This window comes from Heterodontus francisci, chromosome 14 (assembly GCF_036365525.1).
Source record: "Heterodontus francisci isolate sHetFra1 chromosome 14, sHetFra1.hap1, whole genome shotgun sequence".
NCBI classification, from domain to species: Eukaryota; Metazoa; Chordata; class Chondrichthyes; order Heterodontiformes; family Heterodontidae; genus Heterodontus; species Heterodontus francisci.
In genome coordinates this window covers 17,332,782-17,909,497 of record NC_090384.1, presented here as the reverse complement: position 1 = coordinate 17,909,497, position 576,716 = coordinate 17,332,782, and the positions used below count along the sequence as shown (strand labels likewise).

General features: G+C 43.8%; 3 protein-coding genes across 3 annotated transcripts; all 3 read left to right on the top strand.

Moving 5' to 3' along the window:
- Positions 1 to 58,644: 58,644 nt before the first annotated feature.
- Positions 58,645 to 94,915, top strand: LOC137376883 (mucin-6-like). Its single transcript, XM_068045840.1, has 5 exons — positions 58,645 to 58,765; positions 67,740 to 67,860; positions 81,272 to 81,410; positions 89,965 to 90,069; positions 94,892 to 94,915. The coding sequence occupies exons 1-5, from the start codon at positions 58,645 to 58,647 to the stop codon at positions 94,913 to 94,915; spliced, it is 510 nt and encodes a 169-aa protein (XP_067901941.1).
- A 13,605-nt stretch (positions 94,916 to 108,520) lies between these two features.
- Positions 108,521 to 147,048, top strand: LOC137376882 (mucin-6-like). The gene is made up of 8 exons (XM_068045838.1): positions 108,521 to 108,554; positions 109,918 to 110,016; positions 110,664 to 110,732; positions 113,733 to 113,870; positions 119,069 to 119,233; positions 144,560 to 144,654; positions 145,874 to 146,006; positions 146,972 to 147,048. The coding sequence occupies exons 1-8, from the start codon at positions 108,521 to 108,523 to the stop codon at positions 147,046 to 147,048; spliced, it is 810 nt and encodes a 269-aa protein (XP_067901939.1).
- Positions 147,049 to 207,672: 60,624 nt separating this feature from the next.
- Positions 207,673 to 523,713, top strand: LOC137376881 (mucin-6-like). The gene is made up of 17 exons (XM_068045837.1): positions 207,673 to 207,786; positions 208,408 to 208,490; positions 208,659 to 208,705; positions 227,611 to 227,720; positions 227,836 to 227,987; positions 273,819 to 273,960; positions 274,423 to 274,533; positions 287,939 to 288,124; positions 290,575 to 290,774; positions 295,518 to 295,608; positions 296,200 to 296,439; positions 320,406 to 320,562; positions 336,862 to 337,002; positions 337,317 to 337,379; positions 404,746 to 404,775; positions 523,005 to 523,034; positions 523,640 to 523,713. The coding sequence occupies exons 1-17, from the start codon at positions 207,673 to 207,675 to the stop codon at positions 523,711 to 523,713; spliced, it is 1,971 nt and encodes a 656-aa protein (XP_067901938.1).
- The last annotated feature ends 53,003 nt before the right edge of the window (positions 523,714 to 576,716 follow it).

Sequence of the window (576,716 nt, the reverse complement as noted above, 5' to 3'; positions counted from 1 at the left end):
AACCCTCTGTACTGCAGCATTCTGTAGTCACTCCCCATTTAAATAATATTTTGCTTTTCTATCCTTCCCGCCAAAGTGGACAACTTCACATTTTCCTAGATTATACTCCATCTGCCAAGTTTTTGCCCACTCACTGAACCTACTGATATCCCTTTGCAGACACTTTGGCCAAGATTCTGACTGAATTTTGTGTGTGGCAGTTGCGGCATCAGAAAGGGCTGCAGTTGCTGCATGAACAAAATGAGTCTAGCTGACCGCGATCATGTGGAGGTGTGGGACCAGTCTGATCAACATCAGAGACAGGAAATGAAGTGCCATCATCTGATTCAATGGCAGGTGCTGGGTCTATATTTAAAGGGCTGCCAGCATTGCATTCACTGTCTGGTTTAAAGGAGTCCCTTGCTGAGTATGCTAGTAAACCTTCTGCTGTCTCTGCTCCCCAAGAAGCTGCTGCTGCCTCTGCTCCCTGATGGGCAAGGAGCTGAATGTGAGCCTGCAGTGACATGACTGAAGGAAGACACTGGGTGGCCCCATGGTTTAGCGATGCCTCTCTGCAGGTTTTCCTGCAAGCTGAAAGGGAAAGGCAGCAGGTCCTCTTCCCCAGGGATGAGAGGAGGCGACCTGCCTGCCTGGACAGAGAAAGCGGAGGAGGTCAGCAGCTGTGAGGTCACCCCCATGACATGGATCCAGTTCAGGAAGCCGGTCAATGATCTGATCTGGGCTGCTAAGGTCAGAACTGCAAACACTTTCAGCCCTTTGGGCACTGCATGTAGCAGGGTGAAAGGGAGCGTTTGGTGGAAAGGGAGTGACCACCCAGTCATGTGCACTGGGGAGGGGCAGCAAGACATGCTGCCTGAAGCTTGCTGCATCTTGCTGAGAGGCGCACATCAATCATTGTTCAACCCCACAAATTCCCCGCAAGAGGGCCCACCACATGCAGGAGGCATACATGCGCCCCCATCGCTGGACTATCACCATCAGAAATCCTGGGCTTGTCCCCGCTGCGAGACTAACTTTGTTCATCTTTGTGTCTGCAGTAGCAGACATCCCACAATTGCAAACAGCGTGCCAGGACTGCTGGTGGAGTCCCTTATTTCCATGTCCTCATCCCGGTGGAGGAGGTGGTTGTGGAACTGGCAGGGCAGCAAGGCGGCCATTCCATAGCTGATGGTGAGACAGAGGCGCCTACCCAAGAGAGTGAGTGACCACCTCCTGGGGCACAAGGGTGCATTTGCTACAAATGAGCCATGCTGCTGATCTGTTCACCACTACATCAATGGAGCTGCACAATAGGGGTGGTTGGAATGTCGCAAAGGACAGACATTAACCCTTCAACATCTCTGTTCTGTCATGCAGGTCAAGGTGAACAGCAAGAGCAAAGAGCTGGAGACACTGGGGGACAGTGGCCACCTCCGAGGCAGAGGAGGGAGCCTCAGAGGGTGCACTGTCACATCATTCCCCTGCAATCTCCACCCATGCAGATATTCTCACATCAGTGAGTATCCAGTCACGTTTAGATTCGGGAACACAACCTGGTGAACACATCATAGATGTGCCCGAGCAGCAGATGGAGGCTGTGAAAGCTGAGTCCAGTGACAGTTGGAGGACTGTGGGAGATCAGGCCCATGCTGAACCCCAGGTTGATGACCTGCCTCGGATGTCTCTGGCAGCACAGGAAATGCTGCAGCTGCAGCGAAACGTAAAGCAGCATCTGGCAGAGATGATGGAGGAGCCCATCCAGGCCTTGGATGCAGCACGGCCACTGACGATTGCACATCTGGCTTCCTCCATTGAGAGATTGAAGAGCCACATGCAGCAGACCAATCAATGGCTTCCAGAGATGTGAACAGATCTTCACACCATTGCTTTGTCCAGGAGTTCTATGCAGCAGTGGCAAGGCGAGAGGGGATGAGGCACCTGGAGTTTCCAACAAGTCCACTTCCCTCTCTGATCATCAGGGAGGTACAAGTGTGCCTTATAAGGGGGGAGGAGCGGCTGCCTTCCGCATCTGGAGGATTTTCTCAAGGTACTCCCGGTGTGGGCAGCAGCTCCAACGCCCCTCTGCCAATGACACCAGCACCTCCATCATTCCCACCGACAGAGAGTGGGGGGGGTCCCTGTATCTCAGTGTGCTGAGGCCCTCGAGGCCTCAGACATCCAGAGGACAGCTGCCGAGGTCATCCCAGGGGACAGCAAGGTTAGCAACCTGCCTGCACTTCAGCTCACAGTGCAGTGGGAGCACCACGTAGAAGCACCTGGAAAAGATTTAAGAAGATCAGCTAGATGCATTTAGAGTTTCAAGGGTGAATGTACATTCCAAATGATAAGGTTGCATTTGATGTCACGTGAAATAAATAAATGATGTTATCTCACCATGTCTCCTTTCTGTTGTTGGTGCCCTTTGGGAATTCATTTAAACTCATCCTCCCAATGGGGCTGGAAGTGAGTGAATAAGCCCCAAGCACTCAATGCTTTGGCTTTGCCACTGTGCAAAGTGCACCCGGGCTCTGCAGTGCAAAAGGAAGGAGGCAACAACAGGACTTCTTAAATGTAAAGCTTTATCGTTGTGTTTGCAGAAAGTGGTAAGGCTCAAAGGAAGCGTGAATAAATTAACGGCATCTCGTGCCTCATCTCTGCCTGGTGCCCTTCATCTGGCACTGCCTGGGCATCCGCATTATTGGAGGAGGCATCGCTTTCCACAATATCCTCACTGGTCAATGCCTCACCCCCACTGTAGCGCCAGGTTGTGCAGTGCACAGAAAACCACCACACAAGGCAAGGCCCTCACCGAGGCTTTCTGAAGGGCTCCACCAGATCTAGGCACCTGAATTTCACCTTGAGTAGACCAACGGCCTGCTGGATGGTTGTTCAGGTTGACCCGTAGCAAGTGCTGTACCTCTCCTCTCCATCTGTGCTTAGATTCCTCACATGTGTCAGTAGCCATGTTCTCAGTGGGTAGCCCTTGACTCCAAGGATCCATCCCTGAAGACATCTGAGGAAATGTTCTGGCACCTGAGACTGCTGAAGTATGTAGGCATTGTTGCTGCTTCCTGGGAATCCTGCACACACCTGGAAGGTCCCTTTGCGGTGGCCGCAGACCAGTTACACATTGAGTGAGTGGAAACCTTCTGATTAATGAAGGCAGCAGGCTGGTCCATGGGAGCCTTGATGGCCACATGCATGCAGTCAATGACCCTCTGCACCTGGGAATCCAGCGATGGCCCCGAATCCTATAGCCCTCTCAGCTTTACTGGTTGGATCTGTGCAGAAGCCCTCCTGCACAGGGCATTGGTGATCTCCTTAATGCACCAATGCTCCGCAGACTGCGAGATCCCATGCATATCTCCACTGGGGCCTTGGAATGATCCGGTGGCAGGAGGTTCAGTGCATGGTGACCTTCAGAGACACTGGCATCGGATAGACACCAAGTCCCATGGGGCTCAGCTCATCCTGCATCATGAGACTGTCATGAACATTTGAAAACAAACTGTAAATTATGGTATTCTTGTGCACTTGGGTGTTATTATCAGCTGCCATTAGACACAGTTGGCTGAATTTTACAGCCCCACCCCACCCCCCCCTCCCCCACCCGCCGACGTCAGGGGTCGTGGCAGGGTGGGGGGCCAACAAATACTTCCAGCAGAGGCCCACCACGGGCCTCGACACTGGGAAGGCCTGGCCCAATATTGCTGATGGTGGTGAGGCAGGACCCCCACCACTCAACAACAGCAGCAAAATTTAAATATTTAAATGTATTTTAAAAAATGAATTAATTACTTTCACAGCTGACTTACTTCAGCTGATGTGGTCTCTTCAGACTACCAGCATAGATCGGACGTCCACCAAAGCTACTAAGTATCCTCATGTCATTCCATGACAAGATGAAAGGCACAATTCAACATAGCGGTGCCTCTTCAGACCCCTTTCCTATCCTGAGTGGCGTGAAACAGGGCTGTGTTCTCGCACCTACACTGTTTGGGATCTTCTTCTCCCTGATGCTCTCACATGCGTTCAAGTCCTCAGAAGAAGGAATTTTCCTCCACACAAGATCAGATGGCAGGTTGTTCAACCTTGCCCATCTTACAGCGCAGACCAAAGTACGGAACGTCCTCATCAAGGAACTTCTCTTTGCCTATGATACTGCATTAATATCCCACACAGAAGAGTGTCTGCAGAGGCTCAGTGACAGGATTGCAGCTGCCTGCAACGAATTTGGTCTAACCATCAGCCTCAAGAAAATGAACATCATGGGACAGGACGTCATAAATGCTCCATCCATCAATATCGGCGACCACGCTCTGGAAGTAGTTCACGAGATCACCTATCTAGGCTCAACTATCACCAGTAACCTGTCTCTCGATGCAGAAATCAACAAGAGCATGGGAAAGGCATCCGCTGCTATGTCCAGACTGGCCAAGAGGGTGTGGGAAAACGGCGCATTGATACGGAACACAAAAGTCCGAGTGTTTCAAGCTTGTGCCCTCAGTACCTTGCTCTAAGGCAGTGAGGCCTGGACAATGTATGTCAGCCAAAAGCGACGTCTCAATTCACTCCATCTTCTCTGCCTCCGGAGAATCCTTGGCATCAGGTGGCAGGACCGTATCTCCAACGCAGAAGTCCTCGAGGCGGCCAACATCCCCAGCATATACACCCTACTGAGCCAGCAGCGCTTGAGATGGCTTGACCATGTGAGCCGCATGGAAGATGGCAGGATCCCCAAGGATTGTACAGTGAGCTCGTCACTGGTATCAGACCCACCGGCCGTCCATGATTCCGCTTTAAAGATGTCTGCAAACGTAACATGAAGTCCTGTGACATTGATCACAAGTCGTGGAAGTCAGTTGCCAGCGATCGCCAGAGCTAGCGGGCAACCATAAAGGCGGGGCTAAAGTGTGGCGAGTCGAAGAGACTTAGCAGTTGGCACGAAAAAAGACAGAAGCATAAGGCGAGAGCCAACTGTGTAACAGCCCCAACAACCAGTTTTATCTGTAGCACCTATGGAAGAGTCTGTCACTCTAGAATTGGCCTTTATAGCCACTCCAGGCACTGCTTCACAAACCACGGACCACCTCCAGGCACTTACCCATTGTCTCTCGAGACAAGAAGGCCAAAGAAGAGGAAGATCTGTGTATATACACAGCATGTTAAGTTGATTTACTTCCATGTTCAACTTGTTTATAATGGAGGGGGCGGGGGGTAGATCACATCACCAAGTCTAGCACGTGGTAAGGCCAACAGGAGGTGGGACAGCTACTTGAAGGGGTCCAGTCACATGACCTAGAAGCCACCCTTTCTCGCCTGTCTAATTTTAAAACAGTTTCAGTTAAAAATGACAGCTCGTAAAGAAAGAGCTGCCTTGAAGCCCTGCACCTCTTTATCTCCGGGGCCTGCAAGAAGAAGAAGAAAAAGCCACAGTCTGAAAAGCAACAAGAAATCTGTCTCTGCTCTCTGCCAGTTTCTCTGTCATCAGAAAGGGTGAAATTAGAATCTAAGCTGCCTCAGCCTATCTCTGAAAGTGCAGAAGAAGAAAATTGAAGAGATTTCTTACGGCTTCCCAACTTCTCACCATTTAGGAAATACTCTGCCTGTCTGTGTTTTCTATCAAAGTGGATAATTTGACACTTATTTATATTCCATATGTCATGTTTTTGCCCACTCACTTAGCCTGTCCAATTCTCCTTGAATCCTCCTTGCAGTCACCTCACATATTACATTTCCACCTAGTTTTGTGTCATCAGCAAACTTGGAAAGATTACATTTGGTCCCCATATCCAAATCATTTATATAGATTGTGAACAGCTGTGGCCCCAGCACTGATCCTTGCGGTACCTGTTCCTACTCTCTGTTTTCTGTCCATTAACCAATTCACAATCCATACTAGTATATTCCCAATCCCATGTGTTCTAATTTTATTTACTAACCTGTGTGGGACCTTATCAAAAGCCTTCTGAAAATCCAAAATAAAGCACATCTACTGGTTCTCCTTTATCTATGCTACAAGTAACATCCTCAAACAACTCCAACAGGTTTGTCAAACATGATTTCTCTTTTATAAATCCAATATGTTGGCTCTGCCCAATCATATCATTATTTTCAAAGTGTTTAGTTATCACATCCTTTATAATAGATTCCAACATTTTCCCTACTACTGACGTCAAACTATCAAGTCAGAGGTTCCCCGTTTTCTCTCTCCTTCCTTTCTTAAATAGTGGGGTTACATTTGCTACTTTCCAGTCTGCAGGAACCTTTTCAGAATCTTTTCAGAATCTTTTCAGAATTTTGAACAATAACCACCAATGTATCCACTATCTCTATAGCCACCTGCATCAACACTCTGGGATTTAGCTCATCGGGTCCAGGGGATTTATCAACCTTCAATCGGTTAATTTTTCATTCGCTAGTATTTCTGGGAGATTCTCTGTATCTTTTTCCATGAAGACAGATACAAAGTAATTGTTTAGTTTCTCTGCCATTTCCCTATTCTCCATTATACATTCTTCTGTCTTCACCTGTAATAGACACACATTTGTCCTTGCTAATCTTTTCCTTTTCACTAATTTAAAGAAGCTTTTGCAGTCCGCCTTTATACTTCCAGCTAGCTTGCATTCATAGTCTTCTTTCCCTTTCTTTATCAGTTTCTTGGCTATCATTTGCTGGATTCTGAATTGCACTTGCTGTGTTCCTTCTGCTTCTCAGTATTTACCTATATATTTGACTATCAGTTAAGCCTGAACAATACAACCTGACAATGTGGTAGTCCTACCTTTTAGAAAGAAAATTGATGAGGCAGCCCTCGAAATTTCCACTGTATAAACTTGTGGTAAATGTGTTGTTATTAATCCTGTGGCATACTATCTCATACGTGACCTGTGTAGGCATTCGAGTTTCAGTTCAGTCTGCTTATGGAAACTACCTTTTTGCTGTGAATATAAATTTAGAGTATTGACAGAAAGTCCAGATTGTAATATGCACAATTAATGAGAAAGCTTTGTACAATATTACTGGCCAATACCACTGTCGCAATTTGTCTCGTCCGAACTATTTGAAGTGGATTACTGCCTTGTAATCGAGAAATACCTACATCCTGTGAGTTGAAATGTTTGTAGGAAATTAAGTTCTTAATTGTATATTTTTATTTCCACAGGTTGAACTTGGTGATCAACATCAAAATAAAACATGTGGCTTGTGTGGGGATTTCAATGGTTCTCCTGAAAATGAGCTTTTCTCTGATGGTAAGAATTATACTCTGATTTTTAAATAGAATCAGACTCTAATCTTTTAAATAGAATTAGTTGACTACATTGAGCTCCACCACTGGTGTGGGGAATTGAACTTACATCTCCCATTGTCCTCTTTTCATCTGTGCTGCAGTATTGTTTGCAATATTCTGCCTTGCTTGTCACAAAATAATTGGGAAAAAAATGAAAGTTTATCTAAATGCAAACCTTTCTCTTTCAGCTTGTATCACGTACCATTCTTCAACTCAATAGGAATAGAGACAGATGAGCTCCCTCTTTAAATACAAATTAGAGTTAATATGCATGACCAAAATTTCCAAACAAATTAAATCAAATTCTGTACAAAACATTACATTGCGATATGCCTCTTTTTTTTTAGATTAGAGATACAGCACTGAAACAGGCCCTTCGGCCCACCGAGTCTGTGCCGAACATCAACCACCCATTTATACTAATCCTACACTAATCCCATATTCCTACCAAACATCCCCACCTGTCCCTATATTTCCCTACCACCTACCTATACTAGTGACAATTTATAATGGCCAATTTACCTATCAACCTGCAAGTCTTTTGGCTTGTGGGAGGAAACCGGAGCACCCGGAGAAAACCCACGCAGACACAGGGAGAACTTGCAAACTCCATACAGGCAGTACCCGGAATCCGGCAGTACCTCTCTTCTAGGACCCCTCACAATTTTTCATACATGCATTTCCTTTTGTAAAATACAAGAGAGTTGATGACTTGCATCCATACATTTAATTTTAGTGATTTCCTTTCTCTCTAGCATTTGTTTCAAGCCAGCAAGGTCAATCCATAACCTTTTCTCATTCACACTTTTCATGGAGAGTAAATTGTCCCGCATTGAACAATTATCTACATAACATTCAATGGGTTTACTAGCTCAGTATGCCCCTTGTACAAAATCACTTAAAATATTCATCAAATAGAATCCCATATCCACTAGCTCCACAAGAGCCAGTGTCTCATCAGCTAAAGACCTTTTTAACAACCCTTTCATTTTCTTTGCTTCCCAACCTAAAGGACAACATTTCCCATTTTCATGTATAAGAAACATTGTGAAACCAGCTGCACCAGAAAACTGACCAGGAAGATGATTAGTTTCTAAAATGATTCTAAAATAACATGCTAAAAATGATTAGTTTCATGTTCTTTGGGTCACCTAAGTACACAAGTACACACGTCTCTAGATTTAAATGTTTTATTTGAAATTGCAATCTACATTACAACAGTGACTACACTTCAAAAGTACTTCATTGGCTGTAAAGCTCTTTGAGATGTTCCATGGTCGTAAAAGATGCGACATAAATGCAAATCTTTCTTTCTTATGGTGTGTCATTGTAGTACTTAACTCCAACACTTCAAAACTAACATCTAGTCTAGTCTGAGTACACAACCAGTTCAACTAATCATTCAAGCTTTGCAATTGCTTTGTCTTCTTTAGATATAACATCATCTTTCTGTGATAATCTAGCACGATTAACCGTGATGGGAGTAGCACTCTCTAAATGGAATTGTCAGATCTGCTTATTATCTAAGCCAACATATTTAAAACCCCACAAGCCAGGCTCCCAATTTTAAATCCTACTTTAATCTTATTCAGATCACATTTCTCAAATTCTCAGTACCACCCCATAAGAAATCATTCATGTGCATCATAAAGATGCCTGAAAGTTTCCCTTTATGATACCAAGAAAACATTGTGGGATTTCCTTTTAGTTGAATGCAACCAATTTTCAGCAAAATAGAACCCACCGAAAAATGACACACCCTGGAAACATCTTTCAGGCCATGGAGACATTTGTTTAGTTTTCATAGTTTTCCTTTTGCATCTGCTGCCTCTTTGGGCGGTTTCTGTCTGAAAAGTATCACCCTGCAGAAATGCGGCTTTAAGCCGATTGATCTACACTCCTATGACTATGTGGCCAAAAGAACTATAAAGATTTTCCAGTTTACTTTTCCAACTATGGGAGAGTCCACTCTAACATCTGTATTGCCCAGACACTCTTCAAAACCTAAGCAACTAGCCTTGCTTAAGCTTCATCAGTCCCCATGAGGGACTTTTTCAGAACAAATCCACCAGTGGTTGTCTCTTATCTGGTATCTCAGAATAAACTTCAAACTCTCTCCAATATCTAATTCCCTTTGTTTTGCCTTTCATATTAGTTTATCCTCAAGTTTATGGGCAGTACCAAAATATCACAATCGTGGTTGCTAAATTTGTTGATGACGCAAAGATAGGTAGGAGAGCAAGATGTGAAGAGGGCATAAGAAGTCTGCAAAGGGATATAGATAGGTTAAGTGAGTGAGCAAAGATTTGGCAGATGGAGTATAATGTGGGAAAGTGTGAACTTGTCCACTAGCTGGAAAAATAGAGAAGCACCATGTTATTTAAATGGAGAGAGACTGCAGAATTCTGAGATGCAGAGGGATCTGGGTGTCCTAGTACACGAATCAGAAAAAGTTAGTATGCAGGTGCCACGAGTGATTAAGAAGGCAAATGCAATGTTGTCATTTATTGCAAGGGGAATGGAATATAAAAGTAGATATGTTTTGTTACAATTGTACAGAGCATTGGTGAGACCACATCTAGAGTATTGTGTATAGCTTTGGTCTCCTTACTTAAGAAAGGATACAATTGCATTGGAAGCAGTTCAAAGAAGGTTCACTCGACTGACTCCTGGGATGAGAGGGTTATCTTATGAGGAAAGGTTGGACAGGTTGGGTCTATATTCGTTAGAGTTTAGAAGGTTGAGAGGTGATCTTATTGAAACAAATAAGATCCTGAGAGGACTTGACAGGGTTGATGTTGAAAGGATGTTTCCCCTTGTGGGGGAGACTAAAATTAGGGGCACAGTTTAAAAATAAGGGGTCTCCCATTTAAGACAGAGAAGAGAAGATTTTTTTTTTCTCTCAGAGGGTTGTGGGCCTGTGGAACTCTTTTCCCTGCAGAGTGGTGGAGGCAGGGTCATTGAATGTTTTTAAGGCAGAGGTAGACAGATTCTTGACAAACAAGGGAGTCAAAGGTTATCAGGGGTAGGCAGGAAAGTGGAATTGAGTCCACAAACAGATCAGCCATGATCTTATTGAGTGGCGGAACAGGCTCGAAGGGCCAAATGGCCTACTCCTGCTCCTAGTTTGTAATGTACATATGTATCATGAGTACTTCTGTTTCTAGTTCTGTTCAGAGGCTGTTCTGTGTCCTTTATTTATGGCCGCTACTTGAATATTTATGTCTTTTGGGACTACTACTACTACGAGATTTCATTTTTGCACTATCGGAGGGTCTTTCTTTGGTACGTGATAGTTTTCTAATGTAAGAGTCACTTCCGGATCCAGTACTTGCACTGTGCTTTTTTAACGTTCACTCTTTCACCCCATTGTGCCATTCTATGAACCTGGCTCCTTGGCCATCATCCTGAACGATCAACCAGCATTTAAACTTGCCAGTAGCTTTACCTGCACATCCCACAATTGTTGCATCTCTCCATTCATTAGACCCCTCTGGAACATATATCATCCAAGTACTCACTCTGGGTAATTGGCCTTTGGATGTGATAGCACTGTTCTGTGCATCATGTTCACTCACATTACCACTATCCAGCCCTTGATCTAAGGTATTCTATTCCTCAGGGCTTTCATAACAAAACACATGAGCATTTGATGTACAATTTGCCTTGTTTACTTTTGTCGACCTGTGAAACCATCTGACCTACACTATTCCATTTTCATCCATATGTCTATCCAATGACCACTTAAATGCCCTTAAAGTTGGCGAGTCTACTACTGTTGCAGGCAGGGCGTTCCATGCCCCTACTACTCTCTGAGTAAAGAAACTACCTCTGACATCTGTCCTATATCTATCACCCCTCAACTTGAAGCGATGTCCCCTCGTGTTTGCCATCACCATCCGAGGAAAAAGACTCTCACTATCCACCCTATCTAACCCTCTGATTATCTTATATGTCTCTATTAAGTCACCTCTCCTTCACCTTCTCTCTAACGAAAACAACCTCAAGTCCCTCAGCCTTTCCTCGTAAGACCTTCCCTCCATACCAGGCAACATCCTAGTAAATCTCCTCTGCACCCTTTCCAAAGCTTCCACATCCTTCCTATAATGCGGTGACCAGAACTGCACGCAATACTCCAGGTGTGGCCGCACCAGAGTTTTGTACAGCTGCAGCATGAATTCGTGGCTCCGAAACTCGATCCCCCTACTGATAAAAGCTAACACACCATATGCCTTCTTAACAGCCCTATATGTACAGGTATTAACCTATTAAAGTGGCAACTTTCAGGGATTTATGTACCTGGACACCAAGATCTCTCTGCTCATCTACACTACCAAGAAACTGACAATCTGATGAGAAACGACAGGTTTTGCTAATGGGATAAAATAATATTTTGACCTGATGAGATGCAGGTCCACTGACTTTCCAAAAATTATTGCCTTATCATGTTCCATGTCAAGTTTTCTTTGTACCTTTTTTATAGAAGGTTTGCTCAGCGGTAAAGATATCTCACTAGAGACAGGATTAGTACTTATAGAATGGCTTACTCCAGCAATTTTGCATGAAAGTAAAACTCTCACTGTGTTGCCATCACCAAACCCAAAGTAAGTAGTAGTTTTATATTCCTTAACCTTGCACCTATCCTCACTACTTAGTGAATCAAGTAACATATTAACCAATAAAATAAAAGCAAAATACTGCAGATGCTGGAAATCAGAAATAAAAACAAGAAATGCTGGAACCACTCAGCAGGTCTGGCAGCATCTGTGGAAAGAGAAGCAGAGTTAACGTTTCGGGTCAGTGACCCTTCATCGGAACTGACAAATATTAGAAAAGTCACAGGTTATAAGCAAGTGAGGTGGGGGTGGGGCAAGAGATAACAAAGGAGATCTAGATTGGACCAGGCCACATAGCTGACCAAAATGTCATGGAGCAAAGGCAAACAATATGTTAATGGTGTGTTGAAAGACAAAGCATTAGTACAGATTAGGTGTAAATACACTGAATATTGAACAGCAGCAAGTGCAAACCTGAAAAAAACAGTGGGTAAGCAAACTGAACAAACTAAGATGAAATGAAATAAATGCAAAAAAAGGATTGTAAAAATTGTAAAAAAGAATGTTAAAAAAAAGGAAGAAAAAATAACTAAAAATGAAAGTAAAATGGGGGGCTGTCATGCTCTGAAATGATTGAACTCAATGTTCAGTCCGACAGGCTGTAGTGTGCCTAATCGGTAAATGAGATGCTGTTCCTCGAGCTTGCGTTGATGTTCACTGGAACACTGCAGCAATCCCAGGAGAGAGATGTGAGCATGAGAGCAGGGGGGAGTGCTGAAATAGCAAGCAACCGGAAGCTCAGGGTCCTGCTTGCTGACTGAGCGGAGATGTTCCGCAAAGCGGTCACCCAGTCTGCGCTTGGGCTTCCCATAGTAGAGGAGACCACACTGTGAGCAGCGAATACAGTATACTACATTGAAAGAAGTACAAGTAAATCGCTGCTTCACCTGAAAGGAGTGTTTGGGGCCTGGGATAGTGAGGAGAGAGGAGGTAAATGGGCAGGTATTACACCTCCTGCGATTGCAGGGGAAGGTGCCCTGGGATGGGGACGAGGTAGTGGGGGTAATGGAGGAGTGGACCAGGGTGTCGCGGAGGGAACGATCCCTTTGGAATACTGACAGGGGAAGGGAGGGGAAGATGCGACTGGTAGTGGCATCACGCTGGAAGTGGCGGAAATGGTGGAGGATGATCCTTTGGATATGGAGGCTGATGGGGTGAAAAGTGAGGACAAGGGGAACCCTGTGACGGTTCTGGGAGGGAGGGGAAGGGGTGAGGGTAGAGGTGCGGGGAATGGGTCAGACACGGTTGAGGGCCCTGTCAACCACGGTGGGGGAAAATCCTCGGTTGAGGAAGAAGGAGGTCATATCAGAAGCACCGTCATGGAAGGTAGCATCATCAGAGCAGATGCGTTGGAGACGGAGAAACTGGGAGAATGGAATGGAGTCCTTACAGGAGGTAGGGTGTGAAGAAGTGTCGTCGAGGTAGCTGTGGGAGTCGGTGGGCTTATAATGGATATTAGTAGATAACCTATCCCCAGAGATGGAGACAGAGAAGTCGAGGAAGGGAAGGGAAGTGTCAGAGATGGACCATGTAAAGATGAGAGAAGGGTGGAAATTGGAAGCAAAGTTGATGATGTTTTCCAGTTCCGGGCGGGAGCAGGAAACGGCACCGATACAGTCATCAATGTACCGGAAAAAGATTTGGGGGAGGGGGCCTGAGTAGGACTGGAACAAAGAATGTTCAACATATCCCACAAAAAGACAGGCATAACTAGGACCCATGCGGGAACCCATAGCAACACCTTTTACTTGAAGTTCAGCCAGGCGGAGGAGGATGGTGGTCTATGGGGACTGGTTGGGCCTCTGTTCAGGGAAGAAGCGGAGAGCCCTCAAACCATCCTGGTGGGGGATGGAGGTGTAGAGCGATTGGACGTCCATAGTGAAGAGGAGGCGGTTGGGACCAGGAAACTGGAAATTGTCAAAATGACGTAGGGCGTCAGAAGAGTCACAGATGTAGGTGGGAAGAGACTGGACCAGCGGAGAAAAGATAGAGTCTAGATAGGAAGAAATAAGTTCAGTGGGGCAGAAGCAGGCTGACACAATGGGTCTGCCGGGACAGTCCTGTTTGTGGATTTTGGGAAGGAGGTAGAAGCGGGCTGTCCGGGGTTGTGGGACTATGAGGTTGGAAGCTGTAGAGGGAAGATCTCCAGAGGAGATGAGGTCAGTGACAGTCCTTTGGACGGTGGCTTGATGTTCGGTGGTGGGGTCATGGTCCAGAGGGAGGTAGGAAGAAGTGTCCGTGAGTTGGCGTTGAGCTTCTGCAAGGTGGAGGTCGGTACGCCATACAACAACAGCACCACCCTTGTCTGCAGGTTTGATGACCATGTCGGGGTTAGACCTGAGAGAACGGAGTGCCTCAAGTTCAGAGGGGGACAGGTTAGAGTGAGTGAGGGGGGCAGAGAAATTGAGACGACCAATGTCTCGTTGACAGTTTTCAATGAAGAGATCAAGAGCGGGTAAGAGGCCAGTGGTTCCAGCATTTCTTGTTTTTATAACATATTAACCAATCTGTTTCACATGCTGTCAAAGTACAAAAGCTCATGGTGTCGGGGGTAATATATTGGCATGGATAGAAGATTGGCTAGCTTACAGGAAACAGAGTGTAGGCATAAATGGGTCATTTTCTGGTTGGCAAGATGTAATGAGTGATGTGCCACAGGAATCAGTGCTGGGGCCTCAACTTTTTACAACTTATGTAAATGACTTGGATGAAGGGACCGAAGGTTTGGTTGCTAAATTTACTGATGACACAAAGATAGGTAGGAAAGTAAGTTGTAAGAGGACATAAGGAGGCTACAAAGGGATATAGACAGGTTAAGTGAGTGGGCAAAGATCTGGCAAATGGAATATAATGAGGGAAAATGTGAAATTGTCCATTTTGGCAGGAAGAATTAAAAAAAAGAAGCATATTATCTAAATGGTGAGAGATTGCAGAGCTCTAAGACGCAGAGGGATCTGGGTGTCCTAGTGCATGAATCGCAAAAAATGAGTATGGAGGTAAGAGGTGTCTTGATTGAAACATATAAGATCCTGAAGGGTCTTGACAGGATGGATGTGGAAAGGATGTTTCACCTTGTGGAGAATCTAGAACCAGGGGTCACTGTTTAAAAATAAGGGGTCGCCCATTTAAGACAGATGAGGAGAAAATGAGGAGAAATTCTCTCAGAGGGTTGTGGGTTTTGGAACTCTCTTCCTCAAAAGGCGGTGGAAGCAGAGTCTTTGAATATTTTTAAGGCAGAGGTAGATAGATTCTTGATAAGCAAGGGGGTGAAAGGTTATTGAGGGTAGGCAGGAATGTGGAGTTAAGGTTACAATCAGATCAGCCATGATCTTGTTGAATGGCGAAACAGGCTCGAGGGGCCAAGTGGCCTACTCCTGCTCCTAATTCGTATGTTCATATTTGTAAGTACTATCTGGCACTGCACAGTTAAAAGAGTCCATGACTAACACATTCAGCACAGGTTAAAACTCCTTGTGACCAGTGTGATTTGTTAGTATTCATCATTATCTTCACCCTCTTCCTCAAAATTCTCTGCATCAAGTGCCATTTTGAGGACCCAACCTTTCCACTTTACCCAGTTTTTAAAAAAAAAATCATTCATAGGACGTGTGTTGCTGGCAAGGCCATCATTTATTGTTCATCGCTAACTGCCCTTGAGAAGGTGGTGGTGAACTGCCATTGTATAATGATACTTCAAGTCATCCCTGAAGTGCCTATTAACTGTTTCTTGGGCATTCCTGGGATTTATTTGCCCATTATTGTTATTCGAACTCTGTCTTCTGCTGTAATAGCCAAATCTGCTAAAGGTGCTTACATCCTCATTCTGCCTGTCTTTCATCCTTCCATTGTATTGATGTCTGCGTCCAGTATCTGGACCATTTTGAAATACGGAATTCATTGAGTCCTTTATTCTTTATGTCACCGCCGAATGTCCCATTTGTTCTATGAAGGCTGAAGGAAATGACTGTTTACCCAGGAATTTTTTCATGACAACAGACATCTGATCCAACAGGATCTCCCTCTCTGAGACCTGAACACCAGTTAGAACCAGGAGCTTGTCCATATGAGATACCTTAGCACAACCCTGCAATTTAAATGCTAGTACCAACCCAGGGATCCTCAAATTGAATTTTGTTAATCTTTTACACAATCTGTTAAAGTCTATGATATTCTTCCCATGAGAGGACCATTTACAAAAGTCTGACCAGGCCTCATGTACATTCAACAGAGCATCTGTCGTGTAAATTTCATGCAAGAACACAAATAAAAAGTCCAAGCCTTCATCACTATTTAACTGTCTGGCATCCAGCTCACAAAATATTTTTGATTTCACTTCTGGCAGGAAGGCAACAATGCCAAGGCCATACCTTGTTTCCTCTTTGATAGGGAAGTAACCCATATCCACATAGCTACTTCATTCTTCCAGTGGCATTATGGTTCAGACTCCGAAAACATCAGTGTATACCCTGACAATTTACACATGCTTTTTGCCATTTTCCACAATAGCTACTCGGATTGTAGTTTCTGGCTGAAATTTTTTTTCTTAGCTTCCACCTTCACCTTTAGGTAACCATCCTTTGCTACCATGTTATACTCCAGAACATTAGCTTGTGAAGGATATCAGTAGAACCAATAATTACACACTTTGTAAGCATTTATTTATGCAGTTACAGATGACAAGCAAGCATCCCCTAACCCAACAACCACCATTATAGGCTATGCCTACTTATCGGACTAAAGTGAATCTCCAGTTAATGTCCACCATCTACATACAATTACAAACAATTAATAAAGAATTAACAATGTGTGCCAACCCTGCTCTTCAACTGGTTGCAAAGAGGAATGCATTTTCTCCTGCCCTCTGGACATACAAATGAACGAACGTATGAATTAGGAGCAGGAGTCGACCATTTGGCCCCTCGAGCCTGCTCTGCTGTTCAATAAGATCATGGCTGATCTGGTTGTAACTTCAACTCCACATTCCCGCCTGCTCCAGATAACCTTTCACCCCACCTTGCTTATCAAGAATCTATCTATCTCTGCCTTAAAAATATTCAAAGACACTGCTTCCACCACCTTTTGAGGAAGATAGTTCCAAAGACTCACAACCCTCTGAGGGAAAAAATTTCTCCTCATCTCTGTCTTAAATGGGCGATCTCTTATTTTTAAACAGTGATCCCTAGTTCTAGATTCTCCCACAAGAGAAAATATCCTTCCCACATCCACCCTGTCAAGACCCCTCTGCATCTTATATGTTTCAATCAAGTCGCCTCTTACTCTTCTAACCTCCAGCAGATACAAGCCTAGCCTGTCCAACCTTGGCTCATAAGACAACCTGCCCATTCCAGGTATTAGTCTAGTAAACCTTCGCTGAACTGCTTCCAACGCATTTACATCCTTCCTTAAATAAGGAGACCAATACTGTACACAGTACTACAGATGTGGTCTCACCAATACCCTGTGTAACTGAAGCATAACCTCCCTACTTTTGTATTCAATTCCCCTCGTAATAAACAATAACATTATATTAGCTTCCTAATTATTTGCCTACTATCTGGAGAAACACTCTACATCATATTGCATAGTATTTACAGCTCAGAAATGGGCCATTCAGTCCAACAGGTTCAGCTGGTGTTTATGCTCCACATGAACTTCCTTCCACCCCGCTTCATCCGGTCCAGTCAACATTGCCACGGTCTTGTTTTTTCTCTCCTTGGAAATAGTGTGTGTGCCTTTAAGACTGTAAAAAGATCAGTGTGCCTTTAAGACAGAACGGTCTGGAGACTCAGTCTACCAGAGTGCATTCTGATCACCAAGCAACAGCAGCAAGAGAGAGATCACGTGATTCAATGTTGTAGTTTGACTTTTGAAAAATAGCTGGCACAGACTGGTTTGAGCAGAAAGGTCTGATGCGATTTGAACTAAAGGGGCTGTGTTATTTCTCTCTCAAAGTTCTATAAAGCAAAGCTATATTTTCTCTGTCAAGATTCTACCAAGCAACAAGCCAAATTAATTCCCTAAGAAAATATGAAAAGCTTTTCTTTCTGAATCAAGTATCGATATTGTTGTGTTCATCACTGAAGGGACAGTTACCAAGCAACAAGCCAAATTAATTCCCTTCGAAAATAAGAAAAGCTTTTCTTTCTGAAAAAAGTATCGATATTTTGTGTTCATCACTGAAGGGACAGTTAATGCTACAACAGCCGAACTGCTAAATTCCTATCTTTGAAGGACCTTTTTTGTCCATTGGACCACTGTGAAGACCTCAAGCAACCTTGGACTGTTTCTACATCGGAAGACTCCATTCGGCAGGAACGTAACTTGCAAAAACTTTATTTTTATTTTTTCGGTCAGCTAATTAAAAACTGAATTACTGTTAATGTTAGTATATGTATGTGAATGCAGGAATTAGATTTTTAAATAAGAAGTTCTAAGGTCTTTAGACATTGGCTTATCTTAGTAGTGTTTAATATTTTGTTTTTTTAAATAAATATTTAATTTGTTGTTATCTAAAGATACCTGGTTTGGTCCACTTCATTCAGGGGATACTAGAGTGTTCAATTTGGGCTGCTTTTTCTGATTTGGAGAGTTTAAAGCAATATACTGCTACCTGTGGAGCGATGGGACTGAATTAACAGTGTGTTGCTCTCACCACAATCAGAATCATATATTTTAATTGGGGGCTTTGTCCTGCATGGTCGTAACAACATATCCTTCCATTCCTTTCTCCATCATGTATTGATCTAGCTTATCCTTAAATGGCTCAATGCTATTCACTTCAACTACTCCCTGTGGTAGTAAGTTCCATGTTCTACCCAATCTCTGAGTAAGGAAATTTCTCCTGAATTCCCTATTGGATTTATCAGTGGCTAGCTTATATTTACAACCCTAGTTAAAATCTACCTGTAAGTGGAGGCACCTTCTATGTCTACACTATCAAACCCTTTCATGAAGACGTCTATCAGGTTACTTCTCAGTCTTCTCTTTTCTGTGCCTCTATTATTGTTTTTAAAGTATGGAGACCAGAAATGGTCACAGTGCCCCAAGTGTGGTAGCCAAGGTTCAATACAAGTTTAATGTAACTTCCATACTTGTCATTTCCATCCATTTAGAAATGAACGCCATTGTTTTTGCTTGTTTTTATGACCTTATTGACCTGTGATTTGTATATCTGTAAGCCTCTGCTCCTTTTCACCAGTTAGACACTTATTTTCCAAGGAGTGCATGGCCTCCTTATTCTTCCTACCAAAATGTATTACCTCACTCTTATCTACATTGAAGTTCATTTGCCAATTACACAGCAATTCTGCAGGTTTATTAATGTCTTCCTCGATTCTATCACAGTCCTTTCTTGGAATTTACTGCAGCCGCCAATTTGGTGTCATCTGCAAATTTTGATATTGTACTTCTGACTCCTGGGTCTAAATCATTTCTGTAAATGTGAACCTTGTGGCAGTATTAGTAATTACCTTTAATTTCTACTTTCTGTTTTCTGTTTTGTAGGCAGCTTGTTGTTCAGTCTACCACTTGTCCTCTGACTCAACATGTTCTGACTTCAGTCATGAATTTACTATGTGGTGCCTTATCAAAGGCTTTTGAAAATCCAAATATATTACATCTACTGCATTACCCTTGTTTATGCTAACTGATGCTTCTTCATCATATTCATTAAGACTGGTCAAGCATGACCATACCTTTTGGAATCTCTTCATTGTATTTTCAGTTTACAGATGTTTTTTTGTTGCCTCTTTGAGTTAGGATTTCATCATCTTTCATATCAGTGATGTTGTGATGTACATTTCCTTGGACTTGTTTTATCTCCCTTTTTTAGGAACATAGGAACAGGAGTAGGCCATTCAGCCCATCGAGCCTTCTCCGCCATTCAATACAATCATAGCTGACCATCCACTTCAATGCCTTTTTCCCACACTGTCCTTTTTCCCACACTATCCCCTTATGTCATTTGTATTTAGAAATCTGTCAATCTCTGCTTTAAACATACTCAATGACTGAGCTTCCACAGCCCTCTGGGGTAGAGAATTCCAAAAATTCACAACCCTCTGAGTGAAGAAATTTCTCCTCATCTCTGTCCTAAGTGGCTTTCCCCTTAGTTTTAAATTTTTAAAAATATGATATGAGACCTAAAGTTCTGTGCCTCTGAGGCTGCAAAATAAGATTTTTTGGTGGAAGAAATTTCAATTTGTGACGTGAAATACATCTTTTAAATATTTCCTGCCATTTGTGTCTGACCAACGCTGGATGCAAGGGCCCCTTGTGTTGTCCTACCATCCAGCGTTGTAAAGCTGCCAGAGGTAAGGGTTGTTGGAGTTGCAGGTGGGGGGGAGGGGGGGGAGTGGTGGAGGTGGTGGGGACAGTGCATGGGGAAGGACTTAAAGTTTAAAAGACCAGATTTGGCAAAGCAGTCAGTTTCAAATAACTTGATAGAATAAGGAAATTGGCCTTTTGGCGAACTTGCTTTTCAAAGTGCTACTTGTTGCTCATTCAAGCATCCAAGTTCATATATAGCTTAAAACAAATATAATTTTGAGAGCTGCAACCCTCCCCCCTTACTGAAAAGAAATCCAATTATGACCAGAAATTCAGACAAGCCCTCATCCCCGACTTTCGGATCGGCTTGACTTTTCTTGTTCTCTATTAAGCACAAAGCTGCCCTGCTGCCAACAGCGAGGACAAATCTGGTCTTGCACCTTATTCTCCACTGAGGACTAAGATGATCCCCCCAACCCCATTAAAAAAAATTCATCCGCCTTCTTTCCACTGATCATAATAAATGCCTGTGCTACTGAACTGAAGCATGTGTAATAGCATCAGTGCAACATGCACACCCACAGGAAGAAATGCTCTCGCTCCCTTCCACCACTTCCCATGGAGCATAAATTGGATCTTGAACTAGTGCAGCTTATCTTCCCAGTGGGACGAGAGAAAGATTTGCACTTACCCACTGTCATCAAGGCTTTCTTGTGACAACCAGGTGAGGAAGGGGTCTAGGGCTCCCCTCTCAGCCTTTTCCTCATTTGGCCGTAACAGGATTTAACTTTTTAAACACAGTGTTTTTAGCTTCCCCTCAGTGAGTCCTTACTCACTGCTCTCTAATTGTAATTGTAAATGAATCAAAAAGGCTTTCTCAAGTTTAAACAAGAAAGGTGTAAGTTGACTAACCTTAAAACTCTAACTCAGTTAAGATTACTAAAAATATGCGACACGACTATGCTAGCATGCATACATGATAAACACACACACAAATAGATACAGTGGAGGAGAAAGAATTAAAGGGGGGAAAGCTTGAAGTAATAGATGGAATTCAGTTACTGGTTTTGGTTGGATGTAAAGTCTGATTGAAGTTTAGTCTTGCAGTTCTCGGGGCTCAGTGCACACTTTCAAACTTCTTTCACTGGTACAAGAAGGCTGCAGGGTCTTCTGTCTTGAGGCTTAAGTTACTTCTGTGGGTCCTTCGAATGTTGCGTGTGAGAGAGAGAGAGAGAGAGAGAGAGAGGCCTTGCTTCTCTTTGGTCTTCAAAAAGCAGTCTTCCTTTCTGTGTTAGACACAACTCAAAAAGCCCCAGTCTTACCAGCAAGTCAGGATTGTGACCCTCTCTTTGTTTGTAACAGCAGCTTCTTGAAGGTTGATGGATTTCAAAGCTTTCCAGACACACTCGGTGGGGGGGGTGAAGTTCTGGCTCTTACACAGTCAAACGATACTGATCAGCACTATTGCCAAAACCCATCTCGCTAACTGAATCAGGGACCACTTCCATTGTCTCTCCATGCAGCTGTCTTTCAGAATGCAAATGTACAGCCATGTTTTCAGCCACTGCTCTGTGGTCTTTTTAAAACAAGTTATGTTCAATGTCCAGTAAGCGTTCAAATAGTGTCCCATATGACAACGTTAATATGTTTCCATTTGGCAGGTGTGGTTTCTGTCTCACCTCCACATCCGGCCAAATGAAATGTGATATTGGGGGAGCATTTCATTATAAAATGGAAAGAAGAGAAAGTACAGGAAAATACGTATGCATTTCTCTCATTCATTCTCATTCATTCAGAAATCTTAAAATTGTTACAGTCTGTCTTTCCTTTGGAGCAGCACTGCTTTAAACAGCCCTTTTTCTTGAGCTGGGTCTGAGATAGTTATGTGCTGCCCAAGGGGTTTAGAGTTTTTTCACTACCAGCCTGCAATACATTGGGAATGGGCATCACAATAAACATGTGATTTTTGGGGAGGTTTGCTGTTTGCACATTTCCATGACTGTCCAGGGTGCCTTTGTTCCTGTTGAGGTCTGCAGGGTGAGGGCTAGATTTAATTAACCCTGGTTTGAAGTTCTGATCATCGGAGTCGGCTGTGGGTGGATCCACTCTGATCTCTCTTTCAGTGCTCTGATGAGCTATGCAAGTGCTTTTCACTTAAGGACACGGTTGGTTCCCTTTTCTCCTGACTGTGGGGGAGAATTCTTTGCTAATCTTCCCTTTGTCCTCTGGGACACTCCTGCTTGCAGTTATTTGTCCAGATTCCACTGCACTCCCCTGCGGCACTTCGACTAGGTGAGGCATCACATTCACAGTTTCGCTGCATTCCTGAGGACTGTCTTTGTCCCTGCAGGTTTCTGTAAATGCTATTAGCAACTCTGGTGGAGTGCCTCTGGTGACTGCATTTATATAGCAGGATGTGGGGTCTAATTTTTCCAACATTTCGGGGTTGGCTGACCGGAGAGTAGAGGTTTTCATTTGGGAATCATCCCAGACTTCCTGTAACCTGTCCTCTTTGTCCCTTTTCCTCTATAACTTTTTGCCAGCCCTGTGCCTGTCGGTCCTCGGTAGTGGCCCTTTACAATTCACCAGCCCTCTGCTGGAGAGTCCTCCAAACGCTGGTACAGGACTTCGGGCTGCAGATTTCACTGCAGGTTGGGGTTTTCCCACAACCTGGCAACTTTTACAGTACTCCACCACGTCTTTGTAGTGTTTTTGCCAACCAAACGTTGTCTTATACGAGCTTTGGTTTTTCATATACCGACATGTACAGCAACTGTAATCTCATGGACCATTCTTAATATTTCTCTTTGGTGCCTCTGCGACACCACTAACTGGTGAACCACTGTCCACTCTTTGTCCTCAGGTCTGTGAGGAGAACTCCATTTCCTCATCAGTACCTCATTCTTTAAATAATAGCCATTAGGGATTCCCTCTGCTTCAATTTCAGTCTGGGCAGCCTGTGCTAACTCTTTCAGTATTGGGTTGGTTCGCTGAGCCTCAGCTAGGGAAAATCCATTTAATTCATTCCCTGGGTCTCCTAACTTTCCAAAGAAAGTCTCAGACAGACAGACCTCACGGTCATCTGCCTGCAGTGCCAATTCTGTCTCCTCTGGGGTAGCTGGTTTGGTCACGATCAGGTACATTACATATTCAGGGGAACTGCAGGGGTCCGTCTCCCGCCACTGCCCTGTCTCTCTGACCACATGTGGTCTCTCTATCACTTCTGGGGGGGCTACCACCTTCATCCCCACCAGATCATTACCGAGGAGCAGGTCAACCCCGTCCACAGGCAAACTAGGGACAATCCCTACGGTCACCGGTCCTGAAACTAGGTCGCACTCCAACTGCACCTGGTGTAAAGGTACAGGCGTACGCTGACCTCCAATACCATTTACCACCATTCTGGTATTTACTGCACTCTCTAGGGGTAATGTCAGGCCACTGGATCCCTGAGAATTACTATGGGCTTGCTTGCCCCACTTGAGGGGTATGGGGTTCCGCTCCCTTCTGACACAAAATCCTCCAAGAACCTTATTAAATTTTCCTGCATCCAAAGCAGTATTCTTTCTGCGCCTTGCTACTGCTGCAGTTAAAGATGCAGCTTGTTCAGCTGTGATTTCCATTAGGGTCCCTTCTCCTTCACTGAGTGGCTTTCCCCATAGTTTCCAGCAGTCAGCTCTTAGATAACCTGCTTTATTACAATGGAAGCACACAGGTCTCCGTGTCTCACTCCTGCTTACAGCACCTTCCTCTTTGGCTGGAGGAGGACCCCCTGTGTCTCCTGCTTTTCTTTCTCTCCCAGGACTGCTTGGGCTCCTATCACCTTCCCACCCTTTGTCCTTTTCGGATTTGTGGGGGTGACAAAGAAAAGTTTCCCCTGGGGAACTGACTTGTATATGAGAGCAAACTCATCAGCCAGAACTGCGGCTTGCATCACTGTATGTACTTTTTTTTCCTCCACATGGGTCTTTATGGAGAGGGGGAGAGAGTTTTTAAATTTCTCGAACAAAATCACCTCTCTGATTTCATAGCTGAGCTGTACTTTAAGAGCCCTAAACCACTGGTCAAAAGCCAGCTGTTTACTTCTCTCAAACTCCAAGTAAGTTTGATCAGCTTGCTGCCTGAGGGTTCGGAACTTCTGGCAGTAGGCTTCCAGTACTAGCTCATATGCCCCGAGGAAGCATTTTTGGTCAGGTCATAATTTGATGAACTCTCATCTGACAACAGGGAATAAACAGGGGCGGCACAGTAGCGCAGTGGTTAGAACCACAGCCTCACAGCTCCAGGGACCCGGGTTCAATTCTGGGTACTGCCTGTGTGGAGTTTGCAAGTTCTCCCTGTGTCTGTGTGGGTTTTCGCCGGGTGCTCCGGTTTCCTCCCATCGCCAAAGACTTGCAGGTGATAGGTAAATTGGCCATTGTAAATTACCCCTAGTGTAGGTAGGTGGTAGGGAATATGGGATTACTGTAGGGTTAGTATAAATGGGTGGTTCTTGGTCGGCACAGACTCGGTGGGCCGAAGGGTCTGTTTCAGTGCTGTATCTCTAAATAAAATAAATAAACCTCATGGGCTTTTCCTGTTAGCTTACTTTGCAGCAGGAGAGTCCAGCTCTTAGCTGGCCATTTTAACTGCCTTGCAAATTTCTCAAAAGATACAAAAATGCTTCCACGTCTCCCTCACTGAATTTTGGAATCAATAGGGAAAATGTTTTAAATTCTGTACACAGCCTGGCACCACTTGTATTTCCATGCTTTTACTAGGGTTACTCTGTTGCCCCCTAGTTAACTCAAGCTGCCTCAGCTCTCTTTTCTCCCGTTCCTTCTGGAAATGTCTTTCTCTTTCTGTCTCTTCTAATTCAAGTTTCCTCTGTTCCAATTGTATCTATGCTAGCAATATCCTGTCAGAGCCTGTTTCTAACCCTGTCTCTGCTTCATCAAATTCGAGGGAATAATGGTTGGCCACTGGTCTTCGGACTTCTGAGTTTCTAGCCTTGGCATGGAAAGTGATCCCACACTGCTCAGCCGTATTCATTAATTTGACTACCCATTTCCAATTTCTCATGGTTGCTAGCCCCCAAATTTCTGTTACAACAAGGTGAGGAAAGGGGCGAGGGCTCCCCTCACAGCGTTTTCGCGCTTTGGCCATAACAGGGTTTAAAACACAGTTTTTTTTAGCTTCCCCTCAGTTAGTCCTTGCTCACTGTTCTCTAATTGTAATTGCAAATGAATCAAATAGGCTTTCTCAGGTTTAAACAAGAAAGGTGTAAGTTTACTAACCTTAAAACTCTAACTCAGTTAAGGTGACTAAAAATACATGATGTGACCATGCTAGCATGCATACACAATAAACAGACACACACACAAATAGTTACAGAGGAGGAGAAAGAATTAAAGGGGGTGAAGGTTTGAAGTAGTAGATGGAATTCAGTTACAGGTTTTGGGTTGGATGTAACATCTTTGATTGAAGCTAAGTCTTGCAGTTCTCGTTGGGGCCCAGTGCACACTTTCAAACTTGTTTCGCTGGCACCAGAAGGCTGCAGGGTCTTCTCTCTTGAGGCTTAAGTTACTTCCATGGTTCCCTGGAACTCTGCTCTGCGTACATGTGAGAGAGAGAGAGAGAGAGAGAGCGGTGGGGGTGGGTGGCGGGCCTTGCTTCTCTTTGGTCTTCAAAAAGCCGTCTGCCTTTTTGTGTTGGGCACAACTCAAAAAGCCCCATTCCTACCAGCAGGTCAGTCATGTGACCATCTCTTTGTTTTCCACAGCAGCTTCTTGAGCGTTGATGGATTTCAAAGCTTTCCAGATACTGCGCTGTGGTCTTTTTAAAACAAGTTATGTTCAATGTCTAGTAAGCATTCAAATAGTGTCCCATAATGATGAAATTAATATGTTTCCATTTGGCAGGTGTGGTTTCCGTCACATTCTCCACAATCCTCTGACATCCTCTTCCTGTGATTTCCTTCCCCCTTCCCACCCTCTCACCTGACAATTGATCTTGAACAAATAGCTTCTGCGTGTAAGGACAAAGGAATTCTTTGAAAAACTGCATGAAGCTACCAAGACATACGATAATCATAGTTCTGCCCTTCTCAACTTTCTGTTGCCACTTTGCTTCCAACCTTGCTGTCTCCCAACATCTGTCTTGTTTGACTGCTTATTATTTGCAGAATGTTCTGCTCAAATAGATTTAGAACTTGCAGTATTATCTCCTGCCCCCTTGTTGCAGTTCTCTGTCAGTGGTTGTGCACCATCCTTTTAATTTGTGGGAAGAGAAGGCATTGTTAAATTAATGTACGTGGCATAGAGACTTGTTTTGCATGAAAGGCATAGATGTGTTGATCCTTTAATGACACATCCTTTTAGACTAGCAGAACTCCCTTGTGAGTTGAAAGAGTAATTTATTTAACTTAGAGATTCAGCACTGAAACAGAGCCTTCGGCCCACTGAGTCTGTGCCGACCAACAACTACCCATTAATACTAATCCTACATTAATCCCATATTCCTTACTACATCGCCACCTACACTAGGCGCAATTTACAATGGCCAATTTACCTATCAACCTGCAAGTCTTTGGCTGTGAGAGGAAACCGGAGCACCCGGAGGAAACCCACGCGGTCACAGGGAGAACTTGTAAACTCCGCACAGGCAGTACCCAGAAATGAACCCGGGTCGCTGGAGCTGTGAGGCTGTGGTGCTAACCACTGCGCCACTGTGAGTTCAAATGCTATGTTACTGGTTGCAGAGGAGTGCCCTTGCTTAAGTGAACTTTGCATCACTGAGGAGCTGACAGTGAAAAAGTATGAGTTGTAAGGAGGTGAGTAAAGTCATTTTGAATGGGACAGGATATAGTTTGGCAATGACGCCTTTACTTAATTTAGCCACTAGCGAGGTCATTGAAGTTCTTCCTGCACTGTGTCCTTGCATTGACTACTTCAGCAAACGTAGGGATCACCCTGTTCAGACCAAAATGAGGGAAGGAGTTTTAGGTACATCTACAGATTAAGTTAAATTATTTCACAGGCTTATAGTCAGTGCTGTTCATAAGTTGCCAGCCTTTTTGAAGCTATTTGCCAGCTTTAGTTAGTTTTCTTAGATTTATATATACACTGATAATAGTGTTATGGATAATATAGAGAGGGACAAGGAGGTTGGTGGGTAGAAATAAAAATGGGATCATCAACAGCTTGTATCTTCAACAGAAGTACCAGAAGAACTTAGAGACAGTATTCTAGTCTTGGAAGGAGTTGTCGCGAGAGAAACATACATTTGGCATGAAAAAGGGAAATATTCTGATAGGATGCATCATTTGTGAGTATGTATGACTACCAAAGGGGTTGTAAAATCTCCAGAGTAGGTCTTGTGGCTACTTTGTCGGGATGCACAGCGTAGTATTTTGTAAATTTTATGCTCGACATGACATTGAGCTCTTCTTCCATCATCTTCGCCTCCGTGCTCACTTCTTTGACCAGGAGTCCTCCCCCCGACCAGCGGACCCTTTCACCCACCTCCAGTATTCTCCATCCACCTGGACCCCTCCCTCTAGTCTGCTAACCCCTCTTGATCTTTTCATTGAGAATTGTCAGCGTGACATCGGCCGTCTCAGTTTCTCCACTCCCCTTGCTCACTCTAACCTGCCTCCTTCCGAACTTGCTGCATTCCGTTCTCTCAGGTCTAACGCCAACATTGTGAGAAAACCTCCTTCCCAAAATCCACAAACAGGACTGTCCCGGTAGACCCATCGTTTCGGGCCTGTTCCTGCTCCACTGAACTTATTTCTTCCTATCTAGACTCTATCTTTTCTTCGCTGGTCCAGTCTCTTCCCACCTACATCCATGACCCTTCGTCATTTTGCCAATTTCCAGTTTCCTGGCCCTAATCGCCTGCTCTTCACTGTGGACGTTCAGTCTCTCTACTAACCACAGTGGCGCAGTGGTTAGCATCGCAGCCTCACAGCTCCAGCGACCCGGGTTCAATTCTGGGTACTGCCTGTGTGGAGTTTGCAAGTTCTCCCTGTGTCTGCGTGGGTTTCCTCCGGGTGCTCCGGTTTCCTCCCACATGCCAAAGATTTGCAGGTTGATAGGTAAATTGGCCATTATAAATTGCTCCTAGTACAGGCAGGTGGTAGGGAAATATAGGGACAGGTGGGGATGTGGTAGGAATATGGAATTAGTGTAGGATTAGTATAAATAGGTGGTTGATGGTCGGCACAGACTTGGTGGGCTAAAGGGCCTGTTTCAGTGCTGTATCTCTAAACATCTCCATCCCCCACCAGGATGGCTTGAGGGCTCTCCGCTTCTTCCCTGAACAGAGGCCCAACCAGTCCCCATCCACCACCACCCTCCTCCGCCTGGATGAACTTGTTCTCACATTGAACAACTTCTCCTTCGACTCCACTCACTTCCTTCAAGTAAAAGGTGTTGCTATGGGTACCCGCATGGGTCCTAGTTATGCCTGTCTTTTTGTGGGATATGTTGAACATTCTTTGTTCCAGTCCTACTCAGGCCCCCTCCCACAACTCTTTTTCCGGTACATTGATGACTGTATCGGTGCCGTTTCCTGCTCCCGCCCCGAACTGGAAAACTTTATCAACTTTGCTTCTAATTTCCACCCTTCTCTCACCTTTACATGGTCCATCTCCGAAGCTTCCCTTCCCTTCCTCGACTTCTCTGTCTCCATCTCTGGGAATAGGCTGTCTACTAATATCCATTATAAGCCCACCGACTCTCACAGTTACCTCGACTACACTTCTTCACACCCTGCCTCCTGTAAGGATTCCATCCATTCTCCCAGTTTCTCCATCTCTGGCGCATCTGCTCTGATGATGCAACCTTCCATGACAGCACTTCTGATATGTCTTCCTTTTTCCTCAACCTAGGATTTCCCACCACTGTGGTTGACAGGGCCCTCAACCGTGTCCGGCCCATTTCCCACACCTCGACCCTCACCCCTTCCCCTCCCTCCCAGAACCGTGACAGGGTTCCCCTTGTCCTCACTTTCCACCCCACCAGCTTCCACATCAAAAGGATCATTCTCTGCCATTTCCGCCACCTCCAGGGTGATGCCACCACCAAATGCATCTCCCATTCCCCTCCCCTGTCAGCATTCCAAAGGGATCGTTCCCTCCACGACACCCTGGTCCACTCCTCCATTACCCCCACCACCTCTTCCCCTTTCCACGGCACCTTCCCCTGCAATCGCAGGAGGTGTAATACCTGCCCATTTACCTCCTCTCTCCTCACTATCCAAGGCCCCAAACACTCCTTTCAGGTGAAGCAACGATTTACTTGTACTTCTTTCAATGTAGTATACTGTATTCGCTGCTCACAATGTGGTCTCCTCTATATTAGGGAGACCAAGCGCAGACTGGGTGACTGCTTTGCGGAACACCTCCACTCAGTCCGCAAGCAGGACCCTGAGCTTCCGGTTGCTTGCCATTTCAACACAACCCCCTGCTCTCATGCCAACATTTCTGTCCTTGACCTCCTCCAATGTTCCAGTGAACACCAACGCAAGCTCGTGGAGCAGCACCTGATCTTTCGATTAGGCACACTACAGCCTTGTGGACTGAGCATTGAGTTCAATAACTTCAGAGCATGACTGGCCCTTTTTTTAGAATTTTTCTATTTTCATTTTATTTTATGCTCTTTTATTTTTTAACTATGTGCCTGTTTTTCATGTAGACAGAGCTACTCATTACCCACTATTAATACTCTCTCTGGACTAATGCTTTGTCTTTCATCACAAGCATTAATGCACTCTTTTCCTTTGTCCCAGGAAAGCTTTGTTATTTAATGTCTTCTGCCCTCTTCCCTATCACACACCATCCCTTTTGTTCTCTTCCCCACTAGCTCCCCCGCCCGACCCTCTTCACTTGCTGAAAACTCAATTCTTTTCGAACCTTTGCCGGTTCTGATGAACGGTCACTGATCTGAAACGTTAACTTTGTTTCTCTCTCCACAGATGCTGCCAGACCTGCTGAGTATTTCCAGCGCTTTCTATTTTTATTTCAGATTTCCAGCAGCTGCAGTGTTTTGTTGGTATGTTACATTGAAAGCATATTCTTGGTGAGCAAAAACCTAATTAAGACTCCCAAAATGATGCAAATTGAGTGAATCTGAGATTTCCTTTGGTTTGCTTCGGAAATTTGCAGCAGTTGCAGTAGGTTTCCAAAAATAGATTTCACTGGAAGACCCTTTCTGTCTTTTTCTCTTTTCAGGAAAGATTCTCAGATTTAGCTTTTTTTTAAATTTGCTGTTCTTTACAACTTTTTCGTGCATTAGTTGAAAGTATTCTGTGTTGCACTTCTGTCCTTTTTGGTTGGCTTGTTTGCTTATATCATTCTTTTAAACACTCTGCTGTGTTATGATTAGCTTTCCTCTGGGAACCCAGAGGATGAGGAAGTTGTACAGGAATGAACAATCCTTTACTTACAATCATTTACCATACATCCCCATCCTTTTTTGTGGCTGTACCTAACTCTGCCTAAGTATAAAATATCTTTTGGGCCACAATGGTAAATTAAATCAAAAAAGTGTTGCTATCACAGTGATTTGTGTAAGTGTTTTAATCCCAATGTTTCCTCTTTGAATGTTTATGGTCAGTGTATTATACTATGTGTTATTCGTGGTGTTACTCCATTGTGAGAAGAAAGTCTAGTTTCTGGAAGTCAATGAGTGGCTCCTAAGGAGGAGGTAGTCTTTATTTCCTTGGCCGTAATTTTAACTCATCAAATCGGGTGCCCTTGGAGGCGGCTGCAGTGAAAAATGGCGGGCGATGATGTCGGAACAGGTCCCGAACGTCATAACGCCTGATCGTCATTTTCCACTGGTCAGACGCAAGCAAGATGGGGACTTCGCTCGCTGTCCGATTTAAAGCAATTGATGGCCAATTGAAGTGATTAAAATCCAATTGACAACCATTTTATGTCCCCTTTGCCATTTTACATTCTGCGCACAGACCGCATGGGGGTGGGGGGTAGGGGGGTGCAGGAGGACGGGCGGTGGGTTGCAGACTTGGCAGCTTTAAATGAGCAGCAACCGCTCTCTCACTGAAGGAGTTTGAGGTACTGGAGTTTTGTGTTTCGTGTGTTTGATTTAGCAGTAAATTCCAAGGTCTGAGCTGATACTGCTGGCTCACCAGGGCTCACTTGAGTGAGTAATACTCCTGGCAGAGCCATAGCTTCTGAGATTTCTCCCAGATAGGGAAGGGGGCGGTGCAAGTGCCTTTCCTCGCAGCAGGCAGTAAAAAGCTGTGCCCATTATATTTCTGGTACACTGTTGACATGGACGTTGTCCATTCTGGATGAGGGTCCTCCGGTGATGAAGAGAACTGGACAAGGAGGGACAGGCGGGCAGGTGGCCAAGGAAATCAGCGACCTGCTGTCCAGCTGCAGGTACAGCTTGGTAATGGGGGAGGGGCAGAAGGCCACAGAGTGCACCGGGCGCAAAGACCTGTGAGGAGACGAGTCTACCCAGGAGGCAGGGTGTACCAGCAGCAGTTGAGTTTCTTACAGATGTCTGAGCGCCAGTGCCTTAGCATACTGCGCCTGTCCCGAGAGACTGCGATATCTCCGTGTAAGATGATGGCAGCAGAGGTCAGCTCCAACTCTGTGGGTGGCCATCCAGTGCCTGTGGCTCGTAAGGTCAATGTCGCTCTAAATGTCTGCAGAAAGTTGCACAAAAGTTAACATAAGTCTAAATCACACCAGTGAAACCAAGTGCAATGACAGTGATTGTTAAATTGTTTCTGAGTGCTCCTACGTGTTGATCCCCCTTCACCACCAGCTACGCCAGAGGCAGGTGGCTGATCAGGCTGCCCCATGGCTTGGGATGACCTTTGCGGCTGTCCTCTGACTGTCCGAGGCTGTGAGGCCCCGGCATATTGAGATGCAGCTGAGGTGTGTCAGGACCACCCTCTGTCATCCTGGCATGTTGAGTTGTTCGTGTCACTGGCAGAGGGGCCAAGGAGCCGCTGTCCACATCAGGAGCACCCTGAGAGGGGCCCCCAGATGCAGACTGTTGTTGATCCTCTGCGTCACATGGCACATTTGGACCTCCCTGATGACCTGGAGGAGACCCCAGGTGCTTTGTCCCTCTCTCGCATTGAGACTGATACTTGGAGCTCACTGACACTGCGTTGGTGTGCAGGTCTCTGCACATCTCCGGCAGGCACTGGTTGGGCTGCTGGAGCTGCCTCTCCACAACAGACACCAAACCGTCAATGGAGGAAGCCATTCGCTCAGATGACAGGGACTGTGCAGAACTCATGGCCTGGATGGACTCCTCCACAGTCCGAGCTACAGCACGTATAATCTCTGATAACTCCGCCTGATCTTCATGCACCTCACGCTGCACCTGCGGCATCTGCTGCAGAATGGATGACCTCAGAGGCTCATCATCAGCATGGGGTTCAGTACTGGCCTGGCCTCCCACAGTCCTCTAAGTGTCAAAGGAATTGGCTGAAACTCCCTTTGGCACCTGGTCCGACACTTGTGTGGTGCACAACCAGGTTGTGACCACAACTCTGAATGCTCTGTTAGCCCAACCGAGGTGACTGTAACTGAGCTGATGATTGGTGCGGGGCAAGGATGTGTTGCTGACCCCTCTGAGGTCCCCTCTTCCTCCTCAGAGGTAGTCAGATATCCCCCAGATACATCACCAGGCAGCGGCTGTGATTCACCTGCAGTAGAAAACAGAATGATCAGGTCTGCGTGACATCCCGGATTGAAGGACATGTCTTTGCCTGCAGTCTGGCCACATGTCTGTGGCTTCGAACCACGACCAACCTTCATTGTTTGAAGCTCCACCACCGTGCCCATAATCTGGGGAACTCACCCTCCTGGTCAGGTGCTCCAGCCTCACCATCAGCAACTGACCAGCTACCGTCCTCACTAGCCAGTCGACGTGCCCCCTCCTCCACGGCAGTAAGAATTGCAAGGAGTGGCACACAGCCACCCGTCCGTGCCCTTTCACATGCATTCTGTGTCCTCATCTCCTGTGGAGACACATGACAATAATTTCAGTTACTTGACTTGGAGGACCACTCGCACATTGCTCTTGTTGAATGCTGCCTCTGGGACCATTGCCATTCAAGTGTAATGTTGGCACACTCTGGACCATTGTGCGGGTCAGATATGCCAGGCATATGCCCCATGACAGAGCTACAGCCATTCATTCCAGATGGAGGGCTTCTACTTTGCAGCATCAACACCTGCATACCCAGCCATATGAGTGCAAAGCAATGAAGGTTGAGATATGCCACTCACCCTCGCAGAGCGGAGAAGCTAGTTGACCGGCTTGCAGTACTGGATCCACATCCTTCTCATAACCCCACAGCTGCTGACCTCCTCCGCAACCTCCATCCAGGTCTTCCCAGTGATCTGGGGAGGCCTCCTCCTTCTATCTGCTGGGATGAGTACCTCCTGCCTTGCCTTAGCCGCCTGGAGGATGACATGTAGGGAGTCATCAGTGAACTGTGGGACCACCCGGTTATTCTTTCTGCCATTGCTGCAAGCGGGTACTGGTCCTTCAAAGTCTCCAGTTGGTATTTGTGAAGGTCTGGTGGATCGTTCTTTCAGGTCAGAGGACAGCTCTTGTTCCCCTCAGCCTACTGTACGTGTCCTTACTGTAGCTCCTGCTCCTCTCACTCTACTGTGAGAGGCATGTAGCATTCTCAGAGCCACTGAAGATGCTGGCAACCCTTTTAAATGGCTGTCAGCACCTTCTTCCAGCTCTTGCCTCACCCCCGCCGATGCAGACCTTCCCGTCTGTGCGCACCTTTTCTGCTCAAAAGTCTGCCGGTGAGATGCTAAATGGCTACCTCGCGCTTGATCGTGGCGGCAGTTGAGCCCAGAGCAGGAGCGTCTTCGGCACCCACTTCGGCTTCACAGACCACGGCCCCGCCAAGTCACGTTAAATTCCAGCTTTTGTGTTCGGTCAGGAACTGGCTTGCAATTGCAATGCCACATATGATGCTGTTGTGACCTGAGACTCAGCCTGGGTGACACAATGCTGCATCACCCTGAGAGACAGCTCCTTCTTCCATGCTTATCCTTACCATGCAACTGGTGCTCAGCATTTCCTCAATGTGTTGTTGAAGCCATGTACCAGGGTATAATTCAGTCAGTTCCCCAGTATGTTGAATCCAGACAGGATAGATTCATGGACGTTGAAGCCAAGGATCGCTACAGCATCTGTCAGAATGGATCCAAGAGAATCCATGCTATTTGTAAGACCCTTTCTGATGGGTTGGTGCTGTAGCAGATGGCCCTGGAAGTGTGCAAAGCAGTTCTGTGAAGCAATCACACAAGAAGCAATCACATGTGGCTGGTGGACTCTTCTGCTGGCTCATATGTACCTTGCAGGGTGCTTCAAGCACTTTGAAGTGATTCTATGAATTAACTATGCTCAGAAAGTAAGTCAGGATGGAAGAGAGTGTAGTTCGGTGTAGTTCAGTGTACCTCTGCGAAATGTCCAAAATGCCTCCTGCTGCACGGAATTCTGCATTGGAGTGTTGATCATAAAATTACTGCTAATAGACATAAGTAATGATTATGCTCATAATATTAAGAGAATTTCTTTGAATAAAAACGTAAAATTTTGGAGCATCTTCCTGAATATTGTTTGAATTAATATCATGTCTAATTCAAATGTTCCTCTTTGTATAGGTAACAGAATGGACATAGATCAGTTTGCCAGATTTTGGCAAATAAATGACCCGTCAGAAGATTGCCAAGCTGAACACCAATTGTATTTGTTCGCAGATTACCAAGCCTATGTAAGTTCAGCACATTTTTAAATGATATTTCAATTACTTCTCAGGTAATATTTGTCCAAAAGCTGTTGATCAATCATTGAACATATTGTTGGTGCGTCTGACTGCAGTTGGAAAGGCAAATTAAATATTGGGTAAAGGTATTGCTAACAGCATATTTGCAAGTAAAGAGCAGAAATCAGTGGAAAGGATTCAGAAAAAAGGCAAATGTGTCATTGAGAGGCTCAAAATTTACATTTACAAGATTTAGAAACACATGATTCAAGTATCCTTAACATAAGGAAGGGAACTGGGCAGCTTAATTGGATTGCATATTAGAGACATGATGGGGGTTCGCTGTTGTGCTCAGAATTGGTGAAGGGCTTTGAAAGCTTCACTGGGAGCTCAGAATGCTGTTGGCATGGTGCTGGGGCTCAGCATCCCCCTTAGACTCTAAATCTATGAAAGAGTGGATGGATAGGGGCTTTCAGAACATTATTACATCCCTTTACTGTTGGTAAGCAGTCGGAATGTAGATATGCAGCCTGCAGCAGTGGCTTTGACTCCTAGAGGGTGGCTTATGCTGTCCTTTTCAGGCTGACAGCTCGGCTTGCTCTGACCCAGAATGAGGTCAGATAATGTGGAATCGGGGGACAAGTGGCAGAATGGATTGCTAGCTAGCTTCAAGACAGAAAGCAGAGATAATTATTCAGACTGTCAGAAAGTGGGAAGTGATGTTCCACAAGGATAAGTGCTGGGACCACTTCTGTTCACAATTTACATTAATGATTTGGACTTTGTAATCAAAAACACGATTTCTAAATTTGCAGATGACACCAAATTGGGAGGGGAATAGTCAGGACTGAGGAGGACATTAGGAGGACATTAATAAACTTGCAGAATGGGCAAATACTTGCCAAATAAAGTTCACCACAGATAAATGTGTGGTGGTACATTCTAGCAGGAAGAATAAAGAGGTCATTTATTACTTGGAAGGTGCAAGTCTAGGTGAGATAGAGGAACAAAGGGATCTCAGAGTACAAATACACCAATCATTAAAAGTTGTGCCACGGGTTAATAAGGCCATAAAAAAAAGCAAACCAAGCTCAAGACTTTACTTCAAGAGGGATAGAATTGAAAAGCAGGGAAGCTGTGCTAAACCTGCATCAACGCTTGCTTAAACCACACTTTGTGCAGTTATGGTCACTGGCTTGTAAAAAGGAAATAGAGGCACTGAAGTGGGCGAGCACCAAGATTTACAAGGATGATACCAGATATGTGTGGGTATACATATCAGGAAAAGAGGGGTGACCTAATAGAGGTCTTTAAAATTATGAAAGGTTTTGATAGAGCATTTCCACTTGTGGGAAAGAGCATAACTAGAGGTCATCAATGTAAGATAGTCACCAAGAAATCCAACAGGGGATTCAGAAGAAACTTCTTTACCCAAAGAGTAGTAAGAATGTGGAACGCACTACCAGAGGGACCGGTTGGAATGATTAGTATAGATGCATCTCAGGTAAAGCTAGAAAAGTATATGAGGGAGAAGGGAATAGAGGGTTACGATGATAGGTTTAGAGCGAAAAAAATGGGATGATGCCTGAGTGGAGCATGAGACTGGCATGGACTGGTTGGACAGAATGTCCTGTTTTATTTTTGTTTGTTCCTGGGATATGGATATCTCTGACAAGGCCACCATTTATTGCCCATCCCTAATTGCCCTTGAGAAGGTGACAGTGAGCTGCATTCTTGAACCGCTGCAGCCCATGTGGTGTAGGTACACCCACAGTGCTGTTAGGGAGAGAGTTCCAGGGTCTTGACCCAACGACAGTGAAGGAACAGCGATATATTTCCAAGTCAGGATGGTATGTGACTTGGAGTGGAACTTTCAGGAGATGGTATTTCCATGTGTTTGCTGCCCTTGCCCTTCTGGGTGGTTGAACTCATAGGGTTGGTAGGTGCTGTCTAAGGAGCCTTGGTGAGTTGCTTCAGTGCATCTTGTGGATGGTATACACTGCAGCCACAGTACTCTATGGTCGAGGGAGTGAATGTTGAAGGTAGTGGATGGGATGCTGATCAAGGGAGTTGCTTTGTGCTGGATGGTGTTAAGATTCTTGAGTGTTGTTGGAGCTGCACCCATCCGGGCAAGTGCCATATATCCAATGTAATCCTAGTGCCTTTCACACAGCCAGCTAGCCCAAACTGCCCCAGCAGATGTTAAGACAAAGCATTGTGCAACTGCTTCCTCAGAGCTGATCTTGATGGCCCATGGCAGCCATCTCAAGTGGCCTCAGTGGATGGGCAGCTACCTTCCACCTCCCAGACTCCTGTGACAAGAAAATAAAATTATTGGAAACATAGAAACATAGAAAATAGGAGCAGGAGTAGGCCATTCAGCCCTTCGAGCCTGCTCCGCCATTCATTATGATCATGGCTGATCATCCAACTCAGTAACCTGTTCCCGTTTTCGCCCCATATCCTTTGATCCCTTTAGACCCAAGAGCTATATCTAACTCCTTCTTGAAAACATACAATGTTTTGGCCTCAACTGCTTTCTGTGGTAACAATTTCCACAGGTTCACCACTCTCTGGGTGAAGAAATGTCTCCTCATCTCAGTCCTGAAAGGTTTACCCCGTATCCTTAGACTATGACCCCTGGTTCTGGACTCACCCACCATCGGGAACATCCTTCCTGCATCTACCCTGTCAAGTCCTGTTAGAATTTTATAGGTTTCTATGAGATCCCCCCCTCCAGCGAATATAAACTAACTGACTCAATCTCTCTTCATACATCAGTCCCGCCATCCCAGGAGCACTAGAATAGTTCAATAAGCACAGAAACCAGACATTAAGCAATTGCACTCGGGTGATTTCAAAGAATGAAGTTGTTAAATCTACAATTTGTGCAACAGAATCAAATGATGATCCAATGCAGGAGGATGTCATTCAGTTCATTGTGCCTGTGCCAGCTCTTTGACAGAACTATCCAATTAATCACAACCCCTCGCTGTTTCCCCACAGCTGAACAACCCTTTCCTTTAAAAATATCTACTAAATGTCCAAAAGGAATTGATTATTGAATCTGTTTTAACCACTCCTTCAGACAGTGCGTTCCAGATTATAACAACTCACTGTGTAAAAATATTTTCACATCTTGCCCCGGGTTCTTTTGCCAATTAACTCAAATCCGTGTACACTGGTTAGCGACCCTCCTGTCAGTAGAAATACTTTCTCCCTATCTACTCTATGAAAGCCCGTCAAAATTTTGAATAAGTCTATGAAATCTTCCCTTAACCTTCAGTCCTCTAAGGAGAACAATCTTGTTTTCTCCAGTGGCTCCACATAATTGAAGTCCCCCATCCCTGGTATAACTCTAGTAAATTATCTCTGTACCCTTTCCAAAGCCGTGATATTCTTTCTAAAATAAAAGCAAAATACTGCAGGTGCTGGAAACCTGAAATAAAATCAAGTAAGTGCTGGAAACACTCAGCAGGTCTGCCAGCATCTGTGGAGAGAGAAGCACAGTTAACGTTTCAAGTCACTGACCTTTCAGCTGAACTGGCAAACGTCAGAATGTAATAGGTTTTAAGCAAATAAAGTGGGGGTGGGGAAAAAGAGAACAAATGGGAAGGTGTTGATAGGACAGAGGGCCACAGAGAATAACTGACAAGGAGATCATGGGGCAAAGACAAAGGGTGTGTTAATGGTGTGGTGAAATACAAAGCATTAGTGCAGAGAGGGTATTAAATGACATAATAATGAAAGCCCGAGCCACAAGCAAAAGCATGAAAAAAACGTGGCAAGGCACATAGTAAAAAAAAGTGTAATGATGGAACAAACTAAAATAAAATGAAATACAAATAAAAAAATACAAAGTAAAACTAAACAAAGGTGGGGGGCAGTCATTTTCTGAAATTATTGAACTCAATGTTCAGTCCGGCAGGCTGTAGTGTGCCTAATCGGTAAATGAGAAGCTATTCCTCGAGCTTGCGTTGATGTTCACTGGAACACTGTAGCAATCCCAGGACAGAGATGTGAGCATGAGAGCAGGGAAGAAGTGTTGAAATGGCAAGCAACCGGAAGCTCAGGGTCATGCTTGCAGACTGAGCGGAGATGTTCCGCAAAGCGGTCACCCAGTCTGCGTTTGGTCTCCCCAATGTAGAGGAGACCACATTGTGAGCAGCGAATACAGTATACTACATTGAAAGAAGTACAAGTAAATCGTTGCTTCACCTGAAAGGAGTGTTTGGGGCCTGGGATAGTGAGGAGAGAGGAGGTAAATGGGCAGGTATTACACCTCCTGCAATTGCAGGGGAAGGTGCCATGGGACGGGGACGAGGTGGTGGGGGTAATGGAGGAGTGGACCTGGGTGTCGCAGAGGGAACGATCACTGATGCATCTGATCTGATGATGCAACCTTCCACAACGGTGCTTCTGATAGGTCTTCCTGTTTCCTTAACCGAGGACTTCCCCCCCCACCCCCCACCCCACCACTGTGGTTGAAAGGGCCCTCAACCCTGTCCGGCCCATTTCCCGCACCTCTACCCTCACCCCTTCCCCTCCCTCCCAGAACCGTGACAGGGTTCCTCTTGTCCTCACTTTCCACCCCAACAGCCTCCACATCCAAAGGATCATCCTCTGCCATTTCTGCCATGTCCAGCGTGATGCCACTACCAAACGCATCTTCCCCTCCCCTCCCCTATCAGCATTCCGAAGGGATCGTTCTCTCTGCAACACCCTGGTCCACTCCTCCATTACCCCCGACACCTTGTCCCCTTCCCACGGCACCTTCCCATGCAGGAGGTGTAATATCTTCCCTTTTACCTTCTCACTATCCAAAGCCCCAAACACTCCTTGCAGGTGAAGCAATGATTTACTTGTACTTCTTTCAATTTAGTATATTTATTTGCTGCTCCCAATGTGGTCTCATCCACATTGGGCATTCCAAATGCAGACTGGGTGACCACTTTGCAGAACACCTCTGCTCAGACTGAAAACATGACCCCGAGCTTCCTGTCGCCTGCCATTTCAACACACCCCCTTGCTCTCATGCCCACATCTCTGTCCTGGGATTGCTGCAGTGTTGCAGTGAACATCAACAGAAGCTCGAGGAACAGCACTTCATTTACTGATTAGGCACACTACAGCCTGCCAGACTGAACAGTGAGTTCAATAATTTCAGAGCAAGACTACCCCACCGCCCCCCCCCACCCCCCCACATTTTTTATTTTTGCTCAGTTTTTTTACTTGTATTTCGTTTTATTTCAGTTTGTTTCATCATTACACTTTTTTTTACCATGTGCCTGCCCACTGTTTTTTTTTTCATTTTTTGTTTCATGTTTTTGCTTGTGGCTCAGGCTTTCATTATTCTGTCATTTAACACCCTCTCTGCACTAACGCTTTGTATTTCACCACACCATTGACACACTCTTTGGCTTTATCTTTGCCCCATGATCCCCTTGCCAGTTATTCTCTATGACCCTCTGTCCGATCAACACCTTCCCACTTGTTCTCTTTTGCCCCACCCCCACTTTATTTGCTTAAAACCTATTACATTCTAACCTTCGCCAGTTCAGATGAAAGGTCAGTGACTGGAAACGTTAACTTTGCTTCTGTCTCCACAGATGCTGCCAGACCTGCTGGCTATTTCCAGCACTGTTTTGATTTTATGACATTCTTCCTTAAGTTTTGTGCCCAGAATTGGAGACTATACTCTTCCAGCTGAAATCGAATCAATATTTTATAACAATTTACCATAACTTCCTTGTTTCTGTACTCAATACCTCTATTTATCATGCCAAGGATCCCGTTTGCTTTCTTAACAGTTTTATCAACTTGTCCTGGTCGTCTTCAGAAATTTGCGTACATGCCATCCCTCTGTTCCTCCATCCCCTTTAAAAATTGTACCGTTTAGTTCATTTGCCTTTCCTCATTCCTCTTCCCAAAATTCATCAGTTCACACTTTTCTGCCTTCAACTTCATTTGCCATGTGTCTTCCCTTTTCACCAGTCTGGCTATGACCTCCTGAAGTCTGTTACTCTCCTCATCACTGGATACTTTTCCAATTTTCATGTCATCTGCAAACTTTGCAATGATGCACTTTATAGCCAAGTCCAGGCCATTAATGTATATCAAAAGTAGCAATCCTAATACTGACCCCTCACCATTACCTTTCTGCCCTTCAGTAAATTTTGTATCGACGCAGCCGCTGTTCCTTTAACCCCATTGTCTTCAATTTTGCTAATAAGTCTACTGTGTGGCATTTTATCAAATACCTTTTGAAAGTCAACATTTGCACCATCAACTGCACTACCTTCAACCCTTACTGTTGCTTCATTAAAGAACTCAAATCAATTTATTCAAACACAATATGCCTTTAGCAAATCCATGCTGTCATTTATGAACCATATTTTTCCAGTTGACAATTATTTTGTCTCAGATCATTGTCTCTCAAAGTTGAAACAGATGATCTGGTTATTTATCACATTGCTGTTTGTGGGATCTTGCTGTGTTGGCTCATGTGTTTCCTACATTACAATAGTAACTACGCTTCAAAAGTACTGTGTTGGCTCTCCCCTTAGGAACAGAGGCCACTTATCCAAGGCCAGAGGGTTCTTGTCGTCAAGCTCCCACAAGCAGATTTGAGCAGTGAATTGAAAACAAATCAGTCATCTCATATGAGTCTTTCTTTTGCTCTGGCAGAATATAGAAAAGCAGGATGGCAAGGGTCTTTCAAATTCCTGCTTTTAATATCCAGCCATTTCCATCTTACATTTATGATATTTTCAGAACTTTTTAATAAATCAATATTTGAATTGTTTTTAGAAGAAACAGGTCTAGCTAGAACAGAGGCATAAGTGGGTATATGTTAGCTCTCTCGATTGGTGGAAAAGGAGGAGGGCAACATTTAAAATGAAGCAGCTCCATTTTCTACCGATTTCCTATTTTAATGCTGCTGGTTTTCACAGCAGCTAAGTCTCCAGTCGGAGTGGTGGCCTGATTAATTAGTGTCTGCTAGCATTTTAACCTACTCCTGATCAGCTGCCTGCTGTAGCTGCCCTGCCAGGTAAAGCTGTCGGGAACCCAGTGAGACCCATTATGGTAGGTTAACAAGCTTTCCTCAAAAGTCCCAAAAGGAAGTTCTGGGTCTCTGCTGTCCTCATCTCCGCTCCCCTCCACAGCTTCTCCTCTGAAATAACCTAGCTGCTAGAAGTTGTTTCCGGGCTATCCAATTTTCGTCTACCTTCAGCCAGCTGCTGCTTTCTGCCTGAAATCAGCAAGAAACTGACCGCCAACATTTAACTACAGCTCTGCAGTTAGAATCTCCCAGATGTCTGCCCAAGGCCCTCATGTGGATCATCTGAGAAATATTATAAAGCACACCAAGTGCCTTGCTGCTGCTGCCTTTCAACAGCATGTAGTTGTCAGATTGTTATTGGATATGAGTGTTGTGTTACTGTGTATGAGCCGTATTTAGAATAGAAACATAGAACATAGAAAATAGGAGCAGGAGTAGGCCATTCGGCCCTTCGAGCCTGCACCACTATTCAATACGATCATAGCTGATCGTCCAAACTCAGTACCCTGTTCCAGCGTTCTCCCCGTATCCCTTGATTCCTTTAGCCTAAGAACCATTAGGGGCAGCACAGTGGCGCAGTGATTAGCACTGCAGCCTCACAGCTCCAGCGACCCGGGTTCAATTCTGGGTACTGCCTGTGTGGAGTTTGCAAGTTCTCCCTGTGTCTGCGTGGGTTTCCTCCGGGTGCTCCGGTTTCCTCCCACATGCCAAAGACTTGCAGGTTGATAGGTAAATTGGCCATTATAAATTGCCCCTAGTATAGGTAGGTGGCAGGGAAATATAGGGACAGGTGGGGATGTGGTAGGAATATGGAATTAGTGTAGGATTAGTATAAATGGGTGGTTGATGGTCAGCACAGACTCGGTGGGCCGAAGGGCCTATTTCAGTGCTGTATCTCTAAACTAAACTAAAACAAACTAAACCATATTTAACTCTTTCTTGAATATATTTAATGATTTGACCTGCTTTCTGTGGTAGAGAATTCCACAGGTTCACCACTCTCTGGGTGAAGAAATCTCTCCTCATCTCAGTCCTAAATGGCCTACCCCTTATCCTTAGATTGGGACCCCTGGTCCTGGACTGTCCCGCCATCGGGAACTTCCTTCCTGCATCTAATCTGTCCAGTCCTGTTAGAAGTTTGTAGGTTTCTATGAGATCCCCTCTTGTTATTCTAAACTCTAGTGAATACAAGCCTAATCGACCAATCTCTCTTCATACATCAGTCCTGCCATACCAGGAATCAGTCTGTTGAACCTTCACTGCACTCCCTCCATAGTAAAAACATGCTTCCTCAGATAAGGAAACTAAAACTTTTTTAAAAATTCATTCATGGAATGTGGGCATCGCTGGCCAGGCCAGCATTTATTGCCCATCCCTAATTGCCCTTGAGAAGGTGGTGGTGAGCTGCCTTCTTGAACCGCTGCAGTCCATGTGGGGTAAGTACACCCACAGTGCTGTTAGGAAGGGAGTTCCAGGATTTTGACCCTCGACAGTGAAGGAACGGCAATATAGTTCCAAGTCAGGATGGTGTGTGACTTTGACGGGAACTTGCAAGTGGTGGTGTTCCCATGCATTTGCTGCCCTTGTCTTTCTAGTTGGTAGAGGTCACGGGTTTGGAAGGTGCTGCCTAAGGGGCCTTGGTGCTTTGCTGCAGTGCATCTTGTAGATGGTACACACTGCTGCCACTGTGCATCAGTGGTGGAGGGAGTGAATGTTTGTAGATGCCAATCAAGCAGGCTGCTTTGTCCTGGATGGCGTCAAGCTTCTTGAGTAATTGTTGGAGCTGCACCCAACCAGGCAAGTGGAGAGTATTCCATCACACTCCTGACTTGTGCCTTGTAGATGGTGGACAGGCTTTGGGGAGTCAGGAGGTGAGTTACTCGCCGCAGGATTCCTAGCCTCTGACCTGCTCTTGTAGCCATGGTATTTATATGGCTACTCCAGTTCAGTTTCTGGTCAGTGGTAGCACCTAGGATCTTGATAGTGGGGGATTCAGCGATGGTAATGGCCATTGAATGTCAAGGGGAGATGGTTAGATTCTCTCTTGTTTGTGATGGTCATTGCCTGGCACTTGTGTGGTGCGAATGTTACTTGCCACTTATCAGCCCTTGCCTGGATATTGTGCAGGTCTTGTTGCATTTCTACACGGACTGCTTCAGTATCTGAGGAGTTGAGAATGGTGCTGAACATTGTGCAATCATCAGCGAACATCCCCACTTCTGACCTTATGATTGAAGGAAGGTCATTGATGAAACAGCTGAAGATGGTTGGACTTAGGACATTATCCTGAGGAACTTCTGCAGTACTGTCCTGGAGCTCAGATGATTGACCTCCAACAACCACAACCATCTCCCTTTGCCCCAGGTATGACTCCAACCAGCAGAGAGTTTTCCCCCTGATTCCCATTGACCTCGGTTTTGCTAGGGCTCCTTGATGCCATACTCAGTCAAATGCTGCCTTGATGTCAAGGGCATTCACTCTCACCTCACCTCTTGAGTTCAGCTCTTTTGTCCAAACTTGAACCAAGGCTGTAATGAGGTCAGGAGCTGAATGGCCCTGGCGGAACCCAAACTGAGTAGGCTTTTGCTAAGCAAGTGCCACTTGATGGCGCTGTTAATGACACCTTCCATCACTTTACTGATGATTGAGAGTAGGCTGATGGGCCAGGTTAGACTTGTCCTGCTTTTTGTCTACAGGACATACCTGGGCAAATTTCCGCATTGCAGGGTAGATGCCAGTTTTGTAGCTGTACTGGAACAGCTTGGCTAGGGGCGCGGCAATTTCTGGAGCACAGATCTTCAGTACTCTTGCCAGAATATCGTCAGGGCCCATAGCCTTTTTCCAGTGCCTTCAGTCGTTTCTTGATATCATCTGGAGTGAATCGAATTGGCTGAAGTCTGGCATCTCTGATGCTGGGGACTTCAGGAGGAGGCCGAGATGGATCATCAACTCAGCACTTCTGGCTGAAGATTGTTGCAAATGCTTCAGCCTTATCTTTCGCACTGATGTGCTGGGCTCCCCCATCACTGAGGATGGGGATACATGTGGAGCCACCCCCTTCAGTTAGTTGTTTAATTGTCCACCACCATTCATGGTTGGATGTGGCAGGACAGCAGAGCTTAGATCTGACCTGTTGGTTATGGGACCGCTTAGCTCTGTCTATCGCATGCTGCTTATGCAGTTTGGCACGCAGATAGTGCTGTTTTGTAGCTTCACCAGGCTGACACCTCAATTTGAGGTATGCCTGGTGCTGCTCCTGGCATGCTCTCCTGTACTGAACCAGGGTTGGTCTCCTGGCTTGATGGTAATGGTAGAGTGGGGGATATGCCGGGGCCATGAGGTTACAGATTGTGGTTGAGTATAATTCTGCTGCTGCTGATGGCCCACAGTGCCTCATGGATGCCCAGTTTTGCATTGCTAGACCTGTTCGAAATCTATTTCATTTAGCATGGTGGTAGTGCCACACAACACGATGGAGGGTATCCTCAATGTGAAGGAGGGACTTCGTCTCCACAAGAACTGTGCGGTGGTCACTCCTACCACTACTGTCTTGGACAGATGCATCTGCAGCAGGCAGATTAGTGAGGATGAGGTCAAGTATGTTTTTCCCTCATGTTGGTTCATCAGCACCTGCTGCAGACCCAGTCTAGCAGCTACTGTCCTTTAGGACTCGGCCAGTAGTGGTGCTACCGAGCCACTCTTTGTGATGGACATTGAAGTCCCCCACCCAGAATATATTCTGTGCCTTTGCCACCCTCCATGCTTCCTCCAAGTGGTGATCAACATGGAGAAGTACTGACTCATCAGCTGAGGGAGGGCAGTAGGTGGTAATCAGCAGGAGGTTTCCTTGTCCATGTTTGGCCTGATGCCAAGTGACTTCATGGGGTCCAGAGTCGTTGTTGAGGACTCCCAGAGCAACCCCCTCCCAACTGTACAGTCACCTCTGTTTGTTCTATCCTACAAGTGGGACAGGACATACCCAGGGATGGTGATTGCAGTATCTGAGAAATTATCTGTCAGGTATGATTTTGTGAGTATGACTATGTCAGGCTGTTTGTTGCTTGACTAGTCCGTGGGACAGCTCTCCCAACTTTGGCACAAGCCCCCAGATGTTAGTAAGGAGAACTTTGCAGGGTCGACAGGGCTGGGTTTGCCGTTATCATTTCCGGTGCCTAGCTCGATGCCAGATGGTCCATCCAGTTTCATTCATTTTGTAGCGGTTAGATACAACTGAGTGACTTGCTAGGCCATTTCAGAGGGCATGTAAGAGTGAACCACATTGCTATGGATCTGGAGTCACATGTAGGTCAGACCACATAAGGACAGCAGATTTCCTTCCCTAAAGACATTAATGAACCAGGTTTTTACAACAATCAACAATGGTTTCATGGCCATCATTCGACTAGCTTTTTAATTCCAGTTTTATTAATTGAATTCAAATTCCACCTTCTTCTGTGGTGGGATTTGAACCCATGTCCACAGAGCAATACCCTGGGTGTTTGGGTTATTAGCTCAGTGACAATACCACTATGCCACTGCCTCAGCTACTGCGTGCAACACTGCAAATGTGGTCTCACCAAGGCCTTGTATAATTGCAGCAAGCCATCCTTGCTCCTGTACTCAAATCCTCTCGCTATGAAGGCCAACATACCATTTTCCTTCTTAACTGCCTGCTGCACCTGCATGCTTACTTTCAGTGACTTGTGCACAAGAACACCCAGGTCTCGTTGCACCTCCCCCTTTCCCAATTTATCGCCGTTCAGATAATAATCTGCCTTTCTGTTTTGCCACCAAATGGATAACCTCAGATTTACCCATATTATACTGCATCTGCCATGTATTTGCCCACTCATTCAACTGTCCAAATCACACTGGAGCTTCTCTGCATCCTCCTCACACCTCACACTCCCACCCAGCTTTGTGTCATCTGCAGATTGGATGCATTACATTTCATTCCCTCATCTATATCATTAATATATATTGTGAATAGCTAGGTTCCGAGCACTGATCACTGTGGTACCCCACTAGTCACTGCCTGCCAGTCAGAAAAAGACCCGTTTATTCCTACTCTTTGTTTTCTGACTGCCAACCAGTTCTCTAAACCTTACCCCCAATCCCACGTGCTTTAATTTTACACACTCATCTCTTATGTGGGACCTTATCAAAAGCCTTCTGAAAGTCCAAATACACCACATCCACTGGTTCTCCCTTATCTATTCTACTAGTTACATCCTCAAAGAATTCCAGTAGATTTGTCAAGCATGATTTCCCTTTCGTAAATCCATGTTGACTTTGTCCGATCATGAATGAATAACTTTTATCTGCAAGGAGCCATTTGTTCAACTTATAGTATTACAGAATCATAGACTTGTTAGAGCACAGAATAAGGCCATTCGGAAGCTCATGTGCTGACTCTCTGCAAAAGCAATTTAACGAGGCCAACTCCCCTGCCCTTTTCCCATAGCCGTGCAATTTTTTTCCCCTTCAGGTGCTTAGCCAATTCCCTTTTGAATGTCAGTATTGAATCAACCTCCCCAACCCTTTCGGGCAGTGCATTCCAGATCCTAACCACTTGCTGCGCAAATAAAATTTTTCCTCATGCCCCCTTTGATTCTTCTGCCAATCACTTCAAATTAGTGTCTTCTGATTCTTTACCCTTCCACCGATGGTAACAGTTTCTCCCTATCTACTCTGTCCAGATCCCTCCTGATTTTGAACACCTCTATCAAATCTGCTCTCAACTATCTCTTCTCGAAGGAGAAGAGCCCAAGCTTCTCCAATCTATTGATGTAACTGAAGTCCCTCATCGTTGGAATCATTCTTGTAAATCTGTCTAAAGTTCTCACATCCTTCCTACAGTGCAGTGCCCAGAATTAGAACAATACTCCAATTGAAGTCAAACCAGTGTTCTATAAAGTTTCATCATAACTTCCTTGCTTTTTCATTCTTTGCCTCTGTTTATATAGCCCAAGATCCTTAACGCATTTTTAACCATTTTCTCAACGTGCTCTGGCATAATTTGTGCACGTATACTCCCAGGTGTTTCTGTTCTTAGAATTGTGCCCTTTAGTTTATATCACCTTTCCTTGCTTTTCCTGCCAATCTGTATCACTTTGCACTTTTCTGTCACTCGTCTGCCCCTTCCACCAACCTGTTTATGTCCTCTTGAAGTCGATTACTATTTTCCTCACAGTTTGCAATACTACCAAGTTTCATCTGCAGACTTTGAAACAGTGCTCTGTACACCCAAGTCTAAGTCATTAATATAAATATCAAGAAAAACAGTGGTCCTAATACCGATTCCACTGTATACCTTCCCAAAGTCTGAAAAACAACCGTTCACCACTACTCTGTTTCTTGTCACTCAGCCAACCTCATTTTTTAAAATAATTGTTCATGGAATTAGGGCGTCGCTGGCTCGGACTTTGAGAAGGTGATGGTGAACTGCCTTCGTGAACTGCTGTAATGGTTTGATACAACTGAGTGGCTTGCTAGGCCATTTCAGAGGGCATTTAAGAGTCAACCACATTGCTGTGGGTCTGGAGTCACATGTAGGTCAGATCAGGTAAAGACGACAGATTTCCTTTCCTAAAGGACATTAGTGGACCAGATGGGTTTTTACAACAGTTGACAATGGTTTCATAGTCACCATTTGACTAGCTTTTAATTCCAGATTTATTAATTGAATTCAAATCTCACCATCTGCTGTGGTGGGATTTGAACACAGGCCCCAGAGTATTTGCCTGGACCTCTGGATTACTAGCCCAGTGACATCGCCTCAGCACCACCACCTCCCCTAATATCCTCATATCCATGCCATCTCTGTACCTTTTATTCCATGGGGTATGCTGGAACTATGCTGGCAAGCATATTATGGAGCACTTCAAAAAACGCCTTTTGGAAATCGATATACAAAACATCAACCCCCTCTGTATTCTCATCAAAGTAATCAATTTAGTTAAATACAATTTGCTGTTAATAAATCCATGCTGCCTTTCCTTAATTAATCCATACTTATCCAATTTGCCTGGATTATTATTTCTAAAAGCTTTCCCACCCTCGAGGTTAAATTGACTGGCCTGTAGTTGCTGAGTTTCTCCTTACATCCTTTTTTGAACAAGGGTGTAATATTTGCAATTCTCCAGTCCTCTGGCATCACCCCCATATCTAAAGAGAATTGGAAGATTATGACCAGCACCTCTGCAATTTGCATTCTTAATTCTTTCAGCATCCTTGGATCCATCCCATCTGGTCCTGGTGGTTTATGAACTTTAAGTATACCCAGTCTTTCTAGTACCTCCTCTTCATCAATTTTTAGTCCATCCAGTGTCTCAATTATCTCCCCTTTCTCTATGACTTTGGCAGCATCTTCTTCCTTGGTAAAGAGAGATGCAAAGTATTCAGTTAGCACCTCAGCCATGTCCTCAACTTTCATGCACATGTTTTATTTTTCTTCCCACCCCTCCTCTTGCTACCCTTTTACTATTTATATGCTGATAGAAGACTTTTGGATTCCCTTTCATGTTAGCTGCCAGTTTCTTCTCATGTTCTCTCTTTGTCTCTTTTATTTTCTTCTTCACTTTCTATATTCAACCTGATTCTCACTTCTATTTTCAATCTGACCTCCATCAAATGCCCTTTTTCTGCTTCATCTTATTCTTTATCTTTTTCATCATTGAGGGCTTTGGTTGCCCTATCCTAACCCACTCATGGGAAGGTACCATGAATGTAGCAACACCATCTTCTCTTTAAAGGCCACTCATTGTTCGATTACAGTGTTGCCTTCCAATCTTTGATTCCAATTTACCTAGAACAGATCCATTCTCAACCCAATGAAATTTGTCCTCCTCCAAGTAAGTGTTTTTACTCTAGATTGTCCCTTATCCTTTTCCATAGCTAATCTAAATGTTATTATACTATGTGTTCCCTAAATGTTCCCCTACTGACACTTGGTGCACTTGACCCACCTCATTTCCCTGAGCCAGATCCACCAATGCTTCCTACCTCATTGGACCAGAAATGTACTACTCAAGAAAATGCTCCTGAACACACTACAGAAACACTGCCCCCCTCTCTGTTCTTTACACTAGTAATATCCCACTTTGTATTAGGATAATTGAAGTCCTCCATTATCACTACTTAACAGTTTTTGCTCCTCTCTGTAATTTCCCTGCAAATTTGCTCCTTTATATTTTTCCCACTCATTGGTGGCTTATAGAAGACACTAAGTGGTGTAATGGCACCTCTATTGTTTCTTAACACTAACCAAATAGATTCTGTCCTTGACGCCTCCAGGACATCCTCTCTCTCCAGCACTGTAATATTCTCCATAGTCAATGCTGCCACCCTTTCTCCTTTCTTCCCATCCCTATCTTTCCTGAACACTTTGATTCCAGAAATATTTAATACCCAGCCCTGCCCATTTTTGATCCAGGTCTCCATTATCATCACAACATCATTTTCCCATATGGCTCTCTGAGCTTGCAACTCATCGACCTTATTCACCATGCTTCATATATTTACATACATACGCTTTAACCCTAATTTAGAACTTATTGTATTCCCTCTTAGCCTGACCCCACCTCATATTTTAACATATCTTGCTCGAGTGCAATCTGTCTCTTCCAGTCCTTTGTGCACCTTGTTTCTCCATTCTAATGCTTCATTCTGGTTCCCAACTGCCCCCCCCCCCCCCCCCACCGCACCCCCGCACCCCCCTGCCAAATTGGTTTAAGCCCTCTCCAACAACATTAGCAAACTGAAAGGATATTGGACCTGGCTCCAAGTTGAATTTGCGCCTGCAAGTCATTCAATTTGTTCCTTATATTCTGTGTGTTTGTATAAAGAAAACTTATTTAGGCCACACACCCTAATCTGTCCTTCTACTCTAATGATTTATTATTGTTCCTTATTTCTCTCTTCTGTTCGAAACACTTCACATCTTTCAGTTTTCCCTTTACCTGTAGTGCCTAAAGCACAATTTCTGGTTCTTACACTACTCTTTTCCCTTTTGTTTCTTACTTATGCTACTTTTTTCACATGCTCTCCCCACTATTATTTGTTTAAACTCCCTGTGACCACCCTATTTAAACTTTCTGAGGGGACCCAGCCCGGATCTCCTGGAGATAAAATTTGACTCTGAGCCACATAAGGATATATTGAGACAGGCCAATGAGGTAAGTTTTAAGGAATAACTTAAAGAGGACTGAGAGAGAGAGGCAGAGAGATTTAAGGAGGGAATTTCAGAGCTTAGAGCCTAGATAGTTGAAGACATGATGGTCAGTTAAGGGTGGGGTGGGGGGTGCGCAGGGAGGTGGGGCATTCAGAAGGGGCCAGAATTGGATGAGCACAAAGATCTTGGAGGGTTAGAGGGCTGGAGCAGATTTTTTAAAATTTTTTCATGGGATGTGGGTGTCACTGACTAGGCCAACATTTATTCCCATCTCTAATTGCCCTTGAGAAGGTGGTGGTGAGCTGCCTTATTGAACAGCTGCAGTCCATGTGGGGTAGGTACGTCCACAGTGCTGTTAGGAAGGGAGTTCCAGGATTTTGAAGGAGTGCCGATATAGTTCCAAGTCAGGATGCTGTGTGACTTGGAGGGTAACTTGCAGGTGGTGGTGTTCCCATGCATCTGCTGCCCTTGACCTTCTAGGTGGTAGATGTTGTGGGTTTCGAAGGTGCTGTTGAAAGAGTCTTGGTGAGTTGCTGCAGTACATCTTGTAAATGACAGAGATGGTGAGGGTTGAGACAATGGAGAGATTTGAATACAAGGATGACAATTTTAAAATCGAGTTGTGACTGGACCATGAGGCAATGTAGATCAATGAGCATGGGAGTGACAGATGAACAGAACTTGGAAAGAAGCTGGCCAGGAGATGAATAATGTTACAGAGATGTTGGGCCAGCTCTGCTCAAGTTCATTAAGCATGGATTCAATGTAGAAATTGGTCACGACTTAAAAGGTAAGTTTAAATTTTAAAATAAAATTAATATGGTGGCAGGATGACCAGGAATGCTGCTCCGAAATCCGCATCTGAAATCCGTGATGGGTCCATTCTTCTGCTCTCCAGGCATTCTGAAATTCATGTGCAGGAATGGTTGAGCTGCCTGCACAGGCACAACAGGACATGGCAGCTTGCTGAGTTACTGAATTGAGACCCGAGACCCAATTTTGGGCCAGCCTAGGGGTCATCCAACTGGGCCACATACTGCCTGCACAGCCGTGATTCCAAGCTGAAAAATGGGCTGCAAGTTTTTGTAGTGCACAGTTTCTTGCGCTTTTTCCAAAGTCAGCTTTGTTTTTCTTTCCCATGATTCTGAAATATGTGAAGATGATTATAACTATTTATAACTCTGTTGATTTTTAGGAAGCACTTTGTACTGAATTGCTCAACATCGTTGCTACACTCTGTAGCATGAAGAGAACAGATTATATCAAGCAGTGCCAATGGGATCTGTTTCACTGTGCCACGCAAGGAGACAAAAACTGTGCTTGTGCTACTTTTTCTCAATATTCACGTCAGTGTTCTAGGGCACTGCAGCAGGTCAACAACTGGAGAACTAGCACGTTTTGTCGTGAGTATAATTAATCTGTTAACCGCTTCCACTTTTTACAATATGTAATTAATTCTTCATTCTTCACTTTTAATTATCACTTTATTACTTGGCATGCTCAGATGTAGGACAGTCATTTATGCTTGTTTGCTGAATTATCTACTTAATTTGGATAATTATATGTAATAAAATCACATCCTTAGTTTTATAACTAATGTATTTATTCAAAATGATAGTTGAATTTATAAGTGTTCATTTCTTACATTTAGAACATGTACAAGAAGTTTGCAAAATGTTATGAGCTATTACCAGCTGGATGCAGTTGCAGAACAAATCGATTTTAGTAGCTTCCTTTAAGGAACCTCTGCTTCACAACTTTACTCTTCTCTGGGAAATTCGGTTTGCCATTCAAGTCTGCACAGAGGGGGCAGAATTTTGTGCGGCCGTTTGAAGCAGGAATGGAGGTGTGGGGAGGTGGGGAGTGGGGGGATGGAGAATCATGTCAGAAGCATCCGCCAGGAAATACAGCACTGTGACATTGGTTTCGGATTTAGTTGGCAGCAGGAAAGTACCAAGGCATCAATGCCTCCCTGACACAATGGGAATGTAGTTTAAATTGCTGAGCACTTAATTTCAATGCAGTTGGGGGCTTGGGATTAAGTGGATGGCGGGTGGCCCTCACGTAACTTCGGGTTCACGGCTGTTGAAATCTGGTGGCACCAAGGCAAGGCTTCAGTGATGCAATGGGGAGGCGGCTAAGGGAAGAGGGGGTTGCGGAGGCCATTTTTGGACTGCAGTGCTGTGTGCTGTCCAAGGGGGTTTAGGATCACGTGAGCTCTTCCAGGAAGGGGTGGGGTTTGGGGTCTCAGGGACTCTGCAAGGTGTGGGTTGGGGTCTCGGGGGCTCTGCGGGGGGGGGGGGGGGTTGGATTTGGGTGGCTGTATCGAGTGAACAAACCTTTTGATGAGATGTGCAATTGCCAATACTGCTGGATGAGAGGGTTGGCCATCAGCAAGTGTGGGCACGGAGGGCCATCAGGGAGTCTACTAGGAGAAGTAACAACAGTTCAATTTCCAGATCAGAATCAGATTTGCATTGACAGGGCTCTAGAGGCTCACTGGTCACCTGGCATGGGTCTCATACACCCTGTCTTGTTGGACCCACAATGCCTCTGAAGAAGGGAGGGGCCAAGAGGCAGGTGAGCCTGCCCATGAAGCTCCACGACGAGAGCAGCAGCAGCCGATCCTGTCAAGAAGGGCCCACCTGCTCCAGAGAGTGTATCGGACTGAAATCAGCTACCTCCAAATGTCAGAGCACCATTGTCAGTGAAGACTACTGGCTTTCCAGGAAGGCCATCACTGACTTATGAACTCTGCTGCAGGACAAGTTGTGGCCTATGGGATTTGGGGGTCACCTTATGCCAGTGGCCCTGAAGATCACCTTGGCACTGAACTTTTACGCATCTGGATCATTCCAAGGATTCACCGGGGGCATGTGTGGGGTCGCACATGCAGCAGCCCCCAGCTGCATCAAGGAGGTGACCAATGCCCTATTCAAGAGGGCCAGCGACTATGTGCACTACCGGTCTGACCATGACAGTCAGGCAGAGAGGGCTGTCAGGTTCAGGGCCATCGCTGAATTCTCCCGAGTACAAGGTGTGGCCATCAAAGCTTCAGCAGATCAGCCAGGCACCTTCATCAACAGGAAGGACTTCCATTCAGTCAGCGTTCAACTGGTCTGTGACCACCAAAAGCATTTAGTTCAGATGTGTTCCCGCTTCCCAGGAAGTGACCACAATGCCTACATACCTTGACAGTCCCAGGTCCCACAGCTTTTCAATCCTCCCACTCGTCTTCAGGGTTTGATTCGTGGGGACAAGGAATACCCATTGAAGATATGGCTACCGACCCCTGTGAGGAACCTGCGCAGTGCATTGGAGGAGAGATACAATACTTGCCATGGCTCCACCCGAGCAACCATCAAGCAGGCCATTGGGCTGCTGAAGATCAGATTGCCTCAATTGATTTGGTGGAGCTCTGCAGTATGGCTCAGCAAGGGTCTCGCATATCGTGTTGGTCGGCTGTGCTCTGCATAATCTAGCACTGCAGAAGTGGGGAGGCCTTGAATGACGGAGACATGATTGAATGACACTCCTCCACTGACAAGGAGAATGTGGAGGAGGGAGATAAGCAGGCGGCATTGAATGGGGAAGACCTTGCACCAGAGGCCGGGCAGATGGAGCGATGTGCAAAATGAGGCAAGAGAGAATCTCATTGTTACCCACTTCCAGCCACATTAGTGTCCACTCACAGAGAAACCAATAAAGACTGATCTCAATGCATGTAGCCTATCACCTCCTTTCCATTTGTGACGAGTGTCCAGCTGTAGCACATGTTAGTGCCCATGGGAAATCATATTCAAATTAGGGCTGTGCTTACATTGGCATCCACAAAGTGGGGAAAGGATCAAGTCAGCAGCTCACGATTGAGCTGTGATAGAATAATCACTTTTACAGAATGAACATTAATGGCTTGAACAAAAGAACTTTATATGAAGCATCACATGTTGGGTATCAAACACCCGTGAACCACCCAGTGTCTAGGTTCTTTTCCTTACACATTTGCAAGTGCTTCTATGAGGTGTGAACCCATCACTAACAGCTGGGCTGGATCAGGCTGTCTCCTGGCCTGTGATGATTTCAGTGGGTGTCCTCTGGCTGCCTGAGGCCTGCAAGGCCCCGGATGCCTGAAGGTTTCCTGCACTGGTGCAGGACTCTCCTTGGACATCGTGGCTACTAGAGCTGGGCTCACTGGCGGAGGGGCTGAGGAGCCATGAGGGGAGCCCCCAGCTGTGGAGGTCAGTCTTTCCTCCTCCCCATCAAAGCTCACTTGAACCTCCCTGCTCACCAGAGCAGGACAGGAAGCTGGAGAAGACACTGGGCTCCTGTTACTTCTCTTGTCTTACCACTGCTGGATTGAACTCAAGGCCAAGGTGATGGTGTGTAGGTCTGCGCGCATCTGTGGGATCTGGGTCTCCATGGGGGTCGCCAACCTCTCAATGAAAGTATCCATGTGCTGACATGCCTGAGACATGGCAGCACTTATGGCCTGGATGGGCTCCTCCATCGACTGCTCATGGTTGTGCAAGGCCTCTGGCATCTCCACCAGATGTTCCCTTACCTCTCTCTGCAAATCCAGCATGATCGGTGCTGTTGACACCAGAGGCTCATCATGAGCCTGGGATCAGCATGGGCTTGGCCACCCACAGTCCTCTGGCTGTCAGAGGCCTCAGCTCTCTCAGCCTCAGCCAGCTGCTCGGGGGTGTATGCAGTGCACTCACCAGCTTGTGGCCCTGATGCTGCAGTCGAGCGGAAGCCGAGTGAGGTGTATGCATCTGCGCTGATGGAAGGTGCAGGAGAGACATGGGACAGTTCATCCTCTGAGAAGCCCTCCACCTCAGAGGTGGACAGCTGCCTCCCCACGCCCTCACCCACTTCTGGTTGAGTCTCCTGCAGAGACCAACCTGCATATGAGTGAACTTGTGTTGGAAATGGCAGAGACACAGAGCGGTTGCACCATATCAGCTAGAACGTCTGGAGTCTCCGTGCAATAGAATGAGGATTGTCTGCCACCGACATACAGTTCACTTCTGGAGATGCACATCACGTATGGTTGGCATGATGAGATCACGGCTTGTTTCCCTGTTGTGTGGAGAGTGCTGCAGCACAGGATGCAGTCAAGGAGCAGGAATGTTTGTGCTGCTAGTGTAGAGATTGTGAGGGCAGTCGATAGCTACTGGGATTCCTGAAACCTGGGAAACCGGATGTCAGAGATAAATCTAAAAGAGAGACAAAATATGAGGCATGCAGTCACGTTAAAATATTAAAATAAGTAACCAGCCTCCTGGAGTGGGTTGGTCACCCACACTACTCCTCCGACCCCAGGCCACGCCTTCACCAAAACTGGACATGGGCGGGCTCAAGACTCGTTGAATTGGGCTTGAGATTTTTAAATGTTGACAGCCCACCTGTTCCAAACCTAGCCGTTTTGGGGGTTAAAATTTGTGTCAAAGGATTTACTACAGATAACTCTGCTTCCTAATGCAAAGCAAGGATCAAATTGTGTCTAAAGATATGAAATGAGTAGCTATCTACTTCAATGAAGATTCAAATAAAGTTTTCAGTTTTATACACAAAGTTAGACTTTCCTGTATGCTTTAATAATCACATTTTGTCAAACACCGACTCAAACAGAATCATAAAACCAGAATAAGATTTCTGCAAGGCAGTTCAATTAAAAAGAGTAATTGGTACAGCAGGTAATGCCCCATGATCTATCTCAGTTCTCCTGGGCTAGGAAAGAGGAAAAGCAGAGAAGGTTCTCCCTCCTGACCAGTATTCATTGAACCCTCTTGAAAAGTGCATGATCTAAAATTCTTCAGTTAACAGCCTTGGCGGTTACCACTTGACAATACCCTCCAGAATTAACCCTGTTGGAGTTTGCAGAGTTAATAGGAGGGCAACTCATTTGCCTGGAGCAGTTTCAAGCCCTTTAACCCCCTAGCCACTCGTACTATACAAATTGGCCCCTTTGCAAGGGGGCTGATCCCTAAAAGTGAAATAAAGTTCATTTTTGGGGCTCTGGCTATTTGCCAGACCTGGACCTTTCTTTTGGTACCAACACATACCCTTGTGAAGGCTGGATAGTTCTCCGCATTCTGTGTGCTAGTTGAAACTACTATGACAGGTCTACATCGGGAGCAGGTCTGGGAACCCTAGGTTTAAGGAGGCCCTGCTTGCGATTTGTCCAAAATTTAATTGTGGAGTCCAGTCATTCTAGTCAACATACCATTAAAATTGTCTTGACTTCCCATCAATGCAATAATCCCAATTACATATTGTGTACAGATATGAAGGATCTGCTTCAAGCCAGCACCTCAATCACCCTGGCATTGAAATCATTCGGAACTGCTCAAATTTAACTGCGTCGGTGGAGGGAGTTAAAATAAGCCCTATGTTTATGCATTGGAACTGAGAACCAGGTCAGTTTGTCTATGATGCATTTTGCAGCTGAATAATCCTCTGACATTCAGAGCTGAATCTCAAACATTGGGACCAGTTACTTGGGCAATATGCTGACATCTGTGGAACTGTACCCCAACAATAGATAATGTGTTCATAGAGAGGAGGGGAGAACTTTTCTTTTGAAGGTAGTAATATAAAAGAGCAAAAGTAGATTGAGCCAGAGGAGTTAAAGCTAGAAAAATGGAATGTTATCAGAAATAACTAGCTCGGTCAAAAAAATCACTGAAAAAACAAATGATTTGAAATTTCATTGTGCAATTTTAACAATAATTTATACGCAGATAGGTTAAAATAGATCCCACAAAATTTCAATATAAACACATTGACAAAACCACTAAAAATAACACACGGGAGCAGGAGTAGGCCCTGCCATTCAATGAGATCATGGCTGATTGTTAACCTAACTCCATATACCTGCCTTTGGCCCATATTCCTTAAATGTTTGATAATAAATATCTATCAATTTCAGTTTCAAAATCTACAATTGATTTAGCATCAATTGTCATTTCTGGAAGAGAGTTCCAAACTTCTACAGCCCTTTGAATCTAGAAGTGTTTCCTAGTTGCACTCCTGAAAGATCTATCTCGAATTTTTTGACTATGCCTCCTAGTCCTAGATTCCCCCACCAGCAGAAATTGTGTCTCTCTATCCACCCTATCTGTTCCCCTCAATCAAATCACCCCTTAACCTTCAAAATTCCAGGAGCTACAACCCTACTTTGTCTAATCTCTCCTTGTAATTTAACTTATGGAATCAAGGTAACATTCTGATAAACCTCCCTCCATGGCCAATTTATCCTTCAAGTTTCAATCCACAGATAAATAGATCATTAATTCAGCATAAAACAGTGGATTCTTCAAGTTCATGGAATGCATTGAATTATTGAGGAAAAAGAAAACAGACTGATTTTTAAAAATCGTTTTGCACTCTGCTAAAAAAATTCTGCTGCAGGAGAACGTTTCATTATCCACATTTAATGACATTTTTTTAAGAGATATTTCTCAATTTCACTTTGTTTATTTTAGCTATGGCTGACTGTCCAGGAAACCAGATATATCAGGAATGTGGATCTCCCTGCTTATCTACTTGTTTAAACCCACAGTTCACCTGTGACAGTTACTGCAAACCCGGTTGCTTCTGCCCGACTGGTAAGAACACTTTTTGAAATAATATATTTAAAAGGGACTTTTTATTGCAGATGCTAGTTTATACAGCTTTATAATCACGGAATTGTTACAGCACAGAAGGAGGCCATTCGGCCCGTCGTGACTGCGCTCGCCCTCCAAAAGAGCAATTTGCTGAGTGCCACTTCCCTGCCTTCTCCCTGTAGCCCTGCACATGCTTCCTTTTCAGATAACAATCCAATTCCCTCTTGAATGCTTCGATTGAACTTGCCTCCACCACGCTCTCAGGCAGTGCATTCCAGATCCTAAACACTCGCTGCATGAAAAAGGTTTTCCTCATGTCGCTGTTGCTTCTTTTGCCAATTGTCCTAAATCTGTGCCCTCTTGTTCTTGATCCTTCCACCAATGGGAACAGTTTTTCCCTACCTATCTGTCCAGACCCCTTATGATTTTGAGTACATCTATCAAATCTCCTCTCAACCTTCTCTGCTCTAAGGAAAACAGTCCCAACTTCTCTAATCTATGCACATAACTGAAGTTCCTCATCCCTGGAACCATTCTCTTGAATCTTTTCTGCACTCTCTCATGCCTTCACATCTTTCCTAAAGTGTGGCGTCCAGAACTGGACCCAATACTCCAGTTGAGGCCAAACCAGTGTTCTATACAAGCTTAAAATAACTTCCTTGCTTTTGTACTCTACACTCCTGTTAATGAAGCCTAGGATGCTGTATGCTGTATTAACCGTGCTTTCAATCTGTCCTGCCACCTTCTAATGATTTATGTGCATGTACACCAGGTCTCTCTGCTCCTGCACCTCTTTAGAATTGCCCCCGTTATTTTATATTGCCCCTCCACATTATGACTATATGATTGTATCTTGAAGGCTCAAGTCAGGAGTGTGACTAAACACTCACCACTTGTCTGGATGCCACAACAACACTCAAGAAATTCAACACCATCCAGAACAGAGTGATTCACTTGATCAGTACTCCTGCCATTACACTCAATATTCAACCCCTCCATTTCCAGTGCAGACTCATTACTGCACCGCAAGTGCCAGCTGAGTTTATGTGCTCAAGCCTCTGGAGTGTGGCTTGAACCCAGAACATTTAAGACAAAGCATAGATATTGTGGAAATCGCATCACCTCTGTGCCCTTTCAAGCCACATGCCATCCTTACTTGGACATGCATCACCATTCCTCCATTAAAATAAAAGCAAAATACTGCAGATGCTGGAAATCTGAAATAAAAACAGAAAGTGCTGGAAGTACTCAGGTCTGGCAGCATCTGTGAAGAGAGAAGCAGAGTTAACGTTTCAGGTCTGTGACCTTTCATCAGAACTGGCAAAGGTTAGAAAAGAATTAGGTTTTAAGCAAGTGGGAGGGGGGGTGGTTAGTGGGGAAGAGAACAAAAGGGAAGGTGTGTGGTAGGGAAGAGGGCAGGAGAGATTAAATAACAAAGCATTCCTTCATTGTCGCTTTGTCAAACTCTTGGAATTTCCTATCTGGCACCATCATAAAAGTATCAGTACCACAAGAACCATTAGTTCAAGGAGAAGGATGCCTACTCTCTTCTCAGTATAACCAGGAACTGGCAATAAATGTGACCTTATCATCACTCTCATCTCAATGACATATATAAAAGAAGTTCTATGGCCAGAATTTTTCGTTGGGCAGGGGGCCCCATCCACCGGCTGAAAAGTCAGTGGCGAGCCCTCCTCCACCGGGTTTGGGGAGTGGACTGGATTTTACGCTCCCCAGACCCTTAATTGGTCTTAGGCAGGACTTCCACCTCCTTGAGGCAGCGCCACCAGGAGCGGTGGCCACTGCTGGGACTACACCCAGCCATTGGAAGGAAGGTGAAGGATGACCCGGGAATGAAGCTAAGTGTTTAGGGCCTCGCTGGGTACAATTGGTAGGGCCCTGGTGAGGCAATGGGGGTCAGTTGGAGGGTGGGGGGGGCAAGAGGAATGTTGTGCTTTGGAAGCAGTTGGGGCTTCGGGGGTGGCTGTCCATGGGGCACAGGGTGCCTGATCAGGAGGGCCCTGCCCCCAGCCTGCAAGAAGGCCTCCTGGTTTAACCAGGCAGACTTTTTGAGGCCTCAACTGCCCATCAGCCAAGCGTAACACACCCGTGACAGCGCAGGCCGTTTTCCGCCACCACCGTCCCATGCAAATTTGCAACGGGGTGGGAGAGGGTCAGGAATGGCCCCCTCACCTCCCACTCAATTTTACTGCCCCCCCCCCCCCCCCCACCCCCACCACCACCACCAGCCCGCTCGTTTGGGGGACATAAAATTCCAGCCTATGTTGTCAATGCAACCAAATTGTTCCTGCCTACAGTGCAGTGCCTTTCTTACAATGCAGTAGCCAGTCAAATCACTATATTTTCATTTGCACTTTGTCCTTCAATGGCGCAATTACAGTCTGATTCCCTTTTAATCTCTCAATTTATTTCATTTAAATTGTTAATACAGAATGTCATATAAAGCAATAAATATTAATCTGCAAATATTGGCAATGATCATTTTTAGGCTACAGTTTCTTCCTGTGTCATGCTATTTAATGCATTACCTTCACCCTTACTATGTTGTAGCTGCACTTTATCCTTTCTCCGTCTATCAACAGCCTTGACCTCTGCGTTATCCAAGGCAAATTCGGGATGAAATTAACAGTCACTCAGCCAAGTGTGGATTAATTAAGGAAAGCCAGCACAGATTAGTTAAAGGAAATCATGTTTTTGATGAGGTAACAGAGAGGGTTGATGAGGGTAATGCAGTTGATGTAAAGTCCATGGACTTTGTTACAACCAGGTGAGAAAGTGGTCTCGGGTTCCCTCTCAACCTTCACCTGGACTTACCTTAACAGGGTTTAATTTTAAACACACCATGTTTGGCAGCATGGATACGAAGTTGGCTGAGTGAGAGGCAACAGATAGTGGTGAATGGTTCTTTTTCGAACTAGAGGAAGGTATATAGTGTTGTTCCTCAAGGGCTGTTACTCGGACCACTGCCTTTCTTGATATATATTAATGACCTAAACTTGGGTTGCACAGGGCACAATTTCAAAATTTGCAGATGACTCTAAACTTTGAAAGTATTGTGAAATGTGAGGAAGATAGTGATAGACTTCAAGAGGACATAGACAGTCTAGTGGAATGGGTAGACATGTGGCAGATAAAATTAACACAGGAAAGTGCAAAGTGATACATTTTGATAGGCAGATTGAGGACAGGCAATGTAAAATAAAGGGTACAATTTTAAAGGGGGCGCAGGAACAGAGACACCTGGGGGTATATGTGCACAAACTGTTGAAGGTAGCAGAGAAAATTGAGAAATTAGTTAAAAAGGCATACATGCTTTATAACTGGAGGCATAGAGCACAAAAGGAAGGAAATTATGGTGAACATTAATAAAACACTGGTCCACCACATCTTGGAGGAATGTGTCCAATGCTGGGCATCTCTTTAGGAAGTATGTGAAGGCATTGGAGAGGGTGCAGAAAAAAATTCTGAGAATGGTTTCAGGGGTGAGGCACTTCAGTAACATTGATAGACTGGAGAAGCTGGTGTTGTTCTCCTTAAAGGAGTGAAGGTTTAGGGGAAATTTGATAGAAAGAAACAAAAGAAAAACATGCATTTATACAGCTGTTTTCATGACCGCTAGACATCTCAAAGTGCTTTACAATCAATGAAGCACTTTTTTGAAGTGTAGACACTGTTGTAATGTAGGAAACACAGCAGCTAATTTGCACACAACAATCTTCTGCAAACAGCAATACACACAAACATACAAATTAGGAGCTGGAGTAGGCCATTCGGCCCCTCAAACCTGCTCCACCATTTGATAAGATCATGGCTGATCTGATTGTGCACTCAGCACTACTTTCCTGTCTACATATAACCGTTGAGCTCCTTGTTTGTCAAGAAAGTATATAACTCAGCCTTAAAAATATTCAATGACCCTGCCTCCACTGCTCTCTGAGGAAGAGAATTCCACAGACTAACAAACTTCTGACAGAAATAAATTCTCCTCATCTTAAATGGGAGACCCCTATGTTTCTAGTCTCTCCCATAAGGGGAAACATCGGGCTGAATTTTACGCACCCCCAAAGAGTGGGATAGTGGCGAGGTGGGGGGAGGGTGGCGTAAAATGGAGTGGGAGGCTCCGCGAGCCCTTCCCGACCCACTCCTGCCTCCAATTTACACAGGGAGGCAGCAGCGAGAAATGGCCCGCCCGCCCCAGGCCAATCAAGGTCCTTAAGTGCCCACTTAACGGTCACCTAAGGGCCTTCGCCCACCTCCAAGGGAACTTTACCCTGCAGCAATGTCTCTGTAATGGCTATCAGGTCATACTTATTTATTTCTATTTATTTATATAGAGATACAGCACTGAAACAGGCCCTTCAACAAACCGAGTCTGTGCCGACCAACAACCACCCATTTATACTACCCCTACAGTAATCCCATATGCCCTACCACCTACCTACACTAGGGGCAATTTATAACAGCCAATTTACCTATCACCTGCAAGTCTTTGGCAGTGGGAGGAAACCGGAGCACCCGGAGGAAACCCACGCAGACACAGGGAGAACTTGCAAACTCCACACAGACAGTACCCAGAATTGAACCCGGGTCCCTGGAGCTGTGAGGCTGCAGTGCTAACCACTGCGCCACTGTGCCGCCCCTTATTTGTGTTGACAATTCATCCTTTTTGTTACAAATGCTGCTCACATTCAGATACAGAGCCTACAATTATGTCTTTTTACTAATTTTGCAAATTCTGGCCTTATCTGTTGACTGACTCTTAAATTTATACTCGCTGTCCCTTCCTGCCATGCTCTGATTATCATTACCCTTATTGCTACTTTGCTCTATCGCCTTGACTTTTCCCTTTAATTTACCACATCTTTTCTCATGTGATCCTCCTCCTCGTCCCCCACCCCCATACCACTATTTAGTTTAAAGACCTTTCTACTACTCCAGTTATACGACTTGCCAGAACACTGGTCCCAGTGGTTCAGATGAAGACCATCCCTACGGTACTGCTCCCACTTTCCCCAGTATAGGTGCCAGTGCCCCATGAATCGAAACTCATTGTGCCCACACCAATCTTTGAGCCACACATTCAACTCCCTAATTTTATTGATCCTACATCAATTTGCTCATGGCTCAGGTAATAATCCAGAAATTACTACTTTTGTTCTGCTTTTTAATTTAGCCCCTTGCATATTGTCTAAGCAGAACTTCTTTTCTAGTCCTATCTATGTCATTGGTAACTACGTGGACCATGACAACTGGATCCTTCCCTTCCCATTGAAAGTTCCTCTCTAGCCTTGAGCAAATGTCCTGACCCCTGGCACCAGGCAAGCAACACAGCCCTCTGGATTCTTGCTCTCAGCTACAGAGAACTGTGTCTATCTTCTTAACTATACTGTCTCCTACAACCACTACATTCCTATTTACTCCTCACTCTTGAACACCTTCCTGTAAGACGGTGCCATGACCAGTTTGCTGCAGCCCTAGCTCTCATCTATATAAGCTAAAAGAACATCAAACCTGTTGGACAATTGCAAGGGCTCAGGCGCCTCCACTTCTGCTTTCTCGATCCCCTTACCTGCCTCACTCACAGTCACACCCCTGTCCCTGACCAAATCAGAAGACCCTACCCTAAGGGGTATGAGTGCCTTCTGGAACAAAGTGTCCAGGTAGTTTTCGCCCTTCCTGATGCATCGCAGTGTCTGTAACTCGGCTTCCAGCTCACTGACTAAGCTAAAGCTCCTTGAGCTGTAGACACTTACTGCAGGTGTGGTTGCCGTGGATCACATTGGTGTCCATGAGCTCCCACATACTGCAGCTGCAACACATCGCCTGCCCTTCCATCATTATTGCATTTTAATTCATTATTTTCTTTTTTTTTCAAGTAACGGCTCTCCTCACAACCATTTACTGTACTAATGTTAACCTTAGTAATAGAATAAACCTTACTATTAAAAATGTTTTAAAAATGTAGACTCACCAACTTCTTATTTCCCTTCTGCTTGTGTCTCTTCATTAATTGTAAGGTAGCTGCTTAAAAGATTTTTTTTTTATTTTATGTTTCTCTAATTTCCAGCTATTAAAACACGCACCCCAACAGTCAGGTAGTAACCTAGCTATTTTCTAACACTCTCTAACAGCAGTTATTCACCAACCAATCACCTTACAGCTTTCCTTTAATGTCACTGTTTGATTCTTTTTTCAAACTCAGTCAGCGCGTGCCGACTCCCGCTGTTAGGCCTGGAGTCTTGCTTTCTATTTATCTTCTCCCGATGTTAGGTGCTCCCTTGCAGGTCCGGTTCCTCTCTGCTCCCTGAACATAGTGATGATGATCCAATAATCTGTTGTGATGTTGATCGAGAGATAAATATTGGGCAGGACACACAGGGATTAATACTCTGCTCCTCTTCAAAATAGCCATGGAACCTTTTACATCAAGCTGAGAGGGTATTCAGAGCCTTGGTTTAATGCCTCATTTGAAAGGTGACACCTCTAACAGTGCAGCACTCCTTCACTACACGGGAGTGTCAGCTTTGATTTTTGTGCTCAAGCCCTGGAGTGGAACTTGAACCCAGAATTCTATGACTCAGAGGCAAGAGTGTTACCAGCTGAGCTACAGCTAACACCTAAGGTACTGATATAGGTGAGATAGGGGTGATCAAAATCATGAGGCGTCTAGACAAAGTAGATAGAGAAAAACTGTTCCTGTTGGTGGAGAACCAGAGGACACCAAATTAAGATGATTGACAGACAAAATGGTGACATGAGGAAAAACTTTTTCTTATCTGGCAAGTGGTTAGGATCTGAATGCACTGCCTGAGAGTGTGGTGGAAGCAGATTCAATCATGACTTTCAAAAGGGAATTGGATAAAACACCTGTCGAGAAGGAAAATTACAGGGCTATGGGGAATGGGTGTGGAAGTGGATGAAATGAGTTGCTCTTGCAGATAGCAGACACAGTCACGACAGGCTGAATGGCCTTTTGTGCTGTAACCATTCTATGATTCTAGGCGTGTGCGCATCTACTGAAAATAGCATTTGACTTTCTTATAATGATCCTCTGGTCAAAAGCATGCCAGCATTATCTCTCCAGCATTACACTTGAAGGGTCCCAATTGGGTGAGCTTTCACTCAGGCCTACAGAGCCAGAGTCCAGCACAAGCCACCGCCTTTCAAGAAGGAAGGGGGAAAAAGTGCGATGATCACATTTTGCATTCAAAATTTAGCAAGGTATTAATTTCTTTAATTCTGTCATTGTTTATGAAAGGTTCTGTTTAACTTGATGCAATTGTTACATTTTATCAGATGATCTGTGCCACTGGAGGAGAGAGGAAATATTAAATTCAAATACAAGCATTTGTGGATTTGTTGATCTATGTTTGATAGCTCTGTTATTTAAATCTGCTCGGTCACTTTTTGAAGCTACTTATCCATTTTGTTCAAATTTGGGAATCAGTCTGAAATCTTCCAAGTGAAATGGGTCTAATTACCTTGGAACTGCTCCTGCTGTATTACTGTAACTTCACTATTAAGTGCTCATGGAAGGGGTTTCTGCTGCATTTCTGGTGCAGTTATGGCAACAGAGCAGAAGCTGCCTTAAAGAAACTTCTTTACAAGCATTTATTACTTATATCATAGCAGTTGTGATAGCCAAGTCTAACAATTGCTGTAAAAATATATGTTGTATAATTGCTACTGTTTTATGGGTCCGTGACTGTTTAATACATCTGTTTCGCAGTTAAAGAGCAAGTCAAGTTCTAAATTGGTGGGCAGAATTTTACAGCCCCCACGCCCCCCCCAACGAGCGGCTGGTGGCAGAGTGGGGGGAGCCAAAATATTCAGCGGGAGGCAGGGGTGTTGTTCCTGAAGCCATCCCGCCTCCACTGTAATTATACACAGGGCGGCAGTGAGAAACGGCCCGCCTACCTCAGGCCAATCAAGGCCCTTAAGTGGACAATTAACTGCCACTCAAGGACCTCCTCCCGCTGCCGCATGTATTTTACCCGCGCCCAGAAAAGACCCCAAGAACACGACCGGGTAAAACCTAGTGGCCATCTTGCAGGCTGGGGATGGGGGGAGCCCTCCTGATCAATCGGGCACCCTGTGCCGCATGGAGAGCCGCCCCCAAAGCCCCAACTATCCCCAACACACAACACTAGCCCCTATCACCAACCGACCCCCCCCCCTTGCCTCATCGGGGCCCGGCTGATCTTTTGGTGCCTCGCCGGTGACACTTACCTGCTTTCCGGGTCATCCTTCCTCTTGCTGCCGTCGGCTGGGTGTAGTCCCAGCAGTGGCCACTGCTTCTGGTGGCATTGCTAGGACTCAGAGCTGCCAGACTGCTGATTGGCCGGCAGCTCCATTAGGTGGGACTTCCTGCCTCAAGGAGTTGGAAGTCCCACGCAAGGCCAATTAAGGGCCTGGTGAGCATAAATTCTCGGCGTGACTCCCCAGGCCTGGCGGAGGTGGTCTCAGCACAGCCTTTTCTGCTGGTGGGCAGGGCCTCCTGCCCAATGTTAAATTCCAGCAAGTGTTATTCTTTCACTTTCTAAAAACAAAAATCGATCTCGAAGGCGCATGATAAAATCAGTGTCAGAAATAAAGTTCTCTGTTTTGTTCCTTTGGTGCATGGCAAACCTACCTTGATGTCTGGGCAAGTGAAACACCATCTGGGACATCAGAAGCTAGCACTTACCTATAAGTCTGAGGAATGGGAGTAATTTTAACTTCACCTGCCTGGCCTTTCCATTGGGTTCAATGGAAAGTATAATTGGGCAGGGTGCAAAATGCACGGCTGATCCGATCCAATCCGATCCTATTCTGCCAGTTTCCTGCGAGTTAGCTTAGGTTAAAATGACTGCTATAGTAGCCAAAAATGGCTAGCTCATGTAACAAACAGTAAAAAAACTCAAGTATTTAACAGAAGATAATATGTAATTAACATATGTTTAATTTGCTGCAGGAACTGTTCTTAACTATATTACCTCTCAAGATATGTGCATACCTCGACATCAGTGCCCCTGTGTTCTGAATGGGAAAATATATGCTCCTGGAGAAAAAATGAATTCATCATGTACCACCTGGTAAATCAGAATTTTGTTGCAAATATTTTGTAAATTTCTTGCCTTTAAATTAAGAATCATTTCCAGGTTATATGCACCTTTGATCTGTGAGCACTGAAATATACATAATCTTTTAAATACTTGGAAAAGATTTTCTCCAAAATCAATTCTTTTTAATCTATACAAAGGGACATAGGAGCAGGATGAGGCCATTGAGCCCATCGAGCTTGCTCTGCCATTCAATATGATCATGGCTGATCATCCACTTCAATGCCTTTTTCCCCACACTATCCTCACATCCCCTGATGCCATTTGTATTTAGAAATCTGTCAATATCTGCTTTAAACATACTCAGTGACTGAGCTTCCACAGCCCTCTGAGGTAGGGAATTCCAAAGATTCACAACCCCCTGAGTAAAGAAATTTCTCCTCATCTCTGTCCTAAGTGGATTCCCCCTTATTTTGAAATTGTGTCCCCTGGTTGTAGACTCCCAAACCAGGGGAAACATCTTAGCTGCACCTGCCCTGTCTATCCCTTTAAGTATTTTGTAGGTTTCAATGAGGTCACCTCTCATTCTTCGAAACTCTCGAGAATACAGGCCCAGTTTTCCCAACCTCTCTTCATATGATGTTCCTGGGATGCCGGGACAAGTCTGGTGAACCTTTGTTGCATTCCCTCTATGGCAATAATATGCTTCCTAAGGTAAGGACACTAAAACTGCACACAGTCCTCCAGGTGCGGTCTAACCGAGGTTCTATACAATTGAAGCAAGACTTCACTACTCCTGTACTCAAATCCTCTTCTAATAAAGACTAACATAACATTAGCCTTCTTAATTGCTTGCTGCACCTGCATGTTAGCTTTCAGTGACTTATTGACAAGGACACCCAGGTCCCTTTGTACATCTACACTTTCTAATCTCTTACCATTTAAGAAATATTCTGCACATCTATTCCTCCTACCAAAGTGGGTAACCTCACATTTTTCCACATTATATTCCATCTGCCACATTCTTGTCCACTCATTAAGTCTATCCAAATCCTCTTGAAGCTACCTTGCATCTTCCTCACAACACACATTCCACCTAGTTTAATATAATCGATAATATATCTTACATTTTTGCACACTCTCAATTTTTTTCCATTATAATCTATCAACTTGTATCTATCAGTCTGTATGTTAAAACTTTTCTGGGTGCATTTCCTGTCTGAGCCACTTGACTTCCTGTTGTCACATTTTTGTCATACTTGTTTGGTCAACTTTTCCTAATGTGTCCATATTTCTAATTTACTTGGCTATATAAACTCAGCACTCTGCACAATCTGACCATGCAATTCCCACAATTCTTTGAAAATGCTTTCTGAAAATCTGCAATGTTTTTCCCTTAGTAAAGATTTCTAGTCTCCAAAATAAGGTTATAAACAAAATTTAACAATTTCAATAAGGTATACATTTCACAATGCCACAATTAAAATCTGTAGATTTCTTTTTAATGTCTTCAATAAAGTTTTACTTGAAGATCTTGGCCTTTCCCAAAAGCCAGGGATTGGAGTTGATAATTTTACCTAGAACTGGGATGCTATAAGTTGAATTGGGTTGAGTAGTCTGAGCATGTGTGGTGTATTCGGACTGTTCAATCAACTGGACAAAGGATTAGGTTTCTTCAGGTACAGCAGTTTCTGCACAGTTTTACAGAACTATTTGAAGAAAAACTGGAAAACAAATTTCAAAAGATTCTCGTAAAATTCATTGAGGGCATTTTTTTTTAAACTAGAGGGACTGTCTGTTTATGTATGTGCCTGCGTGAGAGTGAGTGAGGAAAATAGTGTACCGAGAACACACTTGTAGCTTCTGCTTTGTGTTCAGAAAGTGCATGAAGGGCAAAGACAGACACAGTGAGCTCAAAGAGAGAGGTGAAAGAGGGTAATATCAGAGAGGGAGAGATGGAGGTTTTCCACTAATGGATCAATTTTCAACAAACAAAATGAAGTCAACCAATTATCTTCCTGGCTAACAGAATAATAAAAACAAAAGAGTGAAGCAGTTACCTTCCTTCTTATTGAATTTCCTTTTTAGAGAAACTGTTGAATCTTGAAAGCAAATAAAGCCTCTGAGTGTAACAGATAGGTTGGGAATGTAGGAGAGCGAAGAGGAGGAGGAAAACCAGTTAAAGGTGAATAAGTGGGATAAGGGGAATAGATAAAGGGTTAAGGTGAATTAATTATGGTGCAAGAGGTAAGAGGAGGATACCAGGATTCAGTGGATAGCTCAAAGAGGAAGGGGTATTGATGAGAGAGACCAGGCAAGAAGGATAATGGAAGGTCAAAGGTAGAAGATATGTTGATATCGAGATAGAGTGAGAAGGAGTAGTGATTGGGAGAGGGGATCAGAGGGAGTCATTGGAGGTTACATGTTCCTTGTGAAACTATCCCATATGCAGCTGTTGGTGTTTCCTTTCACTGACACAGAGTAACAGGCTATTCAGCCCGTTTGGTCCATGTGGTGTTTATGCTCCACATGACCCTTCTCCCACTCCTCTTCATCGACCCTGTAAGTGTAATTTCCTATTCCTTTCTCCCTCACGTGCTTACCTAGCTTCCCCTTAAATGCATTCACTTCTTTAGTCTCAACAATTTTGTTCCACATACTAACCAGTCTCTGGGTAAAGAAGTTTCACTTAAATTCCCTATTTAAATTATTAGTGACTATATTATATTTATGGCTGAAGTTTTGGACCTCACCCATATCCTGCCTCTCCCCCTCCCCCCAACTCCCCAAGTGGATTCCCCGGAGTGCATCTTGCTCTGTAAATGGTCCTCAGTTCTGAGTACTAGTGAGGCCAACAGTTCCTCTGGGGTGTACAGCCAGAGCCAAGTTCATGGCATTATAAGTGGCTCAGCTGTTCAGGGGGAAGGGGATGTTTGGGAAAGCAATACTAATAGGTGTTTCTATAGTTGATGGAACAGACAGGTATTTTTTGCAGCCATAGACATGATTCCAGAATGGTATGTTGCCTCCCTCGTGTCAGGGTCCAGGACGCCATTGAGCAGCATTCTGAGGCACAAGGGTGAACAGCAAGAGGTTGTATGCCCTATCGGCACCAATGATAAAGGTATACAGAGAGATGGCATTCTGCAAGCAGATTTCAGAGAGCTAGGAAAGAAACTAATAAGCAGGACCTCAAGGGTGGCAACCTTCGGATTACTCCTGGTGCGAGTGACTACATAAATAGGAGGATAGTGCAGATGAATGTATGGCTGCAGAGATGGTGCAGGAGAGAGGGCTTTGGGACCTGGTTTGGGAGAGCTGGAACCTGTACAAGCAGGATGGGTTGTGTCTCAGCATTGTCAGCATGAACATAGTCAAGGGGAGGTTTGCAAGTGTCATTGGGTTGGATTTAAACTAGCTTAGTGAGTGGATGGGAACCTGAGCATAGATTCAGAAGGAAGTGAAGGAAAGCTAGAAAGGAAAGGCAGAAAATCAGAACAATAGTGTGGAAGGTTGAGGAAACAAAGGCTAGAAAACAGACAAAGTAGTTTGACAGTGCTTAATGGTATCTACTTCAATGCAAGGAGTTGACTGAATAAGGCAGATGAGCTGAATGCACAGATAGATTCTTGGAATTATGAGATCATAGCTATTACTGAAACATAGCTTAAAGAAGGGCAGGAATGGCAGTTCAACATTCCTGGTTACAAAATTTTTAGATGAAATAGAGAGGTGATTAAAAGCAAATATTTTGTATCTGGCTTCATGATAGAAGACACAAAAAACATTCCTGAAAAATGGGAAGCAAGGGTCTAGCAAGAATGAGGAACTTGAAGAAATCAGTATAAGTGAAGAAATAGTACTGGAGAAATTAATGGAACTAAGTAGCAACAAATCCCCTGTCCATGCCAACTCTCTGTAGAGCAATCCAGTTAATCCCATTGCCTACTTCATCCCATAGCCCTGCAAGTCAATTTCCCTCAAGTGCCTATCCAATTTCCTTTTGAAATCATTGATCAGCTCCCCTTTCACTACCCTCATAGGCAGCGAGTTCCAGGTCATTATCACGTGCTGCCTAAAAAACATTGTTACTCACAGCCTCCCTGTAGCTCTTGCTGTAAATTTGTGCCCCTAGTCCTTGTATCATCAGGTCAAGGAAACATCTTTTCTTTGTCAACCTTATCTAAATGTGTCATAATGTTGTGCACGTCTATCATAACTCCCCTCAATCCCCTTTTCTTCCCCAAGGAGAACAATCCCAGCTTCTCCAACTACTTTGTACCTCTATTTATGAAGCTCTAGATCCCATACTTTGCTAACTACTCTCTCAATCTGTCCTGCCACCTTCAAAGATCTATGCAATTTCAAACGCGGCGGCTCATTTGCATGGGTGAACGCCCACCCTCCGCAATCGCGTGATGGGGGCCGGTGAGCTGTCACAGGCAACGGCGTCTGGCACCAGTGCGCAGGCACCACTTTTAATGGGCTGACAGCCCTTAGTGGAGGTTTTAAAATTAAAAGGCCAGTTCAATTAATGAAAAAAAAATCAATTTACCACTAAATTCATTCCTCCCCCCCCCCCACCCAATGGCATTTCAAAACATTCCTGCCCCTTCCCCCGCCTCAGAATTTGTTTATGAATAATTTGACCTCCCCCCTGCCAAAGTGCGGCACCTTTGACCTTTACCCCTTCCCATCACCCCCCCAACCAATCCGCAGCGATGTCACCCCACTACCCCCTCCCACACAGAGAAAAAATCTTCCTCCCACCTCCCCACAGGTGACACGCCACATTTCCCCAAACGGGGATTCAAAGGCGTGGCATTGTCGGTCACCCGAATGAAGATCGGTACGGCAATCAAAGAGGCATCGGGACCATCATTAAATCAGGTATGTAAATTAGTTTACATCTTTAAATGGGGGTCCCGTTGCCGAGTGGCCGGTTGGCCGCCATGAGGCCTCACTGCCGCTGGGATTGGCACAGGGCCTGTCACCATCAGGGTCGCTGGCGGGCCTCCGCTGCACCGATCTTCATTGCCCCCCCACTAACGTTCCCAATGGTGGAGGGGCTTTGAAATCCAGTCCATTAAGTCTATACTGCCTCTTCCTATCTCTTTTGCCAAACTGTATCATCTCACTCTTCTCTGTATTAAATTCTATGTGCCTATTACTGCCCATTCTGCTATGTCCTGTTATAGTTGACTGGTATCATGCTCATTTTTTGCCACACCTCCAAGTTGGGAATCATTGACAAATTTTAAAATTTTACTCTCTATTCCAATATCAAATATATACATATTGTTATGACCGAGGGAGGAGCAATGCACTGCCAATTCAGTCCCATCACTCCACAGGTCGCAGCATATTATTAAAGTTTTCCCACCCAACCAGAAAACCATAGAACCATAGAAAAATCATGGTACAGAAGGAGGCCATTCAGCCTAACGTGTCCATGCCGACTGAAAATAAACTGGCCGCCCAATAAAATCCCACCTTCCAGCACCTGGTCCATAGCCTTGCAGGTAACAGCACTTCAGGTGCATGTCCAGGTACCTTTCAGAAGAATTGAGGGTTTCTGCCTCCATCACCATTCCTGGCAGTGAATTCCAGACACCCACACACCCTCTGGGTGAAAAACGTTTTTCCTCAGTCGACTCTAATCCTTCTACCAATCACCTTAAATCTGTACCCCTTGGTAATTGACCTCTTCACTAGGGGAAACAGGTCCTTCCTGTGTACTCTATCTAGGCCCCTCATAATTTTGTACATCTCATTTAAGTCACCCCTCAGCCTCCTCTGTTCTAAGGAAACAACCCTAGCCTATACAATCTTTCCTCAAAGCTGCAACTTTCAAGCCCTGGCAACATTCTTGTAAATCTCCTGTGTACTCTCTCCAGAACAATTATGTCCTTTCTGTAATGTGGTGACCAGAACTGTATGCAATACTCCAGCTGTGGCCGAACCAGCATTTCATACAGTTCCAGCATTACATCCCTGCTTTTGTATTCTATACCTCGGCCAATAAAGGAAAGCATTCCATTTGCCTTCTTCACCACTCTATCTACCTCTCCTACCACCTTCAGGGACCTGTGGACATGCACTCCAAGGTCTCGCACCTCTTCTACCCCTCTCAATATCCTCCTGTTTATTGTGTATTCCTTTGCTTTGTTGCCATTCCCAAATGCATTACCTCACACTTCCCCAGATTGAATTCCATTTGCCACTTTTCTGCCCACTCAACCAAACCATTGATATTATTCTGGAGTCTACAGCTATCCTCTTCACCATCAACTACATGACCAATTTTTGAATCATCAGCAAATTTCCCAATCATGCCTCCCACATTTAAGTCCAAATTATTAATATATACCACAATCAGCAAGGGACCCAACACTGAACCCTGTGGAACGCCACTGGAAACCTTTTTCCATTCGCTAAAACATCTGTCAACTACTATCCTTTGTTTCCTGTCCCTGAGTCAATTCTGGATCCAACCTGCCACATTCCCTTGTTTCCCATGGCCTTTCATTTTACTGACCAGTCTGCCATGTGGGACCTTGTCAAATTCCTTACTAAAAGCCATGTAGATCATATCCACTGCACTACCCTCATCAATCCTCCTTGTTACTTCCACAAAAAACTCAATCAAGTTAGTTAGACATGACCTTCCCTTAACAAATCCATGCTGACTATCCCTGATCAGTCCATGCCTTTCTAAGTGGCAGTTTATCCTGTCCCTCAGAATTGAATCTAATAATTTACCCACCACTGAGATCAGACTGACTGGCCTATAATTATTTGGCCTCTCCCTCGCACCCTTTTTAAACAATGGTACAATATTTGCAGACCTCCATTTGTCTGGTACCTCTCCTGTATCTAGTGAGGATTTGAAGATGATCGTAATCGCATCCGTTATTTCCTCCCTGGCTTCCTTTAACAACCTGGGATGCAATATCCTCGCAGACAGATTTGCTGGTGCTGTTGGGAAGGGTTTAAATTAGCTAGTCAGGGGGATGGGAATCTGAGGGGTAGCTCAAATTGAAAGGAAGTAAAGCTGGTAACAGGAGAGTAGAAAAGTAGCAAGTGACATTAGAAGGCAGGCGAAACAAAGGCGAGCATCCACTATGGTTAGAATGAAGAATGTCAAGAAGACAAGGTTGAGGGCACTGTACCTTAATGCATGCAGCATTCGCAACAAGGTGGATTACGGGCGAAAGATCCTGGTGTGAAAATAATCAAATGCCACTCAAAGTCTTCACGCAGATTTGATGAAATGGTCTGTTCTTGATCGGCACTCAAAACACTACAGCTGCAGCAGGCATCAAACAGCTCCTTCAACGTTAAACACAGCAATAGTAATGGGTCCACACGGATTTTAAAACCAACAGTCTCAGTCGAAGGTTTACTGCGAATTCCATACAATACAATCAGTCAAGAAAGAGTCAATCTTGAAGCAAAGACTCTTAGTTTGGAACTAAAGAAAAAGGAATTTTGATACCTCCAGCAATACAACTGGTCTCTTCAAAAAAGTACTTCCCCCCCCCCCCCTTAGGCAATTAACACAGCCTGTAGCTCCTTGTAGAATTTCTGCTTGAGAGAAAATAGACAGTTCTTACCTTCAGTAGCATGCCTCGCTGGAGAGTCTCTCAAAAACTGGTTTCAGCTGGTTTTTACACAATTAATTGGAAACATTATACCATGTGACCTCTCTATTTCCTGCTGTCACCTAGGTGACAAAATGCAGCTGGCACACTGTGCCTCAGAAATCCAAAAGCTTTTCTCTCCATCTTAAAGGTGCACTGTTTTTAACCGAGTCTTAAAGGCACACTGTTTTAATATGAGGAGAAAATAAATACGGTTCTGTGACACCTCTGCCCATAGCAAAAATGAAACGCCATTCTTAAAATGGGTTTCATTACAATGTAAAAAAAAAATAGAAACTGGGAAATAACACTCTAACATTTTTTCACATTCACATTCGTTCACTCTACTGATAATTTACAGCATTTTCTTTGTACCATCGCCATCCATATAATTTAACATGGTTAAATTCATGACAAAGCGCCGGCAATAACATTGTTTTTCCCTGAAATAGGTACAATTTTCAAATGATAAGGCTGTAACAACAAACTCCATCTAAATGTTCCAGCATTTCAGTTTTTAAATTTTTCCACAAACCTTAATGGGTGTATATTAGTGTTTCTTTATGGTCTTTGTGGACATATACTTCGAAATGTTTGAGACCCAGCAAAAGTCTTAATGTTCTTTTTTTCCACAGTGGAATACTTTTTTTGATGGCAATTAGTTTTCTTGAAAAGTGCCTTTCTGGCTTCTCTATGCCCGATTTGTCATCTTGCAATAGGACGTCACCAACCTCCAGGTCCCTAGCATCAATCGCTATTTTAAAGGGTTTAGCAATATTTGGAGCAGCCAACACTGGTTCATGAGTTAGGATTGTCTTGAGTTTTTCAAAAGCTGCCTGGCATTCACATCCCTAAAAACCTCATTATTTCCCATTCAGATTTATGGATAGGGAACTCTACTAAGGCCTGTACTTTTGCCGTTTTTGGCAATACCTGTCCTTGCCCCACTATGTGTCTGAGGTAAGTTACTCTTGCCTTTCCGAATTCGTTTTTTGCCAGAATTATCACTAAGTCTTCTGCTTGTAACTTTTTGTACAGAATTTTTAGCTGATTTAAGTGTTCTTGCCAAGTGTTACTGTATATTAGTAAATCATCGAGATACACTACACAGTTGGGAACACTGGCTACCACCTGATTCATTAATCTTTGAAAAATGGCTGGGGCATTTTTGAGCCCGAATAGCATCACCCGGCACTTATGAAGACCGTCAGGTGTTACAAAAGTTGCTATCTCCTTAGCTTGAGGAGTCAAAGGAACTTGCCAGTTTCCCTTTAACAAGTCAATCTTGGAAGAAACCTAGCACTGCCCACTCTGTTGATATAGACTTCGAGAAGTGGAATTGGGTAGGAGTCTGCCTTCGTTATTGCATTGACTTTTCTGTAGTCTGTACAAAATTGGGTTGATCAGTCAGGTTTAGGTACTTGAACTATTGATGAACTCCAGCTGCTTTGACAAGGTCCAATCAAATTGTTTTCAAGCATATATTGAATCTCTGCTTTTACTTGGGCCTGTTTATCTGGTCTTAAGCGGTAAGGATGCTGTTTTTAGAGATACAGCACTGAAACAGGCCCTTCGGCCCACCGAGTCTGTGCCGACCAACAACAACCCATTTATACTAATCCTACACTAATTCCATATTCCTACCACATCCCCAACTGTCCCTATATTTCCCTACCACCTACCTATACTAGGGACAATTTATAATGGCCAATTTACCTATCAACCTGCAAGTCTTTGGCATGTGGGAGGAAACCGGAGCACCCGGAGGAAACCCACGCAGACACAGGGAGAACTTGCAAACTCCGCACAGGCAGTACCCAGAATTGAACCCGGGTCGCTGGAGCTGTGAGGCTTTGGTGCTAACCACTGCGCCACTGTGCCGCCCCTAAAGGAATGGTTTCCCCTATATCCACATCATGTGTGGATGAAGTTGTACATCCTAGCTTATCCCTACAAATTCTCTTAAATATTATGAAAAGCCTGGTTAGGTCTTGACGTTGTTTCACCTCTAAGTGCAAAAGCATGTTGTCCAATGTTTCTAGCCGTTCTGTATTTGCTAACCAGATAGGTGGAGGTTCGATCTGAGAATTGTCAAGGCCTCCTTCTATCTCATCCTCACTATCCTTTTCCTTCTGAACAGTCCCGCTTACCTGACTTACCTGTACTGGCTTATCCTCCTCCCTGTGGTAAAGCAATGTTAATATATTGATATGATACAACCGGTTCTTCATCCGGCGATCAGGGGTGTCAATCAAGTAATCTACCTTACCCACTCTTTCGATCACTCTATATGGGCTACAGAACCGTGTTTTTAATGGTTACCTCTCTGCACTGGTAACAACACCAATACTTCATCCCCTGGTTGAAAATTACAGGTTTTTGCATTCTTGTCTGTCCATTTTTTCATATTGGCTTGGGATGCTTTAAGGTGTTCCTGAGCCTCACTACAAGTTTTCGTGAGCATTTCCTGGAACACAGATACGTAGTCCATTATCAAAGATTCATTGTTTTGTTCCAACAATCTGTCTTTTATGAGCTTTAGAGGACCTCTTACGTCATGTTCGTAAACCAATTCGAAAGGACGAACGCCTGTAGACTCACTCAGAGAATCTCTGGTGGCAAATAAAAGGAAGTCTAGTCCTTTATTCCAGTCATTCCAGTGATAGTATGTTCTCATCATCATTTTGAGAGTTTGGTGGTATCTCTCTAAAGCTCCCTGTGACTGTGGGTGGTTTTCCCACCATTTGGCATGTATGGCATGTCCTACAAAATTGTCTCACATCCTTTGTAAGACTTCGCCAGTAATAGTGTTGGCTTATACGTGATTTAGTCTTCCGAATTCCCCTATGTCCTGCAAAAGGAATGTCATGTGCTAACCTTAATAATCCCTCATGATATTTAGGTGGTACCACTATCTGGTCAACAGCCACCTAGTCTTCATCTGCAGGTCTATGAGGCGGTCTCCATTTCCTCTTCAAAATCCCATTTGCCAAAGAATAGCCTTCCGAAACTCCTTTCACCTCAGCTTCTATCAGTGCCATCTGTGCCATTCGTTATAACTCTGGATCAGCTTGCTGTGCTGTAATTCTAGAAGATCAGTTAAACATCTCATTTGGATTATCTAAATCCCCAAATAAGGTTTCAGATACTTGGCTATCTGTTTGTGGTGCCCTCAATTCCCTCTACTGGAAAACTGTGGACAACTCCTACAGTTACCATCCCAGATATTAAGTTACTCTCTAGGTATACTTTATATAAAGGTATATAATACAATATTATATAAACTCCATTAACTAAAACTTTATCGTTCAAGGCACTCTCTGGTGGAAACGATATATCTTTCCCCAGCAAGAGTTTGGGTTGCACTTGTATCCCTGTGCATAATGATACATTTTCCTGCCTCACTTAAAGGATATGGAGTTACTTTCCCCTTGGACAAAAATTTGTTGTAACTTTTGGGTATTTTGTTCTTAACCTCTATACTCACTTTAGTTTTTGTATCTGGTTTTACAGCTACCTTTAAAGCTATAGCCTGGTCTGCTATACTTTCAGTTAGAGTATTTTCCTCTGCAGTAGCTTTGCATACCCCAACAAGTTCTATAGGTTTACCTCGCAATTTCCAGCATTCTGAATGAAGATGATCCATTTTGTGGCAATGATAGCACTTTGGCATGCGAACCTCACTTCTCCCCTCATCACCTTCCTTTCTGGCCTGAGGAAGTGATCCTGGGGCATTCCCAGCTGTTCCTTCTTGTCCCTGGCCACTTGCCTTCCTTTCACTCTCCCACTTTCTATCCTTCTTGGGGTTATGGGGATGACAGACAAATTTTTTTGGCTTATTCACAAGCTCAAAATCATCAGCAATTTCCCCTATTTGCCTAGCTTTCAAGTTTTCAGGTTATCTATATGAGTTCTCACTACTGAAGGAAGTGAATTTTTAAATTCTTCTATGAGAATCAATTCTCAAAGGTTCTCATAAGTGGTTTCCATCTTTAATGCCCTTATCCAACGGTCAAAATTAATTTACTGCACCTTCTCAAATTCTACATACGTCTGCCCAACCAATCTCCGTAAGTTCCGAAACTTCTGACAGTAAACTTCAGGGACTAACTCATACACAGCACGAATAGCCTTTTTTTCCATCTCAATCTGTAGAAGCCTCTTCAGGAAGCATGACATAAACTTCATGAACAAGCCTATCAACCTGCTTTGCAGAAGCAGTGTCCAGCTTTCCTTTGGCCATTTCATCCGTTTGGCTATTTTTTCCAAAAGATATGAAAAATGCCTCTACGTCCCTTTCCTCAAACTTAGGAAGAGCTTGTATAAATTTAAATAGTTTTAAGCTGGGTCCTGAGCTGAATTCAGATTCTTCCAGACCCGAATTTTCCCTGGAGTCAAGTCTACCCCTTTGTCTTAGTTTCATCTCTCTTAACCTAAATTCCCTCTCTTCTTTTTCTCTAAATTCTCTCTTTCTCCCTTTTCTCTTTTTCCAATTCAAGTTCAAGTTTTCTTAATTCCTTTTTAGCCTTAAGTTTTTTCATTTTTAACTGAATCCTAGCTAATATCCCTACATCGCTGTCTGACCTACTACCTTCTTGTTCCTCGTCTTCTTCTTCTTCTTCTAATTTTAATGTTGGGCTATTTCGTCAATTATGTCTGCTTTTATAGCACCTGATTTCAATTCTAACCCCAGTTTTGCCACCAATTCTTTTAGTTTATTCTTAGTTAAAGTTATCAAGTCACTGAGGGAAACATTCACCTTTCCCAGAAACTCTGCTGCAACTGCTAATGCCATTCTGATGGTATAGACTGTACATTATTGCACAAGAAACCGGGTTCCTTTTATTTTTTTTCATAATTGGTGTTAGGTTTGGATCCTGACAATCGAGCACACCAATTAATATGATCCCAGACGCGAGAGCAATTAATATGATCCCGGACGAGGTGCCCAACTAAATATGTTACGCCTGAGGTGGGAGCAATGCACCATCAATTCAGTCCCATCACTCCACACGTCGCAATGTATTATTAAAATGTTCCCACCCAACTGGAAAACAGCCGAATTAAACACTCTAGTAACCCCCAGAATAAAACAGACCAAACCAGGTATCTTTAGATAACAAATTAACTATTTATTAAAACTAAATCTTAAATACTACTAAGATAAACCTATGTCTAAAGACCTTATAACTTCTTATTTTAACCTAACTTCCCCCATTCAAATACATACAAATCAACAGTTAACTGGTTTTATAGGTGGTGTTTTTAAAAATTAGCTGTACTAATAAAAGCTTTTCCCCCAGTGGATGTCTTCAATTTCTTCAGCCAAGAGGTATCTGGTTTACAATTTAGTGACAGCACTAAAGAAGGCAGCTCCAGTTTGGACATCGCAGTATGTCCAATAAGCCTGAAGAATTATTTGGTGAATTTCAGTAGTAGATATTGATGCTGAGAAATCGAATCATTTTTGCTTTAAGCTCCTAATGTTTAATGTTACTGTTAAGCTTTTCCAGGATCTGCACTTAATCTGTTATTTCCCAATTTGAAATTCAGACCTCAATTGAAATAAAGCTGCTCTTGTGTTCAGCTGGATATTCATGTCACTAGCATGACAACAGCAGTTTTGAAGGGAAGGAGACTTGAAAAGCTGATTTCCATTGATCAATATTTTTGAAAAGTAAACAATATATTTACATGTACATTGGGGGAAGTACTGCATGAGACTCACTTCACACCTTTAAGTAGCTCTTTTTCAATGGCATTTGTCTGAAATCAATAAAAATATTATTTTCTTTATGTAGCACATGCATTGGAGCACAATGGGACTGCTCTAACATTCAATGTCCCGGGACCTGTTCAATTGAAGGAGGCACATTTATGACCACGTTTGACGACAGAACATACAGATTCCATGGCGATTGCGAGTATTTACTTGTTGGGGTACGTTTTGACCTGTTGAGAAGAATCTGTTAACAGCCGCTGAATATTTAGATGCCTTTACTATTGCAGAGAAAAATATTTCAGTGAAATTAAATAAAAACAGAAAATGCTGGAAATACTCAGCAGGTCTGACAGCATCTATGGAGAGAGAAACAGACTTAATATTTCATGACTGTGGCCTTTCATCAGAAATGTGCAATTAAAGTTTTGGTGAAAGTTTTTACTCATTTATGACACTAAGTAAATCATATCCAGGCCAGATCAAGTAACTGATAGTTTTGCTAACTTTAATATTGTGAACTTTAATAAACTAAGAACTGCATTTTATGGATTGGAAATTGTGGCACCACTATTTGTGTACTAACTACAATCTTGGTAAAATATTGATTAAGTACAAAATGTCATTGTTACGTTTTTGGATTTTTGATTTGGGAATGAGCTGTGTTAAAGTGGCTTGATTTAAAATGTGTACTAAAGGAAACAAGCCACTTGGTAGAGTGTTCCAGCTTACAGATTGTTTCAGACTGATGCAGTGAGGGTGAATTGTCTCATCCTAGTCAGGATTTTCCCCTATTCATTTTAAGAACAACATAAGATGTTTTCTTTAAACCCCCACTCCAAGGGGATGAGATAGCTGACTTTTATTCTTAGATCTAGTGGTGAATCACTGATGAGGGAAGGATCAGAGGGAAAGCCCTCACATTGTTTAGGTACCCAGAAAAAAGGGTAATTATACATAGGCAGACAGTCGGTGAGCTCGGACTAGGGAGGAAGCCTGGCCTAATGAGGGAAAATTCACCAATCTCAAGCCCAGAGCCAGTGAGGATTAAAATGCTGACCAGGAAGTAGTTAAACAAGCCTGTTAATAGACATAGTGTGGCATATTCTTTTATTATTTTTATTATTCTCAAGGGTGTTTCTGAAGTCAGTTGATTTATGGTGAAGTTTCATTTAATTTGTTACTCTATGTTAACTTGCTGACTGTAAAATAAAGCAGACTAACAATTTGTATCAGGCCTTATGTCATTAAATATTTCAATTGTCTTTAGATACATTATAAAAGCATATATTTCAGGGCACATGTGAAAAACACCATATTCTGTATGGATTACAAGCAGATCCTGTTGGGCGGCACAGTGGTTAGCACCGCAGCCTCATGGCTCCAGCGACCCGGGTTCAATTCTGGGTACTGCCTGTGTGGAGTTTGCAAGTTCTCCCTGTGTCTGCGTGGGTTTCCTCCGGGTGCTCCTGCTTCCTCCCACATGCCAAACACTTGCAGGTTGATAGGTTAATTGGCCATTATAAATTGCCCCTAGTATAGGTAGGTGGTAGGGAAATATAGGGACAGGTAGGGATATGGGATTAGTGTAGGATTAGTATAAATGGGTGGTTGATGGTCAGCACAGACTCGGTGGCCGAAGGGCCTGTTTCAGTGCTGTATCTCTAAACTAAACTAAAGAATGTTAATATGCTTAATATTGCTTAACGTACATCAGTGAGCACAGGGGTGATGGTTGAATGGGACTTGGTGAGAGTTCACGGGCAAAGAGTTTTGAATAACCTAAAGTTTTTTTTTAAATTCATTCGTGGGTCATGAGCGCCACTGGCAAGACCAGTATTTGTTGCCTATCCCTAAATTGGCCATTGTAAATTGCTCCTAGTATAGGTAGGAGAATTGTGGGGATGTGGTAGGGAATATGGGATTAATGTAAGATTAGTATAAATGGGTGGTTGATGGTTGGCACAGACTTGGTGGGCCGAAGGGCCTGTTTCAGTGCTGTATCACTCTATGACATGTGGAACTGATGCTGTGTTTTTGGATGATGCTGCTAAGTGGCAGCATGGAGAATTTTTTTGCTCATGAGATCTGGGCAGCATTTATTGCCCATCCCTTATTGCCCTTGCTCTCCTTTTCTTCTTTTAAGAAAACGTTTTACAGTTGAGAAAAGAAGCCAGGGGTTAGTTTTACGTTGTAGAATGAAACTGGAATTATGAGCAGTTTTGGCATTTGAGAGCTGGACCCAATAATCAGACAGATGTCCTTTAAATAGTACTAGACCCTGATGATACTGGGCCCCTGCAGGTGTGTGGAGCCAATGAACAGTGTGGGTAATGCTGGCTGCTTGGAGAAATGATTTACCAATTATTCACCAATTTACTGTGCTGCCCGCAATGCAGTGAGCAGGTATGGCTTAATCATGCACCAAATTCCCTGCACCCGATTTTAGGTCTTATCCAAGTTTGCTAATGGAATGCCTAAGGCAAACTCAAAACTTTAACAAACACATAATGTAAACTGTTGCTATCTCGGCAATGTAACTATAATTAACAACAACATTTTGAAGCCTTGGTAATAGCACAGCACTTTGTTAGATGCAGAATAAGGAATTTCAGGGCCTTGAAGTACTTTCAGGGGTGGTCCCAGAAACAAAGATCACTGAGAAAAGGGTCCTAAGGGTCTGGAAAAACTAAAAGAATGTCTGGGAACATTGGCACTGGTTCTGGTATCATTTGGAAAGTAGTGTTGAGATCAGGGTGTATTGGGAAGGTGTCAGATATAGTACTAGGCTAGCAACGTAGAGTTTGTGAGTTGAATTCTCACCACAGAAGTTGTGAAATTGAATCTGATAAATCAGGAAATTATAATTATGAAATTCCATGTTTTGTTCTACAAATCCGGGCTCAATAATATTCTTCAAGAAAGATGACCAACAGGCCTTGGCCCCTTTCAAACCAAAAGGCATTTTTTTATTTTTTTTTATTTAGAGATACAGCACTGAAACAGGCCCGCCGGCCCACCGAGTCTGTGCCGACCATCAACCACCCATTTATACTAATCCTACACTAATTCCATATTCCTACCACATCCCCACCTGTCCCTATATTTCCCTACCACCTACCTATACTAGGGGCAATTTATAATGGCCAATTTACCTATCAACCTGCAAGTCTTTGGCATGTGGGAGGAAACCAGAGCACCCGGAGGAAACCCACGCAGACACAGGGTGAACTTGCAAACTCCACACAGGCAGTACCCAGAATTGAACCCGGGTTGCTGGAGCTGTGAGGCTGTGGTGCTAACCACTGCGCCACTGTGCCACACTAAATGCATTCTTCGTTACATATGAACACACGAATTAGGACCAGAAGTAGGGCATTCAGCCTCTCTAGCCTGCTCCGCCATTCAATAAGATTATGGCTGATCTGTTTGTGTCTCGAATTCCACACTCCCATCTACACCTGATAACCTTTGATTCCCTTGCCTAACAAGAATCTATCTACCTTTGCCTTAAAATTATTCAATTAGCCCACCTCCACCACCTTCTGAGGCAGAGAGTTCCAAAGTCGCACAACCCTCTGAGAGAAAAAAATGTCTCCTCACTTCTGTTCTAAAAGGGCGGCCCTTAATTTTAAAACGGTGACCCCTACTTTTGGACTCACCCACAAGAGGAAACATCCTTTCCACATCCACCATGTCAAGACTGTTCAGGATCTTATATGCTTCAATCAAGTCTCCCTTCACTCTTCTAAACTCCAGTGAAAACAAGCCCAGTCTGTCCATCCTTTCCTCATAAAACAACCCGCTCATTCCAGGTATCAATCTAGTAAACCTCCTCTGAACCACCTCCAATGTATTCACATCCCTCCTTAAATAAGGAGACCAAAACTGCACACTATATTCGAGATGTGGTCTCACCAATGCCCTGTATAACTGAAGCATAATATCCTTACTTTTATTTTCATTCCCCTCGTAATAAAGGATAGCATTCCATTAGCCTTCTTTATTACTTACTGTACCTATATACTAACGTTTTATGATGACACATGCACTAGAACGCCTAGATCCCTCTGCACCTCGGAATTATTCAGTCATTCTCTGTTGAAGTAATACTCTGCTTTTCTATTCTTCCTGCCAAAGTGAACAACTGCACATTTTCCCACATTATACTCCATCTGCCAGATGTTTGCCCACTCATTCAACCTATCTATTTTGGTTTGCAAGCTCCTTATGTCCTCTTCACAACATACTTTCCTACCTAGAGGTAGCTATGGAGATAGTTGATGCATTGGTGATCATCTTCCAAAATTCTATAGGTTCTGGAGTGGTTCCTGCAGATTGGAAGGTCACAAATGTCACCCCAATATTTAAGAAGGGAGGGAGAGAAAAAACAGGGAATTACAGACCTGTTAGCCTGACAACAGTTTTTGGGAGAATGCTAGAATCTATTCTAAATAATGTGATAAATGGACACTTGGATAGTAATGATATGATTGGGCGTAGTCAGGTTTTCTGAATGAGACATCATGTTTGATGAACCCGTTGGAGTTTTTAATGCCTCTATCTTCCCAGATCTGCTCACCAGCCCCCCAGGTCGAGCAGAAATTAGAATGGGGCCCTCAGCCCGAAAAGGTTGAACAACCCTGAATTAGATGATGGCTGATCTGTGTCTAAACTTCATTAACTGTAGCCCGTAATACCCTATCAATTTCAATATTGATATGTTTAATTGACTCCTGGGGGATGATTTTAGCCCCCGATGAGGATGAGCAGAGGCAGCTGGGCATGAAAATGCATACCGCCAGCCGGAGTACTGTATTCCAGCCCCGGGCCATTTCCCCGGAGACAAGATGGGAGACGGCAGGAAAACTGAGCTACTTAAAGGCTAATTAAGGCAGATTGTTAGAGGCTGACTGGAATTCTCCAGTTGCCCCTGATGGCGTTGGGGAACCTGCCATCTGCCTGGAGGTGCTCTCCCGGTGGCAGACAGGAGAGGCAGGGCTCCGGGCAGGCTTTGAGGCTCTCCCTCCACAATGATGGTCTCACAGCTGAGGGGATTTTTTTATTTAACATCTTAAGGTGCCCTCTCTTTCTCACCTGAAAAGGCAGCTTGCTGCTTCTAAGTGTTGGAAGACCTCCTATTGGCCCTCCAGCTTCAAGAGCCTGCCTGCTGTCCTTAATTTGACACTGAGCCCGCCCTCTGGCCATTGTGGCCAATTCGGGGGAAATGGTTGTGTTGGCTTCTGATCCCCATTAGACCCTTACATCGGGGTCCAGAAGCCCAAGGAGAAAATTCTGTTCCCAGTCTCAACACCTTTTTGGGGAACAGAGTTCCAGATTTCCACGACTCTTTAAGTGTAGAAGTGCTTCCTGACATCACCCCAAAACAGCCTAGCTCTAATTTTAAGGTCACGCCCAACTGTTCCAGACTCCCCCCACCACCCCACCCCCCATACCAGAAATAGTTTCTCTCTATCTACCCTATCATTCCCTTATCATCTGAAACACCTCACTTAGATCACCTATTAAATCTTTTATGTTTAAGGGAATACAAGCCAAGTCTAGGTAAATTTATTGCGAGAGACACGTTTTCTCATTCAAATTTTGCCTCCCCGTGATCTCATGAGAGGGCTGTCAAATCTTCGGAATTTTTTGATTCTGACATTTTTTCAGGGAGCCAGGTCGATGGAGGGGGTGCGGAGTGCTGACACTGATTCTGTGAGAGGAATTTTCATACAACAGATCTGCTTGTGGCGGGAAAGCCGACAGCAGACCGGGAACCCGTTTGTCAGAAAAGTGGCATTGCCATGGCTTTTTCACTCAGCATCCCGCTTTCAAGTTTCCCGACCAATCACAGAGTACGTGCAGGATGACAACCAGCATCTGTCAAAGGAAGGATTTTTAGTTAAAGGGACTCCGACAGGGGTCAGAGTGTTTGAACTCTACGTTGCTTCATGAGGTTTCAGCACCCAGTGGGAAGACTGCCTTACGCTTTTTGATTCTTCCCTGGAGGTCCTGCTGTGGGATCTGAGGGTCCAAAGTGAGGTGCTGCTTTCTGCAGATGGAAAATACCAGCCTCTCAAGCCATAAAGGGCATGGATGGAAGTGGCCAGGGAAGTGAGTAACAGGATTGTGGTCCCTCAAACCTCAAGGCAAATGTTCAATGACCTGATGAGGACCAAACACTTTCAGGTACCAATCCCAACACTCTGATTTCCCCAGCATTCTTCTGCACAGCACTCTTCAAACTGACAAACCTTATAGCTCCACTCATCTGTTGAGGCACCTCCTCACATCCTCATCTGAACTGCCAACACTGATGGTGACACTCATCTTTGTGCTATCTCACACCCATGCCTGGCAGTCCCCCTCCACAATTGGTGTCATTCTTTCCTCTCCATACAATCCATTTCTAACACCGATAACTCTCTGCTTTCTCTTCTTGCTAGAGAAGAAAATGCATAACTTCAAGGCGAGACAGAGCGCTGGGGGTGCCCCCCCCCCCACCGATAGCCACCTTGACAGCTACTAGCAATGGGAAACGGGTGCCCACCTGCTCCACTGAGAAGGAGGTCTTGTTCCAGGAGGTTGACGATATCAGCTATGACCTGCTATGATAGCCTGAACCTCATGAGGAACTGGTGTTTAAACATGTCGAGAAAGCTGATCCCCTGCCTGTAGACTCTGTGTTGGGGGGTTTTGCTTCCTTCAAGTTGGATCTCTGTGTCCATCCTCTCTGTCCTGTGGAGCAGCAAGTGGCTGAGGAGAAGGCAGCTGATGCTTCTGCTGGTGTTAGTCCTGTTGCTGCTGGTGCTCTTTGTGTTGGCTTTGTGGCTCCTCTTGTTCCACATCTAAGGTCCGAGGTAAAGCTGCATACACAGCTCCCAGGCTCCAGTGAGGGCTGACAGCAGGGGAGATCAGATTAAAATGAGTAAAGATAGGCAGGTACGTGAAACTGTTTCCAAAAAAAGTTGACTATCCCCTGTGAAGTAGTGTAATTAGAATCTCAGAACAAGTGCTGTGAGCATAAACCTTTCATACATGCTGGCCAGCAGCTATGCAGTTTCACTGTTTACAACCTTTCCAGTCTGTCAGTATCATTCATCAATTACCCCTGCCTTGTTGTTGCATTGTTGTTCCTGGTAAGTACTACACAGCTTGGGAAACCTGTGTTGAAGCCAGAATCCTGAGTTAAATATACAATTAATTGGTTGTTTGTATATTTGAATTACTGTTAATGCCCTCAATTAGGCATTACAGTCCTACCCTCTCTAATCACTTCTCTCAATCCTCTCTGCTTACCCAAAACTCAAGTAAAAAATAAAATGATGGGGTACCTGGACCACTAATGCCATGTAATGGTAGAAGACCTGCAATTAGAACGTGACATAGTTATTTCTATTTACAATATGGGTATAGGGTTTTCCCAATATTGACATGGGAAGCATGATTAAAAAGATTTATATGGTTAATGTGGGTGGAAAATATATAACATATGCAACAATGTTAACATACTTTATCTCCAGTCATATTGCAGAAACTATTGTGTTTACTGCTGCAGTACTCTATGATGCTGGACTAGCAATCCAGAGGTTGTAAAATCAAATTCTGCCATGTTAAGTTATAAATATAAATTTAATAAATCTGATAATTTGTGGGCTAGCACCAGAACAAGTGACCATGAAGTCTCCTACATTTTTGTTAGAAACCAAACTGATTCACTAATGCCCTTCCAGGAGGGGACTTGCCACCACTACCTAATGTAGCCTATGTTGACTGTGCATGTTCTAAGGGCAAATAGGGATGGGTAGTGAATACTGCCTTGACAGTATCTCTTTCATCCGAAGAACAAAAATGGCCAGAGAATATAGCTACTCATTCCTGTGTTTAGTGTTTTTGTGTTTCTATCTCACCTCTTCTACTTCGCTTGCTGTCTTAGTTTCTTTTGGGCAGGAGAGTTGGGTGGTATAGCATGGGGTGGTTAGGAAAGAAATCCACATACTTCCCTTATTCTTTAATGTTCCCACTAACTCCTCCCCTTTCTACTATCTGCTCATGCTCATCATTACTCCTACCTCCACCCCTTTGAGCTGAACCTTGTATTCAGTCCTCCCCTTATTACACTGTCACTCACCTCATCTTTCATCCTCTATGCACAATACAACCCCACTCGCTGTCCCTGAAGGGTAGGTCCCGACCAAAACAAAGCTTGATGGAGAAGGTCGCAGCTATGATTTCTTTGGCATTGGGATTCTTTGTCTGATGTCACTGTGGGAGTAGTGTCAGAACCTAGGATTTAGTAGAACTGTAGAGAAGAAACCTGAGGTTTGGTCGAAATGAAAGGTGGGCTATGGGCTTTGGCTCTTTGGTATCTGTCAGCAGGGAGGAGAGGCATGAGCCTGAACCCGACCACACTGTATGGCTGGGGACATGCAGGTCTGGTAGTCTGGTAGCACTAATTTGTATTTTACTATGAGATTGCTGCAAACATTATATTTGGTATTTAATGATTGGTTCCTAGAAGTTTATCTCTTTCTTTGTCTGTCCCTCTCTATCTGTCTCTCCTTTGTCAATCTGTCATTCTCACTCTGTATCTTTCCAACTCTCCTCTTTTCCCCCAATGTCACACAATAATTAGAATGTTTACGTTTTTTCACGATCTATAAAATATAAACAATATATAGATGTTTTGTTTATATGAAAATTATTTCTCGGTGGAAGGAGTGAAGTGAATACATTTATTTGTACAATTACCTCTATTTTTCTGTTCTTCAGAGCAATAAGATGCCGAGGCACGGCACTATAGAAGCAGTTTTTGAACGGTGTGGTACTACGTATACAAAAACCCGTTTAACAAGTGTCATCTATGCTACTCATGAGGTAAGCACTGAAAAGAAGATGTAGTTTTGTACTTTATGACAGTGACTATACTTCGAAAAAAATCCTTCATTGACTGTCACACGCTTTGGGAAGTTCTGAGTTATGAGAGGCAGTACAGTCCCAACTGCTTATAGCAATAAGCAATTTTCCCACTTTACATAATGGCTGGTATGAAGCCTGAAGAAAATGTATTTTCTTTTCTCTCGCCATGTAATCAGACACCTCCAGCTCCCAGATTTCCAACCTGTTCAGTGGGAGCGGATCTGAAATCAGCAAAAAGCTTCTGCAGGTGATGGTGACTGGCTATATGTGGATGTAAAATGTGGAAAAGTCAAGTTTGCAAGAAGAATTTTGAATTTAAAGCTGGTTAATGTCTGTGATAAAAGAGTGCATAGAGAAATTCAGTATAAATGTGGTGAGCATTTGTATGAGAAGAGCACCAGCTGTAATTTTTACCCTATGCTACTGAAGTAATTTGCAACAGAATTTCTTCGCAACTGAACAGCACAGTACTTTAAGGTAAGGTTGAAATGAAATAGGCTATTAGAAAAATAAATCAATTTGCTTGCCTCATGATATACGACTATTTATAATTGTGTTATTTAAGGTATAGGGGGTTGCAATTGATCATGTATGGTTACGGCAAATGGGTGATAGCGAATTGGCAACCCATTTTACATCCCACCCAATTTCCTGAACCTCTAGTGCCCGTTTTCCTACTGCCCAATACCCTTAAAGGGACTTGACCTTTTTAGGCAGTTTACAGTATGATCAGGCTGATGTTATGGTTACATTGTTTAAAACAAAATGCTTCCAGCCAAAGCAGAGAGGTCTAGTATGCATAAATATCCAAATAGTTCTGGACAAAAATTAAATGTTAACAAGTGATATACTAAGTGGAGCACATGCATCTTCTATTTTTTATTCCATTATGGAGAAGTGCGGGGTAATTAAGGACAGCCAGCATTGATTTGTTAAGGGAAAATCGTATTTAACTAACTTGCTTGAGTTTTTTGAAGAGGTGACAGAGAGGGTTGATGAGGGTAATGCTGTTAATGTGGTTTACATGGACTTTCAAAAGGCATTTGATAAAGTGCAGCACAACAGACGTGTGTGCAAAGTTAGAGCTCGTGGAATAAAAGAGACAGGAGCAGCATGGATACAGAATTGGCTGAGTGACAGGAAACAGAGAGTAGTGGTTCATGGTTGTTCTTGTGATTGGAGCAAGGTTTATAATGGAGTTCCCTAGGGGTTGGTGTGAGACCCCTGCTGTTTCTGATATATATTAATGACCTTGACCTTGGTATTCAGGGCACAATCTCAAAATTTGTGGATGATACAAAGCTTGCAGATATTGTGAACTGTGAGGAGGATAGCTTAGAACTTCAAAGGGACAGAGACAGGTTGGTGGAATGGATGGACAAATGACAGATGAAATTTAATGTAGAGATGTGTGAAGTGATTCGGTTTGCTAGAATGAACACAGGGAGACAATATAAAATAAAGAATACAATTTTAAAGGGGGTACAGGAGCAGAGGGACCGGGATGTATATGTGCATAAATCATTGAAAGTGGCAGGACAGATTGGGAGAGCAGTCAATAAAACATACAGCATCCTACGCTTTATCAATAAGGTCAGAGAGTACAAAGCAAGGATGTTATGTTAAATTTGTATAAAACACTGGCTCAGCCAGGAGTATTGCATCCAGTTCTGGGCACCACACTTTAGGAAGGATGTGAAGACATTAGCGAGGGTGCAGAAAAGATTCACGAGAATGGTTCTAGAAATGAGGAACTTCAGTTATGTGAATAGATTGGAAACATTGGGACCGCTATCTTTGGAGAAGCAAAGGTTGAGAGGAAATTTGATGGAGGGTCTGGACAGAGTAGATAGGGAGAGATTATTCTCATTGGTGGAAAGATTGAGAATGAGAGGGCACCGATTTAAGGTAACTGGCAAAAGAAGCAATAGGGAAATGAGGAAAAACTTTTTCACAGTGAGTGGTTAGGATCTGGAATGCACTGCCTGAAAGTATGGTGGAGGCAGATTCAATCAAAGCATGCAAGGGGGAATTGTATTATTATCTGAAAAGGAAGAATGTGCAGGGCTACAGGGAGAAGGTGAGGGAGTGACACTAGGCGAATTGCTCCTCCAGAGAGCCAGTACAGACATGATGGGCCAGAGGGCCTCCTTTTGTGTTACTTTGCATTTGTCTGTATTGAACTTCATTAAACAGGGGATCAATTCAGTGCAAAGCTTCTTTGTAAGATCATTGCTGCCTCCACAGAGCTCACAATTCTTCTCCCTTTCCCAGTGTGATGTGATTTGCAAATGTAATAACTTTGCATTGACAATGTGATTCTGTATAATTTTGATAGACGAGGAAAAGGAGGGTCACACAGTAGGCCTCTTGAGATACTTCATTGCATTGTGCCCTTGTTTTCTGTACAACCACCCTCTCCTATCATCTCAGCCACTTACAAATCCAAGTCTGTGTCATATCCGTGATACCACTTATCTTTGTTTGCAAAAGATTTTTCTGTCTTTTGAAGTCAAAGTACTCTGGGGTGAAAATTTGCTATGGCCTTTCTTGGAATTGTTAATCAATGGAGTGCACAAAGCACACACCCCAACTGGAGCCAAATTTCAATAATTTAGGCAACTGCTGATGCCCACTGTGTCTCTACAGGCAGCTTGCCCATTTCAGCAGAATGCATTTTAAGCTGTTTCCCTCATTGGCTATGGTCTGCAAGTAAATTCCGAGGATTCTGGGGGATGGGAAGAAGCCGACAGGAATGGGGACAGTTGTGGGTTAGCAGCAATGTTGCCTCTAATTTTCTTTGTGCTGGGTGAGCTACAAACTCCTCTGAATGCTACCATGGGCAGCTCACATCTTAAAAGTCTTTGAACTTTCACAAAGTGGCCTTTTTATCTAAATACATGGTACATTTCAGATTGCTGCATGGCTGTGCACACATGGTTCGAAGAGTAAACACTGATCTTAGACCACTGGTCCCATTCACTCGCTCCCCAAAGATTCCATTCCACCACCACCTCTCACTGGTCCCAATCCATCTCCCTTCTAATAGTTAAAACGATGCTTGTGGTCTGAGACGCCTCAATCCAAACCCTCTTCTCTTACACATTTCATTCACCCCTCTCTGCACACATGTCCGAACCAAACTCTCTTCCCACTGGTCCCACTCTCCCTCTCCCCTCACAGCATCCCACTCTTGACATTGCTCACATTTCTCTTTCTCTCTCTCTCTTCTATTCAACCTCCTGTCACTGGTTCCATTCTGCGTCTCCCCACACATCCCATGTCCTCGCTCCTCTCACTCATCTCATTCTACCTCCCCTCGCACATCTCCCACTCCGCCTCCCCTCGCACATCTCCCACTCCGCCTCCCCTCGCACATCTCCCACTCTGCCCCCCCTCGCACATCTCCCACTCTGCCTCCCCTCGCACATCTCCCACTCCGCCTCCCCTCTCATTGATCTCCTTCTTGATCTCCTCACGGAAGTACCACTCTCCTTCTCTTCACATCTCATTCGCCATTCCCCCCCCCCCCAAATCTGATCAAAGTACACTCTCCTCTCACTGATCTCCACTTGCCCACTTCTCACACGCCATCCCCTTGCCTCATCCTCACACATCCCACCCTCTCTCTTCTCGCCTCTTCCACTTTCCGGTCATTGGTCCCATTCTACATTTCCGCAGGCATTCCATCCTTTGTCCTATATTTCATTTCACTGCTACTCTCACTTATCAAATTCTCCCTGTCCTTGCACGCCCCATTCTAGCTGTCCTCTCACTGTACTCATTCTGCCTGTCCTTAAACATCCCATTCTCCCTCTCCTTTCACTGGGCTGAATCCCCCTGTCCTCACACATGTCCCACTCCCCCCATCCTGTCACTGGTCCCACGTCCCCCGTCCTGTCACTGGTCCCACTCCCCATGTCCTGTCACTGGTCCCACTCCCCCCGTCCTGTCACTGGTCCCACTCCCCATGTCCTGTCACTGGTCCCACTCCCCATGTCCTGTCACTGGTCCCACTCCCCCCGTCCTGTCACTGGTCCCACTCCCCATGTCCTGTCACTGGTCCCTTTCTCCATCTCCCCATTCACATTTGATTTCTCCCTTCCTCTCATGCATCGCCTTCTCCATCTCCTCACATATCCCAATCTAGCTCTCCTTTCACTGATCCCATTCACCCGCTCCCCACCTGTACCCCCTTGCCTTCTCCCCACCAGCACGCCCCGCCCTCTCTACCTGCACCCTCTAGCCTGCTCCCCACCCATGCCCCATCGCTCTCTTCCCACCTGCATCCCACTCGCCCTCTCCTCACACACGTCTCACTTGTAACTCCCCATCTATCCCATTTCCCTCTCCTCTCATTACACACAGTCCTTTCTCAATCTCTGCCCACATGTTCCATTCACTTCTCACATGTCCCACTTTCCTTCTCACACGTCCCATTCTCCTTCTCTACTGACTGACCTCATTCTATATCTCTCCACACACGTGCCATTTACCTTCGCCTCACACACATACCACTCTCCCTCACCTCTCACACATGCTACTCTCCCTCACTTGTCACTGCTCCCATTTCTGCATCTGCCCACACATCACATTCTTCATCTCCTGTTATTGATCTCTTTCTAGCTCTCCCCACATGCGTCCCATTCTCTCTCTCTAACACATTCTATTCTCTCTCCCTCACCTCTCTCTAATCTTGTTCTACCTTTCCTCCATTCTCCTTGCCCTCTCATGTCCCATTCTATCTTTCCTCTCATTTGTCCTGTTCTCTTCTTCTTAGGCAGTCCTTCAGGAACGAGGATAACTTTTTTCCGCTCCAGAGTTGTGGGCCCTTAGGTGACTGAATAGTCCAATTCTGGATCCACACACTCTGCCACAGATGGGGCAGGTGGTGTTTGGTGAGGCGAGTGAATGGGATGCTCGAATTTCTGAATGCTCCTTCGCTGTTTACTCTTGGTCACTGCCTAGGCATGTCAACGTTGTTTGAACTGGCTGGCATCTTAGCGGATGTTTCTTCTCCATTTTGGGCGGTCTCGGGTAAGAGATTCCCATGATTCAGTGGCGGTGTCACATTTTTTCAAGGAGGCTTTAAGGCCCTCCTGGTAGCCTCTTGCCACAACGGAGCTTGCGGACAATGTAGCCCACCCAACGTAACTGACCAGCTATGAACAGTGTCTCGATACTGGGAATGTTGGCCTGAGAGAGGACACTGATATTGGAGCACCTGTCCTGCCACTGAATTTGCAGGATCTTGTGGAGGCACCGCTGGTGATATCTCTCCAGGGCTTTGAGATGTTTGCTGTAATGTGTCCATGTTTCTGACACATACAGGAGGGCAGGTAAAACTGCGGCTCTGTAGACCATGAGCTTGGTGCCAGGTTTGAGGTCTTTGTCATCAAACACTCTTTTCCTCAGACGACCAAAGGCTGCACTGACACACTGGAGGTGATGCTGAGTTTCATCAGCGATGTCTGCCCTTGCTGAGAGGAGCCACCCAATGTATGAGAAGTGATCCACATTGTCCAGTGGTTCGCCATGGATCTTGATAGTCGGGGGGCAGTGTTGTGCTGCGGGAGCAGGCTGGTAGAGGACCTTTGTCTTCCGGATGTTTAGCATGAGGCCCATTCTTTCATACGCCTCCGTGAATACATCGACGAGGGTTTGAAGCTCAGCCTTTGAGAGCGCGCATACGCAAGTGTTGTCAGCATACTGCAGCTCGATGACAGAGGTTGGAATGGATTTGCTTCTGGACTGGAGGCATCCTATTCTACCTCTCCTCCATCTGGTCCTATTCTACCTCTCCTCTCATTGATCCTATTCTACCTCTCCTCTCACTGGTCCTATTCTACCTCTCCTCTCACTGGTCCTATTCTACCTCTCCTCTCACTGGTCCTATTCTACCTCTCCTCTCACTGGTCCTATTCTACCTCTCCTCTCACTGGTCCTATTCTACCTCTCCTCTCACTGGTCCTATTCTACCTCTCCTCTCACTGGTCCTATTCTACCTCTCCTCTCACTGGTCCTATTCTACCTCTCCTCTCACTGGTCCTATTCTACCTCTCCTCTCATTGATCCTATTCTACCTCTCCTCTCACTGGTCCTATTCTACCTCTCCTCTCACTGGTCCTATTCTACCTCTCCTCTCACTGGTCCTATTCTACCTCTCCTCTCACTGGTCCTATTCTACCTCTCCTCTCACTGGTCCCTCATACCTATGCAGTTGGCTTTATTTAAGTTTATGTTTCATGTTTTTGACTGGACTATGTCACTCTCAAACTTAATGTGGAATTCAATTGTATTATGATCATTTTCTCTGAGAACATCTGTTATTATTAACCTGCCTCAATACATAATACTTGATCTAAAATAGCTTTATCCCTATATGGTTCCACAATGTATTGTTCCAGAAAACTGTCACAAAAGAATTCTACAATCTCATCCTCCATACTACGGGCCAAGTGCTGGAAAATGGGATTAGAATAGATCGGCTTGATGGCCGGCACGGACATGGTGGGCTGAAGGGCCTGTTTCTGTCCTGTATAACTCTAGGACTCTGTGACTATATTTGCCAATTAGATTTGACCAGTCTATATGAAGATTAAAGTCCCCTACGATTATTCCATTGCCTTTGTTACAAGCTCCAATTATTTCTTGTTAAATGCTCTGCCCAACTATTCCTGTCAGGGGGCTGATAAACTATTCTCACCAGATTATTCTGACCCTTGTTATTCCTAATCTCCACCCATACTGGGCTGGATTTCACGAGCCCCCCTGGTATCGGGCTCTGTGACGGGGGGAGCTCGAAGATGGTTGTGGCAGAGGCCAACCACGGAGCCCATGTGGTGGTGCCCACCCCCACCCCCACCCCCACCCCACTTCTGGGCAACGGGATCTAAATTTCAATATTTGAATCAATAAAATGAATACATTTACATATAATTACCTTCAAACGACCGGACCTGCCACGATCTTCAGTGCGGTGGCCAGCTCTCCCGAGCCTTCACTTCCCCGTCTGGGGAAAGCAGGCGTGACGCTGGTGGGGAGGGGGGGTGGAGTTAAGATTTTCAGTGCATGGGGTGAGGGCGGGGTCAAATAAATGTAACGGGTGTAGGGGATGGTGGGAAGAGGTGAATGTTAAACATTCCGGGGGCGGAGGGGAGGTCAGATTTCAAATGTAAGTGTCTTCGTCGGAAAAGGGCAAATAGTTAACGTAATTGTTATTGGGGGATGGGAAAGGGGGGTTAGATTTTTATTTGGTAGGTTTGGGGGTGGTACGACTTAAAAAATTCAAATTGACCGGCAGAGCTGGCTGCTCTTTAAAGACGGCGCCAGCACTTGTGCAAAGGCAGCTGATGCCATTGCCGGCATTGGACAGGCAGCCCTTCCTCAGGAAGAGATGGCGGCGGGGGGTGGGGGGTTTGGGCCAACCTGGCTGTTTAAATGAACTACCGCGCGGGAGATCACAGCAGCTGTGCATCATGGGCCGCCATTTTTTTCGTCTGCCGCTGGGAGCAGCAACGGGCTGTTAAAATCCTGGCCACTGATTCAACTTCCTAATCTTCTGAGCAAAGATCCTCTCTTCCTACTGTCCTTATGTCATCATTTATATCATGTTGTGTACCCTGGAGTACTTATTCCCCAACCTTGGAATCATATGTCTGTAATGGCTTTCAGATCTAAACCATTTATCTCTATCTGTGCCATTCGTTCATCTACCTTCTTACGTATGATTCATGCATTCATATAAAGAGCCTTTAATTTTTTTCATGACTATTCATTGCATGGACATTATTCGCCAATGTACTATGTCCATTCCTGTGCCATTCTGCTCGCCTTTACCCAATTTGCTACACTGCTCTATTACCTTGACTATGCTCTTTAGATTTCTAATTTTCCCACACCTGACCCCTCCCCTTCTTTTAACTTAAAGCCCTATCCACAGCCCGAGTTATATGATTCACCAGGACACTGATCCCATCCCGGTTTAAGTGGAGCCCATCCCAATGGAACAACTCCCTCTTTCCCTAGTACTGGTGTTTATCCCACAACACTCGTAGAGCCACACGTTTAATTCTATAACCTGCTTGAGCCAAGACAATAGGCGCGTGGCTCAGGTAACAATCAAGAGGTATTATCTTAGCGATTCTGCATTTTAATTTGGACCCTAACTCCTCAAACTGTCTCAGCAAACATCATTCCCAGTTACACCTATGTATACCTGGACATGAAATTGGAGTCTTTGTTGCATTTGGAAACTTCCAAAACTCCTTAGATTCTGGAAAGGTCCCAGTGGATTGTAAACCACAAACGTAACACATCTATTTAAGAAAGGAGGGAGACAGAAAGCAGGAAACTATAGGCCAGTTGTCTAACATCTGTCATTGGGAAAATGCTGGAATCCATTATTAATGAAGTAGTAGTAGAACATTTAGAAAATCATAACACAACCGGAGTCAACATTGTTTTCTGAAAGGGAAGTCGTGTTTGAACAGTTTATTAGAGTTCTTTGAGGATTTAACAAGTAGGGTGGATAAAGAAGAGTCAGTACATGTGGTGTACTTGGATTTCCAAAAGGCATTGGATAAGGTGCCATATAAAAGATTACTAGACAAGATAAAAGCTCATGGTGTTGGGGCTAATATATTAGCATGGATAGAGGATTGGGTAACTAACAGGAAACAGAGTTGGGATAAATGGGGCATTTTCAGATTTGAAAACTGTAACTAGTGCAGTACCACGAGGATCAGTGCTGGAGCCTCAGCTATTTACGATCAATATTAATGACTTAGATGAAGGGACCAAGTGTATTGTAGCCAAATTTGCAGATAATACAAAGGTAGATAGGAAAGCAAGTGGTGGGGAGCACACAGAGTTTGCAAAGAGATATAGATAAGTTAGATGAGCCGGCAAAAAGTTGGCAGATGGAGTGTAATGTGGGAAAATGTGAGGTTATTCACTTTGGCAGGAAGAATAGAAAAGCAGAATATTATTTAAATGGAGAGACTGCAGAATGCTGCGGTACAGAGGGATCTGGGTGCCCTTGTACATGAATTACAAAGTTAGCATGCAGGTACAGAAAGTAATTAGGAAGGCATTTGGAATTTTGGCATTTATTGTGAGGATGGAGTATAAAAGTAAGAGAGCCTTGCTAAAACTGTACAGGATGTTGGTGTGACTGCACTTCGAGTGCTGTGTACAGTTTCGTCTCCTTACTTAAGGAGGGATATACCTGCATCGGAAGCAGTTCAGAGAAGGTTCACTAGGTTGATTCCTGGGATGAAAGGGTTATCTTATGAGGAAAGGGTGAGCAGGTTGGGCCTATATTCATTGGAGTTTAGAAGAATGAGAGGTGATCGGATTGAAATATATAAGATTCTGAGGGGACTTGACAGGGTAGATGGCTGATCGTCTAATTCAGTACCCTGTTCCCGCTTTCTTCCCATATCCCTTGGTCCCTTTGGCATTAAGAAATATGTCTGTCTCCTTCTTGAATACTTATTTAGAGATACAGCACTGAAACAGGCCCTTCGGCCCACCAAGTCTGGGCCGACCAACAACCACCCATTTATACTAATCTTACATTAATTCCATATTCCCTACCACATCCCCACCATTCTCCTACCTACACTAGGGGCAATTTACAATGGCCAATTTACCTATCAACCTGCAAGTCTTTGGCTGTGGGAGGAAACCAGAGTACCCAGCGGAAACCCACACGGTCACAGGGAGAACTTGCAAACTCCGCACATTCAGTACCCAGAACTGAACGTGGGTCTCTGGAACTGTGAGGCTGCAGTGCTAACCACTGCGCCACTATGCCGCCCAAATATATTTAACGTCTTGGCCTCCATTGCCTTCTACGATAGAGAATTCCACAGGTTCACCACCATCTGAATGAAGAAATTTCTCCTCATCTCGGTTCCAAATGGCATACCCCGTATCTTGAGACTGTGATCCCTGGTTCTGGACTCCCCAGCCATCGGGAACATCCTCCCTGCATCTAGCCTGTCTAGTCCTGTTAGAATTTTATAGCTTTCTCTCAGAGGGTTGTTAATCATTGGAATTCTCTTCTCCAGAGAGAGCTGGAGGCTGGGTCATTGAATATATTCAAGCCTGAGTTAGTCAGATTTTTGATCTACAAGGCAGTCAAGAATTATGGGGAGGTGGTGGGGGCGGCAGCAGGCAAGTGGAGTTAAGGCCACAATCAGATCAGTCATGATCTTATTGAGTAGCAGAGCAGGCTCGAGGGGCTGAATGGTCTACTCCTGCTCCTGTTTCTTATGACCTACACTCTGACACCTGGAAGACAACAGAACCTTCAGAACTCCTGGTCGCAGTTGTAGATAGATAGTATCTATCTCCCTGACTATACTGTCCTCTTTCACTGCCACATTCATTTTCACTCCCCCAACTTGAATGGCTTCCTGCACCATGATGCTATTGGTCAGTTTGCCCATTCACCCTGCAGTCTTTGTTCTCAGCCACATAGGTAGCAAGTACCTTGTACCTGTTTCTCAAAGTCAAGGGCTGAGGTTCCTCCATCAAGACATGCTGGATCCCCATACCTGCCTGTCTCACAGTCACACCCTGCCCTATCGTTGACCATTGACCAACTCTAAAGTTCTACTTAACCTAAGGGGTGTGACTGCCTCCTGGAATAAAGTATCCAGGTAACTCTCCCCCTTTCTGATGCCCATAATGTCTGCTGCTCAGTCTCCAGCTCAACAACTCTGAGCTGAGGTTGTTCGAGCTGCAGACAATTACTGCAGATATGGTGGTGTGGGACTGCAATGCGCTCCACAATCTCTCACATGTTGTAAGGTGATGAAGAGTCACTGACCTGAAACGTAAACTCTGCTTCTCTCTCCACAGATTCTGCCTGACCTGCTGAGTATTTCCAGCACTCACTGTTTTTATCCTGCATGTTGCAATTTGGGCACATCATCTGCCCTGCCATGTCTGTTGAACTTTATTAATTTACTTATTTGATTACTTTACTAAATTAGTACTGATTAACTAAAATTACAGTCTCCCAGCTTGGAGCCAAAAGAAAATTGCTCACCAGCTACTGGAGGTAAAAGAAAAACAATGCAGGGCAGTACCTCCTTCCCCCTCTGCATTGAATCCCCACTTACACCAAATGCCAGACTTAACCACTCTGTTAAAGGAGCACTCAATTCCTCAATCGCTCTATGCTCCACACTGCACCAGAGCAAACACTGTTTACTTATATAGAGAACTTATGACTCACACCCAAGTTAAAACTGCTAAATCAGCTTCCTGCTACATATAGTAATTAACACTTATTCAGGCAACCATTTTCAGCTGATTAACAGTTAACTGTCACTGACAGGCAGTTATTTTTAATTGGTATATTAACAAACTCAAAATTTCAAAATTCTAAGTCAAATTCTAAATATTAACCTAAATTACAGCTTGAGAAATACTTACCAGAGAGATCCCACTTGTGCAAAATTCTTGATTTTAGCACTCTGTTTACAAAGCGCTCTGCCCCATTCTCTCTCCTCACACACTCCCCATTCTCCCTCTCCTCATGTGTCCCTCTCCTGTCACACAGTCCCCATTATCTCCTTTTTTAAATTCATTCCATGGGATTTGGGCAGTGCTGTCAGCACCAGCGCATTTATAGCCCATCCCTAATAGCCCTTGAGAAGCTGGCGGTGAGAGACGGTGATATAGTTCCAAGTCAGGATGGTGTGTGGCTTGGAGGGAAACTTGGAAATGGTAGCCATCCCACGCAGCCACTGGCCTTGTTCTTCTCGGTGGAAGAGGCCACAGGTTTAGAAGGTGCTGTCGAAGGAGGCGTGGTGTGTTGCTGCAGTGCATCTTGTATATGGTGCACACTGCTACCACTGTACGTTGGTGTTGAAGAGAGTGAATGTTTAAGGCGGTGGATGGGGTGCCGATCAAGTGAGCTGCTTCGTCCTGGATGATGTTGAGTTTCCTGAGTATTGTTGGAGCTGCACTCATCCAGGCAAGTGGTCAGTATTCCATCACACAATTGACTTGTGCCTTGTAAATGGTGGACAGGCTTTGGGGAGTCAGGAGGTGGGTTACGTGCCAAAGAATTCTCAGCCTCTGACCTGCTCTTGTAGCCACTGTATTTATGCAGCTGCTGCAGTTCAATTTCTGGTCAATAATAACTCCCAGTATGTTTATAGTGGGGGATTCAGTGATGGTAATGCCATTGAATGTCAAGGGGCGATGGTTAGATTCTCACTTGTTGGAGATGGTCATTGCCTGACACTTGTGTGGCACAAATGTTAGTTGCCCAAGCCTGAATCTTGTCCAGATCTTGCTGCATGAGGGCACGGACCGCTTCAGTATCTGAGGAGTTGTGAATGGTACTGAACATCATACGATCATCAACGAACATCCCACTTCTGATTTTATGAAGGAGGGAAGGCCACTGGTGAAGCAGTTGAAGATGGTCGTGCCTTGGACACCACCCTGAGGAACTCCTGCAGTGATGTCCTGGGGCTGTGCTGATTGATCTCCAGCAACCACAACCATCTTCCTTTGTGCTAGGTATGACTCCAGCCAGCAGAGGGTTTTCCCTCTGATTCCCATTGACCTCAGTTTTGCTAGGGCTCCTTGATGTCATACTCGGTCAAATGCTGCCTTGATATCAAGGGCAGTCACTCTCACCTCACCTCTTAAGTTCAGCTCTTTTGTCCATGTTTGGACCAAGTCTGTAATGAGGTCAGGAGCTGAGTGGCCCTAGCGGAACCCAAATTGAACATCAGTGAGCAGTTTGTTGCTGTTTACATGACACTTGGTAGTACTGTCACTGACTCCTTCCACCACTTTACTGATGATCGAGAGTAAACTGAACCATGTAGTAATTGGCCCTATTCGATTTGTCTGCTTTTTGTGGACAGGACATACCTGGGCAATTTTCCACATTGTCAGGTAGATGCAGCTTTACTGGAACAGCTTGGTTCGGGGCACAGGCAGTTCTGCAGCACAAGTCTTCAATACTGTTGCCGGAATGTTGTCAGGGCCCATAGCATTTGCAGTATCCAGTGCCTTCAACCATTTCTTGATATCATGTGGAGTGAATCGAATTGGCTCAAGGCTGGCATCTGTGATGCTGGAGACCTCAGGAGGAGGCTGAGATGGATCATCAACTTGGTACTTCTGGCTAAAAATGGTCTCAAATGCTTCAGCCTTTTCTTTTGCACTGTTCTGGGCTCCTCCATCATTGAGAATGGGGATATTTTTGGAGCCTCCTCCGGTTGGTTGTATAATTGTCTACCACCATTGTGACTAGATGTGGCAGAGCTTTGATCTGATCCATTGGTTGTGGGATCACTTAGCCCTGTCTATTGCTGTGTGCCATGCAAGTAGTCCTCCCATCACATGTCCCATTCACCCTCTCCTCAATAACTTCCCATTCACCCTCTCCTCATAAACGTCCCATTCACCCTCTCCTTATAAACGTCCCATTCACCCTCTCCTCATATATGACCCATTCACCCCTTCCTCAGTAATGTCCCACTCAACCTCTCCTCATAAACGTCCCATTCACCCTGGAGAGCAGTCCTGAGACTTGTTCTAATCCAGGGCTGGCAACCAGGTGCTGCATGGGCCCCACCATTTTCATGTGGCTCACCCCTCCTCTCCCCCACCCCACCCATTCCCTTCCTCACCTCTTCGTTCCCCACTCCACCCCCTCCCCTCATTTGCCGACTGGCTGCTTTTTTCGACACTCTCCCCCTTCCACTACCCTTGATCGATAAATCAGGAGTACTCTCACCTTTTGAAGCTAATCTTTCACAGAGCCCTGAGGTCTTGTCTGGCTTTTCACCTCCTATTTTTTTCCCTAACTGCTACTCATCCTCAGATGCCCCTCCTGTCTCCCCACCACTCGAGCTCACTGCTCCTTTAATCACAGCTTATTTCTTTCCTGCACTCGCCGCTCTTTCAGTCGCAGATTCTCCCTCTTGTATGATTGCCTTAAAGAGTGATGTCCCTTTAAGATCTTAATATGCTAAGGAGCTACGAAGCAGGATGCAGTCATGTGACTACAAGCCTGAGTCACTCAGTAACTAACACCTAGAGGAAGGTTCTGCAAATAGTTGGCTCCACTGTACATAATAATTTAGCTGGTTAATAAACCTGTCTGAGATCTTCAACCAACTGGACTCCATGCATCTCATTTATGTCACAACAGATAACATAAAAATAACTTATTACATGGTGGCAGCTCCTCATTACACGGTGGCAGCTCCTCATTATACGGTGGCAGCTCTCCTCATTACATTCCCTCTCCCGCCTCATTGCTCTCCATCACACATTCTCTCTGTCCCACGCTCGCTGCTCCTCCAATGACAGATGCTCTATCCCCACGCTCGCTGCTCCTCCATTTTCAGTTACATTTTATCCGTTCTCTCCCCAGTTGCCCTTGCTTTTGCCATTGGGATTTGTCGCTTTGCCATTGGGATTTGATTCTCATCCCTTTCCGTTGCTCGAGCTGTTGTGCGGTACATTTCAGAAAACTGCGCAGCTCTGTATGCGTGCACCTTACAGGGAACATTGGTTGGCAGTGACCTTCAGGGGTACGGGGAAGTTAAGAAAGCATCAACATTAAAATGAAAAATACAACAAATGTTTGCTAACAGCTGGTTTCTAGGCCATACCCATGCTTGGAAAACCTAAGTAGAGCAGGCTTGAGCTCAGGGCAGCCCAATTTCCAGGAAAGAATCTAAAACAGGCATTAGGCACACAACAGTAGCATATGCAAGGAGTATAATGCCTGTTTTAGGCAGCTACCCTGGATGCCTCAAAATGATGCACAAGGCCACAAAGTTTTTCAGGCATCCTTGGGGCACAGAGCATAGATAGCCCTGTGATATCATTTTTACCCCGGTTTTCTATCTGGAAAACAGGCACAACAAGGACCAGTTTCTACCCCACTATGTAATGTTCCTCCAAAAATTTGGGACGATTTCCTATTTCAAAAAACTTTTAAAATTGAATATGGGAACTACCTTTACCTGTTACTTTCCCATTATATTTACTAGTTCCCTCAAAATAACCAGTAGTATTTTATAAATCCCCATTCTTATCTCACTAAGTACCCTGGATTTAATGGGCACAGGATTCATTGCGGCCGAGTGCCGCTTTGCGGAGGCATGATGCACTTCTGGCCTCTTCCTGCATGGCCCATGTTGCTCTCTATCAGGAAAAGTGTGTACGAGGGAATGTCCCACAATGCACCGGAAGGTTGTGAATGTGTACTTCCCTGACGTCACACAGCCCAAACGTCTGATGCGACATCAGAATAACTAATTTGGAACACACAGGTCCAGGCAACAAGTTCGTCAATCACTCAGCAAACAACAACCTTGTAGCTGCAAGATGGGCCCTGCACGAATGGCCCTTAAAGGGTCAGGCACCCAAATTACAGGTAAGGTCATTTTTGGCGGAACCCAAACTGAGCGTCACTGAGTAGGTTATTGCTAAGCCAGTGCCGCTTGATGGCATTGTTGATGACACCTTCCATCACTTTACTGATGATTGAGAGTAGGCTGATGGGGTGGTAATTGGCCGGGTTGGACTTGTCCTGCTTTTTGTGTACAGGACATACCTGGGCAATTTTCCACATTGCAGGGTAGATGCCAGTGTTGTAGCTGTACTGGAACAGCTTGGCTCGGGGCGCGGCAAGTTCTGGAGCACAAGTCTTCAGTACTATTGCCGGAAAATTGTCAGGGCCCATAGCTTTTGCAGTATCCAGTGCCTTCAGTCGTTTCTTGATATCACGCGAAGTGAATCAAATTGGCTGAAGTCTGGCATCTGTGATACTGGGGACTTCAGCCCCCTGCTGTGCGCAGAGGCAGCCAGCCACATGAAGAAGAAGGAAGCAGCTTGGGACATGCTCGGCCACACGCTATAATCATGCAGATGAGATAACCACACTAAGTTTATGTGCTGCCCACCTTGTTTGGAACCAGCATGGGCAGGTCACAAATCACTAACCCTGCACCCAAAACTGAATTTCTATCCCATGGTTTTTTTAATTGCTTTAGTCTATCTGGAACCTCTGCATTTTATATTGGATGGTATCTTTTCTTGAAGAAAACATTAAAAGGATATAAAAGAAATAAATGTAATATCTTCTATTTATGGAATATGTAACCCTGTTTTGCATTAAAAAAAACTTTTTATAGAAATTTACAGCACAGAGGAGGCAATGCTAAGACATAATTGAAAATAATCTTCCTTCTTACAACAGTACCTATTATTAAAATCATGCATATATCTGTTCTCAAATGCAGTTACAAAACACTTAGCAAATCAATGCACTGTTAAATTCCTGACCCTTGGCCTTACTTGCCTGATTGACCTTGACAAAATATCTAGATTAATTTTGTCTATTTCATTTAATATTTGATACACCTCAGTGAGATTCTATTGTTAATTTCCTTCTTTCCAGACTGTAGAGCCGAACGTTTTCTAATAATTTCTCACGGCTTATTCCCTTTACTTGGGGTCAGTTTTGTTGCTCCTCTTTGCACATGTCCCAATGTATGTGCATGCTTTTTGTGGTGGACTAACTGCAATACTCCTAGTGTGGTCTAAACAGTGCATTTTAAAGCACCATCATGACCTCTCAATCTATTACTCTGCATTTAAGCATGCTGTTAGCTTTTTTAGTTTTTTTTTGCCATATTGTAAAATGTTTTTGCTTTGAACTAATATTTAAAATTGATTTATGTAACTAACCCCATCTAACCCATTTTTATTTCACAGCTGAAAATAATATTTTCAATGGGTGGAAAAATAGAAGTTAATAATCAATTCAAGAGCTTACCATTTACAGCAGGTAAGAACAAAAATGTTTTGTCCCACAAGGACATTCTGCTAACACACCTATTCAATTAACAGGGTACAGACTGTTCCAACTTTGGGTATTGGGTCATTCATGTTCCTTTTAGGTCTCAGAGGATGAGCAGCCTGCTTCTAGACTGAATCTATTCTTCACACCTGTGTATGTGTCAACTGGTATTTTCTGTCTTTCCTATGAGCAGGCATTTGCCTTCACCAGATGGCTGTTGTACAGCTAATCATTGGTACGGATAGTTCAGAAGCAAACCTGTGTCCATGTACATTTTAGTGCTAAGTAGTGAGGTGGATTTAACCACCAAACCTCCTTTGTTGGCACTATTTATTCTTAAAATTTAGATATATATTATTAGTTTTGTCTGGAAGAATTTTTTTTATTCTTTCATGGGATGTGGATATCACTGCCAAGAACAGCATCCATTGCCCATCCCCGACTGCCCTTGAACTGAGTGGCTTGCGAGGCCAGTTCAGAAGCAACCACATTGCTGTGGGTTTAGAGTCACATGTAGGCCAGACCAAGTAAGGACAGCAGATTTCCTTCCCTCAAGGACATCAATGGGGAAATGGGGTGTTGCCAGGCCACTTGAAAACCAGGATTAGAATGTTTAAATTGAGGCATTGCTTGACTGGGAGCCAATGTAGGTGTGTGAGCACAGGGATGATGGATGAAAGGGACTTGGCACAAGTAAGGACAGGGGTAACAGAATATTTTGTGACCTCATGTTTATGTGGTAGGCCAACCAGAAGTGCATTGGAATAGTCAAGTCTAGAGGTAACGAATGGATGGATGAGGGTTTCAACAGCAGATGAGCTGAGACAGGGGCAGAATCGGGTATAAGCGAGTACGCGCAATATGCCACACTGCGAGCCCTACTTACAATCTTAAATTGGTTGTCAGCGTAATTCTTAGCACACTGAAGATTATTTAGCAAATGTTGTCTAATTGCAGAATTGCATCTAATGTTGGACACTGTGCTTTTAGTTTTGCAAGTACGGGCTGGTTGGGCCTGTATCTTGCCCATTGCAAACAGTGGAAGGGACATGTTGTCTTTAGGATGCATGACCTATATACCTAGCAGCATACTGGCATTGAAATTCATTTATCACATTACTTATTTGTGTGATGGACAGGGCGTCTTTTTGGCTTGACGGCAGCATCCTGTTAGTGGTGAACATCACAACGTGTTGCTACTGCATAGTAGCAGTGTGAAACAGCTAGCCTCACCTGTTGCTCAAATTTTTAGGATGCATTAACCTTCCAGGGTATTTGAGATAGACCGGGCACTTTTCAGGGCCAAAAATGACCGCCAGAGGCGCGTTCATAAGTTTGCGCGAAGTACAGCCAGAAATGATCTGATCGGGGCACCCATTGTCACCCAGAATGTCTTTGATCCACCCTATTTCAGCATTAAGCTTGCATGGTGAGAAAATGGCTTGGGCCCTATTTACAAGGTTGGCGATAAGGCCAATCTTACAGCGTGTGGAACTGTAAGAATTCCAATGCGTGTATTGGCTGGTGAAGGTAGGTTTGCGGTAGACCATGGTAGAGAACCCCTTAACAGATTTCTCAACTAGTATATCAAGGAAAGGGAGATCATTTGACTGCTCCATTTCGAAGGTGAATTTGAGTGCAGGATGAAGCCCATTAAGATGACTCTCTATTTTCAGCAATACTCAAGTTGCAGAAATGTCATGGTGAATAGAGGGCAAAAGGCTAAACAGTTGGATTTTGAAAGTGCAGTTCTAAGTGATTAAGGGATAATTTTTTTTCAAGGCAGGCACAGAAGGAAGTACAGTTCGGATGTGGAAGGGAGATGTGGGCGGACATGGAAATAAGGAAGTGATCAGAGATGGCCGTATCTGTGATGGGAGCAGACATCAGCCCCAACCCTAGCTTAATTTTAAATAATTTTTCTTCTATCTTATGGGTTCCTGCGCTGCTGTTTGTTCCCACTCTTCTCCCCTCTCCCTCCCTCCTCTGTGTCCATCCTTCTCCCCTGTGTCCCCCTCTCTCTTGCCCCTCTGTGTGCCCCTCCCACTGACCTCTGTGTCCCCCACTCTCCCTGTCCCCCACTTCCACCCTCTCCCTTACTCACTGCCCCCCACTCTCTCTCCCCCACTTTCTCGCGCTCTCCACCCGCCCACTCTCCACCTCTCTTACCCCCCTCTCTCTGCACTCACTTCCTCGCTACCCCCATTCCCTCCCCCCTGACAATGATACATCGCTGCTCAGTGCTGGCCCCGCTCTCTGAGAGAAACTAGGACCCTTGGAGAGCTGAGAACATGGACTGTCTGCCTACAATAAAAAGCTTGCTCTGGCTCAAAGAAGTCTTGCCTTTCCAGTTTTACTATTGCTTTCCTGTGCGCTATCATATCTGTTCTTTTCACACCAAAACTCTCCAGGGCTACTTCCGCAGATCAGATGCAGGCAGGGAGCAGCTGATTGATGGCACCCCTAGCGCCGCCCCTGACCTGCTCCCTTTTTAAAAATTTGTTTGTGGGATGTGCGCGTTGCTGATTAGGCCAGCATCTATTGCCCATCCCTAATTGCCCTTGAATTGAGTGGCTTGCTAGGCCATTTCAGAGAGTATTTAAGAATCAACCACATTTCTGTGGGTCTGGAGTCACATGTAGGCCAGACCAGGTAAGGACAGCAGATTTCCTTCCCTAAAGGACATTAGTGAACCAGATAGGTTTTTACAACAATCGACAATGTTTTTTCATGGTCAACATTACACCAGCTTTTAATTCCAGATTTATTAATTGAATTCAAATTTCACCATCTGCCAAGGTGGGATTGAACCCATGCCCCCAGAGCATTAGCCTGGGTTCTGGATTACTAGTCCAGTAACATGACCACGATGCCACCGCCTCCCCTCTACGCCACCGCCTCCCCATTGGTCAGTGCCCTCTGATTTACGGTTCCTGTCTTCCCAGCAAGTCCTGCCTCCCTGCGCTCTGATTCGTTGGAGATCCGCGTGCAGGCAAACCATTTGTGCTTTGATTGGCGGACCAGATACAAAACATTGGTGGGCTGTAGAAACTAACCCGATTGCCCGCTCCTTTGTAATTACTTTTCCTCCTGATAATTACAAACGTCTTTCTCCAAGCCTTTAATCTTGAGTTTTAAAACACAAGTTTAGAGGCTTGGAACAGGCCATTTAAAATTACCACGGACCTCAAAATGTTTACCATGGATACTGGTGTCCATGTACGGATACATTGCTGACCCCTGTAATGTTTTGTTTTCCTGGTTGTTTTTGTAAGTAAAATAAATGTTGCTGTGTGAGCTCTCTCACACAACTTTCTTATCCTTGTTGACTTACATAAACCTTCAAAAGTCTCTACTAAGAGGTAAAGTTGGAAGCAAACAGAGATAGAAAATGAGAAAGTCTGAGTGCCACACAGATTAAATGACAAAAAGGGCAGACAGAACAAAATCATGAAAACAAGCAGAGTAGCAGCTCTTAGAAGAGGTAGGCTGTGGCATAGTGGTATTGTCACTGGACTAGAAATCCAGAGCCTAGGCTAATGCTCTGGGGACATGGGTTCAAATCCCACCATGGCAGATGGTGAAATGTAAATTTAATTAATAAATCTGGAATTTTAAAAAAAAGCTAGTCCAGTGGTCACCTAGTTGACAATTGTTGTAAAAACCCATCTGGCCCTTTTTCTTCCTTTAGGGAGGAAAATCAGCCGTCCTTACAGCATTGTGATTGACTCTTCAAAAACATGTCCTCTGAAATGGCCGGGCAAGCCACTCAATTCAAGGGCAATTAGGGATGGGCAATAAATGCTGGCCTAGCCAGTGGTGCCCACATCCCACAAAAAAACAAATTTAAAAAATGAGGCACAATTCTACCTTAGTCTTATAGTGCTCATAAATAAAAGTAAGATTTTTTGCCATTATGTATATGCAAATAATTGTAGAATTGTCCTAACTTTCTAATTGCTCTTCCACCCCGCTTCCCCATCCAAGAATCATCAAATGAGGCCATTTGGGTGGAGATCAGAAATATAAAAGGGACAGCCACACTACTAGGAGTGTACTATAGACCCCCAAATAGTGAGAAGGAGATAGAGGAACAAATATGTAGGCAAATTTCTGAGTGTAAAAACTATAGGGCAGTAATAGTTGGGGATTTCAACTACCCTAATATCAACTGGAATACAAACAGTGTCAAGGGCACAGAGGGCACAAAATTCTTGAACTGCATTTTTAACCAGCATGTAATAAGCCCAACAAGAGGGGGTGCAATTCTAGATTTAGTCTTCAGTAATGAAGCTGGGCAAGTAGATGAAGTAGCAGTAGGTGACCATTTTGGAGATAGTGATCATAATACAGTTAGTTTTAGCATAATCATGGAAAAGGACAAAGATAAGACAGGAGTTAAAGTTCTAAATTGGGGGGGAAGGCAAATTTTACGAAACTGAGGCGCGATTTGGTGAAAGTGGACTGGATACAGCTACTGGAAAGAAAATCAGTGGCAAACCAGTAGGAGGCATTCAAAAGCGAGATTCTACTGGCACAGTGTAGGCATGTCCCACAAAGATAAAGGGTGGTATAGCCAAATATAGAGCCCTGTGGTTATCTCAGGCTTATAGGGTATGTTGAAGCAGAAAAAGAAAGCTTATGACGATCACAAAAAACTTAATACTTTAAAAAGCCTAGAAGAGTATAGAAAATGCAGGGGTGAAGTAAAAAAGGAAATTAGAGAAGCAAAGAGAGGACATAAAAAAATATTGGCAGGTAAAATCAAGGAAAACCCAAAGATGTTTTATCAGCACATTAAGAACAAGAGGATAACTAAGGGAAGGGTAGGGCCTATCAGAAATGTACAAGGGAACTCGTGCATGGATGCAGATGATGTGGGCAAGGTTCTTAATGAGTTTTTTGCCTCTGTCTTCACAAAGGAGAGGGATGATGCAGACATTGTAGTAAAAGAGGAGGAGTGTGAAATATTAGAGACAATAAACATAATGAGAGAGGAAGTACTAGCGGGTCTGACATCCTTGAAAGTGGACAAATCACCAGGGCCAGATGGATTGCATCCCAAGTTGTTAAAAGAAGCCAGGGAGGAAATAGCGGATGCTCTGAGGATCATCTTCAATTCCTCACTAGATTCGGGCGAGGTGCCAGAGGATTGGAGGTCTGCGAACATTATACCATTGTTTAAAAAGGGTGTGAGGGATAGGACAAATAATTACAGGCCAGTCAGTCTGACCTCGGTGGTGGGTAACTTATTAGAATCAATTCTGAGGGACAGGATAAACTGCTACTTAGAAAGGCAGGGAGTGATATAGGATAGTCAGCATGGATTTGTTAAGGGAAGGTCATGTCTTCCTAACTCAATTGAATTCCTTGAGGAAGTAACAAGGAGGATTGATGAGGGTGGTGTAGTGGATGTGGTCTGTATGGATTTTAATAAGGCATTTGACAAGGTCCCGCAAGGCAGACTGGTCAGTAAAATGAAAGCCCATGGGATTCAGGGGAATGAGGCGGGTTGGATCCAAAATTGGGTCAGTGACAGGAAGAAAAGGGGAGTAGTCGACGAATGATTTTGTGAATGGAAAGCTGGTGTTCCACAGGGCTCAGTGTTGGGTCCCTTGCTGTTTGTGGTATATATTAATGATTTGGACTTAAATGTGGGAGGTATGATTGGGAAATTTGCTGATGACACGAAAATTGATCGTGTAGTTGATAGTGAAGAGGGTGGCTGTAGACTCCAGAATGATATCAATGGTTTAGTTGAGTGGGCGGAAAGGTGGCAAATGGAATTCAATCAGGAGAAGTGTGAGGTAATGCACCTGAAGAGGCCAAATAAAACCAGGGAATACACAATAAACGGAAGGAGATTGAGAGCAGTAGAAGAAGTGAGAGACCTTGGAGTGCATGTCCACAGGTCCCGAAAGATGGCAAGACAGGTAGATAATGTGGTGAAGAAGGCATATGGAATGCTTTCCTTTATTGGCCAAGATATAGAATACAAAAGCAGAGATGTAATGCTGGAACTGTATAAAACGCTGGTTCAGCCACAGCTGGAGTATTGCGTACAATTCTGGTCACCACATTACAGAAAGGACATAATTGCTCTGAAGAGAGCACAGAGGAGATTTACAAGAATGTTGGCAGGGCTTGAAAGTTGCAGCTGTGAGGAAAGATTGGATAGGCTTGGGTTGTTTTCCATAGAACAGAGGAGGCTGAAGGGTGACTTAATTGAGGTGTACAAAATTATGAGGGGCCTACATAGAGTAGACAGGAAGGACCCGTTTCCCCTAACGGAGAGGTCAATTACCAGGGGCACAAATTTAAAGTGATTGGTGGAAGGATTAGAGGCGACATGAGAAAATGCCTTTTTCACCCAGAGGGTGGTGGGTGTCTGGAATTCGCTGCCAGGAATGGTGGTGGAGGCAGAAACCCTCAATTCTTTTAAAAGGTACCTGGACATGCACCTGAAGTGCTGTAACCGGCAAGGCTATGGATCAGGTGCTGGAAGATGGAATTAGATTGGGCGACTAGTTTTCAGCCGAAAAGGCCACATCGGGCTGAATGGCCTCTTTCTGTGCTGCAATTTTTCTATGGTTCTATGACTAAGTGATGTAAAATTCACTTGTGCTTAGCTGGCACATTGTACACCAGTAGAATCCTCAGAAAGACAAATTCTCCAACAAGTTTCAAACGACATGTGAACTGTGCTGCAGGAGTCATACGAGTATATTTATTACTTATATAATCATTTGGAATCTTTTAGGAAATATCAAAATCTACAGACGCTCTTCCAACTATATTCAAATGGACACCAATTTTGGCCTGGACATACTATTTAAGGTTACTGAAGTTTTCCAGGTGTATATCACAGTTGGAGTGATGTTCTATGGCGATACCAGTGGTAAGTGTTTAAATAGCATTAATAAACTCATTATAGCACAGGATTGAGAAGATTAAGCAAACTATAATACAGCTCTCTTTCCTAACAGTAGATATAATTCACTGCAAAACTGCTTTGAAACGCTATTGCTCTGTTTTGATTTAATTTCATTATAATTGATCATTAATTTGCGCCTAAATGAAAAATAGTATCAGATAAAGTTTAATTAAATGCAAGTTTGCATGGTTTACACAGTTGCTATGAGCCCCATGGAGATCAACAAACCAAAAGAATTGAATTTACTGAATGGCCCCAATAGGAAAAAACATAGACACTTTTTCAGCCAGCACAGATACAATGGGCTGAATGGCCTCCTTCTATGATGTAAATTTCTATGATTTTGTTATTCTATTTCACTTTTATAAATTTTACTTCAACAATCAAACCAAAATCATTGTAAATAAAAAATGAATTTAATCACAGTCATATATATATATATATATATATAGAGAGAGAGAGAGAGAGAGAGAGCGAGAGAGAGAGAGAGGGAGAGAGTTTACGAATGACACGTTAACTATCAAATGCGACAAAGATAGATTTTATGGATTTACTGGGCAGTCCTCTCAGCAAATATGGCACCGAACAGCCACAAAGTTCCTCAAAACTATGATCTTCTTTAGGTAGATTTCCAAATCCTTTCCTCCAAAAGGCAAACACTGATTTCATTTTGACAACAATCCCCTACAATCCCAAACTCACCAATACTGTCTCCACCAGAACATCACACCCCTCCGGAACTTCCATAGTTCTGCTCACGACAGCCTTGATGGGGTGGCTCAACTGGTGTCACCTTAAGTAACTCTTTAAGTCACTGAAAACAGCTGCTGCAACTCAATGCCAACTCACAGAATTAGTTTTCTCTCTCTACAGCTTCCCTGCTAAAAAAAAAGCCTGCAGTCACAGACTGTAAACACTGAGTTTGAATAGCTCCAGTTACATGCCTCAGGTCAAATGATCCTGTGTCTGTTTAATCTGATTCCAACCAGTTCTGTTTCTCTAGAATCCGGAAGCTTTGAGTTTTATTTTCAAGTCAAGGTCTATCTCGAAACAACAAGCTTTGAAACCAGAGTCTGCACTTAACAGAATTCAAGAAGTCCTCCTCTGGTCTCGTAGCACAAACTCCATCACACAGTGCAGTAATTTGTAAAATTTTTCATCACTTTGGCAGACATTTGGCTAATGTCACAGCTTGTTGGGTGAAATCATGCAGTGTGTTATTGGTATACAAAGATTTAATCCATTTGTATAAAATTCCCTTGCTATTATTTTACCAGGGATATTGTGTATTAACTTTAAGTGGTTAATACCTCCATCACAAACTTCTGTAATTTACTTCTCCGCTTCTACTATTGTTATTTAATTAAGTTTAGATGCAGAGCTATATTATTTAATCATCCATATATGAATAAGGAAAATGATTACAGTTAATATGAGATATGGTCATTCTTGGCAAGGCCTGTATTTATGACCATTTCTTAATAACCCTGGAAGGTGCAGGTGATGGCAAAGGTGGTGCCATTTGAACAGCTGCAGTCCCTCTGGTAAAGGTACACTCACTGTACTGTTAGGTAGAGGGTGCTTTGATTCAGTGATGATGAACGAACTACGATATATTTCCAAATTAGGATGGTGTAACTTGGAGGGGAACTTGCAGGTGGTGATGTTTAGTTTAGTTTAGTTTAGAGATACAGCACTGAAACAGGCCCTTCGGCCCACCGAGTCTGTGCCGACCATCAACCACCCATTTATACTAATCCTTACACTAATTCCATATTTCCACCACATTCCCACCTGTCCCTATATTTTCCTACCACCTACCTATACTAGGGGCAATTTATAATGGCCAATTTACCTATCAACCTGCAAGTCTTTGGCACGTGGGAGGAAACCGGAGCACCCGGAGGAAACCCACGCAGACACAGGGAGAACTTGCAAACTCCACACAGGCAGTACCCGGAATTGAACCTGGGTCGCTGGAGCTGTGAGGCTGCGGTGCTAACCACTGCGCCACTGTGCCGCCCTTTATGTTCCCATGCGCCTGCTGACCTTGTTCCTCCAGGTGGTAGAGGGAATGAGTGGGGTGCCAATTAAGTGGACTGCTTTGTCCTGGATGGTGTCGAGTTTCTTGAGTGTTAATCGAGTTGCACTCATCAATTCTGTGGCAAGTAACTCGCCTCCTGATACCCCAATGCCTCTCCACCATCTACAAGGCACAAGTCAAGAGTGTGATGGAATACTCTTTACTTTACTAGATGACTGCAGCTCCAACAACACTTAAGAAGCTAGATACCATGGAGGACAAAGCAGCCCACTTGATTGGGCTTGATAATCCATTACCTTCAACATTTACTTCCATCACCACCACGCACAGTGGCAGCAGTGTGTACCATCTACAAGATGCACTACAGCAACACACCAAGGCTCCTTCGACAGCACCTTCCAAACCCGCGACCTCTGCCACCTAGAAGGACAAGGATGGCGGCACGGTGGTGCAGTAGTTAGCACCACAGCCTCACAGCTCCAGTGACCCGGGTTCAGTTCTGGGTACTGCCTGTGCGGAGTTTGCAAGTTCGCCCTTTGACTGCGTGGGTTTCCGCCAGGTGCTCCCGTTTCCTCCCACAGCCAAAGCCTTGCAGGTTGATCGGTAAATTGGCCATTGTAAATTGCCCCTAGTGTAGGTAGGTGGTAGGAGAATGGTGGGGATGTGGTAGGGAATATGGGATTAATGTAGGATTAGTATAAATGGGTGGTTGTTGGTCCACACAGACTCGGTGGGCCGAAAGGCCTGTTTCAGTGCTGTATCTCTTAATAAAAAAATAAATAGATGCACGGCACCACCACCTGCAAGTTCCCCTCCAAGCCACTCACCATCCTGACTTGGAACTATGTCGCCATTCCTTCACTGTCGCTATATCAAAATCCTGGAACTCCCTTCCTAACAGCTTACTTCCACCTCCTCAATGACAATTAGGGATGGGCACTAAATATTGGCCTAGCCAGAGATGCCTACATTCCGTGAAAGAATAAATAAAAGCTAGGAAGTGAGTATTACAAGTAGAGAGGCTTGTGCCTTGTAGATGGTGGACAGGCTTTGGGGAGTCAGGAGGTGAGTTACTCACCATGGAATTCCCAGCCTCTGATCTACTCTTGTAGCCACAGTTAAGTTTCTGGTCACTGTTGATTCCAGTTTGTTGACAGTGGGGTACTCAGCGACGGTAATGCCATTAAATGTCAGTGGGAGGTGTTTAGACTCTCTTGTTGGAGATGGTCGTTGCCTGGCACTTGTGTGGCACAAATGTTACTTGCCACTTCCCAGCACAAGCCTGAATGCTGTCCAAGTCTTGCTGCATGCAAGAGCTGACTGCTACATTATTTGAAAAGTTGTAGACAGAAGTAGATACTGGGTAATCATCAGTGAACATTCCCACGTCTATTTTATAATGGAGAAAAAGTCATTGATGAGTCAGCTGAAGATGGTTGGGCCTAGGACACTGCCCCAAGGAACTCCTGCAGCATTGCATATGACTCTAGCCAGTGGAGAATTTTGTCCAATTCAGTTTTACTAGGGCTCCATGATGCCATAGTCTGTCAAATGCTGCCCTCGTGTCAAGGGCAGTCACTCTCACCTCACTCCTGGAATTTAGCGCTTCTGTCTACATTTGGACCAAGGCTGTAATGAAGTCTGGAGCCGAGCCATGGCAGAACCCAAGCTTAGCATCAATGAGCATGCTGCTGATGAGTAGGTGCCGCTAGTTAGCACTGTTGATGGCGCCTTCTATCACTTTGCTGATTTAGAGTAGATTAATGGAGTGGTAATTGGCAGGATTGGATTTGTCCTGCTTTTTGTGGACCGGACATATGTGGGCAACCTTCCACTTTGTCGGGTGGGTGCCATTGTTGCAGCTGTACTGGAATAGCTTGGATAGGTTTGTGGCTATTCCTGGAGCACACATCTTCATCACTATAGCCAGGATGTTGTCAGACCCTAGCCTTTGCTGTATCCCATGCCCTCAGCCATTTCTTGGCATCACGTAGAGTGAATCAAATTGGCTGAAATCCTGCTTCTATGATGCTGGGAACCTCAGGAGGATGCTGAGGTAGATTATCTACAGCACTTCTAACTGAAGTTGGTTGCAAACACTTCAGCCTTTTCCTTTGCACTCACATTAAGGTTGGGGTTGTTCATTGAGCCTCTTCCTCCTGTTAGTTGTTTAATTGTCCACCACCATTCACAACTGGATGTGGCAGGACTGCAGAGCTTTGATCTGATCCGTTGGTTGTGGGATTGCTTAGCTCTCTCTATAGCATGCATTTTATCCTCTTTTGTAACTTCACCAGGTGGTGCCTCATTTTGAGATATGCCTGGTGCAGCTCTTGACATGATTTCCTACACTACTTATTGATCATGTTTGGCCCCTTGGCTTGATGGTAATAGCGAGTGTGGGATATGCTGGTCCATGAGGCTGCAAATTATAGTGGAATATAATTCTGTTGCTGCTGATGGCTCATAGCGCCTCATGGATACCCAGTTTTCAGTTGCTAGATTTGTTTTGAATCTATTCTATTTAGCATTGTGGTAGTCCCTCACCATAAGATGGAAAGCGTCTCAATGTGAAGACGGGACTTCATCTTCTCAATGACTGCAGTGGCCACAACTACCAATACTGTCATGGACAAATGCATTGATGACAAGTTGGTTGGTGAGGAGGAAGTCAAGTAGGTTTTTCCCTCTTGTTGGTGCTCTCATTACCGGTGCAGACCCAGTCTGGCAGCTTTGTCCTTCGGGACTTGGCCAGCTCGGTCAGTAGTGGTACTACTGAGCTACTGTTGGTGATGGACATTGAAGTCCCCCATCCAGAGTACATTCTGTGTCCTTGCTATCCTCAGTGCTTCTTCCAAGCATTCTTCAACAGGGGTGGCAGGCAGTATTGTCTTTGACACTACAGATTTAAAACTAAATTTTGGAAGTAGAATCCAGTTCCATTTCATATCCAGAAGGATTTGTGAGTGCTGCATTTTCAGAATTCACAGGAAACTAGGAATGGTCTTGGTGCAGTTTAGATATTTTCCATCTATTGATTGTTTACAAAGGTTGTTTTTATATGACCTGCTTTTATAGTGGATGTGGCTATTTATCTGCTTCATTTATTTTATTGCAGGGCTCTGTGGTAATTTCAATGGAGACTCTACAGATGATTTTAAGAGCAGTATGAATATAATAGAAGGGAATCCGAGTATTTTTGTGAGTTCTTGGCGAGTCACAGCAAATTGTGGACCTGCTCATAATGAAGACTCTGATCCATGCTCATTAAGTCAAGTAAATGGTAAGCTTCAAATTTCAGTCTGATTATTCCATCATTCTATGACAATTTTGAGAGTTTGAATTCTCATCTGCTGCTGTTTGTGCTGTTAAAATGACTGATGATATTCATTTTTTTAATATCTTCCACTTTTCTGACCATCAGATATGAAAGAACAGCTGCCCATACACTTTTTGTGGGCTTTTTAGCAGCAACTTACCATATGTAGACATTCTTTGCAGCATCTCATGATCTGTGGAGTGTGTAAACAGGGCAAGTAACAGCATACTCTTTAACCCATCAGACTGAAGAATCCACACAAGGTGTTTTTTTTATATTTTGAGATACAGCACTGAAACAGATCCTTCGGCCCACCGAGTCTGTGCCAACCAACAACCACCTATTTATACTAATCCTACATTAATCCCATATTCCCTACCACATCCCCACCATTCTCCTACCACCTACCTACACCAGGGGCAATTTACAATGGCCTATTTACCTATCAACCTGCAAGTCTTTGGCTGTGGGAGGAAACCGGAGCACTCAGCGGAAACCCACACAGTCACAGGGAGAACTTGCAAACTCCTCACTGGCAGTACCCAGAACTAAACCTGGATTGCTGGAGCTGTGAGGCTGCGGTGCTAACCACTGCGCCACTGTGTAATTTGGACAGTCCCCGAAAATAAGCGTGAAGATAACAATGTGCAATTAATTCATGCCCAATGCAAAGACCAGGTCAAATTTGTACTGCCTGCTAATTTGCATGAATTTTTGTGCCGCTAGCATGAAATGGTTGCATGCTTCAGCAGTGGGACCCAAGCTTGTGTGAGGCTAACATTGCTGAAAGCTATTCTGCACTACTTAAAGCCAGCATGTGGCTTTTGAAGAGGAGGTGCACTCTGACTGGAGCAGCTGCTGGAACTGTTGGAAGAGAGTCTGAGCAGGAAGAAGAAAGAAGAGTCAATTATGATGCAACAGGGGAGAGCACGTGCTCCAAGCTTCTCTGATATTGCATTAGTTCTCTTTATAGAGGAGGTGGAGAGGAGGAGAGAAGTGATCCACCTACAGGGGGGCAGGAGGCCCTCCAGACAAACTTTACAAAGTCAGTGGTACCAGATAGCCAATCCTATCAATGCAAGCAGTGTAGCCTCGAGGACCTGCAGAAAGAAGTTTAATGACCTCACATTAATTGTCAAGGCCAATGAATGGTGTTGGACAATTAAGCAACTAACTGGAGGAGGTGGTTCCACAAATATCCCCATCCTCAATGAAGGGGGAGCCCAGCACATCAGTACAAAAGATAAGGCATTTGCAATAATCTTCAGCCAGAAGTGCCGAGTTGATGATCCATCTCGGCCTCCTCCTGAAGTCCCCAGCATCACAGATGCCAGACTTCAGCCAATTCAATTCACTCCGCATGATATCAAGAAACGACTGAAGGCACTGGATACTGCAAAGGCTATGGGCCCTGACAATATTCCGGCAATAGTACTGAAGATCTGTGCTCCAGAACTTGCTGCACCCCTAGGTTCAAGAAGGCAGCTCACCACCACCTCCTCAAGGGCAATTAGGGATGGGTAATAAATGCTGGCCGAGCTAGCCAAGCCCATATCCCATGAATGAATAAAAAAAGAAAAAAATGTATCTTCAAATGCAATATCCTATCAACTGTATCACTAACCTCACACACTGCTCAAAACACCACACCCCAACACTCACCAATCAAAGCTCTCTATCAATCACAATTCACACCTAACATTCAAATGCTTCACCTCTTCCTCTTAACACTTAGCACTGCTGCAAGCCTCACACCCACATCTCAGCCTGCACACACTGCCAGCTATTCCTCATGGCAGGCACATCACCCAAACACATTGCAGCACACTCACTGACACACTTTCCTTTTTTGCAGGACAAGGTGGTGCACAGCGGAAGCAGTGGCACCTAACCAGCTGCATGATCTGAACCCGATGGAGAAGACAGTGTTTGACATCATGGAAGTGGCCATTGCTGAGACTGTGGCCGGAGGTGGGGCTAAAACCGTTGTAAATGACATATTCTCATACCTAGCCCTCCTTCTCATAACCCACTTTCCCCTCATCTCACCATCTCTTCTAATTTACAAGTTGTAGATGGTGTAATCATGCACGTCTTGCTTTCCTCCCTCACCCCACTACAACCATACCCTAATGCCTTTTACCTTTCAAATACCTAAGAACTGCAACCTGGCCAAGTAGAGGTGGAAGAAAAGATAGTGGAAGAGCAGGAAGACAGTGACGAGGATGAAACACCACCACTCATGCCCACACTTGCAGCCACCAGCTCAAATACTAACACCGCATGTACTTTAGAGGATAGACTAGATGCAGGTAGTGAGATATCAAATACAAGTCGCTTGCAGCCAGGGTTTCAGACAAGAGCAGTGCAGGTGCCAGCTTGTCTCTTCTCCAGAGAGCAGTGGGTCATTTGAATATTCAAACCTGAGTTAGACATATTTTTGATCTACAAGGGGGTTAAAGGTTATGCAGGGGGTGGGGGCAGGGACGGTGGGGGTGGCAGGAAATTGGGATTAAGGCCACAATCAGATCAGTCATTATCTTATTGAATAGCAAAGCAGGCTGGAGGGGCTGAATAGCCTACTCCTCCTCCTATTTCTTATGACATATGTCTTTAACCCTGGCACCGCGAAGGCAACACCCAGATCCCTCTGTACTGCAGTATTCTGCTGTTTCTCTCGCCATTTAAATAATATTTTGCTTTTCTGTTCTTCCCACCAAAGTAGACAACCTCACTTTTCCCACATTACACTCCATATGCCAAATTTTTGCCCACTCACTTAAACTATTTATATGCCTTTGCAGACCCTTTGCATCATCAGCAAATTTGGCTACAATATAACTTGGTCCCTTCATCCAAGTCATTAATATAGATTGTAATTAGTTGAGATCCCAGCAATAATCCCTGTGGCACCCCACTGGCTGCAGTTTTCCAACCTGAAAATGCCCCTCTGTTTCCTGTTCGTTAGCCAATGCTAATATATTATCCTCAACACCATGAGTTCTTCGCTTGTGCTTTTATGTGGCACCTTGTCAAATGCCTTTTGGAAATCCAAATACACTACATCTGCCATTCTGATGAAAGGTCACTGACCTGAAACATTAACTTTGCGTCTCTCTCCACAGATGCTGCCAGACTTGCTGAGTATTTTCCAGCACTTTTTGTTTTAACATCTGCTGGCTCTCCTTTATCCACCTGCTTGTTAAATTCTCAAATAACTCAAATAAATTTGTCAAACATGATTTTATTTCACAAAACCGTGTTGACTCTGCTTGATTGTATTGGGATTTTCTAAATGCCCTGCCACGGCTATCTTAATAATGCATTCCAACATTTTCCCAATGACAGATTTTATGCTAACTGGCCTATAGTTTTGTGCTTTCTGTCCTCCCTTCATTCTTGAATGAAGTGTTACATTTGCAGTTTTCCAATCTACTTGGGCCTTTCCAGAATCTAGAGAATTTTGGAAGATTACAGCCAATGAATCCACAATCTCTGCAGCCACTTCTTTTAAAGATCCTAGGATACAGGTCATCAGGTCTATGGGACTGTAGTTCCATTAGTTTTCTGTGTACTTTTTCCACGAGTGATAGTGATTGTTTTAAGTTCCTCCCTTTTGCTCCTTGATTTTCTACTATTCTTGAGATATTTTTTGTGTCTTCTTCCATAATGACAGATACAAAATACTTGTTCAATTTCCTTGTTTCCCATTATTAATTTATCAGTCTCATCCCTTAAGGGACCAACATTTACTTTAACTACTCCCTTCCTTTTTATAATACCTGTACTGTCTCTTTTTATATTTCTTGCTAGTTTACTCTCATATTCTAATTTTTCCCTCTTTAATTTTTTGTGTCATCCTTTGCTGGTTTCAAAAATTTTTCCCAATCTTCTGCTCAGCATTGTATGCCTTTAACTTTATCTTTAACTTCCTTAATTAGCCATGGATGATGCATCCTTTTCGGAGAATCTTTCTTTCTCGAAGATATATAGCTTTGTTGAAAGTTATGAAATATTACTAATCAATGTTCGCGGAGTCTAAACCATATGCCAGTGGAAGAATGATGTGGCTATGTAGACACAGGTTACGACACAAAAAAGAGTCATAGAGTTATACAGCACAGAAACAGGCCCTTCGGCCCATCGTGTCTGTGCCAGACATCAAGCACTTATCTATTCTAATCCCATTTTCCAGCACTTGGTCCACAGCCTTGTATGCTATAGTGTTTCAAGTGCTCAGCTAAATAATTCTTAAATGTTGTGAGGGTTCCTGCCTCTACCACCCCTGCAGGTGGTGTGTTCCAGATTCCAACCACCCTCTGGGTGAAAATTTCTTTCCTCAAATGCCCTCTAAACCTCCCACCCCTTACCTTAAATCTATGCCCCCTCCGCTAAGGGAAAAAGTTTCTTCCTATCTATCCTATCAATGCCCCTCATAATTTTGTACACCTCAATCAGGTCCCCCCTCAGCAGTCTCTGCTCTAAGGAAAACAACCCTAGCCTATCCAGTCTCTCTTCATAGCTGAAATGCTCCAGCCTAGACAACATCCTGGTGAATCTCCTCTGCACCCTCTCCAGTGCAGTCACATCCTTCCTATAGTGTGGTGCCCAGAACTGTACACAATACTCCAGCTGTGGTCCAACTAGCGTTTTATGCAGCTCCATCATAACCTACCTTATCTTATATTCTATGCCTCGGCTAATAAAGGCAAGTATCCCGTATGCCTTCCTAACCACCTTATCTACCTCTGCTATTTCTTCAACCAAGGATTCCCCGCACCCACCCCCCCCCGCCACCACTGTGGTTGACAGGGCCCTCAACCGTGTCTGGCCCATTTTCTGCGCCCCTACCCTCATCCCTTCTCCTCCCTCCCAGAAGCGCGACAGGGTTCCCCTTGTCCTCACTTTCCACCCCACCAGCCTCCAGATCCAAAGGATCATCCTCCGCCACTTCCGCCACATCCAGCATGATGCCACTACCAAACGAATCTTCCCCTGTCAGCATTCTGAAGGGATCATTCCCTCTGGGACACCCTCGTCCACTCCTCCATTACCCCCACCACCTTGTCCCCTTCCCACGGCACCTTCCCTTGCAATCGCAGGAGGTGTAATACCTGGCCATTTACCTCCTCTCGCCTCACTATCTAAGGTCTCAAACACTCCTTTCAGGTGAAGCAGCGATTTGCTTGTACTTCTTTCAATGTAGTGTACTGTATTCGCTGCTCACAATTTGGTGAGACCAAACGCAGACTGGGTGACCGCTTTGCGGAACACCTCTGCTCAGTCCGTAAGCAGGACCCCGAGCTCCCGGTTGCTTGCCATTTCAACACACCCCTCTGCTCTCATGTTCACATCTCTGTCCTGGGATTGCTGCAGTGTTCCAGTGAACATCAACGCAAGCTCGAGGAACAGCATCTCATTTAACGATTAGGCACACTACAGCCTGACGGACTGAACATTTAGTTTAATAATTTCAGAGCACGACGGGTCCCCCTTTTTATGTCTGGTTATTTTTTCTTTTATTCTTTTTCCTTTTATATTTGGTTATTTTATTTTAGGTTTTTCAGTTTGTTTAGTTTGTTTCCACGGTGCTTACCCTCTGTTTTGTTTTTTTTAATGTGTTTTTTTATATTTGTGCTTGGAGTACTCTGTGCTTTACAGTCATTCACACCCTCTCTGTACTAACACTTTGTCTTTCCACACACCATCAACATACCGTTCGCCTTTGTTCCATGACCTTCTGGTCAGTTATTCTCTGTGACACTGTCCTACCAACACCTTCACCTTTGTTATCTCTTGCCCCACCCCCGCTTTACTTGCTTAAAACCTTTTACATTTCCAATATTTGTCAGTTCTGAAGAAGGGTCTCTGACCTGAAACATTAACTCTGCTTCTCTCTGCACAGATGCTGCAGAACTGCTGAGTATTTCCAGCATTTCTTGTTTTTATATCTACCTGTGCTGCTGCCTTCAGTGAGCTATGGACAAGTACACCAAGGTCCCTTTGACCCTGTATACTTCCTAGGGTCCGACCATCTATTGTATATCCCCTTGCCTTGTTAGTCCTCCCAAAATGCATCACCTCACACATCTCCGGATTAAATTCCATTTACACTGCTCCGCCCATCTTACCAGCCCATCTATATCATCCTGTAATCTAAGGCTTTCCTCCTCACTATTTACGACACCACCAATTTTCGTGACATCTGCAAACTTACTGATCATACCTCCTAAATTCACGTCTAAATCATGAATGTACACTACAAACAGCAAGGGTCCCAGCACCGATCCCTGCCATACACCACTGGTCACAGGCCTCCACTCGCAGAAACAACCCTCGACCCTCTGCCTCTGCCACTAAGCTAATTTTGGATCCAATTTTCCAAATTGCCCTGGATCCCATGGGCTCTTACCTTCTTAACCAATCTCCCATCCGAGACATTATCAAAAGCCTTGTCCATGTAGACTACATCAACTGCTTTACGCTGATCTACACATCTAGTCACTGCCTCGAAAAATTCAATCAAGTTTGTTAGACACGATCTCCCCCTGACAAAGCCATGCTGACTATCCCTGATTAATCCCTGCCTCTCCATGTGGAGATTAATCATGTCCCTCAGAATTTTTTCCAGTAGTTTCCCTACCACTGATGTTAGACTCACCGGCCTGTAATTACCTGGTCTATCCCTGCTACCCTTCTTGAATAATGGTACCACATTCACTGTCCTCCAATCTTCTGGTACCTCTCCTGTGGCCAGAGAGGATTTGAAAATTTGTGTCAGAGCCCCTGCTATCTCCTCCCTTGCCTCACATAACAGCCTGGGAGACATCTCATCTGGGCCTGGGGATTTATCCATTTTTAAGCCCGCTAAAACAGCTAATACTTCCTCCCTTTCAATGCTAATTTGTTCAAGTATATCACAATCTCCCTCCCTGATCACTACACCTACATTGTCCTTCTTCATAGTGATCACAGATGAAAAGTAATCATTTAAAACCTCACCTATGTCCTCCAGCTCGACACAGATTGCCACTTTGGTCCCTAATGGGTCCTACTCTTTCCATGGTTATCCTCTTGCCCTTAATATATTTATAAAACGCCTTGGCATTTTCCTTTATCTTGCCCGCCAGTGTTTATTCATGCCCCTCTTCACTCTCCTAATTAATGTTTTAAGTATCCCCCTACACTTTCTGTACTCCTCTCGGGCCTTTGCTGTTTTCAGCCCTCTGAATCTGCCAGAAGCCTCCTTTTTTTTCCTTATCCAATCCTCTATATCCCTTGACATCCAGGGTTCCCTGGACTTGTTGGTCCTACCCTTCACCTTTACGGGAACATGTTAGCCCTGAACTCTCACTATTTCCTTTTTGAATGACTCCCACTGGTCTGATGTAGACTTTCCTACAAGTAGCTGCTGTCAGTCCACTTTGGCCAGATCCTGTTTTATCATATTGAAATTGGCCTTCCCCAAATTCAGTACCTCTATTTCCATCTTTGTCCCTTTCCATAACTACCTTAAATCTTGCAGAGTTATGGTCACTATCCCCGAAATGCTCCCCCACTGACACTTCTACCACTTGTCCAGCTTACTTCCCTAGGATTAGGTCCAGTACCACCCCTTCTCTTGTAGGATCTTCTACATGCTGGCTCAAAAAGTTCTCCTGTATGTACTTTAAGAATTCTGCTCCCTTTAAGCCTTTTTCACTAAGACTATCCCAGTTGATGTTGGGGAAGTTGAAATCCCCTACTATTATTACCCTATTATTTTTACACCTCCCTGAGATTTGCCTACATATCTGCTCCTCTATCTGTCCCTGACTGTTTGGAGGCCTGTAGTACACTCCCAGCCAAGTGACAGCCCCCTTTTTGTTTTTAAGTTCTCCCCATATGGCCTCATTTGAGGAACCGTCTAAGATATAATCCCTTCTTACCGCAGTAATTGACTCCTTGATCAACAGTGCAATGCCACCTCCTCTCTTACCCACTCCCCTGTCATGCCTGAATATTCTATACCCTGGTATATTGAGCTGCCAGTCCTGCCCTTCCCTCAACCATGTCTCTGTGATAGCAATAATATCATATTCCCATGTGTTAACAACACCCTCAATTCATCTGCCTTATTAGTAAGACTCCTTGCATCAAAATAGATGCAATCCAACCTTGCATTATTTGCTTGTGCCTTAATAGGTCTACATTTACTCTGCCTTCCAGACTGACTCAGTTTCTCTTCTATATTTGACTGTGCATTACCCCCTACTGTACCTCCACTCTGTATCCCATCCCCTGCCAAATTAGTTTAACCCCCCCACCACAGCACTAGCAAACCTCCCAGCAAGGATGTTGGCCCCATTCCAGTTCAGGGGCAAACCGTCCAACTTATACAGGTCCCACCTTCGCCAGAGACGGACCAAGTGATCCAGGAAAGTAAAGCCCTCCCTCCTGCACCATCTCTTCAGCCACGTATTCATCTGCTCTATCCTCCTATTCCTATACTCACTGGAAGAAACAAGCTAAGGCCTTGGCATTGTCACTTCCTACAATAAGTAGAATCGGAGTTGTGAGCTGGCTGCTTTCATTTGGATAGTGATGAAGGTTTAGACTTTTAATAGAGTTCTTGGATGAAATTTACAAGAAAGATGACCTGTTAAATGTCTCAGAGGCATGGTCAGACTTTGAAAGATTTTGAAAACAGATTGTTATTCCATGGCATAATATATCATGGACTGCAATAGATTGGACAAAAGATTTTCAAAATTCAATTTGGGGATCCCTGGATCAGTACTAGCATTTACATTTCTGGATTGTGCAAGTGTGTAATATAGCCAGGCTCCTGGTTTTAAATGGCGTTCAGTTGTTGGATCCGATGTCTTCTGCCTTGAAAAAATTCCTGTGGGAAGAGTTATTTTCTTCAGCCTTCGTGGAACAAATGGAACATTCAGCAGTGACACAGAGAACAGAGGACTCAATCATTGCCAGATTTTGAAATGGTCCAGATACTGGAGGCAGGCGTCGATATAATGGAAGGAATACGGACAGTCAGAATGAGGATGAAAGCACCTTTAGCAGATCTGCCTATTATAGGCAGAAGACAAAATTGGAACAGTAATAATAGGCAAATTAATCCTAGGAACATCCAAGCAACAGTTAATAGGTCATTCAGGTGTGACTTGAAGTATCATTATGCCATGAACTGCCCAAAGCGGAGAGAAGAGTCCTTGAAAAGACATATGATGGAGAATTCCGAGGAAGAGAATAAAGATAATGATGAATCCCGACAAAGTAGACTTGGCAAGGAGTTTTAGTCCTATGATGAATATGTTAGTTACAGACTCATTTAACTATACAGTTCTAGATAGTGCTTGCACTTCAACAGTGTGTGGGAAAGATTGGTTAAAATTTTACCTTGCTTCACAAAGTAGCGAGGTTACACTCAAGACTAAGGAATATAAAAGTACTACTTTAGGTTTTGTGATGATAACACATTGAAGTCACTAGAGAGATTTACAATTCCATGTAAAATAACTGAAGTAAGACATTTTATATGTACTGATGTAGTGTCTAATGAGATACCTATGCTGTTGAGTAAACCTATGAAAAAGGCACAAATGAAACTTGACATGGAGCACGATAAGGCAGTTATTTTTGGAATAAGAACAAGAAATGCTGGAAATACTCAGCAGGTCTGACAGCATCTGTGGAGAGAGAAGCAGAGTTAATGTTTCAGGTCAGTGACCCTTCTTCAGAACTAGCAGATATTAGCAATGTGAAAGGTTTTAAGCAAGCAAAGTGGGGGTGGGGCAAGAGACAACAAAGGAGAATGTGTAGATCAGACAAAGTCACAGAGAATAATTTTTGGAAAGTCAGTGGATTTGCAGTTTACCCAATCAGGACATTTTTTTTATCTCCTTAACAAAACCTGTTATTTCTCATCAGAGTGTTAGACAAATATTAATGGAATCAGGTGATAAGAATCAGAAAAATAGAAAATTGCTTAAAGTTACATAGACATCTAGCTCACTTGTCAAAGGTTAAAAACCCAGCTAAAAGATGCAGGTGATTGATGGAGAGTATAATAGAAGAGATTAGTCAGAAGTGTGAAATCTATGGAGTATTGCAGAATGGTGCCACATTGTATTGTAAGCCTTCCATTAACACTTTAACAAGGTGGTTGCCAGGGATCTAAGTTTATGTGACAAAGACAGAAATATTTTTATTCTATATTTTGTGGACCTGGCAATCAAATTTAGTCTTTCTACAATAATACTTAGTAGAGACAAAAGGGTGATTAGACAAAACTATGTAGAAATGGATAGGGACCAGATTTGAGGCACCAGCAAGGTTTCTGACTGATACTGGGGGAGACTTAGCCAATGAGAAGTCCAGAGATATGTGTGAAAACACAAACATTATGGTGATGGATATTGTAACTGAATGGCCTTTCAGCAATGAACTCTGTAAAAGGAATCAGCTAGTGATCAATGAAATGCTGCATAAAATATTAGCTGATCAACCAAACTGAGTGATCATCATGTCATAAGGTTTAAACTTGTAATGTAGAAAAGTAAAAGGTAAAATATATAAGGTAGATTGGAAGAGGAATAATTTCAATATGTTGAGAAGGGATCTAGCCAGGATAAAATGGAACCAAAGACTGACAGGAAAAACTGTAATGGAGCAATGGATGATCTTTAAGGAAGAGATGCTTCGGGTACAGGCTAGGTACATTCCAACAAGGACGAAAGGTAGGGGAACCAAAAATAGGGCTCCTTGGATGATGAGGGAGATAGAGGTTATGATGAAACAAAAAAAAAAGAGTTTATGATGCATGCCAAGTGAATTCTTCAAGTAAGAACCAGGCCAAATATAATATGTTGAGAGCTGAGGTGAAGAGGTCAATAAGACTGGCAAAGAGAATATGAGAATAGAATGGCAGTCAATATAAAAGGGAATCCAATAATCTTCTACCGCATGTAAGCAGTAAGCAGGTAGTAAGAGGTCGAGTGGGGCTTATTAGGGGCAATGAGGGTAATATATGCTTAGAGGCATAGAGCAAGGCTAGAATACTTAATGAGTACTTTGAATTGGTATTTATGAAGGAGGATGTATCTGACAAAATATTAGTAGAAGCAGAAAGAGTATAGGCAATGGATAGGGCAAAAATTGAGAGTGGATACGTACTGAAAAGACAGGCTATGCTTAGGGTTAATAAGTCACCTGGTTCAGAGGGCATGCATCCCAGATTGTTAAAGAAAGTGGGAGTAGAGGTAGTGGGCTGGATTTTAAGAGCCATTTTTAGAGGGCAGCCAGCCCACCGATCAATTAGAATTTTTAAAGCAGTACCCCCCAAAATCTAGCAAATAAAATTGTAATGCCCATTTCCCATCCCACAATAACAATTTGCATTAACTATTTGCCCTTCCCCCCCACCCCCACCAAATACTTACCTTTGAAAGCTGATCTTCCTCCCTAGGCTGTACAAAGTTTAAAGTTCACCCCTTCCCATCATCCCCTACACTCATGGGCCAGAATGTTTTCCTCGGCAGACGGGAGCCATCCGTTGACTGAAAAGTCGGTGGTGAACCTGCCTCTGCCTGGCCTAGGGATCTGATTCGCATTTTGCGGTTCCCAGGCCTTTAAGTGGTCTGAGGCGGGATTTCCACCTCATTGAGGCAGGACGTCCTCCCTAATGGAGCTGCCAGCCAATCAGCGGGCTGACAGCTCTTAGTCCCAGCAGCGCCACCGGGCAACTGCAACCCAACTTCAAGAAGGAAGATGTCGGAGAGCATCGGAACAAAGGTAACTATTTGAGGCTACACTGGGGTGATTGGTTGGGCCCCAGAGAGGCAAGGGTGGTCGATTGGGGGGGACGGTGGGGGTGGCGTGTTGGGGGTGATTGGGGCAACTGGGATAGTCCTCCATCAGGCACAGGGTGCCTGATCATGAGGCCACCCCCCAAGGCTGTCAGAAAGTCGCTTGATTTTGTCAGGCAACTTCTCTCAGGCCGAGGCCGCCAGACCAGCCAGGGGTAAAATCCCCATACACTGAAGATCGTGGCAGGCCTGGAAGATTGAAGGTAAGTATATTTAAATGTATTCATTTTATTGATTTGAATACTGAAATTCAGGTCCCGTTGCCCAGCCACAGTAGGACTGCCACGGAGCCTCGTCAGGAGAATCGGGCCAGGCCCTCCCAGCATGGGGCTCCCTGGCGATCCTCTGCTGGAACCATCTTCCAGCTACCCACACCACGGAGCCCAATGTCAAATCCAGTGAAAGGGTTTGCCTTAATCTTCCAATCGTCCCTAGATATGGGGAAGGTGCCAGTAGATTGGAGAGAGGCAAATGTGGCACCATTATTCAAGAAAGAATGTAAGGACAGTGCTGGCAACTGCAGGCCAGTTAGTTTAACATCAGCGGTGGGTAAGGTTTTGGAAACAATAATCTGGAAAAAAAAAACAGGCACTTCGAGAGATTTGAATTTATTAAGGATAGCCAGCATGGATTTGCAAAAGGTAGATCATGCTTTACTAATCTAATTGAATTTTTTGACGAAGTAACAGAGAAAGTTGATGAAGGGAATGTGGTGGATATTGTCTATGTGGATTTTAAGAACATGTCTGATAAAGTACCACGTAAAAGGTTGGTGAACAAAATTGAAGCTCATGTAATAGGAGGGTCAGTCTCCAATTGGATAAAAAGTTGGCTTAAGGACAGAAGACAGTGAGTGCTAGTAAATGGTTGTTTTTCAGACTGGAGGATAGTAGTGTGTGGTGCTCCCCAATGGCCACTGCTAGGACCATCGCCTTTTCCGCTATATATAAATGACTTGTATCTTGGAATACAGAGTAGAATTTCAAAATTTGTCAATGATACTAAACTTGGAGTGTGGCAAACAGCGATGATATGAACTGCCTGCAACAGGATATCGATAGGCTAGCAGAATGGGCAGACAAGTGGCAGATGGAATATTAATACATACAAGTATGAAGTGATGCATTATAGATAAATGAATAGGGTGAGAAAATATAAACTTAATGGCAGAGTGCTAAAGAGTCTGCAGGAACAGAGGTACCTGGTAGTGCGTTTGCATCGATTTTTAAAGGTGGCCGGAGATATGGAGAGAGTGGTTAGCGAAACATATGGGATCTTGGGCTTCTTAAGTAGAGGCACTGAGTACAAAAATAGGAAAGTTATGCTGAACCTTTATAAAGCTCTGGTTAGGTCCCAACTAGAATATTACATCTAGTTCGGGTCACCACACTTAAGGAAGGATGTGAGGATCCTTGCAAGGGCGCAGAGAAGATTTACCAGAATGGTTCCAGGGATGGGGGATTTTCGTTACAATGTTAGGTTGGAAAAACTATGGTTGCTCTCCCTGGAGCAAAGGAGATTGAGAGGAGATTTGAGAGAGGTGTACAAGATTATGACAGGCTTAGATAAGCTAGACAAGAAAAACTATTCTCAATAACTGATGGTACAAGAACTAATGGATGCATTTTGAAGATTTCGGGCAAGCAATGAGGGGAAATATGAGGAGGAATTTCTTTAAGTAGTGAGTGGTAATGGCATGGAACTTGCTGCCCATGAGGGTGGTGGAAGTGGAGCGAATCAATGACTTCAAAAGAAAATTGGATGGGCATTTGAAGGAAATAAATTTGCAGGGCTATGGGGATTGAGCAGGGGAGTGGGACTGACTGGATTGCTCTGTGGAGAACAGGTATGTACTCAATTTGCCAAAGACCTTCCTTCTATGACATAAATAGCTCTGACTCTATGACTGCAAATTGACAACCAATCTGGCATGAGCGGTTCATGAAAAAAGAGTTCAGTCTACATGGTTGGAGGGTATAGTCCCTATTAATTAGTCAATGGGTGAAATCCCAAATTGCCTTCTGTTCTGTATGATAGACAACCTGCTCTGAAAGGTGCTAAAATTAGTTCCATTTTTTCCTGTGCATTTGAATGCTTTATGTGCAAGGAGCTAGGCCTTCATCAAGGTTGAAGTCTCAGAGAAAATCTAGCATCCACTGAGGCATCATACAAAACCATCTGGGACAAAATTTACTTAAGGAGATTTGGCGCATTATAAAAGAGAGTTCATAGGGAATGGAAAGGCCTTGGTAAGATAACAGGTTGTGCTGGTAAGACTGTACATATCAAACACAGCAATCAAACTGTTAAGGTTCATTCCACATGGTTAATAGGGAAGAATTACAAAATCTCGGACTCTGAGCAGCTGATAGAAGTAAATGAGCACCCTGTAGCTCAAAGTGCCCATGTGTTTTGTGATAATGATTATGAGGAACAGAATAATGTAGATCAAGGGCTGAGTAGTGGTAATATGAGTGACTATGCCACACAGAACAGTGCTATCACATCCAATTGCCAAGAGTGGGTACCCGGGTGACATATATTCCAGAGGGTCTAGTGAGTGGAGGGATGTGACAATTGTGGGATATGCAGGAAAATCTGCTGGCATCTTTAAATATTGGTTGAATGTTCAGGATGATTGCCATGAAGCGAGGCCCATGGACTGGCAGAACGGGTGAAAGAGTGGAGAATAAGGAAGCACAGTGCAAACACTAGTGGATCTGGAAGTGATTCTTGCAACAGAAAATTATCTGTACTGGAGAAAAACTCTTCCTTAGTGCAAAAGGTAGATCTCACAGTAGCAGAAGTCCTCATGATTGGGATGTTCTGGTGGCTGCCAGTAAATTTGAGGATAAACTAATAAGTGAGGCAAAACAAAGTGAATTAGATCGTTGGAGAAAGTTGAGTTTATTCTGAGGTACTAGATAAGCAGCAACTAACATTGTCACATAGATGCAATTGTATTGAGAAAAGTCCCTGCAAATGGGACTTACAATGTTAATGTGAAGCTAGTTGCAAGGGGTTTTGAAGAGCAACTGGATGATACAGATGTTAGAGTGGTCTCCCTCACAGCGGGAAAAGTAATCATGAAAATCTTTGAAGCTCTTTCGGCCACATAGTCATGGGAGTGTAGATCAATTGATCAATAAAAGGTGTGCTGCTGGGGGTGGGGGGGGGGGGGTGGTGAGGTTGGGGGTTGTACCTTTCTGAGAGACATTTTTCTGAAACCACCCAAAGACATAGCAGATGCAGAGAACTGTGGAAACCAAACAAATCCATCTATGGCCTGTATGATGCTTTCATGGTGTTATTTCGGTGAGACATGTCTTGATTAAAATAGGTTGCGTTCATCTAAAAGTATAGTCATAGAGAGATACAGCACTGAAACAGGCCCTTCGGCCCACCGAGTCCGTGCCAACCATCATCCACCCAGTTATACTAATCCTACATAATCCCATACTTTTCCTCAATTCTCCCACCACCTACCTACACTCGGGGCAATTTACAATGGCCAATTTACCTATCAACCTGCAAGTCTTTGGCTGTGGGAGGAAACCAGAGCACCCGGCAGAAACCCAGTCACAGGGAGAACTTGCAAACTCCGCACAGGCAGTACCCAGAACTGAACCCAGGTTGCTGGAACTGTGAGGCTGCAGTGCTAACCACTGCGCCACTGTGCTGCCAAGTAGATCCTGTAATATTTTATTGGTATCAAAGGAAAACTTTCAGGCTTCTTCATGATGCATATTGATGAGGGCGTGATACTGTGGAATTTGAGAAATGTGTTATTAATTAGATTATGGTAGAATATAAATTGGGACTCAGGCCTTTGAGGCTTTTAACTATATTGGTTTTGATATTAAGCAAAGTAAGTCTGCAATAACTTGAACTCAACAATCGCATTTGGAGAGTGTTACTCCCATCCCAATTAATTGTACTGGGTCATCACAGAAATATTACTTTATATTTAAAGAAGAGACAGAGCAATTGCAAAGCTTGATTGATGAATTGTTCTGGTTGGCCACTAGACTAAACCAGATGCTAGTTTTGATGTATTGGAGTTAAGTACTACGGTGAATTACCCTAATGCAAAGAATATTTTAAGGACAAATGGAACAATAAAAATATTAAATCTGGATGAACACCTACTTACGTTCTCTCCTTCAGTGACCCAAAGAACATGAAACTTGTCATTTTTAGTGATCCTGTACATGCTAATCTTCCTAATGGGTAATCTACTGCAACTTGTTTCATAGTACTTCTTAATGGGTGAGTATGTAAGATGTTCTGCTTTAGTTTGGGAAGCGAAGAAAATAAAAGAAAGGTTTGTTAAAAGTACTTTAGCTGCGAAAACACTGGCTCTTATGCAGGCTGCCATGCACACTGGAAGTGCGATGATACAACAATCATGGACTAACTCTGAAGAGTTATGAAAAACTGAATTTGTCTTTAAGAATGAACTATTATTTTTTTTAAATGTGAACAATGGTCCAAAATAGCCACTGAAGAAAAAGGGATTGGTCTTTTGTATATACAGACTATCTGACCTAGACAAAGAACAAATCTTCAAAGCTAAAAGGTGCCAACTGAAGACATCCTACACCTACCCTAAAACATTCCAGAATCAAACGTCTTCTTCTGAAACAAAAGAGATGTAAAGTCCTGGGCCATTGTGCGATCACCATGAGTAAGAAACCAGAGTCTCTCCTCATCAGAGGTGAGAGATAACAGCTTTACCTTAAAAAGACAGCCAGAGGGAGGGAGAGACAGAGAGAGAGAAGCAACATCTAACAGCTTGTGTTCCAACCAAGCCACAAAGCACGTTCCCTGCTGGAAAATCTGACATCTACATTATATAGCAGTGAAAGCTAGAAGGAACCCAGTGTTCAACAGAACCTTCAATCAAAATAGAAATCTACAATCATGTCAGGCCTGCATCCATCTAGAACTTGATTTCCAAGACAACTCAACAGGTTTCTCATAACCTTACCCCTCACTAAAATCTACCTTCCTTTTTTCCTTCTTCATCTGTCTCTTCATGTGTCTGTGTATGTGTGTGTGTGTGTGCGCGCGCGCGTGTGTGCGCGAGAGCGAGTGAATGTGTGAGTGGATGCAGTTGTGACAATTTTGGGAGAAACAAACAATTGATTTTCTGCTTTTTAAAACCGACAAGAAGACCTGTCGCTATCTGTTTATTTGACAAATAAAACACCAAGGAGCAAAACTCTAATACAAATACATATGCTGCAGTCCGGTGGGGAGTTGTACAGGGGGAGCTACCCACATCACACCACATGTTCGTAACAAATTGGGGGCTTTAATCACAATCTGAACCACCAGACAAATGAGAGATTTGGAAAACGGGAGGAAAATTGACCTCTAAGATTGTGGAAAAATAAATAAACAGGTTTTCTTGTATTGTTATGTTTTTTCTCTATGGTGCTGGAAACAAAAGAGATGGCCAAAATTAATACTTGTGGAGCAGGGAGAGATATTCCATAAATTAAACAAATTAAGTGTTGAAGATTTAAATGGCTTAGCTAGAGAGATGGGAATCACTCTCAGACAAAAAGCAAAGAAACCTGAACTGGTGAAAATTCTATCCAACCATTTGAAACTTGCCCCTGAGCTAGCATGCATTCAAAGTCTAAAAGAATAGCTCTCGTGAGAATTCAGTTCAAAAGGGAACAGATGCAGTTTCAGAAGGAAAAAGCGGAAAGGGAGCTGCAAAGGGAGGAAGCGGCAAGAAGGTTCGAGTTACAGGGCTGAATTTTACTGGCCCCTCGACGCTGCGGATTGCGGGAGAGGCCCGCATCAACCCGCGACGTCGAGATGGGCCCGCCGCATTTTACCAGTGGCGGCAGGATCTCGGTGAAGCCCCACCCGCCGCATGGTGGTGGCACCACAATCAACATATGGTAATGATTACTTACCTATACTGATTATGCAGCCTGCCGCCTCTCCACCGACACTGCCGAATTTTTTGTTGAATGGGAGGCAGTCGTGTGCCATCCTGTTCATGATCTGAAAAGTCAGCGGGTCCTCACTCTGCATTACAGAAGGGAGGAGGGAGGGGGGATACACTGGGGTCTAACTCTGCATTCTTAAAGGGAGTGGGTCTGGGATTACTGGAGAGAAAACTATGCTGTCATGAAGGGAGGTACAGTGTACCATCCCTCCGTTAACAGTGTACGCTCTGTGTTTGTGAGGGGGCAATGGCACACTTGGCACCCTGTGTGTGGGGAGGGTGCCAGAAAGGGCAGGAGCATTAAGGTTTTATGGATGATGGGGGCAATCGATTCAGCTGGTAGGATCTTGATGTGGTTATGCTGTGCCACTGAGTGTTAAAGAACAAAGAACAGAGAACAGTACAGCACAGGAACAGGCCATTCAGCCCTCCAATCCTGTGCTGATCATGATGCCTATCCAAACTAAAACCTTCTGCACTTCCGGGGACCGTATCCCTCTATTCCCATCCTATTTATGTATTTGTCAAGATGATTCTTAAACATCGTGATCGTACCTGCTTCTACCACCTCCCCCGGCAGCAAGTTCCAGGCACTCACCACCCTCTGTGTAAAAACCTTGCCTCGCACATCCCCTCTAAACTTTGCCTCTCAGACCTTAAACCTGTGTCCCCTAGTAACTGACGCTTCCACAATGGGAAAAAGCTTCTGACTATCCACTCTGTCCATGCCACTCATAACTTTGTAAACCTCTATCAGGTCGCCCCTCCACCTCCGTTGGCCAAGATGGGCAATGCGATGGCACGCCACATAGTTGATCCAGGAAAGCAGCTGATGTACCCGTCTACACCAATCCCTGCCCTGTTAGGAACCTTCGAATACATGCAGGGTTCAACTTTATTTATCACATGGAAATAGGTATGGCTCATCCTGCATTGTGTGATCCTCTGCTCGTGAGGATCTGTATGTGCCAGAAGCAATATCAACAGGCAGGTGTGATCCACTTAGAGGCCCCCGGTTGTGAGCAGCAGCCCCCAAGGGAAGCTCACCATTATGGTTGCCATGCATCTACAGGCCTCACATGACATGCCATCGGATGTAAGAGCACCAGTGTCAGAGGAGATTGCCCATATAGAGAGGGGGTGACACATCTCTCTGCCCTCCTCAAGGGTGACCTGCAGCACATGGGTTCCGGTGTGGACATCCCATGCCTTTGTTCCTCATAGTAGCAGCGGTTCTCAAGCCTGAAGCCTGTGCAGCCTTTTAGGGGCCCACCAGAGACCTTTGCTGGGTCACACAGTCAGCAGTGCACCGCTGCATCAAGGAGGTCACCAATGCCCTGCACCAGAGGGCCAATGAGGATGTCCGCTTCAGGACGGACTCTCACAGCTGGGCACAGAGGGCCATTGGTTTCAGCACCATTGCCAGAGAACGATAGGTTGTAATGTTCATAGACTGCACTCATGTGGCCATCAGGCCTACTGCCAGGCTACCACCTGCCGACGTCACCATTAAAGGAGCCCTCTCAAAGCAGGTGAAGCTGGTATGTGAACACCACAGATGCTTGCAGCGAATGTGTGACCACTTCTCAGGCAGCTGCCATGATACCTGGGTCTTGCGCCAGTCCTGGCTGCCACTGCTGTTCACTGAACCGGCTCAGATGGCTTCTTGGAGATAAGGGCTATCCTTTGCAGACATGGCTCCCGACACCAGTGAGAGACCCCACCACTGCTGCAGAGGAGAGATACAAAGCCAGCCACTGAACTACATCAGCCACCATTGAGCAGGAGATCAGCATGCTGAAAGAGCGCCTCCAATGCCTGTATGGATAGGGTGATGCCCTGTACTACGGGCTGAAAAGGCCAGCTCCTGTCTTTGCTGCTCTGCACAACTACGCACCCAACATGGGCCAGGCCTGGCATGATGAGGAGAGACGTCAACAGGATTCCTCCTCAGACTATGAGGTCGCGGAGGACCTAAAACATGAAAGACGCATGTGAGGGCAGATGGCACCCAGGCTCTGCACACAGGGCTAGCAATGAGCTAGGGATGTATGACAGTGGCTTATCAGACAAAGGCTGTCTGCTCCATAGGAACTGACATGAGCTCTGCAAGCCACGCATCACCCTCACTCACCTGCTGTACACCAGTCTACAGTGCAGCATCCCTGTGTAAACCATTACAGGCAGCAGCTGACTGAGCCAATGTCCATGTCACTGCATCCGTGGAGACGCTCATGAGTAATGGTGACATGACAATGATGTTATTACATACATTTGCTCTTCTGAAGGGCCAATGGTGCAAAGGGATGTGACATTGTCACTACATGCTGGCACACATCATTCACACAGAGAAAAGGACACACATGTTAGTGAGGAACATTTAGTGAAAGATGTATTTACATTGCTGTGACACCCATGCATTCCCATTTGTGTCAGTGTGTTCTCTGTAAACCTCTGTAATACCTTTTACGGTGTATTTGAATCGCATGTCCTCCCCGAGCAGACCGTCAAAGTCATTTGGCGGAATGCCTCATCACCAGAACTTTCAAACAAGCACCAAGACGTAGCTTGGCTGGTGGTGAGAAGGGCCCTCCCCGTCAGATCCTTCATGCACACCCGAAGTCTCGCCCCCTCCGCACAGTGTCCCCGCGTTGGCTGTGGTGGGGAAGAGACGGTCGCCCACCTCCTCCTGGAATGTGCCTTTGCAAAGCAGGTGTGGAAAGAGATGCAGTGGTTTTTGTCAAGGTTCATCCCAAGCAGCTCTGTAACACAGGAGTCTGTGCTCTACGGGCTGTTCCCAGGGACGCACACCGAGACAAACATCAACTGCTGCTGGAGGACTATCAATTCGGTGAAAGACGCCCTTTGGTCTGCCCGAGACTTGCTGGTCTTCCAGCGCAAAGAGTTGTCCACCACCGAATGTTGCAGACTGGCACATTCCAAGGTCCAGGACTACGTGCTGAGGGACGCACTAAAGCTTGGGGCAGCCGCAGCAAAGGCTCAATGGGGAAAGACCACAGTGTAAGGTTCCCCCACCAAGCTGGACTGAGGGGCTGGATCCATGGGAAACCCCTCGAACTGTATCGTTAATATTCTGAATTGCTGTAAATGTAAATCTGTAATTGACATGACAATTGTGAAACGGAAGTGTTGGGAAGAAACTCATGACAGTATTGAAGGAAACTGATCTCCCTTGCAATGTTTGTATTTTTTGGTGCTGTTTGGAAACTGTTTGGCAATGTAATTTTTACAGATTTTTATGAATAAAGTATATTTTGGAAATTAAAAAAAAAAAAATTTGAATCGCATGTCCTGGAATGTGCAAATTTAAGATTATTCACCCAGGTGCAGCATGCCTACAAGAAGGAATGTTACACATGAGTGGGAGAAGAGGATCACAACTTCAAAGGACACAGCAGGGTAAGTATGTGGAGCAAAGCGGAAAGTGCTGGGGTCACAGGTCTGTGAACTTGGACAAGTTAACTCTGCTTCTCTCTCCACAGATGCTGCCTGACCTGCTGAGTTTCTCCAGCACTTTCTGCTTTGCTGCTATATTGACAGCAGCCCCACTCTTCAGCAGTCAGGTAAGTATTTCTTTGGCAGTTGTCTGGGGCGTTTTAAATAAGGCCCAAGTACCTGCTGCACAGCTGTCAAAATGTTTCTCACTGCGCCGAATGTCCCGCCTCTCCCCACGTAATATCAGTGCAGTGATGCTATTGAGCCCCCGCCCGTAATATCGCGGGGGCTTTGCGGTGGCCGCTAAATGCGGGCGCCGCGTTGAGTTCAAAGGGCACCGCCGCAGACGCTGGTGCTCCAATAAAATTCAGCCCACAGAGAGTGCAAACCCAAAATACAAATGCTGCCAGCCAATCAAACCTTATCCCTAATTCCGAGCAAAACTCTGATGTGCTGAGACACTCAAGACTAGTACCAAAAGTTAACAAGAAGGAGCTTGAGTCATATTTTATTTCATTTGAGAAAATAGCTACCAAGCTAAAACGGCTGAAAGAATTTTGGGCTCTCTTACAAGGTGAGTTTGTGGGCAGGACTCGGGAAGCTTTTTCTCTGTTATCAGAAGAACGTTCCGGTGATTGTGAACAAACTAAAATTCTAATCTAACTGCATATGAGCTGGTACTGGAAGCATATAGACTGAGATTCCAAAACACCCAGAAAAGACCCACACAGACATACGTTGAATTCAAGAGTATCAAACATATGGCCTTTGATCGCTGGATACAATCTCTCAAGTTAGAACCCTCATATGAAAATTTGAGAGAAGTAATATTGTTCGAAGAGTTTAAAAATAGCATCCCAAGTTGTTTAAGAACACATGTCAAAGAGCAAAGTGTCACAAGAGTAAGGGAAGCAGCTAAAATGGCTGCGGACTATGAATGAATACACAAATCACAAACCGCGAATAAGTTTGAGTCTAGTAACTCATACAAGTTGGGGAGAGATAGCAGGGATGCAGAGGAAGCAGAAATGGTCTTGAGAGAAAATGCTTGAAGGTTTCCTTAGTTAATATTTACCTACAGAGTAAGTTGGTCACTGGGGTGGTGACAGTCAGAATCATTCTGAGCTTACCCATGCAGGGGGTAGAACTATTGCTGGGCAGTCACTGGCGGGAAGCAGAGTATTGTAGCCAAAGGGTCTAGAGCAGTCCACGGAGACTGGAGAAACTGAGGGGAGAAAACAAAACTCTGTACAACTGCAAAGTGCTGGGATAGTCCCAACAATCCCACTGGAGGGGGGAGAGGTGGGGGGGGGCGGTGACAGAGCCAGAAGAATTTAAAAAGGACCCAGATAACACCAAAAAAGATTTAAAGAAGCTAAGATAAAGACTACAAAAGCTGAAGGAAAAGCAACCGATACATGATTAGCCAAAACATTTGTTAAAGATTTAAATAGGTACGAGGAAAGTTCCCAAACACTAAGGCCAAAAGTGAGGGAGATGCCTCACCTGCAAGCAGTAGTGCCCTAGAGGACATGGGGCAGATTAGGGAAAAACCTATCTTGACGAAAAAGGGAAAGGAAAGGTAACAAACCCTAAAGTGAACCACACTTGTGAAAATCACAAGAAAACTAAAAGTGAGGTCACCCACAGAAGGATCACAAGTTCAGGTTCCAAATCCAAAACTAACCAAACCCAACAATTTAGAGTCAGAACTCAGCCTAGAAATAAGAATTATCAATGTGCCAGAACTTGAATGGTTAACACCATATATTGTGGAAGCAATAGTTAAGGGGTTAAAGCTGGCACAAACAGGGAACCTTAAAACAAGCAGTAACAGAAATTTGCATACTACAAGCTTCACTAACAATGACATGGTCCTGGAGATTAACATTCCTAAAGTAGTACAAACTGATGCAAGAGAAACTGCAACCCCACTTGACAACGTGTAACCGAAAGAAATGCAATTTTTTAACCTCATCCAGAGGAAGCATGATGAAAATACTTCAAACTTAAACCTCAAATGGCTGCCACAAACAATGTCAACTGCAGCAGTTGTAAGATGGAGGAGTGAATGAAATGAATATGGTGTGAGCCTGAACTTTCCTATTGTTTCTTTTTTCCATCTTTCTGAACGCCCCCAAAGAACAAACATAAAAATGAAATGTAAGGAATTTCATTTTCTCCCTTATAGGGGAGGTGTTATGCACACTGGAAGTGCGATGATACAACAATCATGGACCAACTATTAAGAGTTATGAAAAACTGACTTTGTCTTTATAAAATGAACATTTATTTTAAAAAGTGAACAATGGTTCAAAATGGCCACTGAAGAAAAAGGGATTGGCCTTTTGTGTATTCAAACTGTCTGACAAATACAAAAACAAATCTTTGAAGCTAAAAAGGTGTGAATGAAATCCATCCCACACCTATCCTAAAACACGAAGGAGGTGTGAAATAACCATGTCCTGGGCCCTTGTGTGATCACCCTGGGGAAGAAACCAGAGTGTCTTCTCATTGAAGGTGAGAGAAAGCCACTTTATCTTAAAAAAAAGACAGCAAGAGAGAGAGAGAGAGAGAGAGACTCACCCAGGAGAGAAACAACATCTAACAGCTTGCATTCCAGCCAAGCCAGAAAGCATGCCCTGCTGATAAATCCAACATCTACATTATACCCCAATGAAAGCTAGAAGTAGCCTACTGTGTTCAACATAGCCTTCAATCAAGACAGAAATCTGCAATCATCTCAGGCCTGCATCCATTTTGAACTTGATTTCCAAGAGAATTCAAAAGGTTTATTGCAATCATTCCCCCAATAAAAGCCACCTTCCTTTTTCTCATCTCTATTTGTCTCATGTGTGTGTGTGTGAGACAGAGAGAGAGAGAAAGAGAGTGAGCGAATGTGTGAATGGATGTGGTTGTGACACCTTCGGGATAAGGCGTATTGATAAATAAACAATTGATTTTCTGTTTTTAAAAACCTACAAGAAGGCCTGTCGCTGTCTGTTTATTTGAAAAATAACACAGCAAGGGGCTAAACTCTTAATACAAATACACTTGCTGTGATCAGCTAGGGAGTTAAACAATGAGAACCACCCACTTCGCACCACATGGTCATAACAAGGCAGTGGATATAGGATTTTATTTTCCAAATATTTTAAGTGAGATTCTGTACAAGGGGCATACTGAAGATATTAAACCCTTTGAATGGTATGTAGACAGTTGTTTATTGTGAGATAATGTATATTTTACAAAAAGTGTGAATGAGGAAAGGTGATGGATTCACCTTGCTGGCTTGAAACAAATCCTGGAGGAGATAGGAAATTTCTGGGTGCATGCAGGTCATCAACTAACTGATTGTTTTACAAAATGAAATGCCGGCAGGAAGAAATTGTTAGGGGTCCTGGAGGAGTGAATCTCACAGTGTGATGCTTTGTACAAAATATGAAGATTTTTGATTTAATTTGTTTGGTAATTTTGGTTGTACATATTAACATTATTTTTTTATTTACAGAGCGAGAAGGGAATCTGTTAATTGTGTATTAATGGTGTTTAATTGTAAGCAGGTGGTGGGCATTAACTGAGGAGTCACTTGAGCCCTTTTAATTAGACATAGACTAATTCTGTGGTTGTTGGGCTAGGAGGTGTATGCTTGTAATATGTAACTATGTAAATAAATATAACAGTGTGTATAGATTGGCTCCAATTCTATCCTTCACCAACTGGTTAAAGTACTGTTCTCTGTTTGTTGAACTCTTTCCCTAATGGAGTTGATACTTGCAACTGTCCCTAGTCTGTAGATACATGAATGGATAATTATCCAGCACTTGGTGAACCAGGATTGTTGGACCAAGTACTGGGCTGTGGGAAATAAGTCTATTTTTATGCAATGCAACTATGCTGGGTCTTTTTCTGCTTTTGGCAATTGTCAGTGTCGAAATTACTGGGGCAATTATATTTGTTAAAATTATAACAAATAACTTTTTTTTTTACATTTAATAGAAATGTTTGCTGAGGCCCATTGTTCTGTATTGTTGCAAGAGAGCTCCATATTTGGACAATGTCACAAGGTTTTGGACCCTTTGGAATTTTATAAGGTAAATATATTCTTCTGTGTCATGTGTTTTTTTTTAAATCCATTTTAAATGAAATTAAATTAATTTTGATAAAAAGTCAAATTCACTACCTACATTATGTTAGATGTTAGAGCAATCTTCAGAGCGCTGTCTTGAATCACACTGCAAGTTAATTGGATCCTTATCCTGAAGATATTTTATTTCTTTTTTAGAAAACTTAAAGACACAGGACGATTAAAAAAGTACATACATGAATGTAAAGTAAAAAATATAGGAAGTAGTTGTTTGTAATTATCACTCATTCTGGAATAAAAATTAAGAAATTTGAGCTAAAATGAAATTAAATATAGTAACAACCAATATATTAGTTAAGGAGCAAATTAAGCTATGTACAGTTATCTGCAGTCTCCAAATAGCAGGCACAGTGTACAGTTTCTATAGATGAACTCTGCATTGAGAAAATGAAAATCATATGAACATAGGAACGTACAAGAATGTACAAGACGTACAAAATCATACAAAGTTAGATGGCAGTGTTGAAATAGGTTGCAATATAGCTGTATAATTAGGTTTTTAATTTAGCCATAAGTAAGTTGAAGTAACTGTACCTTCTCCAATGATTATCCTGCTGAATAAATAGAAAGGGCAGGGATGTATGGCTATGTTTTCCAGGTCATAGAGTCATAGAGTCATAGAGTTATACAGCACAGAAAGAGGCCCTTTGGCCCATCGTGTCTGTGCCGGCTATCAGGCACCTAACTGGAGAAGCTCTGGTCAAACACTTAATGGACTTGTCCGGTGTGCACTAATTTTAGGCAGGTGTTAATCTATTTATTTAAATGTAAAATGTTATTGTCAAATTAATCAATTACAAAATAGAATGATATGCACATACTAAATAATTGGATATGAGGGGTAATACATATTTTTGCAATGTGTTTTAGAAATTTCACCAATTTGAAAGGTTCCCCAAGAATGTTGTCACTGTCACATGACTCTCTTACTTTGTATACATGGCACTATTATTCTCCCCATGGACCTGAATACTATATCTGAGATGCTGTTATTTCCCATGTATGACATCCTTGTACATTTATTATGGTTAAAATCTACCGGAATGAGACCATTATTCAAATAGCCACTGACACACAATGCTTCCAAGATTCTCAACATGCTCTAATCTAGTTAAAGTACATCAGTGTGTAAATAATGGTTTCTCTATCCATTTATTTCTTTTCAGAACTGTAGATTTGAGATATGCAACTATGAACAGACGAATGACTTCATGTGTGCAAGTCTTGTATCATATGTTCGTGCTTGTGCCAAAAGAGGTGTATTTTTGATAGAATGGAGAAATACAATAGACAGATGCAGTAAGTACCCAGTAATAATTATTACATTATAAGTTGCACTAAACCTGACAAGTACTCTCTAAAATTCACAATATATTATGACCCTTTTGAAGGGAAGCACATTATCAGTCAATGGGGTGGATTTTAACTTTCAGGCAGGTAACTAGCCGTGTGCACCAGCTGGGTGTTCTTGCTGGGAGCAGAGAGACTGAAGCCATTTCAATGCCTGAAACTCATTTAAATAGACCTGGCCAGCTGCCCACCCTAAATGGATCTGGGCTGGCGCAAGCATCTGGCTGATAACAAATAGAGTCCTGAAGGGGGAAAGCCCATGTTGGCAGTGAACAGATTATTTTTGTGAGAAGTGATGCTCTCAAAAATAATGCATAATTTCCTCTTTTTGGGCCCCTCCAGCTTTAACTGATGAATTTATATACACTGTAGGACCCTGATTTGCGTATTTAATGGCCTACTGCCTGCAACATGCAGCCACTTTGTCTGCTCAGCAGTACGCTTCTCTAAAAACTGTGATAGCTACAGCATCACTGTTAATGAGGCAATAAAGTTATCAACCCTATTTTGAGGCACCACTGCCTCTTTAGCACTGATTTGGCCAAGGTAAAGACAGCCTCCAAAGTGTACACATAGCCAGAATGATTTTTTAATGATGAATTATCACATTGAAGATCTTTCACTTGAAGAGCAATGAGTTCGTGTCGGCATTGTGAAAAGGGTGGAGGTTGGTATGTCAGGATTTGAACAAGGTGTTTGGGCATATATCTGGGAGGTCATAACACATAACAGAATCACAGAGAGGAAAATATTGAGTTTCTGTTCCTCTGTCATAGCCTAAAATTCTCATTGGGCCTTCGGCTGAGAATTTCTTGGAGCACACATTCCAGGAGAATAGTAAATGGGTGGTCATACAACAGAGCAAGAAGAGGCAGTCAGTGCAAGGTGTTTGATGCTCTCCAACTGGTTTTCAGCACTGAATACCAGTGAGGGTGACAGCACCCTGGGGGACTGCAGCCAAGAGCACGACCATGGCATGTGGGACAAATGACAAATGCAGTGGTCATAGGGGATTCCATAGTCAGCATTTCTGCAAACACCAATGTGAGTCTTACATAGTGGGCTGGATTTTATAGAGGCCTCGACGTTGGGATCCATGGCAGGCGGGGGATGGGGGAGGTATGAAGATTGCCCCAGATGAGGCCCGCCATGGATCTCGACGCTGGCATGGCCCGTCTCGATCTTGCCGACAGCGGCAAGGCCTCGTGGTGGCCCCCACTGTTGCTTGGCGACGGGATCTCAATTTAAGTATGTAAAATAATTAACTTACCTGCATTAATGAATTTCCCATCACCTGATGTGCTGCCACGATCTTCATCCTGCTGGCTGGCACTGACGCGCCTTCGGATTCCCGTCCGGGAAATCGAGGCACGCCACCTGTGGGAAGGAGGTATGTTTATCAGTATGGGAGGCGGAGCGGGGAAGGTCATATGTTCAAGGTAAGTATTTTGGGGTAATGTGCAGGAATGACATATGACCATATGAATTAGGAGCAGAAGTAGGCCATTCAGCCCATCGAGCCGACGCCGCCATTTAATAAAATCATGGCTGATCTGTTTCTGTCTCAAATTCCACACTCCCATCTACCCCCAATAATTTTTGATTCCTTTGCCTAACAAGAATCTATCTACCTCCACCTTTAAAATATTCAATGACCCCATCCCCAATCATCTTCTGGAGGCAGAGAATTCCAAAGCCACACAACCCTCTGAGAGAAAATATTTCTCCTTGTCTCTGTCCTGAAAGGGAGACCCCTAATTTTAAAACAGTGCCCCTTAGTTCTGAACTCACCCAAAAGAGGAAACATCCTTTCCACATCCACCTTGTCAAGACCATTCAGGATCTTATAAACTTCAATCAAGTCTCCCCCCAACTCTTCTAAACTCCAGTGAAAACAAACCCAGTCTGTCCAATCTTTCCTCATAAGATAACCTGCTCATTCCAGGTTTCATTCTAGTAAACCTCTTCTGAACTGCTTCCAACGCACTCACATCCTTCCTTAAATAGGAAGACCAAAACTGCACACAGTATTCGAGATGTGGTCTCATTTATGCCCTGTATAACTGAAGCATAACATCCCCACTTTTATTTTCAATTCCTCTCATAACAAAGGATAGCATTCCACTAGCCCTGTTCATTACTTGCTGTACCTGCATACTAACCTTTTGTGACCCCTGCACTAGAACACCCAGATCCCCCTGCACCCCGGAATTATTCAATCGTTCCTAGTTTAGGAAATACTCTGCTTTTTTATTCCTCTGCCCAAGTGAACAATCCCACACCCTCCCACACCATACTCCATCTGCCAGACCCTGGCCCACTCCTCAACCTATCTATATCGGTCCGCAACCTCCTCATGTCTTCCTCACAACACACCTTCCTACCCATCCTTGTCTCATCTGCAAATTTAGCTACCATGCCATCGCTCCCCTCATCCGAGCCATCAAAACAAATTGTAAAAGGTTGAGGTCCCAGCACAGACCGCATGTAACAGTTTGGGGTGGGGGCTGATGGGGGGAGGGGGGGGAGAGGGGCTGGAAATATTTCTGCAATTATTTTTAATACATTCACATGCACTGTCCCTTTAATAATTTAAATGGTCAGCAAGGGCTTGAAGCCCTTTAAAAATGGTACTTCTGCCTGTGCAGTGGCGCCAGATGCCATTGCTGGAGATGGTTCACCCGTCCCCTCCATGTCATCGGCGGTGGGGGGGGGGGGGGGGGGAAGTGGGGGGGGGTGGGGGGGGGTGGGGGTTGTCCGCCCTCATCATATTAATGAGCCACCGCATATATCATGGCGGCTCCGCGAGTGAAACCCACGTGTGCGGGCTGCCACCTTTTACATTTTACGACGGCAGCGGCAGCATAGAATCCAGCCCCAGTGTGTTACCTCCTCGGTGCCAGGATAAAGGACATCACTGAAAGAGTGCAGAATATTTTGAGAGAAGAGGAGCAGCGAGAAGTCATGGTCCGTGTGGGAACCATTGACCTAGGAAGGAAAAAGCATGAAGTCCCGCAGTCAAAGTTTCAGGAGCTTGGGAGGAAATTAAAAGCAGGTCCTCAGAAGGTAATAATCTCCAGATTACCCCCTGTGCTATACACGCGTGAGTTTAGGAATAATAGGACAAAACAGGCTGATACATGTTTTAAGAAATGGTTTCAGATTCCTGTTTAAGATGGACAGGTTGCACCTCAACAGAACTGAGAACAACACCCGTGCAGGAAGGTGAACTAAAACTATGGGGGATGGGGGTTTAAACTAAACTGGCAAAGTGATGGGTACCAGAATGAAACATTAGAGAGAAGAAACAAGGTGCATGGAGGACTGGGAGAGGCAAATAACACGAGAGTAAAGATTAGTTTAAAAAAAAAGGAGCTATCCGACAGGGGCAAACGTGAAGCAGTCTTAGATGGGTTTGGAGTGCCCGTATGTAAATGCACAGAGCATGGTTTAAAAAGAGGTTGGTGAGCCGAAGGCACAAGTCGCCACTATGATCTGGCTCAAAAAAGGGAAGATTGGGAACTTAATATCCCTGACTGCAAGGATTCAGGAAAGATAGGGAAGGAGATAAAAGGAGGTGAGTGGTGGCAGTATTGATGAATGGAACTATTATCGCACTGGAGAGGGATGATGTAGTTGAGGGACTAAGGATGGAGTCAGCAAACGGATACATTAGATGGAGGGACCAAGTGTAATGTAAATTATGAATAGCTGAGGCTCAGCATCGATCCTTGCAGCACCCCACTTGTCACAGCCTGCCCACCTGAAAATTACCCTTTTATTCTTACTCTCAATTTTCTGTCCTTTAGCCAATCCTCTATCCGTGCTAATATATTACCCCTAAACCCATGAAACCTAATCTTGTGCAACAACCTTTTGTGTGGAATTGACACACTCCCAAGATCCCTATGGGCACTGATACACTCCCTGGACCCCTGAGTATTGACACACTGCAGAACCCCTGTGGGTATTGACATACTAACAGAATTATACCAGAGATGAGGGACTTCAGTTACATGGAGAGACTGGAAAAGCTGTGCTTGTTCTCTTTAGAGCAGCGAAGGAGAAGAGGAGATTTCATATCAGTATTCAAAATCATGAATGACTTTGTTTGAACAAATAAGGGGAAATTGTTTTCAGTGACAGAAGGGTTAGTTACCAGAGGATACCGATTTAAGATGAATGGCCAAAGAACCAGAGGAAACTTTGTTTTTTTACACAGTAGGTTGTTGTGATCTGGATTGCACTACCTGAAAGGATGGTGGAAGCAGGCATAATAGTAACATTCTAAAGCCAATTGGATAAATACTTGAAGGGAAAAATTCTACAGGGCTGTGGGGAAACAATAGGGAACTGGAATTAATTGGATAGACAAAGTACTGGTACAGGTAGGAATGGCCAAATTGAGCCCTTCTGTGCTGATCATTCTAGGATTTTAGGAAGTTAGGTGTTTCTACATCAGAATGGCTGGATTTGGTCTGGAAAATGGAGAACCCACTTCTTCTGTAATTCTGCTCAAAGATCAGCAGCTAAAAGACCCTGAAAAATAGCTGGGGAGCAAAGATGTGCAGGGCTAAAAGCCAATTACAACAAATTACCTTAGATCCAAATCAACAAAACTCTGAAACAGTCCATGTTTTCATTTTCTGACAGGCGATCCTGTCACTGAACGGAAACAGATCCATTAGAGAATGAGGTTGGCAGCCAGGAACATCCTTCCTCAGAATAACTGTACTACACCTGTACATACTACAAGTGCATGCCCAGTTGCATCACTAAAGGGAGCCTAATAAACTGCCAGGGTAGTGAAATGGGGTGGAGATCACATTATGGATTTCTCAGTAGTGTTAATGCTGTGCGTTCTCCAAACTCTAATGTTAGCTCTGTATGTTCTCTGAACTCAGTAATGTTAGTAATAATAACAAGAAATGCTGGTACCACTCAGCAGGTCTGGCAGCATCTGTGAAAAGAGAAGCAGAGTTAACGTTTCGGGTCAGTGACCCTTCTTCGGAAGTGTTCAGAGGTGTAACATCCACAATTCTCCAGTCCTCTGGCACCACACCTGTATATTTAAGATGATTTTCAAGATTATGGCTAGTGCCTCTGCAATTTTCACCATTACTTCCCTTATTATCTCGAATCCATCTGATCTGGTCTTGGTGTCTTATCAACTTTAAGTGCAGCCAGCCTTTCTAATACTTCCTCATTATCAATTTTGAGCCCATCCATATATGCCTATAGAAGACTTTTGAATTCCCTTTTATTTTGGCTTCCAGTCTCTTCTCATGCTCTGTCTTTGCTTTTTTCACCACTTCTCCACTTCCCCTCTGAACTTTCTCTATTCAGCCTTCTTCTCACTTGTATTACCAACCTGACATCTATCAAATGCATTGTTTTTCTGCTCTATCTTCCTCCCTATTTCTCTCTTCATCCAGGGAGCTCTGGCCTTGTTTGTCCTACCTATCCCCCTCAACTGTACCCAAACTGACTCCTCTTTAAAGGCAGCCCATTGTTATATTACAGCTTTGTCTGCCAGTCTTTCAGTCCAAATTATCTGGGCCAGATCCGTTCTCCCATTAAAATTGAAATTGAAATTAGTGCTCCCCATTAAACATTTTTTACTCTGGTTTGCTCTTTGTCCTTTTTCATAATTAACCTAAACCTTGTGATACTATGGTAACTGTCCCCTAAATGTTTCCCTACTGACACTTGATCCACTTTTCCCACTTCATTCCCTAGAATCAGATCCATCAATGCTTCCTTCCTCATTGGACTGGAAAGATACTAATGTAGAACATTCTTCTGAACACACTTTGGAAACTCTCTCCCCTCTTTGCCCTTTACATTATTGCTATCCCCATCTATATTAGGATAATTAAAGTCCCCCATAACTACTCTGTAGTGTTAAGACCAAGGAGGGAGGAGTGCACTGTTTATTCTATTCCCACTTCTCCACAAGTCATAACATATATTTAAAAGTCCCCTATTACCGATACAGTTAATCATCAACTCTATTTTTATCCCAGAATAAAACACACCAACCAGGTTTCTTTAATAAATAACAACATTATCAGTTTATTATAAAACAAGTCTTAACCAGTAATGAAGCAAAGCATAAACACACAGATTGAAGTATAAAAATTCCCTTTTTACCTTAGCCACTCACACTCACACACCACACGCATACCAGTTAACTGGAAAAATAAAGCGATTTTTTTTGTTTTTAAAGCTCTATTACAGACTTGGACTGAATACTTGCTCATTCTTGAAGAAACAGCAGATGAGATATATTGTGTTCCAGAACTGGCATACGGTCTGGCCTCCAAGTACACGTAGACGGGTCACTGGGATCTTTTAGAACAGTTCTTTTCAAGCAGCATTGAGAATTAATTTAGCAGGCTTTTCCTCAAAGACAGGAGATGCGATGAGTTGACACCATAGACTTCTCAGGGTCTTTTAGAGAGGTGCTGGAAAGCTGAGCTGGGTTGTGGTCTTCTCTTCTTCCTTGGGGATTCACTTCTCTCCTCGGATGTTCTTTCACTTTTTATACAGTTCAACCCCAACTCAAAACAATTCTTAAGGGAAATCAACAACAGGAGGTCAACCTTTTGACCTGTCATTTCTTTGTAAACAACTTCTGCAGGTGTCCAAAGTTCTCTGTTCTTTATTGAGCTGGAAGTCAGGTGGTTTCCTGGAAGGGCTTGTTGTTGCTGGAAGTCAAGTGGCTTCCTGGAAAGGCTCGTTTTCCTCACAAGACCTCTCAGTCAGTGCCCCTTTTAAAAAACATTTCCAGGGACTGTTCTGCTAAGTTTAGTGGCCTTTACATGGCCCCCTTTGAAAACCCCAAAGTTTAAAATTTCTTCAATCTTTCAAAAATGAATCTTCAAAAAATATATTTAACAAAACAGAAGTTCCATCTCTCCCAGAACCAATCCCAATGCACCATCTCTCCAGCCACGTATTCAACTGCTCTATCCTACTATTTCTCTACTCACTAGCGTGTGGCATGTAGAGGAATCCAGGAATACTACCTTTGAGGTCCTGCTTGCGAGTTTCTTTCCTAGCTTCCCAAATTCTGCCTGCAGGACTTCATCCATTTTTCTACGTATGTTGGTACTGATATGGAACACGACTGCTGGCTGTTCATCCTCCCCACTCAGAGTGCTGTGCAGCCTCTCAGGGACATCCTTGACCCTGTCACCAGGGAAGCAACATACCATTCTGGATTCATAATTGCAGCTGCAGAAACACCTCTCTATTCTGCTAACTATTGAATCCCCTAACAATATTGCTTTCCCAATCTTCCTCCTGTATAACTGAGCCAGCTGTGGTACTGTGGGATTGGCTCTGACTGTACTGCCCAGAGGAACCATCATTCTCAACGGAATTCTGAAATGAATCCAAGATGAAATGTGAGATACACTCTGGGGACTCCTGCACTACCTGCCTGGTCCTCCTTGACTTCCTGGTACTCACCTATCCCCTCTCTCCCTACACACCCTTAAGATGCAGGATGTCCACATCCAGAAATATGCTCTCCATGAAACTGTCAATCTCGTGGATGCACTGCCATAATGCCAGTTGCTGATCAAGCTCTGGAGCCCAGAGCTCAAGCTGCTCCAGCTAATAACATTTCCTGCATGTCATTGTCCAGGACATGAGAAGTGTACTGGAGTTCCCACATGGAACAGGATGTGCTCTCCACAGGACTGAGATGACCTGCCATGTTAGTGGGTAATTGCATTGTGTGAGCTTGAATATGCTAACAGCGTGTCCTGCCTCTTGACAGGACACTTACACACCACCATCCCATTATAAAAATGGCAGGTTGTAGAACTGGTCCCCGTTTTCAATTTTTTTTCCCCCAACTGTCATTGAGGCCATCATCTTTGACACATGTTGCAAACTCCATAACCTCACCTCCAATTCCATCCTCCTTACTGACCATTATGACAGATTAAATCAACCTGTTAGCAACCACCGTGTCCTATTTGACCTCCAGCTGTGCTGTCAAACCACACCTCCTCTCTCACAAAGCAGGCCTTATTCCTACCTCTATATAATTGCCCAATTGCACCTCTGCCTTGGCCAATCAGCTGTTGAAACACTTATCTATGACATTGTCACCACAGACATGACTAATCTGATGCTCTTCTGGCCTCCCATCCCACCATCCATTAACTTCACCTCATCTAAAACTTAGCTATTCACATACCACTCCTGTACTCACTGATGTTATTTTTTTGTCGTAACAATTAAACATTTATATAGGACTTTTAATGTAGGAAGATATTCAAAAAAGCGCTTTACAGAGACATAATCTGGCAAGAATTGAAACCAACTCAAAGAAGCAAATATTGGGAGGGGTAATGAGAAGCTTGGTAGAAGGGGGTCTTAAAGAAGGAGAGGAAGATGGAGAGGCTGAGAGATTTTGGAAAGGAATTTCAGAACTTATAGCCTAGATGTAGGAAGGCAAAACTACTGTGGTGGGGCGAATAATATTACTAAATAACACATACAGTTCTTGTTGGGGGTGGGGCGGGGGGTGGAGTCCAGGCTCCATTCAGAAGCTACATTTGAAGGGACACAAAGTATTTGGCTGGTTATAGGTCTGGAGAAGGCTAGAGAATGGGAGAGGTGAGGTCACAAATAGATTTGAACACATTGGTGAGAATTTTAAATATTAGGAACATTGGGAACCGAGACTCAATGTCAGTCAAGAGGCACAGAAGCCATAGGTGGGAAATTCATTTCGACACTATTTTGGACCTGAAATAGCCATTGTGTTGGGCGTGCTGTTTATTTTCCCGCTTCATGTTAAATATATTTGCCTGCTGCTTTATAGCCTGAGCTGCAGTCTGAGAGAATATGGAGCCAAAGACTCTGGCCCTTCTGGTGCAGTCCTGCCGAACTCCACCAGCAGTGTGTTGGAAGGATTGAAATTTAGGCTGTTACCCCAGTATAAGTTTTCTAACTTTTCCTTCAGGAATCCAAGGCCTTGTAATGAGTGAAGCTTCACTTGCCTCGAACAAGACCATTGACATAGAAAGGGAGTGAGGGTGGGAGGGGGTGGAGGACGCGGTATGGGGAGTGGGGAGATGTATGAAGGGATTTCCCAGATCACAAGAATCGAGCATACGATCAATGGCGGGACTATACTCCTAATTAACGCACTCTGTTCTTGTAGGCATCCAGGCTGGTTCCATAAGCTGATCCTTCCAAATAAAAATTGGCAAGTTTCCTAAATATTTAAATCTGGCTCCCTTCAAAAAGGTGGCTGCTGGGTGAAGTCCTTGAGACTGAATGTGCTTGGAGAAAAAGTTAATTCATAGAGTTATTCAAGAATGTTTCTTTTGCCACTGCATGAAGGCTCCTGGCTGGATTGCTCAGAGAGGCAGCAGTAGCGGGAACTGAAGGTTGAGGAGTAGGGGATAGTGTGGGGGTGGTGGCTGCAGGGGGAACCTGCCAGCTGTAAGACAGGTGGAAAGCAGCAAAAGGCCACAGGCTTGATCTTAGTGGCTTCAGTGCAGATAGCATTGTGGACCATGCCACCACCTGTCTTAGAGATATGAGGAAGGTCTCAGCTAAGTAAATAATAGTCACTTAAACTGGAGGTAATTAACAGAGGACAGCACTGAGTAAAAATGAATACTTGAGTTTAATTGTGACCAGCAGGCAAGCCAAAAATAGTGTGACAGAAACTGCACGTTGGAAATAGGTGTGACAGGAAAATGTTATGAGAAGTAAATGTGGGAACATAAGCTAACTTTTAATATATTAAAGCGACATATAATTTTAGTGATCAATTAAGCAATCAATAATTATATTATTTGAAACCTTGATATTTCCAGGAATTTCCTGCCCTCACAGTCAGACCTTCAATTACGACTCTAGAGCATGCAATCGTACTTGTATGTCGCTGTCTGATCCAAATTTGGAGTGTAGCTCAGATGATACTCCAGTGGATGGCTGCAACTGCCCAGAACAGACTTACCTGGACAATACTGGAAAATGTGTCAGTGCAGCTGAATGTCCTTGTTTCCTGGCTAATGTTGTCATTGCACATGCCAATCAGAAGATAACTCTTCATGGTGGAATATGGTAAGTGGAATGATGCACTGTTGATCTTTTAATGAGACACTAAGTTGCTGGTTTATTAAAAAATACAAAAAGCTAAGGTTCTGTACTGGTTGACTAAACAGCTTAAAATTAATGATGAAAGTAGTTTGAAAGAATCCCAGTGACATTAAATTAATGCTTAATGTGGTATATGAAGAAAGAAGATATTCTAGAAATATCAGCAGGCACTGGAGCCAGACTGCCTGCACCCACCAGGTATATCTGTAGGTTGTAGCATATCTACCTAGTAGTGATCGAGGTCTAACTCTGCAGCCTCTGGGCAGTAATAAACCAGTTGCATAGTTTGCTATCAACTGCACAGACTTCTGTAAACAAACTACAACATGGGAACAGATCTATCAGTGGCACCTGCAGCATTTCCACTTCCATTTCCTTCCAGGTTAAAATAGGAAACATCTGAAGTATTAGCCTATATGTTGACCATATAGAGAAAGAAACAACAAACCTTTGTGTAATCACTGTTGTAATGTAGGAAGCACAGCAGCCAATGTGTGCACAGCAAGGCCCAAAAAACAGCAATGATAATGAGCAGATTATCCCTCAACCAACAGCTTAATATTCGCCAGGACACTGGGAAGAATTTCTGTGCTCTTCTTCAAATAGTGCCATATAATCTTTTGTGTCCATCTTTTAAAAAAAAATGTCAAAGATGTGGGTGCTGCTGGCATGGCCAGCATTTATTGCCCAATCCAAACTGCTCTTGAGAAGGTGATGGAGAACTGCCTTCTTGAACCACTGCCGTCCATGTGATGAAGATACTCCAGTAGTGCCGTTAAGTAGGGAGTTCCAGGATTTTGAACCAGCGATGGTGCAGGAACAGCAATATTTTTCTACGTCAGGATGGTGGGGAACTTGGAGGTGGTAGAGTTCCCATGTGCCTGCTGCCCTTGGCCTTCTAGGTGTTAGAGGTTCTGTTGAAGAAGCATTCATGTGTCACTACAGTGCATCTCTGAGATGGTACACATTGCATACATGTTGCGTTGGTGTAGAAGGAGTAAATGTTTAAGGTGGTGGATGGGATGCAAATCAAGTGGGCAGCTTTGTCCAGGATGGTGACGAGTTTCTTGAGTGTTGTTTGGGCTGCACTCACCTGGCAAGTGAAAAGTATTCGATCACCCTCCTGATTTGTGCCTTGTAGGTGGTGGAAAGGCTTTTGAAGAATCAGGAGGTGAGTTCCTCTGATCTGTTGTTGTAGTCAGTGTATTTATGTGGCTGGTCCAGTTAAGTGTCTGGTTAATGCTGACCCCACAGGATGTTTATGGTGGGTGATTCAACAATGGTAATGCCACTGAATATGAAGGGGAGTTATTGGAGACAGGCTACTTCATGTTCTGAGGAATTGCAAATGGAATCAGAGACCATGCCCACTTCTGGCCTTATGATTGAGGGAACTTTATTGATGAAGTAGCTGAAGATGGCTGGGCCTAGGACACTGCCCTGAGGAACTCCTGCAGTGATGTTCTAGGCTGGGATGGTTGGCCTCTAACAACTCCAATCGTCTTTCTTTGTGCTAGGGATGAGTCCAACCCATGGAAAGTTTTCCCCCGATCCCTACTGACTTCAATTTTACCAGGGCTCCTTGATACCATACTTGGTCAGATACTGCTTTGATGTCAAGAGCTGTCACTCACCTCACTTCTGAATGCAAACTAGGCATTGAAGTTTAACTAATTGTTGAGTAAGCGCCGGTTGTTAGCACGGTCGCGACGCCCAACATCACTTTGGTAATTGAGAGTAAACTGATGGGACCATAATTGACACGATTGGAGTTGCCCTGTTTTTTCTGGACTGCACATATCCAGACAATTTTAGTCTTTATATCAGACAGATGCCAATAGTGTAGCTGGACTGGAACTCCACACTGAGGACACCCTCTATCATGTTGCATGGCCCTACTATTGTGCTAAATGGGATAGATTCAGGACAGATCTATGAACTGAAAATAGGACAACCCTGTGCAATGTGGGCCATCAGCACCAGCAGAATTGCATCCCTCCATAATCTATAACCACATGGTCTGGCATATCTCTCACTTGACATTTACTATCAAGACAAGTGCTCAACCCTGGGACAAACGTGTAGAAGAGCATGCCAGAAGCTTGGCTAGAGGCTTAGCTAGTTCTCGAGCACAAGTCTTCAACACTACAGCTGGGATGCTGTCAGAGTCCATAGCCTTTGCTGTATCCAGTGTGCTCAACCATTCCTTGATATCACATGCAGTAAATCAAACTGACTGAAGACTGGTATCTGTGATAGTGGGGACCTCAAGGAGAGGCCAGGATGTATCATCCATGTGGCGCTTCCGGCTTTTGATGATTGTGAATGCCTCAACCTTAACCTTTTCATTCATGTGCTGGGCTTTGCCATTGTTGAGGATGTTTGTAGAGTCTGCTTCTTCGGTTAGTTGTTTAATTGTCCACAACCACTCGTGAATGGATGTGGAAGGTCTGCAGAACTTTGATCTGATCTGTTTGTTGTGGGTTTGCTTAATTATCTATTGTGTGCTGCTTCTGCTGTTTAATATGCATGTAGACCTGTGTCATAGCTCCGCCAGGCTGGAACCTCATTTTCAGGTACACTGGTGTTGCTTCTGGCGAGCTAAACTACTTCATATAACTACTAATCATTGACTGATATTTCTAAACTTGAAACCCTAATTAGTTAAGCAAAATACAATAAAAATGGCAGGGCAGGTGGTGTGCTGCAGCTGTGGAATGTGGGAGCTGGTGGACATCAGTGTGATCCACTGCAACCACATCTGCAGTAAGTGTCTGCAGCTTGAGGAACTTTGGCTCAGAGTTGATGAGGTGGAGGCTGAGCTTCAGACACTGCGATGCACCAGGGAGGGGGTAAGTTACCTGGACACTGGGTTCCAGGAGGTAGTCACACCCCTTTGGTTAGGTACTTCAGATTTGGTCTGCAGTCAGAGACTGGAGGGTGTGACTATGACTGAGGCAGATGGGGATCCAGAAGGCAGCACGGGAAGAGCCTCAGCTCTTGCATGTTGACATAGTGACCAAGGCTGGGAACTGAATATTCAAGGGTATTTGACATTTTAGCAGGATGGGAGGAAAGGAAAAGATGGTGGGGTAGTTCTTTTACCAAAGGATAAGATCAGTACAGTAGTGAGAAATGATCTTGACTCAGAAGATCAAGGTGTAGAATCAGTTTGGGTGGACATAAGAAATAAGAAATAGCAAGGGAAAGAAGTCACTGGTGGGAGTAGTCAATAGGCCACCTAACAGTAGCTACACTGTAGGACAGAATATAAATCAAGAAATAATGGGGCTTGTAAGAAATAATAAAGAAATAATCGTGGGCAATTTTAATCTTCATGTTGATTGGACAGATCAAATTGGCAAAGGTAGCCTTGAGGATGAGTTCATAGAGTGCATCAGAACAGTTTCTGAGAACAATATGTTTTGAAACCAACAAGGGAATAGGTTATTTTAGAGCTGGTAATGTGTAATTAGACAGGATTAATTAATGATCTCATAGTAAAGGATCCTTTAGGTCTGAAGGTCTGAAGACAGAATTGGCTACAGTAGACTGGGAAAAGAGGTTAAAAGGTAAGGTGATAGATAAGCAGTGATAAATAAACATTTAAGGAGATATTTCATAACTCTCAACCAAAATATATACCATTGAGAAAGAAAGACTATGCGCAGGATGCACCATCCAAGGAAGTTAAGGATGGTATCAAAAAAAAAGAAAAGCTGCACAATGCTGCAAAGATTAGTGGTATGTCAGAAGTTGGGGAACATTTTAGACACCAAAGGGTGACTAAAAGAGTAATAAAGAGGGAGAAATTAGAATATGAGAGTAAACTAGCAAGAAGTATAAAACAGATAGTAAGAACTTCTACAAGTATATAATAGGAAGAGAGTAGCAAAAGTAAACATTGGTCCCTTAAAGGGTGAGACTGGGGAATTAAAGGGAAACAAGGAAATGGCAGAGACTTTGAACTAGTATTTTGTATCTGTGTTCACGGAAGTAGATACAAAAAGTATCTCAAGAAAAATAGAAAATCAAGGGGCAAAAGGGAGTAACTTGAAACAATCGCTGTCAATAGAGAAACAGTACGAGGAAAACTAATGGTAATAAAGGCTGACAAGTCCCCTGGACTTTATGCATCCTAGAGTCTTAAAATAAATGGCTGCAGAGGTAATGTATGCATTGATTGTAATCTTCCAAAGTTTCCTCTATTCTGGACGAGTTACAGCAGATTGGAAAACTGCAAATGTAACACCTCAATTCAAGAAAGTAGAGAGGCAGAAAACTATAGGCCAGTTAGCCTAACATCTGTCATTAGGAAAATGCTGGAATCCATTATTAAGGAGGTAACAGCAGGGCATTTAGAAAATCATAACACAACCAAGCAGATTCAACATGATTTTGTGAAAGGAAAAATCATATTTGTCAAATTTATGAGCATTCTTTGAGGATGTAGCAAGCAGGGTAGATAAAGGGGAACCAGTAGATGTAGTGTATTTGGATTTCCAAAAGGTATTGGAAAATAAAAGGTTATGCACAAAATAAGAGCTCATGGTGTTGGGGGTAATATATTAGCATGGATAGAGAATTGGCTAACAAACGGAGCCAGGATAAATGGAGCATTTTCAGTTTTGCAAACTATAACTAAATAGACAGGAAAGCAAAATTGTGAAGGGGACACAAGAGACTGCAAAGGAATATAAATGGGTTAAGTGAGTGGGAAAAAATTAGGCAGATGGAGTATTATGTGGGAAAATGTGAAGTTCTCTACTTTGGTGGGAAGCATAGAAAAGCAGGTTATTTAAATGGAGAGAGACTGCAGAATGCTGCAGTACAGAGGGATCTGGATGTTCTTGCACATGAATCACAAAATGTTAGCATGCAGGTTCAGCCATTAATTTGGAAGGCAAATGGAATGTTGGCCACAATCAGATCAGCCATGATCTTATTGAACATTGGAACAGGCTTAAGGGGCTAAATGGCCTGCTGCTGCTCCTATTTATGTCCTTATTTTAGATTGGTGATGAGGACAATTCAGCTTTTCCCTCATGTTGGTTCTCTCACCACCTACCAGAAGGCAAAATTTTGGCAGCTATGACCTCAGTACGTGGCCAACTTGGTCTGCAGTGGTGCTACTGAGCTACTGTTGGTGATGGACAACGAATCAATGGATAGTGTCCAAATTGTAAGAGAGGATGTACTGGAAAGGCTAGCTATATTCGGTAAGTCACCTGCTCCAGATGGCTTGCTAAAGGTTGTAGGGGTGGAGATACAGGAAGAGCTTGCCACAATCTACCAATCTTCCCTAGATATTGGGAAGTATCCAGAGGATTGAAGAGTGGCAGATGTGACACTCTTATTCAAGAAAGGGTGTAAGAAAAGTCCTAGCAACTATAGGCCAGTTAGCTTAACATCAGTGGTGGGTGAGGTTTTAGAAATAATATTCAGGGAAATAAATCATACAGCTGGAGAGGTTTGAGTTAATTAAGAATAGCCAGCATGGATTTGTAAGAAGCAGATCATGCTTGATGAGTCTAATTTACTTTTTTGATGAAGAAATGGAGAATGTTGATGAAGGGAATGCGGTGAATGTTGTCTGTATGGATTTTAAGAAAGCATCTGATAAAGTACCACATAAAGGCAAGTTAACAAAATTAAGACGGAATGGGAGGTTAAGTGTCAGCTTGGATAAAAAAATTAGCGTAAGGACAGAAAATAGCGAGTTGTGGCAAACAGTTGTTTTTCCAGACTGAAGGATGGTAAACAGTGGTGTTCCTCAAGGGTCAGTGTTGGGACCACTGCTTTTTTTTGTTACATGTAAATGACCTGGATCTTGGAATACAGAGTAGAATTTCAAAATTTGATGATACTAAACTTGGAGGTCTGGCAAACAGTGGGAATGATACAAAACCAAGAAATGCTGGAATCACTCAGCAGGTCTGGCAGCATCTGTGGAAAGAGAAGCAGAGTTAACGTTTCGGTTCAGTGATCCTTCATCGGAATTATACACTGCCTGCATCGATAAAGTGATGGAAGGTGTCATCGAAAGTGCGGTCAAGCGGCACTTGCTTAGCAATAACCTGCTCAGTGATGCTCAGTTTGGGTTCCGCCAGGGCCACTCAGCTCCTGACCTCATTACAGCCTTGGTTCAAACGTGGACAAAAGAGCTAAACTCAAGAGGTGAGGTGAGAGGGACTGCCCTTGACATCAAGGCAGCATTTGACAGAATATGGCATCAAGGAGCCCTAGCAAAACTGAGGTCAATGGGAATCAGGGGGAAAACTCTCCGCTGGTTGGAGTCATGCCTAGCGCAAAGGAAGATGGTTGTGGTTGTTGGAGGTCAATCATCTCAGCTCCAGGTCATCACTGCAGGCGTTCCTCAGGGTAGTGTCCTAGGCCCAACCATCTTCAGGTGCTTCAACAATGACCTTCCTTCAGTCATAAGGTCAGAAGTGAGAATGTTCGCTGATGATTGCACAATGTTCAGTACCATTCGCGACTCCTCGGATACTGAATATCCAGGCTTGGGCTGATAAGTGGCAAGTAACATTCACGTCACACAAGTGCTGGACAATGACCATCTCCAACAAGAGAGAATCTAACCATCTCCCCTTGACATTCAATGGCATTACCATCGCTGAATTCCCCCACTATTAACATCTTAAGTGTTATCATTGACCAGAAACTGAACTGGAGTAGCCATATAAATACTGTGCCTACAAGAACAGGTCAGAGGCTCGGAATCCTGAGGCGAGTAACTCACCTCCTGACTCCCCAAAGGCTGTCCACCATCTACAAAGCACAAGTCAGGAATGTGATGGAATACTCTCCACTTGCCTGGCTGGATGCAGCTCCAACAACACTCAAAAAGCACAACCCCTCCAGGACAAAGCAGCCCGCTTGATTGGCACCCCATCCACAACATTCACTCCCTCCATCATCGATGTACAGTGGCAGCAGTGTGTACCATCTACAAGATGCACTGCAGCAATGCACCAAGGCTCCTTAGACAGAACCTTCCAAACCCACAACCTCTATCAACTAGAAGGACAAGGGCAGCAATGCATGGGAACCATCACCTGCAAGTTCCCCTCCAAGCAACTCACCATCCTGACATGGAACTATATCGCCGTTCCTTCACTGTCGCTGGGTCAAAATCCTGGAACTCCCTTCCTAACAGCACTGTGGGTGTACCTACCTCACATGGACTGCAGCAGTTCAAAAGGCAGCTCACCACCACCTTCTCAAGGGCAATTAGGGATGGGCAATAAATGCTGGCCTAGCCAGCGATGCCCACATCCCATAAATGAATTTTTAAAAAGGACATAGATAGACTAGCAGAATGGGCAAACAGATGGCGGATGAGATTTAATACTGACAAGTGTGAAGTGATTGCATTTTGGCAGAAGGGAAAAGGTGAGGCAATATAGAGCTAATGGTGCAGTTCTAAAGAGTGTGCAGGAACCTAGGACTGCATGTGTATCGATCTTTGAAGAGTGGCAGGACATATTGAGAGTGGTTAGCAAAACCTATAGGATCTTGAGCTTCATAAATCAAAGCACAGAGTACAAAAGCAGGGAGGTTTTGCTGAACCTTTATAAAGCTCTGGTTAGGCTCCAACTAGAGTATTGCCTCCAGTTCTGGTCACTACACGTTAGGAAGGATGTGAGGTTCGTGAAGAGGAGATTTACCAGAATTGTTCGAGGGAAGGGTGGTTTTAGATACAAAGTTAGGTTGGAAAAGCTGGGGATGTTCTCCCTGGAGCAAAAGAGATTGAGGGGAGATTTGATAGCAGTGGTAAGATAGACAAGGAAACATTGTTCCCATTAACTGATGGTACAAAGACTGGGGGGACAGAGATTGAAGGTTTTCGGCAAGAAATGCAGGGAAATGTGAGGAAGAGTTTTTTTGTTTGTTTATGTAGCCAGTGGTAATGATCTAGAACTCACTGCCCACAAGGGTGATGGAAGCAGAGACAATCAATGATTTCAAAAAGGAAATTGGATGGCCGCTTGAAAGAGAATTGCAGGGCTATGGGAATCAGTCTGGGAAATGGGTTTGATTGTATCGCTTCATGGAGAGCTGGCATGGACTTGATGAGCCGAATGGCCTCCTTCTATGCTGTAAATGACTCTAAGCACTGACTCCAGAGTATTCTGTGCCCTTCCTGCACTCAGTGCTTCTTTCAAGTGGTGTTCAAGGTTGATTGAAACAGAAAAGGCTTCAGTGATAAGATGTCCACTGAAGCCCTTGCAGTAGGCCTTAGAGCCCTCTGATTCAATGTCATTGTGAGGCTTTTCCTTAAGAATGCCTCATTCCAGGCCATTTTGTATGAAAATGTGTCAAATGCGCAGCAAACTACGAGTAGGAATGGCATATCAGGTGGGGCCCACACTCCGTGCGGAGCCCCTCCGTACCTGTCTATGCCACAAACACGTCCTTTTTAAGATCCTGATGGTCCTCAGTGAAAACTTGTAGATGCGTGTACCCCTTTGTAGCACTCCTCTGTTGCTTTCTGGGCCTTTCTTAGTGAGGCTATTAACCATCGGAGCAAGGATAGGCCTCGTCACCCTCAAGTGATTTGTTCATCTTATTTCACTTCCTGAAGAAGTCAGGGAGGACTGAATTTTGAAGTATGACTGCATCATGAGACCTTCCAGGATATCATGTGTTGACATGTAGCATAGATTAACATAATGTCACACACTGTCTATCCATTCAGAAAGTGTAAGCCCTGCCTGCTGAGGAAGTTGAGGGGGATGTATATTGTATGAGGATAATATGTGGTGGAATCCATTCTCCTTAAATGCTGTCTCACTATAGATGAAGAGACAGAGAGTAATGTATCCAAGTTTGCTGATGATACAAAGCAGGTAGGAGTGTAATCTGTGACTGTTGTAGTACACCTTTAATTGGGTATGGTTACATTTTCAGTACGTCTTGCTAGAGAGGAAATGATGCCACATGCCATGTGACTGAGTCTGCTGCTGATCCCTAAACAGACCAGACATGCATGTCATGCCATGTTACTCCCCTCAATAATAGGGATCACTATTTAAGTGGTAACTGACCCCTGAAATGTGGTTACTGCCTTGATGTCGAAAGTCTTAGCAAACACAAAGAAAACAGTGAGGACACAAAGTGGCTGCAAAGATATAGGATAAGTGAGTGGGCAACAAGGTGGTAGATGGAGTATAATTTGAGAAAGTGTGAGGTTGTTAACTTTGGTAATATGAGAAAAGCAGAATACTTTTTAAAAGGCATGAAACCTTTAAATGTTGATGTTCACAGAGATTTGGGTATACTCATACAAGGAACACAAAGTTACTGTGCAGGTACAGCAAGCAATTGGGAAGGCAAATGGCATGTTGCAGTTTTGATCTCCATATCTGAGGAAGGATGTACCTGCATTGGAGTCAGTACAGTGAAGATTCACTAGATTGGTTCCTGGGGTGAGAGGGTGACCCTTTGATGAGAGGCTGAGGAAATTGTGCCTATACTCCCTGGAGGTGCAGAATGATAGGTAATCTCATTGAGGATCTCATACAGGATTCTGGAGGGCCTTGACAGGGTCGGCACTAAGAGGTTGTTTTCCCTGGCTGAGGAATCTAGCACATGGGTGCACTGCCTCAAAATAAGGGGTTGATTACTTTGGACTGATGAGGAGAAATCTCTTCATGTTTTGGAATTCTCTACCCAATGTGGTTGTGGATGCTCCATTACTGTGTATATTCAAGGCTGGAATAGATAGATTTTTGATCTCTCGGGGAATCAGAGGTATTGAGGGTAGATGGGGGGTGATGGTGGGCAGGAAGGTGGAGCTGAGGCAGCAAATCAGCTATGATCATATTGGAGCAGGCTCAAGGGTCTGTGTGGTCTACTCCTGCTCCTATTTCTTATCTTCAGTAATGGCTTGATTTTATAATTCTCACCTTTGTTTTCAAATCCCTCCATGGTCTTGCCCCTCCCTATCTCTAATCTCCTCCTGCGCCATAACCTCCAAGATATCAGAGCTCCTCTAATTCTGGTCTCTTGTACATCCCTGATTTTAACCGTTCCCAACCTTGGTGACCATACTTTCAGTTGCCTCAGCCTCAACCTCTGTCATACCCTCCCTACACCTCTCCACCTTACTTTCCTCACTTAAGGCACTCCTTAAAACCTACCTCTTTGACCAAGCTTTTGGTCATGTGACCCAAATTTTTTTTGTTCGGTGTTATACTTTGTTTTGCTCCTGTAAAGCACCTTGGGATGTATTACGTTAAATGTGCTATATAAACACAACCTACATTCCTCTATTCTTTCTCCTTCACATTAAAGGCATACAAGAGTAAAGCATAGGGAATGCCACACTTGCTACTGAAAAACTGAGGAAGGAAATCTGGGGTCTCAGAAGCAGTAAAAAGCAAATTCATGTCAGCGGAGGCTGACTATTAGGGAAATAGCTGCATTTATCCCCAGTTGCAGAAATGTCTGCTGAAATTTTATACACCCTAATCTAAATCTCTGATGAAACACTACCTGGATAATGCTCGGTCATGGATAATCCTTAATTACAGGAAAAATCTGCAACTCTTCAGGTATTCAGAACACAGGTTTTACCGCTTAAACTGAAAGTACGTGTGGGATGTACTTATAACCAAGTTAACACACCTGCCCACAACTTAACTATGGTCGCATGGTCATAAATTAAACCTCCTTTGGTGATTCAACTTTTGAATACTGATTTGTGGTCACTTCCTTCATTGGTTTGTCCATTGATTTCAATGGACAGAAGGTTTCAGATCGGACACTCAATGTTCCTGTTTAAAGCATGATGTGGCTCCTCATTAATCGCAGACATATCATGAATGTTTGTTTGGAATCTTACCCACAGGTTAGAACTTTAGAACTGGAGTTTGGCTGCTCTTCAATATAGAGGCTGAAGCCAAGTAAATTCACAGAATGTACTTACCACTCTGTGTAACCATTAATGGTAGTCAGAATGGCTTCAAAAGGAGAAGCAGATAAGTAAATACAAACAAAGCAGTATTCAAAGACCAAGATGTGTTCCGCATGAGAGAGTTTACCTCAAAATTACATGGCTCAATTCCCAGAACTTACTGTGGGATCATGCCTGCTGATGCCATCCAGCACAGATCCTGACAGAGTATGCAGTCATGGGGATGCAGTTTTAATGGAGCTGACCATAAGCCGACCTTGTCCCACAGGCTGGAAAGTCTGATGTGACTTGTCCATTGTTAAATTCCAGAAAGCTTGTTGTGGAGGATGATGCTGGAGCCTATCTTCACTCAATTTCACATTGATTGTACAGACTAAAAGGATTACAAACATGTATCTCCTCACTCAAAAACCTCGACCAGTATCTGCTCATAAGTGCTCAAGTAAGACCCCAATTAACATGCTCCAGCTACATATAACTAAACAATTGACACAATTAACAGATTCCCTTCTTTTATAATAAAACTTTGATTAACATGCTCAAAGAACATTTCAAAATAAATCAAAATAAATTCCATATTAGGTTCAAATTATTATACTGAGAGATGTACCTCCTCTAGCACCCCAAACAATTTCTTTGTGCTAGCATTTCTTTTTGTGAAACAATCAGATAGCTGGTGACTTGCATCTACCCATTTAAGTTTGGAGATTTGTTTTCTCTCTGGCATGTTTCAATCCAGCAAGGTCAATACGTAGTCTTTTCTCACTTACATTGTCCCACAAACAGCTATTATTCAAATGACATAATCTTCAGTATGTCCCTTCAGAATTTCACCCAAAATATTTGATAAATAGAACCCCATAAGCACTGCCTCCACAAGACCCAGTGTTTCCGCAGCTGAAATGCTTTTAACGACCCATTTTATTGTCTTAGCCTCCCAATTTGAAGGACACCATTTCCCATTTTCACCCATAAGAAATATTATGAAACTAGCTGCACTCGAATACCCATCAGCAAGATTAGCATGTGAAGCATCACTAAAAATGTCTAGCTTCACGTTCTTTGGGTCACCAAAGGATGGGAACTTCAGTACACAATTCTCCAGATTTAAATGTTTTTAATGTTTTATTTGCCCTTAAAACTTTGATGTTTCATCATTGTGCTTAACTCCAGCACATGAAAACTAGCTTCAAGTCTAGTCTGAGTGCACAACCAGTATAATTGACCAAGTAAGCTTTTTCCTGCATGTCCTACAATTGTTGCATCCCTCCATTTATTACACCCCTCTGGAATATATGTCACCTGAGTACCTACTTGGAGCAATTGGCCTTTGGATGCAATATTTCTTTCCTGAGCATCATGATTGCTCACATTACTATCCAACTGTTTATCTACTGTATTCTGTTCTTCTTCAGAGCCTTCATCACAGACCACGAGCATTCAATGTACAAGGTGCCTCGATTCCCTCTACCAACTGCTCAGATTCTGAGATTTTGTATCAACCCCATAAATAACGAGGAATGAACTTTAACAGGTTGATTTCCATGCTTGATACTGTGTTATGACTTATTGCGTTCCATTCCCTATGACCTTTTTTTATAAGACACCAAATCTCCTGAATTAAATTCTGCCTCAGATGGCCGTATACGATACCTCAGAGCTCTCAATTTTCTCAGAGACCTCAACTTGATGAAAGGCGGTCTCCCTGCATGTAAAGCATTCAAATGTGCAGTAAAAAAAATTGAACTAATCGTAGTACCTTCTAGAGCAGGAGGACGGTCGCACAGTACAGAAGGCAATTTGGGATTGACCAATTGATAGGGGCTATTTCCTCCAACCATCTGAAGTGAATTCTTTGCATGAACTGTTCATGTCAGGCAGTTGTCAACTTGTAGTTTGGTTGGTCAGTGACGATTTTATGCAGCATTTCATCAATCACTGCGATTCCTTACTGAGACCCTTGCTGAAAGGACTTTCAGCTCTAGTATTCATAACATGAACATGATGGTTTCCACACATGTCTCTGAACTGGTCATTGGCAAATTCCTCACCATTATCAATTACACACTTAGCTGTTGCCCCAAGTCCAGCCCCTATCCATATCTCCATACTTTTATCTATAATCATCGTTTTGCCCTTGCTATTTATTATTGTAGAAAGACTAAATCTAGTTTCTAGACTTATAAAATGCAGAATGAAAATATTCTTACCTTTCTCCCATACCTTTAAATCCTTGGCAGCTACCTTATTAAAGTCACATACCAATGGAAAGCTTACAATTGGACGTGATTGTGTCCACCAATACTATTTTTTAAAACAGATTTCACGCATTTCACTAATCTCTATTATCCTTGTTTACGCTTCATCAATCACAGTTGCATCCTTTAGCAGGATTTTTAATCTCTGACAAGGGTGAGCAAATTGTCTGTTTAACTTCAAGACATTTTGCTTTCTATCTCTGATCATCACCTGTTGCCATTAACACTTGTCTAACACTCTGATGAGAAATATCAGATTTTGTCAAGGGGATACAATAATGCCCCGACTGGATAAACTGCTAATTCATTGACTTTCCAAAAACAATTGCCTTATCATGCTCCATGTCAAGTTTCATTTGTGCCCTTTTTCATAGAAGGTTTACTCAACAGTAAAGGTATCTCACTAGAGACTACGTCAATAGTGATAAAGTGACTTACTCCAGCTATTTTACATGGAATTACTGCTCTCATTAGTGACTTCAATGTGTTGTCATCACCAAACCTAAAGCTGGTAGTACTTTTATTCTCCTTAACCTTGTTTCGATCCTCACTACTGAATGAATCCAGATAACATTGTAACCAATCAGTTCCACATACTGTCTACGTACAAGCACTAATACAGCACAGTTGAATGAATCCGCAACTAACACATTCGTCACAGGACTTAAAACTCCTTGTGACTAGTACAATTCATTTAGATTTATCAGTGTCAACCTCTTCTGCCTCAGAATTCTCTGGGTCGTGGGTTATTTCGAGGACTCTGTCCCTTCTTTTTTGGGCAATTCATTGCATAATGATACTTTGAGTCACACCTGAAGCACCTATTAATTGTTCCTTGCGCATTCCTAGGATTCATTCACTTATGATTGCTGTTACAATTCTGTCTTCCACTGTAATAGTGGGACCTGATTAAGGTGCTTTCATCCTCTTATCTTAAACTCTTCCATTGTACTTTTGCCTGCATCCAGAATCTGGGTCATTTAGATATCCAGTAAGCATCGAGTCCTCCATTCTTTGTATCATTGCCCTGTTTGTTCTACCAGGGCGGCAGGAAATGACTGTTCCTGCAGGAATTTCTTTAAGGCAGAAAACATCTGATCTAATGGAGTCTTTTTCCAAGAATTGAACCCCAGTTAAAACCAGGAGCCTGTCCATATGTGGCACCATAGCACAGTCTAGTAATTTCAATGCTAGCACTGAACCAGGATCTCAAAATTGAATTTCCTCAAGCTTTGATACAGTCCGTTAAAGTCTATGATACATTCCTCCATTGAATAACTATCTGTTTTCCAAAATCTATCAAAGTCTGACGAAGCCTCATATGTACTCAATAGGTCATCTTGTAAACTTCATCCAACAATTCTAACAGAAGACCTTCATCAGTATCCAACTGACGAGCACTCAGTTCACAAAACACTTTACGTCTGCTTTTATTTTTGTAGGTAGCGACAACATCAAGGCCATACCTTGTTTTCTCTTTGGTAGGGATGTAACCCCGTGTCCACATATCCAGTTCATCCTTCCACTGGTCATATGGTTCAGACTCAGAGAACATCAGAGGGTAATCATACCCTTACAATTTACACTTACATTCTGCAATACTTTCCTCAATAACCATGAGCTTTTAATTTTCTGTGCAATAAAAAAAAAATCCTAGTTTCCAATCTTCAGCTTTATGGAACCATCCTCTGCTCCCATGTTAAATTCCAGAAAGCTTGCTGTGGAAGGATGATGCTGGAGCCTATCTTTACTCAGTTTCACATTGATTGTACAGAGTAAAAACATTACAGACATGTAGCTCCTCACTCAAAACCCTCCACCAGTCTCCGTGTCTGCTTCTCAGTGTTCAAGTAAGACCCCAATTAACACACTCCACCTGCATATAGTTCAACAATTAATGCACAATTAACAGAATGACACATTTCAGAAAACACTGCAGTGGTCCCAGCAACGCTCTTGGAAATTGGGTCACAATGAAATTGCTGAAAAAAAAGCTACTTTCAGTCATTGCAGATCCTAACCATAATCCAGGCATGCGTCTGCTCCCTACCTCCACCCCCAACCGTACCCCAAGCCATAGCACTCATCCACAAACAAGGTCACAGGTAACTCCGAGGCAAGGTCCGGGCCCAGCCTATTTTTCAATTTTCTGCTATAATATTTCTGGACTTGCAGTGAGAACATGCTGTAAGGGCCATGGAATTTTGTTCTTCTGTTGTATATTCCAGAAACATCTGCAGTGCAACTGACCATGGCAGAAATTCAAAGAGCAATCAGTTCTAGAGTTCAGTAAGTTGTTTCTTTCAATTTTGATGTGCTTTGGGGTTTGCTTAGAGAGAACCATGAGGCAAAGCGTTATGAATCTCATTGTTATTCTAGTCATTAGCTATGATGAGGCAGTATCTAGCAGCAGAGCACTAGCTGCAATGGGAAAAGCTGATCCGTTGTTTCTCAGGGTGATCACACATCTGAATTTTCCTGACAGCCCCCTCTACTTGTGCCAGGAAACCTGCAGAGCCTTGCCTGCAGTTACCGTAATGTTGGAACTTTACAGTGAGGCCGTTTCAGCCTCCAGCTGCTGTGAGCTGTGTTCACAACAGCTTCAATCTCAAAAGTGTTATGAACTTACAGGCCACAAAATTTGACTCTAACATTGTATCCTTGGCATCAAGGGTATGTTTTAGTGAGAGTGTTAGCATATGCATTAGGAGCGTAGCATCGAAAGTATGCAGAGGTAGATTGTGACATTAGTCAGCCTATAACTCTGATTTGACACCAGTGCTGCCAGTTTGAACCTTGCTGCTCTACTTGATGGCCTTTATTAAACATGCACAATTGAACATGCATTCAACAGGAAGGTTCCCTCACCAGAACTATTTAAAGGGAGCATCAGGTTAGTTTTTGATTGATTCCTCCTGGCTCTGCCTGGGTTTGTAGAAGTTCTGTGAATTTTCTACTGGTGTTTAAAGTTGGTGAAGTTGCCAGGGAGTGGTGCTGTATTTGCTGAAGGCATTGGTTCTTATTTCAGTTAACCATTTGCTCCCAGTCATGGGCGCTGTAATTACCATCCTCCTTAGCTTACAGCATGAATAGGAGATTAAGCAGAGGCAGCATGGAAGAGAGCAAGCTGCTCACAGAGTGAGAAGAAGGAAGGGGAGAATGGATTTCAGCAGAAGGCCTTATCCACCTAGGATTTTCTAGGAGCATCTTTATTACCTCAACCTAAGCCAGTCGCAGTGCATGCAACGTCTCCATTTCACGAAGGAGGTACTCAAAGAAATCTGCCACCTCTTGCAGGCAGATCTACAACCTCAGAGCAGAGCAAGGATGGCACTGCCAGTGGCTGTGAAGGTGACCTTGGCCATGAAATTCTTTGCATCGGGATTAGCATCTTCTAGTTTGCTGTCTACTGCTGCATAAGGGAGGTGACGGATGCTATCTATGCCAGGATAAAGGAGTACGTTGCATTCTGTCTGACCAGGGAGAAGCAGGCAGAGTGTGCATGTGGCTTTGCCAGGATAGCAGGCTTCTCCATGGTGCAAGATGCCACTGACTGATTTACAAGGTCACGAGGCTCGAGGCCCTACACTAACCTAAAATCCGGGGATGGCAACAGTGGACCTGAAAGGAGTCGGGACCGGCGCAGATCTATAAAAGAAAGAGCGGGGCTTGAGGCCCTTCACTAACCTGTAGTCCGGGGCGGCGGCAGGCTCTCTGACTGTTTCTGTACACGTTCTGTTTGGATTTAGTGTAAAAAAAAACAAGTGACATCACTGAAATTCTGTGCGCTGATTGGTTGGTGGGCGGCAGCTGTTATTGCCTGGGGATAACTGAGATTGATTGGAGTTAAAAAAAAAAGATTCCTTTTAAATTAAAGCCCGAGGATAGCTACCTGTAAATTTTTAGTATTTACCGGCTATACTACTGCTGTTTGCATGGAGTGAGGCTGTGAGTTAAGTGTGGGTATTTTCGTTGGCTGGGGGCGATGGAAGGTGCTCTTTGATCTTTTTCTTTCTCAGCCTCAAAGTACAGGGGATAAAAGTTGATTGTAAACAGCTGGTAAGATATTACACCAGCAAGTTGTTTTTTCATTGTAAAAGTAAGGAATGGCGGGGCAGCTTGGCCAAGCAGAATGTACCTCCTGTGCAATGTGGGAATTCGTGGACGTGCCATGTCACCTTGGCGAACATGTCTGCAGAAAATGTCTCCGGTTGCAGAAGCTTGAGCTTTGGGTTTCGGAGCTCGAGTGGCGGCTGGAGTCACTGTGGCACGTCCGCGAGGTGGAGGACTGTGTGGATGGCATGTTTCAGGAGGTAGTCAAGCCAGTGCCTAGGCGAACACAGTCGGGGGGTGGGGGGTGACTGGGTGGCTGCCAGATTGACAAAGAAGTCAGGACAGGTAGTTCAGGAGTCCCCAGAGGACATCCCACTTTCTAACTGATCTAGTGGTGCGAGACCCCTTGGGGATGAGCGACCATAATATGATAGATTTCTTCATCAAGATGGAGAGTGACGTAGTTGGTTCTGAGACTAGAATCCTGAAACTTAGTAAATCACCAAGGTTTCTGTCTTTTACTGAGCTTAAGACACGTGATTTCCGTAAAGGTGTTTAAAAACAAGACCTCTCAGTTCCAAAGAAGGGTCACTGACCCAAAACGTTAACTCTGCTTCTCTTTTCACAGATGCTGCCAGACCTGCTGAGTGGTTCCAGCATTTCTTGTTTTTATAACTAAATGCATACTTTGGTTCTGTCTTCACAAAGGAAGACACAAATATCATACCAGAAATGTTGGGGAACACATGGTTTAGAGAGAGAGAGGAACTGAAGGAAATCAGTATTGGTAGAGAAATGGTGTTGGGGAAATTGATGGGATTGAAGGTCGATAAATCCCCAGGGCCTGATGGTATGCATCCCAGAGTACTTAAGGAAGTGGCCCTAGAAATACTGGATGCATTGGTGGTCATCTTCCAAGATTCTGTAGACTCTGGAACAGTACTTACAGATTGGAGGGTAACTAATGTAACCCCATTATTTAAAAAGGGATGTAAAGAGAAAGCAGGGAATTATAGACCAGTCAGCCTGACGTCGGTACTGGGGAAAATTCTAGAGTCCACCTTCAAAGATTTTATAGCAGAGCACTTAGAGAACAGTGGTAGAATTGGGCAGAGTCAGCATGGATTTACGAAAGGGAAATCATGCTTGATAAATCTACTAGAATTCTCCGAGTATGTAACTAGTAGAGTTGATGAGGGGAAGCCAGTGGAGGTGGTGTATTTGGACTTTCAGAAGGCTTTCGACAAAGTCCCACATAAGAGATTATCGTGTAAAATTAAAGCACATGAGATTGGGGGTAGTGTATTGCGATGGATAGAAAATTGGTTGGCAGACAGAAAACAAAGAGTAGGGATAAATGGGTCTTTGTCTGAATGGCAGGCAGTGACTAGTGGGGTACCGCAGGGATTGGTGCTAGGACCCCAGCTATTCACAATATATATTAATGATTTAGATGAGGAAACTAAATGTAATATCTCCAAATTTGCAGATGACACAAAACTGGGTGGGAGGGTGAGTTGTGAGGAGGATGCAGAGAGGCTTCAGAGTGATTTGGATACGTTGCGTGAGTGGGCTAATGCATGGCAGATGCAGTATAATGTGGATAAATGTGAGGTTATCTACTTTGGTAGCAAAAACAGGAAGGCAGCTTATTATATGAAGGACTATAAACTGAGAGAGGGGAATATACAGCGAGACCTGGGTGTTCTCATACATCAGTTGCTGAAGGTAAGCATACAGGTGCAACAGGCGGTAAAAAAGACAAATGGTATGTTGGCCTTCATAGCGAGAGGTTTCGAGTACAGGAGCAGGGATGTCTTGCTGCAATTATACAGGGCCTTGGTGAGGCCACACCTGGAATATTGTGTGCAGTTTTGGTCTCCTTATCTGAGGAAGGATGTTCTTGCTGTAGATGGAGTGCAGCGAAGATTTACCAGATTGATTCCTGGGATGGCGGGACCGACATATGAGGAGAGATTGAGTCGGTTAGGATTATATTCGCTGGAGTTCAGAAGAGTGAGGGTTTCTCATAGAAACCTATAAAATTCTAACAGGACTTCACAGGGTAGATGCAGGAAGGATGTTCCCGATGGTGGGGGAGTTCAGAACCAGGAGTCATAGTCTCAGAATACGGGGTAAACCTTTCAGGACTGAGATGAGGAGAAACTTCCTCACCCAGAGAGTGGTGAGCCTGTGGAATTCGATCCCACAGAAAGCAGTTGAGGCCAAAACATTGTATGTTTTCGAGAAGGAGCTAGATATAGCTCTTGGGTCTGAAGGGATCAAAGGGTATGGGGGAAAGCGGGAACAGGCTACTGAGTTGGATGATCAGCCATGATCATAATGAATGTGTCGAAGGGCCAAAGGGCCTACTCCTGCTCCTATTTTCTATGTTTCTATTCAGTTCTGAGTACCAATGAGAGAGCGGGTTCCTCTGGAGAATGCACCGAGAGTCATGACCGGAATGTCATGGCTGACTCAGCTGTGCTGGGATGGAGAAAAAGGGACAAGAGGGCAATAGTGGTAGGGGATTCTACAGTTATAGGAACAGATAGGCGTATCTGTCCCAGACGTGATTCCAGGATGGTATATTACCTCCCTGGTGCAAGGGTCTTGGATATCACCGAGCGGCTACAAAGTATTCTGGAGGATGAGGGTGCACAACCAGAGGTCGTGGTCCATGTTGGTACCAATGACATAGGTAGAAAGAGGAATAAGGTCCTGCAAAAAGAATTTAGGGAACTAGGCAGTAGATTAAAAAGTAGGACTTCAAGGGTTGTAATCTCTGGGTTTCTTCCAATGCCACGGGCTAGCGAGTATATGAATAGGAGGTTAGAGCAGATGAATGCATAGTTGAGGAGATGGTGCAGGAGGGAGGGCTTTAGTTTCCTGGAGCACTGGGCCTGTTTCTGGTAAAGGTAGGATCTGTATAAGGTGTATGGGTTGCAGCTGAACCAGAAGGGGACTAGCATCCTTGCTGGGAGGTTTGCTAGTGCTGTTGGGGGGGGGCGGTGGTTTCAACTAATTTGGCAGGGGGATGGGATACAGAGTGGAAGCACTGTGGGGGTTGTTGTACAATTAAATATAAAAGAGAAGCTCAGTCAGTCTGGGAAGCAGAGTGAATGTAGACCTTTTAAGGCTCAAGCAAATAATGCAAAGCTGGATTGTATCTATTTTAATGCAAGGAGTCTCCAAGTAAGGCAGATGAATTGAGGGCGTTGATTAACAGATGGAAATATGATATTATGACTATCACTGAGACATGGTTGAGGGAAGGGCAGGACTGGCAGCTTAATATCCCAGGGTATAGAATCTTCAGACGTGATAGGTGAGGGGGTAAAAGAGGAGGTGGCATTGCACTGTTGATTAAAGAGACAATTACTGCAGTAAGGAGGGATGATATCTAAGAAGGTTCCTGTAATGAGGCCATATGGGTAGAACTTAAAAACAGAAAGGGGGCAATCACTTGGCTGGGAATGTACTACAGGCCTCCAAACAGTCAGGCAGAGATAGAGGAGCAGGTATGTAGGCAAAACTCAGAGAGGTGCAAAAATAATAGGGTAATAATAGCAGGGGATTTCAATTTCCCCTATATTAGAAGGGATAGTATTAGTGCAAAAAGCTTAAAGAGGGCAAAATTTTTCAAGTGCATTCTGGAGAGCTTTTTGAGCCAGTACCTAGAGAGTCCTAAAAGAGGAGGAGTGGTACTGAACTTAATCCTAGGGAATGAAGCCAGACAAGTGGTAGAAGTGGCAGTGGGAGAGCATTTCGGGGATAGTGACCATAACTCTGTAAGATTTAAGGTTGTTATGGAAAATAACATAGAGGGACTGGAAATAAGAGTACTGAATTGGGGGAAGGCAGATTTCAATATGATAAAACAGGATCTGGCCAAGGTGAACTGGGAGCAGCTTCTTATAGGAAAGTCTACTTCAGACCAGTGGGAGTCATTGAGAAAGGAAATTGTGAGGGTTCAGGTCCAATATGTTCCCGTAAAGGTGAAGAGTAGGACCAGTAAGTCCAGGGAACCCTGGATATCAAGGGATATAGAGAAAAAAAGGAGGCATATGGCAGATTCAGAGAGCTGAAAACAGCAGAGGCCTGAGAGGAGTACAGAAAGTGTCGGTGACTACTTAAAAAAGTAATTAGGAGAGCGAAGAGGGGGCATGAAAAATCACTGGCAGACAGGATAAAAGAATATCCCAAGGCGTTTTATAAGTATATTACGGGCAAGAGGATAACCAAGGAAAAAGTGGGGCCCATTAGGGATCTAAGATGTAATCTGTGTGTGGAGCCGGAGGACCTAGGTGACGTTTTGAATGAGTACTTTTCATCTGTGTTCACTATGGAGAGGGACGCTGTCGGTGTAGTGATCAGGGAGGGGGATTGTGATATACTTGATCAAATTAACATTGAAAGGGAGGAAGTATTAGATGGATTAACAGACTGAAAGGTGAATAAATCCCCAGGCCCAGATGAGATGTATCCCAGGCTGCTATGTGAGTCAAGGGAGGAGATTGTAGGGACTCTGACACAAATTTTCAGATCCTCTCTGGCCACAGGAGAGGTGCCAGAGGACTGGAGGACAGCGACTGTGGTACGATTATTTAAGAAGGGTAGTAGGGATAAACCAGGTAATTACAGGCCTGTGCGTCTAACGTCAGTGGTAGGGAAATAATTGGAAAAAATTCTGAGAGACAGGATTAATCTCCACTTGGAGAGTCAGGGATTGACTAGGGATAGTCAGCATGGCTTTGTCAGGGGGAAATCATGTCTAAAAATTGATTGAATTTTTCGAGGAGGTGACTAGAGGTGTAGATGAGGGTAAAGCAGTTGATGTAGTCTACATGGACTTCAGTAAGGCTTTTTATAAGATTGGTTAAGAAGGTAAGAGCCCATGGGATTCAGGGTAATTTGGCAAATTGGATTCAAAATTGGCTTAGTGGAAGGAGGGTGATGGTCGAGGGTTGTTTTTGCAAATGGAGGCCTGTGACCAGTGGAGTATCGCAGGGATCGGTGCTGGGACCCTTACTGTTTGTAGTGTACATTAATCATTTAGACGTGAATATTGAAGGTATGATCAGTAAGTTTGCAGATGATATGATAATTGGTGGTGTCGTAAATAGTGAGGAGGAAGGCCTTAGATTACAGGACGATATAGATGGGCTGGTAAGATGGGCAGAGTAGTGGCAAATGGAATTTAGTCCTGAGAAGTGTGAGGTGATGCACTTTGGGAGGACTAACAAGGCAAGAGAATATACAATGGATGGTAGGACCCTAGGGAGTACAGAGGGTCAGAGGGACCTTGGTGTACTTGTCCATAGATCACTGAAGGCAGCAGCAAAGGTAGATAAGATGGTTAAGAAGACATATGGGATACTTGCTTTTATTAGCCGAGCCATAGAATATAAGAGCAGGGAGGTTATGATGTAACTGTATAGAATGCTGGTTAGGCTGCAGCTGGAGTACTGTGTACAGTTCTGGTCACCACACTGTAGGAAGGATGTGATTGCACTGGAGAGCGTGCCGAGCAGATTCACCAGGATGTTGCCTGGGCTGGAGCATTTCAGTTATGAAGAGAGACTGGATAGGCTAGTGTTGTTTTCCTTGAAGCGGAGAAGGCTGAGGGGGGACCTGATTGAGGTATACAAAATTATGAGGGGCATTGATAGGATAGATAGGAAGAAACTTTTTCCCTTAACGGAGAGATAAAATACTAGGAGGCATAGATTTAAGGTAAGGGGCAGGAGATTCAGAGGGGAGTTGAGAAAAGATTTTTTCAGTCGGAGGTGGTTGGAATCTGGAACACACTGCCTGAAGGGATGGTAGAGGCAGGAACACTCACAACATTCAAGAAGTATTTAGATGAGCATTTGAAACACCATAACATGCAAGGCTACGGGCCAACTGCGAGGAAGTGGGATTAGTTTTTGATGGGTGCTTGATGGTCGGCGCAGGTGCGTTGGTCCGAAGGGCCTGTGTCTGTGCTGTAAAACTCTATGACGAGGATGTTGCCAGGACTAGAAAAATGCAGCTATGAGGAAAGATTGGATCGGCTGGGGTTGTTCTCCTTGGAACAGAGAAGGCTGATTGAAATGTACAACATTTTGAGGGGCCTGGATAGAGTGGAGGTGAAGGGTCTATTCACCTTAGCAGAGAGGTCAGTAATGAGGGGGCAGAGATTTAAAGTGATTGGTAGCAAAATTAGAGGGGAAATGAGGAAAAACTTTTTCACCCGAAGGGTGGTGGAGGTCTGGAACTCGTTGCCTGAAAGGGTAGTTGAGGCAGAAACCCTCACCTCATTCAAAAGGAGTCTGGATATGCACCTCAAGTGCCGTAATCTGCAGGGCTATGGACCAAATGCTGGAAGGTGGGATTAGAATAGGTGGAGCTTTTTTCAGCCAGCACAGACACGATGGGCCAAGTAGCCTCTTTCTATGCCTTAAACTTTCTATGATTCTATGACTGCACATCTGTGGCTTTGTGGGCGCATCATTTAAATGCAGAGATAAGCCATAACCACAAAGGGTTCAACTTCCTGAATGTGCAGTTGGTGTTCACCCATACTCAGCACATCATGCAGGTGAATACCAGTATTCTGGCAGCAGTCACACTGCCTTTGTTTTGCACCAGTTCACTGTACCATCAGCATTTGAGCCACAAAATCAAACCAGAGGGCGGGTACTAGTGAAAAAACGCAATTGCTTAACACCTGGCTCATGAGTCCTTTGGTTAACCCAACCACGTGTGGCCAGCATGTGTGCAATGAGAGCCTTGCTACCACATGAAAGATCATCAAGCAAACCATTCGGATGCTTAAACAACGCTTCCATTGCCTGGACCCTTCTGGAGGAACCTTGCAATATTCTTCAGAGTATATGCCATTCTTCATTGTGGTCTGTTGTATCCTGAAAAACATTGCCATCATGAGGGTACAGCAACTGCCACCAGAGATACAGCAAGGAGGAAGTGGAGGAGCAGGAGGTTAGGAGGAGGGAACCACCACAGCCCTTTTCCAGCCAGGCTGTCTGTGATTGGCTTACCCGACAGTGCTTCTTGTGAACATGATCCTAATTCCCCATTCAACAACAGTCGCAAACCTTCCCTTCCCTTTGTTACTGACCATCACAGCATCTGTTTGGCCACAAGACTGAAATAAAATCCATCCCAAAACAACCATTCCAAACTAACTTTATCAAACAAACCATCCAATATTCTATACAGAAGTCAACTAATCACCCTTATGTATTAAAAACCAAAAGGGCTGGAAATACTCAGCAGGTCTGGCAGCATCTGTGGAGAGAGAAACAGAGTTAATGTTTCAGGTCTGTGACTTTTCATCAGAACTGGCAAAGGTTAGAAAAGAATTAGGTTTTAAGCAAGTGAAGGGGAGGGACCCTCAACTGTATCCAGCCTATTTCCTGCACTTCTGCCCTCACCCCTTCCCCACCCTCTCAGAACCGCGACAGTGTTCCCCTGTCGTCACTTTCCACCCCATCAGCCTCCACATCCAAAGGATCATCCTCCGCCATTTCTGCCACCTCCAGCATGATGCCACTACCAAACCCATCTTCCCTGCCCCTCCTCTGTCAGCATTCAGAATGGATTGTTCCCTCTGCGAGGATATCACAGCTGTGCTGAAGCAGGGCACTATGGAGCAGTGAGGCAATATGGGCAGAACTCAGAAATAGGAAGGGTGCAGTAACAATGTTGGGGCTGTACTACAGGCCTCCCAACAGCAAGCGTGAGATAGAGGTACAAATATGTAAACAGATTATGGAAAGATGTAGGAGCAACAGGGTGGTGGTGATAGGAGATTTTAATTTTTCCAACATTGACTGGGATTCACTTAGTGTTAGAGGTCCAGATGGAGCAGAATTTGTAAGGAACATCCAGGAGGGTTTTCTAGAGCAGTATGTAAATAGTCCAACTTGGGAAGGGGCCATACTGGACCTGGTGTTGGGGAATGAGCCCGGCCAGGTGGTTGAAGTTTCAGTAGGGGACTACTTTGGGAATAGTGATCACAATTCCGTAAGTTTTAGAATACTCATGGACAAAGACGAGAGTGGTCCCAAAGGAAGAGTGCTAAATTGGGGGAAGGCCAACTATACCAAAATTCGGCAGGAGCTGGGGAATGTAGATTGGGAGCAGCTGTTTGAAGGTAAATCCACATTTGATATGTGGGAGGCTTTTAAAGAGAGGTTGATTAGCGTGCAGGAGAGACATGTTCCTGTGAAAATGAGGGATAGAAAGGGCAAGATTAGGGAACCATGAATGACAGGTGAAATTGTGAGACTAGCTAAGAGGAAAAAGGAAGCATACATAAGGTCTAGGAGGCAGAAGAAAGACGAAGCTTTGAAAGAATATCGGGACTGAAGAACCAATCTGAAACGAGGAATTAAGAGGGCTAAAAGGGGTCATGAAATATCTTTAGCAAACAGGGTTAAGGAAAATCCCAAAACCTTTTATTCATATATAAGGAGCAAGAGGGTAACTAGAGAAAGGATTGGCCCACTAAAGGACAAAGGAGGAAAGTTATGCGTGGAGTCAGAGAAAATGGGTGAGATTCTAAACGAGTACTTTGCATCGGTATTCACCGAGGAGAGGGACATGACGGATGTTGAGGTTAGGGACAGATGTTTGATTACTCTAGATCAAGTCGGCATAAGGAGGGAGGAAGTGTTGGGTATTCTAAAAGGCATTAAGGTGGACAAATCCCCAGGTCCGGATGAGATCTATCCCAGGTTACTGAGGGAAGCGAGAGAGGAAATAGCTGGGGCCTGAACAGATATCTTTGCAGCATCCTTAAACACGGGTGAGGTCCCGGAGGACTGGAGAATTGCTAATGTTGTCCCCTTGTTGAAGAAGGGTAGCAGGGAAAATCCAGGTAATTATAGACCGGTGAGCCTGACGTCAGTGGTAGGGAAGCTGCTGGAGAAGATACTAAGGGATAGGATCTATTCCCATTTGGAAGAAAATGGGCTTATCAGTGATAGGCAACATGGTTTTGTGCAGGGAAGGTCATGTCTTACCAACTTAATAGAATTCTTTGAGGAAGTGACAAAGTTGATTGATGAGGGAAGGGCTGTAGATGTCATATACATGGACTTCAGTAAGGCGTTTGATAAGGTTCCCCATGGTAGGCTGATGGAGAAAGTGAAGTCGCATGGGGTCCAGGGTGTACTAGCTAGATGGATAAAGAACTGGCTGGGCAACAGGAGACAGAGAGTAGTAGTGGAAGGGAGTTTCTCAAAATGGAGACGTTTGACCAGTGGTGTTCCACAGGGATCCATGCTGGGACCACTGTTGTTTGTGATATACATAAATGATTTGGAGGAAAGTACAGGTGGTCTGATTAGCAAGTTTGCAGACGACACTAAGATTGGTGGAGTAGCAGATAGTGAAGGGGACTGTCAGAGAATACAGCAGAATATAAATAGATTGGAGAGTTGGGCAGAGAAATGGCAGATGGAGTTCAATCAGGGCAAATGCGAGGTGATGCATTTTGGAAGATCCAATTCAAGAATGAATTATACAGTAAAAGGAAAAGTCCTGGGGAAAATTGATTTGGGTGTTCAGGTCCATTGTTCCCTGAAGGTGGCAACGCAGGTCAATAGAGTGGTCAAGAAGGCATACGGCATGCATTCCTTCATTGGACGGGGTATTGAGTACAAGGGTTGGCAGGTCATGTTACAGTTGTATAAGACTTTGGTTCGGCCACATTTGGAATACTGCGTGCAGTTCTGGTCGCCACATTACCAAAAGGATGTAGATGCTTTGGAGAGGGTGCAGAGGAGGTTCACCAGGATGTTGCCTGGTATGGAGGGCGCTAGCTATGAAGAGAGGTTGAGCAGATTAGGATTATTTTCATTAGAAAGACGGAGGTTGAGGGGGGACCTGATTGAGGTGTACAAAATCATGAGAGGTATAGACAGGGTGGATGGCAAGAAGCTTTTTCCCAGAGTGGGGGATTCAATTACGAGGGGTCACGAGTTCAAAGTGAGAGGAGAAAAGTTTAGGGGGGATATGCGTGGAAAGTTCTTTACGCAGAGGATGGTGGGTGCCTGGAATGCGTTGCCAGCGGAGGTGGTAGACATGGGCACGATAGCGTCTTTTAAGATGTATCTAGACAGATACATGAATGGGCAGGAAGCAAAGAGATACAGACCCTTAGAAAATAGGCGACATGTTTAGATAGAGGATCTGGATCGGCGCAGGCTTGGAGGGCCGAAGGGCCTGTTCCTGTGCTGTAATTTTCTTTGTTCTTTGTTCTTTGTTCTTGATCCTGGTCCACTCCTCCATTATCCCCAACACCTCGTCCCCTTCCCACGGCACCTTCCCACACAATCGCAGGAGGTGTAATACCTGCCCTTTTACCTCCTCTCTCCTCACTATCCAAGGCCCCAAACACTCCCTTCAGGTGAAGCAGCAATTTACTTGTACTTATTTCAATTTAGTATACTGTATTCGCTGCTCACTGTGCAGCCGCCTCTACACTGGGGAGACCAAACGCAGATTGGGTGAACGCTTTGTGGAACACCTTAGCTCAGTCCGAAAGCATGACCCCGAGCTTCCGGTTGCTGGCAATTTCAACACATCCCCCTGCTTTCATGCTAACATTTCTGTCTTTGGCCTGCTCCAGTGTACCAGTGAACAACAACGCAAGCTCGAGGAGCAGCACCTGATCTTTCGATTAGGCACTCCACAGCCTTGCGGACTGAGCATTGAGTTCAATAACTTCAGAGCATGACTGGCCTTTTTTTAATATATTTTATTTTTTAACCATGTGCCTGCTTTTCATGTTATCAGAGCTGTTCGTTATTCTGCTATTAACACTCTCTCTGGACTAATGCTTTGTCTTTCACCACATGCATTAACACACTCTTCATCTTTGTCCCAGCAAAGCTTTGTTATTTAATCTCTCCTGCCCTATCAAACACCTTCCCCTTTGTTCTCTTCCCCACTCCCTCCCCTTCACTTGCTTAAAACCTAATTCTTTTCTAACCTTTGTCAGTTCTGATGAGAGGTCACTGACCTGAAACGTTAACTCTGCTTCTCTCTCCACAGATGCTGCCGGACCTGCTGAGTATTTCCAGCACTTATTGTTTTTATTTCAGATTTCCAGCATCTGCAGCATTTTGCTTTTATTTTACTCTTGTACATTCCCTTGGTGCGTGTCTTCTGGCTGTCTTTGCCTGGCCTAGTGCTCCTATGCCATGCTATCCCAGTGGCTGCAGCATTGCTGGTGGAAAACTAAAGATGACCTAGAAGGCCTGGCTTTGAACTGCACAACTTTGGCAGCAGTCTGGGCTGACAGGCTGACAGACAACAGCAAAAGCTGGAATGTCAGTGGTGGGAGGGTGAAAGTTGGCATTTTGAGGGTGGACAGCAAGTCTGTGCTCCACAGAGTGCCACACCCGCAGAGCAGTGCCACAGCAATCCTAGTAACCTGTTGGAGGACAGATTGCCGGACTGCTGTGACACCCTTCAAGCCCTTTTGTGCACTAGTATCCACAGCCATCATGGCAGCAGTCTGAAGCTGCATGGCAACAAACTGAGCTTACATCGCTTTAGTTTGACCTTCCACTGCAGCACTTAGATGTTTGGTGGCTTTTGCTTGTGCTGCAATTGAAGTTGAGCCGTCAGCCATCAGATGCTGCATCTTGCTTGGGTCCACAAGTGTTCTCATGGAGTTGGTCACCGTTTCTACCCTGGACAGGGTGAGCTCCAAGCTCTGCGCAAAGCCCTGTGCCAGGTTTGTGCCAGACTCCTCCATGCACCTTGACACGGACAGCAGACCTTCTGGCAGGACTGTCAATGCACCATTTCAATGCCCATCAACCTCTTCCTGTACACTGCCTCATCAAAGTCCTCATTTGTGCCCTCTGCAACAGAACTTGTGTGTGACTTCACCTTCAGGGGAGCTGGCATCTGCGCTACTCTTTCCCCTTGTGCTGGCTGCAGCTGGCTCTTGCCCGTTGAGTTACCAAGTGCAGATCCTGCCTCTGTCTTGCAGTCTAAAGTACTCACAGTACCAGTGTCTGAGCTGGTGACTGCGAGTGTGAGATTGGGTAATGGTGTTTCTTGATCATCAGTCTCAAGCTGCTCTGGCACTTCACACTTCTGGACCACTGCCTGGTCAGGTGGCAGTTCTTGGGAATCAGAAAAAGATAGCCACAAGGGTAGGACTGCAGTGAGTGGAGGGAGGAAAAGCAAGAGATACATGCTTACACCATCCACAGGTTGAGAATCTGAAGAGATTGTGGATGAGTGGGTAGTGGGATGTGAGAAGGAGGATTAGGTAGGAGTATACCATCATCCTCAATGGTTTCAGCCTGCTGTTGGCCATGGCCTCAATGATAGTCGCTCCAATGATGGTGAACATTGGCTCTTCCATCGGGGTGAAGTCATGCAGCTGTGGTCACTCCCCCCTGGTTAGGTGTTGCTCCCTCCGATTGTGTGCCATTCTTGGCCTGCATGAAAGAGGGAACGTGTATCAGTGAGTGTGGTTCAATGTGTTCGGGTGATGTGATTGTTATGGGTACGTAGCTGGCAGTGTGTGCAAAGTGTGAGATATGGGTGTGACACTTGCCGCAGTTCTAAGAGTGAAAGTGTAAAGCTATGAATGTATTTTTTATTCATTCGTGCAATGTGGGCATGGCTACACCAGCATTTATTACCCATCCCTAAAAGCCCTTGACAACATGGTGGTGAGCTGGCTTCTTGAACCTCTGCAGTCCTTGGAATGTAGGCACACCCACAGTGCTGTTAGGAAGGGTGTGCCAGGATTTTGACCCAGCAACAGTGAAGGAACGGCAATATAGTTCCAAGTCAGGATGGTGTGTGACTTGAAGGGGAACTTGCAGGTGGTGGTGTTCCCATGCATCTTCTGTCCTTGTCCTTCTAGGTGGTAGAGGTCGCAGGTTTGGAAGGTGGTGTCTGAGGAGGAGCCTTGGTGACTTGCAACAGTGCATCTTGTAGATGATACACTGCTGCCACTGTGCATCGGTGGTGAAGGGAGTGAATGTTGAAGATGGTGGATGGGGTGCTAATCAAGCAGGCAGCTTTGTCCTGGATAGTGTCGAGTTTCTTGAGTGTTGTTGGAGCTGCACCCATTCAGGCAAGTAGAGAATATTCCATCACACTCTTGACATGTGCCTTGTAGATGGTGAACAGGCACTGGGGAGTCAGGAGGTGAGTTACTCACTGCAGAATTCCTAGTGTCTGATTTGCTCTTGCAGCCACAGCATTTATGTGGCTTGTCCAATTCAATTTCTGGTCAATAGTAACCCCCAGGTTGTTGATAATGGGGGATTCAGCGATCGTAATGCCATTGAATGTCAAAGGAAGATGGTTAGATTCTCTCCTGTTTGAGATCGTCATTGCCTGGCACTAGTGTTGCACCGAATGTTACTTGCCAGTTATCAGCCCAAGCCTGGATGTTGTACAGGTCTTGCTGCATTTGGACATGGTCTGCTTCAGTATCTGAGGAGTTGCGAATGGTGCTGAACATTGTGCAATCATCAGCAGACATCCCCACTTCTGACCTTATGATGGAGGGAAGGTCATTGATGAAGCAGCTGAAGTTAGTTGGGCCTAGGACACTACCCTGAGGAACTCCTGCAGTGATGTCCTGGAGCTGAAATGATTGGCCTCCAAAAATCACAACCATCTTCCTTTGTGATAGGTATGAATCCAACCAGCAGAGAGTTTTACCCCTGATTCCCATACACTCTAGTTTTGCTACGGTTCCTTGATGCCATACTCGGTCAAATGCTGCCTTGATGTCAAGGGCAGTCACCCTTACCTCACCTTTGGAGTTCAGCTCTTTTGTCTCTTCTATGAAGTTTACGCTGGGGTTGATAATCATTGTTGGTAGCTGAGTGAAGGCAGGGTGTTGAGCAGTGTCTAAGGCTAATGATTCAAGTTGTAAGGATTTGGCATTTTTCGATGTATTCACTGACCTTGACCATTCGTGTGATTCTAGGCCCTCAGCTTTAGAATAGTGCCCATGGATTGGAAGGTTAATGAAGGTAACCCCCGCTATCCAAAAAAATGTGAGAGAGAGAAAACAGGGAACTATAGGCCAGCTCAAGGAACAGCAGCTAATCTTTTGACGAAGCACTTGACAGTGGTCTGGACTCAACATTAAGTTCGATAATTTTAGATCATATCCTCTGCCCCCATTTTGTTTTGTGTTTCTTTGCTGGCTTGATTTTTTTCTCTCATTTGTCTAATTTTCCTTACTTTGCATTTGAACAGCAGCTATTCAAGATCCTGCCATTCACACCTCCTCTAGACATGCCTTTTGCTTTTACACTTGTCCTTTTACCACTCCCTTTGACCTTGCACCATGAAACCTTTTGACATTTAACCTGCCATGGCCAACCTATCACAGATCATCACTTTAGTTCTTCTTCTTACCCTCCCCCTCTTTCATTTGCCCGAAACCTATTACAATTCTAACTTTTGCCAGTTCTGATGAAAGGTTATTGACCTAAAATGTTAACTGTTTCTCTCTCCACAGATGCTGCCCGACCTGCTGGGTATTTCTAGCAATTTCTCTTTTTATTTTGCATTAACCTGACATCAGTATTAGGGAAAATGCTAGAATCTATTAATAGTGGCATGATAATGGGGCACAAGAAAATCACAATATGATTGGGCAGAGTCAACATGGATTTATGAAGGGCAGATGTGTTTGATAAATCTGTTCAAGCTTTTTGAGGATGTAAATAGTAGGATAGATAAGGGGGAACCAATGGTGCATTCGTATTTTCAAAAAGCATTTGATAAGGAGCCATACAAGAGGTTATTGAACAAAATTAGTCATGAGATCGGGGTTAATATATTAGCATGGATTGAAGATTGGTTAATGGACAGAAAACAGAGAGTAAGAATAATCAGAACATTCTTGGGTTGGCAGGCAGTAACTACTGGGTTACAACAAGAATCAGTGCTTGACCCTCAGCTATTTACAATCTGTATTAATGGCTGAGATAAGGGAATTGAGTGTAATGTTGCCAGGTTTGCTGACATAGGAACATAGGAGCAGGAGTAGGCCATTCAGCCATCATCCACTTCAATACCTTTTTCCCACAATATCCTCATATCCCCTTATGCCATTTGTATTTAGAAATCTGTCAATCTCTGCTTTAAACATACTCAATGACTGAGTTTCCACAGCCCTCTAAGGTAGGGAATTCCAAAGTTTCACAACCCTCTGAGTAAAGAAATTTCCCATCTCTGTCCTAAGTGGCTTCCCCCTTATTTTGAAATTGGGTCCCCTGGTTGGGGAGTCTACAGCCAGGGGAAACATCTTAGCTGCATCTACCCTGTCTATCCCTTTAAGTATTTTGTAGGCTTCAATGAGATCACCTCTCATTCTTCAAAAAGTCTTCGACGATAGCAAGTTAGGTGAGAAAACAAGCTGTGAGATGGATGCAAGTGGCTACAAACGGATTTAGAGAGCTTAAATGAGTGGGCAAGAACATGGCAGATGGAATATAATGTAGGGAAATGTGAAGCCACCCACTTTGGTTGAAAAAATAGAAAAGCAGAATATTTTTAAATGGTGAGAGACTGGGCTGTTGGTACTCAGAGGGATCTGAGTGTCCTTGTACACAAATCACGAAAAGTTAACATGCAGGTACAGCGAGCAATTAAGGAAGCAATGGTGTGGCAGCCTTTATTACAAAGGGTTTGGAGAATAAGAGCAACATCTGGCTCCTTGGCACTGGTGGTTTTGGTTTTGTGCTAAGGGAGCTGGCTGAGGTTACAAAATAGTGGGGGTGACCACTCCTGACCATTGGCAGCACAGCTCACACTGATCACCATATTGTGAAGGGCAATAGTGCGGATGTCCCGTGTGTGTGCTAGAAATATACAGAGTAGGCAGATTGTGACATCACTCAGTGTCTAATGCTGATTTGGTACCTGACCTGTCATTTTGGACCTTGCCACTACAGACTGTCAGTGGCAGCACGAATGCTGTCAGCTGGAGAGAGGGGACAGCAGGTTCATGCACCGCAGGACTACTGCCATGCCCCTGGGGCGACACCTCAGCATTCTCTTAAACATGCACAGTGTTACAACCCGGTGAGAAAGAGGTCTAGGGTTCCTTTTCAGCCTTCACCTGGTCTTACCGTAACAGGGTTTAATTTTAAACATACCGTTTGTTTAGCTCCCCCTTGGTGAATCCTTGGTCACCACTTTTCAATTACAGGGCAAAGAAACCAGCACAAACAGGCTTTCTCAGGTTTAAAGAAAAATAAGTTGAAATTTATTAAAGTTAAACTCTAATTCGGTTAATGCCTATGGATACACAACGCGCCCACGCTAGCATGCATATGTGATACACACATGCAAATAGAGACAGAAAGAGCAGAAGAAAAATAAAGTGGACAGGTTTGAGGCAATACCTGAAGAAGTATTGTTACGGTTCTTCGAGCTCACTGTAGTGTCCTTGATTGTAGGTAGATCTTGCTTTTCATTGGGGCCCAGTATTGGACTTAAACCTTGTTCACTGTAGGAGGCTTTTCCCTCTTGGGTTTCATGTGTCTTCAGCGAATTCAGAGGCTTGTGAGAAAGAGATGGGAGCAGACAGGAGAGCTCTTCTGAACCCAAGACCAAACAGACACTCTCTGAGTTCAAACTGTTTGTACAGTTCAGAAAAACACAGGTTACCAAGCTGGTTAGTCATGTGACTAACTGGTCTGACCACGTCTTGGATTACTGCAGTCTCTGGAATGCGCCTGTTACACACAATACATTGTGATCAAGGTCCATTGTGGGTTGAATGTATCAGGGAATGGTCCTTTGTCCTTCCAATCACCGTCTGTTAATATGCAAATGTCTTTTCCAACCACGGCTGATCTGTTTAACAAGTCCTTACTTCACTCCAGTAACGGTTTAAAATCAATGTTCATGACAAAATTAATGTGCCACATTCTTGGCAGCTGAAAGCCTAGCATGAGTCATAGAGATATAGAGCACAGAAACAGGCCCTACGGCCCTTCGTGTCTGTGCCAGCCATTAAGCACTTATTTATTCTAATCCTATTTTCCAGCACTTGGCCCATAGCCTTGTATACTACGGCATTTCAAGTGCTCAGCTAAATACTTCTTAAGTGTTGTGAGGGTTCCTGCCTCTATTACCTCTTCAGGTAGTGTGTTCCAGATTCCAACCAGCCTCCGGTTGAAAATATTTTTCCTCAAATCCAATCTAAACCTCCTGCCCCTTACCTTAAATCTATGCCACCTGGTTATTGACACCTCTGCTAAGGGAAAATGTTTCTTCCTATCTACCCTATCTATGCCCCTCATAATTTTGTACACCTCAATCAGGTCCCCCCTCAACCTTCACTGCTCTGCTCTAAGGAAAACAACCCTAGCCTATCCAGTCTCTCTTCATAACTGAAATGCTCCAGCCCAGGCAACATCTTGGTGAATCTCCTCTGCACCTTTTCCAGTGCAATCACATCCTTCCTATAGTGTGGTGCCCAGAACTGTACACAGTACTCCAGCTGTGGCCTAACTAGCATTTTATACAGCTCCATCATAACCTCCCTGCTCTTATATTCTCTGCCTCGGCTAATAAAGGCAGGTATCCCACATGCCTTCCTAACCACCTTATCTACCTTTGCTGCTGCCTTCAGTGATCTTTGGACAAGTACACCAAGGTCCCTCTGACCCTCTGTACGTCCTCGGGTCCAACCATCCATTGCCTTGCCTTGTTAGTCCTCCCAAAATGCATCACCTCACACTTCTCAGGATTAAATTCCATTTGCCACTGCTCTGCCCAGCTTACCAGCCTCTCTACTATGTTCAATCGCTCTATCTTTCCTCCTCACTATTTACGGCACCACTAATTTTCATGTCGTGTGTGAACTTACTGATGATATCTCCGATATTCACATCTAAATCATTAGTGTATACTACAAACAGCAAGGGTCCGAGCACCGATCCCTGCGGTATACCACTGGTCACAGGCTTCCACTCTTAAAAACAAACCTCGACCATTACCCTCTGCCTCCTGCCACTAAGCCAATTTGGATCCAATTTGCCAAATAGGCCCTGGATCCCATGGGCTTTTACCTTCTTGACCAACCTCCCTTATCAAAAGCCTTACTGAACTCCATGTCGACTACATCAACTGCTTTACCCTCATCTACACACCTTCTCGACAAATTCAATCAAATTTATTAGGCATGATCTCCCCCTGACAAAGCCATGCTGACCAAATTCTTGATTAATCCCTGCTTCTCCAAGAGGAGATTAATCCTGTCCCTCAGAATTTTTTCCAATAGTTTCCCTACCACTGATGTTAGACTCACTGGCCTATAATTACCTGGTTTATCCCTACTACCCTTCTTGAATAATGGTACCACATTCGCTGTCCTCCACTCCTCTGGTACTTCTCCCGTGGCCAGAGAGGATTTGAAAATTTGTGTCAGAGCCCCTGCAATCTCCTCCCTTGCATCACATAGCAGCCTGGGATAAATCTCATCTGGGCCTGGGGTTTTATCCACTTTTAAGCCCACTAAAACCGCTAATACCTCCTCCCTCCCAATGCTAATTTGTTCTGGTATATCACAATCCCCCTCCCTGATCTCTACACCTGCGTCGTCCTTCTCCATAATGAACACAGATGAAAAGTAATCATTTTAATCCTTACCTACGTCCTCCGGCTCCACACACAGATTGCCACTTTGGTCCCTAATGGGCCCTACCCTAGTTATCCTCTTACCCTTAATATACTTATAAAATGCCTTGGATTTTCCTTTATCTTGCCCACCAGGATTTTTTCATGACCCCTCTTTGCACTCCTAATTACTTTTTTAAGTACCTTCCCCCTACACTTTCTATACTCCTCTAGGGCCTCCACTGTTTCCAGCCCTCTGAATTTGCCATAAGCCTCCTTTTTTTTCCTTAACCAGTCCTCTATATCCCTTGATGCCCAGTGCTCCCTGGACCTATTGGTCCTACCCTTCACCTTTACGGTAACATGTTGGGCCTGAACTCTCACAACAGGTAAACGTATGTTCAGCTACATGAGAGACCCCCACCTCCCGCTGCCCGACCCACCACCCCCATTCCAACTGTTCTACTTAAAAGATTCACCATTCAATTTGGATATGAGATGCTATTAACTATCTGCTTGCTCCCAGTCATGGTGCCAAAGTTGAACTTCCCCTTGGGCCAAAGCATCAGAGGGAGATGGAATAGAAGCAGCAGAGAAGATAAGCTGCTTGCATAGGAGGCTTCTTAGCAGTAGTCCTCACCCATCTAGGATCTTCAGAAAGTACATCTCCTACCTGCACCTAAGCCATGTGCATTATATTTGGCAGTAATGCTCACCAAAGAGGTAGGCACAGAGCTGTGTTGCTTCTTGCAACCAGACCTGCAGCTGTAAAGCAGGGAGAATATGGTACTGCCAGTGGTCCCCATTTTTGTGTCAGCAGATCAGGCTAACTGGCCTGTAGTTCCCTGTTTTTGCTCTCCCTCCTTTTTTAATAGCAGTATTACATTTGCTAACTTCCATTCTGCTGGGACCATTCTAGAATCTAAGGAATTTTGGAAAATCATAACCACTATCTCTGCAGCTACCTTTATTAAAATCCTAATGTTTAGGCCATTAGGTCCTGGGGATTTGTCAGCTTACAGTTTAATTCCCTTAAGTTTCTTCCATGCTTTGCTGATAGTAATTCCTTTAAATTTCTCGCTCTTCTTAACCTCTTCTTAACCCTCTATTTCTAATATGTACTTTGCGTCTTCTATTGTGAGTATAAACACAAATCATTCATTCAACGTCTCTGCCATTTCTTCATTCCCCATGATAATTTCCCCTGTGTCTGCTTCTAAGTGACCAACATTTACATTAGCTACTCTCCTCCTTTTTATATGCTTGTAAACGCTCTTACAATCTATTTTTATATTTCTTGCTAATTTACTCTAAGTCTATTTTTTCCCTTTTTATCCCCCATAATTATTACATTGCCTCTGTTACAATCTCCAATTATTTCTTGCTTAATACTTTGTCGAACGGTACAACAACAGTTAAGGAACCTATAAGCTACTTCCACCAGTGTTTTCTGACCCTTTTTATTCCGAATCTCCACCCGTACTGATTCTCCTTCCTGATCTTCTGAACCAGGATCCATTCTCACGAATGTCCTGATGTTGTCCTTTACCATGAGAGCTAGTCCTGCTCCTTTTCCATTCTGTCTGTCTTTTCAAAATGTTGTGCACCCTAGAATATTTATTTCCCAATCTTAGCCACCTGGTAACCATATCTGTTCAATGGCGATTAAATCTAAACTATTTACCTCTATTTGTGCTATTAATTCATCTATCTTATTGTGAATGCTTTGCGTATTCTAATAAAAGAGTTTTTTTACTACAGTTCTTCGCATGGATCTTATTTGATGATGCTATTATTACCATTAAACTCTCTGTCCCTTCCTGTCGCACTGCGTGGGCTGGATTTTAACAAGCCCTCGACATTGTGATCCGTGGAGAAGGCTCTGGTTGAGGCCCACAATGGACCTCGGTGCCGGCAGGGCCTGGCCCAATCCTCCCGGTGGGCGACAGGAAACTACCTGGCTATTTAAATCAGCCACCACACTTCAGACCCAGGTGGCTTTTTTTTTGGCATGAGTGGGCTGCCATTTTTGATCTCAACAGCGGGCTCTTAAAATCCAGCCCTGCTTGTCTTCACCCAAATCACTATACTGCTCTATTGCCTTGACTTTAGTTGTTAGATTTCTAAATCCCCCTTCATCTGACCCTTCCCCCCACTCTTTTAGTTTAGAGGCCTATCCACAGCCCTAGTTATATGATTTGCCATGACACTGATCCAACCCAATTTAAGTGGAGCCAATCCCAACAGAATAGCTCCCTCTTTCCCCAGTCCTGGTGGCAGTGGCCCATGAATCAAAACCCCTTCTTCCCACACCACTCTTTGAGCCATGCATTTAATGCTCTAATCTGGTTGACCCTATGTCAATTCACATGTGACTCAGGTAACAATCCAGAGGTTATTACTTTTGAGGTTCTGGGTTTTAGTTTGGAAGCTATCTCTTCAAACTGTTTTAGCAGAACATCATTTCTAATTCCACCTATGTCAATGGTTCCTACGTGAACCATAGCAACTGGATCCTCCCCCTCCCACTCCAAGTTAGTTTCAATTGGTGGTAGCCTTGCATGAACTTGGGTCTCCTGCTGAGCATGCAGCCACACAGCAGCTTGTTTAGCGCTGGGTGGTAAGCTACTATCATGGAAATGAGTAGGTAGTACAAAGTTTGTGTGCTGCATTGCTTTCACCTGGGTCTGATTTTAGCGGCCCCCCAACATTGGGTTCCGTGGTGGTGTTGGCACGGGGGGGGGGTGGTGAATGGGACCGGAAGATGGTTCCAGCAGAGGCCCACCATGGAGCCCGATCTCTGGATTATTACCTGAGCCACGTGGAAATTGGAGTAGGGCAATAAGATTAAAGACATGAATATGTGGCTGAAAGACTGGTGCGGTAAGTGGGTTCTTGTTCATGGGGCACTGGCACCAGTGCTGGGGAAAGTGGGGGCTACACCTAAAGTGTGCTGGGACCAGTGTTCTAGCGAGCTGCATAAGTAGGGAAGTAGTAAGGGTTTTAAACTAAATATCAGGGATAAAGGATGACATTTAGGAAGATTTGGTAAATCAAGGAGTTAAAACAAGGCAAGAGAGAAAGGTATTAACATGGGGAAAGATAACCAGACCGTGACAGGAAGGGACAGAGAGTACAAATCTAAAAGTAAATCAGCAGACAAGGCTAGAGGTTACAAAAATAATAAAAGGACAAAACTAAAGGCTTTGTATCTGAATGCACGTAGCATTCGAAACAAAACAGATGAACCGAGAGCGCAAATAAAAATAAATAAGTACGATCTGATAGCCATTACAGAGACATGGCTGCAGGATGACATAGATTGGAACCTGAATATTGAAGGGTACATGACATTTAGGAAGAACAGGATGATAGGAAAAGGTCTAGGGTGGCTTTGTTAATGAATGATGGCATTAGCACAATAGAGAGGGATGACCTAAGTTCAGGAAACTAGGATGTAGAAGCAGTTTGGGTTGAGATGAGAAATGATAAAGACAAGAAGTCACTTATGGGTGTGGTGTTCAGGCCCCAAACAATAAGCACATAAGCACATGGTTGGACGGGGTATAAAGGAAGAAATAATGGGTGCTTGTCAGAAAGGTACAACAATAATCATGGGGGATTTTAATCTACATACAGACTGGAAAAATCTGATTGGCAAAGGTAGCCAAGATGAGAACTTCTTACAATGTTTCTGGGGTAGTTTCTTAGAACAGCATGTTCTGGAGCCAACCAGAGAGCAGGCTCTACTAGACTTGGTATTGTGTAATGAGATAGGCGTAATTAATGACCTCATAGTGAAGGCGCCCCTAGGCAGCAGCAATCATAATATGATTGAATGTTACATTCAGTTAGAGGGAGAGAAGAGTGTGTCTAAGATAGTATTTTTTACTTAAATCAGGGCAATTATGAGGGCATGAAAGCAAAGCTCGCTCAAGTGAACTGGCAAATTAGGTTAAGGGATAGGTCAATAGAGATGCAGTGGCAGACATTTAAGGGATATTTCAGAACACGAAGAATAGATACATTCCAGTGAGAAATAAAAATTCCAAGGGGAACACCTAGCACCCGTGGTTAACTGAAAAAGTTAAAGATAGTATCAAACTTAAAGAAAAAACATATAAATGTGCAAAGAAGATTGGACAGAATATAAAAAGCAGCAAGGAATGACTAAAAGATTAATGAGGAGGGAAAAATTAGAGTATGAGAGAAAGCTGGCTCGAAATTAAAAAACAGATAGTAAGAGTTTCTATCGGTATTTAAAAAGAAAAGTTAATAAAGTGAGCATTGGTCCGATGGAAAGTGAGTCTGGGGTATTAATAATCGAAGATAAGGAGATGGCAGATGGTTACTGAGAAAGTTGATGTGTTGGTTTTAATTTTCCAAAATTCCCTAGATTTGGGGAAAGTTCCATTGGCTTGAAAAGTAGCCAATGTAACTCCTTTGTTCAAAAATAGAGGGAGACAGAAAGCAGGAAACTACAGGCCAGTTAGCTTAACATCTGTCATTGGGAAAATGTTAGCAGTTATTATTAAAGACATTATAGCAGGGCACTTAGAAAAATTCAAGGTAATCAGGCAGGGTCAACATGGTTTTGTGAAAGGGAAATCATATTTAATCAATTTATTGGAGTTCTTTGAAGAAGTAACATTTACTGTGTATAAAGGGTAGATGGACTGTACTTAGATTTCCAGAAGGCATTTGATAAGGTGATACATCAAAGGTTATTGCAGAAAATAAAAGCTCATGGTGTAGGGGGTAACATTTTGGCATGGATAGAAAGTTGGCTAGCTAACAGGAAACAGAGAGTAGGCATAAATGGGTTATTTTCTGGTTGGCAAGATGTATCTAGTGGTATGCCACGGGGATCAGTGCTGGGGCCTCAACTTTTTACAACTTATATAAATGAAGGGACTGATGGTATGGTTGCTAAATTTGCTGATGACACAAAGATAGGTAAGAAAATAAGTTGTGAAGAGGTCATGAGGAGGCTACAAATGGATATAGATAGGTTAAGTGAGTGGGCAAAGAGCTGACAAATGGAGTATCATGTGGGAAAATGTGAAATTGTCCATTTTGGCATTAAGAATAAAGAAGCATATTATCTAAATGGTGAGAGATTGCTGAGCTCTGAGATGCAGAGAGGTCTGGGTGTCCTAGTGCATGAGTCTCAAAAGATTAGTATGCAGGTGCAGCAAATAATCAGGAAAGCTAATAGAATGTTATCATTTATTGTGAGGGGAATTGAACACAAAAGTAGGGAGGTTATGCTTCAGCTATACAGGGCATTGGTGAGACCACATCTGGAGTACTGTGTACAGTATTGGTCTCCTTATTTAAGGAAGAATGTAAATGCATTGGAAGCAGTTCAGAGAAGGTTTACTAGACTAATACCTGGAATGGACAGGTTGTCTTATGAAGAAAGGTTGGACAGGCTAGAGTATCAGCTGGAGTTTAGAAGAATAAGAGGCAACTTGATTGGAACATATAGGATTCTGAGGGGTCTTGACAGGGTGGATGTAGAAATGATGTTTCCTCTTGTGGGAAAATCTAGAATCGAGAATAAGGGGTCACCCATTTAAGATAGACATGGGGAGAATTTGTTTTCTTTCAGACCGTCGTGAGTCTTTGGAACTCTCTTCCTCAAAAGGTGAAGCAGAGACTTTGAATATTTTTAAGGCACAGGTAGACAGATTCTTGATAAGCAAGGGGGTGAAATGTTATCAGGGGTTGGCGAGAATGCGGAGTTGAGATTACAATCAGATCAGCCAAGGTGCTGTTGAATGGCGGAGCAGGCTTGTGGGGCCGAGTAGCTTACTCCTGCTCCTAATTTGTATGCTTGTTTTTTTTTTAGTTCAAGCCCGACACCGGGAGGGCCCGGCCTGATTCCCCAGCGGCACGAGGCTCTGTGACGGTCCCCCTGCCGCTGGCCTACGAGACCTGGATTTCAATATTTAAATTAATGAGATGAATAAATTTAAGTCAGCTTACCTGGAATCTTCCGAGCCCACCGTGATCTTCGGCGCGGTGGCTGGCATTCCTAAGGTTTCAATTCCCCGTCTAGGGAAAGCAGGCGTGACACTGGTGGGGAGTAGGGCAGAGCTAAGATTTTTACTGCGGGGGTCAAATAAGCATCATCAGTGTAGGGCATGGTGGGAAGGGGTAAGCTTTGTGCAATCTTGGGCGGGGGTTGAGTCAGAATTCAAAGATAAGTGTTTTACAGGGGGGAAGGGCAAATACTCTAATTGTTATTGGGGAGTTGGAAAGGGGTGTTAGAATTTTATTCGATAAATTTTGGGGTAGGTATTCCTATACAAACGTAAATATGCCGGCAGGGCTAGCTGCCCTTTGAAAATGGTGTCAGTGCCTGCGCACAGGCTGCTGACACCATTGCTGGCATCGGACAGCCCGCTGCCTCCACATGATTGGGGGAATGCAGGCTGCCCTGGCTATTTAAATGAGCTGCTGTGTGGGAGATCGTGGCACTCTGCGGCATGTGGCCCGCATGTGCGGGCCACCATTTTTTGAGCTCGCTGCCATTCTTAAAATCCAGACTCTGGTGTGAGTTAATCACAGAACCTGCTTGCCACTCCTGTTATCAGGACTTATTGAAATTTTCACCCAATAAGTCTTCGTGCAGTTGTATACAATCTTGGTGAAACCCAGCTCTCTTTAGAGTTTCGGTCTTACCTCTAAGGAAGGATATAATTGTCTTCACGGCCATGCAATGAAGCTTGATGAGACCGATTCCTGGGATTAGGCGATTGTCCTGTGAGGAGAAATTGAGTAGACTAGGTCTATATTCTCTGGAGTTGAAACATTAAAACATATAAAATTCTTCAGGGATTTGGCAGGGTAGATGCTGGGAGGATGTTTTCCTAAGCAGGGAGTCTACAACTAGGGACTACAAAATAAGGGATGGCCATTAATGACTGAGATGAGGAGAAACTTTTCACTGAAAGAATTGTGAACTTTTGAAATTCTTTACTGCAGAGAGCTGTGGCTGCTCAGTTATTGATTATATTTAAGTCAGAGATCGGCAGAGTTTTAGATAACAAGGTAATTGACGGATATGAGGAGAGTGCAAGAAGGTTTAGCTGATGAAGAAGATAAGCCAAGCTCTTACTGAGTAGAGGAGCAGACTCGAGGGGATGAAAGGCCTACTTCTGCTGCTATTTCTTGGGTTCATTGAACAGCTTCTGGCACTCCATCCAGGTACTCGGGTGGGGCTAGACTGCTGGCATTGGAACATGATGGCATCTGGTTCCACTGCCTTCACAGTGTCTGTCCGGAGGGCATCCTGGTTCCTTGTGGATAAAGGGTCTGTCTCTTTCTGTCCACCTCTTGCACAAATGACCCAGTGCTGCATCAGAAAACCTTAGAGCATGCTCTCTGCCCTGTTGCGCCATTATCCCCTCTTCTTCCTGCTATGAATCTCTTCCATAAACAGTTCCAGCATCTGCTACAGCCAGAATGCACATTCCTTTTAAAAGCTGGGTATAAGTAGTGCAGGCTAGCTTTAGATGGTGCTAGCCTCGCACGAATTTGGAACCCCTGCTAAGGCATGCAGCCATTCAACAGTGTGTTTGGCGCGAGGCTGCAAGAATGCTGCTACTCTAAAATGATACAGCCTTGTCATGCGATTGCTGGTTGCTTACGAAATAGGAGATACGATTGGTTGCTGGAGCAAAAAAGGCATCACTCACTTAATTCAAACGCTGATAACAGCTTATGTTGCAGATCTCTACAGTGGCAAATAATCAGAAAGCATAAAAAATAAAATCTGTGATTTTGACAGCCATTGGAAGTGCATGCCCATGAAGGAGTTGGTTAAAGGTCTCCTTACAGCATGCACCTCAACTTTCACATGACAAGCCTTGTAAATTTTTTAGCCTCGGAATGACTCCTCTGACAAACGGAGATATGAATGTCTCCATCTTTCGATAATGGAGTGAGGATACTAGTGGGTAGGTGCAGAGCACTTCAGATGAAGCCTGATCTGCCATGGACTTTTCTGCTAGACATTCCCCTCTTCCCTTAAAACACACAAGTAAGGGCAGAAGGCAGAATTCAACAGAGCAAAGCCCTACTATTATTCATGGGGGGGAAAAAAACAATGGTTATGCCCCAACAATTAGCATATAAAGGTAACATAAACAGAAAATGCTGGAAATACTCAGCAGGTCAGGCAGCATCTGCGGAGAGAGAAACAAAGCTAATGTTTCAGGTCACTAACCTTCCATCAGAACTTCCTGGCTGTGACAGGACTGCAGAGCTTTGATCTGATCTGTTGGTTGTGGGATTGCTTAACATGCTGGTTCCACTATTTAGTGTGTATTGTGTCCTGTGTTGTACCTTCATCAGGCTGACACCTCATTTTTATCGATGCCTCGTGCTGCTCTTCTACTCTTCTCATTGAACCAGGGTTGATCTCCTGGCTTGATGGTAATGGTAAAGTGAAGGATATTCCAGGCCGTGAACTCACAGATTGTGGTGGAATATAATTCTGTTGCTGCTAATGGGCAACAGCGCTTCATAAATGCCCAGTTTTGATCTTCTAGATCTGTTCTGAATTCATCCCATTTAGCACAGTAGTAGTGCCTCACAACATGATGAAGGTTGTCCTCTGTGTGAAGACAGGACTTTGTCTCTACATGGACTGTGCGGTGGTCACTCTTACCAATACTGTCACGGACAGAAATATCTGCGACAGTTAGGTGGTGAGGCGATGCCAAGTAGATCTTTCCCTCCTGTTGGTTCTCTTACCACCTGTTGCAAGCCCAGTCTGGCAGAAGTGTCCTTCAGGGCTTGGCCAGCTTGGTCAGTAGTGGTGCTATTGAGTCACTCTTTGTGATCGACATTGAAGTCCCCCACCAGAATAGATTCCATGCCCTTTCTACCCTCAGTGCTTCTTCCAATTGATGTTCAACAGGGAGAAGCACTTATTCATCAACTGAGAGAGGGTGATAGGTGGTAATCAGCAGGATTTCCTTGTCCATGTTTGACATGATGTTATAAGACTTCATGGGGTCCAGAGTAAATGTTGAAGACTCCCAGGGCAACTGCCTCCCCATGTATATCACTGAGCCGCCACCTCTGGTATGTCTGTCATACTGATAGGACAGGACATATACAAGGATGGTGATGGAGGTGTCTGGAGATTAGCTAAAAGGTATGATTTTGTAAGTGTGAGTGTCAGGCTGTTGCTTGACTAGTCTGTGGGACAGCTGCTCCAATTTTGGCACAAGTCCCTAGATGCTAGTCAGGAGGACTTTGCAGTGTCGACTGAGTATGGAGAGCTTTTATCATTTCCGGTGCCTTGTCTATTCGTAATCAACATTTTTTTTAGTGGTTTGATACAGCTGAGTGGCTTACTCGGCCAATTCAGAGGGCTGTTAAGAGTCAACCACATTGCTATCGGTCTGGAGCCACTTGTCGGTCATACTGGGTAAGGATGACAGATTTCATTGTCTACAGGGCATTAGTGAATCTGACGGATCTTTACAACAATCCCCTAGTTTTTATTCCAGGTTTATTTAATTGGTGAAATTAAAATTTTCAGCTGCTGTGGTGGGATTTTAATTCATGTCTCCAGAGAATTAGTCCAGGCCTCTGAATTACTGATCCAATAACCACTATACTATATTACCATGTCCAGTAGCTTTTCACTTGGATCCATGGTTTGTTATGGAACCTGTAAGGTTCAGCCTCCTTGTCTGCTACTTTCAGGTTGGAGCTGACCTGTTTACAATCCTGGTCCCCTTGTTCAGACAGAGATAAAAGCCTTGTTTCAAGGCCTCCAATGACTTATGAACAAATGGCCATTCCAGCAGCCTATTTTGAATAACATTCCTTTATTTGAAATTTTAATCCCTCTGACGGGCACCAGTGAGTTTCACTTCGTCCTGATTGTTCGTTAAGTTGGTTTCTCTAGGGAATACGTGTCAATGCCTCGCTGATTTAAAAAGTTGTCTCAATGTCCTGAACCACATTAACCATTTCATTCCATCCTGATGTCAATAACTGAACATATCTGAGATTCGTTCTTCAGTGAAGATGCACCATGCATTTCCATATGCTAGATTTCACATGTAGAAAATTGCATTTGCAAACCCATACTGGTATCCCAATATCATGCCACATGTGACATCTGATTCAAGCCATTGTTGGACTTCCAGGTGATTTTATCAAAAGATCAGGGGAGATCTTTGCTGATCTTTGCATGGTCCTGATGCCTCGGGTAGTGGCCAGGCTGTCAAATGCAAATTTCTTATTGTTCATCGGCAACAAAACTAACATCTCCAAGAGAAAGGTATTAATTCACAACCAGCAGAGACCCACAAAACATTGCTGGCCTAATTAGTATACTTAACCAATTTCATCATCTCATCCCTTCTCTCCCATACCATCCCCATCCCATGCCATTCCATCCTACCCGTGCCACAACTCGGACGCCATCCCTTACTATCCCCATCTCAGGCCATTCTATCTTTCTTGTGCCGGGCCTCTCATGCCATCCCCTCCCTCCCATGCCATCCCCATCCCATGGCATTTAACCATTCCCATGCCACCCCTCCCATGCCATCTCTTCCTCCCATTCCACCATGCAATTCCCATCACACACCATTCCATCCTTCCCATACCACCCCTCCCATGCCATTCCATCCTGCCCATTCCACCACTCCCATGCCATTACTTCTCTTCAATGCCATCACCATCCCATGACATTCCAACCTTCTCATGCCATCTGTCTCATGCTGTCCTCATCCAATTACAATTCCTTTTTTTTATTAGTTTGGTGGATGTGGTCATCACTGGCTAGGTCAGCATTTATTGCCCATCCCTAATTGCTCTTGAGAACATGGTGGTGAGCTGCCTTCTTGGACTGCTGCAGTTCTTGGGGTGAAGGTACACCAACAGTGCTCTTAGGAAGGTAGTTCCAGGATTTTGACCCAGCGACAGTGAAGGAACAATGATATAGTTCCAGTGTAGTATGGTGTGTGGCTTGGAGAGAAATTTGCAGGTGGTGGTGTTCCTAAGCATCTGCTGTCCTTGTCCTTCTAGCTGGTAGAGGTCGTGCTTTTGGAACGTGCTGTCGAAGGAGCTTTGGTGAGCAGTGCATCTTGTATATGGTAAACACTGCTGCCACTGTGTGGTGGTGACGGAGTGAATGTTTGTGGGGTGCGAATCAAGTGGGCCATTTTGTCCTGGATGGTGTTGAGCTCCTTGAGTATTGTTGGAGCTGCACCCATCCAGGCAAGTGGAGAGTATTCCATCACACTCCTGACTTGTGCCTTGTAGATGGTGAAGAGGCTTTGGGGAGACAGAAGATGAGGGTCAAGGATGTCACGGAACAGCTGCAGGACATTCTTACAGGGAGGGTGAACAGCCAGAAGTCATGGTCCACATCGGCACCAATGACATAGTTAGAAAGAAGGATGAGGTCCTGAAGGCAGAATTGAGGGAGCTAGGAAGGAGATTGAAAAGCAGGACATCTAAGGCAGTAATCTCGGGATTACTCCCAGTACCACATGCTAGTGAGTATAGAAATAGGAAGATTGAATGAATGAAAATGTGACTGGAAAAATGGTGTAGGAGGGAGGGCTTTAGATTCCTCGGGCATTGGAACTGCTTCTGGGGCAGGTGGGACCTGTAAAAGATGGACAGGTTGCACATTAACAGTACTGGGACGAATATCCTTGCAGGGAGGTTTGCTAGTGCTGTTGGGGAGGGTTTAAGCTAGCTTGTCATGGGGTTGGGAACCTGTGAGGGAATTCGGATAAGAGAAAATCAAAGCTGGTTATGAGAAGTAGAAAAGCTGTGACTGAAAGTAGAAAGCAGCAGAAACAAATGCTAGAACCAATCAGGGTTAAAATACAGAATAGTGTTAAAAAGGCAGAATTAAAGGCACTCTGTCTGAATGTACACAGATTCGCAACAAGGTAGATGAGTTGATGGCACAAGTAGAAATCAACGGGTATGATTTAATTGCCATTACGGAGATGTGGCTGCAGGGTGACCAATATTAAAGGATATTCGACATTTAGTAAGGACAGGTAAAAAGGAAAAGGAGATGGGATAGTGCTGATAATAAGAGTTGGGACCAGTGCATTAGTGAGAGAGGAACTTCGATTGGAAGAACAGAATGTAGAATTTGTTTGGGGGAGCTAAGAAACAGCAAGAGGCAACAATTATTGTAGGAGTGGTTTACAGGCCACCAAACAGTAGTTGTAATGTAGGGCATGGTAGAAATCAGGAAATTAGATGTGCATGTAGAAAGGGCAATGCAGGAATCATGGGTGATTTCAATCTACATATAGACTGGGTAAATCTAATGAGCACCAATGCTGTGGAAGAAGAATTCCTGGAATGTGCCTGAGATGGTTTTCGGAAGTATTATGTTGAGGAAGCACCTAGGGAACAGGCTGTTTTGGATCTAGTATTATGCAATGAGGAAGGGCTAATTAATAATCTGGTGGGAAAAGAACCTTTAGGGAACTATGACCATGGTATGATAGAATTTTCCATTAAGTTTGAAAAAGATGTATTTCAATCCAAAACTAGGGTCTTAAATCTAAACAAGGGCAATTATGAAGGTATGAGGGGCAAGTTCGCATGGGGGATTGTAAAAATACATTAAAAGGTTTGACTGTAGATAGGCAATGGCTGTTATTTAAAGAATTAATGCATTCTTTTCAAAAAACCTACATTCCTTTAAGGCAAAAGAACCCAATAGGGAAAGCGAGTCAGCCGTGGCTAACAAAGGAAGTTAAAGATAGTATTGGATCAAAGCGGGAGGCTGATAAAGTTGCCAAAAAAGTCATAAACCGGAGGATTGGGATAATTTTAGAATCCAGCAAAGGAAGACCAAGAAATTGATAAAGAAAGAGAGAATAGAATATGAATATAAACTAGCAAGAAACATACAGATTGTAAAAGCTTCTGTAGATATGCAAAAAGGAAAAAAAAAAAGCAAAGACAGATGTGGGTCCATTACAGGCAGAGACAGGAGAATTTATAATGTAAAATAGAGAAATGGCAGAGAAGCTAAATAATTACTTTGTGTCAGTCTTCACGGAGGAAGATATAAGTCTCCCTGAAATAATTGAGATCTAAAGGTTTAGTGAGAATGAGAAACTGAAAGAAATTAGGATTAGTAAAAAAGTAGTATTGGAGAAATTAATGGGACTGAACGTTGACAAATCCCCAGGACCCAATGATCTTCATCCACTAGAGTGTTGAAAGAGCTGGCGACAGAGATAGTGGATGCATTTATGATCATCTTTCAAAATTCTATAACTTTGCAATTGTACCTGTAGATTGGAAGATTGCAAATGTAACCCCACTGTTTATGAAAGGAGGGAAAGAGAAAACAAGGAACAAAAGACCTGTTAGCCTGACGTCAGTAGTAGGGAAAATACTAGAATCTATTATAAAGGATGTGATTACTGGACAGTTTGAAAATAATGCTCTGATTGGGCAGAGTCAACATGGATTTATGAAGGGGAAATCATGGTTGACAAACATGTTAGAATTTTTTGAGGATGTTACTAGCAGAGGGGATAAGGGAGAACCAGTGGCTGTGGTGTATTTGGACTTTCAGAAGGCTTTTGATAAAGTCCCACATCAGAGGGTACTAAGGAAAATTAAAGTGCATGGGATTTGGGGTAATATACTGGCATGGATTGAAGATTGGGTAACAGGCAGAAAACAGAGAGTAGGAATAAATGGGTCATTCTCAGGATGGCAGGCTGTGACCAGTGAGGTAACACAGGATCAGTGCTTGGGCCACAGCAGTTCATAATCTATATCAATAATTTGGATGTGGGGAACAATTGTAATATTCCCATGTTTGCAGATGTCACAAAACTTGGTGGGAATGTGAGTTGTGAGGAGGATGCAAAGAGGCTTCAAGGGGATTTAGACAGGCTGAGTGAGTGGGCAAGAACATGGCAGATGGAATATCGTGGATAAGTGTAAGGTTATCCACTTTGGTACAAGGAACGGAAGTGCAGTGTACTTCTTAAATCGTGAGAGATTGGAAAGTGTTGATGTCCAAAGGGACCTAGGTGTCTTTGATCATTCGTCACTGAAAGCTAGCATGCAGGTAAGGCAACCAATTAGGAAGGCAAACAGTATGTTAGCCTTTATTGCAAGAAGATTTGAGTTCAGGAGCAAAGTCTTGCTTCAATTGCATCGAGCATTGGTGAGGCCGAACCTGGAATATTGTGTGCAGCTCTGGTCCCTTTACCTGAGGAAGGATATACTTGCCGTGGAGGGAGTGCAGCAAAGGTTCACCAGACTGATTCCTGGGATGGTGGAATTGTCCTATGAGGAGAGATTGGGCCTGTATTCTCTGGAGTTTAGAAGAATGAGAGGCGATCTCATAGAAACTTACAAAATTCTGAAAGGGATAGACAGGATAGATATAGAAAGGATGTTTCCCCTGGGTCTAGAACCAGGGGACACAATGAGCTGAAATTTATGACTGCGCCGCAAATCACGGGGGCACGCCCTGATGTCGGCAGTCTTCAGGCACGGATGCACCATCGCGGAGCCTCCACGATATTTCGCGCAGGGGCTCATTTAAATGGAGGGGACGGAAGGCTTGCCCTCGACTACATAGAGGGGGCGGCCGCACGGTCCATGGCAATGGCGTCCGGCGCCAACCCTCAGGCACCAGCACCATTTTGAAAGGGCTTCAAGCCCTTCCTGATAGTTGTAATATTTAAAGGTGCCGCTGCAATTAAAACTGTATATGAAATATAAATGTAACTTTCAAACCCCTCTCCCACCACCACTACCCCTTCCCCCACTGAGTAAACAGTAAATAAAATAACCTGAAACAAAAACAAAAAGTGCTGGATAGTGCTCTGAGAGAGCTGTTCATTATTCTGCTATCAACCGCCTCTCTGGACTGGTGCTTTGTCTTTCACCATGCTTTGCCTTTGTCCCAGGACAGCTTTGTTGTTTAATCACCCTCTGCCCTATCAAACACCTTCCTCTTTGTTCTCTCCCCCACCCCCCTCCTCTTCACTTGCTTAAAACCTAATTATTTTCTAACCTTTACCAGTTCTGATGAAAGGTCACAGACCTGAAACGTGACCTTTGCTTCTCTCTCCACAGATGCTGCCAAACCTGCTGAGTATTTCCAGCACTTCTTGTTTTTTGTTTCAGATTTCCAGCATCTGCAGTATTTTGCTTTTATTTAAAAAGAATAACCTATCCGGCCAAAAAAAAACACTTTTTGCTATGCCGGGCGTTCAACCCCCAATTTCAGCACCTTTGACCCTCAACCCCTTCCCACCAACCCCACAACCAATCAGAATGGTTTTCACCACTTCTCCCCACCACCCCGACCTGAAAATTTCAGTTCTCTCCCCTCCCCACCAGTGTCACGCCTCAGAGCTCCGTATGGAGATTTGAAGGCATGGGAGTTTTGGCCACCGGCCGGAATATGGTTGTGGGATGGCCCTCAGGTTAAGTTAAGGTAATTTGCATTAATTTAATTTGATTATAATATTAAAATGAAGGCCTGTCGCCAAGCGACGGGGGTCTGCACCAAGGCCTCACCGCTGCCAGTAAAATGCGATGGGGCCTTCCCGGAGTCGGGGATCATGGCAGGCCTCTCCTGGAAGATCTTTCCTGGAACATGCCCCCTTCCCCCACCACTGCCATGACCCCCGACATCAGATTTCTGGTAAAGTCAGCCCAATGCCACAATAAAGGGAAAGCCATTTAGGATTGAGATGAGGAGGAACTTCTTCACTCAGAGAGTGGTGAATCGTTGGAATTCTGTACCCCAGAGGGTGGTGGAAGCTCAGTCACTGAGTAAATTCAAGACAGAGATCGATAGATTTCTAGTTGCTAATGACATCAAGGGATATGGAGATAGTGCGGGAATATGGTGTTGAGGTAGACGACCAGCCACGATCTAGAATAGCGGAGCAGGCTTGAATGGCCTACTCCTGCTCCTATGTTTCATGTCCCTATTTACAAATCTATGCTGACAATTCCTGGGTTAGTCCATATATATCTAATCGAACTCTGTGGATTTTAAATGAACTCTGACCACAGATTGTATAGGAGAGATATTCCAGTGCGTGTTGCAGTATAGCAGGACTTGGAAAGTATGCTCTTATGCGTTTTCTCCAGACTGTAATAAGAGTAATTAACTTATAATTTCCAGACTTATCACCCCCTTGTAGATTAAACACAGGTGTAATAATTGCCATTCTGTAGTCCTTGAACATAATTCTTCTTTCCAATAATTTTTGGATTACGATTCCTGCTTCCACTGTCTGCTCTTGTATTTTGAAAGACATATCATCTCGGCCTTCAGATTTTTTTTTCAAGTTTTTCTGTAAACAGCAATAGGACTTTTGAGGGGAAGACCAGCATTAGGTGAGCTTTTTTTATTGTCCTAGTATCTACCATAGACATGAGCAGTTAATGCTTTATTATTCTATCATAGGAATTATGTGCTGTAGATTCCAGCTTTGAATGAGCCTCTGTACCAAATCTTACAACTGTTAACAAAAGTGAATTGATGTTCTTTGTCTATCTTGACAGTGTATGTGAGAACGGAAACCTGAAGTGTACTGGTCAGGATCCTCAGGGTAAGAAACGTTTTACATATTTGTAGGTTATCGGGGGTAGATGGGAGCGTGGAATTCTCAGATCAGCCATGATCTTATTGAATGGCAGAGCAGGCTAGAGGGGCCGAATGGCCTACGTCTGCTCCTAATTCATATGTTCATATCAGATATATAATGTATGTGTATGTAATATAAACTGGAAAAAATGTCTATGGAGCTAGCTTTGGAGGGTCAAGCAGAAATGTAGTCTTCAGTTTAAGCAGATTAGCGAATGGTTTGGGAAAGGGAAATGAGTGCGGAGGAACAAGGGAGGAGAAGGAGGGTAGGGAATAGAGGAAACTAAGGATTGATAAAGCAGGGAAAGCATGGGATAAGAATGGAGAGGGGACAGAAGAGAGGATAACTTACTGAACATCTGTAGAAACAATTATTGGATATAAATTATTTTATGAGTTGATTAGTTTAGTGTATAAGTATGAGTATGTGTAACAATTGATCATTTATTTTATTCATTCATGGGATGTGGGCATCACTGGCAGGAACAGCATTTATTGCCCATCGCTAATTGACTTTGAGGAGGTGGTGGTGAGCTGCCTTCTTGAATATGACTGAGTGGCTAGCTAGGCCTTTTCAGAGGGCAGTTAAAAGCCAACCACAATGCTGTGGGTCTGGAGTCACATATAGATCAGACCAGGTGAAGGACAGCAGATTTCCTTCTCTAAAGGACATCAAATGAACCAGATGTGTTTTTATAACTCCTAGCATTTTTGCAAACTCAGGCAAAGCCAGTAGAAATCAATGAACAACTCACCTGAAAATGGTTGATGATCCTTTTGAATAATGCTGGTAGGGGTCCTTCCTGCTGCTGAATCCAAGTTCAGTTGTGCATATTTAAGAGAGGGCATTAGCTGGAGTGGTGAGGTCAAAAATGGCAGCACTAGCATCAAATTAACGTGCTGCCTGACGTCTCTATTTGCCTACTCGACGTACTTCTGGTGCAGTCCAAAACGTGACAAGACATCAGAACCATAATGGCATCCATAGAGCTGAAACTATGGCTAGGGAGCTGAATTTTTCAGCCATACACCAAGTACATAGATAGCAAAGAAGAGGATAACACAAGGAAATACAAAAAGGTTAGGAAAGAAGTCAAAAACAAATTAAGAAGGCCAAATGAAATGATGGAATAAAATTAACAAAGAATATATACAGAAAAAGTAGTCTACACACATAACAAAAGAAAAATCTGCATAAGGATTGGTTCACTACAGGATACATATAATAAACTCACAGGATAATGACAGCGAAATGGCAGAAATGTTAAATCATTACTTTGCTTCAGTATTTTCCAGGGAGACTAACATGATGGGCATGACAATAGAAAAGATCTAAAAGATATAAAAGATTAAAGATCAAATGTGGAGAGATAATTGATAAACTAATCAAACTTGGCAAGGATAAAACAACTCGTTTATATATATTAAAAGAAGTTAAAGAGATAGTAGAGGCACTATTCACTGCACTATTGGAGAAACCTAAGGTACTAAAATCTGACAAATCTCCAGGACCAGATGGCCTACATCCTAGGGTTCTAAAAGAGATAGCTGCAGAGATAGTAAATGCGCTTGTTATGATTTTCTAAAATTCCTTAGATTCAGGAAAGGTCCCATTGGATTGGAAGTTGGCAAATGTTGCACCGCTTTTCAGGAAAGGAAGGGGAGAGAAAACAGGGAACTACAGGCCAGCTGGCCTAATATCAGTTGGGAAAATGCTGGATTCTAATTAAGGAAGTCTTAGAAAAGCATAGTATGATTAGAACAAGTCAACATGGTTTTACTAAAGGGAAATCCTGTTTGACAAATTTATTGGACTTTTTTAGAGGAAGTAATTAGTAGGGTAGATAAAGAGAAACCAATAGATGTAGTATATCTGGATTTCTAAAAGGCATTTGATAAGGTGCCACACAAAAGTTTAAGGGCTCATGGAGTTGGGGTAATATATTTGCATGGATAGATGATTGGTTAACAGACAGGAAGAAATGAGTGAGCATAAACAGGGCATTTTCAAGTTGGCAGGTAGTAAATAGTGCAGTGTGGCAAGGATCAGTGCTGGGGCCTCAGCTATTTATCACAGAATCACAGAATTATTACAGTGCAAAAGAAGGCCATTCAGCCCATCGTGTCCGCACTTGCTATCTGAAAGAGAAATTCCCTCAGTCCCATTCCCCTGCCCTCTCCCCATAACCCTGCACATTCTTCCCTTTCATACACCTGTCTAGTTCCCTTTTAAATGCTTCATTTGAACCTGTCTCCCCCACTTTCTCAGACAGTACATTCCAGACCTTAACCATTCGCTGCGTGAAAAAGTTTTTCCTCATGTCACTTTTGCTTCTCTTACCAAATACTTGAAATCTGTGCCCTCTCGTTCTTGATCCTTTCATGAGTGGGAACAGTTTCTCTCTATCTACTCTGTCCAGACCCCTCATGATTTTGAATACCTCTATGAAATCACCTCTTAGCCTTCTATTCTCCGAGGTAAACAGAACTAACTTCTCCAATCTATCTTCATAACTGAAATTCCTCATCCCTGGAACTAATCTTGTGAATCTCTTCTGTACTATTTCCAATATCCTCATGTCTTTCCTCAAGTGCAGTGCCCAGAATTGGACGCAATATCCAGCTGAGGCCGAACTAGTGTCTTATACAAATTCAACATAGCTTCCTTGCTCTTGTACTCTATGCCCCTATTAATAAAGGATACAGTATGTTTTATTAACTGCTCTCTCACCCTGTCCTGCCACCTTCAATGACTTATGCACATATACACCCAGGTCACTCTGCCCCTGCACCCCATTTAGAATTGTGCCCTTTATTCTATATTGTCTCTCCATGTTCTTCCTACCAAAATTAATCACTTCACATTTCTTTGCATTGAACTTCATCTGCCACTTGTCTGCCTTTTCCACCAACTTGTCTATGTCCCTTTGAAGTTCTACACTGTCCTCCTCACTGTTCACAATGCTTCCAAGTTTCGTATCATCTGTAAACTTTGAAATTGTGCCCTGTACACCAAGGTCTATGTCATTAATATATATCAGGAAAAGCAACTGTCCCAACACTGATCCCTGGGGAACTCCACTACAAATCTTCCTCCAGCCCGAAAAACATCCATTAATCACTACTCTTTGTTTCCTGTCACTCAGCCAATTTCGTATCCATGTTGTTACAGTCCCTTTTATTCCATGAGCTACAAATTTGCTCACAGGTCTGTGTGTGGCAATGTATCAAATACCTTTTCAAAGTCCATGTACACCACATCAACAGCATTGCCCTCATCAACCCTCTCTGTTACCTCCTCAAAAAACTCCAGCAAGTTAGTTAAGCATGATTTTCCCTTAAGAAATCCATGCTGGCTTTCCTTAATTAGCGCGCATTTGTCCATGTGAATTAGAATTAGAACATTACAGCGCAGTACAGGCCCTTCGGCCCTCGATGTTGCGCCGACCTGTGAAACCATCTGACCTACACTATTCCATTTTCATCCATATGTCTATCCAATGACCACTTAAATGCCCTTAAAGTTGGCGAGTCTACTACTGCTGCAGGCAGGGCGCTCCACGCCCCTACTACTCTCTGAGTAAAGAAACTACCTCTGACATCTGTCCTATATCTATCACCCCTCAACTTAAAGCTATGTCCCCTCGTGTTTGCCATCACCATCCGAGGAAAAAGACTCTCACTATCCACCCTATCTCGCCCTCTGATTATCTTATATGCCTCTATTAAGTCACCTCTCCTCCTCCTTCTCTCCAACGAAAACAGCCTCAAGTCCCTCAGCCTTTCCTCATAAGACCTTCCCTCCATACCAGGCAACATCCTAGTAAATCTCCTCTGCACCCTTTCCAAAGCTTGCACATCCTTCCTATAATGCGGTGACCAGAACTGCACGCAATACTCCAGGTGCGGTCTCACCAGAGTTTTGTACAGCTGCAGCATGACCTCGTGGCTCCGAAACTCGATCCCCCTACTAATAAAAGCTAACACACCATATGCCTTCTTAACAGCCCTATTAACCTGGGTAGCAACTTTCAGGGATTTATGTACCTGGACACCAAGATCTCTCTGTTCATCTACACACCAAGAATCTTCCCATTAGCCCAGTACTCTGCATTCCTGTTACTCCTTCCAAAGCGAATCACCTCACACTTTTCCACATTAAACTCCATTTGCCATCTCTCAGCCCAGCTCTGCAGCCTATCTATGTCCCTCTGTAACCTACAACATCCTTCGGCACTATCCACAACTCCACCGACCTTCGTGTCATCCGCAAATTTACTAACCCACCCTTCTACACCCTCTTCCAGGTTATTTCTAAAAATGACAAACAGCAGTGGCCCCAAAACAGATCCTTGCGTACACCACTAGTAACTAAACTCCAGGATGAACATTTGCCATCAACCACCACCCTCTGTCTTCTTTCAGATGGCCAATTTCTGATCCAAAGCACTAAATCACCTTCAATCCCATACTTTCGTATTTTCTGCAATAGCCTACCGTGGGGAACCTTATCAAACGCCTTACTGAAATCCATATACACCACATACACTGCTTTACCCTCATCCACCTGTTTGGTCACCTTCTCGAAAAACTCAATAAGGTTTGTGAGGCACGACCTACCCTTCACAAAACCGTGCTGACTATCGCTAATGAACTTATTCTTTTCACGATGATTATAAATCCTGTCTCTTATAACCTTTTCCAACATTTTACCCACAACCGAAGTAAGGCTCACAGGTCTATAATTACCAGGGCTGTCTCTACTCCCCTTCTTGAACAAGGGGACAACATTTGCTATCCTCCAGTCTTCCGGCACTATTCCTGTCGACAATGACTATTGATTTTGTCCCGAATTATTTTTCCCAGAGATTTTCCCACCACCGATGTTAAACTGACTGGCCTGTAGTTGCTGGGCTTATCTTTACAACCTTTTTAGAACAAGGGTGTAACGTTTGCAATTCTCCAGTCCTCTGGCACCACCCTTGAGTCTAAGGAAAACTGAAAAATTATGGCCAGCACCTCTGCGATTTCCACTCTCACTTCCCTCAGTATCCTTGGATGCATCACATCTGGCCCTGGTGCTTTATCCACTTTAAGTTCAGACAGCCTATCTAATACTTCCTCTTTATCAATTTTAAACCCCTCTAGTGTCTGACTTACCTCCTATTTCAACATTTCCTGGGTTGCATCTTCTTCCTTGGTAAAGACAGATGCGAAGTATTCATTTAATACCTCAGCTATGCCCTCTACCTCCATGTGTAACTCCCTTTTCTGATCTCTAATTGGCCCCACTCCTCCTTTTACCAGTCTTTTACTATTTATATGCCTATAGAAAACTTTGGGATTTCCTTTAATGCTAGCTGCCAGTTTCTTCTCATGCTCTCTCTTTGCTTCTCTTATTTCCTTTTATACTTCCCCTCTGAACCTTCTATATTTAGCATGGTTGTTAATAGTATTTTCTACCTGGTATCTGTATAAACACACTTTTTCTTCTTTATCTTAATCTCGACCTCCTTTGTCATCCAGTGAGCTCTGGATTTGTTTGCTGTACTTTTCCTTTTCGAGGGAACATACCCTGACTGTGCCCGAAATATCTCTTCTTTGAAGGCAGCCCATTGTTCATCTACCGGTTTTTCGGCCAGCTTTTGACTCCAATTTATTCACCCCAGCTTCATTCTTACCCCATTGAAATTGGCCTTCCCCCAGTTAATTATTCTTACCCTGGATTGCTCTTTGTCCTTTTTCGTAGTCAGCCTAAACCTTCTGATACAATGATCACTGTCCCCTGAATGCTCTCCTACTGATACTTGATCCACTTGGCCCACCTCATTCCCAAGAACCAGGTCTAGCAGTGCCTCCTTTCTTGTTGAACCAGTAACATACTGTTGTAGAAAATTTTCCTGAACACACTCTAGGAACTCTTGCCCTTCACTTCCCTTTACACTACTATTATTTCAGTCTATATTTGGATAATTAAAGTCCCCCGTTAAAACTATCCTACCATTGCAAATTTGTTCCTCCACATCCTTCCCACTAGTTGGTGGCCTATAGACAACACTGAGCAATGTAATTGCACCTTTTTTCTTCCATAGCTCTAGCCAAATTGATTCTGTCCTTGACCCCTCTAAGACATACTTTTTCTCCAGCACTGCAATGCTCTCATTAATCTATACCGCCACCCCTCCCCCCTTTTTCCCTTTTGTTTCTTTCCTGAACATCTTGTATCCAGGAATATTTAACATCCAGTCCTGCCCTTCTGTGAGCCAGGTCTCTGTTATAGCCACAACATCATATTTCCACATGGCAATCACCAGTCTTATTAACTACACTCGGTGCATTCACATGCATGCACATTAACCCTGATTCAGACTTTATTACTTTATCCCTGACTCTGACCCCACCAAATAACTTACTATTCCCTACTCTAGTGCTGTCTATCTCCCCCAGTATTTTGTGCACCTTGGTATTCCTCTCTAATACTTGCTCCTGGTTCCCACACCCCTGACTAGTGACCAGTTTTGCTTCCCTCCAATCTGAGCTCCCTGTCAGGTTCCCATCCCCCTGACAATTTAGTTTAAATCCTCCCCAACAGCACTAGCAAATCTGCCTGCAAGGGTATTCGTCCCAGTCCTGCTAAGATGCAACCCTTCCATCTTGTACAGGTCCCACCTACCCCAGAACTGGTCACAATGTCTTCGAAATCTGATGCCCTCCCTCCTACACCAGTTCTTCAGCCACACATTCAATTGCACAATTCTCCTATTCCTATGCTAACTAGCACGTGGGACTGGGAGTAATCCTGAGATTACTGCTTTTGAATTCCTGCTTTTTAATCTCCTTCCTAGCTCTCCAAAATCTGCTTTCAGGAGCTCATCCCCCTTCTTGCCTATGTCATTGGTACTAATGTTGACCACAACCTCTGGCTTTTCCACCCTCCCCCAGAAGAATGTCCTGCAGCCTCTCCGTGATATCCTTGACCCTGGCACCAGGGAGGCAACATCCTGGAGTCACGTTTACTGCCGCAGAAACGCCTGTCTCTTCTCCTAACTAATGAATCCCCTATCATTACTGCTCCTCCACTCCTCTTCCTCCCCTCTTGTGCAGCTGAGCCACCTGTGGTGCCACAAACTTGGCTCTGACAGCACTCCTCTGAGCAACCATCACCTGCACTAGTATCCAAAATGGAAAACCGATTATCGAGTGAGATCATATCAGGGGACTCCTGCACTACCTGCCTGGTGGTCACCCATTTCCTATCTGCCTGCATGCTCCTAATCTGTGTTGTGACCACCTCCCTAAACATGCTTTCCACGTATTCCCCACCTCGCGGATGCACAGTAGTGACTCCAGCTGCCGCTCGAGTTCTGAAACCTGGAGCTCAAGCTTCTGAAGCCAGTGACACTTCCTGCAGATGTGTTTGTCTAGGACACATGGTGCGACCATGACTTCCCACATGCCACAGGCTGTACAATGAAGAGTGCAGGAGGGCATGCCAGGAGCAGCAGCAGGCATACCTTAACATGAGGTGTCAACCAGGTGAAGCTACAACACAGGATTATCTGTATGCCAAACTGCGTAAGCAGCATACGATAGACAGAGCTAAGCAATCCCATAACCAACGGATCAGATCTGAGCTCTGCAGTCCTGCCACATCCAGCAGTGAATGGTGGTGGACAAATAAACAACTAACTGGAGGAGGTGGCTCCACAAATATCCCCATCCTCAATGATGGGGGAGCCCAGCACATCAGTGCAAAAGATAAGGCTGAAGCATTTGCGACAATCTTTAGCCGGAAGTGCCGAGTTGCTGATCCATCTCGGCCTCCTCTTGAAGTCCCCAGCATCACAAATGCCAGACTTCAGCCAATTCAATTCACTCTAGTAAACTTGAGGTCAAAGGGAATCGGGGGGGATCTCTCCTCTGGCTGGAATCACACCGAGCACAAAGAAAGATGGGTGTTGTTGTAGGAGGCTAATCATCTCATTCCCAGGACATGGCTGCAGGAGTTCCTCAAGGTATTGTCCAAGGCCTGACCATCCTTAGCTGCTTCATCAATGACCGTCCCTCCATCATAAGGTTAAAATTGTGGATGTCCGTTCATGATTGTACAGTGTTCAGTTCCATTCACAACTTCTCAGATAATCAAGCAGTCCATGCCCACATGCAGCAAGACCTCAGTAAAGTTCAGGCTTCGGCTGATAAGTGATAAGTAACATTTGCTGTCCACAATTGCCAAACAATGACCATCTCCAACAAAAGAGAATCTAACCATCTCCCCTTGACATTCAGCGGCATTACCATTGTTGAATCCCCACCACCAACATCCTTTGAGTTACCATTGACCAAAAACATAACTGGACCAGCCACATAAATTGAATCTGTATTTATATGGGGAGGCAGTGGCGTAGTGGTAATGTCATAGAGTCGTAGAGTTATACAGCACAGAAACAGGCCGTTCGGTCTATCGTATCTGTGCCGACCATCAAGCACCTATCTAATCTAATCCCATTTTCCAGCACTTGGCCCCTAGCTTAGTATGCTATGGCATTTCAAGTGCTCATCGAAATACTTCTTAAATGATGTGAGGGTTCCTGCCTCTACCACCTCTTCAGGCAGTGTATTCCAGATTCCAAGCACCCTCTGGGTGAAAAAGTTTTTCCTCAAATCCCCTCTAAACCTCCCACCCCTTACCTTAAATCTATGCCACCTGGCTATTGACCCCTCCGCTAAGGGAAAATGTTTCTTCCTATCTGTCCAATCAATGCCACTCATAATTTTGTATACCTCAATCAGGTCCCCCTCAGCCTTCTCTGCTCCAAGGAAAACAACCCCAGCCTATCCCGTCTCTCTTCATAGCCAAAATGCTCCAGCCCAGGCAACATCCTGGTGAATCTCCTCAGCACCCTCTCCAGTGCAATCACATCCTTCCGATAGTGTGGTGACCAGAACTGTACACAGTACTCCAGCTGTGGCCTAACTAGCGTTTTATACAGCTCCATCATAACCTCCCTGCTCTTATATTCTATGCCTCAGCTAATAAAGACAAGTATCCCACATGCCTTCCTAACCACCTTATCTACCTTTGCTGCTGCCTTCAGTGATCTTTGGACAAGTACACCAAGGTCCTTTTGACCTCTGTACTTCCTAGGGTCCTACCATCCATTGTATATTCCCTTGCCTCATTAATCTTCCCAAAATGCATCACCTCACACTTCTCAGGATTAAATTCCATTTGCCACTGCTCCACCCATCTTACCAGCCCAACTATATCATCCTGTAATCTAAGCCTTTCCTCCTCACTATTCACGACACCACCAATTTTTATGTCATCTGCGAACTTACTGAACATACCTCCTATATTCACATCTAAATCTTTAATGTACACTACAAATAGTAAGGGTCCCAGCACTAATCCTGCAGTACACCACTGGTCACAGGCTTCCAACTGCAAAAACAACCCTCGACCATCACTCTCTGTCTCCTTTTACCAAGCCCCCCAATTTTGGATCCAATTTGCCAAATTGCCCTGGATCCCATGGGCTCTTACCTTCTTAACCAATCTCCTATGCGGGACCTAATCAAAAGCCTTACTGAAGTCCATGTAGACTACAACAACTGCCTTACCCTCATCTACACATCTAGTCACCTCCTCGAAAAGTTCAATCAAGTTTGTCAGACATGATCTCCCCCTGACAAAGCTATGACATTGGGCTAGTAGTCCAGAGCCCAGGCAAATGCTCTGGGGACATAGCTTCAACTCCCGCCACGGCAGATGGTGAAATTTGAATTCAATTAATAAATCTGGAATTAAAAGCTAGTCTAACAGTGATCATGAAACCATTGTCGATTTTTGTAAAAACAAATCTGATTCACTAATGTCCTTTAGGGAAAGGAATCTGCTGTCCTTACCTGATCTGGCCTACATGTGACTCCTAAAATGACCTCTCACAAATGAGTCAGCCCAGGGACAGTTAGAGATGGGCAATAAATGCTGGCCTAGCCAGCGACGCCCACATCCCACAAATGAAAACAAAAAAAAAACAAAAGCAGGGGCTGGGACTTCTGTGGTGGGTAACTCACCTCCTCACTCCCCAATGCCACAAGACACAAGACAGGAGTGTAATGGAATACTTTACACTTGCCTGCATGAGTGCAGCTCCAACAACACTTAAGAAGCTAAATGCCATCCAAGATAAATCACCCTGCTTGATTGGCAACCCATCCACCACCTTAAACCCTTACTCCCTCCACCTCTGGTAGACACTGCACAGTGGCGCAGTGGTTAGCACCGCAGCCTCACAGTTCCAGCGACCTGGGTTCAATTCTGGGTGCTGCCTGTGTGGAGTTTGCAAGTTCTCCCTGTGTCTGCGTGGGTTTTTTCCGGGTGCTCCGGTTTCCTCTCACAAGCCAAAAGACTTGCAGGTTGATAGGTAAATTGGCCATTATAAATTGCCCCTAGTATAGGTCGGTGGTAGGGAAATATAGGGACAGGTGGGGATGCGGTAGGAATATGGGATTAGTGTAGGATTAGTATAAAATGGGTGGTTGATGGTCGGCACAGACTCGGTGAGCCGAAGGGCTTGTTTCAGTGCTGTATCTCTAAACTAAACACAATGGCAGCCGTGTGTACGATCGACAAGATGCACTGCAGCAACTTGCCAAGCCTCCTTTGAAAGCACCTTCCAAAGCTGTGACCTCTACTTCCGAGAAGAACAAGGGCAGCAGATGCGTGGGAACACCATCACCACCCCTCCACGCCACACATCATCCTGACTTGGAAATGTATTGCCATCCCTACATTGTTGTTGGGTCAAAGTCCTAGAACTCCCTCCCTAACAACAATGTGGGTGTACCTACAGAAAGCACATGGACTGCAGCAGTAGAAGAAGATAGCTCACCACCACCTTTTCAAGCGCAATTAGAGATTGGCAATAAATGCTGGTCTTTCCAGCGACACCATGAATGAATTAAAAAAAGATTTCAAGAGGGCTTGTCAACATCATTGAATTATTTGAAGAAGTAACAGAGAGTATAGATAAGGGTAATGCAGTAGAAAATATATATTTGGATTTTCAAAACACCTTCAATAAGTTACCACATGGTAGACCTATGACCTGCTTGGCAACCTGGTTTTTCAGAATTGTACCAACAGTTTGAACAGAGAGACTGCAGTATGCTCCTGGTCTGAAGAAGACCTCTCAGGTCTGACTCTCCCTCTCTTTCTCACGGAACTCCAAATCCACTGAAGACACATAAACCCCAAGAGAGAAAAGTCTCCTACAGCGAACAAGATTTAAGAAGAATACTGGGCCCCAACGAAGAGCAAGATCTACCTACAGTCAAAGACTCTACAGTGAGCTCAAAGAACCGAAACAAAAACCCTCTTCAGAGATTTCCTCAAACGTTTCCACTTAATTTTCTTCCGCTCTTTTCTATCTACATGTGTGTTTCATGTATGTATGCTAGCGTGGGTGCGTCGTGTATCCCTAGGCGTTAACTGAATTGGAATTTAAGTTTAATAAATTTCAGCCTTTTTTCTTTAAACCTAAGAAAACCTGTTTAGCTAGTTTCTTTGCCTTATAATTGGAAGATAGTGAACAAGGATTCATCAAGGGGGAGCTAAAAAACAGTGTTTAAAATTAAACTCTGTTACAATAAGACCAGGTCAAGGCTGAAAGGGAACTCTAGACCCCTTTCTCACTTGGCTGTAACAAAAATGTGGGTGCTAGCATCCGGAATTGACCCACAGACAAATGAGAGAAATTGGAAGTGAGAAGCCAAATTGTTTCCAATCAAAAAAGAGCAAGATTTCAATACAGGTTTTCTTGTGGTTGTGTGTGATTGAATACTAACATGTCTGCGACTGAAGCTAATAGCTCCCCAAGCCAGGGTGAAGTAACTTGGGATAAGTTAAAAACACTGTCCATGGAGGAGTTGAGGAAAATGGCTGAGCAGTGTGGGATCAATGTATGTGGCAAGGCTAGGAAGCCTGAACTCTTAAGATTAGTGGCCAACCATTTTTCCCTTGAATCTGAAGAAGCAGAAACAGGGTTAGAAGTAGTCTCTGACAGGGTATTGTTAGCAAAGATACAATTGGAGCAGAGGAAACTTGAATTAGAAGACAGGGAAAGAGAGAGAGAGAGACAGGAGAGGGAGAAAGACAGAGCCTTCCAGAGGGAACGTGAGAAAAGACAGAAGGAACAGGAGAGACAGGAGAGAGAAAGAGAAAGAATATTCCAGAAGGAATGCAAAGAGAGAGAGCTGAAGTGGCTTGAGTTAACTAGGGGGCAACAGAGTAACCCCAGTGAAAGAATGGCCAATATAGAGCAGCATAATTCAGGGCTGGGTACAGAATTGTTAAAACTAGCTCAACTAATTCCAAAATTCCATGAGGAGGATGTAGAAGGATATTTTGTGTCCTTTGAGAAACTGGCAAGGCAGCAAAAATGGCCAGCTGAGACCTGGCCTCTTTTATTACAAAGCAAGCTAACTGGAAAAGCCATGAGGTCTATTCCCTTTTGCCAGACAAGAGTTCATCAAATTATGAACTCACAAAAAGTGCTATCCTTAGGGCATATGAATTAGTATCCAAAGCCTATTGCTAAAAGTTTAGAACCCTCAAGGAGCAATCTAATCAAACTTAACTGGAGTTTGAAAGAAGTAAGCAGCTGTCTTTTGACCAGGGGCTGAATGCTCTTAAAGTACAGCTCAGCTATGGGAATCTCAGAGAAGTAATTCTGTTAGAGTAATTTAAAAACTCTCTCCCACTCTCTATAAAGACCCATGTAGAGAAGCAGTGGGTTCAGAGAGCCCAGCCCAGCAGAGAGCCCAGCAAAATGAGTTTGCTTTAATTTATAAGTCAGTTTCCCAGGGGAGAACCTTTCTCAGTCACCCCCACAAATCCGAAAAAGACGAAGAGTGGGACGGTGATCGAAGCTCTGGCAGTCCTGGAAGAGAAAGGAAAGCAGAAGACACAGGGGGCCCTCTTCCAGCCAAAAAGGAAGGTGCTGTGAGCAGGAGTGAGATCTGGAGACCTGTTTGCTTCCATTGTAATAAAGCAGGGCATTTAAAAGCTGATTGCTGGAAACTAAAGGGAAAACTGGTAGGGTTAATCAGGGCACACCCGTTCGGTGAAGACGGGACCCTGATGGAAGGCACAGCAGAACAAGCTGTGGTTTTAACTGCAGTAAGAGTGAGACCCAGGAAGCTTACGGCTGCAAGTGCAGGAAAATTCAATAGGATTCCTGAGGGTTATCAGGGTTTTGTGTTTGAAGGGAAAATAACCCCATACCCATCGAGTGGAGCCAGCAAGCCCATAGTAATTCTCAGGAACACAAGGGCCACTAGATCCCTTTTACTGGGAAAAGGCCTGACCTTTTCCCCAGAGAGTGCAGTGAACATCAGAATGGTGGTGAATGGTACTGGAGGGCAGTGTATGCCTGTACCTGTACACCAGGTGCACCTGGTGTGCGACCTAGTTTCGGGACCGGTGACCGTAGGGATTGTACCTAGTTTGCCTGTGGCCGGGGTTGACCTGCTCCTGGGTAATGATCTCGAGGAGGTGAAGGTGGTAGCCCCTCCAGTGGTGCAAGAAAGACCGCAGGAGGTCAGAAAGACAGGGCAGTGGCAGGAGACGGATCCCTGCAGTTTCCCTGACTGTGTAGTGAATCAGGCCATGATCAAACCAGCTCCCCCAGAGGAGACTAAATTAGCACTGCAGGCAGATGACCATGAGATCTGCCTGTCCGAGACTTTCTTTGGGAAGTTAGGAGACCCAGGGAATGAACTAAATAGATTTTCCCCAGGTGAGGCTCAGCGAGCTGACCCAGTATTGCAAGACTTAGCACAGGCTACCCAGTCTGAAAGTGAAGCAGAGGGAGTCCCTGATTGCTACTATTTAAAGAATGAAGTACTGATGAGGAAATGGAGTTCTCCTCACAGACCTTAGAGCAAGGAGTGGACAGTGGTTCACCAGTTAGTGGCACGGCAGAGGTACCGGAGACAAATATTAAGAAGGGTCCACGAGACTACAGTAGCTGTACATGCCAGTATATGAAAGACTAAAGCAGTTTGACTGGCTAAAACTCAAAAAAGATGTGGTGGAGTACTGCAGGAGTTGCCCCATGTGCCAGGTTGAGGGGAAACCTACAATGAAACCTGCACCCCTTAGTCCTGTACCAGGGTTAGGAAGACCCTCCAGCAAAGGGCTGGTGAACTGTAAGAGACCCCCATCCCGAACAAAAGGAGACAAGCAGGCACAAAGCTGGCAAAAGGGAAAGGGGAAGGGGAAAAAGCGACCAAGATGGCATGTTAAAGAGAACACAGGAGGAATTCCAGATGAAAACTCCTACTTTCCGGTCAGCCAACCCCGAAGAAATGTGAAAGGTTAGACCCCACATCCTCCTACGTAAATGCAGACACTAGAAGCACCCCACCAGAGTTGATAACAGCATTTACAGGAACCTGCAGAGGCAAAGAAAGACCTCTAGGTGGCAGAGAAACTGTGAGGGCGATGCCTCACCTAGTTGAAGTGCCACAGGGGAGTGCAATAGAGTCTGCACAAATACCTGCAGGTTGGAGTGTCCCAGAGGACAAAGGGGAGATTAGCAAAGAATCTTCCCCCACAGTCAGAAAAAAAGAGAACCACGCATCCCCTGAAGCATGACTCAGCAAAGCACTCAAAGAGAGTTCAGGATAGACACGCCCACTACTGACTCTCCTGAGCAAATAAATTCTAACTCAGGGTTAATTAAACCTAACCATCTTAAAGACCCTAGGCAGCCATGGAAATGGGCAAACAGAAGTCAAATCTTCCCCCCAAAAAAACATGTTTATTGGGATGCCAAAAAGTGGAAATTAAAGCAGCACTGCCACTCAGAAAAGACAGACTGTAATAAGTTTTAGGATTTATGAATGAGTGGGAATAAATGAGAGAAATGCATCTTTCTCTGTATCTTATATTTTTTGTTGACCCTTTTAATGAAATGTGCTTTTTTCAAATCGCATTTTATCCACTGGTTGTGGAGGTGTCATGCAGACCATCCACCACCAACCCCCCCCACACCTGCCAAGAACGAGGCACATTAATTTTGTCATATGAACATTGATTTGAAAACTGTTGCTGAAGTGAAGAAAGGACTTGTTTAAAAAAAAATCACCAGGCCCTTGGCTGGAAAGACATTTGCATATTAACAGACAGTGCTTGGGGAAACAAAGGGGTTACTTCCCTTATCCAAGTTAACCCATAATGGACTTTGAGCACCAGGTATTGAAGGTGAGGGAGCTCAAATTGCAGGATGACTGATGGGATGGTCAAATTCACAAACAGACGTGGTCAGACCAACTAGTCACATGACTAGGCTTGGCAACCTAGTTTTTCTGAAATGTCCCAAGAGTTTTGAACAGAGAGATTGCAGTATGCTCCTGGACTGAAGAAGACCTCTCAAGTCCAGCTCTCCCTCTCTTTCTCATGGAACTCCAAATCCACTGAAGACACATAAACCCCAAGAGAGAAAGGTCTCCTACAGAGAACAAGGTTTAAGAAGAATACTGGGCCTCAACAAAGAGCAAGATCTACGTACAATCAAAGACTCTACAGTGAGCTCGAAGAACCGTAAAAAAACCCTCTTCAGAGATTGCCTCAAACTTTTCCACTTTATTTTCTTCTGCTCTTTTCTGTCACTATCTACATGTGTGTATCACATATGCATGTGAGCGTTAACCGAATTAGAGTTTAAGTTTAAGTTGAATAAATTTCAACCTTTTTGTTTAAACCTAAGAAAACCTGTTTGGCTAGTTTCTTTGCCTTACAATTGGAAGTTAGTGAACAAGGGTTCATCAATGGGGAGCTAAAAAATGATGTTTAAAGTTAAACCCTATTACGGTAAGACCGGGTGAAGGCTGAAAGGGAACCCTAGACCCCTTTCTCACCTGGTCGTAACACCAAGTTCAGCCGATGTGGGGCTGAATTTTAAAAGTAGGTCGCGGTCGGCATCAGAAACAGGTGGGTTCATAGATTCGTGCCACTGGCTGTCCTGCCAGTTTGGAGCCACAATCCTGGCCCCAAGTCATTTTTGGAGGGGCTGGGTTGGGTTCGGAATGCCTACCCGCCTACAAGTGACGGGTAGCCAATTGAGGACAAGTAGGGCCAATTAGGCCCTGTTCCCGCGCCGGCTGGGATTTCCGCTCGACAGTACAGGCTGGAGACGTTGGCCTTGACCACAGCCAGGAAGCCATGGTGGGCTCACTTCAGGAAGTAGGGGAGTGCTGTGCTTCATCTCATGAGGCATAACCCACCCCTCCCTCCCACACATAACCTGCGCCGGTCAAGGTCGCTTGGCCACAGCTGCAGCTGCGGGCCATCCCATGGAGTGGGTACTCCTCCACAATCACAGCCAGGCAACTTTGGCAGTTTTAAATTTTTTTAAAACTGACCTCTTCTTCAGATGGTACCTCCATGTTGTGGCTAAAATGAGTTACTTAGACTGGCAGAAGATGGGAAGTGGTGTTCCACAAGGATCGGTACATTGTTGTTCACATTAATGATTTAGACTCAAAAAATGGAAGTATATCAAAATTTGTGGACAACGCTCAATTGGGGCTATAGTTATTACAGAGGACGACTGCAACAAAATACAGAAAGATATGAATGAACTTGCAGAATGGGCATGTAATTGGCAAATGAATTTCAAAATATTTAGTGTGAGGTGGTACATTTATGTTAGGAAGAATGAGGAGGCCACATAATCCTTGGAAAATAAGTGTCTAAATGGTGTCGAGGAACAGAAGGATCTGAGGGTACAGATACACATGCCACGAAGAGTAGCAAGACAGATTAATAAGGCCATTAACAAATGCAAACAGAGCACTGGGGTTCATTCTAAAGAGATAGAATTGAAAAGCAGAGAAGTTATGTTACAGTTGTATCGAACCTTGATTAGATCATACTTAGGATCTTGTGAACTGTTCTGGTCTCCACATTATAAAAAGGATACACAGGCACTGGAGAAAGTGAAAAAAATAACAGTTACTAGAATGATACCACATAAGTTTAAAAAAGGGTATGATAGGATAAATGCAGAGAAGATGTTTTCACTTACAGGCAATGTCAAAACTAAGGTCCATAAATATAAGATAGCAGCCAATAAATCAAATTAGGAATTCAGGAGAGACTTCTTTACCTAGAGAGTGGTTGTAATGTGGAACTCACTACCACAGGGAGTAGTTGAGGTGACTAGCATGGATGCATTAAGTGAAGCTAGTTGAACTCATGAGGGAGGAAGGAATAGAAGGACATGTTGATGAGGTTAAATGGAGAATGGTGGGAGGAGGCATGTGTGGAGCATTAACAACAAGGTGGACTTTTTACGCCAAATGGTTTGTTTCTGTGGTATAAGTACAATATAATCAAGTACATTTAAGGGAGAGGGGTGGGCAAGCAGACTACAGCAGCAGCTTCCACTAAGGCCAGAAGGAGAGGAAAAGGAGGTTATATATTGGTCAGGGCCACCAAATTAGTAGGTGAGGTATGACACTGAGAGAAGATAACTGGGAATGCAAGAAAGTAACAGTGGCGGCCACGTGAGAGCAGTTGCAGGCCCTTGACCAATGGCATACATAGGACAAAGGAGATGTATAAATATTCAATAGAGAGGAAATGTGGTGTTAAAACTCCTGCAGGGAAAGCTTTAAAAAGTTAGATTGAAATGGTAAATTTAGTCCTTATATTTGTGTCCTTAAAACCCTGCCACAGAGATACCTTTTGGGCATAGTAACCTGAAAACCTTTTTTTTAACTATATACATCTACTATAAAGTAGGTTTACACCATGCATTATCTGGTTAAGTGTTCTGTAATAAACAAGCTGAAAACATCTATCACAGTGCTCTAACAGGTGGTGTACATAAATATGGAAACATTTATCTTGGTACCCATTAGATAAGATTGACAGAGGTTTCAAGTGCATGTCCCACTTGCTGAATGTAATATATAACATAAATATTACGTTCATAACGTTATGTGCATGTGCACTTCTGGTGACACATATTCCCAATTATAATTTCCTCTGTCTCTTTTTGTAATGGAAACTGCCAATACAAATTTGTCATGCTGTAATTACACCCTTCCACCAATGGGGATGCTGTTGCACCTCAGCTTTGCCTCCTAGCTCCTCAGCCTGTAACTATGGAGAATCTCCTATGCTCCAACTAACTCTACTTCTCTGCTTCCCACATTACAGTAAGTTTAAATATTACATAGAAATAAGGTCAAAGGAATGAATTTAAAATGGGCATTAAACTATTTAAGCATGCCCTGCTCCAGTTGTCCCTTGCCCTCTAATCTCCTTTCATCGGAAGACTAAACTTTGTCTTCAGTCCTCAGATCCAGCACCACAGAAAAACAACTAACAATATATTAAAAATCTTATGGCTGTGCACAATTTCTGACAACGTTATCCATTTTACAATTCTTTTTTTCACATTTATAAAGGAAGCTGCCTCTGTTGATTTTACATGATGTAATTATACCCTCTAGTTTATGGAAGTGCTGCAGCACCACCATGACTGGGAGGGTATAATTACAGCATGACAACTTTACGTAGGAAATTACAAAAGAAATATATAAAAATAAGGACTGAGTATAACTTATAAATGAGCACAGAATTACAACTATGTGTCCTGATCCAATTATTCCCTGCCTTTTCATTCCAATTTTTCCTGAAGCCTGATCTTTATTTCCTTGTGCAATGTTACAGAAGATTGACATACACTTGAACATTATATATTCTTATCAATAATTAGAAAACAAATTATTATTAAACAATACAGCATGGAACATTTTTGAAAATGATACGTGAGTCTTTCTTTCCAGAACAATGTTATCCTCCCAAAATTTACTTTAACTGTGAAAATGCACAAGAAAGGGAATATGGAGCTGCTTGTGCACCAACATGTCAGATGCTTGCTACAGAAGGTCAATGTGTAAGTAGAAAAATACAGCATAAATTTAATTTATCCAATTAAACTGCCGAAAGTTGTCTTTGTACAATATATTGTACATTTTAAGTAAATTATTTTCAAATGTAACTGTCCTCAGTTAACAACAAAATGTGTATCTGGCTGTATATGTCCGGAGGGATTGGTGCTGGATGAGGGGAAAGGATGCGTTCACCCTGACCATTGTTCGTGCGAATACAGTGGTGTTTCATATAAACCGGGTGAGGGAATTGCGAAGGACTGTATGAAATGGTAAGGAACTTTACACTTGTATTTCCTGAATGACTAACTAACTTCTAAAAAGCAGGCAATGCAAATGAAAGAATGTTATTTAGACAAGCACAAGCAGCCACAATGTACATAAGAAAATTCCACATTCAGCGAGACAAATGGCCAATTGATCTGTTTTTGGCAGTCTTTGTTAAAGGAGAACTGTTGTCCAGGGCCTCCTGCTCTTCCTCAACCAATATCATGAGATCATTAATGTGCACATGAACTATTGGAACAGAGAAATGGAAACTCGGTTTAATGGTTTATTGGAAAAACAATATCTCTGACAATGCAGACAGGTTCCTTAGTACTTCACTGCAATGTCAGCTAATGCTCATTTGAGCTGATGCCATTTCAATCCTTCAATCATCATCTTCAAATTTACTTGTAATGGTCTTTGTGCTATTATGAGATTTTAATGTGATTATTGATTGGGAGAGAACAGCATAGGAAGAAAATGAAATAGGTTTATTGAATATATTCAAGATAATTTCCTAAAACTGCACACCTTAAAGTTAACAAAGGAACAGATGAAATAAAAACAAGAAATGCTGGAATCTCTCAGCAGGTCTGGCAGCATCTGTGGAAAGAGAAGCAGAGTTAACGTTTCGGGTCAGTGACCCTTCATCGGAAACCCGATGAAAGTTGATTTAGCTATGAGTATTGAGCAAGCAATAACTTATGAACCAATAGTAAGGAAGTATTTTAGGAGTAGGGACCATAATATAAATGAATTCAGTATCAGGACCGAAGGGAGAAAAATAGATCACAAACTAAGGTCTTGTGCTTAAACTACGACATTGTCGAAGGAATAAGAAAGGAATTGATATCAGTAGGATGGGAGAAGTTGTTACTTGATAAACTAATGAACCTACAGTGTATTAAAAAAGATAATTAGTGGATTAAAAACAAGTAGATATAGAAACATAGAAAATAGGAGCAGGATTAGGCCATTCGGCCCTTCAAACCTGCTCTGTCATTCATTATGATCATGGCTGATCATCCAACTCAGAAACCTGTTCCCGCTTTCGCCCATATCCTTTGATCCCTTTAAACCAAAGAGGTATATCTAACTCCAACTGTTTTCTGTGGTGGCAAATTCCACAGGTTCACCACTCTCTGGGTGAAGAAGTTTCTCCTCATCTCAATCCTGAATGGTTTACCCCGTATCCTTAGACTATGACCCCTAGTTCTGGACTCCCCCACTATCGGGAACATCCTTCCTGCATCTACCCTGTCAAGTCCTGTTAGAATTTTATAGGTTTCTATGAGATCCCCCTCACTCTTCTGAACTCCAGCGAATATAATCCTAACTGACTCAATCTTTCCTCATACGTCAGTCCCACCATCCCAGGAATCAGTCTGGTAAACCTTCGCTGCACTCCCTCTATAGCTAGAACATCCTTCCTCAGATAAGGAGACCAAAACTGCACACAATATTCCAGGTGTGGCCTTACCAAGGCCCTGTATAATTGCAGCAAGACATCACTGCTCCTGTATTTGAATCCTCTCGCTATGAAGGTCAACATACCATTTGCCTTTTTTACCGCCTGTTGGACCTGCATGCTTACCTTCAGTGACTGGTGTACGAGAACACCCAGGTCTCGTTGCATATTCCCCTCTCTCAGTTTATATCCATTCAGATAATAACCTGCCTTCCTGTTTTTGCTACCAAAGTGGATAAACTCACATTTATCCACATTATACTGCATCTGCCATGCATTAGCCCACTCACTCAACTTGTCCAAATCACCCTGAAGCCTCCCTGCAACCTCCTCACAACTCACACTCCCACCTAGTTTTGTGTCATTTGCAAATTTGGAGATGTTACATTTAGTTCCCTCATCTAAATCATTAATATATTGTAAATAGCTGGGGTCCTAGCAACGATCCCTGCGGTACCCCACTAATCACTGCCTGCCATTCGGAAAAAGACCCATTTATCCCTACTCTTGGTTTCCTGTCTGCCAACTAATTTTCTATCCATCGCAATACACTACCCCCAATCCCATGCACTTTAATTTTGCATGCTAATCTCTTATGTGGGACTTTGTCGAAAGCCTTCTGAAAGTCCAAATAAATCACATCCATTAGCTCTCCCTCATCAACTCTACTAGTTACATCCTCGAAGAATTCTAGTAGATTTATCAAGTATGATTTCCCTTTCGTAAATCCATGCTGACTGTCTGATTCTACCATTGTTCTCCAAGTGCTCTGCTATAAAATCTTTGATAATGGACTCTAGAATATATATATATCAATATATTCCTGGAAGGTAAACGAGGCACTTCTTGTGTAATGCAACATGGTCCATGAGAGTTGTTGGGATAATTCAAGAGCTCTCTTTTCAATCTGTAGCCATGACCTCACCTCCATATTGGATTTTTTGCATTGCATAGAGTCATAATGGCACAGCAGGAGGCCATTTGGCCCATCGAGTCCATGCAGGCTCTCTTTAGAGCAATCTAATCAGTCTCATTCCCCGGCTCTATTCCCGTAGTCCTGTAAGTTTATTTTCCTCAAGTGCCCATCCAATTTCCTTTTGATATGGTTCATTGTCTCCATTTCTAACAAACTGGTAGGCAGTGAGTTCCAGGTTACTACCAGTCAAGGCATAAAAATGTTCTTCCTCACACCTCCCATCTCTTGCCCAAAACCTTAAATCTGTGCCCATGTGAACAGCTTGTCTTTGTCTACACTATCTAAACCTGCCATAGTCTTGTACAGATCTATATCCTTACACTCTTTCTTGAATAAGGATGTCACTTTTGCCACTCTCTAATCCTCTGCCACCTCCCCCAGATCTAGGGAAGATTGGAAGATTATGGCAAGCCCTTTCGCTATTTCCACTCCCACTTTCTTTAGCAACCTCTAATGCAATCCATCCAGCCGAGGCAACTCATCCACTCTAAGCATAGCCAGCCTTTCCAGAATATCTTGCCTATCAATTTTCACCTCATCCATTACCTCCACCATCTGCACTTCAACCGATATTTCACAGAGGAAGATATCAGGGAAATAAAAAAGTTGGAAAAATATTGACTATAACTAGTTGATCATCTCCCCAATCAGACCCTCTCATGTATGACAAGTGGTTCTTGATATATTAGCTGAGCTTACAAATAACAGGTTTTGTTTGGGAACAAATTGTAAAGCTTGACACTTACAGATCAGAGGAGAACCTACACATTCTAGAGGGCAATAGAATCATCGAATTATCGAAAGTTTAAGGCACAGAAAGATGCCACTTGGCCCAGCATGTCTGTGCCAGTCAAAAAACTATCCACCTATTTTAATCCCGTCTTCCAGCATTTGGTCTATAGCCCTGCAGCTTACGGCACTTGAGGTGCACATCCAGACTCCTTTTGAATGAGTTGAGGGTCTCTGCCTCAACTACCCTTTCAGGCAGTGAGTTCCAGACCATCACTACCCTCTGGGTGAAAAAGGGTTTTCCTCATCTCCCCCTCTAAATTTTCTACCACTCACTTTAAATCTATGCCCCCTCGTCACTGACCTCACTGCTAAGGTGAATAGACCCTTCACCTCCACTCTATCCAGGCCCCTCAAAATTTTGTACATTTCAATCAGATATCCACTCAGCCTTCTCTGTTCCAAGGAGAACAATCCCAACCTATCCAATCTTTCCTCTTAGCTGCATTTTTCCAGTCCTGGCAACATCCTCATAAATCTCCTCTGTACCCTCTCTAGTGCAATTACATCCTTTCTGTAATGAGGTAACCAGAACTGCACACAGTACTCAAGTTGTGGCCTAACCAATGAGTTATACAGTTCCAGCATAACCTCCCTGCTCTTGTATTCTATACCTTGGCTAATAAAGGAAAGGATTCCATATGCCTTCTTAACCACCTTATCAACCTGTCCTGCTACCTGCAGGGATCTGTGGACATTCCCTCCAAGGTCCCTCACTTCCTCTACACTCAGTATTTTCCCATTAATCGTGTATTCTTTTGCCTTGTTTGATCTCCCCAAATCCATCACCTCACACTTCTCCAAGTTGAATTCCATTTGCCACTTTTCTGCCCATGTGACCAGACCATCAATATCTTGCTGCAGCCTACAGCTATCCTCCTTGCTATCTACCACACGGCCAATCTTTGTGTCATCTGCAAACCTCTTGATCATGCCAGCTACATTTATGCCCAAATCGTTAATATATACCACAAAAAGCAAAGGACCCAGTACTGAGCCCTGCGGAATGCCACTGGAAACAGCCCTGCAGTTGCTAAAACACCCATCAACAATTACCCTTTGCTCCCTGCCACTGAGCCAATTTTGTGTCCACCTTGCAGTAACAAGCCTGTAAGACAGAGATAAAGGTCAAGGCGGTGAGGATGCTATATAAACAGCTCATCTTGAGTTGGTAGCATGGTGTCAGTTTGATGGGATAATTAATAATTAGATAGTAATGCCTCTTCAGTGTCGGCTTCATGGTGAAGAAAGCTGTTGCCGCTAAACTTTCAAGCCTGCCAACCGGCCATTCCGACCACCTCATGTCCCCGCGCCTCCCCCTCCAAGACCAGCAGCATGCAACTGTCATCAGCGTTTATGCTCCAGCCCTGAAGACTAACCCAGGTGACAAAGATAAGTTCTACACAGATCTCCGTCAACTCATCCAGAATGCCCCTCCCAAGAACAAAATTGTCGTCCTTGGCAATTTCAACACCAGAGTGGGCTGTGACAGCCTGGCATGGAAGAGAGTGCTTGGAAACCATGGAGTTGGAAACTGTAATGAAATCAGACGTTTACTCTTGGAACTCTGTGCAGAAAAGCAGCTGTCCATAACCAACACCTTCTTTCAACAAAAAGATCACTTCAAGACCACATGGATGCATCCCCGCTCTAAACACTGGAACCTGATGGATTACATCTTGGTGCGCCAGTGTGACCTAAAGGATGTCCTGCATACTAGAATCATGCCCAATGCTGACTGTCGGACAGACTTGTTTGTTCAAAGCTGAACTCCCATGTCAAGCTTAAGCCTAAGAACAGGCCTAGAGACACCCATCAAAGAAATTTTGAGTCAGCAACCTTCAAACCTCATCTTGCAGAGATAGGTATCAAGAAACCTTACAGACTAGACTGGACCATCCTGATCTCACTGCTGATTCCACTCCAGAAGAACTCTGGGAACACATCAAAGCTGCAGTACTGGATACTTCAAACGAGGTCATCAGACCCAGCACCAAGAAGAATAGGGACTGGTTTGATGAAAATGACAAGGAAATTCGAGATCTGCTAAAAATCAAGAGGTCAGCTCATCAGGCCCACCTGGCTCAGCCGGCCAGCCAAGAGAAAAAGACCGTCAAGCATGCAACACCCTTCGATGTAAACCGAGGAACATCCAAACTGACTGGTGGATTGCACTTGCGGAAAAAACTCAACTGTATACTGATACTAGAGACATAAGAAGTTTCTATGAAGCACTAAAATCTGTACATGGACCATCCCATCAAATCCAAAACCCCTGAGGTGCAATGATGGCAAGACCCTACACACTGACAAGGAGTCAGTCCTGGATCGCTGGTCAGAACACTTTGAAACTCTCTTCAGCGCCAATTACGCAGTGCATGATACTGCCATCAATTGCATCCAAAAACAGCCTGTCAAAGAAGAACTGGATGAGAGCCCAACTCTGGAGGAAACTGTGACCGCCATCAACCAGATGAAGAGCAACAAAGCCCCCGGCGTTGATGGAATTCCACCGGAAGCCTTGAAGTATGGTGGCGATACCCTATACACCAAGTTCCATGAATTTTTCATGGCCTGCTGGGAACATGGCAAGATTCCACAGGATATTCGTGATGTCGTTATCATCACCTTGTACAAAAACAAAGGAGAAAAATCAGACTGTTCCAACTATTGTGGGATCTTCCTATTGCTGGAAAGATCCTGGCTAGAATACTTCTGAACAGGCTTGTGCCTACCATTGCAGAGGAAAACCTCCCAAAGAGCTAGTGTGGTTTCAGCACTCCTCAGGGGGTTTTGGGTTTGATTTGCTGGTCCATGTACAGATTTTAGTGCTTCATCGAAACTTCTTATGCTGCCAGTATCATCGTACAGTTGAGTTTTTTCTGCAAGTGCGATTCACCAGTCATTTTGGATGTTCCTCAGTTTACATTGAAGGGTGCTGCATGTTTGACTCAGGCACCACAGACATGGTATTTGCACTCAGACAATTGCAAGAAAAGTGTCGTGCGTAAAACAAAATCCTGTATGTCACTTTCGTAGACCTCACCAAGGCATTCGACACTGTGAGCAGAGATGGACTTTGGAAAATCCTTGAAAAACTTGGATGCCCACCCAGGTTCCTGGCCATGGTGAAGCAGTTTCATGAAAATCAGTACGGACAAGTCAAGCAAAACAGTGACCTCTCGAGACTCTTCCGAATCTCCAATGACATGAAGCAGGGATGTGTGCTGGCCCCGACTCTATTCACCATCTTTTTCAGCATGATGCTGCAGCAGGCAATGGAAGACCTTAAGGCGGGAGTTTACGTACATTTCCGGACTAAGGGAGGCCTTTTCAACCTCAGGCGTCTTCAGGCTCACACAAAGACACAAGAAAAACTCATCCATGAGCTTCTTTTTGCCAATGACTGTGCTGTCCTGGCCCACAGTCAGTCAGATCTGCAACGCATTACAACATATTTTTCTGAGGCAGCCCAACTCTTCAGACTAAAAATCAATTTAAAGAAAACTGAAGTCCTGCATCAGCCTGTATCCCAAGAAGAATATTGACCACCAAACATTGTCATTGAGTGAACCAAGCTGAATGCAGTCAAGTAATTTACTTATTTGGGGAGCGTCATCTCGTTTGATGCCACCTTAGACAAGGAAGTGGACAACAGACTCTCAAAAGCAAACATTCGGAACACTCTACAAATGAGTGTGGAGCAATCACAGCCTCAGAACACAGAACAAACTCAAAGTGTACAAAGCCAAATTCCTCACCATCCTTCTGTATGGTGCCGAGTCATGGGTCCTATACCACAGTCATGTATACCTTCTAGAGCACTTCCATCAGTGCTGCCTCCACAGCTTCCTCAAGATCCACTGGCAGGACCACATCACAAACATTGAAGTCCTGGAAACAGCCAACATCACCAGCATTGAGGCCATCCTCCTACAAAGTCAACTGCGTTGGGAGAGTCACATTGCCCGGATGGATGACCGTCGCCTGTCCAAGATCATGTTGTATGGAGAGCTGACCATGGGTAAAAAGAATAGAGGGACTCCATGCAAAAGTTTCAAGGACTCCCTGAAGAAGTCCCTCTCTGTGTGCCACATTGCCCATTGCAAGTGGGATGCGCAGGCCATAGATCGTGATGCCTGGAGACGCTACATCAAGAGGGCTACAGACACCTTTGAGACTGAGCAAAGAACCAGCATGAAAGAGAAAAGGAGGAGAAGGATCGATCCAATTCTCCCCAGCGGCGACTACACCTTCACTTGTATCCGCTGTGGGAAAATCTGCCAGTCACAGATAGGCCTGACTAGCCAACAGCGGGCCTGCAACCAATGACTACAACCTTCCCAAAATCTTTGTCCACGAAGAAATTCCAAGAAGAAGATAGTAAGGACAGAGTTGACCATGTATAGTCCATGGTAGCTGAATAGTATAAAGATAGACCTTTCTTTCTTTCTTTCTTTAGCCTCCTTGTCTCAAGAGACAATGGGTAAGCACCTAGAGGTGGTCAGTGGTTTGTGGAACAGCGCCTGGAGTGGCTATAAAATCCAATTCTAGAGTGACAGACTCTTCCACAGGCGCTGCAGATAAAATTGGTTGTTGGGGCTGTTACACAGTTGGCTCTCTCCTTGCATTTCTGTCTTTTTTCCTGCCAACTGCTAAGTCTCTTCAACTCGCCACTCTTTAGCTCCACCTTTATGGCTGCCCGCCAGCTCGAGCGATCACTGGCAACTGACTCCCACGACTTGTGGTCAATGTCACAGGACTTCATGTCGCGTTTGCAGATGTCTTTAGAGCGGAGACATGGTCAGCCAGTGGGTCTGATACCGGTGCCGAGCTCGCTGTACTATGCGTCCTTGGGGATCCTGCCATCTTCCATGCTGCTCACATGGCCAAGCCATCTCAAGCGCCGGTGGCTCAGTAGGGTGTATGTGCTGGGGATGTTGGCCGCCTCGAGGACTTCTGCGTTGGAGATACAATCCTGCCACCTGATGCCAAGGCAGCGAAGATGGAGTGAGTTGAGACGTCGCTCTTGGATGACATACATTGTCCAGGCCTCACTGCCATAGAGCAAGGTACTGAGGACACAGGCTTGAAACACTCGGACTTTTGTGTTCTGTGTCAGTGCGCCATTTTCCCACACTCTCTTGGCCAGTCTGGACATAGCAGCGGACGCCTTTCCCATGCGCTTGTTGATTTCTGCATGAGCCCAGGTAGGTGAACTCTTGAACCACTTCCAGAGCATGGTCGCCGATGTTGATGGATGGAGCATTTCTGACGTCCTGTCCCATGATGTTCATTTTCTTGAGGCTGATGGTGAGGCCAAATTCATTGCAGGCAGCCACAATCCTGTCGCTGAGTCTCTGCAGACACTCTTCAGTGTGAGATGTTAATGCAGCATCGTCAGTAAAGAGGAGTTCCCTGATGAGGACTTTCCGTACTTTGGTCTTCGCTCTTAGATGGGCAAGGTTGAACAGCCTGCCATCTGATCTTGTGTGGAGGAAAATTCCTTCTTCTAAAGACTTGAACGAATGTGAGAGCAGCAGGGAGAAGAAGATCCCAAACAGTGTAGGTGCGAGAACACAGCCCTGTTTCACGCCACTCAGATAGACCATCTTCCTTCCAAAAGATGGAGCTCTCAGGACAGTTGGAGGTCACATAGTCTAGAGACACAGGTCAAGCTTAATCAAGCTGAGGAGGAACCAGGTTGTATTAATTGCTTGTCATTTAATGTATTACTGTAGAACACTGTTAATAGGCAATATGTTAAAGCTCATCGTTAAAACTACTCAGGCATGAACAGCTCAGAAGTTATTGTTGAAAAATTAAGAATTTTATGATGCAACAGTAACTACAGGAAGAAGTTCACTGCAAAAGTCACTTATCAATTTTTAAACTTTGCCTATTGTTGGTTTAATTTTTTAACACCCTTATTCATGCATAATATTCTGTCTCTATGGCCGCACACCCTCCTTCCCCCACCCTTCTCTATGTAAACACTCCCTGTGGGAACAGAGCCCATGTTAGTTTTTTTCTTGTAGTGAATGCTAGATAGGATCAGAGAATATTCTTGAAAGGGGTGGAAGGGAAAGCCTGGAATTATTTTTAGGATAATATCAATGAAAGGTGAGACAAAGAGGGAGATCTATGTTATTTTTTCATCCTGGCTTACTGGAGACAACTGCTACTCCCTATTCATCATTAGGATCTCCTACCTAGCTGTTCCTCCACTTATCTTACCAGCTCGTGCAGCCCCCTCCCACTTTTTTGCCTTCCGCTCCCTTCTCATGATTCTTCATCTTGTCCCCTTCCCTATCATTTCCCCACCAGATACTTCCATTCCCCAGCCAACTTCTTACATCCCTGCCTCTCCCCTTTGCCATCCTTACTCTTCTGCTTTCTTTCCACAGCTGCCACTCCCTTCTCTCCCCTGCTGCTCTCCGCTCGACCTCTCACTTGATCTCCTCTACCTGCCCTTCCACATTCTTTTGCTCTGCTCTATCTCTCAATGTGCAGTCTTCCCCTCTCCCCTCTGTTCCACCTTACTCCAGTTACCCTGCTGCCCTCTTAACGCTGCTTAACTTGAATAATGAATTTGGCCTTAATTTCCAATATGCAGCTGCATGAGACTAACTAGTTAAATAATTGGATTGAAGCCAGATAAATCTCCCTAAAGAGCATTAAAAGATGTTGGGAAAGAATTTCAGAATGCATTGGTTATAATGACATTTTAAAGTATGCTGGATTGTACCAGAGAATTGGAACATAGCTAACATTACATCACTACTCAATGCTGGGGTGCCATGGACAACGACTTAAGATTGTTAGTGAGAAAATTGCTAAAATCCACTATTGTGGTTGCAGAAAATGAGTTTGTAGAAGTATAAGCTGATTGGTGAGAATCAGTGTGATTTTGTGAAAGTTAGCTCATGTCTAACTAATCTATTAGAGTTCTTTCATAGACACTGAAGCGGTAGCAGAGAATTATCTGCTATCATAGACATGAATTTTCGGAAAGCATTGATTAGGTTATGAACAAGCGATTATTAGTTAACATTGAGAAACATGGAATTGGAGTCAGCCTCAGACCATGGATGTAAATGTAGTTGAGAGATAGGAGCATAAAGGAGACTTTCTTGGATTGAGGTGATGTAACTAGGGATTGGTTGTGGGCCCCAGCTTTTCGCTGTTTGGAAACTTTTCTGATGGGCAACTTGTTGGTGTAAGCTTTGGAGATGCTTACATTAAATAACTGCCAAGTTATTTTAAAGCGAGCACCAACCCAGTTTGAGAATAGGCAACATTTTTAAAAAGACATGCATTTATAAAGAAACATTCACAGCCTCAGGACATCCCAAGGTGCTCTACAGCCAATGAAGTACATCTAGAATGTAGTCACTGTTGCAATGTAAGAACTACGACAGTTTGTGCATGGAAAGCTTTCTCAAACAGCAATGAGGTAATGATCATAAAATCTGTTTGTTAATGATGTTGGTTGAGGGATAAATATTGTCCAGGACATCAGGGAGATCTCCCATGCTCTTCTTCAAAATAGGACCACGGCATCCATTACACCCACTTGTGAGGGTAGATAGAGCATTGATTTAATGTCTCATCTGAAAGAGGGCACCTCCAACAAGTCAGAACGTGCTCATTACTGCAGTAGAGTGTCAGCCTAGATTTTGTGCTCAAGTCTCTGGAGTAGATCTTGAATTCACAGGGCTGAATCTTACTGACCACCAAACATCAGGGGTTGTGGCGGTGGGGAGGGAGGCGGAAAATGCCTCCGGGAGAGAACTGCCATGGGCCTCGACGCTGGGAAGGCCCCATATTGCTAGCGGTGTCAAGGTCTTGTGGCAGCCTCCTCTCTGCACTTAGCGGCGGGACCAGAATTTACATGAATGTAAAGTGATGAATTCATGACTTACCTGCTCCTGCCAGCCGTCCCACTCTGATATTGTGGTCGGTAGCCAGAACTCCCTTGCCTTCAGATCTCTGTCTGGAGATCCAATGCAGGACACTGGTGTGGAGGGGGGAGGAGGTAAGTATTTCAGTGTGGCGGGGCATGTGGAGTGGGCTCAAACTAATGTGATAGGTGGAGGGAATGGTGGAAATGGGTAAAGTTAAAAGTTTGTGAACTTTGCTGGAGGAGTAGGTCAGGTACACAAGGTAAGTATTTTGGGGGAGAGGAATGAGTGTACTGTTCTTGGGGGATGGGAGTGGGGCTGGTAACATGTATGTAATTTGTTAAAATAAATTTTAATGACTAAGGCTCTAAAACTTTAAATTGTAATGTCAGGGCTTGAAGCCCTAAAAAAAATGGCATCATGCCTGCGCAGTGGCACCTGTGCCATTGGCGGGGATGGACCACGCGCACCTCCACATCATTGGGGTCTGCCCTGGCCAGGTAAATGAACTGCTGCACTGGGCGTCCTGCCCCTGTGGACTACCGTTTTTGAAGCTCACCGCCAAGATCGGTGGCGAGCACACAATCTTCTGACTCAGAGACGAGATTGCTAGCAACTGAGACACTTTATCAGATGTCATATGATTCTAAGTTTAGAAAAATGGTAAATGATAGCAAAGAGAACAGTAAATTACAAAAGGAAATAGATTAAGCTAATGGGTATAATTTGATGTAACAAAGTATGAGGTCATAAACTTTGAGCATAGAATATTAGATAGGAATTCAACCCAAATAGCAAAACACTCAGGAAGGAGATTGATGGACAACAGAATTTAAGAGTCCAAGTCCATAAGCTTATTATAAATTAGTTCATAGGTACAAAAATGATCATAAAGGCTAAAGGAATATTAGATTTCCGCACAAAAGATTTAGGGGGTATTTTGGCCAAAACAGGAAAACGGGCACCAAATGCATGCAGTGCTAATAAGCCTAGCCTGTTCAAAAGCACACAGTTTTGTTTCCATTTGCTGATTACCATTATTTGAACTTGCCTAGAGGTGCTGAACCAATAACCCGAGGTTTAGCACTTAAATGCTGATTAGATGTAATTTTCATAGCGCACTACATTCACACCCACTTTCACAAAAGGTATGGAGTGCTCTGGCTGGCACACAGGAATATCCTGTACTCACAGGAGGAAAGTGGCCACTTCACCCCCCTGCCCCTCTCTCCTGCAGCATCTGGTACTGCTCTGCTTGGCCTTATATCCTCCTGGCATTTCGCGCCCAGGCAGCTGACGCCATTGCCAAGGATGAACAGCCTGCCCCACTACATGATTGGGTGGGTGGCCAGCCCCGGCTATTTAAATGAGCCGCCATGCTTAGAATTGTGGCAGCTCTGCGACATGCCGTTTTTTACACCCACTGCCAAAATCGGCGGCGGGCATGTAAAATTAATCACAGTGAGTGTGGGGGATGGTGGGAAGGGGTGAACTTTAAACTTTGTGCAGTTGGGGGAGGGGTTGGGGAAGGTCAGATTTAAAAGGTAAGTGTTTTTGGTGGGGAAGGGCAAGTAGTTAATGTAATTCGAAACAAAAACAAGAAATGCTGGATTCACTCAGCAGGTCTAGCAGCATCTGTGGAAAGAGAAGCAGAGTTAACGTTTCGGGTCAGTGACCCTTCTTCGGAACTGACAAATATTAGAAAAGTCACAGATTATAAACAAGTGAGGTGGGGGTTGGGCAAGAGATAACAAAGGAGAAGGTGCAGATTGGACCAGGCCACATAGCTGACCAAAAGGTCACAGAGCAAAGGCAAACAATATGTTAATGGTGTTTTGAAAGACAAAGCATTAGTACAGATTAGGTGTGAATATACTGAATATAGAACATCAGCAAGTGCAAACCTGAAGAAAAACAACCTGAAAAAAAGTGGGTAAGCAAACTGAACAAACTAAGATGAAATGAAATAAATGCAAAAAATGTAAAAAGGAATGCAAAAAAAAAGGGAAGAAAAGATAACTAAAAATGACGAAAAATGAAAGTAAAGTGGGGGGCTGTCATGCTCTGAAATTATTGAACTCAATGTTCAGTCCGGCAGGCTGTAGTGTGCCTAATCGGTAGATGAGATGCTGTTCCTCGAGCTTGCGTTGAGGAACGCAGTTTGTTCAGTTTGCTTACCCACTTTTTTTCAGGTTGTTTTTCTTCAGGTTTGCACTTGCTGATGTTCTATATTCAGTATATTCACACCTAATCTGTACTAATGCTTTGTCTTTCAAAACACCATTAACATATTGTTTGCCTTTGCTCTGTGACCTTTTGGTCAGCTATGTGGCCTGGTCCAATCTGCACCTTCTCCTTTGTTATCTCTTGCCCAACCCCCACCTCACTTGTTTATAATCTGTGACTTTTCTAATATTTGTCAGTTCCGAAGAAGGGTCACTGACCCGAAACGTTAACTCTGCTTCTCTTTCCACAGATGCTGCTAGACCTGCTGAGTGAATCCAGCATTTCTTGTTTTTGTTTCAGATTTCCAGCATCCGCAGTATTTTGCTTTTAGTTAATGTAATTGTTATTAGGAGGTGGGAAAGGGATGCTAGAATTTTATTTGATAAATTTTGTGCGGATGTATCTTTGAAATTTAAATATGCTGGTAGGGCTGGCTGCCCTTTAAAAATGGTGCCAGCGCCTGCGCACAGGCAGCTGATGGCATTGTCGGCCTTGGACAGCCTGCCCCCTCCCCTATCAAGAAATATAAAAACAGACAGTAAAAACTTCTACAAATATATGAAAAGGAAAAGAGTAACTAAAGTAAGTGCTCGTATCTTAGAGGATGAGACTGGGAAATTAATAATGGGAAAAAAGGAAATGACAGAGACTTTGGGCAGTCGGAAATTTAAAAAACAAATTAAAATCTAATTAAATAAAATAGAGATGCAGGGCCAGGTGATGTGTTGTACCTGCATGATGTGGGAGCTGGTGGACCCCATTGTGATTCCTAGTGACCACATCTGCAGCAAGTGTTGGAAACTCGAGGAACTCCGACTCAGAGTTGATAAGCTGGAGTCTGAGCTTCGGACACTGCGTTACATCAGGGAGGGGAGTTACCTGGACACTCTGTTTCAGGAGACAGTCGCACCTCTTAGATTAACTACCTTGAATTCGGCCAGTGGTCAGGGACAGGAGGGTGTGACTATGAGTGAGGCAGGTAGAGGGATCCAGGAGGTAGTGTTACAGGAGCCTCAGCCCTTGTCCTTGTCCAACAAGTTCGAGATTCTTGCTCTCTGTGTTGACTAGAGCAGGGATGAGCAAACTGACCATAGCACCATGGTACAGGGAGCCATTCAGGTGGGGGGAGAAAAGAGAAATGTAGTCGTAATCGGGGATAGTATAGTTAGGGGCATAGACACTGTTCTCTGTGGCCAGGATCGAGAGTCCCGAAGACTGTGTTGCCTACCTGGTGCCAGGGTTCAGGATAACTTATCTGGGTTGCAGAGGAACTTGGAGTGGGAGGGGAAAGATCCAGTTGTCGTGGTCCGCATAGGTACCAACGATATAGGTAGAACGAGGATAAAGGTTCTGCTGAGGGAAGAGAAGAAGGCTAGGGGCTAAATTAAAAAGCAGAACCAAAAAGGTAATAATCTCCAGATTACTACCTGAGCCATGAGCTAATTGGCACAGGGTCAATAAGACTAAAGAGGTAAATGCATGGCTCATAGATTGGTGTGGGAGAAATGGGTTCGAATTCATGGGGCATTGGCACCAGTACTGGGGAAGGAGGGAGCTGTTTCGATGGGACGGGCTCCACCTGAATCATGCTGAAACCAGTGTCCTGGTGAACTACATAAGTAGGGCTGTATATAGGGCTTTAAACTAAATAGTTGGGGGGGGGAGGGTTCAGTTGCATGGAAAATTAGGAAGTCAAAGTTAAAGGAGAAGGTAGGAGTGCAGGTTAGTGATGAGGCTGATTGTTACCAGAAAATAAAAGGTAGGGACAGAACGTGTGAAAGTCATATTGCACCAAGGAATTGTACAAGAGTAGGGAAATTTGATAATAGAACCAACTTAAAGGCTTTGTATCTGAATGCACAAAGCATTCACAATAAAATTAGTGAGTTAACACAGCGCAAATAGAGACGAATGGGTATGATTTAGTAACGATTACTGAGACGTGGTTGCAGGGAAACCAGGTTTGGGAATTGAATATCCAAGGGTACTTAGTATTTCAGATGGATAGGCAGGAAGGAAAAGGAGGTGGTGTAGCTTTGTTAGCAAAGGAAGAGATCAGTGCTGTAGTGAGAAATGATATAGGCACTGGAGATCAAGACGTAGAATTAGTCTGGGTAGAAATAAGAAAAAGCAAGACAAAGAAGTCCCTGGTGGGAGTAACCTATAGGTCACCAAACAGTAGTTCCGCAGTGGGGCACAGTATAAACCAGAACATACTGGGGGCTTGTATGAAAGGTACGGCAATAATCATGGGTGGTATTAATATGCATATAGACTGGATTAATCAAATTGGCAAGGGTAGCCTTGAGGGAGAGTTCATTGAATGTATTAGAGATTGTTTTTTGGAGCATTATGTTGTGGAGCCAACCAGGGAGCAGGCTATTCTAGATTTGGTATTTTGTAATGAGGTGGGGTTAATTAATGATCTCATAGTTAAGGATCCTCTAGGGAAGAGTGATCATAGCATGCTAAAATTTCAAATTCAGTTTGAGGGCGAGAAACTGGAGTCCCATACTAGCGTTCTGGAGTTAAACAAAGGTAATTACATAGGCATGAGGACAGATTTGGCCCTCCTGGACTGGGCAGGAAGACTAAGAGGTAGGACAGTTGATAAGCAGTGGCAGATGTTTAAGGAGATATTCAATTCCTCCCAACTAAAATATATTCCAGAGAGGACAAAAGATTGTAAAGGGGGAAGAAACATCCATGGCTAAGCAAGAAAGTTAAGGTTAACGTAAAGACAAAAATTGAGGCATACCATATTGCAAAGGCCAGTGGCAGGCTGGAAGGTTGGGAAACTTTTAAAGATCAGCAAAGGATTGCTAAAAAAATTAATAAAAAGAGCAAAGGTAAATTCTGAAAGAAAGCTAGTGCAAAATATAAAAATGGATAGCAAAAACTTCTATAAGTATATAAAAGGGGAGAGAGTAGCTAAAGTGAATGTTGATCCCTTGGAGGATGTGACTAGGGAGTTAATAATGGGGAACAGAGAAATGGCAGAGACACTAAATCAGTATTTTGCCTCAATTTTCACGGTGGAGGACACTAGTATCATTCCAATAGTAACAGGTAATGCAGAGGTTATAGAAAAGGAGGAACTTAGAACAATCATCATCACTCGAGAAAAAGTACTGAGAAAACTATTAGGATTGAAGGCAGACAAGTCCCCAGGGCCTGATGGTCTATATCCTAGGGTCTTAAAGGAAGTGGCAGTGGAGATAGTGGATCCATTGGTTATAATATTCCAAAATTCCCTGGATGCAGGGAAGGTTCCAGTGGATTGGAAAAGTGCTAATATAACACCCTTATTCAAAAAGGGAGGTAGGCAGAAAGTAGAAAATGAGAGATCAGTTAGTTTAACATCTGTCATTGGGAAATTGTTAGAATCCACTATTAAGGAAGTAATAACAGGACATTTAGAAAGTCAAAACGCAATCCATCAGAGTCAGCATGGTTTTATGAAGGGTAAATCATGTTTGACTAATTTGGTAGAGTTCTTCGAAGATGTGACAAGTAAAGTGGACAATGGGGATCCTGTAGATGTAGTACATCTGGACTTCCAGAAGGCATTTGATAAGGTGCCACACAAAAAGTTAATACACAAAGTAAGATCACATGGGGTTAGGGGAAATTTATTAGCTTGGATAGAGGATTGGCTAACCAACAAAAACAGGGAGTCGGGATAAATGGGTCCTTTTCTGGTTGGCAAGATATAACTAGTGGGGTGTCACGGGGTTTGGTTCTCGGGCCCCAACTATTTACAATATATATTAATGACTTGGATGCAGGGATAGAAGGTACTATAGCCAAATTTGCAGATGACACTAAAATAGGTGGGATAGTAAGTTGCAATAAAGAAATAAGAAATTTACAAATGGATATGGATAGGTTAGGTGAATGGGCCAAAATTTGGCAGATGGCGTTTAACGTGGATCAGTGTGAAGTTATCCATTTTGGTCAGAAGAATAGCAAGGCAAATTATTATCTAAATGGAGAGAAACTTCAGAGTGCTTCGGTGCAGAGGGATCTGGGTGTCCTTGTGCATGAATTGAAGAAAACTAGTATGCAGGTGCAGCAAATAATAAGGAAGGCAAATGGAATTTTGGCATTTATTGCGAAAGGAATAGAATATAAAAGTAGGGAAGTGTTGCTGCAACTTTACAAGACATTAGTGAGACCACACCTGGAGTATTGCATACAGTTTTGGTCCCCTTACTTGAGGAGGCATTGGAGGCAGTTCAGAGGAGGTTCACTAGATTGATTCCAGAGATGAGGGGTTTGTCTTATGAAGAGAGATTGAGCTGTTTAGGCCTTTACTCTCCAGAGTTTAGAAGAATGAGAGGAGATCTAATTGAGGTATATAAGATGATTAAGGGGATTGACAAAGTAGACGTAGAGAGGATGTTTCCTCTAGTGGGGCAATCTAGAATGAGAGGTCATAGTTTTAGGATAAGGGGTAGCAGATTTAAAACAGAGATGAGGAGAAATTACTTCTCTCAAAGGGTCGTGAGTCTGTGGAATTCACTACCCCAGAGTGCGGTGGATGCTGGGACATTGAGTAAATTTAAGGAGGAGATAGACAGCTTTTTAATTAGTAATGGTTGAAGGGTTATGGAGAACGGGCAGGAAAGTGGAGTTGAGGCCAAGATGAGATCAACCATGATCGTATTGAATGGCGGAGCAGGCTCGAGGGGCTGAATTGCCTACTCCTGCTCTTAGTTCTTATATTCTTATGTTCTATGTATTTTGTATCTGTCTTCACAATAGAAGACATGAAAAGCATCTCAAGAATAGTAGAAAATCAAGAGACAACAGGGAGGGAGGAACTGAAAACAATCACTATCACAACAGAAAACATAATAGGAAAACTAATAGGACTAAAGGCTGACAAGCCCCCTGGACCTGATGGCCTGCATCCTCGGATCTTAAGAAAAGTGGCTTCAAGACGACGGATGCATTGGTTGTAATCTTCCAAAATTCTCTGGATTCTGGAAAGGTCCCAATAGATTGGAAAACCTCATCTGTAACATCTCTATTCAAGAAAGGAGGGAATCAGAAAGTAGGAAACTATAGGCCAGTTAGCCAAACATCTATCATTGGGAACATACATATGAACAAACAAATTAGGAGCAGGAGTAGGCCACTCAGCCCCTCGAGCCTGCTCCGCCATTCAATAAGATCATGGCTGATCTCATTGTAACCTCAACTTCACATTTCCACCTACTTCCAATTACCTTTCACCTCCTTGCTTATCAATAATCTATTTACCTCTGCCTTAAAAATATTCAAAGACGCTGTTTCCACCACCTTTTGAAGAAGAGTTCCAAAGACTCATGACCCTCTGAGAGAAAAGATTTCTCCTCATCTCTGTCTTATTTTTAAACAGTGACCCCTTGTTGTAGATTCTCTCACAAGAGGAAAGATCCTTTTCATATCCACCCTGTCAAGACCCCTCAGAATCTTATGTGTTTCTGTCAAGTCGCTTCTTACTCTTATAAACTCCAGCGGATACAAGCCTAGCCTGTCCAACCTTCCCTCATAACACAACCCACCCATTCCAGGTATTAGTCTGGTAGACCTTCTCTGAACTGCTTCCAACGCATTTACATCCTTCCTTAAATAAGGAGACCAATACTGTAGACAGTAGTCCAGATGTGGTCTCACCAATGCCCTGTATAACTAAAGCATAACCTCCCTACTTTTGTATTCAATTCCCCTTGCAATAAATAATAACATTCTATTAGCTTTCCTAATTACTTGCTGAACCTGCACACTAACCTTTTGCAATTCATGCACTAGGACACCCAGATCCCTCTGCATCTCAGAGCTCTACAATCTCTAACCATTTAGATAAGATGCTTCTTTTTTATTCTTCCTGCCAAAATGGGCAATTTCACACTTTCCCACATTATACTCCATTTGCCAGGTCTTTGGCCACTCACTTCACCTATCTCTTTCCCTTAAGTCTCCTTAAGTCCTCTTCACAACTTATTTTCTTACCTATCTTGGTGTCCTCAGCAAATTTAGCAACCCTACCTTCGGTCCCTTTATCCAAGTCATTTATATAAATTGTAAAAAGTTGAGGCCCCAGCACTGATCCCTGTGGCACACCGCTCGTTACATCTTGCCAACCAGTAAATGACCCATTTATGTCTATTCTCTGCTTCCTGTTAGCTAGCCAATCTTCTATCCATGCCAAACTGTTACCCTCTACACCAAGAGCTTTTATTTTCCGCAACAACCTTTGATGTGGCGACTTATCAGATGCCTTCTGGAAATCTAAGTACAGTGCATCCACTGGTTTCCCTTTATCCACGGCACATGTTACTTCTTCAAAGAACTCCAATAAATTGGTTAAACATGATTTCCTTTTCACAAAACCATGTTGACGCTGCCTGATTACCTTGAATTTTTCTAAATGCCCTGCCATAACATCTATGATAATAACTTCTAACATTGTCCCTATGATGGATATTAAGTTAACTGGCCTGTAGTTTCTTGCTTTCTGTCTTCCCCCCTTGTTGAATAAAGGAGTTACATTGGCTATTTTCCAATCAAATGGGACCTTCCCTGAATCTAGGAAATTTTGAAAAATTAATATCAATGCATCAACTATCTCAATAGCCACTTCTTTTAGGATTTTAGGATGAAGTCCATCAGGATCTGGGGACTTGTCAGCCCACAGCTCCATCAATTTGCTCAGTTCCACTTCCTTGGTGATTGTAATTTTCTTGAGTTCCTCCCTCCCTTCCATTTCCTGATTTACAGCTATTTCTGGGATGTTACTTGTATCCTCAATGGTGAAGGCCGATGCAAAATACCTGTTCAATTCATCTGCCATCTCCTTATTTTCCCTTATTAATTCCCCAGATTCACTTTCTATAGGACCAACGCTTAATTTGTTAACTCTTTTTTAAAATATCTGTAGAACCTCTTACTATCTATCTTTATGTTCTAGCCAGCTTTCTCTCATACTCTAATTTTTCCCTCCTCATTCATCTTTTAGTTGTTCTTTGCTGCTTTTTATATTCTGTCCAATCTTCTGATCTGTCCAGTTATATGCTTTTTCTTTAAGTTTGATACTATCTTTAATGCTGGAATCCTTTATTAAGGAAGTAGTAGCAGGACATTCAGAAAATCATCATGCAATCAGGCAGAGTCAACATGGTTTTTATGAAAGGGAAATCACGTTTGACAAATCTTTTGAGTTCTTTGAGGGAGTAACACGCAGAGTGGAGAAAGGGGAACCAGTAGATGTAGTGTATTTGTATTTCCAAAGGCATTCAGTAAGGTACCACATAAAAGGTCACTGCACAAGATAGGAGATCATGGTGTTGGGGGTAATATATTAGCATGGATAGAGGATTAGCTAACCCAACAGGAAACAGCGAGTCAGGCACATTTTCAGGTTGCAAAATTGTAATGAGTGGAGTGACACAGGCTGGGGCCTCAACTATTTATGATCTATGTTAGTGACTTGCATGAAGGGACCAAGGGTATTGCAGCCAAATTTGCAGACAATACAAAGATAAGTAGGAAAGCAAGTTGTGAGGCAGACACAATGAGTCTGCAAAGAGATATAGATAGGTTAGGCGAGTGGGGAATAATTTGGCAAATGGAGTATAATGTGGGAAAATGTTGTCCACTTTGGTGGGAAGAATAGAAAAGCAGAATATTATTTAAATGAAGAGAGACTGCAGAATGCTGTGGTACAGAGGATTCTGGGTGACCTTGCACATAACTCACAGAATGGTAGCATCCAGGCACAACAAGTAATTAGGAAGGTAAATGGAATGTCAGCCTTTATTGCAAAGGGATGAAGTATAAAAGCAGGGAAATTTTGCTACAACTGTACAGGGCATTGGTGAGACTGCACCTCGATTACTGTGTACACTTTTAGTCTCCTTACTTAAGGACGGATATACTTGCATTGGAGGCAATTCAGAGAAGGTTCACTAGGCTGATTCCTGGAATGAAGGGTTGTCTTATGAGGAAGGTTTGAGCAGTTAGGCCTATATTCATTGTAGTTTAGAAGAATGAGAGGTGATCTTCTTGAGACATAAAAGTTTCTGTGGAGGTTTGACAGGGTAGGTGCTGAGAGGATGTTTCCCCTTCCTTTTAAGCCAGAGCTGAGGAGAAATTTTGACTTTTAGGGAGTAATTAATCTTTGGAATTGTGCTCCCCAGACAGCAGTGGAAGCTGGGTCATTGAATATATTCCATAGAACCATAGAAAAATTATGGCATAGAAGGAGGCCATTCAGCCATCATGTCCTCTTCATTATCAACTACACGACCAATTTTTGTATCATCAGCAAATTTCTCAATCATGCCTTCCACATTTAAGTCCAAATCATTAATATATACCACAAACAGCAAGGGACCCAACACTGATCCCTGTGGAATGCCACTGGAAATAGTTTTCCATTCACAAAAACATCCATCGACTACCACCCTTTGTTTCCTGTCCCTGAGCCAATTCTGGATCCAACTTGCCACATTCCCCTATAACCCATGGCTGTTCATTTTACTGACCAGTCTGCCATGTGGGACCTTGGCAAATGCCTTACTAAAATCCATGTAGACCACATTCACTGCACTACCCTCATCAATCCTTCTTGTTACTTCCTCAAAAAACTCAATTAAATTAGTAAGACATGACCTTGCCTTAACAGATCCATGCTGACTGTCCCTGATTAATCCGTGCCTTTCTAAATGGCAGCTTATCCTGTCCATCAGAATAGATTCTAATAATTTACCCACCACTGAGGTCAGACTGCCTAGCCTATAATTATTTGGCCTATCCCTCACACCCTTTTTAAACAATGGTACAACATTCGCAGACCTCCAATCATCTGGTACCTCGCCTGTATCTAGTGAGGATTTGAAGATGATCCTCAGCGCATCCGTAATTTCCTCCCTGTTCCTTTAACAACCTGGGATGCAATCCATCCGGCCCTGGCAAATTATCCACTTTCAAGGATGTCAGACCCTCTAGTACTTCCTCTCTCATTATGCTTATCGTAACTAATATTTCACACTCCTCCTCTTTAATTACAATGTCTACATCAACCCTCTCCTTTGTGAAGACAGAGCCAAAAAATGCAATAAGAACCCTGCACACATCTTCTGCATTCACGCATAAGTTCCTTTGTACATCTCTGATAGGCCCTACCCTTTCCTTAGTTATCCTCTTGCTCTTAATGTATTGATAAAACATCTTTGGGTTTTCCTTGATTTTACCTGCCAATAATTTTTCATGTCCTCCCTATGCTTTTCTAATTTCCTTTTTTGCTTTACCTCTGCACTTTCTATATTCCTCCAAGCTTTCTAAAGTATTAAGATTTTTGTGATCGTCATAAGCCTTCTTTTTCTGCTTTAACTTACTCTGTAAGCTTCTAGATAACCAGGGGGCTCTAGATTTGGCTGTACCACCCTTTGTCTTTGTGGGGCTTGCCTACACCTTGCCTATAGTATCTCGCTTTTGAATGCTTCCCGCTGGTTTGCCACTGATTTTCTTTCCAGTAGCTGCATCCAGTCCACTTTCACCAGATTGCCTCTCAGTTTCTTAAAATTTGCCTTCCCCCAATTTAGAACTTTTACTCCCATTTTATCTTTGTCCTTTTCCATGATTATGCTAAAACTAATTGTATTATGGTCAATATCTCCAAAATGGTCACCCACCTGCTACTTCATCCACTTGCCCAGCTTCATTACTGAAGACTAAATCTAGAATTGCGCCCCCTCTCATTGGGCTTGTTACGTGATGGCTAAAAAAGTTTTCTTGAATGTAGTTCAAGAATTTTGTCCCCTCTGTGCCCTTCACACTGTTTGTATCCCAGTTGATATTGGGATAGCTGAAATCCCCAACTATTATTGCCCTATAGTTTTTGCATTCAGAAATTTGCCTACATATTTGTTCCTCTACCTCCCTCTCGCTATTTGGGGGACTATAGTACACTTCTAGTGGTGTGGCTGCCCCTTTTTTATTTCTGAGCTCCACCGATATGGCCTCATTTGACGATTCATTTAGCATATCATCCCTCCTCAAAGTTGTTATTGATTCCTTAACCAATACTGCTACACCCCCTCCTTTTTTATCTCCCTCTCTATCCTGCCTGAAAACTCTACATCCAGGGATGTTGAGTTGCTATTCTTGCCCCCTCCTAAAGCCAAGTTTCCGTTATAGCAATGATATTATATTGCCGTGTGTCTATCTGTGTCTATTCAAACCTGAGTAAGACCGATTTTTGATCTACAAGGGAATCAAGGATTATTGAGGAGCCGGCAGGAAAGTGGAGTTAAGGCCACAATCATATCAGCCATTATCTTATTGAATAGCAGAGCAGGCTCTTATTTCTTATCATCTTATGATCGGGCGATATCCTTCGGTCTGGAGTGGAAATGAAGAATAAGGAAACATGGGGTGATTTTCCGTGTTGTTTTCAGCCAGTTAGCAACATCAGAACTGCATAGGAATGATTTTTAATGAGGAAATTCCTGTTTAAGTTATTTACATACCTTTGTATCATTAACACTTTTCCGCCAAATTTCATAGAATCACAGAGAGTTTATGGCACAGGAGAATGCATCGTGTCCAACACCTTCCTCTTTTTGGTCCTTCCCTTGATCCAACGGAAAGTGCTCTTTGTTTGTATATGTGTTCTAGTTAGCTAACAAATTGGCCTTTATAGCCACTCCAGGCGCTGCTTCACAAACCACTGACCACCTCCAGGCGCGTATCCATTGTCTCTCGAGATAAGGAGGCCCAAAAGAAGTTAGCTAACAGTACCATGGATGAAGATTTTCTGGATTTATTACCCTGTTGCACTCTGGGTAAATTACACCCAAGTATCATGTGCAGCAGATGCCTGTGTTACCTGATCAAGGAAGAAGTTTGGTTTGTGGGCTTTGAAGAATCTGCAAACCTACTGTTCCTTTTTATTCATTCATGGGATGTGAGCATCGTTGACAAGGCCAGTGTTTACTGCCCATCCCTAATTGCCCTTGAGGAGGTAATGGTAAGCTGCCTTCTTGAACCACTGCAATCCACGAGGTGAAGGCACTCTCAAAGTGCTGTTAGGTAGGGAGTTCCAGGATTTTGACCCAGCGATGATGGAGGAACAGCAAGATATTTTCAGGTCAGATGGTGTATGACTTGGAGGTGATGGTGTTCCCAAGCACCTACTGCCCATGTCCTTCTAGGTATTATAGTTTGTGGTTTTGGGAGGCGTTATCAAAGAAGCCATGGTGAGTTGTTGTCTTGCACTTTGGAGATAAATGACAACCACCTTCCTTCAGAAATGTTGCTGAAACCATTTTTTATGCCAATTGAAGATTTTTGGAACAACGACTCCCACCCCTTGGCTTGGACATATCACTCTATTGTGCTCATGTTGATAATGATGAAGGAGGAGGAAGAACAGTACAAGTTGAATAGAAGCCCAATCAGGAAACATGCCAGAAAAATGAAGCCCAGTAGATGTCACCTTCATAAAAAAATTGCAAGCAATGCAAGTCCTATGAGATCCTGAGGAACTCTGCATCAGAATAGTTTGCTACTCAAAAGCTGTAAAATGGCATCTTTATGACCGGCTACATGAAGATATTGGGCTACATTCATCTGCAGCCAGCACTGCTCTCTCTGTGGAAATGAAGGTCACTACTGCTATTAACTATCAGGGTCTTTTCAAGTAACCTCTGGGAGCCTCTGCAACATATGTCAGGGAGAATTAAGGACATGCATATACCACGTCAGTGATTCCCACTTCAATGGTTTTGGCAACGCAGCCAAGCAGCAGAGAGAAAGGACCTCACAACTCTATATCGTTCTTGGCTTCCTCAAGGAGATGCCATCAGTGACAACCATGTCCCATTGAAGGCACCCACAGAGAACTGATCCCTTCACTGATGGGATGAGGGCATTCCACTCTATGAATGTGTAGTTATGAGCTATAGTTGACATGGCCAAAGAGGAGGCAGTGGGTGCTGGCTCTGGAGGATCCAGAGTTTCAGCAACCAGGGCATCAGTATGACATCCATTCAGAAGAGCCCACAGCTGCAAGGGGCAATAGAGGCCATTTACTCTCAGAAGTTTTATTTCTGTATTCTGTCAACCCGGCACCAAAACCTGACCTCTTTCTCCTACTTGCAAATAAAGAGATACTCCCGAACTAATAGCCGTCCTACCACATGACATCAGCCTTCTTTGCCCAGACTTAACTTTCCCAATAATCATCACCTGAGTGAATATATCAGCACTAAATGGATGTTCCCTTTCTTGTATGACTGTTATCTCCATGAATACCTAAGTATATCATAGCATGCATTCTACTTGAGTACAATATTAGCCAAGTGTAAACAGTTTTCCTACTTTTTCCTAACGTCATGCTTCCCCTGCGAGCTAGCACTTGGCTCTCTATCACCATTATAGTGCTGCTTCTAAGTGCCACTTCAGGGCTAGAGTCGCTGGAAATTGTTGGCTCCTCATTCTGTAAGGGAAAAAAAAGAGTCATGAGATTGATGTGGCCCTCATCTCATTGCAGCTGGCTCCTGACATGGAGCTGCCGCTGGCTGCATCTTTGCTTGATAATGTGGTGTTGCATCCCAAATTCCACTGACATGATGCTATAAGAGGTATGCTGGAATCCTGGCATGTGCTACTGTCCTGAGAGATGGCAGTCTTAGCCAGATGAGAATATTGGGTTGGTTAGTCCTTGTCATCCTCTTCACCGTCCTCATCTTCCTCCTTCTGTGGCATCGATTGCTGTGATGGATCCGAAAGAAAGGAGGGTAGCAACTAAGAATAGATATACTTTACTCTCTTTGGATTAGGGAGACAGAGCAGCAGGTGGAAGGTTATTTTCTGTTTTATGCTTCAGCAGGATGCCATGGTGACTGTGTAGGTGCTCAGTCAGTAACCTAGTCCTAGCAAAATGCCGCTAATCACATGGAAGAGCCGAATGATTCTCCAACAGCTTCATGACCTTTTCCTAGAAGAGGTGAGGCACATAAGATTGGGGAAGCCTGTGACTTGCCTGGCAGGCATTGCATGCTAATTCTCCCTGCAATAAGACAGAGTGACATTTGAGGAATGCGTATCAAGTACCATGGGAGAGGTGAAGGAAGAGATGTAAAGGATGTTTGGTTGTGCAGGTAATTAGTGCTGCGAAGGGACCTAGAAGGGAGTAACAAGTTTGCTGTTTACCAGGTTTCCAATCAAGGATGTATACCATAACTGACAATCAGGAAACAATCAGGAAATCAACTACCAATAAAACTGCAAGAGGAGAAAAGGAAATCATGAAAGCACTCAAAATATTGTTTAACTGTCCCTTCGTCTACCATGTACTTTCCTCAGTCAACTAACTATCAATAGGCAAAAAATAGAACTTATATCGTAAATATGTATGAAAAGCTTAAATGATTTTTAAAAAGTATGTGGGTTACTTGGGTTTATAATTAGACAAATAGAATATAAAAGCAAAGAGATCATGATTGAAGCTTATAAATTATTGGTTCGGCCTTAGCTATAATATTATGGTGGTTAGCACCACAGCCTCACAGCTCCAGCGACCCGGGTTCGGTTCTGGGTACTGCCTGTGCGGAGTTTGCAAGTTCTCCCTGTGACCGCGTGGCTTTCCTCCGGGTGCTCTGGTTTCCTCCCACATGCCAAAGACTTGCGGGTGGATAGGTAAATTGGCCATTGCAAATTGCCCCTAGTGTCGGTAGGTGGTGTGAGAATTGAGGGATGGTGGGGATGTGAGAGGGAAATGGGATTAAGGTAGGATTAGTATAAATGGGTGGTTGATGGTCGGCGTGGACTCGTTGGGCCGAAGGGCCTGTTTCGGTGCTGTATCTCTCTATGACTCTAATATTGTGGGCAATTCTGGCCGCCACACTTCAGGAAAGATGTGAAGATATTAGAAAGGGTACAGAGGCGATTTACCAGGATGTTATGGGAATGAAAGACTTTCAGTTATGAGCAGACGTTGGAAAATTTAGGATTGTTCTCCTTGGAAAGTTAAAGGGTGGCCTAATTGAGTTTTTCACAATTATGAAAGATTTTGATTGAGTAGATAGAGAAAAACTATTCCCTGTGGTGAATGGGTCAATAACCAGACATCATACATTCAAAATCATTGCCCAAAGATTTAGAGGGGAGATTAGAATAATTTCTTTCACTAGAGGAGAGTTACAAGAATGTTGCCAGGGCTTGAAAGTTGCAGGTATGAGGAAGATTGGATAGGCTGTTTTCCTTCGAACAGAGGAAGCTGAGGGGTGACTTAGTTGAGGTGTACGACATTATGAGGGGCCTAGATAGAGTAGACAGGAAGAACCTGTTTCCCCTAGCGGAGAGGTCAATTACCAGGGGTGCACGGATTTAAGGTGATTGGTGGAAGGATTAGAGGGGACATGAGGAAAAACGTTTTAACCCAGAGGGTGGAATTCACTACCAGGAGCAGTGGTGGAGGCAGACACCCTCAATTCTTTTAAAGGTACATGGACATGCACCTGAAGTGCTGTAACCTGCAAGGCTATCGACCAGGTGCTGGAAGGTGGGATTAGAATGGGTGGCTAGTTTTCTCAGCTGGCATGGACACGACGGGCTGAATGACCTCCCTCTGTGCCGTAATTTTTCTACGGTTCTATGAAAGTTGGTCAGAAACACTCTCCCTCGAAAGGTGGTAGAAGCTGATTCCATAAATACTTTTAAAAGGGAATTGGACAGGTACTTGAGGATGAGGAGCTTACAGGGTCATGGACAAAAAGCAAGGCTATGAGATGAAGTATGACTGTTCTTTCTAAGAGCCAGCATGGGAAACACAGGCCAAATGGCCTCCTTCTATGCTGAAAATTTCTATGATTTGAAAGAAAAACTTTAATTTTCAATCTGCCATTGAAAGTAGTCCAATAAATGTTGCACGGTTGCCTCTCTCTGGGTGCTGTGAGAGTTTTGCACCTTTTGTGGTGGCACCATTTGACAATGGCTATGGTTTCAACCTTGGCTCATATTAGCACTCTTGCCTCTGAGTCAGGAGGTTGTATGTTGAAGCTCTGTTTTAAAAATATAGTCTCAATCTATTCTGATGCCTTAGTACAGTACTGAGGGAGTGCTGCACTATTGGAGATGCAATCTGTCAGATATTAAGTGATATTAAGTGTATTGAGTTCAACATACATATTACCAATCTCAGGTAAATGTAAAAAATCCTATTGCACTATTCAAAGAAGAGAAAGAAAAGTGTTTGGGACAACATTTATCCCTCAGACAACATTATTTAAAGAAGGTTAATTAATAATTTATCTCATTGCTGTTTGGGGCCCTTACTGTGTGCACATTAGCTGCTTTGTTTGCCTTTCCGAAGCACTTCATTAGCTGTAGAGGTCTTTGGGACGTTGTCAGGTCATGAACGGTGTTATATAAATGCAAGTCTGTTTTTTCCTGCTGCAAGTGTTTTCTGTCCTGATCATGAAGTTACAGCTGTGGCTGCTATCTCACCCCACCAACCCCCTGCACTGGCCTTTGCTGCTAATGCTCATTTTTGAATTGCTGGTTCCCTATGCAAGTACTGTCTGATCCTTGCAACTGCACCTTAGTTACAAATAGCCTCACTCCCATTCTTACAAGTTTCATTAGCTGGCCACAAATCAACAACAATAAATTTTAAAATGATTAGACCATCATTCCATCTGCTCCAGATTTACAAATCTAGTGTATTGATATTTAAAAATTGTAGGAAAAGTGAAAATTTCTTAAATGTACTGTATTTTACAGTCTAATGAAAAGAAAAAAAAGTTGAAGTTTGTTGAGTATGTGTAATTGCTTCAAGGAGAGTGGATTTCTTGATGATTCATGTCCATTTAATTTTCATCAAGTAAGCCTAATCAATTGGGAAAATGGACGGAAAATAGTTATGTCATTTAGTACCCCATCCAGTTTTCTGATTGAGTTGTTGGCACAAAAAATACCCACAAGTTGCAGTTAATTATGATAAAATTATTTTTGACAATATTGGGTGAATTTTACAGACCCCCTAATGTCAGGGGCATTATAAAATACCTTCAAGAGAAGCCTGCCACAGGCCTTGATGCGGGAAGGCCTGGCCCAATATTGTTGGCGGCGGGAAGGCCTCCTGGCGGCCCCCCAACACCACTCGGAGACGGGAGCCCAATTAAAATATTCCAATTAATTTACATAAATGAATTAATGACCTTAACGCTCCTGCCGCCCGTCCCGGAGCAATATTGGTGCCAGTGGCCGGCACTCCCGCGCCTTCGGATCCCAGTCCGGGGAGGGGGGGAGCAGGTCCATTCCTCTGTGCAGGTGGGGTGGGGGTGGGGGGTTGGAGTAGGGTCACAGTCATCTCATTGGTGTAGGGGAAGGTGGGAAGGGGTAAAGTGTAAAGGTGATGCACTTTGTGGAGGGAAGGTTAGGTGCACAAGATAAGTGGATAAGAGTTTTGAGGGGAGAGATGGCAGGTAATTAGATCTACGTGTACTGTAGGAGGGCGGGTGAGGTGCAAGGTCAGTTTATTTAACTTTTTAAAATTAATCAGTTTTAAATATTTAATTTGTAATGTCGGGCTCAAAGCCCTTTAAAAATGCCGTCAGCGCCTGCACAAAGGTGCTGGCACCATTGCCGGAGACGGACAGCCCGCCCCTTCCACGTCATTGGGGTGGGTGGACCGCCCCGCCTATTTATATGAGTCACCGCACTTAATATCACGGCAGCTCCGCGAAGTGCGGCCCAAACGGGCAGGCCACCATTGTTTTCGCCCGCCACCGATTACGGCGGCAAGACGATAAATTTTGGCCCATTATGTTTGATGTCCTTGTATTAATACCAGTATAGCACTCATTTATCTTTGTTGTCAATATAAAATAGATGTCATGGGCTTCTGGTGCCATTCAAGTGCATTTAAAGAGCACTATGGTAACATTTATTGTAGCATTTTGAGTCTGGGTATTGGAACATCTTTTCATCTTTTGCTTAGTATGTCAGGAGGCTTTGTTCTTCTTGCGATCTGTGCTTTTGTTATGTCAATGATATTAAGGTAATGTGTTTCTTCACAGAATTGTTACAACACAGAAGGAGGCAATTCAGCCCATTGTGTCAGCACAGACTGTCAGAATGAGCAATTCACTTCATGCCATTCCCCCACTTTCTCCCCATAACCCTGCACATTCTTCCTTTTCAGATAACTATCTAATTCCCTTTTGAATACTTCGATTGAACCTCCCTCCACCACACTCTCTGGCAGTGCATTAGAAATCCCAACCATTTGCTGTCACCATTGTTTCTTTTGCCAATTACCTTTAATCTGTGCCCTCTCATTCTCGATTCTCACGGGAGTGGGAACAGTTTTTCCCTATCTACTCTGTCCAGATTTTGAATACCTCTATCAAATTCCCTCTCAGCTTTCTCTCCTTCATGGAAAACAGTCCCAACCAGAAATGTTGGGGAATACAGGGTTTAGTGAGAGGGAGGAACTGAAGGAAATCATTATTAGTAGAGAAATGGTGTTGGGGAAATTGATGGGATTGAAGGCCAATAAATCCCCAGGGCCTGATAATCTACATCCCAGAGTACATAGGAAGTGGCCCGAGAAATAGTGGATGCATTGGTGGGCATCTTTCAAGATTCTATAGACTCTGGATAAGTTCCTACAGATTGGAGGGTAGCTAATGTAACCCCACTATTTAAAAAGGGAGGTAGAGAGAAAACAGGGAATTATACACCAGTCAGCCTGACGTCAGTAGTGGGGAAAATTCTAGAGTCCATTATCAAAGATTTAATAGCAGAACACTTGGAGAACAGTGGTAGAATCGGACAGAGTCAGCATGGATTTACGAAAGGGAAATCATGCTTGACAAATCTACTAGAATTCTTCTAGGACGTAACTATTAGAGTTGATGAGGGGGAGCCAGTGGATGTGGTTTATTTGGACTTACAGAAGGCTTTCGACAAAGTCCCACATAAGAGATTAGCATGTAAAATTAAAGCGCATGGGATTGGGGGTAGTGTATTGCGATGCAAAGAAAATTGGTTGGCAGACAGGAAACAAAGAGTAGGGATAGACGAGTATTTTTCCAAATGGCAGGCAGTGAATAGTGGGGTACCGCAGGGATCAGTGTTGGCAGGGATCGGTGTTGGACCCCAGCTATTCACAATATACATTAATGATTTAGATGAGGGAACTAAATGTAATATCTCCAAATTTGCAGATGACACAAAACTGAGTGGGAGGGTGAGTTGTGAGGAGGATGCAGAGAAGCTTCAGGGTGATTTGGACAGGTTGAGTGAACGGGCAAATGCATGACAGATGCAGTATAATGTGGATAAATGTGAGGTTATCCACTTCGGTAGCAAAAACAGGAAGGCAGATTATTAATATAAACAACAAATGCTGGAACCACTCAGCAGATCTGGCAGCATCTGTGGAAAGAGAAGCAGAGTTAACGTTTCGGGTCAGTGACCCTTCTTTGGAACTGACAAATATTAAAAATGTCACAGGTTATAAGCAAGTGAGGTGGGGGTGGGGCAAGCGATAACAAAGGAGAAGGTGTAGATTGGACAAGGCCACATAGCTGACCAAAAGGTCATGGAGCAAAGGCAAACAATAAGTTAATGGTGTGTTGAAAGACAAAGCATTAGTACAGATTAGGTGTTAACGGACTGAATATTGAACAGCAGCAAGTGCAAACATGAAAAAAACAGTGGAAAAAAACTGAACAAACTAAGATGAAATGAAATAAATTCAAAAAAAAAGGTTGTAAAAAATGTAAAAAAGAAGAAAAAGAGAAAACAACTAAAAATGAAAGTAAAATGGGGGACTGTCATGCTCTGAAATTATTGAACTCAATGTTCAGTCTGGCAGGCTGTAGTGTGCCTAATCGGTAGATGAGATGCAGTTCCTCGAGCTTGTGTTGATGGTACCTCTGACCTCAACCCTTCCCCTCGCTCCCAGAACCGTGACAGGGTTCCCCTTGTCCTCACTTTCTACCCCATCATCCTCCATATCCAAAGGATCATCCTCTGCCATTTCGCCACCTCCAGCGTGATGCCACTACCCAATCTTCCCCTCCCTTCCCCTTTCAGCATTCCAAAGGGATCGTTCCCTCTGCAACATCCTGGTCCACTCCTCCATTACCCCCATCACCTCGTCCCCATCCCATGGCACCTTCCTCTGCAATGTTGGAAAAGGTTATAAGAGATAGGATTTATAATCATCTTGAAAAGAATAAGTTCATTAGAGATAGTCAGCACGGTTTTGTGAAGGGTAGGTCGTGCCTCACAAACTTTATTGAGTTTTTTGAGAAGGTGACCAAACAGATGCATGAGGGTAAAGCCGTGGATGTGGTGTATATGGATTTCAGTAAGGCGTTTGATAAGGTTTCCCACGGTAGGCTATTGCAGAAAATACGGAAGTATGGGATTGAAGGTGATTTAGTGCTTTGGATCAGAAATTGGCTAGCTGAAAGAAGACAGAGGGTGGTGGTTGTTGGCAAATGTTCATCCTGGAGTTTAGTTACTAGTGGTGGACCGCAAGGATCTGTTTTGGGGCCACTGCTGTTTGTCATTTTTATAAATGACCTGGATGAGGGTGGAGAAGGGTGGGTTAGTAAATTTGCAGATGACACGAAGGTCGGTGGAGTTGTGGATAGTGCCGAAGGATGTTGTAGGTTACAGAGGGACATAGATAGGCTGCAGAGCTGGGCTGAGAGATGGCAAATGGAGTTTAATGCGGAAAAGTGTGAGGTGATTCACTTTGGAAGGAGTAACAGGAATGCAGAGTACTGGGCTAATGGGAAGATTCTTGGTAGTGTAGATGAGCAGAGAGCTCTTGGTGTCCAGGTACATAAATCCCTGAAAGTTGCCACCCAGGTTAATAGGGCCGTTAAGAAGGCAGATGGTGTGGTAGCTTTTATTAGTAGGGGGATCGAGTTTCGGAGCCACGAGGTCATGCTGCAGCTGTACAAAACTCTGGTGCAGCCGCACCTGGAGTATTGCGTGCAGTTCTGGTCACCGCATTATAGGAAGGATGTGGAAGCTTTGGAAAGGGTGCAGAGGAGATTTACTAGGATGTTGCCTGGTATGGAGGGAAGGTCTTACGAGGAAAGGCTGAGGGACTTGAGGTTGTTTTCGTTAGAGAGAAGGAGGAGAGGTGACTTAATAGAGACATATAAGATAATCAGAGGGTTAGATAGGGTGGATAGTGAGAGTCTTTTTCCACGGATGGTGATGGCAAGCATGAGGGGACATAGCTTTAAGTTGAGGGGTGATAGATATAGGACAGATGTCAGAGGTAGTTTCTTTACTCAGAGAGTAGTAGGGGCGTGGAACGCCCTGCCTGCAACAGTAGTAGACTCGCCAACTTTAAGGGCATTTAAGTGGTCATTGGATAGACATATGGATGAAAATGGAATAGTTTAGGTCAGATGGTTTCACAGGTCGGCGCAACATCGAGGGCCGAAGGGCCTGTACTGCGCTGTAATGTTCTATCTATCTGTAATCGCAGGAGGTGTAATACCTGCCCATTTACCTCCTCTCTCCTCACTATCCCAGGCACAAACACTCCTTTCAGGTGAAGCAGCAATTTACTTGTACTTCTTTCAATGTAATATACTGTATTCGCTGCTCACAATGTGGTCTCCTCTACATTGGGGAGACCAAGCGCAAACTTGGGTGACCGTTTTGCTCAGTTCTCGTACACCAGTCGCTGAAAGTAAGCATGCAGGTGCAACAGGTGTTAAAAAGGGCAAATGGTATGTTGGCCTTCATAGCGAGAGGATTCAAGTACAGAAGCAGGGACATCTTGCTGCAATTATACAGGTCCTTGGTGAGGCCACACCTGGAATTTTGGTCTCCTTATCTGAGGAAGAATGTTCTTGCTATCGAGCGAGTGCAGTGAAGGTTTACCAGACTGATTCCTGGGTTGGTGGGACTGACGTATGAGGAGAGATAGGATTATATTCACTGGAGTTCAGAAGAGTGAAGGGGGATCTCATAGAAACCTATAAAATTCTAACAGGACTTGCCAGGGTAGATGCAGGAAGGATGTTCCCGATGGTGGGGGAGTCCAGAACCAGGGGTCATAGTCTAAGGATATGGGGTCAACCTTTCAGGACTGAGATGAGGAGAAATTTCTTCACCCAGAGAGTGGTGAGCCTGTGGAATTCGTTACCGCATAAAGCAGTTGAGGCCAAAACATTGTATGTTTTCAAGAAGGAGTTAAATATAGCTCTTGGGGCGAAAGGGATCAAAGGATATGGGGGGAAAGCGGGAACAGGTTACTGAGTTGGATGATCAGCCATGATCATAATGAATGGCGGAGCAGGCTCGAAGGGCCGAATGGCCTACTCCTGCTCCTATTTTTTATGTTTCTATGTTTCTATTATAAAAATGATATGGAGGTCCTGGAGCAAGTACAAAATGATTTACAATATTAAAAGCAGAACTAAAGATTATAACTACAAGGAAAGACTGAGTAGGCTGGGACTATATTCTCTTCTGGATGGCTGAGATCTCACTGATTACAGGTATTCAAAATTATGAAGGGGTTTTAATAAGGTAGATGTGGATAAGATGGGCTGAATTTTACTAGCCCCTCAACACCATGAGTCGCAGCTGGGGGGGGGGGCCTGTAAAATTCTGCAGGGAGAGGCCCACCTCAACCCCCGACGTAGAGAAGGGCCCGTCGCGTATTACCGGCGGCTGGGGGACCTCGGTGCACTCCATACGAAGTTCCGAGGTGAGAACCTGGTGGGGAGGGCAGAAGAATAAAATTTCCAGGGCGGGAGGGGTGGAGGAGTGGGGAAAACATTTTTTTATTGGCTATGGGGTTGAAGGGCCAAGTGTGCAAAGTTGGGAGTTGAAAAGTTGAAAGATGATCAAAAATGGTTTTTCGGGGGAGCAGAGGGAAATAAATTTATTGTGTGATCACTGGGGGGGGGGGGCATGGAAATAGCGCTTTTATGTTCAACTTAATGTTTTTCTTGACATTTAAAGTGCTGGTCCCTTTAAAATTTTAAATCAGCGGCCACCCCACCCCCTCTATTTAAATCAGCTCCCGTGCGTAATATCACGGGGGCTGTGCGGCAGCAGTTCCATGTCAGAAGGTCGTTGCTCTCACAGTGCGCCACCGCGGAGCACGGTACGCTAATAAAATCCAGCCTAATGTTTCAACTTGTGAAGAGAGTCTAAAACTAGGAGTCATAAGTATCAGATAGTCACTAATAATTCCAGTAAGTAATTCAGGAGGAGCTATTTACCCAAACAATACTTGGAATGTCGAGCTTGCTACTACATGCAGCAATTGAGGTGAATAGCACAGGTGAATTTAAGGGAAAGCGTGAGAAAGAACTGAGTAGAAGAATATGTTGATAGGGTTAGATGAAGCAGGATGAGAGGAGGCCTGTGTGGATCATAAAAACCAGCATAGAATAGATCTAATGGCCTGTTACTGTGCTGTAAAATTCTTGGTAAGGTATTTCAGAGGAAGGCAAGGAGAAAAAATAGAGGAAGTCCAGACAGGTCACACTGCACCAGAAGAAGACTGTGCTTGGCTGCCAGTATCCTCCCACTCACATTACAGGCAATGGTACATCTACCTGGCAATGACTATGAAAAATTGTTCCTTTCCCCCTTAAGTGTTCAACTCACTTCTCTTTAAATGCATCCATACTGGTCACCTCAACTTGTGGTAGTGAGTTCCACTTTGTAAGCAAGCTCTGAGTGAAGAAGGTTCTCCTGAAATTCCTACTGGATTTATCAGTGACTACCTTACATTCATGGCCCCGAGTTGTGGTCGCCACCGTAAGTAGAAACTGTGGGCTGCTAGGGGGTGGGAGCAGGTGATCGTGCGATTTGAAGATCATGTTCTCGGAGGTCGGCACTGAGTCCCGTCACCTCCAGAACGCAAAGCCATTTTTAAAGGGACACTGGGTGGGAAGGAACCTTTAATGTTAACATCTGCTTCTCTCTCCACAGATGCTGCCAGACCTGCAGAGTATTTCCAGCATTTTTTGTTTTTATTTCAGATTTCCAGCATCTGCAGTATTTTGCTTTTATTTTACTTCCAATTAAGTGCCTGTTGAGCGCATTGACAGATTTAAATTTTTAATGCAAGGGCACAGGGAAACATTGGGCAGCATTTTTCCAGCTCACCACTGACCTTGGCTGCGAGCTTCAAAAACGGCGCGGTTGCATGCGCGAGATGTGCGCTGTGCAGCGACCGCGATATATAGCGCGGTGGCTCATTTACATGGAGGGGGTGGATTGATGTAGAGGGGGGTGGGGCGCTCCGTCCCTGGTAGCGGTGTCCGACGCCACCGCACAAGCACCATTTTTAAAGGGCTTCAAGCCCGTCATTTTATTTTTTTAAAATGAAATTCATGTAAACGGTTAAATTTAAATTAATAACAGAGCGAAAGCCCCTCCCCCATACCAATGACCACAACAATTTATTTATTGCCCTCTCCCCCCAAAAAAAACTTTTATTCGATCCTGAACCCCACCCACCCCACCTCCCCCCCCCCCCCCCCCCCCCCCCCACCTGCCACCCCGACCCCCGAACTTTATTAACTTTGGTCTTCAACTCCTTCCCAACATCTCCTCAACCAATAGCAGGAGTCCTCCCCACTCCCCACCTCCCACCCTGAAAACTTCATTCCTCTCCCCTCCCAACCAGTATTCCACCTCGGATCTCCAGAATGCACAGGATAGAGGTCCATCTGTCAGGAGTGATCTTGATCACTTTCTCTCCCTCTCTTTGTCTCTCTATTTCTCCCTGTGTTTCCCCTGTCTGTGTTGATTCCCCACCGTGTCGTCCTCGCTCTGTGTTGTCCTTGTTCTCTGTCTCCCCCTTTCTCTCTCTGCCCCCTCTCTCTCCCCCTCTTCTCTCTCTTTCTGTTCCCCCTCTCTCTGTCTCCCTCTTTTTATTCTTTGTCCCCTGCTCTCTCTCTCCCTTTGTCCCTCCTCTCTCTCCCGGTCCCTCCCTTTCTTTCTCTCTGTCCCCCTCTTTCTCTTTCTCTGTCCCCTCTTTCTCTCTCTGTCCCTCTCCTTTTATCTCTCTCTCTCTCTCTTTCTGTCCCCCCTCTCTATCTGTCCCCCCTCTTTCTCTCCCCTCTCTCTCCCCCCTCTTTCTCTCTGCCCCTACTTTCTCTCCGTCCCCTGCTCTCTCTCTCTGTCCCCCTCTTTGTCTCTTTCTCTGTCACCTTCTTTCTCTCACTCTCTGAACTTCCCCCTTTCTCTCAGTCCCCCCTCTCTCTCTCTCCCTCTCTCTCTCTGGCCCTTGCTCTCTCTCTCTGAACCCCTTCTCCCTCCATCTGTCCCTCTCTCTCTCTGTCCCCCTTTCTCCCTCTGTCCCGTGCTCTCCCTCTCTTTCTCCCTCACACTATCTCTCTGTCCCTCCCCTGTCTATCTCCCCCACCCACCCCGTCCCTCCTCCTCTCTCCGTCCTCCTCTTTATCTCTCTCTCTCTATGCCCCCATCTATCTCTCTGTCCTCTCCTCTCTCTCTCTGCCCCCCCTTTCTCTCTTTCTCTCTGTCTGTCACCCCCACCCCCTTTCTCTCTCTCTCTGAGTTGCAGAGAGTGGGAATGCTCAGCAGATGGTAGGTTAGTTTTTTTTTTAAGTTGCAAGTTAGTTTCACAGCTGACAGCTACTGACATCAAGAACAGCGTTTTCCCAACTTTGGGCAGATTCAGGGTTTTCCGGCAGTTTACGACTTTATTTTAAAAGCCTGCCAGAAACCCTCGAGTCTGCCCGAAGTTCAGAAACTGCTGTTCCCACTCTGATCACCTGTCAGCTGTGAAACTGACTTGCCACTTTTTTTAGAGACCAGTCTGCATGAAGAAACCAATGGGAAATTTCTCCTCTCCAGTGTCGAAGCCCTGGCAAGGATGAGGAATGGCCCGGATACAGTTTACACCCACAGGCCAGATGGGAACATTTGACGGGCCAGATATGGCCCAAGGGCAGTATGTTGGACAACCCTGGTGTAGAAGATGTGAACAATGTGGAGGGCCATGATGGTTATGGCAAGGGCTGACTAACATAATGCCGAATTCAGCTCATGTGCTCCAATCGTACCACAGAGTAGCCATTGCTGAAATTATAAGACTTGCTTTTCTCAGTGGCGAGTGGTAGGAATTTGGAGAGGAATGTGAGTCCACTGGCATCACTTGGGCAGCTGGTGTTGCAGGTGAAGGCTTGGTGAACTCACAAAGCCCAGCTAAGGGAGCTGATATGGAACAGGCTACTCTGACATTGGACATAGCAGCTAGGATGTGGTGCGGCAGATGCAACCTCCTGGAAGCAGGAGGCCAGAGGAGGACAGGGGCAGGCTGCAAGGGAAGAAGGGCGCTACCCAAGACATAAGAAGAACATAAGAACATAAGCAATAGGAGCAGGAGTAGGCCATTTGGCCCCTCAAGCCTGCCCCGCCATTCAATAAGATCATGGCTTATCTGCCCCAGACCTCAACTCCTCTTTCGTGTCAGCTCCTCACAGCCCCCCGATATTTCAAAAATCTATCTACCTCCTTGTTAAATACTTTCAGTGATCTAGCCTCCACAACTCTCTGGTGCAGAGAATTCCCAACATTCACTACCCTCTGAGAGAAGAAATTCCTTCGCATCTCAGTTTTAAATGAGTATCCCCTTATTCTGTAACTATGTCCCCTAGTTTGAGATTCCCCCACTAGTGGAAACATCTTCTCAACATCTACCCTGTCAAGCCCCCTCACAATCTAATACGTTTCAATAAGATCACCCCTCATTCTTCTAAACTCTAATGAATAAAGGCCTAACCTGTTTAGCCGTTCTTGATAAGTCAACCCCTTCATCCCAGGAATCAGCCTAGTGAATCTCCGTTGAACTGCCTCCAATGCTAGTATATCCTTTCTTAAATACGGGGACAAAAACTGTACGCAGTACTCCAGGTGCGGCCTCACCACACCCTATACAGTTGTAACAAAACTTCCCTATTTTTAAACTCTAACCCTGTAGCAATAATGGCCAAAATTCCATTTGCCTTCTTAATTACTTGCTGCACCTGCATACTAACTTTTTGTGTTTCATACACAAGAACACCCAGATCCCTCTGTGCTGCACTTTTTTGAAGTCTCTCTCCATTTAGAAATAATAGTCTTCCTTTTGATTCTTCCTACCAAAGTACATGACCTCACACTTTCCTACATTAAACTCCATCTGCCAAGTTTATGCCCACTCACTCAACCTATCTAAATACCCTTGCAGATTCCTTATGTCCTCATCACAACATGCCCTCCCACCTATTTTTGTATCATCAGCAAATTTGGATATATTACACACAGCCCCCTCCTCCAAGTCATTAATATAGATAGGAAATAATTGAGGCCTTAGGACTGATCCTTATGGCACTTCACTAGTTATGTCTTTCCAACCTGAAAAAGACCCATTAATCCCGACTCTCTGTCTTCTGTGTGTTAACCAATCCTCAATCCATGCTAATACATTACCCCCAATACTGTGAGTTCCTATCTTGTGCAATAATCTTTTATGTGGCACCTTATCGAATGTCTTATGGAAATCCAAATACACTACATCTACCGGTTCCCCTTTATCAACTCTGCTTGATATATCCTCAAAGAACTAGAACAAATTTGTCAAACAAGATTTCCCTTTCACAAAACCATGTTGACTCTGTTTGATTGTGTTTAGCTTTTCTAAATGTCCTGCTATTTCTTCCTTAATAATGGACTCTAGCATTTTCCCAATGACCGATGTTAGGCTGACTGGTTTATAGTTTCCTGCTTTTTCTCTCCCTCCCTTCTTGAACAGGGGCGTCACATTAGCGGTTTTCCAATCCACTGGGCCACTCCTGGAATCCAGTGAGTTCTGGAAAATTTCGACCAATGCCTCCACTATCTCTGCAGCCACTTCCTTTAAAATCCTTGGATGCAGGCCATCAGGTCCTGGTGACTTATCTGCCTTTAGTCCCATTAGTTTGTCAAATACTTGGTCCTTCGTGATATATACTATTACAAGATCTTTCCTCCCATTAGCTCCTTGCTTATCTGATATCTGTGGGATGTTTATAGTGTCCTCCACCGTGAAGACCAATGCAAAATATTAGTTTAAATTATCTGCCATTTCCCTGTTCCCTGTCATCAATTCTCCAGTCACATCCTCCAAGGGTCCCACACTCACTTTAGCTACTCTCTTTTTTTATACCCATAGAAGCTCTTGCTGTTTGTTTTTATATTTCTTGGCAACTTACTTTCATAATCAATTTGGGATACTCGCCTTTATTAGCCGAGGCATAAATATAGGAGCAGGGAGGTTACGATGGAGCTGTATAAAAAGCTAGTTAGGCCACAGCCGGAGTACTGTGTACAGTTCTGGTCACAACACTATAGGAAGGATGTGATTGCACTGGAGAGGGTGTAGAGGAGATTCACCAGGATGTTGCCTGGGCTGGAGCATTTCAGCTATGAAGAGAGACTGAAAAGGCTAGGGTTGTTTTCCTTAGAGCAGAGAAGGCTGATGGGGGACATGATTGAGGTATACAAAATTATGAGGGGCATTGTTAGGTTAGATAGGAAGAAACTTTTTCCCTTCGTGGAGGGGTTGAGAACCAGGGGGCATAGATTTAAGATAAGGGGCAGGAGGTTTAGAGGGGATTTGAGGAAAGATTTTTTCACCCAGAGGGTGGTTGGAATCTGGAACACACTGCCTGAAGAAGTGCTGGAGGCAGGAACCCTCACAGCAGTTAAGAAGTATTTAGATGAGCACATGAAACACCATAGCATACAAGGGTACAGGCCAAGTGCTGGAAAATGGAATTAGAATCGCTCATAGAGTCATAGAGAGATACAGCACTGAAACAGGCCCTTTGGCCCACTGAGTCTGTGCCGACCAACAACCACCCATTTATACTAATCCTACATTAATCCCATTTTCTCTACCACATCCCCACTATTCTCCTACCACCTACCTACACTAAGAGCAATTTACAATGGCCAATTTAGATACTTGATGGCCAGCACAGACACGATGGGCCGAAGGGCCTGATTCTGTGCTGTATAACTCGATGACTCCATGACTCTAATTTTCTCCCTCTTTATTAGCTTTTTAGTCATCCGCTGCTGGTTCCAAAAAATCCCCAATCTTCTGGCCAACCAGTAGTTTTCGCCACATCAAGGTCTACTGCCCAAGAGTCAGCTACCTGCAACTAACAGAATGCCAGTGCTGTAGGAAGCTGCACCCATCCAGGCTGATGGTCTCGGTTCTGTGTTGTCTGATCCCCAATGACCTGAGGTGTCATGGCCCCCATGGCAGTCCCTTATTAGCAGCCGTCAATGTCACTAACGCCCTGAATTTCTATGCAACCGTGTCATTTCAGGGATCAGCTGCGGAATTAGACAGCATCTCGCAGTCAGCAGCTCATTACACCAGCAGGTCATGGATGCCATATTCTGGAGGGTGGGCAACTGCGTCCATTTTAACCCTCAGGTTATTAATGGCACTCACGTAGCCATCAAGGCACCAACATACCAGTCAGTCAAATTTCTAAACAGAAGGGCTACCACTCACTGAATGTCCAACTGGTCTGTGACCACAGGAAGTGAATCTTGCAGCAGTGTCTCATTCCAAGCAGTTGTCATGACTCCTTTATCATGCCAGAATCCGAGATGCCACACCTCTTCAGTCCCATATCCAGACTCAGTGTCTGGCTGCTGGGGGATAATGGTTACTCCCTAAGGAGATGGCTCCTGATGCCTGTCTGAAACTCAGACATGAAGGAGAGAGACGCTACAACCAGAGCCATCGCCTAACACGGACCTGCATTGAACAGACCATTGGTATCTTGAAATTACACTTCCATTGCGTTAACTGGTCAGGTGGTGCACTCCAGTACAAGCCAGCGAGAGTGTCCTGAGACGTGGTCATCTGCTGCACCCTACACAACATGACACTGAGAAAAGGCCTGGGGTGGATGAAGAGGAGGAGCTGGAATGCCAAACCTCAGAAGAGGACTGGGAGAAGAGGAGGAAGGGATTGTTCAAGAGGTGGCCGGTGCCCAGGCAGTGCAGGACGCTTGTCAACGCCATCCCAGACTTCAGGGTGAACTGCAGGCTGGCATGGCAGCAAGGGCCATGCTGATTCAGCAATAGTTCACCTGATTGTCTTTGAGCCCTTGAGACAGATGGCCCCTAAACAAATCTTCAAGCATAGAACACTACCTTACCTCCATAGCCCATAATATTACTAGGCATGAGCATGCAGATTGAGGGTTCCTCTGACAACATTCTCCATCATCATAAGGTGTGGGCACGTAATATTCCCAGGGCCCCACATCCCTGCCACCCACTCCATAATGCTATGCTCCCCTCCATCCCCTGTCTGAGATGAGACATCAACAACACGCCTGTCAGAGTGATAACATTAAGAAGTTATATTGTGATGCAAATGAAATAACAGATATAGACAATAGCACCCAGGTGACCCATGAAGGAAATTTAACAGCATGGCACATTCCTCTCTCTAACACAGTGGTCCCACTGTGGTAGAAGATGAGGTGGAGACAGCCTGCTCCCTAATCTCTGCCTGTGACTTCCATCCTGGTCTTGGAGGTGCCCATGGGAGCTCCTCCACAGACTGCCATGCCTGTGTCATTGCAGGAAATGCCACTGTCAAAGGGCCTTGGCACACTGATGGCTCCTGAGTCTGAAGAGACAAGGGTCTGAAGGGTGATGCCATTGGTCCCTGACGGGTGGCTCCTTTCTCTTCCACTAGGATCATCTCAGTCCTTTCCTGGCACTCTTGGATGCTGGATGCGGCCACCGACTGGGATACAGCTGGCATCCACTCCAAGTATCACTGTGCCATCAGTGACACTGAACGGTCTATTCTACAGAGAGTCTCATTCTGTGCATTTCAATGCACTGCTCCTGCACTCACCGAAAGTGGTGCAGCATATGGTTCTGCAAGAGGTTGCCCAATCTGTCAATAGAGGAGGTCCTACAATCAAATGCCTGAGTCATGATAGAGCACATGTGCTGCAGGGACTCCTCTATTGCTTGCCCATGGCTCCTCAAGGCCTCAGGGAACTCCAACAAACAGGAACTTAGTTGTTTCTGATTCTCAAGGAAGGCCCTCATTGTTTGTGACACCCGAGGCCCAGCATCTACACCCAGCTGTGTCTGTCCTCATTTTCGCCTAGCAAAGCAACGCTCTGTCTGTCCTCCTCCAAGGGGGACTGGCCATAGCTTACTCTCCCTCACCCTCCTCCTCCAGGTCATGCTTGATGTGAGGTTCACCCAGTGCTCACCTTTCTATGGACTAGCCAAGGTGAATGTGTCTGTGCTGGTGGAAGGTGCCGAGGTATGATGTGACGTTACAGGTTCCATCAACTCCAGTCCCCTCCCCAACCCCTGAGGATGGCGGCGCTGATTCGTCACGTTCACTTTGTTTCCGCTTTGCAACTGGCCCTGTGGGAAACAAGAGAAAATGGAAATGAGGACTCGTCCTACTCAACAGATGCCCCTGCACAACCATCACCTTGGCTCACAGTGGTCTAATATCCATAGCACGCATTGGGCAGGATTCTGTTTCATGCCCTTCACCTCAAGAAAGAGCTATCCAATGCCTCTGTTGCTCATGGCCTCCTGTCTCACCATTTCCAACTGAATACCTTAAGGGCACCCTGGCAACTTCCAGTGCCGTCTTCTCCACTGCTATCAGAATGTGATGCTGAGCCACCCAACCACCTGTTCTGGCCATCTCCCACATATTATGGGCTCTCATCTCCTGCAGGATGAGAGGAGAATGATTCAACCACAGGGTGCCCTCCCTCTTCTCTTCCAGCATGACATACACATGGGCTGATGTTCACCTCAGTAATGTCCCCATCTGAATGTTGCATCATGTGTGAGGTTGGCTGCATCTCAGTGTTGTGACTGTTCACTTAGTCTGACAATGTGAGGGAGAACTATGGACATTTTGTGAGGTCAGCTCGTTTGTATTCTGATGCTTACAGAGTTGGTACCCAATGAACTGCGAGTCACTGGCCACTCACCTTAACAGACCGCAAGAGGTCATTAAACCATTTTCTACACTGGACCAAGGTCCTTCTCATGGGTCCCCGGCTACTGACCTCCATGGCCAACTCCATCCAAGCCCTTTTGGTGTCGCTGAGTGTATTTCTCCTCCCTGAGGTCAAGAAAAACAGCTATCTCTTCTGTGATACTCCATCAATAAGCATCTCCAGGGAGTCATCAGAGAAACGTCGTGCCACCTGGGTCACATGCCCATGCCAACACAGGCTCTCCAATCTCCATGGTGCTGCATTACTGAAAGTAACAACAATCCCAGTCATGCCTGCTACTTTCCTTTTAAGATTGCCCTCAGATACCTGTTTCTGCCTCCAGGACACTTCTGGTGACTCTAATGTGACTCGAATCAGTCCAATTAACAACTTTCAATTTCAAAGTCATGTCACTGACACGGCACAGGGTCGGGACCAGGACATGTTTCGGGCGTCGGGTTTCCAACCCCGTGATGAAAATTCCAGCCTTCTTCTCTACATCTACCATTTCAATCCTTTTCATAATCTTGAAGAACTCTATCTGGTCACCCCTCAGTCTTCTCTTTTCTAGAGAAAAGAGTGACAACCTGTTTGATTTTTTGATAGGTATAATCTCCCAGTTTTTGTTCATTCTAGTGGATCTTTATTGCACATTCTCCAGTGAATCTCATGGAATTGGCATTTCCTGTGGCAGTAATGGTCAGTTTTATCCCCTTGTTGCCCTCTTTTCATGGTGCAATGCTGCCCTACGGGGAGGTGCCCCAGAGTGGAAAGCAAGGCCACTGTCTCACTAGCATTTCTTTCTGCATCTGCCCCTTTGCCAGCCATCAAACAAGAGACTGGAGTGTTATACCCTGCAGCATTTTTCAGAGGCTCAATTTCCTGCCTCCACATTTATTGCACCAGCCAGAATTTTGCTTCACATATTGTTACCCAACTAACCTTTGCAAAGGCTGTTTGCAAGTGATTTTCTGTGAATTTGTCTGCTGAGTTCCTACCGCCCTTATAGGCTGGGAGCTCACCTACTCTATGAACATGAAGCTGGTTTTACAAACTGGGGCAGGGGCAGCACAGTAACAGTCGGGCAGACTAGACTAATATTTGGTCATAAAATCTACTCAAGGTGGAGTAACTTCTTGATACAAGTGTGAAATTTTCATCTGTGCGAAAGCTGAAAATCTGTGTTACAAGGCATCATGTAAACACGAAATAGAAGCAAGTGTAAAGAACGCAAAAATGTCAATGGGAAATGTTTTTATTTTCTGAAATAATTATGAAAAAGTAAAGTTCCACGCAGCCTATTTTTCACATTGACAGTATTGCATTTTAATATATTCAAGTCTTTTTTTATAATAAATATATCTTTTGACGTCTGTGGGATGATTTTTGCTTTTTAACAGTTTCTGCGCTGGAGGGAAATGGATTTGCCACAGAAATGCATTGTGTCCTTCAACATGTACGGTTCACGGCGAAGGGCATATCTCCACGTTTGATGGAAAGCAATATGTGTTTGATGGGAATTGCGAATATATTTTAGTTCAGGTAATATGTGAAGAGTTACTGTTATTAAAGCTTGTTTTTTTCTCCTCTAGTTCTCATTCCAGTTTTCACCAATCACACTTTTCTCCTAAAGGCAAGAATATAGGTAGCAGTACATAATTCAAATGGCCATTCTTTATATATGACCATGAACAATAGATATGTGGCCCATCACAATTAAGGTTAAATTGCCCATAATTTACAGATATTCATTTCCAACAGGAGTCACTAGATTGTGATAAAGGCTGGGTCACTGGGTCCTAGCAGTCTCTGGTTGAGATTAGCTAATTCAGCATCGGCCACGGATTCAATTTGGGATTTTATGGATTTTAGAGCCCCGTAGCATATCATACAGTGTAATTGCTCACTAAATCATCGAGGTTTAAAGCATTTGTATTTTGCGAAATTGATCATTATTATGTATAATTTAAATTAAAGAATATGTTCAATTCATTTGTTCTTTAGGATGCTTGTTCCACAATCTACACACAGCCATCGTTCAAGATAGTAGCAGAAAATGTTATTTGTAGCAGCTCAAAAACAGTTTGTACCAAGGCTATAAAGATTTACTTTGAGGTATTTATATATTACGCACTTTCAATGATTCAATATCATATAAACCTTAGGATGACAGTGGGTGATATAATCTCTTCAATATAATCAATTCTATTCATTACAGCATATTAAAAATCTTGCATCTGTATGCAATTGCTGTTTACTAATACCTGTAACACCTTTTCTGTTGTGATTTATCACAGTGACACTTTTACTATGAAGCTTTGTTGATTGGCTGAAAGTAAAGCAACAGCAAATGAAAAGCAATTTGAGAACTGCCAATTATATAGAATTTATAGTACAGAAATGGGCCACTCAGCTCAACTGGTCTATTCTGGTATTTATGCTCTATATGAGCCTCCTCAAACCAGTCTCATCTCATCCAGTCAGCAAATCCCTTTATTCCTTTCTCCATATGTTTATCTAACTTCCCCTTGAACGCATCTATGTTATTCATCTCAACTACTCTAGGTAGTAATGAGTTCCACATTTTCACCACACTCTGGGTGAAGAGGTTTCTCCTGAATTTTCTATTGTATTTCTTAGTGACTACCTTATACATAGAGCCCGTAGTTTTATTCTCTGAGTCAGTAAGGATACCATTCGTGAAATAATAGCGGTCAGGAGAACCTAGCAAAAATTTTGTTTTAAATGAATCAATCTGATCACTCAAAAAAGCTGTTTGAAAAATTGTATGCTTTTTTTCTTAATATCTGAAAATTTTATTTCCAAAATAAGGTTTAAATCAAGATAACATGAACAGTTACACATCTAATAATGTGATTAATTTAACTATACATTAGTGTGTTGTATCTTTGAACCTTCAACAACGTTTTCATTAATACCTTAGCCTCTTGCAAAACTCTGGACTGGATTTGATACTTTTTACTCTGTTATGTGAAGGCATATTCTCCAGTCTGAGCCTTTGCATTATTCACAATGTTCCAGGATGCATCATCAGCATTTAATTGATAGAGTGTTTCTCTTCAGTCTCTAATAGTACGTGCTTGGTTGTATTTCCAAACTATTTTAAGAAAAATTACAGAACAAATTTCAAAACTTTTATTCAACTAACATTTATGTGGGTGATTTGTTTATCAGTGGCTATGTCTATGTGTGTATTTCTGTGAGAGTGGAGAGTGAGAGGAAAAGAAAGATTTTCAAATATGGCAGACGGTACTGATCACATACCTGGTGGAGCTTTTTTTATATTCTAATTTTAAGCAATCTATTATTTGTTTTTCTCAGTGGCAGAGTAAAATTTGCATTTCTGTACATGATAATTTATCTGTTCTTGAAAATGATTTGAAATAAACTGATCAGTATGAGTAATGTTTAGATATTAATTATTCAATTTTTATTTCAGAAAGTAGCTTATCTCCTATCTCCCCTCATGTCCTTTTTGGGATTATCCGATACATGAAGCTCACTTCCTACTCTCTTGATGCCATCCCACTAAACTGCTGACTACCCAACTTATCTTCCTAGTCCCCATGCCAGCTGCCATTATAAATGGTCCCACTCCTCATGTCCAGCCCTTTCCTTTCAAAGCTGCTGGCATCATCCCTCTCCTTATAAATCCTCTGTCCTTGCAAACTATCTCCAATCTCCTTCTCCTCTCTAAAATCCTAGAACACATTGTTGCCTCCCAAACCTGTGTCCATGTTATATACAACTCTATGTTTGAAACTCTCTAATCACGTTTCTGACCCTGCCAAATTACTGAAACGGCCTTAATCAAAGTCACTAAGGATATTCCCCATGACCATAATGATGGTGCACGAACAATCTTTTGGACATGACCTCTCTGCAATCTTTGACACAGTCAACCATACCATCCTCATCCAACATCTCTATTGCATTGTCCAGGTCAATATGACTGCCCTTGGTCTGTTCCGCTCACACCAAAACAATCATAAGCAGATCATCTCCAAAAATGTTTTCTCTCCTGACATGCAGCATAAGCTCTAGAGCTCCTCAAAGATCTATTCTTCGCCCCTTCCTATTCCTCATCTACATGGTGCCCGTACACAGGAATATCGTAAGATTTTGTTATGACCAACCGCTCACGACAAAGCCCCCAATCAAAATATATGATTCTGAATGCACATTTATCCCACTCTGGTGGGATAAATGCATTGTCGTTTCAATCCCGTCCCACCACAGATCGTCAAAACTTTCCGAATTAAAGAAAACCACAGCCAAATTGAACCATCTATTAACCCCCGAATGAAGCGAACCAAACCAGGTGTCTTTAGATCAACAAATTAACTGTTTAATTGGAAAAACTAAATTCTTAAACACTACTAAGATATAAACGACATTTTTTTAAAAAGTAAGTACGATAAAGTCCGTGCAGATTTACGTTCCTGCCGAAGTGGAATCTTCCAATGTAGAACAGTCCAAGGTTGCTTGAAGTCCTCGCAGCCATCCGATGGGAATAAAAAAAAGTCCAACATCCAAAGCTTCAGCTCTTCATTCATCCAGCGATGACCACCATAGATCAACCACTCACCAACACTTTTCAATGAATTAATTTGGCTTTAGAATTTTTTAAGAGATAAAAGATTGTCACAGTGGAATTTCCATTCCTTCAGTTTAAATGATCAGACTTCTCTGTTCTGTTTATGCTGGTCCAGCTGTCTGTCTGTTAGAACAGTCTGTCTCCACTAAAAAAAAGTTCAAAAGATAATCCCAACATTGTATCTCGATCCTTAGTCTCTGAGTGGCTGTGTCCAAGGCAACCTCGATGCACCAGTTGAAATTGCTTGGTTCCCTCTCTGTAGGATTGGCAACCAGAATGCATCTTCTCTACAACTCCTGTTAAGATTTAGATTTAGATATACAGCACTGAAACAGGCCCTTTGGCCCACCGAGTCTGTGCCGACCATTAACCACCCATTTATACTAATCCTACACTAATCCCATATTCCTATCACATCCTCACCTGTCCCTAAATTTCCCTACCTATACTAGGGGCAATTTATAATGGCCAATTTACCTATCAACCTGCAAGTCTTTGGCTGTGGGAGGAAACCGGAGCACCCGGAGGAAACCCACACAGACACAAGGAGAACTTGCAAACTCCACACAGGCAGTACCCAGAATTGAACCCAGGTCGCTGGAGCTGTGAGGCTGCGGTGTTAACCACTGCACCACTGTGCCGCCCCACAGTGAGGCGAGCTGGTTCTTAAAGTAGTACTGATCCTTTGCTGACTTAAAGACACCACAAACTTCCCAAAAAGAAAACACCAGGATCCGCCCCGGCAGAATGAAATACCATTTTTCCTACCACATTTACAGATACACAATTTTTCAAAAATGGTAAGATTACAGAAACAAGTTCCACTCGAACATTTCGGCTTTAAATTTATAAAAAGTTGTCCCAATTAACCCAAATTTCCAAGCATTGTCTTCCAGTTGTTTCGTGCTTTCCTTCCAAGTGTCCCTATTGTCCATCACCTCAGCCAGGTGAACTGCACAGCTAGGAGCTCTGACCACTACTGGGTTCATTATTCTCTGAGAAGTTTCTCGAGTACCCCTTAACCTATGTGGCATCACTTGACACTGGAAAACCTGGGGTGTCAAAGTAATTTGACAGTATCCTTCCAACACATCTGTCTCTTTAAGACACATTGTGTTGCCCACTCTATCCATACATTCCTTTAAATAAGAATTTGGGTAGGAGTCTGCCTTCTTTACCACAGTGACTTTTCTAGAGTCCATGCAAGTTTGAGTCAACCCACCAGGTTTAGTCATCAAGACCATCTGTGAATTCCAGTTGTCCTGACTAGGTTCAACTAAACTGCCCTTCAGCATGAATTGTACCTCTGCTTCCACTTGGGCCTGTCTGTCTGGACCTAAGCGACAAGGATGTTGTTTTGAAAGAATGGTCCCCCATGCCCACATTATGTGTGGCTAAGGTTGTACATCCTGGCTTATCCCTACAAACTTTTTGAAATGTTGCGAAAACTCTGGTTAGGACTTCACGCTCTTTTGTACAAAAGCATATGATTTAATTTCCCTAGCCATTCTGCATTCGCTAATCGGATAGTCGGAGGTTCAATCTGAGAATTTCCTAGGCCTGCTTCTGCCTTATCCTCACCACCCTTTTCCTTCTCAACAGTCCCGATTACCTGACATACCTGTACTGGCTTATCCTCCTCCCTGGGGTAATATTGCTTGAGCATATTGATGTGATACAACTGTTTCTTCTTCTCGCGTTCAGGGATGTCAATCAAGTAATCTACCTTACTCACTCTTTTAATCACTCTATATGGGCCACTGAACCATGATTTTAATGGTTCTCCCTGTAATCGTGACAACACTAATACTTCATCCCCTGGTTTTGTGGCAGGTTGTAGTTTTCCCACCATTTGACAGGTATGGTATGTCCTACAAAATTGTCTCACATCCTTTGTAAGACTTGGCCAGTAATAATGTTGGCTTTTCTAAGTGATCCCATAACCAATGGACCAGATCTAAGCTCTGCAGCCCTGTCACGTCCAGTTGTGAATGGTAGTAGACAATTAAACAACTAACTGGAGGAGGTGGCTCCACAAATAGCCCCATCCATAATGATAGAGGAGCCCAGCACATCAGTACAAAAGATAAGGCTGAACCATTTGCAGCAATCTTCAACCAGAAGTGTTGAGTTGATGATCCATCTCGGCCTCCTCCTGAAGTCCCCAGCATCACAGATGCCAGACTTCAGCCAATTCGATTCAATTTGCTTGATATCAAGAAATGACTGAAGGTACTGGATACTGCAAAGGCTATAGGACCTGACAACATTCCGGCATAGTACTGAAGACCTGTGCTCCAGAATTTGCCGCACCCCTAGCCAAGCTGTTCCAGTACAGCTGTAACACTGGTATCTACCCAGCAATGTGGAAAATTGCCCAGGTATGTCCTGTACAAAAAAAGCAGGACAAGTCCAACCTGGTCAATTACCACCCCATCAGTTTACTCTCAATCATTAGTAAAGTGATGGAAGGTGTCGTCGACAGTGCCATCAAGCGGCACTTGCTTAGCAATAACGTGCTCAGTGATGCTCCATTTGGGTTCCGCCAGGGCCACTCAGCTTCTGACTTCATTACAGTCTTGGTTCAAACATGGACAAAAAAAGCTGAACTCAAGGGATGAGGTGAGAGTGACTGCCCTTGACGTCAAGGCAGCATTTGACCGAGTATGGCATCATGCAGCCCTAGCAAAACTGAAGTCAATGGGAATCAGAGGAAAAACTCTCTGCTGGTTGGAGTCATACCTAGTGCAAAGGAACTTGGTTGTGGTTGTTGGAGGTCAATCATCTGAGCTGCAAAACATCACTGCAGGAGTTCCTCAGGGTAGTGTCCTAGGCCCAATCATCTTCAGCTGCTTCATCAATGACCTTCCTTCAATCATAAGGTCAGAAGTGGAGATGTTCACTGATGATTGCATAATGTTCAGCACCATTCACAACTCCTCAGATACTGAAGCAGTCCTTGTCGAAATGCAGCAAGACCTGCAACATATCCATGCTTGGGCTCATAAATGGCAAGTAACATTCATGCCACACAAATGCCAGGCAATGACCATCTCCAAAAAGAGAGAATCTAACCATCTCCCCTTGACATTCAATGGCATCACGATTGCTGAATCCCCCACTATCAACATCCTTGAGGCTACCATTGACCAGAAACTGAACTGGAGTATCCATATAAATACAGTGGCTACAAGAGCAGGTCAGAGGCTAGGAATCCTTTGGCAAGTAACTCACCTCCTGACTCCCCAAAGCCTCTCCACCACCTACAAGGCACAAGGCATAAGTCAGGAGTGTGATGGAATACTCTCCACTTGCCTGGATGGGTGCAGCTCCAACAACACTCAAGAAGCTCGACACCATCCAGGACAAAGCAGCCTGCTTGATTGGAACCCTATCCACAAACATTCACTCCCTCCACCACCAACGCACAGTGGCAGCAGTGTGTACCATCTACAAGATGCACTGCAGCAACGTACCAAGGCTCCTGATACAGCACCTTCCAAACCCGCGACCTCTGCCATCCAGAAGGACAAGAGCAGCAAATGGTTGGGAACGCCACCACCTGCAAGTTCCCCTCCAAGCCACACACCATCCTGACTTGGAACTATATTACTGTTCCTTCACTGTCACTAGGTCAAAATCCTGGAACTCCCTTCCTAAAAGCACTGTGAGTGTCCCTACCCCACATGGACTGCAGTGGTTCAAGAAGGCAGCTCAACACCACCTTCCCAAGGGAAATTAGGGGTGGGTAATAAATGCTGGCCTAGCCAGCAACGCCCACATCCCATCAATGAATAAAAAAAAAAATTGGTCTTCCGAATTCCCCTATGTCCTGCAAAAGGAATGGCATGTGCTAACCTTAATAATCCTTGTCAATATTTAGGTGGTACCACTATCTTTTCAACAACTGTCCAGTCTTCATCGACAGGTCTATGAGGCGGTCTCCATTTCCTCCTCAAAATCCCATTTGCCATATAATAGCCTTCGGAACTCCTTTCGCATCAGCTTCTGACATTGCCATCTGTGTTATTCGGTATATCTCTGGATCTGCTTGCTGTGCTGCGATAATAGATGATCTGTTAAACATTTCATTTGGATTATCTAAATCCCCAAATAAGTTTTCAGATACTTGGCTATTTATTTGTGGTGCAATGGATGCTGTTTAGCCATTGCTTGCGTGACTACACATGCAGGAAATATTCCTGGAACTTGTTCCTATAATTGCTCCGTTTCCTTAATTTCACTTGGTTCCTCTGTAATTATAGGTGAAACTGATACTTTTGATCCAACCAAATCATTTCCTAAGAGCAGATCAATTCCCTTTACTGGCAAACTGTGGACAACTCCTACAGTTATCCCAGATATTAAGTCACTCTATAGGTGTACTTTATACAAAGGTACGGGTATACACAACCCGCCAATTCCATTAACTAAAACTTTAGCATTCAAGGCACTCTCTGGTAGAAACCTATATGTTTCCCCAGCAAGAATTTTTGAGTTGCTCCTGTGCCCCTGAATATAATGATAGGTTTTCCTGCCTCATTTACAGGATACGGAGTGACTCTCCCCTTTGACAAAAATTCATTGTAACTTTCAGGTATTTTATTCTTAACGTCTACACTCCTTTTAGTTTCAGTATCTGGTTTCACAGCTGTTGTTAAAGCTATAGCCTGTTCTGCTGTACTCTCTGTCAGAGTCTTTTCCCCTGCACTAACTTTGCGTACCCCAACAAGTTCCTATGGGTTTACCTTGCAACTTCCAGCACTCTGAACGAAGATGACCCTTTGGCTTGCAAACCAAACTTCTACCCTCAGCACCTTCCTTTCTGACCTGAGCAGGTGATTCTGGGACATTCCCAGCTGTTCCTTCTTGTCCCCAGCTACTTGCCTTTTTTTCACTCTCCCACTTTCTATCCTTCTCGGGTTTATGGGAGTGACGGACAAAAGAGGTTGGCTTATTCACAAGCTCAAAATCATCAGCAATCTCTGCTGCTTGCCTAACTTTCAAAACTTTCAAGTTATCTATATGAGTTCTCACTACTGAAGGAATGGAGTTTTTAAACTCTTCTAAGAAAATCAATTCTTGAAAGTTCTCATATGTGATTTCAATCTTTAATGCCCGTATCCAACAGTCAAAAGTAATTTGCTTCACCCTTTCAAATTCTAAATATGTCTGCCCAGTCAATCTCCGTAAGTTCCTAAACTTCTGATGGTAAGCTTTATGGACTAACTCATACGTAGCAAGAATAGACTTTTTTGCCATCTCATAATCTGCAGAAGCCTCTTCAGGAAGCATGGCATAAGCTTCATGAGCTCTGCCAACCATCCTGCCCTGCATAAGCAGTATCCAGTTTTCTTTCAGCCATTTCATCTGTTTGACTATTTTTTCAAAATATATGAAAAACGCTTTTATGTCCCTTTCCTCGAACTTAGGAAGAGCCTGTATAAATTTAAACAAACTTTCGCTGGGACCTGATCTAAACTCAGATTCTTCCTGACCCAAATTTTCCCTCGTTTGAAGACTACCCTTTTGTCTTAGTTCCACCTCTTTTAACTTAAATACCATTTCTTTCTTCCTTTCCTCTTTCTGAAATTCAAGCTTAAGTCTTTCCAATGCTATTGCTGTTTCTTTCTCTTGTTCAAGTTTTCTTTTTGCCACCTCAAGTTTTTTCATTTCTAACTGAATCCCAGCCAATACCACTGCATCACTCTCGGACCTACTACTTTCTTGATCCTCGTATTGCCCTTCATCAGCATCACCATCATCATCATCTTCTTCTACTAATTCCAGATGTTCAGCTATTTTGTCAATTATCTCTGCTTTTTTTGGTACCTAATTTCAATTCCAACCCCAGTTTCGCTACCTATTCTTTTAATTTGTTCTTAGTTAAATTTATCAAGTCACTCAGGGAAACATTCTGCTTTCCCAAAAACTCTACTGCAACCACTAATGCTATTATTATGGTATAGACTGTACCTTATTGTACAAGAGAACTGGTTCTTTTATTTCTTCGTAATTGGCATTAGATTTAGATCCCAACAATCGAGTTTTCAATTGCTATGATCCCAGACGCGAAAGCAAATAAATATGATGCCAAATGCAAGACCCAAATTTAATATGTTATCCCAGGAATGAGTAATTAACATGATTCCAAATGTGATCCCTTCAAATTAGTCTGATTCTAATCCCAGATGCGAGCCGCTTAATTAAAATATGATTCAATCTCGAGCAAGCCCCCAATTAATATGTTATGACTGACCACTCAAGACAAAGCCCCCAGTCAAAATATATGATTCTGATTGCGGTGGGAGAAACGCACTGCTGATTCATTCCCATCTCTCCACAGATCGCCTAACATATCACTTTAATCTTTCTGAATTAAAGAAAACCACAGCTAAATTGAACCATCTATTAACCCCTGAATGAGCCAAACCAAACCAGGTGTCTTTAGATCAACAAATTAACTGTTTAATTGGAAAAACTAAATTCTTAAACACTACTAAGATATAAACGACATTCTTTTAAAAAGTAAGTACGATAAAGTCCGTGCAGATTTACGTTCCTGCCGAAGTGGAATCTTCCAATGTAGAACAGTCCAAGGTTGCTTGAAGTCCTCGCAGCCATCCGATGGGAATAAAAAAAAAGTCCAATATCCAAAGCTTCAACTCCTCGTTCATCCAGCGATGACAACCATAGATCAACCATTCGCAAACATTTTTCAATGACTCAATTTGGCTTTAGAATTTTTTGAGGGATAGTAGATTGTCACACTCTAACTTCTCTTCCTTCAGTTTATATTATCAGAGATCTCTGTTCTGTTCATGCTGGTCCAGCTGTCTGTCAGTTATAACAGTCTGTCTCCACTAAAAAAAACAGTTCAAAAGATAATCGCAACATTGTATCTTGATCCTTAGTCTCTGAGTGGCTGTGTCCAAGGCAACCATGATGCACTAGTTGAAATTATTTGATTCCCTCTCTGTAGGATTGTATCCAATGGCAACCAGAATGCACCTTCTCTATAACTCCTGTTAACCGATGAGACTGGCTGGTTCTTAAAGCAGTACTGGTCCTTTGCTGACTTAAAGACACAACGCATACTTCCTGAAAACACCCACCAGGATCATAACAGTTTCACATGCACAATGATTGGGGTGGGAGAAACTTATGACACCCAGCACTACCTCACCACCACCTCTCTCAATTCCTCGAATACCTCTGTGCTGTCGGCTTGCTTCTCCGATATCCAGTTCTAGATGAGCTGCAATGTCCTCCAGCTAAATATTGAGAAAACTGAAGTCTTGGGGTCCTGCAACAAACTTTGTACATCTGCCATTGATTCCATCCCTCTCTCTGGCCATCACTTCAGGTTGAAGCTTACTTTTCTAACCTCAGTGTCCTATTTGACTTCAACCCCATATCCTCTTCATCATAAAGACCAATTAATCCATCTCTGTAACATCTCTCTCAATTTCATCCCTGCCTCAGTCCATCTTCTGCAAAAACTCTTATTCATATTTTTGCCACTTCCAGACTGGACTATTCCAATATTATCCTGACAGACCTTGCATGTTTCACAATCCACAAACTTTAGCTCATCAAACATTCTGCATACTAATCTGCACCAAGTCCTGCTCAACATTCACTCCTGTGCTCTCTGACCTATATCACCTCCAATTTCAAATCTTCATCCCTTTATGACCTTGATCCTTCCTAACTGTGTAACCTCCACCTACAATCCAGTGCGTTCCCATATCTCTGGCCTGCATTGCATTTCTGACTCTCTTTGCCCCATCATTGGCGACCTTTCCTTCAATTGTCTAGGCCCCCATGCTCTAGAATTTCTTCCCTAAGTGCTTCCATCTCTTTCTCCTCATTTAAGACTCTCCTTAAAACCTAACTCTTCAACTAAACTTTTAGACATCCCTCATATCTATTCCTTTGCCTTGGTGTCAACATTTGTCTGATGTGCTTGGGATATTTTTTCTACATTACTGGTGCTGTATAATTGCAAGTTGTTGTTATGCTATTCCATTGCTGGATGGGAGCTGGAGTAATACAGCCCTTCTAACCTGAGCTGTTTAAAACACTGGGTGGGATGGTGGGGGAAGATGGTCTTTCTGATTGGGGCTCATAAAAGCACTTGGGATTATCGGTGCATCTGGCAAAGTGATGCAGCAAGTGTGGGGCCAGTTTGAAAAGTGATTTGACAGTGGGATGAGGGTCAGTGATGCCTCACCACATTGTGCTTCTTTACAGAGAATTACTGTGCAAACAGTGGGGTCTCTCCACAATGCCAGTAGCCACAAGCAGTCAGGAAGTGGGGAGAATTCTGAAGGACACTTTGTAAGTCTGTACTGTCAAAGAAATTTTCAAAGGAGTTTTTTGTTGAGTCGAGGCAGAGCATTGAAAGAAAAATGTCTGGGTAATAAAGAGGAACTTTCCGTGCAAATATTTCTTTTAAACTGTAATTTTGTGGAAAAAAAATTAAATGGGATTGTTTGAGTCTTCGAAAGGCAGAAATTGCAGTACACTGCCCACTGGTTAGGATGTATAACTGCATGGATTTTTACACTGTTACAATCAAAGGGATACAACATTACCTAACTTATCATTGCAATTACCTATTACAGCAGGTATTGTTGAGGTATACCAGGTACTGTCGAGGATCTTGTGGTGTCCCATTTTGCATTTTAATATATAATAGATGAATTTTCAAAAGGCATTTAATAAGAGCATACTAGCTCAGAATAGAGTATAAGGAATTGAAAGTACCTCATGAAATGGATAGCAAATTGGGAGATAGGAGGCAGTTAGCTGAGTTTGAGCAGTGACCAGTGGTATCTCTCAGGAACTGTTGCTAATGCAGCAGCTTCTCAATTAACTTTGAGCTGGATTTGGAAATAGAGGCAAATATGCCCAAGTTTCCAGGTGATGCTAAGGTAGGAGATATCTTTGATTTTATATTGAACTGCGAAAGGACATAACTGAAGTGACTGAACAAATGCAAAACATAACAAAGTATGAAATAGTATAGAATAGCAGATGTGAGCAGAACCTTAATGGGAAAGCCCCCAAGAATGGCAATAGATACCAATAAAGAAACTTTAATAATACAGATGTATGAGCAGTAAAATGGCCCTAACTAAAGTCACAGCAATGTTCTCTATGACTGTGACCATGATGCATTATCCCTCCTCAACCTTTGCAGCCTTCAACAGAGATGACCACAACATCCTATTAATTCTTCTGAGTGGGATTTCCCTCATTTGGTTTCATATTATTAGATTAGATTAGAGATACAGCACTGAAACAGGCCCTTCGGCCCACCGAGTCTGTGCCGAACATCAACCACCCATTTATACTAATCCTACACTAATCCCATATTCCTACCAAACATCCCCACCTGTCCCTACCACCTACCTATACTAGTGACAATTTATAATGGCCAATTTACCTATCAAACTGCAAGTCTTTTGGATTGTGGGAGGAAACCGGAGCACCCGGAGAAAACCCACGCAGACACAGGGAGAACTTGCAAACTCCGCACAGGCAGTACCCGGAATCGAACCCGGGTCCCTGGAGCTGTGAGGCTGCAGTGCTAACCACTGCGCCACAGATATTACCTATCTGATCATACCCAGAGCCTCTACAGCAATGAATTTTCCTCCATCCCTGAACTGTTACTTCAGGCAACCCCATCCTTAGTTCCCTCCTGCCTCCTGTTCCTTAACTACATTCAGCCATTTTTTATTTGTTTCATGGGATGTGGATGTTGCTGACAAGTCCAGCATGTGTTGGCCATCCCGAATTGCCCTTGAGAAGGTGAGCTGCCTTCTTGAACCACTGCAGTCCATCTGGTGTGGGTACACCAGTAGTGCTGTTAGGTAGGGGCTTCCAGGATTTTGATCCAGTGACAATGAAGGAACAGTGATATATTTCCAAGTCAGGATCATGTGTGGCTTGGAGGGGAACTTGCAAATGATGGTGTTTCCATGTGTCTGCTGCCCTTGTCCTTCTAGGTAGCAAAGGTTATGAGTTTGGAAGGTGCTGTCAAAGGAGGCGTGGTGAGTTTCCGTAGTGCATCTTGTAGATGGTACACACTTCTGCCACTGTGCATTGGTGGTAGAGGATGTAAATGTTTAAGCTGGTGGATGGGGTGCCGATCAAGTGGGCTGCTTTGTCCTGGATAGTGTCACGTTTCCTAAGTGTTGTTGAAGATGCACTCATCCAGGCAAGTGGAGAGTATTCCATCACACCTCTGACTTGTTTTGGGGAGTCATGAGGTAATTTACTCAACACAGAATTCCCAACCTTTGGCCTGTTCTAGAAGCCATAGTATTTATGTGTCTGGTTCAGGTATGTTTCTGTTCATTGGTGACACCCAGGATGATGATGGTGGAGGATTCAGCAATAGTAATGCTATTGAATGTGCTTAGATTAAGTAAATCCAAAATCTGTACAGGAATCTGCCAAACCTTCATACACTTTAGCTTGTTATGGAATTTTATTGCAGTCTCACTACATGGATCTCTTTTTTCATTCATGTAGCGTTTTTAATACAGAGTTAACCCATCACTTGTTGCTGGAAGATACAGTCAGCAACATTGAGCACAATTTCTGGAAGTCTCCCTGGTCTCAGCATCAACAAATAGTGTCAGTTTTGTGAGATGTCCTGATTGCAGTTGTTTTTAGTTACACCCATTCCTTGAGCAAGGAGTGCAGGATTGCTCATCAACTTCTTCCTCATTAGTTTCTTCCTCATTTGTTTCTCTTTTGTTCAATGGTGTTTATTGATTACAATTAAATTGTCATGCTGAGTGGAATTGTGCATTTATTAAAACAAATAGAAGTAGCTTCTGTGATCAAACAAATACGTATCATTGATTTGTATTTTTCTTTCAGAAATTTCTCATCAAAATGACAGATGGCACTTACAAAGTCATACCAGAAAATGCAACTGATGAATTCACTGTGGTTCAAAATCAGATGTATCTAATATTTTATTTTGGAAACCTTGAAAGTCTTCAACTAATAGTTACATGGAACTTAAAGATGAATACTTATATCCAGATTGCTGGACCATCAAAGGTAATTAAACAACAGTCCCTAGAGTTATATATGTATTTTTGTGGGCACAAATGGATATGGGTATATTGAGAGCAGAGTGTCAAACTCTAATTCTCTGCTGGGCCTGATTTTACAACCTGACACGTGACCTGGGCCGCATTCAGTAAATGTTACTTGGACATACTTGGGTGTATGCCAGTTCCCTGTTTATTGGACATGAAGTTAGTTCAAAGTATACTAACTTCTGGGTACCGATTTATACAGTCGGCATCGGCAGCATGGCAAAATCCATATTGATCCTCACTGCTTTACAGGCATCTCTGGTGGCTCCCTGAAATCAGCATAAGATTACTTTAAATATGCAAATAAGGGTCCTGCACCTGATTCAGGAACCTTCGACAAAAAAGTATGTGGTGAAGAATGCTCTGTACAAGCTCTGACTAGTTTTCCAGTTCTACAGTACCCTGAACAGTGGTCTTTAAAGGGAACACTGAATGCTGCTGAAGAAATGCTAGGGAAAGCTTGCCTCTCCCAGCTCCAAAGCGTTATTCTGGGCCTTTACTAGTTGCTCCTCTCCCAGTGTCACACCTACTCATCATCTTGCTGTTGCTTGTGCTACTGCTGCTCCCAGCTCTACAGGAAATACTGGGAACCACACCTCCAAAACTCACTCAATTATCCAGTCCTCTTTCCCACATTTCTGCTGTTGGTTGTGCTTTCTCCTCCTGCATTTGCGTCTGCCCACCGCCTGGCATACAGCACACTCAAATTTGATCCACAATGTTGGCCAAACTGCCTCTTCCCAATTATCAATGAACCAGTTATAATTTCTGCAAAATTCCAAGCAAGGAGCTGACAGTTGAGGCAGTGGTGTCAAACCTGGGGTCATATATAGGGGTTTGTTGCCCTGAGAGAGTGGGTAAGCTGCAGCTTGTGGCTCTGTCACGCTGCTCTCTTCCTCTCCCAGCCCTCCATGAGCAGTGGTGTTTGGAGTTTGTGATGTAGAATTAGGACATATAATTGTACATGTGCAGTGAGAATTTTCAATCTCTATCCCTTAATTACCTATTTGCAGACAGGTGAAAACAAATTTTCACTATTTACACACAGTAACTTCCCATGTTTCACTCAGACCTTTACTAGTTGTTCCTCTCCCAGTGTCACACCTACTCACCATCTTGCTGTTGCTTGTGCTACTGCTGCTCCCAGCTCTACAGGAAATACTGGGAACCACACCTACAAAACTCACTCAATTACCCAGTTCTCTTTCCCACATTTCTTAGTTACAGGAAAAGAGTGGGAGAGGGGACCAGCTGAGTTGCTGTTGCAGAGAGCTGGCACGGGCGAGATGGGCCAGAAGGCCTCCTTCTGTGCTGTATCCATTCCATGATTCTATGATACTCCCAAACCCCATTCTCTAATCTGTCTCACTCCCCTGAGCCCCCACACCAACCCTTATTTCCCAGGCTAGTTGTTTCCTTAATCTGACAGCTGAGATGCCCATGGCGGATGCCCTCTGGGTTTTGGAGCCCTTGATGGTCCCGCCAAAGACTGCCCACCTGCACCTGTGCCGGAGCACACTCAGTCATCAGGGCCATTGGCAGCACGTGGGGCTCTGTCTGAGGGAGTGGGGGCAAGGGCTGAGAAGTGAAAGCATCTTGTAAAGAGTCCCCACTGCCCTGTACCTTTTCTCCATCTTCCCTCTCATGGCCCACCTGCACTTCCCTGCTAGCCAAGAGCTGGAGAGCACTTTGCTGCACTTCAGTGAGGCGTTGAATGGCCAAGATGAGGCTTTCCTCCATCCTGTTTAAAGTGACAGACTGAGTGTGCAGGCCTTTGATCAGGGCTAGGATACGCTTGCTTGCCTACTGTGTCTGAGTCTCCAAGCAGGAGGCTGGTCTTCCATGGAGGTGAGTATCAGCACAAATGCCTGAGACATGGCACTCATGCTAGAGATGGATTCCTCCAATCTCTCTCCGAGGGTGTGCACTGCCTCTGGAAATACTGACAGAAGCACACTGTTGCTGCACAAATTCCTGATTCATGGATGACCTCCGAGGCAGCTGAGCAGATCTTGGACAATCCCGCACTCTCCAATGCTGTCCCTGTCTCCAGCACCTTCTCCTGAATACATGTGATGTGCACCTCACCATGTGACAACATAGCCATCGATATTGGAGGCCCCAACAGGGTGTGTTTCTGTGCTGGTGGAGGATGCACGTGAGTTATATGAGGCTGCACCCTCAGAGTGCTTGCCCACCTCTGAGTACTCCTCAGCCTCTTCCCACTACAGCTCTTCATCACCCTTGAAGGACCTATGGGAGATAAAAGATGTGAATTAGAACTGACATGGAGAAAGGATCAAAGTCTATCATGTGCAAATCTTGGCATTTCATTTCGTGGTGACAAAAATTCAACATGAGTTACTGTTATGTGCCAAGTGGCCATCTGATAGCTAATTCTGTCACCAGGTATCTGGGAGGCCCCCACCTCTCCATTGCCTGCGTTTATGGATTTTGCCACCCTGCCGATCTCCCACGCCTCCCCCTCTGCAGCAGGCAACTGGAAGGCCAACCCTGGTTCTCTTCCTTCCTCTGGAATTGTGTGCTTTCTTCTCCTGCAAGGCGAGAAAGCAGAGAGCTATGCGTGTGGAAATAGAATGTGTAGAGAGGTTGGAAGGATAGTGAAGGGTGACTATGAGGAATGGGTGTGAGATGGCACTAAGATGAGTGTGAGTGTTGGCTGTTCAGAAGGGAATGTGAGGATGTGCCTCATGACAGAGGAATGAGTGCAGCTGCAAAATGTGCTGCTTTGAGGAGTGCTGTGCAGGAGAATGCTGGAGAAGTCAGAGTGTAGGGGTTGGCACCTGATAGCTTTATGTGAGCTCAGCTTTCCTGACCTTATGAGGTCATTCAGCTTTTTGCAGCAGTGCATTCGAATTCTCCTGCTGCTCACCGCTGCTGCAACTTCCAGCCACATCTCTTCGGTTTGCTTGTGGATGCCCTCGTCCTCCTGCCCATGGGAAACAGCACTTTCCTGCAAGGCCTCACTGCTTCGAGCATCACCTCCAGAGAACTGGGGGCAACCTTTCCATGTCTCACTTCCAGTGTTATTCTTGCAGAATCATTTGCATCCAATGCAGGATGCAGTCATGCTGGGATCCCTTTCAATAGAAATTCTCCCATTCACATATGTGGCTCGCTATCACACTCACACTCTGTGACTGGTCAGGAAAACCGGAGGCGGGATGTTAATGTTGGGGCTGAGTTAAGCCACAGTGAAGCCCGCTCAGCCTGCTGCCAGCAGCCCCCTGCTACAGGTGAACGTCCAGCCATCATTTCAGTCTTGCCTCCACTCAGCTGAAGGAAGTTCAGTCTCATCTAGCTCTTGATATCAGGCAGGCAGTTTGAGAGTGTGACAACAATGTTTGGGTCAATGAAGGAAGCTGAAAGATAGAACTGGGTACTATCATTATACATATGAAAGGCCCTGTGAACATAAGAACATAACAAATAGGAGCAGGAGTAGGCCATTCAGCCCTTCGAGCCTGCTCCGCCATTCAATGAAGATCATGGCTGACCTTCGACTTCAACATCATTTTCCTGCACTCTCCCCATATCCCTTGATGTTTTAATATGTAGAAATCTGTCAATCTCAGTCTTGAAAATACTCAGCAACTGAGCCGCCACAGCCCTCTCGGGCAGAGAATTCCAAAAATTCACCATTTCTGTTTTTTTATTCATTCATGGGATGTGGCTAGGCCAGCATTTATTGCCCATCCCGAATTGCCCTTGAGAAGGTGGTAGTGAGCTGCCTTCTTGAACCACTGCAGTCCATGTGGGGTAGGTATACCCACAGTGCTGTTAGGAAGGGAGTTCCAGGATTTTAAGTCAGTGACAGTGAAAGAACGGTGATATAGTTCCAAGTCAGGATGGTGTGTGGCTTGTAGGGGAACTTGCAGGTGGTGGTGTTCACATGCATTCACTGCCCTTGTCTGTCGAGGTGGTAGAGATCACAGGTTTGGAAGGTGCTGTCAAAGGAGCCTTGGTGCATTGCTGCAGTGCATCTTGTAGATGGTACACACTGCTGTGACTGTGCATCGGTGATGGAGGGAGTGAATGTTTGTAGATGGGGTGCCAATCAAGCGGGCTGCTTTGTCCTGGATGGTGTCAAGCTTCTTGAGTGTTGTTGGAGCTGCACCCATCCAGGCAAGTGGACAGTATTCCATCACACTCCTGACTTGTGCCTTGTAGATGGTGGACAGGCTTTGGGGAGTCAGGAGGTGAGTTACTCACCGCAGGATTCCTAGCCTCTGGCCTGCTCATGTAGCCATGGTATATTCAGTTTCTGGTCAATGGTAACCCCCAGGATATTGATAGTGGGGAATTCAGTGATCATAATGCGATTGAATGTCAAGGGGGAGATGGTTCGATTCTCTCTTGTTGGAGATGGTCATTGCCTGGCACTTGTGTGACGCAAATGTTACTTGCCATCTATCAGCCCAAGCCTGGATATTGTCCAGGTCTTGCTTCATTTCTATAAAGGCTGCTTCAGTATCTGAGGACTCATGAGTGGTGCTAAACATTGTGCAATCATCAGCAAACCTCCCCACTTCTGACCTTATGATTGAAGGAAGGTCATTGATGAAGCAGCTGAAGATGGTTGGGCCTAAGACATTAACTTGAGAAACTCCTGCAGGATACTGAGATGAGATGATTGACCTCCAACAACCACAACCATCTTCCTTTGCGCTAGGTATGACTCCAACCAGCGGAGGGTTTTCCCCCTGATTCCCATTGACTCCAGTTGGGCCAGGGCTCCATGATGCCATACTCGGTCAAATGCTGACTTGATGTCAAGGGCAGTCACTCTCACCTCACCTCTTGAGTTCAGCTCTTTTGTCCATGTTTGAACCAAGACTGTAATGAGGTCAGAAGCTGATTGGCCATGGCAGAACCCATCTGAGCATCACTGAGCAGGTTATTGCTAAGCAAGTGCTGCATGATAGCACTATCGATGACACCTTCCATCACTTTACTGATGATTGAGAGTAGACTGATGGGCCGGTAATTGGCCGGGTTGGACTTGTCCTGCTTTTTGTGTAAAGGACATACCTGGGCAATTTTCCACATTGCCAGGTCAATGCGACTGTCATAGCTGTACTGGAACAGCTTGGCTAGGGGCACGGCAAGTTCTGGAGCACAGGTCTTCAGTACTATTGCGGGAATATTGTCAGGGCCCATAGCTTTTGTAGTATCCAGTGCCTTCAGTCGTTCCTTGATATCACGCGGAGTGAATCGAATTGGCTGAAGTCTGGCATCTGTGATGCTGGGGACTTCAGGAGGAGGCCGAGATGGATCAGCAACTCGGCACATCTGGCTGAAGATGGTTGCAAATGCTTCAGTCTTATCTTTCGCACTGATATGCTGAGCTCCCCCATCATTGAGGATGGGGATATTTGTGGAGCCACCTCCTCCTGTTAGTTGTTTAATTGTCCACCACCACTGGATGTAGCAGGACTGCAGAGCTTAGATCTGATCCGTTGGTTATGGGATTGCTTAGCTCTGTCTATCGCATGCTGCTTACGCAGTTTGGCATGCAAGTAGTCCTGGGTTGTAGCTTCACCAGTTTGACAGCTCATTTTGAGGTATACCTGGTGCTGCTCCTGGCATGCCCTCCTGCACTCTTCATTGAACCAGGGTTGGTCTTCCAGATTGATGGTAATGGTAGAGTGGGGGATATGTTGGACCATGAGATTACAGATTGTGATTGAGTACAATTCTGCTGCTGCTGATAGCCCACAGCGCCTCATCGATGCCCAGTTTTGCATTGCTCGATCTATTCAAAATCTACCCCATTTAGCATGGTCGTCGTGCCCACACAGCTCAATGGATGGTATCCGCAATGTGAAGGGTATCCGCAATGTGAAGGCAGGGTCACTCCTACCAATACTGTCATGGACAGATGCATCTGCGCCAGGCAGATTGGTAAGGACGAGGTGAAGTATGTTTTTCCCTCTTGTTGGTTCCCCCACCACCTGCCGCATACCCAATCTAGCACCTACATCCTTTAGGACTCAGCCAGTAGTGGTGCTACCGAGCCAATCTTGGTGATGGACATAGAAGTCCCCCACCCAGAGTACATTCTGTGCCCTTGTCACCCTCAGTGCTTCCTTCAAGTGGTGTTCAACATGGAGGAGTACTGACTCATCAGCTGAGGGAGGGAGGTAGGTGGTAATCAGCAGGAGGTTTCTTTGCCCATGTTTGACCCGATGCCATCAGACGTCATGGGGTCTGGTGTTGATGTAGAGGACTCCCAGAGCAACTCCCTCCTGACTGTATACCACTGTGCTGCCACCTCTGCTGGGTCTGTCCTGCCGGTGGGACAGGACATACCCGGGGATGGTGATGATCGTATCTGGGACACTGTAAGGTATGATGCAGTGAGCATGACTATGTCAGGCTGTTGCTTGACTAGTCTGTGGGACAGCTCTCCCAACATTGGCACAAGCCCCCAGATGTTGGTAAGGAGGACTTTGCAGGGTCGACGTGGCTGGGTTTGCCGTTGTCGTTTCCGGTGCCTCGGTCGATGCCGGTTGGTCTGTCCAGTTTCATTCTTTATTGGCTTTGTAGCAGTTAGATACAACTGAGTGGCTTGCGAGGCAATTTCAGAGGGCATTTAAGAGTCAACCACTTTGCTGTGGGTCTGGAATCACATGTACACCAGACCAGGCAAGGACAGCAGATCTCATTCTCCAAAGGACATTAGTGAACCAGATGGATTCTTGCAACAATTGACAATGGCTTCATGGCTGACATTAGACTAGCTTTTAATTCAAATTCCACTTTCCGCTGTGATGGGATTGAACCCAGTCCTCAGAGCAATACCCTGGGTCTCTAGGTTACTAGTCCAGTAACAATATCACTACGCCACTGCCTCCCCTGAGCAAAGAAATTCCTCCTTATCTCAATCCTAAATGGCCTGTCCCTTATTGTGAGACTGTGTCCCTTGGTTCTAGACTCACATCCTTCTTGCATCCACCCCGTCGAGCCCTGTCAGAATTTTGTAGGTCTTTGGCTCATTCTAAGGGAAGCCCGATGATGCTCTTGGCATATCTTTCAACAGTCCCCATTGAACCTGGATTGATGGTGATCAAACAGTGAGGGATATGCAAGTCATGATGTTACAGATTGTAGAGGTGTACCAAATCTGCTGCTGCTGATAGCTCACAGTGCATTATGGATGCCTACTTTTGGAGGGTGTCTTCACTGTCTCACTGCAAAGATGAGACTTTGTTTTCGCAAGGGCTATTTTGTGGTCACTCCCACCACTGATATGATGAACATATATGTTTAAAGCAGGTAGGTTTGACACCAGTCCTGCTGTAGCACCATCTCATTTCCCTTGCCATCAGTGGCATGCTCTACCTGTGTGACAGGGATCCCAATGGGAGCCTGTCCTGCTTATGTAACAAGCCTAAACCTAAGAAAATGAGTCAAGGTCATGTTGGTCAGTGGACTGGGCAAAAGATTTGTCCACTTCTAGTAGATAACCTGTCCAGGAAGAAAATGTGCCTGAAATGCAATGTCTTAAAGTTGGGACATTAGATTTGTCAATTTTATAGGGAGAATTACCTTTTAGTTTTTTGTTTCTCCCCATTGCAGTTGTTTCATTCTAGCCATGTGTAGAGTATGCCACTACACCCAAAAGTCATCAGTGGAATCTGTATTATTCGCATTCCATTTATCGGCCAGAACCCTACATATGATACTGTCTGATTACACAAACCCCCTAACATAAATCTTCTCATGTCTGACATAAATCAATCTCAGCCCAGAAAAAGAATAAATTTGCTTTAGGCTATTTGTGTGTACTTTTTTCTTTGATTATCTTGGGACTTTGCTATTTGATATATACAAGATCAGTATACTGGGAGAGTCAGTTATCTGCCATCATCTGTCATTGGGGTTCCTTCTGTTAATAACAGATAATTGACTCTCCCTATTATAATAATTGGTATATTTGAATTCCAAAAGGCATGTATACTCAATAACATGTAGGCATTAAAATTGAATAACATTCTTACATGTTCTCAGTTTTCAGTTTGTGGACTCTGCGGCAATGCCAATGGTAATATAAAAGATGAATTGATAACTCGGAGCCTATACTCAGCTTTCACTTTATCGAGCTTTGTAAATTCTTGGAAAGAAGATCCGATGTGTGATGATGTGACTGAAGTTGTATATCCATGTATCAAAAATCCATATCGTAAGTCCTGGGCAGAAAAACGATGTAAAATAATTGACAGTGATGTGTTTCAACCATGCCACAAATTGGTGAGTACACTCAACAATCAGAAATCTCATTACTAAAATAGGTTAAATAAGTATCATGGATAAGCATTAAATTCAACCAGAAATCCAAATTCAAAACGAATGCCTGGCTTGGAGAATTATACAGAGAAAATACATTTTACCATTTTTCATTTAAGAATATTTCCTCTGTTTTGTTAAATTCTACAGCAGTAAGTAAATCCAAGGAAAATTAGGAGTGAAAAGGAAAAGTCAGGCAGATGTTGTTATTCAAAAGATAATTCGGTTGTGTAACAAGTTATCAGGAAAGACCATTTAAATTAATAACAAAAATCGGTCAAGAAACAATAAGCTGCACATCTGGTGAAATTGAAGGATGCAGTTAGAAGGCAGCTAGATAGATTCACTATTAAAAAGGAATAGATTATTTGGGTGAAATGGCTCTTTCACCCAAAACCTCTCAAGGGGTTAAATTATATGATTTATTTCTCCCGGAGCAGAATTTTGCACAACAGGAGCACATATCAGAAATTTAGATGCAGAGATTAGTGTGTCTGGGTTGTGATAAGCGTGACTTTCCATCTATCAATGTTAAATCATAGAATCATAAGATGGTTAGAGCACAGAAGGAGCCATTTGTCCCTTCATGTCCGTGCCAGCTATCTGCAAGAGCAACTTAGCCAGTCCCACAACCCCACCCTTTCTTCATAGCCTTGCAATGTTTTCTCTTCAAATAATGGTTCAATTCCCTTTTGAAAGCCACGCATGAACCTGCCTCCACCACACTCTCAGCAGTGCCTTTCAGATCCTAACCACTTGCTGTGTAAAAAATAGTTCCACATGTTGCTTTTGGTTCTTTTGCCATTCATCTTAAGTCAGTGTGCTCCGGTTCTCGATCCTTTCGCCATTGGGAACAATTTCTCTCCATCTACTCGTCTGGACTCCTCATGATTTTGAATACCTCTATCAAATCTCCTCTCAACCTTCTCTTCTCTAGTGAGAACAGCCCAAGCTTCTCCAATCTATCTATGTCACTGAAGTCCCTCACCCTGGAACCACTTTTCAAAATTTTTCAGCACTCTCTCCAATGCATTTACATCTTTCCTAAAGTGCGGTGCCCAGAATTTGACACAATACTTGAGATGAGGCTGAACCAGCGTTTATAAAGGTTCACCATAATTTCCTTGCTTTTGTACTCTATGCCTCTATTTATAAAGTCCAGGATCCTGTATGCCTTGTTATCAACTTTCTTAACCTGCTCTGCCACCTTCAACGATTTGTGCAAATTTACCCCCAGGTCCCTCTGGTCCTGCACCCCTTTCGGAATTGTATCCTTTATTTTATATTGCTTCTCCTCATTCGTCCTACCAAAATATATCACTTAAAATTTCTCTGCATTAAATTTCATCTGCCACATGCCTGCCCACACCACCAGCCTGGCTGTGGCCTCTTGAAGTTTATCGCTATCCTCGTCACAGTTCATAATACTTCCAAGTTTTGTGCTATCAGCAAATTTTGAAATTGTGCTCTGAACACCCAAACCTAGGTTATTAATATCGATCAAGAAAACAGTGGTCCTCGTGCCGACTCCTGGGGAATCCCCACTATATACGGTCCTCCAATCTGTATCACACCCATTCACCACTGCTCTTTGTTTCCTGTCACTCAGCCAATGCTGTATTCATGCTGTCACTGTACCATTTATTCCATGGGCTTTGACTTTGCTGACAAGCCTGTTTATCAAATGCCTTTTGGAAGTCCATGTACACCACATCAACTGCATTACCCTCATCAACCCTCTCTGTTACCTCTTCAAAAAACTCGATCAAGTTAGTTAAACACGATTTGCCTTTAAAAAATCCATGCTGGTTTTCCTTAATTAGTCCACATTTGTTCAAGTGACTGTTAATTTTGTCCCTGTTTATCTTTTCAAAAATCTTCCCACCATCGAAGTGTAGTATAGTTGTTGCACTTATCCTTACATCCTTTTTGAACATTTGCAGTTGTCCAGTCTTCGGGCACCACCACTGAATCCAAGGAGGATTGGCAGATTATTGTCAGTGCTTTTGCAATTTCCACACTCAGTATCTTTGGATGCATGCCCTCCAGTCCTGGTGACTTACCTACTTATATCTGTTCTCGTACTCTCTCTTTGCGGCTTTTATTAGTTTTTCACTTCGCTCTGAACTTTCTATATTCAGATTAGTTTTTACTTGTATTATCAACTTGACATCTGTCATATGCATTCTTTTTCTGCTTCATCTTACTCTCAATCTCTTTCACCATTTGGGGAGCACTGGCTTTGTTTGCCCTACCTTTCCTTCTCGTGAGAATGTACTTGACTGTCCCCGAACATTATCCTCTTTGAAGGCAGTCCATTGTTCCACTACTGTTTTGCCTGCCAATCTCTAGTTCCAATTTACCTGGGACAGATACATTCTCACCCATTGAAATTGGCCCTCCCCAATAATTATTTTTATTCTAGATTGCTCCTTGTCCTTTTCCGTAGCCAACCTAAACCTTATGACACGAAGTTCACTGTCCCCTAAATGTTCTCCTATTGCTATTTGACCCACTTGACCCACCTCATTCCCAGAAAGCAGATCCAGCAATACCTCCTTCATCAGATACAAAAGCAAAATACTGCAAATGCTGAGAATCTGAAATAACAACAGAAAATAGTGAAATAAAATCTGCAAATACCCAACAGGTCAGGCGGCATCTGCAGAGATGTTTCAGGTCGATGACCTTTCATTAGACGTTAACTCTGTTTCTCGCTCTACAGATGCCACCTGGCCTGTTGAGTATTTCTAGCATTTTCTGTTTTTACTTTCAGATTTCCAGCATCTGCAGTATTTAGCTTTTGGATAAACATTAATGTATTGTTGTAAAAACCCAATGAATTCACTAATTTCATTCAGGCAAAGGAACGTGAAACCTATATCTGATTTGGTTTTGATTTATCTCTCGTCCCACACAGTGGGCTGAATTTTTGTGCTCCTCCGAGGTCAGGAACAGAGGCGTCAGGGGCCCGGAAATACCAGCGACAGCCGATGTGTCAGTTTCATGATCCCGTTCCCAGCACCAGTAATGTTCACCAGAGCAGGGGGATGGTGGGACAGCGATCTCGTTCGCCTCCTGATTGAGGCCAATTAAACCACTTAAGAAGCTTGTGAAAAGCTTGTTCGAGGGGGATGTTTGAATTTTTAAGGGGGCACATGGGTTTCAGGAGCTGTCTGTTTCCGATCAGCTGAAGTGGTGGGTACAGAGTGGGGAGCCAGTCATGGCTTCCCCAGAGAATTACCCCAGCACATAAGAGGTTCAGCAGGGCAAAGCGGGACTCAGCATTTGCAAAGGAGGTGCCCTTGGTGCTCTGCAGATGGCAGAGAGAGTCCTCGGGCATTGAACGGGGTTGTCACCTTCCCCGGCATTGCAGGGGCAGATGAGCAGGAGGCAAGGCTGCCAAACACAATAGGGCAGCCACCTATCCAAAAAAAGGACTGCAGCTGGCAATGGGGCCTTGACTATTAGATCTTGGACCCAGTGGCGATGAGGAACATATCTCTACAGGACGGGCGGAATTCCAAGCAGCAGGAGAGGAAATGGAGCAGGAGGGCAACGGAGGCAATACCCTCACCACAGGATCTACCGCCGAAGATGGAGCTACCTGGAGATGAACGAGACCCAGTGCCGCAGGAGACTGCAAAATCCCAGGCAGATGGTCACAGAGATCTATGCCCTCATCGTCAGAGACCTTGCACCTCACAGTACTGGTCGACATGCCATGCCAGTAGCCATTAAATTCATTACGACTTTAAACTTCTTCGCCTCTGGCTCCTGCCAAGGATCAGCTGCAGACATTGGTGGCATCTCACAAAGAGCAGCACACCATTGCATCATGCAGGTCACTGATGCCCTCTTTGTCAGAGCTGGAGGACAGTGAGGTCCTGGAAAGAGGCAGCTCATCAGGGGAGGAGCAGGAGCAAGAAGTGAGAGAAGAGGAGGAATTGGAGGTGGAGGGAGACAACACTGAATGGAGAGGTGTCCCTCCTGCACAACGAGGTGCCTGGGCATGGTTCAGGGCACAAAGGACTCGTGAGGATGCCATGAATGTCAGGGATCTCCTGATTCAGGAATATTTCAGCTGCGCCCCTCTCACCCAGGTTGAGGGGCATGACATGGAAGAGAGTCTGAGATACCTGCACTAACACTTGCAGAAAACGCAACCTGGAACATCTAATCACTTACTGCCCAGAGGCTTTGCCCTCACCATGGAGGTTCCCATTACCTCATTCACCACCTCATACCACTTTTCCTGTCACGGCAGCAATAAAAGATGTCCCAGACACCTGGCTTAAAGTGCCATCATTCATACAATTCAGAGAGAGGAAAACAGTAAGTGCACACCCCAGTGACCCACTCAGTGCCTCGCATAACCTGGTGGCCTCCTCCTGCCACCCTCCAGGAAGAGGACCTCCCTCCTCTCCCTCACAACCTCCAATATTAGATCCAGATCGACATTGATGAAGAGAGGGGAAGCCCTGCCCTGTGTGCCAGGCCTAGGGCTCTCCTGTGACATCTCTCTTCCATCTGGTGCTGTGGAAGGCTTTGACATAATCGGCAGATTTCTCCCTGAGGACAAACAGCAGCCTCAGTGATGGCTGCAATTGGAAGTTTAAATCAGTCCCACACTTCATCTGACCCACCTCCGTTCCCACCCGACTGGCTCTAATTGGACAGGAAACCATCTCCATATCAATTAAGGGCTCACCACATGAAAATCAGGATTTTAATCAGACACAGATTTAACCAGAGGCAGGATTCTGACCCGAAAACAAACCTGGCTCCTGTTTCCCACCTTTGTGGCAAAGATTCAGCCCTATATGTTTGAATTTTAATGACCCTAAAGTCTCTCAATGTAATGCAATCATTTTAATAAGATGATCCATTATCACCTTCTTAAAGCAACAAGAGATGGACAATAAGTGTAGCTTTGCCAAAGAAGAAATGAGTGACAAAATGAAATAGTGTGAAAAGCACTGTAAACTCTCCTGCTGGAATGCACCTTCAGACTTACTATGAAGTGCTAATTAGTTGCCTCTGCAGAGGGTGAGCACACCTATCTTGCTATCCTTGTATAGACCAGCAAATTTATTTCTCACCTCCTCCCAAGTTCAGGTCACAAGTGGTACCGAATTATCTTGCTCAGGAGTCACTTGCCAGACTGCTCTGGCAGCACTCTTATGAACATAGGTACAGATGTAGGCTATTGAGTCCCTTGAGCCTGTTCTGCCATTCAGTGAGATCATGGCTGATCTGCGACCATATCCCTTAAAAACGCAGGTTAGCAAAAATCTATTGAACTCAGATTTCAAATTAACAATTGATCCAGCTTAAATTTCCATTCTGGGGAAGAGAGTTCCAAACTTCCACCACCCTTTGTATGCAGAAGTGTTTCCTAATTTCAATCCAGAAATGTCTGGCTCTAATTTTTAGACTGTGCCCTTAAGTTGCAGATTCTTCAACCTGCTGAAGTAGGTGCTCCTTACCTACCCTATCTGTTCCCCTTAATAGCTTGAGAACTTTGATCAAATCACCCCTTAACCTTCTAAATTCTAGGGAATTACAATCCTATAATCCCGCCTCGTAATTTAACCCTTGGGGTCCATGTATCATTCTGGTAAATCTACACTGCACTCCTTCCAAGGCCAAGACCCAGAACTACTCACACTACTCCAGATGTGGTCTAACCAGGGCTTTATATAGCTGAAGCATGACTTTTACCCCCCTTGTATTCTAGTGCTCTAGATATAAAGGCCAGAATTGTATTAGCCTTTTAAAATCATTTTCTGTACCAGTTCATGATATTTTAATGCTCTATGTACCCGGATTCCAAGTCTTTTTGGACCTCTGCTGTTTCTAGCTTTTCATCATTTGGAAAGTACCCTGTTCTAACTTTTTCGGTCCAAAGTGGTTAATCTCACATTTGTGTACATTGAAATTCATTCACCACTGTTTTGTTCATTCATGTACTCTATCAATATCTCTTTGTAACGTTATGCTTCCATCTGCACTGCTTACAATACCACCTATCTTTGTGCCATTGGCGAATTTAGATAATGTGACTTCTATCACACTAAGTAGTTAATAATTATGGTGAATAGTCGAGGCCCCAAAACTCATCCTTGCAGGGCGTCACTAGACAAATCCTGCCATATAGAGTGACTGCTCATTACCCCTACTCTCTGCCTCTTTCCACTCAGCTAATTTTCTAAACATTTAATAATTTGTCTTCAATTCCATGAACTTCAACTTTAGCTAACAGATTCTTGTGAGGGATTTTATCAAATGCCTTTCAGAAGTCCATATAAATAGCATCCATCGACATTCCCCTGTCCGCTACTGTAGCCCCCTCTTTAAAACAGTCAATCACTTTTGTCAAATATGACCTACCTTTTACAAATCCATGCTGGCTGTCTCTGATCAGCGGAAAGTTTCAAGGTGTTCAGTCGCACTATCCTCAATTATGAACTCTAGTAATTTCCCAACAAAAGATGTTAAGCTAAATGGTTGATAATGCCCTGGTTTCCCTTTCTCACTTTTCTTAAATAGAGGAGTGGCATCTGCAATTTTTTAATCTAAAAGAACAGTTTTCAAATCAAGAGAGCTTTGGAAGATTATAGTTAGGGCATCTACAATGTTCTCACCTACCTTCTTTAAAACGTTGGGTTGGAAACCATCTGGTCCTGAGGATTTGTCTCTGCTAAGTGCCCTGATTTTCTTTTCTTCATTGCTGTTATTTTGCTTATGTTACTTTTGATGAGTCCCCATCCCTGCCCCAATTCAGTGTCAGTTTCTTGAGATGTCTGGCATGCTGATGTCTTCCTCAACTGTAAATACTGATGCAAAATGTTATTCAACATGTCTGCCATTTCCTTATTTTCATTGACAATAACATCATTATCAGTTTTCAAGGGGCCCACATTGCTCCTGAACATCCTCTTATTCTTAATATAAGCATGATTTGAGTGGCAGCTGTGGCTCAGTTGGTAACATGCTTGACTCTGAGTTAGAAGGTTCTGGCTTAAAATTCCACTCCAAGGTGCGAACACAAAAATCAAGGCTGATTCTCCAGTGCAGCACTGAGGGAGTGCTGCACTGTCAAAGGTGCTGTCTTTTGGATGAGATGTTAAGCCAAGGCCCTATCTGCCTGCTCGAGAAAATGTGAAAGGTCCTACAGCACTATTTTGAAGAAGAGCATGGGAATTATCCCTCGTGTCCCGGCCTAAATTTATCTGTCAATCAGTATTACAAAAACAGACTATCCAGCCATTATCACATTGCTGTTTATGGGAGTTTTCTGTGCACTAATTGGCTGTGGCGTTTCCTGCATTACAACAGTGACTTATTTGGCTATAAAGTGCTTTGAGACATCCAGTGGTCATAAAAAGCATTTAAATCAATGCAAGTCTTTCCTTTTATCTTTTAATCACGTTTTATGGTGATTATGATATCCCTTGAAAGTTTCTTTTACTACTCCCGTTTTGTAGATCTTACTATCTGCTTTGTTACCCTTTGCTATTCTTTGTATTTTTCCCAGTCACCAGTATCAATGCTATTTTTTTATGCTTTTTCTTTCGTTTTATATTGTCTCTTACCTCTTTAGTCAGCCATGGCCTTTTTGGGGTAAATAGAGCTCTTTCCCTTCAGGGTAGAAACTGGTTCTATATCAAATTAAATTGTTTTGGAACATCTCTCACTGATGTTCTGTCAGTTTACCCACTAATAAACTTGCTCATTTTACTGTGGAAAGTCTCTGAATCATCGCATTGAAGTTATTCTTGCCTATATCTGGAATCTTAGTAGCTATTTTGCGTTTCTTCCTTTCAAACATGGCTCAATCATATTATGATTACTATTAAATAAAGATTCATGCACCATTAGGCCGTTAACTAAATCTGGCTGATTACTCATTACTAAATTGAATATGGTATGCTCTCTTGTTGGTTCCAGGACATAATGTTGCAGAAAACAATTTCCGAAACACTCAAGAGATTCACTACCTTTCGGATGTGCTATTCTGCTTTGCTCAATCTATATGAAAGATAAAATCCCCCATTAGAACCAGTTTGCCTTTGCTATATGCTTGTCTAATCTCTCCACCTATACAGTCGACCACTTGAATTTATCATCATATAATGGGAAATAAGGAAATGGCAGAGACATTAAACAAATACTTTGGGCAGAACGTTAACATTTAGTCCCACTTTCAACTGGAGAGGCCAGCAGCGGATTGGGAACCTGAAAGTTAATCAAGCAGGGTTTGTCATGGGTTTTTATTTCAGCCATGGCATTAGCATTCCGCTTCCAGTTTCCCGGACAATCAGAGTGAGTGGACGTGACCATGACCCGCACCTGACTCTTCAAGTCTCACTATTTTAAAGGACTACGTAAGGGGTCAGAAAGGATCCATTGGAGAACTATCAGGACAGAGAGAGCAACTGCAATGGAGAAGTCTCAATGTGGGAAGGCTGATTCCACACCACAACCCCCTCCACACCCCCCCCCACAACCCCGCACTCGGGTTCTTGCAGGCATCCCTGGAGATCACGCTGTAGGCTGTAAGGGTCTACAGAGAAACACTCTTCCCAGCGGAAGAGGCCAGCCTCTGAAACCAAGCAGATGTAAATGGCTGAGGAGATCAGCAGGAGGAGCATGGTGCCCCGCAGATGGATATAGTGCTGTAAGGTTCAATGACCTCATCGGGGCAGGAAAGGTGAGTGCTAACTCCAACATTCTGATTTCCACAGCATTCTGCTGCACAGCATTGCAGCTCCATCCATTCCTGTCTCTCGAGGTACCTCCTCACATCCCCATCTGAACAGCTAACACTCCCACGCACCCTCATCTTAGTGCTATCTCGCACTCATCCCTCACAGTCACCCTCCACAAATATTATCCTTCCATCCTCTACACTCTCATAACTCTACGTACAGGAGATGAGAGCACAGAACTTGAAAAAGAGATAGAGGTAGACCTCCAGTAATTGCCTGAACACTGAAAATGAGGCGATGGAAATCAGGAGAGTGGCAGAGTGCATGGCCATTGGAGATGGAGAGATGGCGGTCTCCCAGATCCTGGTGACAAAATTAGACATTACACAGCCACATGACACATAACACTGTCTCATGCAAATTGATGGCACCAGTAACTGAAATTTGATCATCTGCACAATTATAATTTTGAAATGGAAGGCACAGGACACTCCATGCTCTGCTCAACTGGACACAGATGCTGAGCCTCAGGATGTGCAATAGTGTGGGGATTGTGGGGAGGAGGGGGGTGGTGGGATGCAGGTCATCCATGAAAAGGTCTGTTCTGGAGCAGCGTCACAAAGCGTGTGATGTTCTGTCAACAATTCTAGAGGCACTGTGCATCATTGGAGAGAGATTCAAGGAGTCCGCCTTGAGAATGAGTGCCATGATGTCTCAGGTGTTCATGCTGATGTCCACCTCCCTGGAAAGAATGGCCACCGACAAGAAGCATCAGATATGGCAGATAACCAAGTGCATGCTTGCCCTGATCAATGGCCTGCATAGTCTGCCACTTTAAATAGGATGGATGAAAGCCTCGTCTTAGCCATTCAATGCCTTATTGAAGTGTAGCAAAGTGCTCTCCAGCTCTTAGCTAGCAGTGAAGTCCGGGTGGGCCATGAGAGGGAAGATGGACAAAGGGCACATGGAATTGGGGACACTGCTCAAGGTGCTCCCACTCCTCTGTGCCTCCCCCCATCAGTCAGAGCCCCACATGCTGACTCCTGTCTCTATGGCTGAGTCTGCCCCTCCACTTTTGCAGGTGGAGCAGTTTTTGGCAGGGTAACCCAGAGGATGTTAGCCATGAGCATCTCAGATATCAGAGCAGGGGAACCTGCAGTCTGTCTTCAGCTCTGATGAAGCACCATGGGTAGCACCATGTGAAAGTTACGGGAAAAGGAAGAGAAAGACTGTAGCTTTACAAGGGGAACCACTTGGGTGTTTAAAAGTTCGTCACTGTATCAATTGTCGATGTTTATACACCATGATCTCTTTATTTCTGGATTCCATTGTCCAGTGATCTCCATTGTTGCCTCTTACAAGTCAAATGGCCAAAGTCTTGAGGAAAATGATATACAGAGTAGAAGATGAGCAATTGGTATCAATGAGATGGAAGGATTATTGGCTGTGGGAATGCCTTGTGTTGTGGGGGTGGGGGGAAGCCCAATGGGTTCAGCATTTGTGTGTTAAAATGCATTCATAGCTTCAGGTTAGCTCAGTCATGCTTGCATGAGTCCATCAAGGGCATCTCTGAGAGTCAGCTGCAAGGAATCTGGCCACATGAGGGACCTCCTCCTCCCCCTCCTGCTGCTCCTGCTGTTTCTTCTCCTCCTCTTCCAAACATGCAGAACAGTCATCAACTTCCTCCTCCTGCAGCACCAGTCCCTCTGCTACACTTTGTTGTGCACTATAATTCTGGACACCATTGCTGGTGCATACTGAAGGCTGTCCCTAGATCTGTCCAGGCACCTGAACCACATCTTCAGCAACCCAATGACTTGTTCCATGACTATTTTTGTGCTCTTGTGGCTCCGGTTATACTTTTCCTGTTCGCCAGTTGTAGGATTCCTCACAAGTGTCATCAGCATGTCCTTAGAGGGAAGCCCTTGTCTCCAAGGACACATCTGCTGACTCTGTTTGGAGGTGCAGAGATCTTTGGGAGATGTGACTGGTGCTGGGTGATGGCATCATGGCAGCTTCCTGGATACCTTACACCAACATGCATGAACCTCTTCAGGTGATTGCATAACAGCTAAAGATTATTAGAGTGGAATTCCTTTTGATTGATGAATGCTGCTGGTTGATCTGAGGTGGCCTTGATTACCACATGCGCACAATCTGTAACTCCCTGGACCTGTAGAAATCCAGCCATTGCAGATAATCTCAGGGTCCTCTCGTTCTGTCTGGCCTCATCAGTAGCAAAGTTGATGTAAGTGGCGGCCTTAGCAAACGTGGCATCATTCACCTGGGATATGCACTTGGGCATAGCAGATTGCGAAATCCTGCAGATGGCACCAGCAGATTCCTGCAAGGAGCTGGAGGCAAAAAAATTCAGAGCTGTGATCTCGGCCTTGACCTTGATGGCCACTGGCAATATCTGGAAAGAGGTCTTGAACCAGGATGCTGCAGATGTCAGCAACAACCTGCCGAGAAGGCCTAAGGCAGTGTTGCTCAATCATGCCCAGAAAGCTGATCCTTTGCCTGCATGTATTGGGGGTATCACCTCCTTCAAGCTGCAACTCTGTGTTTATCTATTCTGTCCTGTGGAGCACTAGGTGGCTGAGGGAAGACAGCTGCTCACCCTGATGGTTTTGCTCCTGCTGCTGGTAGTGTTGTTGGTTCTGCTCCTCTTGTTCCATATCAGAGGCCCAAGGTAGAGCTGCATAATCTGCTCCTGTGTTGCTGATCAGGCTGACAGCAGGGAAGATCAGATCAAGGTAGCAGAAATTACCTCTAACGTTTTGGAAATCACCTCCACAGCAGTGAAAACACACTCTCAGAACAAGTCCTGTGAGCCAAAGCGTTTCACCGAGGTAAGGAAGCAGCTGACATAGCTCAGTGTTTAAAGGCTTTCCAGCCTGTCAATTTTGCAGCCCCATCAATCCCCACTGTGTTGTCACCGTGCTCTGAATGTTAAAGCCAAAATACAGGGTTAAATCTTCAGTCAGCTGCCACTTTGCATATACTAATCTCTGACCCACATGTCCTGTGAGACATTTAGTTCCCAGTCCTGACCACCTTGCAGCCATGTCTCAGTAAAGGCTACCATATTATTCCCTCCACGTTGAATTTGCACCTGCAATTCATTGAATTTGTTCCTTATTCTTTCTTTTGGGCCTCCTTATCTCGAGAGACAATGGATACGCGCCTGGAGGTGGTCAGTGGTTTGTGAAGCAGCGCCTGGAGTGGCTATAAAGGCCAATTCTGGAGTGACAGGCTCTTCCACAGGTGCTGCAGAGAAATTTGTTTGTCGGGGCTGTTGCACAGTTGGCTCTCCCCTTGCGCCTCTGTCTTTTTTCCTGCCAACTGCTAAGTCTCTTCGACTCGCCACAATTTAGCCCTGTCTTTATGGCTGCCCGCCAGCTCTGGCGAATGCTGGCAACTGACTCCCACGACTTGTGATCAATGTCACACGATTTCATGTCGCGTTTGCAGACGTCTTTATAGCGGAGACATGGACGGCCGGTGGGTCTGATACCAGTGGCAAGCTCGCTGTACAATGTGTCTTTGGGGATCCTGCCATCTTCCATGCGGCTCACATGGCCAAGCCATCTCAAGCGCCGCTGACTCAGTAGTGTGTATAAGCTGGGGGTGTTGGCCGCTTCAAGGACTTCTGTGTTGGAGATATAGTCCTGCCACCTGATGCCAAGTATTCTCCGAAGGCAGCGAAGATGGAATGAATTGAGACGTCGCTCTTGGCTGGCATACGTTGTCCAGGCCTCGCTGCCGTAGAGCAAGGTACTGAGGACACAGGCCTGATACACTCGGACTTTTGTGTTCCGTGTCAGTGCGCCATTTTCCCACACTCTCTTGGCCAGTCTGGACATAGCAGTGGAAGCCTTACCCATGCGCTTGTTGATTTCTGCATCTAGAGACAGGTTACTGGTGATAGTTGAGCCTAGATAGGTGAACTCTTGAACCACTTCCAGAGCGTGGTCGCCAATATTGATGGATGGAGCATTTCTGACGTCCTGTCCCATGATGTTCGTTTTTTTGAGGCTGATGGTTAGGCCAAATTCATTGCAGGCAGACGCAAACCTGTCGATGAGACTCTGCAGGCACTCTTCAGTGTGAGATGTTAAAGCAGCATCGTCAGCAAAGAGGAGTTCTCTGATGAGGACTTTCCGTACTTTGGATTTCGCTCTTAGACGGGCAAGGTTGAACAACCTGCCCCCTGATCTTGTGTGGAGGAAAATTCCTTCTTCAGAGGATTTGAACGCATGTGAAAGCAGCAGGGAGAAGAAAATCCCAAAAAGTGTGGGTGCGAGAACACAGCCCTGTTTACACCACTCAGGATAGGAAAGGGCTCTGATGAGGAGCCACCATGTTGAATTGTGCCTTTCATATTGTCATGGAATGAGGTGATGATACTTAGTAGCTTTGGTGGGCATCCGATCTTTTCTAGTAGTCTGAAGAGACCACGTCTGCTGACGAGGTCAAAGGCTTTGGTGAGATCAATGAAAGCAATGTAGAGGGGCATCTGTTGTTCACGGCATTTCTCCTGTATCTGAAGAAGGGAGAACAGCATGTCAATGGTCGATCTCTCTGCACGAAAGCCACACTGTGCCTCAGGGTAGACGCGCTCGGCCAGCTTCTGGAGCCTGTTCAGAGCGACTCGAGCAAAGACTTTCCCCACTATGCTGAGCAGGGAGATTCCACGGTAGTTGTTGCAGTCACCGCGGTCACCTTTGTTTTTATAGAGGGTGATGATGTTGGCATCGCGCATGTCCTGGGGTACTGCTCCCTCGTCCCAGCACAGGCATAGCAGTTCATGTAGTGCTGAGAGTATAGCAGGCTTGGCACCCTTGATTATTTCAGGGGTAATGCTGTCCTTCCCAAAGGCTTTTCCGCTGGCTAGGGAATCAATGGCATCACTGAGTTCCGATTTGGTTGGCTGTATGTCCAGCTCATCCATGACTGGTAGAGGCTGGGCGGCATTGAGGGCAGTCTCAGTGACAGCATTCTCCCTGGAGTACAGTTCTAGGTAGTGCTCAACCCAGCGGTCCATCTGTTTGCGTTGGTCAGTGATTATGTCCCCCGATTTAGATTTGAGGGGGGCGATCTTCTTGATGGTTGGCCCAAGAGCTCTCTTCATGCCATCATACATTCCGCTGATGTTTCCGGTGTCTGAGGCCAGCTGAGTATGACTGCATAGGTGTTGCCAGTAGTCGTTTGCGCAACGCCTAGCTGTTCTTTGTGCAGTACTTCTGGCTGCTTTAAGTGCTGCGGATGTTAAATCGCTGGGGGCTTTCTTGTAGTTCAACAGTGCAATGCGCTTAGCGGCTATGACAGGTTCCAGCTCTTCATTATGAGATTGAAACCAGTCTGCATTTCTCTTCGTACTTTTGCCGTAGGTGGTCAAAGCTGACTCATAGATGGCGTCTCTGATGTGGGCCCACTTGGTCTCAGCATCCCCTGTGGGAGTGTTTTGAAGGGCTGTTACAAGTGAATTTAGAAATTTTTGTAACAGCTGTGGGTGAGAAATTCTGCTCGTGTTGATGCGCGGGTGGCCCTTCTGCTTGGAATGATGCAACTTCTTTGGTCTGAGTCTAACCTTGCTGCACACCAGGGAGTGGTCGGTGTCGCAGTCCGCACTGTGGAAGCTGCGTGTGATTTGAACACTGTTTAAGGCGGCTCGCCTTGTGACAATGAGGTCTAGCTGGTGCCAACGACGTGATCTTGGGTGCCTCCATGAAACCTGGTGACAGGGTTTAGTGTGAAAGAACGAGTTGGTGATGCAGAGGTTATGATAGGTACACAACTCAAGCAGTCTCTGCCCGTTCTCATTCATCCTTCCAACGCCATAGCGCCCAAGGCAGGAGGGCCATGAGTCATGGTCGGCCCCAATCCTGGCATTAACGACCCCCAGCAGGAATAGGTGTTCGGTGTTGGGGATGCTGCTAATGATGTTATGGAGTTGTTCATAGAACTGGTCTTTAGCTTCAGGTGCGGAACAGAGTGTTGGAGCACAGATGCTGAGTAGGTGTACTGGACCAGAGGTGGTGAGCAGTTGGATGGACAGTATGCGTTCCGAGCCATTTGAGGGAGGCTCTATCATGCTGAGCAAGGAGTTTCTGATGGCGAAGCCCACTCCATGCTGTCTTGGTTCTTCAGGATCCCTGCCCTGCCAGAAGAAGGTGTAGTCTTGCTCTGCTAGAGATCCACTCGCGGGGAGGCGAGTCTCCTGAAGTGCTGCAATGTCCACATTGAATCTACTGAGCTCGTTGTTAATGATGGCGGTCTTCCGAGAATCGTTGATTTGTGTAAGGTCTTCCGACAGGCCAGGACACATAGTTCTGACGTTCCAGCTTGCAAAGCGAAGGGCTGGTACCTTCTTTCTTTTTTTCATGTTGTTTGGTGCGGTGTATCAGTCCACCTTTCAGGCAATGACCCTGAGCTCCAAGCACCCGTTGAAGCAGGCAGACTGTGGCGGGACAGAACCTTATTGACTGGGGGCTGCCCGGTTTGAGGCGGGCGGTAGCTGTCCAGTGAGGTGCAATGACCTCTCCCACCGACAAAGGCAACCCGTGGCGCCCAGTTTCTACGCCAATTTATCTGGACTTATAACCTGTAACTGCTGCCTTCCGTGTTGTTTTAGTCACTGTGAGGCAACTATGTAGTGACTTCTCCATGGTGCATGCCTGGGCAAATTTATGGAGGTTGAGAGTTGCCCAGTCGTCAAAACCCCCCTCTCGGCCTTTCTGGTGGGGTCCAAAGGAGTGCAGGACACGACGTTTGGCACCAGTATGGCTGCAGGAACTGCCGGAAACATGCCAAAGGTGACACATGACCGCCTACGGGGTTCAGCTCCGGATTTTCTGTTAGGGTTTACTCCCTTAGCCTTGGTCTCTCCGAGACGGCCACAAGGCAGTGGGGTTGTTGGGGCCCCTACACAGGTGTAGGATGGTGCCGGTGGGAGGAGGGGATGCAAGGGGGGGGGTGCAGGGGAAGGGGGTGTGGGGTGAAGATGGTGCGAGGGGGGGGCGGGCTGGGACGGGGTTGTGAGGGGGTGAGCTGAGAGGGGGAGCTCACCCCCATTTGTTCCTTATACTCTGTATAAAACATGCTTACTTGGGCCAGACACCCCTGCATGTCCTTCAGTTCTAATGGTTTCCTCACATATTTCTTAGTTCTCTCTCCTGGTTTAATCAGTTTACATCTTTTACTTTCCCTTTATTTTTAAGCACAATTTGTGACTATTACTCTACCCTTTTGTCTGTGTTTGAACTATTATTTATATTACCTTTTCCACCTGAGTCCTCCCCCCATTTACTAATTTAAAGTCCTTGTGACCGTCCTATTTATCTTTTCTGCTAGGACCCTGGTCCCAGTCGGTTCAGGTGGATTCAGTTCCAATGGCACAGTTCCTTCCTGTCCCAATACAGGTGCCAGTGTCCCATGAAATGGAACCCCTCTATTCCATACCACTCCTTCAGCTTTGGGTTCACCTCCCTAATCTGTTCATCCCTATGCCAATTTGTGTGTGGTTCAGGTAATAAACCAGAGATCATAACCCTCCAAGTCATGTTCTTTAATTTAGTTCCTGGTTCCTGATACTCTCCAAACAGGATGTCATGCTTTCTCTTCCCTATACTGTTCTTCCAGAGGATGTCCCTCTGCTTCAAAAAGATGCATCCTTTCCTTTGGTACCCCCTGCAGAAGCACCTCCAAAGTAACATTTAGAATGGTGCTCTTCTGCCCTTGCACTTTGACTTCCCCTTTTCTTTAATATTTGGAGCCAGCTCCTCTTTAAGGGTGATCACCAGGCCTTCAAAAGCTTCTGATGCCACATATTTCTTACCCTGACCCTGCTATTCGATATGCTGGAAATGTATTTAAATGAGTTGACCTTGCATTATAGCACAGGATCAGTGCAATGTACGCCAGGTACATGCAGCTCCCAAGATAGCTCTGTGCCAGGACTGCATTATCTAGCCCATAAAGAGGCTAATACTTCAAGGAATACGATTAGCTCCACACCACTTTCAGAGTCTAATTTAGGCCAAATCAATATGTCTTTGGACAGACAAGACAACAGTGGACCTTGATGTGTCCTCTTTTAAAAGTTAATGATGATTGTCTGCTGATATAGGAACAATTGATAATATCTTTGATTCAGAACGTAGCCAAGTGGGCAGCCAAGAATGAAGACGTCAGTAATAACCTGCCTTAGACTAACACTAAGGAAACAAATTGGAGCTATTAAAGATCAAAAAAGGAACCTGTGTGTGGAAGCAGAATGCATGGGCATGGTTCTTAATGAATAATTTGTTTCAGTCTTCACAAAAGAGGGAGATGATACAGATATTGTTGTTCAGGAGGAGGAGTGTGAAATAATGGGTGGGTAAAAACTTAGTAAGGGAGGAAATATTAAGGAGTTTAGCATCTTTGAAAGTAGATAAATTCCAGGCCTGGATGAAATGTCAAGAGAAGTAAGGGAGGACATAGTGGAGGCTCTGACCACCGTTTTCCAATCCTCTCTGGTTACATGCTGCCAGAGGACTGGAGGACTGCTAACATTGTACTGTTGTTTAAAAAGGGAGGAAGGGATAGCCTGGCTAAATACAGGCCAGTCGCCCTCATCTTAGCGGTGGGAAAAATTACTGGAAAAAGTTCTGAAGGACAGTAATAAATCGTTATTTAGAAAGGCACAGATTAATCAAGGACAATCAGCATGTATTTGTTAAGGACCTGTTTCCCTCAGTAGAGAGGTCAATAACTAGGGGGCATAAATTTACAGTAATTGGCAGAATGAGTAGAAGAGAGTTGAAGAGGAATTTTTTCACCCAGAGATGATAGGGGTCTGGAACTCACTGTCACAAAAGACGGTAGAGGCAGAAACCTTGACTGCATTCAAGGGTTGTAATCTCAGGATTACCCCCTGTGCCACATGCTAGTGAGGGTAGGAATAGGAGGATAAGGCAAATGAATGCATGGCTGAACAGCTGGTGTAGGTGGGAAGGCTTCAGCTACTTGGACCATTGGGATCTCTTCTGGTGCAGAGGTGACCTGTACAAGAGGGACGGGTTGCATCTAAACTGGAGGGGGACCAATATCCTTGTGGGGAGGTTTGCTAGTACTATTCAGGAGTGTTTAAACTAGTCTGGCAGGGCGTGGGACCCAAAGTAGTAGTCTCTCCAATGAGATAGTTGAGGCAAATGTCGAGGTTAAAGCAAGCAAGTCCAGTAGGCAGGCTGGGCAGGGGCAGGACAGGGAGCGTGGAAGGTCTGGTAGCCTAAACTGCATTTACTTTAATGCAAGAAGCCTTACAGGTAAGGCAGATGAACTCCGAGCATGCATCAGTACATGGGATTGTGATATTATAGCTATTACGGAAACATGGTTAAGGGACGGGCAGGACTGGCAGCTCAATGTTCCGGGGTACCGATGCTTCTGGTGTAAGAGAGGAGGGGGAGTTGCACTATTGATTAGGGAGGACATCACGGCAGTACTTAGAGAGGATATCCCGGGGGGAATGTCCAGTGAGGCCATTTGGGTAGAACGTAGAAATAAGAAAGGGGTGATCACTTTGATGGCATTATACTATCGGCCCCCCAATAGTCAGAGGGAAGTGGAGGAGCATATATGTAGTGAAATCACAGATAGTGTAGGAATTATAGGGTTGTAATAGTAGGTGATTTTAACATCCCTAATATTGACTGGGACTGCCTTAGTGCTAAGGGATCAGATGGCGAAGAATTTGTTAAGTGTGTCCAGGATAGTTTTCTGAAGCAGTATGTAGATGGCCCTACTAGAGAAGGGGCTACACTCGACCTCCTCTTAGGAAATGAGGATGGGCAGGTGGTTGATATGTCAGTGGGGGTGCACTTTGGGACCAATGACCATAACTCTATTCGCTTCAAGATAGTTATGGAAAAGGATAGGACTGGTCCTCAGGTTGAAGTCCTAAATTGGGGGAAGGCTAATTTCGATGGCATCAGACAGGAACTCTCAAAAGTTGAATGGGAGAGGCTGTTCACAGGTAAAGGGAGGCTTTTAAAAGTGGTATAGGAAGAGTTCAGGGCCGGCATGTTCCTGTTAGATTGAAGGGCAAGGCTTGCAAGTTTAAGGAACCTTGGTTGATGAGAGATATTGAGGGTCTGGTCAGGACAAAGAAGGAGGCATATGTCAGGTATAGGCAGCTGGGATAAAGCCAGTCCCTCGAGGAATATAAGGGATGTAGGAGTACACTTAAGAAGGAAATTAGGAGGGTGAAAAGGGGCCATGAGATTACCCTGGCAGATAAGATAAAGGAGAATCCTAAAACATTCTATAAGTATATTAAGAGTAAAAGGGTAGCTAGGGAGAGAGTAGGTCCCCTTAAGGATCAGTAATCCTTGGTAATCTATGTGTGGAGCCACAGGAAATGGGCGAGGTCTTAAATGAATACTTCTCATCTGTATTTACCATGGAGAACGTCATGGAAGCTAGTGAGTTCAAGGGAGGGAACACCGATATCCTGGAGCATATCAACATTACAAAGGAGGAGGTGTTGGAGGTTTTGAAGCATATTAAGGTGGATAAATCCCCATGGCCTGACCAGGTGTATCCTAGAATGCTATGGGAAGTATGTGAGGAAATTGCTGGGGCCCTGGCAGAGATTTTTGTATCATCTTTAGCCACGGGTGAGGTACCGGAAGACTGGAGGATAGCTAATGTTGTGCTTTTATTTAAGAAGGGCAGCAGGGATAAGCCAGGAAACTACAGGCCGGTGAGCCTTACATCAGTGGTGGGAAAGTTATTGGAAGGGATTCTGAGAGACAGGATTTATATGCATTTGGAAAGGCATGGTCTGATTAGGGATAGTCAGCGTGGCTTTGTGTGTGGGAAATCATGTCTCACGAATTTGATTGAGTTTTTTGAGGAGGTGACCAAGAGGATTGACAAGGGCAGTGCGATGGACGTTGTCTACATGGACTTTAGCAAGGCCTTTGACAAGGTCCCGCATGGTAGGCTGGTCTGGAAGGTTTGAACACAAGGCATCCAGGGTGAGCTAGCCAATTGGATACAAAATTGGCTTGGTGATAGGAGGCAGAGGGTGGTAGTGGAGGGTTGTTTTTCAGATTGGAGGCCGGTGACCAGCGGTGTGCCGCAGGGATCGGTGCTGGGCCCTCTGTTGTTTGTCATATATATTAATGACTTGGATGAGAATGTAGGGGGCATGATTAGTAAGTTTGCAGATGACACCAAAATTGGTGGTATAGTGGACAGTGAAGAAGGTAGTCTAAGTTTACAACAGGATATAGATCAACTGGGAAAGTGGGCAAGGGATTGGCAAATGGAATGTAACACAGACAAGTGTGAAGTGATGCATTTTGGGAAGTTAAACCAGGGCAGGACATATACAGTGAATGGCAGGGCCCTGGGGAGTGTTGTTGAGCAGAGAGACCTTGGGGTGCAAGTGCATAGTTATCTGAAAGTAGCAACACAGGTAGACAGGGTGGTGAAGGCGTATGGTATGCTTGCTTTCATCGGCCGAGGCATTGAGTACAAGAGTTGGGACATCATGTTACAGTTGTACATAACGTTGGTTAGGCCGCATTTGGAGTACTGTGTGCAGTTCTGGTCGCCGCACTACAGGAAAGGTGTGATTAAGCTAGAGAGGGTGCAGAAAAGATTCACAAGGATGTTGCCTGGTTTGGAGGGCTTGAGTTATAAAGAGAGATTGGATAGGCTGGGTCTGATTTCCCTGGAGCGAAGGAGGCTCAGAGGGGACGTGATAGAGGCATAGATAAGGTAGATAGCCAGAGTCTGTTTCCCATGGTAGGGGTGACTAAAACTAGAGGGCATAGATTTAAGGTGAGAGGGAAGAGGTTTAAAGGGGATCAAAGGGGTAAATTTTTCACACAAAGAATAGTGGGTATCTGGAATGAGCTGCCTGAGGAGGTGGTGGAGGCAGGAACATTAGTAACATTTAAGAGGCATCGGGACAGGTACTTGAATGAGCAAAGCATAGAGGGATATGGAATTAATGCAGGCAGGTGGGATTCGTATAGATAGGCATTATGGTCAGCATGGATGCGGTGGGCCGAAGGGCCTGTTTCTATGCTGTCGACTCTATGACTCTATTTAAAAAAACAGTTGAATATGCACTTGGAGCACCACAATCTGCAGGGCGAGGACCAAGAGCTGGAAAGTGGGATTAGACTGAATAACTTTTTTGGCCTCTTTCTGTGCCTTAAGTTTTTTATGTTCCTATATTATTCGCAGGAATATGGTGCACGTACCCTTATTTGACCACAAGGCTTCTGAGCTAAAGTGAACGCATTCTAGGATCTGCAGGGAATTGAAGGAGCAAGCTAATGATGCTTTGCCAGATATTTTTCAGATGATCAACAATACTGCAACAGCTGCTGCCCTACCTCTGCACCTTCCCATGCAAATATGGGAGAGGCAACACCACTTTTAACTCCTTTCCAATGTCCAGAGTCCCAACACTCTTCCTTGGTGAAAAAAAAAATAATGTACTACTTCCAACTTAGTGTACTGGACTCACTGCTCACTATGTGGTGTCCTCTATATTGATAAGACCAAACTCAGATTGAGTGATCACTTTGCTAAGCATCTCCGTTCAGTCTGCAAGCATGACCCTCACTTTAATTCTCCAAGCCACTCTCACCACTCTACACTGTTCCAGTGAAGCTCAGCACAAGCTCAAGAAAAAGCACCCCATCTTCCAATTAGGCACTTCACAACTTTCTGTAATCAACATCAACAACTTTAGATCATAACCACTGCTCCCATGTTTTTTGAAGAGCAAGTGCTGGTAGTGATTCAGCTGTAACCATTTCCCCCTCTTGTGGATCTATATTTTGTTTCTTTTCTTGTTGCATTACGACCCCTTTTTGGCTTGCACCATTATCCCCTTTGTCATTTCACCACACCTGCCCTCCACCGTATCATATATTCCAACATTCCTCCACCCCACCACCTTACTGTTAACTTTCTTTCTCTCTCCACTGATGTTGCCAGATCTGAGTGCTAGAATGGGATTTAAAACTTTGCCAAACTGCCTGTTTAGACTTAACTGCTGAGTGTATCCATCACGTTCTGTTTTTAATACTATAAAAGGACCTAATAAATTATTTCAGGTATCCTAACATCCCTATTGGGAAGAATACATAACTTCCTACAAAATTCTCTATGACCATCTAAAGAATACAGCTATCATAAGGAATACTGTATGGTTTTAGAAGTAACAGGTCATACATAACAAATCTAAGAAATGGTTCAGGCTAATTTAGCAGATGTAGTTCACTTGGATATTTAAAATATGACAAAACTAAGGTGAAATTTGAAGGAAAAGTTTTAATTCATAAAAATACCTCGCTGGATTGTTAGTTAGGTTAGCAACAGAAGATGGTAATCATTGGAAAATGCCCTGCTTTTAACTGGGTATCCAGGTTATACCACAGGGATCTGTTCTGGAATTCATGCTGTTCACAATATTTCTAAATGTTACAATGGATAGAAAGTCATCTGGATCACACATATATGTGCTCATAGAAACATAGGAAGATTTACAGCACATTTTATGACACATTTATATTATTATGTCCATGCCAGCTGAAAAAGGGTTATCCAGTCTAATCCCACCTTCCGATTCTTGGCCCATAGCCCTGTAGGTTCTGGCAACTTAAGTGTATATCCAAGTGCTTTTTAAAAGCAATAAGGGTTTCTGCCTCTAACACCTTTTCAGGCAGTGAGTTCCAGACTCCTACCATGCTCTATGTGGAAAGACTACTACTCAACTCCCCTCTAATCCTTCTACTAATTACTTTAAATATAAGACCCCTGGTTATTGACTTCTCTGCTAATGGAAATAGTTCTTTCCTATCCATTCTACCTAATACCCTCATAATTTTATGCAAGTCTTTTCTCAACCTCCTCTGTTCCAAATAAAACAAACCCAGCCTATCCAATCTTTCCTAATATCTAATATTCTTCATTCCTGGCATCATCCTCATAAACTCCTCTCTAGTATGATCACATCCTTCCTGTAACTGGTGACCAAAACTGTACACAGCACTCTGGCTGCGGTCTAACTCGTGTTTTATACAGTTCTAGCATAACCTCTCTGCTCTTATACTCTAGGCCTCAGCCAATAAAGGAATGTATCCCATATGCCTTCTGCACCACCTCATCTACACGTCGTACTACTTTCAAGGATCTGTAGACATACATTCTAAGGTCTTATCAATGAAAGATATGCTGGAATTGGAGGCAGTACAGCAAAGGTTCACTAGATTGGTTCCTGGGATGAGAGAATTGCCCTATGATGAGAGGCTGAGTAAATTGGGCCTATATTCTCTGAAGCTTAGAAAAATGAGAGCTGATCTCATTGAAACATACAAGAATCTGAAGAGCTTTGACAGGGTACTCACTGGCTGGGGAATCTAGAACATGGTGGCACAGTTTTGGATTAGGTGTCCATCATTTAGGACTGAGTTGAGGAGAAATTTCTTCACTCAGAGGGTTGTCAATCTTAGGAATTGTCCACCCCAGTAAGTTGTGGATGCTCCATCACTGAATATATTTAAGGATGAGATAGACAGATTTATGGACTGTCAGGCAATCAAGGAATATGGGGAGCAGGCAGGAAAGTGGAGTTGAGGCAGAATATCAGCCATGATCATATTGAATAGCAGAGCAGGCTAGAGGGGCTCTTTCTTATGTTCTTATGTTAAGGTCCCTCTGTTTCTGTACACTTTTCAGAATTCTACTATTGATTGGGTATTCTCTTGCTTTGTATCTCCTCCCCAAATGCAATACCTCACAGTTCTCCAGACTGAATTTCATTTGTTACTTTGCTGCCCACCTGACCAGTCCATTCATATATTCCTGCAGTCTACAGCTTTCTTCCTCAGTAGCAACCACACGGCCAATTTTCATTCTTAATGAGCAAGCCTTTGTGCTGGGAATAAGCTTTCGGAAAAGCAGCCCCAGGGTTTCCAGTTGTATTATTAAATAGTACTGAAAATTGCAAAATGAAAGCACCTATTTTGCTAGACATTGATGGCAATGATTCTGGATTAAAACAAATGTTACTGTTTCTAGTGATGAGAACAAAGGAGATGAATGATATGACTTCATTATTTTTATACTGTTCCTTTAGGGAAAATGCAAGATTTCTAAAATGTACTAAACTGGACAGTTAAAATTTTATTTGTCTTCCAGCTCTACTGGCGTCCATACTATGATGGATGTGTAAGAGATGCTTGTGGTTGTGAACTATTTGGGGATTGCGACTGTCTCTGTGATGCTGTTGCTGCCTTTGCTAAAGCATGCTTAGATGCTGGAGTCTGCATTGACTGGAGAACTCCTGACTTTTGTCGTAAGTTTTACTATCAATGTTGTAAATGCTTGTAATATAAACAAATCTGCGATGCATATTTTTGATGAACAGAGAAACAAAGTGTTAATATGCTACATGTTGGGCTTACATGTTGTTATTTTTGTGTTAAATTCATTTGGGATATTTTGCATTACTAATGCATCATACTGAATTTATGGATATATTTGTTGGATTACCCATATACAATTCAAGAAAAATACCGCCAGTTAAATGCATTTTGTTTTTTTAGCTTTCATGCAGTTTTTTTAACAAAAATCCTAGTTAATATAATAATATAAAATAGATTTCCTAATAAGAATCCCTTGCATCTTGTGTTATGGAGAGGATGAGGAAGAGGAAACAGAAAAATTAGATTGGTGGAACTTAATGAGGCATCACAGAAGTTGTTTCTTACCAACCCATTGATGCCTCTCCAGCAGATTTATAGACCATGGACACGATGGGCTGTATTGCTTCCTTCTGTGCCGTAATGACTCGAGGGGCTGAATTTTCAGGCCCCCCCACCCCCCCTCCCCTGCCATCATGGTCTGGATTTTAAAAGCCTGCCGCTGAGCTTGGCGGCGAGCTCAAAAAATGGCAGCTCGCGACCTTAAGCGCAGTGGCTCATTTAAATAGCTGGGGGGCCCGCCGTTCCTCCACCCCACCCAAATCACGTGAAGGGGGCGAGCTGTCCATCCCCAGTAATGACGTCAGCTACCTGTGTGTAGGTGCTGGCGCCATTTTTAAATGATAGACAGCCCTGCCGGCATATTTACATTTTTAAAGAAAGATCCCCCAAAATTGAATAAATACATTTCTTATGCCCCTTTCCCATCCCCCAAAAACAATTAAAATAACTATTTGCCCTAAATCCCACCTAAAACCTTTTACATCTGGCCTTCCCCCCCCACCCCCACTCCAAACTGCGCAAAGTTTAAGGTTCAACCCTTCCCACAATCCCCTACACCCATTACGTGTGTTTAACCCTGTTCCCCACCGCCCCCCACCCACTGCACTGACAAACGTACCTCCTCCTTCCTCCCCACCAGTGTGGCACCGTGTTTCCCAGACAGGGATCTGAAGGCGTGGGAGTGCCAGCCACCTTGCCAAACATCGCGGCGGACCCTCAATATGGGAGGCATGAGTATTTAAATGTATTAATTTTATTGATTTTAAATTTAAATTGTGGTCCGTCGCCCGGCGGTGGGGGGCCCGCCATGGAGCCTCGCCACCACCAGGAGGATCGGGGCGGGCGGTGCCGGCGTCAAGTTCTGTGGCGGGCCTCATCTCGAGCCATCTTCAGGCCCCCGCCATGGATCACAACATCGAGGGCTTGTTAAGATCCAGCCCACAGTTTGTACAATCCCCTTAAAGGGCTTCCAGTTCTCAGTCCCAAAAAATCCATCTCTGCTAGCTCAAACTGGATTTACACCCAGCTCGATGCATCAGAAACCTGGGAGCTCCATGCTGCTGCTGCACCCTTGCCAGCTCCCATCTTTACGACTCCTCCTCTTTCAGCTATTTTTGTAGTCTTTAATTTCCTGTACTGCGGCTCTAGAATTCGGAGAAAATAGTTTGTTCCTCTAATTAATTGCGGTATTTTTAGCACTGCAATACAACGTCCAGTGTCAATAAGCTAATGGACAGTTGCTTTACCACCCCAACTCTATCTGCATACCTAGTTACAGCAACCCCAGGAAAATGCAGTGAGTTATTGGTGGGATCATGTGGGTTGGTGGAAGTGCTTCCTGCCGTTAACCCACTGATTAGGGAAATGATGTCCATTCAATCTCATCAGTCAGTTTGACTAAAGCTTGGAGTCCAATTCTCTTCCCACCTGATGTTATCATGCAAGCACTTTTCCAGGAACAATAGATAGTAATCAGGAGAAAAACATTTGGCTGAATTTCTTCTTTCCCAAATCATGGCACACTGAAGTTAATTAAATGGAGCTCTAAAGGGGACCATATTTTTGATGTGTTTGACAAGCATTATTTATTTCTGTACAACACCTTACAGAGTAATGTAAATCTTGTCAAAACGTATCTTCACAACATTTGACACGGCCAAAATTATAAATTAATATAAAAGCAAAATATAGTGGATGCTGGAAATCAAAAATAAAAACAGAAAATGGTGGAAATACTTGGCCGGTCTGCCAGCATCTATGGAGAGAGAAGCAGAGTTAATGTTTCATATTGATGTCCTTTTGTCAGAACTGGAAAAAGTTAGAGATGTAACAGGTTTTAAGCTACTGTAGAAGCAGGGAAGCTGGGGGCAGGGGGTGGAATGAACAAAAGAGAAGTTCTGTGATATGGTGGAAGGCAGGAGAGATTAAATGACAAAAGGGATGATTGTGCAAGGCAAAAGATGATGGTAATGGGACAAGTAAAGAAACAAAACATGAGCCTAGGGGAGGTGTAAATGGGATAAGCAAAATCACCAACAAATGTTTCTGATGCTGTCTGCTCCACACAGATTGGGTGACTGCTTTGTGGAACACTTCCATTCAGTCCACAAGTGTGACCCCAAGCTTCCGGTCGCCTGTCATTTTAATTCTGCACCTCACTCCCACCCATACCTCTCTGTCCTCAGCCTCCTACCTGGCTCTAATGAAGCTCAATGTAAGATCAGGAACAGCACCTCAGGAAGAAATTAATTTGTGTAGCTCTCCTTCTAGCCGCTTTCATCACTGAGATCATTGACAAATGCTGTGTGGGTCATGCAAGTAGAGGCGGTGCTGCTTGTCTTAGTGGATTGGTAAAGAAGTGGCGCTATACAAACGAATTCCTCCCCCCTCATTTTTCAATTCAGCACTTTACAGCCTTCCGGACTCAACAATAAGTTCAACAATTTCAGATCATAACCTCTGCCCCCATTATTTCTTGTTTTGGACAGCAGCTGCTGTTGATGATTCTGTTGTCCCATTTACACCACATCCAGCTTGTGTTTCTTAACTTTTCCCATTGCCATCTCCTTTTGCCTTCCATTTTTGCCTGGCCAGAGAGCAGGAGACAGAGAGAGCACGCGGAAGATTGCAAACTTCACCATGGTGCACGGTGCCAGTGACATCGCCTTGCAGAAACCACATATCAACTCCGAAATGTACCACGACTGAAAGAGATTCCACTTCCTCAATGTCTGGCTGGTGTGTGACCATATGCAGAGAATCATGCAGGTTACACAGACTTGACAGGATATGGTGAACAACTGGTTTAGCCATCCATTGCCAAGTCTGGCTGGACCACATAAAACACTAATGGGTCCTGCTGTCATCTGCTAAAACTGCTCACAAGTTCAGGATTATCCTGAAATGCAAAGATAAGCCTGGCTTCTTTTATCTACTGCAAACCGTCTTCTTAAACCCCTCTCCCCTGTCCTCTCCACCCTCACCTCATAAAGTGCAAGGACTTTATGGACTTCTTTACCACTAAGTTCAAGACCATCCAATCAGCTGCCTCTGTCACGTCCTTCCCTTCCACTCGTCCACTTGGCCAAACTTCCTATAATGCTCCTCCCTGCCCTAACCCGGAACTCGCAACTTTCTCTAATTTCTCTCCTATCTTCTTTATTCCCTCTCTGAGCTCATCTTGTCCATAACCTCCTGCTCCCTCAATCCTATTCGCACTAAACTGCTGATCACCCAACTTCCCCGCCTGATCCCCATGTTAACCAATATTGTAAACAGTTCTCTTTCTTCAGGCATTGTCCCTCTCTCCTTTAATATTCCATCATCACTCCTCTGCTCAGAACACCAACACTTGATCCCACCACCCTTGCACACTACCATCTTATCTCCAATCTCATTTTCCTCTCCAAAGTCCTTGAAGTGTTGCTGCCTTCTAAATCCGTTCCCTTCTTTCCCAGAATTCCATGTCTGAATCCCTCCAATCTGCTTTCTGCCCCTGCCGCAGTACCAAAACAGTTCTTATCAAAGTCACAAATGGCATCCCATGTGACTGTGATAATGGTAAACTTTCCCTCCTCGTCATTCTTGACCTGCTTGCAGCCTTTGACATGGTTGACCACACCATCCTCCCCCATTGCCTCTCCACTGTCATCCAGCTAGGTGGGTCTGCTCTCATGTGGTTCCATTCTTATCTATCTATTCGTAGTCAGAGAATCAATTGCAATGACTTCTATTCCTGCTCCTGCACCATTACCTCTGGTGTCCTCCAAGGATCTATCCTTGCCCTCCTCCTATTTCTCGTCTACATGCTGCCCCTCGGCAACATCATCTGAATGCATGGCATTAGTTTTAACAACTATGCTGACGACACTCAGCTCTACCTCACCCCCACTTCTCTCAACTCCTCCACTGTTGCTAAATTGTCAGACTGCTTATCTGACATTCAGTACTGAATGAGCAGAAATTTCCTTCAATTAAATATTGGGAAGACTGAAGTCATTGTTTCTGGTCCCCACTCCAAACTCTGTTCTCTAGCTACCAACTCCATCCCTATCCCTGGAAACAGTCTGATATTAAGCCAATCTGTTTGCAACCTTGGTGTCACATTTGACCCCCAAGATGAGCTTCCGAACTCATACTTGTGCATCACTAAGACTGCCTATTTCCACCTCCGTAACATCACTTGACTTCATCCCTGTCTCAGCTCTTCTGCTGCTGAAACCCTCATTCATGCCTTCATTACCTGTAGACTTGACTATACCAGAACCCTCCTGGCTGGTCTCCCATGTTCTACTCTCCGTAAACTTGAGGTCATGCAAAACTCTGCTGCCCATGTCTTAACTCGCACCAAGTCCCATTTCCCTACCACCTCTATGTTCGCTGACCTACACTGGCTCCCAGACAAGCAATGTCTTGATTTTAAAATTCTCATTTTTGTTTTCAAATCCCTCTATGGCCTCGCCCCTCTCTATCTCTGTAATTTTCTCCAGTCCCACATCCCTCCAAGATATCTGCACTCTTCTAATTCTGGCCTATTGTGCATCCCTGATTTTAATCACTCCACTATTGCTGGTCGTGCCTTCAGTTGCCTCGGCCCCAACTCTGGAATACCCTCCCTACATTTATTTGCCCCTCAACCTCGCTTTCCTCCTTTAAGACACGCCTTAAAACCTATCTCTTTGATCAAGCTTTTGGTCATCTGACCTAATATCTCCTTTTGTTACTCAGTGTCATACTTTGTTTTATGTTGCTCCTGTAAAGTGCCTTGGGATATTTTATTACGTGAAAGGCTCTATATAAACATAAGTTGTTGTTGTTACTGCCCGGTATCCTGGCAGCAGTCATGGTACCTTCATTCTGTGGCAGTCTGCTGTACAATCTGCATTTGAGCATGGAGCCACCAGGGAAAACCAAAGAGTTTCTACCAAGCGGCAAGTACCATCTGCTGACGACCTGGCTCATGACTCTGGTGTGGAATCTGCACGCATGTAGGCAGCATACAACAATGAAAACCATGCTACCACAAGAAAATATGTTACGGCAGACTGTTAGCCAGCTGGTACAATGCTTCTACTGCCTGGGCCACTCTGGAGGAGCCCTGCAGTACTCGTAGAGTGGGTGTCACGATTCATGAACATTTGCTGTATGCTGCACAACCTCGCCATCATGAAGGCACAACTCTTGTCACCAACCATATGGCAAACAGCAGAGGAGGAGGAGGAAAAGAAAGGGAAGCGTTAAACTGGACAGCTACTTTCGCTCCAGGCTTTCCAAGAACAACTCATCCGACTGCATTACCAATTTCCCACTCACCAACAGTCCCAGACCTTACCTTTCCTCTGTCTGACCATCACATAGTCCACTTGGCCACAACGAAAAACTAAAAGACAACACACAATAAACATTCCAAACAATGTTGCTGCTAAGCTCAGGCACACACAAGTTGGCCCCTTTAAATTACCACGTATGCATGTATGGCAGCGCAAAAGAATTCAAAGTGGCCGATGTACCTCTAGCTATCGTGCAAGTTCAACTTGCTGCCATCATGACTGTGGACTAATGTTTAATGGGGTTGCAAGCAAGCACTGAGACAGATTGGCATTGCAATTCAAAATTATATTAGGCGGAGCGTGTTTCTAAACCAAATTTATAAATCAAAGCATGCATTGCATATAAAGGTCAACTAATCACCCTTTTGCATTCCCTTAATGCTCGTCTTCTGTGTGCTTTTGCCTGTTCTAGAGCTACAATGCAGTGCTAGACCTTGGCTGGAGAATAGCTGGTAGAAGGCTGCTGACCTTCAGTGGAGGAGACTGCTGATGGCCTTGGAGGATGATGTTGAGTAGCTCTGGGCTTAGAAGGCCCAGCTGTGAATGGCAATATCTTAGCATGGGTGGCAGCATTCTGGGCTGGCTGGCAAACAGGAAATAGCAAGGGCACTGGTGGAGTGGCAGCAGTGGGAGAATAAATGCTGTCTTCCTGAGAGAGGTCAGCAGGTTCGTGCTCTACAGATCTGCTGACACTCCCCAAGTGAACAATCCTAGTACGCTGTTGGAGGACAGATTGCTGGACTGTTGTGACACCCTGCAAGCAATGTACCTTCTAATTTTGTTTGTACTATGTGGCCAGTTGTATAAGTGCCTGGGCTTATAAAATTTTTACGGTGACCCTGGACGCACAATAACTTAAAGGGGTCTTTTTGTGTGCAGCCAGCGCGAGAACTCAGGTTGGTCATGTAGCTTAGTAGGAATATTGCTTGCAACCCCTTTAAATATTAATCCACAGTCATGATGGCAGAAAGTTGAACTTGTCTGATAGCTAGAGGTGCATCCGTCACTTTAGAAGCAGAAGAGATTATGGGATGTGATGGATGTGGAATGTGAGAAAAAGGATTTGAGTCTTAGAGACATAACGGCACAGAAGAAGGTGATTCAGCCCATCGAGTCCGTGCCAGCTCCCTGCATAGCAATCCTATCAGTCTGTCATGCAGGCCCCTCCTGCCAAAAATGAGGCACACTAATTTCGCCACATGGACATTAAATTTCAAATTGTTGCTGGGAAGAAGAGAAGGCCTGTGACAAGGGGTTGCCAGGCCCCTGGCTGGAAAGACATTTCTGCATATTAACAGGCAGGATTTGGAACAAAGGAGCTATCCCCTGCTCCAATACAATCCACAAACAGACGTGGTCAAACCAGTTAGTCACATGACTAGCCTAATTGGCAAACCGGGTTTTTTTCTGAATTGTATAGTTTGAACAGAGAGCCTGCAGAAAAAGCAGAATGCTCCTGGACGGAAGCAGACCTCCTCTCCTGTCTGCTCCCATCTCTTTCTGATGGAACTCCAAAACCCATTGATGACACATGAACCCCAAGAGAGAAAAGTCTCCTACAGTGAACAAGGTTTAAGAAGAATACTGGGCCCCAATGAAAAGCAAGATCTACCTACAATCAAGGACTCTACAGTGATCTTGAAGAACCTTAACAACAACTCTGCAGATATTGCCTCAAACTTTTCCACTTTATTTTTCTTCTGCTCTTTCTGTCTCTGTCTGCATGTGTGTATCGCATATGCATGCTAGTGTGGGCGCGTCATGTATCTGTAGACGTTAACCAAATTAGAGTTTAAGTTGAATAAATTTCACTTTTCTTCTTTAAACCTAAGAAAACCTGTTGTGCTGGTCTCTTTCCCTTATAATTGGAACAAGGATTCACCAAGGGGGAGCTAAAAACAGGGTGTTTCAAATTAAACCCTGTTACAATAAGACCAGGTGAAGGCTGAAATGGAATCCTAGACCCCTTTCTCACCTGGTCATAACAGAAATTTGGGTGCAAACGAGAAAAATTGGAAGTGGGAAGCCAAATTGTTCCCAATCAAAAACGTGCAAGTTTTTAATACAGGTTTTTTTTGGTTGTGTGTGATTGAATATTAACATGTCTGCGACTGAAGCTAGTAGCACCCCAAGCCAGGGTGAAGTAACTTCAGATAAATTCAAAGCACTGTTTATGGAGGAGTTGAGAAAAATGGCCATGCAGAGTGGGATCACTGTACATGGCAAATCTAGGAAGTCTGAACTCCTAAGGCTAGTGGCCAACCATTTTTCCCTTGAATCTGAAGAAGCAGAAACAGGGTTAGAAGCAGATCGAGACAGGGTACTGCTAGCAAAGATACAATTGGAATAAAGGAAACTTGAATTAGAGGAGAGGGAGAAAGAGAGAGCCTTCCAGAAGGAACGCGAAGAAAATGAAAGACAGGAGAAGGAACGAGAGAGAGTGGAGAGAGAGAGAGAGAAAAAGAATATTCTGGAAGAAATGCGAAGAGAGTGAGCTGAAGTGGCTTGAGTTAACTAGGGAGCAACAGACTAACCCCAGTGAAAGCATGGCCAATGTGGAGGAGTGTAATTGAGGGCTGAGTACAGAATTGTTAAAGCTATCTCAACTAATCCCAAAATTCAATGAGGAAGATGTGGAAGAGTTTTTTGTGCCCTTTGAGAAACTGGCAAGGCAGCTAAAATGGCCAGACGACACCTGGCCTCTTTTATTACACAGCAAGGGCAGCACAGTGGCTAGCACTGCAGCCTCACAGATCCAGTGACCCAGGTTTGGTTCTGGGTACTACCTGTGTGGAGTTTGCAAGTTCTCCCTGTGACCACATGGGTTTCCTCCTACATGCCAAAGACTTGTGGGTTGATAGGTAAATTGACCATTGTTAAAAATTGCCCCTAGTGTAGATAGGTGGTAGGAGAATTGAGGGAAGTTGGGGATGTGAGAGGGAAAATAGGATTAATGTAGGATTAGTATAAATGGGTGGTTGATGGTCGACATGGACTCATTGGGTCGAAGGGCCTGTTGCGGTGCTGTATCTCTCTATGACAAGCTAACTGGAAAAGCCAGGGTTTATTCCCTGTTGCCAGGTGAGAGTTCATCAAATTATGAACTGAACAAAAGTGCTATCCTTGGGGCATATGAATTAGTGCCTGAAGCCTATCACCAAAAGTTTAGAACCCTCAAGAAGCAAGCTAATCAAAGTTATTTGGAGTTTGAAAGAAGTAATCAGCTGGATTTTGACAAGTGGCTGAGGACTGTTAAAGTCCAGCTCAGCTATGGGAATCTCAGGGAAGTTGTTCTGTTAGAGGAATTTAAAAACTCTCTCTCACTCTCCATAAAGACCCATGTAGAGGAGCAGCAGGTTCAGAGAGCTTTAACTTATCAGTCAGTTTCCCAATGCAGAACCTTTCCTAATCACCACCAGAAATCCAAAAAGGTCAAAGGGTGGGCAGGTGATAGAAGCCCAGCCAGTCCTAGGAAAGCAGGAGACACAGGGGGCCCTCCTCCAGCCATAAAGGAAGGTGCTGTGAGCAAGAGTGAGACCTGGAGACCTGTCTGCTTCCATTGTAACCAAGCAGGGCATTTAAAAGCTGACTGCTGGAAACTAAAGGGAAAATCAGTAGGGTTAATCAGGGCACACTCGCTCAGTGAAGATGGGACCCTGATGGAAAGCACAGCAGAACAAGCTATGGCTTTAACCGCAGTAAGAGTGAGACCCAGACTCTAGCTGAGGCTCAGTGAGCCGACTCAGTATTGTGAGAGTTAGCACAGGCTGCCCAGTCTGAAAGTGAAGCAGAGGAAGTCCCTGATAGCTACTATTTAAAGAATGAGGAACTGATGAAGAAATGGAGTTCTCCTCACAGACCTGAGAGCATGGAGTGGACAGAAATTCACCAGTTAGTGGTGCCACAGAGGTACCGGAGACAAATATTAAGAAGGCCCCACGAGACTACAGTGGCTGTACAGGCCGGTATACGAAAGGCCAAAGCCCACATAAGGCAGCAGTTTGACTGGCCAAAACTCCACAAAGATGTGCTGGAGTACTGCAGGAGTTGCCACATGTGCCAGGTTGAGGGGAAACCCCAACCTACAGTGAAACCTGCACCCCTAAGTCCTGTACCGGTGTTAGGAGGGCCCTCCAGCAAAAGGTGGTGAACTGTAAGGGACCCCCGGTCAACAACAAAAGGGGACAGGCAGGCACACGGCTGGCTTAGACAGGGAAGGGGAAAAAGTGATCAAGAGGGCAGGTTAAAGGAAGTCTGGGAGGAATCCCAGATGAAAACCCCTACTGTCCGGTCAGCCAACCTCAGAAAATTTGAAAAGTTAGACCCCATATCCTCCTATTTAAATGCAGACTCTAGAAGCACCCCATCAGAGTTGCTAACAGCATTTACAGGAACCTGCAGAGACAAGGACAGACCTCTAGGGGGCAGAGAAACCATGAGGGTGATGCTTCACCTAGCTGAAGTGTCGCAGGGTGTGCAGTGAGGCTGCACATATACCTGCAGGCAGGAGTGTCCCAGCGAACAAAGGAGAGATTAACAAAGAATCCTGCCCCACAGTCAGAAAAAAAAAGAGAAGCACCCATCTTCTGAAGCCAAAAGCCTTTGCAAGACTCAGCAAAGCACTGAGAGTTCAGGATAGGCCCACGCACAACTGACTCTTTTGGAAAAAATTCCAATTTAGGGCTAATTAAATCTAACAGACCCCCACCCCCACCCCCACCCCCTTGGCAGACCTCAGCAGGAACAAAGACCTTAGGCAGTCATAGCAATGGGCAAACTGAAGAAAAACTTCCCCAAAGAATCACATGTTTACTATGATGCCAAAAAGGGGGCAATTAAAGCAGAACTGGCACTGAGAAAAGACAGGCAATTTTAACAGGATTTTGGATTTATGAATGAATGGAAATGGATGAGAGAAATGCATGGTTTTTTCTGTATCTTATATGTATTGTCTCTCAACCCTTTAATGAAATGCGCTTTTCACGAATAGCATTTCATTCTCCTGGGTGTGGAGGTGTCATGCAGACCCCCACCTGCCAAAAATGAGGCACATTGATTTTGCCACATGGACGTTAAATTTCAAATTGTTGCTGGGAAGAGGAGAAGGCTCCTGGCTGGAAAGACATTTTTGCATATTAACAGACAGTACTTGGAACCTCCCCAGTATCTAGGGAAGATTGGAATATTATGGTAAACCTTTCCACTATTTCCACTCCCACTTTTTTAGCAACCTGGGTTGCAAGCTATCCAGACCAGGCGACTTATCCACTCTAAACATAGCCAGCCTTTCCAGTACATCCTGCCTATCCATTTTCACCTCATCCATACCACTACCATCTCTGCTTCTACTGATATTTTGTCAGCATCCTCTTCCTTATTAAACACTGATACAAAGTACTCATTAAATATTCTAGCCATGCCCTGTGCCTCTAAGCATATATCACTGTCTTTGTCCCTAATAGACCCACCCTACCTCTTACAACCGACTTACTATTTACATGCTGTTGATGATTTTTGGGTTCCCTTTTATGTTAACTGCTATTCTAACCTCATATTCTCTCTTTGCCAGTCATATTTTCCTCTTCGCTTCCCTTTTTATTGTATTTGGCCCGGTTCTCGTTAGAAGAATTCACATCATGCACCCTCTTTTTTTGGTTCACCATATTCTCTGTCTCCTCATTATCCAAGGAGCCCTGGCTATAGTCCCCTTACCATTCGCCCATGTTGCAATGTCCCTAGGCTGTACCTGAAACATCTCCTCCTTAAAGATAACCCATTGTTCCATTACAGTTTTTGCTTTCAATCTTTGGTTTCATTTTACCCTGCTTAGATCCTGCCATGCAGGCCCCCACCTGTCAAGAATGAGGCACATTAATTTCGTCACATGAACATTGATTTTTAAACTGTTACTGGAGTAAAGAAAAAAACACCATACCCTTGACTGGAAAGATATTTGCATATTTACAGACAGTGTTTAAAAGGGACAAAAGACCATTTCCTGACACATTCAATCCACAAAGGACTTTTGATTACCAGACGTTGAAGGTGGAGGAGCTAGCATTCCAGGTTGACTGCTAAGATGGCCAAATACACAAACAGACATGGTCAGACCAGTTTAGTCACATGACTAACTGACTGTCATTGGGGCCCAGTATTCTTCTTAAACCTTGTTCACTGAAGGAGACTTTTCTCTCTCAGCGTTCATATGTCTTCAATGGATTCCAAAGCTGGTGAGAACGGGATGAGAGCAGACAGGAGAATGGTCTTTTCCAGTCCAGGAGCAGACAGTGTTCAGAGTTCAAATTCTCTGTGAAGTCTTCCCCTCCTGCACCAAGCCTCAAGCCATGCATTGATCCTCCCTATCTTTCTATTTTTCGTCTCACTGGCGCGTGGCACTGGGAATAATCCAGAGATTACTATCTTCAAGGTCCTACTTTTTAACTTCCTCCCTAGCTCCTGAAAATCTGACCGTAGGACCTCAATACCTGTTCTCTCCAAGTTTTTGGTACTGATGTGTACCAGAACTTCTGGCTCACTCCCCCACCCCCCCCCCCCCCCCCACCACCTCTGCAGAATATAATGCACCCTTTCCCTGGTGTCCTTTACCCTGGTACCAGGGAGGCAACACACCATCTGAAACTCACAGTGGTGGTTACAGAAATGCCTGTCTGTCCCCATAACTACGGAATCTCTAATAATGAGTACATTGCTACTCTTTGCTGTTATCTTCTACGTAGTCCCTTGACTATTGATGCCATGATCTAGACTGCAATCCTTCAAGGTATCATCACTCCCAGCAGTCTCCAAAGCTGAGTACCATTCGAGAGTGGCACACATCCCGAAGATTCCTGTACTTCCTGTTTCTTCCTACTCTTCGGATGGCCACCCACCTACTGTCCTGAACTCCTACTACTGTGGAGTGACCTACAAGAAAGTACGATACAGGAAACTCCCCTGCTCCCTGAAGCTCCACAGTCACTCCAGCTGTTCCTCAAGCTCGGAAATCCAGAGCTCGAGCTCAAGCAGCTGGAGACACTTGCTACACACATAAAGTGTCCTGAGGTTCCCCCATGGCACAGGAATTGCAAGCAACAGGTCTAAGCTGCCCATCAATGATTTCAGAAAAAGATCACTCTTCCCTCTTTGATAATCTATTTAGTACCTTGTATCAACAATGAATCTTAATTAAAATGCCTCCAGATCTGCTCTGTCCTAATACTATAATTAATTCAGTAACAGTTTATTTATTTATTTTGAGATACAGCACTGAAACAGGCCCTTCAGCCCATCGAGTCTGTGCCAACCAACAACCACCAACAACTACAGTAATCCCATATTCCCTACCACCTACCTACACTAGAGGCAATTTACAATGGCCAATTTACCTATCATGTGCCAGTCTTTGCCGGTGGGAGGAAACCGGAGCACCCAGCGAAAACCCACGCGGTCACAGGGAGAATTTGCAAACTCCGCACAGGCAGTACCCATAATTGAACCCAGGTCCCTGGAGCTGTGAGGCTGCGGTGCTAACCACTGTGCCACTGTGCTGCCCAGGTTATAATTAACCTGATTGGAATTCTATTAATTAAGCTAAGTTGTAAATTTAATACAGTAATTTATAGTTCCCTGGTGATAGTTTAAATGACAACCTAGATTAGACAGACAAAAAAATCCTTAAAAACTTACCAACCAATCACCTACCGGTAATTGTCTGACATCACTCCTTGCTTTTTTTGGAAAATATGTGGGAAGTCCACTCTTTCCCCGCACTGACTTATCAGCCGCCACTACTGCTACCAGGTCTCACTGTCTCCCGCTCCCTCACTCGGACTGCTCCTTGTTTTGTAAAAGACCAGGACAGCACCTCTTCCCTCACTGTGCCGAATTCCCTCACTCACCAAATTCCCCAAGTTACGTACATCGTCGCAGCAGGACTTTGTGCTACTTACTTTGTGTGGATGGCATGAGGATTCCATCATTTTCCATGATTTCAGCTCCTCCACCAGCCAGGCGTGCCTGCCCCGGCCACTTAGCTCCTGCTGCCTTCAGTTATGAGCCAACTTGTCCTGCTATAAAGAGAGAAGTGTGTCAGTGAATGTGGTGCAATATGTTTGGGTGATGTGGCTGTCATGGATGAATAGTTGGCAGTGTGTGCAAGCTGTGAGATGTGGGCATGAAGCTTGCAGCAGTGCTAGATGTGTGAGGGTGAGGTGCAGCTATGAACTTTACATTAGAGTCCTGATTGATGGAGATTTTAGTCAAGTGAGTGATGGGGATGTGGTGCATTGGGCAGTGTTTGAGACTAGCAGTGCAGTTGGTAGGATACAGCATTTGAAGATGAATTCACTGACCTTGACCACTCAAGTGATATCATTGAACTTTTCATGATACTGCATCCAGATCTTCAAGGCTTGACACCTGTCAGTGATGGCCATGGCTACCTGGTTCCACTGCCTTTTGAGCATTTATCTAGAGGATCACCTAGCCTGCTGCAGATACAGCACGTCTCTACTCCTTTACATCTCCTCGAGGGCAGCGTCTGAGAACCTTGGAGCATGTGCCTCCCATGTTGTGCCATTATTCAATTTTTTTCCATGTCATTGTGATTCATGCAAGGCTTTCCATTTCCTGCACTAGTTAAATTACACCTCCCCTCTAAGAGTTGCATGCTGGCTTTATGTAGTGCAGGCTAGTTTATCTTGTGCTGGCCTCTCAGGATTTTGGGTCCTCTGCTGAGGTGCGCAGTCAACAGCACAGTTAGCACTGGTGACAATTTACAATCATGGGGGTGTGCAGGCAGCAAACATTGGCGTGCTGCATGCATGACCATTGAACAGGTGTGGGGTAATCGCCCATTTTCAGGAGCTGCCTAACCAGCAGTGAGCATATGGTATGGAATCTGCTACTGGATCTAACCAGGCGTTACAAATTTGGAGGTGCATAAATACCTTCTCGGATTCAAAGATGTCTGAGTGTCTTACTTATGTGGGAGTTGACTCACATTGTCCTGTATCTCCGTGTATGATGGTGTGTTTCGGGGAGCAACAATGGAACCCCCTTGCGAACTAAACTGGATGTTTATGCTTTCCGCACGTGTGTTTCTTTAGTCTTTCCTAGGAATGCCAATTGGGAATTTTAGTGAGATGAGATTTGGTGCGATACAATAAGCTTTTTCATTTCCCACCAGATGAATACACAGAACAGTTATGCTCAGATTCATTTGTTTCCATCAATACGGCTTCACAAAGTAAAATAAAAATAATGAAGAAGGGTCACTGACCCGAAACGTTAACTCTGCTTCTCTTTCCACAGATGCTGCCAGACCTGCTGAGTGATTCCAGCATTTCTTGTTTTTATTTCAGATTTCCAGCATCCGCAGTATTTTGCTTTTATAAAAATAATGAATATGCTTTGCTAATCCGCTTCAGCAATGTTATCTGGAAATGCAATATTGTTACTATATATTGCAGTTTAATGTGGAACAGATTCAGTATTTAAGTCATGTGTAAAAAGGAATTCTAGGCATTGCAGAATTAAACTAACAAGGGAAGATTGGGAGGGTCATATGAACTAGATCTTTAACTGATGTAGACTGTGAGCACAGAACTGCATTGTAAACCTGTTTAAAGTAAGTATATTAAGCATTTGTGATAAATAAAATGGTTTCTGCTTGAGACCAATTGTCAATGATTTTCCTGTTGGTTTTTATTATTATACTAGGCTGTATATTTATCAGTATAGGAGGGTGGATCTCTGCAACAGTTTTTCCACTCTCTGCTATCATTGTGCTGGAATGGCTATAGAAATGCGAGAAAAATGGTGTTTACTCATGAGGGTTTTGTGCCTCTTCCAAAGTTATGAAGAAGCTCGTTGAAATGCATCCCATAGTGATTCAGCCAGGTCATAAGAAACATATGGAATGGCCATGTAATTGTATCTAGCTTCTTGTATAACTGACATAGAAAAGAACGAAAGACTTGCACTGATATAGTGTTTTTCACGGCCACTGGAGGTCTCAAAGCACATTACAGCTAATTACTTTTGAATGCAGACACTGTTGTAATATAGGAAACATAGCAGCCAATTCAAGCACAGCAAACTCCCACAAACTCCCAGCAATATGATAATGACCAGTTAATCTGTTTTGTAATGTTGATTGAGGAATTGGCTGGAACACCAGGGAAACTCCCCCTGCTCTTCTTTGAACTAGTGCATGGGAACTTTTATGTCTACCTGAGAGGGCAGCCTCAGTTTAACCCCTTATTTGAAAGAAAGCATTTCCGACAGTGCAACACTTCCTCAATGCTGAACTGGAGTGTCAGCTTTGACTTATACCCAGAACCTTGTGACCCAGAGATGAGAGAGAGAGCGTACCAACAGAGCCACGACTGACGCTTAATAACAATATGCAGTAAACGTCACTGTCTTCAGGAATACACCAGCATAAAAAGTGTAAAATCAGGTGATGTTCATGAAGGAATGCGGTAAATTAATAAACTCGATTAAACCTGCATTGACTTTTTGATGTCTGAATAATTAATCATTTTAAATATCTTTCAGCTGTGAACTGTGATTTTTACAATACTCATGAGCGAAGAACTAACATTTACAAATATGCTGGTGACATTGAATGCAAATGGCATTATCAGCCTTGTTTGTGCCCTAACACACTCTGGACCTTCTCAAAGACCAATATGGAAGGTATGATGACTCTTCTCCGTCAATTAGAATGTTATGTTGTAACCGATATATTAGTCATTTCATGAAAATCATTTCCTTCTGATAAGTTTTTAACTCATCATTTTTCTTTGTGGATTATCCAGTAACACCTTTATAAAGTGTTAATATTAATGGTGCTTGATAAAAAATTGTACCTGTAATTTCAGCAGTGACTTTGTATGAAACGATGATGCATATCCTATCTTACAGCTGCAAGTCTAGATATTCATACAGTAAACATTTTGAAATATTTTAAAATTCAATAACATGATTGAATGCAATTTTTATGTTAAAAGGTTGTTACAATTGCAGCATAGATGAGTTCTATGATCCAAACCAGAAGCGCTGTGTGCCATGTAGTAAGTATAAAAACTTCTTTTTTATTTTTGACGCTTGATTAAACATTGTCTACTTTCAAATCTGCTGATTTTTTTTTAAATATAAAAAGATTGATCAATTATGATTAAATTGTTTATATTCTCATTGTCACTGCATCTGATCGAAATCAACTTAGAGCGAAAGGATATTGTATTTGTTTTGCTTCAGACTTTTTCAGAACTCATGTTCATAGCAAATTAATCAAAAGCATGTGATGAAACAGGTGTAGTGCACCAAAAGACAAACAATTGATGTTTCACTGAGAAATTTGATACTGAAGAAGACACATGTGGAAAAAGACAATATTGTTAGATCATATTATTCAGGCCAAGTTGAATTTCTTTGTAGTTAACAACTCTATGTTTGTAGCAAGCTGGAGCTGTTTTCAAGTACTCCATCATGAGATCTTGTACTGTCCTACCAAGTGGATAGCCTAATAAGCTGAGGGAATAGGGTTGTATTGTAAATTTTGTATGTTTCCTGAGTTATGTGTGCAGAACCCCTTTGTTTAAGGCCAATACATAAGAACATAAGAAATAGGAGCAGGAGTAGGCCATTCAGCCCCTCAAGCCTGCCTCGCCATTCAATAAGATCATGGCTGATCTGTCCCAGGCCTCAACTCCTCTTTCGGGCCTGCTCCGCATAACCCTCGACTCCCCGAGATTTCAAAAATCTATCTACCTCCTCCTTAAATACATTTAGTGATCTAGCCTCCATAACTCTCTGAGGTAGAGAATTCCAGAGATTCACCACCCACTGAGAGAAGAAATTCCTTCGCACCTCAGTTTTAAATGTGTGACCCCTTATTCTGTAACTATGTCCCCAAGTTCGAGATTCCCCCACCAGTGGAAACATATTCTCAACATCTACCCTGTCAAGCCCCCCTTAAAATCTTATATGTTTCAATAAGGTCATTTCTCATTCTTCTAAACTCCAATGAATAAAGGCCTAACCTGTTTAGCCGTTCTTGATAAGACAACCCCTTTGTCCCAGGAATCAGCCTGGTAAACCTTTTCTGAACGGCCTCCAATGCTAGTATATCCTTCCTTAAATACGGGGATCAAAACTGTACACAGTACTCCAGGTGTGGCCTCACCAACACCCTGTACAGTTGTAACAGGACTTCCCTATTTTTAAACTCCAACCCCCCAGAAATAAAGGCCAAAATTCCATTTACCTTCCTAATTACTTGCTGCACCTGCATGCTAACTAACTACAATCCAAATTTTTGGCTGATTGCAAAATAAGGATGGATATCATGTCTGTAAGTATGTAATCTTTGATGTTTGTATGATTGAGGTTTAGAAATGAAAAATCTGTTATCCTTCAATGAAAATATGAAAAATACACATGCACAAATGTTCTTGTTTTCTGATTTTCTCACTGATGTTTTCCTTTCAAAGATAAGTCATTGGTTAATAACTCAGGGGCAATTAGGGATGGGCAATAACTGCTGTCCTAGTCAGCGATGCCCACATCCCACGAATGAATAATAAAAAACTCCAGGTTCATGCCTCCAAACGGATAATTACCTTCATCTTCCACAAAGATGACTTCAATAACAGGTTATCAAGAATGGAAGGTGAATAAATATCTTTCTATTGATTTGATAACTTTTTTTTCTATTACATGAAGATGGAATTTCTGAACATTCTTAACATGTGTAATTTAATCAATTTTCTTTACAGCATCAATTAGACTCTAATTTCACCAATAACTATAAAACTTACATGAAATTTCAACAATTGGAACGAATCAATAAATTGACAAAAATGATGCAAACAGTAACTATTAAACTGAAAGATACTTGTGCACCTTCCATTATTGTTGACCTGTCATTGAAGTCGTGTTTATTCAAGTAGAGACTAATTAACCATTTGAGGTCGTGAATCTGGAGTTATTAACCAATTACATCATCTTTCAAAAGAAAAGACCAGCCAGAAAATCAAAATAAATGACAATTATGCAGGTATATTTTTGATATGACTAAGTAATTAATCCTTGAAGGATAACAGATAACACTTCTAAGACAGTAACTATTGAACTTATTTGTTCTTTACATTTGTACCTTAAATTCCTATTTTCCAGCTCCATTACCCATGCTACCTTCTCCTACATATGTAATATCAATTCAAACTTTAATAGGACAATTAAGTTAATTTATTATCTGACCTATTGTTGTTTATACACTTTTGTTATATTCAGCCACATTTTCTCCTGTATTAATGGTTATTATAAATATATAAATCTTTGTATCCTCATTGGATACAGGTGAGGTCCCAGAGGACTGCAGAATAGCCAATGTTGTTCCTTTGTTTAAGAAGGGTAGCAAGGATAATCCAGGAAACTACAGACAGGTGAGCCTTACATCAGTGGTAGGGAAATTATTGGAGAGGATTCTTCGGGACAGGATTTACTCCCATTTGGAAACAAATGGACTTATTAGCGAGAGGTAGCATGGTTTTGTGAAGGGGAGGTCATGTCTCACTAACTTGATTGAGATTTTTGAGGAAGTGACGAAGATGATTGATGAAGATGATTGATGAAGGAAGGGCAGTAGATGTTGTTTACATGGACTTCAGTAAAGCCTTTGACAAGGTCACTCATGGCAGACTGGTACAAAAGGTGAAGTCACATGGGATCAGAGGTGAACTGGCAAGATGGATACAGAACTGGCTCGGTCATAGAAGACAGAGGGTAGCAGTGGAAGGGTGCTTTTCTGAATGGAGGGCTGTGACTAGTGGTGTTCCGCAGGGATCAGTTCTGGGACCTTTACTGTTTGTAGTATATATAAATGATTTGGAGGAAAATGTAGCTGGTCTGATTAGTAAGTTTGCGGACGACACAAAGGTTGGTGGAGTTGCGGATAGTGATGAGGATTGTCAGAGGATACAGCAGGATATAGATCGGTTGGAGACTTGGGCGGAGAAATGGCAGATGGAGTTTAATCCGGACAAATGTGAGGTAATGCATTTTGGAAGGTCTAATACAGGTGGGAAGTATACAGTTAATGGCAGAACCCTTAGGAGTATTGACAGGCAGAGATATCTGGGCGTACAGGTCCACAGGTCACTGAAAGTGGCAACGCAGGTGGATAAGGTAGTCAAGAAGGCATAGGGCATGCTTGCCTTCATCGGTCGGGGCATAGAGTATAAAAATTGGCAAGTCATGTTGCAGCTGTACAGAACCTTAGTTAGGCCACACTTGGAATATTGCTTACAATTCTGGTCGCCACTCTACCAGGAGGATGTGGAGGCTTTGGAGAGGGTACAGAAGAGGTTTACCAGCATGTTGCCTGGTCTGGAGGGTATTAGCTATGAGGAGAGGTTGGATAAACTCGGATTGTTTTCACTGGAACGACAGAGGTGGAGGGGCGACCTGATAGAGATTTACAAAGTTCTGAGTGGCATGGACAGAGTGGATAGTCAGAAGCTTTTTCCCAGAGTGGAAGAGTCAGTTACTAGGGGACATAGGTTTAAGGTGCGAGGGGCAAAGTTTAGAGGGGATGTGCGAGGCAAGTTTTTTTACACAGAGGGTGGTGAGTGCCTGGAACTTGCTGCCGGGGGAGATGGTGGAAGTAGGTACAATAGCGACATTTAAGAGGCATCTTGACAAATACATGAATAGGATGGGAATAGAGGGAATTGGACCCCGGAAGTGCAGAAGGTTTTAGTTTAGACAGGCATCATCATCGGCGCAGGCTTGGAGGGCCGAATGGCCTGTTCCTGTGCTGTACTGTTCTTTGTTCTTGGTTCTTCTTTCTTGCATGGAAAAAACAAGTTTATTGACTGATAATGCTTAACACCGACCTCTACTCTCCATTTGAAAAGTGGCTAATTGAAAGATGAGGTGCTGTTTCTCGAACTTCCATGGTGCTTTATTACAACAGCATAGGAGGCTGAGGACAGATAGGTCAGAATGAGAGTGTGACAGAGAATTAAAATGACAAGTGACCAGAAACTCAGGGTCATGCTTGGGGACTGAAAGAAGGTGTTCCACAAAGTGATCACCTGTTTGATTTTCAGATGTTCTTGGGGTGAGGGCAAAGTCAGAATTCATTGCTCATCCCTAATTGCCTTAATTGCTTCAACCAATGTGGTGTTGGTACTCCCACAATGTTGTTAGGGAGTTCTAGGATTTTGATCGAGCGATATGTTTCTAAATCAGGATGGTGTGTGACTTGGAGGGGAACATACTTGTATTATTGTCACAAAGCAGCCATGTTGCAGCAGTTATGATCCCCATGGAGACCACCATCAAATGAAAAGAATCAAATCTACTGATTGATCCCAATTTAGGAAACCAAACCAAGTGGCAAGAGTTCACTTTTATAAATGTTACTTTAACACTCAAACCAAAACCAACATAAATTAAACATGAAGCAACAGACTAATCACGGTCAATATATAACAAACTACACCTTAACTATCAGACATAACTGAGATTGGTCTCACGGTTTCACTGGGCAGTCCACCCAGCATATATGGCAACAATTACAGTCACAGAGTTCTTCACAACTCTTAAGTTCTTCAGATAGATTTTAAGCTCCTTTCTTCAAGGATTTAGCCACTGTTCTTCATCAACAGCAGTTCCCTCTCAATCTGAACTCCACGAGTACAGTCTTCGCCACAAGGCATACTTCTGTAGAACCTTCTCAGCCCTGCTCCCGACAGTCTTGATGGTGTTTATTTTATTTATTTAGAGATACAGCACTGAAACAGGCCCTTTGGCCCACCGAGTCTGTGCCGACCAACAACCACCCATTTATACTAACCCTACAGTAATCCCATATTCCCTATCACCTACCTACACTAGGGGCAATTTACAATGGCCAATTTACCTATCACCTGCAAGTCTTTCGCTGTGGGAGGAAACCGGAGCACCCGGGGAAAACCCACGCAGACACAGGGAGAACTTGCAAACTCCGCACAGGCCATACCCAGAATCGAACCCGGGTCGCTGGAGCTGTGAGGCTGCGGTGCTAACCACAGCGCCACTGTGCCGCCCCCTCAGTCTTCCTGAGTCATTCCACGCCAACCTTTGCACTGTATGGCTGGATCTAGTTAGTTGCCTACTTTAAGTAACAAAATAGCTTCTGGATTCAGTCTTCACTCTTCTGCTTGTTGGTGCTCCATTCCTGCCTAATCTGCCTATCTGGGGAGGACTCCTTGAATCTGGTTCTAACCAGTGTCAGTTTCCCTGGAAACTTGAAGTTGTGTTTCCAGCTTCTGTTTCAGTTTTGGTTTATGTTTCTGTTCCGGGTCTAGTTTCTGTTTCAGTCCTAGTTTCCCTTTCAGTTAGGGTCTAAAAAAAAAACAAGCTTTGCGTAATATTGTTTCCACATCTCCTGTGTCAACTCGGAATCAACTGTAACATGCCTCCTTTGTGGCAGCAATACAAGCATCCTCAGGAGCTGGCCACAGGATACTGCTAAGGCTATGGACCCTGACAATATTCCGGCAATAGTACGGAAGACCTGTGCTCCAGAACTTGCCGTGCCCCTAGACAAGCTGTTCCAGTACAGCTACAACACTGGCATCTACCCAGCAATGTGGAAAAAATTGCCCAGGTGTGTCCTGTACACATAAAGCAGGACAAATCAAACCAAGCCAATTACCACCCCATCAGTCTACTCTCAATCATCAGTACAATTATGGAAGGTGTCATTGACAGTGCTATGAAGTGGCACTTGCTTCACAATAACCTGATCAGTGATGCTCAGTTTGGGTTCTGCCAGGGCCACTCAGCTCCTGACGTCATTACAGCCTTGATTTAAACATAGACAAACCAGCTGAACTCAAGAGGTGAGGTGAGAGTGGAGTATGGCATCAAGGAGCCCTAGTAAAACTGAAGTCAGTGGGAATCAGGGAGAAAACTCTCCACTGGTTGGAATCGTACCTAGTGCAAAGGATGATGATTGTGGTTGTTGGAGGTCAATCATCTGAGCTCCAGGACATCACTGCAGGAGTTTCTCAGGGTAGCGTCCTAGGCTCAACCATCTTCAGCTGCTTCATCAATGACCTTCCTTCAATAATGTCAGAAGCGGGGATGTTTGCTGATGATTGCACAATGTTCAGCACCATTCATGACTCCTCAGATACTGAAGCAGTCCGTATAGAAATGCAGCAAGACCTGTAAATATTCAGGCTTGGGCTGATAAGTGGCAAGTAACATTCATGCCACACAAATGCCAGGTAATGATCATCTCCAACAAGAGGGAATGTAACCATCTCCCCTTGACATTCAAAGATTACGATCGCTGAATCCCCCACTATCAACATCCTGGGAGTTACCATTGGCCAGAAACTGAACTGGAATAGTCATATAAATACCGTGGCTACAAGAGCAGGTCAGAAGCTAGGAATCCTGACTCCCCAGTGTCTCTCTGGCACAAGTCATGAGTGAAATGGAATACTCTCCACTTGCCTGGATGGGTGTAGCTCCAACAACACTCAAGAGGCTCAACACCATCCAGGACAAAGCAGCCCGCTTGATTGGCACCCCGTCCACTTAAACATTCACTCCCTCCACCACCGACGTACAGTGGCAGCAGTGTGTACCATCTACAAGATGCACCGCAGCAATGCACCAAGGCTACTCAGGCAGCACCTTCCAAATCTGTGACCTCTACCACTTAGAAGGACAAGTGCAGCAATTGCATGGGAACAACATCACCTGCAAGTTCCCCTCCAAGTCACACACCATCCTGATTTGGAACTAAATCGTCGTTCTTTCACTGTCACTGGGTCAGAATCCTGGAACTCCCTCTCTACAGCACTGTGGGTGTACCTACCCCACATGGGCTGCAGCGGTTCAAGAAGGCAGCTCACCACCACCTTCTCAAGGGCAATTAGGGATGGGCAATAAATGGTGGCCTGGCCAGCAACGCCCACATCCCAGGAAATGAATTTTAAAAAAGCATCCAATAAATCCCTTTGTACAACTAAGATGTCCTTCTTATGTGCTTCCGATTACTCCTAAGTGATACAACTCCCGTGGTTTCAGCTGAGCTGGTGCCAGGCGGCTCATGGCTCTGCTCTGCAACATAAGATGCCCGTGGCAGATATCTTCTATATTTTGGAACCTGGGAGAGCCCACCAATGACTGTCCTGTCTGCACCTGTGCAGGGGCAGGCTCAGTCATTTGGGCAATGAGCAGCATGTGTGGTTCTGACTGGTGCGGGGATGGGCACCCGAGAAGACTCCCCACTGCCATGTGTCCTTTTCCCAGATTCCCTCTCACTTGCACTTCCCTGCGTCCCAAGTGCTGGATAGCATTTGGCTGCCTCTCAGAGGTGTCGGGTCACCAAGGTGACCTTTGCTCCATCCATTGCAAAGTGACAACCTGAGTAGGCAGGCCATTGATGAGGGCCAACATGTATTTACTTGCCTGTTGTGTCTGAGTCTCCATGCAGGGCCTGGTCTTTATTGCCAATGCCCAGTGTGTGCACCATGCTGCTGACCTCCAGGATTCCCTCCTCCAATGCGGTCAGGGTGGCTTTGGCTGCAGGTCCAGCCCAGGGTCTGTGCCTCTCCCTGGAGTTGTAGGTTTTCTTCTCCTGCAAGGAGAGAAGGCAGAGAGTTATGAGTATGAGAAGTGGGATGTGTGCTGAGGATAGAATTATAACATTTGAGAAGGGTGACAGTGAGGGATGGGTACAAGAGGGAAATAGGATGATGATGAATGTTGTCTGTTGAGATGGAGATTTGAGGAGGTGACTGGAGAGAAAGGAACGTGTGGAACTGCAAGGTGTGTCGGTCAGAGGAGCACTGGGCAGGAGAATGCTTGGGAGAGCAGAGAATGATGGATGCCACCTGAAAATGGTTTGACACTCATCTGGCTGGTCCTAATGAGGTCATTAAACATTTTGCGGCACTGTATCCAGGTCTCGAGCACCACACTCCTACTGCTGACAACCACTGCCACTTCCAGCCATACCTGTTTAGCTAATCTGGCTGGCCTTTTCCTCCCGTCCTCAGGGAACAGGAATTCTCTCCAGGCCCTTAAAGCCTCCAGCATTACCTTCAAGGACAAGTCAGAGAACTGGGGCACAGACTTTCCACATCTTCCTCTCATTCTCCTCTTCTCTGAATGCCTCAACACCAAGAATTCCTGCAGCTATTCAGATTCCTGTCGCGGTTCCTTTAAATACTGAGCCCTCATTGACAGATTTGATATGTAATCCGGCCCGCTGTTTGTCATTAATTGGGAAACCCGGAAACGGGATGCTAAAATCGTGGCTGAGTTAAACAGCCATGACAAAGCCCACTCCAGCAGCAATCGGGTTCCTGACCTGGTACAGCTCTCGCCATTTGAGCTGTGACTATCAGTTGAAAAATTCATCTAACATAATGGTTTAATGTCTCTTTCATTTCCTGATTCCAGTCATTTCTTCAGTCTCAGACTTTGTGACACATGTCACTTTTGCTAGTCTCTTTTTTTTTACAGAATTGTAGAAGCTCTTACAATCGATTTTTCTATTTCTTGCCAGCTTAATTAGCAGACAGAAGAATGTCATACATTGACCCAAGAATCGTGACATAATTGTTTTTTGGACATTAAAACCTGCCTCAATGTGCCAATAATTGCATGTCCCTGTATTTTTCTTTATTCACATGTCTATTAATATTTTTGCTGAATGATATAATGATCTCCATTTCCCTGTGATGAGATACTACATGTTCTGGAAACATATATCAAGAAAATGTTTACAAATCAACTGCTCATTTACTTAGTACCTCATTGATCCAGTCCAACTGTGCTGCTTCCAGCTCCTGCAAATTGCAGTCCATGAGCCTTTCTTCTAATATAGGGGTGGTACAGTGGTTAGCACCACAGCCTCACAGCTCCAGCGACCCGGGTTCAGTTCTGGGTACTGCCTGTGCGGAGTTTGCAAGTTCCCCCTGTGACTGCGTGGGTTTCTGCCGGGTGCTTAGGTTTCCTCCCACAGCCAAAAACTTCCAGGTTGAAAGGTAATGTGGCCATTGTAAATTGCCCTTAAGTGTAGGTAGGTGGTAGGAGAATTGAGGGAAGGTGGGGATGTGGTAGGGAATATGGGATTAATTTTGGTTTTAGTATAAATGGGTGGTTGATGGTCAGTACAGACTTGGTGGGCCTCTCTATGAGGTGATGTGTCTGGGGAAGGATATCAAATCATGGGGGAAAAGAGATCAGGTCACAGGGGAAGAGACATTGCACTATGGGAAAAAAAGACATTTGATCACAGTATGAGGGGACATCAGATCACTTCAGGTAATGGAGGAGATTATCAGGTCATTTGGAGGACAAACACTGGATTGTTGGGATGGGATCTGGAGATGACCATGAGGGAGCCAGGTGACAGCAGGCTTGCTTGTGGGGCTGGGGGTGAAGCACTCCTGCTCCTTTTGGCCAACAAGTAGTGCTGGGAAAAGCACTTCGCTGCTGGATCTGGAAGTTCTCACCTCCCCTCAGCTGTTGCTGTTACCAAGCGCTGTGAAGTCCAGCCGGCAGCCTCATTTAAATATTATAACTACTGACCTGCCTCTGGAAAGAAGCTTTGTCTCACAACCTCCAATCTGACCTGCTTAAACTGGAAGTTGGGGTCAGGCTTCCCATTATGAAGAATCTGCTTGTCCTGGGGTGTTAACATTCCCTGCAAACACTAAAGTATTTTCAAGCCATCTACATTTCAGTGCTGAAGTCCATTGCACACTAGTCAGCCATTGATCAGAATGAGTCAGTTCAAAATTGAAAACAATTAGCTACAGGAAGTTATACTGCAACTGTACAGATAACAATGAGAATGATTCTGGAAAAGAGGAAGGAAGTTAGAAATCACTTCTAAATATGGCAGAGGATTATGCGATAGGCATGTTTGATTGCGAGACAAATGGTATTCTGCCTTCAAAGATGATGAGATCATTTGGTACCCTCCACATTCACACCTTGAATTGTCTCCTTTCCAGTATCGACAACGACAACAACTTCAACAACAGGTATGAACTTAGCAGTGCCGATATGACAATACTTTCAGGAAAACAATTATAAACGTCTGTACAAATTAACAATTCTGAATGTGAACGGTTCTTCTAATATATAAGCTGATGTTGTCTTCACTATGCACTGCATCAGTTCAGCCTTTGTTACCTCTATTCCAGTGTATTCCCGGCCAAACTCCCATCTTCCTCCCACCATAAACTTAAGATCATTCAAAACTCTGCTGTCTGTATCCTAAATTGCACCATGGACTGTTCACACTGTGCTCGCTAACCTCCACTGGCTCCCGGTTGAACAATGCCCTCATATTAAAAGTCTCACTTTGTTTTCACATGCCTCTATGGCCTCATCCCTCCCTATTTCTTTATCCTTCTTCATCCATACAAACCTCTGAGTTTTCTGCGCTCCTCCAATTCTGCCATCTTCTGCAACCCTGATTTTAATTGTTTCACCTTTGCTGACCATGTCTTCAGCTGGCCCAGCCTTTCCTATACTTAAGGTCTCAGTTGAAAAAAATGTATAACATATACCTATATGTTTGTTGTTCGTTATTCTTTTGGACAAGTATTTCGAAAAAAAAAGAAAAACAAAGAAGGGCGATGTTCTGTTATGTGAGTAACACATGACCTGTTTGCTATACTGTACCTCTAGGACCCTGAATTAAAGGCCTGCTACCCGACCCAAACCCGACAGGACCCGTCAACATGGGTCGGTCTCGGGTTGGGTTGGGTCGGGTTGCACTTCCAGGTCTGGCACTCGGGCTCGGGTCGGGCCGGGTCAGACACGCTCTATCGCAGGTAAGTGGCTCCAGAGTTAATTTAATTTTTGGACTAGAAAGGTGGTTTTGTTACAGTTATTTTAAGCTTGTGCAGATCAGCAACAAAGTGAAAAAGGGAAGGTAAGTTACGGGTCAGGTCGGGTCGGACGTGGGAAAAAATGGAAGACTCGGGTCAGATGTGGTTCTGTCGGGCTCAGGTCAGATTTTTTTTGCAGACCCGAGCAGGCCTTTACCCTGAGTGTGACTTGATGTGACTCTGGGTATATTGACTCCCTCTAGTGGCTAGGGACATACACCCATACAGGCAGAATAAAGATGGAAGCTTACATTAAGAAGCACATGTCAGAATCGTGTGCTGTCTTTTGGTGACAACCAAACCAAACATACATGTCTGTACCTCACTTTCCTCCTTTAAAATATTCCTTGAAACCTATCTCTGTGACCAAGCTTTTGGTCCTCTGTCTTAATATTGAGAGCATTCCTGTGAAGAGCCAAGAAGCCAATCTTCACAACACACAGCTGCAATGAGTCTGTTGGTATCCAACAACATAGACAATGACAGATGCTTCACTAGCACAGCTTTGAGTAGAATTTAGTTCCCATAAGTGGTTATGCTCAGGCTCTTCAGTCCCGCCATCGTTTCATCTCGTGTCTTTTGACTGTTTCACTCCTCTTTCCTTAAACATCTCCTTTGACATTCAACTCATTAACTTCTTATCTGTGGCTGCACAATCTCTTATCCCTAAACCTTTTCTTCCACTCTGCAAAGGATCACAATTCCATTTCACTTTTCAGCTCTGACTAATGTCCTTGCACCAACACTAATCAAGTCTTGATCATCCTGCTGTGTATTTTCCTTCTTTTTAGCTCTTGACTCAAATAGCCAGGAACAGGGTGTTAGTCATGGTGCAAAAGGATTGTCATTTTCTTTACGACAGCTGTTTTCAAACTTTCAGTTGTGCCTTTCACTGTATCCTTTCCAGTATCAATATTCAGCATCATGAAATTCATTGCTTATGCTGCCCATTTCCACATGTTTGTTCACTTCACATCCAGTATTTCCCACTGAAAGAAGATGCAATTTCTCAATATCCTCCTCACTTAAACCTTCAAATCTTTACTTTGCAGCATCAACAATGACACCGACAACAACTTTGACTTCAACAACAGGTATCAAATGACCAATAGTAATTGAAGCATTTTACATTGACCTCACAACATAGTCATTGTATGTAGAATGACTGCAGGTTTCAGTACTTGATAACTGGCATTCTGCTTGGAAGTTCACATTATAATTTAATATTCTTAACAGTTATACCTTCATCAAGTAGGAAATTAATACTCTGATTAATCACAATGCATCAAACATTGTCTTGACAACTGGAATTTTCAGTTATTTTTCTAGTGTATTTTTAAGTAGCAGATTGAGGAAATCATGCACAGGTTTTCATCATTCATCGACTAATATTGGCATCTGTAATTTATGGACCTGAATTGTTTAAATTGTACCTACCTTCAACTCTCTCTTTTCCAGAGTCAATAACCACTCCAACTTCAACAACAGGTAAAAAGTTCCTCACTTAATTCCAATAGTTTTCACTGACTTAACAATCGTCAAAGGTGCTCTGTCAATGCTCAAATTCCCTTTTCGGCTTCCACTGTCCACAGAAATGGACCCCAAATGGATAGTAATTCTCACTCTTGCACCTCCCAAAATAAAAATTCAGATTATCAATGCAAAAATGCAAAGATAGTTTTGAATTAATCTCTGAGTTTTTACTGGATATTTCCCATTGAGCAATTTATCAATTATATTAAACTCAGAAATTAATAGCCCAAGTTACCCCATTGAATTCTGTGTTCCTGTTTCCTACTAGAGCCAACCCCAATTATCTGATATCAAATTTTTTCCCTACATCTTCGTCTGCTTCAAATGTTTATTTACATTGCTGGTTTAAGATGCAATGATCTCTGCCTCAACCAGTCCCTGCGATAAACTGCCACATGTTCTGACCACGCTCTGAAAATCACTTTTTTCCAAAGTTAGTGCATGGTCTCTTACTCCCTCAATGTTTCCCTCTAACTGTGGGCTGACCACCTTCTTCGAGATGTTCTCTAGGATCCCTACTCCTTCCTGCTGTTTCTCAAGCTCAGCAGCTTTCAGCAGGAATGTCTCCCATCAAGATACATAAACCTGTATTTGTCCAGGGTGTTCACAGTTTCAGGAAAGTCCCCTGTCATGCTGACTGGAAAGCAAACAGGTTTTGTCCCTCTATTTCAGATAGAACAGAAATATATCAGGAAGGGTTCAGAGAAAAATAACTGGTATTTTAACAGCCCCCTCCCCAATGGACTTAAGAAAAGCTCAATTCATTCAACTAATTTTCACCAATGAATAACGCAAAGTAAAACTGAGGTAATCAAATACAATGTCTTGTACAACATTTGGAAGCATATATTTCCAAACTGTTACAAAGACACAGCTAGAGTGAAAGAAAGAGAGAGAAAAAAGAAACATTTTTAACACACTGTATTCCATTTCTATGCATTATTTCAGCTCTTCGGTGGTCTGGAAGTGCAGTCACTGTTATTATGTTGGTAGCACATCATATAAACTGCAGGCCATAACCTGCGCAGTTTCATTCAAGCAGTACAGTAATAACGGATTAAACATGTCAGTTGTTAACCCCTTAGTTCCTACAGTCCCCACCATGAGGGTGAAATGCTGATGGCATTGGATCGCACATATTATTTCTTAACGAGGGCATACCCTTCACTGTCTCCTAACTCTCATTTTCTTTATCATTCTCCTGATTTGTTTTAACGTTCATATTAAAATCAGGATTATCACCAATTGCGCAGCCCAGGGTGAGGGGGCTGATAAGGGCTTTCCCTGTAAGTCCCACACAATGATCTGGGAGTAGGGTGGGTGTGATTATGAGAGTTTGGTTAAATCAAGTGGAGCTGTGACTGCAGTACCGCAGGAAGGGAAGACAAGGTTATTCACTGGGCTACAGGCTTCTCGGTCAAGGCAGCTTCCTTTGCCGCCTGTCCGCAAGGTTTTACCTCAGGTATGGGCATGGACTTTTCCAATGTGACAAAGGGCACTATGATTCTGTGGGGTGTTCCACAACATGTGGAGTAAACCTGCATGTAGGAGAGCTTTACCATCTGAGGAGTGATGAGAATTTTTGTGATAATGGGGAAGAGCAAGGGCCGCATTTCACACTACTATCCGACCAAATATTTGTGAAGGTAGAGGCAATAATTTTGGCAGCTACCATGATGGCAATGAGTTCAGCTTGTTGTAACAAGTGGGTTGAGACCTTGAACTGAAGGGTCTGATCTGGTAAGACAATAGCTCGTGTGAGGGGATCCATCCACATGATACAATGACCCATCAACGTACGCATTCTGGTCATCTAGGATAGGAGTCTACACCACCTGGTGGTCATCGAGGTCCAGCACTAGTAATGGACACTGGTGTGGGTGACCCTGGTAGGCAAGCATTAATGGCAAGTTGGGGTGATATCTGAGTCTCTTTGTAAGAGTTCACGAGTCAATTTACTAATACACTGTGAAGAGCCTAGAGTGTTGTTGGGTTTGGTCAAAAGGTTCAATGGTGTGCGCAGAGAATGCAGGATTACCTTCTGAAATCCAGTAATGTGGGTGAAATATTTCACAGCGCAAAAGATAGCTGATGGTTCTCACAGATAGAATAGGTATTTTCTATATGCTGTAGGATGTGAGATGCATACACAATAGGTTGGAGTCTTCCACCTCTTTCTTGGCAGTGTACTGTTGTGAGGCTTCAATCTGTGCTCCTACCTCTAAGTGAAAGGGCTGAGTTGGGTCAGGGGCGAGCAGGCAGGTTGCCTGCATGAGAACTTGTTTAAACTTCTCTACTGAGGCGGTGTGTTCGGCAGTCCACGCCTCAGCGATGTCATCATTCTTGGATTAGCAAGTTCAGCAAAACCTGATATAAAGTTTCTTTGATAGCCTACTAGCCCAAGTAGTGACCTTAAGGAGGTTTCAGAGACAGGCAAGGGGGAGTAATTGAATAACCTTGACCTTCTGTTGGTCAGGGCTCAAACCCTTAGCTGAGACATTGAGACCCAGAATGGTGACTTCCTTGCTTACCGGTTGAGGTTTCTTTGGGTTGTCTTTGAGATCGGCCTTCTCTAGCAAGGTCAGGAGTTTGTCCAGGAGAGTCAGATGCTCGACTAGAGTCTCTGTGGCTAATAAAAGGTCATCAACGTACTGCAAAAGACACTCAGGTTCAGAAAAGACTTTTAGAATCTGGACGATTTGCACATGGAAAATAGAAGAGAAGGCACATCTATGTGTAGCCCTGACCTTTGAAAGTGAATGCAAACTTATACTGATTCTCCTCAGCAATGGCGCTGCTCAAAAGAGTGTTAGCAATGGCCAAAATAGAATAGATTTGTGCCTTAGGAGGAAGGCTGGATAAGAGTGTTTTGGCCTTGCTAGTCATGGGGCCTGCTTAGGACTCACTTTATTTAAGGCTCTGTAGTCAATAGTTAGTCGCCAACGAGCCATTAGGTTTCCGCACAGGTCAATTTGGGGAATTGGTCATAAAGGTACCCATGCACAAGACGACCTACTCAAGAAGGGAGTGGAAAGCTTCTCATACACAAGGAAAACCATCCCCTTGGGAATGGGATATTGTTTACTAGGGTGGTGGGGTGGACCATTAATGTGTTTCTCACCCTCTTAGTTTCCACAATCACATTTGTCCTAGCAAACACAGGATTATGCTATTCAATGACTGATGCTAACTGTTGGCCAGAGTGTGTAGGGAGTGCAAACAGACAAACCCTTATAATCGCCAGTACCGAATGAGTGTTTTATATTTTGATCAATTCACCTCCTCCAGTCCCAAACCAAATGTAACTCTGATTATAATCAATAATAGCTCCTGCTTGGTGCAAAACATCACTTCACAAAATTCCACGTCCGTGTCTCATGCACATAAACAAAGGTGCCTGAACCGATAAGACAGTTTGTCTGACGGAGAGGTCAGTAGCAGATCCCAAATAAGCCAAAGCTTGAGCTCTGGTTCCACCACTAATAGAAAACCAACCCTTCTTCTCTGCAGCAGAGCATTCAGGGTGTGGGCAGTGACTGATGGTCACAGAGGATCCAGTGTCCACAAGCATAATTGGCTCTCAGCCCCCAGGAAAAAACACAGGAGCCACTGGACATCCATTTACATCTCATCTGAACCCCACTTCAGACCATGAATGAGGAACCTGATCCCGTCTGAGCAGGTTACCTCCCTGCTCTTGGGATGGGTGGCAAGAAGTTTGTGCCACAGGGCTGCTGCCCTGTTGCGTGGATATGAAAGTCTGCATTACAGTGAACAATTTACCCAGGTTTCTAGCTGTACAAGCAGCAATCCCTTCCAAATTATTCACGAAGGCATCCACCTTAGTTTCAAGTGGATTTGGTCACTGGGTTGAATAGGAAGGAGTCTCCCAGTCTCCCAGCATTAGATTGCTAGCCTCGGGCACCCAGAGGATGCTATTATTTAAGGGCTCCACAGACCCTAGCTGCATGCCCTGTCTGACAACAGTCGTAACATGGCCCTGTGCCTTTAAGTGGAGAGGCTGACAGAGTAATTTTGGGTCCCTCTACAACTTGTACAAGTTTACCCTTCGTGGTGGATTAACTTTTGGCAAATGTCCAAGCGCTTTCCGCATTCTGGAGCAACTGAGCTCACTGAGTAGCATGGCCTACAGTAGGGCAGGCTGCAAATTGTTCAAAAATTGCTTGTTAAATGGAACCTCATCCTTCACATCCAAATCACAGGCATTGGGGTGGCCCTATATCATTTTATATACGGTATATCAGCGTTGACCAAATGGGGTAGGGGGCTCCTGGGGATCCTGTTTTGTCTGCTGCAGTTTAGCACCCAGATCTGTATTATCTATGATATTCTGATGAAAGATCACAGGCCTGAAATGTTAACTCTGCTTCTCTCTCCACAGATGCTGCCAGACCTGCTGAATATTTCCAGCACTTTTTGTCTTTGTTTCAGATTTCCAGCATCTGCAGTATTTTGCTTTTATCTATACCCAGATGAGTTTGAATGTGCCCCAAAAGGTCATTTAAAGTGATCTTCACATTAAATGCAGCAAAAGGGAGACTCTGTTGAAAACCTTGGTCAATTTGCTGACAGGATTACACATTCAACATTGGCATCCCCAAGTCCGGATGATAATTTCTTCAAGTATGGAGATGATTGCTGAATTTGACTGGACAAGTCCCCACTTTAATACTGCCTAACTCGTGGATGCAGGCTTGTGAATCATTGGGGCTCAGGGGCTGGGGTCAGGAATTAGTTCCTGTCTGCTGTCCTGCTTGATTTAAGATACAGGTCTCCACCACAACATTAACAGGAAGATTGGGGGGAGGTGGTCCTGGACCCACAGGTCTTCACCCGAGTGGTATTTGGAGGCTTCTTCCTCTAAGGAACTCCAATCCACTTCTGAGGAATCAGCAACCTCTGGATCCCCTAGGGTGTTGCCACATATAAGCACATGCTGTTTTCCCAGTTTACTTTCTAACTCCTGGATTTTAAGATGGCACTGTCAGTGGTCTGTCTCCCGGTACGGCTGTGGAAGGGCTTTCCTCAGAGCACCATGCAATTCTTCTAATTGCCTGCAAAGATTTTTATTTTCCTGACTCATAACATCTAAATCTGGCTGAGCATTCAAGAGACTGCATAGCACTTCCTGCCTGTACAGCAGTAAATGCACTGCTGCTGAATTACTGCTGACGCGCTAGGCAGCTGCTGCTGTAACACACCAATTTGACATTTCTGATCCTGTACTGTTTTGTCCCTTTCCTGGACTAAACTCTGTGTGCATTATGATGCTGCGTAAGCAATGAGCTTGAATGCTGTATCCATCTTCAACCTCTTTTCATCAACTTGTTCTTGAAATAAATCTAACTACTTCCTCAAACAGAATGCCATCTTTGATCTTATTTAAGCATTCCACGAGCAGGACTTGCAGCTCCTTACTTTTAACAATCACAATTTATCTTGGCTTGAAAATCCTTAAGCATGGATTTGTCTGTCATGCTTATATGTTTAAGAAAGAAAACAACAACTGGCAATCAGTAAATGTACTGGGGCTTCCCAGTTATGGGTTTCCCCTCTCACATTAAATGCTGGCCAGGCAAATGACTAGGAGTTTCTATCTCAGCAAAGACTAGAAGTCCAGTTTTAACTAGTCATCATGTCCCATCTGGGTCACCAAATGTAAGACTTCTTTGTGTTTGGGCAGACTTACGTTGACTAGTCTTGGATCTACTAGGTACGGACTCTGGTATTCTTAAATCAAGATAGAGAGTTTATTAAGCACAGCATGGATTTACAATTTAATACATAAGCAACTGCAGTAGTATTACAGCAGAGTATCCTTGGTTCTTGCTTCCCAAGCTGCTGGGGCACAGTCTTCTCTCTTCAAGTGTTATATTGACTGTGGTCTGGTTCCTTCTTCAAATCTGTTCAAATTTGCAGAGGGGAGCAGTGTTTCTTTTTCAACCTCTAGCAGCTGTGGAAGACACAAGTTACTCCCCAGAAATAAAGGGTAACCTAGAGACAGTGGTGAGAGTTTGAAGAGCCGGGGGATGAGTCTGTGGGTTCAGAGTATTCCAACGAAAACTGACATGTGACATAACAGACAAGAAGGCAAGTGATTGGTTGGTCAAAATTTTCTCTTTTTCTGTTATCTAGACTAAGTAAATTTAATTGGGGTTAATACAACATTAATTTAAATAAGAAGAATCTTCTGAAACTCGTAATTTATTAGTAAGGTTTTATTGTTGGTAATAAGGTTTACTAGCAGTAGTAAAGCTTATTAGTGGTAGTGGGGTTTATTAAGTATAAATTAACTAAGAAAAATAAATAAATTAACAATAATAAAGATGGCAGGGCTGGTGATGTATTGCGGCTGCAGATTGTGGAAGCTCCTAGATGGTATGGTGATCCAGAGCAAATATGTCTGCGGTAAGTGGCTGCAGCTTGAGGATCTTCGGCTCAGATTCATTGAGCTGGAGACTGAACTGCAGACACTGCAATGCATCCGGGAGGGGGAAAGTTACCTGGACACTTCGCTCTAGGAGGCGGTCACACCCCTTAGGTAAGGCAAAACTGAGTTGGTCAATGGTCAGGGACAGGAGAGTATGACTGTGAGTCAGGCAGGTATGGGGAATCAGCATGTAGTGATTGAGGATCCTCAGCCCCTGACTTTGACCAACAGTTACGAGGTCCTTGATACCTGTGTGGATGAGGAGAAGGACTGCAAGGTGGATGAGTGGACTGACCATGGCACCATGGTGAAGGATGCCGTTCAAATGGGAGGAGCCAAGGGAAATGTTGTAGTAATAGGAGACAGTATAGTCAGGGGAATAGATGCTGTTCTCTGTAGCCCCAACTGGGAGCTTAGAAGGTTGTACTGCCTACCCAGTGCCAGGGTTGACATCTCCTCACAACTGGAGAAGAACTTGGAATAGGAGGGGGAAAATCCAGTTGTTGTGGTCCATGTGGGAACCAACAACATAGGTAGAACCAAGAACGATGTTCTGCTAAGAGAGTCTGAGGAGTTAGGGTCCAAATTAAACAGAACGTCAAAGGTAATTATCCCTGGATTGTTACCTGAGCCACATGCCAATTGGTATAGGGCCAAACAGATTAGAGGATTGAACCAGAGGCTCAAAGAGTGGTGTGGGAAGAAGGCATTTTGATTCATGGGGTACTGGCATAAGTACTGAGGGAAGAATGAGCTATTCCATTGGGATGGGCTCCACTTAAACTGAGCTGGGACCAGGGTCCTGACCAATTATATAGCTAGGGCTGTGGACAAGGCTTTAAATTATTGGTGGGGGGGTGCGGGCGGGTAGTGAAGGAAGATTTAGAAATCCAAAATGAAAGGTCGAGGCATCAGAACAGTATAGCATTGTGGGTAACGACAAGCAGAATGGGACGGAGAGTTTAAAACAAAAATTGTACATCAGTGACTAGGGAAATTGCAGGGAAGAAGTAAAAAAAAAGGAAATTAAAAGGTTCTTTATCTGAATGCACGAAGCAGCTTCAATAATATAGATAAACTAGTGGCATAAATAGAAGTAAATGATTTAGATCTATTTGCTATTACAGAGACCTGAGTACAAGGTGATCAAGGTTGGCAAATAAATATTCCAGGGTACACAATATTTCAGAAAGACAGACAGAATGGCAAAGAAGGACGGGTAGCACTGATAGTGAGGGATGACATAAGGACATTAGTGAGAAAGGATCTGGCCTTAGAAGGTCATGAAGTAGAATCATAATGGGTGGAATTTAGGATTAACATGAATCAGAAAAACACTGGTGGAAGTAGTTTATAGGCCCCCTCTTCCCCTAACGGTAGTAAAACTGTTGGCAAGAGTATTAAACAAGCCACGGTTGAGCCACCCTTCCTGTTTTATTTTTGCGCCAGACAGGAATGAACAATTGTTGTAATTCATCCATGTTCTCTTTAAATGCTAGCCATTGCCTATCCACTATCAACCCTTTAAGTAACATTCCCCAATCTATCATAGCCAACTCGCGCCTCAAAGCTTCATAGTTTCCTTTATTTAGATTCAGGACCTGAGTCTCGGAATCAACTCTCTCACTCTCTATCTTAATGAAGAATTCTATCATGTTATGGTTGCTCGTCCCCAAGGGATCCCGCACAACAAGATTGTTAACTAATCCTTTCTCATTACACAATACCCAGTCTAGGATGGCCTGTTCTCTAGTTGGTTACTTAACGTATTGGTCCAAAAAACCATCACGTACGCACACCAAGAATTCCTCCTCTACAGTATTATTGCTAATTTGGTTTGCCCAATCTATATGTAGACCCATAATTACAATTTCACCCTTATTGCATGCGTTTCTAATTTTCTGTTTAAGGACATCCTCTACATCACCACTGCTGTTTGGGGGTCTTTATACAACCCCCACCACTGTTTTCTGCCCCTTGGTGTTTCTTAGCTCCACCCATACAGATTCCACATCAAGATTCTCTGAGCTAATATCCGTCCTCACTATTGTATTGATTTCCTCTTTTACTAACAACACTATTCCACCTCCTTTCCCTTTTTGCCTGTCCTTCCTAAATATTGAATACCCCTGGATGTTCAGTTCCCATCCTTGGTCACCCTGCAGCCATGTCTCTGTAAATGCAACTACATCGTATCCATTTACATTTATTTGCATGGTTAATTCACCTACCTTATTGTGAATACTCTGCGCATTGAGACACAATGCCTTTAGGCTTATCTTTTTAACATTCTTGGTCATCTTCGTATTATTTCGCTCTATGGCCCGATTTGTTTCTTGCCCTTGATTTCTATGCCTTCCACTTTTGCCTTTTTGTTTCCTGTCTTTCATTTCTATCCTTGTTTCCTCCTCCTCAGTCTCCATGCTCAGGTTCCCATCCCCCACCATTCTAGTTTAAATCCTCCCCAACAGCAATAGCAAACACTCCTGCGAGGACATTGGTTCCCGTCCTTCCTGGGCGTAACCCGTCCCGCCTGTACAGGTCGCACTTTCCCCAGAACTAGTCCCGATGTCCCAGGAATCTCAATCCCTCCTTCCTGCACCATTTCTCCAGCCACAAATTCATCTGGTCTATTCCCCTGTTCCTATACTCAATAACACGTGGCACAGGAAGTAATCCTGAGATTACTACCTTTGAGGTCCTGCTTTTTAATTTAGCTCCTAACTCCTTCAATTCATCTTGCAGGACTTCATCCCTTTTTCTACCTATGTCGTTGGTACCAACATGTACCACGACCACTGGCTGTTCACCCTCCCCCTTCAGAATGTCCTGCAGCCGCTCCGAGACATCCTTGACCCTAGCACCAGGGATGCAACCTACCATCCTGGAGTCTTGTTTGCAGCCACAGAAATGCCTCTCTGTTACCCTTACAATTGAATCTCCTATCACTATGGCTCTCCCAGTCTTTTTCCCCCCTGCTGTGCAGCAGAGCCATCCGTGGTGCCACAAGCTTGGCTGTTGCTGCTTTCTTATCAGCAGAAAATATGAATTGGGGAAAATTAAGGGATTAAAATCTGACAAATCTATGGGACCTGATGGCCTACACCCTCGGGTTATAAAGGAGATAGCTGCAGAGATAGTAGATGTGCTAGCTATGATTTTCCACACTTCCTTAGATTCAGGAATGGTCCCATCAGATTGGAAGTTGGCAAACGTTACACACTGCATTTCAAGATATAGACAGGTTAAGTGAGTGGGCAACAAGATGGCAGATGGAGTATAATGTAGGGAAGTGTGAATTTATTCACTTTGGTCACAAGGTAGAAAAGGAGAAGAATTATTAATAGGTTTGAGACTTGTAAGTGTTGCTATTCTAAGAGACTTGGGTGTGCTCGTACAAGGAATTGAAAAAGTTAGAATGCAAGTCCAGGAAGCAATTAGCAAGGCAAATGGCATGTTGGCCTTTATTGCAAGGGGATTGGAGTACAGGAATAAAGAAGTTTTGCTACAATTGTACAGAGTTTTGGTCAGACCACATCTGGGGGGACTATGTGCAGTTTTGGTCTCCACATTTAAGAAAGGATATATTGGAATTGGAGGTACAGCAAAGGTTCACAAAATTTGATCCAGGATGAGAGGGTTCTCCTCTAATGGGAGGCTGAGGAAATTGGGCCTATATTGTTTATTTGGTTTTTTTTGTTTAAAGATACAGCACTGAAACAGGTCCTTCGGCCCACCGAGTCTGTGCCGTAAAACAACCACCCATTTATACTAATCCTACATTCCCTACCACATCCCCACCTTCCCTCAATTCTCCTACCACCTACCTACACGAGGGGCAATTTAGAACAGCCAATTTACCTATCAACCTGCAAGTCTTTGGCTATGGGAGGAAACTGGAGCACCTGGTGGAAACCCGCGCAGTCACAGGGAGAACTTGCAAACTCCGCACAGGCAGTATCCAGAACCAAACCCGGGTCGCTGGAGTTTCGAAGAATGAGAGGCAATCTCATTGAAACATACAAGATTCTGAAGGGGCTGGATAGGGTAGACACTGAGAGATTGTTTCCACTGGTTGGGCATCTAAAGTACGGTGGCACAGTCTCAGGATAAGGGGCCGATAATTTCAGACTGAGATGAGGAGAAATTACTTCACTCAAATGGTTGTGAATCTTTGGAATTCTCTACCCAGAGGGTTGTAGATGCTCCATCATTGAATACATTTAAAGCTGGGATATACACATTTCTAGTCTCAGGGAATCAAGGGATGTGGTGAGCGGGCGGAAAGTGGAGCTGAAGCCTCAATCAGCCATGATCATATTGAATGGCTGAGCAGGCTCAACGGGTCATATGGTCTAACCCTGCACCTATTTCTTATGTTATTTCTAGTACAGCAAACAAATATACATTTCATGTAACAACATGATACCAGACACAAGGTACACAACTTAATCCTAAGAAAAAGCATTGAATAACCATCAAAGTATCACTATTCCTCAGCATAACGGCATCATTTCTTCAAAGCATTCTACTTTTAAAATACAGCACCTCATGTAAACTGCAGCATGCTATAACCTGCACAGTTTCATTCAAGCAGATTTTAATCAACAGATTAAAGATAACAGTTGTTAACCTCTTAGTACCTACAGCCATCACAATGATTGATGGGTTACCTGTTTTGTATTTCTGCACAAGAACTGCATCTAAGCTAACCGGGCTTGCATTCACGAGTAGCTGGGTGGTTTTCTCAGGTTCAAAATAGGCAGTTCTGCAATTTGATGACAATTGTTGTTTGATCTGCTGTACCACCTGTTTGTGTGATTTAGTGCATTATCACTTGGTGATCTCTTTTGTCAGATTGTATAAAGGGGCAGATAGAGTAACGAGGTCAGGAATGAAGCAACTACAGTACGCGATGAGTCCGAGCAGACTCCAGACTTCCTGCATGTTTATACGATCTGCAACACTTGCTTATGGCTTCAACTTTCTGTGGATCAGGTGATAGTCCTTCACCACAGAACACATGACCAAAGAATTCAATTCTGCTTTCATTATACAGGCACTTGTCTTTATTTAAGGTGTGGTTACAATCTCTGAGACATTGTAGGAATGCATGTAGGCATTTCTTAAATTCACTTTTAGTTCGACTGTATATGAGAATGTCATCACTGATGTTCAGCGTGTCTTCAATCCTTGAAGAGCAGATTGAATCATTTACTGAAATACCTCAGCTGCTGAGTTGACTCCAAAGTTCAGCCTCTTGTATTGAAAAAGTTCAATGTGAGTCGAGAATACAGTAAGATATCTCAATTCTTCTGCAAGCTCAATTTGATAGTAGCCTGCATTGAGGTCAAGTTGAACGAAGTGCTTGGCACAATTCTCTTTCTCCACATCATCATCGATTGTCAGTGTCAAGTGCCTTTCTCGTTGTATGGCTGGCTTTGGTGATCACATATCAACACAGATTCGAATCTGGTTCTCGTTTTTGGGTTTCTTGATGTCTTGTATGGATGAGACCCAAGGGGTAGGCTCATCCCCAACTTTCACAATAATGTCATGGTCAAGTAGACACTGAAGTTCCCTCTTCCTGTCTTCTTCCTGTCATGGAACGGTATTTGTCGCCGGTGATGTGCGACTGGGGCACATAAGGGTCGACATGCAGCTTGCATGTAACACCGTTCAGTTTACCAATACCGGTAAAGCAATCGGCATACCGTTCGAGAATGTTGTTGTTATGCGTACGAATCGCATATGTGACTGCAATCTTGAGCAGATCTGTTCCTGTGTGGAAAATTATAAGCTTATAACAGTTTCCAGAAATGATATAGAATAGAGCATTTGTTCTAGCGTCTTAGGATGAAACCGTAGTTTCAAAAGTCCTGAGAACTTGCAACAGTTTGTCACTGTTATAAGGGGAAATTTTTGTCTTCCCTGGTTTGTAAAGAATGGGGTCGTTCTGAGTTCGTTAAACATTTATCTTTCACTGCATTAACAGATGCTCCTCTATAGATGAGCACATCTATGACCGAGCAGCAATGGTCATTGTCACTGCCACACATTGCTGTTTGCTGTGTCCGAGAGAGAGTAAAAAAGTATATTCAAGGTTATCCACCTCTATATTGGCTACTTTGTTCGCCATTTGCTGTGGTACACATACATGGCACCCTTCTGCTGGTGTTGGTCTCGGTAGACGATTTGGCTGATGAACTAAAAATACAAGCAATATGGTTGGGTTTTCACAAGCTTTACACCACTTACTAGTAGCAGGACACTCTTTCTGGTCTGGTTAAGCACCGCCACAGTGGAAATCATCGCAACTCTGTTTGTGAGACTGCTTCTTTTACTTTGCAAGTGCTTTCCAAGTACGTGAACGATGAACAGAATTCACAGGAGTTGAAATTGGAGTGCGGTAGTTACTGTTGGTAGCCTCAACTTCAATAGTTCTGGACCTTGGGGGCAATAATGATTTTGTTAACTCCAACAGTTGTGACAGCTTTCTGTCTTTCTCGATTATTTGTGTTTTGATTTCCTATTCAACATGTTCAATATCACCAAAGTCACATTTGCATGCTAGATGCCTCAATCGCGTGCAATATTGGTCAATTGTCTTGTTTGCTTCTTGCTTAGTGCATCAGAAGACAATCGTTTCGTATATGGTATATTACTTGGGCGCAAAATAGATTGTTAGTGCTTTTGTGCTGAGTCATAGTCATTTTACTCAGATGTAAGTGTCTCAAAGCTATTCTCCGATTTCCTCACCTCCATAATGCAGAAGTAAGGCCAGCTCTCTTCTGACATCTGTGATTGCAAAACATACCATCGGCCTTCAAAACATCACACCTAATTTTGCCAATGTGGCAATATAAATGATGGCTCTGAATGTACATCAAAAGGTGATAAATTTGGCAGATTCAATCAGTGACATAGTGAAAATGTATGACCAAAGATCTGGGACCATGTTCCTTTCAAAGAAAAATCTCTCTGTAATGATCTGACATTATATACCTTTTATGATTGGACGGTTATTTTGGAGAGATCATTGTGTATGTGCATACAGTGTGCAAGCTTCCTGTATGTGTCTAACACAGCCTCCAAGTGCTCTTTAGGTCTCCAAATTAAAATGCTGCCTGCAGAAAGTCGACAAATACCTGCCAAAAGTTTCATACCTGAAAGCAATGTTTCCTGTTTTGACCCATCCGTTTCCTATTTTATTCACCATTCATGTCACCGTTGTGATGTTCTTGGGTCGAAAAGTAAGACTCAATCAGAATTAGTAAGAGACACTCGACTGCTGCCTACTGTGGGAAACATGGATTCTTGTTATTGTTCAGCTTCCTAACATTGGAATACATCACATATTTCAGTTTTCAGCTCTGGTTAATGGCCTTGCACCAACAACACTGATCTATCTTGTCTTGATCATCCTGCTGTGTATTTTCATTCTTTTTAACTCTTGACTCAAATAGCCAGGAGCAGGGTGTTAGTCATGGTGCAAAAGGGCATGTTCTGTTATTGCTATTCATTAGTGCCCAGTACTTGCATTCCTATTTTCGTTACAATAGCTATTCTTAAACTTTCAGTTGTGCCTTTCACTGTATCCTTTCCAACATCAGTATTCAGCATTATGGAATGCATTGCTTCTGCTGCCCATTTCCACATGTTTTTTCTTGAAGCTTTGACTGAAACAACAGGTATCAAATTACCAATAGTAATTGAAGCATTTTACATTGACCTCTCAACATAGTCATTGTATGAAGATTGACTGCAGGTTTCAGTACTTGATAATTAGTCTTCTCCATGGAAGGTCACAGTATAATTTAATATTCCTAACAGTTATACCTTCATCAGGCAGGAAATGAATACTCTAAATAATGACAATCATTGTCTTGACAATTGTAATTTTCAAATGAAGAATGTTATTGTTCCATTTGTTTTAGTTAAGTATATTTTTAAGTAGCAGAGTGAGGAAAGTATTTACAATTTTGAATTATTCATCCACAATTATCAGCATCTTTAATTTAGGGACTTGAATTGATTGAACTTATAGCTTCAACTCTCTCTTTTCCAGCGTCAACAACCACTCCAACCTCAACAACTGGTAGGAGGTTCATCACCTAATTCCAATAGTTTGCAATGATTTAACAATCATCAAAGTTACTCTGTCAAAGCATCAAAGTCCACTTCAGCTTCTATTATCCACAGAAATGGATCCCAATTGGATAGTAATTCTCACTCTTGAAATTTCCAACATAAAAATTTAAATTATCAATCCATAAATATTTTTGAACTAACCTCTGCTTTTATACTGGATATTTCCCTTGAGCAATTATTCAATTAAATTGAAATTAAAAATTAACAGCACACGTTGGCCATTGGATTCTGAGCTCCTGTTTCCTCCAGCAAACTAAAACCAACCTCAATGCTCTGTGTTAACACAGAATGTCCCATTTGTTCCACCAAGACCACAGGAAGTGACTGTTTCCTCAGGGAGTTTTTAAGGGAGCACACATCTGATCCGACAGGGAGTCTCTCTCTGAGAACTGAACACCAGTTAGAATCAGGAGACAATCAGTATCCGATGCCTGAGCACAATTCAGCAAATTAAACTAGCACTGAACCCAGGATCTCCAACTTGAATTTCTTCAATCTTCGATACAATCTGTTAAAGTCCATAATATATTTCTCCATCAACCATCCATTTTCCAAAATCAATCAAACTTCAACCATGCCTCATAAACATTTAATAGATCATCTTTCTTCTAAAGTACATCGCAGAACTCTAATAGAAGATCCAAACCTTCATTCATTTTGAACAAGTAATTTGAAAAAAAATGAAGGGAGATGTTATGGTATGTGAGTTGCACATGGCTTGTTTGCTTTCATGGACCTTTCGGACCCGGAGTATGACTTGATGTGAGTCTATGTATATTGGCTCCCTCTAGTGGCTAGGGACATACAGGTTCCTGTCCATGCTGTTAGCAACTCTGATGGGGTGTTTCTGGAGACTGCATATACGTAGGAGGAAGTGGGGTCTAACTTTTCAAATTTTTCAGGGTTGGCTGACTGAACAGTAGGGGTTTTCATCCAGGATTCCACCGTCCTCCTTCAACTTGCCCTCTTGGTCAGTTTTTCCCCTTCCCTTTCTAAACTTTTGCCATGCAGCCTTTACCTGCCTGTCCCCTTTTATTCTCGGCAGGAGTCCCTTACAGTTCACCAGCCCTCTGCTGGAGGGTCCTCCTAACACCGGTACATGACTTAGGGGTGCAGGTTTCACTATAGGTTGGGGTTTCTCCTCAACCTGGCACATGTGGCAACTCTTGCAGTACTCAGCACATCTTTGTGGAGTTTTGGTCAGTCAAACTGCTGTCTTATGCAGGCTTTGGTCTTTCATATACTGGCATGTACAGCCACTGTAGTCACATGGGCCCTTCTTAATATTTGTCTCCGGTACCTCTGTGGCACCACTAACTGGTGAATTTCTGTCCACTCCATGCTCTCAGGTCTGTGAGGAGAACTCCATTTCCTCATCAGTTCCTCATTCTGGAAATAGTAGCAATCAGGGACTTCCTCTGCTTCACTTTCAGACTGGGCAGCCTGTGCTAACTCTCACAATACTGGGTCGGCTCACTGAGTCTCAGCTAGGGAAAATCCATTTAATTAATTCCCTGGATCTCCGAACTTTCCAAAGAAAGTCACAGACAGGCAGACCTCATGGTCATCTGCTTGCAGTGCCAATGCAGGAGCTGGTTTGATCATGGCCAGATCCACTGCACATTCAGGGAAACTGAAGGTGTCTGTCTTCCGCCACAGCCCTCTTTGTCTGGCCTCCTGCGGTCTTTCAACACTGTGGGGGCTGCCAATTTCACAGCCGCCAGATCATTACCTAGGAGCAGGTCAATCCCGTCCACGGGCAAACCAGGCACAATCCCTACTGTCACCGGTCTCGAAACTAGGTTGCACTCCAGGTGCACCCGGTGTATAGGTACAAGCATACACATCCCTCCAATACCATTCACCATCATTTTGGTGTTCACTGCACTGTCTGGGGAAAGAGTGAGGCCTTTTCCAAGTAAAAGGGATCTAGTGGCCCCTGTGCAACTGAGAATTAGTACGGGCTTGTTTGCCCCACTCGAGGGGTATTGGGTTACATTCCCTTCAAACACAAAACCCTGATAACCTTCAGGAATCCTCATAATGTTTCTTGCATTTGCACTATTAAGCTTCCTGGGTCTCACTCTTACTGCAGTTAAAGCCACAGCTTGTTCGGCTGTGTTTTCCATCAGGGTCCCGTCTTCACCGAGCAGGTGTGCCCTGATCAATCTTACCACTTTTCCCTTTAGTTTCCAGCATTCAGATTTTAAATGCCCTGCTTTGTTACAATGGAAGCAGATGGGTTTCCAGGTCTCATTCTTGCTCACAGCACCTTCCTTTTTAGAGCGTGCCCTGTGACTCCTGCTTTCTGTTTTCTCCCAGGACTGCCAGGGCTTCTATCACCTTCTTGCTCTTTGTCCTTTTCTGATTTGTGGGTGTGACTGAGAAAGGTTCTCCCCTGGGAAACTGACTTATAAATTAAAGAAAACTCATCGGCCAGAACGGCCACTTGCTGGGCTCTCTGAACCCGCTGCTCCTCTACATGGGTCTTTATGGAGAGTGGGAGAGAGTTTTTAATATCCTTTAACAGAACAACTTCCCTGAGATTCCCATAGCTGAGCTGTACTTTAAGAGCCCTCAGCCACTGGTCAAAAGCCAACTACTTCCTTCTTTCAAACTCCAGATAACTTTGATTCGCTTGCTGCTTGAGGGTTCTTTTGGCAATAGGCTGCAGGTGCTACTTCATATGCCTTGATGATAGCATTTTTGTTCAGTTCATAATTTGATGAAGTCTCATCTGGCAACAGGGAATAGACCTCATGGGCTTTTCCAGTTTGCTTGCTTTGTAGTAAAAGAGACCAGGCCTCAGCTGGTCATTTTTGCTGCCTTGCCAGTTTCCCAAAGGATGCAGAAAATCCTCCACATCTTCCTCATTGAATTTTTGGATTAGATTACCTAGTTTTAACAATTCTGTACCCAGCCCTGAATTACGCCCCTTCATTTTGGCCATGCTTTCACTGGGGTTACTCTCTTGCCCCCTGGATAACTCAAGCCGCTTCAATTCTCTTTCTTTGCATTATTTCTGGAATATTCTTTCTCTCTCTCTCCGGCCTTTCATTTTCTTCACGTTCCTTCTGGAAGGCTCTCTCTTTGTCCCTCTCCTGTCTCTCTCTTTCTCTTTCTTTTCAATCAAGTTTCCTTTGTTCCAATTGTATCTTTGCTAGCAGTACCTGCTCTGGGTCCACGCTAACATGCATACGCGATACAGACATGCAGATCGGGACAGAAAAGAGCAGAAGAAAAATAAAGTGGAAAGGTTTGAGGCAATATCTGAAGAGATTTGTTACGGGTCTTGGAGCTCACTGTAGAGTCCTTGATTGTCGGCAGATGTTGCTATTCGTTGGGGCCCAATATTCTGCTTATACCTTGTTCTCGATAGGAGTCTTTTCTCTCGTGGGGTTCAATGTGGCTTCAGTGGATTCAAAGGCTTGTGAGAAAAAGATGGGAGCAGGCAGATAGGAGAGGTCTGCTTCAGTCCAGGAGAATTCTGCTTTCCTCAGACTCAGTTCAAATTCTGCAACAGCCAGTTAGTCCTGTGACCAACTGGTCTGACCACATCTGTTTGAAGATTGAATTAGAGCAGGGAATCGCTCCTTTGTCTACAAGCACTGCCTGTTAATATTCAAAAATGTCTCTCCAGCCACGGGCCTGGAAACCCCTTGTCACTGCCCTTCTCATCTTCCCAGCAACAATTTGAAATTTAATGTCCATGTGGTGAAATTAATGTGCCTCATACTTGGTAGGTGGGGGCTTGCATGACACCATCCATTTTCCTAAATCTATCAAAGTCTGAACATGCCTTTAACAGATCATCTTTCTTGTAAATGACATCCAAGAACTCCAGTTGAAGATCTAAACCTTCATTCATTTTGAACTGATGGGCATTCAGTTCACAAAATACTTTATTTCTGATTTTCCTTCTGGCATGAAGCAACAATGAGGCTTACCTTGTTTCCGCTTTGTCGGGACGTATCCCGTGTCCACATATATATTTCATTCTTCCGCTGGCCATATGGTTCAGACTCCAAGAACATCGGAGTGTAATCACACCTCAACAATTTACACTTGCTTTCTGCCATTTATCACAGTGACTATTATGATTGCAGTTTTAACCTTTATGCAGCCATCCTCTGCTACCATATTATTGTTTTGAAAGCCAGTTGATCAAGGATAATACTGGATCCAATCTTTACTCAGTCATACATTTATTTACAAAGTTAAACATTTATTTTTATTTATTTTAAGATACAGCAATGAAACAGGCCCACCGAGTCTGTGCCGACCAATAACCACCCATTTATACTAACCCTACATTAATTCCATATTCTCTACCACATCCCCGCCATTCTCCCACCACTTACCTACACTAGGGGCAATTTACAATGGCCAATTTACCTATCAACCTGCAAGAATTTTGGAGGTGGGAGGAAACAGGAGCACCCGGCAGAAACCCACGCAGGCATAGGGAGAACGTGCAAACTCCACACAGGCAGTACCCAGACCTGAACCCGGGTCGCTGGAGCTGTGAGGCTGCGATGCTAACCACTGCGCCACTGTGCCGCCTACAAGCATATACCTCCTAACTCAGCCACACACAAACTACATTCAATATGTCTTTATATGTGATCAAGGGAAACCCAAGTTAATGCCCACCACCTGCACACAATATAATACAATTAATATCCAGTTAACATTGGGCTCCATAATATTCATGAGATTGCATTTCTGGTGGAAGAATGGGGACAGAAATTAGTAATCCCTTCTAAATAGGACGGCGGGTTATGGGATACGCATAGTTCATCACTTAACAACTGGTATACTGCTTTTAAAAAAGATGCGATGATTTTATACACTCCACACTCATATCATGAATTTTATCCATTCCAGCATCGACAACAACTGCAACTTCAGCAACAGGTATGAAAAAAGCTGTGCTGTTGTAACAATAATTTCAGTAAAAATGTGTGCAATGAATGAAACCTGCATGTTTGATAACGTGACAACTGATATTCTGCATTAAAGGATAATGGGATGATTTTCCAGACTGCATATTCACAACATTAACTGGGTTTTTTGCAGCACCAACATCAACAGCAACTTCAACAGCTGTACAATAAACAATATATTCTCAACAAAAACTCCCAATAAACTAGTAACCAAAATTCTAAGTATGGAGAAGTTTAATCGATTGAGATAGTGACAGAATATTAACTGCCGGGGTTGGGGGACAGCGATGGGATTGAGGGCAGGTGGTTGGGGGGGGGTTAAGGCCCTGAAAAATGCTGGAGGTCAGGTTGTGGATTTAATTCAAGATTCTGGCATTACCAGCCAGCACATGTCTTTCCTGAGCTGTGTGAAATTCACCAGGGTCAACAGGCGAGAACACAGAGAGGAGCTACTGTTCAATGAAACTGACTGGCATGAAAGTCTTTAAATTGTGAAATTGCATCGTTGCTGGTTAGTTTATGTGAACGGTTTGTGCTCCCAACAATTGTTTCCACAGTCTAATTATACTATTTCACAGGTGATTTCCAAGTGTTTGGAAGACCTTTCGGCGACATTGGACTTTACTCATCTCAATATATACAATATATATAATAGATATATATAATAGATATATATTTACAACTCAGACTTGGGTGTACAGGATATAATTTCAAAACCTGCAGATGACACAGAATCTTTAAAGTGAACAGCGAGGAGAGTGATAGACCTCAAGAGACATAGTCGGGTGGAATGGGCAGAGACGTGGCAGATGAAAATTAATGCACAGAAGCTCGAAGTGATGCACTGCCTGAAAGGGTGGTCCACATTCAATCGTGGACTTCAAAAGGAAATTGGATAAGCAGTTGAAAGGAAAATGAATTGCACGGCTATGGGGAAAGGGCAGGGGAGTGGGACAAGCGATATTGCTCTTTCAGAGAGCAGGGAAAGGCTCAATGGGCTGAATGGTCACTTTCAGTGCTGCAACCATTCTATGTTTCTCATATTCAGCATTCATTTCAAATTATGATGTATCTTTCAGCAGAAGTAATGGTTGAAGACACCCTGAACAGTCCATTGTTGTCTTTTTACATTCCACAACTTTCTTCTCATTAGCAACCACACAATCAATTTCTGTATCATCTGCAAACTCAATCATGTCCCTTACATTTAAGTCTGAATCATTGATATAAATTCTGGAAATTGAGGGACCTTGTACTGAGCGCTGTGGAAAACCACTGCAAACAGGTCACAAAAACAACTATCTACCATTACACTTTGCTTCCGGTCACTGAGCCAGTTTTGGATCCAACTTGCCACTTGTGCTTAGATCCTTTGGGCTCTTACTTTCCTGCTCAATCTGCAACATGAAACCTTGTCAAAAACCTTCCTCACGTCGATGCAGACTGTATCAAACACGAGTCTCTCTTCGACCCTCCGTGTTACCTCCACAAATAATTCAATCAATTTATCAGCTACCGTCTTCCCTTAATGAATCCACACTGACTCTCCTTTTCTAATCTGTATCTTTCTCAGTGATGGTTTATACTGTCCCTCGGAATTTTTTCCAATAATGTAACTACGTCCACTTGTCCTCCATCACCAAGACATTTTCCCTCCACCTCGATAACGTCACTCAACTATTCCTCTGTCTCAGCTCATGTCCTGCAGAATGTTATGAAGTGCATGTTTGATTTCTTGACAAATGGGCCGGAATTTTACTGTTAAGAATCGCGTCCCGTCAGGGTCATGCAGAGAGAAAAATTGCGTGCGATGACGTCGGGCTGGGTCCCCGATGTCATTTATCGTTGACGCGATTTAACCAGCGTGGGAAGTCGGCCGCGATCGAGTTTGTGCTCGCTGCCCGACTAACATCAATTGAGAAGTACTTAAGGTAATTCAGAATCCAATTGACAGAGATTTTACGCTATGTATCTGATTTTACGGCCGTTAATCGGGTCGTGGGGCATGTCGGGAACCCGGCAGGTTCAAAAGAGCGCAGGCAATGATTCATGAGGGATTTGGAGGTAAAAATTAATTTATTGAAATTTATTAATGCTGATATTATTTGTGTGCCCTAACAAGGGTTGTAACTTGCAGGTTGTGCAGAAGGTTTAATCTGAATGTTATGCACTGCTGATAGGGACCCACGTAATATTAGTTATTGCCTGAAGGAAGTACCTGAAGTGAGCCAGTCACAAAAGATGGAAGCTATTACCTGTGATCAAAGCATTTGTTCTGCTGTTCAACAATGGGAAATGTTCACTCTGGAAGTGGATCATAGATGAGGAGGACAGTGATTCAATAAGTGACAGAAGTACAAATGGTCAGGGGAACGTACAGCAAGCTGCATCCTCGTGCTCTTGGAGGGAGAGTAGTTCTCAGAGTCGCCCGGGAGCAACCAATTGTCAGGAGATGTGCCTACCCAGTAGTAAGGGCATAATGAAAGCGTCTGAACTACCTGCAGCTGTCAGAACGCCAGTGCAGAAGACGACTGCGGCTGTCACGGGAGACTGTCACATCTCTTTGTGAGATGCTCGCAGTGGATGTTGCATCAAACTGTCTCGGTGGCCATCCAATGCCAGTCACTCTAAAGGTCACAGTAGCTCTTAACTTCTATGTGTCTGGCTCCTTCCAAGCCTCAGCTGCAGACTTGTGCGGTGTCTCACAATCAGCAGCGCACCATTGCATAAAGGTTGTGACTGATGCATTGTTTCAACATGCTGACCATTTCATCACGTTCAAGACGGACAACACCAGTCAGGCTGAGAGAGCCAGAGGCTTCAGCATTATATCTGGCTTCCCAATGGTACAGGGTATGATAGACTGTACTCAAGTGGCCCTTAGAGCACCAGCTGCACAGTCGGGGGTATTCATGAACTGCAAGGGATTCCATTCAATGAACATTCAGCTCATCTGTGATCATCAGAGGCGAATCATGCAGGTGTGTGCACATTACCCTGGTAGTTGTCATGATTCTTTCATTCTCCACAACTCACAGGTGCCTGCAATTTTCAGTCTTCCACACAGAATGGAGGGATGGGTACTTGGCGACAGGGGTTATCCTCTGAAGACATGGCTCATGACACCAGTGAGGAACCCAAGGGGTGAGGCGGAGGAACGATACAACGGGAGCCATGCGGCCACCAGATTGACAATCGAGCACACTATAGGCTTCCTAAAGATGAGATTTAGGTGTCTTTACCACTCTGGTGGATCACTGCAGTACGCACCGTCAAGGTTTTCCGGAATCATTGTCATCTGCTGTGCCTTGCATAACCTAGCGATTGAACATGGAGATGCCCTGGAGGATGATCAATGTCAGCACAATGTGTCATCAGATGATGACGACGTTTCTGATGAGGAAGATGGGCATCAGTCTAATGATGATCATGGAGAGGAAGCTGAATGTAATTTGGTTCGAAGTGCGAGAGAAACAGGGGAATCTCTAATAGGAATGCATTTCAGTTGAAATGATATAAATCTTTACACATTTCAATCTGCTTTATGACATTAATCATTGTGAGGATCTGACAGTGCAAAATCTCTAACCTTTAGGGGGAGATGACAATGCGATGAACCAATCCATCACATCATGAGAGATGCGATCCAATTGTGTGTGGCCTCATTATTGAGACACCTTGAGTTGATTAACTATGTAATATCTGACTTCAGGAATGACATGTCCAATGGTAAAATCTCCAATTTAATCAAACACTATTGTTTTACAAATCAAATAAATGTACTTCAAGCCACCCAGTGCACAGTAGTTAAATTAAAGTGTTTTCTTAATCCGTTTACGCATGCTCATTCGTGTGCATGATCCCTCACCACCAGACTTACCAGAGGCAGGTGGCTGATCTTGTTGCCGCCCTGGTTTTGATGACATGGGCGGACGTCCTCTGCATGCTCGCGGCCATGAGGGCCCTGACATCTCAGGGTTCTCCTGACAAATATCATGAGCACCCTCTATCACCCCGGGATTTAGCGGATCACATGTGCCTGGTGCAGGGAGCAAGGAGCTGCAGGATGCATCAGAGGCGCCGTGAGAGGAGCTCCCATATGCGATCTGCTGCCCCTGTGCCCTCGTGAGGCTCTGGTGGTCCTCAATGGTGGCATCAGAGCGCTGAGTGTTCTCAAGCGGGCGCAGTCGCAACAGATTATGCTCTCTGATGCTCTGGTCCAGGGAGGCCACACTCACTTTGAGGTCCCGAATTGCATGAAGAACTGGTCCCTCCACTGCAGCCGCCAGTCTATCAACGGAGGAAGCCAGATATTCAAACGCCTGAGAGTTTGCTGAACTCATACTCTGGATGGATATCTCCAGTGTGTGAGGCATCAGCCGATTCTGCCTCTGGTGACTGGCCGGGCAACTGTGCTGTGCTCACACCAGTATGTGACATTGATTCCCCAGACACTGTCATCCCAACTGAAGTTTCAGTATCTGCTGTGGTACTTGGTGCGTCGCGATGATGTGACGGTGCATCCTCTGAGGCGCCCTCCTCCACCTCAGAGATGGCTGGTCGGGCAACGATAACACTTCCTGACACAAGCTGGGTTTCACCTGTTGGGAAAAGCATTGTGATCAGTTTCATCATCAATCCAGAGTTAAGCACAAGTTTGTGCCTCCAGCATTGTTACATCTGGGTGATGTTACAATTGAGGGCAACATTCAGTGCTTTTGACATTCACCAAATCATTGGCACAGTAGCACAGCCTCACCATCCCTCCCCATAATGAAGTGTTACACCACATTCTGGAACACTCACTCTCATGGCCAGGTACACCGGCCTCGCCATCTGCCACGACGCGTCTTCCTTCCTCCCCTGCTATAATTAAGGCATCCTCCTCCATCCTAGTGAGGAATGCCTAGGTGGCTACGCTGCCACCAGTACGTGACCTCTCCCGGGCATTGTGTGCCCTCTTTTCCTGAATAAACAAAGATACTTATTTTATACATAGTCAATGGCATATGACACTGTCACCCAAAGGGTTGGTGTTGCATTTCACTGCTGTGACAGTGTTGGGCGCAACTTTAACACCACAGCATCAGCGTTCATCTCAGACTTGCCCATCATGCGTCCCATTTCAAAGCAGCTAAACATTGATCATACAGGGCTTCCACATTGCATCATGGGTACACAAGAAACCTCCCTTGACACATAACCGATTAGATGAATGAGGAATTCCCCTTACCCAGGCAGAGCGAAGCAGGTCATTGCGCTTGCGGCACTGCATCCATGTACGCCTCAGTAAGCCTCGGCTGCTGACCTCCTCTGCAACCTCCAGCCAGGCTCTCTTGGTCACTTCGGAGGGTCTCCTTCTCCCATCTGAGCTGAATAGAATGTCTCTCCTCTCCTCAATGGCCTGGAGGAGGACCTGCAGTGAATCGTCAGAGAATCGGGGGGCAACGCAATTACTTCTGCCCTCCATCACCTCTAACAGCAATATTATTGTCTCCCAGTCTTTCTGTGTTTCAAGATATGGAGCCTTTGAAATCTCCAGACTTTATGACAGTTGTATCTTCCTTTACATCAAATTGGTCATTCATTGCTCCATTTAAAAACAATAATCCTTTATGTAGGGCTGACAATCAGCCTTCCGCGTATGTGGCCCGCACCCAATGGTGCTGAAGTTCCCGCCTGCGCGCTCCATTTCTTTTCGGAGTTATGCCGCGGGCCCGCTGATTAGACGGTCAGTGCGTGATGCCAGCAGCAGGGCGACGTGGAGCGGGATCGGGGGCCTGATCCGGTTCAGACGCATCGACCCCGGGGCCACCGGTAAGCGAAAAATTCCGGCCATGGTACACTGTTTCAAACATGATGGGATGGTTTTGTACATTCCACAATCTTACAGGATTGAAAACAACTATAATTTCAACAACAGCTATGAAATTAGCTGTGGAGTTTTGACAATACTTTCAGTAAAAATTGTATAATCGATAAAGGGAACTTCCATGTTTGCCCCTCTTGCCCTTCCTCTTATTTAACCACAACAGGGTTTATTCCTTTTTTAAACAGTGGTCGGGATTCCCACCTCTGAGAGTGTTTTACCTTTCACCTTTACTGTAATCATGAAAGAACCAATTGGACAGGTTTTCATGAGTTTAAACAAGAAACAGGTCAGTTTATTATACTTAACATTCTAAACCCAATATAATGGTTTTTGAAGCAGCCCCTTGCTGAGGAGGATCAGTATAAGTTTGCATTCACTGTCAAAAGTCAATTACACACATGGACGTATCTTCCGCAAGTCTTCCACAACTCTTCATCTATTTTCCATGCACGAATCTGGATATTGCTTTTGTGGATTGTGGGGCGGAGAACAATCGAACATGGGAACGAGAGGCCGACAGCAGGGAAGCGAGTGGCGAGGCTAGAGCGAGTGTCTAAATGAAGGCAGCGGGGAGCTAGTGGGAAGAAGATGGGAGCAAAAAGGAGCGACAAAGAGAAGCATAATGACAGGAGGGAGCTGGGGACTGGTGGGGGTTTGATGGATGTGGCGATGGCAGCCATTGAGGGGATTGTCCCAGTTGAATTTTTTGTGATAAATTGAGAAGTGCCATCTTTAATCCTGGCAGCTGCCTCGGACGTCACAGAAAGTGACGATTCAATGGAAAAGGCTGCATTTGTGCATTGTGAGTACTGCGCCACCTAGTGGTTGTGTTATCAGCAAACGTCGCCAATTACAATATCTCGACTATCACTGTGGAGAAACTTTCACCAAAATGTCTCTATTGATTAGCAAAATCATTCTTTTGTTTTATGCGATTGAATCACAGTAAACTACCTGGAAATAAGCATGACTAAACACTCTAGTTCACCAGTTTGACATGATCAGTCGCTGTTTTAGTGTGAAAAAAACTCACAATCATCATTGATCAGTGTCTCCCTGTTCCCAATACTTTAAACTTGGTAGTGGAGTTCAACTTCGGAAATGAAATGACAAGGTATATCAATTTCCACTGTCATCATACTGACGATACAAAGTGACCAAGGTGATTCCAAGTCACATATTCTGAAGGATGATTCTTTCCAAGAAAGGGTCAAGTTGCTAAATATAATTTTACTGCAAGTAAAATACTGAATCCAGGTATTCTGAAGCTTTTTCATTTAGTAACTGGTACAAATGAGTGAAGTAACTCAACTCGTTTCATTGGACAATCATTGGGCAGCAAGTGCTCACAGTTCTCCAACCACGAGCAAGGCTCAAAATGAGAAAAACATTTTTTCACTGATTAATGGACATATGGAAGAGATTAACAGACACTGCATTTAAATCACCTTCAGGTGATATGTTCAAAATGCAGCTTCAGGTTGAGATTCAAAGCATGAAATCTGTTTTTTTCATGACATGATAACAGCTATTCTGCATTCTATGATGATGAGATAATATTCTATTTGCCACACTTACCTCATTTCCTGTACCTTTACAGAGCCAACAACAATTTCAACAACAGGTATGAACTTAACCAGACCTCATCAACAAAATGTTCCAATTTATCTGGCAACAATTTTCAGCAAGAAATTCAAAAACTGTTCTGTCTGATGTTATTTCATCTGCTCTTTTCCCTCTAAACTGATGGTAGTAATTTGTATTGTCCACAACTACACGAAATGTAACCTCACCGGTCGCAACATATTGACTGTAGCAACAATGGGGATACAATTAATCACATACTTGGAACTATATCTACTAGTTTAATACTAATCAGAAAGGAGTTGACCCCCAATCCCTAAATATTCCACACCACAACATGTATGATTGACTGAATTGAAAAATGTCACCAGTACTGTCTTGAAAGGATCAAGTCATTTAAAAGTTCAGGGTGGAGAAGATATTGAGAGCAACAGGCGAAGATATCACCGTGTTCCATTGTGTGAAGTTCACACACCAGTACATAGTATAATTCAGTGGCTGCCTGGTCAATGCAGGTCCCTTCTAACATAATGAATTCTTTCTCCTTGGTTCCAATGACCCAGGTGGGTGAGTGCCAGTACCTGCTGTGCCAGTGTTCCTGCCACTCTTCTCCCCACAGAAATTCACCTTCCTTCTCCAAATCCAACATAGCCAGTGGAATGACGTTGGTCAACACTCATAGGTTAAAGGGAAAATAAGTGGGCATTAATGTTTAATAGAGAATGCAAAATACTGATGGAGTAACAAGCAATATTAACACATGGAGAGACTTGATGAGCTCATTGGCTCTTTTTTATTGATAAGATCCTACAACTTGTTAGCTGATATTTGCCACTGAAAGATCATGGAGGGTATTTGTATGATTCACACATATACATTGCAATGTTCACTTCCACTGTTAGTGAACGCCAACTACAATCACACAACGAATTTAACAAATATTCAGCAGCACATTTAGATAAGATAATGAACAAGCAATACAATAGTTTAGCCTTTGGGGTAGGAAGCTGTCAGCACTTACTGTCTTTACTCCTCCAGAACTGATGGAAACTTCTGCAGTTGTCACATGCACATTTAGGTGTGAAATCTGTCAGTTGTTTCCCCATAAGGTCTGCTTTTGAAATCCCTCAGACTGCAATCGAATGGAAATCACTGAACTGACAAGAACTTGTCCTTTTATGATAATCTTACTGTATAAGATTTTATAAATGTTTCAGCTTGTTGAACAGTGTAATTGGATTTTTAACAGCTAACTAAGTTCATAATTACTACTAAAAATCATCTCCAGCCCTGGAAATCCAGTTTGATATTTGTGGAATGTCAAAGTTCTCCATTATAATTTTTAAAAATCAGACAATTTTAAAATGATTTTTTAACCTGGTTTATAATTTCTTCTGTTTCACCTTCATCCCATTTAAATGACCCAATCATTTATTTCACTTTCTGTAAAATTAAGCGTGAATGCTATGAGTACATTGTGCTTCCTGGTTTGACGTCTGTGAGAATAATTCAATCTGATTGGCTGCATATCCTGCTTGATGACATCATTGTTGCTGGACACCTGGACTTGACACCAGATTCAAACTGATGTCAGGGAAAGGGAAATCCACACAACAGAGATTACTAAATCCTTGTTGGCAGCTTTCTTCAATGCCAGCGGTCAGCACCGTCACTTTACTGCTCACCACAAAATCTGAGCCAATAAATATTTGCCCACATTGGCTTGACAATCCATGCAAACATATTACCCACAACTCCATGAGCCCTATATTGCCTCTTAACTTTTTGTGTGGCACCTTATCAAATGCCTTTTGGTATCCCTTATATAAATCCACTAATTACATACTCAAAGCCGCTAATAAATTTTGATTTCCCTTTAGTAAAACCATGTTGACTTGTTCTAATCATACTAGATATTAGACATGACTAAGATAAATTTATGTCTCAAGTGTCGGTGCAGGTGAAAGTTTAAGTGTGGGGCAAATATCAGCTAACATGTTGTAAGATCTTATCAGTATAAGCACATGATCCTTCCTCTCCGGGATCCCTGCTACTGTCTGACACAAGTCTTTGGTGTTGCAATGGCCACTAAATAACATGAAGGGCACCTTCACTATCCTGGTGCATCTCAGGTCCCTGCTGTCAAAGAGGGTGGAAATTGTGGCCAATCCATGAACAAATGCAAACAGAGCTAGGTTTTCCCAGTGATGTATCTTACAGCTCACTCCAACTGTCCAATGTGAAAATTTGAGAGTGACTCTTTTCAAAAGAAGGTTGTCCTTTTGGAGTCTGGGCTACGATTCAGGCCTGAACCTCACAGGCTCTACTTTGGCCAACACACCTGGTCTCAAGCAGCAAAACTCTGCCAACACAATGTCTAGCCTCTTTGAGAAAAAGAAAGTGGCATTTCCCAAAGTAGATCACATTCCTTACACTGGTGGCCTTCCTTGTGGAAGGTACAAGCTCTCACTGCAAAAGGCTCACCAGGAACCATCACAGCCTGGGCAACATAGTGCAACTTCCAGATACCTCCCAAGGAGATTATAGGAGGATACGGGATAGTCTGAAACTTGTGGTTATAAAATGCCTTTCTTGATTTTTTTTATCTGTTTGTGGGATGCGGGCATTGCTGGCTCGGTCTTCACAGCTGAGATTTTGTCCTGAAACATGGTGCAATTAATTTGTATTTTCAACACTTCCACCTTGAAATACTTAGCTTCCAGCACAACCACTCGTCAACTTCGACAAGAAGTATGAAATTAACAATATCGATTTAGCATTATCTTCAGAATTAAAAAGATAAATACACAGGCCTACGCTTCCAGAATATCTTTTGAAAATAATTCGCCAGTCAGTTTCACAGCTGACATGTACTGGGAGCAGGAACAGCGCTTTCTGAACGTGGAACTGATTCGGGGTTTTCTGGTGGGTTCCAACTTTCAGAAAAGCCCTCAGGTAAATACCGATTCTGATCAAAGTTGAGGAACCGCCATTTCGGATGTCAGCACCTATCAGCTGTGAAACTGACAGTGCAGGTTCTTTTTACAACATTGACCAACCACAAATTTGCTGTACTGATTACTTCCGCTCCCTGCAAATGTCAGAGAGAAAGTGAGAAGTGGGAGCAGGGAGGAAGGGAAAGTGGTAGGGGATGGGTGGGGGCAGAGATGGATGGTTAAAGAGAAGGGAGTGGGAGGGTCAGAGAGAGAGGGGACAGAGAGTGAGGGACAGAGAATGGGGTAGAAAGAGAGGAGGGCCAAGAGAGAGCGGGGTACAGAGAGAGAGGGTGAGTGAGAGAGGATGGGGAAGAGAGAATGAGGATGAGAGAGCGCGGAGAAGTGAGGGAGGGAAGAGATAGGGGGCAGAAGAGTGGGAGGGGGAAGAGAGAGTGGGGGTATGAGAGAACGGGGAAGAGAGAGGGGGAAGAGAGAGAGTGGGGCAGTGAGAGAGAGGGGGAAGAGTGAAGGGGGAGAGGGGGAAGAGAGAGGGGGGTCAGAGAGAGAGGGGGATGCGAGAGAGGTGGGGACAGAGGGAGAGGAGGGAGGAGAGTCGGGGGAAAGAGAGGGGAAAGGGTTCAGATGGAGAGGGGGACAGAGAGAGAAAGAGGAGATACAGAGATGAAGAGAGAGAGGGGGCACAGGGAAAGAGCAAGAGGGGGACAAAGAGGGGCGGGAGAGAGAGGAGGGAGAGATAATAGGAGAGAGAGATGGGGGTGAGAGAGCAGGGTGCAAAGTTAGAAGGGGGCAGGGATGGAGAGATATGGACAGAGAGAGAAAGAGGAGGGACAGAGAGAGAGGTGGGGACAGACAGAGAGATGGAGAAAGGGAAGAAAGAGAGGGAAAGGGGGGACAGAGAGAGAATGGGGTGACAGAGAGAGAGAGAAATGGGAGGCAGAGATGGAAAGAGGGGAACAGAGAGTGAAAGGGGGGAACAGAGAGAGAAAGAGGGACAGAGAGAAGGGCGACCCAGAGAGGGGAGAATAACACAGAAAGGGGGAGTAACACAGAGAGGGGGGAACAGAGAGAGAGAGAGAGAGAAGGAGAATGAGTGATCAAGATCACTCCTGACAGATGGACATCTATACGGAATACTCTGCAGCACGAGAAGTGTGCAGGCAAACACTGACTACCTGCGCAAGCAAAAAAATGCCAGGTATCTCAGTAAACCAGTGTGTAACATAGGGATGAGAAATTAAGTCAACAAATTAATCTTCTCATTTAAAGCTTCTTCACAAAATGCACATCTGTTCTTGTTTTGATTAATAGTAATATAACTTTTTAATGCCTTTATCTTTCAGAAATTGTCTCACTGGCCCCCTTTGCAAGAAAAAAATTGCAATCTGCCTCCCCTCACCCCACACTAAAAGTTGGACATCCCTGGAGTACAGAAATAGAGAAGTCTTGCTGCAATTGTACAGGGTTTTGGTGAGGCCATATCTGGAGTACTGTGTGCAGTTTTGGTCTCCACATTTAAGGAAGAATACACTTGCATGGGAGGCAGGACAGTGAAGGTTCACTAAATTGGTCCCTGGGATGAGGAGGTTTCCCTATAATAAGAGGCTGAGTAAATTGGGTCTCTCTACTCTGGAGTTAGAAGAATGAGGGGCAATCTCATCGAAACAGACAAGATTCTGAAGGGGCTGGATAGGGTAGACACTGAGAGATTGTTTCTGCTGGTCAAGGAATCTAAAACACGTGGACACAATCTCAGGATAAGGGGCCGATCATTTAAGACTGAGATGAGGAGAAATTACTTCATCCAAACGGTAGTCAATCTTTGGAATTCTCTACCCAGAGGGTTGTGGATGCTCCATCGATGAATACATTTAAGGGTCGGATACACAGATTTTTGGTCTCTCAGGGAATCAAGGGATGTGCTGAGCAGTGGGAAAGTGGAGTTGAAGCCTAAGATCAGCCACGATCGTATTGACTGGTGGAGCAGGATCATTTTGTGTTTTAATTTCAAATTATAATCTGCCTTTCAGAAAAACCAGTTGGAGGCACCCTGTCAAGTAAGCAATGTTTTAGTTTTACTTAATTCACATAATGTAAAGTAGTAAATTATTATTCAGATTATATTGCACAGTAATAGATTGTTTTCCCAAACTCACGCCTCAATTTTTCTAACAAGAAAAATCTGTACACAGATCTATATTAACATGGCCAGGTTCTCAATCTGTGGGATTCAGTGTTGTGAGGATGAAGAAAATATTTCCATGTGCTTTGCAAATCCAGCAGGCAGAACTTCCTGCCTTTAGTGCACAAACAGTGCCTGAACAGTGTCAGTGCTGCATATACTAGGCATGGTTTTACCACCAGGAACACTGTCAGACGCAGTTGAATAATGTTTGCACAATGTTGTTGCTCTTTTATATTTAGCGATGGAAGCAGTGTGTCATCATGGTGACAATGGCTCGAAAAACTTACCTCTATCTGTCAGAAACTGTCAGATAAAAATCCTGCTCCAATATTCTGCAAAAATGGCTCAGAAGCTGCTATTTACCACCGAAGAACATGCGATCAGTTCATGTTCTACACCCTCAATAGCTTTATATACATTTACAATCTTCCTTTGCAATATGAACCATAAATTCAATAATTATGAAATGAATATGTATTGAGGTATTTAATCAAGAAGAAAGTTAATTCAAATTGAAAAGAAACAAGTGATCTCCTAATAACTTGTTAATTGGTATTTTCCATTGATAAAAATGGTTCTTTTTAATGCTCTTCGCATTTACATCTTCAACTGTATCCCTTCCAGCATTGGGAACAACTGCAACTTCAACAACAGGTATGGAATTTTACAAACAATTGTTCCATGTTTTTAATCATTCATTTAAAAGTGTACAAATTCGGATTCATCACCTTTAAAAGATTACTTTGCAGCCTCAGCAATAATTTTAAACTACAGAGGTCAAATTTTACCTACCCACCTGGAGTAAAATAGAAGGGAGAGCAGTTAAAATCTAGGTAATTACCCGCTCAGAACTCAACTATTTCACTCCATCACTGATATAAAACCTGCAGGTTCTCTGGAGGTAGATGAGACACCTGCCTAAAGCAGGCACCATCCACACAAATTCATGCAGTGGCTCTCTGATGGCATTTTAACTGGGATCTGAGTGGGGACGCCGGTGAAGTTTTCCTGCCAGGCAGAAAGGAGGATCAACAGCAACGTTCCCTATAATTATTTTGTGGATTGCACAGGCGATTTGTTTAAGTGTGTGGCTCCATTCAATTCTTGGGCGCAGTCATGACCCAGTGTGTGCGGTAATTCGAAGGTGCAGAACTGTGCACGGCCTGCATGGGAACTTTCAGGTTGCTGCGTGGCCTGGAGGGAACATTGATCAAGAGTCCCTCCTGTCAGTCAAACAATTTCCTTTGTGCACTCACGAGCAGAAACTGTACTCCTCTGCAGCCCACTTGAAATGATTGGGCCTACCCTGGCCTGGACTCACACTTTTCCTCCCATGAGATACTCCTGATACACCTTCCAAGTCACTTACCTGCTGGCAGATGCTCTCCACACTATTCCTGCCGAGAAGGGGTGGAAAGTGGACTGGCAACATTTAAATGAGCCATAGCAGTTAAAATCACCGTGACCTCCTGCTGTCTCTGGTGGGAGGGAAATAACACCTGGAAACACAAGTCTCAATTAAAATCCACTCCCATGATTTTCACAGCAGATGTGAAGTTAAAGATATTGATATTACTCCACTCTCACACCTTCAAACAACAGTGACTCCAACATCAACAACCATGAGTTCAATAATAGTTTAGCATCAATGTAAAATGCCACGTTCCTTCTAATGAATTGATCACGGGTGAGGTTTGGATTTCTGTGGGCACTGATGTTAACAGGGGTGAGGGGGTCAGGAATGGTCAGTGGCTGGGTGGGTGGGCAGGGTGTGATCGTGATCAGGGACAAACTCCATTGTCTAGCCACCGACTCCATTCCTCTCCCTGGCAGCCGTCTGAGTCTGAACCAGACATTTCACAAGCTTGGTGTCATATTTGACTCTGAGATGAGCTTCGGACCACATAGAAATATTAAATATTTACTGAACAGAAGGTGTCTATTTGGCCCATCGTATCTGTGCCAGCTCAGCAAGAGCTATACAGCCTAATCCCATTTTCCAGCTCATGGTCCATAGCCCTGTAGGTTACAGTATTTCAAGTGCATATCCAAACATTTTTTCAGTGATGTGAATTTCAACCTCTGCCACCCATTTAGGCAGTGAGTTCCAGAGCCGCAGCACCCTCTGGGTGAAAATATTTTTCCTCATCTCCTGTCTAATCATTCTGTCAATGACTTGAAATTTATGACCCTGGGTTACTGACCTCTCTGCTAAGAGAAATAGCTACTTCCTATCCGCTCGATCTCGGTCCCTCATAATATTATACACCTCAATTAAATCTTCCCTCAGCCTCCTCTGTTCCCAAGGAAATAACACCAGCTGATTTAATCTTTCCTCCAGCTGAAAATGTCCATTCCTGCCACATCTTCGTAAATCTCCTCTTTCACCTTTCTTGTATGATCACATCCTTCCTTTAATGTGCTGACCAGAACTGTATGAAGTAACTCGCTGTGGCCTCGCTAGTGTTTTATATAGTTCTAGCATAACCTCCCTGCTTTTATATTCTATGCCTTGGCGAATGAAGGAAAGTATCCTGTCTGCCTTCTTAACCACCTTATCTACCTATTATGACTAATTTTTTATCATCTGCCAATTTCTTAATTCTACTGTACCAAGAAAAACAATGGACCTCGAACTGAACACTGCAGAACCCCACTGGAAACAGTCTTCCCATCACAAGAATAACTTCCTTCCCCTTTGCTTCCTGCCACTAAGCCAATTTTGGAACCAACTTGCCACTTGCCTTTCGATCCCATGGGTCTTACTTTCTGACCATGGTGGTCAGTCGTGTGGGGCCTTTTCAAAAGCCTTAGTCAGATCCATGTAGTATCATAGACCCTCCTTGTTCCCTAATCAAAAAAATCAATCCATTTAGTCCTACATGACCTTCCCTGAACAAATCCATGCTCACTATCTTTGATTAATCTGTGTCTTTCTAAATGATGAATTACACTGTCTCTCAGAATTTTTTTCCAATACTGTAAATTTGTGCACATACCAGCTCCAACAGCAAGATCAACTACCTCCACCTCCATAACATTGCTCGACTCCTCCTCTGCCTCAGCTCATTTCCTGCTGAGACCCTCATCCATTGACACCGAGTACAAGAAATAGCTTAATTTTAAAATTCTCATCCTTCCTTTCAAATCTCTCTATGGGATTGACCTTCCCGATCTCTGAAACCTCCTCCGGCTCTATAACCCTTCGAGATCTCTGTATTCCTCGTATTCCGGCCTCTGGTGCACCCCCTATTTCATTCACTCCAACATTGGTGGCCGTGCCTTCAGCAGCCAAAACATTAAACTCTGGAATTCTCTCCCTAAACCTCTCTGACTCGCATCCTCACCTTCCTGCTTTAACCTTCTGTTCTCTTCCTTGTCACCTGCCCTAATATCTATGGGTGTGGTACGGTCCCAAATTCAGTTTGATAATGCTCCTGAGAAATGCCTTGAAATTCTTTACTACATTAAAGATGCTATCTCACTGCAAGTTATTGTCATTGTTGTTGTTGAGGAAGAAGCCCGGGACAAAGGAGACCCAAAGTTTCCTTGTTGGGCCTGGAGAAGCAATTCTGTGCTTCCTGGGTCACAACGAGGCTGAAATAAGATAAAACCCTTACCTACCTGGGCCTCTTCTGCCCCAGGATCCAACTCTTGGCAACTTTGGCCTGACTGGTGTCATTGACCCCTGACTCAGGGTTCAGACTAAAACCTCCATTTGCACTTGATCTGCATGTATAAAGCAGCACTCAAATATGTTACTGCAGGCATTCTGCTTGCCTGCTCAAGAGAACAGCTCATTATCAGGTCCGGGCAGGCCTGCAGCTGAATCAGGTTTAAAGAGCTGCCCTTATTTTAACTGCCTCCCTGCCTGTATTCCATCATTGTTGTATTATTATATTCAATCATTCAGTCACAACTTCACCTCACAACATCTTCAGAAATAACTGCTTTAACTCAAAGCGCTCAGACAGTTTTCTTGAAGGATCAATTGATGCATCTATTAAAAGGTCGAACACACTTCAGAGACAATATTATGCAAGTCCAACAGTTTACTTCACTATCGCTGTTCCTCAGGAACTATCCAGGATCTTCCATGAAGCTGTTTTCCTTTCATTTACAAACACTTTCAAAGAAAAGACGGCCAGTAAAATTTGAACAGACGAGGTTTCTGACTCTGCATGTAACAACGATTGATTTTCATATACATTCCAATTAAAAGTGGGTTTGGGAGTGGGGACGAGGTGGATGATGTAGTAGGTGATTACAGGAACGGCAGAACAGGGGCAGAACAACCCAAGCATGCTTCATTTTTCACACAACAGCACTGCCAATTTATCACTTTTCCTTGTACAATTATAGTAAGCGACTGTATTCCCTCAATCATAAAGTATAGAAGATTATGGTATTCTGTTATAATATCTGCCCATTCTACAAATCTGATTTCAACTTTTGTTACCTTTAAATTACCAGCATCAACTGCCCCTGGCAGTTATTTATGCTTTTCAACTCAATCTATCAAACACTGTGCAAGATCGTTTCAGACTTCTCTGTAGTTTCACAATTCTGAAAGTGAATTGTTCCTTCATTACATGTCATGGAGTCATTTACAGCATAGGAGGAGGCCATTCACCCCAGCGGGTCCATGTTCGCTCTCCACAGAGCTATCCAGTCAGTCCCACTCCCCCACTCGATCCTCATAGCCTTGCAAGTCTATTTCCATAAATCGGCCTTCCAATTTCCTTTAGAAGTTGTTGTTTGTGTCTGCTTCCACCATCCTTGTGGGCAGCCAATTCCAGGTCATTACCACCCGTTGCGTAAAAACGTTCTTCCTCATCAAAAAACCGACTTCACCTTTTCTAAAAAAATGGACAATGTTCCTCAGCCTCATTCCATGGGCTCCTCAGATGTCATCTGCTATCACTTCAGCAGGTAAGCCCTGTCGCCAAGTATCCATCCTTGTAGGAATTATGGGGGGTTGAAAAGCGGTGGCACCTGGGAGTTCCAAAGAATTAATGGATAGCGAGCACACACCTGCAATAGACTCTTGCAGTGGTCACACACAAATTAGACGTTCATTGAGTGAAATCCCTTCCAGTTAATGAAGGCCCCTGGCTGACCTGCAGGAGCTTTGATGGCCAAATGTGTACAGTCAATAACTGCTTGGACCATGTGAAACCCAGCAATGGTGCTGAAGCCTCTGGCTCTCTCAGCCTGACTGGCCGAATCAGTCCTGAACTTGATGTACTGGTGGGTCCTCCTGAATATGGTATCAGTTACCACCTTTATGATGTGAGACTCTGCATGTGTCTCCTGTGGAAGCCTGGAAAAAGCCTGATACATAGATGTTCAGAGCGACTCTGAAATTTCGAGCCACCAGCAATAGATGGCCACCCATACAGTTGGAGCTGACCTCTGCTGCCATCATCTTACACAGAGATGTCGCAGTCTCTCGGGACAGGCGCAGTCTGCTAAGGCACTGGCGCTCAGACATCTGTAGGAAGCTCAACTGCTGCTGGTACACCCTGCCTCCTGGGTAGACTCGTCTCCTCACAGGTCTTTGCGCCCGGTGCACTCTGTGGCCTTCTGCCCCTCCCCTATTTCCAAGCTGGACAGCAGGTCGCTGATTTGCTTGTCCACTTGCCCGCCTGTCCCTTCTTGTCCAGTTCTCTTCATCACCAGAGGACCCTCATCCAGAATGGACAACGTCCATGAGAGCAGTGTCCCTAAAATAGAATGGGCACAGCTTTTTAGTGCCTTCTGTGAGGAATGGCACTCGCACTGCCCTCCCCCACCAAGGAGAAATCTCAGAAGCTATGGTGCTGCCACGATTATTACTCACTGAAGTGAGCCCTGGGGAGCCAGCAATATCAGCTCAGACCTTTAAATTTACTGTTTCATCAAACACACGAAACACAAAACTCCAGTACCTCAAACTCCTTCAGTGGGAGAGCCTTTCACACTCATTTAAAGCTGTGTCCACCTCCCTGCCCCATGTTATGGCCCATGCACATAACGTAAAATGGCACAGGGGACGTAAAATAACATTTAATTGGCTCTTTAATTGTCTCAATTGGCCGTCAATTGCCTTAAATCGGATGCTGAGCGGTGGCCCCATCTCGCCTGCGTCTGACCAGTGGAAAATGGCGATCTGGCGTCATGACATCAGGGACACAATCTGACATCATTGCTTGCCATTTTTCACTGAAGCCACCTCCGAGGACGCCCGATTTGTCAAGGTAAAATTACGACCCATGGTTCTGAATGCATGTCAAAAGGTGATAGATTGGTGATAGACAATGTCATATTGATCAGTAACACGTTCCTTTCACAGCAAAACTTCTCTGTAATGATCTGTGATTATATACTTTTCGATTGGATGGTTATTTTGGAGAGTTCGGTGTGTGTGTGTGTGTGTGTGTATACAGTGTGCAAGCTTCCTGTGTGTGTCTCATACAGCGTCCAAATCAAAATGCTATCCAAATGTTTTATACCTGAAAGCAATGTTTCCTGTTTTTCACCATCCGTTTCCTAGTTTTTTCACCATTCATGTCACCGTTGTGATGTTCTTGGGTCTAAAAGAAAAGACTCAACCAGATTTTGTAAGAGACACTGGACTACTGCATACTGTGGGAAACATATATTCTTGTTATTGTTCAGCTTCCTAACATAGGAATACATCACATATTTCAGTTTTCAGCTCTGGCTAATGGCCTTGCACCAACAACACTGATCTATCTTGTCTTGATCATCCTGCTGTGTATTTTCATTCTTTTTAACTCTTGACTCAAATAGCCAGGAGCAGGGTGTTAGTCATGGTGCAAAAGGGCATGTTCTGTTATTGCTATTCATTAGTGCCCAGTACTTGCATTCCTATTTTCTTTACGACAGCTGTTTACAAACTTTCAGTTGTGCCTTTCACTGTATCCTTTCCAGCATCAATATTCAGCATCGTGAAATTCATTGCTTATGCTGCCCATTTCCACATGTTTGTTCACTTCACATCCAGTATTTCCCAGTGAAAGAAGATGCAATTTCTCAATATCCTCCTCACCTGAACATTCAAATCTTTACTTTGCAGCATCAACATTGACACCAACAACAACTTTGACTTCAACAACAGGTATCAAATTACCAATAGTAATTGAAGCATTTTACATTGACCTCACAACATAGTCATTGTATGAAGATTGACTGCAGGTTTCAGTACTTGATAATTAGGCTTCTCCATGGAAGGTCACAGTATAATTTAATATTCCTAACAGTTACACCTTCATCAGGCAGGAAATGAATACTCTAAATAATGACAATCATTGTCTTGGCAATTGGAATTTTCAAATGAAGAATGTTATTCTTCCATTTGTTTTAGTTAAGTAGCAGAGTGAGGAAAGCATTTACAAGTTTTAACTATTCACCCACTAATATTGGCATCTGTAATTTTGAATTTTTTGAATTTATATCTTCAACTCTCTTTTTTCCAGAGTCAACAACCACTCCAACTTCAACAACAGGTAGAAAGTTCATCACCGAATTCCAATAGTTTGCACTGATTTCACAATCATCAAAGTTACTCTGTCAAAGCATCAAAGTCTCCTTCGAATTTCATTATCCCAGAAATGGACCCCAATTGGATAGTAATTCTCACTCTTGAACCTGCCAAAATAAAAATGCAGGTTATCTATGCAAAAATATTTTTGAATTAACCTCTGCTTTTATACTGAAAATTTCCCATTGAGCAATTTTCAATTGTATGAAACTTAGAAATGAAGAGCACCTTTTGGCCCATTGGATTCTGTGCTCGTTTCCTACAGCAAACTAAAAGCAACCCCAATTATCTGATATCAATTCTTATCCCTGCATCTTCCTCTGCTTCAAATGTTTATTTACATTGCTGCTTAAAGATGCAATGGTCCCTGTCTCAACCATTCCCTGTGAAACCACACTGCATGTTCTGATCACGCCAAGTATATTACTTTTTTCAAAACCACTTCACACTCTCTCACTACCTCAATATTCCCCTCTAGCTGTGGGGTGACCACCTTCTTCTACATGCAGTCTCGGATCGATGTATGTCCACTGGGCATTCAGAAGGATCTAATGGACATGACAGCTGTGGCAGAATCATTTGAAACCTTCAAAAAGGAGCTGCATTGCAATTGCTTCTCGGTTACTGTCAGCTTTATAATATTAATAAGATTATGTTGCTGGTGGAAGAAAGGTACAGGAAATGAGCAAACCCTTCTAAATAAGACTGAGGGGAGGATTATGAGAAATGCATAGTTGATGAATTGTCAACTGGTAAACTACTTTTATAAATGATGGGATGATTTTATACCTTCCACAATCACAGCTTCAAATGTCTCCTTTCCAGCCTCGACAACAACTACAACTTCAGCAACAGGTATGAAATTAGCTGTGCCGTTGTACCGATAGTTTCAGTAAAGTTGTACAGTGAACGAAACCTGCATGTTTGACGATATTATAACTGACATTCAGCATTGATAGATTCTGAGATGATTTTCCAGTCTGCACATTCACACCATTAACTGTGTTCTTTCCAGCATCAACATCAACCACAACTTCAACAACAGGTATCTAACAAACAATATCCTAAGAACCAAAATTCTTAATATGAAGAAGGAGTTTTATCTATTGAGATAGCGGCAGAATTTTACTTCCGGGGTTGAGGGAAGCAATGGGTTTGGGTATGGGCTGGGGGGTCGGCGGGAGGGAGGTTAAAGCCCTGAAAAATGCTGGGGGTTCGAGAATACCAATTCTAACCCGTCCCTTCCAGGTTTAATCACTGTGTGTTAGTTGGCGAACCGAGTGGGAAATCCACATCATGATTGTGGTTAAGGAAATCAATTATGTAATTTGTCAATTAATGGAGGACTTAACCTCAGTGTCTGGCTTTAACAGCCAGAGCATGTGTTTCCCGAGCTGTTTGGAATTTACCAGGGTCATCAAGGTGAGAACACAGTAGGGAGCTATTGTTCAATGAAACTGACAGGCTTGAAAGTCTTTAACCAGTGAAAATGCACAGCTGTTGGCCAGTCTATGTGAAAGGTTTGTGTTAGAGAGTCATAGAGTCAGACAGCAAACAAACAGGCCCTTCAGCCCACTGTGTCTGTGCCGACCATCAAGCACCGATCTATTCTAATCCCATTTTCTGGCACTTGGCCCGTAGCCTTGTATGCTATGGCATTTCAAGTGCTCATCTAAATACTTCTTAAATGTTGTGAGGGATCCTGCCTCTACCACCACTTCAGGCAGTGTATTTCAGATTCCAACCACCCTCTGGGTGAAAATTTTTTTTCCTCAAATCACCTCTAAACCTCCTGCCCCTTACCTCTAATGGCCCCTCCACTAAGGGAAACAGTTTCTTCCTATCTATCCTATCAATGCCCCTCAATTTTGTATACCTCAGTCAGGTCTCCCCTCAGCCTTCTCTTCTCGAAGGAAAACAACCCTAGCCTATCCAGTCTCTCTTCATAGCTGAAATTCTCCAGCCCAGGCAACATCTTGGTGAATCTCCTCTGCACCCTCTCCAATGCAATCACACCTTTCCTATAGTGTGACGACCAGAACTGCACTGAGTACTCTGGTTGTGGCCTAACTAGCGTTTTACACAGCTCCAACATAACCTCCCCGCTCTTATATTCTATGCCTCGGCTAATAAAGACAAGTATCCCATACGCCTTCGCAACTACCTTAACTACCTGTGCTGCTGCCTTCAGTGATCTATGGACAAGTACACCAAGGTCCCTCTGTATTCCTAGGGTCCTACCATCCATTGTATATTCCCTTGCTTTGTTAGTCCTCCCAAAATGCATCACCTCACACTTCTCAGAATTAAATTCCATTTGCCACTGCTCCGCCCATCTTACCAGCCCATCTATATCGTCTTGTAATCTAAGGCTTTCCTCCTCATTATTTACAACACCATCAAATTTTGTGTCATCTGCAAACTTACTGATCATACCTCCGATAGTCACTTCTAAATCATTAATGTACACTACAAACAGCAAGGGTTCCTGCACCGATCCCTGCAGTACACCATTGGTCATAGGCTTCCACTCACAAAAACAACCCTCAACCATCACCTCCTGCCTCCTGCCACTAAGCCAATTTTGGATCCAATTTGCTAAATTGCCATGGATCCCACAGGCTCTTACCTTCTTAACCAATCTCCCATGCGGGACCTTATCAAAAGCCTTACTGAAGTCCATGTAGACTACATCAACTGCTTTACCCTCATCCACATATCTAGTCACCGCCTCAAAAAATTCAATCAAGTTTGTTAGACATTACTTTACTACATTACTTGAATTACTTTTCTTTAAAGAATAGAGCTAGCTACAGCATGTCACAGGGTGGTAGATGGACCTTATTGGATAACCTCTGTGGATTCACACTGCATCAGGAGTGCAAATTCATCCAATAAACCATAAGACTGAAGGAGAGGATTGTTATTGTGGTTATTGAGGCGAGGCAGTAAAAATTCAGCAATAGGATGACAGAGCATTTCTCACACTGCTATTGTCACAAGCTAATTTAACCCGTGATGGTCAATGCTTGTGCACTTTCTCCAACTGCTTGTAATATGCAGGGCAGCCAACAAAAAGGCAGTGATCTCCAGATCAGGAGAATTTTATAGGTTGGAGCAGATGGCACTTCAGAAGAGTCATGTAAAACAGAAAAGCACAGTGGGTCAGGAAGGGACAAAAAGACTAACAGTAGGTAGCCAAGACTAGTAAACACATACCAGCTCCAACAGCAAGATCAACTACCTCCACCTCCATAACATTGATCGACTCCTCCTCTGCCTCAGCTCATTTCCTGCTGAAACCTTCATTCATTGACATCGAGTACAAGCAATAGCTTAATTTTAAAATTCTCATCCTTCCTTTCAAATCTCTCTATGGGATTGACCTTCCCGATCTCTGAAACCTCCTCCAGCCCTATAACCCTTCGAGATCTCTGTACTCCTCGTATTCCGGCCTCTGGTGCACCCCCTATTTCATTCACTCCAACATTGGTGGCCGTACCTTCAGCAGCCAAAACATTAAACTCTGGAATTCTCTCCCTAAACCTCTCTGCCTCGCATCCTCACCTTCCTGCTTTAACCTTCTGTTCTCTTCCTCGTCACCTGCCCTAATATCTATGGGTGTGGTACGGTCCCAAATTCAGTTTGATAATGCTCCTGAGAAATGCCTTGAAATGTTTTACTACATTAAAGATGTTGTTTCACTGCAAGTTATTGTCATTGTTGTTGTTGAGGAAGAAGCTCGGGACAAAGGAGAACCAAAGTTTCCTTGTTGGGCCTGTAAAGCAATTCTGTACTTCCTGGGTCACAATGAGGCTTAAATAAGATAAAACCCTTACCTACCTGGGCCTCTTCTGGCCCAGGATCCAACTCTTGGCAGCTTTGGCCTGACTGCTGTCATTGACCCCTGACTCAGGGTTCAGACTAAAACCTCCATTTGCACTTGATCTGCATGTATAAAGCAGCACTCCAAGATGTTCTTGCGGGCGTTCTGCTTGCCTGCTCAAGAGAACAGCTCATTATCAGGTCCGTGCAGGCCTGCAGCTGAATCAGGTTTAAAGAGCTGCCCTTATTTTAACTGCCTCGCTGCCTGTATTCCATCATTGTTGTATTATTATATTCAATCATTCAGTCACAACTTCACCTCACAACATCTTCAGAAATAACTGCTTTCACTCAAAGCGCTCAGGCAGTTTTCTTGAAGGATCAATTGATGCATCTATTAAAAGGTCGAACACACTTCAGAGACAATATTATGCAAGTCCAAGAACGTACTTCACTATCGCTGTTCCTCAGGAACTATCCAGGATCTTCCATGAAGCTGTTTTCCCTTCATTTACAAACACTTTCAAAGAAAAGATGGCCAGTAAAATTTGAACAGACGAGGTTTCTGAATCTGCACGTAACAACCACTGATTTTCATGTACATTCCAATTAAAAGTGTGTTTGGGAGTGGGGACGAGGTGGATGATGTCGTAGGTGATTACAGGCATGGCAAAACAGGGGCAGAACAACCCAAACATGCTTCATTTTTCACACAACAGCATTGCCAATTTATCACTTTTCATTGTACAATTATAGTAAGCGACTGTATTCTCTAAATCATAAAGTATAGAAGATTATGGTATTCTGTTGCAAAGTCTGTCCATTCTACAAATCTGATTTCAACTTTTGTTGCCTTTAAATTACCAGCATCAACTGCCCCTGGCAGTTATTTATGCTTTTCAACTCAATCTATCAAGCACTGTGCAAGATCGTTATAGACTTCTCTGTAGTTTCACAATTCTGAAAGTGAATTGTTCCTTCATTACATGTCATAGAGTCATTTACAGTACAGGAGGATGCCATTCACCCCAGCGGGTCCATGTTCGCTCTCCACAGAGCTATCCAGTCAGTCCCACTCCCCCACTCGATCCTCATAGCCTTGCAAGTCTATTTCCATAAATCGGCCATTCAATTTCCTTCAGAAGTTGTTGTTTGTGTCTGCTTCCACCATCCTTGTGGGCAGCCAATTCCAGGTCATTACCACCCGTTGCATAAAAATGTTCTTCTTCATAAAAGAACTGACTTCACCTTTTCTAAAATTGGATAATGCTGCAAAAGATGAAAGCATCTAGTAGCCGTCAGAGATTCGTGCAGACCTGCACACCCTCGCATTGCCAGTGAGCTCCATTCATCAGAGGGACAAAGCACCTCCTCCAGGTGCTCATCCCTCTCAGATCATCAGGGAGGTCCAAACGTGCCATGTGACAGCAGAGGAACAACAACAGTCTGCATCTGGGGGCCCCTCTCAGGGTGCTCCTGATGTGGACAGCGGCTCCTTGGCCCCTCTGCCAGTGACACGAACAATTCAACATGCCAGGATGACAGAGGATGGTCCTGACACACTTCAGCTGCACTACAATATGCCGGGTCCCTCGCAGCCTCGGGCAGTCAGAGGACAGCCGCAAAGGTCATCCCAAGCCACGGGGCAGCCTGATCAGCCACCTGCCTCTGGCATAGCTGGAGCTGAAGGGGGATCAACACGTAGGAGCACTCAGAAACAATTTAACAATCACTGTCATTGCACTTGGTTTCACTGGTGTGATTTAGATTTATGTTAATATTTGTGTTACGTTCAGTAAACTTTATTAAAATTCTCATTCTGTTTAGTTATGTCTGAAGTAAGTGATGATGTACAAAGTGATTTTTTTTTCTGCCTGATGTGGAGACTTGGGGGAGGTGCACCAGTGGACCATGGTGTATCAGAGGAAAAGGTAGACAATAGCAGCTGTAGTTAGTGATGATGGGCGAGTACTTTTCTGGTTTCAGCAGATGTGAATGCCTGGAGTTAGATTGACATGTCAGTCACTGGCAGACTGCATGGCTCATGAACCTCAGGTCAGGAGGAACACCTGAGTATGAGAGCCTCTGATCTTCCCTGGAACCCAACTCCTGTAAACATCCAACTGTTTCCCCCGGACGTCCAGGTGGCTGCACCCACTCCTTGTCCAACCCTTCACCCTCCTCGTCTGAGGCTGTCTCATGCTGAAAGTCTCCTCAGCATCCAGGGCTCCATCCTCTGCAGCACCAAGTTATGGAAGGTACAGCAGACAACCACAATGCAGGATACCCTTGCTGGCAATACTGAAAGACATCATCTAAGCGATCCAGGCACCTAAATCTCATCTTCAGAAAACTGATGGTCTGTTCAATGGTGACTCTGGTCATCGCACGGCTCGTATTCTAACGGTCCTCAGCCTCATTCCATGGGCTCTTCACAGGTGTCTTCAGCCATCTCTTCAGTGGGTAAGCCCTGTCACCAAGTATCTCTGCTTGAAGGTATTCGGGGGGGTTGAAAAGTGGTGGCACTTGGGAGTTCCAGAGAATTAATGCTTCGTGACTGCTTCCTGGAGAGCGAGCACACACCTGCAATAGACTCTTGCACTGGTCACACACAAGTGACACATTCATCGAGTGAAATCCCTTCCAGTTCATGAAGGCCCCTGGCTGGCCTGCAGGAGCTTTGATGGACATATGTGTACAGTCAATAACTCCTTGGACCATGTGAAACCCAGCAATGGTGCTGAAGCCTCTGGCTCTCTCAGCCTGACTGGCCAAATCAGTCTTGAACTTGATGTACTGGTGGGTCCTCCTGAATATGGCATCAGTTCCCACCTTTATGATGTGCAGATGATTGTGAGACTCTGCATGTGTCTCCTGTGGAAACATGGAATGAGCCTGATACATAGTTGTTCAGAGTGACATTGACCTTACAAGCCACAGGCATTGGATGGCCACCCACACAGTTGGAGCTGACCTCTGCTGCCATCATCTTACACGGAGATGTCGCAGTCTCTCGGGACAGGCGCAGTCTGCTAAGGCACTGGCGCTCAGACATCTGTCGGAAGCTCAACTGCTACTGGTACACCCTGCCTCCTGGGTAGACTCTTTTCCTCACAGGTCTTTGCACCCGGTGCACTCTGTGGCCTTCTGCCCCTCCCCCATTACCAAGCTGCACCTGCAGCTGGACAGCAGGTCGCTGATTTCCTTGGCCACGTGCCCGCCTGTCCCTCCTTGTCCAGTTCTCTTCATCACCAGAGGACCCTCATCCAGAATGCACAATGTCCATGACAGCAGTGTCCCTAAAATAGAATGGGCACAGTTTTTTAGTGCCTGCTGAGAGGAATGGCACTCAGACCCCACTTCCCTCCCCCATCCAGGAGAAAATCAGAAGCTATGGCTCTGCCAGGAGTATTACTCACTCAAGTGAGCCCTGGGGAGCCAGCAGTATCAGCTCGGACTTTTAAATTTACAGTTACATCAAACACACGAAACACAAAACTCCAGTACCTCAAACTCCTTCAGTGGGAGAGTCGTTGACTCTCATTTAAAGCTGCCGGGTCTGTGAGCACCTCCCCGCCCCATCTTATGGCCCATTGCACATAACGTAAAATGGCACAGGGGACGTACAATAACATTTAATTGGCTCTTTAATTGTCACAATTGGCCGTCAATTGTCTTAAATCGGCTGGCGAGCGGTGACCCCATCTCGCCTGCGTCCGACCAGTGGAAAATGGCGATCTGGTGTCATGACATGGGGGACACAATCCGACATCATCGCTCGTCATTTTTCACTGAAGCCACATCCGAGGATGCCTGATCTGTCAAGATAAAATTCCGACCGATGGCTCTGAATGCACGTCAAAAGGTGATAGATTGGTGATAGACAATGTCATATTGATCAGTAACACTTCCCTTTCAGAGAAAAACTTCTCTGTAATGATCCGTGATTATACACTTTTTGATTGAATGGTTATTTTGGAGAGATCGGTGTGTGTATTGACAGTGTGCAAGCTTCCTGTGTGTGTCTCATACAGCCTCCAAATTAAAATGCTATCCAAATGTTTTATACCTGAAAGCAATGTTTTCTGTTTTTCACCATCCGTTTCCTAGTTTCTCCCCCATTCATGTCACCGTTGTGATGTTCTTGGGTCTAAAAGTAAAGACACAACCAGAATTAGTAAAAGACACTCAAATGCTGCATACGGTGGGAAACAAGGATTCTTGTTATTGTTCAGCTTCCAAACGTTGGAATCCATCACATATTTCAGTTTTCAGCTCTGGTTAATGGCCTTGCACCAACAACACTGATCTATCTTGTCTTGAGCTTCCTGCATTTTCATTCTTTTTAACTCGTGACTCAAATAGCCAGGAGCAGGGTGTTAGTCATGGTGCAAAAGGGCATGTTCTGTTATTGCTATTCATTAGTGCCCAGTACTTGCATTCCTATTTTCTTTACGACAGCTGTTTTCAAACTTTCAGTTGTGCCTTTCACTGTATCCTTTCCAGCATCAATATTCAGCATTATGGAATTCATTGCTTCTGCTGCCCATTTCCACATGTTTGTTCACTTCACATCCAGTATTTCCCACTGAAAGAAGATGCAATTTCTCAATATCCTCCTCACTTAAACCTTCAAATCTCTACTTTGCAGCATCAACAATGACACCGACAACAACTTTGACTTCAACAACAGGTATCAAATTACCAATAGTAATTGAAACATTTTACATTGACCTCACAACATAGTCATTGTATGAAGATTGACTGCAGGTTTCAGTACTTTTTTATTTTATTTTTATTTAGAGATACAGCACTAAAACAGGCCCTTCGGCCCACTGAGTGTGTGCCGACCAGAGAACCACCCATTTATACTAACCCTGCAGCAATCCCATATTCCCTACCACCTACCTACACTAGGGGCAATTTAAAATGGCCAATTTAGCTATCAGCTGCAAGTCTTTGGCAGTGGGAGAAAACCGGAGCACCCGGAGAAAACCCACACCGTCACAGGGAGAACTTGCAAACTCCGCACAGGCACTACCCAGAATTGAACCCGGCTCCCTGGAGCTGTGAGGCTTCGGTGCTAACCACTGCTCCACTGTGCCGCCCTTGATAATTAGTATTCTCCATGGAAGGTCACAGTGTAATTTAGTATTCCTAACAGTTATACCTTCATCAGGCAGGAAATGAATACTCTAAATAATGACAATCATTGTCTTGGCAATTGGAATTTTCAAATGAAGAATGTTATTCTTCCATTTGTTTTAGTTCAGTGTATTGTTCAGAAGCAGAGTGAGGAAAGCATTTACAAGTTTTAACTATTCATCCACTAATATTGGCATCTGTAATTTTGAGTTTTTTGAACTTATATCTTCAACTCTCTCTTTTCCAGAGTCAACAACCACTCCAACTTCAACAACAGGTAGAACATTCATCAACTAATTCCAATAGTTTGCATTGATTTAACAATCATCAAAGTTACTCTGTCAAAGCATCAAAGTCTCCTTCCACTTCCATTATCCCAGAAATGGACCCCAATTGGATAGTAATTCTCACTCTTGACCCTGAGAAAATAAAAATGCAGGTTATCAATCCAAAAATATTTTTGAATTAACCTCTGCTTTGAGACTGAATATTTCCCATTGAGCAATTTTCAATTGTATGAAACTTAGAAATGAAGAGCACCTTTTGGCCCATTGGATTCTGTGCTCGTTTCCTACAGCAAACTAAAAGCAACCCCGATTATCTGATATCAATTCTTATCCCTGCATCTTCCTCTGCTTCAAATGTTTATTTACATTGCTGCTGAGAGATGCAATGGTCCCTGTCTCAACCATTCCCTGTGAAACCATACTGCATGTTCTGATCACGCCAAGTATATTACTTTTTTCAAAACCACTTCACACTCTCTCACTACCTCAATATTCCCCTCTAGCTGTGGGGTGACCACCTTCTTCTACATGCAGTCTAGGATCGATATATGTCCACTAGGCATTCAGAAGGATCTAATGGACATGACAGCTGTGGCAGAATCATTTGAAACCTTCAAAAAGGAGCTGCATTGCAATTGCTTCTCGGTTACTGTCAGCTTTATAATATTAATAAGATTATGTTGCTGGTGGAAGAAAGGTACAGGAAATGAGCAAACCCTTCTAAATAGGACTGAGGGGAGGATTATGAGAAATGCATAGTTGATGAATTGCCAACTAGAAAACTGCTTTTATAAATGATGGGATGATTTTATACCTTCCACAATCACAGCTTCAAATGTCTCCTTTCCAGCCTCGACAACAACTACAACTTCAGCAACAGGTATGAAATTAGCTGTGCCGTTGTACCGATAGTTTCAGTAAAGTTGTACAGTGAACGAAACCTGCATGTTTGACGATATTATAACTGACATTCAGCATTGATAGATTCTGAGATGATTTTCCATTCTGCACATTCACACCATTAACTGTGTTCTTTCCAGCATCAACATCAACCACAACTTCAACAACAGGTATCTAACAAACAATATCCTAAGAACCAAAATTCTTAATATGAAGAAGGAGTTTTATCTATTGAGATAGCAGCAGAATTTTACTGCCGGGGTTGAGGGAAGCAATGGGTTTGGGTATGGGCAAGGGGGTCGGCGGGAGGGAGGTTAAAGCCCTGAAAAATGCTGGTGGGTTGAGAAAACCAACTCTAACCCGTCCCTTCCAGGTTTAATCAATGTGTGTTTGTCGGCGAGCCAAGTGGGAAACCCACATCAAGATTGTGGTTAAGGAAATTAAATATGTAATTTCTCAATTCATTGAGGATTTAACCCCAGAGTCTGGCTTTAACAGCCAGAACATGTGTTTCTCGAGCTGTTTGGAATTTACCAGGGTCACAAAGGTGAGAATACAGCAGGGAGATATTGTTCAATGAAACTGACAGGCTTGAAAGCCTTTAACCAGTGAAATTGCACAGCTGCTGGCCAGTCTATGTGAAAGATTTGTGTTTACAGCACTTGTTCTCAGAGCCTGAATACACTGCTTCATGGGTGATTTCCAACTTTTTGGATGTCATGTCACTTTACTAACCTTGATTTTTAAATTTCTTTTCATGGGATGTGAGTGTTACTGCCAAACTAAGCATTTGTTCTGCATCCCCAATTTCAATTGAGAAGTTGGGTGTGAGCTTCTTTCTTGAACCGCTGCAGTCCAAGTGGTTGTTGGGGCACCCACAGTTCTGTTCGAAAGGAAGTTCTAAATCTTTGACCCAACAGCAGCGAAGGAACAGCCATACAGTTCCAAGTCAGGATGGTCTGTGGCTTGGAGGGGAACTTGCAGGTGGTGATGTTGTTTCCCATTTGACTGTTGCCCTTATCTGTCGAGGTGGTAGAGGTAGTGGGATTGAAAGATGCAGTATAAGGAGGCTTGGTGAGTTGCTGCAGTCCATCTTATAGATTGTACACACTGCTGTCACTGTGCACCAGTGGTGGAGGGAGTGAATGTTTAATGTGTCAGATGGGGTGCAGATCAAGTGGGCTGCTTTGTCCTGGATGGCATCAAGCTTCTTGAGTGTTATTCAAACTGCACATATCCAGGCAACTGGACAGTATTCAATCACAATCCTGACTTGTGCCTTGTAGATAGTGGACAGGCTTTGGGGAGTCAGGAGGTGAGTTAATTGCCACCAAATTCCCAGCCTCTAACATGCTCTTGTATTCACAGTATTTATATGGCTGGTCCAGTTACATTTCTGGTCAATGGTAACCCCCAGGATGTTGATGGTGTAAATCTGTATCTGTAGAATATATGTTGATACATATTGATAATATGGACTTGGCTGTACAGGACATAATTTCAAAATCTGCAGATGAAATAAAACTTCTAAGTATACTGCACTGTGAGAAGAAGAGTGATGGTGGGACCTGTACAAGAAGGAAGGGTTGCATCTAAACTGGAGGGGCATAAATATCCTGGCTGCGAGGTTTGCCAGCGTCACTTGGGAGGGTTTAAATTAGTGTGGCGGGGGGGTGAGAACCAGAGCAGTAGGTCAGCAGGTGAAATAACTGAGGGGGAACTCGTGAATAAGGCCAGTAAGAGTGAGAGAAAGAGCAGGCAGGGAGATGTTGCTGAGCACAGCAGGACTGGTGGTCTGAGGTGCATTTGTTTCAATGCGAGAAGTATAACAGGTAAGGCAGATGAACTTAGAGCTTGGATTAGTACTTGGGACTATGATGTTGTTGTTATTACAGAGACTTGGTTGAGGGAAGGACAGGATTGACAGCGAAACGTTCCGGGATTTAGATGCTTCAGGCAGGATAGAGGGGGAAGTAAAAGGGGTGGGGGAGTTGCATTACTGGTTAAGGAGAATATCACAGCTGTACTATGGGAGGACACCTTGGAGAGCAGGAAGGGTGCAGTCACAATGTTGGGGGTTTACTACAGGCCTCCCAACAGCCAGTGGGAGATAGAGGTGCAGATATGTAGACAGATTTTGGAAAGATGTAAAAGCAACAGGGTTGTTGTGGTGGGTGATTTTATCTTCCCCTATATTGACTGGGACTCACTTAGTGCTCGGGGCTTGGATGGGGCAGAATTTGTAAGGAGCATCCAGGAGGGCTGCTTGAAACAATATGTAGATAGTCCAACTAGGGAAGGGCCATACTAGACCTGGTATTGGGGAATGAGCCCGGCCAATTGGTCGAAGTTTTAGTAGGAGAGCATTTCGCGAACAGTGGCCATCATTCCGTAAGTTTAAGGTACTTGTGGATCAGGATAAGAGAAGTAATCGGGTGAAGGTGCTAAATTGGGGGAAGGCTAATTATAACAAGATTAGGCAGGAACTGAAGAATTTAGATTGGGGCAGTTGTTTGAGGGTAAATCAACATCTGACATGTGGGAGTCTTTCAAACGTCAGTTGATTAGAATCCAGGACTGGCATGTTCCTGTGTGGATGAAGGATAAGTTTGGCACGTTTCGGGAACCTTGGATAACTAGGGATATTGTGAGCCTAGTCAAAAAGAAAAAGGAAGCATACATAAGGGCTAGAAGGCTGGGAACAGACAAAACCCTTGAGGAATATATGAAAGTAGGAAGGAACTTAAGCAAGGAGTCAGGAGGGCTGAAAGGGGTCATGAAAAGTCATTGGCAACAGGATTAAGGAGAATCCCAAGGCTTTTTATACGTATATAAAGAGCAAGAGGGTAGCCAGGGAAAGGGTTGGCCCACTCAAGGACAGAAGAGGGAATCTATGCGTGGAGCCAGAGGAAATGGGCGAGGTACTAAATGAGTACTTTGCATCAGTATTCACCAAAGAGATGGACTTGGTGGATGATGAGTCCAGGGAAGGGAGTGTAGATAATCCCAGTCATATCGATATGAAAAAGGAGGAGATGTTGGGGTTCTTGAAAATCATAAAGGTAGATAAGTCCCCAGGGCCTGATGGGATCTACCCCAGAATACTGAGGAAGGCAAGGGAGAAAATTTCTGGGGCCTTGACAGAAATCTTTGTATCCTCATTGGCTACAGGTGAGGTCCCAGAGGACTGGAGAATAGCCAATGTTGTTCCTTTGTTTAAGAGTAGCAAGGGTAATCCAAGAAATTACAGGCCGGTGAGCCTTACATCAGTGGTAGGGAAATTATTGGAGAGGATTCTTCGGGACAGGATTTACTCCCAATTGGAAACAAATGGACTTATTAGTGAGAGGCAGCATGGTTTTGTGAAGGGGAGGTCATGTCTCACTAACTTGATTGAGTTTTTTGAGGAAGTGACAAAGATGATTGGTGAAGGAATGGCAGTGGATGTTGTCTACATGGACTTCAGTAAAGCCTTTGGCAAGGTTCCTCAAGGCAGACTGGTACAAAAAGTTAAGTCACACGGGATCAGAGGTGAGCTGGCAAGATGGATACAGAACTGGCTCGGTCATAGAAAACAGAGGGTAGCAGTGGAAGGGTGCTTTTCTGAATGCAGGGCTGTGACTAGTGGTCTTCCGCAGGAATCAGTGCTGGGACCTTTGCTGTTTGTAGTATATATAAATGATTTGGAGGAAAATGTAGCTGGTCTGATTAGTAAGTTTACGGACGACACAAAGGTTGGTGGAGTTGCGGATAATGATGAGGATTGTCAGAGGATACAGCAGGATATCGATCGGTTGGAGACTTGGGCGAAGAAATGGTAGATGGAGTTTAATACGGACAAATGTGAGGTAATGCCTTTTGGAAGGTCTAATACAGGTGTGAAGTATACAGTAAATGGCAGAATCCTGAGGAGTATTGACAGGCAGAGAGATCTAGGCGTACACAGATCATTGAAAGTGCCAACGCAGGTGGATAACGTGGTCAAGAAAGCATACGGCATGGTTGCCTTCATCGGTCGGGACATAGAGTATAAAAATTGGCAAGTCATGCTGCAGCTCTACGGAAGCTTAATTGGGCCACAATTGGAATATTGCGTACAATTCTGTTCGCCACTCAACCAGGGGAAGTGGAGGCTTTGGAGTGGGTACAGAAGAGGTTTGCCAGAATGTTGCCTGGTCTGGAGGGTATTAGCTATGAGGAGAGGTTGAATAAACTTGGATTGTTTTCACTAGAACGACAGAGGTGGAGGGGCGACATGATAGAGGTTTACAAAGTTATGAGCGGCATGGACAGAGTGGATAGTCAGAAACTTTTTCCCAGGGTGGAAGAGTCAGTTACTAGGGGACGTAGGTTTAAGGTGTGAGGGGCAAAGTTTAGAGGGGATGTACGAGGCAAGTTTTTTACACAGAGGGTGGTGGGTGCCTGGAACTTGCTGCTGGGGGAGGTGGTGGAAGCAGCGACATTTAAGAGACATCTTGACAAAAACATGAATAGGATGGGAATGGAGGGATACGGACCCCAGAAGTGCAGAAGGTTCTGGTTTAGACAGGCATCAAGAACGGCACAGGCTTGGAGGGCCGAATGGCCTGTTTCAGTGCTGTATCTCTCTATGACTCCGTTCACATCCAGCAATTCCCACTGAAAGAAGATGCAATTTCTCAATATCCTCCTCACCTAAACCTTCAAATCTTTACTTTGCAGCATCAACAATGACACCGACAACAACCTTGACTTCAACAACAGGTATCAAATGACCAATAGTAATTGAAACATTTTACATTGACCTCTCAACATAGTCATTGTATGAAGATTGACTGCAGGTTTCAGTACTTGATAATTAGTATTCTCAATGGAAGGTCACAGTGTACTTTAGTATTCCGAACAGTTATACCTTCATCAGGTAGGATAGTTATCCTCTAATTAATCACAAAATATGTGTTTCTGTCATTGTCTTGACAATTGTAATTTTCAAATGAGAATGTTATTTTTCCATCTGTTATTTTAGTTCAGTGTATTTTTAAGTAGCAGAGTGAGGAAAGCATTTACAATTTTGAATTATTCATCCACAATTATCAGCATCTTTAATTTAGGGACTTGAATTGATTGGACTTAGAGCTTCAACTCTCTCTTTTCCAGAGTCAACAACCACTGCAACCTCAACAACTGGTAGGAAGTTCATCACCTAATTCCAATAGTTTGCAATGATTTAACAATCATCAAAGTTACTCTGTCAAAGCATCAAAGTCCACTTCAGCTTCTATTATCCACAGAAATGGATCCCACTTGGATATTAATTCTCACTCTTGAAACTTCCAACATAAAAATTTAAATTATCAATCCATAAATATTTTTGAACTAACCTCTGATTTTATACTGGGTATTTCCCTTGAGCAATTATTCAATTAAATTGAAATTAAAAATTAACAGCACACATTGGCCAATGGATTCTGAGCTCCTGTTTCCTCCAGCAACTAAAACCAACCCCAATGCTCTGTGTTAACACAGAATGTCCCATTTGTTCCACCAAGACCACAGGAAATAACTGTTTCCTCAGGGAATTTTTAAGGGAGCACACATCTGATCCGACAGGGAGTCTCTCTCTGAGAACTGAACACCAGTTAGAATCAGGAGACAATCAGTATCCGATGCCTGAGCACAATTCAGCAAATTAAACTAGCACTGAACCCGGGATCTCTAACTTGAATTTCTTCAATCTTCGATACAATCTGTTAAAGTCCATAATATAATTCTCCATTTAATAACCATCTATTTTCCAAAATCTATCAAAGTTCGACCGTGCCTCATAAACTTTGAATAGATCATCTTTCTTCCAAAGTACATCCCGGAACTAGAATAGAAGATCCAAACCTTCATTCATTTTGAACAAGTAATTTGAAAATAAAAATGAAGGGAGATGTTGTGGTGTGTGAGTAGCACATGACTTGTTTGCTTTCTTCTACCTTTGGGACCCGGAGTATGACTTGATGTGAGTCTATGTATATTGGCTCCCTCTAGTGGCTAGGGACATACAGGTTCCTGTCCATGCTGTTAGCAACTCTGATGGGGTGTTTCTGGAAACTGCATATACGTAGGAGGAAGTGGGGTCTAACTTTTCAAATTTTTCCAGGTTGGCTGACTGAACAGTAGGGGTTTTCATCCAGGATTCCTCCCAGACTTCCTTTAACTTGCCCTCTTGGTCGCTTTTTTCGCCATCCCTTTCTAAAGATTTGCCATGCAGCCTTGTACCTGCCTGTCGCCTTTTGTTCTCGGCAGGAGTCCCTTACAATTCACCAGCCCTCTGCTGGAGGGTCCTCCTAACACCAGTACCGGACTTAGGGGTGCAGGTTTCACTATAGGTTGGGGTTTCTCCTCAACCTGGCACATGTGGCAACTCTTGCAGTACTCAGCACATCTTTGTGGAGTTTTGTCCAGTCAAACTGCTGTCTTATGCAGGCTTTGGTCTTTCATATACTGGCATGTACAGCCACTGTAGTCTCGTGCGCCCTTCTTAATATTTGTCTCCGGTACCTCTGTGGCACCACTAACTGGTGAATTTCTGTCCACTCATTGCTCTCAGGTCTGTGAGGAGAACTCCATTTCCTCATCAGTTCCTCATTCTGTAAATAGTAGCAATCAGGGACTTCCTCTGCTTCACTTTCAGACTGGGCAGCCTGTGCTAACTCTCGCAATACTGGGTCGGCTAACAGCCTCAGCTAGGGAAAATCCATTTAATTAATTCCCTGGATCTCCTAACTTTCCAAAGAAAGTCACAGACAGGCAGACCTCATGGTCATCTGCTTGCAGTGCCAATGCAGGAGCTGGTTTGATCATGGCCTGATGCAAAACACATTCCGGGAAGCTGCAGGTGTCCGTGTCCCGCCACAGCCCTCTCTCTCACCTCCGACGGTCTTTCTTTCACTACTGTGGGGACTGCCAACATCAACCCCGCCAGATCTTTACCCAGGAGCAGGTCAATTCCATCCACAAGCAAACTGGACACAATCCCTATGGTCACCAGTCTCGAAACTAGGTTGCACTCCAGGTGCACCCGATGTATAGGTTCGGGCATAAACATCCCTCCAATACCATTCACCACCATTTTGGTGTTCACTGCACTCTCTGGGGAAAAGGTGAGGCCTTTTCCAAGTTAAACAGATCTAGTGGCCCCTTTGTCCATAAGAATTACTATGGGCTTGCTGGCCCCAAACCAGGGATATGGGGATTCGTTCCCTTCAAACAGAAAACCCTGATAACCTTCAGGAATCCTATTAAATTTTCCTGCACTTGCATTAGTAAGCTTCTTGAGTCTCACTCTTACTGCAGATAAAGCCACAGCTTGTTCTGCTGTGCTTTCCATCAGGGTGCCGTCTTCACCGGGATCCCTGGTCGATCCTACCAGTTTTCCCTTTAGTTTCCAGCAGTCAGATTTTAAATGCCCTGCTTTATTACAATGGAAGCAGACAGGTCTCCAGGTCTCATTCTTGCTCACAGCACCTTCCTTTTTGGCTGGAGGAGGGGCCTCTGTGTCTCCTGCTTTATGTTTTCTCCCAGGACTGCCAGGGCTTCTATCACCTTCTTGCTCTTTGTCCTTTTCGGATTTGTGGGCATGACTGAGAAAGGTTCTCCCCTGGGAAACTGACTTATAAATTAAAGCAAACTCATCTGCCAGAATGGACACTTGCCGGGCTCTCTGAACCCGCTGCTCCTCTACATGGGTCTTTATGGAGAGTGGGAGAGAGTTTTTAAATTCCTCTAACAGAACAACATCCCTGAGATTCCCATAGCTGAGCTGTACTTTAAGAGCCCTCAGCCACTGGTCAAAAGCCAACTACTTACTTCTTTCAAATTCCAGATGAGTTTGATTAGCTTGCTTCTTGAGGGTTCTAAACTTTTGGTGATAGGCTTCGGGTACTAATTCATATGCCCTGAGGATAGCATTTTTATTCAGTTCATAATTTGATGAACTCTCATCTGGCAACAGTTAGCTTGCTTTGTAGTAAAAGAGACCAGGTCTCAGCTGGCCATTTTCGCTGCCTTGCCAGTTTCTCAAAGGATGCAGAAAATGCCTCCACATCTTCCTCATTGAATTTTTGGATCAGATCAGCTAGATTTAACAATTATGTACCCAGCTCTGAATTATGTCCCTCCATCTTGGCCTTGCTTTCACTGGGGTTACTCTCTTGCCCCCTTGTTAACTCAAGCCACTTGAACTCTCTTTCTTTGCATTCATTCTGGAATTTATTTTTCTCTCTCTCTCTCCTGCCTTTCATTTCCCTCACGCTCATTCTGGAAGGCTCTCTCTTTCTCCCTCTCCTGTCTCTCTCTCTTTCTCCTTCCCTGTCTTCTCATTCAAGTTTCCTTTGTTCCAATTGTATCTTGGCTAGCAGTACCCTGTCTGGGTTCACGCTAGCATGCATACGCGATACACACATGCAGATAGGGACAGAAAAGAGCAGAAGAAAAATAAAGTGGAAAAGTTTGAGGCAATATCTGAAGAGTTTTTGCTACAGGTCTTCAAGCTCACTGCAGAGTCCTTGATTGTAGGTCAATCTTGCTTTTCATTGGGGCCCAGTATTCTTCTTAAACCTTGTTCGCTTTAGAAGACTTTTCTCTCTTGGTGTTCATGTGTCTTCAGTGGATTCATAGGCTTGTGAAAAAAGATGGGAGCAGGCAGACAGGAGAGGAGGTCTGCTTCAGTCTAGGAGAATTCTGCTTTGCACAGACTCTCAGTTCAAACTCAGTAACAGCAACTTAGTCATGTGAATAAAGGGTCTGACCACGTCTGTTTGTGGATTGAATTTCAGCAAGGAATATCTCCTTTGTCTACAAGCACTGTCTATTAATATCCAAAAATGTCTCTCCAGCCAGGGGCCTGGAATCCCCTTGTCACTGCCCTTCTCGTCTTCCCAGCAACAATTTGAAATTTTATGTCCATGTGGCAAAATTAATGTGCCTCATACTTGGTAGGTGGGGGCCTGCATGAACAATCCATTTTCCTAAATCTATAAAGTCTGACCATGCCTTTAATAGATCATCTTTCTTGTAAATGACATCCAAGAACTCCAGTTGAAGATCCAAACCTTCATTCATTTGAACTGATGGGCATTCTGTTCACAAAATACTTTATTTCTGATTTTACTTCAGGCAGGAAGGCTGTACCTTGTTTCTGCTTTGGGCGGGACGTATCCCGTGTCCACATATCTACTTCATTATTCCACTGGCCATATTTTTCAGACTCCGAGAACATCGCAGTGTAATCACACCTCAACAATTTCCACTTGCTTTCTGCCATTTCTCACAGTGACTATTTTGATTGTAGTTTTAATCTTCATGTTGCCATCCTCTGCTACCATATCATTGTTTTAAAAGCCAGTTGATCAAGGATAATACTGGATCCAATCTTTATTCTGTCTTACATTTATTTACAATGTTAAGCATCACAAGCATGTACCTCCCAACTCAACCACACACAAACTACGGTAGATGTGTCTTTATATGTGCTCAAGGGAATCCCCAGTTAATGCCCACCACCTGCACACAATATAATACAATTAATATCCAGTTAACATTGGGCTGCATAATATTTATGAGATTGCATTTCTGGTGGAAGAATGGGGACAGAATCCCTTCTAAATAGGACGGCAGGTTATGAGATAGGCATAGTTGATCACTTGACCACAGGTATACTGCTTTTAAAAATGATGGGATGATCTTACACTCACATCATGAATTTTATCCATTCCAGCATCGACAAAGACTGCAACTTCAGCAACAGGTATGACAGTAGCTTTGCTGTTGTAACAATAATTACAGCAAAAATTGTGCAATGAATGACACCTGCATGTTTGATAACGTGACAACTGATATTCTGCATTAAAGGATAATGGGATGATTTTCCAGACTGCATATTCACAACATTAACTGTGTTCTTTCCAGCAACAACATCAACAGCAACTTCAACAGGTGTACAATAAACAATATATTCTCAACAAAGATTTCCAATAAAATAGTAACCAAAATTCTGAATATGGAGAAGTTTAACCTGTTGAGATAGTGGCAGAATATTAACTGCCGGGGTAGGGGGAGAGCGATGGGTTTGTGTGCAGGCAGGGGATGGGGTTAAGGCCCTGAAAAGTGCTGGAGAGCAGGTTGTGGATTTAAATCAAGGTTCCGGCATTACCAGCCAGCGCATGTCCTTCCTGAGCTGTGTGGAAATCACCAAGGTCAACAGGCGAGAACACAGAGAGGAGCTACTGTTCAATGAAACTGACTGGCTTGAAAGTCTTTAAATTGTGAAATTGCATCGTTGCTGGTCAGTTTATGTGAACTGGTTTGTGCTCCCAACATTGATTTCCAAAGCCTGATTACATTATTTCACAGGTGATTTCCAAATTTTTGGAAGACCTTTCACCTACTTTGGTCTTTAGGCATCTCAATATATACAACAGATATATATTTACAACTCAGACTTGGGTAGACAGGATATAATTTTAAAACCTGCAGATGACACAGAATCTTTAAAGTGAACAGCGAGGAGAGTGATAGACCTCAAGAGGACATAGTCGGGTGGAATGGGCAGAGACGTGGCAGATGAAAATTAACGTACAGAAGCTCGAAGTGATGCACTGCCTGAAAGGGAGCAATAAAGAGAGGTGTAATGATACTGATGATACGAAGTGACCAAGGTGATTCCAAGTCACATATTCTGAAGGAAGATTCTACGCAAGAAAGGGTCAAGTTGCTAAATATAATTTTACTGCAAGTAAAATACTGAATCCAGGTATTCTGAAGCTTTTTCATTTAGTAACTGGTACAAATGAGTGAAGTAACTCAACTCGTTTCATTGGACAATCATTGGGCAGCAAGTGGTCACAGTTCTCCAACCACGAGCAAGGCTCAAAATGAGAAAATCATTTTTTCACTGATTAATGGACATATGGAAGAGATTAACAGACACTGCATTTAAATCACCTTCAGCTGATATGTTCAAAATGCAGCTTCAGGACGAGATTCAAAAGCGTGAAATCTGTTTTTTTCATGACATGACAACAGCTATTCTGCATTCTATGATGATGAGATAATATTCTATTTGCCACACTTACCTCATTTACTGTACCTTTACAGAGCCAACAACAATTACAACAACAGGTATGAACTTAACCAGACCTCATCAACAAAATGTTCCAATTTATCTGGCAACAATTTTCAGCAAGAAATTCAAAAACTGTTCTGTCTGATGTTATTTCATCTGCTCTTTTCCCTCTAAACTGATGGTAGTAATTTGTATTCTCCACAACTACACGAAATGTAACCTCACCGGTAGCAACATATTGACTGTAGCAACAATGGGGATACAATTAATCACATACTTGCAACAATATCTACTAGTTTAATACTAAGCAGAAAGGTGTTGACCCCCAATCCCTAAATATTCCACACCACAACATGTATGATTGACTGAATTGAAAAATGTCACCAGTACTGTCTTGAAAGGATCAAGTGATTTAAAGGTTCAGGGTAGTGAAGATATTAAGAGCAACAGGCGAAGATATCACCGTGTTCCATTGTGTGAAGTTCACACACCAGTACAACGTATAATTCAGTGGCTGCCTGGTCAATGCAGGTCCCTTCTAACATAATGAATACTTTCTCCTTGGTTCCAATGACCCAGGTGGTGAGTGCCAGTACCTGCTGTGCCAGTGTTCCTGCCACTCTTCTCCCCACAGAAATTCACCTTCCTTCTCCAAATCCAACATAGCCAGAGGAATGACGTTGGTCAACACTCATCGGTAAAAGGGAAAATAAGTGGGCATTCATGTTTCATAGAAAATGCCAAATACTGATGGAGTAACAAGGAATGTTAACACATGGAGAGACTTGATGAGCTCATTGGCTCTTTTTCACTGATAAGATCTTACAACTTGTTAGCTGATATTTGCCACTGAAAGATCATGGAGCGTATTTGTATGATTCACACATATACATTGCAATGTTCACTTCCACTGTTAGTGAACCCCAACTACAATCACACAATTAATTTAACAAATATTCAGCAGTACATTTAAATAAGATAATGAACAAGCAATACAATAGCTTAGCTTTTGGGATAGGAAGCTGTCAGCACTTACTGTCTTTACTCCTCCACAACTGATGGAAACTTCTGGAGTTGTCACATGCACATTTAGATGTGAAATCTGTCAGTTGTTTCCCCATAAGGTCTGCTGTTGAAATTCCCCAGAATTGTTTCCCCGATATAAACCCTCCCAATTACATCCTCAAATCCACTAATCCTTGAAAAATTCATTCATAGGATGTGGGCGTCACTAGCTGTGCCAGCATTTATTGCCCATCCCTAATTACCTTTGAGAAGGCGGTGGTGAGCTGCTTTCTTCAACCGCTGCAGTCCATGTATATAAATTGTCAAATAAATTTGTCAAACTGGATTTCCCTTTAGTAAAACCATGTTGACCTGTTCTAATCATACTAGATATTAGACATGACTAAGATGAATTTATGTCTCAAGTGTCACTGGAGGTGAAAGTTTAAGTGTGGGGCAAATATCAGCTAACATGTTGTAAGATCTTATCAGTATGAGCACATGATCCTTCCTCTCCGGCATCCCTGCTACTGTCTGACACAAGTCTTTGGTGTTGCATTGGCCACAAAATAACATGAAGGGCACCTTCACTATCCTGGTGCATCGAAGGTCCTTGCTGGCAAAGAGGGTGGAAATTCTGGCCAATCCATGAACTAATGCAAACAGAGCTAGGTTTTCCCAGCGATGTATCTTACAGCTCACTCCAACTGTCCAATTTGCAAATTTGAGAGTGACTCTTTTCAAAAGAAGGTTGTCCTTTTGGAGTCTGGGCTACGATTCAGGACTGAACCTTACAGGCTCTACTTTGGCCAACACACCTGGTCTCAAGCAGCAAAACTCTGCCAACACAATGTCTAGCCTCTTTGAGAAAAAGAAAGTGGCATTTCCCAAAGTAGATCCCAATCCTTACACTGGTGGCCTTCCTTGTGCAAGCTCTCACTGCAAAAGGCTCACCAGGAACCATCACGGCCTGGGCAACATAGTGCTACTTCCAGCTACCTCCCAAGGAGATTATAGGAGTATACGGGATAGTCTGAAAATTGTGGTTATAAAATGCCTTTCTTGATTTTTTTTATTTGTTTGTGGGATGCGGGCGTGGCTGTCTAGGTCTTAACAACTGAGATTTTGTCCTGAAACATGGTACAATTAATTTGTATTTTCTACACTTCTACTTTGAAATACTCAGCTTCCAGCAACAACCACTCATCAACTTCGACAAGAAGTATGAAATTAATCATATCGATTTAGCATTATCTTCAGAATTAAAAAGATACATACACAGGCCTCGGTTTTCTGATTGGAACACCAATGGTAATGCATTCATTTTCAAGTGTTACTATCATTGTTATTAGCAGGACACACGGCTGAGTGTCTTCATGTTCACCCGACAACGAGCTCCTTTCATTGAAAGTTGATGGAATAATCATTACATCTTCCCCGCACTTAAACTTTCACCTCCAGTGACACTTAAGACATAAATTCATCTTAGTCATGTCTAATATCTAGTATGATTAGAACAAGTCAACATGATTTTACTAAAGGGAAATCCAGTTTGACAAATTTATTAGAGGTTCTGGAGGATGTTATTAGTAGGTTTTATAAAGAGGAAACCAAATGTCACTTGATAAGGTTCCACACAAAAGGTTAATAGGCAATATAAGGGCTCAGGGAGTTGGGGGTAATATATTTGCATGGATACAGGATTGGTTAACAGACTGTAAGAAAAGAATGGGCATAAACATGGCCTTTTCACTTTGGCAGACAGTGAATAGTGGAGTGCCACAAGGATCAGTGCTGGGGCCTCAGCTAGTTACAATCCATATTCATGATTTAGATGAAGAGACTGAGTGTAATGTATCTAAGTTTGTTTATGATACAAAGGTAGGTGGAAATGTAAACTGTGGGGTGGACACAGAGAGGCTGAAAAAAGATATAGACAGGTTAAGTGGGTGAGCAACACGATGGCAGATGGAGTATAATGTAGGGAAGTGTGAAGTTATTCACTTTGGTCATAAAAATAGAAAAGCAGAGTAATTTTTCAAAGGTATGAAACCTGTAACATTTGATGTTAAAAAGAGACTGTGGTGTGCTTGAACAAGGAATGCTGAAAGTTAGCATGCAGGAAGAGTAAACAATTAGGAAGGCAAATGACATGGTGGCCTTTATTGCAAGGGGATTGAAGTACAGCAGGGTTGTTCAACATACGGCCCATGGCCCACGGCCCGGCCCACCAAATGTTTCCATCAGGCCTGCAGATGTATTTCAGAGATGAGGAATTTTCCATTGTCTTCTTCCAGAATATCTTTTTAAAATAATTCGCAAGTCAGTTTCACAGCTGACAGGTACTGGGAGCAGGAACAGCGGTTTCTGAACATGGAACTGATTCAAGGTTTTCTGGTGGGTTCTGACTTTCAGAAAAGCCCTCAGGAAAACCCGAATCTGTTCAAAGTTGGGAAACCACCGTTTCAGATGTCAGCACCTGTCAGCTGTGAAATAGACAGTGCAGGTTTTTTTTATACAACACTGACCAACCACAAAGATGCTATGCTGAGTGCTTCCGCTCCCTGCAAATACCAGAGAGAAAGAGAGAAGGGGGAGCAGGGAGGAAGAGAGAGAGGTAGGGAATGGGGGGGGGGGGGGGGCGCTGAGAGGGATGGTTAGAGAGAGAGAACATGGGGAGGGACAGAGAGAGAGGGGACAGAGAGAGTGGGGGACAGAGACGGGGATAGAAAGAGAGGGGGACAGGGAGAGAGGGGGGGCGCGAACTAAAAGCGGGGGGAGAGAGCAAGTGGGGATAGAGTGAGAAAGAGATGGGAACAAGAGAGAGAGCAGGGTACAGAGAGAGGGTGAGAGAGAGAGGATGGGGAAGTGAGATGGAGGATGAGAGAGCGCGGAGAAGAGAGGGGGTGAAGAGAGAGCAGGGGAAGAGAGAGTAGGAAGAGTGAGGGTGGGAAGAGAGAGGGGGGGAAAGAGAGAAGGTAAAGAAAGAGAGCGGGAAGAGAGAGAGGCATCAGAGAGAGGGGGAAGCGAGAGAGGGGGTTTAAGAGGGAGAGGGGAAAAGAGAGACAGGGGGAAAGAGAGAGGGGAGAGAAAGGGTTCCGAGAGAGAGGGGGGACTGAGAGAGAAAGAGGAGATACAGAGAGGAAGAGAGAGAGGGCAGACAGGGAAAGAGTGAGAGGAGTACAGACAGGGGCGAGAGAGAGAGAGGAGGGAGAGAGAGGAGGAGGGAGAGACGGGGGCGAGAGAGCAGGGTGCAAACTTAGAAGGGGGCAGAGATGGAGAGATAGGGAGAGAGAGAGAAAGAGGGGGGACAGAGAGACAGAGAGGGGGGGCAGAGAGAGAGGTGGGGACAGAGGGAGAGATGAAGAAAGGGAAGAAAGAGAGGGAATGGGCGGACAGAGACAGAAAGGGGCACAGTGAATGAAAGGGGGGAACAGAGAGAGAGAGAGGGAGAAGGAGAATGAGTGATCAAGATCACTCCTGACAGATGGACATCTATGCGGAATACTCTGCAGCACGAGAAGTGTGCAGGTAAACATTGACTGCTTCTGCAAGCAAAATAATGCCAGGTATCTCAGTAAATCAGTGTCCAACATAGTGATGAGAAAGTAAGTCAACAAATTAATCTTCTCATTTAAAGCTTCTTCACAAAATGCACATACGTTGTGGTATTGATTAATAGTAAGATAACTTTTTAATGCCTTTATCTTTCAGAAATTGTCTCACTGGCCCCCTTTGTAAGAAAAAAATTGCAATCTGCCTCCCCCCACCCCACACGAAAAGGTGGATAACCCTGGAGTACAGAAATAGAGAAGTCTTTCAGCAATTGTACAGGGTTTTGGTGAGGCCATATCTGGAGTACTGTGGGCAGTTTTGGTCTCCACATTTAAGGAAGAATACACTTGCATGGGAGGCAGGACAGTGAAGGTTCACTAAATTGGTCCCTGGGATGAGGAGGTTTCCCTATAATAAGAGGCTGAGTAAATTGGGTCTCTCTACTCTGGAGTTAGAAGAATGAGGGGCAATCTCATCGAAACATACAAGATTCTGAAGGGGCTGGATAGGGTAGACACTGAGAGATTGTTTCTGCTGGTCAAGGAATCTAAAACACGTGGACACAGTCACAGGATAAGGGGCCGATCATTTAAGACTGAGATGAGGAGAAATTACTTCATCCAAACGGTAGTCAATCTTTGGAATTCTCTACCCAGAGGGTTGTGGATGCTCCATCGATGAATACATTTAAGGGTCGGATACACAGATTTTTGGTCTCTCAGGGAATCAAGGGATGTGCTGAGCAGTGGGAAAGTGGAGTTGAAGCCTAAGATCAGCCACGATCGTATTGACTGGTGGAGCAGGATCATTTTGTGTTTTAATTTCAAACTATAATCTGCCTTTCAGAAAAACCGGTTGGAGGCACCCTGTCAAGTAAGCAATGTTTTAGTTTTACTTAATTCACATAATGTAAAGTAGTAAAAAGTTATTCAGATTGTATTGCACAGTAATAGATTGTTTTCCCAAACTCAAGCCTCAATTTTACGAACAAGATAAACCTGTACACAGATGTATATTAACATGGCCAGGTTCTCATTCTGTGGGATTCAGTGTTGTGAGGATGAAGAAAATATTTCCATGTGCTTTGCAAATCCAGCAGGCAGAACTTCCTGCCTTTAGTGCACAAACAGTGCCTGAACAGTGTCAGTGCTGCAGATACTAGGCATGGTTTTACCACCAGGAACACTGTCAGACGCAGTTGAATAATGTTTGCACAATGTTGTTGCTCTTTTATATTTAGCGATGGAAGCAGTGTGTACTCATGGTGACAATGGTTCTAAAAACTTACCTCTATCTGTCAGAAACTGTCAGAGAAAAATCCTGCTCCAATATTCTGTAAAAATGGCTCAAAAGCTACTATTTTTCACCGAAGAACATGCGATCAGTTAATGTTCTACACCCTCAAGAGCTTCAGATACATTTACAATCTTCCTTTGTAATATGAACCATAAATTCAATAATTATGAAATGAATATGTATTGAGGTATTTAATCAAGAAGAAAGTTAATTCAAATTGAAAAGAAACAAGTGATCTCCTACTAACTTGTTAATTGATATTTTCCATTGATAAAAATGGTTCTTTTTGATGTTCTTCGCATTTACATCTTCAACTGTATCCCTTCCAGCATTGGGAACAACTGCAACTTCAACAACAGGTATGGAATTTTACAAACAATTGTTTCATGTTTTTAATCATTCATTTAAAAGTGTACAAATTCGGATTCATCACCTTTAATAGATTACTTTGCAGCTTCAGCAATAATTTCAAACGACAGAGGTCAAATTTTACCGACCCACCTGGAGTAAAATAGAAGGGAGAGCAGTTAAAATCTAGGTAATTACCCGCTCAGAACTCAACTATTTCACTCCATCACTGATATAAAACCTGCAGGTTCTCTGGAGGTAGATGAGACACCTGCCTAAAGCAGGCACCATCCACACAAATTCATGCAGTGGCTCTCTGATGGCATTTTAACTGGGATCTGAGTGGGGATGCCGGTGAAGTTTTCCTGCCAGGCAGAAGCGAGGATCAACAGCAACGTTCCCTTTAATTATTTTGTGGATTGCACAGGCGATTTGTTGAAGTGTGTGGCTCCATTCAATTCTTGGGCACAGTCACAGCCCAGTGTGTGCGGTAATTCGAAGGTGCAGAACTGTGCACGGCCTGCATGGGAACTTTCAGGTTGCTGCGTGGCCTGGAGGGAACATTGATCAAGAGTCCCTCCTGTCAGTCAAACAATTTCCTTTGTGCGCTCACGAGCAGAAACTGTACTCCTCTGCAGCCCACTTGAAATGATTGGGCCTACCCTGGCCTGGACTCACACTTTTCCTCCCATGAGATCCACCTGATACACCTTCCAGTCACTTACCTGCTGGCAGATGCTCTCCACACTATTCCTGCCGAGAAGGGGTAGAAAGTGGACAGGCAACATTTAAATGAGCCATAGCAGTTAAAATCACCGTGACCTCCTGCTGGCTCTGGTGGGAGGGAAATAACACCTGGAAACACAGCTCTCAATTAAAATCCACTCCCATGATTTTAACAGCAGATGTGAAGTTAAAGATATTGATATAACTCCACTCTCACACCTTCAAACAACAGTGACTCCAACATCAACAACCATGAGTTCAATAACAGTTCAGCATCAATGTAAAATGCCGCGTTCCTTCTATTGAATTGATCACGGGTGAGGTCACTGAATGGTGATGGAATTTATTATCATTCTTCCAACATGAAAGTTCATTCATTTCCTTCACAGCATCAACTGGGGCTCCAACATAACCAACAGTTACAAACTCAACATGTGATTTCAACATTCTGTACTCATCCATCAATCACAGGAATAATCATACAGGAATTGTACAAAAAGTATCTTTCAGTTAAAACTATAAACGACATCTTCATATGTAAACTTTCAAATTCTGATTTTGCAGCTCATTTCCTACACATCCTTAGATTCCATGCATCAGAATGTTCCATTCAGCAGCGTCACTAGTCTTTTATTTTTCTTTGTATAATACAATTAATGGCCTGTCTTCATATTAAACAGCATCAGAGTAGAATCAGTGTGGATAAAATGGACATCCACTTCCAGCAGCCTCCTGCTTGTTGGATTGCAGTACTCTTTGCAATCCTGATTTTGATCTTCATTTATACTTATACTTGCAAATTATTTTTATTTCCAGCCAGAATAACCAGCCATGCTTATTTTACACAACCATCTTCAACAAAAGGTAAAGTAGACATAGCTTACAATTTTATTTATGTTTGGATTTCTGTAGGCACTGATTTTAACAGGGGTGAGGGGGTCAGGAATGGTAAGTGGCTGGGTGGGTGGGCAGGGTGTGATCGTGATCAGGGACAAACTCCTTTGTCTAGACACCGACTCCATTCCTCTCCCTGGCAGCCGTCTGAGTCTGAACCAGACATTTCACAAGCTTGGTGTCATATTTGACTCTGAGATGAGCTTCGGACCACATAGAAATATAAAATATTTACTGAACAGAAGGTGTCTATTTGGCCCATCGTATCTGTGCCAGCTCAGCAAGAGCTATACAGCCTAATCCCATTTTCCAGCTCATGGTCCACAGCCCTGTAGGTTACAGTATTTCAAGTGCATATCCAAACATTTTTTCAGTGATGTGAATTTCAACCTCTGCCACCCATTTAGGCAGTGAGTTCCAGAGCCGCAGCACCCTCTGGGTGAAAATATTTTTCCTCATCTCCTGTCTAATCATTCTGTCAATGACTTGAAATTTATGCCCCTGGGTTACTGACCTCTCTGCTAAGAGAAATAGCTACTTCTTATCCGCTTGATCTCGGTCCCTCATAATATTATACACCTCAATTAAATCTTCGCTCAGCCTCCTCTGTTCCCAAGGAAATAAGACCAACCGACTTAATCTTTCCTCCAGCTGAAAATGTCCATTCCTGCCACATTTTCGTAAATCTCCTTTCACCTTTCTTGTATGATCACATCCTTCCTTTAATGTGCTGACCAGAACTGTATGAAGTAACTAGCTGTGGCCGAGCTAGTGTTTTATATAGTTCTAGCATAACCTCCCTGCTTTTATATTCTGTACCTTGGCGAATGAAGGAAAGTATCCTGTCTGCCTTTTTAACCACCTTATCTACCTATTAGAACTAATTTTTTATCATCTGCCAATATCTTAATTCTACTGTACCAAGAAAAACAATGGACCTAGAACTGAACACTGCAGAACCCCACTGGAAACAGTCTTCCCGTCACAAAAATACCTTCCTCCCCTTTGCTTCCTGCCACTAAGCCAATTTTGGAACCAACTTGCCACTTGCCTTTCGATCCCATGGGTCTTACTTTCTGACCATGGTGGTCAGTCGTGTGGGGCCTTTTCAAAAGCCTTAGTCAGATCCATGTAGTCTCATAGACCCTCCTTGTTCCCTGATCAAAAAAATCAATCCATTTAGTCCTACATGACCTTCCCTGAACAAATCCATGCTCACTATCTTTGATTAATCTGTGTCTTTCTAAATGATGAATTACACTGTCTATCAGAATTTTTTTCCAATACTGTAAATTTGTGCACATACCAGCTCCAACAGCAAGATCAACTACCTCCACCTCCATAACATTGACCGACTCCTCCTCTGCCTCAGCTCATTTCCTGCTGAAACCTTCATCCATTGACATCGAGTACAAGCAATAGCTTAATTTTAAAATTCTCATCCTTCCTTTCAAATCTCTCCATGGGATTGACCTTCCCGATCTCTGTAACCTCCTCCAGCCCTATAACCCTTCGAGATCTCCGTACTCCTCATATTCCGGCCTCTGGTGCACCCCCTATTTCATTCACTCCAACATTGGTGGCCGTACCTTCAGCAGCCAAAATATTAAACTCTGGAATTCTCTCCCTAAACCTCTCTGCCTCGCATTCTCACCTTCCTGCTTTAACCTTCTGTTCTCTTCCTCGTCACCTGCCCTAATAGCTATGTGTGTGATTTGGTGTCAAATTCAGTTTGATAATGCTCCTGTGAAATGCCTTGCAATGTTTTACTACATTAAAGATGCTGTATAAATGCAAGTCATTGTCATTGTTGTTGCTGAGGAAGAAGCCCGGGACAAAGGAGACCCAAAGTTTCCTTGTTGGGCCTGTAAAGCAATTCTGTGCTTCCTGGGTCACAACGAGGCTTCAAAATGATAAAAGCCTGACCTACCTAGGCCTCTTCTGCCCCAGGATCCAACTCTTGGCAACTTTGGCCTGACTGGTGTCATTGACCCCTGACTCAGGGTTCAGACTAAAACCTCCATTTGCACTTGATCTGCATGTGTAAAGCAGCACTCAAATATGTTCCTGCAGGCGTTCTGCTTGCCTGCTCAAGAGAACAGCTCATTATCAGGTCCGGGCAGGCCTGCAGCTGAATCAGGTTTAAAGAGCTGCCCTTATTTTAACTGCCTCCCTGCCTGTATTCCATCATTGTTGTATTATTATATTCAATCATTCAGTCACAACTTCACCTCACAACATCTCCAGAAATAACTGCTTTCACTCAAAGTGCTCAGACAGTTTTCTTGAAGGATCAATTGATGCATCTATTAAACGGTCGAACACACTCAGAGACAATATTATGCAAGTCCAACAGTTTACTTCACTATCGCTGTTCCTCAGGAACTATCCAGGATCTTCCATGAAGATGTTTTCCCTTCATTTACAAACACTTTCAAAGAAAAGATGGCCAGTAAAATTTGAACAGACGAGGTTTCTGAATCTGCACGTAACAACGATTGATTTTCATATACATTCCAATTAAAAGTGTGTTTGGGAGTGGGGACGAGGTGGATGATGTCGTAGGTGATTACAGGCATGGCAAAACAGGGGCAGAACAACCCAAACATGCTTCATTTTTCACACAACAGCATTGCCAATTTATCACTTTTCCTTGTACAATTATAGTAAGCGACTGTATTCCCTAAATCATAAAGCTTAGAAGATTATGGTATTCTGTTGCAAAGTCTGTCCATTCTACAAATCTGATTTCAACTTTTGTTGCCTTTAAATTACCAGCATCAACTGCCCCGGGCAGTTACTTATGCTTTTCAACTCAATCTATCAAGCACTATGCAGGATTTTTATAGACTTCTCTGTAGTTTCACATTTCTGAAAGCGGTTTGTTCCTTCATTACATGTCATAGAGTCATTTACAGTATCGGAGGATGCCATTCACCCCAGCGAGTCCATGTTCGCTCTCCACAGAGCTATCCAGTCAGTCCCACTCCCCCACTCGATCCTCATAGCCTTGCAAGTCTATTTCCATACATCGGCCATCCAATTTCCTTTAGAAGTTGTTGTTTGTGTCTGCTTCCACCATCCTTGTGGGCAGCCAATTCCAGGTCATTACCACCCGTTGCATAAAAATGTTCTTCATCATAAAAGAACTGACTTCACCTTTTCTAAAATTGGACAATGCTGCAAAAGATGAAAGCATCTAGTGGCCGTCAGAGATTCGTGCAGACCTGCACACCCTCGCATTGCCAGTGAGCTCCATTCATCAGAGGGACAAAGCACCTCCTCCAGGTGCTCATCCCTCTCAGATCATCAGGGAGGTCCAAATGTGCCATGTGACAGCAGAGGAACAACAACAGTCTGCATCTGGGGGCCCCTCTCAGGGTGCTCCTGATGTGGACAGCGGCTCCTTGGCCCCTCTGCCAGTGACACGAACAATTCAACATGCCAGGATGACAGAGGATGGTCCTGACACACTTCAGCTGCACTACAATATGCCGGGTCCCTCGCAGCCTCGGGCAGTCAGAGGACAGCCGCAAAGGTCATCCCAAGCCACGGGGCAGCCTGATCAGCCACCTGCCTCTGGCGTAGCTGGAGCTGAAGGGGGATCAACACGTAGGAGCACTCAGAAACAATTTAACAATCACTGTCATTGCACTTGGTTTCACTGGTGTGATTTAGATTTATGTTAATATTTGTGTTACGTTCAGTAAACTTTATTAAAATTCTCATTCTGTTTAGTTATGTCTGAAGTAAGTGATGATGTACAAAGTGATTTTTTTTTCTGCCTGATGTGGAGACTTGGGGGAGGTGCACCAGTGGGCCATGGTGTATCAGAGGAAAAGGTAGACAATAGCAGCTGTAGTTAGTGATGATGGGCGAGTACTTTTCTGGTTCCAGCAGATGTGAATGCCTGGAGTTAGATTGACATGTCAGTCACTGGCAGACTGCATGGCTCATGAACCTCAGGTCAGGAGGAACACCTGAGTATGAGAGCCTCTGATCTTCCCTGGAACCCAACTCCTGTAAACATCCAACTGTTTCCCCCGGACGTCCAGGTGGCTGCACCCACTCCTTGTCCAACCCTTCACCCTCCTCGTCTGAGGCTGTCTCACGCCGAAAGTCTCCTCGGCATCCAGGGCTCCATCCTCTGCAGCACCAAGTTATGGAAGGAACAGCAGACAACCACAATGCAGGATACCCTTGCTGGCAATACTGAAAGACATCATCTAAGCGATCCAGGCACCTAAATCTCATCTTCAGAAAACTGATGGTCTGTTCAATGGTGACTCTGGTCATCGCACGGCTCGTATTCTAACGGTCCTCAGCCTCATTCCATGGGCTCTTCACAGGTGTCTTCAGCCATCTCTTCAGTGGGTAAGCCCTGTCACCAAGTATCTCTGCTTGAAGGTATTCGGGGGGGTTGAAAAGTGGTGGCACTTGGGAGTTCCAGAGAATTAATGCATCGTGACTGCTTCCTGGAGAGCGAGCACACACCTGCAATAGACTCTTGCACTGGTCACACACAAGTGACACATTCATCGAGTGACATCCCTTCCAGTTCATGAAGGCCCCTGGCTGGCCTGCAGGAGCTTTGATGGACATATGTGTACAGTCAATAACTCCTTGGACCATGTGAAACCCAGCAATGGTGCTGAAGCCTCTGGCTCTCTCAGCCTGACTGGCCGAATCAGTCTTGAACTTGATGTACTGGTAGGTCCTCCTGAATATTGCATCAGTTACCACCTTTATGATGTGCAGATGATTGTGAGACTCTGCATGTGTCTCCTGTGGAAACATGGAATGAGCCTGATACATGGTTGTTCAGAGTGACATTGACCTTACAAGCCACAGGCATTGGATGGCCACCCACACAGTTGGAGCTGACCTCTGCTGCCATCATCTTACACGGAGATGTCGCAGTCTCTCGGGACAGGCGCAGTCTGCTAAGGCACTGGCGCTCAGACATCTGTAGGAAGCTCAACTGCTACTGGTACACCCTGCCTCCTGGGTAGACTCTTCTCCTCACAGGTCTTTGCACCCGGTGCACTCTGTGGCCTTCTGCCCCTCCCCCATTACCAAGCTGCACCTGCAGCTGGACAGCAGGTCGCTGATTTCCTTGGCCACTTGCCCGCCTGTCCCTCCTTGTCCAGTTCTCTTCATCACCAGAGGACCCTCATCCAGAATGCACAATGTCCATGACAGCAGTGTCCCTAAAATAGAATGGGCACAGTTTTTTAGTGCCTGCTGAGAGGAATGGCACTCAGACCCCACTTCCCTCCCCCATCCAGGAGAAAATCAGAAGCTATGGCTCTGCCAGGAGTATTACTCACTCAAGTGAGCCCTGGGGAGCCAGCAGTATCAGCTCGGACTTTTAAATTTACAGTTACATCAAACACACGAAACACAAAACTCCAGTACCTCAAACTCCTTCAGTGGGAGAGTCGTTGACTCTCATTTAAAGCTGCCGGGTCTGTGAGCACCTCCCCGCCCCATCTTATGGCCCATTGCACATAACGTAAAATGGCACAGGGGATGTAAAATAACATTTAATTGGCTCTTTAATTGTCACAATTGGCTGTCAATTGTCTTAAATCGGATGGCGAGCGGTGACCCCATCTCGCCTGCGTCCGACCAGTGGAAAATGGCGATCTGGTGTCATGACATGGGGGACACAATCCGACATCATCGCTCGTCATTTTTCACTGAAGCCACCTCCGAGGACGCCTGATCTGTCAAGATAAAATTCCGACCGATGGCTCTGAATGCACGTCAAAAGGTGATAGATTGGTGATAGACAATGTCATATTGATCAGTAACACTTCCCTTTCAGAGAAAAACTTCTCTGTAATGATCCGTGATTATACACTTTTTGATTGAATGGTTATTTTGGAGAGATCGGTGTGTGTATTGACAGTGTGCAAGCTTCCTGTGTGTGTCTCATACAGCCTCCAAATTAAAATGCTATCCAAATGTTTTATACCTGAAAGCAATGTTTTCTGTTTTTCACCATCCGTTTCCTAGTTTCTCCCCCATTCATGTCACCGTTGTGATGTTCTTGGGTCTAAAAGTAAAGACACAACCAGAATTAGTAAAAGACACTCAAATGCTGCATACGGTGGGAAACAAGGATTCTTGTTATTGTTCAGCTTCCAAACGTTGGAATCCATCACATATTTCAGTTTTTAGCTCTGGTTAATGGCCTTGCACCAACAACACTGATCTATCTTGTCTTGAGCTTCCTGCATTTTCATTCTTTTTAACTCGTGACTCAAATAGCCAGGAGCAGGGTGTTAGTCATGGTGCAAAAGGGCATGTTCTGTTATTGCTATTCATTAGTGCCCAGTACTTGCATTCCTATTTTCTTTACGACAGCTGTTTTCAAACTTTCAGTTGTGCCTTTCACTGTATCCTTTCCAGCATCAATATTCACCATTATGGAATTCTTTGCTTCTGCTGCCCATTTCCACATGTTTGTTCACTTCACACCCAGTATTTCCCACTGAAAGAAGATGCAATTTCTCAATATCCTCCTCACTTAAACCTTCAAATCTCTACTTTGCAGCATCAACAATGACACCGACAACAACTTTGACTTCAACAACAGGTATCAAATTACCAATAGTAATTGAAACATTTTACATTGACCTCACAACATAGTCATTGTATGAAGATTGACTGCAGGTTTCAGTACTTGATAATTAGTATTCTCCATGGAAGGTCACAGTGTAATTTAGTATTCCTAACAGTTATACCTTCATCAGGCAGGAAATTAATACTCTAAATAATGACAATCATTGTCTTGGCAATTGGAATTTTCAAATAACGAATGTTATTCTTCCATTTGTTTTAGTTCAGTGTATTGTTAAGTAGCAGAGTGAGGAAAGCATTTACAAGTTTTTACTATTCATCCACTAATATTGGCATCTGTAATTTTGAATTTTTTGAACTTATATCTTCAACTCTCTCTTTTCCAGAGTCAACAACCACTCCAACTTCAACAACAGGTAGAACATTCATCAACTAATTCCAATAGTTTGCATTGATTTAACAATCATCAAAGTTACTCTGTCAAAGCATCAAAGTCTCCTTCCACTTCCATTATCCCAGAAATGGACCCCAATTGGAAAGTAATTCTCACTCTTGACCCTGACAAAATAAAAATGCAGGTTATCAATCCAAAAATATTTTTGAATTAACCTCTGCTTTGAGACTGAATATTTCCCATTGAGCAATTTTCAATTGTATGAAACTTAGAAATGAAGAGCACCTTTTGGCCCATTGGATTCTGTGCTCGTTTCCTACAGCAAACTAAAAGCAACCCCAATTATCTGATATCAATTCTTGTCCCTGAATCTTCCTCTGCTTCAAATGTTTATTTACATTGCTGCTGAGAGATGCAATGGTCCCTGTCTCAACCATTCCCTGTGAAACCATACTGCATGTTCTGATCACGCCAAGTATATTACTTTTTTCAAAACCACTTCACACTCTCTCACTACCTCAATATTCCCCTCTGGCTGTGGGGTGACCACCTTCTTCAACATGCAGTCTAGGATCGATGTATGTCCACTGGGCATTCAGAAGGATCTAGTGGACATGACAGCTGTGGCAGAATCATTTGAAACCTTCAAAAAGGAGCTGCATTGCAATTGCTTCTCGGTTACCGTCAGCTTTATAATATTAATAAGATTATGTTGCTGGTGGAAGAAAGGGACAGGAAATGAGCAAACCCTTCTAAATAGGACTGAGGGGAGGATTATGAGAAATGCATAGTTGATGAATTGCCAACTGGGAAACTGCTTTTATAAATGATGGGATGATTTTATACCTTCCACAATCACAGCTTCAAATGTCTCCTTTCCAGCCTCGACAACAACTACAACTTCAGCAACAGGTATGAAATTAGCTGTGCCGTTGTACCGATAGTTTCAGTAAAGTTGTACAGTGAACGAAACCTGCATGTTTGACGATATTATAACTGACATTCAGCATTGATAGATTCTGAGATGATTTTCCAGTCTGCACATTCACACCATTAACTGTGTTCTTTCCAGCATCAACATCAACCACAACTTCAACAACAGGTATCTAACAAACAATATCCTAAGAACCAAAATTCTTAATATGAAGAAGGAGTTTTATCTATTGAGATAGCAGCAGAATTTTTCTGCCGGGGTTGAGGGAAGCAATGGGTTTGGGTATGGGCAAGGGGGTCGGCGGGAGGGAGGTTAAAGCCCTGAAAAATGCTGGTGGGTCGAGAAAACCAACTCTAACCCGTCCCTTCCAGGTTTAATCAATGTGTGTTTGTCGGCGAGCCAAGTGGGAAACCCACATCAAGATTGTGGTTAAGGAAATTAAATATGTAATTTCTCAATTCATTGAGGATTTAACCCCGGAGTCTGGCTTTAACAGCCAGAACATGTATTTCTCGAGCTGTTTGGAATTTACCAGGGTCACAAAGGTGAGAATACAGCAGGGAGATATTGTTCAATGAAACTGACAGGCTTGAAAGCCTTTAACCAGTGAAATTGCACAGCTGCTGGCCAGTCTATGTGAAAGATTTGTGTTTACAGCACTTGTTCTCAGAGCCTGAATACACTGCTTCATGGGTGATTTCCAACTTTTTGGATGTCATGTCACTTTACTAACCTTGATTTTTAATTTTTTTTTCATGGGGTGTGAGTGTTCCTGCCAAACTAAGCATTTGTTCTGCATCCCCAATTTCAATTGAGAAGTTGGGTGTGAGCTTCTTTCTTGAACCGCTGCAGTCCAAGTGGTTGTTGGGGCACCCACAGTTCTGTTCGAAAGGAAGTTCTAAATCTTTGACCCAACAGCAGCGAAGGAACAGCCATACAGTTCCAAGTCAGGATGGTCTGTGGCTTGGAGGGGAACTTGCAGGTGGTGATGTTGTTTCCCATTTGACTGTTGCCCTTATCTGTCGAGGTGGTAGAGGTAGTGGGATTGAAAGATGCAGTATAAGGAGGCTTGGTGAGTTGCTGCAGTGCATCTTATAGATTGTACACACTGCTGTCACTGTGCACCAGTGGTGGAGGGAGTGAATGTTTAATGTGTCAGATGGGGTGCAGATCAAGTGGGCTGCTTTGTCCTGGATGGCATCAAGCTTCTTGAGTGTTATTCAAACTGCACATATCCAGGCAACTGGACAGTATTCAATCACAATCCTGACTTGTGCCTTGTAGATAGTGGACAGGCTTTGGGGAGTCAGGAGGTGAGTTAATTGCCACCAAATTCCCAGCCTCTAACATGCTCTTGTATTCACAGTATTTATATGGCTGGTCCAGTTACATTTCTGGTCAATGGTAACCCCCAGGATGTTGATGGTGTAAATCTGTATCTGTAGAATATATGTTGATACATATTGATAATATGGACTTGGCTGTACAGGACATAATTTCAAAATCTGCAGATGAAATAAAACTTCTAAGTATACTGCACTGTGAGAAGAAGAGTGATGGTGGGACCTGTACAAGAAGGAAGGGTTGCATCTAAACTGGAGGGGCATAAATATCCTGGCTGCGAGGTTTGCCAGCGTCAATTGGGAGGGTTTAAATTAGTGTGGCAGGGGGGTGAGAACCAGAGCAGTAGGTCATCAGGTGAAATAACTGAGGGGGAACTCGTGAATAAGGCCAGTAAGAGTGAGAGAAAGAGCAGGCAGGGAGATGTTGCTGAGCACAGCAGGACTGGTGGTCTGAGGTGCATTTGTTTCAATGCGAGAAGTATAACAGGTAAGGCAGATGAACTTAGAGCTTGGATTAGTACTTGGGACTATGATGTTGTTGTTATTACAGAGACTTGGTTGAGGGAAGGACAGGATTGACATCGAAACGTTCCGGGATTTAGATGCTTCAGGCAGGATAGAGGGGGATGTAAAAGGGGTGGGGGAGTTGCATTACTGGTTAAGGAGAATATCACAGCTGTACTACGGGAGGACACCTTGGAGAGCTCATGCAGTGAGGCAATATGGATAGAGCTCAGGAATAGGAAGGGTGCAGTCACAATGTTGGGGGTTTACTACAGGCCACCCAACAGCCAGTGGGAGATAGAGGTGCAGATATGTAGACAGATTTTGGAAAGATGTAAAAGCAACAGGGTTGTTGTGGTGGGTGATTTTATCTTCCCCTATATTGACTGGGACTCACTTAGTGCTCGGGGCTTGGATGGGGCAGAATTTGTAAGGAGCATCCAGGAGGGCTGCTTGAAACAATATGTAGATAGTCCAACTAGGGAAGGGCCATACTAGACCTGGTATTGGGGAATGAGCCCGGCCAATTGGTCGAAGTTTCAGTAGGAGAGCATTTCGCGAACAGTGGCCATCATTCCGTAAGTTTAAGGTACTTGTGGATAAGGATAAAAGTAGTAATCGGGTGAAGGTGCTAAATTGGGGGAAGGCCATATAACAAGATTAGGCAGGAACTGAAGAATTTAGATTGGGGCAGTTGTTTGAGGGTAAATCAACATCTGACATGTGGGAGTCTTTCAAACGTCAGTTGATTAGAATCCAGGACTGGCATGTTCCTGTGTGGATGAAGGATAAGTTTGGCACGTTTCGGGAACCTTGGATAACTAGGGATATTGTGAGCCTAGTCAAAAAGAAAAAGGAAGCATACATAAGGGCTAGAAGGCTGGGAACAGACAAAACCCTTGAGGAATATAAAGAAAGTAGGAAGGAACTTAAGCAAGGAGTCAGGAGGGCTGAAAGGGGTCATGAACAGTCATTGGCAACAGGATTAAGGAGAATCCCAAGGCTTTTTATACGTATATAAAGAGCAAGAGGGTAGCCAGGGAAAGGGTTGGCCCACTCAAGGACAGAAGAGGGAATCTATGCGTGGAGCCAGAGGAAATGGGCGAGGTACTAAATGAGTACTTTGCATCAGTATTCACCAAAGAGATGGACTTGGTGGATGATGAGTCCAGGGAAGGGAGTGTAGATAATCCCAGTCATATCGATATGAAAAAGGAGGAGATGTTGGGGTTCTTGAAAATCATAAAGGTAGATAAGTCCCCAGGGCCTGATGGGATCTACCCCAGAATACTGAGGAAGGCAAGGGAGAAAATTTCTGGGGCCTTGACAGAAATCTTTGTATCCTCATTGGCTACAGGTGAGGTCCCAGAGGACTGGAGAATAGCCAATGTTGTTCCTTTGTTTAAGAAGAGTAGCAAGGGTAATCCAGGAAATTACAGGCCGGTGAGCCTTACATCAGTGGTAGGGAAATTATTGGAGAGGATTCTTCGGGACAGGATTTACTCCCAATTGGAAACAAATGGACTTATTAGTGAGAGGCAGCATGGTTTTGTGAAGGGGAGGTCGTGTCTCACTAACTTGATTGAGTTTTTTGAGGAAGTGACAAAGATGATTGGTGAAGGAATGGCAGTGGATGTTGTCTACATGGACTTCAGTAAAGCCTTTGGCAAGGTTCCTCAAGGCAGACTGGTACAAAAAGTTAAGTCACACGGGATCAGAGGTGAGCTGGCAAGATGGATACAGAACTGGCTCGGTCATAGAAAACAGAGGGTAGCAGTGGAAGGGTGCTTTTCTGAATGCAGGGCTGTGACTAGTGGTCTTCCGCAGGAATCAGTGCTGGGACCTTTGCTGTTTGTAGTATATATAAATGATTTGGAGGAAAATGTAGCTGGTCTGATTAGTAAGTTTACGGACGACACAAAGGTTGGTGGAGTTGCGGACAGTGATGAGGATTGTCAGAGGATACAGCAGGATATCGATCGGTTGGAGACTTGGGCGAAGAAATGGTAGATGGAGTTTAATACGGACAAATGTGAGGTAATGCCTTTTGGAAGGTCTAATACAGGTGAGAAGTATACAGTAAATGGCAGAATCCTGAGGAGTATTGACAGGCAGAGAGATCTAGGCGTACACAGATCATTGAAAGTGCCAACGCAGGTGGATAACGTGGTCAAGAAAGCATACGGCATGGTTGCCTTCATCGGTCAGGACATAGAGTATAAAAATTGGCAAGTCATGCTGCAGCTCTACGGAAGCTTAATTGGGCCACAATTGGAATATTGCGTACAATTCTGTTTGCCACACTACCAGGGGAAGTGGAGGCTTTGGAGTGGGTACAGAAGAGGTTTGCCAGAATGTTGCCTGGTCTGGAGGGTATTAGCTATGAGGAGAGGTTGAATAAACTTGCATTGTTTTCACTGGAACGACAGAGGTGGAGGGGCGACATGATAGAGGTTTACAAAGTTATGAGCGGCATGGACAGAGTGGATAGTCAGAAACTTTTTCCCAGGGTGGAAGAGTCAGTTACTAGGGGACGTAGGTTTAAGGTGTGAGGGGCAAAGTTTAGAGGGGATGTACGAGGCAAGTTTTTTACACAGAGGGTGGTGGGTGCCTGGAACTTGCTGCTGGGGGAGGTGGTGGAAGCAGCGACATTTAAGAGGCATCTTGACAAAAACATGAATAGGATGGGAATGGAGGGATACGGACCCCGGAAGTGCAGAAGGTTCTGGTTTAGACAGGCATCAAGAATGGCACAGGCTTGGAGGGCCGAATGGCCTGTTTCAGTGCTGTATCTCTCTATGACTCCGTTCACATCCAGCAATTCCCACTGAAAGAAGATGCAATTTCTCAATATCCTCCTCACCTAAACCTTCAAATCTTTACTTTGCAGCATCAACAATGACACCGACAACAACCTTGACTTCAACAACAGGTATCAAATGACCAATAGTAATTGAAGCATTTTACATTGACCTCTCAACATAGTCATTGTATGAAGATTGACTGCAGGTTTCAGTACTTGATAATTAGTATTCTCAATGGAAGGTCACAGTGTACTTTAGTATTCCGAACAGTTATACCTTCATCAGGTAGGATAGTTATCCTCTAATTAATCACAAAATATGTGTTTCTGTCATTGTCTTGACAATTGTAATTTTCAAATGAGAATGTTATTTTTCCATCTGTTATTTTAGTTCAGTGTATTTTTAAGTAGCAGAGTGAGGAAAGCATTTACAATTTTGAATTATTCATCCACAATTATCAGCATCTTTAATTTAGGGACTTGAATTGATTGGACTTAGAGCTTCAACTCTCTCTTTTCCAGAGTCAACAACCACTGCAACCTCAACAACTGGTAGGAAGTTCATCACCTAATTCCAATAGTTTGCGCTGATTTAACAATCATCAAAGTTACTCTGTCAAAGCATCAAAGTCCACTTCAGCTTCTATTATCCACAGAAATGGATCCCACTTGGATAGTAATTCTCACTCTTGAAACTTCCAACATAAAAATTTAAATTATCAATCCATAAATATTTTTGAACTAACCTCTGATTTTATACTGGATATTTCCCTTGAGCAATTATTCAATTAAATTGAAATTAAAAATTAACAGCACACATTGGCCAATGGATTCTGAGCTCCTGTTTCCTCCAGCAAACTAAAACCAACCCCAATGCTCTGTGTTAACACAGAATGTCCCATTTGTTCCACCAAGACCACAGGAAATAACTGTTTCCTCAGGGAGTTTTTAAGGGAGCACACATCTGATCCGACAGGGAGTCTCTCTCTGAGAACTGAACACCAGTTAGAATCAGGAGACAATCAGTATCCGATGCCTGAGCACAATTCAGCAAATTAAACTAGCACTGAACCCGGGATCTCTAACTTGAATTTCTTCAATCTTCGATACAATCTGTTAAAGTCCATAATATAATTCTCCATTCAATAACCATCTATTTTCCAAAATCTATCAAAGTTCGACCGTGCCTCATAAACTTTGAATAGATCATCTTTCTTCCAAAGCACATCCCTAGAATAGAAGATCCAAACCTTCATTCATTTTGAACAAGTAATTTGAAAATAAAAATGAAGGGAGATGTTGTGGTATGTGAGTAGCACATGGCTTGTTTGCTTTCTTCTACCTTTGGGACCCGGAGTCTGACTTGATGTGAGTCTATGTATATTGGCTCCCTCTAGTGGCTAGGGACATACAGGTTCCTGTCCATGCTGTTAGCAACTCTGATGGGGTGTTTCTGGAAACTGCATATACGTAGGAGGAAGTGGGGTCTAACTTTTCAAATTTTTCCAGGTTGGCTGACTGAACAGTAGGGGTTTTCATCCAGGATTCCTCCCAGACTTCCTTTAACTTGCCCTCTTGGTCGCTTTTTTCGCCATCCCTTTCTAAAGATTTGCCATGCAGCCTTGTACCTGCCTGTCGCCTTTTGTTCTCGGCAGGAGTCCCTTACAATTCACCAGCCCTCTGCTGGAGGGTCCTCCTAACACCAGTACCGGACTTAGGGGTGCAGGTTTCACTATAGGTTGGGGTTTCTCCTCAACCTGGCACATGTGGCAACTCTTGCAGTACTCAGCACATCTTTGTGGAGTTTTGTCCAGTCAAACTGCTGTCTTATGCAGGCTTTGGTCTTTCATATACTGGCATGTACAGCCACTGTAGTCTCGTGCGCCCTTCTTAATATTTGTCTCCGGTACCTCTGTGGCACCACTAACTGGTGAATTTCTGTTCACTCATTGCTCTCAGGTCTGTGAGGAGAACTCCATTTCCTCATCAGTTCCTCATTCTGTAAATAGTAGCAATCAGGGACTTCCTCTGCTTCACTTTCAGACTGGGCAGCCTGTGCTAACTCTCGCAATACTGGGTCGGCTAACAGCCTCAGCTAGGGAAAATCCATTTAATTAATTCCCTGGATCTCCTAACTTTCCAAAGAAAGTCACAGACAGGCAGACCTCATGGTCATCTGCTTGCAGTGCCAATGCAGGAGCTGGTTTGATCATGGCCTGATGCAAAACACATTCCGGGAAGCTGCAGGTGTCCGTGTCCCGCCACAGCCCTCTCTCTCTCACCTCCGACGGTCTTTCTTTCACTACTGTGGGGACTGCCAACATCAACCCCGCCAGATCTTTACCCAGGAGCAGGTCAACTCCATCCACAAGCAAACTGGACACAATCCCTATGGTCACCAGTCTCGAAACTAGGTTGCAGTCCAGGTGCACCCGATGTATAGGTTCAGGCATAAACATCCCTCCAATACCATTCACCACCATTTTGGTGTTCACTGCACTCTCTGGGGAAAAGGTGAGGCCTTTTCCAAGTTAAACAGATCTAGTGGCCCCTTTGTCCATAAGAATTACTATGGGCTTGCTGGCCCCAAACCAGGGATATGGGGATTCATTCCCTTCAAACAGAAAACCCTGATAACCTTCAGGAATCCTATTAAATTTTCCTGCACTTGCATTAGTAAGCTTCTTGAGTCTCACTCTTACTGCAGATAAAGCCACAGCTTGTTCTGCTGTGCTTTCCATCAGGGTGCCATCTTCACCGGGATCCCTGATCGATCCTACCAGTTTTCCCTTTAGTTTCCAGCAGTCAGATTTTAAATGCCCTGCTTTATTACAATGGAAGCAGACAGGTCTCCAGGTCTCATTCTTGCTCACAGCACCTTCCTTTTTGGCTGGAGGAGGGGCCTCTGTGTCTCCTGCTTTATGTTTTCTCCCAGGACTGCCAGGGCTTCTATCACCTTCTTGCTCTTTGTCCTTTTCGGATTTGTGGGCATGACTGAGAAAGGTTCTACCCTGGGAAACTGACTTATAAATTAAAGCAAACTCATCTGCCAGAATGGACACTTGCCGGGCTCTCTGAACCCGCGGCTCCTCTACATGGGTCTTTATGGAGAGTGGGAGAGAGTTTTTAAATTCCTCTAACAGAACAACATCCCTGAGATTCCCATAGCTGAGCTGTACTTTAAGAGCCCTCAGCCACTGGTCAAAAGCCAACTACTTACTTCTTTCAAATTCCAGATGAGTTTGATTAGCTTGCTTCTTGAGGGTTCTAAACTTTTGGTGATAGGCTTCGGGTACTAATTCATATGCCCTGAGGATAGCATTTTTATTCAGTTCATAATTTGATGAACTCTCATCTGGCAACAGTTAGCTTGCTTTGTAGTAAAAGAGACCAGGTCTCAGCTGGCCATTTTCGCTGCCTTGCCAGTTTCTCAAAGGATGCAGAAAATGCCTCCACATCTTCCTCATTGAATTTTTGGATCAGATCAGCTAGATTTAACAATTATGTACCCAGCTCTGAATTATGTCCCTCCATCTTGGCCTTGCTTTCACTGGGGTTACTCTCTTGCCCCCTTGTTAACTCAAGCCACTTGAACTCTCTTTCTTCGCATTCATTCTGGAATTTATTTTTCTCTCTCTCTCTCCTGCCTTTCATTTCCCTCACGCTCATTCTGGAAGGCTCTCTCTTTCTCCCTCTCCTGTCTCTCTCTCTCTCTTTCTCCTTCCCTGTCTTCTCATTCAAGTTTCCTTTGTTCCAATTGTATCTTGGCTAGCAGTACCCTGTCTGGGTTCACGCTAGCATGCATACGCGATACACACATGCAGATAGGGACAGAAAAGAGCAGAAGAAAAATAAAGTGGAAAAGTTTGAGGCAATATCTGAAGAGTTTTTGCTACAGGTCTTCAAGCTCACTGCAGAGTCCTTGATTGTAGGTCAATCTTGCTTTTCATTGGGGCCCAGTATTCTTCTTAAACCTTGTTCGCTTTAGAAGACTTTTCTCTCTTGGAGTTCATGTGTCTTCAGTGGATTCATAGGCTTGTGAAAAAAGATGGGAGCAGGCAGACAGGAGAGGAGGTCTGCTTCAGTCTAGGAGAATTCTGCTTTGCACAGACTCTCAGTTCAAACTCAGTAACAGCAACTTAGTCATGTGAATAAAGGGTCTGACCACATCTGTTTGTGGATTGAATTTCAGCAAGGAATATCTCCTTTGTCTACAAGCACTGTCTATTAATATCCAAAAATGTCTCTCCAGCCAGAGGCCTGGAATCCCCTTGTCACTGCCCTTCTCGTCTTCCCAGCAACAATTTGAAATTTTATGTCCATGTGGCAAAATTAATGTGCCTCATACTTGGTAGGTGGGGGCCTGCATGAACAATCCATTTTCCTAAATCTATAAAGTCTGACCATGCCTTTAATAGATCATCTTTCTTGTAAATGACATCCAAGAACTCCAGTTGAAGATCCAAACCTTCATTCATTTGAACTGATGGGCATTCTGTTCACAAAATACTTTATTTCTGATTTTACTTCAGGCAGGAAGGCTGTACCTTGTTTCCGCTTTGGGCGGGACGTATCCCGTGTCCACATATCTACTTCATTATTCCACTGGCCATATTTTTCAGACTCCGAGAACATCGCAGTGTAATCACACCTCAACAATTTCCACTTGCTTTCTGCCATTTCTCACAGTGACTATTATGATTGTAGTTTTAATCTTCATGTTGCCATCCTCTGCTACCAGATCATTGTTTTAAAAGCCAGTTGATCAAGGATAATACTGGATCCAATCTTTATTCTGTCTTACATTTATTTACAATGTTAAGCATCACAAGCATGTACCTCCCAACTCAACCACACACAAACTACGGTAGATGTGTCTTTATATGTGCTCAAGGGAATCCCCAGTTAATGCCCACCACCTGCACACAATATAATACAATTAATATCCAGTTAACATTGGGCTGCATAATATTTATGAGATTGCATTTCTGGTGGAAGAATGGGGACAGAATCCCTTCTAAATAGGACAGCAGGTTATGAGATAGGCATAGTTGATCACTTGACCACAGGTATACTGCTTTTCAAAATGATGGGATGATCTTACACTCACATCATGAATTTTATCCATTCCAGCATCGACAACGACTGCAACTTCAGCAACAGGTATGACAGTAGCTTTGCTGTTGTAACAATAATTACAGCAAAAATTGTGCAATGAATGACACCTGCATGTTTGATAACGTGACAACTGATATTCTGCATTAAAGGATAATGGGATGATTTTCCAGACTGCATATTCACAACATTAACTGTGTTCTTTCCAGCAACAACATCAACAGCAACTTCAACAGGTGTACAATAAACAATATATTCTCAACAAAGATTTCCAATAAAATAGTAACCAAAATTCTGAATATGGAGAAGTTTAACCTGTTGAGATAGTGGCAGAATATTAATTGCCGGGGTAGGGGGAGAGCGATGGGTTTGTGTGCAGGCAGGGGATGGGGTTAAGGCCCTGAAAAGTGCTGGAGAGCAGGTTGTGGATTTAAATCAAGGTTCCGGCATTACCAGCCAGCGCATGTCCTTCCTGAGCTGTGTGGAAATCACCAGGGTCAACAGGCGAGAACACAGAGAGGAGCTACTGTTCAATGAAACTGACTGGCTTGAAAGTCTTTAAATTGTGAAATTGCATCGTTGCTGGTCAGTTTATGTGAACTGGTTTGTGCTCCCAACATTGATTTCCAAAGCCTGATTACATTATTTCACAGGTGATTTCCAAATTTTTGGAAGACCTTTCACCTACTTTGGTCTTTAGGCATCTCAATATATACAACAGATATATATTTACAACTCAGACTTGGGTAGACAGGATATAATTTTAAAACCTGCAGATGACACAGAATCTTTAAAGTGAACAGCGAGGAGAGTGATAGACCTCAAGAGGACATAGTCGGGTGGAATGGGCAGAGACGTGGCAGATGAAAATTAACGTACAGAAGCTCGAAGTGATGCACTGCCTGAAAGGGTGGTCCACATCCAATCGTGGACTTCAAAAGGAAATTGGATAAGCAGTTGAAAGGAAAATAAATTGCACAGCTATGGGGAAAGGGCAGGTGAGTGGGACAAGTGATATTGCTCTTTCACAGAGCTGGGAGAGGCTCAATGGGCTGAATGGCCACTTTCAGTGCTGCAACCATTCTATGTTTCTCAAATTCAGCATTCATTTCAAATTATGATCTATCTTTCAGCAGAAGTAATGGTTGAAGACACCCTGACCAGTTCGTTGTTGCTTTTTGCATTCCACAGCTTTCTTCCTCATTATCAACCACACAATCAATTTCTGTATCATCTGCAAACTCAATCATGTCCCTTACATTTAAATCTGAATCATTGATATAAATTCTGGAAATTCAGGGACCTTGCACTGAGAGCTGTGGAAAACCACTGCAAACAGGTCACAAAAACAACTATCTGCCATTACACTTTGTTTGCGGTCACTGAGCCAGTTTTGGATCCACGCTGACTGTCCTTTTCAAATCCATGTCTTTCTAAGTGATGGTTTATACTGTCCCTCGGAATTTTTTCCAATAATGTAACTACGCCCACTTGTCCTCCATCACCAAGACATCCTGCCTCCACCTCGATAACATCAGTTAACTATTCCTCTGTCTCAGCTCATGTCCTGCAGAATGTTATGAATTGCACATTTTTGATTTCTTGACAATGGTATTCTGTTTCAAAAATGTTGGGATGGTTTTGTACATTCCACAATTTTTCAGGATTGAAAACAACTATAATTTCAACAACAGCTATGAAATTAGCTTTGGAGATTTCACAATACTTTCAGTAAAAATTGCATAATCGATAAAGGAAACTTACATGTTTGCCCCTCTTGCCCTTCCTCTTAAACAGTGGTCAGGATTACCACCTCTGAGAGTGTTTTACCTTTCACCTTTACTGTAATCAACAAAGAACCAATTGCACAGGTTTTCTTGAGTTTAAATAAGAAAGAGGTCAGTTCATTATATTTAACATTCTAAACCCGATTTAATGGTTTTTGAAGCAGCCCCTTGCTGAGGAGGATCAGTAAAAGTTTGCATTGACTGTCAAAGGTCAAGGGTACACGTAGACGTGCCTTCCGCAAGTCTTCCACAACTCTTCATCTATTTTCCATGCACGAATCTGGATATTGCTTTTGCGGGCAGTGGGACGGAGAACGATCGAACATGGGAACGAGTGGCCGAGAGCTGGGAAGCAGCACGGCCTGGAGCGAGTGGACAGGTGGGGGGGGCAAGTAGGGAGCGAGTGGCTGGAGGCATGAGGAGAGGAGGAGTGGCGAGGCTAGAGCGAGTGTCTAAATGAGGCAGCGGGAAGCGAGTGGCGAGAAGATGGGTGCAGAAGGGAGCAATAAAGAGAGGTGTAATGATACTGATGATACAAAGTGACCAAGGTGATTCCAAGTCACATATTCTGAAGGAAGATTCTACGCAAGAAAGGGTCAAGTTGCTAAATATAATTTTACTGCAAGTAAAATACTGAATCCAGGTATTCTGAAGCTTTTTCATTTAGTAACTGGTACAAATGAGTGAAGTAACTCAACTCGTTTCATTGGACAATCATTGGGCAGCAAGTGGTCACGGTTCTCCAACCATGAGCAAGGCTCAAAATGAGAAAAACATTTTTTCACTGATTAATGGACACATGGAAGAGATTAACAGACACTGCATTTAAATCACCTTCAGCTGATATGTTCAAAATGCAGCTTCAGGTAGAGATTCAAAAGCGTGAAATCTGTTTTTTTCATGACATGATAACAGCTATTCTGCATTCTATGATGATGAGATAATATTCTATTTGCCACACTTACCTCATTTACTGTACCTTTACAGAGCCAACAACAATTACAACAACAGGTATGAACTTAACCAGACCTCATCAACAAAATGTTCCAATTTATCTGGCAACAATTTTCAGCAAGAAATTCAAAAACTGTTCTGTCTGATGTTATTTCATCTGCTCTTTTCCCTCTAAACTGATGGTAGTAATTTGTATTCTCCACAACTACACGAAATGTAACCTCACCGGTAGCAACATATTGACTGTAGCAACTATGGGGATACAATTAATCACATACTTGGAACTATAACTACTAGTTTAATACTAATCAGAAAGGAGTTGACCCCCAATCCCTAAATATTCCACACCACAACATGTATGATTGACTGAATTGAAAAATGTCACCAGTACTGTCTTGAAAGGATCAAGTCATTTAAAAGTTCAGGGTGGTGAAGATATTATGAGCAACAGGCGAAGATATCACCGTGTTCCATTGTGTAAAGTTCACACACCAGGACATAGTATAATTCAGTGACTGCCTGGTCAATGCAGGTCCCTTCTAACATAATGAATTCTTTCTCCTTGGTTCCAATGACCCAGGTGGGTGAGTGCCAGTACCTGCTGTGCCAGTGTTCCTGCCACTCTTCTCCCCACAGAAATTCACCTTCCTTCTCCAAATCCAACATAGCCAGTGGAATGACGTTGGTCAACACTCATCGGTAAAAGGGAAAATAAGTGGGCATTAATGTTTAATAGAGAACACCAAATACTGATGGAGTAACAAGGAATGTTAACACATGGAGAGACTTGATGAGCTCATTGGCTCTTTTTCACTGATAAGATCTTACAACTTGTTCGTTGATATTTGCCACTGAAAGATCATGGAGCGTATTTGTATGATTCACACATATACATTGCAATGTTCACTTCCACTGTTAGTGAACCCCAACTACAATCACACAATTAATTTAACAAATATTCAGCAGTACATTTAGATAAGATAATGAACAAGCAATACAATAGTTTAGCTTTTGGGGTAGGAAGCTGTCAGCATAACTGTCATTACTCCTCCACAACTGATGGAAACTTCTGGAGTTGTCACATGCACATTTAGATGTGAAATCTGTCAGTTGTTTCCCCATAAGGTCTGCTGTTGAAATTCCCCAGAATTGTTTCCCCGATATAAACCCTCCCAATTACATCCTCAAATCCGCTAATCCTTGAAAAATTCATTCAGAGGATGTGGGCGTCACTAGCTGTGCCAGCATTTATTGCCCATCCCTAATTACCTTTGAGAAGGCGGTGGTGAGCTGCTTTCTTCAACCGCTGCAGTCCATGTATATAAATTGTCAAATAAATTTGTCAAACTGGATTTCCCTTTAGTAAAACCATGTTGACCTGTTCTAATCATACTAGATATTAGACATGACTAAGATGAATTTATGTCTCAAGTGGCACTGCAGGTGAAAGTTTAAGTGTGGGGCAAATATCAGCTAACATGTTGTAAGATCTTATCAGTATGAGCACATGATCCTTCCTCTCCGGCATCCCTGCTACTGTCTGACACAAGTCTTTGGTGTTGCATTGGCCACAAAATAACATGAAGGGCACCTTCACTATCCTGGTGCATCGAAGGTCCCTGCTGGCAAAGAGGGTGGAAATTCTGGCCAATCCATGAACAAATGCAAACAGAGCTAGGTTTTCCCAGCGATGTATCTTACAGCTCACTCCAACTGTCCAATTTGCAAATTTGAGAGATACTCTTTTCAAAAGAAGGTTGTCCTTTTGGAGTCTGGGCTACGATTCAGGCCTGAACCTTACAGGCTCTACTGGTCTCAAGCAGCAAAACTCTGCCAACACAATGTCTAGCCTCTTTGAGAAAAAGAAAGTGGCATTTCCCAAAGTAGATCCCATTCCTTACACTGGTGGCCTTCCTTGTGCAAGCTCTCACTGCAAAAGGCTCACCAGGAACCATCACAGCCTGGGCAACATAGTGCAACTTCCAGCGACCTCCCAAGGAGATTATAGGAGTATACGGGATAGTCTGAAAATTGTGGTTATAAAATGCCTTTCTTGATTTTTTTTATTTGTTTGTGGGATGCGGGCGTGGCTGTCTAGGTCTTAACAACTGAGATTTTGTCCTGAAACATGGTGCAATTAATTTGTATTTTCTACACTTCTACTTTGAAATACTTAGCTTCCAGCAACAACCACTCATCAACTTCGACAAGAAGTATGAAATTAATAATATCGATTTAGCATTATCTTCAGAATTAAAAAGATACATACACAGGCCTCGGTTTTCTGATTGGAACACCAATGGTAATGCATTCATTTTCAAGTGTTACTATCATTGTTATTAGCAGGATACACGGCTGAGTGTCTTCCTGTTCACCTGACAACGAGCTCCTTTCATTGAAAGTTGATGGAATAATCATTACATCTTCCCCGCACTTAAACTTTCACCTCCAGTGACACTTAAGACATAAATTCATCTTAGTCATGTCTAATATCTAGTATGATTAGAACAAGTCAACATGATTTTACTAAAGGGAAATCCAGTTTGACAAATTTATTAGAGGTTCAGGAGGATGTTATTAGTAGGGTTTATAAAGAGGAAACCAAATGTCACATGATAAGGTTCCACACAAAAGGTTAATAGGCAATATAAGGGCTTAGGGAGTTGGGGGTAATATATTTGCATGGATACAGGATTGGTTAACAGACTGTAAGAAAAGAATGGGCATAAACATGGCCTTTTCACTTTGGCAGACAGTGAATAGTGGAGTGCCACAAGGATCAGTGCTGGGGCCTCAGCTAGTTACAATCCATATTCATGATTTAGATGAAGAGACTGAGTGTAATGTATCTAAGTTTGTTTATGATACAAAGGTAGGTGGAAATGTAAACTGTGGGGTGGACACAGAGAGGCTGAAAAAAGATATAGACAGGTTAAGTGGGTGAGCAACACGATGGCAGATGGAGTATAATGTAGGGAAGTGTGAAGTTATTGACTTTGGTCATAAAAATAGAAAAGCAGAGTAATTTTTCAAAGGTATGAAACCTGTAAGTATTGATGTTAAAAAGAGACTGTGGTGTGCTTGAACAAGGAATGCTGAAAGTTAGCATGCAGGAAGAGTAAACAATTAGGAAGGCAAATGACATGGTGGCCTTTATTGCAAGGAGATTGAAGTACAGCAGGGTTGTTCAACATACGGCCCACGGCCCACGGCCCGGCCCACCAAATGTTTCCATCAGGCCTGCAGATGTATTTCAGAGATGAGGAATTTTCCATTGTCTTCTTCTTCCAGAATATCTTTTTAAAATAATTCGCAAGTCAGTTTCACAGCTGACAGGTACTGGGAGCAGGAACAGCGGTTTCTGAACCTGGAACTGATTCAAGGTTTTCTGGTGGGTTCTGACTTTCAGAAAAGCCCTCAGGAAAACCCGAATCTGTTCAAAGTTGGGAAACCACCGTTTCAGATGTCAGCACCTGTCAGCTGTGAAATAGACAGTGCAGGTTTTTTTTATACAACACTGACCAACCACAAAGATGCTATGCTGAGTGCTTCCGCTCCCTGCAAATACCAGAGAGAAAGAGAGAAGGGGGAGCAGGGAGGAAGAGAGAGAGGTAGGGAATGGGGGCGGGGGGGGGGGGCGCTGAGAGGGATGGTTAGAGAGAGAGAACATGGGGAGGGACAGAGAGAGAGGGGACAGAGAGAGTGCGGGACAGAGACGGGGATAGAAAGAGAGGGGGACAGGGAGAGAGGGGGGGGCGAACTAAAAGGGGGGGGAGAGAGCAAGTGGGGATAGAGTGAGAAAGAGATGGGAACAAGAGAGAGAGCAGGGTACAGAGAGAGGGTGAGAGAGAGAGGATGGGGAAGTGAGATGGAGGATGAGAGAGCACGGAGAAGAGAGGGGGTGAAGAGAGAGCAGGAGAAGAGAGAGTAGGAAGAGTGAGGGAGGGAAGAGAGAGGGGGGGAAAGAGAGAAGGTAAAGAAAGAGAGCGGGAAGAGAGAGAGGCATCAGAGAGAGGGGGAAGCGAGAGAGGGGGTTTATGAGGGAGAGGGGAAAAGAGAGACAGGGGGAAAGAGAGAGGGGAGAGAAAGGGTTCCGAGAGAGAGGGGGGACTGAGAGAGAAAGAGGAGATACAGAGAGGAAGAGAGAGAGGGGAGACAGGGAAAGAGTGAGAGGAGTACAGACAGGGGCGAGAGAGAGAGAGGAGGGAGAGAGAGGAGGAGGGAGAGACGGGGGCGAGAGAGCAGGGTGCAAACTTAGAAGGGGGCAGAGATGGAGAGATAGGGAGAGAGAGAGAAAGAGGGGGGACAGAGAGACAGAGAGGGGGGGCAGAGAGAGAGGTGGGGACAGAGGGAGAGATGGAGAAAGGGAAGAAAGAGAGGGAATGGGCGGACAGAGACAGAAAGGGGCACAGTGAATGAAAGGGGGGAACAGAGAGAGAGAGAGGGAGAAGGAGAATGAGTGATCAAGATCACTCCTGACAGATGGACATCTATACGGAATACTCTGCAGCACGAGAAGTGTGCAGGTAAACATTGACTGCTTGTGCAAGCAAAATAATGCCAGGTATCTCAGTAAACCAGTGTCCAACATAGTGATGAGAAAGTAAGTCAACAAATTAATCTTCTCATTTAAAGCTTCTTCACAAAATGCACATAAGTTGTGGTATTGATTAATAGTAAGATAATTTTTTAATGCCTTTATCTTTCAGAAATTGTCTCACTGGCCCCCTTTGTAAGAAAAAAATTGCAATCTGCCTCCCCCACCCCACACGAAAAGGTGGATAACCCTGGAGTACAGAAATAGAGAAGTCTTTCAGCAATTGTACAGGGTTTTGGTGAGGCCATATCTGGAGTACTGTGGGCAGTTTTGGTCTCCACATTTAAGGAAGGATACACTTGCATGGGAGGCAGGACAGTGAAGGTTCACTAAATTGGTCCCTGGGATGAGGAGGTTTCCCTATAATAAGAGGCTGAGTAAATTGGGTCTCTCTACTCTGGAGTTAGAAGAATGAGGGGCAATCGCATCGAAACATACAAGATTCTGAAGGGGCTGGATAGGGTAGACACTGAGAGATTGTTTCTGCTGGTCAAGGAATCTAAAACACGTGGACACAGTCACAGGATAAGAGGCCGATCATTTAAGACTGAGATGAGGAGAAATTACTTCATCCAAACATAGTCAATCTTTGGAATTCTCTACCCAGAGGGTTGTGGATGCTCCATCGATGAATACATTTAAGGGTCGGATACACAGATTTTTGGTCTCTCAGGGAATCAAGGGATGTGCTGAGCAGTGGGAAAGTGGAGTTGAAGCCTAAGATCAGCCACGATCGTATTGACTGGTGGAGCAGGATCATTTTGTGTTTTAATTTCAAATTATAATCTGCCTTTCAGAAAAACCGGTTGGAGGCACCCTGTCAAGTAAGCAATGTTTTAGTCTTACTTAATTCACATAATGTAAAGTAGTAAATTATTATTCAGATTGTATTGCACAGTAATAGATTGTTTTCCCAAACTCAAGCCTCAATTTTACTAACAAGATAAACCTGTACACAGATGTATATTAACATGGCCAGGTTCTCATTCTGTGGGATTCAGTGTTGTGAGGATGAAGAAAATTTTTACATGTGTTTTGCAAATCCAGCAGGCAGAACTTGCTGCCTTTAGTGCACAAACAGTGCCTGAACAGTGTCAGTGCTGCAGATACTAGGCATGGTTTTACCACCAGGAACACTGTCAGACTCAGTTGAATAATGTTTGCACAATGTTGTTGCTCTTTTATATTTAGCGATGGAAGCAGTGTGTACTCATGGTGACAATGGTTCTAAAAACTTACCTCTATCTGTCAGAAACTGTCAGAGAAAAATCCTGCTCCAATATTCTGTAAAAATGGCTCAAAAGCTGCTATTTTTCACCGAAGAACATGCGATCAGTTAATGTTCTACACCCTCAAGAGCTTCAGATACATTTACAATCTTCCTTTGTAATATGAACCATAAATTCAATAATTATGAAATTAATCTGTATTGAGGTATTTAATCAAGAAGAAAGTTAATTCAAATTGAAAAGAAACAAGTGATCTCCCACTAACTTGTTAATTGGTATTTTCCATTGATAAAAATGGTTCTTTTTAATGCTCTTCGCATTTACATCTTCAACTGTATCCCTTCCAGCATTGGGAACAACTGCAACTTCAACAACAGGTATGGAATTTTACAAACAATTGTTTCATGGTTTTAATCATTCATTTAAAAGTGTACAAATTCGGATTCATTACCTTTAAAAGATTACTTTGCAGCTTCAGCAATAATTTTAAACTACAGAGGTCAAATGTTACCGACCCACCTGGAGTAAAATAGAAGGGAGAGCAGTTAAAATCTAGGTAATTACCCGCTCAGAACTCAACTATTTCACTCCATCACTGATATAAAACCTGCAGGTTCTCTGGAGGTAGATGAGACACCTGCCTAAAGCAGGCACCATCCACACAAATTCATGCAGTGGCTCTCTGATGGCATTTTAACTGGGATCTGAGTGGGGAAGCCGGTGAAGTTTTCCTGCCAGGCAGAAGCGAGGAACAACAGCAACGTTCCCTTTAATTATTTTGTGGATTGCACAGGCGATTTGTTTAAGTGTGTGGCTCCATTCAATTCTTGGGCACAGTCACAGCCCAGTGTGTGCGGTAATTCGAAGGTGCAGAACTGTGCACGGCCTGCATGGGAACTTTCAGGTTGCTGCGTGGCCTGGAGGGAACACTGATCAAGAGTCCCTCCTGTCAGTCAAACAATTTCCTTTGTGCGCTCACGAGCAGAAACTGTACTCCTCTGCAGCCCACTTGAAATGATTGGGCCTACCCTGGCCTGGACTCACACTTTTCCTCCCATGAGATCCACCTGATACACCTTCCAGTCACTTACCTGCTGGCAGATGCTCTCCACACTATTCCTGCCGAGAAGGGGTAGAAAGTGGACAGGCAACATTTAAATGAGCCATAGCAGTTAAAATCACCGTGACCTCCTGCTGGCTCTGGTGGGAGGGAAATAACACCTGGAAACACAAGTCACAATTAAAATCCACTCCCATGATTTTAACAGCAGATGTGAAGTTAAAGATATTGATATAACTCCACTCTCACACCTTCAAACAACAGTGACTCCAACATCAACAACCATGAGTTCAATAACAGTTCAGCATCAATGTAAAATGCCACGTTCCTTCTATTGAATTGATCACGGGTGAGGTCACTGAATGGTGATGGAATTTATTATCATTCTTCCAATATGAAAGTTCATTCATTTCCTTCACAGCATCAACTGGGGCTCCAACATAACCAACAGTTACAAACTCAACATGTGATTTCAACATTCTGTACTCATCCATCAATCACAGGAATAATCATACAGGAATTGTACAAAAAGTATCTTTCAGTTAAAACTATAAACGACATCTTCATATGTAAACTTTCAAATTCTGATTTTGCAGCTCATTTCCTACACATCCTTAGATTCCATGCATCAGAATGTTCCATTCAGCAGCGTCACTAGTCTTTTATTTTTCTTTGTATAATACAATTAATGGCCTGTCTTCATATTAAACAGCATCAGAGTAGAATCAGTGTGGATAAAATGGACATCCACTTCCAGCAGCCTCCTGCTTGTTGGATTGCAGTACTCTTTGCAATCCTGATTTTGATCTTCATTTATACTTATACTTGCAAATTATTTTTATTTCCAGCCAGAATAACCAGCCATGCTTATTTTACACAACCATCTTCAACAAAAGGTAAAGTAGACATAGCTTACAATTTTATTTATGTTTGGATTTCTGTAGGCACTGATTTTAACAGGGGTGAGGGGGTCAGGAATGGTGAGTGGCTGGGTGGGTGGGCAGGGTGTGATCGTGATCAGGGACAAACTCCTTTGTCTAGACACCGACTCCATTCCTCTCCCTGGCAGCCGTCTGAGTCTGAACCAGACATTTCACAAGCTTGGTGTCATATTTGACTCTGAGATGAGCTTCGGACCACATAGAAATATTAAATATTTACTGAACAGAAGGTGTCTATTTGGCCCATCGTATCTGTGCCAGCTCAGCAAGAGCTATACAGCCTAATCCCATTTTCCAGCTCATGGTCCACAGCCCTGTAGGTTACAGTATTTCAAGTGCATATCCAAACATTTTTTCAGTGATGTGAATTTCAACCTCTGCCACCCATTTAGGCAGTGAGTTCCAGAGCCGCAGCACCCTCTGGGTGAAAATATTTTTCCTCATCTCCTGTCTAATCATTCTGTCAATGACTTGAAATTTATGCCCCTGGGTTACTGACCTCTCTGCTAAGAGAAATAGCTACTTCTTATCCGCTTGATCTCGGTCCCTCATAATATTATACACCTCAATTAAATCTTCGCTCAGCCTCCTCTGTTCCCAAGGAAATAAGACCAACCGATTTAATCTTTCCTCCAGCTGAAAATGTCCATTCCTGCCACATTTTCGTAAATCTCCTTTCACCTTTCTTGTATGATCACATCCTTCCTTTAATGTGCTGACCAGAACTGTATGAAGTAACTAGCTGTGGCCGAGCTAGTGTTTTATATAGTTCTAGCATAACCTCCCTGCTTTTATATTCTGTACCTTGGCGAATGAAGGAAAGTATCCTGTCTGCCTTTTTAACCACCTTATCTACCTATTAGAACTAATTTTTTATCATCTGCCAATATCTTAATTCTACTGTACCAAGAAAAACAATGGACCTAGAACTGAACACTGCAGAACCCCACTGGAAACAGTCTTCCCGTCACAAAAATACCTTCCTCCCCTTTGCTTCCTGCCACTAAGCCAATTTTGGAACCAACTTGCCACTTGCCTTTCGATCCCATGGGTCTTACTTTCTGACCATGGTGGTCAGTCGTGTGGGGCCTTTTCAAAAGCCTTAGTCAGATCCATGTAGTCTCATAGACCCTCCTTGTTCCCTGATCAAAAAAATCAATCCATTTAGTCCTACATGACCTTCCCTGAACAAATCCATGCTCACTATCTTTGATTAATCTGTGTCTTTCTAAATGATGAATTACACTGTCTATCAGAATTTTTTTCCAATACTGTAAATTTGTGCACATACCAGCTCCAACAGCAAGATCAACTACCTCCACCTCCATAACATTGATCGACTCATCCTCTGCCTCAGCTCATTTCCTGCTGAAACCTTCATCCATTGACATCGAGTACAAGCAATAGCTTAATTTTAAAATTCTCATCCTTCCTTTCAAATCTCTCCATGGGATTGACCTTCCCGATCTCTGTAACCTCCTCCAGCCCTATAACCCTTCGAGATCTCCGTACTCCTCATATTCCGGCCTCTGGTGCACCCCCTATTTCATTCACTCCAACATTGGTGGCCGTACCTTCAGCAGCCAAAATATTAAACTCTGGAATTCTCTCCCTAAACCTCTCTGCCTCGCATTCTCACCTTCCTGCTTTAACCTTCTGTTCTCTTCCTCGTCACCTGCCCTAATAGCTATGTGTGTGATTTGGTGTCAAATTCAGTTTGATAATGCTCCTGTGAAATACCTTGCAATGTTTTACTACATTAAAGATGCTGCATAAATGCAAGTCATTGTCATTGTTGTTGCTGAGGAAGAAGCCCGGGACAAAGGAGACCCAAAGTTTCCTTGTTGGGCCTGTAAAGCAATTCTGTGCTTCCTGGGTCACAACGAGGCTTCAAAATGATAAAACCCTGACCTACCTGGGCCTCTTCTGCCCCAGGATCCAACTCTTGGCAACTTTGGCCTGACTGGTGTCATTGACCCCTGACTCAGGGTTCAGACTAAAACCTCCATTTGCACTTGATCTGCATGTATAAAGCAGCACTCAAATATGTTCCTGCAGGCGTTCTGCTTGCCTGCTCAAGAGAACAGCTCATTATCAGGTCCGGGCAGGCCTGCAGCTGAATCAGGTTTAAAGAGCTGCCCTTATTTTAACTGCCTCCCTGCCTGTATTCCATCATTGTTGTATTATTATATTCAATCATTCAGTCACAACTTCACCTCACAACATCTTCAGAAATAACTGCTTTCACTCAAAGCGCTCAGGCAGTTTTCTTGAAGGATCAATTGATGCATCTATTAAAAGGTCGAACACACTTCAGAGACAATATTATGCAAGTCCAAGAACGTACTTCACTATCGCTGTTCCTCAGGAACTATCCAGGATCTTCCATGAAGATGTTTTCCCTTCATTTACAAACACTTTCAAAGAAAAGATGGCCAGTAAAATTTGAACAGACGAGGTTTCTGAATCTGCACGTAACAACGATTGATTTTCATATACATTCCAATTAAAAGTGTGTTTGGGAGTGGGGACGAGGTGGATGATGTAGTAGGTGATTACAGGCATGGCAAAACAGGGGCAGAACAACCCAAACATGCTTCATTTTTCACACAACAGCATTGCCAATTTATCACTTTTCCTTATACAATTATAGTAAGCGACTGTATTCCCTAAATCATAAAGTATAGAAGATTATGGTATTCTGTTATAATATCTGTCCATTCTACAAATCTGATTTCAACTTTTGTTGCCTTTAAATTACCAGCATCAACTGCCCCGGGCAGTTACTTATGCTTTTCAACTCAATCTATCAAGCACTATGCAGGATTTTTATAGACTTCTGAGTAGTTTCACAATTCTGAAAGTGAATTGATCCTTCATTACATGTCATAGAGTCATTTACAGTATAGGAGGATGCCATTCGCCCCAGCGAGTCCATGTTCGCTCTCCACAGAGCTATCCAGTCAGTCCCACTCCCCCACTCGATCCTCATAGCCTTGCAAGTCTATTTCCATAAATCGGCCATTCAATTTCCTTCAGAAGTTGTTGTTTGTGTCTGCTTCCACCATCCTTGTGGGCAGCCAATTCCAGGTCATTACCACCCGTTGCATAAAAATGTTCTTCATCATAAAAGAACTGACTTCACCTTTTCTAAAATTGGACAATGCTGCAAAAGATGAAAGCATCTAGTGGCCGTCAGAGATTCGTGCAGACCTGCACACCCTCGCAATCCCAGTGAGCTCCATTCATCAGAGGGACAAAGCACCTCCTCCAGGTGCTCATCCCTCTCAGATCATCAGGGAGGTCCAAATGTGCCATGTGACAGCAGAGGAACAACAACAGTCTGCATCTGGGGGCCCCTCTCAGGGTGCTCCTGATGTGGACAGCGGCTCCTTGGCCCCTCTGCCAGTGACACGAACAACTCAACATGCCAGGATGACAGAGGATGATCCTGACACACTTCAGCTGCACTACAATATGCCGGGTCCCTCGCAGCCTCGGGCAGTCAGAGGACAGCCGCAAAGGTCATCCCAAGCCACGGGGCAGCCTGATCAGCCACCTGCCTCTGGCGTAGTTGGAGCTGAAGGGGGATCAACACGTAGGAGCACTCAGAAACAATTTAACAATCACTGTCATTGCAATTGGTTTCACTGGTGTGATTTAGATTTATGTTAATATTTGTGTTACGTTCAGTAAACTTTATTAAAGTTCTCATTCTGTTTAGTTATGTCTGAAGTAAGTGATGATGTACAAAGTGATTTTTTTTTCTGCCTGATGTGGAGACTTGGGGGAGGTGCACCAGTGGGCCATGGTGTATCAGAGGAAAAGGTAGACAATAGCAGCTGTAGTTAGTGATGATGGGCGAGTACTTTTCTGGTTCCAGCAGATGTGAATGCCTGGAGTTAGATTGACATGTCAGTCACTGGCAGACTGCATGGCTCATGAACCTCAGGTCAGGAGGAACACCTGAGTATTAGAGCCTCTCGATCTTCCCTGGAACCCAACTCCTGTAAACATCCAACTGTTTCCCCCGGACGTCCAGGTGGCTGCACCCACTCCTTGTCCAACCCTTCACCCTCCTCGTCTGAGGCTGTCTCACGCCGAAAGTCTCCTCGGCATCCAGGGCTCCATCCTCTGCAGCACCAAGTTATGGAAGGAACAGCAGACAACCACAATGCAGGATACCCTTGCTGGCAATACTGAAAGACATCATCTAAGCGATCCAGGCACCTAAATCTCATCTTAAGAAAACTGATGGTCTGTTCAATGGTGACTCTGGTCATCGCACGGCTCGTATTCTAACGGTCCTCAGCCTCATTCCATGGGCTCTTCACAGGTGTCTTCAGCCATCTCTTCAGTGGGTAAGCCCTGTCACCAAGTATCTCTGCTTGAAGGTATTCGGGGGGGTTGAAAAGTGGTGGCACTTGGGAGTTCCAGAGAATTAATGCATCGTGACTGCTTCCTGGAGAGCGAGCACACACCTGCAATAGACTCTTGCACTGGTCACACACAAGTGACACATTCATCGAGTGAAATCCCTTCCAGTTCATGAAGGCCCCTGGCTGGCCTGCAGGAGCTTTGATGGACATATGTGTACAGTCAATAACTCCTTGGACCATGTGAAACCCAGCAATGGTGCTGAAGCCTCTGGCTCTCTCAGCCTGACTGGCCGAATCAGTCTTGAACGTGATGTACTGGTGGGTCCTCCTGAATATTGCATCAGTTACCACCTTTATGATGTGCAGATGATTGTGAGACTCTGCATGTGTCTCCTGTGGAAACATGGAATAAGCCTGATACATAGTTGTTCAGAGTGACATTGACCTTACAAGCCACAGGCATTGGATGGCCACCCACACAGTTGGAGCTGACCTCTGCTGCCATCATCTTACACGGAGATGTCACAGTCTCTCGGGACATGCGCAGTCTGCTAAGGCACTGGCGCTCAGACATCTGTAGGAAGCTCAACTGCTGCTGGTACACCCTGCCTCCTGGGTAGACTCTTCTCCTCACAGGTCTTTGCACCCGGTGCACTCTGTGGCCTTCTGCCCCTCCCCCATTACCAAGCTGTACCTGCAGCTGGACAGCAGGTCGCTGATTTCCTTGGCCACCTGCCCGCCTGTCCCTCCTTGTCCAGTTCTCTTCATCACCAGAGGACCCTCATCCAGAATGCACAATGTCCATGACAGCAGTGTCCCTAAAATAGAATGGGCACAGCTTTTTAGTGCCTGCTGTGAGGAATGGCACTCGCACCACCCCACCCAGGAGAAAATCAGAAGCTATGGCTCTGCCAGGAGTATTACTCACTCAAGTGAGCCCTGGGGAGCCAGCAGTATCAGCTCAGACTTTTAAATTTACAGTTACAACACACAAAAATCCAGCGCCTCAAACTCCTTCAGTGGGAGAGTCGTTGACGCTCATTTAAAGCTGCCGGGTCTGTGAGCACCTCCCCGCCCCACCTTATGGCCCATTGCACATAACGTAAAATGGCACATGGGACGTACAATAACATTTAATTGGCTCTTTAATTGTCACAATTGGCCGTCAATTGCCTTAAATCGGATGGCGAGCGGTGACCCCATCTCGCCTGCGTCTGACCAGTGGAAAATGGCGATCTGGTGTCATGACATCGGGGACACAATCTGACATCATCGCTCGCCATTTTTCACTGAAGCCACCTCCGAGGACGCCTGATCTGTAAAGGTAAAATTCTGACCGATGGCTCTGAATGCACGTCAAAAGGTGATAGATTGGTGATAGACAATGTCATATTGATCAGTAAGACGTTCCTTTCAGAGAAAAACTTTTCTGTAATGATCTGTGCTTATACACTTTTTGATTGAATGGTTATTTTGGAGAGATCGGTGTGTGTATTGACAGTGTGCAAGCTTCCTGTGTGTGTCTCATACAGCCTCCAAATTAAAATGCTATCCAAATGTTTTATACCTGAAAGCAATGTTTTCTGTTTTTCACCATCCGTTTCCCAGTTTCTCCCCCATTCATGTCACCGTTGTGATGTTCTTGGGTCTAAAAGTAAAGACACAACCAGAATTAGTAAAAGACACTCAAATGCTGCGTGCTGTGGGAAACAAGGATTCTTGTTATTGTTCAGCTTCCAAACGTTGGAATCCATCACATATTTCAGTTTTCAGCTCTGGTTAATGGCCTTGCACCAACAACACTGATCTATCTTGTCTTGAGCTTCCTGCATTTTCATTCTTTTTAACTCGTGACTCAAATAGCCAGGAGCAGGGTGTTAGTCATGGTGCAAAAGGGCATGTTCTGTTATTTCTATTCATTAGTGCCCAGTACTTGCATTCCTATTTTCTTTACGACAGCTGTTTTCAAACTTTCAGTTGTGCCTTTCACTGTATCCTTTCCAGCATCAATATTCAGCATTATGGAATTCATTGCTTCTGCTGCCCATTTCCACATGTTTGTTCACTTCACATCCAGTATTTCCCACTGAAAGGAGATGCAATTTCTCAATATCCTCCTCACTTAAACCTTCAAATCTCTACTTTGCAGCATCAACAATGACACCGACAACAACTTTGACTTCAACAACAGGTATCAAATTACCAATAGTAATTGAAGCATTTTACATTGACCTCACAACATAGTCATTGTTTGAAGATTGACTGCAGGTTTCAGTACTTTTTTATTTTATTTTTATTTAGAGATACAGCACTAAAACAGGCCCTTCGGCCCACTGAGTGTGTGCCGACCAAGAACCACCCATTTATACTAACCCTGCAGTAATCCCATATTCCCTACCACCTACCTACACTAGGGGCAATTTAAAATGGCCAATTTAGCTATCAGCTGCAAGTCTTTGGCAGTGGGAGAAAACCGGAGCACCCGGAGAAAACCCACACCGTCACAGGGAGAACTTGCAAACTCCGCACAGGCACTACCCAGAATTGAACCCGGCTCCCTGGAGCTGTGAGGCTTCGGTGCTAACCACTGCTCTACTGTGCCGCCCTTGATAATTAGTATTGTCCATGGAAGGTCACAGTGTAATTTAGTATTCCTAACAGTTATACCTTCATCAGGCAGGAAATGAATACTCTAAATAATGACAATCATTGTCTTGGCAATTGGAATTTTCAAATAACGAATTATTCTTCCATTTGTTTTAGTTCAGTGTATTGTTAAGTAGCAGAGTGAGGAAAGCATTTATAAGTTTTAACTATTCATCCACTAATATTGGCATCTGTAATTTTGAATTTTTTGAACTTATATCTTCAACTCTCTCTTTTCCAGAGTCAACAACCACTCCAACTTCAACAACAGGTAGAACATTCATCAACTAATTCCAATAGTTTGCATTGATTTAACAATCATCAAAGTTACTCTGTCAAAGCATCAAAGTCTCCTTCCACTTCCATTATCCCAGAAATGGACCCCAATTGGATAGTAATTCTCACTCTTGACCCTGAGAAAATAAAAATGCAGGTTATCAATCCAAAAATATTTTTGAATTAACCTCTGCTTTGAGACTGAATATTTCCCATTGAGCAATTTTCAATTGTATGAAACTTAGAAATGAAGAGCACCATTTGGCCCATTGGATTCTGTGCTCGTTTCCCACAGCAAACTAAAAGCAACCCCAATTATCTGATATCAATTCTTATCCCTGAATCTTCCTCTGCTTCAAATGTTTATTTACATTGCTGCTTAAAGATGCAATGGTCCCTGTCTCAACCATTCCCTGTGAAACCATACTGCATGTTCTGATCACGCCAAGTATATCACTTTTTTCAAAACCACTTCACACTCTCTCACTACCTCAATATTCCCCTCTAGCTGTGGGGTGACCACCTTCTTCAACATGCAGTCTAGGATCGATATATGTCCACTGGGCATTCAGAAGGATCTAATGGACATGACAGCTGTGGCAGAATCATTTGAAACCTTCAAAAAGGAGCTGCATTGCAATTGCTTCTCGGTTACTGTCAGCTTTATAATATTAATAAGATTATGTTGCTGGTGGAAGAAAGGTACAGGAAATGAGCAAACCCTTCTAAATAGGACTGAGGGGAGGATTATGAGAAATGCATAGTTGATGACTTGCCAACTGGGAAACTGCTTTTATAAATGATGGGATGATTTTATACCTTCCTCAATCACAGCTTCAACTGTCTCCTTTCCAGCCTCGACAACAACTACAACTTCAGCAACAGGTATGAAATTAGCTGTGCCGTTGTACCGATAGTTTCAGTAAAGTTGTACAGTGAATGAAACCTGCATGTTTGACGATATTATAACTGACATTAAGCATTGATAGATTCTGAGATGATTTTCCAGTCTGCATATTCACACCATTAACTGTGTTCTTTCCAGCATCAACATCAACCACAACTTCAACAATAGGTATCTAACAAACAATATCCTAAGAACCAAAATTCTTAAGATGAAGAAGGAGTTTTATCTATTGAGATAGCAGCAGAATTTTACTGTTGGGGTTGAGGGAAGCAATGGGTTTGGGTATGGGCTGGGGGGTCGGCAGGAGGGAGGTTAAAGCCCTGAAAAATGCTGGTGGGTCGAGAAAACCAACTCGAACCCGTCCCTTCCAGGTTTAATCAATGTGTGTTTGTCGGCGAGCCAAGTGGGAAACCCACATCAAGATTGTGGTTAAGGAAATTAAATATGTAATTTCTCAATTCATTGAGAATTTAACCCCGGATCTGGCTTTAACAGCCAGACCATGTGTTTCACGAGCTGTTTGGAATTTACCAGGGTCACAAAGGTGAGAATACAGTAGGGAGATATTGTTCAATGAAACTGACGGGCTTGAAAGCCTTTAACCAGTGAAATTGCACAGCTGCTGGCCAGTCTATGTGAAAGATTTGTGTTTACAGCACTTGTTCTCAGAGCCTGAATACACTGCTTCATGGGTGATTTCCAACTTTTTGGATGTCATGTCACTTTACTAACCTTGATTTTTAAATTTTTTTTCATGGGGTGTGAGTGTTACTGCCAAACTAAGCATTTGTTCTGCATCCCCAATTTCAATTGAGAAGTTGGGTGTGAGCTTCTTTCTTGAACCGCTGCAGTCCAAGTGGTTGTTGGGGCACCCACAGTTCTGTTCGAAAGGAAGTTCTAAATCTTTGACCCAACAGCAGCGAAGGAACAGCCATACAGTTCCAAGTCAGGATGGTCTGTGGCTTGGAGGGGAACTTGCAGGTGGTGATGTTGTTTCCCATTTGACTGTTGCCCTTATCTGTCGAGGTGGTAGAGGTAGTGGGATTGAAAGATGCAGTATAAGGAGGCTTGGTGAGTTGCTGCAGTGCATCTTATAGATTGTACACACTGCTGTCACTGTGCACCAGTGGTGGAGGGAGTGAATGCTTAATGTGTCAGATGGGGTGCAGATCAAGTGGGCTGCTTTGTCCTGGATGGCATCAAGCTCATTGAGTGTTATTCAAACTGTACATATCCAGGCAACTGGACAGTATTCAATCACAATCCTGACTTGTGCCTTGTAGATAGTGGACAGGCTTTGGGGAGTCAGGAGGTGAGTTAATTGCCACCAAATTCCCAGCCTCTAACATGCTCTTGTATTCACAGTATTTATATGGCTGGTCCAGTTACATTTCTGGTCAATGGTAACCCCCAGGATGTTGATGGTGTAAATCTGTATCTGTAGAATATATGTTGATACATATTGATAATATGGACTTGGCTGTACAGGACATAATTTCAAAATCTGCAGATGAAATAAAACTTCTAAGTATACTGCACTGTGAGAAGAAGAGTGATGGTGGGACCTGTACAAGAAGGAAGGGTTGCATCTAAACTGGAGGGGCATAAATATCCTGGCTGCGAGGTTTGCCAGCATCAATTGGGAGGGTTTAAATTAGTGTGGCAGGGGGGTGAGAACCAGAGCAGTAGGTCATCAGGTGAAATAACTGAGGGGGAACTCGTGAATAAGGCCAGTAAGAGTGAGAGAAAGAGCAGGCAGGGAGATGTTGCTGAGCACAGCAGGACTGGTGGTCTGAGGTGCATTTGTTTCAATGCGAGAAGTATAACAGGTAAGGCAGATGAACTTAGAGCTTGGATTAGTACTTGGGACTATGATGTTGTTGTTATTACAGAGACTTGGTTAAGGGAAGGACAGGATTGACAGCGAAAAGTTCCGGGATTTAGATGCTTCAGACAGGATAGAGGGGGATGTAAAAGGGGTGGGGGAGTTGCATTACTGGTTAAATAGAATATCACAGCTGTACTACGGGAGGACACCTTGGAGAGCAGGAAGGGTGCAGTCACAATGTTGGGGGTTTACTACAGGCCTCCCAACAGCCTGTGGGAGATAGAGGTGCAGATATGTAGACAGATTTTGGAAAGATGTAAAAGCAACAGGGTTGTTGTGGTGGGTGATTTTATCTTCCCCTATATTGACTGGGACTCACTTAGTGCTCGGGGCTTGGATGGGGCAGAACTTGTAAGGAGCATCTAGGAGGGCTGCTTGAAACAATATGTAGATAGTCCAACTAGGGAAGGGCCATACTAGACCTGGTATTGGGGAATGAGCCCGGCCAATTGGTCGAAGTTTCAGTAGGAGAGCATTTCGCGAACAGTGGCCATCATTCCGTAAGTTTAAGGTACTTGTGGATAAGGATAAAAGTAGTAATCGGGTGAAGGTGCTAAATTGGGGGAAGGCCATATAACAAGATTAGGCAGGAACTGAAGAATTTAGATTGGGGCAGTTGTTTGAGGGTAAATCAACATCTGACATGTGGGAGTCTTTCAAACGTCAGTTGATTAGAATCCAGGACTGGCATGTTCCTGTGTGGATGAAGGATAAGTTTGGCACGTTTCGGGAACCTTGGATAACTAGGGATATTGTGAGCCTAGTCAAAAAGAAAAAGGAAGCATACATAAGGGCTAGAAGGCTGGGAACAGACAAAACCCTTGAGGAATATAAAGAAAGTAGGAAGGAACTTAAGCAAGGAGTCAGGAGGGCTGAAAGGGGTCATGAAAAGTCATTGGCAACAGGATTAAGGAGAATCCCAAGGCTTTTTATACGTATATAAAGAGCAAGAGGGTAGCCAGGGAAAGGGTTGGCCCACTCAAGGACAGAAGAGGGAATCTATGCGTGGAGCCAGAGGAAATGGGCGAGGTACTAAATGAGTACTTTGCATCAGTATTCACCAAAGAGATGGACTTGGTGGATGATGAGTCCAGGGAAGGGAGTGTAGATAATCCCAGTCATATCGATATGAAAAAGGAGGAGATGTTGGGGTTCTTGAAAATCATAAAGGTAGATAAGTCCCCAGGGCCTGATGGGATCTACCCCAGAATACTGAGGAAGGCAAGGGAGAAAATTTCTGGGGCCTTGACAGAAATCTTTGTATCCTCATTGGCTACAGGTGAGGTCCCAGAGGACTGGAGAATAGCCAATGTTGTTCCTTTGTTTAAGAAGAGTAGCAAGGGTAATCCAGGAAATTACAGGCCGGTGAGCCTTACATCAGTGGTAGGGAAATTATTGGAGAGGATTCTTCGGGACAGGATTTACTCCCAATTGGAAACAAATGGACTTATTAGTGAGAGGCAGCATGGTTTTGTGAAGGGGAGGTCGTGTCTCACTAACTTGATTGAGTTTTTTGAGGAAGTGACAAAGATGATTGGTGAAGGAATGGCAGTGGATGTTGTCTACATGGACTTCAGTAAAGCCTTTGGCAAGGTTCCTCAAGGCAGACTGGTACAAAAAGTTAAGTCACACGGGATCAGAGGTGAGCTGGCAAGATGGATACAGAACTGGCTCGGTCATAGAAAACAGAGGGTAGCAGTGGAAGGGTGCTTTTCTGAATGCAGGGCTGTGACTAGTGGTCTTCCGCAGGAATCAGTGCTGGGACCTTTGCTGTTTGTAGTATATATAAATGATTTGGAGGAAAATGTAGCTGGTCTGATTAGTAAGTTTACGGACGACACAAAGGTTGGTGGAGTTGCGGACAGTGATGAGGATTGTCAGAGGATACAGCAGGATATCGATCGGTTGGAGACTTGGGCGAAGAAATGGTAGATGGAGTTTAATACGGACAAATGTGAGGTAATGCCTTTTGGAAGGTCTAATACAGGTGAGAAGTATACAGTAAATGGCAGAATCCTGAGGAGTATTGACAGGCAGAGAGATCTAGGCGTACACAGATCATTGAAAGTGCCAACGCAGGTGGATAACGTGGTCAAGAAAGCATACGGCATGGTTGCCTTCATCGGTCGGGACATAGAGTATAAAAATTGGCAAGTCATGCTGCAGCTCTACGGAAGCTTAATTGGGCCACAATTGGAATATTGCGGACAATTCTGTTTGCCACACTACCAGGGGAAGTGGAGGCTTTGGAGTGGGTACAGAAGAGGTTTGCCAGAATGTTGCCTGGTCTGGAGGGTATTAGCTATGAGGAGAGGTTGAATAAACTTGGATTGTTTTCACTGGAACGACAGAGGTGGAGGGGCGACATGATAGAGGTTTACAAAGTTATGAGCGGCATGGACAGAGTGGATAGTCAGAAACTTTTTCCCAGGGTGGAAGAGTCAGTTATTAGGGGACGTAGGTTTAAGGTGTGAGGGGCAAAGTTTAGAGGGGATGTACGAGGCAAGTTTTTTACACAGAGGGTGGTGGGTGCCTGGAACTTGCTGCTGGGGGAGGTGGTGGAAGCAGCGACATTTAAGAGGCATCTTGACAAAAACATGAATAGGATGGGAATGGAGGGATACGGACCCCGGAAGTGCAGAAGGTTCTGGTTTAGACAGGCATCAAGAATGGCACAGGCTTGGAGGGCCAAATGGCCTGTTTCAGTGCTGTATCTCTCTATGACTCCGTTCACATCCAGCAATTCCCACTGAAAGAAGATGCAATTTCTCAATATCCTCCTCACCTAAACCTTCAAATCTTTACTTTGCAGCATCAACAATGACACCGACAACAACCTTGACTTCAACAACAGGTATCAAATGACCAATAGTAATTGAAGCATTTTACATTGACCTCTCAACATAGTCATTGTATGAAGATTGACTGCAGGTTTCAGTACTTGATAATTAATATTCTCCATGGAAGGTCACAGTGTACTTTAGTATTCCGAACAGTTATACCTTCATCAGGTAGGATAGTTATCCTCTAATTAATCACAAAATATGTGTTTCTGTCATTGTCTTGACAATTGTAATTTTCAAATGAGAATGTTATTTTTCCATCTGTTATTTTAGTTCAGTGTATTTTTAAGTAGCAGAGTGAGGAAAGCATTTACAATTTTGAATTATTCATCCACAATTATCAGCATCTTTAATTTAGGGACTTGAATTGATTGGACTTAGAGCTTCAACTCTCTCTTTTCCAGAGTCAACAACCACTGCAACCTCAACAACTGGTAGGAAGTTCATCACCTAATTCCAATAGTTTGCGCTGATTTAACAATCATCAAAGTTACTCTGTCAAAGCATCAAAGTCCACTTCAGCTTCTATTATCCACAGAAATGGATCCCACTTGGATAGTAATTCTCACTCTTGAAACTTCCAACATAAAAATTTAAATTATCAATCCATAAATATTTTTGAACTAACCTCTGATTTTATACTGGATATTTCCCTTGAGCAATTATTCAATTAAATTGAAATTAAAAATTAACAGCACACATTGGCCAATGGATTCTGAGCTCCTGTTTCCTCCAGCAAACTAAAACCAACCCCAATGCTCTGTGTTAACACAGAATGTCCCATTTGTTCCACCAAGACCACAGGAAATAACTGTTTCCTCAGGGAGTTTTTAAGGGAGCACACATCTGATCCGACAGGGAGTCTCTCTCTGAGAACTGAACACCAGTTAGAATCAGGAGACAATCAGTATCCGATGCCTGAGCACAATTCAGCAAATTAAACTAGCACTGAACCCGGGATCTCTAACTTGAATTTCTTCAATCTTCGATACAATCTGTTAAAGTCCATAATATAATTCTCCATTCAATAACCATCTATTTTCCAAAATCTATCAAAGTTCGACCGTGCCTCATAAACTTTGAATAGATCATCTTTCTTCCAAAGTACATCCCGGAACTAGAATAGAAGATCCAAACCTTCATTCATTTTGAACAAGTAATTTGAAAATAAAAATGAAGGGAGATGTTGTGGTATGTGAGTAGCACATGGCTTGTTTGCTTTCTTCTACCTTTGGGACCCGGAGTCTGACTTGATGTGAGTCTATGTATATTGGCTCCCTCTAGTGGCTAGGGACATACAGGTTCCTGTCCATGCTGTTAGCAACTCTGATGGGGTGTTTCTGGAAACTGCATATACGTAGGAGGAAGTGGGGTCTAACTTTTCAAATTTTTCCAGGTTGGCTGACTGAACAGTAGGGGTTTTCATCCAGGATTCCTCCCAGACTTCCTTTAACTTGCCCTCTTGGTCGCTTTTTTCGCCATCCCTTTCTAAAGATTTGCCATGCAGCCTTGTACCTGCCTGTCGCCTTTTGTTCTCGGCAGGAGTCCCTTACAATTCACCAGCCCTCTGCTGGAGGGTCCTCCTAACACCAGTACCGGACTTAGGGGTGCAGGTTTCTCCTCAACCTGGCACATGTGGCAACTCTTGCAGTACTCAGCACATCTTTGTGGAGTTTTGTCCAGTCAAACTGCTGTCTTATGCAGGCTTTGGTCTTTCATATACTGGCATGTACAGCCACTGTAGTCTCGTGCGCCCTTCTTAATATTTGTCTCCGGTACCTCTGTGGCACCACTAACTGGTGAATTTCTGTCCACTCATTGCTCTCAGGTCTGTGAGGAGAACTCCATTTCCTCATCAGTTCCTCATTCTGTAAATAGTAGCAATCAGGGACTTCCTCTGCTTCACTTTCAGACTGGGCAGCCTGTGCTAACTCTCGCAATACTGGGTCGGCTAACAGCCTCAGCTAGGGAAAATCCATTTAATTAATTCCCTGGATCTCCTAACTTTCCAAAGAAAGTCACAGACAGGCAGACCTCATGGTCATCTGCTTGCAGTGCCAATGCAGGAGCTGGTTTGATCATGGCCTGATGCAAAACACATTCCGGGAAGCTGCAGGTGTCCGTGTCCCGCCACAGCCCTCTCTCTCTCACCTCCGACGGTCTTTCTTTCACTACTGTGGGGACTGCCAACATCAACCCCGCCAGATCTTTACCCAGGAGCAGGTCAACTCCATCCACAAGCAAACTGGACACAATCCCTATGGTCACCAGTCTCAAAACTAGGTTGCACTCCAGGTGCACCCGATGTATAGGTTCAGGCATAAACATCCCTCCAATACCATTCACCACCATTTTGGTGTTCACTGCACTCTCTGGGGAAAAGGTGAGGCCTTTTCCAAGTTAAACAGATCTAGTGGCCCCTTTGTCCATAAGAATTACTATGGGCTTGCTGGCCCCAAACCAGGGATATGGGGATTCGTTCCCTTCAAACAGAAAACCCTGATAACCTTCAGGAATCCTATTAAATTTTCCTGCACTTGCAGTAGTAAGCTTCTTGAGTCTCACTCTTACTGCAGATGAAGCCACAGCTTGTTCTGCTGTGCTTTCCATCAGGGTGCCGTCTTCACCGGCATCCCTGATCGATCCTACCAGTTTTCCCTTTAGTTTCCAGCAGTCAGATTTTAAATGCCCTGCTTTATTACAATGGAAGCAGACAGGTCTCCAGGTCTCATTCTTGCTCACAGCACCTTCCTTTTTGGCTGGAGGAGGGGCCTCTGTGTCTCCTGCTTTATGTTTTCTCCCAGGACTGCCAGGGCTTCTATCACCTTCTTGCTCTTTGTCCTTTTCGGATTTGTGGGCATGACTGAGAAAGGTTCTCCCCTGGGAAACTGACTTATAAATTAAAGCAAACTCATCTGCCAGAATGGACACTTGCCGGGCTCTCTGAACCCGCTGCTCCTCTACATGGGTCTTTATGGAGAGTGGGAGAGAGTTTTTAAATTCCTCTAACAGAACAACATCCCTGAGATTCCCATAGCTGAGCTGTACTTTAAGAGCCCTCAGCCACTGGTCAAAAGCCAACTACTTACTTCTTTCAAATTCCAGATGAGTTTGATTAGCTTGCTTCTTGAGGGTTCTAAACTTTTGGTGATAGTCTTCGGGTACTAATTCATATGCCCTGAGGATAGCATTTTTATTCAGTTCATAATTTGATGAACTCTCATCTGGCAACAGTTAGCTTGCTTTGTAGTAAAAGAGACCAGGTCTCAGCTGGCCATTTTCGCTGCCTTGCCAGTTTCTCAAAGGATGCAGAAAATGCCTCCACATCTTCCTCATTGAATTTTTGGATCAGATCAGCTAGATTTAACAATTATGTACCCAGCTCTGAATTATGTCCCTCCATCTTGGCCTTGCTTTCACTGGGGTTACTCTCTTGCCCCCTTGTTAACTCAAGCCACTTGAACTCTCTTTCTTCGCATTCATTCTGGAATTTATTTTTCTCTCTCTCTCTCCTGCCTTTCATTTCCCTCACGCTCATTCTGGAAGGCTCTCTCTTTCTCCCTCTCCTGTCTCTCTCTCTTTCTCCTTCCCTGTCTTCTCATTCAAGTTTCTTTGTTCCAATTGTATCTTGGCTAGCAGTACCCTGTCTGGGTTCACACTAGCATGCATACGCGATACACACATGCAGATAGGGACAGAAAAGAGCAGAAGAAAAATAAAGTGGAAAAGTTTGAGGCAATATCTGAAGAGTTTTTGCTACAGGTCTTCAAGCTCACTGCAGAGTCCTTGATTGTAGGTCAATCTTGCTTTTCATTGGGGCCCAGTATTCTTCTTAAACCTTGTTCGCTTTAGAAGACTTTTCTCTCTTGGTGTTCATGTGTCTTCAGTGGATTCATAGGCTTGTGAAAAAAGATGGGAGCAGGCAGACAGGAGAGGAGGTCTGCTTCAGTCTAGGAGAATTCTGCTTTGCACAGACTCTCAGTTCAAACTCAGTAACAGCAACTTAGTCATGTGAATAAAGGGTCTGACCACGTCTGTTTGTGGATTGAATTTCAGCAAGGAATATCTCCTTTGTCTACAAGCACTGTCTATTAATATCCAAAAATGTCTCTCCAGCCAGGGGCCTGGAATCCCCTTGTCACTGCCCTTCTCGTCTTCCCAGCAACAATTTGAAATTTTATGTCCATGTGGCAAAATTAATGTGCCTCATACTTGGTAGGTGGGGGCCTGCATGAACAATCCATTTTCCTAAATCTATAAAGTCTGACCATGCCTTTAATAGATCATCTTTCTTGTAAATGACATCCAAGAACTCCAGTTGAAGATCCAAACCTTCATTCATTTGAACTGATGGGCATTCTGTTCACAAAATACTTTATTTCTGATTTTACTTCAGGCAGGAAGGCTGTACCTTGTTTCCGCTTTGGGCGGGACGTATCCCGTGTCCACATATCTACTTCATTATTCCACTGGCCATATTTTTCAGACTCCGAGAACATCGCAGTGTAATCACACCTCAACAATTTCCACTTGCTTTCTGCCATTTCTCACAGTGACTATTATGATTGTAGTTTTAATCTTCATGTTGCCATCCTCTGCTACCATATCATTGTTTTAAAAGCCAGTTGATCAAGGATAATACTGGATCCAATCTTTATTCTGTCTTACATTTATTTACAATGTTAAGCATCACAAGCATGTACCTCCCAACTCAACCACACACAAACTACGGTAGATGTGTCTTTATATGTGCTCAAGGGAATCCCCAGTTAATGCCCACCACCTGCACACAATATAATACAATTAATATCCAGTTAACATTGGGCTGCATAATATTTATGAGATTGCATTTCTGGTGGAAGAATGGGGACAGAAATTAGCAATCCCTTCTAAATAGGACGGCAGGTTATGAGATAGGCATAGTTGATCACTTGACCACAGGTATACTGCTTTTCAAAATGATGGGATGATCTTACACTCACATCATGAATTTTATCCATTCCAGCATCGACAACGACTGCAACTTCAGCAACAGGTATGACAGTAGCTTTGCTGTTGTAACAATAATTACAGCAAAAATTGTGCAATGAATGAAACCTGCATGTTTGATAACGTGACATCTGATATTCTGCATTAAAGGATAATGGGATGATGTTCCAGACTGCATATTCACAACATTAACTGTGTTCTTTCCAGCAACAACATCAACAGCAACTTCAACAGGTGTACAATAAACAATATATTCTCAACAAAGATTTCCAATAAAATAGTAACCAAAATTCTGAATATGGAGAAGTTTAACCTGTTGAGATAGTGGCAGAATATTAACTGCCGGGGTAGGGGGAGAGCGATGGGTTTGTGTGCAGGCAGGGGATGGGGTTAAGGCCCTGAAAAGTGCTGGAGAGCAGGTTGTGGATTTAAATCAAGGTTCCGGCATTACCAGCCAGCGCATGTCCTTCCTGAGCTGTGTGGAAATCACCAGGGTCAACAGGCGAGAACACAGAGAGGAGCTACTGTTCAATGAAACTGACTGGCTTGAAAGTCTTTAAATTGTGAAATTGCATCGTTGCTGGTCAGTTTATGTGAACTGGTTTGTGCTCCCAACATTGATTTCCAAAGCCTGATTACATTATTTCACAGGTGATTTCCAAATTTTTGGAAGACCTTTCACCTACTTTGGTCTTTAGGCATCTCAATATATACAACAGATATATATTTACAACTCAGACTTGGGTAGACAGGATATAATTTTAAAACCTGCAGATGACACAGAATCTTTAAAGTGAACAGCGAGGAGAGTGATAGACCTCAAGAGGACATAGTCGGGTGGAATGGGCAGAGACGTGGCAGATGAAAATTAACGTACAGAAGCTCGAAGTGATGCACTGCCTGAAAGGGTGGTCCACATTCAATCGTGGACTTCAAAAGGAAATTGGATAAGCAGTTGAAAGGAAAATAAATTGCACAGCTATGGGGAAAGGGCAGGGGAGTGGGACAAGTGATATTGCTCTTTCACAGAGCTGGGAGAGGCTCAATGGGCTGAATGGCCACTTTCAGTGCTGCAACCATTCTATGTTTCTCAAATTCAGCATTCATTTCAAATTATGATCTATCTTTCAGCAGAAGTAATGGTTGAAGACACCCTGACCAGTTCGTTGTTGCTTTTTGCATTCCACAGCTTTCTTCCTCATTATCAACCACACAATCAATTTCTGTATCATCTGCAAACTCAATCATGTCCCTTACATTTAAATCTGAATCATTGATATAAATTCTGGAAATTCAGGGTCCTTGCACTGAGAGCTGTGGAAAACCACTGCAAACAGGTCACAAAAACAACTATCTACCATTACACTTTGTTTCCGGTCACTGAGCCAGTTTTGGATCCACGCTGACTGTCCTTTTCAAATCCATGTCTTTCTAGGTGATGGTTTATACTGTCCCTCGGAATTTTTTCCAATAATGTAACTACGCCCACTTGTCCTCCATCACCAAGACATCCTGCCTCCACCTCGATAACATCAGTTAACTATTCCTCTGTCTCAGCTCATGTCCTGCAGAATGTTATGAAGTGCACATTTTTGATTTCTTGACAATGGTATTCTGTTTCAAAAATGTTGGGATGGTTTTGTACATTCCACAATTTTACAGGATTGAAAACAACTATAATTTCAACAACAGCTATGAAATTAGCTTTGGAGTTTTCACAATACTTTCAGTAAAAATTGCATAATCGATAAAGGAAACTTACATGTTTGCCCCTCTTGCCCTTCCTCTTAAACAGTGGTCAGGATTACCACCTCTGAGAGTGTTTTACCTTTCACCTTTACTGTAATCAACAAAGAACCAATTGCACAGGTTTTCTTGAGTTTAAATAAGAAAGAGGTCAGTTCATTATATTTAACATTCTAAACCCGATTTAATGGTTTTTGAAGCAGCCCCTTGCTGAGGAGGATCAGTAAAAGTTAGCATTGGCTGTCAAAGGTCAAGGGTACACGTAGATGTGCCCTTCCACAAGTCTTCCACAACTCTTCATCTATTTTCCATGCACGAATCTGGATATTGCTTTTGCGGGCAGTGGGACGGAGAACGATCGAACATGGGAACGAGTGGCCGAGAGCTGGGAAGCAGCACGGCCTGGAGCGAGTGGACAGGTGGGGGGGGCAAGTAGGGAGCGAGTGGCTGGAGGCATGAGGAGAGGAGGAGTGGCGAGGCTAGAGCGAGTGTCTAAATGAGGCAGCGGGAAGCGAGTGGCGAGAAGATGGGTGCAGAAGGGAGCAATAAAGAGAGGTGTAATGATACTGATGATACAAAGTGACCAAGGTGATTCCAAGTCACATATTCTGAAGGAAGATTCTACGCAAGAAAGGGTCAAGTTGCTAAATATATTTTTACTGCAAGTAAAATACTGAATCCAGGTATTCTGAAGCTTTTTCATTTAGTAACTGGTACAAATGAGTGAAGTAACTCAACTCGTTTCATTGGACAATCATTGGGCAGCAAGTGCTCACAGTTCTCCAACCACGAGCAAGGCTCAAAATGAGAAAAACATTTTTTCACTGATTAATGGACATATGGAAGAGATTAACAGACACTGCATTTAAATCACCTTCAGCTGATATGTTCAAAATGCAGCTTCAGGTAGAGATTCAAAAGCGTGAAATCTGTTTTTTTCATGACATGATAACAGCTATTCTGCATTCTATGATGATGAGATAATATTCTATTTGCCACACTTACCTCATTTACTGTACCTTTACAGAGCCAACAACAATTACAACAACAGGTATGAACTTAACCAGACCTCATCAACAAAATGTTCCAATTTATCTGGCAACAATTTTCAGCAAGAAATTCAAAAACTGTTCTGTCTGATGTTATTTCATCTGCTCTTTTCCCTCTAAACTGATGGTAGTAATTTGTATTCTCCACAACTACACGAAATGTAACCTCACCGGTAGCAACATATTGACTGTAGCAACAATGGGGATACAATTAATCACATACTTGCAACAATATCTACTAGTTTAATACTAATCAGAAAGGAGTTGACCCCCAATCCCTAAATATTCCACACCACAACATGTATGATTGACTGACTTGAAAAATGTCACCAGTACTGTCTTGAAAGGATCAAGTCATTTAAAAGTTCAGGGTAGTGAAGTTATTAAGAGCAACAGGCGAAGATATCACCGTGTTCCATTGTGTAAAGTTCACACACCAGGACATAGTATAATTCAGTGGCTGCCTGGTCAATGCAGGTCCCTTCTAACATAATGAATTCTTTCTCCTTGGTTCCAATGACCCAGGTGGGTGAGTGCCAGTACCTGCTGTGCCAGTGTTCCTGCCACTCTTCTCCCCACAGAAATTCACCTTCCTTCTCCAAATCCAACATAGCCAGTGGAATGACGTTGGTCAACACTCATCGGTAAAAGGGAAAATAAGTGGGCATTCATGTTTCATAGAAAATGCCAAATACTGATGGAGTAACAAGGAATGTTAACACATGGAGAGACTTGATGAGCTCATTGGCTCTTTTTCACTGATAAGATCTTACAACTTGTTCGTTGATATTTGCCACTGAAAGATCATGGAGCGTATTTGTATGATTCACACATATACATTGCAATGTTCACTTCCACTGTTAGTGAAACCCAACTACAATCACACAATTAATTTAACAAATATTCAGCAGTACATTTAAATAAGATAATGAACAAGCAATACAATAGTTTAGCTTTTGGGGTAGGAAGCTGTCAGCACTTACTGTCATTACTCCTCCACAACTGATGGAAACTTCTGGAGTTGTCACATGCACATTTAGATGTGAAATCTGTCAGTTGTTTCCCCATGAGGTCTGCTGTTGAAATTCCCCAGAATTGTTTCCCCGATATAAACCCTCCCAATTACATCCTCAAATCCGCTAATCCTTGAAAAATTCATTCATAGGATGTGGGCGTCACTAGCTGTGCCGGCATTTATTGCCCATCCCTAATTACCTTTGAGAAGGCGGTGGTGAGTTGCTTTCTTCAACCGCTGCAGTCCATGTATATAAATTGTCAAATAAATTTGTCAAACTGGATTTCCCTTTAGTAAAACCATGTTGACCTGTTCTAATCATACTAGATATTAGACATGACTAAGATAAATTTATGTCTCAAGTGGCACTGCAGGTGAAAGTTTAAGTGTGGGGCAAATATCAGCTAACATGTTGTAAGATCTTATCAGTATAAGCACATGATCCTTCCTCTCCGGCATCCCTGCTACTGTCTGACACAAGTCTTTGGTTTGCATTGGCCACAAAATAACATGAAGGGCACCTTCACTATCCTGGTGCATCGAAGGTCCCTGCTGGCAAAGAGGGTGGAAATTCTGGCCAATCCATGAACAAATGCAAACAGAGCTAGGTTTTCCCAGCGATGTATCTTACAGCTCACTCCAACTGTCCAATTTGCAAATTTGAGAGTGACTCTTTTCAAAAGAAGGTTGTCCTTTTGGAGTCTGGGCTACGATTCAGGCCTGAACCTTACAGGCTCTACTGGTCTCAAGCAGCAAAACTCTGCCAACACAATGTCTAGCCTCTTTGAGAAAAAGAAAGTGGCATTTCCCAAAGTAGATCCCAATCCTTACACTGGTGGCCTTCCTTGTGCAAGCTCTCACTGCAAAAGGCTCACCAGGAACCATCACGGCCTGGGCAACATAGTGCAACTTCCAGCTACCTCCCAAGGAGATTATAGGAGTATACGGGATAGTCTGAAAATTGTGGTTATAAAATGCCTTTCTTGATTTTTTTTATTTGTTTGTGGGATGCGGGCGTGGCTGTCTAGGTCTTAACAACTGAGATTTTGTCCTGAAACATGGTGCAATTAATTTGTATTTTCTACACTTCTACTTTGAAATACTTAGCTTCCAGCAACAACCACTCATCAACTTCGACAAGAAGTATGAAATTAATAATATCGATTTAGCATTATCTTCAGAATTAAAAAGATACATACACAGGCCTCAGTTTTCTGATTGGAACACCAATGGTAATGCATTCATTTTCAAGTGTTACTATCATTGTTATTAGCAGGATACACGGCTGAGTGTCTTCCTGTTCACCCGACAACGAGCTCCTTTCATTGAAAGTTGATGGAATAATCATTACATCTTCCCCACACTTAAACTTTCACCTCCACTGACACTTAAGACATAAATTCATCTTAGTCATGTCGAATATCTAGTATGATCAGAACAAGTCAACATGATTTTACTAAAGGGAAATCCAGTTTGACAAATTTATTAGAGGTTCTGGAGGATGTTATTAGAAGGGTTTATAAAGAGGAAACCAAATGTCACTTGATAAGGTTCCACACAAAAGGTTAATAGGCAATATAAGGGCTCAGGGGGTTGGGGGTAATATATTTGCATGGATACAGGATTGGTTAACAGACTGTAAGAAAAGAATGGGCATAAAATGGCCTTTTCACTTTGGCAGACAGTGAATAGTGGAGTGCCACAAGGATCAGTGCTGGGGCCTCAGCTAGTTACAATCCATATTCATGATTTAGATGAAGAGACTGAGTGTAATGAATCTAAGTTTGTTTATGATACAAAGGTAGGTGGAAATGTAAACTGTGGGGTGGACACAGAGAGGCTGAAAAAAGATATAGACAGGTTAAGTGGGTGAGCAACACGATGGCAGATGGAGTATAATGTAGGGAAGTGTGAAGTTATTCACTTTGGTCATAAAAATAGAAAAGCAGAGTAATTTTTCAAAGGTATGAAACCTGTAACATTTGATGTTAAAAAGAGACTGTGGTGTGCTTGAACAAGGAATGCTGAAAGTTAGCATGCAGGAAGAGTAAACAATTAGGAAGGCAAATGACATGGTGGCCTTTATTGCAAGGGGATTGAAGTACAGCAGGGTTGTTCAACATACGGCCCATGGCCCACGGCCCGGCCCACCAAATGTTTCCATCAGGCCTGCAGATGTATTTCAGAGATGAGGAATTTTCCATTGTCTTCTTCCAGAATATCTTTTTAAAATAATTCGCAAGTCAGTTTCACAGCTGACAGGTACTGGGAGCAGGAACAGCGGTTTCTGAACATGGAACTGATTCAAGGTTTTCTGGTGGGTTCTGACTTTCAGAAAAGCCCTCAGGAAAACCCGAATCTGTTCAAAGTTGGGAAACCACCGTTTCAGATGTCAGCACCTGTCAGCTGTGAAATAGACAGTGCAGGTTTTTTTTATACAACACTGACCAACCACAAAGATGCTATGCTGAGTGCTTCCGCTCCCTGCAAATACCAGAGAGAAAGAGAGAAGGGGGAGCAGGGAGGAAGAGAGAGAGGTAGGGAATGGGGGGGGGGGGGGCGCTGAGAGGGATGGTTAGAGAGAGAGAACATGGGGAGGGACAGAGAGAGAGGGGACAGAGAGAGTGGGGGACAGAGACGGGGATAGAAAGAGAGGGGGACAGGGAGAGAGGGGGGGCGCGAACTAAAAGCGGGGGGAGAGAGCAAGTGGGGATAGAGTGAGAAAGAGATGGGAACAAGAGAGAGAGCAGGGTACAGAGAGAGGGTGAGAGAGAGAGGATGGGGAAGTGAGATGGAGGATGAGAGAGCGCGGAGAAGAGAGGGGGTGAAGAGAGAGCAGGGGAAGAGAGAGTAGGAAGAGTGAGGGAGGGAAGAGAGAGGGGGGGAAAGAGAGAAGGTAAAGAAAGAGAGCGGGAAGAGAGAGAGGCATCAGAGAGAGGGGGAAGCGAGAGAGGGGGTTTAAGAGGGAGAGGGGAAAAGAGAGACAGGAGGAAAGAGAGAGGGGAGAGAAAGGGTTCCGAGAGAGAGGGAGGACTGAGAGAGAAAGAGGAGATACAGAGAGGAAGAGAGAGAGGGGAGACAGGGAAAGAGTGAGAGGAGTACAGACAGGGGCAAGAGAGAGAGAGGAGGGAGAGAGAGGAGGAGGGAGAGACGGGGGCGAGAGAGCAGGGTGCAAACTTAGAAGGGGGCAGAGATGGAGAGATAGGGAGAGAGAGAGAAAGAGGGGGGACAGAGAGACAGAGAGGGGGGGCAGAGAGAGAGGTGGGGACAGAGGGAGAGATGGAGAAAGGGAAGAAAGAGAGGGAATGGGCGGACAGAGACAGAAAGGGGCACAGTGAATGAAAGGGGGGAACAGAGAGAGAGGGAGAAGGAGAATGAGTGATCAAGATCACTCCTGACAGATGGACATCTATGCGGAATACTCTGCAGCACGAGAAGTGTGCAGGTAAACATTGACTGCTTCTGCAAGCAAAATAATGCCAGGTATCTCAGTAAATCAGTGTCCAACATAGTGATGAGAAAGTAAGTCAACAAATTAATCTTCTCATTTAAAGCTTCTTCACAAAATGCACATACGTTGTGGTATTGATTAATAGTAAGATAACTTTTTAATGCCTTTATCTTTCAGAAATTGTCTCACTGGCCCCCTTTGTAAGAAAAAAATTGCAATCTGCCTCCCCCCACCCCACACGAAAAGGTGGATAACCCTGGAATACAGAAATAGAGAAGTCTTTCAGCAATTGTACAGGGTTTTGGTGAGGCCATATCTGGAGTACTGTGTGCAGTTTTGGTCTCCACATTTAAGGAAGGATACACTTGCATGGGAGGCAGTACAGTGAAGGTTCACTAAATTGGTCCCTGGGATGAGGAGGTTTCCCTATAATAAGAGGCTGAGTAAATTGGGTCTCTCTACTCTGGAGTTAGAAGAATGAGGGGCAATCTCATCGAAACATACAAGATTCTGAAGGGGCTGGATAGGGTAGACACTGAGAGATTGTTTCTGCTGGTCAAGGAATCTAAAACACGTGGACACAGTCTCAGGATAAGGGGCCGATCATTTAAGACTGAGATGAGGAGAAATTACTTCATCCAAACGGTAGTCAATCCTTGGAATTCTCCATGCAGAGGGTTGTGGATGCTCCATCGATGAATACATTTAAGGTTCAGATACACAGATTTTTGGTCTCTCAGGGAATCAAGGGATGTGCTGAGCAGTGGGAAAGTGGAGTCGAAGCCTAAGATCAGCCACGATCGTATTGACTGGTGGAGCAGGATCATTTTGTGTTTTAATTTCAAATTATAATCTGCCTTTCAGAAAAACCAGTTGGAGGCACCCTGTCAAGTAAGCAATGTTTTCGTCTTACTTAATTCACATAATGTAAAGTAGTAAAAAGTTATTCAGATTGTATTGCACAGTAATAGATTGTTTTCCCAAACTCAAGCCTCAGTTTTTGTAACAAGATAAACCTGTACACAGATCTATATTAACATGGCCAGGTTCTCATTCTGTGGGATTCAGTGTTGTGAGGATGAAGAAAATATTTCCATGTGCTTTGCAAATCCAGCAGGCAGAACTTCCTGCCTTTAGTGCACAAACAGTGCCTGAACAGTGTCAGTGCTGCAGATACTAGGCATGGTTTTACCACCAGGAACACTGTCAGACGCAGTTGAATAATGTTTGCACAATGTTGTTGCTCTTTTATATTTAGCGATGGAAGCAGTGTGTAATCATGGTGACAATGGTTCTAAAAACTTACCTCTATCTGTCAGAAACTGTCAGATAAAAATCCTGCTCCAATATTCTGTAAAAATGGCTCAGAAGCTGCTATTTACCACCGAAGAACATGCGATCAGTTAATGTTCTACACCCTCAATAGCTTCAGATACATTTACAATCTTCCTTTGTAATTCTTTTGGGCCTCCTTATCTCGAGAGACAATGGATACGCGCCTGGAGGTGGTCAGTGGTTTGTGAAGCAGCGCCTGGAGTGGCTATAAAGGCCAATTCTGGAGTGACAGGCTCTTCCACAGGTGCTGCAGAGAAATTTGTTTGTTGGGGCACAGTTGGCTCTCCCCTTGCGCCTCTGTCTTTTTTCCTGCCAACTACTAAGTCTCTTCGACTCGCCACAATTTAGCCCTGTCTTTATGGCTGCCCGCCAGCTCTGGCGAATGCTGGCAACTGACTCCCACGACTTGTGATCAATGTCACACGATTTCATGTCGCGTTTGCAGACGTCTTTATAACGGAGACATGGACGGCCGGTGGGTCTGATACCAGTGGCGAGCTCGCTGTACAATGTGTCTTTGGGGATCCTGCCATCTTCCATGCGGCTCACATGGCCAAGCCATCTCAAGCACCGCTGACTCAGTAGTGTGTATAAGCTGGGGGTGTTGGCCGCTTCAAGGACTTCTGTGTTGTCCTTTGTAATATGAACCATAAATTCAATAATTATGAAATGAATATGTATTGAGGTGTTTAATCAAGAAGAAAGTTAATTCAAATTGAAAAGAAACAAGTGATCTCCTACTAACTTGTTAATTGATATTTTCCATTGATAAAAATGGTTCTTTTTGATGTTCTTCGCATTTACATCTTCAACTGTATCCCTTCCAGCATTGGGAACAACTGCAACTTCAACAACAGGTATGGAATTTTACAAACAATTGTTTCATGTTTTTAATCATTCATTTAAAAGTGTACAAATTCGGATTCATCACCTTTAAAAGATTACTTTGCAGCCTCAGCAATAATTTTAAACTACAGAGGTCAAATTTTACCGACCCACCTGGAGTAAAATAGAAGGGAAAGCAGTTAAAATCTAGATAATTACCCGCTCAGAACTCAACTATTTCACTCCATCACTGATATAAAACCTGCAGGTTCTCTGGAGGTAGATGAGACACCTGCCTAAAGCAGGCACCATCCACACAAATTCATGCAGTGGCTCTCTGATGGCATTTTAACTGGGATCTGAGTGGGGAAGCCGGTGAAGTTTTCCTGCCAGGCAGAAGCGAGGATCAACAGCAACGTTCCCTTTAATTATTTTGTGGATTGCACAGGCGATTTGTTGAAGTGTGTGGCTCCATTCAATTCTTGGGCACAGTCACAGCCCAGTGTGTGCGGTAATTCGAAGGTGCAGAACTGTGCACGGCCTGCATGGGAACTTTCAGGTTGCTGCGTGGCCTGGAGGGAACATTGATCAAGAGTCCCTCCTGTCAGTCAAACAATTTCCTTTGTGCGCTCACGAGCAGAAACTGTACTCCTCTGCAGCCCACTTGAAATGATTGGGCCTACCCTGGCCTGGACTCACACTTTTCCTCCCATGAGATCCACCTGATACACCTTCCAGTCACTTACCTGCTGGCAGATGCTCTCCACACTATTCCTGCCGAGAAGGGGTAGAAAGTGGACAGGCAACATTTAAATGAGCCATAGCAGTTAAAATCACCGTGACCTCCTGCTGGCTCTGGTGGGAGGGAAATAACACCTGGAAACACAGCTCTCAATTAAAATCCACTCCCATGATTTTAACAGCAGATGTGAAGTTAAAGATATTGATATAACTCCACTCTCACACCTTCAAACAACAGTGACTCCAACATCAACAACCATGAGTTCAATAACAGTTCAGCATCAATGTAAAATGCCGCGTTCCTTCTGTTGAATTGATCACGGGTGAGGTCACTGAATGGTGATGGAATTTATTATCATTCTTCCAACATAAAAGTTCATTCATTTCCTTCACAGCATCAACTGGGGCTCCAACATAACCAACAGTTACAAACTCAACATGTGATTTCAACATTCTGTACTCATCCATCAATCACAGGAATAATCATACAGGAATTGTACAAAAAGTATCTTTCAGTTAAAACTATAAACGACATCTTCATATGTAAACTTTCAAATTCTGATTTTGCAGCTCATTTCCTACACATCCTTAGATTCCATGCATCAGAATGTTCCATTCAGCAGCGTCACTAGTCTTTTATTTTTCTTTGTATAATACAATTAATGGCCTGTCTTCATATTAAACAGCATCAGAGTAGAATCAGTGTGGATAAAATGGACATCCACTTCCAGCAGCCTCCTGCTTGTTGGATTGCAGTACTCTTTGCAATCCTGATTTTGATCTTCATTTATACTTATACTTGCAAATTATTTTTATTTCCAGCCAGAATAACCAGCCATGCTTATTTTACACAACCATCTTCAACAAAAGGTAAAGTAGACATAGCTTACAATTTTATTTATGTTTGGATTTCTGTAGGCACTGATTTTAACAGGGGTGAGGGGGTCAGGAATGGTAAGTGGCTGGGTGGGTGGGCAGGGTGTGATCGTGATCAGGGACAAACTCCTTTGTCTAGACACCGACTCCATTCCTCTCCCTGGCAGCCGTCTGAGTCTGAACCAGACATTTCACAAGCTTGGTGTCATATTTGACTCTGAGATGAGCTTCGGACCACATAGAAATATTAAATATTTACTGAACAGAAGGTGTCTATTTGGCCCATCGTATCTGTGCCAGCTCAGCAAGAGCAATACAGCCTAATCCCATTTTCCAGCTCATGGTCCACAGCCCTGTAGGTTACAGTATTTCAAGTGCATATCCAAACATTTTTTCAGTGATGTGAATTTCAACCTCTGCCACCCATTTAGGCAGTGAGTTCCAGACCCGCAGCACCCTCTGGGTGAAAATATTTTTCCTCATCTCCTGTCTAATCATTCTGTCAATGACTTGAAATTTATGCCCCTGGGTTACTGACCTCTCTGCTAAGAGAAATAGCTACTTCTTATCCGCTTGATCTCGGTCCCTCATAATATTATACACCTCAATTAAATCTTCGCTCAGCCTCCTCTGTTCCCAAGGAAATAAGACCAACCGATTTAATCTTTCCTCCAGCTGAAAATGCCCATTCCTGCCACATTTTCGTAAATCTCCTTTCACCTTTCTTGTATGATCACATCCTTCCTTTAATGTGCTGACCAGAACTGTATGAAGTAACTAGCTGTGGCCGAGCTAGTGTTTTATATAGTTCTAGCATAACCTCCCTGCTTTTATATTCTATGCCTTGGCGAATGAAGGAAAGTATCCTGTCTGACTTCTTAACCACCTTATCGACCTATTAGAACTAATTTTTTATCATCTGCCAATATCTTAATTCTACTGTACCAAGAAAAACAATGGACCTAGAACTGAACACTGCAGAACCCCACTGGAAACAGTCTTCCCATCACAAGAATACCTTCCTTCCCCTTTGCTTCCTGCCACTAAGCCAATTTTGGAACCAACTTGCCACTTGCCTTTCGATCCCATGGGTCTTACTTTCTGACCATGGTGGTCAGTCGTGTGGGGCCTTTTCAAAAGCCTTAGTCAGATCCATGTAGTCTCATAGACCCTCCTTGTTCCCTGATCAAAAAAATCAATCCATTTAGTCCTACATGACCTTCCCTGAACAAATCCATGCTCACTATCTTTGATTAATCTGTGTCTTTCTAAATGATGAATTACACTGTCTATCAGAATTTTTTTCCAATACTGTAAATTTGTGCACATACCAGCTCCAACAGCAAGATCAACTACCTCCACCTCCATAACATTGATCGACTCATCCTCTGCCTCAGCTCATTTCCTGCTGAAACCTTCATCCATTGACATCGAGTACAAGCAATAGCTTAATTTTAAAATTCTCATCCTTCCTTTCAAATCTCTCCATGGGATTGACCTTCCCGATCTCTGTAACCTCCTCCAGCCCTATAACCCTTCGAGATCTCCGTACTCCTCATATTCCGGCCTCTGGTGCACCCCCTATTTCATTCACTCCAACATTGGTGGCCGTACCTTCAGCAGCCAAAATATTAAACTCTGGAATTCTCTCCCTAAACCTCTCTGCCTCGCATTCTCACCTTCCTGCTTTAACCTTCTGTTCTCTTCCTCGTCACCTGCCCTAATAGCTATGTGTGTGATTTGGTGTCAAATTCAGTTTGATAATGCTCCTGTGAAATACCTTGCAATGTTTTACTACATTAAAGATGCTGCATAAATGCAAGTCATTGTCATTGTTGTTGCTGAGGAAGAAGCCCGGGACAAAGGAGACCCAAAGTTTCCTTGTTGGGCCTGTAAAGCAATTCTGTGCTTCCTGGGTCACAACGAGGCTTCAAAATGATAAAACCCTGACCTACCTGGGCCTCTTCTGCCCCAGGATCCAACTCTTGGCAACTTTGGCCTGACTGGTGTCATTGACCCCTGACTCAGGGTTCAGACTAAAACCTCCATTTGCACTTGATCTGCATGTATAAAGCAGCACTCAAATATGTTCCTGCAGGCGTTCTGCTTGCCTGCTCAAGAGAACAGCTCATTATCAGGTCCGGGCAGGCCTGCAGCTGAATCAGGTTTAAAGAGCTGCCCTTATTTTAACTGCCTCCCTGCCTGTATTCCATCATTGTTGTATTATTATATTCAATCATTCAGTCACAACTTCACCTCACAACATCTTCAGAAATAACTGCTTTCACTCAAAGCGCTCAGGCAGTTTTCTTGAAGGATCAATTGATGCATCTATTAAAAGGTCGAACACACTTCAGAGACAATATTATGCAAGTCCAAGAACGTACTTCACTATCGCTGTTCCTCAGGAACTATCCAGGATCTTCCATGAAGATGTTTTCCCTTCATTTACAAACACTTTCAAAGAAAAGATGGCCAGTAAAATTTGAACAGACGAGGTTTCTGAATCTGCACGTAACAACGATTGATTTTCATATACATTCCAATTAAAAGTGTGTTTGGGAGTGGGGACGAGGTGGATGATGTAGTAGGTGATTACAGGCATGGCAAAACAGGGGCAGAACAACCCAAACATGCTTCATTTTTCACACAACAGCATTGCCAATTTATCACTTTTCCTTGTACAATTATAGTAAGCGACTGTATTCCCTAAATCATAAAGTATAGAAGATTATGGTATTCTGTTGCAAAGTCTGTCCATTCTACAAATCTGATTTCAACTTTTGTTGCCTTTAAATTACCAGCATCAACTGCCCCGGGCAGTTACTTATGCTTTTCAACTCAATCTATCAAGCACTATGCAGGATTTTTATAGACTTCTGAGTAGTTTCACAATTCTGAAAGTGAATTGTTCCTTCATTACATGTCATAGAGTCATTTACAGTATAGGAGGATGCCATTCGCCCCAGCGAGTCCATGTTCGCTCTCCACAGAGCTATCCAGTCAGTCCCACTCCCCCACTCGATCCTCATAGTCTTGCAAGTCTATTTCCATAAATCGGCCATTCAATTTCCTTTAGAAGTTGTTGTTTGTGTCTGCTTCCACCATCCTTGTGGGCAGCCAATTCCAGGTCATTACCACCCGTTGCATAAAAATGTTCTTCATCATAAAAGAACTGACTTCACCTTTTCTAAAATTGGACAATGCTGCAAAAGATGAAAGCATCTAGTGGCCGTCAGAGATTCGTGCAGACCTGCACACCCTCGCAATCCCAGTGAGCTCCATTCATCAGAGGGACAAAGCACCTCCTCCAGGTGCTCATCCCTCTCAGATCATCAGGGAGGTCCAAATGTGCCATGTGACAGCAGAGGAACAACAACAGTCTGCATCTGGGGGCCCCTCTCAGGGTGCTCCTGATGTGGACAGCGGCTCCTTGGCCCCTCTGCCAGTGACACGAACAACTCAACATGCCAGGATGACAGAGGATGATCCTGACACACTTCAGCTGCACTACAATATGCCGGGTCCCTCGCAGCCTCGGGCAGTCAGAGGACAGCCGCAAAGGTCATCCCAAGCCACGGGGCAGCCTGATCAGCCACCTGCCTCTGGCGTAGCTGGAGCTGAAGGGGGATCAACACGTAGGAGCACTCAGAAACAATTTAACAATCACTGTCATTGCAATTGGTTTCACTGGTGTGATTTAGATTTATGTTAATATTTGTGTTACGTTCAGTAAACTTTATTAAAGTTCTCATTCTGTTTAGTTATGTCTGAAGTAAGTGATGATGTACAAAGTGATTTTTTTTTCTGCCTGATGTGGAGACTTGGGGGAGGTGCACCAGTGGGCCATGGTGTATCAGAGGAAAAGGTAGACAATAGCAGCTGTAGTTAGTGATGATGGGCGAGTACTTTTCTGGTTCCAGCAGATGTGAATGCCTGGAGTTAGATTGACATGTCAGTCACTGGCAGACTGCATGGCTCATGAACCTCAGGTCAGGAGGAACACCTGAGTATTAGAGCCTCTCGATCTTCCCTGGAACCCAACTCCTGTAAACATCCAACTGTTTCCCCTGGACGTCCAGGTGGCTGCACCCACTCCTTGTCCAACCCTTCACCCTCCTCGTCTGAGGGTGTCTCACGCCGAAAGTCTCCTCGGCATCCAGGGCTCCATCCTCTGCAGCACCAAGTTATGGAAGGTACAGCAGACAACCACAATGCAGGATACCCTTGCTGGCAATACTGAAAGACATCATCTAAGCGATCCAGGCACCTAAATCTCATCTTCAGAAAACTGATGGTCTGTTCAATGGTGACTCTGGTCATCGCACGGCTCGTATTCTAACGGTCCTCAGCCTCATTCCATGGGCTCTTCACAGGTGTCTTCAGCCATCTCTTCAGTGGGTAAGCCCTGTCACCAAGTATCTCTGCTTGAAGGTATTCGGGGGGGTTGAAAAGTGGTGGCACTTGGGAGTTCCAGAGAATTAATGCATCGTGACTGCTTCCTGGAGAGCGAGCACACACCTGCAATAGACTCTTGCACTGGTCACACACAAGTGACACATTCATCGAGTGAAATCCCTTCCAGTTCATGAAGGCCCCTGGCTGGCCTGCAGGAGCTTTGATGGACATATGTGTACAGTCAATAACTCCTTGGACCATGTGAAACCCAGCAATGGTGCTGAAGCCTCTGGCTCTCTCAGCCTGACTGGCCGAATCAGTCTTGAACGTGATGTACTGGTGGGTCCTCCTGAATATTGCATCAGTTACCACCTTTATGATGTGCAGATGATTGTGAGACTCTGCATGTGTCTCCTGTGGAAACATGGAATAAGCCTGATACATAGTTGTTCAGAGTGACATTGACCTTACAAGCCACAGGCATTGGATGGCCACCCACACAGTTGGAGCTGACCTCTGCTGCCATCATCTTACACGGAGATGTCGCAGTCTCTCGGGACAGGCGCAGTCTGCTAAGGCACTGGCGCTCAGACATCTGTAGGAAGCTCAACTGCTGCTGGTACACCCTGCCTCCTGGGTAGACTCTTCTCCTCACAGGTCTTTGCACCCGGTGCACTCTGTGGCCTTCTGCCCCTCCCCCATTACCAAGCTGTACCTGCAGCTGGACAGCAGGACGCTGATTTCCTTGGCCACTTGCCCGCCTGTCCCTCCTTGTCCAGTTCTCTTCATCACCAGAGGACCCTCATCCAGAATGCACAATGTCCATGACAGCAGTGTCCCTAAAATAGAATGGGCACAGCTTTTTAGTGCCTGCTGTGAGGAATGGCACTCGCACCACCCCACCCAGGAGAAAATCAGAAGCTATGGCTCTGCCAGGAGTATTACTCACTCAAGTGAGCCCTGGGGAGCCAGCAGTATCAGCTCAGACTTTTAAATTTACAGTTACAACACACAAAAATCCAGTGCCTCAAACTCCTTCAGTGGGAGAGTCGTTGACGCTCATTTAAAGCTGCCGGGTCTGTGAGCACCTCCCCGCCCCACCTTATGGCCCATTGCACATAACGTAAAATGGCACATGGGACGTACAATAACATTTAATTGGCTCTTTAATTGTCACAATTGGCCGTCAATTGCCTTAAATCGGATGGCGAGCGGTGACCCCATCTCGCCTGCGTCTGACCAGTGGAAAATGGCGATCTGGTGTCATGACATCGGGGACACAATCTGACATCATCGCTCGCCATTTTTCACTGAAGCCACCTCCGAGGACGCCTGATCTGTCAAGGTAAAATTCTGACCGATGGCTCTGAATGCACGTCAAAAGGTGATAGATTGGTGATAGACAATGTCATATTGATCAGTAAGACGTTCCTTTCAGAGAAAAACTTCTCTGTAATGATCTGTGCTTATACACTTTTTGATTGAATGGTTATTTTGGAGAGATCGGTGTGTGTATTGACAGTGTGCAAGCTTCCTGTGTGTGTCTCATACAGCCTCCAAATTAAAATGCTATCCAAATGTTTTATCCCTGAAATCAATGTTTTCTGTTTTTCACCATCCGTTTCCCAGTTTCTCCCCCATTCATGTCACCGTTGTGATGTTCTTGGGTCTAAAAGTAAAGACACAACCAGAATTAGTAAAAGACACTCAAATGCTGCGTACTGTGGGAAACAAGGATTCTTGTTATTGTTCAGCTTCCAAACGTTGGAATCCATCACATATTTCAGTTTTCAGCTCTGGTTAATGGCCTTGCACCAACAACACTGATCTATCTTGTCTTGAGCATCCTGCATTTTCATTCATTTTAACTCGTGACTCAAATAGCCAGGAGCAGGGTGTTAGTCATGGTGCAAAAGGGCATGTTCTGTTATTGCTATTCATTAGTGCCCAGTACTTGCATTCCTATTTTCTTTACGACAGCTGTTTTCAAACTTTCAGTTGTGCCTTTCACTGTATCCTTTCCAGCATCAATATTCAGCATTATGGAATTCATTGCTTCTGCTGCCCATTTCCACATGTTTGTTCACTTCACATCCAGTATTTCCCACTGAAAGGAGATGCAATTTCTCAATATCCTCCTCACTTAAACCTTCAAATCTCTACTTTGCAGCATCAACAATGACACCGACAACAACTTTGACTTCAACAACAGGTATCAAATTACCAATAGTAATTGAAGCATTTTACATTGACCTCACAACATAGTCATTGTTTGAAGATTGACTGCAGGTTTCAGTACTTTTTTATTTTATTTTTATTTAGAGATACAGCACTAAAACAGGCCCTTCGGCCCACTGAGTGTGTGCCGACCAAGAACCACCCATTTATACTAACCCTGCAGTAATCCCATATTCCCTACCACCTACCTACACTAGGGGCAATTTAAAATGGCCAATTTAGCTATCAGCTGCAAGTCTTTGGCAGTGGGAGAAAACCGGAGCACCCGGAGAAACCCACACCGTCACAGGGAGAACTTGCAAACTCCGCACAGGCACTACCCAGAATTGAACCCAGCTCCCTGGAGCTGTGAGGCTTCGGTGCTAACCACTGCTCCACTGTGCCGCCCTTGATAATTAGTATTGTCCATGGAAGGTCACAGTGTAATTTAGTATTCCTAACAGTTATACCTTCATCAGGCAGGAAATGAATACTCTAAATAATGCAATCATTGTCTTGGCAATTGGAATTTTCAAATAACGAATTATTCTTCCATTTGTTTTAGTTCAGTGTATTGTTAAGTAGCAGAGTGAGGAAAGCATTTACAAGTTTTAACTATTCATCCACTAATATTGGCATCTGTAATTTTGAATTTTTTGAACTTATATCTTCAACTCTCTCTTTTCCAGAGTCAACAACCACTCCAACTTCAACAACAGGTAGAACATTCATCAACTAATTCCAATAGTTTGCATTGATTTAACAATCATCAAAGTTACTCTGTCAAAGCATCAAAGTCTCCTTCCACTTCCATTATCCCAGAAATGGACCCCAATTGGATAGTAATTCTCACTCTTGACCCTGAGAAAATAAAAATGCAGGTTATCAATCCAAAAATATTTTTGAATTAACCTCTGCTTTGAGACTGAATATTTCCCATTGAGCAATTTTCAATTGTATGAAACTTAGAAATGAAGAGCACCTTTTGGCCCATTGGATTCTGTGCTCGTTTCCTACAGCAAACTAAAAGCAACCCCAATTATCTGATATCAATTCTTATCCCTATATCTTCCTCTGCTTCAAATGTTTATTTACATTGCTGCTGAGAGATGCAATGGTCCCTGTCTCAACCATTCCCTGTGAAACCATACTGCATGTTCTGATCACGCCAAGTATATTACTTTTTTCAAAACCACTTCACACTCTCTCACTACCTCAATATTCCCCTCTAGCTGTGGGGTGACCACCTTCTTCTACATGCAGTCTAGGATCGATATATGTCCACTGGGCATTCAGAAGGATCTAATGGACATGACAGCTGTGGCAGAATCATTTGAAACCTTCAAAAAGGAGCTGCATTGCAATTGCTTCTCGGTTACTGTCAGCTTTATAATATTAATAAGATTATGTTGCTGGTGGAAGAAAGGTACAGGAAATGAGCAAACCCTTCGAAATGGGACTGAGGGGAGGATTATGAGAAATGCATAGTTGATGACTTGCCAACTGGGAAACTGCTTTTATAAATGATGGGATGATTTTATACCTTCCTCAATCACAGCTTCAACTGTCTCCTTTCCAGCCTCGACAACAACTACAACTTCAGCAACAGGTATGAAATTAGCTGTGCCGTTGTACCGATAGTTTCAGTAAAGTTGTACAGTGAATGAAACCTGCATGTTTGACGATATTATAGCTGACATTAAGCATTGATAGATTTGAGATGATTTTCCAGTCTGCATATTCACACCATTAACTGTGTTCTTTCCAGCATCAACATCAACCACAACTTCAACAACAGGTATCTAACAAACAATATCCTAAGAACCAAAATTCTTAATATGAAGAAGGAGTTTTATCTATTGAGATAGCAGCAGAATTTTTCTGCCGGGGTTGAGGGAAGCAATGGGTTTGGGTATGGGCAAGGGGGTCGGCGGGAGGGAGGTTAAAGCCCTGAAAAATGCTGGTGGGTTGAGAAAACCAACTCTAACCCGTCCCTTCCAGGTTTAATCAATGTGTGTTTGTCGGCGAGCCAAGTGGGAAACCCACATCACGATTGTGGTTAAGGAAATTAAATATGTAATTTCTCAATTCATTGAGGATTTAACCCCGGAGTCTGGCTTTAACAGCCAGAACATGTATTTCTCGAGCTGTTTGGAATTTACCAGGGTCACAAAGGTGAGAATACAGCAGGGAGATATTGTTCAATGAAACTGACAGGCTTGAAAGCCTTTAACCAGTGAAATTGCACAGCTGCTGGCCAGTCTATGTGAAAGATTTGTGTTTACAGCACTTGTTCTCAGAGCCTGAATACACTGCTTCATGGGTGATTTCCAACTTTTTGGATGTCATGTCACTTTACTAACCTTGATTTTTAAATTTTTTTTCATGGGGTGTGAGTGTTACTGCCAAACTAAGCATTTGTTCTGCATCCCCAATTTCAATTGAGAAGTTGGGTGTGAGCTTCTTTCTTGAACCGCTGCAGTCCAAGTGGTTGTTGGGGCACCCACAGTTCTGTTCGAAAGGAAGTTCTAAATCTTTGACCCAACAGCAGCGAAGGAACAGCCATACAGTTCCAAGTCAGGATGGTCTGTGGCTTGGAGGGGAACTTGCAGGTGGTGATGTTGTTTCCCATTTGACTGTTGCCCTTATCTGTCGAGGTGGTAGAGGTAGTGGGATTGAAAGATGCAGTATAAGGAGGCTTGGTGAGTTGCTGCAGTGCATCTTATAGATTGTACACACTGCTGTCACTGTGCACCAGTGGTGGAGGGAGTGAATGTTTAATGTGTCAGATGGGGTGCAGATCAAGTGGGCTGCTTTGTCCTGGATGGCATCAAGCTTCTTGAGTGTTATTCAAACTGCACATATCCAGGCAACTGGACAGTATTCAATCACAATCCTGACTTGTGCCTTGTAGATAGTGGACAGGCTTTGGGGAGTCAGGAGGTGAGTTAATTGCCACCAAATTCCCAGCCTCTAACATGCTCTTGTATTCACAGTATTTATATGGCTGGTCCAGTTACATTTCTGGTCAATGGTAACCCCCAGGATGTTGATGGTGTAAATCTGTATCTGTAGAATATATGTTGATACATATTGATAATATGGACTTGGCTGTACAGGACATAATTTCAAAATCTGCAGATGAAATAAAACTTCTAAGTATACTGCACTGTGAGAAGAAGAGTGATGGTGGGACCTGTACAAGAAGGAAGGGTTGCATCTAAACTGGAGGGGCATAAATATCCTGGCTGCGAGGTTTGCCAGCGTCAATTGGGAGGGTTTAAATTAGTGTGGCAGGGGGGTGAGAACCAGAGCAGTAGGTCATCAGGTGAAATAACTGAGGGGGAACTCGTGAATAAGGCCAGTAATGATTATGATTATGATTATGATTAGAGATACAGCACTGAAACAGGCCCTTCGGCCCACCAAGTCTGTGCCGAACATCAACCACCCATTTATACTAATCCTACACTAATCCCATATTCCTACCAAACATCCCCACCTGTCCCTATATTTCCCTACCACCTACCTATACTAGTGACAATTTATAATGGCCAATTTACCTATCAACCTGCAAGTCTTTTGGCTTGTGGGAGGAAACCGGAGCACCCGGAGAAAACCCACAGTAAGAGTGAGAGAAAGAGCAGGCAGGGAGATGTTGCTGAGCACAGCAGGACTGGTGGTCTGAGGTGCATTTGTTTCAATGCGAGAAGTATAACAGGTAAGGCAGATGAACTTAGAGCTTGGATTAGTACTTGGGACTATGATGTTGTTGTTATTACAGAGACTTGGTTAAGGGAAGGACAGGATTGACAGCGAAACGTTCCGGGATTTAGATGCTTCAGGCAGGATAGAGGGGGATGTAAAAGGGGTGGGGGAGTTGCATTACTGGTTAAGGAGAATATCACAGCTGTACTACGGGAGGACACCTTGGAGAGCTCATGCAGTGAGGCAATATGGATAGAGCTCAGGAATAGGAAGGGTGCAGTCACAGTTGGGGGTTTACTACAGGCCTCCCAACAGCCTGTGGGAGATAGAGGTGCAGATATGTCGACAGACTTTGGAAAGATGTAAAAGCAACAGGGTTGTTGTGGTGGGTGATTTTATCTTCCCCTATATTGACTGGGACTCACTTAGTGCTCGGGGCTTGGATGGGGCAGAATTTGTAAGGAGCATCCAGGAGGGCTGCTTGAAACAATATGTAGATAGTCCAACTAGGGAAGGGCCATACTAGACCTGGTATTGGGGAATGAGCCCGGCCAATTGGTCGAAGTTTCAGTAGGAGAGCATTTCGCGAACAGTGGCCATCATTCCGTAAGTTTAAGGTACTTGTGGATAAGGATAAAAGTAGTAATCGGGTGAAGGTGCTAAATTGGGGGAAGGCCATATAACAAGATTAGGCAGGAACTGAAGAATTTAGATTGGGGCAGTTGTTTGAGGGTAAATCAACATCTGACATGTGGGAGTCTTTCAAACGTCAGTTGATTAGAATCCAGGACTGGCATGTTCCTGTGTGGATGAAGGATAAGTTTGGCACGTTTCGGGAACCTTGGATAACTAGGGATATTGTGAGCCTAGTCAAAAAGAAAAAGGAAGCATACATAAGGGCTAGAAGGCTGGGAACAGACAAAACCCTTGAGGAATATAAAGAAAGTAGGAAGGAACTTAAGCAAGGAGTCAGGAGGGCTGAAAGGGGTCATGAAAAGTCATTGGCAACAGGATTAAGGAAAATCCCAAGGCTTTTTATACGTATATAAAGAGCAAGAGGGTAGCCAGGGAAAGGGTTGGCCCACTCAAGGACAGAAGAGGGAATCTATGCGTGGAGCCAGAGGAAATGGGCGAGGTACTAAATGAGTACTTTGCATCAGTATTCACCAAAGAGATGGACTTGGTGGATGATGAGTCCAGGGAAGGGAGTGTAGATAATCCCAGTCATATCGATATGAAAAAGGAGGAGATGTTGGGGTTCTTGAAAATCATAAAGGTAGATAAGTCCCCAGGGCCTGATGGGATCTACCCCAGAATACTGAGGAAGGCAAGGGAGAAAATTTCTGGGGCCTTGACAGAAATCTTTGTATCCTCATTGGCTACAGGTGAGGTCCCAGAGGACTGGAGAATAGCCAATGTTGTTCCTTTGTTTAAGAAGAGTAGCAAGGGTAATCCAGGAAATTACAGGCCGGTGAGCCTTACATCAGTGGTAGGGAAATTATTGGAGAGGATTCTTCGGGACAGGATTTATTCCCAATTGGAAACAAATGGACTTATTAGTGAGAGGCAGCATGGTTTTGTGAAGGGGAGGTCGTGTCTCACTAACTTGATTGAGTTTTTTGAGGAAGTGACAAAGATGATTGGTGAAGGAATGGCAGTGGATGTTGTCTACATGGACTTCAGTAAAGCCTTTGGCAAGGTTCCTCAAGGCAGACTGGTACAAAAAGTTAAGTCACACGGGATCAGAGGTGAGCTGGCAAGATGGATACAGAACTGGCTCGGTCATAGAAAACAGAGGGTAGCAGTGGAAGGGTGCTTTTCTGAATGCAGGGCTGTGACTAGTGGTCTTCCGCAGGAATCAGTGCTGGGACCTTTGCTGTTTGTAGTATATATAAATGATTTGAAGGAAAATGTAGCTGGTCTGATTAGTAAGTTTACGGACGACACAAAGGTTGGTGGAGTTGCGGACAGTGATGAGGATTGTCAGAGGATACAGCAGGATATCGATCGGTTGGAGACTTGGACGAAGAAATGGTAGATGGAGTTTAATACGGACAAATGTGAGGTAATGCCTTTTGGAAGGTCTAATACAGGTGAGAAGTATACAGTAAATGGCAGAATCCTGAGGAGTATTGACAGGCAGAGAGATCTAGGCGTACACAGATCATTGAAAGTGCCAACGCAGGTGGATAACGTGGTCAAGAAAGCATACGGCATGGTTGCCTTCATCGGTCGGGACATAGAGTATAAAAATTGGCAAGTCATGCTGCAGCTCTACGGAAGCTTAATTGGGCCACAATTGGAATATTGCGTACAATTCTGTTCGCCACACTACCAGGGGAAGTGGAGGCTTTGGAGTGGGTACAGAAGAGGTTTGCCAGAATGTTGCCTGGTCTGGAGGGTATTAGCTATGAGGAGAGGTTGAATAAACTTGGATTGTTTTCACTGGAACGACAGAGGTGGAGGGGCGACATGATAGAGGTTTACAAAGTTATGAGCGGCATGGACAGAGTGGATAGTCAGAAACTTTTTCCCAGGGTGGAAGAGTCAGTTACTAGGGGACGTAGGTTTAAGGTGTGAGGGGCAAAGTTTAGAGGGGATGTACGAGGCAAGTTTTTTACACAGAGGGTGGTGGGTGCCTGGAACTTGCTGCTGGGGTAGGTGGTGGAAGCAGCGACATTTAAGAGGCATCTTGACAAAAACATGAATAGGATGGGAATGGAGGGAGACGGACCCCGGAAGTGCAGAAGGTTCTGGTTTAGACAGGTATCAAGAACGGCACAGGCTTGGAGGGCCGAATGGCCTGTTTCAGTGCTGTATCTCTCTATGACTCCGTTCACATCCAGCAATTCCCACTGAAAGAAGATGCAATTTCTCAATATCCTCCTCACCTAAACCTTCAAATCTTTACTTTGCAGCATCAACAATGACACCGACAACAACCTTGACTTCAACAACAGGTATCAAATGACCAATAGTAATTGAAACATTTTACATTGACCTCTCAACATAGTCATTGTCTGAAGATTGACTGCAGGTTTCAGTACTTGATAATTAGTATTCTCAATAGAAGGTCACAGTGTACTTTAGTATTCCGAACAGTTATACCTTCATCAGGTAGGATAGTTATCCTCTAATTAATCACAAAATATGTGTTTCTGTCATTGTCTTGACAATTGTAATTTTCAAATGAGAATGTTATTTTTCCATCTGTTATTTTAGTTCAGTGTATTTTTAAGTAGCAGAGTGAGGAAAGCATTTACAATTTTGAATTATTCATCCACAATTATCAGCATCTTTAATTTAGGGACTTGAATTGATTGGACTTATAGCTTCAACTCTCTCTTTTCCAGAGTCAACAACCACTGCAACCTCAACAACTGGTAGGAGGTTCATCACCTAATTCCAATAGTTTGCACTGATTTCACAATCATCAAAGTTACTCTGTCAAAGCATCAAAGTCTACTTCAGCTTCTATTATCCACAGAAATGGATCCCAATTGGATAGTAATTCTCACTCTTGAAATTTCCAACATAAAAATTCAAATTATCAATCCATAAATATTTTTGAACTAACCTCTGATTTTATACTGGATATTTCCCTTGAGCAATTATTCAATTAAATTGAAATTAAAAATTAACAGCACACGTTGGCCAATGGATTCTGAGCTCCTGTTTCCTCCAGCAAACTAAAACCAACCTCAATGCTCTGTGTTAACACAGAATGTCCCATTTGTTCCACCAAGACCACAGGAAGTGACTGTTTCCTCAGGGAGTTTTTAAGGGAGCACATATCTGATCCTACAGGGAGTCTCTCTCTGAGAACTAAACACCAGTTGGAATCAGGAGACAATCAGTATCCGATGCCTGAGCACAATTCAGCAAATTAAACTAGCACTGAACCCGGGATCTCTAACTTGAATTTCTTCAATCTTCGATACAATCTGTTAAAGTCCATAATATAATTCTCCATTGAATAACCATCTATTTTCCAAAATCTATCAAAGTTCGACCGTGCCTCATAAGCATTGAATAGATCATCTTTCTTGTAAAGTACATCCCAGAACTAGAATAGAAGATCCAAACCTTCATTCATTTAGAACAAGTAATTTGAAAAAAATAATGAAGGAAGATGTTGTGGTATGTGAGTAGCACATGGCTTGTTTGCTTTCTTCTACCTTTCGGACCCGGAGTGTGACTTGATGTGAGTCTATGTATATTGGCTCCCTCCAGTGGCTAGAGACATACAGGTTCCTGTTAATGCTGTTCACAACTCTGATGGGGTGCCTCTGCACAGTGCATTTACGTCGGAGGAAGTGGGGTCTAACTTTTCAAATTTTTCAGGGTTGGCTGACTAAACAGTAGAGGTTTTCATCCAGGATTCCATCGTCTTCCTTTAACTTGCCCTCTTGGTCAGTTTTTCCCCTTCCCTTTCTAAACTTTTGCCATGCAGCCTTGTACCTGCCTGTCCCCTTTTGTTCTCGGCAGGAGTCCGTTACAGTTCACCAGCCCTCTGCTGGAGGGTCCTCCGAACACCGGTACATGACTTAGGGGTGCAGGTTTCACTATAGGTTGGGGTTTCTCCTCAACCTGGCACATGTGGTAACTCTTGCAGTACTCAGCACATCTTGGTGGAGTTTTGGTCAGTCAAACTGCTGTCTTATGCAGGCTTTGGTCTTTCATATACTGGCATGTACAGCCACTGTAGTCCCGTGGGCCCTTCTTAATATTTGTCTCCGGTACCTCTGCGGCACCACTAACTGGTGAATTTCTGTCCACTCCATGCGCTCAGGTCTGTGAGGAGAACTCCATTTCCTCATCAGTTCCTCATTCTGTAAATAGTAGCTATCAGGGACTTCCTCTGCTTCACTTTCAGACTGGGCAGCCTGTGCTAACTCTCACAATACTGGGTCGGCTCACTGAGTCTCAGCTAGGGAAATTCCATTTAATTAATTCCCTGGATCTCCTAACTTTCCAAAGAAAGTCTCAGACAGGCAGACCTCATGGTCACCTGCTTGCAGTGCCAATTCAGGAGCTGGTTTGATCATGGCCTGATGCAAAACACATTCCGGGAAGCTGCAGGTGTCCGTGTCCCGCCACAGCCCTCTCTCTCTGACCTCCGACGGTCTTTCTGTCGCTAATGTGGGGACTGCCAACTTCAACGCCGCCAGATCTTTACCCAGGAGCAGGTCAACTCCATCCACAAGCAAACTGGACACAATCCCTATGGTCACCAGTCTCGAAACTAGGTTGCACTCCAGGTGCACCCGGTGTATAGGTTCAGGCAAACACATCCCTCCAATACCATTCACCACCATTTTGGTGTTCACTGCACTCTCTTGGGAAAAGGTGAGGCCTTTTCCAAGTTAAACAGATCTAGTGGCCCCTTTGTCCATAAGAATTACTATGGGCTTGCTGGCCCCAAACCAGGGATATGGGGATTCGTTCCCTTCAAACAGAAAATCCTGATAATCTTCAGGAATCCTATTAAATTTTCCTGCACTTGCAGTAGTAAGCTTCTTGGGTCTCACTCTTACTGCAGATAAAGCCACAGATTGTTCTGCTGTGCTTTCCATCAGGGTCCCGTCTTCACCGAGCAGGTGTGCCCTAATCGATCCTACCAGTTTTCCCTTTAGTTTCCAGCAGTCAGATTTTAAATGCCCTGCTTTATTACAATGGAAGCAGACAGGTCTCCAGGTCTCATTCACAGCACCTTCCTTTTTGGCTGGAGGAGGGGCCTCTGTGTCTCCTGCTTTCTGTTTTCTCCCAGGACTGCCAGGGCTTCTATCACCTTCTTGCTCTTGGTCCTTTTCGGATTTGTGGGCATGACTGAGAAAGGTTCTCCCCTGGTAAACTGACTTACAAATTAAGGCAAACTCATCTGCCAGAATGGACACTTGCCGGGATCTCTGAACCCGCTGCTCCTCTACATGGGTCTTTATGGAGAGTGGGAGAGAGTTTTTAAATTCCTCTAACAGAACAGGTCTAAGCTGGCCATTTTCGCTGCTTTGCCAGTTTCTCAAAGGATGCAGAAAATGCCTCCACATCTTCCTCATTGAATTTTTGGATCAGATCAGCTAGATTTAACAATTATGTACCCAGCTCTGAATTATGTCCCTCCATCTTGGCCTTGCTTTCACTGGGGTTACTCTCTTGCCCCCTTGTTAACTCAAGCCACTTGAACTCTCTTTCTTCGCATTCATTCTGGAATTTATTTTTCTCTCTCTCTCTCTCCTGCCTTTCATTTCACTCACGCTCATTCTGGAAGGCTCTCTCTTTCTCCCTCTCCTGTCTCTCTCTCTTTCTCCTTCCCTGTCTTCTCATTCAAGTTTCCTTTGTTCCAATTGTATCTTTGCTAGCAGTACCCTGTCTGGGTTCACGCTAGCATACATACGCGATACACACATGCAGATAGGGACAGAAAAGAGCAGAAGAAAAATAAAGTGGAAAAGTTTGAGGCAATATCTGAAGAGTTTTTGCTACAGGTCTTCAAGCTCACTGCAGAGTCCTTGATTGTAGGTCAATCTTGCTTTTCATTGGGGCCCAGTATTCTTCTTAAACCTTGTTCGCTTTAGAAGACTTTTCTCTCTTGGTGTTCATGTGTCTTCAGTGGATTCATAGGCTTGTGAAAAAAGATGGGAGCAGGCAGACAGGAGAGGAGATCTGCTTCAGTCGAGGAGAATTCTGCTTTGCACAGACTCAGTAACAGCAACTCAGTCATGTGAATAATGGGTCTGACCACCTCTGTTTGTGGATTGAATTTCAGCAAGGAATATCTCCTTTGCCGACAAGCACTGTCTATTAATATCCAAAAATGTCTCTCCAGCCAGGGGCCTGGAAACCCCTTGTCACAGGCCTTCTCATCTTCCCAGCAACAATTTGAAATTTTATGTCCATGTGGCAAAATTAATGTGCCTCATACTTGGTAGGTGGGGGCCTGCATGAACAATCCATTTTCCTAAATCTATCAAAGACTGACCATGCCTTTAACAGATCATCTTTCTTGTAAATGACATCCAAGAACTCCAGTTGAAGATCCAAACCTTCATTCATTTGAACTGATGGGCATTCAGTACACAAAATACTTTATTTCTGATTTTACTTCAGCCAGGAAGCAACAATTCCAAGGCTGTACCTTGTTTCTGCTTTGGGTGGGACGTATCCCGTGTCCACATATCTACTTCATTATTCCACTGGCCATATTTTTCAGACTCCAAGAACATCGGAGTGTAATCACACCTCAACAATTTACACTTGCTTTCTGCCATTTCTCACAATGACTATTATGATTGTAGTTTTAACCTTTATGCAGCCATCCTCTGCTACCATATCATTGTTTTAAAAGCCAGTTGATCAAGGATAATCCTGGATCCAATCTTTATTCTGTCTTACATTTATTTACAATGTTAAGCATCACAAGCATGTACCTCCCAACTCAACCACACACAAACTACGGTAGATGTGTCTTTATATGTGCTCAAGGGAATCCCCAGTTAATGCCCACCACCTGCACACAATATAATACAATTAATATCCAGTTAACATTGGGCTGCATAATATTTATGAGATTGCATTTCTGGTGGAAGAATGGGGACAGAAATTAGCAATCCCTTCTAAATAGGACGGCAGGTTATGAGATAGGCATAGTTGATCACTTGACCACAGGTATACTGCTTTTAAAAATGATGGCATGATCTTACACTCACATCATGAATTTTATCCATTCCAGCATCGACAACGACTGCAACTTCAGCAACAGGTATGACAGTAGCTTTGCTGTTGTAACAATAATTACAGCAAAAATTGTGCAATGAATGACACCTGCATGTTTGATAACGTGACAACTGATATTCTGCATTAAAGGATAATGGGATGATTTTCCAGACTGCATATTCACAACATTAACTGTGTTCTTTCCAGCAACAACATCAACAGCAACTTCAACAGGTGTACAATAAACAATATATTCTCAACAAAGATTTCCAATAAAATAGTAACCAAAATTCTGAATATGGAGAAGTTTAATCTGTTGAGATAGTGGCAGAATATTAACTGCCGGGGTAGGGGGAGAGCGATGGGTTTGGGTGCAGGGAGGGGATGGGGTTAAGGCCCTGAAAAGTGCTGGAGAGCAGGTTGTGGATTTAATTCAAGATTCTGGCATTACCAGCCAGCGCATGTCCTTCTTGAGATGTGTGGAAATCACCAGGGTCAACAGGCGAGAACACAGAGAGGAGCTACTGTTCAATGAAACTGACTGGCTTGAAAGTCTTTAAATTGTGAAATTGCATCGTTGCTGGTTAGTTTATGTGAACGGTTTGTGCTCCCAACACTTATTTCCACAGCCTGATTACACTATTTCACAGGTGATTTCCAAATTTTTGGAAGACCTTTCACCTACTTTGGTCTTTAGGCATCTCAATATATACAACAGATATATATTTACAACTCAGACTTGGGTAGACAGGATATAATTTCAAAACCTGCAGATGACACAGAATCTTTAAAGTGAACAGCGAGGAGAGTGATAGACCTCAAGAGACATAGTCGGGTGGAATGGGCAGAGACGTGGCAGATGAAAATTAACGTACAGAAGCTCGAAGTGATGCACTGCCTGAAAGGGTGGTCCACATTCAATCGTGGACTTGAAAAGGAAATTGGATAAGCAGTTGAAAGGAAAATAAATTGCACAGCTATGGGGAAAGGGCAGGGGAGTGGGACAAGCGATATTGCTCTTTCACAGAGCTGGGAGAGGCTCAATGGGCTGAATGGCCACTTTCAGTGCTGCAACCATTCTATGTTTCTCAAATTCAGCATTCATTTCAAATTATGATCTATCTTTCAGCAGAAGTAATGGTTGAAGACACCCTGACCAGTCCGTTGTTGCTTTTTGCATTCCACAGCTTTCTTCCTCATTATCAACCACACAATCAATTTCTGTATCATCTGCAAACTCAATCATGTCCCTTACATTTAAATCTGAATCATTGATATAAATTCTGGAAATTCAGGGACCTTGCACTGAGAGCTGTGGAAAACCACTGCAAACAGGTCACAAAAACAACTATCTGCCATTACACTTTGTTTCCGGTCACTGAGCCAGTTTTGGATCCACGCTGACTGTCCTTTTCTAATCCATGTCTTTCTAGGTGATGGTTTATACTGTCCCTCGGAATTTTTTCCAATAATGTAACTACGCCCACTTGTCCTCCATCACCAAGACATCCCACCTCCACCTCGATAACATCAGTTAACTATTCCTCTGTCTCAGCTCATGTCCTGCAGAATATTATGAAGTGCACATTTTTGATTTCTTGACAAATGGTATTCTGTTTCAAAAATGTTGGGATGGTTTTGTACATTCCACAATTTTACAGGATTGAAAACAACTATAATTTCAACAACAGCTATGAAATTAGCTGTGGAGTTTTGACAATACTTTCAGTAAAAATTGTATAATCGATAAAGGAAACTTCCATGTTTGCCCCTCTTGCCCTTCCTCTTAAACAGTGGTCAGGATTACCACCTCTGAGAGTGTTTTACCTTTCACCTTTACTGTAATCAACAAAGAACCAATTGCACAGGTTTTCTTGAGTTTAAATAAGAAAGAGGTCAGTTCATTATATTTAACATTCTAAACCCGATTTAATGGTTTTTGAAGCAGCCCCTTGCTGAGGAGGATCAGTAAAAGTTTGCATTGGCTGTCAAAGGTCAAGGGTACACGTAGACGTGCCTTCCGCAAGTCTTCCACAACTCTTCATCTATTTTCCATGCACGAATCTGGATATTGCTTTTGCGGGCAGTGGGACGGAGAACGATCGAACATGGGAACGAGTGGCCGAGAGCTGGGAAGCAGCACGGCCTGGAGCGAGTGGACAGGTGGGGGGGGGCAAGTAGGGAGCGAGTGGCTGGAGGCATGAGGAGAGGAGGAGTGGCGAGGCTAGAGCGAGTGTCTAAATGAGGCAGCGGGAAGCGAGTGGCGAGAAGATGGGTGCAGAAGGGAGCAATAAAGAGAGGTGTAATGATACTGATGATACGAAGTGACCAAGGTGATTCCAAGTCACATATTCTGAAGGAAGATTCTACGCAAGAAAGGGTCAAGTTGCTAAATATAATTTTACTGCAAGTAAAATACTGAATCCAGGTATTCTGAAGCTTTTTCATTTAGTAACTGGTACAAATGAGTGAAGTAACTCAACTCGTTTCATTGGACAATCATTGGGCAGCAAGTGGTCACAGTTCTCCAACCACGAGCAAGGCTCAAAATGAGAAAAACATTTTTTCACTGATTAATGGACATATGGAAGAGATTAACAGACACTGCATTTAAATCACCTTCAGCTGATATGTTCAAAATGCAGCTTCAGGTAGAGATTCAAAAGCGTGAAATCTGTTTTTTTCATGACATGATAACAGCTATTCTGCATTCTATGATGATGAGATAATATTCTATTTGCCACACTTACCTCATTTACTGTACCTTTACAGAGCCAACAACAATTACAACAACAGGTATGAACTTAACCAGACCTCATCAACAAAATGTTCCAATTTATCTGGCAACAATTTTCAGCAAGAAATTCAAAAACTGTTCTGTCTGATGTTATTTCATCTGCTCTTTTCCCTCTAAACTGATGGTAGTAATTTGTATTCTCCACAACTACACGAAATGTAACCTCACCGGTAGCAACACATTGACTGTAGCAACTATGGGGATACAATTAATCACATACTTGGAACTATATCTACTAGTTTAATACTAATCAGAAAGGTGTTGACCCCCAATCCCTAAATATTCCACACCACAACATGTATGATTGACTGAATTGAAAAATGTCACCAGTACTGTCTTGAAAGGAGCAAGTCATTTAAAAGTTCAGGGTGGTGAAGATATTATGAGCAACAGGCGAAGATATCCATTGTGTTCCATTGTGTAAAGTTCACACACCAGGACATAGTATAATTCAGTGACTGCCTGGTCAATGCAGGTCCCTTCTAACATAATGAATTCTTTCTCCTTGGTTCCAATGACCCAGGTGGGTGAGTGCCAGTACCTGCTGTGCCAGTGTTCCTGCCACTCTTCTCCCCACAGAAATTCACCTTCCTTCTCCAAATCCAACATAGCCAGTGGAATGACGTTGGTCAACACTCATAGGTTAAAGGGAAAATAAGTGGGCATTAATGTTTAATAGAGAACACCAAATACTGATGGAGTAACAAGGAATGTTAACACATGGAGAGACTTGATGAGCTCATTGGCTCTTTTTCACTGATAAGATCTTACAACTTGTTCGTTGATATTTGCCACTGAAAGATCATGGAGCGTATTTGTATGATTCACACATATACATTGCAATTTTCACTCCCACTGTTAGTGAACCCCAACTACAATCACACAACGAATTTAACAAATATTCAGCAGTACATTTAAATAAGATAATGAACAAGCAATACAATAGTTTAGCTTTTGGGGTAGGAAGCTGTCAGCATAACTGTCATTACTCCTCCACAACTGATGGAAACTTCTGGAGTTGTCACATGCACATTTAGATGTGAAATCTGTCAGTTGTTTCCCCATAAGGTCTGCTGTTGAAATTCCCCAGAATTGTTTCCCCGATATAAACCCTCCCAATTACATCCTCAAATCCGCTAATCCTTGAAAAATTCATTCAGAGGATGTGGGCGTCACTAGCTGTGCCAGCATTTATTGCCCATCCCTAATTACCTTTGAGAAGGCGGTGGTGAGCTGCTTTCTTCAACCGCTGCAGTCCATGTATATAAATTGTCAAATAAATTTGTCAAACTGGATTTCCCTTTAGTAAAACCATGTTGACCTGTTCTAATCATACTAGATATTAGACATGACTAAGATGAATTTATGTCTCAAGTGGCACTGCAGGTGAAAGTTTAAGTGTGGGGCAAATATCAGCTAACATGTTGTAAGATCTTATCAATATGAGCACATGATCCTTCCTCTCCGGCATCCCTGCTACTGTCTGACACAAGTCTTTGGTGTTGCATTGGCCACAAAATAACATGAAGGGCACCTTCACTATCCTGGTGCATCGAAGGTCCTTGCTGGCAAAGAGGGTGGAAATTCTGGCCAATCCATGAACAAATGCAAACAGAGCTAGGTTTTCCCAGTGATGTATCTTACAGCTCACTCCAACTGTCCAATTTGCAAATTTGAGAGTGACTCTTTTCAAAAGAAGGTTGTCCTTTTGGAGTCTGGGCTACGATTCAGGCCTGAACCTCACAGGCTCTGCTGGTGTCAAGCAGCAAAACTCTGCCAACACAATGTCTAGCCTCTTTGAGAAAAAGAAAGTGGCATTTCCCAAAATAGATCCCATTCCTTACACTGGTGGCCTTCCTTGTGCAAGCTCTCACTGCAAAAGGCTCACCAGGAGCCATCACGGCCTGGGCAACATAGTGCTACTTCCAGCTACCTCCCAAGGAGATTATAGGAGTATACGGGATAGTCTGAAAATTGTGGTTATAAAATGCCTTTCTTGATTTTTTTTATTTGTTTGTGGGATGCGGGCGTGGCTGTCTAGGTCTTAACAACTGAGATTTTGTCCTGAAACATGGTGCAATTAATTTGTATTTTCTACACTTCTACTTTGAAATACTTAGCTTCCAGCAACAACCACTCATCAATTTCGACAAGAAGTATGAAATTAATAATATCGATTTAGCATTATCTTCAGAATTAAAAAGATACATACACAGGCCTCGGTTTTCTGATTGGAACACCAATGGTAATGCATTCATTTTCAAGTGTTACTATCATTGTTATTAGCAGGATACACGGCTGAGTGTCTTCCTGTTCACCCGACAACGAGCTCCTTTCATTGAAAGTTGATGGAATAATCATTACATCTTCCCCGCACTTAAACTTTCACCTCCAGTGACACTTAAGACATAAATTCATCTTAGTCATGTCTAATATCTAGTATGATTAGAACAAGTCAACATGATTTTACTAAAGGGAAATCCAGTTTGACAAATTTATTAGAGGTTCTGGAGGATGTTATTAGTAGGGTTTATAAAGAGGAAACCAAATGTCACTTGATAAGCTTCCACACAAAAGGTTAATAGGCAATATAAGGGCTCAGGGAGTTGGGGGTTATATATTTGCATGGATACAGGATTGGTTAACAGACTGTAAGAAAAGAATGGGCATAAACATGGCCTTTTCACTTTGGCAGATAGTGAATAGTGGAGTGCCACAAGGATCAGTGCTGGGGCCTCAGCCAGTTACAATCCATATTCATGATATAGATGAAGAGACTGAGTGTAATGTATCTAAGTTTGTTTATGATACAAAGGTAGGTGGAAATGTAAACTGTGGGGTGGACACAGAGAGGCTGAAAAAAGATATAGACAGGTTAAGTGGGTGAGCAACACGATGGCAGATGGAGTATAATGTAGGGAAGTGTGAAGTTATTGACTTTGGTCATAAAAATAGAAAAGCAGAGTAATTTTTCAAAGGTATGAAACCTGTAAGTATTGATGTTAAAAAGAGACTGTGGTGTGCTTGAACAAGGAATGCTGAAAGTTAGCATGCAGGAAGAGTAAACAATTAGGAAGGCAAATGACATGGTGGCCTTTATTGCAAGGGGATTGAAGTACAGCAGGGTTGTTCAACATACGGCCCACGGCCCACCAAATGTTTCCATCAGGCCTGCAGATGTATTTCAGAGATGAGGAATTTTCCATTGTCTTCTTCTTCCAGAATATCTTTTTAAAATAATTCGCAAGTCAGTTTCACAGCTGACAGGTACTGGGAGCAGGAACAGCGGTTTCTGAACATGGAACTGATTCAAGGTTTTCTGGTGGGTTCTGACTTTCAGAAAAGCCCTCAGGAAAACCACAAATCTGTTCAAAGTTGGGAAACCACCGTTTCAGATGTCAGCACCTGTCAGCTGTGAAATAGACAGTGCAGGTTTTTTTTATACAACACTGACCAACCACAAAGATGCTATGCTGAGTGCTTCCGCTCCCTGCAAAAACCAGAGAGAAAGAGAGAAGGGGGAGCAGGGAGGAAGAGAGAGAGGTAGGGAATGGGGGGGGGGCGCTGAGAGGGATGGTTAGAGAGAGAGAACATGGGGAGGGACAGAGAGAGAGGGGACAGAGAGAGTGGGGGACAGAGACGGGGATAGAAAGAGAGGGGGACAGGGAGAGAGGGGGGGGCGAACTAAAAGGGGGGGGGAGAGAGCAAGTGGGGATAGAGTGAGAAAGAGATGGGAACAAGAGAGAGAGCAGGGTACAGAGAGAGGGTGAGAGAGAGAGGATGGGGAAGTGAGATGGAGGATGAGAGAGCGCGGAGAAGAGAGGGGGTGAAGAGAGAGCAGGGGAAGAGAGAGTAGGAAGAGTGAGGGAGGGAAGAGAGAGGGGGGGAAAGAGAGAAGGTAAAGAAAGAGAGCGGGAAGAGAGAGAGGCATCAGAGAGAGGGGGAAGCGAGAGAGGGGGTTTAAGAGGGAGAGGGGAAAAGAGAGACAGGGGGAAAGAGAGAGGGGAGAGAAAGGGTGCCGAGAGAGAGGGGGGACTGAGAGAGAAAGAGGAGATACAGAGAGGAAGAGAGAGAGGGCAGACAGGGAAAGAGTGAGAGGAGTACAGACAGGGGCGAGAGAGAGAGAGGAGGGAGAGAGAGGAGGAGGGAGAGACGGGGGCGAGAGAGCAGGGTGCAAACTTAGAAGGGGGCAGAGATGGAGAGATAGGGAGAGAGAGAGAAAGAGGGGGGACAGAGAGACAGAGAGGGGGGGCAGAGAGAGAGGTGGGGACAGAGGGAGAGATGGAGAAAGGGAAGAAAGAGAGGGAATGGGCGGACAGAGACAGAAAGGGGCACAGTGAATGAAAGGGGGGAACAGAGAGAGAGAGAGAGGGAGAAGGAGAATGAGTGATCAAGATCACTCCTGACACATGGACATCTATGCGGAATACTCTGCAGCACGAGAAGTGTGCAGGTAAACATTGACTGCTTCTGCAAGCAAAATAATGCCAGGTATCTCAGTAAATCAGTGTCCAACATAGTGATGAGCAAGTAAGTCAACAAATTAATCTTCTCATTTAAAGCTTCTTCACAAAATGCACATACGTTGTGGTATTGATTAATAGTAAGATAACTTTTTAATGCCTTTATCTTTCAGAAATTGTCTCACTGGCCCCCTTTGTAAGAAAAAAATTGCAATCTGCCTCCCCCCACCCCACACGAAAAGGTGGATAACCCTGGAGTACAGAAATAGAGAAGTCTTTCAGCAATTGTACAGGGTTTTGGTGAGGCCATATCTGGAGTACTGTGTGCAGTTTTGGTCTCCACATTTAAGGAAGAATACACTTGCATGGGAGGCAGTACAGTGAAGGTTCACTAAATTGGTCCCTGGAATGAGGAGGTTTCCCTATAATAAGAGGCTGAGTAAATTGGGTCTCTCTACTCTGGAGTTAGAAGAATGAGGGGCAATCTCATCGAAACATACAAGATTCTGAAGGGGCTCGATAGGGTAGACACTGAGAGATTGTTTCTGCTGGTCAAGGAATCTAAAACACGTGGACACAGTCTCAGGATAAGAGGCCGATCATTTAAGACAGAGATGAGGAGAAATTACTTCATCCAAACGGTAGTCAATCCTTGGAATTCTCTACCCAGAGGGTTGTGGATGCTCCATCGATGAATACATTTAAGGGTCGGATACACAGATTTTTGGTCTCTCAGGGAATCAAGGGATGTGCTGAGCAGTGGGAAAGTGGAGTTGAAGCCTAAGATCAGCCACGATCGTATTGACTGGTGGAGCAGGATCATTTTGTGTTTTAATTTCAAATTATAATCTGCCTTTCAGAAAAACCGGTTGGAGGCACCCTGTCAAGTAAGCAATGTTTTAGTCTTACTTAATTCACATAATGTAAAGTAGTAAAAAGTTATTCAGATTATATAGCACAGTAATAGATTGTTTATCCAAACTCAAGCCTCAATTCTTGTAACAAGAAAAACCTGTACACAGATGTATATTAACATGGCCAGGTTCTCATTCTGTGGGATTCAGTGTTGTGAGGATGAAGAAAATATTTCCATGTGCTTTGCAAATCCAGCAGGCAGAACTTCCTGCCTTTAGTGCACAAACAGTGCCTGAACAGTGTCAGTGCTGCAGATACTAGGCATGGTTTTACCACCAGGATCACTGTCAGACGCAGTTGAATAATGTTTGCACAATGTTGTTGCTCTTTTATATTTAGCGATGGAAGCAGTGTGTACTCATGGTGACAATGGTTCTAAAAACTTACCTCTATCTGTCAGAAACTGTCAGATAAAAATCCTGCTCCAATATTCAGTAAAAATGGCTCAAAAGCTGCTATTTTTCACCGAAGAACATGCGATCAGTTAATGTTCTACACCCTCAAGAGCTTCAGATACATTTACAATCTTCCTTTGTAATATGAACCATAAATTCAATAATTATGAAATGAATATGTATTGAGGTATTTAATCAAGAAGAAAGTTAATTCAAATTGAAAAGAAACAAGTGATCTCCTACTAACTTGTTAATTGATATTTTCCATTGATAAAAATGGTTCTTTTTGATGTTCTTCGCATTTACATCTTCAACTGTATCCCTTCCAGCATTGGGAACAACTGCAACTTCAACAACAGGTATGGAATTTTACAAACAATTGTTTCATGGTTTTAATCATTCATTTAAAAGTGTACAAATTCGGATTCATTACCTTTAAAAGATTACTTTGCAGCTTCAGCAATAATTTTCAACTACAGAGGTCAAATGTTACCGACCCACCTGGAGTAAAATAGAAGGGAGAGCAGTTAAAATCTAGGTAATTACCCGCTCAGAACTCAACTATTTCACTCCATCACTGATATAAAACCTGCAGGTTCTCTGGAGGTAGATGAGACACCTGCCTAAAGCAGGCACCATCCACACAAATTCATTCAGTGGCTCTCTGATGGCATTTTAACTGGGATCTGAGTGGGGAAGCCGGTGAAGTTTTCCTGCCAGGCAGAAGCGAGGATCAACAGCAACGTTCCCTTTAATTATTTTGTGGATTGCACAGGCGATTTGTTGAAGTGTGTGGTTCCATTCAATTCTTGGGCGCTGTCATGGCCCAGTGTGTGCGGTAATTCGAAGGTGCAGAACTGTGCACGGCCTGCACGGGAACTTTCAGGTTGCTGCGTGGCCTGGAGGGAACATTGATCAAGAAGTCCCTCCTGTCAGTCAAACAATTTCCTTTGTGCGCTCACGAGCAGAAACTGTACTCCTCTGCAGCCCAATTGAAATGATTGGGCCTACCTGGCCTGGACTCACACTTTTCCTCCCATGAGATCCACCTGATACACCTTCCAGTCACTTACCTGCTGGCAGATGCTCTCCACACTATTCCTGCCGAGAAGGGGTAGAAAGTGGACAGGCAACATTTAAATGAGCCATAGCAGTTAAAATCACCGTGACCTCCTGCTGGCTCTGGTGGGAGGGAAATAACACCTGGAAACACAAGTCACAATTAAAATCCACTCCCATGATTTTAACAGCAGATGTGAAGTTAAAGATATTGATATAACTCCACTCTCACACCTTCAAACAACAGTGACTCCAACATCAACAACCATGAGTTCAATAACAGTTCAGCATCAATGTAAAATGCCGCGTTCCTTCTGTTGAATTGATCACGGGTGAGGTCACTGAATGGTGATGGAATTTATTATCATTCTTCCAACATGAAAGTTCATTCATTTCCTTCACAGCATCAACTGGGGCTCCAACATAACCAACAGTTACAAACTCAACATGTGATTTCAACATTCTGTACTCATCCATCAATCACAGGAATAATCATACAGGAATTGTACAAAAAGTATCTTTCAGTTAAAACTATAAGCGACATCTTCATATATAAACTTTCAAATTCTGATTTTGCAGCTCATTTCCTACACATCCTTAGATTCCATGCATCAGAATGTTCCATTCAGCAGCGTCACTAGTCTTTTATTTTTCTTTGTATAATACAATTAATGGCCTGTCTTCATATTAAACAGCATCAGAGTAGAATCAGTGTGGATAAAATGGACATCCACTTCCAGCAGCCTCCTGCTTGTTGGATTGCAGTACTCTTTGCAATCCTGATTTTGATCTTCATTTATACTTATACTTGCAAATTATTTTTATTTCCAGCCAGAATAACCAGCCATGCTTATTTTACACAACCATCTTCAACAAAAGGTAAAGTAGACATAGCTTACAATTTTATTTATGTTTGGATTTCTGTAGGCACTGATTTTAACAGGGGTGAGGGGGTCAGGAATGGTAAGTGGCTGGGTGGGTGGGCAGGGTGTGATCGTGATCAGGGACAAACTCCTTTGTCTAGACACCGACTCCATTCCTCTCCCTGGCAGCCGTCTGAGTCTGAACCAGACATTTCACAAGCTTGGTGTCATATTTGACTCTGAGATGAGCTTCGGACCACATAGAAATATTAAATATTTACTGAACAGAAGGTGTCTATTTGGCCCATCGTATCTGTGCCAGCTCAGCAAGAGCTATACAGCCTAATCCCATTTTCCAGCTCATGGTCCACAGCCCTGTAGGTTACAGTATTTCAAGTGCATATCCAAACATTTTTTCAGTGATGTGAATTTCAACCTCTGCCACCCATTTAGGCAGTGAGTTCCAGACCCGCAGCACCCTCTGGGTGAAAATATTTTTCCTCATCTCCTGTCTAATCATTCTGTCAATGACTTGAAATTTATGCCCCTGGGTTACTGACCTCTCTGCTAAGAGAAATAGCTACTTCTTATCCGCTTGATCTCGGTCCCTCATAATATTATACACCTCAATTAAATCTTCGCTCAGCCTCCTCTGTTCCCAAGGAAATAAGACCAACCGATTTAATCTTTCCTCCAGCTGAAAATGCCCATTCCTGCCACATTTTCGTAAATCTCCTTTCACCTTTCTTGTATGATCACATCCTTCCTTTAATGTGCTGACCAGAACTGTATGAAGTAACTAGCTGTGGCCGAGCTAGTGTTTTATATCGTTCTAGCATAACCTCCCTGCTTTTATATTCTGTACCTTGGCGAATGAAGGAAAGTATCCTGTCTGCCTTCTTAACCACCTTATCTACCTATTAGAACTAATTTTTTATCATCTGCCAATATCTTAATTCTACTGTACCAAGAAAAACAATGGACCTAGAACTGAACACTGCAGAACCCCACTGGAAACAGTCTTCCCGTCACAAAAATACCTTCCTCCCCCTTTGCTTCCTGCCACTAAGCCAATTTTGGAACCAACTTGCCACTTGCCTTTCGATCCCATGGGTCTTACTTTCTGACCATGGTGGTCAGTCGTGTGGGGCCTTTTCAAAAGCCTTAGTCAGATCCATGTAGTCTCATAGACCCTCCTTGTTCCCTGATCAAAAAAATCAATCCATTTAGTCCTACATGACCTTCCCTGAACAAATCCATGCTCACTATCTTTGATTAATCTGTGTCTTTCTAAATGATGAATTACACTGTCTATCAGAATTTTTTTCCAATACTGTAAATTTGTGCACATACCAGCTCCAACAGCAAGATCAACTACCTCCACCTCCATAACATTGATCGACTCATCCTCTGCCTCAGCTCATTTCCTGCTGAAACCTTCATCCATTGACATCGAGTACAAGCAATAGCTTAATTTTAAAATTCTCATCCTTCCTTTCAAATCTCTCCATGGGATTGACCTTCCCGATCTCTGTAACCTCCTCCAGCCCTATAACCCTTCGAGATCTCCGTACTCCTCATATTCCGGCCTCTGGTGCACCCCCTATTTCATTCACTCCAACATTGGTGGCCGTACCTTCAGCAGCCAAAATATTAAACTCTGGAATTCTCTCCCTAAACCTCTCTGCCTCGCATTCTCACCTTCCTGCTTTAACCTTCTGTTCTCTTCCTCGTCACCTGCCCTAATAGCTATGTGTGTGATTTGGTGTCAAATTCAGTTTGATAATGCTCCTGTGAAATACCTTGCAATGTTTTACTACATTAAAGATGCTGCATAAATGCAAGTCATTGTCATTGTTGTTGCTGAGGAAGAAGCCCGGGACAAAGGAGACCCAAAGTTTCCTTGTTGGGCCTGTAAAGCAATTCTGTGCTTCCTGGGTCACAACGAGGCTTCAAAATGATAAAACCCTGACCTACCTGGGCCTCTTCTGCCCCAGGATCCAACTCTTGGCAACTTTGGCCTGACTGGTGTCATTGACCCCTGACTCAGGGTTCAGACTAAAACCTCCATTTGCACTTGATCTGCATGTATAAAGCAGCACTCAAATATGTTCCTGCAGGCGTTCTGCTTCCCTGCTCAAGAGAACAGCTCATTATCAGGTCCGGGCAGGCCTGCAGCTGAATCAGGATTAAAGAGCTGCCCTTATTTTAACTGCCTCCCTGCCTGTATTCCATCATTGTTGTATTATTATATTCAATCATTCAGTCACAACTTCACCTCACAACATCTTCAGAAATAACTGCTTTCACTCAAAGCGCTCAGGCAGTTTTCTTGAAGGATCAATTGATGCATCTATTAAAAGGTCGAACACACTTCAGAGACAATATTATGCAAGTCCAAGAACGTACTTCACTATCGCTGTTCCTCAGGAACTATCCAGGATCTTCCATGAAGATGTTTTCCCTTCATTTACAAACACTTTCAAAGAAAAGATGGCCAGTAAAATTTGAACAGACGAGGTTTCTGAATCTGCACGTAACAACGATTGATTTTCATATACATTCCAATTAAAAGTGTGCTTGGGAGTGGGGACGAGGTGGATGATGTAGTAGGTGATTACAGGCATGGCAAAACAGGGGCAGAACAACCCAAACATGCTTCATTTTTCACACAACAGCATTGCCAATTTATCACTTTTCCTTGTACAATTATAGTAAGCGACTGTATTCCCTAAATCATAAAATATAGAAGATTATGGTATTCTGTTGCAAAGTCTGTCCATTCTACAAATCTGATTTCAACTTTTGTTGCCTTTAAATTACCAGCATCAACTGCCCCGGGCAGTTACTTATGCTTTTCAACTCAATCTATCAAGCACTATGCAGGATTTTTATAGACTTCTGAGTAGTTTCACAATTCTGAAAGTGAATTGTTCCTTCATTACATGTCATAGAGTCATTTACAGTATAGGAGGATGCCATTCGCCCCAGCGAGTCCATGTTCGCTCTCCACAGAGCTATCCAGTCAGTCCCACTCCCCCACTCGATCCTCATAGCCTTGCAAGTCTATTTCCATAAATTGGCCATCCAATTTCCTTTAGAAGTTGTTGTTTGTGTCTGCTTCCACCATCCTTGTGGGCAGCCAATTCCAGGTCATTACCACCCGTTGCATAAAAATGTTCTTCATCATAAAAGAACTGACTTCACCTTTTCTAAAATTGGACAATGCTGCAAAAGATGAAAGCATCTAGTGGCCGTCAGAGATTCGTGCAGACCTGCACACCCTCGCAATCCCAGTGAGCTCCATTCATCAGAGGGACAAAGCACCTCCTCCAGGTGCTCATCCCTCTCAGATCATCAGGGAGGTCCAAATGTGACATGTGACAGCAGAGGAACAACAACAGTCTGCATCTGGGGGCCCCTCTCAGGGTGCTCCTGATGTGGACAGCGGCTCCTTGGCCCCTCTGCCAGTGACACGAACAACTCAACATGCCAGGATGACAGAGGATGATCCTGACACACTTCAGCTGCACTACAATATGCCAGGTCCCTCGCAGCCTCGGGCAGTCAGAGGACAGCCGCAAAGGTCATCCCAAGCCACGGGGCAGCCTGATCAGCCACCTGCCTCTGGCGTAGCTGGAGCTGAAGGGGGATCAACACGTAGGAGCACTCAGAAACAATTTAACAATCACTGTCATTGCACTTGGTTTCACTGGTGTGATTTAGATTTATGTTAATATTTGTGTTACGTTCAGTAAACTTTATTAAAGTTCTCATTCTGTTTAGTTATGTCTGAAGTAAGTGATGATGTACAAAGTGATTTTTTTTTCTGCCTGATGTGGAGACTTGGGGGAGGTGCACCAGTGGGCCATGGTGTATCAGAGGAAAAGGTAGACAATAGCAGCTGTAGTTAGTGATGATGGGCGAGTACTTTTCTGGTTCCAGCAGATGTGAATGCCTGGAGTTAGATTGACATGTCAGTCACTGGCAGACTGCATGGCTCATGAACCTCAGGTCAGGAGGAACACCTGAGTATTGGAGCCTCTCAATCTTCCCTGGAACCCAACTCCTGTAAACATCCAACTGTTTCCCCCGGACGTCCAGGTGGCTGCACCCACTCCTTGTCCAACCCTTCACCCTCCTCGTCTGAGGCTGTCTCACGCCGAAAGTCTCCTCGGCATCCAGGGCTCCATCCTCTGCAGCACCAAGTTATGGAAGGAACAGCAGACAACCACAATGCAGGATACCCTTGCTGGCAATACTGAAAGACATCATCTAAGCGATCCAGGCACCTAAATCTCATCTTCAGAAAACTGATGGTTTGTTCAATGGTGACTCTGGTCATCGCACGGCTCGTATTCTAACGGTCCTCAGCCTCATTCACAGGTGTCTTCAGCCATCTCTTCAGTGGGTAAGCCCTGTCACCAAGTATCTCTGCTTGAAGGTATTCGGGGGGGTTGAAAAGTGGTGGCACTTGGGAGTTCCAGAGAATTAATGCATCGTGACTGCTTCCTGGAGAGCGAGCACACACCTGCAATAGACTCTTGCACTGGTCACACACAAGTGACACATTCATCGAGTGAAATCCCTTCCAGTTCATGAAGGCCCCTGGCTGGCCTGCAGGAGCTTTGATGGACATATGTGTACAGTCAATAACTCCTTGGACCATGTGAAACCCAGCAATGGTGCTGAAGCCTCTGGCTCTCTCAGCCTGACTGGCCGAATCAGTCTTGAACGTGATGTACTGGTGGGTCCTCCTGAATATTGCATCAGTTACCACCTTTATGATGTGCAGATGATTGTGAGACTCTGCATGTGTCTCCTGTGGAAACATGGAATAAGCCTGATACATAGTTGTTCAGAGTGACATTGACCTTACAAGCCACAGGCATTGGATGGCCACCCACACAGTTGGAGCTGACCTCTGCTGCCATCATCTTACACGGAGATGTCGCAGTCTCTCGGGACAGGCGCAGTCTGCTAAGGCACTGGCGCTCAGACATCTGTAGGAAGCTCAACTGCTGCTGGTACACCCTGCCTCCTGGGTAGACTCTTCTCCTCACAGGTCTTTGCACCCGGTGCACTCTGTGGCCTTCTGCCCCTCCCCCATTACCAAGCTGTACCTGCAGCTGGACAGCAGGTCGCTGATTTCCTTGGCCACTTGCCCGCCTGTCCCTCCTTGTCCAGTTCTCTTCATCACCAGAGGACCCTCATCCAGAATGCACAATGTCCATGACAGCAGTGTCCCTAAAATAGAATGGGCACAGCTTTTTAGTGCCTGCTGTGAGGAATGGCACTCGCACCACCCCACCCAGGAGAAAATCAGAAGCTATGGCTCTGCCAGGAGTATTACTCACTCAAGTGAGCCCTGGGGAGCCAGCAGTATCAGCTCAGACTTTTAAATTTACAGTTACAACACACAAAAATCCAGTGCCTCAAACTCCTTCAGTGGGAGAGTCGTTGACGCTCATTTAAAGCTGCCGGGTCTGTGAGCACCTCCCCGCCCCACCTTATGGCCCATTGCACATAATGTAAAATGGCACATGGGACGTACAATAACATTTAATTGGCTCTTTAATTGTCACAATTGGCCGTCAATTGCCTTAAATCGGATGGCGAGCGGTGACCCCATCTCGCCTGCGTCTGACCAGTGGAAAATGGCGATCTGGTGTCATGACATCGCGGACACAATCTGACATCATCGCTCGCCATTTTTCACTGAAGCCACCTCCGAGGACGCCTGATCTGTCAAGGTAAAATGCCGACCGATGGCTCTGAATGCACGTCAAAAGGTGATAGATTGGTGACAGACAATGTCATATTGATCAGTAAGACGTTCCTTTCAGAGAAAAACGTCTCTGTAATGATCTGTGCTTATACACTTTTTGATTGAATGGTTATTTTGGAGAGATCGGTGTGTGTATTGACAGTGTGCAAGCTTCCTGTGTGTGTCTCATACAGCCTCCAAATTAAAATGCTATCCAAATGTTTTATCCCTGAAATCAATGTTTTCTGTTTTTCACCATCCGTTTCCCAGTTTCTCCCCCATTCATGTCACCGTTGTGATGTTCTTGGGTCTAAAAGTAAAGACACAACCAGAATTAGTAAAAGACACTCAAATGCTGCATACGGTGGGAAACAAGGATTCTTGTTATTGTTCAGCTTCCAAACGTTGGAATCCATCACATATTTCAGTTTTCAGCTCTGGTTAATGGCCTTGCACCAACAACACTGATCTATCTTGTCTTGAGCTTCCTGCATTTTCATTCTTTTTAACTCGTGACTCAAATAGCCAGGAGCAGGGTGTTAGTCATGGTGCAAAAGGGCATGTTCTGTTATTGCTATTCATTAGTGCCCAGTACTTGCATTCCTATTTTCTTTACGACAGCTGTTTTCAAACTTTCAGTTGTGCCTTTCACTGTATCCTTTCCAGCATCAATATTCAGCATTATGGAATTCTTTGCTTCTGCTGCCCATTTCCACATGTTTGTTCACTTCACATCCAGTATTTCCCACTGAAAGGAGATGCAATTTCTCAATATCCTGCTCACTTAAACCTTCAAATCTCTACTTTGCAGCATCAACAATGACACCGACAACAACTTTGACTTCAACAACAGGTGTCAAATTACCAATAGTAATTGAAACATTTTACATTGACCTCACAACATAGTCATTGTATGAAGATTGACTGCAGGTTTCAGTACTTTTTTATTTTATTTTTATTTCGAGATACAGCACTAAAACAGGCCCTTCGGCCCACTGAGTGTGTGCCGACCAAGAACCACCCATTTATACTAACCCTGCAGTAATCCCATATTCCCTACCACCTACCTACACTAGGGGCAATTTAAAATGGCCAATTTAGCTATCAGCTGCAAGTCTTTGGCAGTGGGAGAAAACCGGAGCACCCGGAGAAAACCCACACCGTCACAGGGAGAACTTGCAAACTCCGCACAGGCACTACCCAGAATTGAACCCAGCTCCCTGGAGCTGTGAGGCTTCGGTGCTAACCACTGCTCCACTGTGCCGCCCTTGATAATTAGTATTCTCTATGGAAGGTCACAGTGTAATTTAGTATTCCTAACAGTTATACCTTCATCAGGCAGGAAATGAATACTCTAAATAATGACAATCATTGTCTTGGCAATTGGAATTTTCAAATAACGAATTATTCTTCCATTTGTTTTAGTTCAGTGTATTGTTAAGTAGCAGAGTGAGGAAAGCATTTATAAGTTTTAACTATTCATCCACGAATATTGGCATCTGTAATTTTGAATTTTTTGAACTTATATCTTCAACTCTCTCTTTTCCAGAGTCAACAACCACTCCAACTTCAACAACAGGTAGAACATTCATCAACTAATTCCAATAGTTTGCATTGATTTAACAATCATCAAAGTTACTCTGTCAAAGCATTAAAGTCTCCTTCCACTTCCATTATCCCAGAAATGGACCCCAATTGGATAGTAATTCTCACTCTTGAACCTGAGAAAATAAAAATGCAGGTTATCAATCCAAAAATATTTTTGAATTAACCTCTGCTTTGAGACTGAATATTTCCCATTGAGCAATTTTCAATTGTATGAAACTTAGAAATGAAGAGCACCTTTTGGCCCATTGGATTCTGTGCTCGTTTCCCACAGCAAACTAAAAGCAACCCCAATTATCTGATATCAATTCTTATCCCTGAATCTTCCTCTGCTTCAAATGTTTATTTCCATTGCTGCTTAAAGATGCAATGGTCCCTGTCTCAACCATTCCCTGTGAAACCATACTGCATGTTCTGATCACGCCAAGTATATCACCTTTTTCAAAACCACTTCACACTCTCTCACTACCTCAATATTCCCCTCTAGCTGTGAGGTGACCACCTTCTTCTACTTGCAGTCTAGGATCGATATATGTCCACTGGGCATTCAGAAGGATCTAGTGGACATGACAGCTGTGGCAGAATCATTTGAAACCTTCAAAAAGGAGCTGCATTGCAATTGCTTCTCGGTTACTGTCAGCTTTATAATATTAATAAGATTATGTTGCTGGTGGAAGAAAGGTACAGGAAATGAGCAAACCCTTCTAAATAGGACTGAGGGGAGGATTATGAGAAATGCATAGTTGATGACTTGCCAACTGGGAAACTGCTTTTATAAATGATGGGATGATTTTATACCTTCCTCAATCACAGCTTCAACTGTCTCCTTTCCAGCCTCGACAACAACTACAACTTCAGCAACAGGTATGAAATTAGCTGTGCCGTTGTACCGATAGTTTCAGTAAAGTTGTACAGTGAACGAAACCTGCATGTTTGACGATATTATAACTGACATTCAGCATTGATAGATTCTGAGATGATTTTCCAGTCTGCACATTCACACCATTAACTGTGTTCTTTCCAGCATCAACATCAACCACAACTTCAACAACAGGTATCTAACAAACAATATCCTAAGAACCAAAATTCTGAAGATGAAGAAGGAGTTTTCTCTATTGAGATAGCAGCAGAATTTTACTGCTGGGGTTGAGGGAAGCAATGGGTTTGGGTATGGGCAAGGGGGTCGGCGGGAGGGAGGTTAAAGCCCTGAAAAATGCTGGTGGGTCGAGAAAACCAACTCTAACCCGTCCCTTCCAGGTTTAATCAATGTGTGTTTGTCGGCGAGCCAAGTGGGAAACCCAGATCAAGATTGTGGTTAAGGAAATTAAATATGTAATTTCTCAATTCATTGAGGATTTAACCCCGGATCTGGCTTTAACAGCCAGACCATGTTTTTCTCGAACAAAAACAAGAAATGCTGGATTCACTCAGCAGGTCTGGCAGCATCTGTGGAAAGAGAAGCAGAGTTAACGTTTCGGGTCAGTGACCCTTCTTCGGAACATGTGTTTCTCGAGCTGTTTGGAATTTACCAGGGTCACAAAGGTGAGAATACAGCAGGGAGATATTGTTCAATGAAACTGACGGGCTTGAAAGCCTTTAACCAGTGAAATTGCACAGCTGCTGGCCAGTCTATGTGAAAGATTTGTGTTTACAGCACTTGTTCTCAGAGCCTGAATACACTGCTTCATGGGTGATTTCCAACTTTTTGGATGTCATGTCACTTTACTCATCTTGTTTTTTAAATTTTTTTTCATGGGATGTGAGTGTTACTGGCAAACTAAGCATTTGTTCTGCATCCCCAATTTCAATTGAGAAGTTGGGTGTGAGCTGCTTTCTTGAACCGCTGCAGTCCAAGTGGTTGTAGGGGCACCCACAGTTCTGTTCGAAAGGAAGTTCTAAATCTTTGACCCAACAGCAGCGAAGGAACAGCCATACAGTTCCAAGTCAGGATGGTCTGTGGCTTGGAGGGGAACTTGCAGGTGGTGATGTTGTTTCCCATTTGACTGTTGCCCTTATCTGTCGAGGTGGTAGAGGTAGTGGGATTGAAAGATGCAGTATAAGGAGGCTTGGTGAGTTGCTGCAGTGCATCTTATAGATTGTACACACTGCTATCACTGTACACCAGTGGTGGAGGGAGTGAATGTTTAATGTGTCAGATGGGGTGCAGATCAAGCGGGCTGCTTTGTCCTGGATGGCATCAAGCTCATTGAGTGTTATTCAAACTGCATATATCCAGGAAACTGGACAGTATTCAATCACAATCCTGACTTGTGCCTTGTAGATAGTGGACAGGCTTTGGGGAGACAGGAGGTGCGTTAATTGCAACCAAATTCCCAGCCTCTAACATGCTCTTGTATTCACAGTATTTATATGGCTGGTCCAGTTACGTTTCTGGTCAATGGTAACCCCCAGGATGTTGATGGTGTAAATCTGTATCTGTAGAATATATGTTGATACATATTGATAATATGGACTTGGCTGTACAGGACATAATTTCAAAATCTGCAGATGAAATAAAACTTCTAAGTATACTGCACTGTGAGAAGAAGAGTGATGGTGGGAACTGTACAAGAAGGACGGGTTGCATCGAAACTGGAGGGGCATAAATATCCTGGCTGCGAGGTTTGCCAGCGTCACTTGGGAGGGTTTAAATTAGTGTGGCAGGGAGGTGAGAACCAGAGCAGTAAGTCAGCAGGTGAAATAACTGAGGGGGAACTCGTGAATAAGGCCAGTAAGAGTGAGAGAAAGAGCAGGCAGGGAGATGTTGCTGAGCACAGCAGGACTGGTGGTCTGAGGTGCATTTGTTTCAATGCGAGAAGTATAACAGGTAAGGCAGATGAACTTAGAGCTTGGATTAGTACTTGGGACTATGATGTTGTTGTTATTACAGAGACTTGGTTGAGGGAAGGACAGGATTGACAGCGAAACGTTTCAGGATTTAGATGCTTCAGGCAGGATAGAGGGGGATGTAAAAGGGGTGGGGGAGTTGCATTACTGTTTGAGGAGAATATCACAGCTGTACTACAGGAGGACACCTTGGAGAGCTCATGCAGTGAGGCAATATAGATAGAGCTCAGGAATAGGAAGGGTGCAGTCACAATGTTGGGGGTTTACTACAGGCCTCCCAACAGCCAGCGGGAGATAGAGGTGCAGATATGTAGACAGATTTTGGAAAGATGTAAAAGCAACAGGGTTGTTGTGGTGGGTGATTTTATCTTCCCCTATATTGACTGGGACTCACTTAGTGCTCGGGGCTTGGATGGGGCAGAATTTGTAAGGAGCATCCAGGAGGGCTGCTTGAAACAATATGTAGATAGTCCAACTAGGGAAGGGCCATACTAGACCTGGTATTGGGGAATGAGCCCGGCCAGTTGGTCGAAGTTTCAGTAGGAGAGCATTTCGCGAACAGTGGCCATCATTCCGTAAGTTTAAGGTACTTGTGGATCAGGATAAGAGAAGTAATCGGGTGAAGGTGCTAAATTGGGGGAAGGCTAATTATAACAATATTAGGCAGGAACTGAAGAATTTAGATTGGGGCAGTTGTTTGAGGGTAAATAAACATCTGACATGTGGGAGTCTTTCAAACGTCAGTTGATTAGAATCCAGGACTGGCATGTTCCTGTGTGGACGAAGGATAAGTTTGGCACGTTTCGGGAACCTTGGATAACTAGGGATATTGTGAGCCTAGTCAAAAAGAAAAAGGAAGCATACATAAGGGCTAGAAGGCTGGGAACAGACAAAACCCTTGAGGAATATAAAGAACGTAGGAAGGAACTTAAGCAAGGAGTCAGGAGGGCTGAAAGGGGTCATGAAAAGTCATTGGCAACAGGATTAAGGAGAATTCCAAGGCTTTTTATACGTATATAAAGAGCAAGAGGGTAGCCAGGGAAAGGGTTGGCCCACTCAAGGACAGAAGAGGGAATCTATGCGTGGAGCCAGAGGAAATGGGCGAGGTACTAAATGAGTACTTTGCATCAGTATTCACCAAAGAGATGGACTTGGTGGATGATGAGTCCAGGGAAGGGAGTGTAGATAATCCCAGTCATATCGATATGAAAAAGGAGGAGATGTTGGGGTTCTTGAAAATCATAAAGGTAGATAAGTCCCCAGGGCCTGATGGGATCTACCCCAGAATACTGAGGAAGGCAAGGGAGAAAATTTCTGGGGCCTTGACAGAAATCTTTGTATCCTCATTGGCTACAGGTGAGGTCCCAGAGGACTGGAGAATAGCCAATGTTGTTCCTTTGTTTAAGAAGAGTAGCAAGGGTAATCCAGGAAATTACAGGCCGGTGAGCCTTACATCAGTGGCAGGGAAATTATTGGAGAGGATTCTTCGGGACAGGATTTACTCCCAATTGGAAACAAATGGACTTATTAGTGAGAGGCAGCATGGTTTTGTGAAGGGGAGGTCGTGTCTCACTAACTTGATTGAGGTTTTTGAGGAAGTGACGAAGATGATTGGTGAAGGAATGGCAGTGGATGTTGTCTACATGGACTTCAGTAAAGCCTTTGGCAAGGTTCCTCAAGGCAGACTGGTACAAAAAGTTAAGTCACACGGGATCAGAGGTGAGCTGGCAAGATGGATACAGAACTGGCTCGGTCATAGAAAACAGAGGGTAGCAGTGGAAGGGTGCTTTTCTGAATGGAGGGCTGTGACTAGTGGTCTTCCGCAGGAATCAGTGCTGGGACCTTTGCTGTTTGTAGTATATATAAATGATTTGGAGGAAAATGTAGCTGTTCTGATTAGTAAGTTTGCGAACGACACAAAGTTTGGTGGAGTTGCGGACAGTGATGAGGATTGTCAGAGGATACAGCAGGATATCGATCGGTTGGAGACTTGGGCGAAGAAATGGCAGATGGAGTTTAATACGGACAAATGTGAGGTAATGCCTTTTGGAAGGTCTAATACAAGTCGTGGGAGTCAGTTGCCAGCATTCGCCAGAGCTGGCGGGCAGCCATAAAGACAGGGCTAAATTGTGGCGAGTCGAAGAGACTTAGTAGTTGGCAGGAAAAAAGACAGAGGCGCAAGGGGAGAGCCAACTGTGCAACAGCCCCAACAAACAAATTTCTCTGCAGCACCTGTGGAAGAGCCTGTCACTCCAGAATTGGCCTTTATAGAATACAGGTGAGAAGTATACAGTAAATGGCAGAATCCTGAGGAGTATTGACAGGCAGAGAGATCTAGGCGTACACAGATCATTGAAAGTGCCAACGCAGGTGGATAACTGGGTCGAGAAAGCATACGGCATGGTTGCCTTCATCGGTCGGGACATAGAGTATAAAAATTGGCAAGTCATGCTGCAGCTCTACGGAAGCTTAATTGGGCCACGCTTGGAATATTGCGTACAATTCTGTTCGCCACACTACCAGAGGAAGTGGAGGCTTTGGAGTGGGTACAGAAGAGGTTTGCCAGAATGTTGCCTGGTCTGGAGGGTATTAGCTATGAGGAGAGGTTGAATAAACCTGGATTGTTTTCACTGGTACGACAGAGGTGGAGGGGCGACATGATAGAGGTTTACAAAGTTATGAGTGGCATGGACAGAGTGGATAGTCAGAAACTTTTTCCCAGGGTGGAAGAGTCAGTTACTAGGGGACGTAGGTTTAAGGTGTGAGGGGCAAAGTTTAGAGGGGATGTACGAGGCAAGTTTTTTACACAGAGGGTGGTGGGTGCCTGGAACTTGCTGCTGGGGGAGGTGGTGGAAGCAGCGACATTTAAGAGGCATCTTGACAAAAACATGAATAGGATGGGAATGGAGGGATACGGACCCCAGAAGTGCAGAAGGTTCTGGTTTAGACAGGCATCAAGAACGGCACAGGCTTGGAGGGCCGAATGGCCTGTTTCAGTGCTGTATCTCTCTATGACTCCGTTCACATACAGCAATTCCCACTGAAAGAAGATGCAATTTCTCAATATCCTCCTCACCTAAACCTTCAAATCTTTACTTTGCAGCATCAACAATGACACCGACAACAACCTTGACTTCAACAACAGGTATCAAATGACCAATAGTAATTGAAACATTTTACATTGACCTCTCAACATAGTCATTGTATGAAGATTGACTGCAGGTTTCAGTACTTGATAATTAATATTCTCCATGGAAGGTCACAGTGTACTTTAGTATTCCGAACAGTTATACCTTCATCAGGTAGGATAGTTATCCTCTAATTAATCACAAAATATGTGTTTCTGTCATTGTCTTGACAATTGTAATTTTCAAATGAGAATGTTATTTTTCCATCTGTTATTTTAGTTCAGTGTATTTTTAAGTAGCAGAGTGAGGAAAGCATTTACAATTTTGAATTATTCATCCACAAATATCGGCATCTTTAATTTAGGGACTTGAATTGATTGGACTTAGAGCTTCAACTCTCTCTTTTCCAGAGTCAACAACCACTGCAACCTCAACAACTGGTAGGAGGTTCATCACCTAATTCCAATAGTTTGCGCTGATTTAACAATCATCAAAGTTACTCTGTCAAAGCATCAAAGTCCACTTCAGCTTCTATTATCCACAGAAATGGATCCCACTTGGATAGTAATTCTCACTCTTGAAACTTCCAACATAAAAATTTAAATTATCAATCCATAAATATTTTTGAACTAACCTCTGATTTTATACTGGATATTTCCCTTGAGCAATTATTCAATTAAATTGAAATTAAAAATTAACAGCACACGTTGGCCAATGGATTCTGAGATCCTGTTTCCTCCAGCAAACTAAAACCAACCCCAATGCTCTGTGTTAATACAGAATGTCCCATTTGTTCCACCAAGACCACAGGAAGTGACTGTTTCCTCAGGGAGTTTTTAAGGGAGCACACATCTGATCCGACAGGGAGTCTCTCTCTGAGAACTGAACACCAGTTAGAATCAGGAGACAATCAGTTTCCGATGCCTGAGCACAATTCAGCAAATTAAACTAGCACTGAACCCGGGATCTCTAACTTGAATTTCTTCAATCTTCGATACAATCTGTTAAAGTCCATAATATAATTCTCCATTCAATAACCATCTATTTTCCAAAATCTATCAAATTTCGACCGTGCCTCATAAACTTTGAATAGATCATCTTTCTTCCAAAGTACATCCCGGAACTAGAATAGAAGATCCAAACCTTCATTCATTTTGAACAAGTAATTTGAAGAAAAAAATGAAGGGAGATGTTGTGGTATGTGAGGAGCACATGACTTGTTTGCTTTCTTCTACCTTTGGGACCCGGAGTCTGACTTGATGTGAGTCTATGTATATTGGCTCCCTCTAGTGGCTAGGGACATACAGGTTCCTGTCCATGCTGTTAGCAACTCTGATTGGGTGTTTCTGGAAACTGCATATACGTAGGAGGAAGTGGGGTCTAACTTTTCAAATTTTTCCAGGTTGGCTGACTGAACAGTAGGGGTTTTCATCCAGGATTCCTCCCAGACTTCCTTTAACTTGCCCTCTTGGTCGCTTTTTTCGCCATCCCTTTCTAAAGATTTGCCATGCAGCCTTGTACCTGCCTGTCGCCTTTTGTTCTCGGCAGGAGTCCCTTACAGTTCACCAGCCCTCTGCTGGAGGGTCCTCCTAACACCAGTACCGGACTTAGGGGTGCAGGTTTCACTATAGGTTGGGGTTTCTCCTCAACCTGACACATGTGGCAACTCTTGCAGTACTCAGCACATCTTTGTGGAGTTTTGTCCAGTCAAACTGCTGTCTTATGCAGGCTTTGGTCTTTCATATACTGGCATGTACAGCCACTGTAGTCACATGGGCCCTTCTTAATATTTGTCTCCGGTACCTCTGTGGCACCACTAACTGGTGAATTTCTGTCCACTCCATGCTCTCAGGTCTGTGAGGAGAACTCCATTTTCTCATCAGTTCCTCATTCTGTAAATAGTAGCAATCAGGGACTTCCTCTGCTTCACTTTCAGACTGGGCAGCCTGTGCTAACTCTCACAATACTGGGTCGGCTCACTGAGTCTCAGCTAGGGAAAATCCATTTAATTAATTCCCTGGATCTCCGAACTTTCCAAAGAAAGTCACAGACAGGCAGACCTCATGGTCATCTGCTTGCAGTGCCAATGCAGGAGCTGGTTTGATCATGGCCAGATCCACTGCACATTCAGGGAAACTGAAGGTGTCTGTCTTCCGCCACAGCCCTCTTTGTCTGGCCTCCTGCGGTCTTTCAACACTGTGGGGGCTGCCAATTTCACAGCCGCCAGATCATTACCTAGGAGCAGGTCAATCCCGTCCACGGGCAAACCAGGCACAATCCCTACGGTCACCGGTCTCGAAACTAGGTTGCACTCCAGGTGTACCCAGTGTATAGGTTCAGGCATACACATCCCTCCAATACCATTCACCATCATTTTGGTGTTCACTGCACTGTCTGGGGAAAGGGTGAGGCCTTTTCCAAGTAAAAGGGATCTAGTGGCCCCTGTGCAACTGAGAATTAATACGGGCTTGTTTGCCCCACTCGAGGGGTATTGGGTTACATTCCCTTCAAACACAAAACCCTGATAACCTTCAGGAATCCTCATAATGTTTCTTGCATTTGCACTATTAAGCTTCCTGGGTCTCACTCTTACTGCAGTTAAAGCCACAGCTTGTTCGGCTGTGTTTTCCATCAGGGTCCCGTCTTCACCAAGCAGGTGTGCCCTGATCAATCTTACCACTTTTCCCTTTAGTTTCCAGCATTCAGATTTTAAATGCCCTGCTTTGTTACAATGGAAGCAGATGGGTTTCCAGGTCTCATTCTTGCTCACAGCACCTTCCTTTTTAGAGCGTGCCCTGTGTCTCCTGCTTTCTGTTTTCTCCCAGGACTGCCAGGGCTTCTATCACCTTCTTGCTCTTTGTCCTTTTCTGATTTGTGGGTGTGACTGAGAAAGGTTCTCCCCTGGGAAACTGACTTATAAATTAAAGAAAACTCATCGGCCAGAACGGCCACTTGCTGGGCTCTCTGAACCCGCTGCTCCTCTACATGGGTCTTTATGGAGAGTGGGAGAGAGTTTTTAATATCCTTTAACAGAACAACTTCCCTGAGATTCCCATAGCTGAGCTGTACTTTAAGAGCCCTCAGCCACTGGTCAAAAGCCAACTACTTCCTTCTTTCAAACTCCAGATAACTTTGATTCGCTTGCTGCTTGAGGGTTCTTTTGGCAATAGGCTGCAGGTGCTACTTCATATGCCTTGATGATAGCATTTTTGTTCAGTTCATAATTTGATGAAGTCTCATCTGGCAACAGGGAATAGACCTCATGGGCTTTTCCAGTTTGCTTGCTTTGTAGTAAAAGAGACCAGGCCTCAGCTGGTCATTTTTGCTGCCTTGCCAGTTTCCCAAAGGATGCAGAAAATCCTCCACATCTTCCTCATTGAATTTTTGGATTAGATGAGCTAGTTTTAACAATTCTGTACCCAGCCCTGAATTACGCCCCTTCATTTTGGCCATGCTTTCACTGGGGTTACTCTCTTGCCCCCTGGATAACTCAAGCCGCTTCAATTCTCTTTCTTTGCATTATTTCTGGAATATTCTTTCTCTCTCTCTCCGGCCTTTCATTTTCTTCACGTTCCTTCTGGAAGGCTCTCTCTTTGTCCCTCTCCTGTCTCTCTCTTTCTCTTTCTTTTCAATCAAGTTTCCTTTGTTCCAATTGTATCTTTGCTAGCAGTACCTGCTCTGGGTCCACGCTAACATGCATACGCGATACACACATGCAGATCGGGACAGAAAAGAGCAGAAGAAAAATAAAGTGGAAAGGTTTGAGGCAATATCTGAAGAGATTTGTTACGGGTCTTGGAGCTCACTGTAGAGTCCTTGATTGTCGGCAGATGTTGCTATTCGTTGGGGCCCAATATTCTGCTTATACCTTGTTCTCGATAGGAGTCTTTTCTCTCGTGGGGTTCAATGTGTCTTCAGTGGATTCAAAGGCTTGTGAGAAAAAGATGGGAGCAGTCAGATAGGAGAGGTCTGCTTCAGTCCAGGAGAATTCTGCTTTCCTCAGACTCAGTCAAACTCTGCAACAGCCAGTTAGTCCTGTGACCAACTGGTCTGACCACATCTGTTTGAAGATTGAATTAGAGCAGGGAATCGCTCCTTTGTCTACAAGCACTGCCTGTTAATATTCAAAAATGTCTCTCCAGCCACGGGCCTGGAAACCCCTTGTCACTGCCCTTCTCATCTTCCCAGCAACAATTTGAAATTTAATGTCCATGTGGTGAAATTAATGTGCCTCATACTTGGTAGGTGGGGGCTTGCATGACACCATCCATTTTCCTAAATCTATCAAAGTCTGAACATGCCTTTAATGGATCATCTTTCTTGTAAATGACATCCAAGAACTCCAGTTGAAGATCTAAACCTTCATTCATTTTGAACTGATGGGCATTCAGTTCACAAAATACTTTATTTCTGATTTTCCTTCTGGCATGAAGCAACAATGAGGCTTACCTTGTTTCCGCTTTGTCGGGACGTATCCCGTGTCCACATATATATTTCATTCTTCCGCTGGCCATATGGTTCAGACTCCAAGAACATCGGAGTGTAATCACACCTCAACAATTTACACTTGCTTTCTGCCATTTATCACAGTGACTATTATGATTGCAGTTTTAACCTTTATGCAGCCATCCTCTGCTACCATATTATTGTTTTGAAAGCCAGTTGATCAAGGATAATACTGGATCCAATCTTTACTCAGTCATACATTTATTTACAAAGTTAAACATTTATTTTTATTTATTTTAAGATACAGCAATGAAACAGGCCCACCGAGTCTGTGCCGACCAATAACCACCCATTTATACTAACCCTACATTAATTCCATATTCTCTACCACATCCCCGCCATTCTCCTACCACTTACCTACACTAGGGGCAATTTACAATGGCCAATTTACCTATCAACCTGCAAGAATTTTGGAGGTGGGAGGAAACAGGAGCACCCGGCAGAAACCCACGCAGGCATAGGGAGAACGTGCAAACTCCACACAGGCAGTACCCAGACCTGAACCCGGGTCGCTGGAGCTGTGAGGCTGCGATGCTAACCACTGTGCCACTGTGCCGCCTACAAGCATATACCTCCTAACTCAGCCACACACAAACTACATTCAATATGTCTTTATATGTGATCAAGGGAAACCCCAATTAATGCCCACCACCTGCACACAATATAATACAATTAATATCCAGTTAACATTGGGCTCCATAATATTCATGTGATTGCATTTCTGGTGGAAGAATGGGGACAGAAATTAGTAATCCCTTCTAAATAGGACGGCGGGTTATGGGATACGCATAGTTCATCACTTAACAACTGGTATACTGCTTTTAAAAAAGATGCGATGATTTTATACACTCCACACTCATATCATGAATTTTATCCATTCCAGCATCGACAACAACTGCAACTTCAGCAACAGGTATGAAAAAAGCTGTGCTGTTCTAACAATAATTTCAGTAAAAATGTGTGCAATGAATGAAACCTGCATGTTTGATAACGTGACAACTGATATTCTGCATTAAAGGATAATGGGATGATTTTCCAGACTGCATATTCACAACATTAAGTGTGTTCTTTCCAGCAACAACATCAACAGCAACTTCAACAGCTGTACAATAAACAATATATTTTCAACAAAAACTCCCAATAAACTAGTAACCAAAATTCTAAGTATGGAGAAGTTTAAGCGATTGAGATAGTGGCAGAATATTAACTGTCGGGAATGGCGGAGAACAATGGGTTTGGGTGCAGGTGGAGGATAGGGTTAAGGCCCTGAAAAATGCTGGAGGTCAGGTTGTGGATTTAATTCAAGATTCTGGCATTACCAGCCAGCACATGTCTTTCCTGAGCTGTGTGAAATTCACCAGGGTCAACAGGCGAGAACACAGAGAGGAGCTACTGTTCAATGAAACTGACTGGCTTGAAAGTCTTTAAATTGTGAAATTGCATCGTTGCTGGTTAGTTTATGTGAACGGTTTGTGCTCCCAACAATTGTTTCCACAGTCTAATTATACTATTTCACAGGTGATTTCCAAGTGTTTGGAAGACCTTTCGGCGACATTGGACTTTACTCATCTCAATATATACAATATATATAATAGATATATATAATAGATATATATTTACAACTCAGACTTGGGTGTACAGGATATAATTTCAAAACCTGCAGATGACACAGAATCTTTAAAGTGAACAGCGAGGAGAGTGATAGACCTCAAGAGACATAGTCGGGTGGAATGGGCAGAGACGTGGCAGATGAAAATTAATGCACAGAAGCTCGAAGTGATGCACTGCCTGAAAGGGTGGTCCACATTCAATCGTGGACTTCAAAAGGAAATTGGATAAGCAGTTGAAAGGAAAATGAATTGCACGGCTATGGGGAAAGGGCAGGGGAGTGGGACAAGCGATATTGCTCTTTCAGAGAGCAGGGAAAGGCTCAATGGGCTGAATGGTCACTTTCAGTGCTGCAACCATTCTATGTTTCTCATATTCAGCATTCATTTCAAATTATGATGTATCTTTCAGCAGAAGTAATGGTTGAAGACACCCTGAACAGTCCATTGTTGTCTTTTTACATTCCACAACTTTCTTCTCATTAGCAACCACACAATCAATTTATGTATCATCTGCAAACTCAATCATGTCCCTTACATTTAAGTCTGAATCACTAATATAAATTCTGGAAATTGAGGGACCTTGTACTGAGCGCTGTGGAAAACCACTGCAAACAGGTCACAAAAACAACTATCTACCATTACACTTTGCTTCCGGTCACTGAGCCAGTATTGGATCCAGCTTGCCACTTGTGCTTAGATCCTTTGGGCTCTTACTTTCCTGCTCAATCTGCAACATGAAACCTTGTCAAAAACCTTCCTCACGTCGATGCAGACTGTATCAAACACGAGTCTCTCTTCGACCCTCCGTGTTACCTCCACAAATAATTCAATCAATTTATCAGCTACCGTCTTCCCTTAATGAATCCACACTGACTCTCCTTTTCTAATCTGTATCTTTCTCAGTGATGGTTTATACTGTCCCTCGGAATTTTTTCCAATAATGTAACTACGTCCACTTGTCCTCCATCACCAAGACATTTTCCCTCCACCTCGATAACGTCACTCAACTATTCCTCTGTCTCAGCTCATGTCCTGCAGAATGTTATGAAGTGCATGTTTGATTTCTTGACAAATGGGCCGGAATTTTACTGTTAAGAATCGCGTCCCGTCAGGGTCATGCAGAGAGAAAAATTGCGTGCGATGACGTCGGGCTGGGTCCCCGATGTCATTTATCGTTGACGCGATTTAACCAGCGTGGGAAGTCGGCCGCGATCGAGTTTGTGCTCGCTGCCCGACTAACATCAATTGAGAAGTACTTAAGGTAATTCAGAATCCAATTGACAGAGATTTTACGCTATGTATCTGATTTTACGGCCGTTAATCGGGTCGTGGGGCATGTCGGGAACCCGGCAGGTTCAAAAGAGCGGCAGGCAATGATTCATGAGGGATTTGGAGGTAAAAATTAATTTATTGAAATTTATTAATGCTGATATTATTTGTGTGCCCTAACAAGGGTTGTAACTTGCAGGTTGTGCAGAAGGTTTAATCTGAATGTTATGCACTGCTGATAGGGACCCACGTAATATTAGTTATTGCCTGAAGGAAGTACCTGAAGTGAGCCAGTCACAAAAGCTGGAAGCTATTACCTGTGATCAAAGCATTTGTTCTGCTGTTCAAAAATGGGAAATGTTCACTCTGGAAGTGGATCATAGATGAGGAGGACAGTGATTCAATAAGTGACAGAAGTACAAATGGTCAGGGGAACGTACAGCAAGCTGCATCCTCGTGCTGTTGGAAGTAGAGTAGTTCTCAGAGTCGCCCGGGAGCAACCAATTGTCAGGAGATGTGCCTACCCAGTAGTCAGGGCATACCGAACGCGTCTGAACTACCTGCAGCTGTCAGAACGCCAGTGCAGAAGACGACTGCGGCTGTCACGGAAGACTGTCACATCTCTTTGTGAGATGCTCGCAGTGGATGTTGCATCAAGCTGTCTCGGTGGCCATCCAATGCCAGTCACTCTAAAGGTCACAGTAGCTCTTAACTTCTATGTGTCTGGCTCCTTCCAAGCCTCAGCTGCAGACTTGTGCGGTGTCTCACAATCAGCAGCGCACCATTGCATAAAGGTTGTGACTGATGCATTGTTTCAACATGCTGACCATTTCATCACGTTCAAGAAGGACAACACCAGTCAGGCTGAGAGAGCCAGAGGCTTCAGCATTATATCTGGCTTCCCAATGGTGCAGGGTGTGATAGACTGTACTCAAGTGGCCCTTAGAGCACCAGCTGTACAGTCGGGGGCATTCATGAACCGCAAGGGTTTCCATTCAATGAACATTCAGCTCATCTGTGATCATCAGAGGCGAATCATGCAGGTGTGTGCACGTTACCCTGGTAATTGTCATGATTCTTTCATTCTCCACAACTCACAGGTGCCTGCAATTTTCAGTCTTCCACACAGAATGGAGGGATGGGTACTTGGCGACAGGGGTTATCCTCTGAAGACATGGCTCATGACACCAGTGAGGAACCCAAGGGGTGAGGTGGAGGAACGATACAACGGGAGCCATGCGGCCACCAGAGTGACAATCGAGCACACTATAGGCTTCCTAAAGATGAGATTTAGGTGTCTTTACCGCTCTGGTGGATCACTGCAGTACGCACCGTCAAGGTTTTCCGGAATCATTGTTGTCTGCTGTGCCTTGCATAACCTGGCGATTGAACATGGAGATGCCCTGGAGGATGATCAATGTCAGCGCAATGTGTCATCAGATGATGACGACGTTTCTGATGAGGAAGATGGGCATTAGTCTAATGATGATCATGGGGAGGAAACTGAATGTAATTTGGTTCCAAGTGCTGGAGAAACGGGATTCTCGAAAAGGAATGCATTTCAGTTGAAATGATATAAATCTTCACACATTTCAATCTGCTTTATGACATTAATCATTGTGAGGATCTGACAGTGCAAAATCTCTAACCTTTAGGGGGTGAGACAATGCGATGAACCAATCCATCACATCATGAGAGATGCGATCCAATTATGTGCCTCATTATTGAGACACCTTGAGTTGATTAACTATGTAATATCTGACTTCAGGAATGACACGTCCAATGGTAAAATCTCCAATTTAATCAAACACTATTGTTTTACAAATCAAATAAATGTACTTCAAGTCACCCAGTGCACCAGTAGTTAAAGTGTTTTCTTAATCCGTTTACGCATGCTCATTCGTGTGCATGATCCCTCACCACCAGACTTACCAGAGGCAGGTGGCTGACCTTGTTGCCGCCCTGGTTTTGATGACATGGGCAGACGTCCTCTGCATGCTCGTGGCCATGAGGGCCCTGACATCTCAGGGTTCTCCTGACAAATATCATGAGCACCCTCTATCACCCCGGGATTTAGCGGATCACATGTCCCTGGTGCAGGGAGCAAGGAGCTGCAGGATGCATCAGAGGCGCCGTGAGAGGAGCTCCCATATGCGATCTGCTGCCCCTGTGCCCTCGTGAGGCTCTGGTGGTCCTCAATGGTGGCATCAGAGCGCTGAGTGTTCTCAAGCGGGCGCAATCGCAACAGATTATGCTCTCTGATGCTCTGGTCCAGGGAGGCCACACTCACTTTGAGGTCCCGAATTGCATGAAGAACTGGTCCCTCCACTGCAGCCGCCAGTCTATCAATGGAGGAAGCCAGATATTCAAACGCCTGAGAGTTTGCTGAACTCATACTCTGGATGGATATCTCCAGTGTGTGAGGCATCAGCCGATTCTGCCTCTGGTGTCTGGCCGGGCAACTGTGCTGTGCTCACACCAGTATGTGACATTGATTCCCCAGACACTGTCATCCCAACTGAAGTGTCAATATCTGCTGTAGTACTTGGTGCATCGCGATGATGTGATGGTGCATCCTCTGAGGCGCCCTCCTCCAGAGGAGGCTGGTCGGGCAACGATAACACTTCCTGACACAAGCTGGGTTTCACCTGTTGGGAAAAGCATTGTGATCAGTTTCATCATCAATCCAGAGTTAATCACAAGTTTGTGCCTCCAGCATTGTTACATCTGTGTGATGTTACAATTGAGGGCAACATTCAGTGCTTTTGACATTCACCAAATCATTGGAACAGTAGCACAGCCTCCCCATCCCTCCCCATAATGAAGTGTTACACCACATTCTGGAACACACTCTCATGGCCAGGTACACCGGCCTCGCCATCTGCCACGACGCGTCTTCCTTCCTCCCCTGCTATAATTAAGGCATCCTCCTCCATCCTAGTGAGGAATGCCTGGGTGGCTACGCTGCCACCAGTACGTGACCTCTCCCGGGCATTGTGTGCCCTCTTTTCCTGAATAAACAAAGATACTTATTTTATACATAGTCAATGGCATATGACACTGTCACCCAAAGGGTTGGTGTTGCATTTCACTGCTGTGACAGTGTTGGGCGCAACTTTAACACCACAGCATCAGCGTTCATCTCAGACTTGCCCATCATGCGTCCCATTTCAAAGCAGCTAAACATTGATCATACAGGGCTTCCACATTGCATCATGGGTACACAAGAAACCTCCCTTGACACATAACCGATTAGATGAATGAGGAATTCCCCTTACCCAGGCAGAGCGAAGCAGGTCATTGCGCTTGCAGCACTGCATCCATGTACGCCTCAGTAAGCCTCGGCTGCTGACCTCCTCTGCAACCTCCAGCCAGGCTCTCTTGGTCACTTCGGAGGGTCTCCTTCTCCCATCTGAGCTGAATAGAATGTCTCTCCTCTCCTCAATGGCCTGGAGGAGGACCTGCAGTGAAACGTCAGAGAATCGGGGGGCAACGCAATTACTTCTGCCCTCCATCACCTCTAACAGCAATATTATTGTCTCCCAGTCTTTCTGTGTTTCAAGATATGGAGCCTTTGAAATCTCCAGACTTTATGACAGTTGTATCTTCCTTTACATCAAATTGGTCATTCATTGCTCCATTTAAAAACAATAATCCTTTATGTAGGGCTGACAATCAGCCTTCCGCGTATGTGGCCCGCACCCAATGGTGCTGAAGTTCCCGCCTGCGCGCACCATTTCTTTTCGGAGTTATGCCGCGGGCCCGCTGATTAGACGGTCAGTGCGTGATGCCAGCAGCAGGGCGACGTGGAGCGGGATCGGGGGCCTGATCCGGTTCAGACGCATCGACCCCGGGGCCACCGGTAAGCGAAAAAGTCCGGCCATGGTACACTGTTTCAAACATGATGGGATGGTTTTGTACATTCCACAATTTTACAGGATTGAAAACAACTATAATTTCAACAGCTATGAAATTAGCAGTGGAGTTTTGACAATACTTTCAGTAAAAATTGTATAATCGATAAAGGGAACTTCCATGTTTGCCACTCTTGCCCTTCCTCTTATTTAACCGCAACAGGGTTTATTCCTTTTTTAAACAGTGGTCGGGATTCCCACCTCTGAGAGTGTTTTACCTTTCACCTTTACTGTAATCATGAAAGAACCAATTGGACAGGTTTTCCTGAGTTTAAACAAGAAACAGGTCAGTTTATTATACTTAACATTCTAAACCCAATTTAATGGTTTTTGAAGCAGCCCCTTGCTGAGGAGAATCAGTATAAGTTTGCATTCACTGTCAAAAGTCAATTACACACATGGACGTATCTTCCGCAAGTCTTCCACAACTCTTCATCTATTTTCCATGCACGAATCTGGATATTGCTTTTGTGGATTGTGGGGCGGAGAACAATCGAACATGGGAACGAGAGGCCGACAGCAGGGAAGCGAGTGGCGAGGCTAGAGCGAGTGTCTAAATGAAGGCAGCGGGGAGCTAGTGGGAAGAAGATGGGAGCAAAAAGGAGCGACAAAGAGAAGCATAATGACAGGAGGGAGCTGGGGACTGGTGGGGGTTTGATGGATGTGGCGATGGCAGCCATTGAGGGGATTGTCCCAGTTGAATTTTTTGTGATAAATTGAGAAGTGCCATCTTTAATCCTGGCAGCTGCCTCGGACGTCACAGAAAGTGACGATTCAATGGAAAAGGCTGCATTTGTGCATTGTGAGTACTGCGCCACCTAGTGGTTGTGTTATCAGCAAACGTCGCCAATTACAATATCTCGACTATCACTGTGGAGAAACTTTCACCAAAATGTCTCTATTGATTAGCAAAATCATTCTTTTGTTTTATGCGATTGAATCACAGTAAACTACCTGGAAATAAGCATGACTAAACACTCTAGTTCACCAGTTTGACATGATCAGTCGCTGTTTTAGTGTGAAAAAAACTCACAATCATCATTGATCAGTGTCTCCCTGTTCCCAATACTTTAAACTTGGTACTGGGGTTCAACTTCGGAAATGAAATGACAAGGTATATCAATTTCCACTGTCATCATACTGACGATACAAAGTGACCAAGGTGATTCCAAGTCACATATTCTGAAGGATGATTCTTTCCAAGAAAGGGTCAAGTTACTAAATATATTTTTACTGCAAGTAAAATACTGAATCCAGGTATTCTGAAGCTTTTTCATTTAGTAACTGGTACAAATGAGTGAAGTAACTGAACTCATTTCATTGGACAATCATTGGGCAGCAAGTGCTCACAGTTCTCCAACCACGAGCAAGGCTCAAAATGAGAAAAACATTTTTTCACTGATTAATGGACATATGGAAGAGATTAACAGACACTGCATTTAAATCACCTTCAGCTGATATGTTCAAAATGCAGCTTCAGGTAGAGATTCAAAGCATGAAATCTGTTTTTTTCATGACATGATAACAGCTATTCTGCATTCTATGATGATGAGATAATATTCTATTTGCCACACTTACCTCATTTACTGTATCCTTTACAGAGCCAACAACAATTTCAACAACAGGTATGAACTTAACCAGACCTCATCAACAAAATGTTCCAATTTATCTGGCAACAATTTTCAGCAAGAAATTCAAAAACTGTTCTGTCTGATGTTATTTCATCTGCTCTTTTCCCTCTAAACTGATGGTAGTAATTTGTATTCTCCACAACTACACGAAATGTAACCTCACCGGTCGCAACATATTGACTGTAGCAACTATGGGGATACAATTAATCACATACTTGGAACTATATCTACAAGTTTAATACTAATCAGAAAGGAGTTGACCCCCAATCCATAAATATTCCACACCACAACATGTATGATTGACTGAATTGAAAAATGTCACCAGTACTGTCTTGAAAGGATCAAGTGATTTAAAAGTTCAGGGTGGTGAAGATATTAAGAGCAACAGGCGAAGATATCACCGTGTTCCATTGTGTGAAGTTCACACACCAGGACATAGTATAATTCAGTGGCTGCCTGGTCAATGCAGGTCCCTTCTAACATAATGAATTCTTTCTCCTTGGTTCCAATGACCCAGGTGGGTGAGTGCCAGTACCTGCTGTGCCAGTGTTCCTGCCACTCTTCTCCCCACAGAAATTCACCTTCCTTCTCCAAATCCAACATAGCCAGTGGAATGACGTTGGTCAACACTCATCGGTAAAAGGGAAAATAAGTGGGCATTAATGTTTAATAGAGAATGCAAAATACTGATGGAGTAACAAGCAATATTAACACATGGAGAGACTTGATGAGCTCATTGGCTCTTTTTTATTGATAAGATCTTACAACTTGTTCGCTGATATTTGCCACTGAAAGATCATGGAGCGTATTTGTATGATTCACACATATACATTGCAATGTTCACTCCCACTGTTAGTGAACGCCAACTACAATCACACAACGAATTTAACAAATATTCAGCAGCACATTTAGATAAGATAATGAACAAGCAATACAATAGTTTAGCCTTTGGGGTAGGAAGCTGTCAGCACTTACTGTCTTTACTCCTCCAGAACTGATGGAAACTTCTGGAGTTGTCACATGCACATTTAGGTGTGAAATCTGTCAGTTGTTTCCCCATAAGGTCTGCTTTTGAAATCCCTCAGACTGCAATCGAATGGAAATCACTGAACTGACAAGAACTTGTCCTTTTATGATAATCTTACTGCATAAGATTTTATAAATGTTTCAGCTTGTTGAACAGTGTAATTGGATTTTTAACAGCTTACTAAGTTCATAATTACTACTAAAAAACATCTCCAGCCCTGGAAATCCAGTTTGATATTTGTGGAATGTCAAAGTTCTCCATTATAATTTTTAAAAATCAGACAATTTTAAAATGATTTTTTAAGCTGGTTTATAATTTCTTCTGTTTCACCTTTATCCCATTTAAATGACCCAATCATTTATTTCACTTTCTGTAAAATTAAACGTGAATGCTATGAGTACATTGTGCTTCCTGGTTTGACGTCTGTGAGAATAATTCAATCTGATTGGCTGCATACCCTGCTTGATGACATCATTGTTGCTGGACACCTGGACTTGACACCAGATTCAAACTGATGTCAGGGAAAGGGAAAACCACACAACAGAGATCACTAAATACTTGTTGGCAGCTTTCTTCAATGCCAGCGGTCAGCACCGTCACTTTACTGCTCACCACAAAATCTGAGCCAATAAATATTTGCCCACATTGGCTTGACAATCCATGCAAACATATTACCCACAACTCCATGAGCCCTATATTGCCTATTAACTTTTTGTGTGGCACCTTATCAAATGCCTTTTGGTATCCCCTATATAAATCCACGAATTACATACTCAAAGCCGCTAATAAATTTGGATTTCCTTTTAGTAAAACCATGTTGACTTGTTCTAATCATACTAGATATTAGACATGACTAAGATAAATTTATGTCTCAAGTGTCAGTGCAGGTGAAAGTTTAAGTGTGGGGCAAATATCAGCTAACATGTTGTAAGATCTCATCAGTATAAGCACATGATCCTTCCTCTCCAGGATCCCTGCTACTGTCTGACACAAGTCTTTGCTGTTGCAATGGCCACTAAATAACATGAAGGGCACCTTCACTATCCTGGTGCATCGAAGGTCCCTGCTGTCAAAGAGGGTGGAAATTGTGGCCAACCCATGAACAAATGCAAACAGAGCTAGGTTTTCCCAGCGATGTATCTTACAGCTCACTCCAACTGTCCAATGTGAAAATGTGAGAGTTACTCTTTTCAAAAGAAGGTTGTCCTTTTGGAGTCTGGGCTACGATTCAGGCCTGAACCTTACAGGCTCTACTTTGGCCAACACACCTGGTTCCAAGCAGCAAAACTCTGACAACACAATGTCTAGCCTCTTTGAGAAAAAGAAAGTGACATTTCCCAAAGTAGATCCCAATCCTTACACTGGTGGCCTTCCTTGTGGAAGGTACAAGCTCTCACTGCAAAAGGCTCACCAGGAACCATCACGGCCTGGGCAACATAGTGCTACTTCCAGCTACCTCCCAAGGAGATTATAGGAGTATACGGGATAGTCTGAAACTTGTGGTTATAAAATGCCTTTCTTGATTTTTTTTATCTGTTTGTGGGATGCGGGCATTGCTGGCTCGGTCTTAACAGCTGAGATTTTGTCCTGAAACATGGTGCAATTAATTTGTATTTTCAACACTTCCACCTTGAAATACTTAGCTTCCAGCAACAACCACTCGTCAATTTCGACAAGAAGTATGAAATTAACGATATCGATTTAGCATTATCTTCAGAATTAAAAAGATAAATACACAGGCCTACGCTTCCAGAATATCTTTAGAAAATAATTCGCCAGTCAGTTTCACAGCTGACATGTACTGGGAGCAGGAACAGCGCTTTCTGAACGTGGAACTGATTCGGGGTTTTCTGGTGGGTTCCGACTTTCAGAAAAGCCCTCAGGTAAATACCGATTCTGATCAAAGTTGAGGAACCGCCATTTCGGATGTCAGCACCTATCAGCTGTGAAACTGACAGTGCAGGTTCTTTTTACAACATTGACCAACCACAAATTTGCTGTACTGATTACTTCCGCTCCCTGCAAATGTCAGAGAGAAAGTGAGAAGTGGGAGCAGGGAGGGAGGGAAAGTGGTAGGGGATGGGTGGGGGCAGAGAGGGATGGTTAAAGAGAAGGGAGTGGGAGGGACAGAGAGAGAGGGGACAGAGAGTGAGGGACAGAGAATGGGGTAGAAAGAGAGGAGGGCCAAGAGAGAGCGGGGTACAGAGAGAGAGGGTGAGTGAGAGAGGATGGGGAAGAGAGAATGAGGATGAGAGAGCGCGGAGAAGTGAGGGAGGGAAGAGAGGGTGGGAAGAGATAGGGGGCAGAAGAGTGGGAGGGGGAAGAGAGAGTGGGGGTATGAGAGAACGGGGAAGAGAGAGGGGGAAGAGAGAGAGTGGGGCAGTGAGAGAGAGGGGGAAGAGTGAAGGGGGAGAGGGGGAAGAGAGAGGGGGGTCAGAGAGAGAGGGGGATGCGAGAGAGGTGGGGACAGAGGGAGAGGAGGGAGGAGAGTCGGGGGAAAGAGAGGGGAAAGGGTTCAGATGGAGAGGGGGACAGAGAGAGAAAGAGGAGATACAGAGATGAAGAGAGAGAGGGGGCACAGGGAAAGAGCAAGAGGGGGACAAAGAGGGGCGGGAGAGAGAGGAGGGAGAGATAATAGGAGAGAGAGATGGGGGCGAGAGAGCAGGGTGCAAAGTTAGAAGGGGGCAGGGATGGAGAGATATGGACAGAGAGAGAAAGAGGAGGGACAGAGAGAGAGGTGGGGACAGACAGAGAGATGGAGAAAGGGAAGAAAGAGAGGGAAAGGGGGGACAGAGACAGAATGGGGTGACAGAGAGAGAGAGAAATGGGAGGCAGAGATGGAAAGAGGGGAACAGAGAGTGAAAGGGGGGAACAGAGAGAGAAAGAGGGCCAGAGAGAAGGGCGACCCAGAGAGGGGAGAATAACACAGAAAGGGGGAGTAACACAGAGAGGGGGGAACAGAGAGACAGAGAGAGAGAGAGAGAAGGAGAATGAGTGATCAAGATCACTCCTGACAGATGGACATCTATACGGAATACTCTGCAGCACGAGAAGTGTGCAGGCAAACACTGACTACCTGTGCAAGCAAAAAAATGCCAGGTATCTCAGTAAACCAGTGTGTAACATAGGGATGAGAAATTAAGTCAACAAATTAATCTTCTCATTTAAAGCTTCTTCACAAAATGCACATCTGTTCTTGTTTTGATTAATAGTAAGATAACTTTTTAATACCTTTATCTTTCAGAAATTGTCTCACTGGCCCCCTTTGCAAGAAAAAAATTGCAATCTGCCTCCCCTCACCCCACACTAAAAGTTGGATATCCCTGGAGTACAGAAATAGAGAAGTCTTGCTGCAATTGTACAGGGTTTTGGTGAGGCCATATCTGGAGTACTGTGTGCAGTTTTGGTCTCCACATTTAAGGAAGGATACACTTGCATGGGAGGCAGGACAGTGAAGGTTCACTAAATTGGTCCCTGGGATGAGGAGGTTTCCCTATAATAAGAGGCTGAGTAAATTGGGTCTCTCTACTCTGGAGTTAGAAGAATGAGGGGCGATCTCATCGAAAAACACAAGATTCTGAAGGGGCTCGAAAGGGTGGACACTGAGAGATTGTTTCTGCTGGTCAAGGATTGTAAAACACGTGGACACAGTCTCAGGATAAGGGGCCGATCATTTAAGACTGAGATGAGGAGAAATTACTTCATCCAAACGGTAGTCAATCTTTGGAATTCTCTACCCAGAGGGTTGTGGATGCTCCATCGATGAATACATTTAAGGGTCGGATACACAGATTTTTGGCCTTTCAGGGAATCAAGGGATGTGCTGAGCAGTGGGAAAGTGGAGTTGAATCCTAAGATCAGCCACGATTGTATTGAATGGCGGAGCGGGATTATTTTGTGTTTTAATTTCAAATTATAATCTGCCTTTCAGAAAAACCAGTTGGAGGCACCCTGTCAAGTAAGCAATGTTTTAGTTTTACTTAATTCACATAATGTAAAGTAGTATCTTATTATTCAGATTATATTGCACAGTAATAGATTGTTTTCCCAAACTCACGCCTCAATTTTTCTAACAAGAAAAATCTGTGCACAGATCTATATTAACATGGCCAGGTTCTCATTCTGTGGGATTCAGTGTTGTGAGGATGAAGAAAATATTTCCATGTGCTTTGCAAATCCAGCAGGCAGAACTTCCTGCCTTTAGTGCACAAACAGTGCCTGAACAGTGTCAGTGCTGCATATACTAGGCATGGTTTTACCACCAGGATCACTGTCAGACGCAGTTGAATAATGTTTGCACAATGTTGTTGCTCTTTTATATTTAGCGATGGAAGCAGTGTGTAATCATGGTGACAATGGCTCTAAAAACTTACCTCTATCTGTCAGAAACTGTCAGATAAAAATCCTGCTCCAATATTCTGTAAAAATGGCTCAGAAGCTGTTATTTACCACCGAAGAACATGCGATCAGTTAATGTTCTACACCCTCAATACATTTATATACATTTACAATCTTCCTTTGTAATATGAACCATAAATTCAATAATTATGAAATGAATATGTATTGAGGTATTTAATCAAGAAGAAAGTTAATTCAAATTGAAAAGAAACAAGTGATCTCCTACTAACTTGTTAATTGGTATTTTCCATTGATAAAAATGGTTCTTTTTAATGCTCTTCGCATTTACATCTTCAACTGTATCCCTTCCAGCATTGGGAACAACTGCAACTTCAACAACAGGTATGGAATTTTACAAACAATTGTTTCATGTTTTTAATCATTCATTTCAAAGTGTACAAATTCAGATTCATCACCTTTAAAAGATTACTTTGCAGCCTCAGCAATAATTTTAAACTACAGAGGTCAAATTTTACCTACCCACCTGGAGTAAAATAGAAGGGAGAGCAGTTAAAATCTAGGTAATTACCCGCTCAGAACTCAACTATTTCACTCCATCACTGATATAAAACCTGCAGGTTCTCTGGAGGTAGATGAGACACCTGCCTAAAGCAGGCACCATCCACACAGATTCATGCAGTGGCTCTCTGATGGCATTTTAACTGGGATCTGAGTGGGGACGCCGGTGAAGTTTTCCTGCCAGGCAGAAGCGAGGATCAACAGCAATGTTCCCTTTAATTATTTTGTGGATTGCACAGGTGATTTGTTCAAGTGTGTGGTTCCATTCAATTCTTGGGCGCAGTCATGACCCAGTGTGTGCGGTAATTCGAAGGTGCAGAACTGTGCACGGTCTGCATGGGAACTTTCAGGTTGCTGCGTGGCCTGGAGGGAACATTGATCAAGAGTCCCTCCTGTCAGTCAAACAATTTCCTTTGTGCACTCACGAGCAGAAACTGTACTCCTCTGCAGCCCACTTGAAATGATTGGGCCTACCCTGGCCTGGACTCACACTTTTCCTCCCATGAGATCCACCTGATACACCTTCCAAGTCACTTACCTGCTGGCAGATGCTCTCCACACTATTCCTGCCGAGAAGGGGTGGAAAGTGGACTGGCAACATTTAAATGAGCCATAGCAGTTAAAATCACCGTGACCTCCTGCTGTCTCTGGTGGGAGGGAAATAACACCTGGAAACACAAGTCTCAATTAAAATCCACTCCCATGATTTTCACAGCAGATGTGAAGTTAAAGATATTGATATTACTCCACTCTCACACCTTCAAACAACAGTGACTCCAACATCAACAACCATGAGTTCAATAACAGTTTAGCATCAATGTAAAATGCCACGTTCCTTCTAATGAATTGATCACGGGTGAGGTTTGGATTTCTGTGGGCACTGATGTTAACAGGGGTGAGGGGGTCAGGAATGGTCAGTGGCTGGGTGGGTGGGCAGGGTGTGATCGTGATCAGGGACAAACTCCATTGTCTAGCCACCGACTCCATTCCTCTCCCTGGCAGCCGTCTGAGTCTGAACCAGACATTTCACAAGCTTGGTGTCATATTTGACTCTGAGATGAGCTTCGGACCACATAGAAATATTAAATATTTACTGAACAGAAGGTGTCTATTTGGCCCATCGTATCTGTGCCAGCTCAGCAAGAGCAATACAGCCTAATCCCATTTTCCAGCTCATGGTCCACAGCCCTGTAGGTTACAGTATTTCAAGTGCATATCCAAACATTTTTTCAGTGATGTGAATTTCAACCTCTGCCACCCATTTCGGCAGTGAGTTCCAGAGCCGCAGCACCCTCTGGGTGAAAATATTTTTCCTCATCTCCTGTCTAATCATTCTGTCAATGACTTGAAATTTATGACCCTGGGTTACTGACCTCTCTGCTAAGAGAAATAGCTACTTCCTATCCGCTCGATCTCGGTCCCTCATAATATTATACACCTCAATTAAATCTTCGCTCAGCCTCCTCTGTTCCCAAGGAAATAACACCAGCTGATTTAATCTTTCCTCCAGCTGAAAATGTCCATTCCTGCCACATCTTCGTAAATCTCCTCTTTCACCTTTCTTGTATGATCACATCCTTCCTTGAATGTGCTGACCAGAACTGTATGAAGTAACTCGCTGTGGCCTCGCTAGTGTTTTATATAGTTCTAGCATAACCTCCCTGCTTTTATATTCTATGCCTTGGCGAATGAAGGAAAGTATCCTGTCTGCCTTCTTAACCACCTTATCTACCTATTATGACTAATTTTTTATCATCTGCCAATTTCTTAATTCTACTGTACCAAGAAAAACAATGGACCTCGAACTGAACACTGCACAACCCCACTGGAAACAGTCTTCCCGTCACAAAAATACCTTCCTTCCCCTTTGCTTCCTGCCACTAAGCCAATTTTGGAACCAACTTGCCACTTGCCTTTTGATCCCATGGGTCTTACTTTCTGACCATGGTGGTCAGTCGTGTGGGGCCTTTTCAAAAGCCTTAGTCAGATCCATGTAGTCTCATAGACCCTCCTTGTTCCCTAATCAAAAAAATCAATCCATTTAGTCCTACATGACCTTCCCTGAACAAATCCATGCTCACTATCTTTGATTAATCTGTGTCTTTCTAAATGGTGAATTACACTGTCTATCAGAATTTTTTTCCAATACTGTAAATTTGTGCACATACCTGCTCCAACAGCAAGATCAACTACCTCCACCTCCATAACATTGCTCGACTCCTCCTCTGCCTCAGCTCATTTCCTGCTGAAACCTTCATCCATTGACATCGAGTACAAGCAATAGCTTAATTTTAAAATTCTCATCCTTCCTTTCAAACCTCTCCATGGGATTGACCTTCCCGATCTCTGAAACCTCCTCCAGCTCTATAATCCTTCGAGATCTCTGTACTCCTCGTATTCCGGCCTCTGGTGCACCCCCTATTTCATTCACTCCAACATTGGTGGCCGTACCTTCAGCAGCCAAAACATTAAACTCTGGAATTCTCTCCCTAAACCTCTCTGACTCGCATTCTCACCTTCCTGCTTTAACCTTCTGTTCTCTTCCTCGTCACCTGCCCTAATATCTATGGGTGTGGTATGGTCCCAAATTCAGTTTGATAATGCTCCTGAGAAATGCCTTGAAATGTTTTACTACATTAAAGATGCTATCTCACTGCAAGTTATTGTCATTGTTGTTGTTGAGGAAGAAGCCCGGGACAAAGGAGAACCAAAGTTTCCTTGTTGGGCCTGTAAAGCAATTCTGTACTTCCTGGGTCACAATGAGGCTTAAATAAGATAAAACCCTTACCTAGCTGGGCCTCTTCTGGCCCAGGATCCAACTCTTGGCAGCTTTGGCCTGACTGCTGTCATTGACCCCTGACTCAGGGTTCAGACTAAAACCTCCATTTGCACTTGATCTGCATGTATAAAGCAGCACTCCAAGATGTTCTTGCGGGCGTTCTGCTTGCCTGCTCAAGAGAGCAGCTCATTATCAGGTCCGTGCAGGCCTGCAGCTGTATCAGGTTTAAAGAGCTGCCCTTATTTTAACTGCCTCCCTGCCTGTATTCCATCATTGTTGAATGAACCCAAACATGCTTCATTGTTGTATTATTATATTCAATCATTCAGTCACAAATTCACCTCACAACATCTTCAGAAATAACTGCTTTCACTCAAAGTGCTCAGGCAGTTTTCTTGAAGGATCAATTGATGCATCTATTAAAAGGTCGAACACACTTCAGAGACAATATTATGCAAGTCCAACAGTTTACTTCACTATCGCTGTTCCTCAGGAACTATCCAGGATCTTCCATGAAGATGTTTTCCCTTCATTTACAAACACTTTCAAAGAAAAGACGGCCAGTAAAATTTGAACAGACGAGGTTTCTGAATCTGCACGTAACAACGATTGATTTTCATATACATTCCAATTAAAAGTGTGTTTGGGAGTGGGGACGAGGTGGATGATGTAGTAGGTGATTACAGGCATGGCAAAACAGGGGCAGAACAACCCAAACATGCTTCATTTTTCACACAACAGCATTGCCAATTTATCACTTTTCCTTGGACAATTATAGTAAGTGACTGTATTCCCTAAATCATAAAGTATAGAAGATTATGGTATTCTGTTGTAATGTCTGCCCACTCTACAAATCTGATTTCAACTTTTGTTGCCTTTAAATTACCAGCATCAACTGCCCCGGGCAGTTACTTATGCTTTTCAACACAATCTATCAAGCACTATGCAGGATTTTTATAGACTTCTGAGTAGTTTCACAATTCTGAAAGTGAATTGTTCCTTCATTACATGTCATAGAGTCATTTACAGTATAGGAGGAGGCCATTCGACCCAGCGGGTCCATTTTCGCTCTCCACAGAGCTATCCAGTCAGTCCCACTCCCCCGCTCGATCCTCATAGCCTTGCAAGTCTATTTCCATAAATTGGCCATCCAATTTCCTTTAGAAGTTGTTGTTTGTGTCTGCTTCCACCATCCTTGTGGGCAGCCAATTCCAGGTCATTACCACCCGTTGCATAAAAATGTTCTTCATCATAAAAGAACTGACTTCACCTTTTCTAAAATTGGACAATGCTGCAAAAGATGAAAGCATCTAGTGGCCGTCAGAGATTCGTGCAGACCTGCACACCCTCGCAATCCCAGTGAGCTCCACTCATCAGAGGGACAAAGCACCTCCTCCAGGTGCTCATCCCTCTCAGATCATCAGGGAGGTCCAAATGTGCCATGTGACAGCAGAGGAACAACAACAGTCTGCATCTGGGGGCCCCTCTCAGGGTGCTCCTGATGTGGACAGCGGCTCCTTGGCCCCTCTGCCAGTGACACGAACAACTCAACATGCCAGGATGACAGAGGATGGTCCTGACACACTTCAGCTGCACTACAATATGCCGGGTCCCTCGCAGCCTCGGGCAGTCAGAGGACAGCCGCAAAGGTCATCCCAAGCCACGGGGCAGCCTGATCAGCCACCTGCCTCTGGCGTAGCTGGAGCTGAAGGGGGATCAACACGTAGGAGCACTCAGAAACAATTTAACAATCACTGTCATTGCAATTGGTTTCACTGGTGTGATTTAGATTTATGTTAATATTTGTGTTACGTTCAGTAAACTTTATTAAAGTTCTCATTCTGTTTAGTTATGTCTGAAGTAAGTGATGATGTACAATGTGATTTTTTTTCTGCCTGATGTGGAGACTTGGGGGAGGTGCACCAGTGGGCCATGGTGTATCAGAGGAAAAGGTAGACAATAGCAGCTGTAGTTAGTGATGATGGGCGAGTACTTTTCTGGTTCCAGCAGATGTGAATGCCTGGAGTTAGATTGACATGTCAGTCACTGGCAGACTGCATGGCTCATGAACCTCAGGTCAGGAGGAACACCTGAGTATTAGAGCCTCTCGATCTTCCCTGGAACCCAACTCCTGTAAACATCCAACTGTTTCCCCCGGACGTCCAGGTGGCTGCACCCACTCCTTGTCCAACCCTTCACCCTCCTCGTCTGAGGCTGTCTCACGCCGAAAGTCTCCTCGGCATCCAGGGCACCATCCTCTGCAGCACCAAGTAATGGAAGGAACAGCAGACAACCACAATGCAGGATACCCTTGCTGGCAATACTGAAAGACATCATCTAAGCGATCCAGGCACCTAAATCTCATCTTCAGAAAACTGATGGTCTGTTCAATGGTGACTCTGGTCATCGCACGGCTCGTATTCTAACGGTCCTCAGCCTCATTCCATGGGCTCTTCACAGGTGTCTTCAGCCATCTCTTCAGTGGGTAAGCCCTGTCACCAAGTATCTCTGCTTGAAGGTATTCGGGGGGGTTGAAAAGTGGTGGCACTTGGGAGTTCCAGAGAATTAATGCATCGTGACTGCTTCCTGGAGAGCGAGCACACACCTGCAATAGACTCTTGCACTGGTCACACACAAGTGACACATTCATCGAGTGAAATCCCTTCCAGTTCATGAAGGCCCCTGGCTGGCCTGCAGGAGCTTTGATGGACATATGTGTACAGTCAATAACTCCTTGGACCATGTGAAACCCAGCAATGGTGCTGAAGCCTCTGGCTCTCTCAGCCTGACTGGCCGAATCAGTCTTGAACGTGATGTACTGGAGGGTCCTCCTGAATATTGCATCAGTTACCACCTTTATGATGTGCAGATGATTGTGAGACTCTGCATGTGTCTCCTGTGGAAACATGGAATAAGCCTGATACATAGTTGTTCAGAGTGACATTGACCTTACAAGCCACAGGCATTGGATGGCCACCCACACAGTTGGAGCTGACCTCTGCTGCCATCATCTGACACGGAGATGTCGCAGTCTCTCGGGACAGGCGCAGTCTGCTAAGGCACTGGCGCTCAGACATCTGTAGGAAGCTCAACTGCTGCTGGTACACCCTGCCTCCTGGGTAGACTCTTCTCCTCACAGGTCTTTGCACCCGGTGCACTCTGTGGCCTTCTGCCCCTCCCCCATTACCAAGCTGTACCTGCAGCTGGACAGCAGGTCGCTGATTTCCTTGGCCACTTGCCCGCCTGTCCCTCCTTGTCCAGTTCTCTTCATCACCAGAGGACCCTCATCCAGAATGCACAATGTCCATGACAGCAGTGTCCCTAAAATAGAATGGGCACAGCTTTTTAGTGCCTGCTGTGAGGAATGGCACTCGCACCACCCCACCCAGGAGAAAATCAGAAGCTATGGCTCTGCCAGGAGTATTACTCACTCAAGTGAGCCCTGGGGAGCCAGCAGTATCAGCTCAGACTTTTAAATTTACAGTTACAACACACAAAAATCCAGTGCCTCAAACTCCTTCAGTGGGAGAGTCGTTGACGCTCATTTAAAGCTGCCGGGTCTGTGAGCACCTCCCCGCCCCACCTTATGGCCCATTGCACATAATGTAAAATGGCACATGGGACGTACAATAACATTTCATTGGCTCTTTAATTGTCACAATTGGCTGTCAATTGCCTTAAATCGGATGCTGAGCGGTGACCCCATCTCGCCTGCGTCTGACCAGTGGAAAATGGCGATCTGGTGTCATGACATCGGGGACACAATCTGACATCATCGCTCGCCATTTTTCACTGAAGCCACCTCCGAGGACGCCTGATCTGTCAAGATAAAATTCCGACTGATGGCTCTGAATGCACGTCAAAAGGTGATAGATTGGTGATAGACAATGTCATATTGATCAGTAAGACGTTCCTTTCAGAGAAAAACTTCTCTGTAATGATCTGTGCTTATACACTTTTTGATTGAATGGTTATTTTGGAGAGATCGGTGTGTGTATTGACAGTGTGCAAGCTTCCTGTGTGTGTCTCATACAGCCTCCAAATTAAAATGCTATCCAAATGTTTTATCCCTGAAATCAATGTTTTCTGTTTTTCACCATCCGTTTCCCAGTTTCTCCCCCATTCATGTCACCGTTGTGATGTTCTTGGGTCTAAAAGTAAAGACACAACCAGAATTAGTAAAAGACACTCAAATGCTGCGTACTGTGGGAAACAAGGATTCTTGTTATTGTTCAGCTTCCAAACGTTGGAATCCATCACATATTTCAGTTTTCAGCTCTGGTTAATGGCCTTGCTCCAACAACACTGATCTATCTTGTCTTGAGCATCCTGCATTTTCATTCTTTTTAACTCGTGACTCAAATAGCCAGGAGCAGGGTGTTAGTCATGGTGCAAAAGGGCATGTTCTGTTATTGCTATTCATTAGTGCCCAGTACTTGCATTCCTATTTTCTTTACGACAGCTGTTTTCAAACTTTCAGTTGTGCCTTTCACTGTATCCTTTCCAGCATCAATATTCAGCATTATGGAATTCATTGCTTCTGCTGCCCATTTCCACATGTTTGTTCACTTCACACCCAGTATTTCCCACTGAAAGAAGATGCAATTTCTCAATATCCTCCTCACTTAAACCTTCTAATCTCTACTTTGCAGCATCAACAATGACACCGACAACAACCTTGACTTCAACAACAGGTATCAAATTACCAATAGTAATTGAAACATTTTACATTGACCTCACAACATAGTCATTGTATGAAGATTGACTGCAGGTTTCAGTACTTTTTTATTTTATTTTTATTTAGAGATACAGCACTAAAACAGGCCCTTCGGCCCACTGAGTGTGTGCCGACCAGAGAACCACCCATTTATACTAACCCTGCAGCAATCCCATATTCCCTACCACCTACCTACACTAGGGGCAATTTAAAATGGCCAATTTAGCTATCAGCTGCAAGTCTTTGGCAGTGGGAGAAAACCGGAGCACCCGGAGAAAACCCACACCGTCACAGGGAGAACTTGCAAACTCCGCACAGGCACTACCCAGAATTGAACCCGGCTCCCTGGAGCTGTGAGGCTTCGGTGCTAACCACTGCTCCACTGTGCCGCCCTTGATAATTAGTATTCTTCATGGAAGGTCACAGTGTAATTTAGTATTCCTAACAGTTATACCTTCATCAGGCAGGAAATGAATACTCTAAATAATGACAATCATTGTCTTGGCAATTGGAATTTTCAAATAACGAATTATTCTTCCATTTGTTTTAGTTCAGTGTATTGTTAAGTAGCAGAGTGAGGAAAGCATTTATAAGTTTTAACTATTCATCCACTAATATTGGCATCTGTAATTTTGAATTTTTTGAACTTATATCTTCAACTCTCTTTTTTCCAGAGTCAACAACCACTCCAACTTCAACAACAGGTAGAAAGTTCATCAACTAATTCCAATAGTTTGCACTGATTTCACAATCATCAAAGTTACTCTGTCAAAGCATCAAAGTCTCCTTCCACTTCCATTATCCCAGAAATGGACCCCAATTGGATAGTAATTCTCACTCTTGACCCTGACAAAATAAAAATGCAGGTTATCAATCCAAAAATATTTTTGAATTAACCTCTGCTTTGAGACTGAATATTTCCCATTGAGCAATTTTCAATTGTATGAAACTTAGAAATGAAGAGCACCATTTGGCCCATTGGATTCTGTGCTCGTTTCCCACAGCAAACTAAAAGCAACCCCAATTATCTGATATCAATTCTTATCCCTGAATCTTCCTCTGCTTCAATTGATTATTTACATTGCTGCTTAAAGATGCAATGGTCCCTGTCTCAACCATTCCCTGTGAAACCATACTGCATGTTCTGATCACGCCAAGTATATCACTTTTTTCAAAACCACTTCACACTCTCTCACTACCTCAATATTCCCCTCTAGCTGTGAGGTGACCACCATCTTCTACATGCAGTCTAGGATCGATATATGTCCACTGGGCATTCAGAAGGATCTAATGGACATGACAGCTGTGGCAGAATCATTTGAAACCTTCAAAAAGGAGCTGCATTGCAATTGCTTCTCGGTTACTGTCAGCTTTATAATATTAATAAGATTATGTTGCTGGTGGAAGAAAGGTACAGGAAATGAGCAAACCCTTCGAAATAGGACTGAGGGGAGGATTATGAGAAATGCATAGTTGATGACTTGCCAACTGGGAAACTGCTTTTATAAATGATGGGATGATTTTATACCTTCCACAATCACAGCTTCAAATGTCTCCTTTCCAGCCTCGACAACAACTACAACTTCAGCAACAGGTATGAAATTAGCTGTGCCGTTGTACCGATAGTTTCAGTAAAGTTGTACAGTGAATGAAACCTGCATGTTTGACGATATTATAACTGACATTCAGCATTGATAGATTCTGAGATGATTTTCCAGTCTGCACATTCACACCATTAACTGTGTTCTTTCCAGCATCAACATCAACCACAACTTCAACAACAGGTATCTAACAAACAATATCCTAAGAACCAAAATTCTTAAGATGAAGAAGGAGTTTTATCTATTGAGATAGCAGCAGAATTTTACTGCCGGGGTTGAGGGAAGCAATGGGTTTGGGTCTGGGCAAGGGGGTCGGCGGGAGGGAGGTTAAAGCCCTGAAAAATGCTGGTGGGTTGAGAAAACCAACTCTAACCCGTCCCTTCCAGGTTTAATCAATGTGTGTTTGTCGGCGAGCCAAGTGGGAAACCCACATCAAGATTGTGGTTAAGGAAATTAAATATGTAATTTCTCAATTCATTGAGGATTTAACCCCGGAGTCTGGCTTTAACAGCCAGAACATGTATTTCTCGAGCTGTTTGGAATTTACCAGGGTCACAAAGGTGAGAATACAGCAGGGAGATATTGTTCAATGAAACTGACAGGCTTGAAAGCCTTTAACCAGTGAAATTGCACAGCTGCTGGCCAGTCTATGTGAAAGATTTGTGTTTACAGCACTTGTTCTCAGAGCCTGAATACACTGCTTCATGGGTGATTTCCAACTTTTTGGATGTCATGTCACTTTACTAACCTTGATTTTTAAATTTTTTTTCATGGGGTGTGAGTGTTACTGCCAAACTAAGCATGTGTTCTGCATCCCCAATTTCAATTGAGAAGTTGGGTGTGAGCTTCTTTCTTGAACCGCTGCAGTCCAAGTGGTTGTTGGGGCACCCACAGTTCTGTTCGAAAGGAAGTTCTAAATCTTTAACCCAACAGCAGCGAAGGAACAGCCATACAGTTCCAAGTCAGGATGGTCTGTGGCTTGGAGGGGAACTTGCAGGTGGTGATGTTGTTTCCCATTTGACTGTTGCCCTTATCTGTCGAGGTGGTAGAGGTAGTGGGATTGAAAGATGCAGTATAAGGAGGCTTGGTGAGTTGCTGCAGTCCATCTTATAGATTGTACACACTGCTGTCACTGTGCACCAGTGGTGGAGGGAGTGAATGTTTAATGTGTCAGATGGGGTGCAGATCAAGTGGGCTGCTTTGTCCTGGATGGCATCAAGCTTCTTGAGTGTTATTCAAACTGCACATATCCAGGCAACTGGACAGTATTCAATCACAATCCTGACTTGTGCCTTGTAGATAGTGGACAGGCTTTGGGGAGTCAGGAGGTGAGTTAATTGCCACCAAATTCCCAGCCTCTAACATGCTCTTGTATTCACAGTATTTATATGGCTGGTCCAGTTACATTTCTGGTCAATGGTAACCCCCAGGATGTTGATGGTGTAAATCTGTATCTGTAGAATATATGTTGATACATATTGATAATATGGACTTGGCTGTACAGGACATAATTTCAAAATCTGCAGATGAAATAAAACTTCTAAGTATACTGCACTGTGAGAAGAAGAGTGATGGTGGGACCTGTACAAGAAGGAAGGGTTGCATCTAAACTGGAGGGGCATAAATATCCTGGCTGCGAGGTTTGCCAGCGTCACTTGGGAGGGTTTAAATTAGTGTGGCAGGGGGGTGAGAACCAGAGCAGTAGGTCATCAGGTGAAATAACTGAGGGGGAACTCGTGAATAAGGCCAGTAAGAGTGAGAGAAAGAGCAGGCAGGGAGATGTTGCTGAGCACAGCAGGACTGGTGGTCTGAGGTGCATTTGTTTCAATGCGAGAAGTATAACAGGTAAGGCAGATGAACTTAGAGCTTGGATTAGTACTTGGGACTATGATGTTGTTGTTATTACAGAGACTTGGTTGAGGGAAGGACAGGATTGACATCGAAACGTTCCGGGATTTAGATGCTTCAGGCAGGATAGAGGGGGATGTAAAAGGGGTGGGGGAGTTGCATTACTGGTTAAGGAGAATATCACAGCTGTACTACGGGAGGACACCTTGGAGAGCTCATGCAGTGAGGCAATATGGATAGAGCTCAGGAATAGGAAGGGTGCAGTCACAATGTTGGGGGTTTACTACAGGCCTCCCAACAGCCAGTGGGAGATAGAGGTGCAGATATGTAGACAGATTTTGGAAAGATGTAAAAGCAACAGGGTTGTTGTGGTGGGTGATTTTATCTTCCCCTATATTGACTGGGACTCACTTAGTGCTCGGGGCTTGGATGGGGCAGAATTTGTAAGGAGCATCCAGGAGGGCTGCTTGAAACAATATGTAGATAGTCCAACTAGGGAAGGGCCATACTAGACCTGGTATTGGGGAATGAGCCCGGCCAATTGGTCGAAGTTTCAGTAGGAGAGCATTTCGCGAACAGTGGCCATCATTCCGTAAGTTTAAGGTACTTGTGGATTAGGATAAAAGTAGTAATCGGGTGAAGGTGCTAAATTGGGGGAAGGCTAATTATAACAATATTAGGCAGGAACTGAAGAATTTAGATTGGGGCAGTTGTTTGAGGGTAAATCAACATCTGACATGTGGGAGTCTTTCAAACGTCAGTTGATTAGAATCCAGGACTGGCATGTTCCTGTGTGGATGAAGGATAAGTTTGGCACGTTTCGGGAACCTTGGATAACTAGGGATATTGTGAGCCCAGTCAAAAAGGAAAAGGAAGCATACATAAGGGCTAGAAGGCTGGGAACAGACAAAACCCTTGAGGAATATAAAGAACGTAGGAAGGAACTTAAGCAAGGAGTCAGGAGGGCTGAAAGGGGTCATGAAAAGTCATTGGCAACAGGATTAAGGAGAATCCCAAGGCTTTTTATACGTATATAAAGAGCAAGAGGGTAGCCAGGGAAAGGGTTGGCCCACTCAAGGACAGAAGAGGGAATCTATGCGTGGAGCCAGAGGAAATGGGCGAGGTACTAAATGAGTACTTTGCATCAGTATTCACCAAAGAGATGGACTTGGTGGATGATGAGTCCAGGGAAGGGAGTGTAGATAATCCCAGTCATATCGATATGAAAAAGGAGGAGATGTTGGGGTTCTTGAAAATCATAAAGGTAGATAAGTCCCCAGGGCCTGATGGGATCTACCCCAGAATACTGAGGAAGGCAAGGGAGAAAATTTCTGGGGCCTTGACAGAAATCTTTGTATCCTCATTGGCTACAGGTGAGGTCCCAGAGGACTGGAGAATAGCCAATGTTGTTCCTTTGTTTAAGAAGAGTAGCAAGGGTAATCCAGGAAATTACAGGCCGGTGAGCCTTACATCAGTGGCAGGGAAATTATTGGAGAGGATTCTTCGGGACAGGATTTACTCCCAATTGGAAACAAATGGACTTATTAGTGAGAGGCAGCATGGTTTTGTGAAGGGGAGGTCGTGTCTCACTAACTTGATTGAGGTTTTTGAGGAAGTGACGAAGATGATTGGTGAAGGAATGGTAGTGGATGTTGTCTACATGGACTTCAGTAAAGCCTTTGGCAAGGTTCCTCAAGGCAAACTGGTACAAAAAGTTAAGTCACACGGGATCAGAGGTGAGCTGGCAAGATGGATACAGAACTGGCTCGGTCATAGAAAACAGAGGGTAGCAGTGGAAGGGTGCTTTTCTGAATGGAGGGCTGTGACTAGTGGTCTTCCGCAGGAATCAGTGCTGGGACCTTTGCTGTTTGTAGTATATATAAATGACTTGGAGGAAAATGTAGCTGGTCTGATTAGTAAGTTTGCGAACGACACAAAGTTTGTTGGAGTTGCGGACAGTGATGAGGATTGTCAGAGGATACAGCAGGATATCGATCGGTTGGAGACTTGGGCGAAGAAATGGCAGATGGAGTTTAATACGGACAAATGTGAGGTAATGCCTTTTGGAAGGTCTAATACAGGTGAGAAGTATACAGTAAATGGCAGAATCCTGAGGAGTATTGACAGGCAGAGAGATCTAGGCGTACACAGATCATTGAAAGTGCCAACGCAGGTGGATAACGTGGTCAAGAAAGCATACGGCATGGTTGCCTTCATCGGTCGGGACATAGAGTATAAAAATTGGCAAGTCATGCTGCAGCTCTACGGAAGCTTAATTGGGCCACAATTGGAATATTGCGTACAATTCTGTTCGCCACACTACCAGAGGAAGTGGAGGCTTTGGAGTGGGTACAGAAGAGGTTTGCCAGAATGTTGCCTGGTCTGGAGGGTATTAGCTATGAGGAGAGGTTGAATAAACCTGGATTGTTTTCACTGGAACGACAGAGGTGGAGGGGCGACATGATAGAGGTTTACAAAGTTATGAGCGGCATGGACAGAGTGGATAGTCAGAAACTTTTTCCCAGGGTGGAAGAGTCAGTTACTAGGGAACGTAGGTTTAAGGTGTGAGGGGCAAAGTTTAGAGGGGATGTACGAGGCAAGTTTTTTACACAGAGGGTGGTGGGTGCCTGGAACTTGCTGCTGGGGGAGGTGGTGGAAGCAGCGACATTTAAGAGGCATCTTGACAAAAACATGAATAGGATGGGAATGGAGGGATACGGACCCCAGAAGTGCAGAAGGTTCTGGTTTAGACAGGCATCAAGAATGGCACAGGCTTGGAGGGCCGAATGGCCTGTTTCAGTGCTGTATCTCTCTATGACTCCGTTCACATACAGCAATTCCCACTGAAAGAAGATGCAATTTCTCAATATCCTCCTCACCTAAACCTTCAAATCTTTACTTTGCAGCATCAACAATGACACCGACAACAACCTTGACTTCAACAACAGGTATCAAATGACCAATAGTAATTGAAACATTTTACATTGACCTCTCAACATAGTCATTGTATGAAGATTGACTGCAGGTTTCAGTACTTGATAATTAATATTCTCCATGGAAGGTCACAGTGTACTTTAGTATTCCGAACAGTTATACCTTCATCAGGTAGGATAGTTATCCTCTAATTAATCACAAAATATGTGTTTCTGTCATTGTCTTGACAATTGTAATTTTCAAATGAGAATGTTATTTTTCCATCTGTTATTTTAGTTCAGTGTATTTTTAAGTAGCAGAGTGAGGAAAGCATTTACAATTTTGAATTATTCATCCACAATTATCAGCATCTTTAATTTAGGGACTTGAATTGATTGGACTTATAGCTTCAACTCTCTCTTTTCCAGAGTCAACAACCACTCCAACCTCAACAACTGGTAGGAAGTTCATCACCTAATTCCAATAGTTTGCGCTGATTTAACAATCATCAAAGTTACTCTGTCAAAACATCAAAGTCCACTTCAGCTTCTATTATCCACAGAAATGGATCCCAATTGGAGAGTAATTCTCACTCTTGAAACTTCCAACATAAAAATTTAAATTATCAATCCATAAATATTTTTGAACTAACCTCTGATTTTATACTGGATATTTCCCTTGAGCAATTATTCAATTAAATTGAAATTAAAAATTAACAGCACACGTTGGCCATTGGATTCTGAGCTCCTGTTTCCTCCAGCAAACTAAAACCAACCCCAATGGTCTGTGTTAACACAGAATGTCCCATTTGTTCCACCAAGACCACAGGAAGTGACTGTTTCCTCAGGGAGTTTTTAAGGGAGCACACATCTGATCCGACAGGGAGTCTCTCTCTGAGAACTAAACACCAGTTAGAATCAGGAGACAATCAGTATCCGATGCCTGAGCACAATTCAGCAAATTAAACTAGCACTGAACCCGGGATCTCTAACTTGAATTTCTTCAATCTTCGATACAATCTCTTAAAGTCCATAATATAATTCTACATTCAATAACCATCTATTTTCCAAAATCTATCAAAGTTCGACCGTGCCTCATAAACTTTGAATAGATCATCTTTCTTCCAAAGTACATCCCGGAACTAGAATAGAAGATCCAAACCTTCATTCATTTTGAACAAGTAATTTGAAAAAAAAAATGAAGGGAGATGTTGTGGTATGTGAGTTGCACATGGCTTGTTTGCTTTCTTCTACCTTTGGGACCCGGAGTCTGACTTGATGTGAGTCTATGTATATTGGCTCCCTCTAGTGGCTAGGGACATACAGGTTCCTGTCCATGCTGTTAGCAACTCTGATGGGGTGTTTCTGGAAACTGCATATACGTAGGAGGAAGTGGGGTCTAACTTTTCAAATTTTTCCAGGTTGGCTGACTGAACAGTAGGGGTTTTCATCCAGGATTCCTCCCAGACTTCCTTTAACTTGCCCTCTTGGTCGCTTTTTTCGCCATCCCTTTCTAAAGATTTGCCATGCAGCCTTGTACCTGCCTGTCGCCTTTTGTTCTCGGCAGGAGTCCCTTACAATTCACCAGCCCTCTGCTGGAGGGTCCTCCTAACACCAGTACCGGACTTAGGGGTGCAGGTTTCACTATAGGTTGGGGTTTCTCCTCAACCTGGCACATGTGGCAACTCTTGCAGTACTCAGCACATCTTTGTGGAGTTTTGTCCAGTCAAACTGCTGTCTTATGCAGGCTTTGGTCTTTCATATACTGGCATGTACAGCCACTGTAGTCTCGTGCGCCCTTCTTAATATTTGTCTCCGGTACCTCTGTGGCACCACTAACTGGTGAATTTCTGTCCACTCATTGCTCTCAGGTCTGTGAGGAGAACTCCATTTCCTCATCAGTTCCTCATTCTGTAAATAGTAGCAATCAGGGACTTCCTCTGCTTCACTTTCAGACTGGGCAGCCTGTGCTAACTCTCGCAATACTGGGTCGGCTAACAGCCTCAGCTAGGGAAAATCCATTTAATTAATTCCCTGGATCTCCTAACTTTCCAAAGAAAGTCACAGACAGGCAGACCTCATGGTCATCTGCTTGCAGTGCCAATGCAGGAGCTGGTTTGATCATGGCCTGGTGCAAAACACATTCCGGGAAGCTGCAGGTGTCCGTGTCCCGCCACAGCCCTCTCTCTCTCACCTCCGACGGTCTTTCTTTCACTACTGTGGGGACTGCCAACATCAACCCCGCCAGATCTTTACCCAGGAACAGGTCAACTCCATCCACAAGCAAACTGGACACAATCCCTATGGTCACCAGTCTCGAAACTAGGTTGCACTCCAGGTGCACCCGATGTATAGGTTCAGGCATAAACATCCCTCCAATACCATTCACCACCATTTTGGTGTTCACTGCACTCTCTGGGGAAAAGGTGAGGCCTTTTCCAAGTTAAACAGATCTAGTGGCCCCTTTGTCCATAAGAATTACTATGGGCTTGCTGGCCCCAAACCAGGGATATGGGGATTCGTTCCCTTCAAACAGAAAACCCTGATAACCTTCAGGAATCCTATTAAATTTTCCTGCACTTGCAGTAGTAAGCTTCTTGAGTCTCACTCTTACTGCAGATAAAGCCACAGCTTGTTCTGCTGTGCTTTCCATCAGGGTGCCGTCTTCACCGGGATCCCTGATCGATCCTACCAGTTTTCCCTTTAGTTTCCAGCAGTCAGATTTTAAATGCCCTGCTTTATTACAATGGAAGCAGACAGGTCTCCAGGTCTCATTCTTGCTCACAGCACCTTCCTTTTTGGCTGGAGGAGGGGCCTCTGTGTCTCCTGCTTTATGTTTTCTCCCAGGACTGCCAGGGCTTCTATCACCTTCTTGCTCTTTGTCCTTTTCGGATTTGTGGGCATGACTGAGAAAGGTTCTCCCCTGGGAAACTGACTTATAAATTAAAGCAAACTCATCTGCCAGAATGGACACTTGCCGGGCTCTCTGAACCCGCTGCTCCTCTACATGGGTCTTTATGGAGAGTGGGAGAGAGTTTTTAAATTCCTCTAACAGAACAACATCCCTGAGATTCCCATAGCTGAGCTGTACTTTAAGAGCCCTCAGCCACTGGTCAAAAGCCAACTACTTACTTCTTTCAAATTCCAGATGAGTTTGATTAGCTTGCTTCCTGAGGGTTCTAAACTTTTGGTGATAGGCTTCGGGTACTAATTCATATGCCCTGAGGATAGCATTTTTATTCAGTTCATAATTTGATGAACTCTCATCTGGCAACAGTTAGCTTGCTTTGTAGTAAAAGAGACCAGGTCTCAGCTGGCCATTTTCGCTGCCTTGCCAGTTTCTCAAAGGATGCAGAAAATGCCTCCACATCTTCCTCATTGAATTTTTGGATCAGATCAGCTAGATTTAACAATTATGTACCCAGCTCTGAATTATGTCCCTCCATCTTGGCCTTGCTTTCACTGGGGTTACTCTCTTGCCCCCTTGTTAACTCAAGCCACTTGAACTCTCTTTCTTCGCATTCATTCTGGAATTTATTTTTCTCTCTCTCTCTCCTGCCTTTCATTTCCCTCACGCTCATTCTGGAAGGCTCTCTCTTTCTCCCTCTCCTGTCTCTCTCTCTCTCTTTCTCCTTCCCTGTCTTCTCATTCAAGTTTCCTTTGTTCCAATTGTATCTTGGCTAGCAGTACCCTGTCTGGGTTCACGCTAGCATGCATACGCGATACACACATGCAGATAGGGACAGAAAAGAGCAGAAGAAAAATAAAGTGGAAAAGTTTGAGGCAATATCTGAAGAGTTTTTGCTACAGGTCTTCAAGCTCACTGCAGAGTCCTTGATTGTAGGTCAATCTTGCTTTTCATTGGGGCCCAGTATTCTTCTTAAACCTTGTTCGCTTTAGAAGACTTTTCTCTCTTGGTGTTCATGTGTCTTCAGTGGATTCATAGGCTTGTGAAAAAAGATGAGAGCAGGCAGACAGGAGAGGAGGTCTGCTTCAGTCTAGGAGAATTCTGCTTTGCACAGACTCTCAGTTCAAACTCAGTAACAGCAACTTAGTCATGTGAATAAAGGGTCTGACCACGTCTGTTTGTGGATTGAATTTCAGCAAGGAATATCTCCTTTGTCTACAAGCACTGTCTATTAATATCCAAAAATGTCTCTCCAGCCAGGGGCCTGGAATCCCCTTGTCACTGCCCTTCTCGTCTTCCCAGCAACAATTTGAAATTTTATGTCCATGTGGCAAAATTAATGTGCCTCATACTTGGTAGGTGGGGGCCTGCATGAACAATCCATTTTCCTAAATCTATAAAGTCTGACCATGCCTTTAATAGATCATCTTTCTTGTAAATGACATCCAAGAACTCCAGTTGAAGATCCAAATCTTCATTCATTTGAACTGATGGGCATTCTGTTCACAAAATACTTTATTTCTGATTTTACTTCAGGCAGGAAGGCTGTACCTTGTTTCTGCTTTGGGCGGGACGTATCCCGTGTCCACATATCCACTTCATTATTCCACTGGCCATATTTTTCAGACTCCGAGAACATCGCAGTGTAATCACACCTCAACAATTTCCACTTGCTTTCTGCCATTTCTCACAGTGACTATTATGATTGTAGTTTTAATCTTCATGTTGCCATCCTCTGCTACCATATCATTGTTTTAAAAGCCAGTTGATCAAGGATAATACTGGATCCAATCTTTATTCTGTCTTACATTTATTTACAATGTTAAGCATCACAAGCATGTACCTCCCAACTCAACCACACACAAACTACGGTAGATGTGTCTTTATATGTGCTCAAGGGAATCCCCAGTTAATGCCCACCACCTGCACACAATATAATACAATTAATATCCAGTTAACATTGGGCTGCATAATATTTATGAGATTGCATTTCTGGTGGAAGAATGGGGACAGAATCCCTTCTAAATAGGACAGCAGGTTATGAGATAGGCATAGTTGATCACTTGACCACAGGTATACTGCTTTTAAAAATGATGGGATGATCTTACACTCACATCATGAATTTTATCCATTCCAGCATCGACAACGACTGCAACTTCAGCAACAGGTATGACAGTAGCTTTGCTGTTGTAACAATAATTACAGCAAAAATTGTGCAATGAATGACACCTGCATGTTTGATAACGTGACAACTGATATTCTGCATTAAAGGATAATGGGATGATTTTCCAGACTGCATATTCACAACATTAACTGTGTTCTTTCCAGCAACAACATCAACAGCAACTTCAACAGGTGTACAATAAACAATATATTCTCAACAAAGATTTCCAATAAAATAGTAACCAAAATTCTGAATATGGAGAAGTTTAACCTGTTGAGATAGTGGCAGAATATTAACTGCCGGGGTAGGGGGAGAGCGATGGGTTTGTGTGCATGCAGGGGATGGGGTTAAGGCCCTGAAAAGTGCTGGAGAGCAGGTTGTGGATTTAAATCAAGGTTCCGGCATTACCAGCCAGCGCATGTCCTTCCTGAGCTGTGTGGAAATCACCAGGGTCAACAGGCGAGAACACAGGGAGGAGCTACTGTTCAATGAAACTGACTGGCTTGAAAGTCTTTAAATTGTGAAATTGCATCGTTGCTGGTCAGTTTATGTGAACTGGTTTGTGCTCCCAACATTGATTTCCAAAGCCTGATTACATTATTTCACAGGTGATTTCCAAATTTTTGGAAGACCTTTCACCTACTTTGGTCTTTAGGCATCTCAATATATACAACAGATATATATTTACAACTCAGACTTGGGTAGACAGGATATAATTTTAAAACCTGCAGATGACACAGAATCTTTAAAGTGAACAGCGAGGAGAGTGATAGACCTCAAGAGACATAGTCGGGTGGAATGGGCAGAGACGTGGCAGATGAAAATTAACGTACAGAAGCTCGAAGTGATGCACTGCCTGAAAGGGTGGTCCACATTCAATCGTGGACTTCAAAAGGAAATTGGATAAGCAGTTGAAAGGAAAATAAATTGCACAGCTATGGGGAAAGGGCAGGGGAGTGGGACAAGTGATATTGCTCTTTCACAGAGCTGGGAGAGGCTCAATGGGCTGAATGGCCACTTTCAGTGCTGCAACCATTCTATGTTTCTCAAATTCAGCATTCATTTCAAATTATGATCTATCTTTCAGCAGAAGTAATGGTTGAAGACACCCTGACCAGTTCGTTGTTGCTTTTTGCATTCCACAGCTTTCTTCCTCATTATCAACCACACAATCAATTTCTGTATCATCTGCAAACTCAATCATGTCCCTTACATTTAAATCTGAATCATTGATATAAATTCTGGAAATTCAGGGACCTTGCACTGAGAGCTGTGGAAAACCACTGCAAACAGGTCACAAAAACAACTATCTGCCATTACACTTTGTTTCCGGTCACTGAGCCAGTTTTGGATCCACGCTGACTGTCCTTTTCAAATCCATGTCTTTCTAAGTGATGGTTTATACTGTCCCTCGGAATTTTTTCCAATAATGTAACTACGCCCACTTGTCCTCCATCACCAAGACATCCTGCCTCCACCTCGATAACATCAGTTAACTATTCCTCTGTCTCAGCTCATGTCCTGCAGAATGTTATGAAGTGCACATTTTTGATTTCTTGACAATGGTATTCTGTTTCAAAAATGTTGGGATGGTTTTGTACATTCCACAATTTTACAGGATTGAAAACAACTATAATTTCAACAACAGCTATGAAATTAGCTTTGGAGTTTTCACAATACTTTCAGTAAAAATTGCATAATCGATAAAGGAAACTTACATGTTTGCCCCTCTTGCCCTTCCTCTTAAACAGTGGTCAGGATTACCACCTCTGAGAGTGTTTTACCTTTCACCTTTACTGTAATCAACAAAGAACCAATTGCACAGGTTTTCTTGAGTTTAAATAAGAAAGAGGTCAGTTCATTATATTTAACATTCTAAACCCGATTTAATAGTTTTTGAAGCAGCCCCTTGCTGAGGAGGATCAGTAAAAGTTTGCATTGGCTGTCAAAGGTCAAGGGTACACGTAGACGTGCCTTCCGCAAGTCTTCCACAACTCTTCATCTATTTTCCATGCACGAATCTGGATATTGCTTTTGCGGGCAGTGGGACGGAGAACGATCGAACATGGGAACGAGTGGCCGAGAGCTGGGAAGCAGCACGGCCTGGAGCGAGTGGACAGGTGGGGGGGTCAAGTAGGGAGCGAGTGGCTGGAGGCATGAGGAGAGGAGGAGTGGCGAGGCTAGAGCGAGTGTCTAAATGAGGCAGCGGGAAGCGAGTGGCGAGAAGATGGGTGCAGAAGGGAGCAATAAAGAGAGGTGTCATGATACTGATGATACGAAGTGACCAAGGTGATACCAAGTCACATATTCTGAAGGAAGATTCTACGCAAGAAAGGGTCAAGTTGCTAAATATAATTTTACTGCAAGTAAAATACTGAATCCAGGTATTCTGAAGCTTTTTCATTTAGTAACTGGTACAAATGAGTGAAGTAACTCAACTCGTTTCATTGGACAATCATTGGGCAGCAAGTGGTCACAGTTCTCCAACCACGAGCAAGGCTCAAAATGAGAAAAACATTTTTTCACTGATTAATGGACATATGGAAGAGATTAACAGACACTGCATTTAAATCACCTTCAGCTGATATGTTCAAAATGCAGCTTCAGGTAGAGATTCAAAAGCGTGAAATCTGTTTTTTTCATGACATGATAACAGCTATTCTGCATTCTATGATGATGAGATAATATTCTATTTGCCACACTTACCTCATTTACTGTATCCTTTACAGAGCCAACAACAATTACAACAACAGGTATGAACTTAACCAGACCTCATCAACAAAATGTTCCAATTTATCTGGCAACAATTTTCAGCAAGAAATTCAAAAACTGTTCTGTCTGATGTTATTTCATCTGCTCTTTTCCCTCTAAACTGATGGTAGTAATTTGTATTGTCCACAACTACACGAAATGTAACCTCACCGGTAGCAACATATTGACTGCAGCAACAATGGGGATACAATTAATCACATACTTGCAACAATATCTACTAGTTTAATACTAAGCAGAAAGGAGTTGACCCCCAATCCCTAAATATTCCACACCACAACATGTATGATTGACTGAATTGAAAAATGTCACCAGTACTGTCTTGAAAGGATCAAGTGATTTAAAAGTTCAGGGTGGTGAAGATATTAAGAGCAACAGGCGAAGATATCACCGTGTTCCATTGTGTAAAGTTCACACACCAGTACATAGTATAATTCAGTGGCTGCCTGGTCAATGCAGGTCCCTTCTAACATAATGAATTCTTTCTCCTTGGTTCCAATGACCCAGGTGGGTGAGTGCCAGTACCTGCTGTGCCAGTGTTCCTGCCACTCTTCTCCCCACAGAAATTCACCTTCCTTCTCCAAATCCAACATAGCCAGTGGAATGACGTTGGTCAACACTCATAGGTTAAAGGGAAAATAAGTGGGCATTCATGTTTCATAGAAAATGCCAAATACTGATGGAGTAACAAGGAATGTTAACACATGGAGAGACATGATGAGCTCATTGGCTCTTTTTCACTGATAAGATCTTACAACTTGTTCGTTGATATTTGCCACTGAAAGATCATGGAGGGTATTTGTATGATTCACACATATACATTGCAATTTTCACTCCCACTGTTAGTGAACCCCAACTACAATCACACAATTAATTTAACAAATATTCAGCAGTACATTTAAATAAGATAATGAACAAGCAATACAATAGTTTAGCTTTTGGGGTAGGAAGCTGTCAGCACTTACTGTCATTACTCCTCCACAACTGATGGAAACTTCTGGAGTTGTCACATGCACATTTAGATGTGAAATCTGTCAGTTGTTTCCCCATAAGGTCTGCTGTTGAAATTCCCCAGAATTGTTTCCCCGATATAAACCCTCCCAATTACATCCTCAAATCCGCTAATCCTTGAAAAATTCATTCATAGGATGTGGGCGTCACCAGCTGTGCCAGCATTTATTGCCCATCCCTAATTACCTTTGAGAAGGCGGTGGTGAGCTGCTTTCTTCAACCGCTGCAGTCCATGTATATAAATTGTCAAATAAATTTGTCAAACTGGATTTCCCTTTAGTAAAACCATGTTGACCTGTTCTAATCATACTAGATATTAGACATGACTAAGATGAATTTATGTCTCAAGTGTCAGTGCAGGTGAAAGTTTAAGTGTGGGGCAAATATCAGCTAACATGTTCTAAGATCTTATCAGTATAAGCACATGATCCTTCCTCTCCGGCATCCCTGCTACTGTCTGACACAAGTCTTTGGTGTTGCATTGGCCACAAAATAACATGAAGGGCACCTTCACTATCCTGGTGCATCGAAGGTCCTTGCTGGCAAAGAGGGTGGAAATTCTGGCCAATCCATGAACAAATGCAAACAGAGCTAGGTTTTCCCAGCGATGTATCTTACAGCTCACTCCAACTGTCCAATGTGAAAATGTGAGAGTGACTCTTTTCAAAAGAAGGTTGTCCTTTTGGAGTCTAGGCTACGATTCAGGCCTGAACCTCACAGGCTCTACTTTGGCCAACACACCTGGTCTCAAGCAGCAAAACTCTGCCAACACAATGTCTAGCCTCTTTGAGAAAAAGAAAGTGGCATTTCCCAAAATAGATCCCAATCCTTACACTGGTGGCCTTCCTTGTGCAAGCTCTCACTGCAAAAGGCTCACCAGGAACCATCACAGCCTGGGCAACATAGTGCAACTTCCAGCTACCTCCCAAGGAGATTATAGGAGTATACGGGATAGTCTGAAAATTGTGGTTATAAAATGCCTTTCTTGATTTTTTTTTATTTGTTTGTGGGATGCGGGCGTGGCTGTCTAGGTCTTAACAACTGAGATTTTGTCCTGAAACATGGTGCAATTAATTTGTATTTTCTACACTTCTACCTTGAAATACTTAGCTTCCAGCAACAACCACTCATCAACTTCGACAAGAAGTATGAAATTAATAATATCGATTTAGCATTATCTTCAGAATTAAAAAGATACATACACAGGCCTCGGTTTTCTGATTGGAACACCAATGGTAATGCATTCATTTTCAAGTGTTACTATCATTGTTATTAGCAGGATACACGGCTGAGTGTCTTCCTGTTCACCCGACAACGAGCTCCTTTCATTGAAAGTTGATGGAATAATCATTACATCTTCCCCGCACTTAAACTTTCACCTCCAGTGACACTTAAGACATAAATTCATCTTAGTCATGTCTAATATCTAGTATGATCAGAACAAGTCAACATGATTTTACTAAAGGGAAATCCAGTTTGACAAATTTATTAGAGGTTCTGGAGGATGTTATTAGTAGGGTTTATAAAGAGGAAACCAAATGTCACTTGATAAGGTTCCACACAAAAGGTTAATAGGCAATATAAGGGCTCAGGGAGTTGGGGGTAATATATTTGCATGGATACAGGATTGGTTAACAGACTGTAAGAAAAGAATGGGCATAAAATGGCCTTTTCACTTTGGCAGACAGTGAATAGTGGAGTGCCACAAGGATCAGTGCTGGGGCCTCAGCTAGTTACAATCCATTTTCATGATTTAGATGAAGAGACTGAGTGTAATGTATCTAAGTTTGTTTATGATACAAAGGTAGGTGGAAATGTAAACTGTGGGGTGGACACAGAGAGGCTGAAAAAAGATATAGACAGGTTAAGTGGGTGAGCAACACGATGGCAGATGGAGTATAATGTAGGGAAGTGTGAAGTTATTCACTTTGGTCATAAAAATAGAAAAGCAGAGTAATTTTTCAAAGGTATGAAACCTGTAACTATTGATGTTAAAAAGAGACTGTGGTGTGCTTGTACAAGGAATGCTGAAAGTTAGCATGCAGGAAGAGTAAGCAATTAGGAAGGCAAATGACATGGTGGCCTTTATTGCAAGGGGATTGAAGTACAGCAGGGTTGTTCAACATACGGCCCACGGCCCACGGCCCGGCCCACCAAATGTTTCCATCAGGCCTGCAGATGTATTTCAGAGATGAGGAATTTTCCATTGTCTTCTTCTTCCAGAATATCTTTTTAAAATAATTCGCAAGTCAGTTTCACAGCTGACAGGTACTGGGAGCAGGAACAGCGGTTTCTGAACCTGGAACTGATTCAAGGTTTTCTGGTGGGTTCTGACTTTCAGAAAAGCCCTCAGGAAAACCCGAATCTGTTCAAAGTTGGGAAACTACCGTTTCAGATGTCAGCACCTGTCAGCTGTGAAATAGACAGTGCAGGTTTTTTTTATACAACACTGACCAACCACAAAGATGCTATGCTGAGTGCTTCCGCTCCCTGCAAATACCAGAGAGAAAGAGAGAAGGGGGAGCAGGGAGGAAGAGAGAGAGGTAGGGAATGGGGGTGGGGGGCGCTGAGAGGGATGGTTAGAGAGAGAGAAGATGGGGAGGGACAGAGAGAGAGGGGACAGAGAGAGTGGGGGACAGAGACGGGGATAGAAAGAGAGGGGGACAGGGAGAGAGGGGGGGCGCGAACTAAAAGCGGGGGGAGAGAGCAAGTGGGGATAGAGTGAGAAAGAGATGGGAACAAGAGAGAGAGCAGGGTACAGAGAGAGGGTGAGAGAGAGAGGATGGGGAAGTGAGATGGAGGATGAGAGAGCGCGGAGAAGAGAGGGGGTGAAGAGAGAGCAGGGGAAGAGAGAGTAGGAAGAGTGAGGGAGGGAAGAGAGAGGGGGGGAAAGAGAGAAGGTAAAGAAAGAGAGCGGGAAGAGAGAGAGGCATCAGAGAGAGGGGGAAGCGAGAGAGGGGGTTTAAGAGGGAGAGGGGAAAAGAGAGACAGGGGGAAAGAGAGAGGGGAGAGAAAGGGTTCCGAGAGAGAGGGGGGACTGAGAGAGAAAGAGGAGATACAGAGAGGAAGAGAGAGAGGGGAGACAGGGAAAGAGTGAGAGGAGTACAGACAGGGGCGAGAGAGAGAGAGGAGGGAGAGAGAGGAGGAGGGAGAGACGGGGGCGAGAGAGCAGGGTGCAAACTTAGAAGGGGGCAGAGATGGAGAGATAGGGAGAGAGAGAGAAAGAGGGGCGACAGAGAGACAGAGAGGGGGGGCAGAGAGAGAGGTGGGGACAGAGGGAGAGATGGAGAAAGGGAAGAAAGAGAGGGAATGGGCGGACAGAGACAGAAAGGGGCACAGTGAATGAAAGGGGGGAACAGAGAGAGAGAGAGGGAGAAGGAGAATGAGTGATCAAGATCACTCCTGACAGATGGACATCTATGCGGAATACTCTGCAGCACGAGAAGTGTGCAGGTAAACATTGACTGCTTGTGCAAGCAAAATAATGCCAGGTATCTCAGTAAATCAGTGTCCAACATAGTGATGAGAAAGTAAGTCAACAAATTAATCTTCTCATTTAAAGCTTCTTCACAAAATGCACATACGTTGTGGTATTGATTAATAGTAAGATAACATTTTAATGCCTTTATCTTTCAGAAATTGTCTCACTGGCCCCCTTTGTAAGAAAAAAATTGCAATCTGCCTCCCCCCACCCCACACGAAAAGGTGGATAACCCTGGAATACAGAAATAGAGAAGTCTTTCAGCAATTGTACAGGGTTTTGGTGAGGCCATATCTGGAGTACTGTGGGCAGTTTTGGTCTCCACATTTAAGGAAGGATACACTTGCATGGGAGGCAGTACAGTGAAGGTTCACTAAATTGGTCCCTGGGATGAGGAGGTTTCCCTATAATAAGAGGCTGAGTAAATTGGGTCTCTCTACTCTGGAGTTAGAAGAATGAGGGGCAATCTCATCGAAACATACAAGATTCTGAAGGGGCTGGATAGGGTAGACACTGAGAGATTGTTTCTGCTGGTCAAGGAATCTAAAACACGTGGACACAGTCACAGGATAAGAGGCCGATCATTTAAGACTGAGATGAGGAGAAATTACTTCATCCAAACGGTAGTCAATCTTTGGAATTCTCTACCCAGAGGGTTGTGGATGCTCCATCGATGAATACATTTAAGGGTCGGATACACAGATTTTTGGTCTCTCAGGGAATCAAGGGATGTGCTGAGCAGTGGGAAAGTGGAGTTGAAGCCTAAGATCAGCCACCATCGTATTGACTGGTGGAGCAGGATCATTTTGTTTTTTAATTTCAAATTATAATCTGCCTTTCAGAAAAACCGGTTGGAGGCACCCTGTCAAGTAAGCAATGTTTTAGTCTTACTTAATTCACATAATGTAAAGTAGTAAAAAGTTATTCAGATTGTATTGCACAGTAATAGATTGTTTTCCCAAACTCAAGCCTCAGTTTTTGTAACAAGAAAAACCTGCACACAGATGTATATTAACATGGCCAGGTTCTCATTCTGTGGGATTCAGTGTTGTGAGGATGAAGAAAATATTTCCATGTGCTTTGCAAATCCAGCAGGCAGAACTTCCTGCCTTTAGTGCACAAACAGTGCCTGAACAGTGTCAGTGCTGCAGATACTAGGCATGGTTTTACCACCAGGATCACTGTCAGACGCAGTTGAATAATGTTTGCACAATGTTGTTGCTCTTTTATATTTAGCGATGGAAGCAGTGTGTACTCATGGTGACAATGGTTCTAAAAACTTACCTCTATCTGTCAGAAACTGTCAGAGAAAAATCCTGCTCCAATATTCTGTAAAAATGGCTCAAAAGCTGCTATTTTTCACCGAAGAACATGCGATCAGTTAATGTTCTACACCCTCAATAGCATTATGTACATTTACAATCTTCCTTTGTAATATGAACCATAAATTCAATAATTATGAAATGAATATGTATTGAGGTATTTAATCAAGAAGAAAGTTAATTCAAATTGAAAAGAAACAAGTGATCTCCTACTAACTTGTTAATTGATATTTTCCATTGATAAAAATGGTTCTTTTTGATGTTCTTCGCATTTACATCTTCAACTATATCCCTTCCAGCATTGGGAACAACTGCAACTTCAACAACAGGTATGGAATTTTACAAACAATTGTTTCATGTTTTTAATCATTCATTTCAAAGTGTACAAATTCGGATTCATCACCTTTAAAAGATTACTTTGCAGCTTCAGCAATAATTTTAAACTACAGAGGTCAAATTTTACCGACCCACCTGGAGTAAAATAGAAGGGAGAGCAGTTAAAATCTAGGTAATTACCCGCTCAGAACTCAACTATTTCACTCCATCACTGATATAAAACCTGCAGGTTCTCTGGAGGTAGATGAGACACCTGCCTAAAGCAGGCACCATCCACACAAATTCATGCAGTGGCTCTCTGATGGCATTTTAACTGGGATCTGAGTGGGGAAGCCGGTGAAGTTTTCCTGCCAGGCAGAAGCGAGGATCAACAGCAACGTTCCCTTTAATTATTTTGTGGATTGCACAGGCGATTTGTTGAAGTGTGTGGCTCCATTCAATTCTTGGGCACAGTCACAGCCCAGTGTGTGCGGTAATTCGAAGGTGCAGAACTGTGCACGGCCTGCACGGGAACTTTCAGGTTGCTGCGTGGCCTGGAGGGAACATTGATCAAGAGTCCCTCCTGTCAGTCAAACAATTTCCTTTGTGCGCTCACGAGCAGAAACTGTACTCCTCTGCAGCCCACTTGAAATGATTGGGCCTACCCTGGCCTGGACTCACACTATTCCTCCCATGAGATCCACCTGATACACCTTCCAGTCACTTACCTGCTGGCAGATGCTCTCCACACTATTCCTGCCGAGAAGGGGTAGAAAGTGGACAGGCAACATTTAAATGAGCCATAGCAGTTAAAATCACCGTGACCTCCTGCTGGCTCTGGTGGGAGGGAAATAACACCTGGAAACACAAGTCACAATTAAAATCCACTCCCATGATTTTAACAGCAGATGTGAAGTTAAAGATATTGATATAACTCCACTCTCACACCTTCAAACAACAGTGACTCCAACATCAACAACCATGAGTTCAATAACAGTTCAGCATCAATGTAAAATGCCGCGTTCCTTCTGTTGAATTGATCACGGGTGAGGTCACTGAATGGTGATGGAATTTATTATCATTCTTCCAACATAAAAGTTCATTCATTTCCTTCACAGCATCAACTGGGGCTCCAACATAACCAACAGTTACAAACTCAACATGTGATTTCAACATTCTGTACTCATCCATCAATCACAGGAATAATCATGCAGGAATTGTACAAAAAGTATCTTTCAGTTAAAACTATAAACGACATCTTCATATGTAAACTTTCAAATTCTGATTTTGCAGCTCATTTCCTGCACATCCTTAGATTCCATGCATCAGAATGTTCCATTCAGCAGCGTCACTAGTCTTTTATTTTTCTTTGTATAATACAATTAATGGCCTGTCTTCATATTAAACAGCATCAGAGTAGAATCAGTGTGGATAAAATGGACATCCACTTCCAGCAGCCTCCTGCTTGTTGGATTGCAGTACTCTTTGCAATCCTGATTTTGATCTTCATTTATACTTATACTTGCAAATTATTTTTATTTCCAGCCAGAATAACCAGCCATGCTTATTTTACACAACCATCTTCAACAAAAGGTAAAGTAGACATAGCTTACAATTTTATTTATGTTTGGATTTCTGTAGGCACTGATTTTAACAGGGGTGAGGGGGTCAGGAATGGTAAGTGGCTGGGTGGGTGGGCAGGGTGTGATCGTGATCAGGGACAAACTCCTTTGTCTAGACACCGACTCCATTCCTCTCCCTGGCAGCCGTCTGAGTCTGAACCAGACATTTCACAAGCTTGGTGTCATATTTGACTCTGAGATGAGCTTCGGACCACATAGAAATATTAAATATTTACTGAACAGAAGGTGTCTATTTGGCCCATCGTATCTGTGCCAGCTCAGCAAGAGCTATACAGCCTAATCCCATTTTCCAGCTCATGGTCCACAGCCCTGTAGGTTACAGTATTTCAAGTGCATATCCAAACATTTTTTCAGTGATGTGAATTTCAACCTCTGCCACCCATTTAGGCAGTGAGTTCCAGACCCGCAGCACCCTCTGGGTGAAAATATTTTTCCTCATCTCCTGTCTAATCATTCTGTCAATGACTTGAAATTTATGCCCCTGGGTTACTGACCTCTCTGCTAAGAGAAATAGCTACTTCTTATCCGCTTGCTCTCGGTCCCTCATAATATTATACACCTCAATTAAATCTTCGCTCAGCCTCCTCTGTTCCCAAGGAAATAAGACCAACCGATTTAATCTTTCCTCCAGCTGAAAATGCCCATTCCTGCCACATTTTCGTAAATCTCCTTTCACCTTTCTTGTATGATCACATCCTTCCTTTAATGTGCTGACCAGAACTGTATGAAGTAACTAGCTGTGGCCGAGCTAGTGTTTTATATAGTTCTAGCATAACCTCCCTGCTTTTATATTCTGTACCTTGGCGAATGAAGGAAAGTATCCTGTCTGCCTTCTTAACCACCGTATCTACCTATTAGAACTAATTTTTTATCATCTGCCAATATCTTAATTCTACTGTACCAAGAAAAACAATGGACCTCGAACTGAACACTGCAGAACCCCACTGGAAACAGTCTTCCCGTCACAAAAATACCTTCCTCCCCCTTTGCTTCCTGCCACTAAGCCAATTTTGGAACCAACCTGCCACTTGCCTTTCGATCCCATGGGTCTTACTTTCTGACCATGGTGGTCAGTCGTGTGGGGCCTTTTCAAAAGCCTTAGTCAGATCCATGTAGTCTCATAGACCCTCCTTGTTCCCTGATCAAAAAAATCAATCCATTTAGTCCTACATGACCTTCCCTGAACAAATCCATGCTCACTATCTTTGATTAATCTGTGTCTTTCTAAATGATGAATTACACTGTCTATCAGAATTTTTTTCCAATACTGTAAATTTGTGCACATACCAGCTCCAACAGCAAGATCAACTACCTCCACCTCCATAACATTGATCGACTCCTCCTCTGCCTCAGCTCATTTCCTGCTGAAACCTTCATCCATTGACATCGAGTACAAGCAATAGCTTAATTTTAAAATTCTCATCCTTCCTTTCAAATCTCTCCATGGGATTGACCTTCCCAATCTCTGTAACCTCCTCCAGCCCTATAACCCTTCGAGATCTCCGTACTCCTCATATTCCGGCCTCTGGTGCACCCCTATTTCATTCACTCCAACATTGGTGGCCGTACCTTCAGCAGCCAAAATATTAAACTCTGGAATTCTCTCCCTAAACCTCTCTGCCTCGCATTCTCACCTTCCTGCTTTAACCTTCTGTTCTCTTCCTCGTCACCTGCCCTAATAGCTATGTGTGTGATTTGGTGTCAAATTCAGTTTGATAATGCTCCTGTGAAATGCCTTGCAATGTTTTACTACATTAAAGATGCTGTATAAATGCAAGTCATTGTCATTGTTGTTGCTGAGGAAGAAGCCCGGGACAAAGGAGACCCAAAGTTTCCTTGTTGGGCCTGTAAAGCAATTCTGTGCTTCCTGGGTCACAACGAGGCTTCAAAATGATAAAACCCTGACCTACCTGGGCCTCTTCTGCCCCAGGATCCAACTCTTGGCAACTTTGGCCTGACTGGTGTCATTGACCCCTGACTCAGGGTTCAGACTAAAACCTCCATTTGCACTTGATCTGCATGTATAAAGCAGCACTCAAATATATTCCTGCAGGCGTTCTGCTTGCCTGCTCAAGAGAACAGCTCATTATCAGGTCCGGGCAGGCCTGCAGCTGAATCAGGTTTAAAGAGCTGCCCTTATTTTAACTGCCTCCCTGCCTGTATTCCATCATTGTTGTATTATTATATTCAATCATTCAGTCACAACTTCACCTCACAACATCTTCAGAAATAACTGCTTTCACTCAAAGCGCTCAGGCAGTTTTCTTGAAGGATCAATTGATGCATCTATTAAAAGGTCGAACACACTTCAGAGACAATATTATGCAAGTCCAAGAACGTGCTTCACTATCGCTGTTCCTCAGGAACTATCCAGGATCTTCCATGAAGATGTTTTCCCTTCATTTACAAACACTTTCAAAGAAAAGATGGCCAGTAAAATTTGAACAGACGAGGTTTCTGAATCTGCACATAACAACGATTGATTTTCATATACATTCCAATTAAAAGTGTGTTTGGGAGTGGGGACGAGGTGGATGATGTAGTAGGTGATTACAGGCATGGCAAAACAGGGGCAGAACAACCCAAACATGCTTCATTTTTCACACAACAGCATTGCCAATTTATCACTTTTCCTTGTACAATTATAGTAAGCGACTGTATTCCCTAAATCATAAAGTATAGAAGATTATGGTATTCTGTTGCAAAGTCTGTCCATTCTACAAATCTGATTTCAACTTTTGTTGCCTTTAAATTACCAGCATCAACTGCCCCGGGCAGTTACTTATGCTTTTCAACTCAATCTATCAAGCACTATGCAGGATTTTTATAGACTTCTGAGTAGTTTCACAATTCTGAAAGTGAATTGTTCCTTCATTACATGTCATAGAGTCATTTACAGTATAGGAGGATGCCATTCGCCCCAGCGAGTCCATGTTCGCTCTCCACAGAGCTATCCAGTCAGTCCCACTCCCCCACTCGATCCTCATAGTCTTGCAAGTCTATTTCCATAAATCGGCCATTCAATTTCCTTTAGAAGTTGTTGTTTGTGTCTGCTTCCACCATCCTTGTGGGCAGCCAATTCCAGGTCATTACCACCCGTTGCATAAAAATGTTCTTCATCATAAAAGAACTGACTTCACCTTTTCTAAAATTGGACAATGCTGCGAAAGATGAAAGCATCTAGTGGCCGTCAGAGATTCGTGCAGACCTGCACACCCTCGCATTGCCAGTGAGCTCCATTCATCAGAGGGACAAAGCACCTCCTCCAGGTGCTCATCCCTCTCAGATCATCAGGGAGGTCCAAATGTGCCATGTGACAGCAGAGGAACAACAACAGTCTGCATCTGGGGGCCCCTCTCAGGGTGCTCCTGATGTGGACAGCGGCTCCTTGGCCCCTCTGCCAGTGACACGAACAATTCAACATGCCAGGATGACAGAGGATGGTACTGACACACTTCAGCTGCACTACAATATGCCGGGTCCCTCGCAGCCTCGGGCAGTCAGAGGACAGCCGCAAAGGTCATCCCAAGCCACGGGGCAGCCTGATCAGCCACCTGCCTCTGGCGTAGCTGGAGCTGAAGGGGGATCAACACGTAGGAGCACTCAGAAACAATTTAACAATCACTGTCATTGCAATTGGTTTCACTGGTGTGATTTAGATTTATGTTAATATTTGTGTTACGTTCAGTAAACTTTATTAAAGTTCTCATTCTGTTTAGTTATGTCTGAAGTAAGTGATGATGTACAAAGTGATTTTTTTTTCTGCCTGATGTGGAGACTTGGGGGAGGTGCACCAGTGGGCCACAGTGTATCAGAGGAAAAGGTAGACAATAGCAGCTGTAGTTAGTGATGATGGGCGAGTACTTTTCTGGTTCCAGCAGATGTGAATGCCTGGAGTTAGATTGATATGTCAGTCACTGGCAGACTGCATGGCTCATGAACCTCAGGTCAGGAGGAACACCTGAGTATTAGAGCCTCTCGATCTTCCCTGGAACCCAACTCCTGTAAACATCCAACTGTTTCCCCCGGACGTCCAGGTGGCTGCACCCACTCCTTGTCCAACCCTTCACCCTCCTCGTCTGAGGCTGTCTCACGCCGAAAGTCTCCTCGGCATCCAGGGCTCCATCCCCTGCAGCACCAAGTTATGGAAGGAACAGCAGACAACCACAATGCAGGATACCCTTGCTGGCAATACTGAAAGACATCATCTAAGCGATCCAGGCACCTAAATCTCATCTTCAGAAAACTGATGGTCTGTTCAATGGTGACTCTGGTCATCGCACGGCTCATATTCTAACGGTCCTCAGCCTCATTCCATGGGCTTTTCACAGGTGTCTTCAGCCATCTCTTCAGTGGGTAAGCCCTGTCACCAAGTATCTCTGCTTGAAGGTATTCGGGGGGGTTGAAAAGTGGTGGCACTTGGGAGTTCCAGAGAATTAATGCATCGTGACTGCTTCCTGGAGAGCGAGCACACACCTGCAATAGACTCTTGCACTGGTCACACACAAGTGACACATTCATCGAGTGAAATCCCTTCCAGTTCATGAAGGCCCCTGGCTGGCCTGCAGGAGCTTTGATGGACATATGTGTACAGTCAATAACTCCTTGGACCATGTGAAACCCAGCAATGGTGCTGAAGCCTCTGGCTCTCTCAGCCTGACTGGCCGAATCAGTCTTGAACGTGATGTACTGGTGGGTCCTCCTGAATATTGCATCAGTTACCACCTTTATGATGTGCAGATGATTGTGAGACTCTGCATGTGTCTCCTGTGGAAACATGGAATAAGCCTGATACATAAATGTTCAGAGTGACATTGACCTTACAAGCCACAGGCATTGGATGGCCACCCACACAGTTGGAGCTGACCTCTGCTGCCATCATCTTACACGGAGATGTCGCAGTCTCTCGGGACAGGCGCAGTCTGCTAAGGCACTGGCGCTCAGACATCTGTAGGAAGCTCAACTGCTGCTGGTACACCCTGCCTCCTGGGTAGACTCTTCTCCTCACAGGTCTTTGCACCCGGTGCACTCTGTGGCCTTCTGCCCCTCCCCCATTACCAAGCTGTACCTGCAGCTGGACAGCAGGTCGCTGATTTCCTTGGCCACTTGCCCGCCTGTCCCTCCTTGTCCAGTTCTCTTCATCACCAGAGGACCCTCATCCAGAATGCACAATGTCCATGACAGCAGTGTCCCTAAAATAGAATGGGCACAGCTTTTTAGTGCCTGCTGTGAGGAATGGCACTCGCACCACCCCACCCAGGAGAAAATCAGAAGCTATGGCTCTGCCAGGAGTATTACTCACTCAAGTGAGCCCTGGGGAGCCAGCAGTATCAGCTCAGACTTTTAAATTTACAGTTACAACACACAAAAATCCAGTGCCTCAAACTCCTTCAGTGGGAGAGTCGTTGACGCTCATTTAAAGCTGCCGGGTCTGTGAGCACCTCCCCGCCCCACCTTATGGCCCATTGCACATAATGTAAAATGGCACATGGGACGTACAATAACATTTAATTGGCTCTTTAATTGTCACAATTGGCCGTCAATTGCCTTAAATCGGATGGCGAGCGGTGACCCCATCTCGCCTGCGTCTGACCAGTGGAAAATGGCGATCTGGTGTCATGACATCGGGGACACAATCTGACATCATCGCTCGCCATTTTTCACTGAAGCCACCTCCGAGGACGCCTGATCTGTCAAGGTAAAATTCCGACCGATGGCTCTGAATGCACGTCAAAAGGTGATAGATTGGTGATAGACAATGTCATATTGATCAGTAAGACGTTCCTTTCAGAGAAAAACTTCTCTGTAATGATCTGTGCTTATACACTTTTTGATTGAATGGTTATTTTGGAGAGATCGGTGTGTGTATTGACAGTGTGCAAGCTTCCTGTGTGTGTCTCATACAGCCTCCAAATTAAAATGCTATCCAAATGTTTTATCCCTGAAATCAATGTTTTCTGTTTTTCACCATCCGTTTCCCAGTTTCTCCCCCATTCATGTCACCGTTGTGATGTTCTTGGGTCTAAAAGTAAAGACACAACCAGAATTAGTAAAAGACACTCAAATGCTGCGTACTGTGGGAAACAAGGATTCTTGTTATTGTTCAGCTTCCAAACGTTGGAATCCATCACATATTTCAGTTTTCAGCTCTGGTTAATGGCCTTGCTCCAACAACACTGATCTATCTTGTCTTGAGCATCCTGCATTTTCATTCTTTTTAACTCGTGACTCAAATAGCCAGGAGCAGGGTGTTAGTCATGGTGCAAAAGGGCATGTTCTGTTATTGCTATTCATTAGTGCCCAGTACTTGCATTCCTATTTTCTTTACGACAGCTGTTTTCAAACTTTCAGTTGTGCCTTTCACTGTATCCTTTCCAGCATCAATATTCAGCATTATGGAATTCTTTGCTTATGCTGCCCATTTCCACATGTTTGTTCACTTCACACCCAGTATTTCCCACTGAAAGAAGATGCAATTTCTCAATATCCTCCTCACTTAAACCTTCAAATCTCTACTTTGCAGCATCAACAATGACACCGACAACAACTTTGACTTCAACAACAGGTATCAAATTAAAAATTGTAATTGAAACATTTTACATTGACCTCACAACATAGTCATTGTATGAAGATTGACTGCAGGTTTCAGTACTTTTTTATTTTATTTTTATTTAGAGATACAGCACTAAAACAGGCCCTTCGGCCCACTGAGTGTGTGCCGACCAAGAACCACCCATTTATACTAACCCTGCAGTAATCCCATATTCCCTACCACCTACCTACACTAGGGGCAATTTAAAATGGCCAATTTAGCTATCAGCTGCAAGTCTTTGGCAGTGGGAGAAAACCGGAGCACCCGGAGAAAACCCACACCGTCACAGGGAGAACTTGCAAACTCCGCACAGGCACTACCCAGAATTGAACCCAGCTCCCTGGAGCTGTGAGGCTTCGGTGCTAACCACTGCTCCACTGTGCCACCCTTGATAATTAGTATTCTCCATGGAAGGTCACAGTGTAATTTAGTATTCCTAACAGTTATACCTTCATCAGGCAGGAAATGAATACTCTAAATAATGACAATCATTGTCTTGGCAATTGGAATTTTCAAATAACGAATTATTCTTCAATTTGTTTTAGTTCAGTGTATTGTTAAGTAGCAGAGTGAGGAAAGCACTTATAAGTTTTAACTATTCATCCACTAATATTGGCATCTGTAATTTTGAATTTTTTGAACTTATATCTTCAACTCTCTCTTTTCCAGAGTCAACAACCACTCCAACTTCAACAACAGGTAGAACATTCATCAACTAATTCCAATAGTTTGCATTGATTTAACAATCATCAAAGTTACTCTGTCAAAGCATCAAAGTCTCCTTCCACTTCCATTATCCCAGAAATGGACCCCAATTGGATAGTAATTCTCACTCTTGACCCTGAGAAAATAAAAATGCAGGTTATCAATCCAAAAATATTTTTGAATTAACCTCTGCTTTGAGACTGAATATTTCCCATTGAGCAATTTTCAATTGTATGAAACTTAGAAATGAAGAGCACCATTTGGCCCATTGGATTCTGTGCTCGTTTCTCACAGCAAACTAAAAGCAACCCCAATTATCTGATATCAATTCTTATCCCTGAATCTTCCTCTGCTTCAAATGTTTATTTACATTGCTGCTTAAAGATGCAATGGTCCCTGTCTCAACCATTCCCTGTGAAACCATACTGCATGTTCTGATCACGCCAAGTATATCACTTTTTTCAAAACCACTTCACACTCTCTCACTACCTCAATATTCCCCTCTAGCTGTGAGGTGACCACCTTCTTCTACTTGCAGTCTAGGATCGATATATGTCCACTGGGCATTCAGAAGGATCTAGTGGACATGACAGCTGTGGCAGAATCATTTGAAACCTTCAAAAAGGAGCTGCATTGCAATTGCTTCTCGGTTACTGTCAGCTTTATAATATTAATAAGATTATGTTGCTGGTGGAAGAAAGGTACAGGAAATGAGCAAACCCTTCGAAATAGGACTGAGGGGAGGATTATGAGAAATGCATAGTTGATGACTTGCCAACTGGGAAACTGCTTTTATAAATGATGGGATGATTTTATACCTTCCTCAATCACAGCTTCAACTGTCTCCTTTCCAGCCTCGACAACAACTACAACTTCAGCAACAGGTATGAAATTAGCTGTGCCGTTGTACCGATAGTTTCAGTAAAGTTGTACAGTGAATGAAACCTGCATGTTTGACGATATTATAACTGACATTAAGCATTGATAGATTCTGAGATGATTTTCCAGTCTGCATATTCACACCATTAACTGTGTTCTTTCCAGCATCAACATCAACCACAACTTCAACAACAGGTATCTAACAAACAATATCCTAAGAACCAAAATTCTTAAGATGAAGAAGGAGTTTTATCTATTGAGATAGCAGCAGAATTTTTCTGCCGGGGTTGAGGGAAGCAATGGGTTTGGGTATGGGCAAGGGGGTCGGCGGGAGGGAGGTTAAAGCCCTGAAAAATGCTGGTGGGTTGAGAAAACCAACTCTAACCCGTCCCTTCCAGGTTTAATCAATGTGTGTTTGTCGGCGAGCCAAGTGGGAAACCCACATCAAGATTGTGGTTAAGGAAATTAAATATGTAATTTCTCAATTCATTGAGGATTTAACCCCAGAGTCTGGCTTTAACAGCCAGAACATGTATTTCTCGAGCTGTTTGGAATTTACCAGGGTCACAAAGGTGAGAATACAGCAGGGAGATATTGTTCAATGAAACTGACAGGCTTGAAAGCCTTTAACCAGTGAAATTGCACAGCTGCTGGCCAGTCTATGTGAAAGATTTGTGTTTACAGCACTTGTTCTCAGAGCCTGAATACACTGCTTCATGGGTGATTTCCAACTTTTTGGATGTCATGTCACTTTACTAACCTTGATTTTTAAATTTTTTTTCATGGGATGTGAGTGTTACTGCCAAACTAAGCATTTGTTCTGCATCCCCAATTTCAATTGAGAAGTTGGGTGTGAGCTTCTTTCTTGAACCGCTGCAGTCCAAGTGGTTGTTGGGGCACCCACAGTTCTGTTCGAAAGGAAGTTCTAAATCTTTGACCCAACAGCAGCGAAGGAACAGCCATACAGTTCCAAGTCAGGATGGTCTGTGGCTTGGAGGGGAACTTGCAGGTGGTGATGTTGTTTCCCATTTGACTGTTGCCCTTATCTGTCGAGGTGGTAGAGGTAGTGGGATTGAAAGATGCAGTATAAGGAGGCTTGGTGAGTTGCTGCAGTGCATCTTATAGATTGTACACACTGCTGTCACTGTACACCAGTGGTGGAGGGAGTGAATGTTTAATGTGTCAGATGGGGTGCAGATCAAGTGGGCTGCTTTGTCCTGGATGGCATCAAGCTCATTGAGTGTTATTCAAACTGCACATATCCAGGCAACTGGACAGTATTCAATCACAATCCTGACTTGTGCCTTGTAGATAGTGGACAGGCTTTGGGGAGTCAGGAGGTGAGTTAATTGCCACCAAATTCCCAGCCTCTAACATGCTCTTGTATTCACAGTATTTATATGGCTGGTCCAGTTACGTTTCTGGTCAATGGTAACCCCCAGGATGTTGATGGTGTAAATCTGTATCTGTAGAATATATGTTGATACATATTGATAATATGGACTTGGCTGTACAGGACATAATTTCAAAATCTGCAGATGAAATAAAACTTCTAAGTATACTGCACTGTGAGAAGAAGAGTGATGGTGGGAACTGTACAAGAAGGACGGGTTGCATCTAAACTGGAGGGGCATAAATATCCTGGCTGCGAGGTTTGCTAGCGTCACTTGGGAGGGTTTAAATTAGTGTGGCAGGGGGGTGAGAACCAGAGCAGTAGGTCAGCAGGTGAAATAACTGAGGGGGAACTCGTGAATAAGGCCAGTAAGAGTGAGAGAAAGAGCAGGCAGGGAGATGTTGCTGAGCACAGCAGGACTGGTGGTCTGAGGTGCTTTTGTTTCAATGCGAGAAGTATAACAGGTAAGGCAGATGAACTTAGAGCTTGGATTAGTACTTGGGACTATGATGTTGTTGTTATTACAGAGACTTGGTTGAGGGAAGGACAGGATTGACAGCGAAACGTTTCAGGATTTAGATGCTTCAGGCAGGATAGAGGGGGATGTAAAAGGGGTGGGGGAGTTGCATTACTGGTTGAGGAGAATATCACAGCTGTACTACAGGAGGACACCTTGGAGAGCTCATGCAGTGAGGCAATATAGATAGAGCTCAGGAATAGGAAGGGTGCAGTCACAATGTTGGGGGTTTACTACAGGCCTCCCAACAGCCAGTGGGAGATAGAGGTGCAGATATGTAGACAGATTTTGGAAAGATATAAAAGCAACAGGGTTGTTGTGGTGGGTGATTTTATCTTCCCCTATATTGACTGGGACTCACTTAGTGCTCGGGGCTTGGATGGGGCAGAATTTGTAAGGAGCATCCAGGAGGGCTGCTTGAAACAATATGTAGATAGTCCAACTAGGGAAGGGCCATACTAGACCTGGTATTGGGGAATGAGCCCGGCCAGTTGGTCGAAGTTTCAGTAGGAGAGCATTTCGCGAACAGTGGCCATCGTTCCGTAAGTTTAAGGTACTTGTGGATCAGGATAAGAGAAGTAATCAGGTGAAGGTGCTAAATTGGGGGAAGACTAATTATAACAATATTAGGCAGGAACTGAAGAATTTAGATTGGGGCAGTTGTTTGAGGG

Excerpts from the sequence above, each read along its gene's own strand:
- LOC137376882 (XM_068045838.1), top strand. The coding sequence starts at position 108,521 with ATGGTAGAGAACCCCTTAACAGATTTCTCAACTA. Across the intron at positions 119,234-144,559 it reads CTCATTAAGTCAAGTAAATG|AAATGTTTGCTGAGGCCCAT; the intron begins GTAAGCTTCAAA and ends TACATTTAATAG. Across the intron at positions 144,655-145,873 it reads ACCCTTTGGAATTTTATAAG|AACTGTAGATTTGAGATATG; the intron begins GTAAATATATTC and ends ATTTCTTTTCAG.
- LOC137376883 (XM_068045840.1), top strand. The coding sequence starts at position 58,645 with ATGGCTGACTGTCCAGGAAACCAGATATATCAGGAATGTGGATCTCCC. Across the intron at positions 58,766-67,739 it reads CGGTTGCTTCTGCCCGACTG|GAACTGTTCTTAACTATATT; the intron begins GTAAGAACACTT and ends AATTTGCTGCAG. Across the intron at positions 90,070-94,891 it reads TCATCTATGCTACTCATGAG|GCAGTCCTTCAGGAACGAGG; the intron begins GTAAGCACTGAA and ends TCTTCTTCTTAG.
- LOC137376881 (XM_068045837.1), top strand. The coding sequence starts at position 207,673 with ATGCGATGGGGCCTTCCCGGAGTCGGGGATCATGGCAGGCCTCTCCTG. Across the intron at positions 273,961-274,422 it reads GCGAATATATTTTAGTTCAG|GATGCTTGTTCCACAATCTA; the intron begins GTAATATGTGAA and ends TTTGTTCTTTAG. Across the intron at positions 523,035-523,639 it reads AACTGCAACTTCAGCAACAG|GTGATTTCCAAGTGTTTGGA; the intron begins GTATGAAAAAAG and ends ACTATTTCACAG.